Source organism: Puma concolor, chromosome F2 (genome assembly GCF_028749965.1).
Source record: "Puma concolor isolate L17-30 chromosome F2, mPumCon1.1.hap2, whole genome shotgun sequence".
Taxonomy (NCBI): Eukaryota; Metazoa; Chordata; class Mammalia; order Carnivora; family Felidae; genus Puma; species Puma concolor.
The window spans coordinates 23,502,809-24,079,524 of record NC_141684.1 but is presented as its reverse complement, the minus strand read 5'-3'; the positions used below and the strand labels follow the sequence as shown (position 1 = coordinate 24,079,524).

Below are 576,716 nucleotides of genomic sequence, written 5' to 3'. Positions count from 1 at the left end.
ATGTATGACCTCCCAAGAAGTCTTAAAATATGTGTCAGTGGGATCATTCCTTCCCTTCATTCGCTTATTCTAAAATACAAAGAAATTCTGTCTGAAATTAAAGTAGTAATGGATTCAGTTTGGGCAAGGGTTTATCTTCAAACAGCTGGGATCTTAAAACAAGCACTACCATTGATTTTGTTTTTAATAGCCATCATTTTCCCCAGGCTTCCTCTGGGAAAGGATTTGAAAGGAGTTGAGGTTTTCCACTTACATTAGATTGAGCAGTTCAATTCAGCTCTGTTTTTATGTCTTGGAGCTATCTTGGGGATTACTTTTATGCAATTCTAAAATGCTCACTATTAAGACAATGGATTCATTTTTTACATTATCATAGGCATACTGTATTCAATAAATATTTATTAATATTCCTATCTCAGAAAAATCTCAGCATGTAAAAGAAAAAAAAAAACTAGCTAGGTATACAAAGACTTTTCTGAAGTACCAGTTTGGTAGAAGTTGATTGCTATGGGATCTGAATGTCCCATGCAGGACTAACAAGTACAATACTCACAACTCCATAATTAATATTGGGAAAGCTAGGAAATGGATGTAGAAAATATATTAGACTGTAATATTTGTGAATCTAGTAATTTAAAATAATCAAAACATATAAAAATAATAACATTTGCCTTAGAGTCTTAAAAGCCAATCCATTGAGACTGTTTTAGAAGACTTAATGATTAAATGAGTTTTTTGTGTTGGTTTTTGTTGTTGTTGTTGTTGTTGTTGTTTTCAGAGACAGAGCAAGCACATGCACGAGTGGGGGAAGGGCAAAGGCAGGGGAAGAGAGAAAGAATCTTAAGCAGGCCCCATGCTCAGTGCAGAGCCCAATGCAGGCCTCCATCCCACAACCCCGGGATCATGACCTTTTCGGAAACTAAGAGTCAGTTGCTCAACTGCCTGAACCACCCAGGCACCCCCAGAGTTAATGATTTAGATATTCTAATATAAGGTGTTCTCACATTACTTGCACCTTTGTTTTCTGTTTTAAATACATTTTTCTACCTAATGAACCACTGTAACTTCCAAATTGTATATCAAGTGCCCAGAATAGAACTTTGTCAGAAGATGTCTGGGTGCACTCATATGCATGAGCACACATCCATTTTTAGGCAATCTGCATGGTAGTGCTCATTTGCTTTCTCCCCTTAAGAAATTTTTTTATTTTGTATGTTCTATTGCCAACTTTGCCAGCACTTTTCTATGAAACCCTAAACAATTAAGTTAATGAACTTATATTTTAGTTAACTTATTTACAAAAGGGAAAAATAATATTGACATAAATCACAATGTAAGTGAGAGAAGTTATCAAGGAAATTATTTTCCAGCAACCTGAAAAAAGCAAATGAAATCAGTGCCCATTCAGAGTTTTTCTGAGACTTTTAGATCATTTATCTTTCCAGAGTGACTAAGTCTTGACTTAGTCAAGTGACAGAATAAAGTAACTTTAAAAGTGATTCAGTCCCATAATTTATGTAGTTATATACTATATAAAAATATTAGATCAATCATCAAATAGATAAATTATCATTGCTAAGAGTATGTGTTGGATAGTATGTGTGTTTGTTAGGTAACACGTGACAAATATTAACGATCGAAAAAGATTCTATGCCCACCCATGACATTTCATTTCAATTTAAACCATGTATATTCCCATTGTTGCCCTTGCTGTATTTTTTCTATTGTTGTTTTCTTTTCCCCATAAAAGAAGAATCACATTTGTATGCAGTTCCAATTACTATTGGGGTTTTTCTGAAATTTAATTCTAAACACGTGCAGAAAATATTACAACCTTCATTTACCAATTTAAAGCAGCTTTTCTGATACAGTTCATCTCATCTCATAAATCTCCACACCTCAAAGAAATTCCTACAGGTGCAACAAGGTCAAAATTCAAGCCAAATGTTATCTTTCTTTCAGGTTAATAGCTTTACTAGCATTCTCATTCTACATCATTCTTTCAGGTAGAAATTTTAAATATAAGCATATTTAGCTATTTAATCATATATTTACATTTTTCTCAGGCTTTCTTATTTTATTTTTATGTATGTGTTTGTGTTCTCTTTTAATGAACTACTCACAATACCAAACAGTAATTAAATTTCAGATACTTATGTGAACACATAAGGTTGGAAATTATTTTCCTGGGACTAGTGGAATAGTTTCCCAGCAGGGTTTTATCTGTTATTTGCTATTAATGAATAAGTAGTGCAACAAAATCAAGAAAAAGTTAAAATGTGTGTGTTGACATAAGTTGCCATTTAAAAATTCCAAATCTTTATGAAAAGCGAACATAATTTATATAGAAATCTGTAGAATCTCAGAGGTTATGTGCAAATCCCCACAGCACTTTCAGAGAAAGACTTAAGCGTAACAATTGGCATTGTTTGTGGTTACAGGGCAGTTAATCTCTTTGATGGATCCTTAGGCACAGAAAGAAAATTGACATTGCTAAGATTTTATGGTTTTCTTCCTTTCTTACCTAACATCTTTGCATTGATAACTTTATAGTATCGGTGCTATAGGTTTTTTTTTCCTTTTAATAGTAGAGGAAAAGGGTAATATTAAGCATATCTAAATCCATTCAATATGTATGATGTTTAATCAGACTGATGGACAAAATACAGCGGTAACCAATAAGAATGGAAACTGTCTGTAAATGACTCATGGAAACCAGGTGAATATCAGCCTTGGCAAAGGTTCATAATGTCAGAGAAATATTTCCAGAAACCCAAAGACTTGTAGTTCTCTATTCCTGCCTACAAATACACTCCTGACCTCTGAGGTTAAAGAGCTAGATAAAATATACATACACACACAGTCTTAAAAGTATCTAAGTGGCAACAAAGAGACAATACAATACAAATTATCAGGCCCAAAGGCAAAGGAAATTGAGGACTAACAGAGAAAGCTGGTTTGGAATCTGCTTTTGTCCTAAGAGAATTTGTTGATCCAGGGAAATTATAACATTTGTTTTGTCAACTTCACCAGGAAGAGGGGACAGAAATCAAACCAGGCATGTATATGGTGGGAAGCTGAACAGGAAACTTAGCCCAATGGACGATAATCTTAAAGTGAGGATGAAGTATATCCTACTTGGATTTATATTTAGATTTTCATCTCCTACGTTATCCAGGAAGATTTTAAATCTTGAAAATGGATTAAGTCAGTATTGGAAGTTGTGACTACAGTCTTCTAGCAAAAACCAATGCCAATCTTCTCTGGACAAAAGTATTTCCATTACAGACTTCAATTTATTTCTGAAAAGATTTTTATCAAATACATTGTGCAGCACACAGCTAAAGATGATGAGTCACACAAGGATAGTAGTCCTCATGAGCAAGAACCAACAAAACTAACAAACAACAGTGACATACTTACATAGAATTCAGATTTTAGATATAAATGCATATTATACAATAAACAACCCTATGTCTATATTTAAATAACTAAGACACTAACTATAAAACTATAAGCTATAAAATGTGACATCAAAGATTTAAAAACAAAATATATATTCTAGAATAAAAAACAGAATAAATAAGTAACTCAGTGGTCATGTTTCAAAGGTAAACTAAATACAGATAAGGAGAGAATTATTGAATTGAAATACAGGTTTGAAGAAAGCATTCTGAGTGCTGCATAAAGACAAAAATATAGAAAATAGGGAAAAAGGGTGAAAGACTACTGTGAGAAAGTAATCAAAATTCAGAAGAAGAGAATAAGGATCAAATAGAGACATTATTTAAAGAGAAAATAACTAAAAACTTTGAAAATGTTTTAAAATTAATTTAGACATCAAAACAAATATGTAAGAGTCTCCAAGAGATCCCAAGTACATTAACTAAATTAAATGGGAGGTTTAAATTCTAATATATAATAAATTATATTAAAGATAAATATACTATGTATTTTAGTTGAGTCACAGATCACCAAACTAGATTATGAAAAAGATACACATAAAACCTAAGGATACAGAGAGACTAAAAGTAAAATACTATAACCTGCCCTATCATATCACTTCATAGAACAGGTGTTGAAAATATTTTCCTAATGATCTGTATTTGTCCACTTGACTGTGATCTCAAAAAGGTTAGAATAATATCTAGTTTATAATCTAGCACTTAGTAGTATATAAAAGATTAGGTCAAAAGTAAAACCTGGTAGGAGCGCCTGGGTGGCTCAGTCAGTTAAGCATCTGACTTCAGCTCAGGTCATGGTCTCATGGTTTGTGAGTTCAAGCCCCACGTCGGGCTCTGTACTAACAGCTCAGAGCCTGGAGCCTGCTTCGGATTCTGTGTCTCCTTCTCTCTCTGCCCCTCTCTTGCTCTCTCTCTCTCTCAAAAATAAATAAACACTAAAAACATAAAATTAAAAAAAAGTAAAACCTAGCTATATTATATCAGCAAATAAACATACATGCTAAAATTTTTCAATAAAAAGCAAAAATTTTTAGGGGCGCCGGGGTGGCTCAGTCAGTTAAGTGTCTGACTTCGGATCAAGTCGTGATCTCATGATTCGATTCGTGGGTTTGAGTCCTCTGTCAGGCTCTGCGCTGACAGCTCAGAGCCTGGAGCTTGCTTCAGATTCTCTGTCTCCCTCTTTCTCTGCCCCTCCCTGACTTGTGCATGCTTTCTACCTCCCTCAAAAATAAAAAATAAACATGAAAAAAGCAAAAATTTTCATATCAGTTTTTGAGATTGTAGAATTTCTATTGACCTATGTCCAATTGACTGACTCTTTCTTCTATTATCTCAAATTCACTATTGATTCCCTCTAGTGAATTGTTAAATCTGATTTAGCAAATTTTCAATAAAAAGTAATGTAGTATGACCAGGTAAGCTGTTTTAGGAATGCCAGAGTATTTCAGTATTATAAAATCAAGTGACATATTTAGTACATCAAAAATTACAGAAAAACTAAATATCAATAAAAGCTAAAAAGACATTTCATTAAAGAAAAAAAAAAGATTAATATTGTTAAAACCCCTTAAAAGAAAGAGGAAACTAGGGGCTCTTGGGTGGCTCATTCCATTAAGCATCCCACTCTTTTTTTTATTTGACATTTATTTATTTTTGAGAGAGAGAGAGAAAGAGAGAGAGAGGCAGAGCACAAGCAGGGGAGGGGCAGAAGTGAGACACTTAACCAACTGAGCCACCCAGGCACCCCGCTTCCCAATCTTAATTTCGGCTCAGGTTATGATCTTACTGTTCCTGAGTTTGAGCCCTGTACCCAGCTTGTCTGTTTGGGATTCTCTCTCTTTCTCCCTCTCTCTCTCTGCCCCTCTCCTGGTCCCTCTCTCAAAATAAATAAATAAACTTAAAAAAAAAAAAAAGGAGGAAACTAAATATGATTGATGACTACTGAAAACCAGGAACAAATAGTACTCTAAATAGTAAAACACTAAAAACATTTTTATTTTTTCTATTCCATCAGTTGTTAGTACCATTATGAATGTCCTAGCAAATGCAGTAAGAAAAGAATTATTACAAAAAACATAAGAAAGATAAAATACTGTTGTTTGTTTTCTGGTGGTATGATTATTCATAGAGAACACTTGTAAGAATCCAGTTAAAACACAAAACAAACCAACGAGAAAGTCCTCAAAGAATTAACAAGAGAATTAGGTAAGGTAACTGCACAGTAAGCAATAATAAGCTATAAAAAAACTTTGTCAATAGCTTTTCCTCTATATAAACAATAACACAGAAATGGAAATGAAAAAAATGTTTTATTCATCATGCCAACAACCATAGAACATTTGGTAATGTATTTATGGAGAAATAAAAACCTTTATGAAGAAAACTAATATATCTTTTTGCAAAATTTTAAAGCTAAATTATTAAACTGAAAATCCTTTTTAAAGGATATAACAAAGCTAGATCCATGGAAAGACATACCATGTTCTTTGATGGGGACACTTAATATGAATTAAATTCAATTTCCTCAAAATTAACTTATATTCAATATAATTCTAGATACAATGTTAATATTACTTAGAACTTTGGAATTGGAGACAACTATGTTCAAATGCATTTGGAAAAATAAATATCTGGAAAGTGCCAAAAAAAGGTGATGAGAAAAAAAAATCAGGAGGACTAGCTACACCGGAAACCATAACATGCTATAAAACCACTGAAAATATCAACACGGTATTCATGAGGAATAGGCAAATATAAAATACAGAAAATTCCAAAATAATTCTCCTTTATATGATAATGTAATGTATGTCAAAGGCAAATTTCTATTCAATGACTTATCTAAGCTACTACATGCTGCTTTTATAACTGGCTAAATATATGGATAAAAAAACTTGAACCCTTATCTCAACATACAAAAAAAAAATAAATTTCAAATGGATTAAAGACAAAAATGTTTAAGTTTTAAAATAAAAGTTTCTAGAACACAGTAACAACAATGTAAAGCTTATAGAAACCATCTTAATTAAGACAATACCTAGAAGTTATAAAAAAAATGTGTATTTAGGCATATTTGATTCTAAGTGACATGAAACATTTGACTGTAAGACATATTTGAAACTGAACTCTTAACATCTTACTTCTCCAAACCTACTCTTCCACATTTTCATTTGCTCAGAGCAAAAGGCTTAGAGTATCCCTCATACCCAATTTCAGGCAGCCAAGAAATCCATTTTCTCTGCATTTCAAACAGATCCAAAATCTGGCTTCTGACCATATTCACTCCTTATCTTGTATACACCATCATCATCTAAGGTCGGCACTGCTTCAACTGCAATTTCTAGTATCTCCTAAAAACCCCCTTCATTCTGTTCTGATTCTTTCTCATCCAGTACCTACAATGATTATTGTAAAACAGAACTCAGGGGTGCCTGGGTGGCTCAGTTGGTTGAGCATCTGACTTCAGCTCAGGTCATGATCTCACAGTTCATGAGTTCAAGCCCCACATCAGGCTCCGTGCTGATAACTCAGAGCCTGAAACCTGCTTCAGATTCTGTGTCTGCCTCTCTCTCTGCCCCTCCTCTGCTCACACTGTGTCGCTCATCCTCAAAAATAAATATTGAAAAAAATTTTAAAGCAGAACTCAGATCTTATCATTCCCCTGATAAAAAACCTTGCAATACCTTCCCAATTCCCTCAGTATAAAAGTCATAGTCCTCACAGTGCCCCCACCTGGCCCCGTGCCCATTATTTCTCTAACTCATCCTATACTACTCTCGTTTGAGTCACTCTGTACCAATTACACCTGTCTCCTTGCTACTGTTCCCGCTGCACAGCAGCCTTAACACTGCTGTTTCTCCTTTCGGAATGGTCTTCCCCTGCTATGCACATGGCTCATTCCCTCTAATCCTATGACTGTTTACTGTCAATCTTCTCAAGGAGAAGTACCACCCTATTTAAATGGTAACCACTGGCCAGCTCTCCACTCCCTGTGCTGTTCTTTTTCTTTTTTCACTTTTCTCTTTTTCCCAGAATCTACCATCTTTCACATGCACTATAATTTATTTATTTACATTAATTGTTTTTGCCTGCCTTTCCCCTCCCTCTCTACGAAAATGTAAGCTCCTTTATGTCAAGGATCTTTGTTTTCTATAGACTGATGGCCCTAGAACTGTAGAATAGGGTCTGCTACAACACAGGAGCTCAATAAACATTTTTGAGTGGATGGAAGAATAAATGAATCCTGTGCACTATCATAATAAAAGCCAATGGACAACAAATTAAGAAAACATACCAGCGGTGCACATGACAATTAAGTAAATTGATGGTTCTGTAGTTTGATCTTATAGTACCATAAATATGTATGTTTATATATTTATGAGTCTAGCTGTTGAGGAAAAGAGGGAGAGAAGGAGAAAAAAACTAACATGATGGTATGTGATTATTATTTGTTTTATTTCTCTCTTATGTTTTTAAATTTTTCAACTATAGGTAACCTTTAGTTATAACTTTAGTTATAACCTTTCCCTTATAATCAGGGAAATACAAACATTAACTCTCAAAAATAATTCAGTTGAATATCATTTCCACGAGCACTGTTTATCTGGTCACTCAGTCTGACTGAAATTCTCATTTTCTCAAATCCACAGCATATTTCCAGATATTTAAACCACAACTGTAGTCTAGTCCTATGGATTGTTAGTTCATCAAGGCACGGGGCCTTGCTTTACTTTTATGGGTCCTCGCTCTTCTCTGTAGGAATTCATTATATAAGCAAACCTCTGTCTCTGGATATGCTTTTGTTTCTCCAGCAGATAAGCTAGAGATTGTTTGGGTTTTTTTTAGAGCTTTTTCTTTTTCTTCTTTTCTTTATTTTGCTATACCACTTGATAAGTTTATTTAATTCTATATACTTAAATTCTGATCTTTGTGTTACTCATGAAATTTATATTTTCATGTCTTCCCGTTATGGCACACAGGAATTCATATGGATATTTTTTGTGTCATTCAAATAAGTCTCTAATTGTAATAATTTCAATTTTATAACAAAAGTAACACATATTCCCTGTAAGGGGAAAAGCAAATACTTGCCAAAGAAACAGCACTATTAATATTTTTGTATATATTCCTCTACTTTTCCCCTTTCGTATGATTATATACTAAGATGCTTAATTAGCTACTATAAAGTTAGAATCATAAACCAAATTTTCCTATCAATAATAATTAATGAATTTTCCTATGTGAATTAATACATTTTTACAGTATCATTTTAATGATTCTGTAGTATGCCATATTATGTCAAACATTAATGTTTTGCCTGTGTTTTTAGTCTTCTGAGTAATGTGATTTTGTATATCCTACAGCTAATGCCTTATATACATATATATTCTTAATTGTTTTTCTGGATAAATTCTTAGAAATTAAATTACTGATTCCAATGGATAGGGATGTTTTCAGTCTTTTTCCTTGATCGTTAAAGGAATGATCAGCACTGGTAGAAAATCCTGGTGACTTTTCAATACCTTTGTGAGCTATGTGGTAATACATAAAAAATGTTAATATTTAGATATTCTTTAGAATAAGCAATATTAAGTTGCCTTTTAAATTACTCAAAACCTAGGCATGGTCAGTCAGAAAATATCACAAATAGTTTCAACAATTAAATATGGTCTGTTGATATGTAAGGGATGAAGAGCTTTGAAATAAATCACAATTACATGGTGCTGTAAATGTATCTACTCAGTGCAGGAGTACAATTAGGCATCAAATTATATGGGAAAATGCAGTTGCATCTCAAGACGGAGCCTAAGCCATAAAACCTGTTCCTGCTTGAGCCATTGTGTTCTATAAACCCTGGGGCTCTACAGTGGTTTCAGTGCTTTTCAGACTTTCTGCAAATTTGCCTCATTTTTACCTCACATCTCTCTCCATAATGCCCAACCTGTCTGATACTCATTGCCATATTACCTTCATTAAATCCCCATTATGATCCCAAATATGGAATTCCTACTTGGGAAAAACTCCATAGTGAGTTGGGAGATTATAAAAGAAAATGCAAATAGAAATCACCTAGGTAGTTTGAGGATAGCAAGGACAGAAGGAAATTTTGCTCTATTTTTCAACAGAAAATTCTTTCTTTTGGAAAGCAGTAGAGACTAATAGCAGGGAGCTGACCTTGAATAACAGAATGCTAGAGAAAGGATATATGGAAGACAACCCAAATCTGAGGTCCACTAAGAGATGTAGTTTCCACAGTGTCAGTAAAGACCAAAGGGGAGGAGGGGTATGGCAGCCACCAGGCCTTGACCAGGGCAAGAGAATAGAACAAGAAAGATACTAGTCATAGACACCAGCCATATATACAGACATATACAGACTTCAGCAGCAGCCACACCGAAACAGGCTGACATTCAAAGGCCAAGCTGGATACACTCAACCTTGAACACCTCAAACAGAGGTTACTGATAGACAGAGAAGAACCAGAGTTCTGGTCTTCAAAATCATTTGCTTGTGTATCACCTCCTAAAAGAATTTTTTTTTTTCAACGTTTTTTTTTTTTTTTTAATTTATTTTTGGGACAGAGAGAGACAGAGCATGAACGGGGGAGGGGCAGAGAGAGAGGGAGACACAGAATCGGAAACAGGCTCCAGGCTCTGAGCCATCAGCCCCCAGAGCCTGATGCGGGGCTCGAACCCACGGACCGCAAGATCGTGACCTGGCTGAAGTCGGACGCTTAACTGACTGCGCCACCCAGGCGCCCCCTAAAAGAATTTTTAAAGGCTACTTATATTCTCACTCATGGTAAAAACTATCATCTATAATTTTCCTAGTTTAAAAAAATTTTTTTTTTAATGTTTATTTATTTTTTTGGGACAGAGAGAGACAGAGCATGAACGGGGGAGGGGCAGAGAGAGAGGGAGACACAGAATTGGAAACAGGCTCCAGGCTCTGAGCCATCAGCCCAGAGCCCGACGCAGGGCTCGAACTCACGGACCGCGAGATCGTGACCTGGCTGAAGTCGGACGCTTAACCGACTGCGCCACCCAGGCGCCCCTAATTTTCCTAGTTTTAAACAGTTATAAAATATATCATTTCTAGTATATTACATATTGAATTTTAAAATAAACTTGTCACATCAGTCTTTTAAATGTATCCAATGAAATCTAAATACAATAGATTTATGCCATCTTCAGTTTAAAAAATTACATAAACTAACTAGCTCTTCTTTAACAATCAGAAATTTTAAGAAATTATTCTTTTTTTCTTTGAACAGCTTTCATTTCAATTTCACTATAAAATGTAATCTGGGGTAATATTATTGATCAGTCTATCATACATCATTATAACAAAAATATGCATATATACCAAAATTCCACTTTTTTACCTTCCCGTGATCAAAAAGCTCTGAGTTAAAAAAAAAGTAGAGGACGCTGAGCCCACAGCGTCCTGCAGATCACTTGGATTCCACCCACACCTGCCTAAATAACCAAGAAAACCACCAGAAGACTAGCAGAACAGATTCTCTGGAGCCAAGTGCAGAGGAGAGGCCCACGGAAGAGGGCAGGAAGGGCAGAGAGGCGGTGTGAGCTATAAGGACTGGCAGGAGGGAGCTGGGGTGGAGGGGCGTCCTGCCCACCAAGCAGAGCCCCCAAGTCTGGCTGGCAAAAGCAGAGGAGCCGGAGGGGGTGTGTTCTGACAGCAAGCGGGACTTAACATCTGGAAGGTTATAAGTTAACAGCTCTGCTCGGATTGTGGGAGGGCTGGAGGACAACGGGAGGGAGAGTTGTTGAGCCCCAGAGGACAGAGCTCAGCTTGGCGGGGAACAAAGGCGCTCGCCAGCGCCATCTCCCTCGCCCATCCTCCAGCCAAAATCCCAAAGGGAACCAGTTCCTGCCAGGGAACTTGCCTGCACCGCGCAAACACCCAACGCTGTGCTTCTGCGGATCCATCCCTCCGGCAGGTCTGACTCCCTCCCGGTGCCGCAGGGCCCCTCCCGAAGCGGATATCCGAAGGAAAAGCGAGCTGAGCCTGCCCCCCACCCCGCCCTTGTGCACCTTGCCAACCCACCCCAGCTAATTTGCCAGATCCCCAGCACCACAAGCCTGGCAGTGTGCAAGTAGCCCAGACGGACCACACCACCCCACAGTGATTCCCGCCCCTAGGAGAAAGGAAGAGAAGGCACACACCAGTCTGACTGTGGCCCCAGCACTGGGCTGGGGGCAGACATCAGGTCTCACTGCGGCCCCGCCCACCAACGCAAGTTATTCAAGACAGCACAGGGGAAGTGCCCTGCAGTTCTGCACCACTCCAGGGACTATCCAAAATGACGAAACAGAAGAATTCCCCTCAAAAAAACCTCCAGGAAATAACGACAGCTAACGAACTGATCAAAAATGATTTAAACAATATAACAGAAAGTGAATTTAGAATAATAGTCATAAAATTAATCGCTGGGCTTGAAAACAGTATGAAGGGGGCGCCTGGGTGGCTCAGTCGGTTAAGCGTCCAACTTCAGCCAGGTCACGATCTCGCGTTCCGTGAGTTCGAGCCCCGCGTCAGGCTCTGGGCTGATGGCTCAGAACCTGGAGCCTGTTTCCGATTCTGTGTCTCCCTCTCTCTCTGCCCCTCCCCCGTTCATGCTCTGTCTCTCTCTGTCCCAAAAATAAATAAACGTTGAAAAAAAAAATTTTTTTTAAAAGAAAACAGTATGAAGGACAGCAGAGAATCTATTGCCACAGAGATCAAGGGACTAAGGAACAGCCAGGAGGAGCTAAAAAATGCTATTAATGAGCTGCAAAATGAAATGGAGACGACCACAGCTCGGATTGAAGAGGCAGAGGAGAGAATAGGTGAACTAGAAGATAAAATTATGGAAAAAGAAGAAGCTGAGAAAAAGAGAGATAAAAAAATCCAGGAGTATGAGGGGAAAATTAGAGAACTAAGTGATGCACTAAAGAGAAATAATCTATGCATAATTGGTATTCCAGAGGAAGAAGAGAGAGGGAAAGGTGTTGAAGGTGTACCTGAAGAAATAATAGCTGAGAACTTCCCTGATCTGGGGAAGGAAAACGGTACTGAAATCCAAGAGGCACAGAGAACCCCCTTCAGACGTGACTTGAATCGATCTTCTGCATGACATATCATAGTGAAACTGGCAAAGTACAAGGATAAAGAGAAAATTCTGAAAGCAGCTAGGGATAAACGTGCTCTAACATATAAAGGGAGACCTATAAGACTCATGACCGATCTCTCTACTGAAACTTGGCAGGCCAGAAAGGAATGGCAGGAGATCTTCAATGTGATGAACAGAAAAAATATGCAGCCGAGAATCCTTTATCCAGCAAGTCTGTCATTTAGAATAGAAGGAGAGATAAAGGTCTTCCCAAATAAACAAAAACTGAAGGAATTTGTCAGCACTAAACCAGCCCTACAAAAGATCCTAAGGGGGATCCTGTGAGACAAAGTACCAGAGACATCGCTACAAGCATGAAACCTACAAACATCACAATGACTCTAAACTCATATCTTTCTATAATAACACTGAATGTAAATGGACTAAATGCGCCAACCAAAAGACATAGGGTATCAGAATGGAAAAAAAAAAAAGACCCATCTATTTGCTGTCTACAAGAGACTCATTTTAAACCTGAGGACACCTTCAGATTGAAAGAGAGACAACTATTTATCATGCTACTGAGAGTCAAAAGAAAGCTGGAGTAGCCATACTTATATCAGACAAACTAGACTTTAAATTAAAGGCTGTAACAAGAGATGAAGAAGGGCATTATATAATAATTACAGGATCTATCCATCAAGAAGAACTAACAATTATAAACGTCTATGCGCCAAATACAGGAGCCCCCAAATACATAAAACAACTAATTACAACATAAACAACCTTACTGATAAGAATGTGGTAATTGCAGGGGCCTTTAACACCCCACTCACAGCAATGGGTAGATCATCTAGACATATGGTCAATAAAGAAACAAGGGCCCTGAATGATACATTGGATCAGATGGACTTGACAGATATATTTAGAACTCTGCATCCCAAAGGATCAGAATAAACTTTCTTCTTGAGTGCACATGGAACATTCTCCAAGATAGATCACATACTGGGTCACAAAACAGCCCTTCATAAGTATACAAGAATTGAGATCATACCATGCATACTTTCAGACCACAATGCTATGAAGCTTGAAATCAACCACAGGAAAAAGTCTGGAAAACCTCCAAAAGCATGGAGGTTAAAGAACACCCTACTAAAGAATGAATGGGTCAACCAGGCAATTAGAGAAGAAATTAAAAAATCTATGGAAACAAACGAAAATGAAAATACAACAATCCAAACGCTTTGGGACGCAGCGAAGGCATTCCTGAGAGGAAAATACATTGCAATCCAGGCCTATCTCAAGAAACAAGAAAAATCCCAAATACAAAATCTAACAGCACACCTAAAGGAAACAGAAGAAGAACAGCAAAGATACTCCAAACCCAGCAGAAGAAGAGAAATAATAAAGATCAGAGCAGAAATAAACAATATAGAATCTAAAAAAACTGTAGAGCAGATCAATGAAACCAAGAGTTGGTTTTTTAAAAACATAAACAAAATTGATAAACCTCTAGCCAGGCTCCTCAAAAAGAAAAGGGAGATGACCCAAATAGATAAAATCATGAATGAAAATGGAATTGTTACAACCAATCCCTCAGAGATACAAGAAACTATCAGGGAATACTATGAAAAATTATATGCCAACAAACTGGACAACCTGGAAGAAATGGACAAATTCCTAAACACCCACATGCTTCCAAAACTCAATCAGGAGGAAATAGAAAGCTTGAACAGACCCATAACCGGCAAAGAAATTGAATCAGTTATTAAAAATCACCCAGCTGGGGCGCCTGGGTGGCGCAGTCGGTTAAGCGTCCGACTTCAGCCAGGTCACGATCTCGTGGTCCGTGAGTTCGAGCCCCGCGTCAGGCTCTGGGCTGATGGCTCAGAGCCTGGAGCCTGTTTCCGATTCTGTGTCTCCCTCTCTCTCTGCCCCTCGCCCGTTCATGCTCTGTCTCTCTCTGTCCCAAAAATAAATAAACGTTGAAAAAAAAATTTTAATAAAATAAAAAAAAAAAAATCTCCCAACAAATAAGAGTCCAGGACCAGATGGCTTCCCTGGGGAATTCTACCAGACATTTAAAGCAGAGATAATACCTATCCTTCTCAAGCTATTCCCAAAAATAGAAAGGGAAGGAAAACTTCCAGACTCATTCTATGAAGCCAGTATTAACTTTGATTCCTAAATCAGACAGAGACCCAGTAAAAAAAAAACACAACTACAGTCCACTATCCCAGATGAATATGGATGCAAAAATTCTCAAGAAGATACTAGCAAATCGAATTCAATAGCTTATAAAAAGAATTATTCACCATGATCAAGTGGGATTCATTCCTGGGATGCAGGGCTGGTTCAACATTTGCAAATCAATCAACGCGATACATCACATTAATAAAAGAAAAGAACCATATGATCCTGTCAATCGATGCAGAAAAAGCATTTGAAAAAATTCAGCATCCTTTCTTAATAAAAACCCTCAAGAAAGTCGGGGTAGAAGCAACATACTTAAACATCATAAAAGCCATTTATGAAAAGCCCACAGCTATCATCCTCAATGGGGAAAAACTGAGAGCTTTCCCCCTGAGATCAGGAACACGACAGGGATGTCCACTCTCACCGCTGTTGTTTAACATAGTGTTGGAAGTTCTAGCATCAGCAATCAGACAACAAAAGGAAATCAAAGGCATCAAAATTGGCAAAGAGGAAGTCCAGTTTTCACTTTTTGCAGATGACATGATATTATACATGGAAAATCTGATAGACTCCACCAAAAGTCTGCTAGAACTATACATGAATTCAGCAAAGTTGCAGGATACAAAATCAATGTACAGAAATCAGTTGCATTCTTATACACTAATAATGAAGCAACAGAAAGACAAATAAAGAAACTGATTCCATTCACAATTGAACCAAGAAGCATAAAATACCTAGGAATAAATCTAACCAAAGATGTAAAAGATCTGTATGCTGAAAACTATAGAAAGCTTATGAAGGAAATTGAAGAAGATAGAAAGAAATGGAAAAACATTCCATTATCATGGGTTGGGAGAATAAACATTGTCAAAATGTCAATACTACCCAAAGCTATCTACACATTCAATGCAATCCCAATCAAAATTGCACCAGCATTCTTCTTGAAGCTAGAACAAACAATCCTAAAATTCATATGGAACCACAAAAGGCCACAAATAGCCAAAGTAATTTTGAAGAAGAAGACCAAAGCAGGAGGCATCACAATCCCAGACTTTAGCCTCTACTACAAAGCTGTCATCATCAAGACAGCATGGTATTGGCACAAAAACAGACACATAGACCAATGGAATAGAATAGAAACCCCAGAACTAGACCCACAAAAGCATGGCCAACTCAGCTTTGACAAAGCAGGAAAGAATATCCAATGGAAAAAAGACAGTCTCTTTAACAAATGGTGCTGGGAGAACTGGACAGCGACATGCAGAAGGATGAAACCAGACCACTTTCTTACACCATTCACAAAAATAAACTCAAAATGGATGAAGGACCTGAAAGTGAGACAGGAAACCATCAAAACCCTAGGGGAGAAAGCAGGAGAAAACCTCTCTGATCTCAGCCTCAGCAATTTCTTACTTGATACATCTCCAAAGACAAGGGAATTAAAAGCAAAAATGAACTATTGGGACCCCATGAAGATAAAAAGCTTCTACACAGCAAAGGAAACAATCAACAAAACTAAATGAAAACCAACAAAATGGGAGAAGATATTTGCAAATGACATATCGGACAAAGGGCTAGGATCCAAAATCTGTAAAGAGCTCACCAAACTCCACACCCGAAAAACAAATAATCCAGTGAAGAAATGGGCAGAAAACATGAATAGACACTTCTCTAAAGAAGACATCCAGATGGCCAACAGACACCTGAAAAGATGCTCAACGTTGTTCCTCATCAGGGAAATACAAATGAAAACCACACTCAGATATCACCTCACGCCAGTCAGAGTGGCCAAAATGAACAAATCAGGAGACTATAGATGCTGGCAAGGATGTGGAGAAATGGGAACCCTCTTGCACTGTTGGTGGGAATGCAAATTGGTGCAGCCACTCTGGAAAATAGTGTGGAGGTTCCATAAAAAATTAAAAATAGACCTACCCTATGACCCAGCAGTAGCACTGCTAGGAATTTACCCAAGGGATACAGGAGTACTGATGCATAGGGGCACTTGTACCCCAATGTTTATAGCAGCACTGTCAACAATAGCCAAATTTTGGAAAAAGCCTAAATGTCCATCAACTGATGAATGGATAAAGAAATGGTGGTTTACATACACAATGGAGTACTACGTGGCAATGAGAAAGAATGAAATACGGCCTTTTGTAGCAACGTGGATGGAACTGGAGAGTGTGATGCTAAGTGAAATAAGCCATACAGAGAAAGACAGATACCATATGTTTTCACTCTTATGTGGATCCTGAGAAACTTAACAGAAACCCATGGGGGAGGGGAAGAAAAAAAAAGAAAAAAAAGAGGTTAGAGTGGGAGAGAGCGCCAAAGCATAAGAGACTTAAAAACTGAGAACTGAGGGTTGATGGGGGGTGGGATGGAGGGGAGGGTAGGTGATGGGCATTGAAGAGGGCACCTTTTGGGATGAGCACTGGGTGTTGTATAGAAACTAATTTGACAATAAATTTCATATAATAAAAAAAATTAAAAAAATAAAAAATAAAACAAACATGGAGAAAAAAATAAATAAAAATAAATAAAAAAATAAAAACTAAAAAGCAAAGTAGAAAAAGTGCTATCAGTTGGGACCAGCTAAAACAGAATATAAATTACATAATGGGATACTATGCAGCTTAAAAATCAACAATGAACCTATTTATTCACATACTCACATAGAGCATATCCCAAGGTATGTCACATGAAAAACAAGGAACAAAGTAATGTTAAAAGAGAAAGTAAAATAAGAATTTCTTTGTCGTATTTGATCTCTTAGACAGAAATGAAACAAAAGAAACAAAAACCACTGAAAGTATTAAGAAAATATAAACAGACATCACATCACCTATGGTACGTGTACAGCTGGATACTAGACACAGGATTCAAGAGAAAAATGTTCACTAACACTCCTGGATTTTGAACCAAGTGAATATTTGGCACAGACATACCTATGTGTGTAATTATTACTGTAAACTATGGGAAACACTCTGAAATATTACAAATTTCAATAAATAAAACCATACAAACATATTTCAATGAAAATGTATCACTTATTGAAATAAATGAGGCTGGATTTTTCTAATTAGATTACACATGTGAATAAATATTATTTATCACTACAATGTAACAGGACTAATTCTATTCCTACACTGGTTTTGCATAGTATAGCTTATTTACTCAGAAACCTTCTACACAACACAGAGAGTAGATGGGAGAAGAAACTTTGTATGGCCATTTCACTCATTTTTTGAAAATCTCTTTCCAAGTTTTATGTCAAAATTTCTGAAGTGAGCTATCATAAAAAGTAATTTTAATTACCTCTCATATGATAACTGAATTAACACTTCCTTTTGTTTAGACCAAATAACTGGACAATGTTTACTATACAAAATGATTTGTTACCTGATTATTAGAGTCATTAACTGTTTCAATTTTGTAAAAGCACATAAAAGGACTGTGAAAAATCTTCAAAAAAAAACTACCACTGGGGTGCCTGGGTGGCTCAGTCCGTTAAGTGTCTGAGTTCAGCTCAGGTCATCATCTCGTGGTGAGTTTGAGCCCCGCGTCAGGCTCTGTGCTGACAGCTCAGAGCCTGGAGCCTACTTCAGATTCTCTGTCTCCCTCTCTCTGCTTCTTCCCTGCTTGCACTCTGTCTCTGTCTCTCTCTCAAAAATAAATAAACATTTAAAAAAAATTAAAAATAAATTAAAAAAGACTACCACGGAAACCTGTTAATCTTTTACTTAGAGGAACCTTATCTAAATACTAAGAAATGGTTGAGAATATAAAATAATTATTAATGTCAATAATTTTTCCACTACACCATGTTTTTCTAATTTTTTTTTTTTGAGAGAGAGGGAGAGCACACATGAGAAGGGGAAGGGGAGAGGGAGAGAGAGAGAAAGAGAAAGAGAAAGAGAAAGAAGAGAAAGAGAAAGAGAAAGAGAATCTCAAGAAGGTTCCACGCACAGTGTGGAACCCCATGCCTCTGGGATCATGACATGAGCCAAAATCAAGAGTTGGATGCTCAACTGACAGCCACCCAGGCTTTTTAAAATTTTAATGTAATGTATTTTCCTTAAAAATTTGGTACAATCCTATCACAATTTGTTTTTTTAATTTAACACAGTATGAACAAAAGCACAATTCTTTAGGGCAATCAAATCAAGGTATACTTAGAATAAAATTAACATAAAGTTGTGTTTATATTCAGATAGTCTGATCCTCTCCTTTGAAATGAAATGGAAACCATTGTAACTGAGGGTGAATGCACACATTTGTTCTCCTATACAAAAACTCATTCTGTATATAAACTCAACTATAATTCAAATCAAATTAGAAATCCTGAGAAACACTTACCCAGAGGCACACACAAACTTATACAGTCATGACCAATCCTCTAGAAGTTAGGTTTCCCACAGTTCTAGGTCTAGATCTTTCCTCATGACGGCCAAAGATTCTGAATGTGTAGATGATATCCCATCTCCCATCAGTAAAATCGTAATGTTTTTCAAGTGTAATAGCTTGGAGTAGAAGCAACCCATGTAGTAGATTCAGCATTCGATAATTTCAGGCTTGTGTTCTGCATATACAGTAAGAGGCGAGCATAGGCAAGAAGCACCCACTCTCGGGGCATTCAGCTTCGGCTCAGGTCACGATCTCACAGCTTGTGGATTTGAACCCTGTGTCAGGCTCTATGCTGACAGCACGAAGCCTGCGGGCCTGCTTCAGATTCTCTGTACCCCTCACTCTCTCTGCCCCTGCCCCTCCCTCGAGCTCTCTTTCTCTCTCTGACTCTCTCTCAAAAATAAATAAATAAACATGAAAAAAAAAAAGCACCCACTTCTAAACTAACTCATAGATGACAAGAAGAAGATGTATTCAAGAAGAAGAGTCCTCATTCTGAGAGTCTCGACCGAAAACTCACTGGAATCTACATTACTACTCTGGTCGAGGCAGTTTGTGATAACCTGAAGAGGGTCATTAATGCAAGGGAAAAGCAGGGGATTTTAGACACCATTCTCAGAAACGTGAATATCGAAAGTGGCAGGGAGATGGGACAGAGGAAGGGAGGGCAGAAAAGGTACAGTTCACCCTTTGGCTTGAAACCATACTACCCTCCTGTTGAGCACACTGGGGTTTCCTTAGCACGGGGCAGGTGAATGCTAATTGTTCCACCTCCGCCTAGAACCACAGAAAGCCCAGCCCTAAGAACCCTATCCACGTATACACACAAAACATCCAAGCAACTCTAGATAGCCACATCATTTTGTTCCCCACAGATCACCAGTACCGCTGGCCTCCCCTCTCAACTGTCAAAGGATGGTTTGCGGGAACACGGTGACGTCTAGGGAGGAAGGCATTAGGACAGGCCCCAAAGTGAGATCCCCTTTTACAGATTTCTGAGGAAAAACTGGCCTAAATGATGCTGTAATCGACACAGTTCCTCTGATACCTCTTCTATAGAAATGTAAAGTCTCTGGGTTCAAACGTGCTCATTCCTTTTCCATAGCCTACAAAGTCCTCTTGCTGCTTCAAGAACGAAGGCCTGTCCTTAAGTAGGATATTCTTGGAAAAGAGGAATGAATGTTTTCACAGTTGTCTTAACTAGGATCCAGTATTTGGACTAAGCCTTCTTCGTAAACGCAAAGAATCACTTCACATACCAACTTGTACTAGCTTCATGTCTGCACCACCTATGACACACCCGTCTCACACTTTCCCGACAAGATCCAGGGGCAAATAGGCAGGTTTCTCTCAATTAGGCACGTGGCTGTTTCCATGGTAACCACCACACCAGTTGGACCTATTCCAGTGCCGCAATGTACTAAGATGGGTTCACCATTTACTCTCAGTGACCTCACATAATTTACAAATTCCGGAAAGTCCGAGGAGTCACTGGGAACGCTGTGCTTAGGCCATGTGACATACTAAAGGTGCCCGGATGGCTCAGTTGGTTAAGCATCCAACTTCAGCTCAGGTCATGATCTCGCAGTTCATAGGTTTCAGTCCTGCTTTGGGCTCTGTGCTGACAGCTCAGAGTCTGGAGTCTGCTTCAGGTTCTCTGTTTCCCTCTCTCTCTATCCTTCCCCCACCTGTGCTCTGTCTCTCTCTCAAGAATAAACACACATTAAAAAGGTTTTTTTTAATGCCACTACAACATTTTTAATGAAACAGTTTCATCTTTTCACATGTTTTCAATAAATGTTCTTTAAAATCTTACAGCTGCAGATTCAGTTTATTTAATTTACTTAAGTGTCTGTCATATAACCTAATTGGAAAGGCTAATCTTTATTGTCAGATTCATTAGCCCAGTATGCTTGACTTTCTTCTGGAAAATGTCTAACTTGTTATTTCTATTGAGATAAGCATACACATTCTCATGACAATGATCCACATCTGATACCTAATTCTAAGATAGGTAAGGCAGAGAGTCTTGCCAGAGTTTGTTATCTACTTTAAATGAGTCACATAACATTGAGTATTTCTTACTAAATTTTCTGAGTTACTTTTACTATTTTCACCTTCCAGACAAGGTATTACTTGACAGTAGCCAAAGAATATAACAGGCAGAGCTTTGAATCAATAAAAAATCATCACTCCTATCATCTCACCCTGTACTTTCTTTTTTTTTTTTTTATTTTATTTTTTCAACGTTTATTTATTTTTGGGACAGAGAGAGACAGAGCATGAACGGGCGAGGGGCAGAGAGAGAGGGAGACACAGAATCGGAAACAGGCTCCAGGCTCTGAGCCATCAGCCCAGAACTCACGGACTGTGAGATCGTGACCTGGCTGAAGTCGGACGCTTAACCGACTGCGCCACCCAGGCGCCCCTCACCCTGTACTTTCTTAAGAGTATCTTGATAGAGACCAAAGTACATTGTTTCTCCTATCACTATTCATCCTTGAAATATATACATATTAAGACAGAAATCTAGGACACCTGCCACAGCTTTTGTTGTTTTGTATAAAGGGCTCCATTTTTTGGAGACCCTAAATGTTTTTACACCCAGGAGCAAGACACCAAAGTTAAGATTCAGGATGCTTTACCTTTGTAAAGAGGAAAAGGACAACTGTGAAAGTGGAGGCAGGAAAAGTATAATACATCAACTGCAGGAGAGTTCTCAGACCAGTGCTAGCAAAGAAGACGTATGAAAGATGAGACTAACAGAAACTGTTCCCTTAAACACTTATTTTTCAGCCTGCCTCTTGCAAAGTCTTCATGTGTTCCAAGTGGTATATGTCTGGGGTGCTTATTCCTAGTTTACAGACCACCGCGCCAGAGAACAAGACTCCAAAGAACTCTATTTGAGGTCACGAGAGCATGTAAGCTTCCCTTTGTCTTGAGGAGAAAGGAAAGGAAGAAGATGAAAAACTGAGTATTTGCTAAAAATTAACCATGCTGTTTTGGGCAAGACCAAATTCTAAAATGGATGATACTCTGTTTCATTAAAGTAGCTGCATGAAGTTTTGTTGGCAACTGTAGAAACAGACTGTGATCACATCAGCAAGTTGGTTCAAGCTGTATGTCTGCATATTGTGTTTCTCAAATTCATGGATGAAATGATCTCTATTATGGTACAGGTCAGAAATAGACTTGGAGGCAAATTTTACTCAAGATAATTAGTCCTAGGAGTCCCAGATGCTCTTCTATTAAAGGTTACAATATGAAGGGGAGAGGGGAGGATCTGTAATAGCAGAGCTTTTATTTATTTTCCTAAGGAATATGACACCAAAAAAGAAAAAAAAAAGAACAACCTATAAAAAAATGAGTGTTCTGGTTAAAGCCAAAGTGGGGAGTCCAGATTCTCTTTACCCATCAGGCCTCCTCTTTGATGCTCAGATCTGTTCCCAAGCTCCTTCCCAGAGACTTAGGTGTCATGAGACATAACTGACATACCGGGCTATGCCAATTCTTCATGGACTTTGGGATCAAACGTGCAGCAAAGTCAACATTGAGAACAAAGCTGAGAACCTCGAAAAAGTAAAAAATGTTTTCTGAAATAGCTGAATCAGCACTAAAAGACTTAGGGAATTGGGCAGCCTAGGTTTGAATCCTAACTTGGATATTTTTGAGTTATATCAATAACTTAAATAATAAATAAATTTGGCGAGTTACTAAACCTACCTGCATCTCAGTGATGACGTCTATGATCACCCAGTTCACAGGAGTGTCAGAAAACAGGCACCTAATACATACTGTATACCTGATGCATAGTAGAGGCTCAGCAACTGAGAGATAAATTGATGAGATTTAATAAAACTCAAAGACTTTTAATTAAGTTATGTTTAACAAGGTTCCCTTCTATGTATCTCTTCAGTTTCTCCCCTCTTTAATACACCAAACTTCTTCAAGATTGTTTGACTGCCCTCATCTTTGGGGGAGAGGAAGAAAAAGAGCATGTAAGTCTAGATTTTTTAATAATCTCAGAGAAAATAATCCTAGAGAGATGACTCAGGTCTAGAGAGAAGGGAGTAATGAAACATTTGTATACATTTCTAACATATTTGATATCTCAGAGCACAGTAAAGCTCCAAATGATGAAAGAGAAGATGGATAGAGAGGGTCACACTACAGCAAAAGTAACAGTCTCGAAAAAAAATTAAAATTATTATAATAACAGAAAGTCATTATTATGTTTCAAATTATCAACAAATAATCAAACTACCTTCAACATTTTGTGTTTAAGAAATGAATTAAATCACCTTAGAAACATCACAATCAAAAGTATTTTATTTTTTAAAATCTTTGGTGCTTAAAGTATTTGGTTTCCTTTAGCCAGAAAATCAACTTACAGGCACTATACATTCATTCAAAAGTGACAGGAGGTACTGTAGCATAGTGCTAAGACATTGGTGTCCTGGAGGCATACCGCCCTATTTCAAATGCAGTCAAAGTAACGGAGTTCAAATCCCACCTATACTCATCCTTAACTATGCAACTTTGGGCAGGTAACTTTTAACCCTGCTCATGCTCACTTTACATATCTATACAATCAATGGATTAATAAGGATAAATAACTCACAGGTTTATTGTAAGAAATGAGCAAGATATTTACTACTACTCCTGGAACTTAGTAAGAACTCAGCCAATACAGGATATTAGTGTTACTACCCGTGCTGTCCTGCAGAGGAGGTGGAGGAAATACTAGTAGCAGTACGGCTGCTAGTTTTCATATTATATTTAGGTATTTCCTTTCAACCATTTCAGATGTTTTCCACTAGTTCGCCAACTATATTATAATTTTCTTCATGGTAGCACCCATTTATCACTTTTTTAAAAATCTGCCACAATTCCTAGCACAGTTCTGGACTTGTATTAGACACTTAGTAAATATTTCTTGATTGATCGATATAACATATTCATTATAGTTGGATGAATATGAATTAATTTGCATTTCAACTCAACTACTTAAAAAAAAAAAAACCAACTTCACACTTGATATCTTCGTTTGCTCAACTCCACGTTGCAAACAGCTAATTAGAGATGATGTGGCACTGTTTGAGTTTTGGCAGACTATAATCTGTGGATTTTAACACAACCAACTGCCTAATTTACATTGGTCCACATGCCAGGAAAATATATTCAAAGAATATTATTTGGTTAAAGAAAACCAGAGGAATGGACTCACCTAATTGTGACTTTTGGAGTCAAAAATTTAGATCAGAGAAATCGTTTTAATGATGCTTTCTTTTATACTCAGCTTTGTTTATGTCATAAATACCAAAGAAACAGTATTTTGCCCCCAAGGATATTCACAGGTATAGCATCAGCCAAGTAAACATGTCATTAGTTGCGGTAATGTGTTCAACATTTTTCAATGTAATATGGAACAAAAACATTTCAGTTAAAAATAAATTTGAATTCTGATGTCCATGCAAATACCATTCTTAACATAAATTTTCAACTGAGAGCACTCTCTGTGGAAAAATTCAGAAGAAGCAATCAATATATGTTTGCTGAATTAATTTTTTTTTTTGCTTTTCATTTTATTCATTACAATTAAAATTAGACGGCACTCCAATTTAACAAAATGGGATAATATAAAATAATACATCTCATCTTACTGAGTTATATATAGTTTACCTAAAACCATGGTATATACTTTGTCTTTTGTTTTGTTTTGTTTTGTTTTTGGACTGACCAGATGTAATTAGTATAGTTAAATCCATGTAAATTATCTTTCAAATTCAATTACACCAAGCAATATTATAGTGTAAATTATATAAATTAAACAGATGGCACAGATATTAGATAGATGATAGACAGATTGATAGATAGGTAGACAGACAGATAACAGGCTGATTGAGACACAGAGGCAGAGATAAACCATTAATATAATCATTATTTGTAATAATTGACTTCCTCATGTCCTCTCTTCTTCATTCCATGTCCCTTCTATTTTTTTCATCCTTCTGAATACACTGAGGCAATATACAATTAGGTATACATAGATTTAATTATGTTAATTCTCTGATGTAGAAAATAAAGCCAGAAAAATTAGATTAGACTTTTTTAAGAAAAGAAAAGGTGAAGAGTAGAAAGGAAGTTGATAGAGAAATCAGAAAGACAGGTATGAAAAGAACTTGTACCTGTTTCTGACAAGCTGGAATGGGTGATTCAATATAGTGGCAGATATGAAGTACCGCTATTCTAATATGTACTCTACTCTTCCTCACCTGCTTCTGTTTATGTCAATAATATACTTACCTCCCCCAAATACAATTAAATCTCAGTCTTCCTTTCAAGCAAGAAAATCTAAGTCCTGATCAATGAGGTATCAGTGGGAGGGGATGGTTTAAACAGGGAGGAGCTTCTAGGAAGGAGACTTGGCAAAGGAAGAGATTCAATTGATATGTCCCTTTGCCCTTTTCCCTTATTATTCTTCCAGCCTAGAATAATGCTGGAGGCACAGCAGCCACCTTGTCACCACAAAGTGATAAACATTAAGACGAAAGCCACATGATAATGCTAGATAATGTCTACTGAAAAAAAAATTAGGGCTTTTTGAGGAAAAGAGGAGCACCCTCCACCTGCACACACATTTACACTTCTGTAGTCTTTCTACTTTTACTTCCTAGTTCTAATATTTGTATCTACTCTAAATCTATCCCTCTTGTTCTATTAGTGTGGTGGATCTCAGGGCTGGGGTAGGTTGAAGCAAATGAGATAAGTAGGGTACAAATTTTAAGGAAGTGCTCATTCAAGGGCAGTTATACAACATGAAAAGTGAATGCTTCTCTAAATTTTGACCACCATTATAGACTCACATTTTTCCCTATATTTTATAACATTTATTGCAATTCCAAGTAAAAATCATTACTTTTTTTATGAATAGAGACATTAAAGGTTTTTTTATTGCTGTTTTATAACTTTTTTTTCCATTTGCAACAACATGGATGGACCTAGAGGGTATATAATGCTAAGTGAAATGTCAGAGAATGACAAATATCATATGATTTCACTCAGATGTGTAATTTAAGAAACAAATGAACAAACAGAAAAAAAGAGACAGACAAAAAACCAGACTCTTAAGTACAAAGAACAAATGATAGTTGCCAGAGAGGAGGTGGGTAGGGGAATGGGTGAAATAGGTGAAGGGGATTAAGAGAGAGTATACTTATCTTGATGAGCAGTGAGAAATGTATAGAATTGCTGAATCACTATATTGTACACCCAAAACTAATGTAACACTGTATGTTAATTATACTTGAATAAAAATTATTTTTAAGTGGTTTTATTATGTTTTTGTGATTGTCACCTTGTTCTCCATCACTTATATGAAGGGAGGGACCTTGTTTGGATCACCTCTATGCCTAATAGAACAACATATAATAGGTACACAAAAATGAACACTCTTTCTGTCTCAATTTTATTTGAGCTATGTAATGCCTAGAACAACAACAACAAAAAAAAAGAATAGGTTGCAAGTAAGTCCACCTTTCAAAGTGATTCACCAGATCACCAAACAGGACTTGTAGCAGCCACAGACCAATTTGTGGCAACCATATGAAAAGCTCAAAAGAGACAATGCAAGAAAACAGAACATAGGAAAGAGTTCTTCCCTCTCACCTTTCATCTACCAGAAGAGCTGCAAGAACACCACTAGAAAAATTAATATGTGTTTCCTGGAGTTGAGCGCACACAACACAGCTGTCTGAAACACACCAGAGAACCTAAATTGTAAGAGCCTATGGCTCTCAGACGGGGTTGTGTTGGCAGTGAGGATAAATGACTTTTCTTGCCAGGCTAAAATCATTGGACATTCTTTGCAAGAGGACTTCCTGAAATGATTACGTGACCCTAACAAAAAGGGTAGACCCATGATGCAAAGGGCAAGATGCCCAATGAGAGATGAATAATCCATATCACAGGACATTTTGGGTGAACATCCCAGTGGGAGATGTCTCAGAAGCAATAAAAGTGCTCCTAAGAGAATAATTCCCGCAGGACTTTTCCTATCTCTCACATCTCCTTCCTATCCTTGCTCAACCTCTAATGCTGGGGGCAGAAAGAGGCAGCCTAGTGGTGAGAGGGTGGAATACAAAAGAGATAGTGTTGAAATGGAAAATCCCCCTTTCCGGCTGCAGGTTGCAGACTCCAGTCTGAAGTGGATCCTAGCTGAGGAAACATAATTTCCTATTAAGTTCAGAATTCTAATTTTACACTGAAGTGTAAATAACAGTTACACAATGAGCCTTTTTTTGTAAGTGGAAATTCCATGAAGATTTTTATTATGTGAACTGACTAGAAAAGTCACAGATCTGCCTCAAAAATTAACTCAAGGTATAAGAAAGAATAAGCCTAACAGAATGGGTTTGGACACACAGTCATAATAAGGTAGAGGAATAAAAGTTACTTTCTAAGGAGTTTCTATGAAGTTACACTCTGTAGACATGTATTCTTTCAACATAATGGTTATTTTTTAATGGATGAAAAATTAAAATTATCAATGTTCATTTTAGTAACTTATTGATGAATACAGGTACAGCACAGGATTTTAAATGGCAATCAGCTTTTCCTTTATGCTTTAAAATTATGTATGAAAATTATAGGGGCACTTGTACCCCTATGTTTATAGCAGCACTCTCAACAATAGCCAAATTATGGAAAGAGCCTAAATGTCCATCAACTAATGAATGGATAAAGAAATTGTGGTTCATATACACAATGGAGTACTACGTGGCAATGAGAAAGAATGAAATGTGGCCCTTTGTAGCAATGTGGATGGAACTGGAGAGTGTTATGCTAAGTGAAATAAACCATACAGAGAAAGACAGATACCGTATGTTTTCACTCTTATGTGGATCCTGAGAAACTTAACAGAAACCCATGGGGGAGGGGAAGGAAAAAAAAAAAAAAAAGAGGTTAGAGTGGGAGAGAGCCAAAGCATAAGAGACTCTTAAAAACTGAGAACAAACTGAGGGTTGATGGGGGGTGGGAGGGAGGGGAGGGTGGGTGATGGGTATTGAGGAGGGCACCTTTTGGGATGAGCACTGGGTGTTGTATGGAAACCAATTTGGCAATAAATTTCATATGTTGAAAAAAAATTTTTTTTAATTAAAAAAATAAAATAAAAAATAAATAAAATTATGTATGAAAATTAAATAAATTGATTTTTCTTGTATTATAGAATATGATAGATGGCTACATTTACTGCATTAATGACACTGAAAATTTGCAAGGCATTAAAACGTACACTTGTAAGCAGAATTAATAATTTGACTCTCCGACTTTTGTCTAGTTTATTATCCATGGCATACTCCATAGATCTAGAAAACTACTCCAGCCTTCATTAAAGTTTTAAACAGTTATGAAATAGCAATACCCACCACATGGTTTAAATATTTTATGCAACATCTTTAATCACCTCTTCATAATTTACAGTATAGATTGTAAAATCATTACAGATATACATTAATAATTAACATGTAATATTATCTTCTTATAAATATATGTCATAGATGCATTTAAATCCTTTGCTTACAAGGTGAATAACAGAGTTTCTTTTATGACTGCTATACACATTATAATTGTATTATAAATTTGTGTTTCATGCTTAGTTATCTAGGTCAGATTACTGTCACCTCTCAGTAAGCACCATGATATCTATTTTTTGGATTATACAGATAATTTCTCTTTGGTAATGTTAGGACTATTCACCAACATTCAAGTTTTCTTTCAGGATATATGGCAGGATTTCATTTTCCCATTTCTTCTGGGGATATGCATGGTGCTCTGACTTGCTTTAGCTAAAGAAATAGAAGGCAAATCAATACGTTGTTCCAGACGGAAATTTTCAGAACCCCAGTGCAATGCCCTGGATCTTGGAAGCACATGTCAAGATGCAACTTCTGTCAAACTTGGACCATGCCTTAGCATGTGTGCTTACCCACATTAGTCATGTAGCATGAGTGAGAAAAAAATGTTCTTGCACTCAGACACAGCAATTTGGAAATTATTTATTCCTAAGCACACACAGCATAGACCAGGAGGTGGCAAAGTTTTTCTGTAAAGGGACAAACAGTAAGTCTTCTAGATTTTGTAGTCCATAAAGTCTCTGTTGCAAGATACTCAAGTCTGCCACTGAAATGAGAAAGTAGCCATAGGGGGTAAGTGTAAAGGAATAGGCACAACTGTGTTCCAATAAAACTTTATTTACAGAAAATGTTGGTGCCCAAGTCAGGTTTGGTCTGTGGGACCCTAGTTTGCCCCTCCCTGGTCCAACCTTTCTTCTGTGATACACTCTTATAATGAAGTCATGGGAAATCTATGGAGGTGAACTTCAAATCATGTATTTACTAGATTATTCTCATTTTTTTAAAAGTTTTTTATTTAATCATGTGGTGCTCGTCATGACAAGTAAACTCCTTAATCCCCATCACCTATTTCACCTCTCCCCCCGACCAACCTCTCCTCTGATAACCATTAGTTTGTTCTCTATAGTTAAGGCTCTGAGTCTTGGTTTGTGTCTCTCTCTTTTTTTTCCCCTTGCTTGTTTTGTTTTTTAAATTCCACATATGAGTGAAATCATATGGTATTTGTCTTTCACTGACTTATTTCACTTAACATTATACTCTCTAGCTCCATCAGTTTCATTGTAAAATGGAGAGATTTCATTCCTTTTTATGGCTGAATGTATTCTATTATATCCACCCATTTACCAACTGATTGATCGACAGATATAGCATCTCTTCTTTATCCATTCATCAATTGATGGACACTTGGGCTGCTTCCATATCTTGGCCATTGTAAATAATGCTGGTATAAACACTGGGGTGCATGTATCCCTTGAATCAGTGTTTTCATATTCTTTGTGTAAATACCCAGTAATGCAGTTGCTAGATAGTAGGGTAATTCTATTTTTAACTTTTTGAGGAACCTCTATACTGTTTTCCAGAGTGGCTACACCAGTTTGCATTCCCACCAATGGTGCATATGCATTCTGTTTTCTCCACATCCTCACCAACAACTCTTGTTTCTTGTGTTTTTGATTTTAGCCATTCTGACAGGTGTGAGGTTATATCTCATTGTAGTTTTGATTTGCATTTCCTTGGTGATAAGTGATAATGGGCATCTTTTCAGGTGTCTCTTGATCATCTGTATGTCTTCTTTGGAGAAATGTCTGTTCATGTTTACGGCTCCATCTTTTAATTGGATTGTTTTTTTGAGTTTTGTAAGTTCTTCATATATATATATAATATATATATTATATATATATGGGATACTAATCCTTTATTGGATATGTCATTTGCAATTATCTCTTCCCATTCATTAGGTTGCCTTTCAGTTTTGTTGACTGTTTCCTTCACTGTGCAGAAGTGTTTTATTTTGATGTAGTCCAAATAGTTTATTTTTGCTTTTGTTTCCCTTGCGCCTCAGGGACCTATCTAGAAAAAAAAGCTGCTTCAGCCAGTGTCAGAGATATTACTGCCTGTGCTCTTTTCTAGGATTTTACGGTTTTGGATCACACATTTAGGTCTTTAAACAATTTTGAATTTGTTTTTGTGTATGGTGTAAGAAAGTGGCCTGGTTTCATTCTTTTACATGTTGCTGTCCAGTTTTCCCAACACCATTTGTCGAACAGACTTCTTCCCATTGTATATTCTTTCCTGCTTTGTTGAAGATCACTTGACCATACAATTGTGGGTTTATTCCTGGACTTTCTATTCTGTTCTTTTGATCTATATGTCTATTTTTGTACTAGTACCATACTCCTTTGATTACTGCAGCTTTGTAATATAACTTGAAGTTTGGAATTGTGATGCCTCTAGTTTTACTTTTCTTTTTCAAGATTGCTTTGGCTGTTCAGGGTCTTTTGTGGTCACGTACACATTTTAGGATTGTTTATTCTAGTTCTGTGAAAAATGCTCTTGGTATTTTGATAGGGATTGCGTTAAGTCTGTTGATTGCTTTGAGTAGTATAAACATTTTAACAATATTTGTTTTTCTAATCCATGAGTATGGAATGTCTTTCCATTTCTTTGTATCATCTTCAATTTCTTTCATGAATATTTTATAGTTTTCAGAATATAAGTTTGTCACCTCTTTGGTTAGGTTTATTCCTAGGTACTTTATTTTTGGTGCAATTGTAAAGGGGATTGTTTTCTTGTTTTCTCTTTCTGCTGCTTCATTATTGGTGTATAGAAATGCAACAGACTTCTTACATTTTGTATCCTGTGCCTTTACTAAATTCGTTTATCAGTTCTAGCAGGTTTTTTTGGTGGAGGCATTTGGTCTTTCTACGGATAGTATCATGTCATCTGCAAATAGTGAAAGTTTTACTTCTTCCTTACCAATTTGGATGATGCCTTTTATTTCTTTTTGTTGTCTGATTGCTGTGGCTAGGACTTCCATACCATGTTGAATAAAAGTAGTGAGAGTGAACATCCTTGTCTTGTTCCTGACCTTAGGGGAAAGGCTCTCAGTTTTTCCCCACTGAAGGTATGATATTGGCTATGGGTTTTTCATATACGGTCTTTATTATATGGAAGCATGTTCCCTCTAAACCTACTGTGTTGGTTTTTATCATGAATGGATATTATACTTTGTCAAATGCTTTTTCTGCATCTATTGAAATGGCTGTATGGTTTTATCCTTTTTTTTTTTATTGATTATTACATTGATTGATTTGTGAATATTGAACCAACCTCATATCCCAGGAATAAATCCCACTTGATCATGGTGAATGATTTTTTAAATGTATTGCTGAATTTGGTTTGCTAGTATTTTGTTGAGGATTTTTGCATCTATGTTCATTGGAGATATTGGCCTGTAGTTCTCCTTTTCCATTGTGTCTTTACCTGGTTTTGATATCAAGGTAATGCTGGCCTCATCAAATGAATTGGAAAGTTTTTCTTCTTCTTCTATCTTTTGGGATAGTTTGAGAAGAATTGGTATTAACTCTTCTTTAAATGTTTGGTAGAATTTGCCTGTGAAGCCATCTGGTCCTGAACTTTTTTTTATTGGGATTTTTTTGATTACTGATTCAACTTCACTGCTAGTAATAAGTCTGTTCAAATATTCTATTTCTTCTTGTTTCAGTTTTAGTAGGTTATATGTTTCTAGGGATTTATCCATTTCTTCTAGGTTATCCAATTTGTTCTCATACAGTTTTTCATAATAGTCTCTTGTAATTGTATTTCTGTGGTATTTCTTATTTCCCCTCTCTCATTTTTTATTTTATTTATTTGGGTCTTTTCTCTTTTTTCTTGATAAATCTGGCTAGATATTTAACGATTTTATTGATTTTTTTTTGAGAATTAGCTCATGGTTTCATTTATCTCTTCTATTGTTCAATTTCTATATAATTTACTTCTACTCTAATCTTTATTAGTTCCTCTCTTCTGCTGAATTTGGCTTTTTGTTGTTGTTGTCCTTCTAGATCCTTTAGAAATAATGGTAGGTTATTTATTTGAGAATTTGCTTGCTTTTTGAGGTAGATCTGCATTACTATAAACTTCCTTCCTAGAACCACTCTTCCTGCATCCTTTTTTTTTTAATTTTTTTTTTTAACGTTTATTTATTTTTTAGACAGAGAGAGACAGAGCATGAACGGGGGAGGGGCAGAGAGAGAGGGAGACACAGAATCTGAAGCAGGCTCCAGGCTCTGAGCCATCAGCCCAGAGCCTGACGTGGGGCTCGAACTCACGGACTGCAAGATCGTGACCTGAGTTGAAGTTGGACGCTTAACCGACTGAGCCACCCAGGCGCCCCCTGCATCCTTTAAGTCTAAAATGAGTCTCTTGTAGGCACCCATTTAGATGGGTGTTGTTTTCATAACCATTCTGTCACCCAATGTCTTTTGACTGGAATGTTTAGTTCACTTATATTCAAGGTTAATTATTGATATTTATGTATTTACTGCCATTTTATTATTTGTTTTGTTGTTGTTCCTGAAGATTTTCTCTGAGCCTTTCTTGTCTTTCTTTCATGGTTTGCTGGTTTTCTTTAGTGATCTGTTTGAATTTCTTTCTCTTTCTCTTTTGCATATTTATTAGTTTTTGACTTGTGGTTACCATTAGGCTTGTATATAATATGTTCTACATATAACAATGCATATATTATGTTGATGGTTAGGTTTAAAGAACCCATTCTTTACTCCTCTCCTCCCCACATTTTAGGTATATGGTGCCATATTTTACATCCTTTTATTTTGTAAGTTCCTTGACTGATTTTTTACAGAAATATTCATTTTTACTCCTTTTGTTTTCCCTACCTTCATATTGTCACTTATGGTCTTTCCTTTCCTCTCAAAGAGTCCCCTTTAATATTTCTTGCAGGATTAGGTTAGTCATGAACTCCTTTAGTTTTTGTTTGTCTGTGTATCTCCTATTCTGAATGATAGCCTAGCTGGATAGAGTATTCTTGGGTGCAGGTTCTTCCCATTCAACACTTTGAATATATCATGCCACTCTTTTCTGGCTTGGAAAGTTTCTGCTGAAAAATCTGCTCATAGGCTTATGGGTTTTCCTTTGTATGTAACAGCCTTGTCTTGCTGCTTTTAATATTTTTTTTATGTATCACTATATTTTGCCATTTTAATTACAATATGTCTTGGTGTTGATCTGCTTTTATTGATTTTGCTGGAGGTTCTCTGTGCTTCCTGGATCTGGATGTCTATTTCCTTCTCCAGATTAGGGATGTTTTCAGCTATTATTTGTTCAAATAAATTCTCTGCCCCTTTTCACTCTCTTCTTTGCCTGGGCCTCCTATAATATAAATGCTATTACATTTATTGGAGTCACTGAGTTCCCTAAGTCTATTCTCATTTCACATAATTCTTTTTCTCTCTTTATTCAGCTTAATTACTTTCCATTATTCTGTTTTCTGTGTCATTAATTCATTTCTCTTCTTCTTCCAGCATGCTGTTCATTCCATTAAGCATGTTTCTCATTTAATTTATTGAGCCCTTTATCTCTGCAATGTTATTCTTTATCACTGTGTTAATGGTCTCACTAATGTCCTCTACTCTTTTCTCAAGTCCAGTGAGTAGTCTTATTATCGTTGCTTTAAATTCTCCAATAGGCATGTTACTTATATCTGTCTCATTTAGATCTCCAGCCATGGCCTTTTTCCTATTCTTTTTCCTATTCTTTCATTCAGGACATATTCCTCTGTCTTCTCATTTTGTCTAAGTCTCTGTGCCTGTTTCTGTGTGTTAAGAAAGTCAGCTAAATCTCCTGTTCTTGAGGGTAATGGCTTTATGAAGAAAAGGCCCTGTAGTGTAGTGTTCCCTGTTCCCAGGGCTTGCCGCTGTGTGTTGCATGAATTCTGCTGTTGTGTCCTGGGGATTTTATCCTTCAGGTCTGTCTTCTACAGAGGCTTTCTTTGCCTATTATGGGAAGTGTCTGGTCCTTCACCCGAATGTGGTGCATTTTAATTAGGTGTGCTCTGGTCTGCTTGTGAAATGAGACCTATCACTACTGCCACCAGAATGGAGGCCTTGCAAAACACCCAGGTCAGGAGACACGGTGTTGACAGGGGTTTGGGCTGGTCTTGTGGGCAAGGGTTCCCACTGCACTGGGACTGAAGCAAGTGTGACTGGAGAGGGCAGCTCTTCTCAAGTGTGTGGGGGTGCAGGGCTTGGTATAAATAAGTTAGGTAGCAAGTGTCAGTGATATGCTGGTTCCCTCAGGTGGCTCTGTGTTTATGCTGAGGGGTTGAAGAGCAATGAATGCTGCCTCTCTAGGACACACTCTGAGATAAGCAAATAACCTCCCTACTGTGTGCCCCAGGTACTCTTCAGATTGCTGTTTCCATACTGTACATCTGTGGGCTGTGTGCCCGCCTTTTTTCCAAGAGCAGTCCCAATGTCCTGTGAGCTTTCTCAGAGTTAAGCATGCTGGTATTTAAAACTCCAGGCTTTAAGCCCTGCTGGTTGCCACAAGTCAGGAAATTCAGCCCCTCTTACTTTCCAAGCCAACTGCAATAAGGATTACTTTTCCTCGTGTGCTCTCATGTGTTAGTCTGTCTCACCCTTCTCCTCAATGACAGCTCCCTCCCCACCACAGAGGCCACAATCCATGTTTCTCCTAAACTGTGTCTCCACACTTCCTACCTTCTTTGACGTGGTTTCTTCTCTACCTTTAGTTGAGGAGTTTGTTCTGCCAGTCTTCAGACTAATTTCTGGTGTAGTTAGGATGATTTGGTAGTTGTCTAGTTATATCCATGAGAGAGGTGAGCCTAGGGTACTCCTACTCCACCACCATCTTCCCAGTCTCAGGATTCTTTCTACTCTCTGATTTTTTAAAATACATATTTGAATTTAAACTAGTACTCCCAATGAAGTTTTAAGATTCTTTGTGGTTTTCACTTTCCATGTATTTTCTAAGTAACATTAGGACTGTGCCTAAGTTAAATAGAAAATAAACATGGTTCTACATCCTTGAATTGAAATGTCCAAATATTTCTCCTTTTTCTTGGCTAAATATAAATTTCTTGGCAAGATTTAGACAACACTGTTTTTTATTTTAATTATTCACTTATAGGAAAATGTGCCATTGCCGTATTAGTCTTTGCAGTTGGACAGAGATACAAATACAAATTTGCCTAAATTAAATTAGCCAGAACAGTTTCTTAATTGAACAGGAAGTCTTCAGTGGTGTTATATATGTGGGAATATGATTACATATACCAAAGGTATGTGTTAAAGAATACATATTCACATTCAGATACATTATTTACATACAAACATAGATACCTATAGATAAAATGACTAAAAGCAATATATTTGAGAGAACACCTTTTCTTTCCAAAGGAACTATATCCTCTGAGTAAGTTGAATCAATAAATAAAATATAAATCCCTCTTATTCCTTGTGAATTAACATTGATTTTTTATTTTAATGAAATGTATTCATATTCCTCATTTTTTTCCCTCAGAGTAACTTCTTCATCAATATTTAAAATAAATGAAGTGAAAATGTTAAAAGTATATGAAGTATTTGAGCATCAGTGTAATAAGTAACCACGTATTTCAATGAACATACTACTTTTTGGCTATAGCTATTAGACCTGTAAAGAAGTCATTATGTTTCATTTTACACAGTTCAATGAATGGATTTTTGACAAGGCAAACTGTAATAATGCCTTTGGATCCATTACTTTTTTTTCCCCCATGTAAAAACCTCTCAGCATTGGGATTATTAGCATCATAGATTCTTATGCTTCTATAAGTGTTGATAAATTGGCTGGCCTGGAAGAATATTCAATTAAAATTTTTTAATTTTTTTTTTTTCAACGTTTATTTATTTTTGCGACAGAGAGAGACAGAGCATGAACGGGGGAGGGGCAGAGAGAGAGGGAGACACAGAATCGGAAACAGGCTCCAGGCTCCGAGCCATCAGCCCAGAGCCTGACGCGGGGCTCGAACTCACGGACCGCGAGATCGTGACCTGGCTGAAGTCGGACGCTTAACCGACTGCGCCACCCAGGCGCCCCCCAATTAAAATTTTTTAAATGATAAAAAAAATTAGGTCATAATATGGAATAAATGCTTTCAAAAGTCCTTAATTTTCATTGTGGTGGTTGTGAGCAGAGGTTAACAAAAGCAACTTAACACACTGAACCTGTGTATGTGTTGTGTATGTGTGTATGTGTGTGTAAATATAAGTCCTCCAAGCATGTAAAATATGCATTTGCTCTGATTTTCTAGATGCATCCTGAAAAAAATATTTACAGTCTGGTATTAAACCTATCAACATTGTGGGTTTTAATGGAAATGCTGCCCAGCCTTTCATGTACTATTCTAAATAATTAAAGATTTTTGAATTCCTGGTTTGGTTTTTACCACGTAGATACATTTATTCCACTCATTAGCAGAACATCGTATAACATACCCCAAATTAACAAAATGCAAAGAATGTCATCCCAGCAGGAATCCTGGAACACGAAATGGATTTCTATCACTGTAATTTTTGTTAGGGCTCATTTGGGTATCCTCAATATGCTGTAGTAGTTACATTTATGTGCCAAATTCTCTGGCTTAATCTTATGATTTTTCTCCATAACAGGGTAAAAAGAACTTACAAATAACAATGTGTGTGGATACTGTTGTTTTGTTTTCTTTTGATACTTTTCCCCTATGGGCTTGATTTGTAATTAAAATAAGGTTACTCAGATGGAGGTCTTAAAATTTTCCCCATCCTCTTTTATAGTTTAGAAAAATCTCTTTGTTTCTGAGGACTTGAAAAATCTTTATTACCAGAACTCAGATAAATATATTTTCTTGATAAGAGTTATAAATTTCTTTAAAACCTAGTGTTCCAATTGGATAAGGTGATGTTATTAAAAAAACAAACTATGAGATATTAATTTTCAAACTACATGTTGTAAAGGGGAGGAGAATTTGCTACCCCAAGTCTCTTTGACACAGGGATTATTTTGAAGTGATTATTTTTTTTTTAAATGTTTTATTTATTTTTGAGACAGGGAGAGACAGAGCATGAACAGGGGAGGGTCAGAGAGAGGGGGACACAGAATCCAAAACAGGCTCCAGGCTCTGAGCTGTCAGCACAGAGCCCGACGCGGGGCTGGAACCCATGGACCGCGAGATCATGACCTGAGCTGAAGTCGGCCGCTTAACCGACTGAGCCACCCAGGCGCCCCTGAAGTGATTATTTTTTTTTTTTTATTTTTTTTTTTCAACGTTTATTATTTTTGGGACAGAGAGAGACAGAGCATGAACGGGGGAGGGGCAGAGAGAGAGGGAGACACAGAATCGGAAACAGGCTCCAGGCTCTGAGCCATCAGCCCAGAGCCTGACGCGGGGCTCGAACTCACGGACCGCGAGATCGTGACCTGGCTGAAGTTGGACGCTTAACCGACTGCGCCACCCAGGCGCCCCTGAAGTGATTATTTTTAAGAAACTGCAGATACAGGAGAAACTCCGAAAACCAAGTTAAAAATACCCTTTTATAAGAGACACATACATTTATAAAGGAAATCTGCATTTGTAAAGGTGTCCTCCCCCTCCACTAGTACTAGAAGGAGGAGGATGACTAACTAAATCTCCAGAAATTTATCAGTGACAAGGCAATGACTTACATTTGCATAACAACTTTAGCCTTATTACTTGTTACTGTGCTTTTCCTGGTCACTTCCCACTAACAGGCTTTTCCCCTACCTCCAACCTCCAACATCTTTTGTCATTAGTTGGAGATGGTATTCAAGGTACTGGCTTGGGCCATTTCTGGGAGTTACTCAGTTTTCCTGGGTATCTCCCAAGTAAAGGAGCTATGCAGGTTATTAAACTTCTGTTTGTTTTTCTCCTGTGAACCCCTTTTATTATGAAGCAGGGGGAGAGGAGTGTCTTGGCCTAGAACCAAGAGGCTAGAGAGAAAATTATGGTTTTCTGCCTTAAAGTTCAACCCATATAGTATCTGTTGAGTATATAAAAGTAAGAAAAGTAGTCTCCCTATTCTTCCTCTTATTTTTCCTCCTAAAAGTTCCTGCTTTTACTAATTATAATGATATAATTATGTGTGTGCATGTATTAAATGTATTATATAAAGAAGTCTTGTAACTTCACTTCAGTAACTACAATTTCCACATTTCTTGGTTTTAGTTAATACTTAACTGGATTTAATAACTTCTACTTGTTTTATTTTTTTGGATTTCCTTTCCTGGATTCTTTGATTCATCTTTAGTTGAAAAATTTTGTTGTCAAGTTTTTCTTTCCAAGAAAGATATGTGGGTGCTTTTTAATTCTTCCTCACTTGAAAACAATCACTTCTTACCATTTATACCTAAGGGGCAGCAAACAAAAACTGTGAGTGAAATCTATTTTTCCCCTGAAAAATTTGTATACATTGCTCTATCTTCGGGTTTTGAGCCCTAACTTTTTCCTATTGACCTGTTTTGTGTATTTTCCCTTACTTGAATGTCATAGAGTTCTTTCTTCATGATTAATATTAAATAACTTTACCACAATGTTTCCTGGCTTTCTTTTGCCAGGAAATATTCAAGTATTTCTTCATGTCAGGAATATTTCCTTAGGGGAAATTTTCATCGTTATCTGTTCTATTTGTTCTAAAGTCTTCTTTACCAATTATACTTTCCAAGTTATCTTCCATATCTATTACTCTATTATTATTTCTACAGTTTTCTTCTTTTAAATTTTGCTTTGTATGATCCCTCTCACTGATCTTCAGTTGATTTTTTTTATTTTACTGCATAAAATGTGATTTTTTTCCTGCATTGTTTACTCTTCAATTTCTTTCTGAATTTTGGTTAACATTTTTCTTTTTCTTTCTCTTTTCTCTCTCTCTTTTTTTTAAATATATATTCTTTGTGTTGCCTTCATCTGAATGTTTGTACTTCTTCTTTCAGTGGTAAATTAGAGATAAATCACACAGCCTACAAATGAAGAGCTTGGAATAATTTTGTCAGAATAGATCTTCTGTTTTCTTAGATAAACCCTTTAATGATATATGTTTATTCTTTATATGACTTGTCCTTATATTCTTTTCTTCCTTTACATTTTTGTTACTTCGCAGCAGAATGGGTAGCATCCAGGGAGGACCATCATAGGTATTTCAAACAGAGTAGAACATGAATACAAATGTATGGGAAGGACAGGAAAAGCAACTAGGTGATGATAATGCTACACAGTGGTCACTAAATAGAGGAAGCCACTCCCATCTCTAGGGCTAAAGAAGTAAACAGGAAAAAACGGTGTAACCCAGAGCCTATAAGTATACTGTCCCTGAGGCTGCTGGAATGACACTTCTGTCACTGCTGTGATTGGAGATTCCAATGCTGCTGCCAGTGCAGTCACTGCATTTGCCAATCACAATATTCTTCCAAACACTTTTATTCCAGGAGGCCCCAGTTACCTACAAAATACCACTTGCCAGAACAAAAATAACAACAACAAAAAAAAATTCTCCTTTATCCTTACCTGTTCATCTCCTGTCAATACTTTCTATTGGAAGATCCTAACTGGAACCAACTGTCAACGAAACCTCTGAAATATAGTTTATGGGTTTCCAATCCTTGTAAATACAGAAGAAAGCACAGAAAGGCAAAGTATGGCTGAGGTCCAAGAGACCAAAGCTGGCATATGCAGTATCCACACATAATTCTGGTACTTGCACCCTTCTGATTGCTAAATATACTTGAGTGTGCACAATATGGGGTGAAGTGAGAGACCGTGAACAGGTGCATATTGTAGCTCTGATCCACAGTTTCAGACTATTTCATTGGGAACATCTGTTTCAACAAAGCTATTGTTTCATTTTCTCTTATGTTTCCCTTCTGATTTTCTCTTTCCTCCAAAGAGGTTAGTATGTCTCAATTAGAACCACTTCAGTTACAAGCACTTTCTGTTGAGATTCGATGATAACTGCTCCTCCCTCCCTTCCTCACTTTCCTTTTGCTAAAAGGCTGTCATTGTGGCAGAGAAAACTAGTGCTCCCGAAATATCCAAATAGTCCCCACACAACCCCAATCTCCCTTGCAGATAGGATGAAGCCATGTGGCCCTTTACACAGAACAGATTGTGAGCAGAAATAATATGTGTCACTTCCTCAAAGGACCCATTCCAGATGGCAAAGATAAAAGTGGAAAAGAGTTGTCTGACCTGTATCAAACTTTACACAAGCCAAAAAACTGTTAAGTCACTGAGAGTTGTAGGTTTTCCAATGTTGCTTCCCTTGACTAAGAAGATCTGATAGAACGAGCGTCACGAGTCTACATCACAGTGGCTCTTCCAACTGGGTTTTACAGGAATGGTTTCCATTTATCCCATGGGCCACCCACACCCTTGGATTCCATTATTCTAATAAGTAGATCCTTATATAGATGTTTTTTAACAATTTTAGGAAAATATTTTTCTTCTCTAGTTTTGAGAAAGAATGTGTCAACTCTTAGTATCTTCCTTCATTAACATACAGATTTAATAGTATAGAATACACCCGAGTTTTTGTTCTGGATTTGGAGCCACCTCCCTATATCATTGAAGATTTAATGGCCTCCATTTTTACCCTTCTTTTCTGTCTGTTTTTTAAAAGATTTTTATAGAAGGTAAGAGACAACTTTCTTCTCTACTATTTGTAACTCTTTCCTGCAATTCTATACTGAAATTTGGCATGTAGTATGATGTGAAATAGACCTTGTCAATTCATATACATGCCTTTCTATGGCCTCTCCCCTTCCATCCATCTCCAATATAAATCCTACACCCAGAAAAGACTAAATAAACATATAAAATGACAGTCCCCCCAAAACTGTAGTGAAATTATGCTTAAGAGAAGGGTCAGAATAGTTATGAGAGCAAATGAATAAACAAGAAATTCATTTAGAAAGTTGGGTAAAATACATTTTTGATATTTTTAATTTCCTTTCCTATTTTAAAAGAGCAGTTAAAATATGTTCACAAACCTTTTTGATAAGACATATGCTCACTGCTCTTGGTAGTTTTTCACACAATACACAGAGAAAAAAGAAAAGGTACTAGGTCTCTATGGGCAATCTAACCACAAATAACCCTTGTAAACAGGTTAAGAGTTGTCTGAACAATAATTCTCCTATACATAAAATGAGTCTGTTTTAATCATATTATTACATGAAGTCACATTTTTTAATGGCTCATTGCTATATTTATATTAAGTGAGTATACTGATTCTTCTGTATTTCTGTAAATTTTGTCGGTCTTTGTATAGACAGGAAAAATAATAAAAGCAGGATGGAAATCTTATTAAATATGTAGCATAACAAGAAATATGAATATATTACTTAGAGAAATTTGCTTTGGACACTCTGTATATCATTTCATACTTCAATATTCCCACACTGAAGATATTAAATATTTAATTCCTGCCACCACCACCAACACACATCTGATTTCTTTTTTATCCTCAGCTAAAATTTTCCTAGCCACTGACCCAGCACTCACTACCGGGGCAACATCAACAATCCTCCAAATGTTCATCTCCTCACTGCCCAAGATCTCCTTGTCACCACTCTGTAATTCATCCCACTATTAATTCTTCTTCTACTATCATTATTGAATCCATAGATAAGTTTAGTGAAAGTTGTTCAGGTTAAATGACGGGAGTAGAATTCAAATCATAGTGGATGCGAGTGAAAATTGAGAAAATCGCGAACACAAGTAAAAGTAATTCTTATGAGAAGACTGGCTGAGAAGGGGAGGAGGACCACAATGGGGGGAGTAGGCATGAGATCCTGTGTGGTTGACTTGTTGTTCTGTTTTGAAAAAGGAATATTTGGGCATATTTGAAAACGAGAGAAAAAAAAATCCTGGAGAAAGAGAGGGTAAACATACAGATAACACAAGGGGAGAGTAAAATGCATGGTTCCTGCAAAGGCAGGAAGTAATTCAATCCAAAGCTTTGGATTCTACCTCATTAAAAAGAAGAAAAAAGAAAAAGCTCTTTTTTCTTCCTGGCAAGGAGAAAGAAATGATCAATACAACTCTGAGTGAGTCTCTAGGTGGTGGTGGTGAGTGCAAGGATTTTCTATGGGAGGCTGTGTTATCTGCCGAAAGTGACAGGGAGGAGATACATAGTGCTTAGGGCATCTAAGGAGGATGGAAAGGGTACAAAATTGCCATAGAAGACAATAGAACAGATATTTCACCAGAAAACATAGGGGAACGGACAACCAGTATTAAAAACTCGTTTGAATGTGGTTGTTCCAAATTAATAATGGAATCAATGTGCCCTCTGGTGTGACCATCTCCAGTAATGCTCAGATGTTCTCAATGTTATCTGTACTAATAACCGGGTGTTATGAGTAATGGGGTTTGCTAGAAAAGAACTAGTATTTTTTAATAATAGTAACAAGCTACTGCAATGACAAAGTATAAAATTTGAGCTGGATAATAAGAAAAATAAAGAAAAAACTGGAAAAAGTAGATAAACTACCACTTTGAAGAGGTGGATATAGCTTAAGCTGTATATTAATTCATCCCTGGCTACCTTAATGAAGCAGAAGGCTAGATTTTCTATAAAGAATGAGATCAGAGATATAACTTGAACCATTTTTCAAAGGTATAGGTTCCCTTTTACTACCTGAAATGTTTGTTTGAGAGTCAAATTCACAGTTTCACACTAAAGTTTGCATGTGTTTTTGTAAGTAGTGGGCATTAAAGAAATGTTTTAAAATTTTACTGAAACGCATACTCTCAAATACACATTTCCTAAACAAAAGCATACAGCTATTTGCTGAAGTAATTACTAGTTCAAGTTGGGTGGCCTAAAGCTTTTCATCTGAAAGTTCCAACCAGCTCTGATTCTGTACATCAAATAACATTTGGTGTGGGTATATACACACATATATGGATATCTAATTAACATTATATATAAAGCCACAATAGTAGGCATTCCTTTATAATGAAAGGCACAATTCACTGTTTTAAAAAAAGAACAAAAATAAACAAACACAATAAAGACATTTACCCCCAATTTTACCTTCCTTGTATAATTTCATGAAGGTCCAAGGTTATTTTTGTTTTGTTCCTAAACCCCCATGAGCTTCTAGAATACGGTTAATACTAGTTTTTTTTTTTTTTTAAGTGACTAATTTCCTTCAAATGTAGCACATGCAAAAAATATCAAATGGAGTCTTTACTATTATGTTTATGAACAGATAATAAAAATATTTCAAATAGGTTAGAAGTTTAAAAACTTACTTTTTAGGGATGCCTGGGTGGCTCAGTTGGTGAAGCATCCGACTTCAGCTCAGGCCATGATCTCATAGTTCATGGGTTTGAGGCCCGCGTCGGGCTCTGTGTTGACAGCTCAGAGCCTGGAGCCTGCATCAGATTCTGCCTCCCTCTCTCTCTGCTCCTCCCCCATTTGCATTCTGTCTCTTTCTCAAAAATAAATAAACATTAAAAAACTTAAAAAAAAAACTTAACTTTTTAAAAATAGCTAAGATTCATTCTAAATTAAAGATATTAACTTGGTTGAGAAAAAAGGCTGAGATGGGATGATAAGGGAAAAAGTCATTTCTAGATAGATCATGGGACAAATTTACTTCTTATTCTTGTCTATCAGATCTTCCTTACTCAGGTAGATGTCTGGAAGGCAGTCTAGAGAATTCAACCACAAAGTGTTTTGTCTTCTCTCAGTAGAATGTCTTTGTCCATTAATTTTTGAATTGATTTCTATAACCCTGGAGTTTGCCAAGGTAGCAATACATAAAGCAAATGAATGAAATCTTGGATACATGTAAAAATATTTGCTAGGCCAGTTAGTTTTCCTATAATCTGTTAACATCTGACAGTGTTCATTAAATGTGCAGATTATGCCTCTATTCAGTGAACTGGTTTCCATTTAATGATTTGTTTATTTAATGGAGGTCTATTGTTCTTCCCAGGAAATATAATATATCAAAATAATGTTTGTTGAGTCTAGCAAAGCACTGACCCTCACTGGACATTAGCCAGTTAGCAGTAATGCATACAACAGGAGAAAATAGATAGAATCACATATTCAAGCCATTAGAGTTGGAAGGAACCTTAGAGATTCTCAGGTTCAACCCATTCATTTTATGTAACAGGAAACTGAACCCAGAAGTGTCCAGCCAAAATTTGCACAAGTACTTATAAATTGGATCAGGACCAGAGCTGAAGTCTCAGACTCCACATCCAATAATCTTTCCTCCAACTGATGAGCAGAACAAGAAAAGGAATCCATTTTTTGTGACATACTAGCTCCATGAAATCTCATACAGTTTTATAACCTCTTCAACTTACTGGAGAACTAAACTTGGAATTAGCACTACAAAGAGACTTATTATTTTCCCATTCTGAAAACATCACAGATATCATAAAGAATATAAACTTAAGGGGCGCCTGGGTGGCGCAGTCGGTTAAGCGTCCGACTTCAGCCAGGTCACGATCTCGCGGTCCGTGGGTTCGAGCCCCACGTCGGGCTCTGGGCTGATGGCTCAGAGCCTGGAGCCTGCTTCCGATTCTGTGTCTCCCTCTCTCTCTGCCCCTCCCCCGTTCATGCTCTGTCTCTCTCTGTCTCAAAAATAAATAAACGTTGAAAAAAAAAATTATAAAAAAAAAAAAAAAAGAATATAAACTTAGAAACTTTAAAAAATTTTTTCTTTAATGTTTATTTATTTCTGAGAGAGAGCACACACAGGAGCACAGGGGGTGGGGGGAGAGTGGGCAGTGAGAGAGGGAGACACAGAAGGAGGCTCCAGGCTCTGTGCTGACAGCACTCAACTTGGGGCTCGAATCCACGAACAGTGAGATCATGACCTGAGCCAAAGTCAGACGCCTAACGAACTGAGCCACGAAGGTGCCCCTAAATTTACAAGCTTTTAATATAAAATTATATATAACCATCACTTGGTCTTCGGATTATTCAAGGCATCACATCTACTGAAATTTTAAATCAATATAGTGGGAAACAAAAGTGCAACTGTCTAAATGGCTTTCGACTATTTCCTATTTATTAACTTATGATAAATTTTTACTTTTTAAGTTTTAACATTGAAGAATATTGTATATATTTCACCAACTCCACTATATTCATAAAGTATTCAGATGAAATAAGAATATCCAATATATCCTATTAATAGGATAACTATGCGAGATTTTAACTTTACAGTCTGTTGTTATAGGTGTATAGGATTGAATGTCACAGACATAAGTTGTGAAATATTTATGACTGTAACCTATACCAGGTTCTGTCCCTCTTCATCAACTTTGGGTACAAAATGAGGTCTAATTTCATATAGTAATGCAGTTAAAAGAGCTAAGACACCATCTTAGATGAATTTTGTTTTTTCCTATTGATATCTTTCCTGTGATACGTTCAATAGTCACCTAAGAGTGCTTATTAAGTTTGGGTCACCGTCAGTATGTAGGGGGAAAAAAACAAACAGGAAATCTTACCTATCCACCAGAGGGACCCATATATTACCACTGTTGTTAATGTGACTAATAATAATAATAGGGTCGCTGTTGAAAACAGGAGTTGCAGTAACCCAGACTTTCCCGCCTACTGCTGACGACATCTAGGCACACTACACCAAAATACATCACTCAAGCAATCTAATGCAATGTCTACTTTCTGCTGAAAGATTTCATACCACCTGAGCATAATTCATTACCAAAAGCAAATACAGTAAAGTCCCTTTATACTGAAGGACACCACGACACTCTAGAACAGTAGTTTCGTAGTGTCTAGCTTTCAGGAAGCGGGGACCCAAACCTCTTGCCCTAGGGCTGAACATAACTTGGCATCTTCCACCAATTTATTGGCCTAAGCTGCTAATATTAGGGCTCTTTCAGTTTACCCAAGACCTGTATACAACATCAGTGTGGCTGGAACAGGCAGGGTCCTAATTTCAAATTCATGATGTATCTGGTAGTAGCATATCCTCACAGTAAGTCAGGCTTTGGGGTTAAACATGGGCCACAGTACAGATGCTTCACTCCCGTCATTCCTTAAGGCCAACCCCTACACTCTCATTACTTCTTCATTCCCACACTTCACCCATCTCCTTCCCATATTCTTTTCTTTACTACTATATCATTTATAAGAGTTTGCAAATACGATATTCCAATTAAATTTTTTCTTCTCTGACCCTACTTCCCCCTCAATTTACACATCAATTTGTTAAATCTCTTCTTCAGCAAAAAGAATTGTGGGTTTTCAATGTTCTCAAGCAGTCTTTTCTAAGGTGGCTTAATGTCTGTATCACTCTAGATGTTGCCATTTTTAATGGTAGTTTTGCTTTCCTTTTGAAAGGAAAAAAGTATGTTCCAACATATTAGGCCCTATACTATGAAAACAAAAAAAAATTGTTGTATCAGATAATTTATCTCATATGGATCTATGAAATGTTCTTTTAAAAACATAAATGGTTGAAGTTTATAAATACACTTATGGGGTTTATCTCTTATGCTTTCTTAGAAATAAAATGGGCAGAAGCTGTTTCTGCCTCTGCCAATGCCCCATGAACTTTAAGCTCTATTTTTTGTTTTCTTCTTTTAACATTTCCTAATACTTATTAAGAACCTACTACGTGTTTGACCTTATAATGTCCTCTGGGAGTACAAAGATAGAAAGACAGCCCTAGCCCTAAAGATTTCATAGCCTAGACAAAAATAGGCAAACAAACAGCATGTATCACTAGTTAGTATCTAGTGACAAAGTATCTAGTATCTGTGACAAAGTATCACAGAAGCAGGGACTGATACTTGCAGGATGACTAGGCAATGACCAGGAGAGGTAGTACAGAAGGAGATATTCCAAGAGGTGAGAACAGCATTTGCAAATGCCAAGAAAAGGGTAAGGCTGGAAACAAAGTGTGTAAGTTGTTTCCTATTTGTAGAGTATAAAGTTTGAAGCAGAAATAGCCATATAATGTTGAGCAGAAAAGAATGGACAACAGCTTGAAAGCCTTCAATACTATGCTGCTTTTGATTTTATTCTGTAGGTCAGTCATTCACAAATGGACAAAGGCTCTGGCAAGAAAATAGGAGAATCACATGGGAACCCTTCTCTGCAAACACATGGTTACCATATGTGTTTTGAAAAATGTCTCAGATGATTGATACAGCATCTCCTCCTTTCCACCTAATTTGAAAAATCACTGCTGTGGATTATGGACAGCCATTGATGAATTCTGAGCAAGGAAATGAACAGAAATTTGCCTGATATCCAGATGTATAAGACTTCCACGGACATTGGAGGTCCAATGCCTTGTAAAGTGAATGCCTATCTTATAACTATATTTAGCACTTTGACTAAATCCCCAAGATAGATCCAACTTCACAACACATTAAGCAGAAATGCAAGTATTTTGCAGAAAATTTCATAGAGAAGTTCAGAAAATAATTTGCTCCATACCATAGTAACATAATAAAAATTTCACATTACATATCTCGATTCCTCTCACTGCTGTTTTCTCATTCTTCCTTCTTTTTTCCTAGTTCCTGAAAAATCCCCTCTATCATCCTGGGCAGTTTAACTTTCTATCTTCATCTTGCATACCCCATTCAGAAAAACAAAAGCCTGGCAGCCATTATCTATTTTTCTTCAATCATTTCTCTTAGTTTCACCCCTCTGTTATATGTAGTTTATCAAATTATCCAATCCTTTTCAAAAAGGAAAGGTTCTAAATTGTGGACATTTTTTCTGTATTTTTATATGTATTAGAAACATCAGGATAATCATTTATTCGTTCATTCATTTTCTAAACATTTCTTAAATACTTACTATATGCCAGTCTGTCTTAATTCATAGCTACAATCTAGTAATATGTCTTGCCATTGCTATCTCTCCAACCCATAAGATGTCTTCATAACAGTGAAAACAATCATAAAAATATGCAATTAGCATTTTTTTCAATTATGGAAGCACTATTATGAACTCTGAAAAAGCTTTTCAAAAAACAGTCTTGGCTCTTGCATATATTTTTCTTAATGAAAAGGTTTAGACTTCTATTTTCCAACAGCTCTCCTGCCCTCCTGCTTAGAGACAGAGATATGGAATGGTTATCCTTTCTGCCCTTCTCTCATACAAATAAGAGACTTCCCATTAATTACATACAGGCTTGCCATCGTTTAAAAAAAGTTTAATTCCTTTCTACATATGGGGAATTTATTTTAAAAAATCAGCAAGTTCTATATTTATAATTCCTTTAATAATTTCACAGTCTCAAAATATAATAAATATATAAACAGCAAAGGCATCTATCTAGTAGTCAATATCTTCTTCTCAACCAAAGACAGAAGGTTGAAATTCTACCCATGCCCTGTTTTCAAAATGTTGCACTGCCATTTTTGAAACTAATTTGGTGAGCCTCAGTGTAGGACATAGAGAGAAATTGCATTTACTCGGAACTGTTTCCTGGCGAAATTGTTTAGCCCTCCAACAATAAGAAGTTAGAGGAGGACATTGAATTACTCCCTCCTCAAATCTAAAGTTCCAGTTTGGAATGTTTTCCTAAGAAACATATTAATCTGAAGAATTTCATGTTAATATCTTTTATTTATCTACATGAAATCTTTGAATAATACATCAAAATTATCTTTAAGACAAAGCATGCTATTTAAAAACTCCCTTCAGACAGAGAATGCTTTAACATGGTTGTCTAGTTTTTGCATGTGACCCAATTCTGCTTGAAGACAGCAGCTTTGGGTAGCAGGCAACTATTTCAGGAAAACAGATTATTGAAAACTAGATTTTTTATGCCAGATCTTTTTTTGTTGTTAAAATATTATACAAGTGAAGATATTTTAAAGAATAATCACATCCATCAAACAAAGGCACTAGAGAAGAAAAGCTAAGCATTTTCATTAGAACACTTTAGAACCCACTGCAGACTTTCCCCTGCCCTTGATCCCTAAGTATATATACGCTAGGGGTGAAAGAAATGATTTAAAATTCATTTTAAACTAAAAAAAAAAATCCGACTAAGTATGTGAACTGCTTTATTAAGTATTATAGACTCTTATCTTTGTGAAATATGGACACTGTATAAGGTTCCTTGATTTAGCAAATAAAAATATAGGATGCCCATTTAAATTTTGACTTTAGATAAGCAATGCACAAATTTTTACTGTAAGTGTACACCATGAAACTTTTGGGACATAATTATATTTTCAAAAATTACTTGCTACAGCCTGTATTTTTTCTGGCAACTCTAAGTACATGAATAAAGCATTGAGTCTTTAAAGAAAAATAATTGGATAAAATGCAAACCTTATGCTGCTTTGATGTTTGCTGAGTCACTTATAAATTGAAGGCCCATCCCGCTCACATCCTGGCATAAGGTGTTTGTGATTAATTTTAAAAGTTTGGACCTAGAGATCTGAGTGTTCTCAAGGTTCATGGAACTTAAGCAGCCAGGATACCACAGACTTCTGTATCTGTTTTAAACTCAAAACATAGCAAACCAGGAAAATCTGGTAGGTCTTCATTTTCCATTATAATTATTCATTACCACATTCCCTCCGAGTGGTACTGGAGACAATTCAGTGTAAAGAGAAGTGCTGAATTTATCTAATTTTCCAAAATACCTGGCCACTTGACACATGTCCTTTACATATCTGATCACTGTTTGCTCTTTACCTGAGCATAGCTCATTCTTGTTTCTCACTCCCTTATCTTCCACTTGCCCACATGCCTACGCAAATCCTACCCTGGCCTCAGTTACCCCATCAAGCCTTCCCCAACCATTCCTGTTCACAGTGATTTTCCCTATTCTGAGTTCTTCTAGCACCTTATCATATAATAAGGTAAAGATTAAACACTTGTGAAGGCATAAGTGCATCTGGGTGTAAATACCTACACACACAAAGCGACACAACCCTGCTAAAGACAATTTAATATCCCTTTCTAATTTTTCACTCCCTTGGGTGGTTTGCAGAGTGAGCATCTATGAAGTACCTGTAAGCTTTGAAAAGATCAGGAAGGAAAGGAAAAGGGATGTTACAAGGTGAAATACATCTGGGTCCCACTGAGGTTCTTTCAGAAAAAACAACATGTAAAAGATTTAAGTTATTTTGGCTACAGGACTAGGTTTTTTTGTTTTTGTTTTTGTTTTTGTTTTTGTTTTTGTTTTTATTGCAACAGTACTCTAAGATTGTACCAAGTAAGGACCCACATCTATAAGATTACTTTCAGTTAACATCCTAATGATAACTAATAGAAAAACAGCCTTGAATGTATCTTATGCACAAGGTACTACTATTCTAAGTAGTCCACATGTTCAATCTCTTTTAATATCCAAGATAATGGGATAAAGTACTATCTCCTTTCCACAAATGAAGAAAATAAGATTCAGAGAGGTGTTATAAATGCCCCCACAGTCACACAGCACTTAGATTAATGCAGTTGAAACACACAGAGTGAGTTTACTATAATTCAGGCACGGAGCTAGATCTGAAGTGTCAAAACACAGAAGGAGTTGAAGGGGAAGAAGAGGAGGATGAGGAAGAAGGAAAAAAGGAAGAATAATAGGAAGAGGAAGAAGAACAAGAAGAGACAGTCCTTGGCCTCTTAAATCTTAGTCTATTAGGAATAATGTATGTGCAAATAAGTAAATATAATCATATAAAATATTATACAAAGATCATAAGATAAGATTAGTCTTATGGGAGATGAGGAGGAAGAGCAGAAGAGCTGATATATTCACAGGGGTGTTATAAAACAAGATCTGAATAAGAATCCATCAATATACAAGGTTGTAAGCACCCATGTATATATGAAGGTTTGTAACTATGAAAGCAAATGATGTGTTGGTAACGCTCTGGTAAAATAAAGCTGGAAACATCTTTATGTTTTTATGTTTATATGTGTACCTTATACGCATATAAGGGGTCTTGAGTTGTGACATGGATGAGATGGGGAACATAATACCTCATTATGCAAAAATAAATCCGCATTCCTCCATATAAAGTCCAAACTTCTAAGTCTGATGGTCAAAGCTTTGAAAAAACTGGCCTAGGCTGACCTTTAAAACTTTGTCTTCAAGTGCTCCTACAAATAAATATTCTTCTCCAAACATGTCAGTCTACTCATTCCTTCACAAAATATGCCATGCGTACTTCCTCCTCTATGCTTTTGGCTGTCACTTTTGATATACTTAGAATACACACATGCACATACACAGTGTTCCTTCATTAAAGTTCAACTTAAAAGCTTAAAAGATTCTCTGTGAACGAATGAATAAAAGAACCCTACCAGGAAAGATAATAGTTTCATGATTATACATACTAGAATACTGAAGGATCAAGAATTCCTTGAGAACAACATAGTCAAATGAAAATAGTAATAGAACTTGGAAAACAGGCTAACGTACTTTCTTAGATAATTCACATGTCAGAAAAATATCATGTTACCAACCCAAGCCATGTCACAAAGGAGGGCTGATGACCTCAGTTGACACAAATAGGTCATGAAGGAAAATGAGCTGTAGTTGTTAGTGATTAGAGTGGGACTGTCTGTAAGATTGTACCTGGGCAATAGGAACCTAAAGATGCCATCAAGTTGGCCTTTAGGTATCAGAGGAATAATCAGATGAAGACCGTGTTCTGAACTTTAAGTGACACTGGAGATCCACAGAGATCAGAAATTGTGAGGCAACAAGTCAAAAGAATGGAGATAAATATTCCCTTATCTCCTTAAGATTTTCATCAAAACAGCCAGACTCCCAGTCCTGCTAGATGAATGAGACAATTATTTCTAACAGTCTGTAAATAAGAAAAGCAATCACTGTTAACTTTTTTGTTTTAGTTTTAGATTACTGGACTTCATATTTTAACACCTTTCACTTGTAAAATTATTCATTCAACCATTCATTTATCCAGTGTATTTTCAGTAACTAGTATGTACCAAGCACTAAGTGCTGGGAATATGACAAACAACATACACTTGATTCCTAGCCTCCACCAAGCTTATAATCTAGCAGGAAAGGCAGACACTGAACAAGTAAATGAAAATCGGATGAATAATTCTGAAGAAACAGTTCATATTGCTTGGGGAGTTTCAAGTAGTGTGCTTTAACTTGATACTCAACTTCAATTTTGCAGGAAGAGAATTAGATGGAATACCAATGGAAACTCAGTTGGCCTACCCAAGATAAATTGAGAGGAAGCTCAATGAAATACATGTTATTTCCCTATTCTAGACTTTAAAGTACAAAAGAAAATACTGCCCCTAATTGAGTCTCAAAATGCTTAGGAGAAAGGGGACAATTGGGTCAATTATTAAAGCCCAAGCCCTTATTTAATAGCTGAAAAGAATTAAGACCCAATGTGGTCACATGATGGGCCTCAGGCTACATAGCTCATAAACAGCAGAGCTAAAATTCAAATCCAGGTGTTAAGGCCCCTAAAGGAGTATTGCCTATACATTGTACAAGAGGAAGGCAAGTTAGTCTCACCATATTTCCTTGGTTTATATCTCACTCTAATATTTTTGAAATATTTTGGTAGGGGAGTGGTCATGGTTACAGGTTTTCTGAATTTGAGGAACAGAGATGAGAATATAGAAGTTCCAAGAAAGGGAATCTGAAAAGAAGGAAAGAAACCCAATGTAAGAAAATAGACCTATGGAGAGAAATAACCCTAGTTTAGTCAGGGACACAAAAGGTGTCCCTCTTTCCCTTTCCAGCTTCTCTGACTATGGGGGCACAAAGGGGTGGCAAAAGGCTGGAGCAGATCTTAAGCTCTGTCATAATTTCAACCAGCCCTCTTCAATATCCTTGAATACAGACAACTGAGTTTCTCAGGATTACAATCAAGTGTAATTTTTTTTTTATCAGCTACAACATGAAATCTAAATAGAAATCTAGCCTTTGTTACTTGAAAGCATTTTTCAAGACAAGTTCTCTGGCACTATTTCCTTCCTACACCTCATCCTTCCAACTCCACTGCTTCCTCAGGACACACCTACTTGGAAATTCTGGAGCAAGCTCGTGCTAGGAGGGAGAGTTGGTTCACTGGATGACCTATGTCATCGTGTACCTTGTTTGTACACTGGTGGAGGCCTTCCTTGGATTGACCCCCACCCAGTCACTGGCTGCTTAATTCCTCACCCTGGACAACCCCATTTATGACCCAGATTCTACTTTTCAGCAGCAAAAGGAAACAAAGGGTTACCAGTTTAAAGAAGAGGCTTTCTCTTTGAAGTCCTTAATACCAAAGGTGGTGTTCAATATACATTCAGTAGGCAAGTTTGGGATCTTTTGTTTGTTGGTTTAATGTTTAACATTTCCTTAATATCTCTTCTTTTAATGGGCTTTAACCTTTTCCCTTTGATCTCTTTGCTTCTTTTTCAGAGAAGAGGAGCCCAGTTTCTGCCCACCCACCCAATTCACCACCCCTTTCAGCAGTATTCCCTGTGGCCCTTACAGCAGCTCCACAGATATTGGCACCCCTTCAGCAATGCCCTCCCCCCAGACTGTCCCCATTATACTTGTCATCTTCCTGATTAACACCTCCAACACTCATCCCCATTTTTAAGTACTTGTGAGAGCTTTGTTCCAAGAAGAGAGTTATGCTTTTGTGAAATTTCTCCCCAAAGCATACTTTACTGACCATCTTTCACCACATTTCCTTTAACAGCAAGCACTATTCATCCAATAGAAAACTCAGATGAGAAAATCATATGAAACCTCCACTTTAGGCACTTTGAGGAACTAACTAAATTATTTCAGACCATAAAGCATTACCTGGTATACTGAAGCGAAACTGTGTAAAAGCCCTACCTTCATTGACTGTTACTTGTTTTTTTTTCTCCACAAAGTGTTTTCACAGACATTATTTTATATAACTCTGTGAGGTAGGCAGGCCAGAAAAGAGAAGGAAACTAAGACTCAGAACGTCGGAGTGATTTGCCAAGTCTCCATCAATTATTATAACTGAATATGGGAATGCCAACTGGTGAACAGTTCTGGCCTTGAGACTCCTGAGTCTCAGGTCTCCTCTACCTGCTATCCCGATGCCCCCACTGGGACCCTCAATTCCTTTCACAATGTCTGCTCTATGGGGTAGACATCTTGGGTTATGGTCAACGGTTAGTTCTGATTGTCCACACCTGATTTATACCTGCTGTTAAATGTCCACCATCAACATAGGAGCACTTTAAGCTAATTTTCAGCTTTTTTTTTTTTTTTTTTGAGGGAGGCAGGGTCACAAAGCGGTGTAAGCTCCAGCTGCAAATCTGTGTGCATGCAAACTTGTGGTTAAGAATCTTCAAAGATCTTTTTCCCCTGCTCCCACCAAGAGGCAAGACTGGCATAGATAAGTATGCTTCAGCCTTGTGCTGTGTAAGCGTTTTTGTTCCTTAAAAATAGGCCATTCTTTGGGGTCCAAATTTTATACAGGATTTGCCTTCCTATCTCCCACTCTATGCGGGCCCTCAGTTTCGTTTCCTGTCCTCCACTAATATATGCCTTTTACAACTCACTCTAGATTATCAGTAATTAGAGCTGCTCGCAGACAAGTGCCAAATCTAGCACTTGCTTACACATCTGGACTCAAACATTTCTGGCCACTGAGGATTTCCTTTACCCTACTGCTAGTTCAGCCATGCTTTTAATAAGATTTAATATTTAATCCAGCGTTTTTTAGGTGTACGTTACTGAGAGGTGTTTCTCTGAATAGCTACATCTCCATAATGCCAGAAACAGAAGTCTTTGACCCATAATTTGTCATTTTGTCCTTTATTGGCTGCCAGATATGCCATATACAAATCTCAAGGAAAAATGAACTTGCAAAATTGGCATAGAAAAGTGGAGTTACATTTCATGATAGTGCATGGAAATGGACCCTAGGGGTGCAGGGATGCATGGGAGGCTGTGAAGTCACTGAAATTGCTATCATCTGGAAAAGATGATGTGATCATCAGCCAGACACATGGGTTTAAGCAAAGGAAAGTTTACACATTTATTAACTAAGGTTTTCTTTAGGAGAGAGGACTTTTTTTTTTTTTTTTTTTTTAAGCTAGAGCAGCAGCTGTCATGGGAATTCTAGTAAAAGTACACTGCAGGAAGCAGGAACCATGGTGGGCCTCAAGCCAAAACAGATTGGGAACCACTAGTGTAGAGGAAAAACGCACTCATCTCATTTAGAAGACTGAGACAGTCTGATTTTCCCCTTTGTGCCAGGGAATACATGCTCCCTGAGGGACCAAAACAGAGACATTGCCTCCAGCTCTGCCAAGGTCACCTTTTAGGCAGATTTATTCTCAGGTGAGGGGAAAAATCCAGCTCCAGCTGCAATGTATTCTATTTGCCTGCCTGCTAACAGATTTGTTGAAGTGGAATTTCTCGCTCTATGTAAGTGGGAAAATCTCCTAAGGAATGAGGTAAAACAACAATATACAGAAACCATCTCAATCATAAGGTAGACGTGAAATATGCTGGAAAAGACAAACACCAACTAATGATTAGAAGACAACTGCACCAAAAAGTCTGGTGTAAAAAAAAATACTGCATTTCGCTACTTTGCAAGCCAAGACCCCTCTCAAGCACAAAGGAAGAAACTCCCATAAAGGTTAATTATAGGAAGAATTTTAGTGCATCAGAGAAATAAATTCATAGAAATTTCTTCATCTGTGAAATATTTATTGAGCTTCAGCTATGTGCCAGGCATTGTTCTAACAAACGTATTCATGAACAAAAACACAAATTGCTGTAGCTTGTAACATATTTTAGCACAGGTCTTGTGGATTTCTAATCATCTTTCTTTTGCTATATTTTACCACCTTCCATTCTTGGATTTCTCAGAGCTTTGCCCTTCCCTGTCCTGGATATATGTATGCCCTTGTGGATTTTGTGGCCAAGAATAGTTTCAGCAGGTTCTCAATCTACATGTAACTAGATGGAGGAGAAAGGCCTCCATCCAGCTCCCATGGATTGGCCTTTGTGCCTGTGAGCTCACGTTCTCCCAAAAAAGATGATTCAGGATAACGATTCTGGCACATTATCTCATTAGGCCTCCTGATACTAAATGAAGAAGGCAGTTGAAAAATAACACTCCATTTCACAAGAGAGAAATCTGGGGCATGGAAAGGTTAAATAACTTCTCTAAATCAAACAGCCAGGAATTGGGCCTGGGACAAGGACAGAGATCTTTAAAATTCACATCACATTTTCCATCCCTTACATTGCACTGTCTTTAGATTAAGTTTAAAGAATTCTGGCAAAAATCAAGAATATTCAGAGAGAAAAACATAACTATTAAATAGAGTTGCTTATTTCAGAATATTGCTAAAATTTGGATATTGTCAACAGTAACCCAAGGTACAAAAAATCACATACAAATGTGTTTTATAAAACTAATTAGTATTTTCTTTAATTAGATAAACTGTAAGATCGTGTTAAAAAATGCTTACGTTCCAGATGTCTCCCCTAATAGTGATAATATAGCAACAAAACTCCACAAAATATTTCACAATATTGTGTTGCTATCTGAGCTTTTAAAATACAAACTTGGAAAATAAAATGCATAAAGGAAAAAGCAGAGGGAAACACATTTGTAAATAACCTGGACACATGAAGAAAAGAGATCAAGCTGAAACTGAATATCCAGCTGTGTAAACACATTTAGATACTTTTTAAAAATCTCAAATTGATGGTATTCACAAGGCCTTCCCAGCGCCAAATCATATACTTCACATTAATTCTTCTGTGATTCCACATCCTTTCCACACTGCATCAGTCTAAACTGTCTATTTCAGATGGAACCACTTGAATTCCATGAATGTTTTTGTTTAATCAAGTGAGCACTGTAAACTGTTGTTCTTGGTCATACACTCTACTCTTAAATAAAAATAAGATTTTTGAAGATGAAAGACTTGAGGTGCAGGTGCTAAATATTTGCAAATACTTTCATTACTCTCAGAGATCTGAATTACAAGTGGGGAAGTGGAGCCTTCGTTAGTTTCAGTTCAGAAAAGAGTGCTAAATTCCACTAGTTGAAGGGAGAATAATTTTCTATCAAAAAAATAAAATGACGAGAAGAGAGACTTCCCAGAAGATTTCTGGGATTTCTGACTAAGAGCTTCAGGCAAGTCAGTAACCGTTCTAGCCACATGTTGAAATTCTTCCGATTACATGAAATTAATGATAAGGAGAACCTATACACTGTATGGTATTGCAGTAGGTGTTCATTTAAACCGTCATTTGTAACCTTGATAACTACATTGACAATACCTATACTGATGAAACTGATTATAAGGCAAATTCACATCTGAGTTCTAACAGATGCAATTGCTTTATTGAATTCAACTTCTCTCTCACCCCAACACCCTATTTTGTTCAAATGGATGCTAACCTATCAAATCCAGGGGGGAAAAGTCTCATTTATAAACTGTGATTACTTTGCACATTAATTTTCTGGCTTAGAACTACAACTACTGAAGCTAAATATGGTTGAAGTCACAATATTTATTCACTACAAATTCTGTGACTATCAAGCCTTTATTTTACCTGTTTCTTATGGAAGACTTCCCACCTCATGGTCCGTTACATCCATGGTGGCATATTTAAAAAATGTACTCAATTAAAAGAACTATTTTCTCGATCACACGAAGGAAGGATTGCAAGATCTAACAAATAAAAATACACAATGCTTAGTTAAGTTTGAATTTCCGATAAACAATTACATACTTATACTAAAAATATTATTCATTGTTTATCGGAAATTCAAATTTAAGAATCTGTACTGTAGTTTATCTGACAATCCTGGCTAGAAGGCATTACAAAACCAGTACTTATAACTATGGAAATTGTGAGATAATAGCCTGAATCTACTCACCCCAGACTGTGCCTTCTTAAAGTGACCAAAACTCATCTTGCTTCTTTGTCATTTTTATGTTGCGATCAAAGTAGAGTATGGGATGATTAGGTGAATGAACTTTTGGACAAGTATAGTGAATACCTTTTCAAAATTTAATTTTAAAATCAAAGATGAAACTATATTTCTCCTAAACCGTTAAGCCTTTTTAAATGTGGCTTTAAGAATAATTTTAAGACTATTATTTTACAAAAAGGATGGTGTTAATGAAATCTATTCATCTTCTGAAAGGCATAAAAACTATTTATTGGGGCGCCTGGGTGGCGCAGTCGGTTAAGCGTCCGACTTCAGCCAGGTCACGATCTCGCGGTCCGTGAGTTCGAGCCCCGCCTCGGGCTCTGGGCTGATGGCTCAGAGCCTGGAGCCTGTTTCCGATTCTGTGTCTCCCTCTCTCTCTGCCCCTCTCCCGTTCATGCTCTGTCTCTCTCTGTCCCAAAAATAAATAAACGTTGAAAAAAAAAATTAAAAAAAAAAAACTATTTATTAAAATTTTTTGAAGCAATATAAGAAAGAGCAGACAAGAATCTCTGTAATGTGGTAGTATTGATCAAATAAAATGTAAAAGTTTATGCCAACTCTAAGGGACAGATGATTATTAAAAATAAAATTAGTTGCACTTGCTTATCAAGGTTTTGTCATATACTATGCAATTATACATACATGTATCAAATTTCCCCCCAGATACTAGGTTTTGGAATACCCATGATTTTCTTTTTAATATATATCATGTTGAGATACTTGGATCCATGTTTTTAAACATCTTTTCTTAAGAAACGAGCCCTTATAAATTAGGAAAGAAAAGTCTTTACGTTAAATACCTAAGAGTAGTTATCAAAATAATTAAATTTAACAGGCAAAAAAATGTCAAAATACAAAACTTTTCAGAGGTAAACTATTCCAAAGAGAGTACATTATCTGTACAACAATTCAAGTATGTATTATCAAGTGGACCAGTGGTGCTTAATCCCATGGTACCCTCAGTGGAGCCTTGTGAAATGCATCTCAGCACTGTTCACTTAGGGAATGGAAGGGGGAAGCGTTCACCCAGAGCTCTCATGCCCCAATGGTCAAGGATAATCAACTCCACTACACATATGGGTTGCTCAACCAGGCATACACATTGGTTTTAAAATCAAGTCCTGAGATTTTAGACACATATATTTCAAAGTAAGGTGATTTTTGTCCAATAATAAGAGTTAGACTCTGTAGATGATTATTTAAAGCCTTTTCCAAGTATGATTCTATACTGAATGTATAGTGAACTTAATCAGTGGAATAAAGAAAATTTTAATTGGGCATTTTCTCCATTTACAAAACAAAGAACATGATGATTTAACAAACTTGAACTCAAGAAGACATCACCAAGACAGCAGTGTTGGGGACTCCAGCCTCTATCCCCCTATGAAGATCAACGATTAGCTAGCTATACGTGAACAAAAACAGCTCTGAGATTGCTCGACTTTGAACAAACTCCAACAACACAGCGTAAGAACAAACCTGAGTATAACCACCCAAAAAGGAATGGAAGAACAGCTTCATTTTACCGGCCTCATTCCCTACACCCAGCACTGCCTGGCGAAAAGAGAGAAATTCCCAGCTGGAGATTCCGTCTCCAGGAAGGGAGAGCAAGTGACAGACGTGCTTCCAAAGCCATTCAGGCCCTAAGTAAAGGACCTCTTTGGGTTTCACCCCAACCAGAGACCGGCAAAGCCGAGACCTACAGCGACAGCTAGGAACAGGAAAGAAGTTCAGAGGCGACCAATATCAGCCACACAGTGGGCGCGACCCAGATTCACAGTTACCTGCTCTGCTGAAAAGCCCAGCAGCTTTCCCTTCTGAAGAAGCCAACCAGCGACCGCGTGCAGACTTCACCTGGTTTCACCCCACAGGTTTTCAAGTTCGCAGACACCAGCCGCCCGAGTCTGTCACCACTGGCTCCGCTGCCCTCACGCCCAGCCTGGAGTCCGCACGGAGCCATCTCAGGCCTCTGCGGCTGCGCGAGTGCAAAATACCAGGCTTGACCCCCTGTCTGACCTCCACCACCGCGCGCATGCTCAGGACTAGCCTCTCCAGCTGTGGGCTGCGCGCGCTGCGCCAAGTCCTGACCTGGACCTCCATAGCGGGTGTGTGCGTGTGTGCGTGTGAGATGCCCTCTGCCAATTCCTGACCTGGATGGCCAGACTGTGTGTGTGTAGTCACAGAGTGTACCCCAACAGCCAAGACACCCACAGCTAACCTGTGGCTCACCTCCATGCAGCCCATCTAGCTCTGTAACTACCCCCCAGAGGCCGGGAGCCTTGTCTCCAGCCCCCAGAGCCATGCATGCGTGGGTGGTGAGACCCGGTGGCCACAGGAGTGCACCCAGATAGCCGGGGCTCCTATAGCTGCGAGTGTATCCAAAGTTGACCTTGGCCCTAGCTGCTGATCCTCCTCCTCACCACTGTGAGGCAAAGTGAATAAACCGTTTAGAATCTCTTTTAAAAAAAGGAAGACGGTTTTATTCAAGCTCAAGTTAGGACACCTGCCTGGGATACACAATCTTCACAGAGAAGAGAGTGCTCTGCTAAGTGAACATTTGGTGTAGGGTTACATACAATTTTTACATAAAAAGTTACAAACTAGTACACAACATTTCAGAAAGTTGGAAACCTTAAGTTTCTGGTATATGTATGACTTTAATCTTGTGGGAACCAGGGAAGTTTCTTTTTCTTATCTTTTGTGTTCAGAAGGCTCCTTTTTGGTTGTTTAACAAAACAGATGTACAATGTGTGCTTGGGGCAGAAATAGAACCCATGCTTTGAGGTTTTGCCGAGTCATTTTGACCTTGGTAATGTTAAAGTATAGCTTCCCTGGGAGCCCAGGAGCAAGGCCTACAGACATTAAAAGCTGAAAATTTCCTTTATCACTACACAGGCACCTGCAGGTGGTCTCCACAGCTGAGTGTGTATATACCACCAGCTCTAGTCCACAAGTGGGATTTATCTCTGAAATAAAAGGATGGTTCCGGTTCCACTTAATGCAAATCAATAAATGTGATACACCACCGCATCAATGGAATGAAAGACAACAATCACATGATCATATAATAGATTTAGAAAAAGCATTTGACAAAATTCCACAACCTTTGATGATAAAAACTCTCAACAAATTAGGCATACAAGGAACATACCTCAACCTAATAAAGGCTATATATGACAAAACCACAGGTAACATATACTCAACAGTGAAAGTATTCAAAATCTGGTTCCAAAACCCTGAGTGAATAAACTTAGTAAAAACCAAAGCATTGTGTTTCCTGCATAATTCCCTGTGAATTCTCATGAGGAATATATCTATTATTTTCTAATATAATAATAATACAAAATTGTAGATAGTGCTATACACTTACCCCATCCTCCCCAGCATTTCTTCGGCATTTCACACCACTTATCATTCCCTGGACTAAATAGGAAAACCTCCCCTATTGACCAACCTCCATCTCCTACTTCTAGCCCCAAGTTGTGGTTGAATATGAATGACAGCAACTTCGGAATCCTGCATTTTAACATTACAGATTTTAGCTCAAGTATATGCACAATTTTCTTCCTCCCATATCCGTCTCTTCCTCCCCCGTGACTTCCTTAGTAATGGGTTTGTTTGTTTAGCATGCTCAACTCCCAGAGGAGAAATACCCATTATACAACACTCCCAAACACTTTAGAAAGCAGAATAGGATCGTGAAATAATTAACCAGGAGTTAGACAGCTGAATTGTGGCTGTGTTTCTGCCCCTAATTACATACTTGACTTTAGATAAGTCAACTGAACTTTTTAATATACCAGGACTTGTTCAAACCTGATATAGCTTCTCTCTATGAAAAAATAGTTTTTATCTTTTAAAAATTGACATTAGAAAGTGATAGACATGGAGTGCCTGCTGACTCAGTTGGTTAAGTACCCGACTCGATTTTGGTTCAGGTCATGATCTCATGGTTGTAAGATCAAGACTTGTGTCAGGCTCCCACTGAGTGCGGAGCCTACTTCAGATTCTCTCCCTCTCCATCTCTGCCCCACCCCTCTCAAAATAAGTAAATAAATATGCATTTAAAAAAAGAAATTAACAGGTGATTGGTAGATTTCATTTATCACTGATTTGTTTTCCCCCCATGAAATTTACAATTTAGCAATGACTGGAAAATCATGTACGAAGTATTGAACATATATAATTCAGCTTGTTTTCTATAAAACTATTTAAATACAAAAATATAAGTATAGGAACAACGGTTATGTAATTGCAAATTTTCTCAATGTTGAAAGTATTTGTCAAAAAACACATATTTTTCTAATGGATGCTAGTTTGCCAATCTACAAAAGCAGTTTCATTTGCAAATTGGTAGATACAACCTGCTCAAATGAAGAGAAAATTCTCAAGGGTGATTAGAATACAATGAAATTAATTTTATGTCTAATTATTATTGAGTCTAAATGCAATTGGCTTTAAAACTACATAATAGGTTTATCTCACCATTTTTAAATTCAATTTTTGTGTTATTTAACTGTTTTTAAGTAATCTTTGCTAATTACATGAGATCACAGACTCATTCAAAGTAGTTTTAAATACATACATTTTTAAGCTCATATTTAACTTCTAATTTTTTTTTAATGTTTATTTATTTTTGAGACAGACAGAGTGCACGCAGGCAAGGGGCAGAGAGAAATAGAGACAGAATCTGAAGCAGGCTCCAGGATCTGAGCTGTCAGCACAGAGCCCCATGTGGGGCTCGAACTCACGAACCCCAAGATCATGACCTGAGCTTAGATAGGATGCTTAACCAACTGAGCCAGGCGCCCCTCATATTTAACTTTTAAAAAGATTCCCTGTGGTATAAGCTTCAAAAATAACTCAAACCACTTTTTCTACTTATGTAAATGGATGTTATTACATATGTCACCATATAGCTGAAGAAATATAAAGATAAATAAGATGTCATCCCTGATTTTAAGCAGTTTACAAGCAAATGGAAATAGACAATAAAAACCCAGAAGACTACATTAATTTACCTAATAAGTATTTATTAACCATTCAATATTTGCTAAGTCCTAAAGAGATATCAGTAAACAACAGCAAACAAACAAAACAACTACAAATAACTCTGCCTTTACAGACTTACATTATAATGGAGCAAGATAAAAAACAAAAAAGTAAACTATACCATATGTCAAGTGTTGATAAATAGTGTAGAGGAAAACAAAATAGAAAAGCAGGAGATGAGTTTTAGGGGTCAAAGAAAGCACCGAAAGGATCATATTTGAACAAAAACCTGGAATGGGCAAGAAGTTGGCAAGGGCTATCATCCTGAGGCACAAGCATACTGTTTTAAAGAAAATGTTGATGTGGCCAGAGCAGGTTGAGCAAATAGGCAGATTAGCAAGAGACGAAGCCAGTGAAGTAATAGGGAGGTCATAGCAAGGGGGTCCTTTTGGTGATGGTACATGTATTCATTGTCTATTGCTGCATAACCAAGTATCCCCAAAATTAGCAGCTGAACACATTAAATATGTATTATTTCACAAACATTCTATGGGTCAAAAATCCAGTAGTCATTTAGCTGGGTGCTCTGTCTCAGGTTCTCTTGGAAAGTTGCAGGGAAATATCTGCTAGGGCTACAGTCATCTGAAGATTGTCTCATTCACATGCCTGGTAGCATTGCTGGCTATTGTCAGGAGGCCTCAGTTCCTGTCCAGGTGTACCTCTACATAGGGATGCTTGAGTGTCCTCACAACATGGCAGCCAGCTTTCTCAGCGAGAGAAGGTAGGAGGCATAAACTACTGTGTCTTTTATTGCTTGCTCTCAGAAGTCACACAGTGTTATTTCTACAATGTCCTATTGATTGCATAGGTCAGCACTATTCAGTGGGGGAGGAAACCACATAGGGACATACATACCAGGAGACAAGAATCATGGAGGGCCATATTATAGGCTGCTGTCTTGGTAGGGAATTTGGATTTATTTTGAATGAGATGGGAGGTTATCAGAAGATTTTGAGCAAGTATTGACATCATTTACGTTTTTTTTTTTTAGTTTATTTATTTATTTTGAGACAGAATGCATGTGCAAGTAAGCAGACATGAGTGGGGAAAGGACACAGAGAGAGGGAGAGAGAGAATCCTCAGCAGGTCCTGCACTATCTGTGCAGAGCCCAACACAGGGCTCCATCCCACGAACAATGAGGTCATGACTTGAACCAAAATAAGAAGTTGGATGCTTAATCAACTGAGCCACAGACATAATTTAAGTTTTAAAAGGATTACTACAGTTCTTAGGTTGAGAATGGACAGTAGTGGGACAGCATGGAACCCAGGAGGTCAGTTAGGTGGTTTTTACAATACCAGTGAGATGGCAGATTCAATAGTGATGGGGATTAGAGGGTCAGAAGTAATGAGGCTGTGGGTATAAAGAGGAGGAAGGTCAGAAGAGATGGAAGCTGAGATGTGACTTTGGGAGAAAAACAGACTGGGAAGAATTTTCGAGTGAATTATTGTGTGCTAAGTGACATAAGGCTTCCTTGGTCTTTTTACAAATTCTTCAGTAAAATATTTAACTCTAGTTGCCTTTGGACTTTTTTTTTTTTCCGAGGAAATAAAATGTTGATTTCTGCTACAAGTCCAAGCAAGTCTCATGAGCAAGATATCCCAGAGCCTTCATTGGGTTCAGCCCACATCTGAGTTTATCCTTATCTGATACAGAAAACCTTTTCCTGTTTCCCAGTCTCTCTGTTTAGAAATTGGATTCCTTTTATCTTATTTCTTTTCCTGAATTCCTAATTGCAAGTACACATCTGTTTCAGTTTCTCCCTTGCTCCTCTCATACTCCCAGCTAGCCAGTCTCCTCTCCCTTCCTCACCTAACACCTTGGTATTCCCATTTCCTCCTCCTAAACTACCTACCTACTCAACACCCAGCTATATCTTGTCCTAAGGGGGCTGTTTACATACAATTCAGTGTGGCTTCTTGGCTCCTTGTGATCTGCAAGCTGGCTCCTATACATATCCTAGAGGCAGACCTAGCTAAAGGAACTTAGGAGATATATGCTACTGGCTAGAACCTTTTTACAGTAGTAGCATTATATTATTTTATATATCATTGCTATTATATTACTATTATCTATCATTATCATAGGTAAAAGGTGTCAGGTTCTTACTATATCAATGCACTATATTAAATTTAATAGTATTATTTATGCATAAGGAAACCAAAGCTCAGTGAAGTAATTTGCCCAAAGTTACCAAACAGATGCGGGATTCCAATCCAAGTGGGCTGATGCCAGACTACAAGTAACCACTACCATATTTTATATCACATTTAGCCATCTTTTAAGATTCAAAACTTTTAATAAATATTGACATTCTTATTCAGATGTAAAAATATAAAAAAGTGCTTATGTTTTGTTTTACTTTAATAAGGTGCAAGAGAGAACACACAAATAGGATTGGAGAGACTTGGAATATCATAAAAAGAATTTCTCAATCAATTGAAAAACAAGCTTCCATATATCACTTTTGTGAGAAAATCCAAAAAGCTAAAACTTAACCACATGGGTAAAATGTAAAAAGTTAAAAACAGACATTCATAATTCAGGTTGTCAGCTTCCAAAATTTCATCTTAGACTGGGTATTGCAAACTATACTGTGATGTCTTACAAGAGCATAAAAAAAGTTTTGATGGCCAGGGAAAAAGTGAAGTAAATTTGAATATAGTCAGCAATATGGGGAAAACTAAGATGGGGGGGGGAGAGAAGGAAGAAGAGGAGGAGGAGTTTATCTAGAAGCTTTTAAGTTCAGGAAGGCCTGGGGAAAGTGGTTGTGGAAACATTATTAATAGTGACAAATTGACATCATTGATTATGAAATTAATGGAAGTAGGAAGAACCTGTCTCCGAGCTTTTATCCAAAGATTTCAAATGTTTTAAAAGAGTCCAATGGTCAATTCTTTCCAAAGAGACTGATAAATTGAACATAATAAAAGCACAGATCAGGACCCTGTCAGCCAACATTCTGGGATCATTATGTTCTCCCCGAAGGATGACCCCTCTACCATGCTAGAAGCCTAAAGGCTGACAGCCACAAAATATTACTCTGTCTCTAATGATCCCAAGGATGATGTGACTCAGCTTCCAACCTACCTTCACAGTGATTTCCTGTGCAAAGAGAAAGCTAGCTGGCAATAAATAACCCATTTGCCCATAGTCAGGGAGGACTACTTGACAACCAAATGAATAGAGATTATTTTGAAAATAGAGGAAAAATTACCCTTCACCAAGAAAAGACTGATAAATGAGACGCTTACACCGGTCTCAGTTAACCATTTAAAAAATAGGAACAGTCTGGATAGATCAGTTGGTGGTTAGACATAATCTCCAAACCATCTGTAGTGTCAGGCTCTGAAAAATCCATGAGGCACGGGAAAGCAAAAGGTACAGAAGCATACATATGACACAACAGAGAAGCTGTTAACAATAACTGCTCAGTTTTGTACACTGGGATAATACGGTTTCTCTTGGTGTTTCAATTGAGCATGAAAGTACTTGGCTGAATAAATATAGTTCAAAGAGCAAGATGTCTTTTTTTTAGCCCAAGTTAAACCTCAGTTACGTGTGATAAAGGAAGAGTGGCAAAACCTGAAACTCAGATTAACCCATTGTCACCCATTATGAAATCCAGTCTTGAGAGGCAATCCTTAAACCACCCAGTCAGGAGGAGTAAGGTGGTTGGGGAAACATTGGCTTAGAGGAACTCTTTTGAGGAAGGAGATAACCCAGTTTAGAACCCTGGAAGTCTATTGCTAATAAGTTTGAACAACGAATAGTTTGCAGTTGAAAGTCAATTTAGTAAAATTCTAATTAAATTTTCGTCTTTAGAACCAGATAGAATCTTCATTACAGACTTTCTGCATATTAGTACAGTTTCACAATGACTGAGCTTAATCTGTTTCCTATCTCTCAGATATCAAAATGGATTCAGCCTGACTGGAACTCTATGAATATATCTCTCAAAGATTTCACCTTCTGATATAGAAGAGGAGTGCTGTATTCAATAGTACATGAATAGCTACATACTCCATATGAAAATCTCCATAATATTCTTGAAGAGATATAAAATATGAGTGGGTAGTAAATTAAGGACATAATGACCCCCATTATAGCAAAGGATTTTATAATGAGGTACTGGCAAATAATACTACAATTTTTAACAAAAAATGACGAGAAACATTATCTTTACAAATAATGCAAGGCAAGAAAATGAGGATTGTTTGAAATTTTCCAACTCTGTGCCATCCAACCATTTTTCACATACATACACACTCACACACACACCACCCAAACCCCTGATTCAAGATGACTGGAAAGAAAAAATCTGAGCCTTTGGGCAAAGAGAATAGAGAGAAATGTTAAATGAAAATGTTAAAGTAAAAAAAAAGTTCTGACTCATATACACTATTGATGAGAATATAGATTGGAATAGACTTTCTGAAGGGCAAATTGGCAATACTTATGAAAATTTAAAATGTGCTTCCTCCTTGACCCAATAATTCTATTTCTAGGATTCTAACCTAGAGAAATATTTGCAGGTGTACATAAAAGCACAAAAGAATGTTCATTATGTATTGCTTATTAAGCAGAATAACTGGAATCAAGCTAATGTCTATCAGTAGAGTAGTAGTTCAATTATGATAAATTTTCATCATGCAATACTATGCAAAGATTTAAGACAGTAAGGAAAAGCTGTATGTTTCAATATTTGACTATCTCTAAGACATATTATTAAATGGAAAAAGGAAATGCAGAGATACTTAGATGCATATTATACTATGATTCAAATCTATGTTTGTATTTACATGTGTATTACATATATGTAAATACATTTACAAGTATATGTGAAAGCATGCTTTCAGTGATCACCTCTAGAGAGCAAAGTGGGTGTCTAGGGAAGAGGTAAAGTAAACTTTCATTTTTTAAATTTTATTAATGCCTACATTATTTAAACATTTTAAAAACAAGTATACAAAGATTATAAAGGGATATATTTTTCTTTAAGTTTCTTATTTATTTTGAGAGAGAGAGAGAGCACGAGCAGGCAAGGGGCTTCAGAGAGAGAACACAAGCACGTGAGCACATCAGAGTTTCAAGCGAGGATGAAAAGGTTGCAAAGCAAAGACACCTTTGAACACTGGAGAAGAGGAAGATGTTGGGTATTACTGGAGTGTGAATTTTTTATTCAAGAACCACCCGACGGGGGGAATTGAGCAGGATGGTGAGATCATGAACAGTTTTAAATACCTTCTTTACGAATTGAGGATTTATCTTCAGGTGAAGTTCTGGCTCAAAGGATTTTAAGGAGGAAATTGATGAATAGATTAATGTTCTAGAAAGGTAACTCCAGAGGTGAGGCAGAACATAAGGTAGGTAGAAAAATAAGAAAGAGAAGAAGCAGAAGAAGCAGGAGAAGAAATAGAATGTGGGCGTTGCCATGTGACTTGCCTTGGTCAGCCTGGGCTCCAGAGTAAAGACAGGTGAAGCAGAGCTAACTGAGGACTGTGATAGACATGATATATACCACTTGCCCTATTGATTAATACCACTGCATACTCCAGTCTATCTTCAGTAGGTCTTGTTCTCTTTGTCAATAATATTTATTTACTTTTGTTTTAAAAGATTGCCCTTTATAGGGGTGCCTGTTTGGTCAGATGGTTGAGTGTCCAACTCGTAGTTTCAGCTCAGGTCATGATCTCACAGTTTGTGGGTTTGAGCCCCACGTTGGGCTCCAAGCTACTGGTGCAGAGCCTGCTTGGGATTCTCTCTCTCCCTCTCTCACTGTCCCTCCTCTGCTGGCACTCTCTCTCTCAAAGTAAATAAATAATAAAACTTAAACAAACAAACAAAAAGAAAAAAAACTTGGCCTTCTCACTGACCTGCCTTCAACACAAGAGATGGTAATTGCCAATTTATTTGCCTGTCTTTCCCCATGAAGCTTCATGACAGTGGGAACTAAATATTTCATCCTTATTGTTTTCTTATACCTAGCCCAGTACTTGGTGCCTACAGGTGTTTAAGGAATGTGAGTTAAAGAAATACTTTCAGTACCACTGAGTGGGAAGGATATAGGTAATCGTTCTGTGTGCCTCCTACCTGACATGCCTTCTCAATCCATGCACTTCCCCTTGACAGGGAAGTGGATTTTTGGACAGGATCAAAGGCTGCTGACATCATAAAGTCCTGACCAGATCTAACCCTTTTGTCTGGGGCTCTGATCTCCACTTTCTCCAGGGTTAAATTGCAACTTGAATGGGCATGTACCATGCTAGAAGCCTAAAGGCTGACAGCCACAAAATATTACTCTGTCTCTAATGATCCCAAGGATGATGTGACTCAGCTTCCAACCTACCTTCACAGTGATTTCCTGTGCAAAGAGAAAGCTAGCTGGCAATAAATAACCCATTTGCCCATAGTCAGGGAGGACTACTTGGTCCCTCCCCATTGGACCACAGGCCATTCCCTTCAGGGCCCAGCCTAACCAATAGTTTGGGGCCATTACCTCAACACATCTTTCCATTTCACTGCCCTCACCAACCACCCAGGACCTGACCAATGGCGAGAGTACATTCATGTTTCTACTTGAATAACTTGCAGTGATTTTTCTTCAATCCATATATGCTAGGAAATCAGAAAGTTTCCTTTTGAGAAGCTAAGCCTAAATAATAAGCCAAGATTGAGAGCAGTTGTGTCACAGTTTCGTACAGACGCTGCCATCTAAGGCGCTACATTTTAAGCAACATCTGCATTCCATAGACTTCAACTACTTTACCTGGTTGACATTTTAAAGGGCATCTACAAGACTTTGATAACAGGCTTATGTTGGTAAGTTCAGTTATTTAACTTGTTTACACACCAAATCCGCCTGCCTTTGTTGGGTTTCTTACTCAATATTTTTACATCTAAAATCTATAAAGTTATCGGGGAGCCTGGGTGGCTCAGTTGGTTAAGCATTCGACTTCGGTTCAGGTCATGATCTCACGGTTCGTGAGTTTGAGCCCCGCATCTAACTCTGTGCTGACAGCTCAGAGCCTGGAGCCTGCTTCAGATTCTATGTCTCCCTCTCTCTCTCTACCCCTCCTCAACTCGTGCTCTGTCTCTCTCTCTCTCTCTCTCAAAAGTAAATAAACATTAAAAAATTAAAAAAAAAATAAAATCTATAAAGTTATAAAAGTAAATAAATTATTTCCTTCACAGCTTTTCTTACCATCTAACATATTATATTTTGCTAATTTATTTATCTTTTTGTTTCTACTATAATAGAAGCCCCGGGAAGGCAGAAATTTTTAGTTGCTTTGTTCTCTTGCATATTTTTGGTGTCTAAAACAGTGCCCAGTTCCTTAAAGCCATTGGTATGTACACAAAGAAGGGAGGATGTATATAAAGAGCCAACCAGCAATCTCTGCCATAGATTTTTATTCTGTTGATGCAGGCACATGGCCACACCTAGTATGAGGAATAACAGGAGTGGTATTTTTTTTTAATCCCCACTGATTTTCATATGCAGCCAGACCTGAAAACCATTGTTAAAAAGAATGTTTGGTTATTTTCCATTAAACAATGTCAATGTTTAGAAGAGTTTCTGATTCTCTCCTTGTCTTTGTCTCCTTCTCTGTGTGAAGAATTCCCAATGGGGTTGAGAATGAAATTTGGGGATGGAGGTGGACTCTGTTAAAAGCTCCTTACAGGCATGAGTAAACTTGAATCAATTTAGAAAATGATTTAATCAAGGAAATTATAAGCTATGATGAACCGTGATGACAAGCTCACATTTTTGCTTCTATCTTCTCTTTCATGCCATATATCTTACATTTGAAGTAGGACAAAGGAAGTAGCTTGAGAGACTAAGAACTATGATTTTGGGGCCCAGCCACATTGCTTTTCCTCCTCATAAGCTTTCTGTGTTGACTTCCATGACTTCTTTCAAATGAGATTTTTTTCTACGCTTAACATCCCAGAAGTAGCAGAGAGGATAATCTACTGCATTTGAAACATGATACAATAGTTAAAAGTTTCTTTCCTTACTTTCTTAATATTTATTTTTTAAAACTTTTATAGACTATAGGGGGAATGGTAGCATTTTATTTTAGCCATTAAATCTTGCCTATTGAATAAAATTAAATTGCTCTGGTACCAAGAAGGCAATTCCTATCAAGCATAGCAGTTATGAATTTCAGTCTACAAATTCAGACAAAATCCTTTTTTTAAAAATTTTTATTAATTTTTGAGACAGAGAGAGACAGAGCATGACCTGGGGAGGGGCAGAGAGAGAGGGAGACACAGAATCCGAGGCAGGCTCCGAGCCATCAGCACAGAGCACAAAGCAGGGCTCGAACTCATCAGCCGCAAGATCATGACCTGAGCCGAAGTCAGATGCTCAACCGACTGAGCCACCCAGGCGCCCCAAAATCCTTTTTTTAAATGACAATCTAATATGAACTCCCATCTTGTTGATATAGTAGATAGTTATTTTGGGGTTTCTGCTTCTAGGTTTTGGAGCTTTTACATAGTGCCAAGGCATTTGACAGGGAGAAGTCTCAAGGTTCTAGGATCTGCAAATCACCAGTCTTTGAAGTTATGTCTTGGGGCGCCTGGGTGGCGCAGTCGGTTGAGCATCCGACTTCAGCCAGGTCATGATCTCGCAGTCCGTGAGTTCGAGCCCCGCGTCAGGCTCTGGGCTGATGGCTCAGAGCCTGGAGCCTGTTTCTGATTCTGTGTCTCCCTCTCTCTCTGCCCCTCCCCCGTTCATGCTCTGTCTCTCTCTGTCCCAAAAATAAATAAACGTTGAAGTTATGTCTTGATGGCCCTGAAATAATCCTGCTACTTTCCAGCCCTGCTAGAGCATGAAAATATCTGAGCTGTTTAAATGGCTCATTACTCAGACATTCCACAACACCAAGCCCTTCTGAGGCCTTACCACAGCCCTGGACTCTGCTGGGCTCCCAAGTACAGGATTCCTCCCTCCAGGTTCCTCTGGTGTTTTCCTCTCAATATCTCTGCTCCATCCAGGCAAAATAATTCATCTTTTGCTTGCTTCATAGGCATCAAGCAAAGTCTTCTTAATGAATTGACACATTTGTAAACCGAGAGCCCTGAAGGTACCCTTTTTTCTACTTTCTGATATACTGCTTTCCTTCCCTGAGGCAATGAGGTTACTATGTGTTCGTGATGAGGGAGCATAAGGCAAGCTGACAGGCCACAGACACTTCCCCTCACCCCCAGTGGGGTATATTCCTCAGGCACTCCTGGCTGCCCAAGAACAAAGGAAAGGGGAAAAACAAATGGTTAACTGATAGAGCTCATAGTCCTGCAGGACCTAAGTCTCCATCACCCCTCCATAGTGATGTGGGAAACAAAAGCAGAAGGAAATGGCAGATATAACTAAATTTCCTTATAACCTGCAGCCCACTGACAAATACTTGAGGCTGGCAGAGTAAACCTTTTCTCCAGGAACTCCTTACCGTCTTAATGTTAATGCTTTGCTAGCGGGGGGGGGGGGGGGGGGGGGGGGGGGTGCGAACAACCTTAGCTTGACAACAGCTAGGCCTCCAGTATCCTATGAGTCTTCTTTAGTAGATGAAAATCTCACTGGAAACTTCCCTTGGACTCTAGCTCATCCCCAACCCCATAGTATAAAACCAATCTCTCCTCATGGTCCAGAGCAGCTCTTCCTGCCCACGGGTCCTGTCCCCATGCTTCAATAAAATCACCTTTTTGCACCAAAGACACCTTGAAGAATTCTTTCTTGGCTGTGGGCTCCAGATCCCACAAATCCCACTATTGCCTCAAAGACCTCATCACTTAAAGGGGATGAAGTAAAAAGAAGTACAGAGAAAAAGGAAAATGCTTCATATTAAACAAATATTATACTACTTCAAGAATAGATGGTGAAATTTCAAATAAAATGTTTTTTTTCCCCACATGGTATTGACTTTTCAGCGCTGGTTCTGCATCTAGATATGGTTTACCCATGTTGTAACTCCTAAGAAATGTGTTTCATTATTGTATTTCATCTACCTATACTTATCTCCATTTGAAATTCAGGACCTATTGTATGTATTTAATAAATATGTGCTGAACTGGAATGTAAAATCAATTTCATACAATCTAAAACCAAAAAGCTATAAGTAAGGCTGAAACATTCAGATGTGATAACAGATAGATAGATTGTGAAAAATTTATACTTAATTCTATTAACCAGTTGGGAATTCAAATGATCAGGGAAATAATAAAGTTTCCACATTGATATAAACTATTCTGAAAAGACATAAACACCTACTAAGACAGCAAAGATGGGCACCATTTTCTAAGTTGGATCTGATTAAGATGGTATTTGTGTAGAGAAATAAGGATTTCAGAGTGAAACAAGTTTGAGAAATGCTGCATATCATACCTAGACACTTAAAAAGCACATTAGCTTATTTACCTAAAGCCCCTGAGGAGCTGTGCAGAAAAGGAAGCGGGAAACTCTTTAGGTTTGCTTAAATTAGTATTTTTTCAAACTTATTTGAGCATCTTCTCTCTCTCTCCCCCTCACCCCCTCTCTTCCTTCACACACACACACACCCTATAATCATCTAATGAATAAAAACCTTGTGTTAAAAAAAATTACCTTTGGGCGCCTGGCTGGCTCAGTCAGTAGAGTATGTAACTCTTGATCTCAGGGTTGTAAGTTTGAGTCCCACGCTGGGTGTAGAGATTGCCTAAAAATAAAAAAAAAAAAAAAAATCTTGGGACACTTGGGATTGAGCCCTGCGTGGGGCTCCATGGTGGGCACAGAGCCTGCTTGGGATTCTCTCTCTGGTTCCCTCCACCCCTCTCCTGTTCACACTCCCTCTCTTTCTCTCAAAAATTAAATTTAATTAATTAAATTTAATTAAATTTAAAAATCTTAAAAATGGAAGATCCTTATAAACATTATGTTTGGATGTTACTCAATTTTAAATTCACAGTTTACTTGCCTCCAATTTTTTCTTAAGTTCTTTAATAACTTATCTTTCACCACAGAATGAACCTTATTCATTCTATCAAGAAACTACTAGTTGAATATTTGATAGAAAAGTGATGTGCAAAAATTGGCTTAAAATGGTTGTCTTTAAAAATTTCTGTATATATTTCTTTATTAAGGCTATTGTCTTTTCTTATTCCTGCCTCCTGGTTTCTGTGTTTTTAGAATGGGTATTCTTTCTTTCTGTTTTCTTTTTTCTTTTTTTCTTCTTTCCTTCCTTTCTTCCTCTTCCTTCTTTCTTTCCTCTTCCTTCCTTTGTCCCTTTCTTTCTTTTCTTTCTTTCTTTCTTTTTCTTTCTTTCTTTCTTTCTTTCTTACTCCTTTCTTTCTTTTCCTTCCTTCCTTCCTTCCTTCCTTCCTTCCTTCCTTCCATTTCTCCCTTCCTTCTTTCCTTCCCTTCTTTCATTCATACTCACTGACAGAGGAAATAACCTTTATACTAAACTGTAAAGACTTTGTGACCTAATTTTTTGTTTTTGTATGTGAGCAAGATTTTGAAGGGACTATAGGCAGGGCACCTGGGTGACTCAGTTGGTTAAACAGCAGACTTAGGCTCAGGTCATGATCTTACAGCTCTTGAGTTCAAGCCCAGCCTCAGGCTCTATGCTGACAGCTCAGAGCCTGGAGCCTGATTTGGATTCTGTGTCTCCCTCTTTCTGCCCCTTCCCCAGCTGACACACTCTCTCTCTCTCAGAAATAAATAAACATTTAAAAAAATTTAAGAAGAGACTATAGGAGATAGCCCTGGTTAAAAAAAAAAAAAAAATAATAATAATAATAGAGTTTTATCAACCAAAAAAAAAAAAAAAGATTTAGGCATCTTTCAGAATCCTTGTCAAAGTGACCAGAAGAGAAAGACACATCCACACAACAGTGGACCCCCTTTAGTCATTCACATTTCATTGGTGAACAGGTGTTTGGCTTTAAGTTCAGATATAAGAGCCAGTTTCTTCCCCGTTATAGTAATTTCCCTTTTTTCAGCTTTCTACTTTAACCTCTGGAGAAGTGAGCTCCTTCCCACTCTTTTTCAGTTAAGTGAAGGAAGTTCATCTGATTGGTGAGAACCTGATAGCCATGTGCCAAGTCCCAGGTGTGGGTAACTTTTCCTCTGGCATAGGAAGCAGGATTGGCGTTCTGTCCCAGAGATCACGTGGGTCTTTTCTTTCTATTCTCCATATGTAGACCAGTGTCACTCAAATTTTGATGGGCTCCAGAATCATTTGGAGGGCTTAATAAAACAGATTTTTGTGCCCCATCCCCAGAATTTTTTGATTCAGTGGTTTGGGATAGGGTCCAAGAGTTTGCCTTTGTAACAGGTTTCCAAGTGATGTTGATGCTGTGGTCCTTGGATCCACTTTGAGAACCACTGTACTAGACAAAACAGGAATGGCCTTTTTTTCACTTATCCAGGTCTCTACCATCTCTGTTCTAGCATCTCCTCCTCTGGCTGGGCAGGTAATTCAGGTAAGTCTTTTATTTGTGCAGGTGATTTTTAATTCAAGGGGAAGCTAATAGCCTCATTTCCTTTTAGGAACTAAGCCAGTATCCTCCCACACAGGATTAACAGTGAATTTAGTACTTAGTACTTTGGATGATGAAACTGACACTTAACCAAGGTTTGGCTCATGTGCCTTTTCTTTTCTTTTTTTTTTTTTTTTTTTTTTTTTTTTTTGCAACTGATTAAAACTCTTAGGGGAGGTGGAGCAAGTGATTAGCTTGTTCTTTAGGTTTTCTCCTGGTCCCACCTTCCCCTTCTTCCATTGTAAAGCAAAAGATATTCCCCTGCCCAGCTACTCAGAGGTGGGTACATGTGATCTTTCTACATCTGCACATTGCTAGGAATTCAAGCTTTTTCTAATAGAAGGTCCTTGTATCAGTGTAAGATATCCCAACGTCTATCTGTCTGCAGTAAGAGCTTTATGGAGACATTTTGTACATAAGCGGCAGGTGTTTTCATATCCATATATCATTTATAGTTTGCTGCCACCAGACCATGACAGCAGAATGCACATTTACCACAGAATGTGATATGAAAAATTTTTTGATCCGTTTCCTGGTCTCCAAGCAGAATAATCAAAATTTTTCTCACTGTATTAAAAAAAAAATAGAACAAAGATGGTAATTTAACAAATAAGAAAAGAAAAAGCAAAGCTTATTTTGTTTTTTGTAATTGAGCTATAATTGGCATACAAATATTAGTTTTATTTACACAACATAAGGGTTTGATATATGTATACTTTGCTAAATGATTACCAAATTAAGTTTAATTAAGAACCATCACCACCAATAGTTACAACGTTTTTTTCTTGTGATGAAAAAATTTAGATCTACTCTCTTAGCAACTTTCAAATATACAATACCTTGGGGCGCCTGGGTGGCGCAGTCGGTTCAGCGTCCGACTTCAGCCAGGTCACGATCTCGCGGTCCGTGAGTTCGAGCCCCGCGTCGGGCTCTGGGCTGATGGCTCGGAGCCTGGAGCCGGTTTCCGATTCTGTTTCTCCCTCTCTCTCTGCCCCTCCCCCGTTCATGCTCTGTCTCTCTCTGTCCCAAAAATAAATAAACGTTGAAAAAAAAAAAATATACAATACCTTGTTGTTAACTGTAGTCACCATGATGTACATTATACTCCCAGGACTTGTTTATCTTATAACTGGAAGTCTGTTTCTTTCAATCAACTTCACCCATCATGTAAGCCTATTATATTTGCTGAAAAATGTGGGATATCACAAAACTGCCTACGTACCAATTGATTCTGTGAAAAAGAATGGTTATCATTTTTTCATGTGGTAACTTTAACTAGAAATTTGTTAAAGACTTTACTGCCATTGAAATGGATATAGTTTTGCACGTATACAGATTTTGTATACACAGATATTCATTACATTATTTATAGAAGTGAAAACCTGAGATGTCTTAATTTTCACACACAATAAATACCCATAAGAATTTGTTGAGAAATTTTGTTCAGTGTTGGTGTTGGAGGGGGCTGAAACAGGGAGAAAATTCAGTAATGCTGTGCTGGGAGAAGGGTTTTTTATTGTCTTTGTGTCACCCCAAATCACCTTTGAGAGTGTCTTCAGGCACTGTCTTGACTGTTTCACACATGATCTTAAAATATACTTAAAGAACATCAGTACAATGTAAATATATCTATATATGTATGTATCGGTCAATAATGGTACCATTTAGGGTGCCTGGATGGCTCAGTTAAACTTCCAATTCTTAATTTCAGCTCAGGTCATGATCTCATGGAGCCTGCTTGGGATTCTTTCTTTCTCTCTCTCTCTCTCTCTGCCCCTCCCTTGCTTGCATGCACACTCTCTCTCTATCTCGAAATGAATAACTAAACATTTAAAAATTAAAAACTGATAATTTTACAGTGCTGAGTTTGTTTAATTATTCCACAGTTTGGGCCTCTTTAGAAAACATCTGATGAATTCAGTCATACCCCTATGCCATTTATAGTCTACTCTTCATCCTGTGTGATGATCTAATCTGTGTCTTCCAAGAATCCATTCACCCGCAACTTGGGGTGGGGAGTCACAATATTGTCTCCCACGGAGTGAAAATTGATTCTTGGGGGATGAAAACAATTAAGGCTATGCCCCTCCAAAGACCACAGTAGAGAAATAGATATACGTTATAATTGTGGTGTTAAAGTTTCATGAGGTGGCAAGGATTAGGAAAAATTCTTCAAAAAGTCTCCTTAGAGCATCAATAATGAAAAGAAAAAGGGCTATGAAACACTACTCTAATGCATGACTTCTGTGTGAACACTAATTCACTCTCAAGACTGTGCTGTTCTTGTAACATTTATTGAGAACTTAATATAATTAATTTGTGATGTTGGTATTATCATTCTGCCATTTACAGTGAGGCAGGAAGAGTTGTTTTGTTTTGTTTTGTTTTGTTTTTAATTAAGTTGCATGGCTAGTAAGTAGCAAAGCCAATCAGTTCAGTCTGACTGAGTCAAGTTCAGGCTGACTGAATACACAACCGAGGCTTGCAAACATGATGCTCTCGTTGAATTCAAAGGTTATTTGAACTTAAATAACTGTAAATCTAGTTCTTCCCCTGAGTTGCAGGCTCTTCTCTTCAACAAGTGAACCTAGTCTTAATCTGATCTACTTGAATATTTCTCTGGCAACTCAAAATTTTTTTCTTTACTTAACTGATTTATTGTTCCATAATTGGCATACAATAAATAGCACAAAATGAAAGTGTATAAATTGTTAAGTGTTGGCAAATTATTCTCCCGTAAAACCAAGCTCCATAATAAAGATAAGGAATGTATCTATCACCCTCCAAATTTCCTCAAATTCCATTGTAATATCTCTGTCCAACTCCTTCCTAAGACTCTGAGTCACAACCACCACGAATTTGCCGAATTTGCTTTTTGTCACGAGTTCACCATTCCCAGAGTCCTTCATGGCTTATGTAGATCCAGATCCCCACCTGTTATCATCTCCTTCCACCTAGATTTCTTCTATTTCTTGTAGAGCAGTCTGCTAGAGATGAATTCTTTTATCTTTTATGTCTGAAAAAGTTTTCACTTCACTTTTGTTTTTTTGAAAGACAATTTCATTGAGTGTAGAATTCTAGGTGACAATGTTTTTTTTCTCATTATTTTAAAGCTGTTGCTCTACTCTCTCCTGCTCATGTTGTTTTCAAGAAGTCTATTGTCATTCTTATCTTTGGAATTGTACATATTTTGCCTTTTATCTATATCTATTTTTAATGTTTTTTTCTGTTATTAGTATTTCAAGTAATTTCGGTATGATGTGCCTTTGTGTAGTTTTCTTCATGAACTTTGTGTTTTGAATTCATTGAGCTTCTTGAATATATAGGTTTATAGTTTTCATCAAATTTGAAAATATTTCACATGTTATTTCCTTAATATTTTTTCTCTCTCATTTTCCTCTCCTTGAGGGACCTTAGTTGTACAGCTGCAAGGCTTCTTGAAGGTTTCAGAATTATCACTCTGTTCATTTAATCTATTTTTTCTTTGGTTGCTTGTGGTTTTGGCATCATATCTAGAAAACATTAGCTAATCCCAAAATCATAAAAATTTATACCTAAGTTTTCTTCTGATATTTTTAGTTTTAGCTTTTAAACTTAGGTTTTGAATATGTTTTGAGTTAATTTTTGTGTAGGGTCTGTATTTCAACATTTTTTTCTTTTTGCATGTAGACATATGATTATTCCAGAACCATTTGTTGCAAAGACTATTATTGCCTTCATTTATGTGTTGGTACTTCTGTTGAAAATCAGTTAATCATAAATGCAAGGGTTTATTTTTGGACTCTAAGTTTTATTGATTCAAGTTATTTATCTGTCCTTATGGCAGTACCTCGCTGTCTTGATTTCTGTAGCCTTATAGTGAGTATTGAAAATGGAAAGTTTAAATCCTCCAACTTTGTTTTTCTTTTTCATAATTGTTTTGGCTGTTCTGGATGCATTGAATTTTCATATGAATTTTAGGAGTAGCTTGTCAATTTTTGCAAATAAGTCACCCTGAATTTTGATAGAGGTTGCACTGAATCTGTAAAACAAATTGGGTAGTACTGCCTCTTAATAATTTATGTTCTTTCAGGGGCGCCTGGGTGGCGCAGTCGGTTAAGCGTCTGACTTCAGCCAGGTCACGATCTCGCGGTCCGTGAGTTCGAGCCCCGCGTCAGGCTCTGGGCTGATGGCTCAGAGCCTGGAGCCTGTTTCCGATTCTGTGTCTCCCTCTCTCTCTGCCCCTCTCCCATTCATGCTCTGTCTCTCTCTGTCCCAAAAATAAATAAACGTTGAAAAAAAAAAATTAAAAAAAAATAATTTATGTTCTTTCAGTCTATAGATATGGGGTAGTTTTCCATTTATTTGGGTCTTCTAATGTTTTATTTTTATTTTTTTGAGAGAGACAGAGACAGAGCATGAGTGGGGGAGGAGCAGAGAGGGAGACACAGCATCTAAAGCAGGCTCCAGACTCCGCGATGTCAGCATAGAGCCCGAGATGGGGCTTGAACTCACAAACCATGAGATCATGACCTGAGCCGAAGTCAGACACTTAAATGACTGAGCCACACAGGTGCCCCTATTTAGGTCTTCTTAAAAATAAAGTATTTTATTCTTTCTGATGCTATGCTATTTTAAGTAAAATAGTTTTTGTTTTTAATTTCTTTTTCAGGTAATTCATTGCTACTATATAGAAATACTCTTTTTTTAAAAAAAAATTTTTTTTCAACGTTTATTTATTTTTGGGACAGAGAGAGACAGAGCATGAACGGGGGAGGGGCAGAGAGAGAGGGAGACACGGAATCGGAAACAGGCTCCAGGCTCTGAGCCATCAGCCCAGAGCCCGACGCGGGGCTCGAACTCACGGACCGCGAGATCGTGACCTGGCTGAAGTCGGACGCTTAACCGACTGCGCCACCCAGGCGCCCCAGAAATATTCTTTATTTTTTATATGTTGTTTCATAACTTTGTTGGACTTATTTATTAGTGCTAATGTAATTATTATTTTTTAATTATTTTATTTATTATTTATTATTGTTTTATAAAAATAAAAGTTTTTAGTGGGGTCATTAGGATTTGTTTTATGCACCAGATCATGTCATCTGGTAATATAGATAGTTTCACGTTTTCCTTTCCAGTCTGGATGCTCCTAATTTTGTTTTCTTGCCTAACTGACCTAAATTGGACATACGGTACAATGTTGAATAGAAGTAGGAAGAGTAGACAGTCTGGTCTTGTCCTGATGTTGGGGGGAAAGCATTGTGTCTTCTTTCACTATTTAGTATGATGCTGTGGGTTTTTTTTTTTTAAATGTATTAGGCTAACAGAGTTCCCAATCTTCCTAGTTTATTCAGTGTTTTTATCATGAAGAGGTGCTAAATATCTTCAAATGCTTTTTCTATATCTACCCAGATGATGATATAATTTTTCCCCTTTATTCTATTGATGTACTGTATTATATTGACTTATTTTTGTATGTTGAATCGCCCTTACATTCTTGAAATAAATTCCACTTGGTCATGGTTGCAACAGATTCTTAACTGATCTGTCTTCTTCCCATCTCAACCTCCTTCAAGCCATACTACCTATTACAGGTACCCATGTAAAATGCAAATCTTATTCATACTCTTTTATTAAACTCCTTTATCTTGATGACCTTTGGCTTAAGACCCAAACTCAGCACAGCAGTAGATACTCCTTGACCTGACCTAGCAGGATCTCCAGACTGACTGCTTATCACTTCCTCCCTCCAAGCATTGTGAACTACTTGTCATTCCTCATCTATACAGTATTTATCTCCAAGTTCATTCCTCTGCACATGTTCCACTTAGAATGGTTTTCATCATTTTGTCTAGTTAATTCCTAATGATACATCAAAATGATTTCGGGTATATGCTCCTCCCAGAAGCTGTTTCTCGTGTTCATTATCCCAGTATGTAATACATACTTGTCCTAGGTACTCAGTATATCTCAATCATGGTATACATTGTGTCATATTAAGATTATTTCTTTATATGGAAGTTTCCAAGGGAGACTGTGAACTCCTTGAGGAAATAATCATGCCTTACTAATCTCTTCATTTCTGATGCCTAGTACTGGTCCTGACCTGTACTGACCATAGGATTTATGTTTAATACCTAAATGTACCTATGATAGAGGAGTAAATATAATGCATACTTTAAAGATTTATAAAATTCTTAAAAACTTATTAATTCCATTGCCAATACAGAAATTCTCGGTAGCACTTATCACAATCTTAAGTGAGTATTTGTATGTTATACATTTAACTTCCAATCTCCCATGAGGGCAGAAAACATTTCTTTATTGTTCACTACCATATCCTCGGCACTTAGCACAGTGCTGTCATATGCTTGTTGTACGTACAAATGAACAAATAAATGATGATTCTTTTGCATGAAGGAATTATAATCAAAGTATCTTTCTAAAATAGATCATACTTGGTGGAAGTGAAGTATTAACCCTCTGGGTTACCTCACTATTATCTTTTCCGCCCTCAGATTGGCTGGTTTTAGCAGACTTGGAGTTCTAAAATCATGTAGTTTGACATGAAATTGGAATCCTCTCATTTCACACTTCACACATTTGCTCTTCATTAGTGCATAATAACTTACTTCAGGTCCCGTTCTAGGTAATTTGTGTAAAGTAACTTTTTAGTGTATGAGATAGGTATAATTATTGTGGTAATCATTAGTGCCTTGTCGCTGCACATTTCAGCCTCCTTGTGCATGTGGTAAGATTGCACTATTGGCCTCAAAGCCGCATCTGGCCAATGATTTATGAGGGGAAGTGAAGTGGGTCATTTCTAGGTGAGTGCACTTGCCGGAGACAACCTTCCTGAGCTCTTTCCCCTCTGGTATGGTGACTGGCAATATTCCAGACAGTGACCGCTGTATCTACCTGGGTCCTTGCATAAGCGTGATGTGGAATAGACGCCCCAGCTGATCTGTGATGAGCATGTAGTATTAGCAAAAAATAATCTTTTGTCGCTCGATAAAATTCAGACATGAGGGGTTTTACTGTAGCGCAGTCCAGATCGGCATGACAGATCAAGTCATTGTCCCTGTTTATAGATGAAGAAACCGGGGTGGAGAGTGGCCAACTGAACCGGTTCCATCATACCACCAGTGTGACGTGGCCCCTGTGGGATTCCGATCAGGCGGTCTGCCCGAAGAATCTGCACTCTTAACCCTCTGCTTCACTGCTCCGCGTTAACAGCCATCTTCTGGCTGTGACACTCTTCCTCATGCACACGGAAACACACAGCTGCGTGTATTCAAAAGGAGAAGTGGATAATAGCATAAAGAACCGGTTTAATAGGGCCAAACCTCAGAGAACCATTTTTCTCTCCTGATTGAGTACTCTGTCATTTTAATGGGACAATCATAGTTTCACAAATCATTGAGTTAGGACAATTTCTGGGATAATTACCTTGTCAGTTAAATTTAAAAATATTGAAATTAAGGTTGAAGTTTGAAAATTATTCACAGCTTTTGCTTTCTCCTTGTTTTAGAAAACCACCAATAATGTCCAGAAATACATAAATACTCTGATACTGTAAACCTGAGATCAAATGAAGTGTAATCAATTTTTCACAGTGGTTAAAAAGGCCCATGGAGAAAAGCACGGTTCAGCTGCCTCAGAGGCAGGGGCTTATTATTATAATATAAAGTCACTTCAGCATAGTTGCCAAAGTAAATTATTAAAAAAATTAGTAAAAACGAAGTCCTTTTTTTTTTAAATGACCCTTTTGATGCTTATAGCATTAATACACATAACATTCCTACAATTAATTACTCAGCTTTTTATCATGGAAACAAAAGGCGAGAAAAGATATGAAGTTTCTGAGATTATTTTCCCTACAGAAGAGCACCATAGCATGAAGCCCCTTTTAGGAAGGGTCTTGGGCTGCACTGTCCTGCCCAACAGCACTAGCCACATATGGTTACTTAATTTAATAAAATACAAATAAAGTAACCAATTGCTCAGTCATACACTCAGCCACATTTCAAATGTGGCTCTCGTGGAGCGAGGCAGCCTACCAGCATGATGTGAGTGAAAAGAGGGGCATGTGCCAGGAAGTCCAGAGGAGGGAAATTTTCAGCACCCTGTTCAGGGAAGTTATGCTAGAGGTAATTTCTGATCTGAGTCTTGACAGTTCAGTAATGAGAAAGATAGGCAAATAAATGTGGGACGCGCCCTCCTACCGGAGGCAACATTACAAGCAATGATGCAGACTTGAAAAGCCCTTGATGTGTTCGTGAAATTAGAACCTGTGTTTTTGCCAGGGAGTAACATGTGATGAGCTGTCAAGACCAATGGGGGCCAGGCACTGAAGGCTTTACGATGCAAAAACCCTTGTGTTTTATTCCGTAAACTAAGCAGGAAGCACGAAGGTCTTAAAGTTGGGGAATAACAAGGTCAGCTTTGCATTTTGCGGAGTTCACCTGGCAACCGTGTGGAAACTATATCCATGTAGGAGGCTATGACCTTGAACAGAAGAAAGATGCCTCAACAGGGGCAGAGATGCAGAGAGTAGGTGACAGAGGAGAAGACTGCACAGCAGGTAAAATGTGCAGGTCTTGTTCAAAGATTGAATTCAAGTGTGAAGAAAAGGGAGCTAACTCAGATGGCTCTCAGGTGTTTATTACGAGGGTGTTAGCTACTGACACAGTAAATTAGAGGACAGGATGTATAGCTACCCTAATACAAGCAATGTTTTTCAACAAACCCGAATAAATGTTGGATGGAAGAACTATGAAATCACTATGTTAAAAAACTGACACCACCACATTTTCCCCAGTGGAAGTTTGTCTATAACGTACGCCTTGGCCCAGATGCCACCCACCTCCAGACTCCAGACAAATCTCAGGGACACTTTTTTTTTCATTCCTATGGCCTCAAAAAAAAAAAAAAAAAAAAAGAAAGAAAAGAAAAAAAAGAAAAGAAAAGTTGGTAGAAGCACATTAGAGAACTTCTTTGATTCTGATGTAGCTCATCTGTGAGGCCCACAAATGAGTAAGTCAAGATTAAACTTGGGTTTGGCAGTTTCTCACGTGTACATTTCGGTAACAGATTGCTCCCTGCATTCCCGGTCCTTGCTTATGTACATCCAAACCTTGACCCTTCATAATTTAATCGGTAAGTATTTATTTAGTGACTACTACGTTTAAAATAGTTTCAGTAGGTAAAGGAAAACAGTTCCAAAGACTTCGCATTTCAAAATATTCTCCAAATGTTACTTTTGTTGTTGATGTTAAAACTTTTTCCTCTAGTAGACATTTTCAGAGTCATTACCAAGTGATTCCTTTTAATCCAAAAGAATGCCTATTGAATGCCCAATATTACTAGATACAATGTGAGGAACTAAGAACAAGGAATAATGAGCTCTGTCTTTTCCAATCAAGCAATAGTCATTCTAATATAGTTTACCTCCTTTTCCCTTCCCTGCCCTCTTCTGGTAGATATACAAAGTTTTAAACAGACGATGGGCAAGTAGCTGGAGAAGAAATTGTCTGCAATTGGTATCTGTAACATCATCTCATTATTTAAAAAATAATGGCTAGATTAGCAAAGTATAACTAGTAGTGGGTGGGAGAATCATTTTGATTTCCCAAGAGAAAAATTGAGAGTATCTTCTGCCCAAAGAGGCATTTTTGGTACACCCTACAATGCTTTGGAAAAGAAGGAAGTGATAGTGATTTATAAAATATTGAGAGCAGAAAGCTTTTGTCTGAATTTTAGTCTTCTGTGATGCTTCCATGAGATACCACTCACTTCAAAATGTTAAAAAATACCTATTTATGTTTCCCCTTAAATATGCTTGGAATACCCGCGTTCTTATGTTCTCATGGGTTTTTTCTTTTTCCTTAAGGAATTTCTTATAATTGGTCAGAAGCTAGAAGTAGGGATCTTTCTTGAGTAATCTTGAATGTGGTGAATTTGATTCGAGTTATAAGTCGGGAAAATCAAATCAAATCATTTTTAAATTTTTTTTTTCAACATTTATTTATTTTTGGGACAGAGAGAGACAGAGCATGAACGGGGGAGGGGCAGAGAGAAAGGGAGACACAGAATCGGAAACAGGCTCCAGGCTCTGAGCCATCAGCCCAGAGCCTGACGCGGGGCTAGAACTCACGGACCGCGAGATCGTGACCTGGCTGAAGTCAGACGCTTAACCGACTGCGCCACCCAGGCGCCCCTCAAATCATTTTTTACAAAAAGTACACTTCTGTTGTTTTATATAACTAATTCATAACACAACTCACAGGGAGAAGTAACTTCCATTTTTGAAAGTTTATACTATGGAAAGATGCAAATGTTTTTAAATTTTTTCCAGATGCTTCTGTATTTGTTAAGAAAAAAAAAAAAATAACCAAATTGGGAAATGAGGCAAAAATAACTGCTTCACCTTTCAAGGTCATACCAAGCGTGATCTAAAAAGTTTGTTGTTGTTTACTCTCCCAGAGAATATAATTATTTATTATAACTATTTTACTTCTCTATAAAGTTACCTTATGGAAAACGGATCAGTCACAATGATTTTCCTATCCAATGATGAAGGCAGTCTGAGAGGTTATGATCATTATCGTCCAACAAGACATGAACCATATTGCATGTAATTTAGTCATCTTATTCCAGCGTTCTTTCTTTTTGTCTTTCATATCCTTTTTTGAACCAGCTTTGTCCTGTTGCTGGTTTCTTCGTTAAGGAGTTAATTAGAACTTTTGCATGTGCTCACTCTCCCTGTGAGAACGATGTTTTTGCTGTTCATAACATTTTGAGAGTTATGTTCTGACAATGTAAAAATATAAATAATGATCTAGTTTTATTTTCCACCAAACCCATTATGATGGAACACCCTCCCTAAGGATCCCATCTGTAAGGATGTTACCTATAACCAACAGAATTTCTAGAAATGTTTGTGGATAAGGCCAACTTGATTTATGTATCATGGGAAATAGAAAATTAACAGGTGCCTAGAAAGTGCAGAGCTCAATTCTTTGCATGGAGGAATCTGCATAGGGCACCTGAAGAGCCAGCCAGCCTTGGCTCTCTAGCTTACCGAAAGACGGTATATAGATTGCCCTGGTGGTCTGCTTTTATAAACTTTGCATGGTGGGGAAGTGGTAGATGGTTGATTATACGTTAACCAACTTGCTGAAGTATTAACATATATTTATTTCTATTGATAAACATAGTCCATAAACAAACATGAATAAATGGGAAAAACACAGTTTAAAAAGGAAAATGAAGAATCTCTTTGATGGCTGATTGGATCCTAAACATTAATTATTAGTACCTCAAGTTTTTATATAATGGGAACTGTTTATAAAATTTTTCCAAGAATTCCATGAAAATTGTCCCTGAAATCAAGTCAGCATGTTAAAACAACTTTTAAATTAGTTGTTGCTGTCATCTCTCATGTCTTCCTTCCAAAGAATTTTTTTAAAACACAATCTAATATATTAATGTTTATAAAATGTTGAGTTATATTTCCTTAGTCTACTTTATTTTTTTTTTTAATTTTTTTTTCAACGTTTACTTATTTTTGGGACAGAGAGAGACAGAGCATGAACGGGCGAGGGGCAGAGAGAGAGGGAGACACAGAATCGGAAACAGGCTCCAGGCTCTGAGCCATCAGCCCAGAGCCCGACGCGGGGCTCGAACTCCCGGACCGCGAGATCGTGACCTGGCTGAAGTCGGACGCCCAACCGACTGCGCCACCCAGGCGCCCCTCCTTAGTCTACTTTAAAATAATTAATTGTCAAAAATCATTGTGGGGGCGCCTGGGTGGCGCAGTCGGTTGGGCGTCCGACTTCAGCCAGGTCACGATCTCGCGGTCCGGGAGTTCGAGCCCCGCGTCGGGCTCTGGGCTGATGGCTCAGAGCCTGGAGCCTGTTTCCGATTCTGTGTCTCCCTCTCTCTCTGCCCCTCGCCCGTTCATGCTCTGTCTCTCTCTGTCCCAAAAATAAGTAAACGTTGAAAAAAAAAATTAAAAAAAAAAATCATTGTGAACAGTGGTGTGTGTCAACAGGCAGTACTCTTTTCTCTTGGTGTTGATACCTTTAAAAATATTAAAAATGGATTTCTATGTAAAAGAGCATTCTATAATTGAGTTTAACTATCAACAGAGCCGCATAGTGGTGTTTGTCTTAAAAAGAACAATTCTTGTTAATTATAAAACACTTGAGAGTTTGTTTTTGAGGTTAAAGTGGTTGGGGCAAGAAAGCTAAAAGGAGGAAGTTTTAGTAGCTTCAACACTTGCTCACATGCGAGCACGGTCTGGGAAAGAGACGTTCTGGAGAGGGCCTTGTTAAAATGATGTGTTCATCTTTATACTCAGGTTATTGAAATGCAAATATGTCTACTCAGTTTGTTAAGGTGTTAAGCCCATAGATTTGAGTCAAAGGAAATGCACCTGGAAGTTATACCAAATTTTAGTTTCACGAAATCATTTTTAAAACAGCAAGGAAAAATCTAACGTCCTCAAAAGCAAATGACAATCCATTTCCTTCTGGACAATAAGATGCTAGTGAGGGAACAGGGTCTGGAAGGAGAACAGATGGCGGAGGATGCATAGGCATGAAGTGAGAAAGGCTCCCCCCTGCTTTTTGCCGCGGACAACTTCAACCAAAGATACCAAGAAAAGCTTAACTGCAGTCTTCAAATATGAGAGTGTCCAGGAAATGAGGGCCAGCTAGCACCAATTCAGAAAGAAGAGTTTCCACTGCATTTGAGAATACTGAAGTCTCAGTTGCCATCATTGGCCAGTAATGTAAGTGTATCAGGCAATCTACTCCATGATTCTCAGTGATGGTAAACATTCACTACTGCCCATGAGGTAACTGGCCTTACCTTAACGTTTGCATGCATGTAGGAAATGTGAGGCCTGGATTACAGAGCAAAGACAGCTGGTGCTGGCAAAGAACACTCACTGAGGAAAGAGCATTGACTGGGGTGCCTGGATGGCTCAGTTGGTTAAGCGTTCGACTTTGGTTCAGGTCACGATCTCATAGGACGTGAGTTCCTGCCCCTCATGGGGCTCCACGCTGACAGTACCAGGGCCTGTTGGGGATTCTATCTCTTTCCTTTGTCTCCCCACCCCCACCCACCATGCACCTGCTCTCTCTCTCTCTCTCTCTCAATAAAATAAGTAAAAATACTATTGGCTGATTACCAGATTACAAATTAAAGAACAATATATTATAGGAAAAACCAAACAACTTTCATTCCTTTTTTTTTTTTTAATTTTTTTTAACATTTATTTATTTTTGAGACAGAGACAGAGCATGAACAGGGGAGGGGCAGAGAGAAAGGGCAGCACAGAATCCAAAACAGGCTCCAGGCTCTGAGCTGTCAGCACAGAGCCCGACGCAGGGCTTGAACTCACGGACCGTGAGATCATGACCTGGCTGAAGTCGGACGCTTAACCAACTGAGCCACCCAGGCGCCCCCAACTTTCATTCTTTAAAACATCTGTGGGTCACTGAAGTTCACTTTACTTCAGTTTTCAAGTTTTGATTTTTTACTTTATTAGGTATCTAAGGTAAGACACCATTCTTCAAGTGCTTTCTTAGAAGTTAACGCTGTAAGTTGAACCGTTACCAAATACTAAAGCCTTTCCTGTGAACATATTAGCTATATTTAAAAGTCATAGTGGGAATAACAGAGAAGTTCTCCTCAAATTTCAACAAAATTTTATTAAGATAATGGGAAGACTTTTTGTCAAGGGTACTAAAATGAATGAAATGAAATGTAATAAGGAAAGGTTCAGAAAAAGCCCCAAATGAAAAAAAAAAAAAAAAACTTGTAACTAAGCAACCTTATATCTTAATCGACTGTACCTGTGTGGTATAATCAAGAGTATGCAGCAAATTTGAACTCTTTTGTGTCTTTTATACTGCTCGTGCACAGTTCTGAGTCCGGAATCAGTATTTGGCACACATGAACTAATTCACTCAAAAAAAATCAATTGCAGTCATAAGGAAAACCTGGTAAAAACCTGCCTCTTATTGGGTGTATCTTCAGGAAATGGTATTAAGAGAACGAAGAACGCTATACTTGCTGTGGTGTTGCTTATTAGCATAACAAGATCCATGTGTCTTTGAAAAACTGGAATTAAGAAAATGAGAAATACCATTTTGAACTAAACAAGATGAGTATGTTGGGGCAGATTTTTACAGAAGCAATTTTTAAAGTGAGATTCAAATACCATTTTCAGTTATGTGACAGTTTTCTGACTTTATCCAAATATCCACATGCCATTGGGATATAATGAAACAATATTGCCTTGTTTAATGTATAAGCAGCCTTGTTTCTGAGTGAAATGCTTTGAAGTTCTGAATGGGGTAACGGGCAGAACAGTAGAGCCACAGGAAAAACATTTTGTCAAAAAAATAGAGCTTTTGGGCACTCCACTATCATAGCCGCACATGTACCAACATCTGTGTGTACAGTCTGCTTTGCCAACTGTGACTATGAATGCGAACTGTCCTCTTCTCCACTTGGGCATAAGATTCTATCTCCTTCCACTCATTCACCTATCAAAGAACATCACTCCAGCTGTTTTCTTCTCTGGTAAGACGAATAAAGCCTTCCTTACTGCATCATCCTCCTTAGCAAAGGGACATGTTTTTCTTTCTCCCATTCTAAAGCAAAACAACTTTCGATTGATTCAACATCTCTTGTCAGCTAGCACTCCTTTTTCCAATCCCCTTTATAGCGAAAAGCTTCCCAAATCCTTTGTATACTGTTTTCCAAACATCTCTTAAATGTACTCCATCAAGGGGCGCCTGGGTGGCTCAGTCGGTTAAGCGTCTGACGTTGGCTCAGGTCATGATCTCGCGGTTCATGAGTTCAAGCCCTGCATCGGGCCCTGTGCTGACAGCTCAGAGCCTGGAGCCTGCTTTGGATTCTGTGTTTCCCTCTCTCTCTGCCCCTCCCCTGCTTGTGCTCTGTCTCTCAAAAATAAACAAACGTCAAAGAAAAAAGTACTCCATCAGACTTTCCCATCCATGGCTCCAAACTGCTTTTGTCAGTGTGCTGCTGACCAGGGCCAGCTTCATGGGCATATGCAAGCTGTGCAGGTGCACAGGGTCCTGAGCTTCATTGAAAACTCTGATGGCACTGTCTGAACAAGGGGATCTGCATGTTCAATTTGCCCTGGGCCCCACAAAGTATATAGCCCATCCTGCCAGAGACCATTTTCCTACTTGACCGATCAGCAGTATCTTCTCAGGTCAATTGCCCCCTGCCTCGTGATACATTTTTGTTTCCTTGGCTTCTAAGATAACTTCCTTTTGTTTTCCTTCTACCACACAGGCAGCTTCCTCCTCAGTTTTTCTCACGAGTGTCTCCTCATTGCCCAGATTTCAAATACTGGGTGTATAATCCCTCCCTAGATTATCTCAGCCAGTCTCATAGTTTGGAATACTGTCTAGATGCTATGGCTAACTCCTAACTTCTAACTCCTAGGTCTAACCATCTATTTGACCTTTGGACCTTAACTGTAGCTAGTCCCCAGTTTCACTCCTTTCCCTCCCCACTCCAAATCCGATCCATCAAATCCATTCTTTCAGTTTGCTCAGATGAAAAATCTTAGAATAATTCTTGACTCTTCTCTTTGTCTCACACCCTGCATCCAGGCCATCTAGTTTGTTCTCCTTCTAAGATTATTTCTGGAATTTTAACTGCTTTTCTGTCCCTCTTATCTCTCGCAGGGATGACTAAGTTAGCACCCAACCTGGTTTCCTTCTATCCTTGTATCCTCACCTCCTAGGATTTATTCCAAGCATCGAAGAGAATGATCCCATGAAAACATACATCAAACAGCAATCCTCTGCTCAAAGCAGTAAAATACTTCCCTGCTTCAGACAAAATAAAAGCCACGCTCCACAGAGTGGCCTACAACGTCCTAAATGATCTGATCTCCTCTTACGTCCATACTTTCACCTCTGAGTGAGTTTCTACATACTCTCCCTCTGGTTTACCTGCCTCAGTCACACTGGCTGCCTTGCTCTTTCTCAAGCTTACCAGACATACTCTCTCACCTTGGGGCCTTTGCATGAGCTCTTCACTCTGCCATTTCCTCCATTAAGTCTTCGCTCAAATGATGGCTGTACTGTTGGTTAGCTTAATGAATATGGCATCCATCCCCTGCACTGCCCCTGAACTGTTTTTCTTCTCTAGTGCATACCTCACTTTCTAACATGAAACACTATATATATGTTTGTTTACTGTGTGTAAGTTTATTGTCTGTCTCCCTTCCATACAAATAGAGGAGTTTGGGTCTGCTTTCTTTCACTGAGGCAGTCCAAATGCCTGGAATAGTGCAAATACCAACATAATACTCAGTTGGTATTTGTTGAATGAATGCATGAAGCCTGGGTTTATACTACATGGGTCATCACCAACCAACCAACAAACAAGAATAATGGCAACGATAATTTCACTACAGAAAAAAAATTAAGGCAACTACAAACAATAAAGTTGTAGAAAATAATCCATCATAATGATATCAAATTGATCTTTGTAAACTAGCTGGTGTATTTATGTTTTTTCAGATACATGAATTCATTGGGTAATATGTGGGCTACATAGAGAGAAAATATCTAAGGAGATTTAAGCTCTGAAGAAAATACCACTGGTTGTAGAGTACACTAAGTCTAAAAACTGGCTAATGTGTAAACATGATGAAGGCAGACATTGCTTTCACATAACAGGTGGTACCTGTTCTGCGAAAAGGTCTGTGATGTCTTCATGGGGTTTGAATTCTAAGTATTCCTGGGAAATTGCGTACAATTTAGTGCTTCTGCAGTTTTAATTTGGAAATTCACCTATTTATGGAAATAATTTAAAGAATTTCTATTATATTTTTCTGCTAATAGCACTTGCTACCCCAGTCTCTACTACTTCCCTGAAGAAAAGAGTTAATATTTTGTTAAAATATATATTTGTTAAATTATATACATATAAAATATAATATATAACAATATTACATTATTGTTGTTATTAAACAAAGTTGGAAGAAGTCGTTGTTACCTCCTATACAAGTATTTTAACATTGACGGAAGGTGACTTTCAGATTACTGACATCCTAAACATACTGGAGAACAGTTTTATAAAACTAGCAATAAGGGGGCAACTGGGTGGCTCAGACAACTTAAGCGTCTGACTCTTGACTTCGGCTCAGGTCATGATCTCACAGTTGGTGACTCTGAGCCCCGCACTGGGCTCTGCACTGACAGCGGAGAGCCTGCTTGGGATTCTGTCTCCCTCTCTCTCTGCCCCTCCTCCACTTGCTATCTCTTGCTCAAAATAAATAAAAATACACTTCAAAAAAAATCATTAAAACTAGCAATAAGATTTCATTATAAACATTGCTTTTATTTAAAGAAAATCCTGACATTATTCATTAAAATTATCAACTATAACATGAAAAAGCCCGTCCCTCCTCATCACCTGTTAATGCTTTACTTTTCTACTGCTGTTAATTTCACTCAAACACCTGACATGAAAAGGGCCACAAGGACATCTTGGACGTTACTGGACATTAACTGTAGCAACTTTTAATAGTTTGGGAAATGTCTTAGTTCGCACCAGTGTGGTAAAAAAAGGAAAATCGTACTCGGGGTTACAATGACGGAGAACAAAAGTACAAACTAATTAGCAGTACGCTCAAAAAAAAAAAAAAAAAAAAAAAAAGGCTTGTTTGTCTTCTGTGCAAATGTTTCTCGTCTTAAGCAAATTTGGCTCTGAAAGAATCAGGCAGGTGCTGCTGCCACGGTGCTTTCGGGTTTCCTGGCAGAGCTGGAGGTGCACTGGGACCGGAGACAAAACCCAGAGGAACCACAGCTAACCTCAGCGCTTTGCCCAATTTCCTCCCTGCCAGTTACCAGAGTTCACTATTGTTCAAGCTCCAGGGGTCACACATTGCCTGTCTCGGGGGGAATTTATTCTGAACAAGTGTTTTGCTTGGCTTGCAATATTAAAAAAAAAAAAAAGAAAGAAAGAAAGAAAAAAAGTCAGTCACTGACATTAAAAATTAGGAGATTTTGCATAAAATTACCTTTGTCCAGTTTTTCTTAAAAACTGAAAATCTGCAACCCAAGTCAGCTTGGCACTGTTCTTAAGAGACGGGGAAAGGCTACCTTTCATCCAGCCCTCCAGTTCCCAAGGTCTCCACCCAGCTGGCTCACCCACACAAGCCACTTGCCTGTTTCTTTTGTGTGACTGAGTTTCTGACCCCTGCTCTACCCTCACAGAGATGGTAAGGTGAGGACTCACAGTGCTAACTTGATCTTCTTTCCCCTCCAACAAGGGTAAACAGCTGATGCTTACAGAGCTCTTTCTGAATGGGATTCTGACAGTTCCGGGTGAGAACAAAGTGGATTCAACTTTATGTGAAACGTGCTCCCTGACAGAAAAACCAAGTTGTATATAAAGAAATCATATTAAGTGATTTCTACTCCACTTTTATCTAGAGAATGTTGCCTCCAGCTGTGAAGCTTCTTACCATTATGAAAGCACCTCAAAGTCTTTACTCTGTTTTCCAAGCAAGAGAAAAGAGAAAGAGCTAGAAAAACAAATAATAAAAGGATTTGTTAAGTTGAGGCTCACAAAAATTAGAAGGTTGTGTAAGGGGGGTAGATACTAATTCATTTGAAATTTTCAAAACAAATCTTCGAAGCAATAAGTTATTTAAATACTGTAAGTCCTGTCTTCTTTGTGTTTTTCTTTCTGGTTAAAAATACTTGGGTGGGGGCATTTGGGTGGCTCAATCTGTTGAGCACCGGGACTCTTGATTTTGGCTCAGGTCATGATCTCATCGTTCCTGAGATTGAGCCCTGAATGATCAAGCACTACACTTAGTGTGGGGCCTGCTTGAAATTCTCTCTCTCTCTCTCTCTCTCTCTCTCTCTCTTTCTCTGCTCCTCTCCTGCTCACGGGCTCTCACCCTCTCTCTAAATAAATAAATAAACTTAAAACAAAACAAAACAAAACAAAACAAAAAAAACACTTAGGTGAATTTACCCATGTCATTTTCCTATCTGGGTTTCTGATTGCTTTTGCCGCTTCCCTCTTTCAAAATCATCCTTTAGGAACCCTCCTCTGATTAATTTCATTTTAAGCAAACAATGTGTGTAATATATTAATATATTAATATGAATTTATGGAGATTATCAGGATCTTCACATGACATGTGGGTACACTGAAATGAATCAAAGTTAAACTTCAGGGGCGCCTGGGTGGCGCAGTCGGTTAAGCGTCCGACTTCAGCCAGGTCACGATCTCGCGGTCCGTGAGTTCGAGCCCCGCGTCAGGCTCTGGGCTGATGGCTCAGAGCCTGGAGCCTGTTTCCGATTCTGTGTCTCCCTCTCTCTCTGCCCCTCGCCCGTTCATGCTCTGTCTCTCTCTGTCCCAAAAATAAATAAACGTTGAAAAAAAAAAATAAAAAAAAATTTAAAGTTAAACTTCAAACGCAGTTTTTATATATCGTAAAACAATCATTACCCAATACTCAACACTCAATACTTAATAAATGTTTTTGAAATAAACACAATTTTTATTGTTAACCCTCCTCAAGAAACTAGTATATATATTTTTTCTTTTATACAAGATCTACCAATAAAAGATTGGTTAAAGAAAAAAAAAAGCAAAGCAAAACAAGCTGAGAGACTCCAGGACCTTTCAATCTTAGTCTTATTTTTGAGAATGGTGATTTGATTTCACCATCTCAACTCATCAGAGCCTGTCTATATGTCACAATGGTCTGTGTTTCCTATTTCTACGTGCATGAAAGTGAACCCATATAAACCATACCAACGCCATTATATATAACTGGTGGTAAAACTTTATTATTCAAGTTTAGATGTAACAGACATCTTTGCTGCCTGAAGATTGTTTGCATAAGAAATACACCAAGAACATGTTTGTGAGTAGAAATGAACATGCACTATGAAAACAAAATTAAATAAAACAAAAAAAATTCCATGTGTTGTAAGAACAGACTATTATAGCCAACATTCTAATATTCAAATCAGGACTACAAATTGAATTTTTTCTTAGCAACATGAAATCATTCCGTATGAAAGACATTTTCTGCTGGTGAATATTGCTGTAAGTTAATTTTACATTGGCATTTTGAGATGTTTCCCAACCCCGTCCCACCCCCCCCCCAATTCCATGTTGTCAAACAGTCCGCCCTAAGGAATTTGGCATTTCTTACTGTGATATTTGCCTTGTTGGTAGCCATTAAGAAACTATGGTTTTATCAGCCTTGTAATAGTTTTGCCTCTTCATAGTCAACACTATAGGCTGCCTGGTATGATATTTACAGCTCATCTTTTTAAGAAACATGACCCCAACCTTTTCTGGCCCTTGGGAACTGAGAGTTTAAATAAGCCCCTTGGCCATATAATAATACTTGGCATTCTCATGGTGCCTTTCAACCAAGGATCTCAAAGTGCTTTACAAAACAAGTACTACATTACCATTATTATTATTATTATTAATATTATTATTATTAATATATTTTTTTTTCCATTTTACAGGTGAGGAACCTGAGGAATGAAAAGAAAAAGTGATTTGCTGCAGGTCATATAACGAAAAACAACCAGGGGTAGAATCAGGATCCAGTTTGGGGACTTATGGGTCCTGAAGGACCATCTTCTCTGATGAAGGCTATACGTTATTTCCATGTAAAATTACTCTCGCTTTTCTCTGGTGTAGGACGGAGTGAAGCTTACAGCTCTACCTTTCCTTTCAAGAGAACCACACATTATCCAGTTTCCATGTGTGGATCAATGTTGAATTTCACATTTTCTTCATCCCTGACTTCACACACTTCTGCCCTAGCATCTTTCAGAGGTCTTAATTACTGCAAATAATTGTGGATGATTTCTCAACAATTGCACCGCTATCAGGAACGTGTGAATCGGCTATGAAACAGTAATGGAAAACCAAAAGGAAGTGCTCTCCAAATAAGCCATCCCTCTGCCCTTGGCCAAGTCTTTCTTTTGGAAAATAACCCAGCCCTTCAAAGTCCCAATGCATGTCTTTCTACCTTTTCTCATTTACAGCTGCCTACTCATAGAATTCCACCTGACACTACCTACCTTTGGTTAGCATATTTTGTTTCATATTCTGGTTGAATTTCAATTCCACCATTTTCTCCTGTGATCTAGGGACAGTCAGCAAGCTCTCACCTACTTGCTTACCAAAGATGCCTTGCATTTTTTGCCATGACCCTCAACCCAAAGACCGTGAGCTCACGTAAACTGTAGGGAAAAGGCTGGCATACAGCACAGAAACTGACCACCAGCTTCTTTACTCCATGTTTCCACCACTGGATGACAGATATCCCCACTCTAGAATTGCGCTAATGTTCACTAACTAAATAGGCAGGCAGTTCAGAAGTCTCAAGACAGGTCACCTTGTGATGTTTTGCAGCCACACAGCAGAAGGCTAATAATTATTTTAATAGCAGTATTGATACTTTTCGATTTATTGAGAAAAATGTATATCCTCAGGCATTTTAAAATATATATACATTTAATATTTTTGGAGCTGTATTTGCATTGGATCATAATAGATTATGTGCACATGTGCAATCATAAACATAATGTGCTACCACAGGCTTCAACAAAGAGCTGTTAAAGATAATCACTTTTTTTTTCTTCTCATTAATATTACCTTAGAAAAGAATCCCCATGCTTGTTTTCTAAAATCTACCTTTACTAAAAGAGAACAGTTTAGAATAAAACATCACTATCTTAAAAGTTGATTTTTTAAAAGAACATCTCAATATGTCATGTAGAAAGAATGGGCACACTCTTTTCCTTTTGAACTACAGAGTTAACATGTTAAGGTTTAGAGCTCCATCCTTTTCTCATACACTTAGAGTCCTGTAGTGTCTCTCAATCCACATCCTTCCAAGGTGGGCTGGCTCATGATTTTTCTATCCCAAACAACAGTATGAATATATGGGTGAGAGAGGAAGAAAGAAAGAGTAAGAAAAGGAAGAATGAATGCATGAGCTGGTCCTGACCTAAAATTTGACCCAAAACTTGATTCAAAATAGAGACAAGTAATTTCAAAAGACTTACAGTTTTTCAATGGTATACAATTTTAGCTGGCATATAGTTTTCATCATAGGGGAAGCCTTTTCCAAGAGGGGAAAATCCTAAATCATCTTGAAAGTCCTTAAAAAAAAAGGATAAGTACCTAAATAGCTCATTTAATATCACATTTTAAGGCAAAATCATTTGGAAACCTTAAAACCAAATTAAAATAACAACCAACCACTTTTGTAATATATTTTGTGAGATGGAACAAAGGCTTTCAGAAGTCAAAAAACAGGGGTATTTTAGTGTCACAGTAAGTTTTCATCTTTTTTAAAAAAGCCCAACCTCTTCTCCATCAAAATATGTATAATAATGACAACAAAAATGAAAATAAAATAATCAATAATAAAAGAATATGGAAGAAGATCTATCGTGTCAATGCTATCCAAGAATATTCTACCAAAAGTAGACTGACCATAAATATTTCAAGAATAGTGATATGTATTTTCCAATGCTAATCGTTACTACTATGTCTGTCTTGAGAAAACAAAAATCAGTTGAAAAAAGAAAACAAAAACAAAAAACAGAAGGAATACATGCCAAAAATGAACAACCTGTTTGTGTCCGACACACTGGAGAAATTGTCTACCGAGTAGCTTTGCCCAAAAAGTCATACCCAAGTTAACCAAACTTCTGGCATTTTACTGATTTGAGCAGTCCACGTGTAATGTTGCTGAAGGATTGCCACAGTGCACTTCGTTACTAAGTCCTTTTACTAAGAAAATGAAAATGAAACATTGTTTCGTTGTTTGGGAAATCTCCTCTCTTTCTGAGATCTTTCATGGCCACCTCTCAAGTCTGCCTGTACATTTTGAGATGCATTCATTGAAATTCCTAAGAAAGATAAAATTCTCATCACATAATTTGACTGTTAGAACTTCTCATTCCACCTCCTCGTTTCAGTTTATGTGAATATCAGAGCTGGACAGGTGAGACCAGAATAGGGCCCTTTAAAAATGAAACTGAAGCTGAAGGCTTAGTCCTGATTTCTTTTTTCTGTCTCTTTCTCTCTTTTTTTTTTTTTTACATGAAAACAAACAAAAAAAAAAATGCAAGAATGGAAATGACAACACATCAAAAAGACATTTTAACTTCATTCACTAAGACAGTCACAAACTGGTTGAACTCTACCTGCCATCCAACTTTAAGAAACAAAGACCTGGCACTGGGAAAAAGAAACAAAACCCAAACAAAACAAAAACAATAACAAAGCGACTGGGAATTATGTAAAAATGAGTGCAAATGCGGCTACAGAACGCAATAAAAACATCAGTGCTGCGGGTTCCAGCAGCACTTATCAAAATAATTTCTGAAATGTTTCATCTGAAACATAGACAAAGCAATAAAAAGAGGATATATGTTTATCATTTTAAGCATAACAATGTGAGTTAAGAGCTTAAAAATTAAAAAAAAAGAAAGTACTTGGAATGAATAGTGCTACCCTTTTTTTTCCTAAGTAGGCATAAAAATATTTTCATTTCCTTCTTGTTTTCCATACCATTATATCAAGAACTTTCATTTGTTTCATGTTACCGTTTACAACTTTAATGCACACACACACACACACACAAAAGATATCTACCGCAATAGAAATAGTTGCTTCATTTCCTTGTTTGCTACATTTGCAAATGTAAACAGCTAGGCAGAGCCAGAACTGACTCTAATGCATGATGGAATATCTTTGTTGCATACGTACACTGTAGAAAATAATTATTCAATATGTCAGGCACCATTATTTGAAATGTAATACATTAATATTTACTAGAAAAATAAGTTTTTTTTTTTTCCTATTTGTTCTCCCAACTTCTTTAATGAAATAAGTTAATCTGACAGTGCATCCAGTAGCTTGTAATATCTTCTACATCTCCGTGGCAAAAAATAAACTACTGGTTGGGACAATATAATGCAAATTATTAAAGTCAGTCCTTGTACATACATCCTTGTAGCAAGCATTGAGGCTCGACTAACAGCACCTTTAACCAATTATTTAATGTTTAGTTATTTAGCCCTATTTCCCTGAGCAGTTATGCTGAGGAGTTTTCCCTTCATGGATAGTTTTACAAAGCCTGAAGTATTAAAAGTACTATGAAGATATACTTCTAAGAATCCTATTTAATGCTACTTAACTAAACCTGTATAAACCTAATGAAGGGAGTGACTGGTACATATACCAACTATCAGTCTGTGGTAACGTAACCTTAGACGCTGCCTGGCCACAAAGTTTGGAAATTATATTTAACCAAAAGGAAATAAATAAAATACAGCAGGTTACCTTATGGAGAAATACCATGTATTCTGAACAAGTTAAGCCCATGGTCTGAACTTTTATATCCATCGAATCTTTTGGACTGAGGGGGATCCCTTTAGTTACAATGTGCCAAGTGAGATCGGTGACCAAGAGGAGGCTTAAAAAAACAAATCCAAACTGCTTCATCACATACAAGATAGGAATATCTGGCTAAAGAAAAGAATTACTACGTAAGCACTGAGGGCACTGTTTTTAAAAAGGCATATATATTGGGACAAAATGAACCTAAACTGCAAATGAAAGGACTGTTTTTGAAAGGAGTATCTGAACATCTAAAGGACAAAAATATCAGAGAGGGTGTGCATGTGTATGTACAGGCAGGGCTGGCCCAAATCACTGTGCCACCGTCTGTCACTTTCCTCGCTGCTCTCTCACCAAGCCTAACCACAGCTCACATTTCTAGGTCTAAATCCGAAACACCGTCAATGAGAGGAGACTGATGTAAGAGGCGCCATTTTCCTTTCACTGCCCTGGAGATTAGATTTCTCCTCATCTGCCTAGGATTTCATGATACTTCTAAATTTAGGCAACAATTTATGGGTTGATGAACAAATGGACCAATGGCCAGCCCAATACTGCATTAGTATCATAATCTGTAAACCCTTTCAAATTCGAGATAGCTTTGATCTCTTCCTTTACAAACATAATAGAGTCTGGAGATACTTCTTATGGACCGTTTCCACAGTACACATTCGCCAAGATGGTTCTGACTTGCTAGGTTCTAAAACATGACTATTTACCATCTTCCATTTTTTTTTTTCGTTTGTTTCTCACTGACCATTTGTCTCACTTTTTAATCTTGGTAACCTACTCATCAAAAGAAAGAATAAAAGAAGGGAATTTCATGTTGGATAAGGCAGGCTCTATGAAGTATTTTTTTAATAGGTCTTCATAAGACATTACAAGCTATTGAATTCCCATCAAGAAAACCTATTTCTATTTAATTGTGCTAAGTGCTAAGGTTTTACTCTTTAGGTTTTCCATTTTTTTCCGCTTGTGCATTGTTCCTATGCAGGCCCCTCTGGATATGAGTTGTGAAGTCATATTTGTCCGTGCAAAGATGCTGGCATATGCTGCACTGGAAAGGTCCACTGTCACCATGGCAACTCATATGCAAAGCATACATCACTTCATCCAGAAAGACAATGCCACAGTGCACACATTTTGTGGAAAGTTCATCTTGAGTACTTCTATCAACTTTCTCTGTTTTTACTACATTCAAGGGACCTTCACTTTTTACACTTGATGGTGCCTTCGTTTTCTCCTTGGAGGCACCGTTTGCAGTTGGCCCAGGTCTGGAATGCTTGATCGCCAAATCGAGAGGAATGTCATTGTCTGATCCAACAGCTGAAAAATGAGGAGGCAGATTGAAGGTGGGATAAGGCACATAGTTTTGGCAAGGATTTGGTAGGCCAGGCACATGACTCAAGTAGTGCGGATTCCCAGGAACGGAGAGCTTATATTTACTCCAGAACCGCAGCCAGTCAGCTTCACTCTGGAAGTCATTATGTACAAAGGGAAGTCCGAAAAGGGGGTACTGGTACTTTTCAATAGGGCTGCCTGGTGGTGAATAATTCGGGTGTTTCGCAGGTCTCATGTACTTCTCTATGGGACTGCCTCTCTCAGAACTTCCTTTCCCTTCTGATACGGATGAACTATTTCCTGGGTCTCCAGTACTTTCCTGAGGACTTTTTATCTGAATGTGCAAAGGTTGCATCCTTTTGTGAATATCCAGAGTTTGGCTGACCAGGACTGGCTGCTGAGCAGAATGGCTTTTAGTCAATGAACCCTGGGCTTCGTATTTACTCAGGCTAGGGAGTGGAATTTCTCTCTGGTGACCTTCAGTTAAATGATCTTCTGACCTCCTCTCTAAGGGGCTTCCGTTGACCTGCTCCTCACTGCCACCCCTCTGGTGTTTGTTGAGCTGCTCAGCCTGAAGTGCCTCTGGGTTAAGGCGCTTTCTTGTCCTTCTCCTAATAATCTGCTCACCGTTGTTTTGTTTAATGATGTTTAAAGGCCTGGGAGTCTGCAGAGAAAACACACACACACACATACAACACATAAAAGGAAAACATTAAAAAAATGCATTAAAATGCATTAACAATTCCTCACAAATATGAACCACGCTTAAGTTCAAAGCAAGGGTAGACTTTATGTTATAGATTTACTAAATCTCCTCCTTTTGCCCTAAGCGGGATCAGAGGGAGTAACCAAAGCACACTATTTTAGCCTAATTAAATCATGTCCAACTTCGCAGGGAGGACTGAAAACTTTAATCTACTTAAAAACAGCTTTTCCAAACTCAATAGATTTTGGAATTGCAGCACTGAGTGATAAAACCGTATAGAAAGTTACTTGAAGAAACGTGATTTTTCTGAAATATTTCTCAACTTCTGAGTCATGCACTAAGATGTCAATACAGGAACATGGGCGATAGCCTTTATTGACAACTGTGGAAAAATTATACATTGCTACAGGCTGAACTGGGTCCCCTCATTTGTATGTTAAAGCTCTACCCGGCCATGTGCCTGTAGCTAGAGACATGGTCTTTAGGAGGCAGAGAAGGATAGATGAGGACATAGAAGGTGGCTTTCTGTAAGCCAGGAAGAGAGTGCCCCAAACAGGACCCAACCACACTGATCCTCTGACCTCAGACCTCTAGCCTCCAGAACTGTGTAAAAATACATTCTGTTGTCTAAGCCACTCAATCTATGGTATCTTGTCATGGTAGCCTGAGCCGACCAATACATGCATTCTTCTAAATAACTGCGAATGTGGATATAAAGCTATTAAATATCACAGCATAAATAATCAAAGACTAATGAACAGAATCATGAAGAAAGACATCAGGTAATCAAAGCCATATCAGTAGGAGACTTTTTCTTAACCTCTCACTTTTATTTCTCCTTGTTTAATAGTATTTTACATGCATAATCACTACAGAAGATTTTACTTGTTAACAGGTGAAGCATTTGTTTTCTGGTGAAAATACAAATTCCTTTGTAGCTTTGGTTCAAATACCTGATACGTCATTCTACTCTGTGCTCAGATCGAATGCTTTCACTCAGGTTGGTTTTTATTCAGGTTAAGCACTTTATGATTGGTATTTAGATTATAGGACTAAACTCTACAGACAAGACTATACTAATAACTTTACTTGTAGTAAAGAGCTCTTTGATTTATAAAATCAAAAGAATAAGTTTAATAAATTAATGCATATTTATAGATGAAAATTTAGGGACTTTTTTTTAAATTTTATAAAACATTTATTTATTTTTGAGAAACAGAGAGAGACAGAGTATGAGCAGGGGAGGGGCAGACAGAAAGGGAGACACAGAATTCAAAACAGGCTGTAGGCTCTGAGCTGTCAGCACAGAGCCCAATATGGGGCTCGAGCTCACAAACTGCAAGATCATGACCTGAGCCGGAGTCGGACGCTAAACTGACTGAGCCACCCAGGCGCCCCTAGGGAAACCTTTAAGTGGCTAAAACCTGATTTTTCTAAAAGATTACTTAAATCAGCAAATCATTTCTACATAGAATATGAATATATGTGTGTGTGTGTGTGTGTGTGTGTGTGTGTGTGTGTGTGTATAGTAATTTGTGAATAATTCCCAGAAAGAATGCACTTGAATGCAAGAGAGTATCTTTTACATGTTAAACAAGATCTGGGTCTAAATCCTTTTTGGAATGTTTCTATTGTCACAGAGGCATTTTGAAGGCAAGAAAGATAACACACTTGTTGCTGACAATTCAATTACTGGTTTCAGGATGAAAATTCCACATCCCTTGGATATACCATATTCATTTGTTGAGAATGTTCAGGTTTCTAAAGAGCTCATATTTGTATTACGGAAATATGCAGTATTTAATCTATATCTTGTAAGGAAACCGGAAATTTGCATTTGTACCCTTTTAAAATCTTTGTAACTTCTGTAACAGTCTTTGACATGGGATGTGAGCATAACCTTTATGTACTTAAATTTATGATTTAAAAAAAAAAAACTCAAAACCGAACACATCTTGTCTCTGGAGAGATGAATATTAAAATAATTATAAAAAAGAGTTTATTTTATATCATAGTTGTTAAATTATCATAACCTGGAAGAGCAGTGGTTTAATTAATTCTTGGCCTATGATTGGCCAGAGTTCAATTAAAATCATTAATGTCAGTGCTCATTAAATGAAAGCTTATTGCTGTGTTTAAATGGTGAAGGTGTAGAAAAAGTAAGTTGATGTGGTGGTGGTGGGGAGAATCTTTCTGCTGGCTATATGTAATAACTAAGGTTTTACAGTTTACCACCAATTAGTATTGTTGGCAGCATGCATTTTTTAAAGAGTGCTTCCAATGGTTCATTTATGAGGACGTTTTGTCTAAAACCGTATTCCCTGTAGCTGTAATTTATTCATTGGCTGTGCTACAAGCTATGGTAAAATGCCAAACAAAATGAAAAAGGCAGAGGGAAATAGATTTCTGTTTACTAAGTGGGGTATTCCTATTTTTAAAGGCAGTTCTTGTCAGCAGATAAACTTTCTAAACTAAAAAAAAAAATCCTTCGGGAAGTCACACACACAGATAGAGGGGGGGATTTGTGAGTTTAAACTTTATTCTAGAATTCTAACTAAAATCTGACAAGAAAGGACCGGAAGGACCTCAGTGAGGCACAGAAAGAAGTCAGCCAGAGATCTGAAAACACAAAGCATCTTCGCACCTTACTCTAGCTGGGATGTGCGCTGTTCAAGCCCTCAGACGCCTCGCTGGAATAAGTCTATCGGAAGAACCTAAGAGGTTTACCTGGTGTTGGTGGCTCCTAGTTCAGAACCACTCTTCTGAACGCGCCTGACTTCCAGCCCCCAAAGCAGCCAAGATGACAACTGCAAATTCTAAAGTTAAGCTGAATATAAGCACCCTTTCCCTGCCCTAGATTTTATACGAGTATACATTTTTTACGTAGTTTTGAACTTTTAAGGTTTCTCCTTTCTGCCTAAACTAATTTCACCAAAGTCTGATAACCACTAGTTTGACTACCTGTTACAAAAAGTTCCCAGAAATCAATCATTTTCCTCTTTTATATCAAAAGAAGCATAATGCATCGCTAATGATCTCAAATGTATCTCCCCATAACACTGAAGGCCATTTCACCATAAATCACATGTGTTCTCAAAGTGACTGTATTAAACTCTGCGGGAGCAGGCATTGCAAGCCAGGGAATGGTACACATCACACCACAGACCAGGCTGCTTTAAAAAGCTTTTCCTCAAACAGTCTAACAAGTTCTTACCGAGTGAAGCTTCTGGTAGAGGCCACACGCGTTGCATACATATCCGCCATTTGCATTCTTTCGCCAGAGAGAGGTCTTTGTGGTCAAGCAATTGGCACAAAAAACACCCGAGCCTCTACGCCTCTGAAACAGGGAAAAAAACACAAGGTCAGAGGTGAGTCACATGATCAGTGGAGTTAGACCAAATCAACCCAGGAGTTTTGTCTTTAGACTAGCAACAATGACAGTATAAAACCACACTGCCCATAATGAGGTCAGGTTCAATTGTGTTTAATAGGCACCACTGATTTTCATTATAATTAACCCTACAGTGATGGATGAGGTGTGTGCAACACCAAAGGCTTTTCACAGAAACAGCTTTAACTTTTTGAACTTTGGGTTTTGTGCCTTTAATGACGGCTCCTAAATGCTGAACCCTAAAATATACCTTTTAAAAGTGTCAAAACAAAAGTCAAAAGACAGAACCTGGCAATATGTTCAATACACTTTAGAAAGGGGGGACCGCATGCTACCTGAGCTTTAACATATAGTCCAGCTTATAATAAATGTGCCATGCGAACCGTTTAAAATTAAACCTGATTTGTGTCTTTTTGTATGTCATTCATGCAACGCAAGTATGAAGAGAGTATAGCACACTCAGTTCTAGTTTTTGGTGTGCAATTGTAAACTTTGAAAGAGAACACCCTCGACTTCCCAAAGCTGAGGGGACCAGTATAAACTTGTGCCAACTAGAAGTACAGTGTTACTGAGAACCCTTATGAGGTGCCTGCTTAAGCCAGACAACATAGTCCCATCAATGGCTGTTTATTTCATTTGCCTCAGACTTGGAAATCACAAGCGTTTCCGAATACAAATTGATTTTAGTGGGCTGAATTCCGTAATCACCAGATTCAAAAATAATCTAGGAATATTTAAACGTAGATAATTAGCATTGCTTGTTCCATTCTTGCTATCAAGTAATGATTCCATTAAACTCATTGAAACAAAAGTCAGGCTGTGTTTGTAGGCGCAAACGCGAACAGGCAGGAAATGAAATGCTCTTGCTACGAAAAAAGACAGCCTGAATTGCAACTTCGCTCTCCTTTCTCTAGGAAGTGAAGCCTTTAATGATAAAATATTCACGTTAGATAAGGAGTGGAAAAAGTCTTGCTGGAACCCTATTTTGTTATAAATTTAGAATTACAAATACCATAAGTCAAAATTTCAGGGATTCATAAAATTTAGGCAATTTATTTAACTTGAGTCCATACTGTAGACGAGTGGTATTCTTGCCAAGAAAATACAATGGTTATAATTGTACTCTGATACATTTCAAATGGAAAGCTTTCTGCAGACATAATTTTGGCTTCAAGACTGGAACACTTTCTTGGCATTGAAAGGGCATTTGATTCATCGGGTGTTTCACAATGTATCACTAAAAAGACCTGGTGAGCAGCCAGTTCCCTATAGGGTAATTTTTCCATCCAGATGCAAGTGCTATCAGAGGCCCTCGTCAGCTAAACTAATTATGATCTTGCAATTGCTGATGCCTGCTCACTCTAACATTCGACATCCTCCATTAATCATCAATACAAGGAAAATGAATGAAACGTAAAGAAATGAGGGCTGGTAAGCTGCACAGCTATAAAAATCTGAAATGAGAGCAATAATTTAACAAGATTGGGGGAATGTTTTTAGTGTGCACAAAGTCAGGCTAACAATTGCCCTTTTCAACCAAGAACACGATTTCATTAGTGTAGCAGGTTGCGCTACTTTAGGTGATGTAATAAAAGCTAGATTTTTCACAAAGATAATCGCTTGCTCCCCTTTTCCTCCCTCTCCACCCAAGTCAGGACCAGGAACGCATCACGGTTAGAGAGACGACAAACGTTGGGTGTCAGTCCGCAAGTCCCAGATGGGACCTACTGCAAAAGTAGAGACTGCTCCCTCCTGAAAATGAATGAACTATTAGATGCTATGTTTATCAAACATTCTGGGGCCCCTTTTATCTGAAGTAGGTTGGGGAGCCTAGTTAGGGTATAATTGTGAAACTTCCCCTGGGGCCATGCCATCTTTTTCCTAGATCTAAATAACACGTTTGGCAAATAAACACCAACTTGATCCACATAAAGGCAATGTAAATGTCCATTTGGAAACTAACCCACATACATGGCTGAGGCTCAAATTTGTGTAACCATTCACTCCAGCCTGCTTTTCTTTCCTTATGCCCTGGGTGCTTGACACAGCATGCCAAAGTGGGTGTAATCCTGGTTTCAGAGCGCGTTTCAATCCTTGCACAATTTTGTGCTTAATTCTCTTGCAAAGAAAATGCCCTTCATTAGTTAGAGGGAAAGTCCTAAAATTACAGCACTGGTTTCCGTGGGCATATCTTGCTTTAAGGAGCACTTATGCTCGACTAAAGAGGTATATTTTAGGAAAACTATACCTTATTTTAAAGACATCAGGGGTATTCTGGATTCATTTACCCAGAGTCAGTATAGCATGGAGGTTAAAAATCAGATTTAGGAGTCAGACTACTTGCATTCAAAACATGTTTCTGCCTTTTTCCAGGTGCAACTTTAGGCAAGTCACTTAACCTCGCAAAGCTTCAATTTCCCCATCTTTAAAGTGTGAGCCTCTATAGGATGTGGGCAAATGGATGCAATTAAAACAGTGCCAGGGACACAGCAAATACCCAGTAAGGTAGCTCTTTGTCAAAGGGATTCAATTATATTTTTGTAAGAGAAAAATACTTTTTTAGTTTTGTTTTCATCTCCTTAATCTACTTATTGACCATTTTAGAGATGCTTAAGATCTATAGTTGGATATTATCAAATGCATTTCATTTGTGTCAATCTTATCAAATATGAGAATGGAAAGTTGAGTCAGAGTGAAATATCTAGGTGTTCACACCTAGAATTCAATAGGAGCATACTTGTGTGGGGGTGGAAAGTAGGAGGGAGGTGAGAAATACTTCACATATTATCTCCCATCTACACAAATTTATCCCTTAGGTAAGCACTATACAACCTTATTTTTGGTGCACTTGGAATTTCTGGAGGCAGCAGAGAATGTGGGATAAGTGGACAGTATCCTTAGCTGTGTGATCACAGCTATCTCTGTTCCACACCTCTCTGAACCATAACATTGATGAGAGCCCTGACATGGTCCCTCTGCATGTAATGTAACCTGGGTGGACACAAAAAAGCATCTTTTTGAAGTTATCAACATCCTTAGCCCAACCAAATGTAGAGAAGCAGTCTGTTGCCAAAGGAAGGCAGAATAGAAATCTCTCTTGCCCCACTTTTTAGGAACAAGCGTGGCCTTGTTAAAGGGAAAGAAAGGCACTGAAGACTTTATTTCATTCATAGTATATCATGCATGACAGGGGTTTAAAATATTTTGCCATTCTCCCTCGTACTTGTTTGTTAAGGACAGAAGTCGTGGCTCCTAACAGCCATCAAATATTCTAAGTAATAAGCACCTAGGACAGTGCTCTGTCTTGAGAGGCTCAACATTAATAAGTTGAAAATAATCTACTGGAATTAAAAGAACAGGAGAGCGGAGAGGTAAGGAGGGGAGAGGTGAGGAGAGGGGAGGGGAGGGGAGGGAAGGAGAGGAGAGGGGAGGGGAGGGGAGGGGAGGGAAGGGAAGGGAAAGGGAAAGGGAAAGGGAAAGGGAAAGGGAAAGGGAAAGGGAAAGGGAAAGGGAAAGGGAAAGGGAAAGGGAAAGGGAAAGGAAAGGAAAGGAAAGGAAAGGAAAGGAAAGGAAAGGAAAGGAAGAGAAATGAATCTTACCTGCTATTATTTTTTTATCATTATTGGTCACTCCTATTTTGAAAAAAAATGTTTTTAAAAAATATTTCTTTTAAATGTCTCCCATCTGAATTGACAAATTTACCTCCAGTTAGGCAGAGATGACTAATGATGTTGCAGAAAAGAAAAATCAAGATAATTAATTTTCCAATCCTACACTTCACACTTATTTTTGAGGAATAGTCTAAGCCAGGTACTTGCGAGGTCCTGAGGATACAAAATCAGGTAGAACAAGGCTCCAACTCTCCTTTATATAAATCACTATGGTCATATGTTGCTGATGGCTCTATATGTGCATGTGTGTGTGTAAATAATAAGATTACTTCTCCTTTTCTACAAGCTGTTTTTAGGAATTAATAATAACTTATACCTCCATGACATTATTCAGGAGAGAGGAGAATCAAGTCCCATAAGGTCAATTGTGGAGAAGACATGAGAGGAATCCGTAGCTAGGGGATGACACCAGTGGTGTACCTGAGGGACGTATTTAGCAAGATTCTTCCCCTCCTCTCGGGCCGAGGGGAAGCTGCACTATTGTATACCTAAAGCCACGGGAGCCACACGTTCTCTGCCCTTGGCTTTCTCTAAGTGCCTCTTCTACTTCTTTGTGGGCTTAACTGAAGTAAAGAGTGAAGGAAGGTGGGCCCCAAACCCGTATCAATAAGAAAGTCACCTCAACTGAAAATTTCTAAAGAGAAAATTCTGGAATCAACAATCTGAGGAACTTTTTTTTTTAACTTCAAGTTTTATAGTTTGCCTATAACTCTTCAATGACATTTGTGTTGCCTTTATATAATTTCTGTTGGCTGATAGTTTCCTGTGTGAAAAAGGAAGGATGATGACAGAAACAGTTAATTATAAGGACTTTTGAGGCTAGCCCAATGACTGGCCTAGCAAATGCTTTTCAGTGATAATTACTGAGAATTCTTTGGGATCACTTGTTTCAATGTATTATGACCACAATATTGACTTTCACAACAGCAATTTAGATGATGAATTTGGACAACCATTCATGTTAGGATTTGAAATAGAAAATGACACACCCATCTTTTAATATAAGTACAGTTTAAATCCAACATAATTATTTTTCCTGCTTTGAAGTGCACCAAGAAGTATAAAGGAGAAAATAACTAATCAAACAAATAAACAAACGAACAAAAAATTTAATATAGGTTCACAGCTAACCACTGTGTGGTATCACTGTCATTAAATTTTTCTGAAAGCTTCTGATTCAAGTTTTGCTTTTAGGGGGGCTTAATTCATTAGTCAGTTATATATCAGTGGGTTGAGACTTGGTACAAGTGTTGGTTACTAAGCCCAGATGTGACTTAAGAAAAAAATGAAAAGTTTTAAATTGGTTTAGCTGTTTTTATTGCTCATATTATTATTCGAAAATCAGCCAAAAACAAACATTAAGGTTTTCAAGTTCCATTAACAAAGAATTGATTTCATTTGATTAATAAGAAATATTAATTGACTAAATTATTCATTCAAGTGGCTTAATATTTAAAGACATGCATATTTGTTTCAAGATATTAAAGTCTCCATCGGTGAAAGAATTTGTGCAGAAATGGTCCTTTATATTAGTGCTCTATGAATAAGAACTACTCTGAAACCATGTAATTACGTAATGAGCTTTGATAAGCCGAGTATTTACTCACATTTTTTATGGTTTATATCTTAGCTATTTTAAATCAAATCAATCTGAAATTTAATATACATGCTGTTAGTGCATATATACCTCAAATATTTTTTAACTCTTTAAATAATTTCTGTGTTTATTCTATTTTATCAAGAATCTTTTGTGAATTTCATTTTAGGGACATGTACAAATGGCTATAAGAGAAACTTTTGGTACAATTTTGTAGCAATAAAATTTCAATGCTAAATTAAATCAGCTTGGGATAATTACTGAATGTCCACCATGTGCCTGGCACTATGTTACAAATGGGGGTTACAGTGATGTATGTGACAAATATGGCCTGTCATCTCTCTGGGTTTCCAGTAGAATGTGCTAAAAAATTGTTAATTTATGGAAATTATATGTAAACTTTTCTGAAGAAACCAAAGTACATTCTATCAGTAAACCTTTATCTATCTATCTATCTATCTATCTATCTATCTATCTATCTACCTAAAGATTTTATTTTTACATAGTCTCTACATCCAACATGGAGCTTGCACTTACAACCCCACGATCAAGAGCCACATGCTCCATCACCTGAGCCAGCCAGGCACTCCAATAAATCTCATTTAAAGGCTGAAAGTTATCTACTAATCAGAGAGGTTACTCTCTGTGCTCCTTTACAAAAATGGGTAACAGTCTAGTCATTTCAGAAACAAGTTGATACTTGTTTATTATCCCATAAGGAATAATACCCTGTAATAATAGGATAATAATCAATAACATTACCTTATGAACTACCAAAAAGTTGATATGTTAAATAATGTATTTATTATTATCATGTATCTAGTTGACATTCAATAATTATGAATAAATGATGACTACTATTTTAGTCATCATCACTGTTATTACCACTTGGTGACACAGACGGCCACCTCTTCCTCCTTCTAATCTTCCCCAAGAGAGGATTCACCAGCTATTGACTACATATCAGTAGACCCTACAGAATGCACAGAACACAGTACCTAAAACCACTTAAACACAGATGGTGGCTTGCAACAAACACCTTTAAATTAATAGCCAGAATTTTACCCAAAGCACAGGCAACCCAATGTTTTAGCAAGAGCAGGGAAAGAATGCTGCCGACACAAAGCAATAGTTATCAGTATCTTGACTGACTTTTGTTCTAAAAAGAATTGTGAAGAATTGTGCAGCTGAAATGGGTTGCACAGCAAGTCTCTACCTGATTTAAAACAGCCCTCTTTGCCCTCAGATTTCTTGCCAGAAAACTGAAGAGACTCTACGAGGTTCAGCCAAGCACCCATCTTACAATCATCCTATCTCAGAATTTGGAAACAAAACCTGTTTACCCTGCTTATTAAATTCACTTCCTCAACACATCAGCAATGATAATGGAGACCAGTGTAAACTAAGCTCACATCCCTGGCCAGGAGCAGTAGAACATGCCTCTGTTCCAGGACATGAGGCAATCCATACTCGAGCAATCATGCACTGTATCCAGGTATGCATGTGCCTAAGACTGATCGCACTGACACATCACCATGTGGGAGCTGCCCCAGGTATCAAGAAATGCTGGTGTGCCAAACACATTAGCTCCATTTCTTCTGAGATGCAATTGGTGTAGAGAGATAGCAGAAAAATCAAGATTTTTCCATGTATATCCCACACTTCAAATTGTTCATCTGTGTAATTTAGAAATTTGTCACACACACACACAGAACCCATTACAAAGGTTTGAAGGACTCCATCTCCATTTTTTGACTTATCCCGTATTTGATAAATGAGCAACCAAATATCCAGTGTCATACCCAAATTACATAAAGAACCAGGACCAGAGGGGCGCCTGGGTGGCTCAGTTGGTTAAACGTCTGATTCCCGGTTTCCGCTCAGGTCATGATCTCAGATTGAGATTGAGCCCCGCATTAGGCTCTGTCCTGACAGTGTGGAGCCTGCTTGGGATTCTCTCTCTCTCTCTCTCTCTCTCTCTCTCTCTGACCCTCCCTGGCTTGCTTTTTCTCTTTCTCTCTTTCTTTCTCTCTCTTTGTCAAAAATAAACTTACTTTAAAAAATTAAGAACCAGGACTAGAAAAACTGAGATCTTTGGAGTTCTACCCACATTGTTTCTGTAATAGTGTTCTGCCTTTACAGCAATATGTATTTAGACAGCTCAAACTGTGGTTGAAAATTTATGTCTGCACTGTCTTTTTTCATTCCACGTGAAAGTCATTATTGTCAAAAGAACTACTCAAGTCTTTCACTACTTCTATTTCTGCCACCACGGATCCGTTTTCACCTTCAGCTACAACAGTCATTGGAGAGTTTCTCCACAGGGACTTTCTTCCATGCCAGTGCCAACATCTGACACTGAAAAGGAAGAAAAAAGGCTTTCTGGAGGGAGGCACAGTTAAACAATTTTAGCACCTCTTCAGCAAACTTCAGTGTGAGAATATAGTTGATCCTGTTTTAATAAATTTATTGTACATTTTATGTAAATATATTTTATAAACACATTTATTATGGAAATTATTCACACTATAAAAAATAAAAATCTTAAATGATCATGATACAGAAGAAATCTGTTGTAGAATAAACCTAAAGTGCAAGGGTTCACCTTCCATGCACTTAAATAAAAACACAAATAGAGTTATTTTATGTATTACTTATGTGGCGTTGCCTTTATAATAGGTAATGATGATGATGATGGTTATTTTGAAAGAAACAGAAAATACCACGTAATAATCAGGAATTCTTTTCTTAGAGTGCCTGGCTGGCTCAGTCAGTGGAGCACGTGACTCTTGATCTCACAGTTGTAAGTTCGAGTCCCATGTTGGGTGTAGAGATTACTTAAAAAAAATAAGATACAATCTTTAAAAAAAGGAATTCCTTTCATATTAGCTAACAGATAATAACTGGTCCATAAAGTGTTTCCATCCTCACGGCATTCACATGGTTCTTCAATGGTTCCTAACATTCTTTTGATAAAATTTATGACACTTTCCCCAGAAAAAAATATGTCAACTGTTCGTAAAATAACTTCAGGCTGTTCAAAAGAATGTCCTTCATAAAATGTATCCAAAGATTTCATATGGATCTGAATGCCTGCAGATCCAAAGGTTAAGAACTTCTAACATATATTATCCAAGTTTAGATCAAAATGAATTACCAGGTATTATTATTCTCCCACCATATTATTAATAATAAATTATTATTATAATCAATACTTAAATAATCATTATTAAATAATATTTATTTAATTTATTTAAATTTAATAATTAATATTTAAATATTTAAAATTATTATAATTTAATATTATAAATTAATAAAACCTATAATTTAATAATTATAGTTATATTATAATTTGATAATAATATAATATTATAATTATAATAATTATAATTTAATAATATAAAATAATTATAATTATTATAATTTGAATTAATAATTTAATTATTAATATTATTATTCTCCCACTTTAGTTGATGAGGTGAAAAGATTGGGAATGGTCGACTTATCTAGTGTCAAAAAATCCATCGTAGTCTCTAAGTCTAGTTAAAAACACAACATTGTATTCTAGAAACCATTTCTGAATCAATTATCTATAGAATTCTCTTGCTTGACTACTTTTTGTCCCTTCCGTTTTTTTTTTAAAGTGGGCTCCACGCCCAGTGTGGAGCCCAAAATGGGGCTTGAACTCATGACCCTGAGACCATGACCTGAGCTAAGATCAAGAGTCAGACACTTAAGTGACTGAGCCACTCAGGCTCCCTTGTTCCTTCTTTAATAATCACCATCACACATCTAAGATTTCTCAAGACTTACTACGTGTAGGATTATATACTTTAGGCTTAGTTCACAAAAGTCCTAAGAGGTATTATTATTATTGTTGTTGTTGTTATTACTGTTATTATTATTCCCTCCACTTTACAGGTGAGAAAACTGAGGCCCTAGCAAGGTTTTCTCAGTTGATAAGTGGTAGGGCTAAGATACAAACCCAGGTCTCCCTCACTTAAGAGCCACAGTTCTTAACTATGTTTCAGGCCCTAGTACTAAAAAGGTGATTGGGGAATTTTTACCAAAAATATTTCACCATAACTTGGCTTTGAAGAACACTTACCTCTTCAAACCACCCTATAACAGCTGATTGAAATTATGCAAGTTTTGAAGTACCAGAAAGAAATGACTCATCCTTGATCAGATATGGCAACGATCTGTTTTGAGGTTGGTAAATACAGTCATAGCCAGAGGAGCACAGCATTTGGCTGATGGAGAGGTAGTGGTAGGGAAGGGGGATGGGTATAGTACACATGTTTTAATCCTGCCATCTAAAAAAAAAAAAAAAAAGGCAAAAAAATGTATGTAAAATAAGCCTCCACTTAAAAGCAGAAATGAGTCGACACCATTGACTTAGCTCCTAATAATGCCAGTTACAAGGGAGGACAGCTGTGAACTAGAATCTCTGTTTTTGCATTAGTCTTGGCTAGAGATAGGGCAGGAAAAACGACGCTGGGTTTTGACAAGTTCTGTAAACACATATGTTCAGATAACAATTTACTAGATTTACTTTATATACTTGTATGTTCCCTGGCAGAGACCTTTTGCAATGTGTGGTAGCATCAGTATTCAATAAAAAACACTGCCAATTCTGAAAGATGAGGTTATTTTAATAAATTGCTCAGATTTGGATAATATGAAAATATTTGTAATTATTTCCCCTTAAATAGTTCCCTTATTTTATATATATATGTACATATATATGTATATGTATATGTATGTGTATATGTACATACATATGTATATATGTGTATATGTGTATGTGTACACACATATATATGTACATATATACATAAGTATATGTTATTCATCAACCTATGGAGTTGACTTTGATACTCTCCATGTGTGATAGAGTTTCCATTTCATTACAGAGCAGCTGAGACCAAAATATTCTGAACTCTAAACACTTTTTACAGGCTATCAAGTTGAGAGGATACAGTACAGGTCAGATGTTAAAACATAGCATGTAGTCTGCTCAGCAGAAGGACAGCGATTGCTGCTTATTTCCCCTTAACAGCATACAAATTATGGAAATACAGTTAAATATACTGAAGTTTGAAACAATTAAGAACCAAGTTAAAGATCTGCAAATGTGTGTCAATAAGAGACTCTGACACCAAATATGCAATTTGGACTAAATACTTGATAAGCCTATATTGGAAATACTTGTATTATTGCATCCTCTAGGATTTAAATACACGGGGGGGGGGGGGGGGGCGGGGAGGGACTAAGAAAAATGAACCTGAACTTCATTTAATTTTTGAATCTATAAATAATTCTTTTAAAATGTTACCTCATTTTTACGCAGGTTTGTAATTCCTTGGGACACATGAAATTATAGGTATTTTAATACACCTTTCCAATGGTTACAATAAATGCCTAGTATGTTATGTCAATGGTTCAATCGAAGATGTATCTTCAAAAGAGAACTCTGTAACTGCTATGGGTAAAACCAAGCTTGAGCAGATAATTTCATTACAGAGGCACTGTGCAGACGGGGAAATCTAAGCTGAGTTTTAAAGTTTTAATAACATTATTTTAAAACGACAAGTTGAAATTATGAATTTCCTTAACAATAATGATGTAATTTTACAATAACTGAAATCTTTCACGGGAAAACTGCTTCTTCAGTAATTCACACAGTCCATTACACAGGGAAGTACTCTGATAGGCTGGCCCTCTGTCACCCGCCCCCACCCCGCATTCAAATAGCTCAAGTACGTGACTTCCTTTTCCATTACCAACTTGTCTGCAGTACCATCTGTAAAAACGAACACATACCTTGTGCTGCCAGTTTCTGCTTTTGCACGTCCATTAGTGGGACTGGCTGCAGCTGCTCAAGAAGAAAGCAATGATTGTCTTTGCTTTTATATATATTTCCCCTCCAGTCCTACCATATCAGCGCAAGGCAATACATCGTCTTGAGGAGGAACTGCACTTAATCACCTTCCTCGGACCCAGTTCTCTGTGTGATCTGGAGTTTGTTAATCACACTGTATCACAGACCAAAGCAAGAACTACCTCATCGCATCAAGCACTCTCGAGACGACCCCTCAGTCACTCCTACCAGAAGCAACAGTTAAAATCATTTTGTACTGTAACAGTCTGTACACGGAGTAAGTATCAGGAAACCAATACTGAGGCCTGGAAGCAGCACATCCTAAGACACAAAACTCCTGGCGAGTGAGATTGTATTTCACGAGAGGGGCTTTGAAAATAAAACACAGCATCTAACTTTACTAAGACTTTATTGTCCCCTGCACTCATGCTTATTCTTTTGTTAGCACTATTTTTTCCCTAGACAAACATTATTAAACTGTTCACGATCTTTGCAGAAGTAGCAAATATAGTAAAGAAATTACCCCAAATTAATTTTTAAAGCGATCTGCCTCTAAGAAACAACATTTCTCCCTATTGTGGGAATGATATGAATGAAAAAAAAAAACAAACCACCAGCAATTACTAAGTTCTTAAAAATATTTCAGAAAAAGATTTACAGAGAAGGTGAAATTAAAAGCACACACAAAAGAAAGAAAGAGACCCAAAAAATGATTTAGTCTGTTTCCTGTGCTATTCCACATTTACAAATTTACCCAAAATATATCAAAACTACTCTTTTTCTTAAGAGGTATTTTGCTGTCAGTGTGTAATCAGCTTTGGAACATCAGAATGCCAATTCTACCTTAGCTTCTCATCTACTAAATTCTCTAAAATCATCAAATGGCTCTGCTTTCTCCGCATTTAGGTATAGGAGATAGAATGCTGGATTCCAATTATTTACATATGTAAGTCGCTCCCAGAGGACCAGGGCTATTAAAGAAAGGGCCTATTTTTCTTTTATCAGTGCACATTATCAGTGCACTGCACATAGTAGGGATTTAATTAATAACAGCCGAAGTGAACTGACCTCTATCCGAAGAGAGGATTCTGCTAATTTCAATAAACAGACACTGTGTTAAAATATACATATGTGTATACATATATACATGCTATGATCACCAGGTTATACTTGAAGTGAAGCTTTATTCATGAAATCTGTATGGCAGTCATCATTACAAAAAATAGGACTTGGACTGAAAACAGTTTCCCTTTCATGAAATGCAAAATAAAATGAAAAAGTTATGTACACTTTTTAGACTATATAGTATATGACAGGGGGGCAGGAAAGAAATGGACTTTGCTTAAGCTTCTGAGCAATCCGCAAAACTAGTAGATACGGCATATGTTGATGTGTATATTTGTGTATGGATACACACAAATGAATCCATTGCAACATTTCAGCACTGACGTAGTGAAATGTTGCTAGTTGCTTTAATTTTTATTAAAACAATATCACATTTTATAAAGGGCTAAAATACCAATGACGTTAAATTAAAGAGAAAAAACTGTGAGTTTCCTGGAGAGAGGAGAATAAACATAACTAACTACATGTACAAAAGACTAAAAATGAAATGAAGCAACAGACTAGCTAGGACAGTGTCTTATATGTCAGCCTAATAATTATTGGTTTTAATAGGTGGAGAATAAGATATTAATAACTTGTGATTTGCTTCTATTACTATGTTAGAGTCCTCTTAATTCACGTATGTATAGAGAATACTGAATGCTGTGCTTAACCTATATCAGGAACTCAATGAGCATTCAATTCATCCTTTTGCTCTTAATTTCAGAAGATACTGAGTATCAACAGATATTACATTTTAGAGGATACTGAGTAACAAAATAAGATTTTGGCACATATATACACACATATAATTCAATTATCTATAGCTACATTTTTACTCACATATATATAAAACTTAAGCAAAGAAGCTCATATTTATTTTATTTTTGCAACATGAAGTATGAATAGTGATCCTAAACTCTCACATGTAGGTGACTGTCTTAAAATCTAACCCATCAATTATGAATATCTCTCTATTTTCTGTCTCTCTTCTATTCTTTGTTTTTTTTAATGTGTCCCAAAAGACTTTTAAGGATTTCATTACATAAATAAGTTTGGTGTTGACTTATTTATTTCCATGAGATTCATGAGTCTATCAAAGATACATGTCTCATCTTAAAACGTAAGTGGAAACTGGAGAAGGAATCAGTATGCTTTGGAATTTTCTAGAACATAAAGGAATGTTGGTAGGTCAAGTTCCTTTATGAGTATTACTCATTCTAGCTAGTTTTTTTTTCTTTTCATATAGTGCGATCACATAGATTAATGTTATCATAAAAAATGACAATGGCTATTTAATTCATAGACTATATAGAATGTTGATTCCCATAGATTTATATAGATCAAGACTTAGAAGCCTTTGTACAAGAATTAATTTTTGGTGCTGGCTGTAAATTTACATCCATAAGCAAACATTTGGAATTTGACATTTTTTATTTTATTAAAAATATATATATACACACACATAATACATCCACATGCACACAAACATACATTTAAATTAAGTATATGCACATATGCATGCACATTTCTTTAAAAAAAAGTGGCTTCTAGGTCCTCCAGTTTAAGAATTTAAAAAATTCAGGGGGATAGTATTGTATTTTAAGATGTTTACTTTAAAAAAAACAAAAAGCTATACTTCTTCCTTAAAGGTTATATCTGACTAGAAAATACCTCTGATGAAAAAGTAGGTATAAAAAGTGTAATGACAGAATCAATAAATCAATGAAACTTAAGCCAGCAAGTAGCATTTCACGAAGAATGAATAATTTACATACAATTAAAAACCATTTGCAGATTTTACATGCTCCAAAAATTGTGTACTCCCTGAAGGACAGGTTAAGGAGTGAGATCTGACTTAAATCATCCCTCTTTTTCTATCTATTTTCCAACATTTTATTTCACTAATTGCACATATGTATGTATATACTTAGTGTGCCACATGTATATTTCTTTGGCAAAATAAAAATGGAAATAGTCATCCTCCTTTAAACTCATCCCAAATGAAGGCAATAATTCACAAATAAACAGAACAGACTGATTGGTACCACACTAAAACTCAAAGCAATTCACATTTACCAAAAAAAAAAAAAAAAAAAAAGAGTTAAGAGTAAAGAGAACCTTAAACATAAAAGTCCTAACTTTTAAAGAAGAAGAAAATCACCATTAGCAGAGGTTTGGCTAATTAGCCAATCTAATGCAGGGCTTTTATGTTTGTAGGTTTACAAATTTCAGAAAATGACCAAATTATTCCACTTATACCATTAACTTGACCCCTTCCAGGATTTGACCTTCCTAATAGATCTGTTTTATAAGATATGACATCTTGAACAGCTGTGCTATTCTTTCTTGAACTTGACTTTTTTTTTTAAAAAGCATGAAAATAGACTGATTTACTAAAACATGAGTATTCTTTGGTAACGGTGGGGGAAGGGATGGATCAGACATGGAAAAATAATGTGAGTTCCTGTCCGAGGGAGTCATTTTGAAACTCAGAGAACACTGAAGTATTACAAACATTTGTGGCCAGTTAGATAAATGACATACAGAGAATTTAAAAATAATCACTATGAATTGAGTTCATTAACATAAGGAGATACAATTATTAAAATGGAGAAGAAATTCATTTGAATGTTCTGATCTTCAAACTCCTTACCACTGAGTGGAGGCCCTTATGTGCTCATTGCAAATTGCAGGATGTTCCCAGTCTTGTTAGCAAGGCTCTCTCCAGAATTTTACTTTTTAAAACTAAGTATAAATCAAGATGAAGTTAGGCAATTTCAGGGAAAAAGTTTTCTCAATTTCTTACAGGGCAAATAACTTGAAGGCACATTGGGAATTTTAATCTATGCTAAAAATACCTCGAGATAGATTATATTTAATATGGCAACTAAATAAATAGTTTGATTTAACCGGAATACTGGTCTCACTCAGAATCCTCTTGATAAAAAGAAACACTGGATTTATAGATGAAGTAGGAAGGGGGAACAACACATGTTTAATAATCACAGCTTCTACCCTTACTCAATTCTGTATCAAGTTTAATCTTGCAGAGGTACTTAGGCTTTAGTGTTATTTTTCTACCTTGGCTCCACATGGCATCTTGACTTACTCTGTAAGTTACTTCAGACAAATAATAAATTGTAGCACAGTATTAAAAGCATATATGAAGCTATTCTTAATTTCAATTATATTTTTATTATGTTAACTATCTGTTTATCTGATTGCTGCTTCTGACAGGTCGACCATTGTCTAACACAACCCAAGCACACTGTTACTTTTACAAGAAGTTAAGGCATTTGGAAAAAAAAAAAAATCAGACAACTCTGTTTCCAGTGTCTCGGGGATAATTGTTACCTTTCTCCTTTTCAACTTTAAAAGAAAGCAGTGTCTATTTTGCTCAGGGCAGCTGTTTAAAGCTCCTGCTGTCAGAATCTTTTCAACTTGAGTAGATTTAGGATTATTTAAAAATGATTACTGGATCTTCTATTGCTCTTAGTATTTGATCATCGGAATGTCCATACATGGCACAATAATGAACCCAGGAGATACATATTCACACTCAGCTTTACACACACACACACACACACACACACACACACACATTTTATGTGGGTGATTCTAAATGGTTTATTTTTATTAAAAAAAATTTTAGACAAACCTGTGATGGGGCATGTAATATTGGTAGTCTGAGATATAATAAAATTTAAAAAATATTTGCTCTTCTTCTAGTTCTGAAATTCCGATTTCAAAAAATTCTGAAGACTGTTCAACAGAGGGGCTTCTATAGGCTGATCCATTCTTTGACCTAATTTTGCAATGCAGTATGCTGTTGTAGTGGAATCCCTGAACATTAGCAGAGAAGTTTTGCTCCAATAGTCATAAATTAACAAAAATCATTATTTTGAGAATATATTTTTCAGCTCATATAGCTTATAAATGATTGGACTTGCTTTTATTATTAGATAAATATATAATTTTTAATTTAGCAATACTGGTATAGTTTTCCATTAGAACTATAATTAAAATTCATTTTCGTCCAAGCCATAAACACGGGTTGCCTTTAGCTTCCTTCTAAGTTGATTTAGATTTTCCTTAGCAACCAACACACAGCCTTCTCCACCCCTTTATTTCTTTGAATGTTTATTACCTGTTGAAATCTTCTTGGCTTGCAGAAATAGACAGGAAAGGAAAAAAAAAAAACCCTTATAACCTAAATGCCTGATATTTAATCAATAAAGGAAGGATTTTCTCCCTTAGGAATTCACTGCCTTATAAACTCAGTCTCTTTTCCTCTTTAAGGAACAGAGATGAAAATTCTCTGCTTCCCACAAAATCAAAACCTCGAGTCACTACAACCCACCGAAGAGTGTAAGAAACACGCTCTTACTTAGCGATTATAGGTTCCACATCTATAATTTTTTAATACAATTGCTAATCACCTGCTATTATACATAGATGACAAGACCTCTGAGTCTAAACTCACAGGTCTTCCAAAGTTTCTCAGAGGTATATATTTGTAACATTCATTATATTGGTCCGCTCAGTGATGGAAAATCTACTTTTCTGGAGAGCAGATCTCATTTCTGAAAGAAAACAACATTTCTTCAGAGTAACACTGATGAATAAAATGGCAGAACCACCTTTGGTGGTACCCAAAGGTGACAACATATATGACCAACCAGTATGGCGTGGACAATGACTGACAGGACTCCAGACCAGCACCGGCTCTTGTTCAGGAGCAGACTTCAGGACCCCCCAGGAGGCCAGGTGCTACCCTTTGCTGCTGGGCGGCATAGCTCCCAGGGAGTGCTCAGGAGCGGCTGGGGCATCTGGTGGATTTGGGGCTTCCGGGGGACTTGGGGCTGATGGCTAGTCAATCGGGACTGAACAGGGCTCACCTGTGTCACTTTGAGTAAAAGATGTAACTAGCAAATCACCGGCATGATCTCACTGCTCAAAAACTGGTGCTGATCATTATTCTAAAGCCTGATAACAATGTTCTCTCCAAAGTCAGCAAAACCTGAATAAATTGGCAGCTTCCTCAGGTGGTGGTTTTGAAAGTCTACACTCACTTGGTAATAAGTTCTGGTATGTTTATTTATAAACGTCTTATTACTTTAAATTATCACCTCATGTAAGGAAAGTTCAGTGCCTTTGAAGTGTTTATAATTTTGAGGGGAGGTAAGGTAAATATACATGAAGCAATTAAGAGAATGATGCAAGAAAGCAGACATGTCTAAATCCTAAGATTTTTATGATTCCTCTGCTTTTAAATGCTATAACAAATGAGAAATGTGAAACACACACACACATGCATACTCGCTCACACACACACACACACACACACACACACACACACACACACTCAGCTAAGGAACCCATGCAAGTAGGTGGCAGGACTCAAATGCACTCTCAATCATTACTTGTCACTGTGACTTTTAGTTTCTTTCCATTGCTTGTGTCAGAAAATACAACCCAAACTAGATTAATATGAAGACACATCTGACTCCTACAACTGAAAAACCAGGAAACACTCTGACTTTAGGCACCGTTTAACCAAGATTCAAATGATATCATCAGAGCACAGTTTCTCTCCCTCTGGAATATGTTCCCTTTGTTCTGACTACAATCTCACCCACATATCTTCTCATTAGATGGCAAAATGGTGGTTGGATATCTAGCACCATATACTTGATTGAACAAGTGAGGGCGGGGGGTAATAACACTGAGTCCTCTTTCTTGATAGCTCAACACAATGTCTTCACATAGGACCTTGGTGGCCTAACTCAGGTCATGTCCCTGTCCTACTATGGCCAGATGGGACCATATAGAATGTCTGGATTGGTTTATCAGGTCTATAGTAGTTTCTCTAATGTGAGTTACAAATTACTTGGTGATACTATCAAAATGAAGATTTTTATTTAGTAGGTCTCAGATGGGATCTGAGATTCAGTATTTCTCATAAGCTCCCAGTTCGTGTAACAGAAAACAAAGGCACACACTTAAGTTCTGACTCTGGGGCAAAATCAGCTTCATCTGAACTAGATGAAATGAAAGTGAAGAAGGTATCGATTTTTAAGAGAAAACTAAGGACTGTTATCAGAGGTAAGATATTAAAAAAATCAATACATTTCTACACACACACACACACACACACACACACACACACACACACACAATCTCCTGTATGTATCTGTCCAGCAGAGGGATCCTTTAGTAAGTAAAGCATCTGTGCTGACAGTACCATTGATTACATTTGAGTGGTCCATCCATGCCATCGAGTATTTTTTATGGTTTGAATAATCCTTGAAAGAACCCATTGTTATCTACTCTTCTCATGTCACTCTCTTGGAATAATGGATCCATGTCATTTTCTTCTGTCTACAAAAGCCACACTATGAGGAGGTAGTATAATGGTCACTATACTGCCAAGAGTCTGTTTAGAAGAACTTGGCAAAACCTTATTTTCACAAAAAGCAAGGATGCCCCCGTGACAGGTGTGATGGTCAACTATTTGAGATCCGATCTATCCCATTTCCTTAGTTCACAATGAATATACAGGATATGTTTGGAAGGTTCACAATAAAAGCCCTTGTGGCCAGCTCACATGAGAACTCTCCTGAAGGTTTATCTGTACTCGAAAGACCAATAGAGCTTTTCAGTTGTCACAGTGATGACAAAGGTAGCATCTGATTTTTTTCTGAATGCATGTTCTTCCTATCCAGTGTCAAATATCAAAAAGTATTTAACGAGTCAATAACTTTCCATTGGCACATACGTCAGAAAAATAAATTGTAGACAAAGGTATCATCTTTACCTTCCAGAAAGACTGAATTACTTACATTAACAAGAAGAATGGTTTGCCTTCTTTTGAATGAGGTATCTAAATGGATTGGCAAGAAATGATATGTATTATATATGTATATATATATATATATATGTATTATATATGTATATATACATATAATATATGTATATATATTATATAAAGAAATATATGTATAATAATAATATATATATACATATATATACATACATACACACACCCTTTCGGATCCTATGTCTAGCCTTGGCTCGTATTTACCCCATAAAGATTAGTTACTATCAATTTCAACTTTTGCTTTCTTCACATTCTTAAAGAGTTGGTAAACTCTTTTGTTTGAATTCTACATCACTGGACATGTCTCTAGTTTGTCTGGGTTACAACTGGGGGTCAAAGAGAGCATGAGACTACTTTCCATATTCTTTCTAAGGGAAAGAAAAGCTATGACTTTGATTTTCCCCTATGAACTGAAAGCATCTATAACCTAGCAAGTGAATGTTGAGTGTAGCATAAGAGAATTAAGGCTAAAATACCAAAACATAGCATGCTTTTTCTATCTCAAAGTGAAAGCAAGCCAATGTCATCCAAAAGATGTACAAGTGTTTAAAAAAATGCGTAAGTACAAGACTTACCTACTGCCAAAAGCATGTAAATCTGATGCCAATAAGTCTACATGTGCAGGATTGCATAAAAACCAAGGCCATGGCATACCAGAAGTGATAATCAGTGATAAGTATCTGTTGTCATTTACTTATTTATTATTACTTAATACCATTCATTGAGCATCTGTTCGGTACCCAGCACCATGCTGGGTGATTATGGACCCATAGCTATGGAAGACATGACCTAGGGTCTCAAGTGGCTCACCAACTATCAGGGAAGCCATGTAAGCAAAGACCTGTTAAGTGCTCTAATAAAGCCGTCTATATTTACTAGGTTATTTACTTCAGGAGAAAAAAGCTAATGGCCAATCATTCTGAAGGGTCATGAAAGTGATGCACACAGAATGTCTTCTGCTAAGCCAGTTACATAATAGAAGATCAGTAAATTAGTTTTTTCCTGCCTTCTTTATATATTTATATAAAGGGGTGGGGTGTAAATAACAAATGACCTCCACGGTCTCTTCCATTCTTACTATTATTTCAGTAATAGTTCATTCTTTTTTCCAGATGACCTGGAGGAATCTCATTGGCTTTGAGACTCACATTTCCTCTCTCCCTTTTCTCTTCCTGCCTTCCTTTCTCTCTCTTCCACCTTCCATCCCTTTTTCCCTCTTTGTTTTTTTTCATTTATCATTTTCAGACTACTCGAGTCCCAGGCATTACACACTGGTGATTCTGGGAAAAACTGTATTTTGCAATAAAATAAACACTCCAAGATCATCTTATACAGTTACTAAAACAGGATCTAATATACAGTGACTGGTGATGGACTGATCCAACCTAACGAAACAACTATTCATAATAAAAGTAAGCTAATGTTAATTTCATTCAGGACATTTATTTAAGTACTTCGTAAAATGCACATCACCCTAAGTTTGTCTTTTGTTGCTGTTTGAGGGGAAGGAGCCAAATGGTCTCAATTGCATATGGAGATAGCATTAGATGTGTTTCTTTTGCTACACTTAGACAGTCAACAAAGTGCCTGAGTGTAGGAGTGTGGATGACGAGTACCTTACAGTTTCAGTCATGCATTTTCTACAAACGAGGAATTGGTCTATTTACCCCTGGGGCACGGAGAAGCAGTGAGTCTTTCAGGATGGTGGTGTTGTGATTCTCATTTCCTGGCATAGCACAGTGCTAACTGCAGGAAACTGGGATTTGGGAGCCCCACATTCTAGCACGGTTCTACCTAGCATTATTTTTTTTTTTTCCAATGGAACAAGTTACTTCATTATTCTCTTTTACTATTTTCATCTATTTTAGAAAAGAGGTGTATGATCACTGCACTGCCATTTTTAGTGATGCCAGCAAGATAAATTAGAACACGTGATGTGGATACGAAAGTAAAAGCCACGTTGCAAAGTCAAGGGATTTTAAAGAGCATCGAATGGACAGAAACTGAACTTGTTAAAATGGCAAAGACAAACAGAGCAAAGACACGATGGAGTCATTAGTTTTTCAATTGACCTGTAAGTAATTTTCCATACTATCCCCTCTAGGACAAATGTGGTTAACTATGTCATGTTCTTCAAGTCTTTACAAAGTTTGTTTTAAAAGTAAATCACGGGTAAAACTGATATTTATTTTAATAACGAAAAAAACTGTATTTAAAGAGCATAGCTTTTCCTCATTAGCCACAGGGGACATTTTGTACCCTGTATACGTTATTATTAGCACTTTGCAGCTAACAAGCAACTTTTAAACACCACTCTGCAACAGCTGTAAAACTAAACCTTCCCGTCATTGGTCCTTTCTGCTGAATGTCCAGACATGCAGTGTTATGACATGTAAGAACATCCACCCTGACTTCCTTTCAACTGAGAAAGCTCAAGACGGTAGAAAACGGGGACCGACAAGAATCCACTCCCTGACTGTATACAGTATCTCACTCTCTGATTAGAGCCCATGGCACACTCACGGAGACAGCGACAGCTGTTTTCTGTCTTTTCATTCCCTTCTCCCATTAATGTTATTTCACTTGTGTTATGGGCTGCACTTTAGATCTAAAAAGAAACATTTAGTTTTATTTGAATGTTTAAATGATTAATGACCCTCTAGTGTAGTTGTCTTCTCATAATTGCCACGGAGTAAGCTGCCATTTACTTTCAAAATCCAGACCTATGTGTACTACGGAGAGCAAATGGCATCTCGGCCACTGGCCACTATCGAGAAAGTTCATTTTTTAAATTGCATCAATTCCCCAGAATTCTTTGTGGACCATTTCTTAAATTTTGGGGTCAAAGTCTAGAAACTTCTATTATGGAAAAATCAAGATATTGCCACCCTGTTCACCGGAGGAGGGTAGGCGTGCACCTGAGAAGTAGAAGATAAAAGGAGGGAGAGGCTCAAATCAATAGGAAGGACTGTCTGGATGGGGCGAGACTCCGTGTTCTTCAAAAGGAGGACAATTTTGCATTTCATCTGAGAGCAGGGCACAGCTGTCCACCGAAGGGGAAGGAAGTAGTTATGTGCACCTATCATGTAATCAAGACAAGGTGCCTGTAAGTCACAGCAGGACCATGTGAGTCTTACGCTCTTCTATTTTATACAGCTAAAATCCTCCTATCCCAGGGCGAGTCAGAACAGCAGTCTACATAAAACACAGAACTCCTAAAAAGACTGATGTTTACATTTATAGAATGGAAAAAGATGTGATGTTTGCCTCCCAAGGTTTCAGCAGTCAGTCTAATAATAAGTTTGTATTGCTCTCTCTCTCTCTCTCTTTTTTTTTTTTTTGGAAAATACAAAATACATTAAAGAATAGATTCTAAGGCATTGCTGCAGAGTGTATTTGGCATGACAAACGATAATAGGCAGTAATAGGATAAAGATGCACATTGTCAAACCACAGGGCCTGAGAGTCACCTAGATAGCACTGTCAGTTTGTTGTGTTTCTCTTTTTAAGTCTTCTGGCTAAAATGTTTTCTGACTTTTGTCTTGGCCAATTTTGGGCCACACTGAATGTTAAATAAACTATTATTTAATCAAATACAGGCATATTAGTCTCACTCCTGCTGACAACTTCAATTAGAATATTTTTGCTTTGTTAAAAAAAAACCCTCATGATCTTTAAACTGTTAAGGCCTCTGCACAACATCTGGTAACAATTTTTGATATATCCAACCATCAAACTTGTATCTCCGTGAAGTGGTTTATCCAAGATTTGTTTTAATTAGGCCGCCTTTCTAACTTCACATGGCTTTCAAAAGACAGAATCACTCAGATGTTTTAAGCTGTAAACTTACTGAAAGGTTCAGAGGGTATAATTAGAGATCCACCAAGGTGGACTATTTCTGTTTATTAGCTAGATAGCCAGGTTAATTCAGCTGCCTCTTTGAAAGAATAACAAACTATTTCTAATTTTAGCACATTAAAAAAATGTGTACAAAGCCTAGAGCTCCTCTTTTCTCCACTTGCTGGTGCTCATATCAAAAGCATTTGGGTCTAACTTTTCCTTAAGAACCCACGTTCCAAATGTGTATTTCTTTACTTGGGAAGCCCAGTTCAGTTTTAAAGTCTTCCATTTAAATTAAGCACAGGTTAGAGAAACATATCATTGTGAAGACAAGATCAGAAAAAACAGCACATAGTTGGCCAATAAATATAAAAATAAATCTACTTCTAGATTCGTTTTAAGAAGGCACCTTCCCTCTCTCAACCAGAGCATCAGGTAAGCTGTGTTTCAGTAAGAAATTACACTTACCTTGGATGTTCTTTTTTTTTTTTTTTAATATATTGCCTCTGTATAAACCTTTGGGAGTATAAAAATCTCCACTCATTTATTTGCATCACAGGCACAGATTAAAGGCAAAAGTAATGTGGAAACTTAAACTATTTATTTTATGAGGTAACTATTTAAAAATCCACTGGGAAAATAATGAAAAATGGCCTCATTATCCCTCTTTTTTGGTGAACCAGGCTTCATGCTACCAAAATAGGTCTCCTAGCTCTGTGTGTGTGTTTGTGTGTGCGTGTGTGCGTGTGTGTGTGTGTGTGTGTGTGTGTGTGTGTTGAGGTTGATGGTAGCCCGTGGCTTTTCTCCACAAGTTTTTGATGTTACTCCCTTTGAAGCACCAGCCCAACGTTACAGCTTTGTATTATTATTAAACTTCTCATAAATGCACAGGGTTTTCATCGTGGTTCGCAAAGCCTAAGAATGGGCCCACAGGATTGTTAATATTTTAATCTTTCTGGATAAAACTGACTGGAAAGCAATTGTAGTGAAATTCACTATTTAGTCTACATGATGCAATGCATGTGAATATTTGGAAACACTTGGAGGACTGACTTCAAATGTCATATTTAGATTCACTGGTATTATATAAACAGTCAAATTCTCTGAGGAGATGACACAGTGTAGGCAGCAACAAACATTTTCACCCATTGATTTTCTGAAGGAAAAAAAATACATCTGCTTTTCTATTTTTGCTTGCAGGAATGTGGGAGAAGAGTATGAATACTCACCTAACCTTCCTAACTATAGAGAGTTTTATATTCAAAAATTCTCTAATTCTGCCCATGGCAAGAAAGAGGGGGCTTCACCAATACATATGCAACATATATATTATTTCAAAGTTTTTTTTTTAAATGTTTATTTATTTTTGAGAGAGACAGAGACAGAGTGCAAGCGGGGGAAGGGCAGACAGAGAGGGAGACACAGAATCCTAACCAGGTTCCAGGCTCTAAGCTGTCCGCACAGAGCCCGATGTGGGGCTCAAACTCATGAACCGCGAGATCATGACCTAAGCTGAAGTAGGACGCCCAACCGACGGAGCCACCCAGGCACCCCTCTTCAAAGGGTTTTATTGTAAATCAGAAATATTTTCCTGGTGAACATAGGGCTCCATCTGGGCAGCACGTGTGTGTCCTTTTTGTTTAATATTTAGGTTTCGTAGGGCACCTGGGTGGCTCAGTCAGTTAAGCGTCTGGCTCTTGCTTTCAGCTCAGGGCATGATCTCACGGTTCATGAGTTTGAGCCCTGCATCAGGCTATGTGTTGACAGTGAGGAGCCTGCTTGGGATTCTCCATCTCCCTCCCTCTCTCTGCACCTCCCCTGCTTGCATTCTCTTGTTCTCTCTCTCTCTCTCTCTCTCTCTCTCTCTCTCTCTCAAAACGGGTGAATAAACTTAAAAAAAAATTGGGTTTTGTTGTTTTATTTTTTTTGTATGGGGGTGGTGGTAAATCATACAATGTTGTTCAAATAGCAACAAATTAGTTGCCAACATTTAAAAATTGGGTGATCTCACATAAACATCCATGTTTCTTTCCTAGGTTTCATAGACATTTGCAAAATCTAGTATTACAAGGTTCATTTTTATGTGAGGCAAGACATAGCTAAGGTGGTTGCAGCTGACTCTTTAAGAAGCTGCACTCACCACTTTACCACCTGGCCTCTGAGCCTGGGCATTTCACACAAGCTGCTTGGCTCCCAGAAGCATTTAATTTTGCCATGGTAACTTCTAGTCCTTGGATATTAATTATGCTAGGCTTTTTCTGTCTGAGCTGTCTGTAATCTGGAGGTACTGGAGTCAGCCTGCCTAGGTTCAAATCCTATCTTGACTAGGTAGCTGTGTGATCTCGGACAAGTTGCTTCCACTCACTTCATCCGTGAAAAAGATAATAATGGTATGTACCTGACAGGTTGTTTTGAGGAGTAAAGGGGTTAGTTCAGTGTTTGGATAATGGTACATACTCAATAAATGTTATTATAGTTCCAGTTTCAGACCTTGGTCCTTTCTTCATAATGAAACTCAGCAATCCCATGCATCCTGTACCTGGCTGATAGCACCAATGGGAAAAATATCTAAAATGCATCTCCATGCAGGGTGCCTGGGTGGCTCAGTCGGGTAAGCGTCCACCTTCAGCTCAGGTCATGATCTCATGGTTTGTGAGTTCAAGCCTTGCATCGGGCCCTGTGCTGACAGCTCAGAGCCTGGAGCCTGCTTCGGATTCTGTGTCTCCCTCTCTCTCTGCCCCTCCCCCGCTGGTGCTGTCTCTGTCTCTCAAAAATAAATAAACATTAAAATTAAGAAAAAATTTAAAATGCATCTCTGTGCCTAATATATCTGTATAAATACTTTAACTTGGATAGTTTGGTACCTTTCTAAAATGTACACAATGTCTTCAACAGAGATCTAAAATACGGATGTCACATCTCCTCAGAGCAACTCAACCTACTGCTCTCCTTCTTCCCCCATCCTCACCCCTTTCTCCATTCCCATGGGATCACGTGCCATTCACTTAGACTTTGTACTTGTCAGTCTTTATTTTCTCTGCTGGAGACTGTGCTTTCTTGCCACCATGGCCAGTGTCCTACACACTAACTGCAACAGAGCAGGTGCTCCATATACTCGTTGACTGCATGACGAATGAAGAATGCATCCAACTAATCTAAGTCCTTCCTATCCATTGTTTTTAGGACCAGTTCAACTGGTTCTTCTATCTTCTCTTTCAAGATCCCTCTCTCTCTCTCTCTCTCTCTCTCTCTCTCTCTCATATTCTGCCATTTCATTTTGTTGGTAGTTCTCACATTTATAGTATATCTTTTTCTATAGTGTTTGTTAACATGGCTATTTCTTCCACCAAACCATAAGCTCATAAAGGGTAGAGAACACACTTTTGGGGGTCATTTTCTAAAATGTTTTGCAAATCATCAGCGCTCAATTATTCAACTGAATAATGCTTCATCATTTCAAAACTCAATGACTGTTTAAAGAAAATCCTCATTTATCCACAACTGGTTTCTTCCGTTCCTCATTACTTGGTAGGCTCCACTGTCCTGAACTTGGCACCAGCTTTGATGACTTCGTCCACCAGATCCCGTCTCCCTGGTATCAGTGTTCTTTATCCACTAGAGATCGCTCCCTGCACTCATATCTTTGCCTTTCAGTCCACCAAGAATACCATTTCTAGATTGAATTTCTGAAGACAAAGTTATTTTATAGCTTCCTTGTTCATAGTTTCCATCTTTTCTTAACCCAGCAGGTAAACTCCAAAGTCTATTGTTCCATATTCTTAAGGCTCTTTAGAATCTCAATTAACTTCTATCAATCCTACCTGAACCCTCTGGTCAAACTAGTTTCCTCCAACTTCCCTCAAACAGACCTTGTATAATAAAGCAGGTGGATTTGAAAGAAAACAAACAAACAAATAAACAAAAAAACCCAAACACAGGCCTTGTACATTGCCAGCTCAGTGCATTTTCATATATTGTTCTCTCCCCTCCCCCAACATTCTGAAACCCGTGTAACCTTCCGAGTTCAGCTCAAGACTCCAGACTTTATGAAGCTTTAAATGCTAACTTTGGTTTCTAGCACTTCTTTTAATAAGGAAGCTCCAGGTAACTTGCTTTATTTCTCTCATTCTGTCAAGCCTACCTCATCAGCTAGATGGACATTTTATACTTATTTACCCTTTTCTTTAAGATCCCCAAAACCTCCCTTCAGTGAGTCCTACTGAACTCCTTCTTCCCTACTCTAACCATGCACCTTCAATCATATTCCTCTTTAATTTAGTCCAGACACATGGGAGCCAAATTGCACCAAAATTCCTTCTTCGTTTAAGGAACCAAAAAGAACCAACGAGGAAATCAAGTGTCTGTTACTGTATTCAAATTGTGACGTTTGGAAGGCAAGAAATTATGACTTCCAACTGCTGGGCAAAACTGAGTTCAGTAAAGAATTGAGAAGAATTAAATGGCTCAATTTACAAACTGAAGAGAAGGAGGCTACCAATTTAACCTAAAGACAGTTCTCTTTCAAAACACTGCTTTAACAAAAGGATAAAGTCATGTAAAAAAGAGATGGGAGTTACTATGATACTACATTGTTGTTGTGCTGGCACTACAAATTTAAGAAACTTACCTATAAATATCAATGCATAAGGGTTTTAATATAAAACGCAACCTGCCATTAACCACAATCTTACTCTTGGATACATTGATAAAAGGGTGGATAAAATATATGATGTATATATTTACCATGGTTCTCCCGTTAGGGGAATAAAATTCTATCCTGTTGATTTTTTTTTTCTTTCAAACACTGATTACTTTTAAATTCTGAATTTGGGTAAAAGTAGTATAAAATGGCCAGCAGGCTTGCAACACATTGGATTTTGTGTCAGGTTGGGTATGGATGTGAGGGTTACAGTTTGACATTGCAGCCAAGTCCGTTTTTTTTTTTTTTTTAAATAGACTTCACACAAAATCAAGGATGTGTGTAGTGGGAATGTTCAAAACACTCAGGTAAATGTTTTTCAAGCTATTTTATAATCATCATTTACATAAAAAGCAATGTGCCATGTATAAATTACTGGTGTATGTCTATTACTCTCTGCTTTCCCCGTAAGAAAAGACTTTGTTTCCCATCAGACCAAAAACATGGTTGCTTCCCCCGATCTCACACTTTCACCTGCACCAGCTGCTTCCAATTACCTGCTTCCACCTGCAGGACCCCTCAAGTTGTACTGAGATTGGTTCCTGCTTCAAAAACAACCAGGAAAGTGACCTGGGCCTGAGGCAGAAGGCTGCTTCAGCTAGGAGCAAGAGCCTTGCATCAATTTAGTTTCCTGCTTGTTTTTTCTCCTCTGAAATAGTTGGTTTCCCACTCCTGGCCTGGTTTCTGACCACTTGTTTTTCAGTCCCTGAAATGGGATGGGTGCATCTGTCCTCCCAATTTCAGTGTTCGCCTGCTCCATCCATGACCCTTCTAGAATCCCCAAATGCTAGAACTAATTTATAGATGACGAACACAAGCCTAGAAATGTTACGGGGATTACAAAATTTCATTCTGAGAAAGACAGAATTATAGACTGGATCTCATGTGATTGCTGCTTCATACAGTTCAGCCTAACAGAACGCGAAGTTTCTGAGGTTACCAATTCAGGCTTCCTTTCTACTTTACCCTGACGGATGTCTTCTTATGCTTCACCTCCTCCAGTTTCCCTACGTACTTTCAATGCTTAGCCTTGCTCTGATCTTCAGGATAGCAAATCTCTTGATCTAGAACAGTGTTTCTCCAAGTGTGGTTCACATACCGTTAGCATCAGGCTCATGCGGGAATCCCTGTTGAAAAATGTTTTTGTTTTTGGTTTTTGTCCCACACAAGGCCCACTGAACCAGAATCACTAATTGTGAGGTCCATGAATCTGTATTTTTAACAAGGCCCCCTAGTGATTCTCAGATCAAATTTGACTCATTTCTATCTAGTCTTTTAGCTCCAGTTACACTATGACCTTCTGGATTCTGCTACAAGTTCTTCACCAAACCTATTTACTACACCTTTGTCCCATACTTGCTCCCAGGTATCTTAGTCTTATGAACACTGCAACATAAGACAAAATGAAATTTCCCTGACTTGCTACTGGATTATTTGAAGGTAACGGAATTCCTTGTGTGAGAAAACTATTGAGCAGTTCAGATTTTCTGCCTATATATTGTTCTTGGTTTATTTGATTCTTTTCCACTGACTCCACAAAGCAAGTATTTCTAAGGGATGAACGTTTCCTTTCCGCCTTTAAGAACCTCACAGGCTTGTGAACTTTTCTCTGAAAAACAGAAGTAATGAAAATTATAATAAAATATGCTAAAAGTAATAAAAAATTATGCCCAGGTGTAATATAAGCCAAAACAATTGCCAATCAAACCAAGTTTGGATTCCTACTGAATTAAACCAACCCTTTTAAACTTTATTGAAATCTTAAATAATGACAGATTTCTTTTGGGGAGGGGGGAGTCAAACTTACAATTCTGCTTTAGAAATGATGTGATATTCTTAGAATGTCGTATTGTATATATCTCAGAAGAAACATCAGTAGCATTATTCAAAAATAAGCCAGCAGGTTTAAAAAAAAACACAAGTATTTTAACTGTTGACTTTGGTGATTAAATACTTGGAACAAACAAAACTTATGTTCAATGTCACCTACTATGAAATCACTCTGCAGACATCTGAATTCATTCCTTTACTTCCATAATTGTTGTCAAAGTTAAAATGTATTAAACCTTTGAAAACAGAAACTAAAATGTTTCAACTTTCTAAATCACATAAAAGAGAATACATTTTATGCTTGCTTTGCAAGCCTCTGATGTCTCTTTCCTTTCAAGTACACTAAATTACTGACTTGCCATGAAGACTAACATAAAAGGACCAAGCAAAATACTGTTCACTTACCAAAGAAGATATATAGGCTCGTTATAATAAAGTGCAATTAATTTTCATTTATGTAAGCTAAACAACAACAATACCAGTAAGAACAGCCTTAGCCATGTTCCCAAGTCTTCATTTCAAAAGAGTCCGAACAGAAAGCAGGTTCACAGAATTGCATTAGCGTGTTTTCTTCTTTTCTACCAACCACACCGCTCGTATTGCTTTAGACATTTTCATTATTCTTGTGATGTTTGAGAAATGACAAAATTAGAGAAGAGGAATCTGATAAAGATAAAGCATGGCACAAAAGCCATAGAGATAATTGCCTTCACACATCTAGTGCAGTTTTCATCTCTCCTAATTAGCCTCATTACCATACTTTAAGACAGACTAGCAGTCACTCAAGACCCTGTTCTCTTCTGTCAGAACAAGTGCTGACAGCCAAATGGACAACATATGGAAAAGTACCCTCTTTCCAGCTATTCTTCCATGCACTAGGCCTTTGGCAGAAAACGTGGCCAGAGAAAGTTTCCTAAAATCCATACTCTTAACAGGAGTCTCTAAAGCAGGGGTAGAACAATGTACCTCGAATGGCTCTCTGTACCCCCACCTTGTCACAGTTTGGGGAGATTTGGTCCTACATTCTGAGCGTTCTCTAACAGGAATGCTGGCTGTTTTGGAAAAGCACATGAAGTATATTAGCATACTAATTCTGCTAGACAACTTCGTATTTTGGACCTCTTCATCATTGCACAACTACAACGGAACTCTCACTTTTGGATACGCCGTGGTAATTTATCCTCAACATAACTATGATATCTCCTTCAATTCTTTAGAGACTAAATATAAGACCTTCACTGATCACCTTTTGAAAGTGAGTTTTAAATACTGATTTAAAAAATGTCAAGTAAGTCTTGAGTACAATGTAACTGTCAGTATCGACTCATTTGCTGGAAGGAAAACATTATGGCATATATAAAAGAAAACATTTGGAGACCGGCTGATTTTTTTCTCAGATTTCCGGAAGCCTCACCGTAAACATTCTAACAGGTTATTTCTAACTAAATTACTTCTTATAAAGTACATTTGGATAAGATTTAAAAGGTATGTTCAGCTTATAATATTGGAAAAGGTAATTATGTGAGCACATTAGTCATAATATTTATACAATTAATTTCCTCCATTCTAAGAAATCAAAATGTTTCAGTTACTTTAATTTAAACAATTTAACTATTAAGGACTTCCGAAGATCCCCCTTCTCAGCCCATTTGTTTATATAATCACAGGTATCTTTCTTTTTCCTGATCACTTTTCCAGTTCTTTCAAGATTTTTGCTAGATTTAATTTTGCTTTAGCATTGCAAAACCTATGATGCAATCTCAGTGGCCACAAAATCAGGGAAATGGATTTTCTGCATTTTGCAGTTTGGGGAAACTAACCGTCCGTTCAGCGTGACTGAAAAATACCCCAAAGGCCAATATTTACTAAGCATGGCACACACACAGGAGCCTTGTTAAAAATGCACGACAAATCTCTCATTGCAAACAAATCCAAAGGCTTCAGTGCTTCTGCAACTGTCTGAGTAATGTTGATTCTGACAGCAGAAAGCTGCTTTCTTACCAATCCAGCAGCCAGCTAAAGGTCTGCTGGCCCCATACCAAGATTTCATGATTTCTCGTCTATATTCTTTGCTACATATCCCTCTTGTCACAATCTACCAGAGATGAAGAACGCGGTATTAAGGTGAGGTTTTCTTATATGCCTACTTAATATTCGAAGGAGACTGGTAAACACCAACTTGCTATTTAACTTATCATGCCAATAAAGATACACATAATTAATGCTGGGCTCCCATCACGCTGCTGGAAGAAAAATAATGGTCAAGGCAGCATTCCCAAATAACAGGAAATACTCTGCACTTCACACATAACACTTTAAAACGCATGCTGCTTTCATGTTCAGGTCACAGTAATATGCGATTTAAAACACACACACGCACAGACGCACACACACACACGTGCGTGTGCACACGTGCACAAACACTTGCGAGAGAAAAAAGCGAGGACGTTTCTTGTGTGAAAAAAAGAGCGTATAGGAATGTGATGAACTACACACAGGCACACCGTGTGCAGAGCTCTGAGAAGTCCAATTCCAAAGTTTTCTTACAACAATCTGATCACAAATGTAGTGAGTGATTCTGAAATCTATTTCTTGCACCCACCTATGCTGCCTGGGAAACATCTGTTCTGATCGTGATGTGGAGCCCGAAACCGAATTCCAAACCCACTGTGATGAGATGATCAGCATTCAGAATCCTATGTCTGCAGGAGCTCCTCTGAATGGCCCAGGCCTCACCAGCCATCTGAAATTGCTTTTTGAACATGCTTTTCATTCTTCACGCTATTTAACTTTCAAATGCCTTACATTCCTTTTCCAAAAATTAGATAATACAATTAACCGCCTATGATTTTGTGAGGACCACTTAAACAAAATCACTACTTAATGCTCTGACTCTTTTAAGACTAACTTTGAGCCCTGAACTTGAAGTAACAGGACACATGTTTCTCTTTTGTACCTTTCCGTTTTGTAAGTTTAGGATCTTGTGGCTTGGGAAGATCTGTGTCAGGAACTTCTTTTTTCTCCAGACTTAGGAACTGTAACTCATGTGTCACCCATGCATCCCCAAACACCAATTACACATGAAAAAACAGAACAGGGAAAAGTGGCTGCACACACATGTGCCTCCTTCTTGCTTCCCCCTCAATAAAAACAAATTAACAGCAGAGCCTTGGGACAGATTTTTAGTGTTCGCAACTTACAAAAACTTCATAGATCCATAACACATCCTTTTGGGAACACAGCAAGTTATATATGTTCAAGACCACGACGAAAATCCACAAAACAACAAAGATCACAATCAGAATTCTGGTGACACGTTACTGATGAAATTTTTCCTATTATCCCCGAAGCATACAAAAGCTTGGTGTGAGTGAAACAACTGATGACTATTAGCGTCCAGCGAATTCCTCTCTAGCTTATTCTTTTTCGCACGTTTACTTTAACTTTTATTTACAAGGACTGCATCACGTGATAACTTTGCAGAGAAGTTAAAAACTACATATTGATGTTAATTGGTGTATTTATATGCACCATGCTCTATTTAGGTCAAGGATACTCTACAGGTAAACCCCTGGCACGCTGTTAATTCACAAAGTGATCCTAACTACTTCTGAAAAGCGTAAAATCCAAATTTGATTACATGCACACTTAAGTGTACTCTCATTCACTACTTGTTTCTCACTCATTCCAAAATCATTCTTTTTCCGCCACCTAAACAGTGCATTTTATGTACCAGACATTGTGGTAGGTACATCGTTTTGCATTTTAAGTGACTAAACGGGATCAAAGGAGGAAAAGTGACCTATCTCATGCACTGATGCCACATGTCAAACAAGAATGGGACTGATAAACACATAAAAGAAACAGACAGCAAAAAACGCAGCCACTTTCGCCAATAAACACTAGATCATTTAAGGGAAGTCCCTCCAGAGTTACGGCTTCCTGATTGATGTAATCCTAACCACAGCCTGTGGTCCAAAAATTGCCAATCAATCATGTATACATTACAGGAAAAATTGGGTTAACATGTCTTCATGCTGGTGTTTCAATGATGTTCTGTTCAACCCTGGCACAAGACACCCTTTGCGAAAACGCAGCCTGGTGGTGTATCCTTAGTTTGTTTTCACCTCACCATTTTGTTATGATGTATAGGCAACGAGCCTCCTGTGGCCTTCCTAATCTGAAAATGAGCCAAGAGAAAGAACGTGCTCAGAAGTGTTGAAAGAAAGGCCCATTCTGTGCCCAGGGAACTGCATCTAATACAGGAAATGAACACAAGTTTGCTGTAAGCTGTCCAGCTTCTGAATCAGCTGTTCCCCGCTCAGAACCCTTCTCCCTCCCCCACCCCCACCTCTAAAACCAAGAGCTAAAAGCCAATATTAAAGTTTTGAAAAATGTGTTTTCTTCCTCTTCACCCGTGTTCTCTCAAAGCTGTGTAAATCTAACTTGAATGGTAAGCGGCTTTATTTTAACAAGTGTGAGTTATCAGAGTTCGCATATCAAATTAAACCCAATGAATTCTGGACTTGTTTTAAATTTCAAGCCAGAGGCCCTAACTCCCTGCATTTCACTTGGCGGCTAGCCAGACTTAGTAATAAAGTGCTAAGCAGAAGACAGGAAATACTAGAGAAGTCGAACAATGTTATGACAATGTTTATAACTTTTACAGTCAGGCCTGGTTGCACATCTGCACAACATCAGGCTCTGGTCAGACCCGCAGAGAGGAAACCATTCCTTAGCTGGCAGCGTTTTGCTCCAGCCAGATGTTATCACTTTACTGGTATCTTTTCACCGAACAAACAAAAAAAATATATATGTATATTATATATTATATAATTACATTTCTGAGAAGGAAACGGGGGAGGGGAGGTCTCTTGTTTGGAAGAAACAGTACCTCAAATTAATTCTGTCCCATAATTGATTTCTTCTGATAGATCTAAAACGGGCCTCAGACAATGGCATCTTTCCCTTTGATGTGATAACGTTCAAACTGCTTTTTTTTCATACAGGGGGGAAGAAGCCTTGTTTGATGCCATAGACTGAAATACAAAGGAACTTCCAAGTATCACAGCCTTGGCCTGCTTGGATAAGGCTCAGATGTCTGTAAAATTAGGCAGTCACCTGACAAGTATTTATATAAATGAGATGATATTAGTGGCGTTTCCTTGAGCACAGATGTAACATAAGAATTTATCATTTTAGTTTGAACTGAGGAAACTAATGTCTCTTTTACTTAAATCATTTCAAGAGCCTGACATATAAAATGTCGCATCACCATTAATAATGCTCTAGATAGATCAGTATGGGAATGCATTTGTAACAAACCTAGCCTAACATAAAACCAAACTGAACCAAAAAAGCTCAGCGGTCATTTGGAAATAGGATTAGCAATAATATAACTTCACGTGCCCTTCATCCTCAATTCCTACAACCAAAGTTGGACATAGTCACACATCAATTCAGTGTTCACTGGCCAAAGAGAAGAACAGCATCAACCAAACAAAAATCCCCTCCACAATTTCAGATCTGTTTCTCAATTTCACTAATAGAAATGTCCATATTTGCGTGTGTGTGTGTGTGTGTGTGTGTGTGTGTGTGTGAGAGAGAGAGAGAGAGAGAGAGAGAGAGAGAGAGAGAAAGAAAGAGAGAGAGAGAGAGAGAGAGAGAGAGAGAGGGCATATTTGTGTGGGCATGTTTGGTGTCTCAATGCACCTGTCCTACACCTGCCTTCAGGCAATTTATCACAGGTCTCAGATACACTTGAAAACCAGTTCAAAATGGGAAACACATTGTCAGCTTCGCATCCTGGGAAAGCCACATCAACTTTATCAACAATAACTATGAAAGAAACCCATTAAAATGAACAAGGCTTTCAAAACACCTACAAGGAGCCATGTACCTACTGCAGGGTCAATTATAAGAGTGCCAATTTCCAAAGTACCCAAGCTATAAACAGGCAATGGATTTGGATGAATTTGGCTAGATAATACCTATGAATTGCTGTTTGCACTGGGATAATTTTTCTCGTGGTATATACATTTGGCCCTGCCCACACAAACATACTTGAAGCCTGTGAAGGAGAAAATACTTGAGAGGGAATTTATTCACTTGGCCATTTGACTGGAGTTAAGTTGAAATGGGGGGTTCAATCCAATGGTTCCCAAACTCCTGTTTATTACTGGTATCACCTTGGTTACTTTCAAAAAGCAAATTCCTGGGCTTCATCTCTAGGTCAGGGATTCTATCATGGTATGCTGGAATCGACAGGATATTGGACACTACCTGCCTGCTTTTAAGCCTCCCCACCCCCCAAAATTTGCATTGTGTGTGTATTTACATTTGGCCTGAGATGCACCACACAGCACATCTGCTGGACTGAGCAGTGCTGCTGTGCCAATTATATATTCAATATTTTGAATATGGTGCTGGATAGAGCCATTCAAATTGGCTGGCCTAATTCAAATAGTTTTCTAGTAATGTTTTGAATTATTCCTCTTGTACTACTGTACTTCCATGCTAGGATTGTTTGTCTTTTCAGTTTTTCAAGTTTTTTGGCTTTTATGCAAAGTAAGCACCACTGTGTATAAGTTGTTTTGACATATTTAATTCCACAAGAGAGTTCTAACCACCAATTCTTTCATCAGCATCCACACCACTGCAATGATAGAACGCTCTATTGCTTACTATTTTTCTCAGAGCACAAGATACTGATGGTCGATTAATCTCAATCTGCTGCACTCAACAGTGATATTACTATCACTGTACTTTGATGGATTGAATTATTTGTAAATCCTGTAACACTCCTCATTAATTAACTCTATGGATTAGAAGTTTGCCGAGTTAAATTTCATTTTGTCCTTTTCATGAAATTCACAGAATTAGCTTGAAATACACAATCTTTTCAAATAAGAATTCAACATAACAGGGTAAAGACATTAAAAGATACTGCTTTCTAAAAATTGTTACAACTTATGAAATCTTTCATAACACAAACATGTCACCTTAAAACTCTGTATACTTTAAAAACATATTCCTGGGGCACCTGGGTGGCTCAGTTAAGTGTCTGACTCTTCTTGGCTCAGGTCATGATCTCACGTTTCGTGGGATCGAGTCCCATGTCAGGCTCTGTGTCTGGGATTCTCTCTCTCTGTCCCTCTCTTGCTCTCTCAAAAATAAATAAACTTAAAAAAATATTACCTTTCCCCCAACTTTCATTATAATCCATTACTAGATTATTGGTTGAGATGTAAGTGACGTCTCTGTAGGCTTTAGGCTTCCAGATAGTATGTGGATTTTGTTTTTCTTTTTAAGAAAACTTATATCTCGATCAAATTAAACACCATCATTTGCTCCAAGTTCTTTTGTGTTTTTCAAGGGCTCAAGAATTCATTCTAAGCTTGAATGATGCAAAAGGTCTGTTGGTATTTTCACATTACTTTCTTGTGCATATATAATAAAACATACAATATTCTTTATAGTTGTTCTTACTGCCCAACTCTACAATAGTCTAATTTAATGGGCACAAACTGCAACAAAGGCAAAACAAATTTAAGTGACTATAAAAATGCAATGCCTGCATCCAGCCTTCATTGCACATGAGATGTCTTACAGTGTTCTTCTGTAAGACACTTTGTCCAGGTAACCTGAGAGGTTATGAGTCAGTAACAGGAGGTTCATGTTTTAATATTTAATAGACCTAGCATGTATTACCTAATAATGGAAGCTATTATTTATGAGTGCATGTTAATTTTTTAGCTTATACACATTGTTCCTGTGGTTTCCAAACTTTTTATATCAGTGAAGCCCTTTTTTCAAACTCGCATGGGTGCCTAAGACCTATAATTAGTACAAGTGAAGCTGTTAAGGGAGAAGGTCTGATGGATTCTCGGGGCTCCACTGGGCTTGCACAATTCAGGCAGTTTGGGGAATCCTTGCTGAACACCAATGCATTATTAACACACTTAAATGGGGAAACTGAACTCATTTTCAAGACCCTGAAACAGAGCTGAGAGACAGAATAACATATCTAGTAAGTTTCAAATCTGGCTTTTTTCTTTTGTTCTCCAAGGCCAGAATTCTTTTTTGTAAGCCATATGGCTTCTTTTTGAGAGAGAAAAATACTTTCTTTCACAGTTTGTAATACATGGGCAATGTATTTTTACAAGCAACTGCAAATTTTTCTAGATTAAAAATGAGGCAACCTATGATGAACTTCTGTATATATCCTATTTGATTCCAGCTGACCTGGAATTATATGCTTTAACTTCTCAGGGTATTACTCCATTACTCTGGAAGTTTTACCCCTTCCTTTTTCTTAAAATTTTTATTTCTTTAATTTTTTTTATTTTGTTTTATTTCACAGAGAGAGCATGAGTGAGGGAGAAGGGCAGAAGGAAAGGAGGAGAGGGGAGAGAGGGAGAGAGAGAGAGAGAGAGAGAGAGAGAGAGAGAGAAAGAGAAGAGAATCCTAAGCAGGCTCCATACTCAGTGCAGAGCCTGTTGCAGGGCTTGATCCTATGATCCTGAGATCATGACCCACACCGAAATCAAGAGTTGGATGCTCAACTGACAAAGTCACCCAGGCCACAGTTCCTGTCTTTCTTGATAATTCAGGTTTGATAATGTTTTTGTTCCTAAATTCTTACTCTGATCTGGCACTTGAATTGTACTCTAAATAATTAATTAACCTATAGTATATTGTTAACTTTTAAAGATTTTATTTATTTTTTAAGTAAACTCTACACCCAACATGGGGCTCAAACTTACAACCCCGAGATCAAGAGTCGTATGTTCTACCAACTGAGCTAGCCAGGTACCCCACATATTGTTAACTTTAAAAAATTTGTTAATGTTTATTCATTTTATTTTTTGAAACAGTGAGAGGGAAAGAGAGAGAGAGAGAGAGAGAGAGAGAGAGAGAGAGAAACAGAGCATGAGCAGGGGAGGGGCAGAGAGAGAGGGAGACACAGAATCTGAAGCAGGCTCCAGGCTCTGAGCTGTCAGCACAGAGCCCAACACAGGGCTTGAACTCATGAACTGCGAGATCATGACCTGAGCCAAAGTTGGATGCTTAAACTGACCGAGACACCCAGGCACCCCACATATTGTTAACTTTTAAAAATGAATTCTTTAAATAAAAATTTATAGGATTCAAATCAATGATAGCTAGGGATTAAGAAACAGAACCAAAATATTTTAGAAATGAAGTGAATTTAAAATCTTCTCCCAAACTACTCACTTTGGCTAAGGCCATCTTAAAATTTATACATTGAAGGGGCACCTGCGTGGCTCAGTCAGTTAAGTATTGGATTCTTGATTTCAGCTCAGGTTATGATCTCACGGTCTATGAGTCTGAGCCCTGCCTTGGGCTCTGCTCTGGCAACACAGAGCCTGCTTGGGATTCTCTCTCTCCCTCTCTCTCTCTGCCCCTCCCCTGCTCACACAGTCTCAAAATAAATAAATAAACTTAAGAAAAAAAGATTTACACATTGAAAAATTGTCTGGAGTATTTCTCAGTATATTTAGATGTAAGCAAATCATAAAGAAATAATAAAATACATGGCTCCTCTATTTTCTTTCTCAAGCAAATTCACAGGCACAACATGGGCACACTTTTTCTTTCTTTGATATAATAAAATTCTCATCATTTTAGATCATTTGAGTGTAAATTTATTAAGAAGTTTGCTATGAAAATGACTTTGCAAAATCTTCATTATACAATACATGGACATACATGTTTTTAAGAAGTGTTCTGTTCAAATCAGTGCAATCCAGCATCTAGTAATGAGCAAACTTATTTGCTCATTTAACAAGTGTTTACTGAGGGTTTATGAACTGTCGTATGAGCTGGGGACAGAACAGGGAACAGTTAAGACAAAAATTCTTGCTTTAATTCTAGTGGGGGCAAAAAATGAACCAAATACAGTAGAGAAAGCAGAAATGAATAAAACACTGTTGTCCTAAAAGAGAGAGAGCACAGTGTGTACCTAAATAGTATTTTTTTTTAAATTTTTTTTTTTTAATTTTTTTTTTTTCAACGTTTATTTATTTTTGGGACAGAGAGAGACAGCCTAAATAGTATTAATGCAAAGAAAAGGAAGTGGTTAATTTAGACTGATTAGATAAAATACAGTAGTTGTAAAGGTATAGAACTTAGGTTGATTCAAACTAAAATATAGTTAGCTTTACCTTAAAGATTAAAGAAGAAAACAAAAACAAAACTCGAAGAGTACTGAAGCTGGCCCAAACTCAGTATTTACAAAGATGGGAATGGTGAGCAGTGCTCTGATTGCCCAACAGAAAAGACTTTAGTGATTGCTGAAGCTGGAAGGACTGTGAACTGGAACCCAAAGGAGAAGGTGGGTGAAGAGTGCTGAATGGCTAAGAGCGCTGGTGTGGATTACTCCAAGCAAGGAGAGCAATTCAGGGGCTCTGTGCAGGGTCTAAAGTAATCCTGTTTGTGCATTAGGCATGGACGTTTGTGGGAAGTCTGGATTATGAATTGGAGAAGTAAAAACTGCAGCCTCTTTAGGAAGTCTATGGGGTTCTGATGACTAAGCAATGACAGAGACAACTGAAAGGAGGGGTAAATTCAAGAGAAATCTTGGCACCACATGAGATCACGTGACTTTTAGTTCCTGTTCAGCCCTGATGCTCAGTGAGTGGATGTGAGGAAATGGAAGGGAGACCGTCAAAGACAAGGTTCCCTAGGGGATATGATTTGGTAAGTTAACAGAATGGCTCGCAGAAGGCAGGAGGTTGTGCTCTTGGACTGTTTATAGTGTTCCAAAAATAGACACGCTAGCAAAGCTCAGATTCTGTTCTGTAAATGGTATAAGGCATATTTGAATCTAGATCTCTCTTAAATGAGTATTTAGTTTAATTGAAAGGAAATACAATTAGTGTAGTCTTCTTAATATACACAGTGCACTTCTGTGGGTGTCAGATGTGAGCAGACAGGATTGGATGCTTCATGCTGATGGCCCTTCATTCCCAACAGGCTATGTTTCTAGTCAATAATGTTGCTATCCCTTCAATTCAAATTTTAACAATACACGTGTAGAAAATTACTCAGATGTGACTGAAACCACGAGTAATTACTCATTTACTGCACATTTAGGAACACAGAACTTAGAGCTTAGAGAAGCTGTTTTGAAAGAGCAGAGTATTGATTAATTATGGAAGACATCTATAAAAATTCTATTTTAAATTAAAATTATTCATGGAGAATTGAAAACTTTCACCGTGAAAAAAGACATCCTTTCAAAACTATGTTTAAATTCCATCTTTAAAAGCTAACACCATTAAATTAATTGTGAAGGCTAGCATTTTTAATATATGGAATTGTTCATGCAGGCTTATGCTTTTCCAATCCATATATTAATTGAAGCTAACTGTTCAAAATAAAACCCAGTTTTGGTGTTATCCAATGAGTAGATAAAATTAACTTGTAATTTACGATAAACAAATAGTTAATAAGCTAAGATCCTAAAAAATTCTTAAATACCCATCCATTGCTTTATTTACATTTTACCTTACTGAAATTTTTCTTCATGGTAAAAAAATAAAACTTTAGGGCAATGTAAGGTAAAATACCAACAGATGTGAATTGTGAAAAGGGAAAAGAACCTAACACACTCTGAGTTAGATATATTCTATGAAAACCTAAAAAAGCCTTAAAACCTCACTGTGAATAAAAGCAATTAATTAATTTGTTGATAACTGGTCCTCCAAATGGATTTCAACTCATTTTAACTCTTGGTCAAAAGCAGTACTTTCTCATTAAAGGTGTTGATTCACAGATTAAAAATAAATTTTGCTCACGTCTTCTTAGTTTTAAATTTTAGTTTTTTTTTTTTTTTTTGTAACCAATTCATATTTGATGAGAGCTTGCACTGCACTGTATTTCCCAAAGTTCCAACTGGTGATACATCTAAGTCGGCTCCCTATTCACCTAGGTTTTGAGCCATTCTTCTAAGAGGATCAAGATCAACAACCCCAGAACCACAACAGGGTAAGTGAATTATATAATTTTCTTACCCATAATAATGTTTTTGTAGAATGACAAAGTTAAATGAAAACCAAGTGAGATGATAAAACTATGGTCCCCAAAGACTAGTATATTAGATTGTTGATTTAGTGATCTTTTAAGTGGAACTGCCTGCCTGAATTTCTGAATTGTGAACAGGTGTTTAGGTGTGCAGAATTCTTACTGATTTTAATGGAGTTACACTATGAAATCCCTTTACACTACTTTGATTGTTTCCCATATGTAGAGCATAATCAAATTCAGACCACTGAAGTTATCCACATGTCTCTGAAGCTAGGATTTTGTCAGCATATTGAATTATACAAATGGATAACCATGTCTTTTCTGTAGATCAGCTGAGTAAGTAAAAGTTGTGCAAGAAGGGGGTCAATCATATACAGACTTTTAAAAAAATGATACATGTGTAATACAAAATTTTGTATATAATATACATGTAATATGTATTTCAATAACATAACAGCGAGTTCTTTTCAAGGACATTAGCTACCCATTAATAATTAGATTTTTAATGTTTGTTTGTTTAGAGGACAGTGGGGGCAGAAAGAATGGGAAAAAGAATTCTAAGCAGGGTCTACGCCCAGTGCAGAGTCCAATGGGGGGCCCCATCTCACGACTTTGAGATCAGGACCTGAACTGAAATCAGGAATTGGACACTTAACCGACTGAGCCACCCAGGTGTCCCAATAATTAGATTTTTCTTAATTATTGGAAAGATATTGAGCAAGGAGGGACTCTTGTCTCATTTGCTTACTGAAATATCTCCAGTGCCTAAAACAGTGTCCCATGCATAGGAGGTGTCCAACAAATGTCTTATAAATGAATGAACTGCAAATAACCCATCCTTAAATATAATCACCTGCTCAGTTAAATTTATGATCAGACTGCATATTAACAATATAATTCTATTTTTTTGAAATATTACTATCTTAGTTTATCTAGTACATAAAATCAACAACACACACACACACACACACACACACACACAATCCATACCAGATTCAATATGATTATCTTATTGAAAGTTCAGTGTGAAAAGTCTATCATATGGTTAAGGTTGGTATTTGAACCTTAACTTCAAGTTCTTCTGGACTTAAAACCAAAAATCAGATTTTCTTTTTGTATATAACCCTAGAGTTTGTAAAACTTCAACATTATATATTTCTTTATTTTCATATAATAAAATGCATTGAAATTACATTTACTAGAGCAAGAACATTATTTTACAACAGAATTTTGCTACTAGATTGCAAGAACAACACATTGGTGGCAGGATCGTTAAAGGAGCCACTCATGTGATCTAGAAACTTGAGCTTTTTTCTTAGAGTCAAGCCTTAGAACCAAGTAAAGCCTTACAACCAACACCATGATTATTCACTTTCTACAAGCTTCAAAACTCATTTTACTCAGATAAAGGTCTAAGAAGCAGTTTGGATAATTAATTTTTCTACCACCTGCCCCTCTACCCTCTGAAATCTTTGTAGGATGCATTTATTCAAGCAACACCACCCATTTATCGATCACCTATTATATTCTTCGCCCTGGGCACACACAATGAGTAAGAGACAGTACCCAATATGAATATGTTTATCTTCTGGTTGAAACAAAATTATGTAACAAGTATTTTAAAATGGCCAAATAAGTCTAGCTACAGATGTATCTACAATACAACAGTATTAGCATAGTGGTTAACAGCAGAGTAGTTAATAGCTTTGTCCGAGAGGTTCACTGAATGCTTTATAGTCCCACAAACAGAAGAGTGATAAAGACTGAATAAGTAGTCCTGGCTGAATTCTCTCTGCATGTTATAATATACAAAGAAAAATCTAGGAATTCTAGGTAGTATCAGATCATTCAAAGACTATTGATTATTAACTCCCGATGTTTCAGGAAATGTACCAAAAGCTTTATATGTATGAAGGATAGATGGATGACAAATACATATATACATACATACATAGGTAGATAGGTGATGGGTAGTTCTAGATAGAGCATCAATTATATATTTTGTTAAGGCAATTAATAGTTTGTATTATAATTATTTGTTTACACAGATGCTTTCCCTCTAAAGACCATGAATCCCTTGTGAACACGGTCTTATTCATCTGTGTGTCCCCAGAAACACCTAAGGTTCCTTTCCCATGGTAGGCATTCCATAAAGGTTTCTTGAACTAATGAACACCTAAACCAACAATCTTTGTGGCATCTCTCAAGTCAATTAATATTTTATACCTCAGATTTTCTCAGTCTAGTTGGCCTCTAAGGGCCTTTTGCGTTAAAAAATATGATAAAGTTTTTCCTCAAAGTTCTTTATTAACTGATTTCTACAAACCTCAGCTATAGGAGTAAGAAAGAAATATAGTTGTTTCAAGATATGAATAAAAGCTGCCTGTACATCCTTTATGCTTGAACCTATCCATTCCAGAGTCACAAAATGTTCACTGACTGCCTATAGGTCCAGATCTATTTTATGTTCCTGAATTTTTTTAAATTAGTAATTATTTCAAACACACCAACATAAAAATAACATAATGAAAGCACAATCTAACAGATTCTAACCTTAAAGCAAACAAACAATGTGCACCACAAATAAACCAAAGTCACTATCAATGGAGAAGAAGCTTCCTGTTTACCTGTTTCCAATACTTTTCTGCTTTCTCCTCTCCAAGAAGTAACTACTATCCTACTACTTTCCTATACCAAAAGAGCAAAGCCTACAGCCAGGTGTGAATGAAATTCATAATGAGGGTATTCTGAAGAAACATGATCTCACTCTCAAAACGTCAACAACACCCTGGGTCGTCGCTACCAATCTCCAAGGAACAAGATGGTTCCCAAGCAACTTCGGTGCATGGAGAAGATGGCAGAAAGATCTCTGCAGACAATCTAGCAGCTGCCTGGGTAGAAAAATCATTGTGACCACCATCACCCCTTCATATGAGGGCTTCAACCAGTAGATTGACATAGTGGTCACGAGCTGGGGCTTGCAGCCATTGCTGTTGTGTTGTGACCTTGAGCACGTTCTTTAACCTCTACTGAGCATCAGTCATGTCATCTATAAAATGAAGATGACAAATGTGTTTACCTCACAGAGTTATTCGGATTCAGTGAATTAGTGCATGGAGGATGTTTCCAAGAGTACCTGGCACATAGTTGAGTATACAATTAATGTTTAAAGTCATTAAATTCTAAGACCACAAACAAAATTTTATAAAAGGAAGTGTTATTTCCTCCCATCACCTTCAGAATCCTACCAGAGGCATGTGCCGCCTCAGAAAAGAAAGCACACTTCTGGAAAACACACTAATCATTAGAAATCATGTTCTGTAGTCATCTGACCATATGGATAGTAAAATGTGAAAGGCCAGGAAATCTTGCTTCTAATCTCTGTTCATTTATTCAGTGCCCTTCTTGAGCAGCACCTAGTACACATGAGTCAGTGTAGTGTGCACTAGGGATATGGGGGGATGAAACCATGGAGGACACAACCACCACCAATCCTATTTCAAACACATAATTGCATCAAAATTTGGCTAATGGTAGGATCCTTCGTTTGCTCTCACAAAATGTTTACTCTTTCTTAGCCTCAACCTTCTCATTCATAAAATAAGTGCAGTAGCACTTGCCTTCTCTCCTTCATGTTGCTGTGAGCTTAAATAAAACCGTTTGTATAGCACCCTCTGTGAAAGCCGAGACATCATCTGAAGAAAAGTGTTCATGATATTGACACTTTGGCTTGGTTGCTGAGATACGTTCACTTCGAAATATTCTCAAGTCTTTCCAGGCAGGGAATGAATCGTGGGAGCTCTGTGTTTCAAAGCTTGGGTAGAAACCTATGTGACACCCACAATCTCCCTCATGTGGACTGACCGCATGTGCCTGAAAACAATGCTGGATATAGAAATTACATTTATTATAACCAATTTGAAAACCGAGGAAAAGAAATGCTCATTCTTTTCTGATAAATTTAACTATTTTATCTTTATAGGAAGAGTGAAATGAAAAGTAATGTCTTTTGCCACCCTCCTCATAAATTCTGTCTAAATTCCTAGACACAACAATGACAGAATTCATGTAAATACTCCTAACCTTAAAGGTCAGATTTGGGGACCTCATGGAGTGGTGCAAGGGAGTCTGGCCAGCTGCTGACCACACTCAGTGGATGAAACCAAATATCCATCTCCAGGCTGGCTAGCCTGGAAGCCCTGATTATAGGAACTACCCACTTTGCTAAAAAGGAGTAGGTTATTAAAAGTGTTCCACTGGTTGCAAGCTATCAATTATTCAAAATCATTTAATTGTGAAACAATTTAAAATTTTAAAACCACTTAATAAATTAATACTGTAAAAAAGGGAATATTCCTCAGCCTGAATATTCAGTTTTCCTTATTTCAGAAGTGGCTTCCCTTAGTAGCAACGTAGTACTACTGACAGCTCACAAAGTACATGTTTTAGATTTTGTTCCAAAGCTAATATTTTAATAAAATATATAATATAACAAATATAACATTGAAATAAATTATATCCATCTTTCTATAAATTAGTTTATAGACTGATCTTAAGTACCTTGCTCTCCAATTTGGCGTTTTAAATATTTAAATTGCTTGCACGTGCTCCATACTTTGCCTCGTCTATGTCGTTAGCCTTGACAGCTGTTTATTATAAAAGGCAAAATTACCAAATAGATGTCCTGATATGTTTTTTGTACTTCTGAGTCGGCTAGGTCATTAATTCTCAATTAATAAAACAGTAAAATCCTAGTAATAGACCATAGAATTTCCTACTTTTAATTAAACTTATTCTTGTTTATTTCCCCCATTATATCACCCTATCATATAATCCAAATGCTTTGTCCACCCTGGCGGTCAATTTAACTACAGTGGTATGATTTTCTGGTTTTGACTCCATACAAACTGCTAGGATGTTGGGTCAAATGTTCCATAACCTACTTATCTCTGGTTATTTTTAGATAAAATTTAGCAGAAAAATTCAAAAATTATAATGATGGATTTACATCAGAGCTGCAATATAATTGCACACAACCTATTAGGAACCCATTTGAACTCTGATAGAGTGGTTCATTATTTGTGGATGTCTGACAAGAGCACAATATTCTCAGCAATATTTTATATGATATAAAAGGTTAGATTTGAAAAATTAGCATCACAAATGTCACATTTACTTCCAGCAGGAAATGTGCAACAATATGTGACAATACTGAATAAAATGTTGAAACATGTTTTCCTTTTGTTTTACTTTACTCATTTTTGTAATACAACACTGGTTACTGGAAAATGCCTTACAGCTTTATTCAAAACACATGTTCAAAGATTTGAATGAAAAAACTTTGACTCTCTCTGGAACATCTAACCGATATATCATTTGTGAGCTTTAAGTTTTTTCTTACTGTCAGGAACACTTTTATGTCTTTAAGATTTATTTAAACCAGTTTATTATATAATGAAGCTTGTCAGATCATAGGAACAAAGTCAAACAAGATGTGCTATATCAAAGTATAACATTTAACATATAGATTTAAGTATACATATCAAGTACAATGCAATCAAGCAAAGTTTAATCTGAAAATGCAAATGTTTCAGATTATTAAAGCCACATCTGTCCTTTGAAGCACAATTTGGACTGTTTATCAAAAAGCTATGTGTAATTATTCTCTCCCACCCTAGACTTGGTAACAACAGATTTCTTTTCTTAAGAACTTTTCAATTTCACTTTAGAGCTGGGGTTTTAAAGACTTAACCACCAAAGAATATAAGATCACAAATGGAAAATTAAAAATCTTTACAATGTGTCCTATTATAATTGCAATGGTTTGTTGTTGGTAAATTGGGATAATATTTCAAAAGGCATTTCTCTAGGGTTTAAGAAAAATTCTAAATGCTTTTGGAAATCAATTCAATGTAGTCCTAGCTTCAAAAATGTGGGCTTAAACACATTATTAAAATTTTTCAATATAAAGTTTTATAATACATTTGGCTTTCTCGGCCTTGGCCAACAGAAACCATCAAAAGCAGCAGTTTAGCTGGTAAAGTGTGGCTCTGAACCCTTCAGAGAAACTAGGACAGAACTGTGAGTTCTACGTCCCTGAAATTCTCAATCTCTCCCTCCCTCTCTCTCTCTCTCCATGTGTGTGTGTGTGTGTGTGTGTGTGTGTGTGTGTATATATGATATACATATACATATATACATATATATGGCTCTGTTGTATTCTCTAATATACATCCATTGACCTAATATATACACACATATATATAAAACAGAAAAGATTTGTAACCAATCATCAGTAATATTACTACATCTGAACTTCTGGGAATAAAATGAGTTGTTCCAATGTTATTCTAGAACAGACCTAGTTTCTGTGTGAAGGTATGATCTAGTATTGCACACATAAGAACTGAGTATGACACAGAAGCTTTGGTTACTCATTTACAAAATCTACTTAAAGATGAGAGCTCCATTTATCTTCGATTATAAAGGCTCACATGTATGACAGTCTTGTTACAATAAAGCAATACTTTATAAAATTAATTGGCATCTCTGACACCTATTACGGCAAAGTTTGAAAATTAAATATGTATCCTTAAGCTGAAGAAATAATTGGGAAGTTCACGGCACGCAGGGATGTAGCTCCATTGCTTGTGACTCATTAAAGCCACCTCTACAAACATAGCAGATGTAATCACAGCACACACTGCCCGCGAAAGGTTGAGAACTCAAAACTGCTAAAACTCTAAACTCTATACACTGCCTCCTCGATATTTCGGGCTTAATGTATGAATTATAATCTGGCTTCAGTAATCAACAAGGGAGAGAGGCAAAAGGGTGGCCTGAAGGAGCTTCTGCCTCACCTCTTAGACTTTTTAAAAATGGAGTCAGTAGTACCTCTGTGATCCCACAGGCAAAGGAAACAAGAATGCTTGCTAGAGGACTGTGCTAATTTTCTTCTTAAGAAAATGGGGTCAGTGATGTGACTGAAAGGATAATTCTGTAATACCATAAACACTGCCATCATATAGTAGGAAAAGTAGATTGTTGACAAAGGCCACAGAGGTGAGTGCTTTATTTCCTTTCTCTTAACGTTTGTGAGTTTCAGAATTTTTCTGAAACCTGAATGTAGAGTCTTCAAAATCATGAAAGGGCCGCTAAGGAAACACAGGCTAGTTTCCAAAGAGGAGAAGCAGTATGTTGGAGAGCTTGAGTCCTAGGAAACATCCGAAATCATAAAACCCTCTTAGATACTGGAGCTGCCACAGGCTCAATGGGGTAAGGGGGGAATGGGCCTCAGGAGAGATGGCTGAGGGCTGAATTAACCTGCAGGTTTAGCAGTTACTGCTCTCTTCACTTCCCTTCTATTTTGCAAATGCCCAGAGGCATTTCTGCAGTGGAACATCTTGCAAATTCTAAAAATAAAGTAATAAAGTTTGATTCCTCAACTTTCACAATATTTTGACAGATTCTTCCAACTTTAATTTCCTTTTGGTAATGGTAGTATGATTTGCATTATGTTACATTGCTTCATTTTACCATAAAAAAATTCATCTCTAGAGAACTGCTCTGAAATTATGCACTACTTTCATAGACCTCCCCTCAGAATTGAATAAAAATAATTTTCTCATTGTAATCTTATATCGTAATGGTAAGATCTTACTGTAGACCCGTATTTGAAGCCAGGTTTGAATTTTCTTAAAGAAATTTTGAATGACAGCCCTCTAGCAGGTTCTTATTTCCCCTCCCCAAATCATTTACATAAAAGAAATGACCAGAACTGATTTATTTAAAATCTGGAGAAGTTAAACAAAAACAAAAACAAAAACAAAATCACTGTCAGTGTTACTTGCTTCCCTCATATAGAGAGGTGGGGTCTTTTTTGCGTGCCTGTTGGGGAGGGGTGGGGAGGAGAGCAGCTCAGGCACATGGAGGGAGGATACAGTGGTGAGCACAACGTTTATTAAACCTGTTCTGTGACAGAAAACTGCTCTAGAAAAACACTGCCTTGCTAGGAGATCAGCAGTACAGAGGCTCTACCAGAGAAACCTCTTGAAAGAAAGGAGTTTGGTGGCTTTTTATAAAAATAAACAAAGGAATCCCGCCAATAAATAAATAAATAAATAAATAAATAAATAAATAAATCCCATCAATATTCCTAATGTGCCTTTTGTTACACAAATAAAGCCCATTTACTCGGAACTTTTTTATGATCTGAATTGATCTATGCGTATCAGAGAGTCAAGATAGAGTTAGTGACACTAAAGGGTGTAACAGGAAAGGGGAGAGACGGGAATGTGGTAGCTGGCAGGCTCTAAAGTCACTCAGGGAGGGAAATAAGACCGATGTCCAACAGGATAGGAAAGCGGCCTGAAACACAAAATTTCTTATCACTACTCTCACCTCACTAGGTGAATAAGCCCAAGCTTCCAGCACACCTAAATCTTGTCTGCTACCTAAGCAAGAAGTGTAATCACTTTTCCCCAGGCTGATCAGAGCTGAACTTATTCCTCCAACTGAAGGAAAATCTCTGTAACACTGGGTGCAACGGAGATGGGAGCCAAGCACAGCCCCGCCTTACAAGATGAGAATTACTGACCATCTGCCTCCATGGCGGACACTTTCTAGAACTTTCTTGCCCACAGAAATTCCCACAAAAGATGCTACCACTACCTGCGATCGCACCCTTTGTTGATGAGAAGTGACAAATCAGAGCACTATTTTTATTTCTGAGTTTTAATTTCCAAAATATGAATGCCACAATTATTCATGTAACTGTAACTCATCAAGATCCGCATATATCTTTTTTCAATTCATGTTTTAAAATAGTCAACTTTCAATTATCTTCAAAGGATCAGATGTCCTGCAGTTTATTTCTGACAAATCATCCATTTTATTGTTTCTGACGTTGTTACCAACTCTGCTTAATTAAACGTTTATTTACACAAATGGGATATTTGCTTAATCTAACCCAGGATTTTAGGAGGGAGAAATGCTTTAGGAATAAAAACAATTTCCTTTACGCCTATGAACGACTAGTACATTCTACATGAATTCTGACTCCCAGAACGAAGTGGTGGAGGTCGTGTTAAAGTTGATTAGAAGGACAGGGTGGAAAAAGTAGGCAGTGTTTTCAGACTTTCACGAGACACTTATTAACTATGTGGTTACTGTGTCTGAGTTAGGGAGAATTTTCAGATTAGAGACACTCTCCAATGAACAATAAAACACCCTTGCCAAGGCTAAATAGAAGGGACTTTGAAAAGTTTCTTACATCTAAACAGCACAAAAGTGAACAGTGGAACAGAGTTGCTACCTTGCTAGCCCATGGAGAGGGCATGTATACAGATGTAACAAAGGGATATACATAGTCCATTACTTGTTTGCTTCAAAGTCATCAGATTTTACTTAACATACACACACGCGTGTGCGCATGCTGAACCAAACAAAACTCCCATTTGACAAGATGAAACAGTGTGAAGTGGCCCAAGGTTCTTATTCACAGTTGCATAACAGGCTCCTTGATCTGCAATATGCTTGGCAGCAACAGCAAGAACAGATATTGTGCAAGTTACAAATTAACTAGAACATCATTAACCAGTGCTAAGAAGACAGTGCCTGGTGTTGTCTTCAGTAAATTGGCTATTTGAGGAAAAACTTTCCTAGCTATGCCTTTGCCCATCATGCCCCAGTGAATATGGCCACAATCATATTATCACTTCTCTTCCAAAGAATATCAATCGGTTTAAAAAAAAAAAAAAATCAACCGCTACACCACATCAATGCTACCCACTGGCTATAGACCTAGTTCAGTTCCTTTGAAAGCTTCTGGACAAAATACATTTCTCAATTAATTTCATAAAATACTATTACTGAAACCAGACTGAATATTTCCACGTCCAGCCTTGTAAATGCTTTGGTCACTGATAGCTTGACTATCTCTATGATTGGGAGACAAGGCCAGGATTTTAAAGGACGGTACCTCTTTACTCTTTGTTTCCCTAGCCACAAGAAATATAAACTTCAAGAACTTTTTAAGGACTTCTCATTTATGTATTCTCCTTTTTCTTTTTCTAGTAGCATTATTAGGGTTTCTACTGGCAGAGTGAAACGTTTTATGGGTCACCAATCTTAAATTACATGTGCTACAATGTCCTTTCCAATATTTGACTGAGATGTTTAATGAGAAATAATACCATGCAACAATTAAAATAATTCTATGCAAGATTTGATCGCTACCCAAATCTGAAAACAAGGAATTGTTTACTTATTCTTGTATGGCATTTATTTAAACATTATGATGCATGCTTTTACATATTAAGAATATAATTACACATGTTGATATACAATTCCATAAAAGATGGTTGTTTAATTATAGCCTTGTCTGTGAATGTTATATATCTAATATGGACAAAATAACATGTATTAGTGTGTTATTATAATCAGACATTTGTTTAGTTTCTAAAAAAATAAGTGCTTTATTTTGTCTGGTTAATGTAGTTTTATCTAAAATATTTTAACATTAGCCATTGAAATGGAAGCTCTTTTTATTAATTATGATAGCAATATATACATTATACAAAATGTAAACAAATGCAACCAAATGGGTAATAGGTAGCTACCAAATTAAAGTTAATAACTAACATATCTATGGCTCATATTCTCTGTGCCGAAGATGAGAAAATGCATTAGGTTTTATTACACTGCATTCTGGGGAAGTTCCTTTAATTTTGCATCTTAGATGATTTCACAGATATTAAGGATTCCATTAGATGAAGTTGATCTTCAGCCAGTTTCTAACTTTTCAGAGTTTATTTCTGGGCAGAGAATCTTTGCTTTAAATGTGGGCAGCAGTTGTCTCCATAACCTAATGCTCTGCTTTTAGGATGAACATGAATATCCCACAAAGACTTGGCTGATCTGTGCTATGCCCAGAATGCATTAGTATATTTGTTTGCAGAGCACGAGGCAAGATCACTGGAAGTCAGGTCAGCGCAATGTTTCAATACATATCTTTCTAATCCTCAGAGCTCTAGGGCATGCACTATACACAATCTCCCTTTTAGTTACTGTGGATCTTTCCTTCGTGCTTCTTCAGATATTTAGAGGAGAGGTGAAGAAAAAGCAAAGCATCTTTAATTAAAGCATTCAAAATGATACCTGACCTTTCACTTTTGTTGACCAAATGGTTTATGCTTTTTTCAATCATTGCCATCTATCATCCTTAATTAGCATCTACCCAATAAAACAGCTCACTTCTGAAGTATATTAATTACTGTTTTACGACTTTGGTTCCTATTATCTTAGCTGTACAGCAACAACTATAAAAAGCGTGGCATTTCCCTGCACAAAGGGGCAGTATATGTTACGTGTGATTCATGTAAGTTACATTAATATTTAGAAGAGCGGTCTGGAATAAGCTGCGTGTTCTAACTTCATGCCCTAAGGAGTTGTTTCAATTTTCAGCACTAGAAATAAGTCTTTCTGGGAGAGACTAGGGAGCAAAACTTTCTGCTATGGGAATTTCAAGATCATTCAAGTTATGAGTGGCAAATCCAAACAATAAAGGAAGACACTAGGTTTAGAAGAAATATTCTGTTCTATAAATTTTGTAACCACAGTATGCAGGGGAAACTCCCTTTCATATATTTGTGTATAATACAGAGAACTGAGAGTCATTTCACTGTTAGTTTCTAAGTAAATGACTTTTAATTATTTTCATGATTTGGTCATGTGGCATCCTGTAAATAATAAAATTTTCTGTAGAATTTACTGAAAATTATTCATGATGGATTGTTATGAGTTTAATATTACAAGATGTTACTAAAAAAAAAAAATTCCGGTAGCCTTAGGAAAATAAATATAGCCAGAAAGAAAATAGAAGAGAAGAGAAGACAAGAGAAGGGAAGAAAAGGAAAGGAGGAGGAAATAAGGGAGGGAGGGAGAGAGGAAAGAAGGAAGGAAGGAAAGAAAGAAAAGAAAGAAAGAGGAAGGAGAATAAATTGAAAAATTTTAAATTACTAAAACTTCTCAGAATTCACAAAATGTATGAAAGGAAAAAATTCTTAGAGTCTGATTTATTTCCATCACTACACAATTATAATGATAGAAAGGACCTCAGGTCTGTTTCTTGACTTTGTTTAGGACCATAAATAAATCCACTGAGCCATGAGAACATACTCTGGGACGGATGGATGGAAGGAAAGGATGAAGAGAAGAATTTCTAGAGGAAGGAAATTCACAGCACTTTGCAAAAGCTTTTTCTAATGATAGAGACTATAATAAAACTGGCTTGTGCACTTCTCTCTCTCACACTGCAATTTAAATCTTTCTCTTGTTCCATCATCAGTGAGAAGAGAGAACAGTTCTTTACTGCCTCTTCGAGTAGTGAAAAGTAGCTTTATTTTCGGAGGTCCACTAGTGAGAAGAAGTAACACAGTGTGCAATGGCGTGCTAAACTAATCAGCACCCAGATTTCACTTATCAACATATTATGAGCTATAAAATTATTCCTGCAATTTATATATGGAGACTCAAGGCAAATTTTCAATTTTAAGAAAGGAAAATTTAAAGAAGTAAAAAAAAAAAAATATGGGGGAACAGAGTGTTTTTAAAGCCATGCATGTGGATCTAGTCATTTATTTAAAAGGCTAGAGATAGGAATTCTGTCTGCCCGTACCTTGTAAATGTTGTAGACCATAATGGTGTAGGCTCTGGGCACTAAGAAAACAATAATAATAATGGCTTTCCAGATTCAAAAGGAAATTAAAATTAAGTGTAGAATGAACTTGCTTTCTTCCTGAATTAAATATGGAAAGCTAAAGACAATAACGTTTTACTGCACAACTTTTTAAACTCTAAGTGCATAAAGCAGAGGATTAAGTGAAAAAATCAGGTTCATAAAAAATGCATAAATGGTATTTAAAAGAGTGCCATAACAAAAGCATTATTTTATGAACTTTTCTTGCCATAAAACACAAATTTAGTCATGTACCGGTTATAAAATCAGCATAATTTGAGTAACTTCTAGGGATAACAGCAAGTCTTTTAGAATGTTTTTGGTTTCTGTTCATTATAAAGAAAACACACACACACGTGCATGTACACACACACACACCTTCACATTTTCCTTCCTTGTGAAACTTAGATCACTTTGCTTTTACAATTAGTTGGTACCAACTTGAAATTCTTGGAAACTACCATACGTGCATAAGCACTTTTAATGTACTGCAACAAAAGCATAATAGGGTCCAGGAAATTGGAAAAGAAAGCACTTTGGTCTTAAATAATGCCATGGTAAAGGTAATATACTGAATATGTAATTTTTTTTGAAAAACCCAACCATTTTTCCAAGATTCTGCTATTTCCAGTTTACATTCAGTCACAGTTGTACACTTCAGCAGTGCTAGCTCGATAGTTCTCATCTATTACCAGGAATGTACCTAATAAATAAAGCACTCTGAAATTATTCCATGTAATACTTCATACTGTTAATTACTATTAAAAAATAGCCCCCTATCTCCTATCTGGAAGGAATTCTACATATCCCACTTTCCCCACATTTACTATCAATGATATGCTCTATTTTATAGTATAATGAACTTGAAACATAGTTTGAAAAAAAGAAAAAAAAAGAAAATGACACAAACTTGCACATCTTTAATTATAAAATATGCTTTACCACAAGGGATGGATGTTCAGAAAATATGCAGAAAAATATTTTTATTTGCTTAAGCACAGGAAATATGCATAAACTGTGAACCTGATTCATAAGCAACTACAAAACAAGTGTTGACAATATTGAACTCAAATTGGCACTAGTAATTACCACAATGAAATTTCAGAGAAGGAATTCTTTCCCTCAGAAGCGTGGCCGCTCCCACCACTGAAGTTTGTCCAACTAATCAACCTTCTATTCAATGTATAGCCTGTGGTTCCACTTTTGCCTCAGAGCATCTATTTTTGAAGAGAATCATATTGTAACAAACAAGTAATTCTAATTAAAAATGCTAGGAAGAGCTAGGCAGAAATTTAGTTTCTGCCTAACCAGCAAACAGTAGTTCTTGGTTTATATATACTTTGCAATTCTAGGTCCTCAATATTTGCACAAAACTATGAATTTTCATAAATGTTTGAGCTTCAAAAGGACCAACATGATCAAGCAAAAGAGAGATTCATAAAAATATTGGGAGCTGCAGCTAAAACAAAGATGCCCCTCATTCCCATCCAAAGTCTTAACAAGGAATGAAGAACATTATCCTCTGCTTCTGAAAAGGTCCTCAAAATAAAGTTCAAAAACCATTTATCAAACTTACATGCTTACTTTTGACTGTAGCTAATACTGTAAATAAAATAATTCTTTCACATGCTCACATTTTTCAAAAATACAATTATAGCCATATAAAGAAAAATCATAGCATTAAGTAACTTTAAATTCCATAGTCCCTGTTACAGAAGCAGTAATAAGTTGTGCTGAGTACAGTTTCTTCAATATCCATAGCCTATCATAGGTTAAAAAAGTAAAAAAACACTTGAGTGGATTATGAGAGAGTCGTGACACAGAAATATCAAGATGTTATTTACCATTTCCAGAAATGGTACTGGGGGAAAGATTTTCAAAAATTTGGGGGAAAACATAAAACTTGGAAGATTAATCCAGTTATAAGATATTAAAAAATAAGAACTAAGGAATGTAATCTCTGAGCGTAAAATAATTAGAGATGTTCCAGCAGCTACCAATAGTCTATGGTAATATTCAAATAACCATGCATCATTAGTGCTCTGGGGGGAGTAGGGTTCCTTTATATCTTGCAGAGGCTCCCAGTGTGTGTGTGTGTATGTGTGTGTGTGTGTGTGTGTATAAATATTTATTTTTGAGAGAGAGAGAGAGAGACAGAGTGTGAGCAGGGGAGAGGCAGAGAGAGAGAGAGAGAGAGAGAGAGAGAGAGAGAGAGAGACGCAGAATCCAAAGCAGGCTCCAGGCTCTGAGCTGTCAGCACAGAGCCCAATGCAGGGCTTGAACTCCTAAACTGTGAGATCATGACCTGAGCTGAAGTCAGATGCCTAACTGATTGAGCCACCCAGGTGCCCCAATGTTTTTTTTTTTTTTTTGAGAGAAAGTGAGCGGGGGAGGTGCAGAGAGAGAGAAAGAGAGAAAGAGAGAGAGAGAGAGCGAGAGAGAGAGAGAGAGAGGCAGAGGATCTGAAGCATGTTCCACACTGACAGGACAGAGAGAGATGAGGGGCTCAAATTCATGAACCACGAAATCATGACCTAAGCCGATAACTGGACGTGCAACTGACTGAGCCACCCAGGTGTCCCATAAGCTTCTCTCAACTACTTCTTCACAGTTGATTAGAAACTCTAACAGAAGACTGAGTTCCACCACAGACGTGAATTTCTAACCTCCAATAGGTTCAGTGTTGTAGACACACTGATGCTTCACTAGCTTGGACCCCAAGTTTTAGAACCAGGTCAAATCTTTTGAGTTTAAAATAACCACCCTCCACTCCCAAGGCTCAGAGTTCCATAGTAGGAGAGCTCCACTAGAACATGGCCTCTGTTTTCTATCTCTGTATCCTTTGTCTTTATGTCATAGAGCAAATACTCAGCAGGCAGTAAAATCATACTACTGAGATTGTTTCTTCAATCTACTTTTTTTTACTCACTTAATGTCGTATCATGTCAATAAATATAAAGCGATCTACATTGTCCTCTTCATGTGTTATTTGCATAGTTATCCACAGTGGATTTAGCCAAGTCGATGCTATCCCATGTTTTCCATTGCTTCTAATCTTCCTCCACCCCTCCTTTTTGTCTTTCCTCTTGTCTCCTCTCCTTTCTCTAAGGTGAACAATATGTGATGAGCATCCACACGTTATCTCTTTTGACTAATTACTAGAATTCTTGCTATATTTCTAGCAATGTATGCTGATTTAAAATTCTACTATGTATTATCCAATTGACATCCAGGAAGATATACCAATTTATATCATCAAAGTGCTCTCTAGCCCATACTCATACAATGTGGTAGAAAAAACAGAATTCCATTTTTATTCAAGTATATATTCCTTTTATTAATAACAAGGTTAAAACTCTACGCTTATTTATTGGTCATCCGTATTTCTTATTTTCTTGAATTTGACTCAGTTTTAGTGCCATGTATCCATTTTTGAGGAAAAATGTTTAAAACACATTGTAAATTGAATCATAAAGACTGAAGATATCACATTAGACTAGGAATATTACGTTCCCTTTTGTACTGTTTACATATCTTTGGAGGTGGAACAGTTAGATATTCCACATAAACACAGTCGATGTGTTACAAAATTCTACTTTAAAAATGTCATTCAGGGATGCTCACAGTCCATGAGCCTGAGCCCTGCATCAGGCTCTGTGTTGATAGCATGAAGCCTGGTTGGGATTTTTCTCTCTCTGTCCCTCCCCCACTCATTCTCTCTCTCTCTCTCTTTCTCTCTCTCTCAAAATAAATAAACTTAAAAAAATGTCATTCATCTAACTGCTAAGAAACAACTTTTGAACATGTACTACATAGTGTATAAGGCACTACAAGGCACTGGTGTTTAGGGGGATAAAATAAGTAAGGTACAGTTTCCTGATTTGGGTTTATCTTCTCAAGTTGCCTAGAAAGGCAATTCTAAAAACTTAAGTATGACTCTTGATATAGTTAATAGATTTATTATTTCAAATAATAAATCCTCATCAGTTCAACAACTTCTAAATGAACACTTACCCAAGACAACAGGAAAATTAAACATTGATCTTGCCCTTGTGTAACTTGCAGCCTAGTGCAAGGGGCTCAACAGGACAGACAGAACTCTAATTCAGGTGTGAAATTATTTTTTATATTAAATATAATTTGTTATCAAATTGGTTTCCATACAACACCCAGTGCTCATCCCAACAGGTGCCCTCCTCAATGCCCATCGCCCACTTTCCCCTCTCCTCCACCCCCCATTCAACCCTCAGTTTGTTCTTAGTATTTAAGAGTCTCTTATGGTTTGCCTCCCTCCCTCTCTGTAACTTTTTTTTCCCCCTTCCCCTCTCCCATGGTCTTCTGTTAAGTTTCTCAGGATCCACATAAGAGTGAAAACATATGGTATCTGTTTTTCTCTGTATGACTTATTTCACTTAGCATAATACCCTCCAATTCCATCCACATTGCCACAAATGGCCAGATTTCACTCCTTCTCATTGCCAAGTAGTATTCCATTGTGTATATAAACCATCTCTTTATCCATCTGTCAGTTGATGGACATTTAAGCTCTTTCCATAATTTGGCTATTGTTGAAAGTGCTGTTATAAACCAGGGTGCAAGTGCCCCTATGCATCAGCACTCCTGTAAGGTGGGAAAATACTGAGTTAAAGATTCCTTTGCATTGGAAAGGCTCTGTAAAGGGGATGGTATCCAGCCTGAGCTGACTTAGGAAATGTTTATAATTGAATCCTAAATAAGGAGATGAGTAATGTAAAAGAACCCCACCAAACCTTTTGTCAACTTCCTTAAAGAATTTGATCTTTTGTAAAATCTTCTACCTAAATATATCCCCTTTATATGCATTTATCTATACTTAATGACATCACAAATCAACGATAGCTAATACTGACAATATGACATATATATATATATATATATATATATATATATATATATATATATATATGTATGTATAAGATTTTCTTTGGCACCCATTTATGTCAGTGGAATAAATGGGTGCCAAAGAAAAGCTTCTATATTAACACTCAGTGAACTTGGCACAGATTTTGGTTTTAATAAACTGGACCCGGAAAATAAGCAATGAAAGCATGACATGTATTTCTTAGAAAATCCCCCCCCCCCCCCCCCCGCCAAACATTTTACCACAGCATCAGAAAGCCTTTAGAGTAGCGCTGTGTGCAGAAAAGACTAGGTAACTTTACAGTCCAGAGAGAGTGATGGTTTTTCACTCCCCAACGAAGCAAATGCTCTTAGAATCATCTAAGAGAGGTGGAAGAAGGCAGGGTTCACAAGGGAACAGTTTTATTCATATTTCCCTAATTCGGATTACAAAACATTTGCTTCAATATGCTTTATGTATATGATGCAGTTTAAAGATGTTCAGGAATTTTCTTTTATTCAGACTAAAGATGACCTTGGAAGTAGACAGACCATCATGAGCACAAATCCTAATTCTACATTTAGTAGCATGTGATCTCAGGAAATCTACTTTTCCTTTCTGAGCTGCTTTGGCTAATCTATAGCTTTTAAGAGAAAGATGAAATGAAATACTATACGAAACGCTTAGCAGAGTGCCTAGAATAAAGGAAGCACTCAGTAAGCAGTTGCTATTATTATCAAGAAGTTTACACACAAGAACTCAACATTAAAATGGCTATCAGAGCATCTATATCTTTTATAGAATTTATAGGGGAAAAGGTCAGTTTGTAGATTATGCTCTGATACTGGCTTATATCAATAGGAAGGATGAATATTAAAGGAATGGGAAACCCTGATGCCTTCTTTAGGTGTGTGGAGTTTTTATCTGGGGAGAGATTGATTTTATTTTCTTCCTTTTGTTTATTTCTTTCCCCTTTACCTAATGCTCTGATGTAGGAATACTACATCAAATTGAGAAACAATCTATCTTAATGTGTAACTTTTCACCGTAAGTTGAATGCATGTAAAGGACAAATATATTATGGGAAACAATTTTTACACACATATTCATTTATTAAATCCCTTTCGTTAACAAGTTTTAAAATAGAAAGCCTCCTGAAAAGATTCCTTCCTATTAATGATTATACTTGCATGTGATGAACCTCTTCTGAAGTGCCAATCTAGCATAATTAGTTAACAGGACCTGCCTTTGTGTTATTTTTCCATGCTAATGATTTGATTCAATATGAACACAACATTTATGTGCATGGCAGCCATTAAAATAAGTTGTTGAAATCATTAATATTGGTTAGGAAAAAGGCTTACTACCAAATATTTAAAAATATTTTAGATTACAATTAAATATTAAATGCTATGCTCTTTTTCACTTTTACAAAGAAAAGTATTAGGTTAGATTTATCATCTGCACAATGTTGATATTTGCTTTTTCTTTCCTGTAAATACACTGTTGATAGTTTTTCAATTACCAATCCCCTTTTTCCGAGTACCAAGGGATGTAACAGATTCAGAAAAAGGTGACTGGTAAATAAGGTGTATACATATTTGACGTGTTTGCTCATTTTTAGGTCAGAAAGTTCAAGTTTATAAATAGCTCTTTAGAAGGCTGGCTGCCACTTAGAATTAATGAAACTCAGAAGCAAAGTGCATGACCTAGCCAAGGCGATTCATCCAACATATGGAGTTTAAGTTTCATTTTGTCTCAAAACTTTGTGATGCCAGCAAATGGAGCTCATAACGCTACTTACCAATCCCTCATTTTACCCCAAACAATCCTTTGATCTTAACCAACCTCACCATGGGCCCACCACAGCTCCAATACTGAGTAATCACATTACTTATTTGTCCCTCAAAAATCACAAAGTTTTAGAATATGCTGGAAGTGAAGTGATACTGTTTCATAATTCAAACACTAGAGAGCCTCATCTAAATGGACCAGATCATCCAAAAACTAGGGCATACAAACTATTATGAGAACCCTATTCATTCCAAAATCTGAGCAACTATGTTTATTGTTTAAGGAAGCTCCTGCCTGCTTGTCACAAATACAGAGGGTAACTATTTGCAGAACAGAGACTGACTATGTTTAGAACCACTTTCAGGAACACGCTGGAGATCTGGATAAGTACAACTCCTGAGAAAGTGATCTTTATTTCCCCTACTCTGAGTTTTTCTGAAATGTTTCAGGATAGCTCAAATATCAAACTTTTGACTTAAGCTTTGATTAAGAAAATTCTACTCCAGATAAGGTGCTGTAAGAGGCACTGGGATGGTTCTTGACAGAAAGACACTCCCTGGGAAATCTCAGTACAATTAGGATGAAAGAATAATGACACAAATGAAGAGAATATAGGGCAGGATAGAATAGTTCTTTCATATGTCTCATGTAATACTAAGGAAGTACAGAGGAAGAAAAGAATACTTAAGGTCAAGACTGAGTATAAATCAGGGGTCAGTCAGAATCCCAAACTGATATATTTCACTGGGCCATTTCCCAAATCAGGACATTTGCTTTGCTGTTTGAATAACAGCTTTCCATCAAAACTAACCACTCAACTGAGACAAAAAACAAATGGTTTCGACTGAGGGTAAATATACGTATGTTCAGACATATATAGTACTAGCTCACCACATTTTGATTATGTAGAAGATACAGCCTAGCCTACATATAAAAACTGATTCTACTGAATCATAATTGAACATGCATACAGGTCAATTAGGACTTTGCAAGATCTTCCAGTAATAAATAATGAATTAATTTTTGCATTTTACAAAGCAGTTTACCTTCAATTGCTAAGAATATTTAAAACATTTCAAGCAAGAGCTATGCATTACAATCACGAGCAAGGGCTCCATCTTCTCTGGCAAACTCACATTACTAGGAGAACACACCCCCTCCCAACTTTCAAGTCAAAACTGAATAAACATGGGCCTTTTAGTATTCCTTAAACCCCAACAAAGTTGGGATACATCAATTTAATAGTAGAAGGAAGTCCCTAAGGCAAGGTAACGCCTTTGAATTCATCTGGGCTCCTTTCATCAAAGATCAAATCTAGAAAGAGTATGAAAACAGTTTCAGTTGACCATCAACATGATTCCAGCAGCAAAGGAAATAAGAATATAACTTCAATAGCCAGAATGCATATCCTGCAGGCATTTTAGATAAAAGAATGCCACCTTAGCTGCAACCAAAATGAGTGGAAAGCCATGGGAAAATCCAGAAAGGTTAATGTAATTATTTCCATGAGATCAATATAATTTGTTATATAACTTCCTATCTTTTGTAATATGCAGTTGCAATTTGGCATTTTCATATGAACATTATTTAACTGCCTTGCATTTTGAATGCATATACATTGGTCTTTTACGTAAGCTGGTCTCACCCTCTTCGTGGGCAGGGACTATGTCTTACTCATCCTTATGTACCTGACACATATCCTACCACAGAATAAATACAGTGACTTTCTGTTAGTAAATGAGAAGAACACTATCAAAATAGACATGTGATCATGACTATAAAAGGCAGGAAGTAGGAAACAGTATTGGTACAGTTAGACTAGCACAATGTCCTAGACATCATGTGAGGTCCTTATGCTTTTTATTTAATTCTGTGCAGTCCACGATAAAGAAATAATAATCTGTATTTTACAGATAACATTTAAGCTCAGAGAGGTTAAGTAACTTGCATAAGCTCACACAGTTAGTAAGCGGCAGACTGAATATTTAAATTCAGGTCTGATTCCCAAACCTTTGCAGATACACACTGTAGGCACTGGTGAAAAGGCACTCCTTAACCTCTTTCTAAAATTTTAAGCCATCTAAAGGCACAGGTTGCAAATTTCATACCTATAACTTAACACAGCAAAGAAACTATACTATAATCAGCTTACAGCAGTCTCTAAAATGAGAGACAGGTTTGAAAGCCATCTAACAGACATGAACTGGATTTGCTCGTAATAGGAAACAACTGAGAATTTTCCCGGTTTCAAACACTCGTTCATGGGAAAGTGTGTTTGAGTCATAGTTGCTTTGTAAAATACATGCTTTCCTCCCTTTAATCACTGTAATACTATAACTCTGGAAAAAAAAGAGAATGGGATGGGGTCATCATAAATCGGGTATTTTAGAATTAGTGAAAGCATCTTTTTTCATGAAAATAAACCAACATCAGTGTATCTCAAAACAAGGCCGACTATCTCCCAACTAGAAAACCTAAGCATTTCCCCATCTTTAACACTACTTATAATGCCATATATTTTCATTAGGTTAGGCCTAAAATAAGGCTCAGGTAGAGAAAATATATGTGAACACAGAATCATAATAGGACTACCCCGTATTCATTTGAAATACCTAAAACTGAATATTTAAAGATTCAATGACAGCTAGATTGGCCCACATTTCATACAAATTTTAGTCTTGTGACACTAGCCTGAGAGAAGCCAGTCAAATACACTGTCCCCATAATAGAAGATATATCTGTAGCACAGAGACATTAAAGACATGTCAAATATTGCCCTGAAGGAAGCAAATAGGAACTAGAAGCCAATTTTACTAAATCCCTGTCCCATTTCCCTTCAGGGAAGTATGGCTTCCATGTTTGGAGTTTGTTACTTACTGTGTAACATAAAAGTACTCATCTTGAGAATATTTCAACTACTCAGCTTCAACTAAAATAGCTTTAAAAATTGATTACTTCTCCTAAAACTAACACCTTCTACAATGCCTTCTTCAAACCGTGGCATTTGAGGGAAAATACTATATTAGTTCCCCAATTTTATCTCACTGATAGAGCATGTAAACCTAGAGTAGTGCATGATACATTCCAGGAACACTTTCAGAAATGTTAGCTGAATAAAAAACACCAGCAATAAAAAACAAGTTGTCTGGAGACATCACCTCTAGAACCACGTTTCCTTTTGAGACTATGGAATCTGTAACTTCTTGGAGTAGGCAGGATCCTAAGACGACCCATTGAAACTCCTGGCCCTTGGTGTACATGTAATTTTTCCAGTCATTCAGTATACTGATCTTTGTGGGGCTGTGCAAGGGTTCTGCAGATGTAAGCAAAATGCCAAATCAATCGACCTCATGATAGGAAGATTATCTACAGAGGTCTGACCTAATCATATGAGTCCTATCAACACAGTTTCCTCTGGCTGGTCTCAGAAGAGGAAAACAGGCCTGGAAAGAGCAAACATCCATGGGGCCACAAGGCCAGAAACTGCCCAATAGGAGCTGAGAGCAGTCCCTGGCCAACCGCTAGAAAATGGGGACCTCAGTCCTACATCTGAAAGGAAATGAATTCTGTCAACGACCAGGGAGCTCAGAAGAGGACTCTGAGCCCAGGTGAAAATCACAGCCTTGGCTGACACCCCAATTTCAGCCCAGTGAAGCCCTAAGCAGAGTATCCAGCCATACTGTGCCCAGTCTCCTGAACTACAGAAAATCTAAGGGACTAAACTTGTGGTATCTTAAGCTGCTAAATTTATAATTAGTTACACAGCAGTAGGAAACTAACACGTTCCTTTATTTTTAATGTACCTCATGCTTCCTTAACCATACTATATATAGAAACGTATTTACTATATACTGTCAACCTATCTCTATAGAGCCACTCTGTGGGGGAATGATGGCAACTTCTGCCACAATCCCTGCCAGAATTTACCATGGAGTTGAGGGTAGGAGGCACAGTCACAGGAACTAGCTTAGTGACAACCCAAGTTAAAGCAGGAGTCAGACTTTTTGAGCCGGGACACAATGATTTGGAAACATTATCATGCAAAACCTGGATGAAAAAGAGAGAACAAAGAACCGGAAGACCACGCAGTAGACTACAGGCAATAAATCAAGGGAAAGACGCACAAGATGAGCAGTGGAGATGAAAAAGAAGGAATTAGCCAGGAGATAGTTGAAAGAACACTGGATAAAACTGTCCTCCTCATCACTCAGCTATTTGTTTACATCTACCTTAGAGGGTAATGAAATCGTCACCCTTCATTCATGTGACACGCGTTCCCTGGGTACTGCTTATGGGCTGGGCCCGACTGCAGGAGCCAGAGACAGAGACTGAGGCAAACGCCATGCTTGAAGGAGCTTCCCCCTTGGGGGGAAGCAGAAAGTGAACAAGCTCACAAATAATGTAATTCCAGAAAGCACAACGTTTGTATTACTTATGTCAAAGCCTAGCATTGTTGAGTAAGCAAGACAGATACAGCTGATGAGAGATGTCTGAGAAGGAAAAAGAGAAGAGCCAAGTACAACAGTACAATTCTGAATGTTTGCAAGAGAGACTGGAGAAGAGGCAGTATCAATGAAAGAAGTAGGGAATCTTAAAATAAACCAGATACAAACGTCCCTGTGCCTGTTTCCTCACTGGCAAAATGGGCATAATATGAGTAACTGCCTCATAGGGCTGTAGAATAAATGAGCTAATAATATATGCATGGCGCTTAGAAGGGAGATGCCAATCACTATGCAAGCACAAGCTACTGGTTTTATTATTTGCTCTTTTTTTAGAATTCACTAATGACTGACTACTATCCTTACCACTTTCTCAATCATTGGGAAGGACACACTGTAAAGGAAACAACATTATGTCATTAGTGCACTAAATAAAATTGGAATTAATTTCAGTGATTCACTCAGGCATATCTGCTTAAGAAAATATGCATATATAAGTAAGATACACTTACTAACTTTTTAGTTCTCATTATTTATTATCCTCAATTCACATCTGGGAAGGTTTTCTATGAGAGAAATATAAAATATGAGCCAGATTATACTTTGGAAATTACAAATTACTACACAAATCATTTTAGTTTTTTATATACCTTCTGTACAACTCAGAGATAATAGTGATTTCATTCATCATTCTCTCAACAAATATTTTAAAGAAACTATTAGACATATAATAACAATGTGGGAAACATAATGGCCGCAACATGCCTTTTCCCTATCATAACCCCTACTGCACTTTATTGTAATTATGTGTCTAATTTTTTTAATTTCCAAGATAGACCATAAATTACCTGGTCCACAGGCTCAGACCCCTTTTTACTGCTGCATCCCCAGGGCCAGATGCAATACTCGGGGCACAGGCAGCAGTCAGGGTGCCAGTAAATATTTCTGAATGGATGAATGTCTCTCATTCATAATTAAACAAAGGTAGCAGATTGGGAGATGTTAATGTTAAATCCGAAGTCAAGAAATATGGATCTTTTTCAAAATTTATACTAAGTTGCGTGTGTTTTCTGATAGTTATTAAACATCAGGAAGAGCGGTTCTCAACATGGATGGAGCAGGTGAGAGTGTTCATATTTATGAAAACAGAGGATGGACTAAAAAGGCAGAGAAATATTGCCCTACCACAGAAAGAAATCTTTATAACCCAAGCACACCATGGATTTGATATGAATGACTGATGCTATAAAAGAGCCTGGAGATTTCTTAGGATAAATCTAATAAAGAACAAACCAGCTTATGTAAACTGAAATTTCCAAGTGCAGGTCTCAGTTTCAGTATTCATGAAAACCTATACTACTGTTCTCAGTGTCTACAACATCCTAATTACTCATACACTGAGAAAATCTGGTTCACCATCATAAATTTGCTCAAAATATAAGTGGTGAAAATGACATACACAGTAAAGGAGACTATTCCTAATGGCTATTTTCAGTTCCTGGTAATATCAGCAACAAAGGACACTGTTTAGCACTTTGAACACACTAAGCAGTGGCTCACTACAATCTGACATAATCAGATCATAGTCTATGATAGGATTCCCTAAGGAATAGGGATTGGATTGGATAGGATAGGATTCCCTAAGGTTGGCTGCGACTGGCTAAGTGATTATCAATCGTCACCATTTTTTTTTCTCATAAAAATAATACAAGTTGTAATAGCTGCCATGATTCAATATTTAAATGGAAACAAATGAAAGAACTGCATCTGAATAGAAACACAGAAGGGAAGTGTGAGCAAAGGGAAGTGTGAACAGAGAACCGGAAGCCCTGTCTAAAGCTCAAAAGTATGGCCAATAGCTAGTCTCTTTCCTACTTGCAGGACTAAGGACAAAACACAGAGCTAAAGAAATTTACTGACGGCCATTCTTACAGAAGATTACAGAGCATGATTTTCTCAACTTAAAAAAATATACATTTTATTGTCTTTATGGATGCGTGGAGGAGGGTTGTGGTGATCAATCAGTTATGCCCAGTTTTAGTAGAAGTAAGACACCAAACCAGTAAACTGGCCCTTTTTAAAGAGTTCCCCTTGAATCTTTCAGAAACTAAATTTTTCCTTCTCATCTGAGATGACTTTGGAGAACTCATACCCAAAGGCAGAAAACAAGATATGTAATGACAAAGTAGACACTGGATAATTCAAAATTAAAATAATCTCAGCTCATAAATCGTTGAGGCTTATTAGAGATTAAGGTATGTATGTTTCAATACTTACAAATGTACTCATTAAAAATACTACATACACTTTTTGGTAGGTCACAAGGACTTCAACCTTTTTTATAGTAACAATGTCCTGTCCTCTAAAAGTGTAACTCTGATGATTTTACACTCTCACCCTATCATAATGACACCATTATCTACTGAAAAAATATATGATTTGGTTTGGCCTTCTGATCGTCCATATCCTGCCTTCTCTAAACTCAGATATATACCTAGTCTCAAGAGAATTACATGGTTCACACATCTTCATTTAGAAATAGATGAGATATATGGGGTACTAACAAAATGTTAGCATTTTTCATCACAGCATGTGGGAACATATTTTCCTATTTCATTTTTGTATGGTTGCATTGCCCAGTTATTCCCATCATACAAAACCAAACCTAAAATGCTCGTTGAATCCTATCTCAAGGAGCAACAATCTTTTAAGGGAAAACAAATTAAAGCTTTCCTCCCCTCTGCTTTTTAGAAAAGATCCAGAATTCTTCCCACAGCATTTAATCTTTTCTCATTAAAAAGTTTTATAGCATACCATTGTCTGACAGAATTTGGTTCAACAATCATGTATTTCTTGGTTTACTAATAAAGGGTTGGGTTTTTAAACATTAATTAAAAGGCATACATTTTGTTTTCATTTATTTGTATCAAAAGATCGTGAATTATGATGCTCAAAGGACACATTATATTCTGATTTAAGAGCAAAGCATGGCTTTAGGCAGGAAGAAAAAATGTGCCTCTGACATTTTGAAGAGGACAGAAAATGTTACCAGAAATATACTTTATTAGAATCCCTATTAGTATGAATTCTGCTCCTTTTCAAAAGAGCTCCTTTAAAGTTACAACTTTCTGGGGCACCTGGGTGACTTAGTCAGTTAAGCATCTGACTCTTGGTTTCAGCTCAGGTCATGATCTCACAGTTTATGAGTTCAAGCCCTGTGTCAGGCTCCTCAATGGGGCTCTGTGCTGGCAGTATGGAGCCTGCTTGGGATTCATTCTCTCTCTGCCCCTCCTCCGCTTGTTCTATCTCTAAATAAATAAATAAATAAATAAATAAATAAATGAATGAATGAATGAATAAGTAAATAAATAAATAAAAAACAATTTAAAGTTACAACTTTGTGAAACATACTCAACTTGTATTTTAAAAACATTTTCAAACAACAGGTGCATAACATTTTACCATTCTTTTGTATCTCTAGCAATATTCAAATATGTTTCTTGATACATCTTAAACTTATTTTTTTAAATAAACCATTTCCTATACCATACATCAAAATAAATTGTGCTATTTTATGTCCTTCCATCCTCTGCTACAGAAGAAAAGTTACTGGTCTTCCAATTTCCTCTTTTTACCTAAATATAAGTGTAGATGAAAACAAGAATGAAATAACATCTGGGGAATTTGGCTGATGGCTATCTCTGTATTTCATTCCATTTTGTTTTATCTTATTATTTTTATATAGGTATCAGGGCAAGGTACCCACAGAGGTTCTGTCAAACAACCTTTTTATCTTACCCAGATAAGGAGATTTTACTGAGGCAAGACCGAGTTTGCAGGGAATTCTTAAATGTCTCAATCCTCATAAAATCCAGATATTATAATAAGTAGTAAATCTGTAAAATAACTTTTTGCATCCGTTTTTCCTTAAGGTGAGGATAATTTAAAATATTTTTATTTTAAGAGGACAGAGTATAGCTCATTATGCCATTATATTTATTCAAAATATTTTCAATTACAATCTGCACATTAAAATTCATAAAAAAACCTCAGCTATATACCTGGACATGCATCTAATGGACAAGTTTATGCATGCAAAAATAATTCTTTTTCCTAACAGAGCTAATGAGGAACATCTGACAATGTGGAATTGTAGGGTATAAATACATATTTCCACTAGAAGCTGTAAATTTAGTATAATAATCAGTTTATTTTAGCCTTTTATTTTATGTCCTTTTGGAGTCAAATGACTACCTTTCTGCTGTTAGTTCTCGTATTTGTCTCTTATTACTGTTGCCAACAGTCACAGGTTGATCTGCCCAAGTAATTCCATTGCCCCAGACCACGGAATTAATAGCTTGAAATTGAAACTGTGGTTATATTATTATTATTATTGTTGTTATTATTTGAGAGAGAGAGAGACAGAGAGAGAGAGAGAACGCACGCAAAAGCAGGGAACCAGCAGAGGGAGAGAGAATCTTAAGCAGGCTCTATGCCCAGGGTGGAGGCCAGCATGGGACTCGATCCCACGATCCTGGGATTATGATGCAAGCCCAAAACAAGGGTTGGATGCTCAACTGACTGAGCCACCCAGGTGCCCCAGAAACTGTGATTATCTTCTTAAGAATCTGTCCTTTAATTTAGTATCAAGGACCATCAACATGTTTTTCCAGAGTTTAGGGGTTTGGTTTATTATTTTGTAGACTGGAAAGCAATGGATCTTCTATTCAGATTAAATCCAGGATGGACTACAACTCTTTGGATATAAAATTGATGACATCTTTTGTACTTACAATAATTAAATTCTACCATTCTCGAAGCGTTAAGTATAAAAAGCAACAATAATATACTGGAACAGATATTCTGAATTCTGGCTTTTCAGAAAAAAAATTCAATATTTTATTCAGGATGTCAGTTTATGGTCGCAATCCCCTTCTCCCCTCCAGATAACACTACCTGGGAGGTAACTGAAGCAGACATCTCAGTGTGTTCTGTGTCAGAATTAGACTTCGCCCAAGACGGCTCTGATTCCCTTCGTGTGCAACTATTCCTCACTTACCTCTTGGATGGAGCCTTTTGTCTTTTTCTTTTTTTAGAAAGCTGAATTGCCAAATTTTACCTCCAAATAAGTGAGTTATTTGCATTTATTTATGTGTGATTCAGATTCTAAGATTTTCCATTGGAAAGAGAGTATGTACAGCCTAGAGCCACATTACACTATTAATTTCATTTTGAAGTACTATTGGCTAGCTTTTGTGCTTTAACTTAGCCTGAATAAGACAGTCACAAATGGAAAGGAGTCATGGAAGGCCTGATGATGTCACCCTCCCCAACTGATGAGAACTCAGTGGCACTGAGGTCATTAGAAGCATCATATAATGATAAATATGGAGAAGACAAGTTAACCACCACTGCAGATCTGGCAAGTAAAAATAAAGCCAAACACAAACTAGTTACTTCAAATTTTTAGGATAAACAAAATATGCGGAAAGTAGATACCCTTGGGATATATTTTTTGTGATGTTTCTTTCATAAATAAAATATACCCAAGAGGGTGTAAGGATTATTAGGCATTAAGGGTCTTTTAATTACTTTTTTCTTTTATTTTAGAGGGAGGGAGGGAGGGAGGAAGTGAAGGAGGAAGGGAGGGAGAGGGAGAGAGAGAGAGAGAGAGAGAGAACACAAGCAAAGAGGGGCAGAGGGAGAGAGAGAGAATCCCGTGGGGTTCAAATCCCATGAACCTGGGATCATGACCTGAGCCGAAATCAAGAGTCAGATAGATGCTCAACAGACTGAGCCACCCAGGCACCCCAGGGTCTTTTAATTTCAAACCAGTTCTCACTTGGCTTCTAATATATATATTTAAAGTTCTGAAAAAAAAAAAAACTATTGAGAAGAGAAACAAAAATTTGTGGGAGGAAGGTTAGTCAGGAAATACTTTAGGGATTATGGATTTTAAAGAAAATATTGACCTTAGGTAGAACAGGAGGGGCAAGGGTGGTCTCAGTCGGAGACCTTGCTAAGCAAAGTCTCAGAGGTAAGAGTGTTCATGAAATATGTTTGGAGGGTGTCCAGGACAATAAGTGGATACATTTTTCATGCATTAGTTGGAAAGGCAGATAAATCTGCAGTAAGAACATGACTTTCACTGCTAGAATACCTAAACATTTGGTGAGAAACAGGAGCCACTGAAGTTTTTCGAATATAACAACTGTATTTATTGAGTACCAAGCACCATGCATCATAATGTCCATCATTTTTACTTAATTCCATCAATACTCTATGGATTGGGTGCTATTATCATTCCGTGTCACAGATGAGGAAACTGAGACTTACCAGACAAGATAATTAATTGGTGCTAGGCCACATGATGAGTAAATGGCAGAAACATGATTTGAATCTACGTCTCAATGAAAAGTAAATGAGCAAAACAGTATTGTAAAACGGCGGGGGGGGGGGGGGGGGGGGGAGGGGGGAATGGGCCCAAAGTGTTTTTGATAGATTGGAGGGGTGAGATTTTTTAAAAAAGAGGCTAGTTAAGACTACGAGCTCTTTTGAAGTGCAAAACATTATGCTTGACTTCTAGCCTGCACTCAAATATCTGCTGACCAGAATATTAGAGGTCTAGGACTGATAACATTTTGTCACTTTCCCTTTGAACTTCACGGGTTTTTACCCACATCACCATAATAAACCACCAATCTTTAACTTTCACGGTTAAGATTCTTTTCCAGTTCATTCTTTTCTAGTCTCAAATATTAAAATCTACTATAAGTCACATCATGGTATAAAGCTTTGATTTCTATCAAGAAATCTTTTTAAGAGATTCACCTATTATATAATATTATCATCAATTTATACTGTTAGAAAACATACTGGTACAGATCTTCTAACAATTTGAACATCTGCAATTTCATTTTTCTATATTTAAAGCATACAATTTTCAAAGACATGCTGTAAATGGGTACATATTAAAAGTAATTAAAGATTTAAATAGATGTATGCATTAACTTCGTACAGTGTTACATAGCATAGGATTATTTTATTTTAGTGGAAAATACTGATTTATAAAGGAAACGCTAAATATTTCTGTAGCCAAAATATATTTCACATATCTTTCACAAGATTCTGTCACAGCTCTGAAAAAATATATTCCATCATTTCATTAACAAAGCTTGAACTCATGCTGGGGCATCTCATTCTCAAGCACTAGATTTAACAATGGGACTGTGAACTCCAGTGTCCATGGCAACAGTAGCTAATTCTTCTTTCCAATCATGGTGGCAATTCTCTCCCATGGCTTGAATCAGTTACAAAACAAAATACTCTCAAAGACCTTTCTGAGCCAATAGCCTTGCAGCTAATCTGCTAATAGGAAATAATCTGCAGCTAATACACACATTCCAGGGCGGCAGTGTGTTTTCTTAATACTTTGTTTCGTGGGCCTCTTTCCAAAGAAAGCACAGTAAAGAATAAAAAAACAGACATTCATTAAAAATAGTATTATACTACCTGGCCACTATTAATGCCTAAAACTTGCTGGAACTTGCATTGCAAGAGTTTGTTAAATAGCAAGTCGAGAGGAGGCAATGTAGCAACAAAGAGAATGAAAGCAAATTGTTTATGCCAAGAGGGTAAGAGCTGAGTTAAGAGAAGGCATATTTAAAACAATTGATTTTTAGCAAACATTTACAGTGAACAAATTATTTTTTTTTCAATCTCTACTTGCCACTATTTGTAGAATCTGTCATTGGATGCACTCCAGCAACAAATATCTCAACTGCCTTGTAAAGCCTCTTTTTTTTTTTTTTTTTGGTCCTCACTGTGGAATAATGGAAATGGTTTAGCATTGAAATTAGTTTTTCACCTCAAGGGTCAAAGTTTAACATCTCAAGCAACTATAATGACCTAAAATCATTCTAATTACAGAGAAGAAACAGTCTTCCCCAAACCCTGCTAAAATTGATGAATCAGCTTCTAAAACTCAGTATTGCCTTTTGTTCAGAGGAAGATTGGGATGTTTTTGCTTGAAAGAAAAGCCATGAATAATCATAAAGAAAGATGAAATACCTTTTCAACCCACTCGGAATGGAACTTCCTCCTGCTCAGGGTTGGGATGGCCTGATACAGCAGTGTACCTGCGTCCGTGTTCCAGACCCTGAATTCTACCTGGCTCAAAGAGAACGTGATGACTTCTGCCTTTACGCTGCAACTCTTCATTTGGGAAGAAGACTCCCATTATTTCCCCTTCTACATTTTATAAAAAGGAAGCAAAATGAAATAAACACAAGTAGAGGAGGAACGAAATCTCTAAAGTGAAAGGAATCACAACACCAAAGGGTATCTCCTTCATCCTCTTTAAATCCGTTTTATAATTCTGGTTGCTATGACAACATGATGCAACTCTATATTACCATGACAATCTGACACAACTTTCAAAAAACAGTAAGCACTGTTTTATTCTGTTGTTCAATTGCTCCCAAGGAAACATGCTGTTATTTACTTCTGTGATAAAACTTGTACTATAGTTGTATAGATCTTATGTCAGAAGAAGAAAAGCCAAAATATGGCAGACAATGGAGGAGAAACAATATAGATCTCAGTTAACCACTGATTAAATGGGACCTTTTTTCCTATTAAAGAATGTGAAATTGGAATGTTCTTCATTTGAAAAACGGAAAGGGCTTCTTCACACAAGAGGGTGACCGTTCACGCAAAATAGGGTTGGGTTTACCTTCCCAGCTACTACACATATTTTGCCATCACCTGTGCAATATGAAATGAAAGTCTACGAAAGGGCTACGGGGAAGCCAGAGGATTGGGTGAAACCCAAGTAATGGATTATACACAGCTAACCACACTGTTCAAACAAAACTTGTCGAGTTCAAATTTTTAGTTCAATTGAGCATGGTCTTTCTTGAATTATTAGATATTTTCAAAATGGGAGTACTTGGAGTCCCTCATTTCCTTTCCTGGATGATTATTTCCCATTGTCACTTCACACTTAAGTCTATGATCTGATGTCTTAGAGCCTTCTTCTCACCACCCCACTACCTCATCAATTCCTCCCACTGCTTCTCAGCTCGTGTAATAAATTAACAGCTGTATCTGTTAGGCAACTACAACATGTCAAATCCTGTGTCTGAAAACCCTTATGATAATTATGCAAAAATAGGTGCTATTTCTACTGGATGGAAAATACCACAACTTAGAAAGTCTAAGGAACTCTCAATAACACTCAGGTATTAATTTGCAGAACCACAATTTGAACCCGAGTCTTTGGTCTCCAAAGCCCAACCTCCTCCCAACCAATGGACTGCCTGCTTTTCGAAACAAAGAACATCTTTCCTTTCTTGTATTATGACAATAAATACTAACATCTGTAAATACAACAAGAAGTTATCTATATCTGGATAAGCTTTCTTTCATTTGAAAATGGGTAATATTTTGCTATATCAATGTAGATATTAAAAAGGCAGAAAAATAAATCATTCTAGACAGGAAGAAGGTAAATGTGATTCATATCCCATAACAAGTTTGCATATTTTAAAAAAGATGCAAGCACCTTGCTTTTTCATTCTGAAATATAATGGCTATCATTTACTACTCAATAGTTGGGAGAGAAAAAAAATCTAGTAAGTTAAACTTGGCTATCAGCAATTTTGCTGGTCATTTCAATTTGTATGAAAAATAAGGTAGGGCGAATTTCTCAACATGATAAAGAAAGGATGATTCCAACTACATAACTAAAAGAAACCCTAACAGGGGCACCTGGGTGGCTCAGTCCATTAAGTATCTGACTTCAGTTCAGGTCATGATCTCATAGTTTGTGAGTTCGAGCCCTGTGTTGGGCTCTGTGTTGACAGCTCAGAGCCTGGAGCCTACTTCAGATTCTGTGTCTCCCTTTACCTCTGCCCCTCCTCTTGCTCACGCTCTCGCTCTCTCTCTCTCTCTCTCTCTCTCTCTCAAAAATAAACATTAAAAAAATAAATAAATACATTGAGGAGGGCACCTGTTGGGATGAGCACTGGGTGTTGTATGGAAACCAATTTGACAATAAATTTCATATTAAAAAATAAATAAATAAAAGAAACCCCAACACAACAAGCCCATTGCATTCAAATTTTTCAAAGTGACTCATAGTATACACAGTGAAGTCTCAATAAACATTTGTTGTAACAAGTTTCCTACATTTGTGTCTTGATTACAGATCAAATTTTTTAATATACATTTTATTTTAATATATATTAATATATAATTATATGTTATATAATATATATTAATAACATATATTTTACGTGTATATGAAAATATACATTTAGCCTTATATACACCTGTTACCCCAAATTTAGATACTCCAAGTTCTGACGCTAAACTACTGAATTTCAGCCTCAAAAATACCTTTTAATTTAAGTAGCATTTCATTTAAGTAGTATTTTCATGTGTCCAAAGCGGGGGGGGGGGGGGGGGCGGGGAAATGATGATATAACATTCAAAATGAAGGTAAAAATATCATCTTCACTTTGCTCATGGAATATTTTGTTGAGTGAACACAGAAGTGTAATTCAGTTCTTGTTTGTGTGCCATAGAAAACATCCATTCCCTCCCTCCCTCACTAATCATATTTGCTACTTATAGCAAGTCTAGAGATGATGGCTCCAGTGACCTCAAGTTCTAATTTTTCTGAAAAACAGAGGAAATGACACAGAGGCAAGATAGAGAAAGCGATTAAGGGGAGGGGATAATTCTACCAGTTCTGTTCCAGGAATAACCATGAGACCTGAGGAACAATTCTCCTATTTCATGATGCTCAGTTTCAAAGAAGGGAAGAAGATCTGTTTGCTCAATTGTTGACATTGTATATGACACAAAATATCAGAGGTTAAAATTATTACATGAATAAGCTTCTGTAAAGGCCATCTATTGTAAGCTAAGGTTTTGATTGTGGGCATGTACCAAGGTACATTCTTGTGATAGTAAAATATTATTTGAACGTAAGTTAAATCAATATTTATTGAGTGTTTTTGATGCCAGAGGTACCAAAAAAAAAAAAAAAAAAAAAAGAAAAGAAAAGAAAAGAGCTGTCAAGGAACGAGGAGCCTGGATGAGCTCTATCAATATCTGTGCATATTTCCCATATGAAACCCTACAGGAAATACGGCGATGGTTAAAATCCTGCCCACAAGAAGTTTATAATCTAGCAAGTGGAAGAATTATAAAATTTTATTATAATAAATATGAGTCTGCCAAATGCATTCAGAGGTACAAATGGTCTTAGTGTATAGATGAGAGAGGAGAAAAGATTTTTATCAAGAGCATGTATTACTCTTTTGTCTTTTTCAGTTAATTTTATGATCATAACATGAGCAGGAACAATAATATTCAATGAAAAGATCTTATATTATTGGTGCTATCTCAGCATATGAACATGCTCCATAAAACTGACAATTTGTTAATTCACTGTATCTGCAGTGTCTTCCGGGAAAAATGTCAGATAGTAATGAATGAGTTTGTTGGATATCTAACAGTGGAATTAAGAATTCAACGTCCCTAGGCATGCTTCCATCCTGAGTCTACCTTATACTAGGGTATTTTTAAACCAGCTACAGACAAAGGTTGGCAGATGAAAATTGCTAAGTAAAGCTGATGTTTCTTTGCTCTTTTGAAAGTTAAGACTACTGTTTGAGAAGGCAACTGATCCTAAGACTGAAAGTTACATTGGCTCTCTAGCCCTATTCATTTGTAGAAATAATCTTGAAGTTCAAAATTGAGGATAAGTTCCTCTCTCCACAATGAAGACAAACGTCCAAAGGATAATACAAATCTTCTCAGTCAAAATGGATGGAAGGAAACCCATACACAAAGATCCTACCTTTTTAAATAATAAAACTGACCATGTCCTTGTTCAAATGGTCTTTTTTTTTTTTCTTCCTTTGCAGTTTAGAAGTCCTCAGCGGATTAGAGGCATCAAAAAACAAAGGCACAGGAAAGGGGTAGGGAAGGTCATCTAACAACACTAGTGAGGCAGAAATATTAGATGTTGAGTAAGAAGATCAGAAAACTGTAAGAGACAGACAAAAGAACTCAAGAAACAAATTAGATAGATGTGACTTAGGAAAAGCAATGGATACTGCTACCTTATGTACCAAGGGTCAGTAAGCCAGAGAAGAAATTGCACTTGATTCATGGACTTCAACGAGGCAGTTTACCAAATACTTTAGCAATATCCCCCCCCTCCTCCCCACAAAGTTTTCTGGTCTTTCTTTTCTTCTTTTCAGTTTTAAACTTGGAGAATAAGTTCAGAATTTGGAAAAATTCATTTATATAGAACTTAATAAGCTAGGAAAGCACGATATAATGTAGTAGAAGCCATGACTATGTATCTGGATCCTGTAGGTGTGGGATTTGATGTATCTGTAACAGAAGGTTCATGTTACACAAAGTAAGGAAAATCAAACCTTGCTGAAAACACCAAAGGAACTTCATGCCATGTATTTCTTTGAGGAAATGCCAGAGTTGACAGAACCATGATTCATCATAACACACTTCTTGTCACTAAAAGAAAACACGTATAACCCCAGACAGAAATGACCTAATCCTGGTTGTTTACTGAAGTTGTTATAAGGCAACCCATTTCTATCACAAGTAGTTTCCACCTGGGAGGTGTGGCAGACTTAAGAATAGATTCCCTACATTGGAAATGTTTATTTACCCATTTAACCTACTTACTATGGTATTAAATTAAGCCTTTTGAAAAATGAACAACCTTTAAACCCAAAGAGATGAGAGAAGTTTTCAGAAATCACGTCATATTTTTGGCATTTATTAATATTCTTATGCCTTAAGCAGAACCTGTGATAGAACTATTCCCATTTTTATTTAATAGAACAATAAATTACGGGATGGATAACGAGCTACTTTAGCACAATGGTTATGTAGCTTCAGAGACGACAGACTTCTTCTGGGTTATGTCCTAAACCCTGAAATTATGTTGATAAATGACAAAGGGCAATTGATTCAAATTTATTACAATTTATCAACCAATAAAATTCTTCTTGCTTCTTTATAAAGTGTTTTAAGATGACTGAGCAAAAACCTTCAGGAACTGTAAGGTGCTATGTCAATGATATGTATGTACTACTGACAAATCAATAGGCCCCGCATCTTTAGAAAACAAAACACTTTCTGGCTGTGTTCATAGTGAGACTCAAACATTAAGACTGACCAGGGCCAATATATATCTTGTGTGTTAACACCAGGTTGATCTTTCGTTCCCTTTCCTTTCCTTTGTGCATTCTACCCTCAAGAGGACACATGTTTTCAAAGCTTTTGAAGACAAAATGTTCTAGTTTTTTAAAGTCTAACTAAGATTTTTCAAATTGAGATCTTTTACAGATCGGGCTTTACTTCTAAACAACAACAAAAACTTAAAAGTAATGAGAATGTAAGCAGAAGCCATAATCAAAACCATAAGTTAGGGGTGTCTCCTGAAACACACAGTTTTCTTTAGTAATGGAGTCAGTCTGTCTGAAATGTTTCCATACCATTTCTGGGGGCAGCAGAAATGCTGCTTTAGTGCTCTTGGAGGCTAAAAAAATTTTAATGAACACAGATTAGGAGAAATTATTGAATTCATCTGCTGTGTCTGAGCAATATAATTGATTAGATGGTATAAAGATATTTTTATACAACTAGATGAGTTAGGATATAGTGTGAAGTTATTTGTGATACTGTTATGACATGAAGTGCTCTGGGAAAATGCTGATTTCTTAAGTTACCTAAACAAGTTCAATGCCATCCTTTTGTCATTCCTAAACAGTCGGCGTACAATTCTGCGTAATTAGATTTGCCTCAGTTATCTACATCTACCACTACAAAAGCAAGTAACTAAATGCATGACATGGTATAATACATCCTCACTGAATTCAGTGAGAATCTTCATGCTGAGTAATTGTGCCTTCAAATAGTTTCTAGAGACACAGAAACTTTTTTTTTAAACACCGTTGCCAGTTTATCATTCCATGTGTGGAAAAACACAGATTAGGTGGTCATTCAGCTGACTTGAAGTATAATGACATGATGAACTAGGTTTTAACGCCAACATGGTCCAGTCATGGCATGTGTTCTTCACAGTGACAGAGAATCCCAAATTTCAAGCATATGAACCAAACATACTAGGGATATGTGGATAGGTCTTGTTATAGGGTAATTTCCTTCATTGCTCTTTCTCATGAAGCAGGGAATTGTGGGGGAAGTGAGAGGGTTGGGGGGGGTAGGGGGGCAGGGGTGGGTTGGGTTGGGGAGGAGTTAATGAGCCTGATCACCAGTAACTCCTAATTCTCTCTTTCCCACCTTGGCTTCAGCAATACCCACCAGTTTCTTCAGGCTGTCATCAGAGTTGGGACACTACTCTACAGAAATAGCACTATAATCCCAAACCATATTTTCCTCAGTCTCCTTCTTCTCAGTTTAGGCTTCTTCAGTTTATTCAAGCATTGGTTTATATATCCATTCACTAAACACACAGTTGACTGTCCACGTCCCAGGTGCTATACTGGGTGGCAGAGATGCTGGAAGGAAGAAAGGATTCTGGCCTCAAGGTGTATGCCAGCTGGTGGGGAGATCAACATGCAAATAAACAGATGATGCGGCATAACCTAGGTATCCACAAACGACAGGAGAAGCTTTGAACCCTGACAAATCTCATTTATGCCCATAGTCTCAACTAATATTTAAATACCCCTAATTTCCAAAACAAAAATATCTCCTGGAGCCACATTCTCACCTGCCTGAAGTTTTAAAGTGTGGACCTAACATGTGAAATTCAGAGAGTTCATTAAAAACAAACTGTATCATTAACAGCAGTATGATTTCCACCCTGTCCACAAAGGATGATCCTGTTACTTCTTAGTTCTCTATCTTTGTAAATGGTGTGACTTTTCATACGGTCAGCCAGGGTTGAAATAGGAAGTCTTTTTTTTTAACCCCTTCACACAAGGTAGCTAACTAAACCTTTAGCAACACGAGTCTTTACCAACTTGGCATCTTAAATTCCTCTGAACCATGACTCTTCTCTAAATCTACGCCGCTGTCCTAGTCCAGCTCTTCGCTCGATTTCTAACTGATGTCCTCGTGTCTGGGTGCCGGAATGCGGCCCGTTTCAGTCCTCTATCCTCCCTGCCAGCAACATACGCTTCCCCAAACACAGATCTCATCTTGTGCTGCCCCTGGTTACAATCTGTGGTGATTCACTGTCAAGCAAAGGTTTTCACGTCCACCTTCTTGGCATTATAACGAATACGCATTTAACCATGTGGAAAACAGATTCTCCTACACAGATTAAAAGTGAGCTTAAGCATCTGGAAGAATACAGGGACACCCTTAGGACGTGCTGCAGATCTGAGCCCGTTCTTTCCTTGATAAAACAAAATACAGTCACAAGATCGGGGTGAGATCAAGGAAGTCATGACACTCTTCTCTGAGGCAGCGTTTCAGTTTTCTACAAGCACAGTGATGACAATTGGAGAAAGTCGGTAGAGAACAGAATCCAGCAGCTTAGAGCGGATGAGAATACCCTGGAGACCTAGGCACTAATAAAAGCTTTAACTTCAAAAACTAGAATAATGAAAGGCTTATTACCTCCAATTATCAACTCCCTTCCCCTTATCTCTTTGATGCGGGATCCAGGCAAAACACAAGGGATACGAAGAGAAGAGACGAGTATAGAAGTGTGCACATTTACAAGGCTTTGGCTGTCAAAGCACCTGAAGGCTCTCTGAGACCTCAGCTTCTACAGTATCTATGCAAACAGCGAAATCCAGAGCTGAAATAACATATCTAGAAACAATACACTGCATTTGGCCCACAGTAGATGCTCACCAAACATGTACTATGAGAACTGCCTGAGTGCCATCTGGGCAACTACAACTAGGAACACCAAGAAGCAGTCAGTGAAATGGTTAAAAACAGCAGGTCAGTTAATCATGCTTATAATATTTATAAACACACACACACACGCACATGTACACACCTTTAAAATAGCATCCCATTTATTTAAATTTTATTAGTAAATGTATATTCAGCCTTATTCATGGTGAGGATTTTTTAGATAATTTACTTTCACAAGAAGTCTTCAATATAAATGCCCAGGAGTAATCTGGCTTCCTTACTACATAACTTAGTACTAAAACCCTGACCAATAGTGTTTTTCTCTGTGTGTAAAATATTCTGAGAATGGCACCTAAGATACCACACAAATGCAGGTGAATTACTAGATAATTCAACCTAGCTGTCAAAAAACTGCCATCAAGTTAAAAATGAAAATAAGACACAACAGTCAACTGAAAAAGTTTAAATCGAATCCTGGATTTGGATAAGGCTCTCTTGATTGATTATCTACATCTACATTTTAAGAAAAAGCCCCTTTCAGAATTATTAAAAACTAATCAATAAACACTAGAATACATCAAATATCCTAAAATAGAGCAAAAACCTCCAAACTAAAATTAAAACAAAATTCGGTTTAACTAAAAAATCAGATAGCTGGGCCAGGTTTATTGAAGCTCCCTCAGCTCTAGAAAAAATTTTAATTCATGTTGACAAAATGAATAGGTTAAAATTAACTTTGAAAGAGGCAAAAAAAGAGGTATTCATTTACTAGTAAAGATGCAAGCTTACACACAGTATACATTTTGTCATCATCTTGATTGATTCTGGAGTTATTTCTGGTTTGGTAGAAAAGAATGAACATTTCTTTCTTAACATAGTAATGCTGTAATTTGTACCACCAACTTATTACTGCAACGAAAACCATGTTTTTTCCCTTATTTGGTATTATCAGGAGGGTGGATAAAAATTATCCACCCTTATTATTGTAGACAACAATTTGCATATTTTTCTAAGGGCCTGTGTAAAATCTGCAAGCATTTCATTAAATTCTCCCAGTGAAATCTACATACTTCGTACCCAGCCTCCTCATAATGCTGTTTCCTATCTCAGGCAGGATAACTTCCTTGCATCCTTTTTATACTCTCTCAAATCCCTCTCACTGCTGACTGGTCACCAAATCCTGTGGGTCATCTCCAGTACTCGGCACTTTCTTCAGGTTATTAGGTCTCACCTACACTATTTAAAAAAATGTATTAGTCTGTTTTTGGCCTGTCTTTTGGGAAGAAGGGGACCAGGCTTAATATATTTGAGGACAAAGAGAATGTGAACTAGGCACATGGTCAAGAAACTCTGGAGTGTTTTGGGGACTACCCAAAACAAACATTGTCTACAATTCCTTTTTTTTTTAATCAGTTACTGAATGATATATGGGTGCAACAAGACCAGCAGCTATGATTCTTACTGCCCCAAAAATAAATTTCAGATTATTTCAGAGTATTCAAAACCCCTCTGCTATTAGATTTTAACTTCCTATTAATGTCATTTACTACTTTCATGTTCAAAACCCAATGCACCCAGCTGAGAACTGGCCCTCTTCCCACCATTACACACATTTTTTTTTTTTAAGTGGTGGAATAGGAAGCTTCAATAATCTTGTTAAGGGAAATAATTTTCTTAGCATAGGTCAGGCCACGCGGTTATGAGTGATACTGATAGCACTGAGTCACTTTCCATGAAATTATTATCTGTTAGGCATATTTATTTCTGAAATCCCCCAAAGATTGTTATTTTGAAATGGACAAACCCCTACCCCAAGAATTCATTCTGTAACTAGCTAGTAAATATATATTAAAATTATACTTTAAATAGAATAAAATTGAAATAAAGTAAAAATGAAAACTTATTTAGGTGCAAGAATATTTCTGACTGTGGAGCCACCACAGGGTAATGTTTTCTTCAAAGATACAGCAGCTGTATGGGGAACTTTGGATGCATTTTTGTAAGGCACAAGATATATGCCATCATGTCCAGGGAGACAGCCACATCATTTGTGATTCTGGTAAAAAACATGTCTTACCATATCAAACAAGCCTCTGTAAATAAAAGACAACTCTTTTCAGGATATGTGTAGAATGCTCCTAGGTTACTGTCAATTAGCATTTAGGGATGATTTCAATGAAAGAATTATGCCAAATTAAGCAATGTACAAAAAAGACAATAAAGAAGTGTCTAAGAAATATAAAGCTGTCCACACCATATTTGAAATATAACAAAAACCATGTTTAGGCATGGTTGCTGTTAACATGGTTTCACTTATGGTGTAGACAGGACAGTAAATTATCACACATTCCTATAACAGGACTTGGCCTCACTTTGAAATCATGGTGGTAATATTTTTAATATGCAAGAATTCTTACCTGAGGCCAGGCATATGAAACAGGAAAACACGTGTGCTGAAATTGTTTTAACGTGTGAGACAACCACACACTTCGCCCTTTTCTGAAATTTCAATTGCATGTGCCGTCTACTGGTGTATCTTCTATAATAAATGTTATATATGATTGTGTTATTTGATGGTCTGAATTAAAAAGTCTTTGTCCTGCCCATTTCTTCCTATATGCGCAAACATTCTTCCTTAAAACTTTCTCCTAATCCTTTTAGTTTTTACAAGTAACAAATAATCCAGCTCCTTAGCAGAGGTATGCATTTGGTTCCAATATCTTGCTTTTGGCAAAAACGTAAGTAAGCACTTTTGTTTACCAAAGTTAGGTCTTAAGCTTATGGAGGCAATTTGAAAGATTTTGAAAAACTAGGGCTTACTGACTGAATGCTTGTTTAGACTTAAAAGCTTCCTGACATGGCGGGGGGGGGGGGGGGGGGGGGGGGGGGGGGGCGACATGTGTAAGTGTTTGAAAATGCTTTCCTCCCAAAGTTATATTTCTTAATTAGGAAACTTATATCAAGTGGAAATGAGTAAATTTCAAACTGTAATACCTCTAAAAATCTGTCAGCATTAATCTATTAATCTACAACTTAAAAATGTAGAAAATAAAACATCTGATTCACTATTATTTTTAGGAGTCAAAACAGTTTTGGTCTTTCAGTGAAAACAGTTTATCTTAATTCCAAAAATTTATATGATGCCACTCACAGCTCTCTAAAAAGTTACTGGTAAATTATCCAAAAGGAAATACAAAAGAAACAATGTCAAAAATGCTGCTAATGACCTAAGTGACCGGAAGGTAAAATCTGAAGATCATGAAAGATCTTTCCTTAAGGGAATCCATTTTTAATTATAATTTACAAATTTGTATGGGAAAAAAAAAATTTTAAAGGAAGAAGATGACTTTTCATATACTGGTTATCAAGAGGCCCAGCAAATTAAGTTCTGAGATGATAAAAGAGAATATAGTTTAGTAATTTATTATCAGACGTAATTAAGAATTGAGAATTATCCCTTGAACTGATTTCATGAATCAAATTTCTCTATCACAAGTGGAAATCAAATAGTCTTAATGGAATTCATATCTTACAAAATTATAAAAAGATATATTTATGGAATGGTCTCATTCTTGTTACTATTAAATTGTCTGGCCCATTATATTTAAAGCATTTAGAGACGCTTTGTTCAAATAACTCATTTAATTGGAGGAAAAATTAAATACTGGTTTAGAGACTTACCTAAATAAGATTATCTAAATTCAAAGTAAATGAGTCTGTATCTTTTATACTGTTTGAAAGCAATAATCAATGTTTAAAACTACATTTGGACAATTATAGCTTTCTCTTTTCATCCAATATCTACAATTAATACAGCACAGGTAAGTTTCATTTGTACCCAGAAATTAAGGAGATGTATTTGTAAAATGTGTACAATTAACAACTGTCCTGCTTTAAATCTTACAATTTTTTTTCTTCACGATTACACAAAGCACAAAATTGCAATGATATTTGGTTGATCTCTGTTCTTATCATTGTAAAGTGGGAGGAGAAAAAAGAGAGGTTGATAGTCTAATCCAGTTTTCAAAAATGCTAAAAAAAGGATTCAGGTTAAAAATAAAGATGGCTTAGTTTTGTCTCCCTTACAGTAAGTAGCAGAAACATGAGCTGAAAACCCGTGGAAGCTGTACTCATTTCTATTCACAAAGAACTGTTCTACTGTCTGTCTGCAAATAAATCTCCTCAGTAAATAGCTCCAAGGTTGAGCTACAGAATATTGTATGGATCAAAGAATTCATGTCTTCCTGTGTAAAGTGAACAGGCCGCAAGCCCACTTGTTTGTCTAAAACAATTAGAGCTAGTATGAAAAGGAGGGGGTTGGGACAAATAAGTTACAGCTGATTTTACTCTGCAAAATATTTAAGGGGGGTTTCAAATTAATAACCACCCAGGCCCCCAAACAGCCTAATCTTCGTCAATTGGTGCCAAATTATGCAAGGTGCTGCCAATTCTGGTTGTCTAACAAATCAAGACCAGTGTATGTTACTCCTCGGCTGAAGTCTGATTGATTCTGGTCATTATATGGGCTGATCTCATTTTCACACATGGAATCAATATGTGAGCCAGATGTTCATTTACAGAGAAGCATTGAAAGGACTCATCTACACGCAACTTTATCCCGGACCACAGAGCCCCACAGACCCATCGCCTCTTCTCACCCATACAAGGCTTCACACAGTACAAGACCTATAAAACATTCTGCTAATATTACTGTCAGCTGAATGACTTTTACAGTACTATATAAAGTTGACAGATAATACATGCCAGTCCTAATTTGAGATAGACCTTTTCTGTTGGGACCTCAACCACTGAACAAGCAAACAGATTGAGAAGTAACATTTATTACAACACATAAATCATTTTCTTACAACTACTATAGGTCTGGCCCGAGGGTGAAGCCTCGGCATAGCCTGTGAATCCTAATGCATTGCTTAAGTTACTAAATTGTACTGTCATTCCCCTATTGGTGTGCCGAAAAGAGCTTATCTGGCTTTTCAGAAGAAAGTTCTTATTACAACAATTTTTGTACTTTGTTCCATGAAGAAAAAAAATGCTAATAATTTGTCTTCTTGAAATAAAAAAAAAAGCAAAACAATAGTTTCTCTTGAACAGTAACGACCACCTTAACATATCTATTTAAATGAGACAGGTATGCTTAGTATTTCATGTCACGCACAGATTACTGCATGGTTCAACATAAGAACCAAACCCGGGTTTGCTATAAAGTTATCCAAAGAATTTTCCATTTTAAAGACAAAGCAAGAAGTATCATAGATCACAAATATAATGGAATAGATGACATGAATTCTTTTTAAGAAAAAATAATGTAATATTAAACATTAAACATGGTGGGATATTAATAGAGAATGATCGTACACAGCTTAAAAAAATCCTCCATTTTTTGGTAGAGCTGACTGAAATCAAAGTTCTTCATACCTACTGAAAAATACAGATTTAATATTATCCTGTGCTGATGAATCCAATGTGCACTTCGTGACAATAGTAAATTTCTCTACCACTTTTCCTATAGCACTATTTTGAAAATGCATGGATGACCTAGCATGGAGAGACCCTATTTTGTATCCAGTTGTTTTTTTGTGACTCTTCAACCCTCTTGGCCTCAGTGGGGTCTTCTAATTTCATTTCGTCTGCTCAGTACTGCTTAAGGATGATCTGAAGTATGTCTGTTTTTCATCAGGTAACGACCATTAAATTTTGCTGCATTTCCTGCTAAATCTTGTTGAATGGCACAAGAAACAGAAGCTAGATAACTTTTTCTTGTAACCCTGCCACGGTTTCTGAACCTAGAGCTTTCTAGAATTTGTAGAATTGTAGCTCACTTTCTAGAATTGTAGCTCACTACTGCAGAACTCCGAGGCCAGAGTCATTTGGAAGTGAGACCAAATGCTCTCCAACTCAGGATCTATTTGCCTGGAAGTATTTATGACTGCTCCATGTTTCAGCATACCCTGGAAGGACTGATCACTTGGGTCATTTCTAAAAAAAAGTTTTGAATTGTGAGTTTATGTCTGTGCAGCATTTGGGGCTTTGCCTTTCCTTCTCCTGAACTAAATGAAAATATTGGCCAATCAAATCCTCTCCTTCATGTCTTACAATTCCTCTCAGTGACTCCTTATGCTGAGTTAAAATCCTAGTGTGTTAAGAGCTAGTAATAATTGTTTCAGGGTCAAGTTTTCCTGTATGACAATATCCAAGAAGTGTAATGATGAATGAATCTACAAGATGTTTTCCTGAAAGCCAAACGTTCATCATCTCTTTAAATAGATACAGGGAGTTCCTAACAGAAGAGGGTCCTTTCCAATGAGAAGGCTTATGACAAACCAATCAATCCCAGAAATCATAACAGGCTTCCACTTACTAATGTAATTATCATTTATGAAGAACCTGTTAGGTGCCAGGCATGAAGTTAAGGCTGAGGACAGAGAGATGGGAAAGACATAAATCCCTCTTGTCAAGGGATTTGCTGTCTAGTGTGGGGAAGGGCTCAATAAATAGCACAGGGACCTCATAGTGTTTGTGGCAAATAGCATTAAAACATTTTAGTTTAGGCCAAATATTAGACCAAATAAACTCAATTCCATTTTCATTAGTATTGTCAATTTTACCTCATCTATAATACAGTAAAAATTGTTCCTTCAAGGCTAATTAAAATTCTTGTCATTTTAACAGAGAAGAAAAAAAATGATCAAAATAGAGTTTTCACTAGGGAAATTTAAAAGAAGTTGGTTCCTTTCCAAAAGAAGTGAGCAACCAAAAACATACAAGGAACCTGTTTATGTCCTGGTGAGTTGCACTCAATCTGAGGGATTTTTTGGTTCCTTGTATTCTCTTTTATTCAATACACAGTGCCTCATGGAGTCTTGGGGATCTCTTTTCATCCGTGTTCCAGTCTTCCTTTTCTCTTCAATGCCATGGCCACCACTCTACTGATTGGCCTGTGCTCTCATCAGTAATACTTGCTATTCAAACAGATTTCCAGGGTCCTGCTCCCCTCTCCTGACATCATGGAGGAGTTAATCTTCATGAAACATTACTCTCCTTTGCAAACATCAGTGGCTTTATCCTGACTAATAAAGTTCAATTAATTCAGCCTTGTTAGGCTTTTGCCTCTGTGTCTTTAACCCTGCTTCTTTAAGGTGAAGATTTCCTAGATTCAAAGGAATTCTCCTTTAGGGTCCACACTGTACCCAGTCTATCCAATCTATTCCACTTAGTCTTGGCCATCCTTCAAAGCTCAGGTCAGTCACATTCCCTCATACATATCTGGAAACAAACCTCAATGTGCCACTCCTCTTGCTTTTCCCCTTTAAAGAAACATCGGACCTATATAGCTATATAAAAATAATCACCCAACTTGGCTTGTAACAGGTTTCTCCTTTATGAAGCATTTTTAAGTGGCCAAAGAGGAACCTTTTAGGAGTTCTTAAAACTGTGCAGTTACAGACATTGAACTGATTGATCACTCACACCAGAGCTCAGGTCATCCCTCTATAATTCAGGCTTCACTCCAAAAACTATTAATCTGTTCTTCCTAAGCCATAAATTTTGCACTAGCTATTAATACAACTCAGTTCTTTGGGACTCTGTCTCTTAGGCCCTAAAAAGAATGTTAAACTTCTAACGATGAAACTGTTCCTCAACTGTCAAGTTATTAACAGAGATTTTCATTAAGATTGAAAATCTTTTGCATTGAGTCCTGAATTGTCTTTGACCTTGGCTTTCCCAATGCATTTCACATCTTGAAAGTCAGTCCCTTCCTTTACCTCTTACACAGCTCACTCAACACGTCGATTCAGAATTCAACACAGATGTCATGATGCTTTATTTATCAATATTACATAATTCCTTCTGCCATATTGAAGCACTTAGAGGAAAGCTATCTATCCTGTGTCTCCATTTTGAATGTCAAGGTTATCAGAATTCGTTCCAAAAACAGATGTTATAAAGTCTCATTCAATTGAAGAAATAAATGTAAAGGATTTTAAGAATGTAGTCAAGCAATATTCCATCACTAATGTATACACCTGTCTCAAGGACTAAATACTAGTTTTAGAGTCGTTTGTTTTACCTTCTTTAAAAATTTTCCTTTAAAGTTGTCCTTCATCAGACTACTTGGGTCGTTCTTTTAGGGCACCTGTGTCAGAGAGTATGCATGTCAAGAGTTTAAAAAGCATTATCTCCTGCCAAATCTGACATTGTTGTCTTTCTGGAGGAAGAAAGAAGCCACAGATATGTACCAGCAAAAGCAAGGACTTTGTCTCTTTAAATGTGAATTATTTATGGGGCACCTGGGTGGCGCAGTCGGTTAAGCGTCCGACTTCAGCCAGGTCACGACTCGCGGTCCGTGAGTTCGAGCCCCGCGTCAGGCTCTGGGCTGATGGCTCGGAGCCTGGAGCCTGTTTCCGATTCTGTGTCTCCCTCTCTCTCTGCCCCTCCCCCGTTCATGCTCTGTCTCTCTCTGTCCCCAAAAAAATAAAATAAAACGTTGAAAAAAAAAAAATTAAATGTGAATTATTTGCTAGAATGAAATTTACTAGACATCTATAAGTTTTCTACATTACCCCAATTCTGTTCTACTAGATACTATTCAAATTAAATATATATTGCTGTTCGGAAATCTTTTTCTCTGGAGATAAAACATTATGGACGTATTTGGTTGACCCTTATCTCATCAATCGGGCAGCATGTGTTCTTTCAATTATGTTTAGGACCCTGCAAAAATGCCCAACTCTCCTTGCTGAATATCTGCTTCATTTGTTGTCTTCCCTGCACTGCCTTCTCTGCGTCCAAAGCCTCATTTGTTCTTTCCCTTTCTGTTCTCCAATCTAATAATGATCCCTGGTTGCAGTAAAATACCACGTGTTTTCATGCTGGAAGTGAGACTTTTGGTTCCAATGGCCCTAAATCCTCACAACAGAGAGATGGGACCCAATAAAACCCCTACATATTCCGGCTTTCCCTAAAGGATAACTGACCCTTTAGTTTACATGAAGAAAAGGGGAGTTCAAAGGCTTTTAAAGGGGATTTTTTTTGACTTCCAAAGATATTCAGCCATGGTCAATTTGACTACAACAAATCTAACTTCCATACTGAATCTAAACCACATTTAGAAGTTAAATCACAAAGGCCTCACCATAGAGGCCACTCATTTTTAAAATTTTTTTTAAAGATTATTTTTGACAGAGAGACAGAAAAAGCGAGTGGGGTGGGACAGAGAGAGAGGAAGAGATAGAATTCTAAGCAGGCTCTGCACTGTCAGCATGGAGCCCGATGTGGGGCTTGAACTCACAAACTGTGAGATCATGACCTGAGCTGACACCAAGAGTCCTATGTTTAACCGACTGAGCCACCCAGTATGCCCCAGAAACCACTCTTGGTGTGAGGACAAGTGCATTTTAAAATTTAAAAATGTTCTGTCACATACAAAATTTAACATATCAAACACTCAGTTAAACAAAAGTTCTGTCCTTAGGAAAACTACGACATCAAGTCACTGGTGCCCTTTCTAAACAATGAAAAGAAGTTACCTTCGTTCTCAAAGGTAGCAAGATTTGTGGCCCTCACTGAAAGTGTGTAAGGATTTCCACTTAAAACTTTCTATTTCAGGGGTTTATAAAAGCTATAAAAATTCTCTCCAAGCTGAAACTTGGCAAACAAGAACTCAGCATGAGGACATTTTTTTTTTAAAGCCTAAATTTAAAAACAGTATGTTCATGTACTTTTTTAAGCATAAGAAGAAAAAAGGAGAGAATTTTTGAGGTTTCAGTTGCCTTTTTTAAAAATCTGCATTCCTCAGGAACTAGTTTGTCTTTAAAAATGGAAATTTGCAGACTATAAATTCAAATTTGGCCATGTTTCTTTGAGAATTTGATATAAATTAAAATAATCTAAAATGGACCCTATCATGAAGGGAAGAAATTCATTGTTCTCAGAAGACTTTTTCCAGAAATAACTGTGTATCACCCTTCCCTCCAAACTGGATATGAAAAATAGAGGCATCCCTTTGTTTTCCTGAGCTAAAGAAGCTATTTTTCTCTGAGTGAAAAAGTTCAATGAATCACCATGAAATTTTTGGTCGGAGAATACTATATTTTTTATCTTTGCCTCCACCAAAAATTTATATATATACTTCTATTTTAATTATATTTTAATATATATATTTATTCCCATATCCACCATGGTCTCAGATTTTAGTAAAAATTTCACTCCCCTCAATTTTGTGTGCATATGATAAATTTCATAAATACATGCATGGTAAAGCTTATTGTATACATGCTTATAAAAAATATGACCTTAAATACTGTGCTAATAAAATTGGTCTACTATTCTATTAAGAAATCTCAATATATATGAGAATTTTAATTACTGTTTCATCTCAAAAAATATCTAACTTCTCTATCCCACATATTGCACTGGGGAGTAGGAATGGCACACAAAAAAAGTGAATAGGGCACAGGTCTTGCTTTTAATATGCTCATAATCTACTTGTGGATCTAGACACATAAAATGTAAACACCTCAGATATATATATATAATCTTCTATACAAAGCCCCACTGACTTTTGTTTACAGAAAAGAGTTATTCTCTTTCTTCCATACTTAAGTTTTAGAACACCTCTATTCTGCAACTTTATCACCACAAGCTGATTTAGAGTACTTATAGCACTGAAAACTTTCTCTCATGCCCACAGGGATCCTCTTTCTGAAACACGCCAATCCTGCTAACGCAGGGGTCCTCTGTTGCTCTTCCCAGAATGCACTCTCCTTCCTTTTGAGGTGTCATTCTGCCTTTGGTACTCCGTCACTTGAGTCTGAACTCTAAAACCCAAAGTCCATTTTTCCATGTATGATTTCTCTAATCACCTCTCTTCTCATGGATCTGTCATGTGCCACTCCACAGTTTGATGTCGTCTCTGTGGTCTGAACCAAAGAAGGGCTGCCTTCAGCTCTCAACTGTTGCCCAAGCAACTTGGCTTGGTCTTGCTCCAGTTGTCCAAACCCCAGAGTCTGCAAGGCTCAAACCCTGATACTTTCTCTTTAGAACTGCAATCTGAATGAGTTCTCAACTGCTGCTTACCTCCTACCTGTACTAGTAACTGGCAGGAAATAAATGCTATGAAGAATTTAACTGGATGGTCAGATCAATGTCTGAAGAACTTCAAAACAAGGAAAGGGGGTGAGCAGGTCAAATATAAACCCAAAGAAAAATATTTTGGTGTAAAAATCAGACATAAAATCAGAGTGAAATGTGCTTCAAGGATCTTTACCATAACTATAGGAAGTGTTGTAAGTGTTTAAAATTTGTTTTTATTAGATAAGTGTATACACACACACACACATATAAATATACATATATATTTATATATGATAAGGCCATATATTTAAACTGAAACTCTCCTGCCCTTCTATCTCATGATTTATTCCCAAGCTGTTACTACATTTAATAATTTTTTCTACATAATTATTTTTAAAAATTTTTGCTTAAATTATCATTATATTATACAATGATCCAAGTTTACTATACGGATGCTATTTCTCATTCATACAAATTAGAGGTTAATTTGTAGTAAATTATTACAAACTGCAATTCCAAACACATTCTTCTTGAGCCTTTCAAATAAACACAAGGCATATAAAAAATTGTTTGATAGGCAAAATTACTTCTCAGCATAGGACAGGAAATGGCTGTGGTTACATTAACATTTTCATGTTCAAATGCATGACTTCTACTATCACAAGATTTTTACAGTGTCATGTGTCAATTCCAAAATAAGAAAATGAAATATATTTTGATGTTGTTTTTTAAATGTGTTTCTTGTATGATAAAGACTATTAGCACCTTAGGCGAGAAGAAACCTCCAGAGATGATCAAGTACATAGCTGAGATAATTAAGGTGATATATAAGGGAAATCTGTTGGGGACTCAAGAGAAATGAAGTAATTCTTCAGGCCCATAAAGTAAGTAGAAAAGAGTCAGAGCCGGAATACATAGATATATCTATCTTTATTGTCTAAACTTTTTTTGGTCATTTTTTTTATTATTCTGTGCTGCCTAAATGTCACTAAGATCTTGTAGTCATATCTGTGACACACATCTTATAGAAGCCAAGGAGATCTGATGTTCTCAAACACTAAACTCTTCGAGAGTCATCATCCAAGTAGATTCAGAAATTGAAAGCAGTGACATTAACAAGAAGTTAGAATGAGGTTGCTATTTTATATGAAAAGACTTTAATAAAATTTCCAGATTACTCAATGCATTTTCCCATGACGTATATATGGAATTAACAAGAACTTTTTCCTATGACTTTAAATGTAACTAGTTTGACATGTGGCATTAGTAAAAACAAACAGATTAATATATTTTTACATAAGTGATCTGAATCAGGATACACTGAATTTTTTAATAAACTTTAAGTATTTCATACAGTGTATAAAATCCTATGTTTTATAATTTTAAGATATTCTAAGTACTGCTATATATTCCACCTTGAATGAAGAATTAGTTTTAATAAATAAATGCAAAAGGTCATGTGTCCTAACAGAGGATTATTCTTTCACGTGAACATTAATATGAGGAAATGTCTATTCTGTAGTAATTGTGGACACAAGAAGTTAAAAAACGGAGCAACGGCTTCATCTTTCATAATGCCTTAAACATCTTTATAAAGTAGTAAAACAGAATATATACACCTGTCCATGCTGCCTGTAGTTATCATGTCAATTACTGAAGGCTAACTTTAGCTGAATGGACACCATTAGAGCTTCCCCGTCAGTTAGCATGCATTACTTGTTAGTAAAATCCACGATGGAGTAAAAATCAATTTGGATTCTGAGACCATCATCTTTAACTCAATTTTCTCCAGTTCCCTGAAAATTTTCCAAAATTTTCTCAATGATATTGTATGGGACATATAAACTTGGCAATCATCCTTAAAAAAATTAATCATTAACCTGAATATGCTAGAACACTGCCAAGCCAACACATATACCACTGTTCTCTGAATCTATGCTGACATTCACTAAGTATTACCAAAATGGTATATAAAACGGGGAGAAAAGGAAACACACATGATAAATACCATTTATTATAAATGTGTTAGCAATGTTAAGACAAATTTTGAGGAAAATGATGGTATTTGGCATTTAAAAAATACATGATTACAGAATGAATTTTGCTATAGGTATTGAAATTATTTGAACGTTTTTTGTTCAGATGAATAAATGAATGTAAAATATTAATGGATTTAAAAAATATTTTTATTTTATTATTTTTAAAGGCTTATTTATTTTGACAAAGAGAGAGAGAGAGAGAGAGAGAGAGAGAGAGAAAGAGAGTGCACGTGCAGGAGGGGAAGAAGGAGAGAGAGAGAGAGAGGATGAATGGGAATCCCAAGTAGGCTCAGCCCTGTCAGAGCACAGCCCCAAGCGGGGCTCGAACTCACAAACTTTGAGATCATGACCTGAACTGAAATCAAGAGTCAGATGCTTAACCCACTGAGCCACCCAGGTGCCCCTTAAATATATTTTTATATTTGGCTTTAAATTTCCTATTTTATATAGACTTGTAACCACTACTCCTAAGAAATTTAGGAATATTTTAATCTGATGTCAAATACTGACTGCCAAAAAGATTTTTTTTTTGATAATTTTGTGGAAACTATATTGAAATCTTTGGAAAACTCAAAAACTACACGTTTCCATAAAATTAATTTTGGTTTGGATACAGATGATATGTTAAAAATAAACCAGAAAAACATAAAAACATAAAATATTTAAAGGCGAGCAAAACATACCACCTCAAAATGTGCTTCTTTAACACATTGATTATTTTGAACTGTCATTTTTTTTAATGTTTATTTATTTATTTTGAGATTGAGAGCATGAACAGGGGAGGAGCACAGAGAGAGAGTGAGTGAGAGGTAGAGAGAGAGGGAGAGAGGGAGAAAGGGAGAAAGGGAGAGAGGGAGGGAGGGAGGGAGGGAGGGAGGGAGGGAGGGAGGGAGAGAGAGAGAGAGAGAGAGATTCCCAATCAGGTTCTGTGAAGCCAGTGCGGAGCCTGACATGGGCTTGAACTGATGAACCATGAGATCTTGACCTGAGCCGAAACCAAGAGCTGGACGCTTAACTGGCTGAGCCACCCAGGGGCCCCTGTGCTCGTTATTTTTAAGAAACAGCCAACACAAGAGAAGCTCTGAAAACTGAATAGAAGGTAGCCTTTGTTAAGAGATATTCATAATTATAAGAGAAATCTCTATTTGTAAAGGTGTCTCCAACTCTGTAGTAGGAAGAGAAGGAAGATTAAATCTCTAGAAAATCTCATCAATGGAAAAGACAGGACTTAAACCAGCATAACAACTTTACCCTTGTTTACTGTGCTTTTCCTGGTAACCTCCCATAACTGGCCTCCTGGCCCCCACCCATCATCTTCTTTTAGATGGAGATGGTATTGAAGGTAGTGGCTTGGGCCATTTAGAGTTCTCCTGTATATACTGGAGGCAGACAAGTTCTTAAGCTTCTCTTTGTTTTTCTCCTGTTACTTTGTTATTAAGTCTGAGTCAAGAACCCAGAAAAGTAAAGGAAAAATATGATTTTTTCTCCCTTACAACTTCTGCCCTGAAATTATTTCATAACTCCCTTCCTACTTTTACTCAACTGTTAAAAACTGGGTATCAAAAACTGCAGAAGACACATTAAAGTGCTGGTTTAAGGGAAAAAAGAGGTAAGATTCAAAGTAAAGGCTCTACTTCAGGAAATTAATGATCCTATGTTCTGTATGTTTCAGTTGGAATAAAATGCATGAGGTACCACTTTTTACATAATTGCCTGCTTGAATCCATTTTTCTGATTACCTGTATAATAACTAACTGATCTAAGACCTTCTACTTTACAACAACACAGTGGGTCTCCATCTGGGGTGATTTTACCCCAAATAAACCTTTGGCAATGTCAGGAGCCATTTTGGCTCTCCTAACTGGGGAGGCAGGGCACTACTGGCCTCTAGTGGGTGGAGGCCACACATGCTGCTAACCACCCTACAATGCATCGGACAGCACCCCACCAAAAAGAATCATCTGGCCCAAAATGTCAATAATATCTTTAAATAACAGTGATTGTAGGGATGACACATTTGCTTGTCATTTTCACACACATTTTATCATTTGATTCACACAACAAACTTAGAAGTAGGCAAGGTATGAATAATTATATCCATTCTAGAGTGCAAAGCACTGAGGCTCATCAAGGTTAAACAGTATGAACAAAGTCCTTTGAAACTCAAACTAAAACACAGTTATCTTAATCCCAGTCAACTGTTCTTTTTAATATATGCCACTACAATCACTGATTTGAAACAATTTTATAAATATTTTATAGGGTGTCTGAAAAATTAATAGAATCCTACACTTAAAAATCACAAGTTGAGGAGGAATATTCTATTCATTCTTATTTTCGCAAGGAAAAGGAAATGGTAGAAAAAATCCTTTTCTATAGCCTTTGATATGTGCATTGCTAATCCAGGAAGATAATCTGAGACTTTTGTGCTTTTAAACCAAAATATAGGATCATTTATCTGAATTTAGAAAAGTCACCCTGTTTGTCAAAAACAAGGAAGGAACACTTACTGCTTTGATATTTCCAACAAATTATTTTAAAACGCAAAATCTGCATCTTCCAGTAAGCTTCAAAGTTGAAGTGCCAGGCTGTACTCTTTGGGTTCTTATTATCATTTAGATAGGAATCCTAATTACTTTCTTACTCAAATTGTGTAAAAGCTTCATTTTTAAAAAGGACCCTGAAAGTCTTTGCATAAATACACACCTTCCCTAGAAGAGATTTTAGCAAGAGATTCTTCTCATGCCCACATGAGGAAAGCACATCCAGGTTATCAGCTTGGGGACCCTTCTCTCAAGCAATTTCCATGCAACAGTTGCTATTAAAAGGAAACAGAGTAAAGATGCCAAAGCACGTCAGGGAGGTTCTGAAGAGATAATTAGCAAAACAACATCAAAACAATACAAACTGATGTGAGAAGAAGCTTCCATGATCCAATATACAGAAAACAACGAAGTCAGATAAATGCCATGAATTGGGTGTTATGATATCCTAAAACATTGTATCTTTCTGCATGAAAGGAAACAACTTGAAAACATGTCTGGAATCCTAACTATATTAAAGTTGAAAGCTCAGAATTCTGATTTCCAGACCGCTTTGGAGAGAACAAGAAATGAAAGACCTGACAATCTTTTATCAATTTCAAATCTGTGTCAGTTTGACTTTAGATTCTGCTCTTGACCATGACATAGTGGCCTCCTGGTTGCCCAACTAATTGGCACTCTCACTCACGGCTGATTGGATTTGTTTGAGAACCTTATTTGTGTTAAGCGTGATTATTATTTGATTATGTAGTATGATAGCACACTAAAGATAGCACAACAAAAGATATTATACTAAAGATAGCATAATAAAAACAGATTCTACAGAATTATCAGGTAACCGCTCTGGTCCAGGAAAGGCTTCCAGGCTTGTTCCCACTACCTACAGTGCTGACCCGCTGGGTATGAGGACATTAAAAGTGCAGGGCCAGAGGTCCTAATCCCAAAGTGAAATGTTCCTACAGTACCCAGCACTAGAAATGTTTTGGTAGAAGAGGAGAAACAAGATTTGAAATGTACAGAACCAGAAAATGTGGGAAATACATCAAAATTTTCTGAAAGTTCATATAGGAAAGAAATTCGATGAAGGTGTTACCAAATTGAAAGGGAATCCTAAAAATTTACCTCACATACCAATAAGTTGGAGTTATAGGAAATATCCTACAGTATCATTCATGCAAAACAAAGTTTGATTAGGTAGGCTCAAGCAAAAACTTTCTCTCTCTCGAAAATGTTACAAAATTCTGGTCATGTGATGAGGTGTTCAAAGAACATATAGACAAAAATGTGAGAGAAAGAGATAACTGAGGTGGTCAAGAAGATGACACAAGTACTATGCGTTTTTCCCTAGACTTTCGTGATGTTTATGGTATTTTGTCAGCCTTTTCAATTCTGTAATGTGCTGTGATTTTTCTCATTCTGACCAAGTATTCATTTTTCGCCTAATTGTGTATCCTAATTGAGTATCCATTATTCTGAGTCATTTTTCTAAATAAGGCCCTCCAAATTTATAAGCTTGTTGGTCCCACAAAACCTAGATTCACCCTTGTCAATGCTTATCCCTAAATGGAGAAAATTATTAGGGCCAGTGCATGTACTTGTCATTCAAGTTAAAGAAACTCAATATGGCATAGCTGTTGACCTCTGAAAAAAAATAAAAATCAAGAGGTTGAAAGTGATGGTGATATTTTCCCTGCAGAATGTTCTGCTGACTTCAAAGTAAACAGTCAGGTAGAAATGTAAAATTATTTCCACAACAGCAACAGACACAAATCAAGTAACTGTTCATATTTAGGTATAACGTGTAATGATATGTCAGTCATAAACACTACTGCTCTTTTGTAACCATCACGGTCATGTATATTATTTGCCATTATGCAGCATTTTTCTAAAGGGCAGGAAACATTTCAGTGTACATACTTATATGTGTCCATCAAAACTGTATGATGAAAACTCCATTAAAACTTCTTTGGTGTATTTTTATAGTCATTATTTTAGAGTGATTATTTTTATAGTAATATTTTTCCATTTTCTCTTGCTTATTTTTGTTGTTGTTGTTGTTAAAAGTAGTGTTTTCATGGGCAGTGAACTTGATAGGAAAAAAAAAAAACCCAAAAAACAGATGTGTCATGAAAAATACACCAAATTTCAGTCACAAAAGCACGTATTGCACAAAACTATATGGAAACACATCCTTCAGATGAATAAAGCTTCTTCACAATATTCCTTTGAATGGAAAATTTTAATTAGCTTTGAAATCTATAATGTAAATCTGAAATATGTTGCCTTTAGAAATCACGTTCCAGTTAAGGAGTTGGAAAAAACTAAAATCTAATAAAAAGATACATTTTCAGGGGCGCCTGGGTGGCGCAGTCGTTAAGCGTCCGACTTCAGCCAGGTCACGATCTCGCGGTCCGGGAGTTCGAGCCCCACGTCAGGCTCTGGGCTGATGGCTCAGAGCCTGGAGCCTGTTTCCGATTCTGTGTCTCCCTCTCTCTCTGCCCCTCCCCCGTTCGTGCTCTGTCTCTCTCTGTCCCAAAAATAAATAAACGTTAAAAAAAAAAAGATACATTTTCAAAATAATGTATTTAGTGACTCCAAGTACATTTCAAAACGATCATTGGTTTAAAAAAAAAAACTTAAAAGTTGCACTTCTAAAATATGTATATTTTGTTCTTTGCAACATACTTAAGGACACAACAGATGTGAAGCCAACAAAAAATATTAAAGTATTTGGCCATGAAATCGAATACCCATAAAAATGTTTTCTATCTTATGATGTTAAGTGAAAAAGGCTTTGCTCCATATTGTGCAGACATTTATGCTAAAGTGAAGAGATTTAAAAACTAAACAAATAAAATGAAAGGTGCTATTTGAATTTTGTATTTATTAAAAACACGGATTAAGAAGTGAGGTTCGAGGCACCTGGGTGGCTCAGTCGGTTACGTGTCCGACTTCAGCTCAGGTTCATGGTCTCATGGTTTGTGAGTTCGAGCCTGGTGTTGGGCTCCAGGCTCTGAGCTGTCACCTTGCTTCAGATTCTGTGTCTCCCCCTGTCTCTCTGCCCCTCCCCTGCTCAAACTCTGTCTCTCTCTCTTTCAAAAATAAACATAAAAAGAAAGTGAGGTTTTATGACAACTAAAAGGAAAAAACAAGGGTCAATTATAATGTATATGTTTTTTTCTGAAACTCTAAAATAGTAATTATTAAACACAATAATCTAGAATGTGCTTTCCAAGAAAAATTGCTTATGAAATTCCTAACTACATTTTAGCAGCAATTCATGGCATTTCTAGTTTCCATTTGATTCTATCCACAGTATTGACCCCAGCAAAGAAGGAAACACATATCTAGATTCTAGACATCGATTCATATACATACCTCTTCACTGTCAATGTAATCATGACTGTTTTGCTAATTCATCAACAGGAAATATGGAAACACTTTTAAAAAGCAGCATTAATATATGTCCTGATTGTGATTGGCAGTGTTAATTATAGAGGGTTTTTATCCTGTCAGCAGTTCCAAGACTATTATCCTTAAGTTTCAATTCCAGGAATGCTCTGTATATATGCACACACATACATCTTGTGCCTAGGAGACCAGAAGTAACAGACAAAGGAGGAAAAGTATAGGAAGAAAAACAGAGGACTGGGCATTATCCCAGCTCATCTCAGACCATCGGTCTTCCAGCCCTTCTTCTCACAAGTAACTATAGATTGATTCTTGGTTGAGCCATTTAACATGTTGGATTAATGAGCTACATGATAAGTATAGTCTATTCAGTAGTCAAACTTACTATGTATGCTTTAAAAAACCGAGAATCTAATTTTACCATGAAAATTTTTAAGCTGACATCTAAAATTTTTCTCCATTAGTACTGCTATGAAAAATAACCCCAAGTTTGGAAATAAGACAAAATAAAAAGGAGGTAGCATGTTCTTTCAGTTATACACTAAGGGATTCTTCGCAGGCTCACATAAGGATTACTTAATTATCTAGGAAAATAAACCTGTATTTGACTTTGCTATTTACGATTAATTACAGTCTCAGATTCTGTGAAGTTACATGATAATTTTCTGTCCAAAAGAAATGATAACCCCAAAGGTTAAGTTTCCATTGTCCTGCTGGACAATATTAATTGTTTTTGTTTCTAAGTCAGGATGTCATTCCTAAAGGACTATATAACTCATGTTCCCCGGATTTTCCTTCAAAGTAGCTTTGCCTTCCTACTGGTTCTTTTATTGAGCTAAAAACAATCTTTAACATGAGTTTATTATGTATTTGTACAAGCATGTTTTCAAATTTATTTTTTTGACCTTCAGATTTTTCGACTAGGCAGATTCACCTTCCAGAAATATTTAGGCAAAGGCACTCTTTTTCATTTTTATTTTTTTGGTTCTGGGAGTGAATCTCAAGCAGCTTAAAACTTAGCAATGAAACTTTACCTTCAGTTGCTCTCTGTTTCTTTTTCTTAACCTAACTGTGTGATTTTGTTTTCCTTTCTGGTTCTTGGCCACATTATTGGTTTTGGTTCTGGCATCCACATAGCAAATAAGTTATTTCCTATTGGTAACACCAATGATAGGGAATCCTATGATTGACCATTTGATGATCTTGGGGTTCTATTCTCTGTTGGGTGAGAGACAACAGAAATTGTTTTGTTAGTCTCTTATATTGTTTGTGCAAGAACACATTACATGTCCATGGAGAAGAGAACACAAATTTCAGCTTTCAACCAATGAATTTCATGTTTATTTACTCTTGACTCATGGCTGAGATTGAAGACTTAAAGCTAAAAAGTGCTCTGTGCTTCTGTATTTCTGACAGGGGACTTTTAAATTTAAAATGGTTTTCTATATACAGTATGTCTGGATAAATTATATGATAATGCCTAAGTTAAATTCGTTGTGTTAGGATTGTTTATTCCAAAAGTCCCACATTCCAAGAAAATAAACTGAACTTCTGAAATTTAAATGAACTAGTATTTAAGGGAAAAAATTATAATCCTATGGAATTTGCTAGCTTAGGGCATCTTAAATAAGAATATAAATATAAATAAATATAAATGGATCATTTTGTTTGATAAAACCACTTATCTTTCTCTGATTTTATTGATGGTCATGTATAATCCAAGCTCATGCTTTTTTTTATAAAATTTAGTTTTGTGTCCTCATGAAAAGACTAGTTAATATGAGCTTCCTAAACTTCTTACAAAGGTTCACTGCTAACATTTCTCCAACATTATGTCCAAGACTGTGACAAATATAAAATTATGTGTCTAATCAAAGTGTTTTTATATTAACAATAATTACATTCTGCGGTTTGCCGGTTAACCTAAACATAATTGCATTCATGAGTAATCTTTAGACAGGTAAATTTTTAAGTAAGATAGGGAATTAATAACCCAATCACCAGTTTATCAAAATTATAGCGTTGCTAATGATCTCTGGATCATTATATTCTAAGTATACATTTTTCCCACTTTAAAAAAAGTGTAAATCTATGAGTGTGACTGTAGGTACCTGTGATGGCATGGATGAGATCTGCAAATCCGCTAAAATGATTGTGAATGACATACACATCTTAAATATCTACCTCCTAACTCTGTGAAACAGAAATTACCTCATCTGGTTAAACATTATAGTTAATATGGGTGATTGGGACTTTAAATAAGCAATAGTGGCAGGAAATCCAACTAGGCAAGAAAGTAATAGAATATGGTCTTTGTTTATATCAAGGGGAAACTAGAAAAAATAAAGTAGTTTTCAAAGTGAAGTGTCTGGTTGGTCTATAGTATGAAAAAGCATAGTGGAAGATGAAACTTGCATGCGCAATGTTGTGTAAGAGTTAAGGGAAGAAATGCTATTTGAGCTGGTTTAATAATACCACTAAACAACAAACCTGAAAAAGTTAGTAAAATACATTAAACTCTGATGTCAATAGACTTACACATAAAATATAACAAAAGGGAATCTGGGAATCCTTTTCCACCATATATCGTATTAATGCAAAATTAGATATATTTTTAATCTTTGCTAGAATGATATAGAGCATTTAGTCTGTTCTGAGCAAAGGTTAGAAAAAGGTTACTTTATACCTTCTGTGTAATAAATCCAGAGAGCAGGGATTCTGCTCACCAGAATAAATTTCTACGCTTTGAGCTTTCTTCCGCATGCCCTTAATTCTGAAAGATCTATGGTTTCATAAAATTGTTATTTCTAAGTTTATTTAGAAATTTTATTGTCATTTTGATCAACAGGTAGCCAAGCTATTGTTTTTCATGCACCTTGATCCTATTTTATTCACCGAAATCCTCTCTGATACCTTTTGAATGTACTTTTCTAAGATCAGATCCTAAAGTTTGGGGAGAAGAAAAGATCATACTCAGAGAATTCCAACATGCCAGCAAATATGCAACTTTTACCCTTAACAGAAATAAATAATAAAATGTAAAAGACAGGTAAAGACAGGAAGCTTAATAGTTTAAGATGTTTTGATAAGGTGAATGAGGCATCCAAGAAAACCAATGTTTGACCTACCCTTTTGTTTGGTGTTCCAAGAGGTTGCTTAGAAAGCTGCATCATGCTAAGATTTGGGGCATATGATGGCTGTGCCTCTTTCTAAAGTGATATATAAGCATACATAGTATCTAGAAATCAGTTCCATCTGAAAACCAAACTCTATGCAAACTTTACTTTGAAAGGCCACTGACATACCTCTAAAATTCCGTCTGAATATCCGACATGTTTTTCTAGAGATCAGGGCTTTAATACATGACAAATCCAATTGTGGGGGGTGGGGGCGGCTGCCTAAAAGAGCATCATAATAATGTTACCTGCTGGTCTAAGGAGAAGTCTAGTTAAGTTTCACTAGCACATAAGGAAGCTTTATTTCCAGTTCACTAATGAAGTATCAGAAATGTTACTCAAATCAGTTGTGAACTGTAATGAATTGCTGGCATCAGAAGGTGAAGATTATTGCCAAATTCAAGATACATAAAAGGACCTTCCATTCTCTTTCTAAAATTGTTTTAAGAATGGTCTAGCCTCCATGAAAAGAAAAGAAAAAAAACCAAATATGCACTTACCAGGACCCTTTATATAATATTTTCATAAAAATCCTACGTTCAAAAAATTCCCTGTATTCAAACTTCTTAAAAACTATCCAGAATTGGATTTATTGAATCATACTATGATTAGGTTTTTCTAAATAATCAGATAAGTGTATAAGAATTTATTTTATCTGCCCATATCACATAGTTGTTAAATATGTATGTTAAGAGAAGATTTGCCTTTAAGTAGGTCATTTTACTGTCTATTCTTTAGCAATAACTGGCATCTGCTGACAGACTACTGAATTGTTTCATAAAACAAAGTTCACATAATCCTAACATCTGTTTTGGTTGCATTTTCTTCATATTTCTAAGAACGAAATTAGAAAAGGCACATGCCATTTGTGTTAGTATCAACTCTTCCTCTCAAATACAAATCTGCAGTAAACAATGAATAGAAGGTTCTAAAATAATATAAAGGTGGCATTAAAATTTTGCTTACATTTTTAAAAAATGGTGTACAAATGCAATTAAATTAACTCAGCACCTAATAACCATCCTAATATTGGTCAACAAAATTTGACTACCTCAGACCAGTGATCAAAGTTGAGTCACAGCTTTAACTCACCTTATAATAGTGGTTACAATTCCACTAGAAAATGTAGAATTTTTCTAACTTTTATAAAGATATTACTGTGGTTGCTAATGAATGAATTTATAAGTTCAAACAACCCTGCCCTTTACAAGTTGTTATTTGCCAATAAGTAGAAGATTGTTTGTTAAAGACAAAAATGTATTCAAACCTTTTGGAAAGTATCTGAATCATTTTATCTGAGCATTAAATCTTTCCATTTCATCAGAAATTATATATTAAAGACAATCTTCTGGTTATATTTGTTATATTCTGGATTCAGTGAAATCAGATCAGTTTTTTTCCCTGTGAATACACAGGGTTGTGTACAAACTTTCCCATAAAACATAGAAAGCCTATGATAGAAAACATTATTAACTCAATGCCCTACAAATTGAATTCTTGTACGATTATAATTGACCTCTAAACTCAGATATAGAAGGATTTGTTTACATTATGAAGAGGCCAAGAAAGCAGAATCTATACTATTCCAACAGGCTCACACAGCGTTCCGCATACCAGTGTGAAGTTTATGCTCTTAAAAGCAAGCCACAGAAGATATTTCGTTCTTAAAAACTGGCGATGGTAGGACAGGTAACAGAAAAAAGCAACAGAAACACATTTTTTGGGTTTATAGGTATAATAGTAATAACCATTCAGTCTTATTATCTGATTGATTCCTGAAAACTATAGCTTTCACTTTTGTTAATACCTTAGAAGTATGAGAGAGTGGGTTGAATCAAAGCTTTTAAATGTGAAAAATGATACAACAGCAACAAGTATTCCTTTTATGTTGTCTTCATCATTATTTTCAAAACTCTGATGCAAAACACATGTGCCATGGATTCTGACCCATTATAGTATATATCAATCTCACCTTGCTCAAGATTAAAATGATTTAATAAATATGGCAATGATTTTTAAAATCCAATGATAATTTATTATTTCTATAAATACATAGGAGAGATTGTGATAGTTGACCATTATAAATTGCAATTTACTCCACTTGAGTTTCATAGATGAATACCAACAGTAACATCTGTTTAAGTCATTCATTTATTCAACCAATGTGAGACAACTACTACTTGCCACATTTTACAATTTGTTTTGAGCCTATTACAGTTAATTACAATATATTAGCCCATTTTCTCCTTTACTCTATTTGTTATAGTTCAACTTTATGAATGGAAATTATCTTGTTTTTATGAATGGAAAATGAAATTCAGAAAAGTTAAGCTGCATCCGAAGTTGACTTCAAGCTATCTCTGAGGCTGTCTTTATACCACACTGAATTAGAGTACTGGGAGGGGACAACATTTGTTTGTTCATTCACAACGTGAACTGAACTCTTGCAATGCTCCACCCATTATGCTAAACTCTGGGGTCATAACATAGCCTCAGTCCCTCCCCTCATGGAGCTTACAGTCCCCTTGGAATAACATGGTTGTTGTTAAGGCCTTAGTAGAAGAGGAGAGGTTTCATGATGGTAGGTGAGTGATCAGCTAAGTAAGAAAGGAGAAAATGAAGATGCAACAGATGGAGATGAATAACTGATGGAGTGAGATCTCATAGGAGGCAGGAAAAGCAAGTGCAAATGGTATTATGGTTAAGAAGAATTTTGGATTTTTGAACTGTATCTGGATATAAATATCATACATGTAACACACCAACAGGCAACGTAAGTCCTTTGTTTCTCAAAGGTAATTAAGAGATTGTGAAATGTGGATTAGTGTGAGACTAAGTGAGCTTAGATTTTATGAACTGATATTGTTTTATAAACACATTGGTCAAAGTACTTGAGGGGCGCCTGGGTGGCTCAGTCAGTTGAGTGTCTGACTTTGGCTCAGGTCATGATCTCGCAGTCTGTGAGTTCGAGCCCCACGTCAGGCTCTGTGCTGACAGCTCAGAGCCTAGAGCCTGCTTCGGATTCTGTCTCCCTCTCTCTCTGCCCCTCCCATGCTCATGCTCTGTCTCTCTCTCTCTGTGTCAAAAATAAACATTAAAAAAAAAAAAAACAACAAAAAAACCTCTGTTGCTTCCATTGGTTAAAAAAAAAAGTACTTGATTAATTCAAGATCACTGACACATGATATAGAGATTAATAAAAATTGATTTTCTGGAGTTGTACTCTCGAGTATGGTAGCCATATATGGCTATTTAAATTTTAAATAATTAAAATTAAATATAATTAAAAATTCCATTATTCGATAGCACAAGGGCACATTTCAAGTGTGCAACAGCCATGTGTGACTAGAGGCAATCAAATCTGGGTAGTACAGATTTTTAGAAAATTTGCAACATCACAGTAAGTTCTACTGGAGAATATACATAGAGAGCCCAAAGATACTGATGTGCAGAAGGGTTAATAGCAGTGGAAATCTACATAAAACTTCATTTGTTGACATATCAGATCAAGGGTCAGTATCCAAAATCTACAAAGAACTTATCAAATGCAACATCCCCAAAACAAATAATCCAGTGAAGAAATGGGCAAAAGACATGAATAGACACTTCTCCAAAGAAGACATCCAGATGGCCAACCGACACATGAAAAAGTGCTCAACATCACTCATCATCAGGGAAATACAAATCAAAACCACAATGAGATACCACCTCACACCTGTCAGAATGGTTAACATTAACAACTCAGGCAACAACAGATGTTGGCAAGGATGCAGAGAAAGAGGATCTCTTTGGCATTGTTGGTGGGAATGCAAGCTGGTGCAGCCACTCTGGAAAACAGTATGGAGGTTCCTCCAAAAATTAAAAATAGAACTACCCTACAGTCCAGCAATTGCACTACTAGGTATTTATCCAAGGGATACAGGTGTGCTGTTTAGAAGGGGGACATGCACCCCAATGTTTATAGCAGCACTATCAACAATAGCCAAAGTTTGGAAAGAGCCCAAATGTCTGTTGATGGATGAATGGATAAAGAAGATGTGGTATATATATACAATGGAGTATTATTTGGCAATCAAAAAGAATGAAATCTTGCCATTTGCAACTACATGGATGGAACTATGCTAAGCGAAATTAGTCAGAGAAAGACAAATATCATATGACTTCACTCATATGAGGAATTTAAGATACAAATCAAAATAACATAAGGGAAGGGAAGCAAAAAATAATATGAAAACAGGGAGGGGGACAAAACATAAAAGACTCTTAAATATAGACAACAAACAGGGTGGCTGGAGGAATTGTGGGAGGGGGGATGGGCTAAATGGGTAAAGGGCATTAAGGAATCTATTGAAATCATTGTTGTACCATATGCTAACTTGGATATAAATTAAACAATAAGAAAATTAAAAGATTTTTTATCTTTAAAAAAAATGTCATCTGTTTGGTGTGACTAACAGATACAACTTTAAAAACAGTGACAACTGTCTCTTCACCTAAAATTGTTATGGTGCCACTGACAAAGCACATACAGAGAAATAATGTAGGGCAGAAAACCACTTGAAAAGATTTCAGAACTGGCACTCAGGTCAGAAAACACTAACAGATTAAATCAGGTGAAAGTGGAAACATGTAAAATACTCAAGAGACATCTGGATCACTTAGTTCATACTGGTAATGCTACAATGGGACCTATTTGGGTCTATTTTTCTATAGCCTGAAGATGTTAGAACCAGCAGGTAACACAGAAAAAAAGCACCACTGTTATTATCTTCAAATATTCTGAATCTGTTTCCTTTCTATTTTCTAACAATATACCACTTCTATAATTTAGACAAAGCCAAAAAGTTATAAAGGGGGTTAAAAGACTTAATTCTGAGAGCGGGAAAAAGAAGGGAGAGAGAGAAGATGCCTAAACACTAGAAATCAAAAAAATAATGCAATCGCAATTAAAATTCACAAATTCATGCCTCACATAGGAGAAGGCAATAAACTATGTGCTAAAGACAAAACATTAGTTCTAGTACATTAGAAAAGGATTCCCCAGATTGGCCTGCCTTAAATTATGTGGCAAAGAACCAGACTATTTGTTTCTACTAGCAATAAATTAGCTAGTCACATAAGGATTAATTGCAAAACTGACCCTTGAAACAGTGCCCAGTAGCCCAATTTTGAACAATAACTCAAATTTGGTCTTCTCCCAAGGAATTTTTAGCAAAAAGAATCTGAATGGTTTAATTCATAGGAGAGAGATAACTGGTGTGAAGCTGCCTTTTATAAATTTTTCCAGCTACCTACCAATGCTCCAAAGTATATATATTATGTGTTTCTCCCAAGGGTCCAGTCCCTTTGGGGAATATAAGAAGACTGTGCATTTTGTATCCAAGTATTTCAGGGGATATCAGGTTTCATAATACATTGGGTTCAAGAGTTTGATGAGAAGGTGTTGATTATATAAACAACATAAACAGAGATTTCAACCCTTAGCCATTTTTTTTCATTCTGACTTCAGCCTTCTTATTGATTTTTAGCAGTCACCTAAATCTTTATTCCCTAATGTCCAATATCCCAAGGAAATGTGTTGCTCCCCGTAAGAATGACATCATTTCAGAACACACATCACCATCTATTTTTTAAATATGCAAAATTATATCTAACATACACAGTGAAATAATTTAGCTCTAAATGTGTGTGAGGCTTTGTTCACTATTGAAACCAGAAAAATGGATGTTTTAAGGAGTACACTTTTTCTGGCAATCTAACAAATAATACATTCAAGTTTTCTACATCTTTTCATGCTGAGTTCCTATATAAGAAAATAAGAAAGAAAATTCAGTGACAGGAAAAGAGAATAAAAGAACAGTTATAATTCCCCTCCTTCACCTTGTTTTTAATACACCAATGAGCAATTTATAATAAAATTTAAACTATATGAGGTAAAGGTCCCTTTCACTAACCAATTACACCTTCACTTTGAAAATGGTCCTGAGGAGAAAAGTCAACTTTTAAAAAAATGCAGTTAATAGATGAGGAGATATTTACCTGCCAAACACTCAGGATAATTGAGCATTAATAAAAAGAAGCCTTTCTGGTATTTTATTTCAGCTGACATTACCTTCTCTGAGCTAAGAGAACTGAGATAAACCATTCCCTCCACGTTGAAATCAAGTGGTCACTGTTATCCATTATCCAAGTGTCAGAATCTGACTAAAGCACCCAAAGTTAGAGCTTCCTACTCTTTTACCAGGAAATAAGGACGATTTTGTTTCGAGCCATCTTAGATTTCAATGGATAGGTGAAACTGGAAAATATCAAAGCATAATTAATTACTTGTTGGTATGCCTCAAATAGTTTTAAACTTGCCAGTTCTTACTCATCTCTCTCCATTTAGCACTCAGAAGCAAATATTGTGCGAAAAAAGGTAAATAAATAACCAAATAGGTAACATGAAAGACAGATATGCCCTTTTCTGGGAAAAGTAAAGCTCAAAGCTAACTATTTACTAAACTTTGCAACAAGTTGCAAAGCTGGACAATTCAAGTGACAGTATTTGTTATACTAATCACTTGTATATAACTATAAGCCTAATGCATATCTCTTTATAATAGGAAATAGATTATAACAAATCACTTATGTGTACTGAGCACTTAACCTCACCAGACACTCAATAAAGTGAGTTTATACATACTCTCTATATCTTACAACACTCTGGGAGAGGGTAGAGCATTCACACAGCCAGAAAGTTAGAGTGTCAGGATTATAACCAAGAAAGTCCAACAATTTATGAAAGCAAAGCTGATTTTCATTTTTAAATGATAATAAAGATTAAAATACTCTTGACCTCACTTCAGTGTTCCTATGATACACGGATACGATAATTTCAAGTTCACTGACTATGAATCCAGCTAACATCCTTAGAATGGGTGCTAAAATCCTACAGGGACAAATGATAAAAAATAAACTGCAAACTAACCCAGTGGATAAACAGTGGTATAGGTAATCAATGGGTCTTTAACCACTAGGCACTTTAACTCTTATAGAAGTCATCTAGAGCTTTCATATAACACTACTCAACTGTAGATATGGTATATATAACGTGCGGTATATAAAGGTGATACTGAGTTCTTTATTTAAGGTTCTTGGAGAAGCTATTTCAAAACAAGATTTGAATGAAATTAGAATAGAATCGTATAACAGAGAGCAGTTAAATATAATGAGCACATAGAATGATGCCAGTTAAGAACAGTACCACTGGAGATACTGTGTTAAACCACTGAGAAATCTGTGCTACGTATGGGGTAGGAAGGAGATGATTAAGAACAAGTTGGGGCAGTGACACAAGGAACTAAAAACAAAAAAAGAAATGGATATGAACGTGTGGCATAAGGAAGACCTGTTAGCTGACTGACTCTAAGGCAGGAATGAGAATGAAATACACAACAACTGAAGTTTCTAGCAGGGCAAGTGCAGAAATGGTATACATAAGAGTGAGTATAGCTACAGAGGTCAGGTGGGCAACATGTGAAATCTACGAGTAGACTTTCAAACACCTGTGCCAAGTTTTACCGTGATGTTAAATGAACTTATCTGCGTAAAATTTTAACATAACCATTACATGTATAATACGTAGACCGAAAGTCATACACACACACATTTGCACTGTTAAAACTGCCCCCCTATTTTTTATACTAATTAAAAGTCATGATCTAAAAAATTGGTGAAGAAGAAAGAGTTGTCCTTATTAGTTAGCTTATATGGAAGATAGTAAATGCCCTTACCAGACAGGTGATTTCCACAACTGCTCCATGCAGTAAACATCTACAACTACCTCTCCTGAATAATAGCCAGCTTATTTTGCAGAAAGATTTCATGCCCATTTTGCACCCTTTTCATGTGAGCAAGAGTAGAATCATCAACAAGGTGTTTTTGCAGCATAAAATTTGTATTACTTTACAGAAAGTCTGTGGTGTATTTATTTTTATGCAAACAATATCCATAATGTTGACCAAGGCAACAGCAACTAAGAGGTCAATGCCAAGGAGTCACCTGATAACACTCATTACCAGCATCCAGTAGACCAGCATGAAGAAAGTACAGTTCCTAATATGCACAGCACACATAACAAACAAAAACAAGACATCTAAAATAGCAACTGCCAGGGCAATATAAAGATGTTTCGTGTCCAGGAGATCTGTGAAAAATTAAATCAGCATCGACACTTAAGCGAACATTCAAATCTCTATGAGGGCAAAGGGTAAAGAAAGAGAATAAGGAGAAGCTGGGGTGACTCATCTGGTTCCTATATTTTCCCTCTAACCTGGAAAACTTAATGAAAAAAAAATCCTCCTGCTATCAGTTCTTCAGGCTTTCTCTTTTCAATAGATTTCATAATCTGACTGACCATGTTCTGTCATTAATTATTCCTTGACATCCTGACATCCTATCATCATAATATTCCATCACAGAGAATGGAGTGACGACGTTTATTTTACCTGACTTTGGTTTTTTTAGATATTTTCTAAAGATCATGACACGTATCACCAAGTGTTAACTCTGAGTTTAGCACTGTGCTGGATATTTCAGGGAACATAAAAGGAAGTAAAGACAAAATGTAGCCATGGGAGAACACAGAGTCTGGGAAAAAATGAGGCATGAGAAACCCAGGGAGTTTGTATAGAAAGAGCATTTAACTAGTATGAGGAAGCAAGCTAGTTGTGTGGTCCTCGTAAGTGAGGCAGAGCTCATCAAACTTGGATATATGTGCACATCAATGTGAAAACATGAGTGATATCAAGATAAAGATAGTAACTCCATTAAAAACATAACTCATATATTAGGCACGCCAACTACCCTAAAGAATATGCAAGTTATTTTCATATTAAAACAAACAGGTGCCTAAAGAACTTATTAATTTTATAAATTAACAGAAGATAGTGACTGGAATGAATGATATAGGTGCCCAAGAAATTCAGAGAAGGAGAAGATGCCATAGATTGAAATAATTAAAGAAGATTTCTTTTTTTTTTAAGTATGCTCTGCACCCACCAAAGTGCAGCCTGAACTCATGACCCTGAGATCAAGAGTCGCATGCTTTACCAACTGAACCAGCCATGTGCCCCTAAAGATTAAAAAAAAAAAATTTTTAATGTTTATTTACTTTTGAGAGAGAGAGACAGCATAAGCAGGGGAGGGGCAGAGAGAGAGGGAGACACAGAATCCGAAGCAGGCTCCAGGCTCTGAGCTGTCAGCAGAGAGCCTGACGTGGGGCTGGAAACCAAGAGCCATAAGATCATGACCTGAGCCAAAGTAAGATGCTTAATTGACTGAGCCATCAGGTGCCCCACCCCTACAGATTTTTTAAAAACACTAGACTGACCACTTTCTAATCCATTGCCATTATTAAGCATCCAAAGTAGTCTTGTAACCACAGGTGTCCTAAGTAGGGCCACCCAACTGACAAGCCAATTCAAGAAGCTTTTTGATTATATAGGCCTTGTTGAATCTATTAGCTATGATAGTAGATTTTCAGGAAAGTTCCAGCTCCAGCCATTTCTCAAACAGAGAGACTGAGAACTGAAGGAAAAAAAATCAACAACAACAAAATAAAAACCTGAAAAAAATGTTCAGAGAAAAATCTTAATACATTAGGGGACAATTTTATACATTTCTATGAAGAGGTCAATGGATTAGCAGAAAGGAAGACTTGCAAAGGAAAAACTGAGGAGAGGCTAGATCAAGCAAGGGATTAGAGCAGGTAGGCTGAGAAGGAAGGTGGAGAGCTCCTTTTCTTATCAGGGATGAGATTAAGCTGAAGAAGCACTGTTGGTAAAACAGAAGACATTATTTACAAAGAGTGAGAGAGTTTAGGATAATTGAGAAGGGTAGAAAAAGAGAAGACCCTCTTTGGGAGGAGCATCATAAGCAGTCAAATAAAGACCAACCAAAAGACTGCCAAAAACATAAATGGAGGCCCAGCAGGAGATCATGAAGATTTCCACTGATGCAAAGACTGGAGTTCTGGAAAGATTGAGGAAATCGAACAGCTCAAGGAAAAAGGGGAAGATTGTGGTGGAAGATGGGGGTTTCTGAGTTCCTGGTCTTAAGGGAATGTTGTTGTTAAGTTATAATGAAATCTGAGGTATGGCACATCTGTGAAAAGCTAAAGAGAAAGCATAAAGGTCACTGAACTGAAGAGGTTGAGAAATTCTGAGGAAAAAGTACTGAAGAGTCACCAAGTATACAACATAATCCGGATAATCAGACCCTGGATAATATATATTTGTACCATGATTTTCTTTTGAAAAGAGCTACAATTGGTCCAACATTTCTAAAACAAGTCTATATAATCTAGGTAAGACATGGAATTGAAACTGCACTTCAGTTTCTGGAAGATCCAAAATTTTATATTGGAGCAACACTGGTGAATGCTGGGATAGGAGAGAAAATTCTAGCTTCATAAAACTTTCAGCAGCTTGTTGATAGCTCAAAATGGAAGATTCATAGTCTTAAGCTGTGAGGTGACCTGCTAGGCTGTCCACCACACTTTATAAGTGTAACTTCCACATACCCTCCCCTCCCCCTCATGAACTGAGGTCAGTGGAAAATGAGCCCCAATAATGGAATGTTGCCAATTATTAAAACCTATCTGTAATGCCACATAGTAAGTACCTACGTGAATTTTCTGATTCTGAACATGACCAAATTTTAAGGACCCTCCTTCCTGTCTAACTTGCCTTTTTTTTCCTTGAAAGCCTATTTGTAAACAGACAGTGAATGAGTTAAAATTAGATATTTTAAGTGTTCAAACTGTCAAGACGGTATGATGCTTACACAATTAAGTTAAAACACATAAGGGTTTCCTACAAATTATGCCCCTACTTTTTTTCTTAAATATCAAAAGGACTTACATTCTTTTGTCAATTTAAAAGCAATTTTCAGGGCACCTGGGTGGCTCAGTCAATTGAGTGCCAACTCTTGATTTCGGCTCAGGTCATGATCCCAGGATTGTAGGATCAAGCCCTGCATCAGACTCTGCACTGACAGCACAAAGCCTGCTTGGGAGTCTCTCTGCCCCTCCCCCCCACTCATGCCCTCTCTCTCAAAATAAATAAATAAACTTAAAAAAAAAGATTCTGGGACACCTGGATGGCTCAGTCTTTTAAGCATCTGACTTTGGCTCAGGTCATGATCTCACAGTTCGTGGCTTTGAGCACTGACTGCATGGGGCGCTCTCCTGTCAGCAAAGAGCCCACTTTGGATCCTATATCTTCCTCTCTCTCTGCCCATCCCCTGCTTGCCCTCACTCTCTCTCTCTCTCTCAAAAGTAAATAGACGTTAAAAAAAAGATTATCTCTCTCTCTCTCCTCCTCTGCCTTTCTCCCCCACTTGTGTGCACTAAAAAAATAAAATGAAATAAAAATAAAAGTAATTTTCACTCTAAATTTCCTCTGAACCTGCTGTCTTATCTTTGTCTGCTCAAGCTGCCTTATAAAGCACACTGTATGGCTTAAACAACAGAACTTACATTCTCACAGTTCTGGAGACTACAAGTCCAAAATCAAAGTCCCAGCTGAGCTCAGTTTCTGATGAGGTCTCTTTTCTGGGCTTGTATACAGCTGCCTTTTACTATGTGCAAACTACCTGTCCTTTATATGCACCTGCACAGAAAGCTCTCTGGTGTCTTTTCTTCTAAAGGCACTACTCTCGTTAGACCAGGGCCTCACCCTCATGACCGTAGCTAACCCTAATTACCTCTCCAAAGCCTCATCTCCAAATACCACCAGATTGGAAGTTAGAGCTCCAGCATATGAATTTCAGAGTGACTAAAGCATAACATTCAGTCCGTAAGATATGGTAAAAGATTTCTGACGATGGAAACATTTTCTACATATGCTTACTATCATGTAAAGGGAAAAAGATAATGCCCCAAAACTCAATCCCTTTCTTGCCTTTTTTTTCCCGTTCTTTTTGAAGACCAAGGAACAAGGAAATCAGCAAAAGTGGTTACAGAAAGTGTTAAAGACACAGTGCTAACCGTCTTGGATTGGGTCTGAAGGAGAGAAGTGTGGAGAAATAAGCTGTATTATCTATTCCTTTCGTTTTCAATGATTAGTTCTAATAATTATTTACATAAAACATAAATACTCCTTTTAAAGTTGGAAAGACATTAGGAACTTCTCCTACTGCCTCCCATATAATGAATGTTTTCAGGTGTTAGAAGGTTAAAAAAAAAAGTTAAGAAAATCTAGAGTAAAAAGTTATTCACACATCAGAGCCAAGACTTTTGATGCACATGCTTTGGATATTAGATAAGGTTAGTGCTGCAGCTCACTTTAAATCTTTTTAAAAATTTTTTAAATGTTTTATTTTATATTTGAGAGAGAGAGAGAGAGAGAGCGCACGCGCGCGCGCACACACACACACACACACACACACACACACAAGGGAGCGGGGGAGGGGCAGAGAGATGGAGACAGAGTCTGAAGCAGGCTCCAGGCTCCCAGCTGTCAGCACAGAGCCTGATACGGGGCTTGAACCCATGAGCTGTGAGCTCATGACCTGAGCTGAAGTCGGATGCTCAACCGACTGAGCCACCCAGGCGCCCCTGGCTCACTTTAAATCTTAATTGTTATTAAACATTTGCAGAGTATTACAATCTGGGTAATATTTCAACCCCAAAAGTTTCACATCTCATTTTACAAGTGATGATTACATTGCCCACTATTACACAAATAGATATAGTCAAGGGTTCTACCATTTCACATAACAGAATTTCTTAAAATTGAATTCTAGAAGAATAAAATTAGATGACTCTTACTCAAAATACGGTATTACTGAGCCAACCAAAGTAAAGCACTAAGGTATCTATGCTGAAATCACTTGACTGCGTCCAGGGCCAGGACACAGAAAAAGGCACGTTCATCTAATCCTAAACTTTGGAGACACATTTTAAAAATTACCCTAGGTTACAAAAACAGCATTTCACAGTATTATAAAGTGTCACTGACATAACTTCAAATAACTTCTCACTTTTACCAATATGTGTTTGTGTATGTTCCTATTTTATGATCTCGCTTTCATTATGACATAAAGGTCGGCTTGCATCTGCCTGGCTAATCTGCCAATCTGGTCACAAGCATAATCCAAATAGATAATTTACAAGATTAGAGCCTGCATCCTACTGTAATGTTTAGGAGTTAAGTGAGCGCTTCCTAAATACAGTTGGAGTTTCTTTTCCCTCACATTAGTGAGAAATAGATGTCTTTTTAATGACTTCATCATTTAAAAAATATTAACACAAATCTGAAGGTCAGAATTTTACATTGAGAGGGACTTTCCTTTATAGTCTATTAAAATTAAAGTTATAAATTGCCTTTGGAGAAAAGTCAATTTGTTTTGACACATTAGCAAAAATTTCTACATCACATCGTATCTCATGAATAAAACGCTGTTAACAGAGCAACAGAGGGAGCCCACACCATATCTGAGTCTCTTCCTATCTCCTCCCTCTCATTCGATAAGTGAAGGTGGTTTTAAATTTTCTATTAGATGACTCCTTAAAAGAAAAAAAATCTTATTTTAAAGTGAAGAGAAAAAGCCTGATTTAATTTTAAACAGCGTAACTTCAGATATCTATGATCTTTCACTCATAAGTCGTCACATGTAGTTTTTCTTTTTATAAAGACTTACCCATGAAATGTCTTTGGAAAATGTTCATAGTTATGATTCATTTTGCTTACTATATTTTGTTAAATAAAATGTGTTCGTAGAATTAGACATGTAAATGTTTGAGAATGGGAATTGAATCTTGTTAAACACAGCAGTCAAAATTTGAAAATCAACTCTCGCCTACAGAGGGCTATACAAAAATCGCATTAACAATCTCAAAACCTCAAAAAAGCTAATGAGAAACTCATTTATATAGAAAAAGCCATCTGAGAATAAAAGACTTCTGCCACACAACCCTTAACTGAATCTAAGTAGGTCAACCATGCAAAACGTACTTAAAAACGCATATTTATTTATTATAAAAATGTATCCTCTGATCTCCATGTTTTGGGACTCCAAACTAGCTTTCCTACTAAATAGACACATCTTACGACTTCGCAAAGATTTTTTTTAACATAGGAGAAAAACATATGTAAGGTTAAGATATAATCCCGAAAACCACACTGTTTTAAATTTTTCTTCATTTATTATTTGTTTAAACAAAGGGTCCAGGCTTTGTTGAAACCCGAAGCAATAGGTAACTGAGCCGGATAGATTTCAAGTAACTTAAAAACTGGACAGAAAATCATCCTTGCTTCTAATTTGCTCCTGGTTTAATCTTAGTCACATTTTACAAAGCTAACACTTATCCTCCAGTGTTCTACTAATTGCTTGGTGCTATGTTGACTACTGGGAATGAACCACAAGATACATCACTGTAAACTGCAGGGAGTGCTTCAGTGATCAGGAGGTTAAAAACTCCCCATCAGCAGAAAGGGAGAATTCTTTACTTAACTCAGTGGTACAAATTATTTCCAGGTGGTGATAATTATCACTTGCGGTGTTTGATATTCCGGACTTTGCATCTAAATTTATACTTGACAAGTTAAACTTTTCATCGTGTGCATTTTCCCGTAATCTCTCAAAGGCCAAAGACAAGGATAGACGGATTAGTGATGGGTGAAACCAATTCCACCCAAAATGGCAACACTTAATTACAAGCCTGTTGTTTATAATTAACTGTGTAAATCACTAACTTGAAAGTTTCTTTTCAAAGTGTTTAAAACCAACTCTTTTCCCAGGGGGATTTAATACTGTATATCATTACATAGGTAAGTATTATTTTGTTTGTTCTACGAGCAAGATGTGCAAATGACACACTCTATAAACTGTCTTGCAAAAAACAACTTGGAAAATGTTCATGAGTTGCATTAGCATGGTTGTTTTGTACGTCACAGAATTTAAGGCCATTCTTTGCCACATATAAATATGAAGGCATAAGGAAGACAATGCAATTACCTAAGAGGCCATGAGGAAGTAGTGATTAAGAGCGAAGAGTGAGTTCCAGATTCTGCAAACTTTCAGGAAACAAAATGTAAGTTTCCAAATATTTCTTCTGAGATGCATTCATTTATCTGTGAGAAATACTTAGAACGAGAAAACATTTACTGAGAACATACCATGTGCCAGATACCATATTGTAATTGATTCATTTCTATTTCTAAATACTCAAAAAATGCTGAAAGGCAGGAATCACAACTCCTATTTTGCAGATAACTAATCTGAGATTTAGAAAACGTCAGTAACTTATTCATGGCCACTGGGCTAGTAAGAGGTGATAGATCTACAGTTCAGACCCAGTTCCTCTAAATTCAAGCTTTTTGTTTTTTCAACCAACCCTGACAACACAACATCAAAAAAGGGAAATTATTCACTTGCCGTGAAGATTCGCATCAAAGGAAACCACAAGGAAAAGAAACACAAATGTCCATTCATTAAATTCTAGATGCCTGAAAATATCACATCATGTTAAAAAAGACCCAACCTAAAAGTAGAAACAATCCTCTAGTTCCTGATCTGTTACTGAATTAAGCTAATATTGATGGACACTATTTACTATGCTGTCTCAGATACTAGAAATAGAAGCAAAAGGAAAGAAAGAGCCCTTCCACTGAAAGAGATCCATCAGCAGAGAGATGTCTAGAACATAGTATCATAGGTTCATTGGCAAAGTATCAAGAACTCCAAGGAAAGGTGAGAGGTTCGGGATCAATCTCACCCTAATTTCCAATCTAAAGCTCCAACAAATCTCTGGGCTCAAATTCAGCCTCTTTAGCTTCAATTATCCAATAGCTGCCATCACTTCCAAATCCTTATGTCCAATCCCATCCTCTCCCAGTTTCTCATTTTACTGGATAATTCACTCCATCTCCACGATCCATCATCTAGCATCTAAAAGCCTGCTCCCAGGGATCATGTTTCTCTCACTCCTCAAAGTGTGTGCAGATTACATTTCTGTGGAACGATGGTAGGGTATGGTTTGGCATGAGAAACCTTCAAATGCCACACACCGCCTCCTGATTGTGGTGTGTCTGTTCTATTCTTCAGACCACTAACATGTCTTCGTCCCTTAGAGTTTAGAATTTATAGTCCCACTGTACTTCTCTTGGGTTATGAGCTCCATTATGGAGGAAATACTAACGTCTTTAAGTTTTTGTGCAAACTGGCAAAACTGCATAATGGAAACCCTCATAATCAATATCAATATTCCAAAATACACAAACATCAGAGGCGAAGTAGAATACTAGTGGGAGTATGTATTATTAGTAAAGTAGTAAGTATAATAAATATTAGTAAATACTAAGGGATATAAAACACCAATAATGTTATAAACCTAAGTAAACTCAACCAACCAATTGACGTCTGGTGGTTTTAGGTGTATGGAATGAAAAGGCAGACCTAGGAGCTAGGAGCAGCAACTCTTGATCTGCTGCCGCTGCAGAAGTCACCTCACTAGCTGACTCATCAGTCATCAGTTAACTGCTGAAACAGGGAATCATTAACAATGCCACATACAGTGCCACTTTTTATTTTAATCCGTTCCTATATTCTTCAATTCAATCATTCATTGTAGGTTGAAACACATGATACATTTTTTGCCACTGTTTGAATTCGATACCACGCTGTCCTTCTTACATAAACCCATGCATATAATAAACCCTCTAAAATTTCTGAATGCTTACAATCTTTCCCTTAATCTTTTATCATCGTCTCACCCACACTTAATTTGATACTTCAAGAGATAAAATTTCATTAAATCTTTCTGAAACAGCTACTTTCAAAGTCATAGGAGAACTTTCTTTTCGTTCTTAGATATCACAACTTTATATGCTATTTAATTTGTTTATGGAAATATAATGGTAAGTTCAAATGCCACAAGAGGTTTGGAACAATCCCCACCGACTCCTAGTAAACAGTCATGTCAACAGTAGTATGAAGAGTGTATCCACGTTACATTAGAGAATACGGTCTACTGTCTGAAGGCACTCAGCATGCTTGGACATCAGGTGGTGCATTTTACAGAGTCCAGAGAGCGCTGGATACATGGAGGTGGGTTAAGAGGGTTTCCACTATACTTTCTTACTATCCACCTTTCTTTATCATCATAGGGCAACATTTTCAACTTCACCTCCCACTCAATACACATGAATCCTTTCACTATGAACTATTAAAAACAAAAAGCTGCAACTAACCTTTATTCTGGCATCAACAATTTTCATGGGTTATTGCCAACCCAATAGACCACTTTTACAGTGCCTGACTGGAAAAGTAACTTCTATATGTATACACATGTCCAAAGTTATATATGTAACTTATTTGTGTTCTAGGATGAAAGCTCAACAATTAGAAACATTAAATATGTACACAGGCTAAGCATTCCACCTGAAGATACTACAGTCTCTAGTTCTGACAGTTACATAGGCTGCCTTAAATCTAAAACCCAATCTTTACGAACAGCATTCAATTTCAGGTTCCTTATGTGTAAAACGAGAATGGAATAAGAATCCACTCATCCTTGATACATTTTGTGATTTTGATATGAATTTTTTAAAGGATCACATTCCATTGTTAGATATACTTAACACATTTTAGCCAAAATTTTGGACTGTAACACAATATTTATTAAGTGAGCTGGCAGGTATAAACTGTGCCAGAACCTCTTATATCCACACACAGCAGGACCCAAAACGAGTAGCACTGTACTGAATTACACCAATATGAAAAGTTAGAGGTCAGAGAAGCCACACAGAGCCCAGCAAAAGCCAACAATGCAACTTAATGTCCTTTCCATGTCCAGAACAATTCTCCATGCAGCTTCTGCAAAAGAGATTAATGGTGATAGTAGCAGCAAGCAGAAGAGAAATGCATGCTATGGAAGCCCAGCCAATATTCCATTTGTAATTTGTCACATCTCAGCACAATAAGACTAGCGCAATTTACAATTTACAATGTTGGTAATTTACAATTCAAATGAGTGCCTTGATTTTTCAAAGAATGGACTGTGTACACATCAGTCAGTATGACACAAAAATGCCCGGTCAGGTTCATTTTAAATGTACGTTTTATTTGGTACTGTTAACTAATCACTATCATTACTTTTACTGTTTACGGATACAATATTTATTAGGCAAAATGTAATTTGGAACCCTTTCTTGCACCCAAACCTAATTCATTTCCTGACTTTCCGAAATATTTATATCCTGATTAGACATATTAGGTCTTTAAAGCTGTTATACTGAGATGATTTATTTATTTCTGGGGCAGTGTTAAAAAAACTATTTTCTATGAGGAAGACTGAAAAAGGAAAACACCACACAGAGTCCCTTCTAGGACTTAAAAAAAAAAAAAAAGATGAGAAGATGGGGAAAAGAAGGAAGAAGCCTAATTTAGGGCCAAGGAAAAAGATTTAGGTGCCAGCCACTCCTGAGTTTCCATCTTGGTTTTAGACTCTGACTTCCCACTATGGCCTATTGGATGACTCTTAACTTGGCTTGCATCAATTTACACGTCTGTAAAATGGGGATGATGATACTTACCCACCTCACAGGCATGCTGTGAGAATTAATTAGTGCTTGTGAAATGCTTTGAAGATGAAACAGGCTGTATAAATGCTAACTATTATTATTACGAGAAACCTGTCAAATGCTATAATTAACCAATTTTAAGTCCCACAATACGGCCTACTCTAAAATGATCACAGCTCCAGGAGGAAAAGCACCAGCTTTAGCTTTCTCCTTTCAATTTACTGAACAAGATCCAAGAACAGAATCCACGCCTTTCATTGCGTACTCGCAAAAAGCAAAGAATCCATACTCTCCTTAAGCTTGACTCAGACAATTTCATGAAGCCATCATGGCAGTTTTAAAGCAGATCTGTGTCCTAAGGGACGTGGAAGCCCAGAAGACAGAGAGGAAAAAAAGAAGAGACTTCGGATATTTTCAACACCACCTGAAGCACAACAGGGAAAACAAGCAAGTGGCACTGTTGTCATTCTCTCCATGATCACCCTCACTTGGAAGCAGGAATGTTCACATGGAAAAGATACAGCCTCAAAGCCTCTTGGTACGTCACGCTGAGGTGATAAGGATTAAATTAAGTTTTGCTTCCTGTGGGTTCTGTTGCTTCTGCTGTTGGGTTGTGCGCACCTGCCTCTAATACCCCAGTTTGCTTGTATTTTATTTTTTTCAAGATTAGGAATGACTTAAAAATTGCCAAATCGTTAGCTTTCCAAAGACACCTCAAAATTCCTTTTTAAAAATTTTTTAGCCATCTGTGATTTTTTCTTCTGAACGAACCACGGGTTGTTGTTTTTTTTTTTTTAATGTAAACTATGAGATCTCTGATTTTAGTTTAAGCAAGTTGAGTACAAAGGGAAAAAAAAAAGATTTTACCAAAATAAAGATTTTAAGCATTGAGGCTAACCTTTATGAAACTGAAAAATGATGTCCCCATTTTTTCCTTCATTCAAGATTCACGTTAGCAACTTGTTGAAAGCCCAAAGTCTTTTCTCTTCATGCACCATGAGAAGGTCAAATTGAAATGAACCAAAAATGAAACAATACTTCACTTTAAGACAAGTAAGAATGTAATTTCATTTAGGCTGGATTTTCAAATGACCTTCTCATCAGTTGGTAGATCGTTTACCCATCTTATAAAATCCTCAGGCTTTGCTCTGACAAAAATAATTTCAGGAATGATTTCCCTGAAACCGCTCTAATGATCTATTCTAGATACTCATATCTCTTTCAGCCAGTACTAAAGGTGCCTTTAAGAATGAAACATAAAAATGCACATATCCTAAACAGTTAGACATGGGTTTTTCCCCCAAGTCATTATTTACAATTCATCAAGGCAAGATGAACAAAAATATATCTTAAACATGAAATAAAATCCTCATATCAGGGTATTTAAAGGAAATTTTAGGCCTAAATGAGAAGCAATTCAAATCCCTTAAATATCATTTTGGTGGCTAAAATGATAGAAAAGAAGGAAAGCCTGATGCCGAAGAGGAAAGATCTAGTACCAAACTTCAAATTCAAATTCAGCCCATCACCCGATAGCCAGTTTCCTTCTTTGTGTCTCATTTTCTTCATCAGTAAAATGGGACTAACAGTATCTATCTCATGGGACTGCTGTGAGGATTTAATGAATTTGTACCTAGAGTATTTTCCTGCCACACCCTTAAGAACCCTGTAGTCCTGATGGGTATGATGTGGGATTCCTTTGCAGGTAGAAGTGTCAGAAATGATCTGAGCTCTAATTCATTGGCCTCGCCAGCAGGTGCTATGGACAGCATGCCCCGCATGGGGAAAACATTCTTTTAATGATATCTGAAAATATGAACTACAATTTGTACTATACCATTTTACTCAATAAAAGTAATAAGTATCCAGCAACCTAAGAAAATCCCTTTCATGAGCAGTACTGATTGATACTAACATTGTTATTTATACCAAGATGAACGGAAACACAGCCATTTCCACCTGACCAAGAGGCACCACCAGTACTCAACATCTGTATTAGTTAAAATGCAACACTTTATAAATGTAGTAACTTCATTCTTCAGGCAACTGTAACTTGTGTGGGACTCTTGGTTTTTGCCATCTTTCCAAGATGGTTTTCCATCCTTTCATACATTGTTTAAAGTTCCTACTGTTAAACACAGTCATTTTAAAATGCAGATCACAATACATGATACCTAAATGGCTTATGGATTATCCCTTGAGAGAAGTCTGAGAATTTTTTTTTTTAACAATTGTATTTTGAGAATCCCCCAAGCAAAATCCTCTTTATCAATCTCATTATCATTTGCAGCTCTTACTTGTAGTTTCTGAAGTGGATCCATACGCGTGGCTTGAGAGGATACTTCCTTACAGCGCTTCTCCTGTCTGTCACACTGTCAGAAACTAGCACATGTGGTCAAGCACAAGAAGAAATAACACCTAGATGATCAAATAGTCCAAAATAAAGAAACCCTGAGATTGCTGCTGTCTATGAATCCACATTAGAGTTTCTTCTACTGGTATAAATGTGGTAACCACACGAGTTTTACTTGTCATTTAAGTAGTACTTTGACTGAATGGTCAGAGTTCAATTTCAATAGTTCACTGTGTTGTCTTAAATGTGTCTCTAATTCCTATCTAGATAATCCATATCCCTTCTTGTACTATACCTAAGAGCCTTGAGTATTGCCACTAAAATAGTAGACAGTCACTAAACTATCACAAAATAATGCAATGGTGTCAGTGACTTCATTCTTGAAAATTACTCTATTCTTGAAACTATTTGAAACTAAAGCCAAAATAAAAACAACAAAACAGATCTACACAATAGTTTACACTTGCTAAAAATTATTATATTAAAACTGGGTCATTTTACTATGTATATTTTAGATGAAGATTCAGCCTAGATTTATGAAAAAAATCCAACAATCGAAAGATTTCGCAACAGTCAACTCCACAGCGTATTTTAATTATATTTTATAAATCCACTATTTAAAGTTAGTTTTAGAACAAATGGCTTCACTGTTTTATTTCAAGACAAGATTCAAAGAAGTAAAAATGAATATAAAGTTATATGACTGAAATGCACATATTACAATTCATTTTACCAGTTTGGATTCTTTTATCTCCAGATAGCACAGACTAGAATAAAACCCGTAGACAACATAAAACAGTTTACAATCTGAAAAAGTACGTCCACATACAACAATGGCATGATAGTGCCTTTAATTTATCATCATCTCTGCCTTAAGGAAACAACAAAAAAGCCTTTTCAAATTATTCAAATTGTAAACTTAACCTGGCATTATTCATATTCCAGAGCCTATTTAGAAAATGTCAAGACTGGCAGAAAGCAACTTTCAAAAGAAATAAAATGCCACAAATTTACATACATATATATTATATATGTATTCTTCATTTAATTAAGTACATATCTACACATGCATATATACATATTATTTACAACTCATTTGCAATAATATGTTTTTAACAAGAATCCCACTGCTAGCTATAAAAAATGCAAAACAAACAAAAAACATAAAAACCTTGTACGAATAGATGACTTTCTCTGCTAATCAAATCTGTATTCCAATACACTTAAGTGACACTTGAAGGAGATGCTATTTGTTTTGACTTCAGAAATATAATATGTATATTTGCAAAGTAGTATTTGCTTTATAAGCTACTCAGAAATTGACATATTTTATCCTTTGCATTTCAAGACCAGAAAGCACAAAATGCTCAGTGGATAAAGTAGGGAAAAAATGCTCTTGGCATGTAAGAATATAACATACACACATAGGAGGTTGTTAACGTTTAAGTAAGTTAACATGCGTATAAATTACTTTTAAAAGCATTTTCAGATTGTCTACACTTCTAATTACTTAATACACACAGACACCACAAACTTGGGCAAAGCAGTTTGTCTGCACAACTGTGGCTACTCCGAGCTGAATTAATAACTTCTACTTTGACTGAAATTCGCAAACTTGTACACAGAGGTTCATTCTAGATCCAGGTTGGTGAAAAGAAGGGCAGATGTCCATAAGTAGAGATAAAAGGCAGACAGTAAATAATTCTAAGAAAAAATCTGAATCCCATGTCAACTTTCCCCACAAAGGCCCAGTTCAAATGTTTAAATAGTAAAACTGCCAGGACACTTGTCAACTACATCTGAAGTTTATCACTGACTTTGTAATTTACTAGGAATTAGGCTTTTAACCTAGCATCCAAATTACAGGAAGTTTACTTAATTTTACTTTTTAATTATATTAAGAAATCTATCAAATAGTATAATTCTAGTCTGATAAAATCATTAAAATGCCATTATCAAACAGCAAACACTTACACGATGTTTTTATTGCCCATACTTGGTTAAAATGACATGTAAGCATCACTTTTTTTTAATTAGGGAAGGAAGAGGACAATGGATGATTCCATTCTCTGTCTCTGTCCTTCATCTTCCTTCTCCCTCTCTTTTTATTCTCTGTGCTAAGCTGAAACCATCCAATGATCCTCTTTAGCTTTAGCTAGGCCAGTGAAGCATGGGGTTCAAGCTCATGGCCTGTCCTTTAAACTTGGCTGTGGATTCTTGTCCCTACACTCTGGGATCTTCAGCAAGTGACTTGGTACATTGGTCACCTCACAGCATCACGCAGTGTTAAGTGGTTCTGACAGGAAGCAATCATCACAATAAGCTCCGGGAAAACCAGAACTTCCTTGGGCTGCTCTTCTCTCCCGGGGTTCCCTCCAAAGACATTCTCTACCTCTGGATCTATTCTTGCCCCAGTAAATGCTTCACCCCTGAAGGTACGGCCATTATGCTAGCCATCTCTCCCCCACTCCTTGTAGACTGCACTTACCTGGGTTTTCCTTTTGGGTCCTATGCTCTGCTTGAAACAGCAAATTCATCATCTGAAAACCAGAGACTGCACTGGGGTGTAAACACTAGGAACAAATTTACATGTGGCCACTCTAAGGATCACTTCTATTATAACAGAAAAAAAGTGCTCCTCATAGGCCTAAATATAAAGAAATGGGAGTCCTCAAGTGAGCATTTTAGAAACCAAATCAGTAAGATTCATTTAGAGGACTGAATTTTAGAAACATGCAAACGAAGACACAGAAGGGTGAAGGGAGCCAGTTGGAACATTTGAAAACCTTTACCTCTAACACAAATTCTTTTATCTTCTAACAGGCATATTACTCTCCAGTGGGTCTATAATTAAGGTTTCAGGTATTGGTAAATAACACTATATTCAAATTCATAAAAGAATTCCTAAGGGATGAAAAATATTCCCAGCATAATCTCTGATGTGTCTTGTTCAGAATGCCAGTCTTAATCACATAGACTTCTGATTGCTAACAATTAAAATCCTGATCTCCTTTTTCCCCCTAATAGATGAAAGCCTTTGTGAAGAAGACGTAAAATTCTCCCTGTCATATTACTGACAAGTGGCACTGAGCTGGTAAAGTAGTGTATTAGTACTGATTACACTGATTAATAGTACTGTAAAAATTGGTTCAATGGCATTTTAACATTTTTTAAAGGAACAGAGGAGAAGCATACTGGGCAGAATATATAATTGGTTTATCTCATTCCATCACAAAGAGAAATCTTTGAAATTTATGAGTTAAGGTGGAAGTTGTACTGTTTCTAGCTTTAATCAATAAATTCATTTAAAAATGGAAATGTATAATTGAACATCTCTCTCCACTACCCCTCACTATTGGGAAACTTTAAGCAAAAAATGTTCAAGGCTTAGGACAGACCCTTTTAAATTCAAACACTGTCAATCTTCCTCATGCAAATGAGCTCGTATTCAGCATTATATCATTGTCACAAGTCGATACTGTATTTCCAATAGGACAGATCTTAGAAAATATTATATTGCATATGATGGGAGCATCCATGAACTCTTATAAAAGTTTCAAAACATAAATTAGAAAATGTTCTCATTTACAGGCCATTTTATTCTAGTATCAAACCTAGAAGATCAGTAGAAAAAGGATTCCTTCATGTTCCTTTTCAGAGCAAAAGGACTATACTCCCGGAGCTGTGTGGTTTGCCCAAATTTTTCCAGATAGTTAAGACAGATCCAAGAATCTCAATCAAGTAGACTTTCTACTATAATATCATGTTAAAGATGGCCCTACAGAGTATGATTTAAGAAACACAAAGTATTAAATATAAATTAGAGCTTTACTAGATAAACTCAAGGAAGCCACTTGTTTTGAGCAATGTTTTTCATGTCACTACTATGTATCAACAGTCTAATGGGCAATGTTGATCTCATGAGCCTGAATGAATAAGAAATGTTGCAAAAATCTCTCCTTGCTTTATAAAATATATATACAATCATATGTTTATACGGTAACAAATGATCTGTAGAGCGTTTTAAAAATCTCTAACAGTTGGCTTTTGGAAAGAAAAATAATCAAAAATAGATTTCTAATAATAGCAATAAAAAAAGAGGGGCAGCTATGGGCTTGGCAGCCAAGCATACCAGCACTTAAACCAGACACATGCAGACTCCCATCCTAGCTCAATCACTAACTAGCTGTGGGGCTCTGGATAAGTCACTCAACCTCCCTGAAGTTCAACATATTTATGCCTAAAATGGAGGTAATAATAATCAGTGCCTCAATCACTAAATGAAAATTCACATAAAGTACAGCTCTTTTAACTGCTGTCACCATCATAACTTGGAACTGCTCAATCTAGAAACAGCTGCCTTGCAAAGAAGTGATCTCATTGATACAAAGTCTGGGAAGGATTTGTTAAAGAACATCATGTAAGGAATTCTTGGCATGCGGTGGGAGATGTTCTATTTGACTTCTAGAGCCCTTGATAGTCTTGGAAATCTATAACTATCCCTAAAGGTCTCTTCTGCACCCTAAGTTAAGTTTAACCAACCTTTACTGAACTGCAACCACTATGCCTGAAAACATTAACAAAACCAGTCCTTGTCCTTGAGGGACTTCATTCAATTGGAGGAAAGGGAAACATACACAATTTCCGGCTAACAAGGTATATCAGTGATACAAGCTCTACAAACTCTGAGTTCAGGAAGAGCCTCCTCAAGGCTGAATCCTACACATGTGTACATAGAGGACCTCTATGCCAACCTAAAGACTCCAGACTTAACTCTGCAATCCTGTAAAAGATAAAGACATCTCTCCAGCTTAAGTGTGAAGGATGGATTTCATAAGCACAACACTGGATGCAAAAGGGCCAGTTCACCACGGCAAAACACTTTGTTTCAATATCAGATTATAGAAAAAAAAAATATGTTCAATAAATCATTTTTGTCTTAATTTTCCAAAAAATTTAGGATATTTGGATATTCCATGATTCTATGATAGCTTTATAATAATTGAACCTATCCAAGGCCAATTTCAAAAGAAGAGGACTTGAAGTTTTTCATGGTTTTAAAACTCAAGTTCCCATACCATTCCAGTTCTAAAATGTATGGGTTGTTCTAGAAAAGCCCACAGTTTTGTTCAAGTTGTGATAAACTTAAAATTCTACACTTAGTGTGCAGTCTTTTTTTTCCAGGCTTCTCTAGACCAATGCTTGTGTACTAGATGTGCTTTAGTTCATGTTAAATATACATTAAAATTTTCCATTTTTGCAAAGTAAATGTGACAAATGTATGCTAAAGCCTTTATCAGCAGAGCTGGGCAACTCACATGGATTACACACAGGGTAGTGAGAGTTCAAAGCAGCAAAGCAGATTTTGATTATTATGATGTTTCCAGTAAAATGAATGAAATGATTAGTAGTATAAAATTTTTTCAAAGTGCTTTTGAATAGACTTGTATCTATTTTCTAAAACATCTTAGATAGCATTAAAAACATAATTGAGCAGAATATGATTACATGGAACAAAATTATGTTCAAAGGCAGAAGTAAAATGCATTTAAAAATCTGAGTTGAGGAGAATACATTTGCAACACTTGATTTAGTGCAGCCCTTTTATAGCTGGATTGCTAACACAGCAGAAAAGCAAGCCAGTCCGTCTGCTCTCACCTCCATGCAGGGCCTGCCTTTTTGCAGGTGTGCCTCAAGGACTTCTCCCTCTTACTCTTTGAATCATCTTGCAGACACTAATGAGCATCGCTCTTCAGCTTTAATTATTGGCCCCTGACAAGTCAACATAATAGGAATCAGCTTAACCAAGCAGTGTCCCTAGTGACATGTTCAATTACTCAGGTTGTACTTCTCCAGGAGAGGTCTGAGGGGTTGCTAATTTAACACTGTCAAAAAAATAAACATAGGTATCACTTACGGTTTATCTTTTGACCTTTATGTCACCAAATCTAACAGGATACGCTTCCCCCTGCCCCCCAGAAAGGATCTGCAGATTAAGTGTGCTACGAGGCCTTTCCAAAAAATTAAAGAATCTGTCTGAGGTCCACACTGGTGTATGAAGTTATATAATGTGCTCTATAATCTGAAAATGCTAGAATTTGCTGGGAGAGTTACTTCATCTCTTAAAAAAGAAAAAAAAACATATCCTCTGATGTGCTGTTTGCTACTACCCCTTTATTTTTTTACATCAGGAAAAAAAAACCCCAATATTCCTGCTACCTTTCATGCAGATTAGTTATGAGTATAAAATGAAATGCATATTACACGAAGAATTTTAAGCATTAATTTTCCACAGAAATGTCTAAATATATAATAAAGCAGATAACAGTGGTTTACGGTAATATATCCCTTTCTTAGGGTATGAAAATAAAATAGTATTTTTGATTCAAATGTGCAGCACAGTAAGTCAACTAAATATAACCCACAAACTGCATGTAATTGAGCTGTACCATCACCACTCTTCTTTTAATTTTTGTAATAATTTGGTTGTTATAATCAGCATCCCTATCAGCTCTTATAAAGCTTAAATTCTCCCTTTTACACAACCAGTTGAAGATAACACTATTTGTCAGCATTTTTTTTTTTTTTTCCTTCAAAGCCCTCTTACCTTCGAACTTTAATCCTGGCAATATCCAGAGGGGAAGGTCCATCCAAGAAATGACTAATTAAGTTGACCTAGTACAGTGGTCACAGACCACACCACACCACACTCCCCCCCCCCACCCCAGAATGCTGAATCATAAAAATACACCCCTACCTTTTAGGGAAATGAGGCGTCCTAGAGAATAAGAAGGGCCTTTACAAATGTATTGCCTCTAAGGCAAAAGGAACTGAATGCATGAGTCCTAACAGTAGTGGGACAATTATGACTACATTAAAGAAGTTAAAAATCATACCCAAATTACTTTTTTCCTATTTATCATTATAGTGGAGCAAACAGTCTTTCAAAAAAAGTAACAGTCTTTTATAAAGATTATTGCAACGTCACCTTTATAAGGAACAGGGATTTTGTCTATTTCAACTTGATACTGCAATGCCCAGATCAGCATCTGGCTCACTGGGAGCAAATACTCTAACAAATCTTTGTGAAAATAAATAAGGGATGAATGAAAAAAGAAACGACTCATCTATATTCCTCCTGCTTAACCCACCCAAAATACAGGTATATGTCAATTCTTCAAAAAGTAGTTCATATTTCTTCCTTTCTTAACGCAATAACTTTTGTCAATGTCTATTTGTTTGAGTGTGAGTGTGGGTGGGAAGGTGCAGAGAGAGGGAGAGAGAAGTATCAAGAAGGCTCCACACTGTCAGCGGAGAGCCTGATGTGGGGCTTGATCTCCCGAACTGTGAGATCACGACTGAGCCAAAATCAAGAGTTGGACACTTAACTGACTGAGCCACGCAGGCTAATACACTAACACACTAATACACTAACATGAAGTTTGGGCTGACGTGCTGTTGAAAACCTTTCTAGAACAGAAAGCCATGACTGCTGTTATGTTATTTTGCAATATACTGCTTTCCTCTTTAGGGTGAAGGTAACTTTTGTTAAGTAAATAGCAACAAATTAATAATAAGTACGTAGACAAACATTTAGGAGAGTGTAAATATCACCACATATGAAGTAGCTTTATTTTCAGCTCCAATTGCTTTTCTAGATTAAAATACTATGATGATAGGTTATTACTGATATTCAGAAGCTTTTGTTGGTTTTCTTCATGTTCACAGATGCACACAAGTAAATTCATAATGGAATAAATAAGAACTGAAATTAGAAGACAGAATCTAAATTTCTGATCTCATTATAAATGGGGGGATATTTGGGGTTCACCATCTTCCCCACAAAATTATTCCTTCGATAAACTTATAGGACTCTGATAGCTAAGTATTTGCCAAACTAGATCTCTAAACTTATACACCTTATCAAATGCCTAAAATCTTCAAAATTTACTGTGCAGTACATTTAGAAAACATTTTTAAGTTCAAAGAAGCTATTGTAATATGGTTGAATATTTAACAATATGGGGTATTAATAAATATTTCCATGAGAGTGTCTGTATGTTATTTTGCACTCACTAAACTAGTTCCTCAAAAGCATTCTTAAAGTGAGGCAAAGCAAACAAACACAGGAGAAACAGTAAAACTGGCTCAGCATTCCTAGGCAGGAATGAATAATAGGAGAGGATTTTTCCTTCTCACAAGCCCTCAGAGTAGACTTAAAGCTGGCACCCCACCTGTCTTAAAAGGGAGTTTTTAAAATCACAAGGACAGTCAGACCTCCCAACCCTACCTCGAGCCCACTGACAAACCCAAGGTCCCTGTAGGAGGGCATTTCTGTAGCCCTGAAAACTGAACGGCCCTTCATTTTCAAGTTTTAAACTGAGATTTCTCTACAATTACGTGCAAAAGGAGCTACACGTTATGGCAAATGAAGTTGCAACACCATCGTCAATTAAAGATTCACATCAGTTCAACAGCACATTCCTCAACGTCTGGTTAAATGTGAGATTTATCAATGTAATAATAGAAGCAGAAATAAATTAACAGAGCAGAGGCCGGAAAGAAGAGATAAGTCTTCCAAGGAGATTAGAAATGGAGCAAGTCAACGGAGCTCTGAGATAAGGGTCGGCTGCTCCAGACGGCATGGTTCAGAGAAGGTCCTTAGAGAGGTTTGACTATGAAGAGGGAGGCAGGAGGCCCAGGGGTAGGTGAGGAGAGGGACAAAGGAAGGACCACAGAGACTGAGACCAGGTGGATAATGAGCATGCACGAACCAGGGCAAAGAGGTGAAAATAAATGGTTCTACCTCAAACACTGAGGTATTCTTCTACTTTGCGGCTGATGATGCCTTCCTATCTCTTCCCAAAATATCTTTGGGTGTCTCATTCTCCAAACACCCAAACCCTAGATGCTATTAATGGAGAAAGCGAAAGCAGTGTAACAGACACTTAACAATCACCGACTTTTCACAAGTAAAGCTCTTCCGAATGGAGGATTCCAAATTAACCATTTAGTTAAAATTACACTTGTTTTTTTTTTTTTTTTATTTCCCTCTGCTAATCTTGCTCTTATAACTTCCAGTGAAATACCAAGTAGCATTTCAATCAGAATCTTCATTACCAGGTGACATGTTCCAAATGTAAGGGTATACAGTGTAACTGAAACGTTATTTCAACATTAGCATTTGTCACTATAACATCGAGGGTTCTTCTGCAATTATTAAAAACCCGAAAACAAAACTCAGAGGTGTTCATAACGTTTCCAAAATGTTACCAAGCACTAGTGACCTTTTCCACAGATTTCAAAAATCAGATTTGTCTGGCAAGACACCTCCCCCCATGAAGAGTTGATCCATTCTCTTTAGACAAGAGTATGGGAAGCAGAAGGGTTGATGGGGGACAGGGTATGGACACATAGCATCAGCATATGGTCACGTGGGCAGAGTGTAGACCAGTCTATTTCCACATATGCAAACCAGTAGCCGGCCTACAAATAACACCTTCTGCTAACATGATGCTAAACCCGCCACAGAACTTTAAAGAGTAAGTGTGATTTCAGTATATTGCTAATCTCAAATAGAGACGGTAAAAGATTAACCGTTCAAAGGCAAAACACCCAGCACACTGGCAACCACCAGGTATCAAGGTTCACATTGGCAACTATCCTCACCCCCCAAAGTTTTTAATTTGTCTCTCAAATAATAAGGGCTTTTAAGACGCTACAGGCTGACAAAATATTTTTATAACAAATAAACTGCAGGCTATACTTTTTTTCTGAATGGCTACTTTGATAAACCACGGTATTTTAAATTACCAACCGTTTTTACTGACACATAAATAGCCTATTCGAACTGGCTATGAACTCCTACAAGGCTTCCATACCCAGTTAATAGAATTAACCCCAGATCCCAATGCCTGAGTCAACTGTACAGGTCTTGAAAATCATTGTCCTTTTGGTGAAGGATCGATGTCCTTTATTCAGAGTCCTTCTGATACTAAAGTGCTGCAGTGCTATTGTATCTGTTCGCCTGCCAGTCCATGGGCCTGTGTTCCTCCCAGAACAGACTGCATGTTTGCTAAGCCAAGAAGCACATCCTAGTGTTATATATGCCTTGTATTTTTTCGTCCTTTACACACAAACACCCGTTTGGCAAACCTGGTAACCTAGATTAATTTGGGAAATCTAAGATCTTCAGAAAATTCATTCGTTCTAGTGGCATTTCCTAATTTTTATGATGCTAAGTACACCTACATGCCATATCTCCAAAATTTCCATAATCATAGTCCTGGCATCTTTGACCCTAGTAACTCATATGTCAGCTTTTGCAAAGGACAGGTTTAGTGCTGGAGTTTACTGGTTACTTAAGACCCTATTTCTCGGGGCGCCTGGGTGGCGCAGTCGGTTGAGCGTCCGACTTCAGCCAGGTCACGATCTCACGGTCTGTGAGTTCGAGCCCCGCGTCAGGCTCTGGGCTGATGGCTCAGAGCCTGGAGCCTGTTTCCGATTCTGTGTCTCCCTCTCTCTCTGCCCCTCCCCCGTTCATGCTCTGTCTCTCTCTGTCTCAAAAATAAAAATAAACGTTGAAAAAAAAAAATTAAAAAAAAAAAAAAAAAAAAAGACCCTATTTCTCATCCTCATGTGTCCCAAAGTCACAGAATGCCAAATGACGACCACACTGAAACTTTCTCCTTTTCTTCCCCCAAAATCTAAAAACCTGCATCAAATCCATGATCTTCAAATGGCAAGTGCTATTACAATTCTGTATCCCAACGTCACAGCACATTTCAAGCATCAGAGCTACTGTCTGCCTTTCATCTCAAAGTTGGGAAAATAATATATCTCTAAGGATGTTTTTGTTTTTCAGTGACACTAAAATTCACAAAAGCATTACTTCCAAATCCAAATCCAACATTAATAATTATGGTACAATTAAGAGGTAAGGTTTTCTTAAGACCCAGAAAATCTAATGCTGGAACTCAGGTAATCATATTTTTAATTACTAGGGCAATCCTAAACTCAAGTCACAAAACAAAGGAATAGTTTTGCCCTTATTACTGAAACAAATGAAAAGTTAGTGTTTTACGCTTAAAATCTCTGATACTCTGTAAACTTTAGCCTATGACCAGGGATAACCAGGCACATAATGGTAAACAATATTAGATTAACTTAACAACACAGCATAAATACAGTTGTCACTTACTGTTAACATTGGGAAAGAATGATGAAAAAAGATAAAATCTCCTACTGGCCTTCAATGAAAGCTCTTGAACTTTTAGATTATTATAAATGGAACTCAAACAAAAAAGGAGGGAAAACAATGAACAACAGATCCATGTTTAAACTTAGTTATTCCACCCCTCCCAAACAGAGGGAAAGCCAGACCCCAAATCAGAGCCCAGGCTACTCAAGCACCCTGGCAACAATCTTCCATAGACTCCAAGGTTAAAGACAGGCATAGGGAAACTTATTTCTCGGTATTTCTCAGTGCTGCAAAGCATGTTAGCAATTAGTATGAGAAAACACTCCTGGTATCATAAGATTCATTTTGTGGATTTATGTTCTCCCATTATTGGCCTGTACTTAATCACTGATTTTTTTCATCATCTACTCAGTGGGGTTCTGTACAATTAAGATTTTTCAAATCCGTAATTACAATTATATTTTTGTAACAGTTTTATGACGGATTGCATGTGCTTATAGGGTTATCAAATTATCCTGAATCAAACCTGCCAGATATATGAAAACACTGTGTAAATGACAAAAAACCTCTCTAACTAGAAATACTAAAGAATCTTTGGAATGCTAATGTGGAATACGAAATATCTTTTTTTTCTTTTTTCTTTTTTTTTAGAAAAAGGACAGGGAGGTGAAATTTAAAACCAACTGTTTTTACAAAGACACCCTATCTAGAGATTTCATTTGTAAGGATGATGTTCCTGTCAGAATACCTGTGGTCTTTGGTTGCCCTTAAAGGAGTCTGAGCTTTATGTAACATATGCCCATGTTTTAAAATCTACTAAACACCATAAAATCTCAAGATAAAGCCAGCTGTCTTTTACTCCGTAATGTTAATGCTTCAGCACTGCAAAATATATTAATATTTATGAATGACAAAACCCATTTTGAAATCCTATGAAGATGTTTTTGCCATTTATTCTATCCAGTTTATTAATATGAATACAAATGCCATATTTATTATCATCCATGGTTGGTGTCGGCATATCAATATGTTACCCAGCAGCACTTGAAATATTGATACAAAAATGAGAGTATGTTATTCACTGGTCTTCTAAAATAAGCTTTTAATGTTTTAAATCTAGGCATCCATCTTTGTATTACACTATTATTTGGGTAACACTAAATTCATAAAGTGTCACTTTTGGGGCTATTATAAGGACTAAGTAGGTGTGAGCTCATTCTGATTTATTCCTAGGTCTCAGACACCACAAATATTTTGTATTTATTAGCCTTGAATGTTCAGATGTACAAAACCAAAGTAACTACCATAAGAGCAAAGACATTTCCATCTGGTTTGCTACTAAATACACAGGATCCAGACTAAGGCCTGGCTCTTCACAGGCACTGATATGTGTTTATTGATAGTGTGAATGAACACAGTTTCAATATACCTGAGGCCATATGAGGACATTATTCTTAGGGCAATGCGCGTTTACAAATAAAATTTGACACCAAATCTCCAAACATTAAAAAAGAAAACCCTGCAACTCCTAGAAAATCTTCCAGGTGCATTTTAAATGCACCTTTTCCATGTGTGTACCCTTACGATGAAACTGAGTCATCAAATTGTTGGTTTTAATAATAGCAGTGACGGATAAACTGGCATTTTGTTTTTATATAATTCCTTTAGTAACATCTTATACAAATATACAGTGCCTTGAGTTCTACATGTATGAATGCTGAGACTTCATCTTGACTGTCTGGCGGCGGGGGGGGGGGGGGGGGGGGGCACTAGGAAACTGAGATACTCAAAGAACAAGAATGAGTTATTTATGCTTTAAGAAAATTTAAAGATGACTCTCAGTTCCATTCATCCCCTTTCATGTTACTTCCCATTCATCTTTAAAAAAAAAACAAACAAAATTAGAAAAAGGCTAAAGTCAACACTTAGGCTCAAATCATCTCCCAAAGATGGAGAGAGGATTACTGCAGGCATTCAAAACTCTTTTTTAAAAGGCTACTTTCCCAAATGGGAAGATGAATCAGGAATACACAAGCACTAAAATCAGTGATCAATATCAGGTCTGCCCAAAAAGCAACCCATGAAAAGAATTTTATTTAGAGTCCTCACAACATTAATGAGGCAGAGGAATCTTTGCTGACTAAAGCCAGAAGTTAGCAGAGAAGAGAAACAAAGACTGTTTTCATAAAATCATAACAACCACGTTGCTAAGGTGTAAAGGGGCCGTTTAAATATCTAGGTTACTTTGTGCCTTGAACTATTTTGAACATTCCAGGGAAGTGCTGCTGAATCCATTTTAGGCAAATCCCAAATGCAAAATTATACGCACTGTGAGAAAAGTTAAAAGAAACGTTGACAACCGTGAGTGGGTAAAATAATTTGTACACTGATGCAAACTGCCCGTAGGGCTATAAAATTTACTTTTATCAACTCTAGGCAAAACTTACGGGCCTTTCAGAACCCAGACTGGACAAATGCCCCGAAGTCATATACGTATTTCTCTTTTAAAAATGCTACCTAGCAGACAGCACGGTGGGGGAAAAAAATAACTATTTTCACTCCCCATTTGATGGCTGAAGTATTAAGAACCATCACTTTAGCATAAAAAAGTCTCTGCTGAGTTGGTAACACAGAAAAAAAACCTCAGCTTGCTTTTTGGGAGGTAGAGAAGAAGGGATCTAAACCTATTTGCCATTCTATCATTAATATTCCCTTCCCTCATCATCTCTAGCACATTTACTAAAACGGTAGGTACAAGAGTCACAGCTTTATTTTCATAAAGACTAAAGCAACATTAACATTCATCATGGATTAGTGTTATCATTACTTTGAACCAATACAACCCTTTTGATCTGAAAGCTTCAAAACATTTTATAAAAACTCCGCGGTGCAAGGTGAGACAAGTATATGAACGTTACCTGACACTTTCAAATAACGAGCTATATTCTGGTCATTTGTGCGTGTGCCTTATCTTCCCCTATGAGACTACAAATACCATGAAGGCAAGGGCTGCCTCTGGGCCATTTATATATACAGTCTGTGTATCTGGCGCACACAGCAGGCACTACCTTAGTCTAGGAGGCCATGCGGCTCAATGTTAGGAAACCTATCTAAATGCAGGGCAAGCCACGCTCTCCTCTATCAGCTGTGTCAGAAGAAAGCTGATATTTTGCGAGGTCAACTTCCTTAATCTTTGCTCTCTCAACTTCTTTAATCTTAACCTTCCTTAATCTTGTTGTTGTTTTTTTTTTTCTCAATTGCCGCAGAACTCCGGTAGCCAGAGAGGACGCAATTGCAGGGGAGGGCATAGAAAAAGCAAAAATAAATACAAACTAAGTAACGGAAATAGAATTGTGCCCCTGGTGACTTTAAGGATAGAATGGATTAAAATGCAACTTGCTACAGGGGAGAGGGATAAACATGAGTAATGTCTAAAGATCCATCTACACAGAATGTGTGTCTTTAAGTTACTGGCTCAAATCATGCACAGCTTTCAAACCGAGCAAGAAAAACAATAAGTACCTAGTCTGTTCTGACCACCGTCGGCAACACTACTGAGTATGTACTGTGGTATTAAAAAATATATACACACTTGTCTAAAGGAAAGTTTTCAATCGTTGGTAAAAACACCTGGTTACCAACCTAACCTGAGCTTGCCAAGGAAAGGGAAGCAAGGTCCTTTAATCACGTGCAGATCTCAATCAACAAATCCTGAAGTATTTTTCAAAATTAATTACAAAAAAAAGATGTAGATTTTCATAGTGCTCGCACAAAATGATTCGTAACAAGCTATGACTGCAGCAATGTAGACAAAAAAAAAAAAAGAAAAAGAACACATACACACACGCACATACACACCCACCCACACACACACATAAACACACACACACACACACACACACACACACACACACACACACACAGTAATACAATAACAAAGTCTCCAAGAAGGAAAGTATGAGAAGACATGTATATATATTTGCAGGTAGGTGTAACTCCTGCTCTTAACAAACCATTATGGTTTTTTTAAGTAACTCAATGATATTAAAAATAAAAACCCTAACTCAGCAGAGCCATTTGAAAATACTTTTGTGAAGTAGCGAAATGATCCTCTGTATCTTCAAGCTTTCAACATTCTCTTTATTCTGATTGTTCTGACGGATCAAGAAAATGCTATTTACTTTTGTCACTTTGGGGGGGGGATATTTTTTCATCACTATTTAAAGAAGGTTTCTTATTAAGAAAACTTTTTTAGTTTTGGTATTCAATACAAATCTGCAGCTAGACTTATCAAGAATTACACCCTCTTCTCTTTCTCCAAAAAGAACTGAAACTCAAATTAGTTGGACAGTGTGACTGCCAAAAAAAATGCTTAACCAATGCTGAACTGCCGTTTATATAAGGGGAAGATTTTTTTTTTTGGTTGGATTTTAGGAACGTGATTTATTTTAAACAACTTTCAGGCTAACTGGAAATAGACTGTATTCAGAACTAAACAAAATACTCATTTTTTTTAAGTTTCTAAGTACAAGGCAGTGCACTGATAAGAAAACATACTTCTACTTACAAATAATAGAATATACTCAGTTTAAAAAATTAAAGGAAAAAAGGAGTAGATATTTCAAAGGCGGGAAGGAGCTACATAATGAAACCTACCCTTTAGGACAATACAGATACAAACAATGAAAGGAATGCTTACAGTGTGTATGTGCGTGCGTGTGCGTGTATTTTCTCTCTTTCCATTAGTTTTACAAGATTGCCTAGGATTTACATTAAAGGTTGCTGATCACCTAAGGCAAACAGCATGATCCAATAGATTAAATGAAGAGCAACCAGCCTCAACAGGCAAAACACAAAATGTGGATTCTGTGAATGAAACTCTTGTCTACTGTCCTGACATACTGTACCCACTAGCAATGACTGGATAATTTCAAAAAAGAAAAAAAAAAAGCAAAAATAACCCACCCAATGAATACTTATCACTGAACAGAACTGGGAGTCCTTTAAAGGTAGACAATAAGGCTTTCGGAAGTGAAGGGTGAGGGTGTACTTTGGAAGATTTCACCCCCCCTGCTTTCCCGTTGTCTGCACTGTCTGCACTTTCTTATTCACCGTTCAGGAAAGGCAACTTGACACTGGTTTCTGTAACCAACCTGGTCCTGCAGGATTTCTCACACACCCTGCACAAAAGGCTAACCCTTTACAAAGTACTTATTTCAGATTTACGTCAAGGTTGAGTGAATTGCAACCAGGGAACAGAGCCGAAAACATAATATAAAAGTCTCCTCTGCTAATCACTAAACCAGTGGTTTAGCTGGGCGGGGGGAAAGAATTAAAACTTTGTACTGTTTCATTGCCTCTTATGCAAATGCAAAAGAAAAAAAAAGGAAAAAAAACTCATAGAAATTTAAGGAGAATGATGTACCCTTTGTTCATTAATTTACATGGAAAATCTAAGACTTCAAAGTGACCATACACATTTACTTTAACAATTAAATCTTCTATGAGAGCCAACTGCATGATTTTTAACTTGTATTCACAGGCCCTCCTAAGTCTACCCGCGTTAAGTCCCCTAACTGTCATAACGTTTAAACTCCAGCTGAGGTATTAGGTGTTATGATAACTCATGCAATGATAATGGGTATTTCTGGAGTATATATCTCCTAGGGGAAACCGATGCAATCTTGGGTCTATTTAACACTGCCAGAGGTAAAACATACTCAGGAACCAGTGAATCAGTTACCAACAAATCTCCTGTGTGTTTGCCCCCACTGGAAAAAAAAAAAGTGCACTTTCCTATTCAGTTACATACCCCCTAATGCCCCACAGAATTCTCTAGAGTACTGGAAGCATCCTAAACGTTGTTTGGTTCCTACAGAGAACAGTGTTCAAACTCATTCCTATCACCCCCGTTTATGAACTCAGTTTCCCACATTGCAGAAAGCCCCAGGAGTTTATGTAAATTACACTTAACACTGTGAAGTATAAGAGAAAAATGTCTGTGATTAAATAAGATACTACGAGAGATATTATTTGGATTTACAATGAAGACACACTATGCTTTTCTTGAACTCAACTGTACACACTGAAAAAGATATGCTGTTGTTTTCACAAGTATTTTTTTTAAATCTATAAGAAGTGTGTTTAACACTTTATTTTTTTAGGATGTGGCCACATGGCTGGCTATACCTGTTTGTATTTTTCATATATGCAAAATTATACAATAAATTACCAGTAGGGGAAACAAAAGCAAAAACAAATAAAAAATAGAGCCTGATGACACAAGTCTATTTACACAAAAGTTTGAAGCAAAAATCAATTAGGACTACATCAGTTTATATAGAGAGAAATGACAATTTATTTCGTGTGGCTGAACAATATGGTGACAGATGGGTTTGGAAAGCTTGAAAATAACTCGTGTATGTTTAAACAGCTGATAGTGCCCATTACACATACCGTATGGGCCATCAATTCTTTCTTTCCGGTTTCTGGTATCAAAAAATGCTAAATTCAACCAACCCCCTGACTATGTTGGTACCCCAAGATTTCTATGCATTCTTGTAGCAGATTTGGATGACAGAACATGCTTACCTAGAGCAAGGGGTCAAAATACACAAATTGCTGAGGTAGTTCTGTTTGTCTTGAGGAAGGATATTTCTCTAACTACTGTTCACACTCATGGCATACTTGTTAACATGAATTCCACTGGATGTTAGTTTTATAGGTTTCTAGATAATGGCACATCCCCTTGAATGTTGAGAAGAGGGTAAGATAAACGATAATCAAGCATTTCTTCATACTCTATACAATATAAATACGGGTTTTGAATAAACACCAGGGTTTCTAGAAGACAGCTGGGTGAAAGGATACTTAAGGAAGAATAAAGTTTAGCATGTTATTGCTGCATGGGTAGAAGGGGCCATTCGGTGCACATCAAACTCCTAAATTGGCCTGACATTTTTAAAAAGATCCTCATCTCAACTCACTGCTGAAATTCAGGAGACTTGGGGCCTTTTTTCTGACTTCTGACAGGACAACACTCAGGTTGAAACAAAGACTCCTGCTGACAGAAAGTAGTTACACATCCATAACAACGCTTTGCTGGAAGCGGTGCTGACAGCAACAGGTGTTCTTTTTGAAGCTCAGAAGTCTCTCACAAGTGCTTCTCCCAACACCATCTTTTAACAAGGAGGCTGGCCCGCACGAAGAGTTGAAGGCTATTTCCAAAACCCCAGCTACGTTTTCTGTTGGTAAAGCCCGACAACATACATACCTATCCAAAGAAGGGGATGAAAATGAAGAGCAGTTTGTACCGCAGAGACGCTAATTAGATAAATGCAATATTAGCAGTCTCTTTATTTAATTGCATTGGAAAAAATAACAATTTTTTTTTGTTTTCTTTATTGCAAAACGTACTGGAGTTTCGTGTTCTGATTTTATTTTCCATTTGATGAGCCTGTGCTTTCATATGTTTATTAGTGAGCTCACCAACATTCTACAAAGCAACCACGTTTTAGAGCAAAACAAAAAGAAAAAAAAATCCACCTAATTTTCTCAGCTTCTACAATTTGGTGGAAAATGTAGCTGTCTTTCCCAGGTGCACTGGCTGAGAAAATGATCCTATGAGCAAAAGCAATATAATGTAATCACAGGTTTACTGACTGCACTGACAACTGAAGTAATTCACAATGCCATCTAAAATACATATTTGGTGCAGTAAAAATAACAGCACCAGGAAATGAGAAGCATCATGCTCCATAATTCTGATTTCACCAAAGGGCAACATTTTTTATCACACCAAATTAAAAGAACCAAAAACTTTTACTTGAATCTTCAAGGAAAGGGATTTCTAAATTCATAGATGAGCAATACTTTCTATCTAATCTTGTAGCGCTTCTTTCATGTAAGTTACACCTACACTATGAAACAAAAGTTTGCAATTGCATGGCCAAATGCTATTTTAAAAGGAAACTATACATACCCGTTATAGCATATGTACCTGGCCATCCCATGGCTATACCATCATCAGCACAAATGTGTGCGTGCATGTGTGTGTGTGTGTGTGTGTGTGTGTGTGCGCGCATATCTGCCTATCTTAAAGCCACATAGCCCCTTTGTTTAAGGTCTTAGTGGACGATCAGAAAAGCTGCACGCAACCAATCTACAGACAGGTTGTTTTTGTTAAATCAGTAACATAAAGTCACCAACAAGATTGCCCAAAAGCAGGGTGGTCAAAACTGTGGAAAGAAACTGCACTCCAGCTCCTCCAAGCCTGGAGCAAAGAGAAGAGTTGATCCGTTGCTCAAGGCCAGTTGGCAGAATAGAAAATGGCGGTGATCCAGGTCTGCCGAGTATCAAAACAGCAGAAAGAACCTGGCCAATGAGCTCCAGGCTACATGGCACTAAGGGAGGGGCTGAGCCGAGGTTCCCTAAGCCATGATTTCTGGGTTTTTTTGTTGTTGTTTTTGCATTTTATTCTTTCTTCTTCTTTTAAATAGCCAGCTGGCATTCTTAAGGCCAGAGGAAATGTGGAGAATGGCAGTGCTCCAGAAATCAGAAAACAGTGAGAAGAAACAGAATGTCATCACTTTTGCCACTCATTTTTCAAAATACGGTTGATGACTCTTCACTAAGTAATGGCAATGTGATCCTCTGACGATCTGTAAAAATTTAAGACAACTATGGAAGTTATAATAAAATCTGGGCTAATCACACACTTCCAGTTTGCCCAGGTTTAGTTAGAAATAATTATTTTCAGTAGATAAGCACTGTATAATTAAAACTGGATTAATACCTTTAACTTTATCAAACTGTTCTATGAAAGGAAAGAAAAAAAAAGATGGAAATTGGAGGGAAAATCTGAGAAATTAAGACAATTCCATTGCTTCACCATCTGATGAGGTAAATGTAATAATCACTCCAATACCATATGTATGGTTGCCACATTTGTGGGTCCACTTTTTATCCTAAATTACCCTGCATATCTTACTCCTTTGAGAAAATTTACATTTTTTTCCTAAATATTTCTTAACAACTGTAGCAGTGCCTACCACTGAAAGGAAAGGCTGCATAACACTGTCAAGTCATATGTTATCAGGCATATCCAAGATATACTTGTTCAAAAGACAGAGAGAGAGGGGGGAAAAGAAGATTCACCACATGATGAAAATAAGTGGCTCCAATACATGCCATCAAGGGAGTAACATGTGGACACAGAGGAAAATATAGGCAGAAAACTACAGACATATTTTTTCCACATGTTGGTTCTTCATTTCTACCTTCACTGTCATTCTGACCTAACAAAATGCAGAACACAGTTATTTTTCAAATAATTTGCTGATATTAGAAATAGGAGAGTAATCCTGCATTACATATCCACATTTTCAGGTGCATACCCATTGTCACTTCTAGGAATTTAGCCTAGAAGGCACTGTGAACAAGATATCTTTAAAATCTCTTTTAATGTTTTTATTTATTTTTGAGACAGAGAGAGACAGAGCATGGGTAGGGGAGGGGCAGAGAGAGAAGGAGACACAGAATCCAAAGCAGGCTCCAGGCTCTGATCTGTCAGCACAGAGCCTGACGTGGGGCTCGAACTCATGGACTGTGAGGTCATGAGCTGAGCTGAAGTCGGAAGCTTAACCAACTGAGCCACCCAGGCGCCCCTGCGAACAAGATATCTTTAACAACACTACGTGTAACACCGGTGGAATGGAAACAAGTTGTTCAGTTAAGAATATTTAAAAGACAAAACAAAACAAAAAAACAAAACAAAACAAAAAAACCAAAAACAAAAACACCCAAAACATTTTATACCTCTCAACACCATGACCAAGTCTCCATATATATTTAGAAACCTATTCGAGGTAAATATGAGATACAGGATTTGGAAATAAACACTAGCACAGCAACCTAAAAGTTCTGTGTGGCTTGACAACATAAAGTCTTCCAAATACCTGAAGCAAATAGCCTTGCTGAGAAAGATACCAACCCCCTGGTCACACCTACATATCCTGAGCAGAAAAGGAGAGCCCATGCCAGGCACTTCTTACTACCAATGTGGATCTCTCATGGAATCCTTGGTTCCATTTCTGTCCTCATTGTACAGTCCACAATGTTGATGATTCCCTGTGTGTCCTGCAACTCTCCCAGGATGGTTGTGGAGTAGAGTCAGATAGATCCTTTTTCAGCATTCGTGATGAAGCAGAGACGAGAAGGTAAGGTACAGTGACCTTCTACTTCTAAGAGACTAATGGTTTAATTCCTCTCATGCGAAGAGTTTTAGGCCATCCCCTTTGCAAAGGGAGCTTCTGAGTCCTTACAGAATAACTCAATGTGATAGTTAAAGGAAATAGGAGTGAAAGAACGGATATGAATGGGAAAGAAAGGGGAAGAACGGGAAGGGCATTTATTTACTGAGATGGTGCCATAAGCCATCACTAGCATTAGAATATTTACAGGGCCACCTGGTTTTTGCTCACTTGGGGAGAAAGGAGAGTGCACTTCTCTGACATGCAAATCCAACATGACTAATTCATTAGTCATTTTGCAGTGGTTTGTAACGTATCAATGAGAATACTGTGCTGTTGTTCCTAACTGTGGTCTAAGAGTGAAGGTTACAAAAATAAGTACAATACGTGCTTTTGAGAAAGACATTATTCTGTGTCTGAAGCACAGACCTCGTTGTAGAATCTGGCGAAATCAACTAAATGGGCTTCATCAAGTACCACATCTAAGAACGACAGCCCCTCAACAGGATCTGAAATGCTAATTAATGTGTGTTTGCCAATCACACTGTAAGACCCTCGGGTTCCAGGTTGTTCTAGATTTCTCAATTGGATCTCATGAGTTCCTCTGTAAAGAAATACGACACACTACATTTCAATAACGATAGGGGGGATAAGTTGATATACTAAAGTTTAACAGAAACGTCTTAAGTTCCAGATCTTTAAAAAAAAAACTGCACAAAAAAGCTTAGAAAATATAGTTCAAAACAGTACTTATTTTAGACTACAAAAGGATTGTCTTAAATATCCAAAAAACTGTAAACCTACCTGCAAAAAGCTGAATGCAAAGTTTCCAAATTAAAAAAAAAAAAATAGTTCTAAGAAATGATATACTATGTGTATGATTTCAGGATCTGTCTCATATTTTCCAATGGAAATAAACTAACGAGGTGCCCAAACATCCTTTAATTAGGCCAATGCACTCAAAATCTGTCATTTCAATAACTCAAATGCACCAACAAAACGATATGAACATAAGCAACACTATGGAGAAATTCTAAAGTTTCCACACCAAACTATCTTTAATTTGTTAAACCAGTGAGCTAAATTCACTGAATCTAAGTAAAATTGTTAAGTATATCTAATTTAAGCCAAAAAATCCAAGAGACTGTCATTTCAAAACGTGATTGTTATAAAGTTATTAATGTGATAGTTTAATATTAATTTTTTCATACTGAGTCTTAGAAGTCTGGTAGGTATTTTATATACACAGCACATTTCATTTCAGACTAGGGGCATTTCAAGTGCTCAATGGCCACATATGACTAGTTACTGATGGACTGCGCAGTGCCACTCTAGATGAACTGCTTGTGCACTGCTTCACGACTCTGGTACTTTAGGAATGCTGTGGCTCCTTGGACCAGACCTCCTATTCTATCTCTCCTCATCTAACCAAACTGCGGCTCAGGCATCATCTTCCCCGGTAAGTCTTTGTGGACCTCCCAGGCCAAGACAGCTGCCTATACTGAGCGCTTCTTTGGTCTTACACTTTCTACTTTGCATTAAAAATCATCCTATTAGGCTTCTGTCTCCTCCTAGACTGTGTTCAAGGGCAAAGACTTTATCTTATTCATCGTGTACTTCTTAGCACTTAGCACAGAGCCCAATGCACAATGGGAACTTGCTATATAACCTTTGAACTTAAACTAACTGTGTTATTTGGGGGCAACTTAGTCAACTTCTCTACACCTTACGTTCATTAAAATGGAGTTGCAGATGCTCAGCTTCACAGTGTTCTTCAGAGAATTAACTGAAATAATGTCTATGAAGGTGGCTGGCATAAATCTGGACATGTAGCAGTACTATCTTTTACTGTATTTCCTCCCAGAAGGCAGAAGCCATTTCTTACTGACCCTTGTACTACCGCAACCAAAAGTGACATGCCAGCCATGTTTTATGGAAGAATGACCAATTAATTTGAAAAAAAAAAAAAAATAACAACCCGGTTTGTCCAAATTAATACACATATATTATATATACATGCATATACTTTTATATGCACATGCATATGTGTGATTGATTATATTTCACATTATCCTTAATGCCTAGATGATTCTACATTTTCAAGATTTTAACGAGACACAAATACGGCACAATTATAGACTTTCAGTAATTATATATCAGCATTTTATCACCATAAAAATAGATATCCTCTTTTTCTTCTTCCTAATCTTCCCAAGATTAGATTTTTAGAATGTAACTCACCACAAAAATATTCAAAAATGAACACTGTATTAGAACTATAAATTGTGGGGTTTTTTTAATTTCTAATGAATTTATCTGAAAAGTTGATGTTTAGCATTCTAATTTCCGGCATAAGATAGAAGAAAAAAAAAATTCCGCTAAAATAAAGGCATCAGAAAGGTTTTCCCATAAATGACTACTTTAGGAAAAAAATCTGTAATTAATGGGATCAAAATTTCACATTGCTTCACATCTCTAAACTGATATATAAATTTAATGATTATATAAGTTGAACCATAACAGCAAATGTGCTCCTTTACTCACACACATCAATATAATCCCAATTAAAATACTTTGTAAGATTGCCTACAGTATTTCAGATAGAAATAGCTTCTACTGAAATAGACTTTCCTGCCACTCTGATTTAGCATCTCACTTTCCCTTATCAGCAGATGGTAAGCCAAGTACTATTTAAATCCATATGTCTTCCATAGGCATAGTTCAAATACTGAATAAAAAGATGAACAAATGTTTTAGAGCTAATCAGATTAGCCTCTGAGTAAAAAAAAGAAACAGTGGAGTTTCATTTCCTGCAAAAGACTTACTACATCACCTTTGGACGACTGAAGGAGATATGTTTCTGTAAACCACCCAAACAAAGTAACTGTATAGGACAAGATACAGCAAAAGACTTTCTTGACTGTGATTATGTCTTCACGAATCCTTCCTCTCTGCATGGATTCCAATCCTGAAGGGCCATGAATCTGGTACCAGGGGGAAACCATAGTGCAGGCCCAATTCAATATCCTTAACACTAAGAACAGAGTAATTCAGGAAAACAGGAATTCTAGCTTCCTTTTGCACACAGCTAGACCCTTTCTCTCTCCTCTCCCTCCACCAGTTTCCGAAAGGGTCAAGAAAACAAACAAAAACTCCACTGAAGAACAAAGCTCCTTGCCTCCATAGAGTTCAATTTCACAGATACAACCTGTACCTTTATTCATTTCTTCTAGGCCAGGAGATGAAGATGATGAGGTTGGGTTTGTAGTACAAATAACACATGCATTCCTGGGTCTGCAAAAGCTTTCTCTGAGTTTGTCTCCAGCATGTTAGATGCTGCAGGCTCCAGGAACACTATCGACCAATACCTTTCTGCTCTTTGTATCACCCTTTCCAGGCTGGAAGACTTTGATTCCCAGACTTGGTCATATGATCATTGGGATAAACAATCCCCTTTCACATTTCCTCTTATCTTGCGCCTAGAACTCTATGTTCTAAAAGATTCTCTTCCTTAGAAGGCAGCAGTACAGAAATATGGTGAAACTTTCTTCCCACATTTTAGATCGAACGGTGTTGATCATCATGCTCTATAAATTGGAAGCTGTGCATAAAACTAATTACTTCAACTGAAATCGAATATAGGATTAGTTTTTTAAAAGAATTTACAAAAAAAAATGGATATTGGATTCGTGATTTAACAAAGTAAAGATAAACCTTTCAGGTTTTACTGGAACTCTTTTAAAACCTAGAAACACAGTGGCAGATTACTTCTCTAGATTCCTATATTAAAAAATTCTGTGAGCCTTGAGAAATCTCTGCTTTACCAGAGCCCCCCACTAAAAATTTCAAATTTAAAAATGGTCTAGTAAAGCTCAAATATTTTTAAAATTTGTAGGTGAACCCAAAATTGCTATAATTGATTTTTTCCAGAGTAAGCGACTCACTAAATAATATTATACTAAACAATATTATACTCTTATAGTTATTAGAAAAAACTTGCATGTAAGAAAAAACTCATCTAATCCTGTGCTCCTAAACAGCATTCAAATATTAATCAGTTTGTAATAAACTATGTAGTTTGTATGAACTATGGTAGAAAAATTACAAGCAGCAGCACTGCAGTCTCATGACAAAAGTAAGATACGGTTTTCCAAATTTTTTTATAAGCACACATATCCTCATATTATTCTAGTCAACTAAAAACGTATCGATTCTAGACCTCCTAAAGATGAGGAGTGTAGCAGAGCCGATGAGAAATAGAAATATAAAAATGGCACAGTGCTTCTGTCTCAGGAGGTCACACTCTACGATGAGAGAAAAATTCACAAATGGCTAAATTATTAGACCGGGTATTTGCTGTTTTCCTCCTATCTTTGCTCTGTTGTGCCTCAAACTTGTCCAAATGCCCCCTTGCTTCAGAGGAAAAACCTCAAACACACACACACACACACACACACACACACACACACACACACACACACACACCGCCCCACACATGTACTTCAAAAAGTCTCAATTTCAGCCCCAGGGACTATCATAAAAATCCCACTCATATCATTGCAGGTAAATTCATACATGAAATTTGTAAGTATTAGAAACTACATGGGTACCAACTCCATCTCAGTTGTTTCAAGCTGCCATGTTTCAATACTCATCTGCTTTATTAAAAATAGAACAACTAAGGGGCGCCTGGGTGGCTCAGTCGGTTAAGTGGCCAACTTCAGCTCAGGTTATGATCTTGCAGTCCTTGAGTTCGAGTCCCGGGTCAAGTTCTGTGCTATCATGACAGCTCAGAGCCCGGAGCCTGCTTCAGATCTGTCTCCCTCTCTCTCTGTCTGCTCCACCCCTATTCATGATCTGTCTCTGTCTCTCTCTCAAAAAATAAATAAGCTTAAAAAAAATAAAAAATAGAACAACTGAGACTTTTGACTGATCCTAAATATGGTGCAGTTGATTGTCCTAGAAAGGCAGGACCAATTTGGGCTGGTAATAAAGATGGACGATTAACTAATCTAAACCTGTGAGTTCAAATGTAAACCTCAACTGTATTAGAACTTTACCTATCTCAGAGACTTCTATCCACCTATAGTTGGTTACCTACCACGAAGCAAGTTAGATTCATAAACTCATGATTAGCGTTCATGGTCCTGCAAGTTTGGGAAAAAAAATTTTAAAAAAGAAGTCTAGATATAAAAACCTGAAAGTCTTATATTAAATAATGGAAATTGGTCACTTAAGACAGCTCCTTGACTTTTCAATGATTATGCTGTGTCTATAGAGAGTTTTTGAACTTAACTGCCAAAAGTTCTGTGATCATGACACCACGCACTATGGCTGATTTTTAAAAACACATTTTAATTTGTACTTACTAAAATAAAATGAAATAAAAAACTTACGATTTTTCTTAATATTAAATCAGTCAATAGAGTATCGAAAAGATATAAGTCTCTCTCTCAGATCTAAATTGTTTGCAGGAACTGAAAGCCTTGAAGTTTAGAAGATTTTAATCAGGACTTCCATTAGCCCCCTACCAACATCTCAAAGACTGTAGGAATACTAAGCAAAAGGGAAAGCAATGCTTTTAAAACGACTTAATGTAATACAGTATGAAAATATGTAACAGTTTTAGCCATTAAACAACAGGTGACATACTGCAAGCAAGGATTTCTCTTTTTTCTCAGTGACAAAATAAGACATTAAATAGGACATGAAAATGAGCCCACAGATTAAATCTAAGAGAAATGATTAGTGATTAAAACAGAACATTACATAAAACTAAAATACAATAGTTCTTATATATAATGAATCAATCAAATTGGTATAGTATGTTTGAATGGCATGTTTTTAAATGGTATTCAAGAATATATTTTCATTTCTATTTGAAAGTAATGGCCCTAAGTAGAGTTACTTTAACTTATATTTGAATAAAAGAGTAATTGACATGCATATACTATATACATATTTATATAAACCATACATATTTATTTTTTAAACTTTCTGAAACTTATTCACATTAATTAATGAAATTATTAAATTCTTACTTCAGACTATGATTAAAATACCCAACTCTTCTCTCAAACTTACTCTTTCCTTTAGGTTTTAATAAGACTCTTGAGGCATGCATGTTTCTGCAAATTTCTAAATCCTATCAATTAAAAAAGATTTCCCATGCACAGAGGATCTTAAAATTTAGTCTCATAAACTTTCACTCTGGGGGAGGGGGTGCTCACCCCCTATTCTATCATTTTTAGCTGGAGTAACACAGCTTATCTTATACTTGTATGCTCTTTAGACTTCGGGATTGAATCTTCTTCAAGTTTTCCAAACACCGAAGTTCTTTTTCATTTGTTTATTGCTTGTACCCTAGTAATTCCCTATTTCATCCATCCCCATCTATTCAAACCCCAACCCTTTTCAAGAATCACCTGATAAGTAACTTATTCCATGAAGCCTTCCTTGATGGCTGAATTAAGCAGGGGTCATTTCTTCCTCTAAAATTTCTTAAATACATAAAATAACCACATTTAATTTATTTCACTCAATAGCACTTGACGCTCATTTTCTTATACTATAATCATTTTTTCTGAACACTATCTCACCCAGTGGTTTCCAAATGACTTGAAGAATCAGTGTCCATAGCATGCTCACGTTGTTATGACTCCTAGAATATTTCATACAAACGAGGCTACCAATATAACCTCTATTAAATTAATGTCAAGTAACTTAGAAGTCAACTCCCACATTTCCTATAATTGATGTCATTTCCTGTGATCCATTAGATATTTTCATCTGAATGCCTTGCAAACTTGGTAGGTTTTAAGACTAGTTTTGTTAATTTACACTTACAAAACAGTTCACTCTAGGGTTTTACTAATGACACTACCATTTGGTCAAAAAAATATATATATATATATGTAAAGAATGTGGACTTTAAAGCCAGTATAACGGGCATGATCTAGTCTGACCAACTCACTAACTACCTGGGTGACCTTGGGCAAGTGACTTTAACATCTATGAAACTCTACTTCTCCTATAAAATAAGATCACAGGTGGCATCTATGTCATGGGGTTATCGTGAAGATTCAGTGAGTTACTACAGATAAAGAGCAGGGCTTGACCCACAGTGATTATGAAATGCTAACTATTATTAGACTCCTCTTCCAAACTCTAAGCCTCATGTATCATAACTTCCTTCCTCTTGGTCACCAACACACGTAAACTCTTAGAGATTTTACATCTAGTATATATATGGAAATCATTTCTCATTTTCACAATCCTAGCCTGAACTCTTTGTTACTCATATAGTAATATTAGCCTACTAATTAACCTCTCTCACCATAATTCTGGACATCTACCCATACCCTTCCAGTACCCTATGTAAAATGCCATATTAACATTATCAAAGATTTGATCAAATTATCCTTGGCTGCACATCTCATGATGGTTCTCTATTTCCTTGTGAAATAAAAATTTTTAAATAAGAATTTGAGGAAATTTCCCTAACCTATATGCCAAGTCTTAGCTCCCCAAACTACACTGCACATACCTTCTGGTCAAACTTTTCTATTACCTATATCCTAAAAGTTCCTTAAGCTAACCTCACACTGTTCTAATTACATAGCTTGCTCCATGCTGTCATATTTGCCTGCTGAGAGTCTAGTCTTTTTCTTAAAAACCAGCTCAGAAAACTCTTTATGACAACTTCTTTATTTAGTCACTTAACTGAATGTGATCTGTTCCTCTTTAAACACCCAAAGAGTGCTCTTCTCTCTACTTGCCCCTTTTATGGAAGTCTTATTTATATTATGGTTGTCCATATACCTGTCTTGTTATCTATACATGACTGTATAATACATGAGAGCAGGAATCCTGATGTACTCATAGTCATACCCTTTATAGGGTCTTTTATGGTTTCTGAAACCTAGTAGGTGCTAAATTATTATTTATTGGATGACAAGAAAAGTTAGAGACCAATATGTCAAGGAATGATTCTACAGAATTGTCTTCTATTTTGGATTTCTATTTCTTTCAAGCCTTTTTATATATATTTTTATTTGTTATTTTTTAATGTTTATTTATTTTTGAGAGAGAGACTGTGAGCAGGGAAGGTACAGAGAGAGAGAGGGGAACAGAGGATCAGAAGCGGGCTCTGTACTCACAGCAGAGAGTCCAATTTGGGGCTTGAATTCACAAACCATGAGATCATGACCTGAACTGAAGTCGAACCCTTAAGCGACTGAGTCACCCAAGTGCCCCCTTTTTTTAAATACTTGTTTTTCAGAGTAAGAGAGAGAGAGAGAGAGAGAGATACAGAGAGAGAGGGGGACAGAGTATTTCTTTCAAGTCTTTGGGAGTCTAGGTTAGTTTGGTCTAGTACATGTTGGTTCTTTGAAAATAAATCTTGAACCCAGATGAGTATTAGCACAGTTAAATTTACATACAACCAAATAACGCACTTGAATCTCCCAAACCAAACAAACAAAAGTATGTTTTGTTGAAGTTTCATGAACTAGAATACAGCTAGTCTCTAGTATTATGAAAGGACTTCGCATAGCGCAGTAAGATGCTTGGAAAAGCAAATGAAAAGAGACTGGATTTAGAATGGTTTTCTACACTTCCCTTTAACACCTGATTTTCATTCTTACTTTATAATAAACTATGTAAATTACCTTGAGTAAATTAAAATAAATTCAAATATTTAAAAATACAGTTTGTGTGCCAAATACTTCACTGAGTAGGTATTAGCATCAACTTAATGTGATCACCAAAACATATTAACTTTAAGAATGTTTGGAGACAACTAAATCCCTTGAGATAGTATATACATACCTTATCTGTCTATCTGTCTGTGTGTCTGTCTATCTTTACCTTGTAAGACTCAATTCAGTATACTATACTATCTAAATAATCTTTGAGTACCAAGGCAACTGAGGAATCTATCTTTCAGCTTATGAAAGTGAAACCGATTACCTTATTCTTTGTGAAGTAATTCTAACTGATTACAGTCAAGAAATGATACTATTTTTCTGTTTCCCAAGAGTACATACACATAGCCTGGTAATGTGACTTATACTTGCCAATAAACTCTGGTATTGTGTCATCCCATAGAGGCACCTGATTATACGAAAATCTATTCTAACAATTTTAAGTTGCAAGCAAGATATGATTATTTAGCTACATGGATATTCAATACAACACTATTTATAACAGCAAAAACTGGAAATAACTTAAATGTCCAACCACAAGAAATCAATAATCATCTTTTCTAGTACAACTAGTACAACATATAGTGAAAAACTATGAAGTCAATAAATGTGATGTAGCAGAATATATACTAATATGGAAGAATGTTTACAACTTATTATAAAGCAAAACTGAAGGTTATTTGATAAAAACCTGTAAATCTTTGTTTGCATATATATGTCTATGTGCATAGGTGTGTGTGTGTGTGTGTGTGTGTGTGTGTGTGTGTGTGTCAGAAAAGGATGCACTGAAGTGTTGAATGGCCATTTTCTCATCTCTGCTTATTTATATTTTCCAAAATGCCTACAAAGAACAGATATATTTTAATGGGAAAGAAAAGGCAAGAAATATAATTTAACATTCTTTTCTCTTTTTGTAGGCTTTTCCTAATTTTTTTCTCCATTTCATCCCTAGCCTTACTCTAGAGGCCACCTCCTCTCCTGAAACCCACAGGAATCAAGTGGAAATATGGTCATTTTCATCATGACCACCGATACTTCAAGCAAGTCATATATGAATAATGGGATACCAACTCTGAAGGAGCATAAAAAATCTAAGATAGGTTTATAGTTTTAAGATTTCAGTGGGACACAACTGAATTATTCACATCCATTAAACACAGTTTGAATGATTCACAGCCAATTTTATTTTTATAATTGTAATGAAACAGCTGGGATTAGTCTATTCATGGACCCATAAGAAATTTGCACCCCACCTACTAAAATTAGTTTCTGCATCCAAAATTCTGATTTGAACATCTGACTGTGAACAAAACAGGCATCATTGCTCAATGCCAAGAAAGTGAGGAAATAGACTTTAAGCATATCATATTCTTACCAGAATTATTTTATTTCCATTGTGCATACTTCCCTTTATCATCATTCACAAGCAGCCCCTTTAATAACATGATTCTCTGAAGCAAATTTATTTTGAAAGAATGAGCTTTCTTGTATAAGATAAGCTCAAAGAATATAATTGTTGAAGATTTCAGACTATCTTGTGATAGTGTTTTTTTGTTTTTGTTTTTTTTAGTAACATGGATTCTCAGCCATTAGAGGGAAATCTGATTTGAGAACATGTATATCAAATATTATGTGACATCTCTTTGGACACCAGCAGTACAAAAGCTAAAATACACGATTTTAGTCTGAAAGTTGCCTCAGGTGTCAATTCACTATTTGGAAGTTTAAGGTTTTAGAGAAAATTGACTTGGCCCTAGAATTTGCAATTTCAAAAGATGAGTAACTGTATACTTCAATCTCTATAATTTTCCAAAGGAAACAGTGCACAAGGATTGAATGACTCAGTCAGGGTCACACTGCTAGTTAGTCACAAAGTGAGTCTAGAAGACAAAGCCTCCTTGCCTCCAAAATCCAGTACTCTTTCCACTACATCACAAGGGAAGAGTAAAAAAACTACATAAAATCTAATTTTACCAGAAAATAAAATCCAGTCATGCTTGAATCACAGCTAAAGACAGCCTATTAAAGGTGGGACACACCCACCTCCAAATCCAACTGTAACCTCAATGGCCTAGACATTCTACTAAAGGATATCTAAAATAATTAGGATATATTTTGGAGTATTCAGAACTATTTAAATCACATATGTACTTGAGGCAAGCTCTAAATTTCAGTTTGATCTTACAAACCATCCTATATTATATATATATATTATATTATATATATATTAAGAATATATATAATATAATATATATAAACGTATATAAAAATATAAATACATATATAAATATAATATTATATATATATACACACACACACATACACACACACACACACACACACACACATAAATTATAGCCTAAAATTTTGATAGCCATAGTAACTGGATAATCCGTACACCAAGGATCGCCTATCTAGACAATCCACATTTTAAAAACCTCTAACTTTCTTTTGAATAAGTTATATAACTCAGGATAAATAGATGGATTTTCTTGAATTACCATGGTTGAGGTTATAAATTTGACATTAAGAATAAGGTAAAACAAACATGAGGATCTCCTAAAATATGGGCAGTATTGCTTCCGTTGTACCAGACCTTGCAAAACAGATAGGCTTCTACAAAGTTGTAAGTCTATAAAAGTATTTTCATTTTTTAACGTAGTAGGAAAGAAATTTTTTTAGAAAACAGCAAGTAATTATTTTTAAGTGAATAGCTCTCTCAAATGTAGTATTTGTACATTTTCAAATTCCCATAGATAAGCTTGACTTAAACTGTATATATAAATGACATCATATATGTTTTCCTAAATGTCATTAATTGGTAAGAACAGCCTGAAACTTATTTGTGGCATATAATCAGCACAACCTCAATGCTAATTGAGAAAGTATGCTTGTGCTCCTGTCCTTTTAATATTTTATTAAGATACAATAAAGAAATAATGTTATATCTGACATTCAAAAAAGCCTATGAAGAAAATACTTTCTAATGGGATCAATATAAATATTTCAGCAATAAATAGAAACGAAGATCATTAAATTCCATATTTGGAAGAAAAAATATTAACTTCTTCTCTGCTATATTCCTTTGAAGCCCACATCATTACCCACTGTATCTACTAAACAACCAAGGAAGGTAAAAACTTTAAAACTGGGTTGAGAAATCGTGAAGCCCAGCAGAACATTGTCCAGAACAGAATGAAACAAAGAAAACGAGAGAAATTTCTGCCCTGAAAAAGGCAGGCCTACCTGAGTCTACTGCTTTCACTTAAAACCCATGACTCAAGTCTGCTTAATAAAATGGGTCCTTCCTGAAAACAAATTTCTCTACAAAATAAACTATGCTGCATATGTAAGCATATCATCCCACAGCCCTGGCTATTGGTCATTTGTTATATACCATATTTATGATAAGAAATAGCTCTTACGGATTATCTGCCTTCTCCCTAACTACCTGCATTCATTATTAAATAAGGCATTTACAATTTAAAATTTACTCCTACATTTAATATTTCTAGGATGTTACTCTCTACACCTTATCTATGGATGAATTCATTTTATATTTTTTAAATGACACATTTAGAGGATGGTGATTTGGACACTGAAGACTATTTGTCATCAGGCATGTATTTTCTCATTTAAGTAACTGGAATTGTAAGAAACTATCCTAAGGAAATGATGAAACAAGAAAATAATACACACAAGCACGTGCATCAAAGTTTCTTTATAAGTAAAAATTGGAAGTTGCCTAAATGTGTATCAAGAGAGGATCTATTGAGCACATTATGATATGACTATTTCATAGCAAACATGGAGGCAGTAAGCCAAATACTGTGGTTTGTATTTGTTGTTGGGAAAGATATCCACAGTGTATTGTTAAATAAAAAAAGAGGATTATAACGGAGTGAGACAATGACCAAATACTTGAATAATATATGTTTGTATGCGTATAAAAATAAATTAGAAGCCAATATATGAATAGAAAAGTATTTGGGTTGGAACTTTTGAGCGGTTTCCATTTTCTTTAGTGCTCTGTGTGGTAATACAGATATACTTCTTTTTTGAAAAGCATGTATCACTTGTGTAATTCCAAAAAGCGATTTTTCTGTTTTGCACACAAAACATATAGTGTCTGCTTAGATGGAACAAATCATTCTGAAACTGCAGAAAGTCATGCAAGCATTAACAGACCATGGAGAATCAAAGGAGGCCATGCAATGCTTAAGAGCATGGACTGCAGTCAAACTGCCAGCATCAAAATTGCATCTCTGCCATTGAAAGTGGTGCAACTTCGGGCAAATTAATGAATCCCTCTGCCTCAGTTTCCTCATCAAAATAAAAGGGATAATGATAGCTTCAACCTCAAAAGGGTTTGGTAAGGATGAAAGTTGTTAATCTAATAATAAAACTAATGGAAAGGCAGTAAGCTTTTAATCCTAGAAAATGAAATGCTAAATTACATGGAAATCACGTAACTATAAATACCCATCTACATTAATAAAATTCTTTATTTTTGAATGCTTTCATGTACAAGTGTTGTTGTAAAGTAGTTCCCCCAGGTTTTGTCTTCCTCCTCAAGAATTCACACTGGGCATTAGGACGTATTCTCATGCTAGCCACTACATTACCAATGAAACATCTAAAGTCAAGTCCCCGAGAACAGATTATTTTATGGAACATTTATCTACCAAGACTTTTTTCATGATTTAATGTAAGTCTTGAATACCAAAATATAAACACCATGTCATGCTACAGGCAAATGCAATTCAATACACCATACTGTCATGGATCTTACCATTTTCTTCAAACAAAATACTGTGCTTGTTAAAAATCTATTTTAAAAACCTTTGCTGGTATCCAAATTCTCATAAAGGTTTGACTTTTTTTAAATGTTAGTAAAATTATAAAGTATATCTTGCCTATTAAAAATACATCTATATATCCTTAGCTATTTCTGGTTAATCATGATGTTACAAATAGGTAAATTTCCAGGGTATAAAATGGTTCACCGCTTTCATAATTAATATGCCCACATTAAATCTAAATTGAGAAACTATCTGTTTAAAGAGGAATGTTAACATGCAAAATTATACATGAGAGCTATCTGATCATTCTGACATTAGTAATGATACCAACCACTCAATTTATCACATCACAAAAGTCCTGTATTTATAAAAACAAAAGATTCCTTTGCTTTACTCCTAATCACTAATAACAAAAAAATATATGCCTAAGACCAAGTATTGTGGATTTTTTTCCAAAATAAAGTCATCTTATGGTTCTATTTTATTTATGTCATAGTTAATCACAAACATCTGTAAATGAGAATGTTGCTTCACCGAAATGAAAGAAACAAGTTCTTCAAACTTTCCCAGCGGCAGTATTCTGTGTATCAGGCTTCCTTGAGTTAACTGGTAGAACATTCTAGTAATCAATGTCCTTTGTGTAAATACTTAATGGAAGTTCTCTAAGAGAGTCAAAGAGAAAAGAGAGTAAAGAATATGACAATGGGAACAATATTTACTTTTTTGTTGGGAGCAAATAATACACAAAAATCCAAAACAAAAAAAACTTTCCTGTCATTTTAGGTAATCAGCACTTAGTTCAATCTGTCCATCAAATTGGACTTTGCCAGAAAAATACTAGGTTTGCATCAAGGCTATGTAGCTCATGGCTGACACACTTTTGAATCATTCTCCATCTGTTGCTCCTGAAACTTGGGCCACCTTCTGTATGCTCTTCATTTCCAACATCTAAGAAAGAACATTCAACAATGGGTTCCTTTTGAGGCCCTGTTATCTCCTGACTCATGCAGTCTGTGAGAAAAGGAAACCAAGCAAAAGATAGTTATACAGGAAATAATTAACAGATACTGTGCTGAAGGATACCATTTCACAGTGACTACAAACTCACAGCCCAATTCACTAAAAGATACATCTGCTTCCCCTGCTTTACAAACTTGGGCCAGCAGAACTCTGCCAGACTTCACAAAAAGCCTATGTTACAAAAAAGAAAAAAAATGTGCTCCCAAAAATACTTGAACCAATGGAACTGACTTCTAAAAAAGAAACTGGAATAGAAAATCCCATTGGTCAAGTCAATAAAACCAGACACGTATGCATCAGATTGGTCTTAGTTGTGATCTAATCTGTCAAAAATGAGAGAGAGTAAGTGGAGGAGAGGGGCAGAGAGAGAGAGAGAGAGAGAGAGAGAGAGAGAGAATACCAAGCAGGCTCCAGGCAGAGCCCAATGGGATCGTGACCTGAGCCAAAATCAAGAGCTGAACACTCAACCAACTGAGCCACCCAGGTACCCCAATCATATGCTTTTCTAACCGGTGAACAACAGAAATTCATCTATGCAGAGCAGAAGCACAGAGATATACAAGGATTATTAATCTCTAGATATAGTAAATGGCTTTTAATATTTTATTCAAATATCAACAAATAAAATATCAAAAATTACCAAAAGAGAAAATTTATCAATGTGACCCAAAAGCAACAATTTTACAACCAGTGATTATGGAGATGAACACTTCCCATTTTTCCTGGTACAGTCTGTTCTCTTTGGTATTACAGAGATCTATACGGAAATGTTCAAATGGAGTTAGAACAAATCATATGTACATATGTCACATCACTGCTACCTATATGGATCTGAAAATCTGCTTTTATTTTCAGTAAACATGAATTAAAAAAACAGTATCAGGCTTTTCCCTTGAAATCATCTTTAGTTAAAAAAGTTCCTGCGATCTTCTGTCACTGGTTGTAAAGGCATTCAACGCTGTCACTTGTTTGAACGTCTGTTTGGCTGCCAATGGACCGTCCCCAAAAGAACATTTTTGCATCTCAATAGACTGTCCAGTATCAACAATCTTTAAACTATAAATTTAACACCACTGAAGCAAAGGGGAAATAACATCTACTTTGTGCTGTCTTGGTATCATATTTACAAAACGAACAAACAATCATACTACTTTGCACTTATCTAGAACCCTGCATCTGAGGATCTCAAATGGCTTGACAAACATTAATTAACTAAGCTGCACAGAACTTCTGTGAGGACAGCAGCCATTCTAATCCCAAGAGTGAGATGAACGGAGATCCTGGGAGGCCCTGCCTTTGACAGTCAGTGCCCATCTTGGAACTCAACTCCCAGAACTTGGAACAGATCTCCCAGAGCCCATGGCTCAAGGTCTCTGCGAAAACCAAGTGGTGCGAAACGTACACGTTGAAACGGACAGACTTCCCTAAATAAATTTACACTGGAATCTAGAATCATTTTCCCCCAGACACATGAAGAAAGCAGACTGATAAGTAGGGTGTCTGAACCTACAGAAGACTTAGGAGCCGATAAGGTATCTATCTGACTGCAGACGTTTACCTGGATGTTGATCTGCCACAAACTCTCCCTACAGATTTACCGTCTAAACTCAGTTAGACTTCTGCATTCCATTAAACAAAAAAATGCATTTGATATCGGCAAAATCTTTGTGAAGTTTAATGGCAGGTGTTTTGTTCCTATTACTATGGTTATCAGTTACAAGCCGTAACTTGCTATGTTATAAAATCCAATCTGAAAAGTCAATTATAAGAATAAGATCTGGTATTTCTTATTCAGGAAATCATAGGCCTAATACAGTTACATTTCTATGAGTCTCTCTACAAAATGAATAAATAAATAACTTTGTGTAAATATACATCATAGAAGAAATAGGCCAGAAAAAGGCACACGCCTGTACTGAGTTCTGAGTACACTACACTGTTTAGTTTAAAATGAGAAAGGAACAAGTTGAATATTTAAAAACAATTAACTTTTGCTTTTAGCACAGAAAATTTTAAATATGTTAACCTCTTCACAGAGCCAAATTTTAAGTTTAAATGAAAACATTGCATTTTCAAAACATTTTCAGGAACTTATTCATGTTTATAAGATCCTTCTAGAAGTTTTAAAAGAGTAACAAAGTCTTCATATAAACTTGGACTATTTCTAGCAAAGATTATAAGGCTTTCAGGTTTCTTCCTACTCATAAAAGAAAAAAAAAACGATTTTACAGGAATATTATGTATTTAATACACAACAAAAAACTAATTTTCATAAAGCAATTTAGAAGATAAGGCTTATGTTAACATGCCCCCTGCCATCCTCAAAGCACAATGGTCCACACAGACCACATATACAATTTAAAATGTTTTGTAACAATATCAATTCCATACTGGTAACAGGGAAAAATAAAAGATATTCACCAAATCAAAATATATATAAATGATCTGCTATCGAACACAAAACTAAAAGCCAAATGCTTACCTAACCTACATAAAACAAAACAAAAAGGAAAAAAATGAAGAAAACTAATGAGAAAATATTTTGAAATTTTAGTTCTCCGTGATTCTTATGTCTCCTTCCTCACTTTGAGTACAGCAACATTTCATAACGAAACCAGTTAAAAACATGTATCAGAAAGACCAATATCCTGAAAGCAACATTATAACTACAACCTTTGTGAATTGCCCTAAATTCATTCAGCCTGCTCTTTAAAAATGTTTCCACTATTCACCAGCATAGGGTTGGAACTATTTTTTTAAGTTTATTTATTTTGAGAGAGTGCATGGAAGGGGCAGAGAGAAAGAGAGAGAGAAAGAGAGAGAGAGAGAGAGACAGAATCACAAGTGGGCTCTGCACTGAAAGGGCACTTAAAGTAGAGTCCGAAGCAGGGCTTGAACCCATGAACCATGAGATCATGACCTGAGCTGAAATCAAGAGTCAGCCACTTAACTGACTGAGCCACCCAGGGGCCCCGGAACTATTTTAAATTAACATTCTCTGCTGCACAAATTTATCATATTTAACTCTTGTTATCAATCTATATAGTCATCAAAGTTGCTAGTCAAGTTTTTACTTTTAACATTAGAAACTATATGTATAATGTATTTATAAATATACTTACTTTATTAAGGCTATATTGTATATACTGTTCAACAACAAAAAAAAAACTTTTAAAACCTATTTTCTGTTTTTCAAGTTGCTTACTACTTCTAAATAAACATGCCAGATAGCAAGATAATTTCAAGTTCCATTCTATTTATACGCAAATATGAATACTACATTCTGCAGGTATGCGTTTCCATAGACAACTGTATTTTCATTCAAAACATGTAAACTATTTGCATATTTGTATGGTGTATTTATAAATTTTTACAGGACACCTTCACTAATAACTAGACCTCCACAATTACAAAATTAAAGCGCATTGTTTTAATGATGGCAATACTCTGCTGAGTTTCTCCTTTCTGATAGCAGACAAATGAATTGAGAAGCATGTATTTGCTATAATAACTCAGCAATAGCAATTTCTACCCCCAAGGTAGAATTCTTGTCAAATTCACAACCAGAATGGGCTCTGCTTCTTAACTCTTTTAGATGTCTTAAAAAGCCAATCAGCCCAGATATGTGTATATTAAAAAGTTGTAATTCACTTAATACACTAAATACTTCACAAATTAAATTAGCTACCCTTCCTATTCCAAATATCCAATAAAACTGGTGATTTCCAAAAGCAATATCCAAAGACAATGAAAATATAAATTTTAAAGAGTCAAATTTTACTAAAGTCAAGGAAGAATGATCCAAGTCTTTGTGTGTGTGTGTGTGTGCGTGTGTGTATATATATATATATATATATACATATACATACATATAGATACATATACATACATATAGATACATATATATATATATATATATATATATATATATATATATATATATAAAAATGTAGTAGATGATTGCCTTCAAAAATCATAAATCTTGCGGTTAGGAATTTGATTATCTGTAGAACATGGTGAAGCAATATCTCACCAAAGATTTTGTACCTCAGCAGCTAACGTGGAGGAACTAAAGAGGCAGTTGCGATGATGCAACAGAAACTTGAAGTCAGGGAATTAAGGAAGTGGAGGAATTGAGAAAAACAACTTTACAAAAAGTATTATCATACCCAGTCTGCTCAAAAAATAGACTGCTTTTATGCTCAGGTTTTAGACTTAACCCCATAAAAAATTACTGATCATTCTAAATTCTTCGTGCATACAAATGGTGGCAGAAAAGGAATATTCCAGAAATAATCTAAAAGAGTCAAACAATCTGGTATCCAATGAAGATGTCCCAGATGAAAACCATTTTAAAAAGGGGGAAAAAAAGGGTTGGGGAGGTCTAGTGATATGGATATCAGGCACCCATTACAACACACTCTCCGGATGCAATATGAAATTTAAAAACTTAAGACCTATCATTCCTGCCTTATAACCAGAAACCAAACACCACTCGAGACCAGAAGAGTCCCGGCAAGCTAAGAAAATGATGCACATTTACAACTGCAGCTCCACCATATACATTTATCGGAAAGGAGCTCCCTGAATTGAATGGCCTCTTGAAGGGCACAGGCACTGTTTCTCTTCTTTTTAAAGTTACTTATAATAAACTTGCTCCTTCCTTACAGGAAGAATCCTTTGTTTCTCAGTGTACAAGGGGCACAGGCTCTTCTCCATTCAAGCCCTTCTCTTGGCTCCAGGGCATGAGTGCAGCCAGGAAAGGGAATGGTTTTTACAATTAACTGTACACCTCTAAGGCACATTTCTCCACTCCACTAGAGAAACTTGAGAAGCACAGATAGGCTGGAGAATCTGCAGGAAGTGAGAGCACAGTAGTCAAGTAGACCCCAGAAAGAGAACGTTTTCTCTGCAGAATCCATCCAGAGAGACCTCAGTGGTCTCTGACCTGCAGGTCAAAGCATTGGGCTGGCCGAACTCTTATTTCCTAACTGACTCTTTGGGGAAGGTTAGCTGGTTTCTGATCCTACCTTCTAGGCACGGACAAGCTCCAAAATCATGTAGAAGGCTTTAACCTTTCTCAGCGTCAAGGTGAAATGTCAAAGTGGTGGTGCCTTAGGCCAAAAGCATCACTTACTAAGTGTCCATGAATTTTCAAACTCTAAAATATTTCTTGACACAGCTACATAGCATGAAGAGAGAGATCAAGGAAGGATCTTATCCTTCTCAGAGGTTTTGTGTTTCTGCATGGGACTGTGCCTTTCTTCCTAAAAAAGCCTGATCATATAACAATGCATGTTTCTTTTCTTTGGATGCTCTTCACACACCATTCACACTTAGGTCTCATCCCCCCTCCCCCTTTTTGGTAACCAAACAACAACAAGCATTGTCATTTGTACATAATTATACTGTCAGTTTTAAAAAACATTTCTGTCTTAGCATCTCACCCTGGGCTTTGCATTCCCAGTGATTTAAATCTCCGCTAATTTCCTTGTTAACCACATACAGTGTCATGCCACCTTAAAATTTAAAAGTCATTTACTTATTTTAACGTAACAGATGTGCAATCTTCTGGGATTCCGAACCTCCCTTCTCCAAATGCGGCCTCACTGTTTTGCATAATCACCAGGAATGATTAGCCAACATTCAATCTGAGCTAAGAGCAACGACAAACAAATGCCTGCCCACCACTGTATCAAGTGTGTGAATTGTACACACAAACACACATGAGCTCCTTTCCTCCACTTCGGCCTTGTAGGTATAAATCCCCAGACTGAGACACATCATTTAGTTTTAGCCGGAAAGACTAAATGATACTAAATGTAGAGAATGTGTGTTCTCCCGGTTTTCCTTCAAGATACGTGCATTATTTAAAAATGAAACCTTCCTACCCGTAACAGGGACTGGGATTCATCCTTGGACTTGTTTTCTCCCGATGCAGGATACTGCTGGGTGAGGGGCCCGGACTTCTCTCCGCCAGCTGGCACCCCCTGCAGGAATCCCTTGGTCTCCACAGCCAGGCCATATATAGGTCGTGCCAGATGGGCAGCTTCGACATTGGGGCTATCCCTTAGAGTCTTGGTCTGCTCTTGGGTGCCGGACACAGGCGTCAGAAGCCCCAGGCTTGCCTGAGTATATGACGGGCTGCCTCGCAGGATGTCTGCCCCTCTCCAAGTCATGTTTCGAAGGTCATCGCTTGAACTCTCGGTCCAAACTTTCTCCTTCAGCCCGTCCTTGTCTTCCACCTTCTCCCTCTTCACCACACTCTCAGAAACTGGCTCTCCCATTTTAGAGTCTGGATTGAGCAGACTGTAGACCTTGAGGTCAATTTTGGGCTCCTCCTTAATGGCGGATACGGCATGACCGTCCTCTTCGCCGTTGGCTGTAGTGATGTCCTGTTCTTGGCAATGAACAGTGTTGAAGTGCTCCAGTAGTGACTGAGTATCAGCAGCTGTAAAACTGCACTGACGGCATTTGTAGCAGCTGTGTGCTCTCCTGGAGAAGAAAATAGTCGTTAGAAATCTAGCGTTCGGAAGGGCTTTGAAGAAAAACAGTCTTTAAGCACCTGAATTCTATCTCATGTAATGTAATAAGCAGAGCAAAATTCACCAGTCCCAACACCCAGAAATTGGAATGTAATTCACTGGTATTTTTGTCTTTGTTTTTTTTATTTTTATTTACTTTAATTTTTTAAATGTTTTATTTATTTTTGAGAGAGAGAGAGAGAGAGAGAGCGCGAGCAGGTGGGGGAAGGGTAGAGAGAGAGGGAGCCAGAGGATCCAAAGCCGGCTCCATGCTGACAGCAGTGAGCCTGATGGGGCTCAAACTCAGGAACCTCGAGATCATGACCTGAGCTAAAGTCAGACGCTCAACCAACTGAGCCACCAAGCCACCCCTGTCTTTTGTTGTTGTTGTTGTTGTTGTTTAGTTTAGTATTTATTTATTTTGAGAAAGAGAGAAAAAGGGAGAGCGCCTAGCCCAACAGGGTTCCATCTCACAAACCATGAGATGACTGGAACAGAAATCAAGAGTCAGCCACTTGGGGAGCCTAGGTGGCCCAGTTAGTCAAGCATACAACTTCAGCTCAGGTGATGGGCATAGGTCATGATCTCACGGTTCATGGGTTCGAGCCCCACATCAGGCTCTGTGCTGACAACTTGGAGCCTGGAGCCTGTTTCAGATTCTATGTCTCTCTCTCTCTCTCTCTCTCTCTCTCTCTCTCAGCCCCTCCTGTGTGCTCTCTCTCTCTCTCTAAAAATAAATAAACATTAAAAAAAAAAAAGTAGGACGCTTAACCAACTGAGCCACTTAGGTGCCCCTCACTGGCTTTTTTGATTCTATATAAAGAATGTGACATTCCCTTTTGTTATGTTAACAATTATAGGTATACACACAGGTACACACTGATGTGTACACGCTCTAGCCAATTCACATTGAAAACTTGTTGGTTTGTTTTCTTATTGAAGGACTTGCTTTGTCATTTTACTGTAGTTGGATAATTATCAATTCTACATTTTTAACGATACTTATATATTTTTACACTGATTTCATCAATGGACTTTTCACTTTCTATTTATTTAAACTAAACTGATGTGTTTTCATATAAGTACATCTATATATGCATCTCTAGTGTTAAGTGCTTTATACAGCTTTTATGTGTATTACATTCTACCTGATTACAATGTTTTCTTTCATAAAATTTAAATCAATTTAGACAATGAAATATGGATGACTGAGCTACATAATCTACTAAATAAGATGTATTAGAAGCTCTAGATTTTTAAAAACAAATTCTACGTATCTGTAAGGACTTAGGAACGTTCAACACATTGAGTGTCTTCTAGATGCCATGCAGCATGATAGATGCTGTATGGGTATATTCATTAAAGGAGAATGTGTAAATGTGTGTTTGTGTGTGTGTTTTCTTTCTAAAGGGCATAAAACAAAAGAACTTATTGTTGTATTTCATAGCATCCTCTGCAACTAAAGATGGAACACTGTCATATTAAGACAACTGTTTGATTAACAAAGAACAGAGGCCCTGTACCCAAAAAGGCATACTGGAAAGGTACACAAATGACTTGGATAAGGCACACTTTTTTAACTATAAAAACTTTGTGTGGCTCTTTAAACCCCATGAGAGACACTTGCTACTTCACTGATATCATGTATTGACAACTTAAACTAACAAAGTAAGTTTTGAGAGCTATTACTTAAAGCTACTGAAAAATATGTACTTGTCTATAGACTTATAGATAATCATCACAAAGTACTTTGCCAGGCACTGGGTACACACTGGTGTATACAAGACACATAGTCTTTGTTTACTTGGTGTTTAGAGTCTAGCCAGGAAGGATGGTCTTCCCCTTAGACTATAAAAACATATAAAAAATAATACGTTCTAAGAATGAAAACGATAGGATGGTAATGGGATTGATGGGCTGCATAGGGTAGTCTGGAAGAGAAAACCAAAGGATGAAAAGGAGCTATTCTTGTTGCAGGAAGAGGAAGGACAGAAGCACATCCTAGCAAGTACAAAATACTGAACTGAGGCCACTGCTGCTTTAGAGGAATAAGTAACAGAAAGTATGTCACTCAACAAGCTGGAGGGGTCATCTAGAGATCTGAAGACCATGGTAAGGAGGCAGATATCTTCAGAGGCTAAAGGAAGCAACTGCAAGGTTATAAACACAGAAGTAGCATGGTTAAATGTATGTTTAAGTCACTTTGGGACCTTAACAGTTTCTCATTCCCTTATGAGACCTGTCTGATGGATGAAAATCCAAAAGAATGTTCATACTTTATGGAAGCAAAATTCAGAGGTATTATAACATGTAACAAAATGTCACCCAGTATTTGTTGAGAGTACTTAATGCAATACAAAATGATCTTCTTATTGAAAACTTACATTTGTTGAATAAATATGGATATTTAATTTCCAATTTTTACAGAAGATTGTTTTCTATCTTTTCTACTATTTTTATTGTTTAAGTAGTAAAAATAAAATAAAAGGAAGTATAACAAAGGTAAATAATTCAATGATGAATTGACCATTAAAAATACAATATTAAAATTAACTTTCTCAAGTGAAAGAAGCCTAACCCTTAAGGAGAAGATGTCTGTGACCAGGAGGAAGAATCTTGCCCCTGAGGTCAAGGCCAGAAAAACCCCATAGCAGGATTAAGATCACAAAGGACAAAAGACAAGACTCAAAATCTAGGACTGGGAAACTATGGAAAGTTTAAGTAAAGAACTTTCCTACCAAAACTATATTCAAGTATGTCCAATACTTGATAAAATTCAGATAAAGTTGATAAAATTTTACCAAAGAATTGTTACGTTTACCAGGCTCAATCATACAAAGAAAAATGGATGTATCAGAATGGTTAAAGGTCAAAACATACCCAGGAAATACTCTACTGAAGATATACCACATAATCTACTAAGTCACGAAAAACAAACTTCAGGACGCACGTTCGCAAGCTCTGATCAACCTTCATTTGTAGACAGTTCTAATGAGTTCACCACCCATTACATCAGTAAGTTTATGGTTTCCTTCATGTGGTGGGGTCTCTGCTTGAAACCTGTGAAGGGATCCCTTCCTAAAAATTAAGACTATAAATTGCCACAGCTACGTCTACCAAACCTGGTGTTTTATACAAAACAAAGTACAAAAAGTATTAAAAAAATTCCAAAGTAAAAAAATTCTAAAGAACTATGGTAATGTTATTTAAAGAAATAAAGACAATTAATTCTAGAGCAACAGGAAGGAGAAAGTACCAACACACAATAGAAGAAATACAACTTCCTAGAGCACCATGCAACAAAATACTTTAAAATATTTTAAAACAAAATATTTATTGGAGAAGCAATCAGTCCATGTAAGAGTATACAGACTCTAGAATCTGAATGCATGAGTTTCAATCTTGGCTCTGTATTTTACTCTATGTGTAACTTTAGATAATTTACTAAATTTGCCCCGATGTCTTCATTTGCGAAATGAAAATAATAGTGGCTTTTCATATGGTTCTCAGGAATATTAAGTAAATAACACCCATAGTAGGTAAGTAAATAAGAGTTAACCAGTATAAGTCCTAAAATTAAATAAAGCCCCTCTCTTCTGTGTGAATCTGCATTCTTTACTTTTTTGCAAAGGAGTTTAAACTTACAAACTAGCATTTTGGTATCATCCTTTTCCACTCCTCTATATACCTTAACCGTGACAAACATCATTCTTAAAACCAAGCTAATTTCCTAGAGGAGCCTTTGCTTTAAGACACTAACAGGTGGAATATATTCTATGCCTTTTCTGCTTCACCTGGTGGCGTTCACAGGCCTGAAAGAATGAGGAGTTTAGTAGTCTGCTTAATTGTCAAGCTGTACCCTCTTTTCATTAATAGACCCAGAATCTTAAGACTCTGAATAACAAAGATAGAAAGAATATTACCTGTGTTTTATTAAAGTCTTAGGAGGTGGAGATGCCTTGAATGCATTCATTAAGGTGGTTGAGAATCATAATATAATCTCAGTAATTAAGATTATGTGTTTTCAATATCTACTTATTCTGCAATCTAGAAATGTCCTTCAGTCATACTGTTCCTCCACCAAATAAAGACAGTACATCTAACCCTTACCCAATATCTGACTGGTATGTCCTCAGGCCCTGGGGTCCCTGCCCAGGCAATGAATTCATCACAAAGTATCATCCTCAGAGAGGGTGTCTGGGGCTTCTAGGTTCTCTGATTCCAAGTTCCTGTCCCCAAAGGACAACTCCCTCAGTCCTTGCAGGTCTCAGCAAGAGCTATTCTGATCTGCCCCACAGAGGAGCTCTTGATCTGACTGTTCTGGGCAAAACCTTCCTTGAGGCAGGTGCTGGAGGCTGTCAGGTAAAAAGTAAAAACCAAAAACAGAAACAATAACACACACACACACACACACACACACACCCCAAAACAAAAACAAAGAAAACCAGAAACTGCAGAGATAAGGTCTCAGTGAGAACCAGGTTTTATGGTGAAAATGCACTGGAAAAGGAAGGATATTAAAATAAAGTTGTGATAACAAGATAAGCTCACACACCTTATCTCCTGAAAAGTTCAAAACACTCACACATAGCTGATCTCACATTCCATTGAAGTATAAAGCCCATTTTACAGGTAACTGAACAGGGGAAACAGTGACCTGAACATTTTTGTTTACATCAAGTCAGGAACACAGGGCCTCTCCTTTCCAGGCCAATGTTATATTTTTCTACCCTTAGCTGCCTAAATTTTTAACTTTACACAGAAATAAATGAAATTATTGGTAATATGGAAAATGGAAATATGAGAGGAAGGGACCCTGGTAATCTGACAGCAGAAGACTACACCAATGGTTTACAAAACAGGCTGTGCAGAGCACTGCATTAAGGAGTTTCTTACCAGCATAGTATGCAAGGCACCTCCCCTTGCCCCACTCAATCAGGATTTCCTGGACATAACCTGAGAATCTGAATTTTGAACAAGGTCCCCAGGGGACACCAATACAGGGGCCGGTATCTAAGAGCTACAATAACAGATACATCGCGGTTCTCAACAAATTAATGACAAGGCATCCCCAACCCCCTAACTTTAATGAAACACAGGTAATGTCCTTAAGATTCTGGGTGTAACAACTATTAATGAAAAGAGAGCAAAGTTTGACAATTAAGCAGTAAACTGCTAAACAGGCTCAATCTCTCAGGCCATTGAACACAACTAGGTGAAGCAGAAAAGGCGATTTGCTTCACAGTACTCTAGAGACCTGAAGGAGACTTCTTTCTCCCTGTACTATCAGTCTTAAATACAAGATAGAAAATAGTTTTAAAAGACAACATGGCGCTACTTTCAAAAGCTTAGAGAAATATAAACTTTTTAATAACCTACACTAACCTCTAGATGAGTGTTTCTTAAGCTCTAGCATGCCTAGGAATCACCTGGGAACTTGTGGAAATCCAGATTCTGATTCCGAAGTCTGGGGTGGTACCCAATATTCTGTCTGTATTTCTTATAAAATCCCAAATGATTCTGATGCTGTTAGTCCCCAGACCACATCTTCAACAGCAACAGGGGCACCTGGGTGGCTCAGTCGGTTGAGCATCCTACTTTGGCTCAGGTCATGATCTCATGGTTTGTGGGTTCGAGCCTCACATTGGGCTCTGTGCTGACAGCTCAGAGCCTGGAGCCTTCTTCAGATTCTGTGTCTCCCTCTCTCTCTGCCTTCTCCCGCTCACTCTCTCTCTCAAAAGTAAACAAAACATTAAAAAAACACAAAAGTCACAAAGTCATGATCAGAAATAACTTCAAGATGGGTATTAGTTTGGAATAAAGTCTCAACACTTGGCAGAACATTTTCAAATGAATTCTACATGATTAGCAACATCATCTTCCATCGTAAAGCACATACAATATACTACCCACCTCTGAGAGTCAACAGTAACAGCTTTGGAAGTTAAAACTACAAATATAACATTGTCAAGCATAATTCCCAAACAGTAATTTTTCTTTTTCTTTTTATTTCATTGTTTAGGGATCATCTTTCACTATTTTTAGTGTGAGGTCATTTATATACATTATCTCTCAACATATTCTCATCCCTTCTTCATAAGATGAGAATCTGAAGCACAGGGGAACCTGCATGGCTAGTCAGTTAAATGTCTGAATCTTGATTTCGGTTCAGGCCATGATCTCACGACTCATGAGATTGAGCCCCTCATTGGGCTCTGTGTTGTCAGCTTGGGATCCCTGCTTGCCATTCTCTTTCTCCCTCTCTTTCTGCCCCTCCCCTGCTTGCACACCTTCTCTTTCTCTCAAAATAAATAAATGAACTTTGAAAAATTAAAAAAAAAAGGATCTGAAGCACAGACAAGACAATTCACATAGAATAACATGGAGACGTGACACAGTATTTAGCTCTTGTCCGTGGGTACTCTTTCATGCATGCTGTTTGGTAGTTGATGCAATGTTACTAGCTTATTAAGGAATTAGTTCCTGAAAGATGTGCACATATTCTCTGACATGTGTCATTCTCTCAATAATAGCTGAAAAGACCTTCAACATAATGCCCATAATGCCATGTCCACTAAAAATAAAAACAGATGGGGCGCCTGGGTGGCGCAGTCGGTTAAGCGTCCGACTTCAGCCAGGTCACGGTCTCGCGGTCCATGAGTTCGAGCCCCGCGTCGGGCTCTGGGCTGATGGCTCAGAGCCTGGAGCCTGTTTCCGATTCTGTGTCTCCCTCTCTCTCTGCCCCTCCCCCGTTCATGCTCTGTCTCTCTCTGTCCCAAAAATAAATAAACGTTGAAAAAAAATAAATAAATAAAAACAGATGATTTAACTCCTACTAGAAGAAACATTACTGAAGAATAAAAGTTTAGTCACTATGAAAATACATGAGTTTGGACTCGCCTCTAACCTACAAAATGGATTTAATCTTATCAACATTAATATGAAAACCTCAAACAAGTTCAAGGAATCTTCCTTGCATTTCCCAAGATCCACGTTCTCATCCATGAAGACTTCCTTAATGACTAAACCCGAGTAAATCCAGCATCGCCTGATCTACTCTTAATCTCTGTTTTCTTCTGAAGACTTTTTCCACATTGCCTTTTATTAAAATCTTGTGGATGTCTTACTTTACAGTTATATTGTAAGTGCCTTCAGGTCAAGATCAAAGTTCACACATCTCTGTATCCACCCCCACCCAGAACATCCAAGAGTAAATCCATACTTTAACAAAAGGAATGAACCACTACCACTCTGTGGATGTTGAGGATGCTGGATTCACTAGGTAGAATCATAAAGCAGCAGAGAAATATTGAAAGTGCATAGGTATTTCATAGATGGTATATTCTGAATGGCGTTTTGGAATAAATTCTTCATTATTTAAGAACTCCTAGAACTTCTGGCTACATTAAGCCACACGAACTGAAAAGACAATACAAATATATGCCCTGCATTAATTTGAATTCTATATTCTCCTGCCAAATGGATAGCAAACACTCTCCTCATGCTACCTAAGGAAAAAAAGATGTCATTTTGTAGATCTCCCTAGCACAGGGCTGCTAGATAAAACACACCATGGCAACTTGAATGTCAGTGCAAACAATGAAATACCTTGGTGTAAGTATGCCCCATGCAATATTTGGGATATACTTACACAAAATCTCAGTATGTCTCATGAAATATTTTAGACAGTGAGGACATGAATCAAAGAAATGTATTAAAAAAGCGAAAACATCCCTGCCTCCAGAGAAAACTACTAGCTGCCTAACCAAAGACCAAATTGGACTTAATTCAAACAACAACATTTCTGTGAGAAAAGATGTTTTATTCCTTATCCTACTTAACAGAATTTTCTTATGCTATAAAAATGCATTCATTTCAGATCCATTCATATTTCAGTGGCCTTAGTAGTAGTGTTTCATTCATCAGAAGTTAATATTTTCAAAATTCATAAAGGGCTGAAATTTTCTAGATTTTAGAAAAAGATCAGCTAAAAGATGTAACTCTTTTTTTTTTTTTTTCTTTAGATAGAGCAAGAGTGAGTGTGCAAGTGGGAGGAGGGGCAGAAGGGGAGAGAGAGAATCTTACGCAGGATCCACACTGGGAGTGGAGCCTGATCGGGGCTCAATCCCACGACCCTGGGATCACAACCTGAGTGAGCTGAAATCAAGATTCGGACACTCAATTGACAGTCACCCAGGTGTCTCAAGATGCTACTCTTTTATTATGCTATTCTGATAATACTTCTGTATTTCTATTTTCATAATAAACCAGCCTACGGTATCTGTGAAGTCAGCTAGGAGCAATGCCTTTTCTCCTCTAAATGTAAACTTCCAGAGATTTCTGCCAGTATTTGAAAAGCTCTCCTCTACCAAATAACTGTATTTCTTAGCCACAGTTTTTCTTCAGTGACTAAACAGAGCATTGAAGCAAATGAATAAATCATAAATACTCATCAATTAGACTTCAAAAGGTATTTTTTGGTAATTACAGAATCTGACACCTAAAGACAAGTTACCACAGAAGAAGTAAGTGAAGGTGATTTAATTTAAATATAGATCAATAGATCTGATATCTAATAAAGTTAGCCATTTTTGTAATACAACTTTTGCTGGTACAAAGGCCTCTAACATAGGATACTGGAGATTAATGACACTGGAGAATGAGGGAGCGGAAAGCAGGTGAAGAGAGCATCTGAGAGACAAAGACCAGGAAAAAAAAAAGGAATTACAGGTGAATAACCAGATCAATCAAATTTTAGAAGCTGGAAGTATAATAATATTCAGCTTTAGTGAAGTGCAAAGGAACAGTCTACAAAACATAAGATAAACTGAACTTTGTGTAAGATTCCACTCAACCCACTCATATTTTTAAAGCTGAAATAATCTGATTAGTATTTACTCATTTGTAGTAACTGTTTTGTTTTTTTTTTTAAGGGGGTCTCGGTGATTTCATTTAACTCATGTCATATCTGAAAAACTTCAAGTTATGATTCACTTAACTCACTTCCAAAAAGAAGATATCCCCTACCCAAATATTCAAAATAGGAAGACAAACCTCTCCATAAAATAGAACATGAATAAGAAATGGGAAATGATTTCCATAAACTAACATGAACTAGAAATTATAGCTAAAATTTATTTTATTCCAAGAATTGATCATCATTCTTGTGCAAAAAGTCTTCAGAATCACGAAATATGAAATTCTAATAATGTATACAAACAAAGGTTGTGCCATTTGTGGGTTATTTTCTTGAAGGATATAATATCCTGGGTAATGTTTTGTCTCACAATGGGAATTTTCAGCTTGAACTATTAGGTCCATTTCAAGGTATTACAGGGAACTGATTTATTAGGTACTATTTAAAAGAACATGTCACATAAATATACACAAATCTAAATGTAACCATCATGGCCCTCACCCTTTGAGAAACTCTGTCCTAATGCACTGTATACTTGGCTTTTTCAGATGTGTTGATAATTAAGTGCTTATCATAAAATTTAGCCTTCACTATGCTCTTCTCTGAGCTCTTTTAAGGTAGAAATTGAGCAGTAGCTACATTAATTTAAGCAATTATGGTATCCAGCGTTATTTCCTTCAGCCCAGGTTATATATTTTATGTCTAAAAGATTCAAACACTGTTTGAAATTTTTTAAATGCATTCATAAATCTCCAATTGGACAGATGCTTATCATCACATGCACTACCAAAAAGGATATCAATTTTCACACATTGTAGATAACAAGCAGGTAGACAATGATATTATTAATGCTTTTTAAGTAGTTATTTAATCATAAGGGGAACTGGGCATTCACTCAAATATTTATTGGACTTGTGTATTGATGAAAATTGGTATTTCACTTTATTTAAAAATTTTATGTAATGTTAGTCATACACACATTCTACCTATATATGTGCTTACATAAATACATATACACATTCATATTTAATAATGAATGCTATAAAAACATTTATTTTTGTTATAAAAATGTTATAAAAATACAAGTTAGAACATAATCATAGAATCATAGGATATGATTTTATATAGGTAAATATATTCAATATGCCCTCTGTGTGTGTGGGCATATATACATATACAGAGAAATACAGAGAGATCTGTGTGTGTGTGTGTGTGTGTGTGTGTGTGCATGTATACACATAGAGATGATATAGAAGAAATTATATTTGTGGTATAGTTCCATATATGTACATGAACGTATATGAATATACATGGTATATATGTAAATATACACACAAACATATATATAATGAATATATGTATATGGTTTTGTTTTGCTAGTTTTCAAACTTACATAAAATAGTATCCAGCTACAAATAGTCTTCAATTTGTTTGATTCAGGCAAAATTATGCTTATAAGATTCATATGTCCTGTTCAACTGCCATTTATTCAAATTCACTACTGTGTAACATTCCACTGTATAAAAATCTACAAATTCTTTAATAATATTTAAAAGGTATTATTATCAGTTGGTATTTTTTTCCTGTTCTTGTTTCTGATTTTTGTTTTGGTTGTTCTGCTCTTTCAAAAAATACTACTGTGAACATTTCTGCACAGGTTTCCTACTGTACTGATGAAAGAAATTATCTGAGGAGTAAAATAATGCTTCCATTGGGAACATGAGCATCTGATATTGCCAGAATTTGTCAAATTCACTTTATGCAGTCATATGTACCGACCATTTTACCCTTTGCAATTTTTTCAAGTTTATTTCTCTTGAGAGAGAGCCAGAGTGCACACAAGCAGGGGAAGGGCAGAGAGAAGAAGGAAGGAGAGACAGAATCCCAAGCAGGTTCCGTGCCATCAGCATCCAGTTCAATCTCATGTGGGGCTCAAACTCAGGTACTGTGACCTAAGCTGAGATCAAGAGTCTGATGCTTAACCAACCAACTGCGTCACCCAGCCACCCCACCCTTTATAATTTTTTTTAACACCCATGTTTTCTGAGATAAAGTGACCTAATTGTCTCTCTTGTTACTATTTGCCTTGTGTAACTTCATTTATTCTTACCTTTTTGTTACTGAGACCCAACTTAATTATACTGAGTCAAAGGATATGTTCTGTGTGATATGTTTTTCTGAAATCTGATTTCTTTTTGGCTTAATGTTTGTCCATTTTTCTAAGTATGTTAAATCTGCTGGAAAGGCATGTGAATCCTCTAAATAGTTGGATGCACAATTGATATATTTTAATTAAAACAAGTTTGTTAATTTGCTGCTCTAATCTTTTATATTTTGAAGATTTTTTTCATTCAACCTCTAATAAAAAAAGGTTTCTTAAAATCTATCACTGTGATTGTGGTTTGTCATATTTTCCTTGTAGTTGTTGATCAATTTTTGTTTTACATATAGATTTATTTATAGTTTATATATTTAGAATTGTTCTATCTCCCTCAAGACATGAACATCTTATCACTATGTATTGACTTATCCTTCCTATGCTTTTTATCTTAAAATTGTCTTAAAATTGTCAGACAATTTATCTAAATTGTCTGAGATTAATAAAGCTATCTCCATATTCCTTTGGTTTATATTGCTTATAACTCCATTTATTTTTTTTTGTTACAAACTCTCCATAGCCTTATATTTTGAGTGTATATCTTATAAACAGCTTATATATAGTTGAATTTTCTTTTTTTTAAGTTTATTTATTTTGAGAGAGAGAGAGAGAGAGAGAGAGAGAGAGCGCAAATGGGGGAAGGGCAGAGGGAGAAGGGAAAGAGAGAATCCCAAGCAGGCTGCACACTCAGTGCAGAGCCCAATGCGGGGCTCAATCCCACAAGTGTGAGATCCTGACCTGAACCAAAATCAGGAGTCGGATGCTTAACCAACTGAGGCAGCCACCCATGTGCCCCTTGAATTTTCTTTTTTAATAAGTCTGACAATACCTTTTAAGTGGAAAGTTTAATCTACACAGGTTCATTAAGGTTTTGATAGCTGGTCTTTTCTTTTTTACCATCTTACTTTTGGAATTCTGTTTATCCACTTAAATATTCATCTATTTATGCATTTTTACCTTGTATCCTGTCTTGCCATTTTTTAGAAAATAGATGGAATCTTATTTTGTTGTACCATTCTCTATAGCTTCAGAAGTTATGTACCCGTTTCCTATTCCTTCATTAGTTAACTTTAAAAGTTTCCAAGTATGCACAGCCAAGTCCTAACTCAACTAACTCCAGACAATTCAAGGGCCATAAAGCACCTTACTTCTGATCATACCCCCTACAAATGTTCATACTGTGTTGCCCAACACCTTAGTCTATTTCTTTTTAATTGCATAAATAAGGCAGGCTATGACTGATTTATCCACAGTCCCCTAGTCTTTGCCTATGTGGAAATATTTTGCTTTTTCTTCGAAGGTTGTTTTCACAGGTAGACAATACTAAGTCGACCATTTTTTTTGTGTTTTTTTCCTTCAAAACTTTGAATAGACTTTCTCCCTCTTCTGGTTTCCATTGTTGTTGATGAAGTCTGCTAGAGTAACCTAATTGTCTTTTCTAAGGAGTTGATATGTAGTTTCCCTCTGGAGGCTCTAAGAAGACCTCTGTAGCATTTTAATTATTACCACAATGTGTCTATGACTGAATTTATTTGCTTATGTCCCTGTTTTAGTAGACGCTATGTTTTTTTTTTTGTATCTGTGTGCTTATGTCTTTCATCTTTCAATTAGAAAAAATCTGCCATTATCTCCTCAAATACTACTTGCCTACCTTCCATTCTATATATTCTTTCCTCCTGGAACTCTAATTAGATGCAGGTTAAAACAGCTTATTGTGTTTTTAAAACCCACTATCTACTTTTGATACTTTCCATCCCTATCCACTCTTTTAAATATTCTGGCTAATGTCTTCAGATTTAACTTGCAATGAACTCATTTGCCTTCTATCACTTGCAAATCTGTTACTGAACCTGTCTACATTTTAAGTTTCAATAACTATATTTTCAATTCAAAAAATGCTGTTTGATTCTTTTTTGAGTATTTCTAGTCATTTATAGTCTCATGTAGTTTGATTTGTAAATCTGATTTTCATTATTTAAACACTACTTTTCTATAACTGAAAAACATTATATTTTTATAACTTTTTTATAACTGAAAAATTTACTGTATTTTCATAACTTACAATTTCCCCAGGTATCTAAAAAGCCATTATGACATTTCCTACTTATTTCCCATAGAATGGTTTATATCCCTCTGCATATGGTGAGTTTTTGCAATAATGAGCTCATATAAGATAAGGTTTATCTTATGCCACAGATATCATGGAGGTGAAAATGGAGTATTTCATCTAGACAAATGTGTGCCTACTTCTGACATAAGTCAGCGAAGGCTCTAAATGTGGAATCACTTTAGCTACCTTCAAGGTGCCAGCTTAAAGTAAAACTCAGATTCAGCAGCCTCTCTCTCTCAGTGACTCCAGGCATAGTCTCCTGACCGACTGCTATTTGCCTCAGTGCAACCTCACACTCCATGCTTGCTGTTCACTTATCCCCAGTCTGGGTTTTGTCCAATCTTGGTGAAGGAAAGACGAGAAAAGTTTCAGAAGTTTCCCTTAATTCACAGGAGTCTAGCAAGGCATTGAAAAGTATGTTTCATCTAGTATCATTGTTTTCTAAGGGGACAGTGCTCCTACCGACTCCGGAACGGTAAGTTATAACACTGACAATTTTGATGAGAACGGTGGTCAATTAGAGAAGGGGAATACTGTTTAATCAAGTGATAAATAATAAAAGAAATGGGAGTGTGAGAAACAAATTCATGGGTGGAATACAGAAAGTCAGTCAAATGTGAGCTAGGGGCACCATAAATAAATATGAAATGTTAGGAAAAAAGAACTGATCAAGTTCCAGTTGCTGACTGAATAATGTTTTCAATTCAACTGAGGTTAAACCTGGTTCTTCATGAAAATGCCCACCAAATAGAATCCACACTAAGGATTTCACTCATAGCTCTAAATCAACTCTCCTGCTTCTCAGCTGTAGTTTTTCTTATAGCTACCTGATTTCACATATTTTATAGATCATAGATTGTACTACCTTCTTACTACACTGTAAGTCTTATTTATAAAGCACTCAAAAGCCAAGAATATTCCCTAGTTATACCAGAATTATGGAGAAAGTTTCCCAACATGAATAATATGAATCAACATAAATTTAACCAGAAAAAATATTACTGTGATATGGTAAACTTGTTCTTTTATACTATCTTCAAAATACAGCATGTGGGGAAAATGCGTTGATAGAACAGATTTTCAGCACCCACAGAACTATTCCCTTTCGTATCCCTCAAGCCTCCACTGTTGTTCAACTTTCAGTAGAGTTTCTGAAAGTGTAAGTCTCCACATTTCAATATTTCTATAAGATCTCATAAACAGATCAGAGATAAACTACTCAGCAACCTAAAGGATCCAGGACCACACAAATTACATCAGGTTTTAAGAACAAGTGCAGGAGTATTTTAATGCCCTAGGAACAAGTACTGCTCAGTTTTCTCATCTAATAAAGTGCTGAAAGGCTGACTGACATCCAAAATGCACAAACAGGGGCGCCTGGGTGGCGCAGTCGGTTAAGCGTCCGACTTCAGCCAGGTCACGATCTCGCGGTCCGTGAGTTCGAGCCCCGCGTCGGGCTCTGGGCTGATGGCTCAGAGCCTGGAGCCTGTTTCCGATTCTGTGTCTCCCTCTCTCTCTGCCCCTCCCCTGTTCATGCTCTGTCTCTCTCTGTCCCAAAAATAAATAAACGTTGAAAAAAAAAATTAAAAAGAAAACAAAAAAAACAAAAAAACAAAATGCACAAACAACTGTTATTTGGTGTGGAGCCCTAAATCTTCAGAAGGGTTTGAGACTTTATAATAGTCTCAGATTAAACTGTAACTCACCATGGAGATCTTGGCTTATCCTTAACGACTGTGAAGTCAAAAACTCACAGGCACTTCATTTACTTAAAGATCTACTCACTGAGCACTTATTAGCCATTCTGGCACTGTGCTAAATTGTGTAGACAGAGCAGTGAACAATAAGAGACTAGTCTCTTCCTTCTAGAGCTTATTGTCCTTACTGACTACTAACTAAACTCTGAAATTATTCAGTCATATTTTTATTCATACTTTCATTTCTTGGGAGAATTTTTTTTGTTTAACCAAAGCATACAGAAAGTCTGTTTTTCCAGACAGGTTTTCAAGCAATGGCCTCAGCTTCCTCAAAAAGAGCCACTAATGCAAATGATCTGGTATCCAGATGTGTATGTATGTACATGTGTGTGTATAGTGTGTGTGTGTGTGTGTGTGTGTGTGTGTGGTGTGTGTGTGTGTGTGGTGTGTGTGTGGCTAATTTCCTCATGATTAAAGAAAGTCTCCTCTTTTAAACCCAGACAAGATTACCTAATTTTTACAGCACCTAACAAATGTATATGCACACTAGTAAAGCTCAGAAGGAAGCTAATGTCTGCTAGCCCAGAAATAAATTAGCATGCAGCTAACATCAGAGGAGCCAGAAACACTCACTACAAGTGTGAACACATATTTGATTGCAGGACTGTGTCTTTCCTAGGGCTGACCTTATAAATTAAACAGTGTAAATCTCAAGGAAGTGTTTTCTGAACATTTAGATTCACTGTGAACATTAGGATGCCCTTCAAATTAACATCTAACATTATTAGCCTATTGTTGGACATGAACTGCTTCATTACTGGTGACTGACAAAACACACACGCACTTAAACTAACACACGCTTTCAAAAAGAATGAGAGGAACTGTTTAGAATCTTGGGATGGGAAAAATAAAATGACTAGATTTTTGAACTAGTATACTGAGTCTACATACGGAAAAACACTTAAAAGGAGTAAATAAAGCTCTTTACTTTGATGCGTCTCTAAGCGCTATTGCAAGAAAACACCCACTGAGTGCCAAGTAACATCAGAACATGCTGTATTACCGGGATTGTGCTAAACTAATTCCTAGTCATATAACCAACTCTCAGTGTAAATGTTCCTTCTTCAAAGAGGCATTTCCTCATCTACCATATTGGGCTATGAGGTCATTCTCATCAAACACAGTGGCCTCTACTTCATCTGTCATGACACTCGTACTCACAATGATCTGTGAACGTCTTCCCTACTAAACTGTAAGTTCCCTGTGGGCATTGACTATGTTCATCTTGTTCTCTCCTTTATCATCAATGCCTGGCACAATGCACATTTTTGGAATTAATCAGTTAAGGAATGAATACAGAAATGAAATAAAGATACGTATCCTAAACCCGCCTTTAGAAAACACGAAAGGTGAACTGGGAAGACTAACATTTATACAGAGAATAGGGTCGAAGTGAAAAAAAAAATGAACATATATCCTGTATCTCTGTTTACGAATCTGGAATAGCCGAAGTGGTTTTACCTGCTCTGAGGAGTGAGTGTACAGAAATCCAAAGTCACACCTATGACAATACGCTCGCCTTCAGATTACGGTTTCTTTGCGAAACAAAGGTGTTGCTCAATGTTTTAAAGCCAGAAGGATGTCCAATCTCATTTGAAAAGAAAAATGAGCAACGTGTTCTCAAGCGGATCGTTTTCCAGTTGGAGTAGAGAAGAGAACATGTTACTATGGCACCTTTCATTTGGGAGCTCCTCCATCAAAAATTATGGGATGTGGAGTCACTTAGCAAGGACAAATAAATGGGATTGTGGTAAATGAGTAAACTCATCAGCATTACCGTCATCACTGCAATTTTTAAAACACACTCAGTAAACGGTACAAAACAGGTATGAAGCAGAAGAGTAAATGGTCTGAAACAAGTAACCAAATTAGAATCTGTGGTTACCACATCTATAAATACATAATCTGCAGTTTTATGAACGATCTTTTATGTTCACTCGTCCTGTAACTTCCCCAAGTCACTGCAATCATTCCCAATGATTCTTGGATCAGCCCTGTGGATTCTTCCTATCATTCTGTTAATATCCTCCCCCGCCCCCACCCCGCTATGGCTTACCTGTAGTGTCGGGAAATCTCTTCTTCCACCTGGGTAATGAAATCACATTTGGTACATGAGTGTTCTTTGCTTTCCTTGACAGCTGGCTGCCCATCCGATCCTTGCAGATGATTGGCTTCCTGTTTGACATCTGATGCTTGGGACTCATGCACACTCTCGTAATGGAAGAGGAGCACATCTACATCAGGGGTGGAGAACGAGCACTGGTGGCACTGGTGTTTGACTCTTGAGCTTCCAGCCGCCCCAGGAGACAAGTGCAAAAGCAAGAGTGCACAGTGGGAACAACTACTTTTTCTACATGCAAATGGATAAGTAATTTCTCCAAGGTGCTTTTCTGGGCTGCAAAGGCCTCTGGGACAGAATGGACAGTGTTTAATGGTACACTTATGAATGTTATGGAGCTGCTGATAGTGACGGAGAAGCGGCCCCACTATAATTACATCGGGGCCATGGCTTTTGGAGTATCTAAAGTCGCAGAACTGACAATTGTAGCTGGTCACCATGTTATCCTCTGCTCCCTTGCTGGAGAAATCCTTCTTTTTAGCCCCACTAGAGCCCTTGTCTGCCTTGGTCATTGGCTCCCCTTCTGCACTTTTGGCTAGATCATTCTGATTAATGACAGAGCCCCTGGAAAGCTTATCATTCAATTCTGGATTAAGGCAGCCTGACTGCGCTCCTCCGTGCTGTTTGCCGTAATGTTCTAACAGTTTAAGTGAGCTAGAGGACTCACAGCTGAAGCTACAGAATTTACACCAGTAGTAACTGGTGGCCTCTGTACCATTTTGTCTCGAGGAATCGAGGGGCTTGATGGGCACCGAGTAGCCAACAGGAGTGTCATCTCCTGCCTTGACCGTGATCTTGTCCTGCCACTTTCCCAAGTCTCCAGAATCGCCAGATCGAAGTGCAGGGATGGATTTGTTAGAGTTTTTCTCTGAAGGTTTTGCACCCTCAGAGGAGGGGAGAGAAGCTTTTATTTTGTTCGGGTGAGTCTGAAGAAAATGTTGTTCTAGTTCAGTTGAGGAGTTGCCCATGTAAGTGAAATTGCAGAATTTACAGCGGAAGTACTTGGTGTTTCCTTGGCAATCCGGTGTTTTCCGTCCAATGCCAATGAACGTTCCACCTGAAGTGACCTGGTATGGAAGAGATGGATGTTACTTTAAAGGTGTCATTACTTCAGTGCTCTCTGTAGGAGGGAGGAGGGGCACTGCCAAGTATTCCACATCAAAAAATACAATAGTACTTCTGCTTATTATGAAATCACTTGAATAATCAGCGCCAAAGAAATGCACTCTTCATTTCTCAATAGCTACTCTTTTGAGAGGCTCATTACGCTAAACATTTTTGGCCAAAGCAACAGTCAAAGATAAGTAATACGAGTACTATAACTAATTCAATGGATTTAATATTTAAAAAAAAAAAAAAGCCAAGAGAACAATTTTCATGTAAGTACGTTTTACTACTGCCTCCCTGTAACCACATGCTTGCAGAAGCATCCAAATCACAGGGGATTTCTTTTCCTGAAGTTAAGGGCTGCTGTCAAAACCGGAGGCAGTTGCTTAGAGATTGCTCAATGCAGATGTTCTCCAAGGAAATCCTTGTTCAGTTCCTATAGCGATGAGGCTTTGGGCAAAGACGAAGCCTCCCTTTCGGGTAAAATGAAGGTGCTAACATGACCACACAAAATGGCTGGTAATTAAAAGCCCAAGCAGGCACTATTAGATTAAAAATGAAGTTAAGGCAGTGGACTTGAAGTCTTAGTGAAGAAGGTCTAATGTAAAGAGTTTAAAATGTTTCCCGATCTAGGATAAAGGAAAAGTAGAAAATCTTCCAGGGCCTCATTTGATCAAAGCTCAGTCCCACTGGATCAAGGCTCTGTCTCAGTGGGTCATGGGGATGTTCAAAGGCCAAAACAAAATAATCCCACCATAGAAATGATCACAGCTCTTCTTCCTATCTCAAGTTATAAAACTTACAGCATTAGGGCAATGAAGGCATTCAAAGGCCACTATATATAAAGTCCTTCCTCAGTGGGCACTGCAACAGGCAGCTTAACCAAGCGCCACCACTGAGCAGACAAAACTCCTGGTTTAAAACAGAGTTTTTGTAGAAATCCTCCAAAAAGGAAGAGATCTCCTCTTCTGACTATCGGAGAATTTCTGAATTTTTCTAGCTACCAGATGTAACAGATTAAGCACGTGACATAATCATGTTCTGCCTTCTTCACCAGCTGCTCAAAAATGACATGTGCGATCACTGCTCATATCCAAATCACTCTAGGAGAAAGGTCTCAAGCATCTCAAAATCGTTTAAGAGGTTCTACTTAATATGCAAATAACATTCCCTTAGCACATTGAGAGACACGCTTATACCTCTACTGTACAGGACTCAGACCGTAGTCCATGCTTCGACTTAAAGACAGGTTGTGAGCCTGATCAAATTACCTTGTCCGGCCAAGAGCTGGCTTATCTGGGGCAACCTCCACTTTATTTCCAGTATTAGAGTTCTAGGAAGTGTGCATGAACACAGAAACAGCTCAACCCTTACTATACATTAAGATAATAATTTACAAACATCTCTCACTGCCTGTAACCCAAGGATGACAATGTATCACTTTTGGTGATGTCCACATCCCCCATGGCAAGCACACAGACTTCAGTCTGTCAACAATAGCAGAGCATCATCTGACCAGAGGGAAGAATGGGGCACCCTCCCAGCCAGCAGCCTGGCAATCAGCAGTGCGAGAGATGTCAAAGCCAGACCACAGGAGGATACAGTCTGTTCGCCTTTCTAACTTAGACTTCAGGGACCAGAACAACTAAAATATGCCCTGAGATGTAACGATATTACAAAATCCCTCCATCTATAACCCAGTTCACTGGAGGTGAGGAGAAACCTTAATTTCAGAAACAAAGCATTTAAATGTGATTCCATCAACTCTGGTACTTTGTGCAGGAAATTCAACTTGAATCAAAGGGGGTAAATTGAGAAGTATGCCATTCTCCTCTAATGCGAGTGAAAAAGCCAGTATGCAAAAATTTTCTTGGTTTAGTTACCAGCTTTTAGTTTCAAAGTTGTCGATCTTCCTGATATAAAGTATCTGCAATTTCTGCTTGTAGAAAGGGGTTCCTGAGAAATCATGACACATTATCACTATTTCTTTGATTTTGCAATCTTCAAGTCTCATATGCCATGTCTACACTGGAAGGGCTGAACTTCTATAAAGTCCTAAGAAATCCCAAAACATGGGAATCTGAAGTGCATCAAAATTATTATTAAGCATCACAACGTCCCTTCCAGTATTTGACAACTTTAAAAGTCAGAAAATCCAGGCTAAAAATGACTACTATCAGGTGCATAGACCATGAAAGAAAGGCCATTCAGTAAACAAACAAAACCAAATCTGCCAGTAAAGCATTCTGGCTTAGGACTAATTAACTTGCTATGCAAACCACATTAAATCTTTTAAGTTGGTGGTATTTGTGTGTCTACAAGTTGTGTTTTTTTTTTTTTTTTTTTTACCCAGGGAAAACCAGCTAGCTCCATTACTTAAGATTATTATGTAAGATACTCTTTTGGGGCACCCAGGTGGCTCAGTCGGTTGAGGTCACCATCTCACACTTCGAGGGTTCAAGCCCTGAGTCAGGCTCTATACTGACAGCACGGAGCCTGGAGCCTGTTTTGGATTCTGTGTCTCCCTCTCTCTCTGCCCCTCCTCTGCTCTCTCTCTCTCTCTCTCTCAAAAATAAATAAACATTAAAAAAATTTTTAAGGATCATTATGTAAGATACTCTTCTACAAACCACCTAAGCAGGCAAACAAAAACACAAGGATCTCATTTAATGACAAGAACAATAATAATGACACTGACGTAGGTTATCTATTTGCCTTCTTGGTAAATAGCCACTAAATCATATTAGTTTTTATATTACTTAAAGCTAATATAACATTAGAATTATATATTTTATATAATATAAAAGCTAACTTTGGGAAACATTGTTACTTAGTGTTCTATTCCTCTTCTCTCTCAAAAAGACCTGAAGGCTACACTTGTGGACATTTTTATACTTTCTTTGTAAGAGACGTACATTTAAGTCATGGTCAAATAAACTGATTCATATCATTTAAATGTCATTTTAAAATAAAACATAATTTATTATTTTAGGAGACCATACCTAAGACTACTACTACTGACCATATTCACTGTATTTTCATGACCTCCAAATGTTAACTTAAAATAACTGTTTCCTAGATTAAACAAAAATACACAGCAATAACAGTTATACAAGGCAAGTATTTGCAGCAACAGTGTATTGAATCTTATTGCCAGGAAAGAGCACCACACATTCAGAGAATTATTTCAAACTTTTCAAATGGCTGAACCCAGCAAGGACTAGAAAAAAGGTTACCATTCCCTAGCTAGGACTCTACTAAAAGAGAGATCACAAGCAGAATAAAGAGTGTAAGTTATAATTATAACCCGTTAACCCAGCAGCTCCTTTGACACGGATATCCATATTTTAAAATTTCTATTAAACTGTAAATTCCGTTTGGACCAAAAATTACACCTATTCATTCATGTAATTAGTAGCTATTGAGTACTTAGTTTGTGCCGATCTCTGTAACTGATGATAGAGTACAACAGTGAGCAAGCTAGGCCACCTCTCTGCCTTTAAACTACTGCATTTGAAGATCAAGATTTGTAGATGAAAGTCTTTATTCATTTGTATTCATATTACTTGGATTTGCTTGCTCCCAAGGGAAGTTCTATAACATAAGTCTCTGCAAAGATACATTATTGAACCTCCTGGCACCTCAGTTTCCTCACCTTTCTGGATGTCAATGTACACACCTTGCTATCTTGCAGGATTATTGTGAGGATCAACTGAGAGAATGTACCTGAAACTGATTTGCAAACTGAAGATCAGTACCGTCCAAAAGAACTTTCTGAGATGCTGGAAATGTTCTGCAATCTACCCTGTCTCTACCATGGCCACGGACCACGTGTGGCTACTACACACTTGAAACAGGGCTAGTGCAACCAAAGAACAGATTTAAGTAATTTTTATTAACTTTTCATTAATTTAAATTAACCGAAATTTAAATAGGCACATGTAGCTAGTGAATACCATGTTAGCGCAGTCTACAGTACTAGTCACATGAATGGGATTATTATTTAATAAAATGAACTACCTAATGTAATTGCTCGTGCTAAGCGGATGAAAAGACTACATAGTGGGAAAATGGTGAAGTCATTCCATGACAAATTCATAAACTTGTCAATCGCAGTATCCTTAGCTGTAAATGAAAAGGTAGGATTCTGTTGTTACTAAGCACATGTTTCTGTTTATATTCCTTCTTGGACTGAAGGAATAATATTTTATTCATCTTTGGACGCAAGCAAGGGCTCAATATATCTGGGTTGAATGGAGTCATTATGGGAGATGTGAGCATAGATGGAAATCCCCCCCCCTCCAAAATCCCCTGAGTTACCTGGGATAAAAAAAAAAAGTGATTGTAATTCACACACTTCCCCCCCACCGTTGACTCAACCTGACATATTTGGGCTTCTTCAAAAAACTGAACAAAATGTATCTTTCACCCAAAAACGAATGACTAGGGAGCCATTTGTTTATGAGTTACAGTTTAGAAACAACCAACTTATCTGTGAAGGCATGAAAAAGAACAGATTTGAAGTTACTTTTCACTGAATAAGGACTAGGATGGCTTTTTATTCCATTTTTAAGTTAGTTTTAAAAACTATTCCTTCCATGTAGTATGTTTCATTGGCCTTTGTTTATAATTTATTTACATATGTCTTTTCACAAAACTGTTTCACTGTTGAAGTTAAAAACATAAAAGGCTGGCTTTTTTTCAAAGACTTTAACCTTAATTAATTTATTTCCTTCTAATAATATGGAATAAAAACTGGTAAGAATGATATCTAAGAAAATATGTCAAAGGAAAAGATTTTTTGAAGCCTCAAGAACTCCCAAAATGACACTTCAGCACATGTACTTATTGTCAGCGGAACAAAAAGAGGTGTTTGAACTAAACACAAACTCTTCCTCAGATGTGGTTCACTTTCAAGTACTATAATTGATAGCAACAGAGACAATTAGGAGGGTACTAATTTAAGGGGACTTGAGGTTATGGGCTGTTAGTCAAAAAAGTAAAACCTTCACTTAATAAAAAGCTAAGTTGTTAAAAATCACTGTTCAAATACTGAAGTTACAAAGAGCTTGAAGACATCTGTCAGGGCCGATCTTGGCTGAAAATAGCTATAGTCGGAATGAATGTGTTAATCTACATAGGCAGCATTTCTGCCTTGGAGAGTGCTTCAGAAAGCACCGTGCAGCATGGGGGGGTGCTGCAGTCTCTGGGAGAGACTACATGCTTAAACATTCCAACAACAAATTGAATTAGATGGCGACTCTCTTAGCCCCCCGCTATCACATCCTATTCCTGCTGCTCCTGGTTGTCCCTGCCATAACGCCAATAAACACCCTTCTTAAAAATAAGGAACAAATCCAAACAGTTTTTTGAATTGTAAGAGCCAACCATATTTTTTGTGGGGGGGATAACCAAAACTCAACTTGATTTTTAAGTGTAAAACACGGCATATTTTAAATTATGCACATTTTTGGGACGCCTGGGTGGCTCAGTCCGTTAAGCATCTGACTTCAGCTCAGGTCATGATCTCACGGTTTGAGTTCGAGCCCTGCGTCGGGCTCTGTGCTGACAGCTCAGAGCCTGGGGCTTGCTTCGGATTCTGTGTCTCCCTCTCTCTCTGCCTGTCCCCTGCACTCGCTCTGCCTCAAAAATAAAAAAATAATAATAAAAATTTTAATTAAATTATGCACATTTTTATTATCAGCTTTTGGATTACAGCCATCAAGAGTCCACCCCTACTGGTTTTCCTACATCACTCAGCATAATAAACTGAACTAAGTCTCTATGATTATTTGGTATTTGGGCTGACAGAATACCAATCAATCTTAAAGTCAGTCTCAACAATTTAGAAAAACATTGTCTTACAAGGAAAAATGCCAAACAAAACAGAAAATGTAATGCAGGTGAATTATAAGGCTGGGGGCATTATCCACAGAACTAACCCCTCTCCTGCATCTGACCTACCTGTGCCACCGGCTCTTAATGGAGATAAATAAGAATCGGGTATTTGTGCTAAAGAGCGTCTTAAATGGGAAAACAGAGTGGCGGCACCGTGGAACATCCTTCCTCTAGGGAAGGGTGTTTTGTTGCATGCCTCCTGTGTGCCGAACACAGACGACACACACAGAAGTGACAGGGTCCAAAACCCCACATGTCTGTGGGCTGCTGCAGAGAGTTCACAAGGAAATAAAAAACAAGGACGGTAGAGTGCATGTGCTTCTGCTGGGAGAGGAACCCAGTTCCGTGACAACACAGAGGAAGAGGACCCAAGCAGCAGGGCCAGGTCAGCTTCTGGAAGGAGAAACTGAGCGGGGGACACAGAGTTGCCACTTGAGATGAGCCTCAAAGGCAGTGATTGTGGAAAGGCTCTTCAGGTGCAGGAAACAAAGTGAGTCCAGTGTGAATGGCAGTGAAAAGGTGCAAGCTGTTCTAGGGAAATGTGAAGGGAGACTGGGGGATGAGAGAAGATTTGGAGAATGGTGGAGAGACTGGAGAGTTATATTTAATTATGTGAGTATAATTAAAATGATACACCTTTTCTAGAAAGTAGACCTATACTTCCTACAAAATGTAGGATGATGGATCTCTAAACAGAATTTTTTTTTTTTAATTTTTTTTTTCAACGTTTATTTATTTTTGGGACAGAGAGAGACAGAGCATGAACGGGGGAGGGGCAGGGAGAGAGGGAGACACAGAATCGGAAACAGGCTCCAGGCTCCGAGCCGTCAGCCCAGAGCCCGACGCGGGGCTCGAACTCCCGGACCGCGAGATCGTGACCTGGCTGAAGTCGGACGCTTAACCGACTGCGCCACCCAGGCGCCCCTAAACAGAATTTTTAAAAATTAATTAAAGGAGGGAGGAAGGGAAGGAGGAGAGAAGGCAGAAGGAGGGAGAAAAGAGAGAAAGGAAAAGTAGAGGAGGGATGGAGGAAGGTATGGGGTTGAGGCAAGAGCTGAAGAGAAAGGGAAAGAAGAGAACAGAAGCTATCAGAAAGAGACAAGAAGTAACTAGGAAACCACTAAGAATCTACTAAGTAAACATGAAGGGTGGGGGCCTTAGAAGCATCAGGCGGGGAAGACCAGAGCAAACTACTCCATTGTTTGGGGGGAGATACACATCAGAAAGAAATCCAGGGTAACTGTGGTATTTCCAGCCCCATCAATTTGGAAATGGGAGTACATTAGAAAGGGCGGGGGGCGGGGGGACCATTAGGGAAGGAGCTAACAACTTTAACTTTAGGCAGGTTGACTTTGAGATGCCAGTGCAGCCTCCCATCAGCTGGAAAAGCAGGTCTTAGAACAAACCACTGTTTATTATAAGATCCCCAAATATGTTAGTGGACTCATGAAAGAATTCAGGTGTTCTTCAGGCTGACAGGCTGACATCAGTGAGTCATCTAAGTATTAAAGGGGGGCTGCAAGAGGAGAAGTATTTCTCAAGTCCCTCCCTGTGGCCCCACCCCTCACTTTCAGAATGTAGGGAGACCACAGGGCTCTGAGCTCATTTGGGGTGTGCAGTACATGCACATGAGACACTCTGAAGACACTCTGGTGTCTTCTGTGCCTCACACCCGTTCCTGTACTTACTCGCAAGCAAAGAATAAAACTTTAATTACACAGCAATAGAGAACATAAATGGGAGCTGGATGCATCTCCGTAATATTTAACCTTCATAGATAAACCAACTCCTGGATTGTGCCTAGTAACCAGAAGAGAAGAATACAACTCTCTGGCCGTATATTAAATCACAAATCTCTAAACCAAAGTCTTCCAAATGAGGGGAATATAAAACAAATCTAATACATGGATAAAATGTTGCTTCATTTGGGGATAAAGCATTGCACCCTTGATTGATTAAATCAAAATCTGGCCCTTCCTCGCTCTATCGGAACTAGCTTCTGTAGCAAAAATACCAGTAGAAATGAATCACAGTAATTTAAAAAAAAAAGGCAAATCAGCAACGCTATTTTCTTTTCAATGATTTCAATTATGAGTCTACTAAGTTCCAATAAGGCAGCATTATATTGCATGGACTGGATAAAAGACAATCTCAAAAAAAATCACTGAAGTCCCCAAATTCAATGTGATTCCCAGAGGATGCATCAAAGAGCCCTGGTGTACCAGTCTTGTATCTCCTCCCTTACATGCAGTTGGATTCTCTTCCTTGCTTTTGTTGTTGAAGTCAACTCAGTCTTGTATTTGAGAAGTTCATGTTATAGTGGTTGTGAAGAAGGTTTCGGCAGCCTGTGTACCCTGGCTTACATCCCATTTACCCTACTTACACATCTGTGTGATCTTGGACAGGTTACTTGAATTCCTCTATGCCTACTTTCTCACTTAAAAAAAAAAATGGACATAATAGTGATGTCTACATCAAGGGTTTTTATGGAGATAAGTTAATTAATCCACATAAAGAGCTTAGATCTACATATGCATGAAAGAAACCCTTAATCAACTGTTAGCTATTGTCAGAAGTGAATCCAAAATTGGAAGACAACCCGAAAGATACGTACAATTTTGATTATATGTTATTGATGAGAAAAGTATGAATCAAATTAAAATACAGAAAAATAAATTTTACATCTGACTTCCAATTTAACTAAAGCCACGATCTTCTCTGATATTCTGAAAATTCCTAACACTTACTTCAAACTAAAAGCATATGATGAAGAATTCAAGAGGTCTATGGTCTAATTTAGATTCTCAGAAACAGACTTCATGCAACCCGTCCCTCCAAACTTTCTTGGGGTTGGGCACTACTTATGAATCCGTGTTTCCAAACAGCTCCATGTATGCCATAATTCCAATGACCCAAGAAACAAAATGCACTGACTGACCTGCTGACTTGATATGGTTAGCAGATTTGAGGATAATTTTTTTTTCTTAATTTTTTAAAACATTTTTATTAAGAGTTGAATAATGCTAAATTTGATTCGATGCACTAATAACCACGGATTTCTTCTTCTCAACATTCTGCCTAGAGAGAAATACTGATATTCAAGAAAGCGATACACGTTCTTTAAATGATAGCAAGAAAACTGAAAATCAAGGAGAGATTGACATTCCTCATACTGACTCTCTTGCAACAAAGCCACATGGAGATTTAACCAACATGCAGGTGAAAGGATTAGTGAAGACAGTCAAACTACTCTACCCCCCTCCCTGGGAAGCTACACTATCCAGCTCGGCCATCTTGATGAGGAAAATAACCTGGCAAATGCCAGAACTTTACTTTGCTTCATGGCCCTAGGGTGAGCATATGTTTTATTTTGCACACTTTATTACTTGTTAAAGAGGCACAGACCTGAAAACAAGTATGGGTTCATATGACAAACATTCTGTACTCTATAGACAGTCTGAAGTGATTAAAGTCTCATTCACCAGTTGTTCTAAAGTGCAATTGTCCTCAACTCAGAAAAACAAAGAAACAGAACCTGCTAAGATCTACCACTTCCCTCCTACTCCAGATCAAAGGAAACTCCACGGCAAAAAATAAATATTTGGAAGCAAAATTCAAGAAAAGTCAAAATAAACCAAAATGAGATTAATGTTCTCAGATTTTTTTTTCCCCCAGACCAAGCTGTTAACCCCCTGTTCAAATCAATGTACTGCCATATGTTAAGGGTCTATAAAGCTCATAGAGTTAAATATGTTGAAAACACAAATACAAAGGATGACTTCCTATCTCTAAAATCTGTTCTTCCTGCTTCTAACATGACATATTGTGCAACTCTGATAAAAATATTTACAGAACAGAAATGTAGTGCTCCTAGCTCAGACACAAGACAGTAACTGGTAAGTTAATAGTGAGATTTTTCTATTAACCTTAAAATTTCATTAAAGGCCAAAATAAATTTAATAGCTAGAATCCTGTAGCTCCCTTCTGGGAGTCTTGAATAATGCAGAATAACAGAAAAGGTACACTAATAAGGAAAGGCAACATGTACCTTGTGAGCATTTATAAACTTGGGATAGCTTCAACACTTTCCCGTGGGAAGCACATCTTGACAGGACTCCGACGTTTATAACCTGATCTAAGGACTAAGAGCTCCCCCATAAAGATGACGCAAATGCCCTAATGCACAGCACATTAAGCCCTAATGAAACAGCAAAGTCGATGTTTAACAACTTCGGCCTCCATTCAGCGATGGTTTAAATATAAGCATAATAAAGCAGATTACAAAGAAAGAAGCTGTAATTACTTTTTGAAGAACTCAATCTCTTGTCCTATTATGGTCTATATGTGAGCCTCAAAGGCTGAATACAGGTAGTAAAAATTACAGGAAGGGCTTACCAATCATGTTACATCCATTATTTTAAAAAAATTTAGGCATAACAATTGATAAAACCCAGGTTACATTTAAAAATTAAGAAACTAACATCCCAATCGAGTCAAATAGCTCTAAGCTAGCCATTATATCTTTCCTTGTTTTTCTTGGTAAAGAACTGGCATGCCTTCTGATCTCAGGGCTGGGCATGCTACCTCAACGTACGACATATGATGGGGAGGATCTGAATTCAACACTCAGGGAAGACTGTCCTAGTTTCATGATATGGCCATTTAAAGTGGCCTCCATTACCCAACTGGGGCTCTGTTATCCAACTGGGGCTCCATTATCCAACTGGGGCTCTATCTAACTCTGCAGTATAAAGAAACATTGTTATTTGGTGCTATTTTTAAAGGAATATAGAATTCTTTGACTTCCCTATTTGTAATAAAATTTACACAGAAGTGAATACTTGTCAGTACGAGTATGTCTAAACTTCAATTATTCCCACAAATACATGTCAAATAATCTGAACTTGGAACTGGAAATCTTAACATTTGTTTAAATTATTTCTTTTTCCCAATGGTATATCTTATGTTTGCAATTGAGTCAGTTCAAATTATTTAAAATCATCCGTGTCAAACTATAATACAGATCAAAGCCACAGAGTTCTTATGTCCTGTACTTCTGGCTTTTTTTTTTTTTTTTTTTTGCCTAAAATGTCATAAATCTATCATTAACCACCAACTGTCCTGAATGTTTAAAAAAAAAAAAAGGCCAGTTTAATTGAAAAAGATTAATGAATTGGTCATTCGTTACATTTATTATTAGCTTACATTACAGATTTATATAAATAATTCCTGAAATAGAATGATTACTCGTCTGTAACACTCATATTTACCAACATCTTTTTATCAGAATACACACACAGCCATTAACTTACTACAAATGTCTGACAGAACCGTGTTAAAGAAATTCTACAGTCAGCATTTTATCCTGCACAGCTTTTAGTCCCCACACAGTTCCAGAGCCAAGGAAAGAAGGCCCTCAAACGGCATTTCAGCACACAAACCCTTGCAGGTAAAAAGGGGAATTTCAGATGTGCTTTTATTCGGTTTATGCATACAGGGAAGCCGCTCAATATTTATTTCAGCATAAAAGTACTAATAAGTTACTCATCTTCGGACACATTTCTGCATCAACATCTGGCATGTGCAGAGTCCTCAAGATCAGCATTTGGCCTAAAAGTGTATTTAGTGTTCTATTCCTACGCTGAAAAAAGTTAACTCTCTTTAGACTTGCTTCTAAATCCAATCGTTTCTTTGAAATAATCATCTGCTTTTCCCACAGATTGCTTTTTTCTATTTTTAGCCATATTATTTCTCTGGAAAAAAAAAAATTGATCTTAACAAGATTATCTCCCTGGATGCTATTCCCTACCCTTTCTGTCTTCTTTACTGGGTGCTTCTGCAGCACTTAGTAGACAGCATAGTTTAGGATCAGCTGTTTTATTTCTCCTTCTATTAGTTCAAACTCGGAGAGCTCACACATCTGTTTTATTTCTAACATCACTGCCCAGGAAAAGTGTCCAGCTCATTCTACCCAAACATAAACTTTACTATAAATAACTAAGAACCTAACAAATAACTGTTTGGGGGAAATGGAAGTGTGTTTAAAAATCTGAATTCTTCTAAACCATCGGCCTTTAGTAATCTTCATTTTAGAGCCTTCCTGACAGCCCAGATCAGCTGCCTTCAGAACTTGTCCCCAGAGTGAACAAACTGAAACTCCTGCCGGAAATCCAGGTATTAACATCATATTACTTGCTAATTATAAAACACCAGTTCACATACTGACATTATTCACTTCTAACCCTTTTATCTAAAACACGTATTTGCTTTCCAATCATGGTTTGACAGCAGAGTGTATCTGACATAAGACAGTGAAATGATCTTTAATAAGACAGCAGTTCAAAGCATGCGGCTTTCATGCATAATAACTATGTTGGCTTAATTTGCTGCTCCACAGAAATAATTCTATTTGTGGAAATTCACAAAGTAGGATGGAATTTTTAAGAGAGCTCTACAAAGATGAAACTGGCTTTTTAAGAGTTCTTCCTATCTCCCTTTGAAAGTGATAAGATTGCTGTTCTGACATTTTTAAAGGCTTGGGAAATTTCTCCTCTGATTCTTTTTTACAAGTACTGAAATAAGTTCACTACCTGTTATTTAGAATTCCTTTGCCTGCCTTTCTTAATTGGCACTAGGTCAATAAAGAGGCCTACAGCCAATGTGCTAGAGCTATTGGGTTGATCAAAATGACTGATATTTTAAGGGAATTAGGAGGTCAGATAAGTATGATGTAATTTCATTAGTTCTCTGGTACTTCTTCTGATCATTCCTAAAGAAGGTTAATATTAAACCTAATATGTTTTGAAATCCTCTGGCCGCATAATACAATAAAAAACTACAGATGGTAACAGAAACGAATACACTTTCTCAAGCTGACCATGAGTACTGACTAGGCTAAAATTGCTTAAAATGAAATGAATACATTTCTTTAGCGTCAGTTCTGCCTTTCATTCTATTTGAAATGGTAGATTTTTTTTTTTCCATTTCACATATGCCATAAACTAAAGACAGAAGAGTAGATCAAAAAGGTATGCCAGTTTTAATAAAGGCAGAAATCTAAATTACTGCTAAATGCTTTCATAAATTACTATTTTCCTTAAATGCGGAAAGGAATGCTTTATTGGCCTGCACCAAGGTCATTCTGGTGTCCCTACTACTTACAATCACGTTGACTTCTTTATAATCAATGTAAACTTTTATTTCCAAATTTTCATTTGCAATTAGGTTGCTTTTTCTGGAGTATATCTCTGTAACTGTCCATATGACCCAAACCGAGTCCAATTTGACGCCAGGCCGAGTATAAAATTAAATCCTAATGCAAGACACAGGAAAGATCCTCACTGAAGCAAAGACTACAGCAAAAGATTTCTAATCTAAGATTAGAACAAAGCATATACTACTATCACGTGGAACTATAAAGGTGAGTGCCATTTTTGGGAAGACTGTGAAAACACCAAATTACCACGAAATATTTCTAGAAATATGAGGCCTACCTAATCCCGTGAAAAGGCTTTTCCCAACCTAATAGAGATATTGGGACTATTTTCCATGATAAGAGATTAAAGACCCCTCTGAATACACATTTGGATAAAATGGCTATGGAGTGTGTCCATCCTCCCGCTGAATCTAGCAGGCTACCCCTTTGGTTCTGGGAACTTGATTTTACCATGCGTGCAAGAATTCACACTTCATTACCAGTAACCTTTTCTGTACAAAGAGAGAACAACACAAAGCACAAACCTGTACATCATAGGTCCCATTTAGTAAAACAGGCCTTGAAGAGTTGATGTCCTGCAGCACACCAGAAAGCACGGAACGGTTGACCTTCTGGAAGTCTTTGGAATGGCTGAACTGCACCATGTTATGAAGGGCCAAGATTTTGCTGTCCAGCTCAGCATCCTGCCTGGTGCGGTTATGCAGTCCTAAGTGATACTTTCGGAAGTGCTTAATCAGATCTGTGGGGTCATTGCCATAGTAACCATATCCACAGATATTGCATTTAAAGTCCTGAAGCTCTGGAGACAGAGGTGCCGGGTCTGGGTTGTCATTTACCAGTAAGTCGGTTTTGGATTTATTCAGTCTTACACCCCCATCTGAAGGCACTTGTGGGTTTTTGGAGGCCACTGAAACTGGGCTTGAGCCTTGACAATTGGCTTGACTACTCTGCGCCTGCCCTGTTTCCTCCGTGGCCTTTGGTGACATCTTATGATCTTCCTTCGTCTCCAATGAGTCCCCTGCTGGGGTGCAGGCCGTATCTTGAGGGTCATCTGCCTCTGCTCGTTGAGGAGACTTCAAGGGCTCACAGACTCCCCCCACAGCTGGAGATGAGAAAGCCAACATATTTCTATCTGTCACCTCATCATGTGGATGCGAGGGAAGGTTTCCTCCTTTACTGGGGCTTTCATAATTGAAGCCAGCCTTCTCACTCAGGCTGGAGCTTTTGGGGCCCTTCTTGCTGCTAGAGGATGAATCTTGGCCATGCAAGCGATGTTCCTCCTTATTATTCAGTTCTGCAGCATCACTCTGATCTGTATTTTCTGACATCTGATCTGCAGAAAATTCTTTGTTCTTTCCAGACACCTTGCTTTCTGTACCTATAGGCTCCAGGGTCTGGCCCTCGCCTTCGCTAACAACGTTTCTCAGAGGGGGGTTCTTTTTCCGGACCATATCTGTAAAAATGCAAGGGAAAAGGAAATGCGAGGTTATTTGAAAGTTGCAGAGATGCAACCTAATATAGAACATTTTACTTATTCTTACTTGAGGCTTTTTTAAGGTGCATACAAAAATCTTCCTCTAGGGGAAAAAAAAATGTTTGAAAACTAGCAAAAAAAAAACCCACCTGAGACTAAAGCAAATATTTACATTTAGAATTATTTTTGTCATAGAGTGGCTCATTTGCTATTTTTAAATGGTTTTATGAATACCAAAATATTTATTGTCATTGATAGCTCTATCTTTCCTATTATTCTTGTTTGCCAATGATATTTTTTGCTCACTTTCTTCAGGTACAGTTGATGCTGTATACATGCTTATTTATAAACCTTATATATTATGTATAATAAACACACATGCTATGTTTATGAAATATATATGCATTTATGTTTACAGAATATATATTACACATTTATTTATATGCTATGTATATAAACAACATAAATTGGAACTCAATATGGTTACATACTGTGCCACCAAGCTATAAATGTAATTTCAACCAAAATACCCTCATAGTCAAAAGACAGAAACAGCATGTTATAAACAAAGTGAAAACTGCCCTATTACTTTCAGGAATGGAGGGTAACAAATGTCTCATCTCTGTCCTACCAATAAATTTCTTTAAGCCCCAATTGGAGAGCTTGCCTGAAAGTTAGGAGGAAAACCTGGTCCATATCAGAGTGACCAGGTTGGCTTTTACTAGGACTCTATGTAGCATGATGGGGAAGCTAACTAAGTCCTGGATTCTTAGCACAACCAGGTGGAAACAGTACCAATTTCACCATCAGGAGCACGCTGGAGATGGACTAAAGTAAAATATTAAACTGAATAATATGACGCTGTCACTTTGTAGCTTGGAATGGCCAACTATCAGCACCCTCCCCAAGGTTCACCTTCACATGCTGCCTCAACTGTGCCTTTCAAGTTAGTGCCATCAAGGAGAATGGTCAAAATAAGAATACTGTGACAAATTCCCCTACTGGAGTCTAATGAATCAGAACTTCAGTATGAGGAGATAAGAAATAATTTGTGTGGTGTGTCCATAAAAAAATGCAGCAACTAAGGCTAGTCCAGAACCGAGGTTCATGGCTTATGTCCCCTTAATCTCCCAGCCGAAACACTGCAAATGCCGTCAGTTGTCACCCCAAATGTCCCGTAGGAAAATCCACCTGTGACTGACTAATAAGACAAGTCCTCTTTACTAGCTGACTCTGCCACAGGGGCAGATTTAACAGAGTTAGTTACACCATGATTATCCAACATGTCCTGAGAAAATCCAAATTAATAACACGTTTTAGGCATTCTCATCTGTAATTTCTCACAAGTGCTGAGGAGCTACACTGGCTTTGGACATATATGGATGTACCTTCATTTCTGAAGACCTGGTCAAGCAAATGTGTATAATATGAATCACTGAGCCAAGTTAATGCCCTGGTTGACTATAAAGAATCATTTGCAAGGGGAAAATTCACTTTACAAAAATAATGTCAAAAAATATTAACTGCACTAAAGAAAGTATACTCTTCTTTTTAGTACAACAATAACATGAGCCAACGAATATGCACAGAATCTGTATATGTTCCTCCTGGAACAACAACAACAACAAAAACATTGATAGGATGAAGGGTTGAAGTTTCAAGTACCACTGATGGTCATGAAGCCATGTAAACCTGCCTGGTCAAGGCAGGGAGCAGGGAGTGAGTCTTCACCTTGGTGTCATTATCATTGGGTCTTAAAATAAACTAAGCTAGGTAACCACTGCTTACTAAAAAAAAAAATGGAACACTGGTCAGCTTATTTTTATTTATCTATTTATTTATCTATTTTAAGATTTTTTTCCCAGTAATCTCCCCATCCAACATGGGGCTCAAACACACGATCTCGAGATCAAGAGTTGCACACTCCACTGACTGAGCCAGCCAGGCGCCTCTAACATATTTATTTTTTAATGTTCATGTCTTATTGGTTGATGCCAACACTTTAAGAGACCCCTGGTCCTCTGTCAAAAATGACAGAATTTGGGAACTTGAACCAACACATGGAAGAGTGGAGGGCAATTTTACTGGTAGTCAACAAAAGGAAAACTAAACATGAAAAATAATAATAATAAAAAGGAAGTTTAAGAAACCAGTTATTATTTAAACAAGAATTTGAATTTAAAAAAAATGCTGTTCTTACCATGGCCTAAAGAAAAAGACATCCTAGTTTATAGAGTATCAGCCATTACTACACATACAAATGTAATGATTCGCTATAGCATCTCTTGCCTTTCCCTCCAGAATTTCGTGTTTGTTTTTTCAATTACACATAAAAGTCTTTAGGAACTATTGCAATTTAATCTTTTCTTGGACAAATACTGAACAACCATATCATTTGTATTTTAAGATCATCTTCTTAATGGAAATAAAACCTAACAGTAATGCACCCCAATGAAATAAATAAGGCTACACAGAAAAACAGAAATCTATATGAAAGGCAGGATTCATAAAGAAATGAATATGAAATAACCCAATTCGTTAAGATTTTCTTTCCATTAAAATGAAGAGAAAATGGTTTCTGTCCATATATTAATGTCAAGGTGATTAGAAAAACAGCAACATTTTACAGAGCAAGGACCTAAGATAAAATACTTAACAGTGAATAGATATAAATATGTTAATATGGAAAAATTTCACTTGTTTTGCAAAACAAAAAAAAAATTAGACCTTGTTGATTTATTGTTATCATGAAGAAAAGTAATAGGTCATAGTTTAAAAACTACTGAACCAGCAATTACAGTAACTAAGAGAAAAAATGATTTAATTAAATTTTCATCCTTTCAAATTTCAGTTCCCTCTTCCACCAAGAACAGAACTTTGGAACCCATATGACTCACTGACTCCTCATGCTGAACACAGCCCTTAAAAATATACATCACAAATAATGTTAAACTGCTAAAACTTCAAAGAAGTATCAGAAAGGTCATTTGTGTTTTCTTTTTTGTTGTGGGTGGAAGGGGCATGTTCTTTTTAGTTTCTTCAAAAAGAATAATCCTGGTTAATTTAGTTGACTATACTTTGAAGTAGTTATAGAAAAATAATTTTTTACTGGAATTATATCACCATAACTTTTGAGAATGACATATTATGTAAATATAAGCACATTTGCAATACTTCTAAGTGAAAGAAACTCCCCTAACAAGTCATAAGTTAGATATCGTAAGACTATAGCCACCCTCAAGTTATTATCTTTAAGAGACATAACAGATTGCATGATGTTTTACTGCGTGCCAAGAACTTTTCCAGTTAACATTTTCACTTGAAAAAATAGATCACATACTTGTAAAATCATACCCAGCATTGACTTCATAAGGCATGTGGCTTTAGAGTGCTTTCTACAATTATTAATTCTATTAGTCAACTAGCAGGAGGCTAATGCAATTGTCTTAGAAGACGCTCGGAAGACACAGAAGACATTTTGAGAGCTGATCTGTACATCTGCAAAACAAAACAAAAAAATATTTTCCTTCCTAAATGATGTAAATAGGCTTTAATGTATCACACCTAAAATACATTTATATGCCAGCACCGCACGCTGCTTGAAAGATACCTAATAAATGCATGAGCAAACCTTGAGCAAGATCTTCCCTCCCCTGGGTTTTAATAAAGCAGCAGGAGAAGAAGGAACGTGATATAAAAGATTACAGAAGTCATTTTCACAAAAGACTGTGATGTACGATTTGACCTCTAAAACTCCCGAAGGCTAAGGACCAGAATACTTACCTACGCTGGGGTGGGGATAAATGCTGTTGGTTAGTAAACATGGAGGGGAAATGCTTCTGCAAAAGATATAAAGTGTATCTACTGATATTGTACAGTCACAGCTGAAGACAAGAAGTTGTACCCATTGCCAATGTCTTCCAAACTCATAGTAGCAGTGCACACCAAGTGGCCGAGAAAGGAGTCCCTGCGATGCCATCGAGAACTGAGATCTACGTAAGCCTTCCAAACCAACAGTTACAGAAACATGACACGCTAGAACACATGCCATCTTTTTAGCTATTTTTAGTAATCTTTTATTTTTGCTCTTGATATAGAAGTTCATAAAACCATGATGAACCATCATTATAACATCATCTTTATTATGTAAGTGAAATTATTGAGGCAGATATTATAGTAATGGTCATAAAAAAATTAGAGAAAGAAAGAAAGAAAGAAAGAAAGAAAGAAAGAAAGAAAGAAAAGAAGAGAAAAGAGAAGGAAGGAAGGAAGGAAGGAAGGAAGGAAGGAAGGAAGGAAGGAAGGAAGGAAGGGAGGGAGGGAGGGAGGGAGGGAGGGAGATAACCACATCAAGGAGTGTTCTAGCAACTTTATTTTAAACCTCTTCATTCAACTATGTAGTAATATCCTTCATACTGACTACCAAAAGTAGTTCAAAATGCCAGTTTACAGTAGGCCTGCTATAAACGACCATTTAGATAATGGGGCTAAAGTGAACTGGATAAGGAGGCACTGAAGAATTTAAGAGCTACAAGACTCAAAATTGCTAACTCCTCTCTATTTAATTGTGAGATTAAAAGCTCACCTATGGGCTAGGGAGTAGGTGAGGTGGAAACGGTGAGCATGCCCACTTTCACATCATTCTCCACCTACGCAAATACACGTACACTCCTCCAACAGCGGATATAACATGAATATATATTTTGTGTCAAGATATTTAAGTGGGTTAAAACATGTTTAGCTTCCTAAAAATGTACTATTTGTAGTTTCATCTCTGAGATATAAGACATTCCATTTGCAAAAATCCCTATTTCTATTATTAATTATTTCCTCCTAAATTAAAACAAATCTAAAGGCTTTCTTTGTATTTTTTAAAAAAAATTGTTTTAAATGTTTATTCATTTTTGAGAGATAGAGACAGAGTGCAAGCAGGGGTAGGGCAGAGAGAGTGGGAGACACAGAATCTGAAGCAGTCTCCAGGCTCTAAGCTGTCAGCACAGAGCCCAACGTGGGGCTCGAACTCACAAACCGCGAGATCATGACCTGAGTCGAAGTCAGACACTTAACCGACTGAGCCACCCAGGCGCCCCTTTGTATTTTTTATGAAAAAGAAAATTATTATAAGAAACAATAGGATACTGTACTGTTCCTATGTTATAGTATCAGTGGAAATAATCAGCATTAGAGCTTAAAATATAATTCTGATAACTATCTTATCTCACAATTAAAATTCTTAAATATATAAGAAAAAATTCCTTTTTCTATAGAAGACTGTGACTCATGTTCTCAGAATGGCATCTTCACAGCAAAAGGAATCTGAGTTTTCTATTATTCCTAGAAAATATGAATTAACCATTAATGATTTAGCTTTATTTCATATATATGTGTGTGTGTATATATTTTTGTTTATATATGTGCATATAGAGAATTCTTTGAATTATATTTTTTTCACACATACATTTATGAAATACTTGTTCCAAATAGCCTTGCAATAGGTAATCAAATGAATTATTCAGTCAAAGAAATCCACTACTGCAGTAATTTAAAAAGAGAGCTAACACATCCATCCAATACAGATTAAAACAAGAATTTATTTCCATTAGATGAGAAACTCCTTGAAGGTAAGAGATATAAATTCCTATGCTATTTGTAGCATCTTGACCCTAAACAAAGGAAGGAAGAATGTCCAATTATATGTCCAGTTTCTGAAGTAGATTCGAATCACCGGCTGATGTAATCAAGGGCAGGCCCCTTCACTTCTCTGAGCCTCTGTTCTTACTCATATGAGGGAATTACAATATATGATTGCTAAACTTTGTGCCTCTAAGATTCTATAATGGTTCTGGTTAGTGGCTTAGGCACTGTATTATTACCTTAGAAAAACTCTATCCAATTTCCCTGAAAGACTACAAAATATGAAACCATCAATAATTAAGGATGGCATAAATACCACTGAGGTCTACCATTCACTCAGTTATTCATTTCCTCCAATATTCATGCATTCAATAAATGTATACCCAGCCTAAGTATGTACTAAACATCCAGCAAGATGACTATAATTTTACTATTATTCATGTTAGAGAGAAGGATATCTTTAAAAAGAAAAGGAAAATATTATAAGAAATCCTTATTTCTCAAGAAAAATTAAAGCCTTTGAGTATCTCTTCAAATACCATTTCAACTGAGTGCACTTCCAATTGATTAATTCCTTGGATGGATGGATGGATGGACGGATGGATGGATGGATGGGTGGATGGATAACACCTCAACAAGGCTAAAAAGTTAGAGTACCGAGTCTATATAATTTAACTTCAGTCTCAAATCCTGCTGAGTATGATTCTTATTATAAGTAGCAGTTCTTGTCATCATAACATATAATACCAGATGACATTTTCTTATTGTTTTTCCAGATAATAAAACTTTCAAGTGTTCAAAATCAAAGCTAACACAAAAGGAAAGACGTGATAGTCTTCTTAATATATGCTTCTTCCATGCTTGTTTGGATCAACAACCTAGGAGTACTGGGTTATTAATTACACATTTCATGTAGCTTTTATAAAAAAAAAATTAAAAAGGAAAGAAAAAAAGCAAATTGTTTCTTTTGATCAAAAGTTTCCCACAAAGAATTTAAAGAATTAAGCAAGTGATAGCAAAATAAAAGGAAGGTCAAGTTTGGGGCCTATAGCAAACTAGATAGCTTCCATATGAACGACATATAAAGTTCAGTTTTTAAAGAACATATGTGTTTGCTCATTGGTTTAAAAAAAAACACAAAACCTTGAATCCTGTCTACTCCATATATACAGATCAAAATCAGATTGCTTAAGTGAACTATAAAATGCAAGAGAACACTGTTTATCCAAATCATAAACCCAAGAATTGCTGAAGGAGTTTAAATGTTTTCTATTTCTTCAGATTCTAGGGCAATACTTCAATGGTAGATTGCTCTTTTTTGTAAACTGCTTCAATCTTCATAAACCCAATGTCAGATCCTGTTCTTTGCTATCCATGTCAATTTAATCTGCTCTCTCTGAATTGATTGTTCCTGAATCTTTAAAGGTATTTTCAGATATCTTGAATCCTGCTGAGATTTAAATGTCATCACCTTCAAACAACTCCCATCAAATAAATCTCTTATTAATTCACATGAAATTAATCCAAAAGGATCACTTCTATTAACATATGCTTGGGAGCACAAAGCCCATTAATAGTCATCTGGACACTCGAACCAACCCAAGACTCTCTGAGATAAAATGCACATTATTTAGATATCCTCTTTCAAAGAGTTTTGATGTTAGCCCAAACACATTTTATTAGGCTTTTATTTCATTGAGCTATGCTCTCTATATTTTAAATATCTCATTTCAAATGTACTAGTCTAGGTAAAAGGAGATAGTCTGGTAAGTAAGTAATAAGGTCAGATTTGCCAAAATGAGTTTCCAAATATTCATATACATCTTGGGGAAAGGATTTCATTAACCATTTTACTTTTATAAGAAAATTACAAAACATTTTTTTTTGCTTTTAAAAATTATATGCCAGAAGTCTAATTGAAACTGTAATGTATGTGAAAAAATGAAGCGTGCACCTATTTCACTAAAAAGAGTAACTAAAATAAAGCATGAGTTATCAAAAGGAAAGGGGAATTGATTATTTTTGCTTTCATAACAGGTGAGAGGCAAATGTATTAAAAATTCTGCTTTGAATAAGATCACAATTTCACTAAGCAAATTAAGAAACATTATCATTTGTCTCCTCACACATATGTCATTTTTCCTTTTGTTTTCTTTTCTCTCAAAGGAAAAAAAAAAACAATTAAAATTATATACAATGGTAACTGTTGGTTCCAACAGTCCAATCTGACTTTGCATGTGTGCATGGGGCAGGTGTAACTTCATCCTTCTTTGTTAAACTTAGAACATTTCACCTGGTTGATGGGCAAAAAGCCAAACACAGCACATAAGTTCAAAAAGAATAGCTCGTGGAAAAGTATAAATGCATCTATCTCGGTGGTTATGATATGAATTAACATTTTATTTGCATGTAAATGAGATTTCCATTGATAACAAAAATAATGAACGTCAAGATTTGTAGGAATGCCTTTGACTTTCTTCCCTACATTTGCTGAAGAACATGTTTGTATATTAAGGGTAGTTTAATTTTAATATATCGGTGTTGCTTTGTCTATTTTCCAATCTGTTATTCAATAGAAAAGAAAATCTCAATTATTAACTCAATCCAGCAGTATAACTGGCTAACATCTGTCTCAGTTCTCCCATAAGAAATCTGTGTCAATCATTACAAATCCATTTGGTAAATTAATATGCATATACAGTATAGTGAGTTTAATGAATGCATGCCATTAAGATTCAGTAAGAAAGCTCACTGTCTTCACGGCATAGATAAGCCGAGTGTATTAGGCAAAGTTTTTGTTGTTTTTTTAAGAGTGCCATACTAGATCCAAGATTAAAACAAATATCATGAAGGCATATTGAGAACTTGTACTAGTAACATATACGTAAAGAGAGAAAACATATACGTGTGTTAAACATAAACTTAACACAATGTAATATTCAACATATATGTTATATATAACATGTGTGTTAAATATGTATGTTAAAAAGCCAAAGTGAAGGGAAGTAAGCTTGCACCAGGAAGCCAGTAACTTGGAAACCACGCTGCTCATCTCTAAGGTACCTCAGGAAGCAGCGCAAAAGGCCTCACCTATCTGAGGACCAGGAGTCCAATGAGTAAATAGGAATGGCCAATGGGTAAGGCACAAATACTATGAGGAATCAGCAGCAAATACACACGGGCAATGAAAGGGAATTAGAAGTAAGTTCAGAGTACAACTGTGCATATAAGTTCCAAAAGGCCAGGGATCTTTGTTCTATATGTATTTTTAAAGGTCCGTTTAAATTAATACACATTACTGACGGATGTCTTTTACAATGTATAACGCATACACACTAATGATATTAAATCTGGTTAAATACCATCCCAGTCCATGCTGACTGCTTAACATAACCAACTTGGCATCATTTTCCCTTCTGATAAAAACATATTATATTCACACACACACGCTGGAATTGTTTTTCTCTTTTGTTAAGTATATTGAATGTTTCCAAAGAAAACTGATTTTTAAAAATTTTTGATTGAGAGCAACTTCTGATAGAATAGACTAAACCACTTTTTCCTGACTCCTAGAATGAGAAAAGTTTATGTATGAAAGAAGGAGGAAGTACACACAGATTCCCTCCATAATTGGGATAGGTAACAGGCTTAGAAATTTTCACCTTTTTGAATAAACCATTATTTTAGGACATTCTGCCTATGCTCATCCCAAGTTTAGCTGGGCTCGGTCTAGGATTTTATTATGGTCAGTGTTTAAGCACAAATGATAAGAAATTCAAAAACTTCCCCTACATTCTTCCCATGATATTCGTTGCAAGCAAAGAAATGAATTTTGCAATTCATTTCTTGATCAAGTGAATTTTAGTGGAAACTGTATACATTATATACCCTCTTCGGAGATCCACATTGTACATTAGCAATTACAGGTCCAAAAAGTCCTAGAGGTTGTGGAGTGGTGGAATCTGTTCAATTTGGATTGGAATTTCCCATTTGGCTTTATGTCACATAATGCCATTTACCAACAAAACAAATGGATACAACACAGTGGGAGATGCTAATCTAGATGGTAATTTTCTTCCTTGAAAATTACTGATTTAAAAACATATATAATCTTTTTAAACAAAACAGTATTTCTTCATTAACTTGGCAAGAAAACTAAGATGCTTTGATCTGAAGTGGATCATTTCGAAGGGTTTGTTTTTGTTTCTTTTTTTTTTTCTTTTTTCCCCAGCATGGTTAACAACATTAAAAGAAGATCAGGATCCACTATCATGAAAGATTTAGAATCAGTATTTTATAAGATTGTGTACTGGCAGAGGATTACAGCCGTGATAGAAAACTGAGTGAAGAAAGGCAGAAGATAAGCATCTATGTATAATATTATCTCAGATGTCCAAATTATACATGTATCAAAACAGATGAGTATAAACCCAAGGTTATCTCTAAGCTGAATAGCTTATACAGATATCACTGCATAAAGAAGTCCTATTTTTTTTTTGTTATTACTTGTAATGTTCACTAAAGGAATCCATTCAAAACACTACCACCTTGTATACTAGATTTGAGTCATTCATTTATAATCACTTACATTTTATCTGAACCAAATTTGTTCAGGAACCAAAATATGGCAAAGGGTTTAGTGGAATATGGCATGAAGAAAGGGGTTAGAGAGAGACCCAGGACTGCACTGAGGGACCTATAGTTCATACAGTTACAATTAGTAGTTCTCAATGGCTTACTGATACCTGAGAGACTGTGTCTAGACAAAGTCTTCCTCTCTGGTTATTAATAAATCCCAATCCTCCCAACTTAGCTCAGTCTCCACCTGCAGATTCAGGTGTACCCATAATAAAGGGTGGAAAGTCAAAGCCCAGACCGCCGTCGGTAAGCACGTACCCAGTGTGGACCTGCTCTATGACTGCATCATTTTATGGTATAGCTTAATATCAGTCTGGTTCATGGTTTTAGGTGGTGTAGAAGAAGAGGAATGAAGTATATAGAGCCTTCCTATCTCACTCTTACAAATCCCCGGCTCTAGCTTTATGGGCTTTAGGATTTTGTTTTATTGTTATTGCATCCCCCCACCTGCAAACATTAAAACAAAAGATTAAAAACTAATTAAAATATAAAAATAGGCTAGGTAGATGTTGAAGTAAATCTGAAACAGGGAATTAATTATAAGTTAATTTTAAATACAAAGCTAACATGGTGGTGAGGTCATACTGAGGTCTAAATCTGAGAGGGTGACCACATATCCAGGTTACTCCTGGGCCTCACAACTCCTATTATTACACAGTCACCAAGAAAGAACAGATACATGTGTAGGGCTGTGAAATTAGGGCAAAAATTAGCTCACTCATTAAATATTTTGTATAGGTAATCTAGTCTATCTTCAAATCCAAGTTCAATATAATTTCAAGAGTCCATCTAAACACACACACACACACACACACACACACACACACCCCTTTAGAAAAGATTTTCACTACTTGTACCCCAATTAGTAATTTCTTTTCTCTATCAATCTTGTTGTGGACACCTGTCATAACAGAGTAAAGGAAAAAAAAAATGCACACACACACACACACACACACACACACACATATGTATACATATGTGTGTCCATGTGTGTTTTACAATAGTTTCTTCAAAATTTAATTGAATGTTGAAAGGAATCAAAAGTCAGAGTAGATCTTTTTTTAAGGCTCACAATCATGAGTGTTTATGTATGTTATAAACTGAATTTTTAATGACTAACAAAAATGTATTATGTTATTGTTACTAAGAACCAGGTACTGTTCCAAGACTATATTACCTTATTTGACTTTCATTTTTATTAACAATTCCTTAAGTAAGATAGTATTGTTTTCACATTTTACAGATGAAGGAACTAAGATTTAGAAAAGTCAAATCACTTGCTCAGGTCAAAGACCTAGACATGAAGAGCTAGGTCTGAAAAAGCCAGAAGCCTTGCTAGACCACTTGGTTTCTCATTACATTTCTCAACAACTCTTTAGTGTTTTTACGAACAATAGTTAACCAATGCGTTTGTAAATACAAATGTGATAGCACTTTAAGAGACTTACTAGAGAATACAATTTAAATACCATTTTATAAAGATGGCAATCAAATGTACTTGACTGGTTCTGTAGTTGTGTCAAGTGAATATACAATCTTCAGCATATAAATATAAAATACAAAATATAAATATAAGATATATTTTCAGCATATAAATATAAAATACAAAATATAAATATAAAAATACAGCAACCTTCCTGGACTAGTAGGTTGTCCCGACTTTTGGATTTGCCTCATCACAACTAGTACATGACTAAAGGTAACAAATTATGCTGAGTCCAAATGGATTCACTTCTGCAAAGCCCTCTACAGTTCCCCCAAGCAAAAGTGAGTCTTTTCCACTACCATCGATGGCAATTTATATGTATCTCCTCTTGAGATACATTCCACATCACACTGTAACTATGTATTTATGTTTTCAGCTACCCCACTAGGCTATGAAGTCCTCCAGATGAGAGAATATCTTTATTAACATTATTGTTAGTTAAAAAGATTAATATTTATCCATTCATATATGTGATTATTTTAATCAAAACATTGATACATAATTCATGTATTTAAATATCTATTATCACCAATTCTCAAGCTCGTCCTAAAGGCAACACATCTATGGCCATAACACATTTCCATCATTAAAAATGGCACAGTAACGGGGCGCCTGGGTGGCGCAGTCGGTTAAGCGTCCTACTTCAGCCAGGTCACGATCTCGCAGAGCCCCACGTCAGGCTCTGGGCTGATGGCTCAGAGCCTGGAGCCTGTTTCTGATTCTGTGTCTCCCTCTCTCTCTGCCCCTCCCTCGTTCATGCTCTGTCTCTCTCTGTCCCAAAAAATAAATAAACGTTGAAAAAAAAATTAAAAAAAAATGGCACAGTATGATAATGATTATTGGAGAGAAAAAAAGTAGCATATTGGAGCAAGGGACATACGAGTTTTTCAAAAGCCAAGTGATACTAATATGGCTCTCCCCACTGAGACTTGCCTACTACAGAGTAAGCACTCACAAAAGTTCCAATGGATAGATGCCATGTTAGCATACTTAGAAATTTCTGCATACTCCTTATCTCATCAGGAAGGCCAGAATCTAACTAAAACAGGCTTATGAGAATAAAAGCTAGAATAATGCTCAAGTTATATTATCAACCTAATTAATAACAAACCAAATCAAGACATACAAGGACTCAAGGCATTCATCTGGTCTTTCTTTAAGCTAAAAAAAGACCCACATGTCATAGGTCTGGATCCATGACAATGGATCTATGGTCATACAGCAATAAATGCATAGGTAGTGAGAAATAAGAATTAACCTAATTTTTTAAAACTGTGACTCAGAATTATTTTGACTTGATTTAGGTTCTATATAAGTCTATATAACCTTACACACAATTTGTGGACTGAATTACATACAGGAAGGTTCACTAAAAAAATAAGTGCACTCCATGTAGTATTAATTCCATAATAATGTTTCTGTAATCAGTAAAATGAATCCTTATAAGTTCATATACCTGCATGATTATTTATAATCTGTACATGAATGTCACATGATATTTAAATATTTATTAAGTATATAATAATACAGGTATCCTCTGTTCCCCAAAAATTTGCATTATACCACTTTGTTTTTAGGAAAGACCTACATTACTATGTGTTTTTTTGCTAACCGAAAGAAATCAGGGCCACCTGGGTGGCTCAGTCGGCTAAGCATCAGGCTTTTGACTCGGGCTCAGGTCATGAGTTCGAGCCCTGCATCAGGCTCTCTGCTGTCAGCACAGAGCCTGCTTTGGATCCTCTGTCCCCCTCTCTCTGCCCCTCCCCCGCTTGCGCGCGCGCGCGCGCGCTCTCTCTCTCTCTCTCTCAAAAATAAACAAACATTAAAAAAAGAATAATAAAAGAATAGGCTAAGGTATAAAAGAATACAGAAAAGTCCAAACATTTGGATCAGACTCCTAGCAACTTAAAGCAAAATCAAACCAGAAGTTCAATTTAAAAGTTCAGGTCACACACAAAAAAATAAAAAATAAAAGTTCAATTCACAAGAATGCTCACAGTATCATCATTTGAAATATCAAAACTGGAAACAACCCAAATGTACCTCAATAAATATAAATATAAATATAAATATAAATAAACATAAACATAAACATAAACATAACATAAATGTGTGTATGTATATATATATATACTTGTGGTATATGACTGACTATACAATGGAATGCATGGTCATACAACAGAATAAAAATAAACTATGTACAACAACATGAATGAATCTCGCATACATGATGTTGAGTATGAGATGCCAGACACAAGAGAATGCATGCTTTTAATGCATAGGAGTGCTATACTCTAATGCATGTAAAGTTCAAAAACAAGCAAAGCCAGTCTGAAGCGTCAGGATCAGACAGGAGAATGATTAACTCCTGGGGGAAGGAGGAGAACAGAGAACAGGAAGAGGCACAAAGGTACTGGCAAAGGGGGCTTGTAGAGTACTGGCAACTTCCACTTCCCGACATGAGTTACACAGAGCATTTATTTTGTAATACATACAAAATAAAAAGAACTATAGACATGAGTTGTGCATATTCCAGCTAAAAAAGTTAGTGTATGTGTGCACATATGTGTGATTTTTCAAGGAAACAGCAGGGGCTCTGCAGGAACCATGGGGTAAGAGATTGAGAAGAAATCTTTCAGCTGCTGGAGTCTGATGGGCAACACAAGCAGAGGTGGAAGACTGTCCTTGATTACTCAGGCCAGGCTGCGGGACACAAAGAAGCAAGCGTGCTGAAGGAAGTAACAACGTGGCAGAAGAAAGAATAAAAGAGTAATGGCGAGAGAAGAAAAGAAGTTCTGGAAAAGAGAAATCTGAGAGGGCAAAAGCTTTCTAAAAAGAGCTCAGAGGCAATAATGAGCAAAAAGCAAGAGCCACCCTAGGAAAGGAGAAGGTAAGAGACAAGAAGGTAGAAGAGAGGAGAATTCTGTCACTGATTCTGTGGTGGTGGGACAAAGGCGCAAAGCAGACGCCCATCCGCAGTTACTAAATGGATCATGAGGATACACTGTACCACGTACACCACAACCTGAGTAAAGGCAGAAGGGAACTAACAGTTTTTGAGCACCTGCCACATACAAGCCATTTGCCTTTAGGCCCACATACTTGTCTCTTTAGCCCTCGCTGAAACCCTGCAAGGAATTCATAAGCTTTATTTTACAAATGAGAAAACTAAAACTGGAAAGGGATTAATGTAACCTGCTTACCTTAGAAGACTGAATGAAACAGATGATAAACGGCCCATAAAACAACACTATGGCTTTTTCCTAAATGCTGAGTATCTTTATAAGGCTGAATAAATGCCATGTTTAAATGGAGTGTGGCTGACTGTACCCTCATCTACAGTATTGTTCTCAGCCTACAAAATAAAGGACTCCGTCTCACAGACCAAGTAACGATGGTGCTGCTCATCTTGCATAAAGAAGGTAAGTTAGTAGGTAAAATTCTATCTGTTTTAAACCTTCCACCTGGTTAATATTTCCTTGAGACTTTGGCTTCTATTATCACGTGGCTTCTAAAAATGAATGAACAAGCAGCAGACAAACGTCACCGGGGATGCTTGAAAACATTACTTCTTAAAACCACCTCACATGGCATTTGGAATTTGTTTTGTAGGCACAAGCAGACAGAAACCACAATCACACTTGACCCTACAGAAATCATTCCAGGTTTGTAAGATAGGATGATTTAACACTGTTCCCTGGAGTTCCTTCCTCAAAGAGAACCACGAAGTCCCAGAACACCTGAACAAGCTTCAGGACCTTTGGTTTAAGGAGAATTAGAACTGGTTAACTTGTCCGCCTCTCCCGATGATGTATGCGTTCTGGACGTCAAAGCACGAATGCTGTATACATTCAATGGCCGACTGCAGGAAACAAGCACACGCATGGATGGGAAAAGGTGTTTGTAAAAGAAGCAAGCAGCACAATACCCAGAAGACAGGGACACTGTGCAGTATTGTTTAAAATTAACCCCTTCCTTTATTCTTTGGAACTTTTGGTTTTGCAGCATTTCATAACAGTTTTACTGAGTTTTTCCAAACCAGGTCACTGAAGAGTTCACCTGAACAAACAAAATTGGTACCTGGCAATATTATTATCATCATCATACCTGCAAATAATGCCTTCTTTATTTAGCCCACAGATCAGGGTGCTATTCAAGAAATAAAATGTTATTACTAAAATGACTTCATGAAAAAGTGAACGTATCACAGGAGGAACACACAGTACTTTAAATCTGCTTGTAACATTAAGAATGCCCCCGTTTTAGGGGCACCTGGGTGGCTCAGTCAGTAGAGCGTCTGACTTCGGTTCAGGTCATGATCTCACGGTTTGTGAGTTCAAGCCCCGCATCGGGCTCTGTGCTGACAGCTCAGAGTCTGGAGCCTGCTTCGGATTCTCTGTCTCCCTCTCTCTCTGCCCCTTCCCCACTTGTGCTCTGTCTCTCAAAAATAAATAAAAACATTTAAAAAAATAAAAAAAGAATGCCCCATTTAATGTTGAAATACAACAAATTACGTGAAAAGTGAGACATAATAGAAGTCGCTAAGAAAACTGTAGCCTATTGTTTACCATATTCTGTTGGAGCAAAAAAACATTGTTGATGGTCCCAAAATATGCTTTCTTGACTTATGGAAATAAACATGGAATTCTCCTTCACAAAATGTCATCAATATGGTCCAAATGAGCTAAGAGTTGGCATCTCTGGAATGTAATGCCACATTACAGTATACGCAAGGTGAGAAAAACTACATGAAGTACTTCGAATAGTGTTAGTTAAAAGACAGCAGAATTCAAGAATAGTTTCTCATGACCAAGAATACTGCTTGAAAAAGAACTGCTTTAGGGGTGCCTGGGTGGCTCAGCTGATTAAGCATATGACTCTCGATTTCAGCTCAGGTCGTGATTTCACGGTTTGTGAGTTTGAGCCCCATGTCCGGCTCTGCACTGACCTCGTGAAGCTTGCTTGAGATATTCTCTCTCTCTCTCTCTCTCTCTCTCTCTCCCCCTCCCTCCTCCCTCTGTCTCTGCCCCTATCCCACTCACTCTCTCTCAAAAATAAGTAAACATTAAGAAAAAAGAAAAAGAACTGCTTTAGTGTTCGATTCAATAACTTAAATAAAGTTGGTGATGTTGACGTGTCCCATATCCCCTTGTGGACCCTTCACTTCATCCTCATCAGAAAAATGGCAAGTGATTACCCAAGCAAGCTGCTACCAGAATGTTTTTCCAGAAATCAAAGTCAAGTGTGTATCTGTTGGCATCAGTACCCATTTAGCACTGAATTCTATTTTTCTGTACAACTATCACAAAACTGACCACATGCTATGACAACTAATACTTACAATTAAGAATAAATTACAGTGGACCCCCTTTACTCTCAGGAGATATGTTTTAAGACCCCCCAACTGGTGCCTGAAACCTACGTATACTATGGTTTTTTTTCCTATATAGATCTATCTATCTATGCTTATGATAAAGTTAATTTATAAATTAGGCACCATAACAGAGTAACAATAACTAAGGATAAAACAGAACAATTATAACAATGTACCCTAATAAAAGTTACGTGAATGTGGTTACTCTCTCAAAATATCTTACTGTCTTGTACTCACCCTTCTTGTGACGACGTGAGATGATAAAATGCCTAGATGAGCGGATCCAGTGAGGGGAATGATGCAGGCGCTGTGATGTAGCATTAAGTTACTACTGACCTCCCGACACTATGTCAGAGGGGGATCAATCATCTGTATCCAGACCTCAGTGGATGTGGGTAATGAACCACGGAAAGTGAAACCACAGATAAGGGGGGTGGGGGCACTGTAACATCACATTTATACATTCAACTGTATATTATTTTGCGGGCATCAAGCAAGGTGCTGAGGACACACCTGTGAAGAAGGTAAACAGCAAACCCTCCCTCAGTGAGTTTCCAGTCTAACCAGAGAAAAGAAACACAGGACACAGAGGTGCCTGATCTAGATTTGATATACGAAAGGATTCTGGGGGAAATGACTATAAACTGAAAGAGAGCAAAAGGGCCAGGTGAAGAGGGAGGATTGAGTAATTCAGTGATTCACTGATTCTGCAAGTGAAAGAGTTCATTCTCTTGCAAGAGAGAATGTGGCTTCTTTTGTTTTTTTTTAAGTTTATTTAGAAGGAGAGAGAGAGAGAGAGAGTTCGAGCACACACAAGTGGAGGAGGGGCAGAGAGAGAGGGAGACAGAATCCCAAGCAGGCTCCTCACTGTCAGCAGGAGAAAGGATGTGAGGCTTGAACCCATGAACCATGAGACCTGAGCCGAAACCAAGAGTCTGGTGCTCAACCAGCTGAGCCCCTGGGCTCACCCAGGCACCCCATGAGAGAATGTGGCTTCTTAACTGAAACTGAAACAGGTTCAGTGGTGTTACCAATTTCAGGGGTGTTTGGTTAAAATCACCAACTCTCTGAAACAAAGGATTAAAGCATAAATTTTGTGAAAGATTCCTTATTTTTCTGAAAATATTATATAATTCATTTATCATACATGTTCAAAAAACTTTATGTAAACTCTACATACAAACTTCATACAAACTTTTCATACTACTGTACTATGGATAAAATTTCTACATAATTATGTTATGGGAAAGCCTTATTAAGATAAAAAATAATTTAATATCTAAACTATCTCTGATTTTGATGCAATTTTTTAGTATCTCATAAGATAGTGCCACTAGTATGATAGTTTCTTATCATAAGCAATTAACTATAATCTTAGAAATATAATGATTATATTCTGAATTAACTGATGTTCATTCAGAGATTAATATATTAATGTATATGTGCATATATGTAATTTACTTAAAATGGATCTCTTCCCAAAGCTTAATAGTCTGGCTATGAAACACAAATTGACATATTTGATCCTCAGTAAAGTTCCTATTTACTATACCATGAATATAAAATACACTAATGGTTTCAAAAAACACTCCTGTTAATTAAGTTGGACAATAAAGTACCAAAGCCACATCAAATATATATATAATATGCCTATAGGCAAGGACATTTCATACTAAAATTTTCTAGTCAATTATTTTTATTTCATTTTTTAAAAAAAATTTACTTATTTTGAAAGAGAAAGAGAGAGTCAGAGGGAAAGGGAGAGAAAGAATACCAAGCAGGCTCCACGCTCAGCACAGAGACTGACATGGGGCTCATCTCACAACTGTGAGATCATGACCTGAGCCAAAATCAAAAGTTGGACACTCAACCGACTGAGCCACCCAGGTGCCCCTCTAGTCAATTAATTCATTCATATAGTACGTATTTATTGAGTATGTTTAAAACAATGTGGCCAAATACCAAAAGGAGAAAAAAATTTAAGACAAAATTATTGCTTAAGAAACTAGCTCCCTCCATCAAAGAAATAAGGCTTACAGTACAGTAAATATCTCAGTAACAATACAGGACATAATAGGATTTTGCCCCCAAATCATCAGGGCACACAATAAATTCCCTTGAAGACAAATAGTAAGTCTTAACTATCTGCTATTATTTTTATGAGTATTATTATCATGTCCACTATTTGTTTCACTCATAGTAAAATAATGTAAGGTGGTCAATAACAGTGGAAATATTTAAAGTAGAGGGGAGTGGAGAGGAGCCTGGGGGAGAAAGCGCACAGAAATAAGAATTTCTTTTTTCTTTTCTTCTTAATGTTTATTTATTTTCGGCACAGAGAGAGAGAGAGACAGACCACAAGCGGGGGAGGGGCAGAGACAGAGAGAGACAAGACACAGAATCTGAAACAGGCTCCAGGCTCTGAGCTGTCAGCACAGAGCCCGACGTGGGGCTCCAACTTGTGAACAGCAAGATCACAACCTAAGCTGAAGTCAGACACCCAACCAACTGAGCCACCAGGCATCCGAGAAATTAGAATTTCTGAGGAAAAGAAAGCAGTACTGCAGTAAAGAGGAGAAAGAGAAACAAAGGGTTGCTTTCCAATAGAAACCTATGTCGTGGGACAGGGAAGAATCTGGGTTACTAAAACATGTGGTTGCAAAGGTTAGTAAGATAGACTCTGGGATCCCAACGGATGAGGCTGGAGCACTTGTAGAAAACAGGAACCCACTTGAAGTTTCTAAATAAATTAGGAAAGCTGGACTAGATGTGGTAGGAAATGTACACACACTGAAGAAAGGTAAAAAATGAACAGATATTACATATTTCAAAAAGAATCAAACTGTTTCAACTCTGATCACAAGAGAAAGAAGAATTCTTTTAAAAATCAAAGCTGTCTTGGGGCGCCTGGCTGGCGCAGTCGGTTAAGCGTCTGACTTCAGCCAGGTCGCGATCTCGCGATCCGTGAGTTCGAGCCTCGCGTCGGGCTCTGGGCTGATGGCTCAGAGCCTGGAGCCTGTTTCCGATTCTGTGTCTCCCTCTCTCTCTGCCCCTCCCCCGTTCATGCTCTGTCTCTCTCTGTCCCAAAAATAAATAAACGTTGAAAAAAAAAATTAAAAAAAAAAATCAAAGCTATCTTACCAATTCAGATGAAAAGTGGGGGTTACTGATAGACATTGGTGACACACGAATGAGACTGGATTATTTAGGCATTTATATGTCACTGTCTTTTTCTCTTGTTCGAATTGGGGTTAGGACCAGTAAATTTTTTCTTTATGCTTTAATATTCATATTCCTATGTGGACAGTGTTCTCCTGTGGTCACTCATATTGATAGTTTCATAACCAAATACAGTATCTATAAATGAACAGGTGTTGCTTAGTAAGTAGTTGTTGACTGAACTTACTGAAGTTACTGAAATTTAGCGAATAAGCTGAGTGAAGCTTATTGAAAAGACAAACATTAGTTAACCAACTGAATAACAAAGCTACTTGACACCCATTTATTTCTTGAATGGCCTGCCTGGACTTAGCATTTTATCTTAGCTCTGTTTATCTTGAATCCATTCTAACCCAGAAGTTCTTAGACCCGAAGCATTTTATGAAGTTTTACAAGTAACTTAAAAGCAAGCCTTCCAAAATGATCCTAGATCTTCTTCAACCCTTTGGGAGCTCACTCAGTACTTGGTCAATAGCTCAGTGATATTCCAAGCAGCCCATCCCGATCCATGCAAGCCAGTCAGGAAGACTTCAATAAAAACACCTCTTTGTTTCAAGCCAGATCCATAAGGAAGACTTGGCAGGGGTCAGCTTTAAGTACTAAAGGCTCATCTAAGATTCCACTTCCAGCATGACTTCCTGGTAACTACTCAAGTCTCCCAGTTCCTCCCCATCCAGACGGAATTTGTTTTTAAAGCAGCATCAATCCAAAATCAGACCACTTTAAGGCAGAGATCAGTCCTCTTTGTGCCCATTGAAAACAATCACTCTAAGACTCCGCAGCAGACAGACTGAAGATGTGAGCATAAGAAGGAGAATTTATGTTAAGGCCACGGAGGTACCTTTAGGCACAAGCCAGCACTGCATTTTTAGCCAAAATATCTGCCACTGTTCTCAAGTTTGAAGTAATAGGCCGTGCAGAAAGCTGTGGCAGAGATCTGCTTGTACTTCCAAATTCAACTCCTGGCAAAACTGCCTATTTTTTTCAAGGTTGGATGAGATAATAAAAAGAGAAATGCTCATGCTTATACACACACAGTTACACACACACTCAAAGGATTATGGAAGCGTATAAACCAAAATCAAGAGTGGTTCTCGCCAGGTTTTTATCCTCCTCTTTGAACTTATCTGTATCGTCTTAATTCCTATAGTAAATGCATGCAACTTGTCTACTTTAGTCATTTTACAAAGGGAATGAAAAGGGAAGAGAACACAAAATTAAACGCGGAAGTCTGTAAAAGGCAGTGTGCTGTAATTATTGGTACGTTGCCCACTCCTCCCCCACGAGACAAAAAGCTCCTAGTGGGTAACACACAGAGTGGGTGTATTTAGGTAGAAAGAAGAGGAAAAAGTGAATTTGACTATATTTCTCTTCTTTTCTTTTTTTTTAAATCACTGAACTTTTTGCTTTAAATCAGTCTTTTATAAACAGTTTGTCTACTAAAAGTACAGGGTAAATCAAACAGTGGTGGTGGAATCTGTTGCCTGTTACTTCATGAGGTAAGCACTGGATATAAAAGCGTTGATTTTTTAAAAATTGTTTATTATGTATTTTGAGAGAGAAAGAGAGAGAGAGAGAGAGAGAGAGAGAGAGAGAAACAGAATGTGAGCAGGGGAGGGACAGAGACAGAGGGAAAGACAGAATCCCAAGCAGGCTCCACGTTGTCAGCGCACAGCCTGACATGGGGCTAAATCCCATGAACCATGAGATCATGACCTGAGCAGAAATCGAGTCAGATGCTTAACCCACTGAGCCACCTAAGCATCCCAAAAGCATTGTCTTTTTAACAGAAGAGGAGCCCTTGACTTTTAAAGCAGTCAAGACCCACAAATAGTATCTTACACATTTACAGTACCAGAACTCCTTAATTCCATAGTCTGTCACCAGGGAATGTCTTATACAATGGAAAGATTGAAAAATCTGATTTCAATGTAATTTTATTTGCATCTCATTTAATTATCAACTTTACAATTGCTTTCAAAGAAAAATAATCACCTTTATAAAAGGCATTTTGTAGAAATTTTTCATGACGGATTTTTAATTTGATGTACCTCCCTCTCCTAATACCCAAGTATATTTCTTTATTGGAAAAAGACAGTCTCATTAGTGTAATGATAAAACAATATTATCAGAATTGGAAAAGGTTATCGTCTTTCATGATGGAGAATATGCACTTTTTTTCTAAATCACCGAAGGAAATAAGAGCCTCTCCCCACTCCTCTGATGCTTCCCATCCCTGCCTTTAGGAGTCTTTGCAACAGCAAAATTATGAGCATGAGCGCTAAGCTTTAAAGGAACACAGTCAAGTCCACGATTCAAAGTTAAATCCACCAGTTGGGTAGGTTCCTAGCGGCTAGGAAATCATAGTGCCAACATGAACGTGCACAAGAGACCAAGTCCCTGGTAAAGGCCGTGATATGAATCGTGGATAACAAATCTATCATACAGAAGAACTGCCCACCATACCTGCTCCAGAGTTGAAAGCAATACAACTTTACTTCATTTTCTTGACTTCTAAGGTGCCCACAAATGTTGAAGAATGGAGTCTAATTCTTGACTTCTAAGGTGCCCACAAATGTTGAAGAATGGAGTCTAAGTGGCTCTCAGTGTAAGGTAAACTGATGTCCTGAAACCCAAATCTTAAATATTCAAGGATAACATTCTCATTTATACCCACTCTCCCATATGCACAGGAGGTACACCTCTGAGGTTCAGTCTGACAGTGAGGCTTATTTATTTATCCAGGTCTTCAGGATCAGGCAGTCTCAAGAATTTAATTGTTTAACTAAACTCAATATTACTGCCCGACTTGGAGGGGTGGGGTGCAGTGGGAACAGTCTGGCTTCGTGTGTAGTGAGCTTTCGGTAGAACTTAAAATATTTTTGAAGAAATATGGTAAAGTGATTATCCTTCTGGAACTAGATCCGCGGACACTGTCACATTAACTCACAGCTTGTTAAATAGTGTGCAATCTTTCTATAACATTCTTTGTTATGAGACTAGGATCAGCATATGGGAATTGCTCTTTTCCTGCTACACTGAAGTCATTACTAACTATTCATCTGTGACATGTACTCTTTCTTGTAACCAGGGATTTTAGCTTCACAAAATTTAGAAACTGCCACATTGTTTCTTGGCATCGCTTTCAAATATGACATCATTTACATTTTGGAAAACTCCGTTTTAGCAAGAACACGAGTGGGTGCCAGGTTCAAGATCGCCCAAAAGGGGCAGCAGGGGTCTTTGCAAGGACTAACCACAGTTAATTCTTTCAATCCATACCTTCACATGCCTTTCATCAGAGACACATGGAATTACAATGAGCTCAACCAATACGTTTCAAAACGGGTTATCAAATTACCAGAATACAGAAATGGCTTCCAGTGACTAAAGATCTGTATTGAAACACAACTGTGATGTGGAAATGAAAAGCTCCATATTCAATTTCCTTAATTTTCCAAGTCTGAAGAATGAGCATTTTTAAGTATACATACGCTATTACCAAATACTACATACATACATAATAATTACAAATAAACACAAATATGAGCCTACTGACTCACTGAAGGATACAAAATGCATAGGAAATTATGTCTAAATGATAAAGGAGTTTCAGAGAATTGGTATCATTCAAACCCTCTGCCTCATTTTGGAAATCATTAAATAATTTCTCATTTTGGAAATTATTAAATAATTTCTAGAACTTCCTCCATTTTATGAAAACTTATATAACACACAGAGAAATTCTAGTCATTTCGTCAATACACCCCACAAGCCCCTAATACGGATCTTCTGAATTACTGATCCCAAGAATAATTTCATAGCATACTTGAACACAAAAATTTAGGATTAGTGCTCTTAGTAGGGACCTCTTTTCTATCGAATAAAAAACAATTCTAATGGTTCAATGTAATGTCCCCTAGAAAAAAATGAATGGCATCTCATGTGTCACGGTTAAGAAAATACTTTCACCTTCTAATATGAAAACAAAACTATATTAATTTTAATCATAGTCATTTCTTTAATAGACACATTTTGTAAATAACTATGATCTTCGTTTTTGATTGCTAAAAGCATGCTTACTTCTCGAAAAGGAACAAAAAAGAACACATACAGATACACAAACATACACGCACACACACAGAGCTTGAAAACTTAGGACACATGGTTGCAAATGATGCCTTAGGATCACTGCACCATGGTGTGTAACCTACCGGGGTTATGAAATCATGTGACTATGTATTATTCTCCTGTAGAAAACTGGGTGACCTCAGTAGTAACAAGTCATTCTTATTCACCAAGTGTTTATGATCATGTGGCACATGTCCCATATATGAAAGAAAGATAAATTCTGAAATATCCAGAGAGAATCACAAAATATTATCTGTGAGAGACCACTCCTCTGAGAAAGGATGTCTGATGCATTCTGATGAAGTTACCACAAGCTACCGACAAAGCTACCTTCATTCTGAAGGAGAATTTTGTAAGACTCACTCATTTTAAAGAAGACGAAGAAACTTCATGAAATTACTACAAAAAGTGAGCTATCAGAGGAAATCTCTGGCTGTCAAAAAGTCATGTATTTAAAAAGTCATGTATTAAAATTAACAATGAATATACATGCATTTTAAAATAAAAATGATGGCACAGGTCACTAATGACCCACAAAACTAGGCGCAAACGTACCATGTGAAAAAAATACCTCAACAACATTTCTTTTAAGAACTTTGACAATTAAGAATGGACTTAAGCACCAAAGCTCTTACAACAGAAATCTAAACCTAAGAACGGATGGATTAAGGTATATACATTCTTCCAGGGGAACGACCCTGACCACTCTTCTGGAACAACTAACTGGTGGCAGTCTTCCCCACCACAGGAGACAGCTAGAATTCTACTCTGCGCATCTCCTAAACAGAATTTTTACATTAGAAGATAAAATAAAACCTTAGAAACACCATTTTGAACGGTCTAAGGGGCACTCCCATAGCTAATGATATACAAACATTTGGAAGATTAGAAACGGAACGATTATAATTATTATTATAATAATAAATATTCACACGGCCCTCTGGCAATCACCAAACCTGTTTTACATACAGTATTTGATTTAAACCCCCACAATCTGTTCCCAGGTAGTGTTGCTCACAGCCTATAGATGGAAAAACTGTAAACCAGAGAAGTTACAGACGTACTCTGATTCTGATTTTATTCCAACTAAACCACACCACAGATAAGAAAACATAGCCACAACCTAGTGAGTTTCTAAACACAGCTGGACATAAGCCTATTCCAGACAATCACATGTCCCAGAAGGCACGGGGATGGCTGAAACTTCTGTATTTTAATTTGTACTTTACATATCCAGACAACAAATAAGCTTGGAAAAAGGCCAACATGCTCAAATCATAGAAAAATGCAAAGAACAAACAAAAACCCTACAAAACCAAAAAGGGTAAAAAATATTGTGATGCACGTTTATGACTACTGAAGTACGTACCTTCTAAACTCTAGGAATGGGTGCTCTAGCAATAAGAAAACTGTATAGTGAACTCAGTCTTTATCATTTGTGTGTTAGAGCTAGTGCCCCTCATGCTGTGGCTTCAGTACCTTTGAATTCACAGTGTAACTATTTAGTTAAGAATTTGAGGACAGAACAGGTCTTACTAATAATGGGCTTAGTATTACTGATGTTTTTAATCATAAGATTATAATTTTCTTTTCAACGTATTATCTAAAAAGACTTTATGTGTTAAATCACCTCCTATATTTAAGGATCACCTTTTTTTCAATAAAACGTCTCCAGTTTTACGCTATCTTATGAAATCAACTTACGATATCAACTTAAAAATACTCTCCCTATAGAAAGCAACACTAGAGGTTAATCGGTCACAAGTTAAAAAGAAGGATCTAAATTTCTTTTTTTTTGGGGGGGGGGGTGGAAATTAACCAAGGTGTCAATATAAAAACCCCGTCCCCTACGAGTTCAAATGGCTCCCTCAGATCCAGTTCTACATATCAACTATTTTCTTTACCTTAGTCATACTGGAATCTTGGAGGCAAAAATGAAACAACTGGATCTCTATTACATGAGCCAATAACGTTAAAACCTTTTGCTAAAAGGTTCTTATGGTAAGGAATCTAAGAGCAGCTCTAATACTGATATCTCATGACACGGCCTTAATAATACGGGTTTCCAGAAAAGGAAATTAATACAGAGAATGTAAAAAGCATGGCCTTAAAAAGAACTGATTTAAAAATAAGCTTGATAATGTCGAGAGGGATAGAACTATTTTATACAGATCCACGTAGAGCAACTGTTTCAAGATGTGTTACTTAAAAATATAAAGTCCTCACTCCCAGAACACCAAAACATAGAATTGAAGCCTCCACAAAGGCTTCATGTGCTTATAAAAACTACTAAATTATAACATACATGGGGACTTCGTGCCTATGACTTTCTTAGGTTCATTTTATTCATAGCGTTCTGATTGAGAATGCATAAGACACAATCCTTCCATCTACTCAGGAAGGCGTAAGTATAGTCCAAAGGATCGGATACTGGTGAAGCAGGTCCTTGAAAACAGTGTCTGAGAAAGTATGTGACAGACTGAAAAGCTAATAATACAGTAGTTGCTTAATAAACGCAAAACTAGAACTTCTGCTCTGTCAACTGGCGACTGTCTGCAAGTTGCACACGGATCGCAGGTGAACGGCAAGATTTCAGGAGGGGGAAGTGTGGACAGACCCATCCTGGGAGACGCAGAAGGAAAGGCGATGAGAAGGACAAATCCAAGAGGGGCCAAGACAGTAGGGAGAGTGCGTTCCTGGAGAGAGGGAGAGGGAGGCAGGTCGGGCCGGGCTGGGAGAGGGGCGGGGAGGCGGGCGCCGCAGGCGGACGGTGGGGGGGGCGGCGGGGGGGGGGGGGGACAGGGAGGCGCGCGGCGGCGGCCGGCGGGGGCGCTGGGGGGAGCGGGGCTGCGAGCGCGGGGCGCCCGGCGCGCACCGGCCACACGCAGGGGCGCGCGGGACGAGCGCACTCACCGCTGCCGCGCGGGGCGGCCTGCGACAACACGTACACAGCCGGGTGCGGAGCACGCGTGGCGGCTGCAGCAGGAGGCGGCGTGGAGGTGGGGGGCCGGGGGGGGGGGGCGTTCAGGAGAACGCGAACGCCACGGACACACACACAAGGCTCCTGTCGCCGCAGCTTCAAAGGCCACAGGCGGCAAGCGGCCTCCTTCCAAGACACAGCTCACTCAGACTGCAGCTTCTTGAGCAGTTAAAAGAAAATGGAATCCTACTGCTGTTACTGATCTGCGGTCCTGATTTTTTAGTTCTCCTTAAAATAAAAAGAAAAAAAAAATTTTACTCTTGGTTTTTGCTCCTGTGACTATACTAACCACCAAAATACGCTGGGTCTTTAAAGGTCATTCATAAAAAGAGAAATTCCTTTTATTATTATTATTATTATTAAGCCAACACAAATAAGCTAATATTAAGATGATAAAGGTTTTGTTTTGTTTGTTTGTATGTCTAACCCAAACCGACCCTTCCTTTTAATGTTTTCGCCACACAGGGAAGCCAAGTAAGAATGCCACGCTGTCAAGACCCCATTTGGAGCAGGGGCGGTTGCCCAGGAGTGCAAATAATTTAAGAAACACAAAGCCCCGAGGATTAACACACAGTACCACATCCCCATGTCATTCAACAACTTCCCCCTACAAGAGTTTGCTGATCACAGCCTTTTTACTGTAATGGAGCCAAGAAGAGACAGTTACTTAGACTAATATAGATTTTTTTTTTTAAAAAAACACAAGATTGCAGCTACCTCTGTGGAAAGAACACAAGTTGAACGTGAATTATTACTAAAGCCAGATTTTAAAATGTCCTATATAAAGATGATGGCTTTATTTCTCTGAAAGTGAGCAAAGGAAGATTAGGGCTGAAGAAGAAGACTGAAAGTGCGGTCTCAAGGTCACCTAGTCTTTGAAACCCCTGGAAGATACAACAGCTCCAAACCCAGCTCACAGCAGATGAGAAGGAAAGGAGAAGTGCTTACCAAGCCTTAGCTCTCCAGCCAGACTGCCTGGGTTCAAATCCTGATTCTGTTATTGCTACCTGCTGTATGCTAGGCGACTTCCCTGAGAATTGTGGATGACGGCAATTCCTATCTCAGGTGGAGACAGTACATTTAATTAACGCAGTGTTCAACAGATGTGAACACTTACCATCGTTTGAAGGTGGCCCCTAATGAAGACTAACCTCTGGGGAAGCAGCCTTTCCCCTGTGAACCTCGCTCACCTAGCTCTCACTTCTGTTCAGTGATCGGTGCTGGCTATGCACCCACCAATTCACTTGTTACCACACGTAGCTCATTTCTATGCAAACTGTATCCAGCCTTTGGGCAAAGTTTGCATGCCCTCTGCTCCCTGATTTTCACAAGTGAAAACACTACGAAGGAGAACAACTGACAGATTTAATAATGTGCTCCTTCCCATCATTAAAGGGCACCACACAGGTTCAGCAGACAGGAGACGAGCACAGTGCACATGCCATCCAGCTGGCCAATAGAGGTATCTTCAACAGGGTCCGCTCCTCCTACATACAGTCCGATAAGGAACATTTTAATGGGGCCAAAACATACATTTCCTTCCTCTATTTCTGCATTTAGCAGACATGAGAGCTAGACAGTCATGTCAGGGATTATGAAACTGCAATAAAGAGATTTCTAAGCTACCAAGACTACACCAGAAGAACATGACTACATTTCGCCTACTCACTTTCAACCAAAAGTATGCACCCCTTCAGTTGTGGAAAAGTACAGAGGATTTTAAAATCCCTACTTATTAACCAAAATGTAGTCTTCAATGAAACTCTTTCTACTATCACTTAAACAGTTTGTAAATTTCAGGCAGATGGTACTTTTAAAAATCCAACTATCTCCTTCAAAGGATTTTTTTAAGATGCTGATAGACATAAGGTGACACCAGAAAAGTATGTCTGAAAAATGCAATTAGCTAAGGTTTCTAGCAAGCTTTGGAATGTTTTGTTATTAGGGAAGAAGCAGAGAATTGAGAGTCCTCCAAGTAATGAGTTGTCCTAGAAGTAAAGAAACAGATCCTCTCCTTGATTTCTTCTTCATGTTTCTGTGTCCACACAGATTTGGGAATGCACAATAATAGAAAGCCTTAACAATTTTCCAGAGCTGTTTAAAATAATATTTAAGTGCTTAAGAGATTCATATATTAAATCAAAGGGACTTCCCAGTTCTTAGATAAAAGAAAGTTTTGTTGTTAAAAAAGAAAAAAAAAAACTACAGCGAGAAGGCCAAGGATATGGTCTTTAAAAAAAAAAGAAAAAAGAAAAACGGACACCTGGGTGGCTCAGTCGGTTAAGCATCTGATTTCGGCTCAGGTCATGATCTGAAAGTTCGTGAGTTCAAGCCCCGCGTTGAGCTCTGTGCTGACAGCTCAGAGCCTGAAGCCTGCTTCGGATTTTGTGTCTCCCTCTCTCTTAGCCCCTCCCCCCGCTTATGCTCTGTCTCTCTCTGTCTCCCTCCAAAATAAATACACATTTAAAAAAAAAAAAAAGGAGGTAACAACAACAAAAAAAAAACTTCAAAATTGCTCCTTGGCTTTTAAAATGAAATTAAAAGTAATTACTAAAAATCAAACAATCAAAGAAGTCTCAGGCAAGGTTTCAACATGAGAAATGTCTCAGCACTATTATCACTCTAGTGGACATTTCCCAAGGAGGCATGAAAACGTAAAAGAGCAAAAAGAGGTTCAATAACCTTCACTGCCACAAACCTGGGCACCCCAAAGCACTATTACTTGTGGTTCTGCTCAGCTCCTGACAAACCCCATTCATCAATATCTTTGTTAGATCTTCCGAAGGCAAATCATCCCCCCTTAGCATCCAAGCACTGGACCACTTACATGTAACTTTCACCATGAAGCTAGTTTGTAAGCCACTGTCCTCAAACATCAGGATGCAATATTTAGGCTGACAAATATTCAGCATGTGAAAGTTAAAATTACACACTTCTGGCTCATGACGTTAGAACCTGATGTTATTAACCTTCACGTATTAAGGGCACATCATTTATCTCTTTGCATCTTTGATTACTTTGTAGTACCCCAGATGCAGTATCAGCAAAGCACAAGGCAATGTGGGTTTTCAATTTTCTATAGTTCACAAATGTATTTGGTCCTCCCTTCATCTCAGTTTTAGCAGCACCGTCACACTTGGTTCAATGATGTTAATCAATGAAAGACAGAATTTGAAAGCATATTGCAAAACACAGCACGTGAAAGTTGTAACCAGCAGTTATATACTTTGGGAACAATTTATTAGGGCAAACTTCAAGAAACATCTATTAATTATACAATGATCAGATAATCCTTTACCTCTCTGAAACTCAGCAACCCAATTTCACAATTTGGTCAATTAAAAGTGTCATTCATTCTCTTCTGGCCAAAGTGTCCTTCCCCCATGTGCCAATTTAACGCAACACTTTTGAGAAACCACTGCGTCTAAGGCTTTGTAAAGAGGACAGAAATAAGTTGGGTATCCTCTTAATCTCCTCAGACTTGCAATGCCAAGTAGATTCTGGTATGGGCTACATAGCAAAGCCACAAATAAATGGGAACACACGGCAGGGATGTTTAAGTATAAATGACTATAAATCGGAAGGCTTCAGGAAGAAAAACAAAAGTCAACATCTCAGGAACAGGTAGAATTCATACAGTTAAGGCTGGATGAAAAGTATCTCATAGAGGGAAGAACAGGAATGAAGGTTGGTTTGGGAATGTTCTATGATTAAGTACTAATTTGAGGATAGAACACATGGGATAGTACAAACTGAGAGCAGAGCTTAGAGTCCTGAATGCCAAACTAATGACGTAAACAGGTACATAAACAAGTACCTAATGGTGTCTGAAGACTACTGATCTTGGAACTTAGAAGCCAAGTTAGGTCTGGAGGTGAAGACTCTGGAGTTACTTCATTCAGATCAAAAGGTGAAAACATATAATAACTAAGGAAAAGTGCAGAAACTAAAAGGAAAGTCAAGGACAGACAAAAACAAGTGTAGCAGGGATACAGTGCCCCCAGAAGCCAAGCCAGGAGAGAAACTCAAGAGAAGGGTTGGAAGCATCCAGTTCATTTAAGAGATGCAGTCAGATGGAAAGATCATTGGGCTCAGCTGCCATGAGGCCACTGGTGTCCTCAATACAGCAGTGTCCACAAACGGAGGAAACTGGTAGACTTCCCTGTTGAGAAATGGAGGTCTACATGAAAAGAAAATCCAGATTTGAGATTTTGACATTTTCCCCACTCTAAAGTTCTTTTTATAGCTGGGCAGGTTTATCTTTTATCTGAAAAAGGAGAACAGATTCCATATCTGGCTTAGAAACATTCTAATTAATAAATCTCAAAGTGCAACATTTTGACTTTGTGCCATGCCAAGTACAAGATGGAATCCATCTGGAAATAAATGAAAAGTAGCCTTTTGTTTTGTTTTACCTTATCTTTTTCTACACTTTCAAGAGAGCTATATTCATTATTTGTGGGCTGTTACCTAAAAGCGGTCCAGTGCTTAAACCATACCCTGTGTCTGAGGAGCCACGTATATTAGCTACAGAATTACAACTGGACTTTTGCTAGATTCTAAGAAAAACAACTGCAATTGAGCAGAAAATAAATGTGATGTGGCTACCTTCTATAAAACATCCAGGGCAGTCTTTGTTCACAAGTATGTGCCGTGAGAACAAGTATAGAACAGTTTAAGGAATGTCTGAGTAGAGGTTTACTAAACGTTAGATGATTATATTAGTAAAGCTGTGATTCAGGGTGCGGGTAAAAATTAAATGGAAACTGATTTATCAGGGAAGAAAATCCCTTAATAAGTGAAAAGGAAAAAAAAATACAAAAAATTCATCTTATTTAAACCTTATCTGGATGTGACCTATTTTAAAAGCCAACAAAAAAGTACTTTCTGATAAACAAAGCCCAGAATAAGAGCCATTTAAAATTTATTTTGATCTGCAATGCCAAGAGGACATGGTAAGGTTCCAATCTCTTTAAAGTCAAAGGAGAAGAAGAGAAAAACGAGGGCAAGGTAAGCACTGATGAGTTTCCTATGGTTCCATCAAGTAAACTTCAGGTGTTAAACACTAATTCACAGATTTAAAAAAAAAAATCAACTTCAAACAGAGATAATTTCTGGAGGAAGAGGAGGGCAAAAGTCCTAGATAGCTATGTAATAATGGAAGTTTTCAGCCTTTCTCTGTATCATATGCTCACTATACCAAGAAAGAGATTTTGTGTGAGATGGTCACCATAATCATTAAGATGGTTCCTCAACCTATTTTAGAAGAAACAACTGCCTTTTAATATTAAATATTTCATTACTCTCTGATTTAATTATTTCTAGCTGACTGTGATCATTGTTCATAAGCAAATTTTTTATTTTAAAAGAATACTATTCACAGCAGCCATTTACAAAGGGTTTTCACCTGAAAGAAACAGTGAACCACAACAGCCAAATTTAAATAAAAGACAAGCCTGCCCTCTGGCTAAGACACAAACCCAGACAAATAAAAGGCAGTCCAACAGGTATCTTCACCTGGCAATTCAAGATGAAATGGGTTCAAGTGCAGAACCTGGACCAAACCTGTCATTTCCAGGATCTGATACACCTCCTTCTGCTTTCCAAAGAGCCTCCCAGAACTGTCTTCTGAAAGAGGTTGGGGAATGTCTTGGGTCCAACATTTTTCTGCATGGCATCCACTACGATTTTTTGCAACAGAAATGGATATTAGAGTGTCATCAGAGGTTATAAACCGTAAATTTCAGTGATGAGGGGATCTGCACTAACCTTTAGATTATCTAACTATTAGAAGTGAAAGGTAAGAAGAAACAAGAGATCTGTTGTCTGAGACGACAGAATTTTTCCTGTTTTTCCAACGCAACGGAGTAAATGATTAAAATTAGCTTAACGATAACCAACAAAGAACTGTTAATTGCATTCGTATTGTACAGAAGGGTCATGGATAAAAATGGAACTTGAAAGAAATTCTACAAGAAAAATAAAGGCATTATATATATTCTTTAATATATTTCATTTTTACTACAGTAAACCTGAAATGTATCATTCAAAAGACAAAATTAATAACAAAAGCATTTAACATAAATGAAGTTCTTTATTATTCTTTTGTTAATTTGTTTTGATAAATGCTAAGGAGTTTATTAAAATGCCACGAACGGTTTCTCAACCACGTTTTAACAACTAATTGCACATTTCAGGCCTAATCTCACAGATGCTGTCTATAGTTTTCAACCTGCCAAGGGGCTTATGGCTGTTATGAATAAAGAAAAGTCCAGTTTCTTGGAAGATAAAAAGTCCTTAATTCAAATGGACGATTTTTATTTTTAAAGGTGGTCTCAAACTAGATAAAAGTTGGGAGGTATTTTAAGCTACAGAGAGAAGAATAATACAAACTAACTCCTTAGTAACGACCATTTTAGAACTAATTCTTTACCAACTGAATTTTATATACATGAATCTAAAGAGGCTTCTGTTGTTCAGGTGTCTGAAAGAAATATTAAGCCTCGATTTTCTGCAGTAACTTTTAACTTTCAGGATAACTTCTAGATTAAACATTTGATTCCTGTGTCTTCATAAGGTATTGATAAAGAAATAATATGAAAGTACCAACTGATTTATTCCATGATCAATTCCCCACTGCATATGAATAAATGATATTCTAATTCTATTCTCAAATTCAGTTACAAAAGGAAAAATGAAAAGTAGTGAATTTCAAGTATTAGGCAGACTTCCTCAACAAATCTCAAACCTGTCTAGCATTTTATATATGTATGAAGACAGGGACCAGACACTGATTCTAAGCTCAGTCCTTTATGTAAGTAGCTGTATGATTATGGAAATTCACTTAACTTAATCCTTCGTTTTCTCCTTTGTAAAAATAAGATCCTTCTGTAAAATGGATAGGAGCTCACATCCCTCCTATTACTCAAAATAAAATATGATCCTGTGATCACTCTGAATACTACCTGAATTAAAGAAAAACAAAGAAACAAAATTTGTACTTGAGTCGTAGATTTTAGAGGGACCATTCAAGGGAAGTTCAGTCATTGAGAAGTGTTTCACTAGCCAGCTTTACTTTTCCTCAACAAAAAAAGTGTTAAAAGACTCTCAAGCCTAAATCCACATTTCCATGTATACATGGGAAGCAGAACACTGAACATTCTCGCACATATGAAGAAATATGCCCATGAGCATAGGAGATGAGGAACAGGTCTCAGAGTATAAGCACAGAACTAAAAGAATTCTCACACAGGCTACGCAGTTCACTCTACATCTGACCTCAGATAGGTGATTAAATGTATTCTTCTGTTCATTTTCCTTTGTATATGGCTTTATTGATGTAACCTAAAGAAACAAAACGCATATATTATTGGGCTCAGAAAATGTGCTTATATTTTTACATGATCATGTTTTGTCAAAATAAAAGTTGACCAATTATTTCTACCAAGGTATTTACCCAAATAAACCCCATTTACTCCTACATTAGGAAAAGAAGAAATGATCTATGGAATTTTTCTCTTCCTTGCCAGTATCAAGGCTTTGAATTAAATCCAAAAACACCATCCCAGTTCTTCCAATATATTACAAATGGTAATTTTTAAAATTATTTTTTTCTAAATAACACATTAAACATGACTTAAAATCATCACATTAGCCTAATTCCACAACATGGTCTTGATTACACTGCACCAAAAGTTTTGGCAAAAGTTCACCTGCTATCACAGAAACCAAAGAAAGAGGTGGTTGGTTGAAATGTCTACATTTCTACCAGCAGAGACACCAAAATACTAGGAAATACACTCCACTGCAAGTGGAAATAATGCGCTCTCTGCGAGTAGATTCCACTTTGAAAGAAGAGAGTGGGCGATGTGTTAGGGATACTATCTATTTCTTTGGGGCCCGATGCATTCGTTCCAAACGAAAATATTTTAAAATCGTTTTTAAGATGCATGTGCAGAGCTCTTGTTTCTTTATAGTAGCAGCCTTATTTGTTTTCCACACAACCATAATTTAAGGATGCCAATCATTTTAAGCAAACAGCTTGCAAAAAATAAAATAAAATAAAATAAAATACGGGCAAACCAGAGAAAATCTTCTTTATACTAAAACATCTTTTGCACTAAAATAAGTCAGGTTAAAGTCTCCACTATTTATACAAAGTTAATTTTAACCCTGTGCATTGACAGTATTTGATATTTTCATATTCATTTTGGAGAATTCCACAAGACTATCTTAAATTAATTTCAAAGCTGGTTAAAATACTTTTTTCTTTTCCCTTCCAACAAATTTTTAGACACAAACTGCCTAAGACTCAAATGAGAAAAAAAAACTAAATGTCATGTTATTTTACAGCATTCATAATATTTGCAATTAACCCCAAAGAATAAATATATGATTTTTAAATATCACTCTTTTTTCAAGTAAAAATGAAAACTGTGCAAATGACAGAAGACAGAATTTCTCCGTAGTGATTCTTTAGCAATGACCACAATATCTTATCACAGAAAGGTGTGGCGGGGGAGCTGAAATCACTGTTCTCTCAATTTCTGATGCACCAAAATGAGTTTCTGAAAAGAACACAGAAGGAAAAAAAAAGTATGCAAAATAAAGGCAAGATTAATTTGCACTTAATGAGAAATAATGAGGGTTCTCTAATAAAGAAAAAAACCTAAGAAGATGAAGTTTTTCCTCTCCTTTCTGAAAAGCTTAAAAAAAAAAACTAAACTAAATATTTCAAAATCAATGGACTTCAAGCGATCCAAGAGAATTTGGAAAACAGTTCTCTAAAAACCAATCCAGAACACAGGATGTCAATTTGGAAATAATGGAAGCGTATTTCGCTTTAAAATTCGAAAACTTTTCAAAGACAAAAATTCAAGTTAACATCCCAGTGATTAACTCAGGGACCGCTTAGCCAAGAACAACTTTCGGCACTTAAAACATAAAACTGTCAGTTTCCTCTGCTTGGAGACAAAACATACAAAAAGCAAACATTCACTGCTATATTTTCCTAGACATGAAAGACAGAACTAACTTTTATAAAAGGTAATCACTCTAAATATTTCTACCTATTATTATATTTATGCCATAGCTCCTAAAAATCAGTTACACCATCCAAACCTCAGAACCATCATTAGTAGATGGCTACTATTCTAGTGCACTGCTCCCTAAATCTTGATGGAAACACAATCATCTATTGAACTTCACTAGAGCTCAATGCACAAATACGTTAGGCAGTCTGTGCTCAATGTCGCTGAATGTAAGCTTCTATAAACAAGCAAAACTCTCTACTAAAAATCTCGAAGGTCTGACAACACGATACTTGGCATTGTATTTCTTGCAAATCTAAAGCATACTGATGGTGAGGATGATTTAAGTACCCCCTTCCCTGAACCAGGACACATGCATTTCAAATATTATCTGTGATCAAATGGTCAAATTCATATTTGTCAACTTGGAGTACACAGTTTGGTGGAGGCACTATCACTGTCTTCATCTATTTGCCAGAAATGTGTCACAGTTGGTGCTTCCAGTCATTTCAAAACTATACCACAACTTTATTCTTTTCAATGCATTTCCTCATAGAAATGGAATGGCAAGGGCCTGTTCAATTGCAGACAGCAAAATAATATTATTATTTTATAGTACCCAAGTTTCTCTTCTTAACGTCCCCCCAATATACATATTATAAAGAAATGTAGGTAAAAAACCCTAGAGCTGGCATATTTTTCCACTAAAAGTAAAAATCTCTATTCCCTCTTAAGTTGAAATATTAGATCCCAAAGAAGGAAAAAAAAATGGTAATAACGCACAGCAGAATAATCCAGAGGAAGCATGCTTGGTCTCAGCATAACTTTCTTTAGCATCCTGAAATGAACGACATCATGCTGCCCGTGCTCTCTACTTACTCCTCTGAAAGCCATCCAGAGGATTTTCAAAAAGGAAAAATTCTAGTAGTGCTTTCAAATGCCAAATTAACTTACAGGACTTCTAGTCCTGAAGGAAAACAGCACAGTAGTGCACCAGAAACTAGGGAATGCTTTATGTCATGCAAAGCCGGAACTGATGAGTGTGACCCCAATGGGGTTTATCTAAAATTCCCAAGTACCACAGGCAGAGGTCAAAGTCTCCTATGACAAAAATATATAAATAAAGTCACATATTGCAATAGTTCCTTACTTATGTTAAATGGATTGTATAGTATCTAAATCTCTCTTCTGTTCAGATATAGATATATATGGATATATATAGGTATATATGTATCCATACATATCTTTTTAGACAGAAACGGAACATGACACAAACAAAAAGAAGGAAAACCTACTTACACTCATATCTACCCCCCTATTCTTCCATTTCTATTCATTATTGGTCTCATCTTTAAATGTTTATTATTGCCAATGATATATTGAATTATTCAGGGAGTGGGAAGAGCATGGAAGCACATGCTTAAACATTAACAATGATGTACTGAACTCTTCTGAAGTAAAAATACATAAGTACACCCAAATATGTGTAACACTAAAGAGTTAAATGTCTGACCAAGTGAACACGCAAGCACATATACTTGTACATAAAATGTGTGCATGATGATTTTTACTGTCAGCCTAAAACCTTACAAGTAATGGTTTTCTTACTTGAAGTTTATCAGAAGACAAAGAAAAAGTAAAATGTAAATAATTAGGACACTCTTTCAAGAACATAAATTGCCTTAAGAACAGGACATTTAAAAGCAGGATAAACAGTTATGGGATAGAGAGTTAAATAAACAGTTCACAGAAATTGAGGTCTAGATGACGGTGAGTTTCTTATAGTAATTCACCACATCTTACGTTCAATGGATGTAATACAAATTTGTTGTAAATGCAAAGGAGAAACAACTCTTAGGATCTGTTTATAAGTTACAGAATATAAGGCTTCATATTACTCCTTATTTGGATGCAATTGCTTACACTGGCCACTTGTACTCAGTTATTCTCTAAAACTTACCTAAGTTTGCAGAACAGAGGTGAAAAATTTGCAATCTTTAAATAGAGTATACTTCCAATAATAAGTTAAAGATGATACTAAATATAATCACTTGTGTTTTTCCAATTCATAATTAAGTCGATTTATTAACATAAAAATTCGGCTTCCAGATATAGTAAATACCGATTTTAAAGGACCTCAGAGGTACATCCACTAAGTGTTGATAAAGAATTATTAATAATTCAACAATGAGGCTAACATGGACTGAGAAAAATTAGTAACATGAGCCTTGATTATATATATATATACATAAATGGATTGTACAGTATCTAAGTCTCTCTTCTGTTCATATATATATATACATATACACATATATATGTGTATATATATATATATGTAAAACCAGTCTTAATTCATCAGTTGAATGGTACTTTTAAAAGTTAAAGTGAGATTCCCTTTCAAAAAAATTTAATGGCATCATAAAGTAAAGTTGAAACAAAACCCAAAATCTCTTTCAGGAACTTTTATATGTTCTCAACTACTTAATAGTATTGAGAGAATAACTGGCTGATGTAACTACGTCTACATTTTTCAGAGCTAAAGATGATGCCTGGTTAATGACATCACAGAGAAGTCACAAGTAGAAGTTGGTTTTTAATTTGTTTTACCAATCGTGCTCTCATTTCAGAACCAAAATTATAATTAAATTAACCTTCAAAAAGGTGTTGGGATGCATCAAGTAATTAAAATGGATATTACAAAGGCTAAAATCATGTAAATAAATATGTGATACGTTAAAATTCCATTCAGTGCCTGTAAGGCAAAACATTCTATACGAATGAGAAAACAGATATGTGTATGTACATGTATGCACTAAGTTCACATGAAGGCACAGATTCACAGTCTGCACTTGGGCACAGCTCAGAGAAAAATAAAGCTAAAGCTAGATTACTAATGCCTGACCCCTTTGCACATGAGGTGTATCAGAAAATAGAGAAAATAGATTCCACAAACTAACTTCTGCCCTATATATTTACACTATTTATAGATGTCTCTGATCGCAGACATAATATATACTTCTATAAGGAAAAATTGCAATAGTGTTTCACCTGAATTCACTGAAAGCCATGTCGTAGAATCTAATCAAGAAGCACATGTCATATTAGAAGTATCTGTTGACGAAAGTTTCACAAATTCTATCCAAATTCTACAAGTAAAAAAGCTCTGAGGCTTTGAAATATTTTTCATATATTTTTTCTACAGCTAAAATATATTTAGTGTCAAAATAGCAGTTGTAGTGTATCTATCATCCCATACTGGGTTTATTCTTGGTTATTATAATACTCAATTTAATAATATAATATTAATGTTTTCTAAAGCTTGGAACATATATATTAGATACTGTGAATACATTTATTATTCTTCATAATACTATACTACTTACTATCACAAATGCTAAGTAATTAACACAGAAAGCAATTATAAATGCAAATAGAAGAACTATGCTCCCTTTAAATAAAGGAAAAAAGAAACAGAATATGAACTATGGACACTTGTATATTTCCTTCTAACACTATCTACTATAGGAGACTTAAATAGCTGACAATGAGTCACTGTTTATTCAAATGTTAAATAAACTGAATATATGTTAGCTTCTGACTTAGAAGTTTTTGGAACATTTTCCAGAGCCTATTTTGACTGTGTCAATTACCTAGATACCAAAGTTGTTGTATTGTGTTGCTTGACGAAATAGGACATACAGCAACCCTCAAAACCAGTATTGCAAGCCTGGCAAATAGCATCACATTTAGGTGACGCACAGAATCCATCACCCTAGGGAAAAAAAGCATTGGGTCACAGTACAGAGTCTTTACATTTTCCATATTTCTACATAACGTTTTGGGACAGAAGTATAAACTATAAAGTGCCATCCCATAAAAAGATATATTCAGAAACAGCACTGTCACTTAACTGCTCCTCTCAGCAGAAATGGGAGTGCTAAAAAATTTTTCTTCAAAAGCATTTCTTAACAATGCACCGAAAGGTGGCATTTTGATTTATAGCTTTCCGCATTTTAAAAATTTCCTAGTAAATTCAGAGTAGACAGAAGTACGCTAATGATGGCTTCATTACGGTTAGACTCCATACCCATCTCAAACTTCTAGACTTTATGAAGTAGGTCATGTATCTCCTTAAAAGATTCATGTTAAAAGGGCAGAGTTAATGGTTTCACATTATTAGAATCCACCATCAAGGTGTATCCATGTATTATCAGTCCATGTACATCCATACATAAAACACACCCATAACAGCATGCACATACCAGCAATAATTTAAACACAGTGTAGTCATCATGGATACTTCAAGCACTTGCAGACCTTTACAATGCTAGGCTTCCTCTCACATTAGAGGTATCCTAGTAATAACTACCAAAAAAAATTACATAAAGCAAAATATGTTACCTTAGTTCAAACAATAGTGTAGTTCATTGTACAACAGAAAGTGTCATCCTTAACCGCTCAGGAACCAGATAGTGGTGGATGCTTGGGAGCAGAAGTGGTGCGGAATGGTTTGAGGCAAAACTGAAACATATTGTTTAAGTAAACCTTAAGGGGAGGGGATCATATGCGCAATTGATGGATTTTTTTTTCTATCATCTCCCACAAAGCCTCTCCAACCCCTCCCCACCACTGAACAGTAAACAAACTGCTGATATCAAAGCACTGCTGCTCCAAACACCACCCTCCGCCTTTTTTCCTTCTTGCTACACTTTATTACTGTTCACTCAGTTTTGAAGTAATAAACCAACATTCATTAAATAAAAATGCAATCACAGAGAAACCAGTAACTTTAAATTTATGTTTGAAAACTCTATGAAACATAAAGTAAGACTTACATCGAGACACTCTCACCATGCTGACGTGAACAACTTCTAGCTTCAGTTCCTAAGGTCTTCCCTGACAAATCCGTAAGTAAAGAAGTAGTTACCAGAGAAACAGTGCCCCTGATGTGGACTAAAGTCTTAGCTCTCACAAGAAAAACTGAGAAAGACGTAAGTCAGGTTAAGTCAAAACTGTCAAATGTCTACGCGGAGAGCACTTCAACTTCCCTGAATATGAGGAATGCTTTTTATAAGTGTAAAAAACATAAGAGACATTTTAAGGTATCTCCGTGATACCTAAGTTCAATATGTATTATTTTTAAAATGTGCTCTGTGTAACAACAACAACAACTCTCAACAAAAAAAACTCTTAAAACAAATTTGGGGTTAAAAGCCAAGTCTAAGACAAGTACCCATAAGATTTAAACCTTACGAACGATTCACACCAGAAATGTCGATACTCCGTTCTGCCCCACCAAATGGGGTGGAGGGCCCCACTTCTGGATGGAGTGTCTTTCCCCAAGGAAGGAAAAACTGGCACAAATCTTTTTGCCCTCTGAAAAGATTTTCCTACTTGCCAGCTTCTGAAGTTGCCCTGATGCCAATCAACACCACCAAGATGTCCCTTAACTGGAGAAAGTTCTATTTGCCTGTGTAAGATCAGGAAGAGAGTAAAGGACGAATTTAAAAAAAAAAAAAAAAAAAAAGGAAACTAAAAACACTGTGTGATAAATAGGGTTAAAATATTATCATCTGAAATTGTGAGAATAAAAGAACCACCGGTAGAAACAAACTGAACCTTAAAATTAACGCTTTCAATCTAAAAATATATTTTTGTAAAGTTTCATCTATTTTCCTTCCTCCGCACATAAAAATGATTAATGTCACAATTAAACTTCCACATTTCAGGCTCTTGCTAACAGGTGTAGCATTCTTTATATAAACACATCCATTGACCTGTCGCCATTGATAATCTTAATTAATTCATGTCAATTGAAACAAAAACACATTTTTTTCCAAATAAGAAAGAAATAACGCAACACAAATACCCACTCTCCCCAAAACCCAAAAACTGTTTAAGTTACGGTAACCTGAAATGCACCAGCCATCACAGAGAGCAATTGGAGAAATCCAGCAGTGCTCAGCAGGAAAGATTTTTAATAACAGATTGAAAAACAAGAATAAAAATAACTACATCAACAGAGCCTTTCTTCCTCAGGCCACAAGCCCGTTCTTACTTGAACTTTTTTTTTTTAAAAAAATGGCATTTTGGCCACTAAAACCAATCCAGAACATTATTAAAAGTTAAAAGCTACCAATTACTTCTGTCTGTTCTTTTAAAGCAAAGTTTGGCATTACGTCAGTTGGTTTAAAGAAAACAAGAAAGAGAGAAAGAGTAGGAGAGAAAGTTTCCTGCTTGTATAAACTAAACCACCAGGGAAGGTGTCTAGCCACTTGTAAAGTATTTACTGCAGGTTTTTAAAGAGCTAGAAACGTTTTAAAAATTAAAAGTTTTCTTTCTTATTCTTAATGAAACATGCTTAGGAACAAAAGGCGTACCCTTAGTGTCTTCTTGGGGGTATTTTGATATTATTTGTATTTTAATTACAGCTTTGAATCAGAAAATGATTCCCAATGATGCTTCACATTTGAAGTGCATAGCTAATTTCATCTTTGCTTTTGCTACTTGGATTTGTGCTCTTGGAAAAAACAAAAAACAAAAAACAAAAAAAGGGGGGTGGGGGGGAGTGACAAAAAGTAGACATTTTGCTACTGTAACAGCTACTCCAGCTACCGCGACAAGTCATGCTTCTTCCTGAACTCTTAACAATTCAAATAATTTTCATCCATAGGTCCTTCCCCAAATTCAGCAAAGAGGTCTCTTTAAGCCCAAAGATCTCTTTCTAAACTAAATCTGGTTCTACGTTATGATACCCACCAGAGAACCAAACGAAAGACCAGTGAGTTTGGTTCCCAGGCATCTGAAACGCACAGTAACACAATACTAGAGCTGACCATAGGAGCAGCATTAAAGACATTATTAGTAAAGGTCATATTTATAATTAACCAAATATCCTATACAAATAAACAAATAGCCTACGACCCACTGACACTTGAGGAGAAAATTTTAAAAGTGGTTATTCCCTCTGCAGCACTGTTTGCTACTGAACGGTAGTATAAAACAACAGTTGGCATTTTAGCATATTTACTTTAATCCACTGGTTAAAGCTTGTAGGAGATAAATAATTTTGATGATTATTAAAAAAACTCTGCTTAATTTTTTTCAAGGGGAATCACTGCAAAGAGCATTAGCCTTCTCTATACATGACAATTACAAGGAACTTCAGAGAATTAGATGAGATTTCTACTTGGCAAGGGCTAGAAGTTTCTTCACATTTCACCTAAGGGGACTGTGCAATTCCATAAATTGTAAACCTATTATAGTAAGAAAGAATTCATTACTTTCTGTATGATATCAAAAGACATAGTTATCACGTAAAGTAAAACCAAGTCTAGATATGCTGTCATTAATTTCCCCAAATTTCATTAAATAATAAATAAAGTAGATAAATGAGTAAACAAGACTCAGAATTAGTTATCAATGACATTAGTAGTTATAACCAGCAAAACGGGGAGAGAAAGAAACCTGTTACCTGAAAGCTTGACCAAGGATGAACAACAGACAGCAAGTCCATAAGACCTGCCTGTTTTTATCAAATTGATTGTAACTTGTGAGCTATTTGGGACAGAACTGTCTCAGTTTATAGTTTTCTGTGCCTGCCAAAAACAGATGCAGACTACCACACTAGCTGTCCTGCGGAAACTAAATTAAGCAAAGGCAAATACCAAGTGGAAAGTTGTCAGTCTGTTGAATGAATGGCTTCATTTTACACACCAGAGAATATCTTAATAAGAATATGTTTTAATGTGCACCAGTCACTTTATTTTAAGTGCATCGCTTATTTCAAAAATACTAATTTTCCCTTTAAATCAATTGTAAACACCTGCCCATAACGTTCTTAAAGTCTATTTTTGTTTTCTACACAATAGCATAATGTTATTACATTATTATTTGCTACCAAAAGGGGTAGTGAAAGAAAAATATTTTTCTAGATTATATGCATTATTAAAAAACATTTAAAGTCCAGTTATCAATATTTGTACAGATTTCAAAATCAAAAAAAATTCTAGCTCAAAAACAATTTGCCACAAGTCTTTCTAAAAATTTCAGTAATGTTTATTTACTTCCACAAAGAAGGTAAGAAAACAGTTTATTAAAACTTAACACCCTTTGGCATGTCTTTATAGGAATGTGCAGATTATTAACTGCAAACTGTGTTCTTCCTTTCTTTCTGTCTGTCTCTATACACACACACACACACACACACACACACACGCGCGCGCGCACACACACACACGCACACACTCACCAAATAATAATACCAGTAATAGAAACATCATTGAAATACTAAGATCTTAAAAGCAGCTTTTCCACAGATGCATTCATTTCCCTGTTTTGAAGTTTCTCCTTATGAATGAAGATTCCCTTATGTGTATTACAGGAGGACCTATACTCTGGAAATCAGAGTAAACTCAGGAGGAGTATGTGACTTAAAAGAAAAGTAAAAATAATACTGAAAACGTCGAAGAGGCATGTGTAACTCACTTACGATTAGCACACGATTATGGATTCTAACCTCTTTTCAAGTAAAAATTTTATTAACTCGTTTAGAATATTAATCATCAGAATGCTGAGCTCTAAAATCAACTCAGACCTCACAACTACTATGACATTCTTCTCTTTACTTTTAATGTTACCTTTCACAGACAAAGGACAACATCTAAATAGCAGCAGACCCTTACAGCGTGTAGAATTCAAAGGAGTGACAAACTTTTTTGTAAGGAACTTGCGATGTTCCACCATTTATTTGGAGAGTGTCAGACTCCATTGTTATGTGTGGGAAAAGTATTCTACACACAATATATCCTAACATATAATAGATATATTGGGAAGCTGTAAACATCAACTCGCTCATGGTAAACAATACTCGGCCAACAGTGTATCAATGAAGCTGCGGAATGCCTCGCATTTAGAGAAATCAAGTCATAATGGGGCATTAAAACTTTATCCCCCCGTCAGGAGTTTTATTTTCAGGTTGTTCATATTAAAAAATAATCATCAAACTTTAGCACGTTTGTGGCCCGGTATATTTAACTCAATCTAGAGATGTTTTCATCCAGGGGTATAGCTTTAAAAGGAAGTTATGAAATCTGAGGAGAGATAAGCTCTAAGAACAATATGTTTGACTTAAGATTAAGCATGTCATTAATAAACTTTCACTTAAAGGTAAAAAAAAAAAAAAAATCTTCCAAACGTTGGTATCATTTCCAGACTGTCCTGTCAGCATCACAACTTACAGGAAACGCTTCATCTTCCCATACAAACCCTGTATTTATTCACAGCCCTGGCATACTTGGGGAAAGCAAAAAAAAAAAAAAAAAAAAAAAAGCCCACACCATTTTAGAGCTACTTTGCTTTTTTACATTAAGCGGTGGAATATCTGAGAAAGCGTTCTAAGCAAATGAGCAGCATGTAAGAAACTTCACAGCAGTGAGCTCAGAAACTTTCATTCTCATTTTGTCCACGTCAAGAACTGGCCGCCTGCATTACTTTCCTTTGCTGCCCCTTGCATTTTTAACTCTGGCAGCCTTTTCTAAATGATCAACTTTTCCTAAAACCAGCAGGAAAGTAACATGATGCCAGCAAGATCCATAGGTTTTAACTCAAGAGCTGGTGGGCTTTGAAGTAGTGGTTAGAAGGTTCCTATTTTATTTTTGCTTTGAACAATCATATTTTAGCCAACAACCAGGCCTAGAATTATCATTTCTTTGTAATTTTGTCTCCGGCCCTATCTGTATGTTCTCTCTGTACTTATTTTCCCTCTTGGACCCTTCCCTCTTCACCTGGTGCATTTACAAAGGTTCAATGAATCTACAAAAGTTCAATGAATCGGCCCAACTTCTCTGCGATTTAACTTCTCCGCTAAGCTTCTCACTTCACTTACCTCACTTAAAACTCTAGCCGTGATTTTCCAAAATAGAATAAGGATGAACATTCTATCATAATTTTGATTCATCAATTAAGATCCATCGCTCTTACTCAAAAACTTTCACAGTATCAACTCTGAGGCCTAAAAAGATATGAGGAAGTAAAGCAAGACCTAAAATTTAATCAGCCCAAGATTCCCTCTGAAACCCACCAGTCCTACTCGCCTTCTAACTTAAATTGCTTTAGAGTCTTCGGGCCATAAAACAGTTACTGACCTCCCTGGGGAAAGGGGGAAACACCACCATCTCACACAGGTACTAACAAAAAAGCCTTCCCAGCCACAAAAACAGCTTTGCACTTCAAACAGCTCCCACCTCCGCCTCACCCTCAAATTATTCATGGGGTCCTATAATCCTGGAGTTATTTGAAGGGACAGCGGTGTTTGCCTTGGCCTTTCAAAGATGCGTTTCTCTGGAACCCAAACAGGAACTAGACAGAAGGCGAAGCGCCCGTCCCCTGGATGTCCCACCGCTGTCAGGCACTTAATCACCGTCCAGTGTCCGCTGACCCGCGACACATGGCGCATCATCCGCACCGCAGAGGAAGTCTGCCCCTTCCTCAGCCCCTACGGAAACGCCTGGGCTGAAAGGCCCTGCCACATGGCACCGACAGGGCACAGACCCCTCAGCCGAGCTTCCCTGAGCCGCGCAGAGGCGGGTGCACCAGGGGATGCGACACCCTCCTTCTCCAGCCCAGCTGGGCCTTTAAGGCAAAAAGTTTGAAGCCTGGCTTTACAAACTCTTCAAAGCCAACGCCAGTCCTGTGCTGTTTTCCCACTTTGGGGACCCCACGAAGGCCCCTCTCTGAGACCCTCCCGACCCTCCCAAGTTCGCCCAACTTACTACTCTGCATGCTGGTGCCTAGTCTGCTCCCAGCTTGTCAGGAGCCCCAGAAAACTTGCAGCGGCGGCGGCGGCGGCGGCGGCGGCCCCTCGGGTCCAACCACCTCCAGCTCCTCCGCTGCGCCCGGTAGGAGAGAATTAAAATCAGCCAGAAAGAGACAGCGAGGGGGAGTGGGACTGCGAGGGGGGAGGGGGCACCGGCCTGAAACTTCTTTTTTTGGCAAATGGGGATTTGTTTTTCCTCCTCCCTGGCGGCTGAACTTGACCCTCCTGACTCCAAGGGCTACTGCAGTTTGAAGTCGCTCGTTTCTAAGACTCAGTTGTCTCAGACCCACCAAAAGGAGAAGAGCAAGGGGGGGAAAGAGAGCAGAAGAGAAGAAAGAAAGAAAGAAATCACACGCGCAAAAAGGAAGAAAGAAAATGCATGTGAAACCCGAGAAGCCTGCGCTTGGCTTTCTGCACACTCTCCCTCTGCTTTTTTTTTTTTTTTTTTTTCAAAGAAAGTCACTTTTAATTCCCAGGGCTCCCCGCTCGCGATCGCCCACATTTTGCGCACACACGCGCGGACGCAGCACTCGCGTCGCGGCGCCCCGGGCCCGGCCGAGGGGCGCCCGCGCCCCCCGCCGCCCCCCGCCGCCCCGCGGCCCGCCCGGGCCCCTCCTTACCTGTTGATTAATCGTCAAGAACACCCTCGGCAGCCCGAAAGATGGTGGCGCGGCGGCCAGAGCCATGAACCGTCTTCTGTTGTTTGCAGAGTTGATCTTGGATTATTGGGGGGGAGGGGGGGGGGAGAAAAAGGTCTTTCCTGCCTCCCCCCCTTTCCCTTCCCTCCCCCCCTTTATAAAAAAAAAGAGAGAGAGAGAAAGAGGGAGAGAGAGAAAGAGAAAGGAAATAGAGCAAGGATGTGCCCGGTGCCGGGTGGGAGAGGGGAGGGGGTGTTGTTTTTTGTTTAAAAAAAAAAAAAATAGGAAGGCGAGAGAGCGATCGAGAGGGCGCGGGGTCTGGAGAAACGAGCAGCACCAAAAAGAGGACGCTTGAGATTGCAGTGAGATCGGGTCTTTATCAGAAATGTTATCGCTTGTCAGGACCTCAGTCTCCGCGCATTACGTCAGTTTCAAGACACCAACACTATTAATATCAAAGGAGCCTTCGCGGAGGAAAGCGCCACCCCAGACCGAGCTCCCTTAAAGAGACAGCGCGCGTCCCCGCGCCGCCGCCGCCGCCGCCGCCGCCGCCGCCCCGCCCGGCTCCGAGCACCCGCCGCCGCCGCCGCCCGCCGGGACCGGCCCCGGCCGCGGCGAGCCGGCTGCGCGAGAACTTCGCCCGAGTCGGAGCGCCGCAAATGAGAGCTGCGCGGTGCCGGGACCCGGCTACCTTCCCGCCCCGCCTCTCCCCCCTCCTCCTCCCCCACCCCCATGTGTGAACGTGCGGGCTGGAAACCGAGGAAAAAACCGAAAGCTTTAGGAATAATGTGATAAAGACGAGGACCTACCTGGGGGGGGGGGGGGGGGGGGGGGCAGGTGGGGGCCAGTGCGTGGCGGCCAAACCGATGGTACCAGAACACCCGGAGATGCTATCATGAACAATCAAAAGAACTCTAAAAGTGCTTTTACCTTTTCGGATGTTACTTTCCCTTCTCCCTCCCAATTAAACGACGCAGAAGTGTGTGTGTGTGTGTGTGTGTGTGTGTGTGTGTGTGTGTGTGTGTGTGTGTGTGTGTGTTCGCGGCCCTTCCCCCGCCCCTTTTCTAGGACTGGAAGAAGTCTTAGGACACCTAGTCGGTGGTCAGTGTTTCCCATGCATTTGATGGCGAGAGGGCTGAGGAGAACAACTTGAACTCTATCCTGAGTTGGAGAAGTGCGGACTGAGGTTGCTATGGTTTTCTGAGCTGGGGAGAGGCTAGCAAGCTCAATGGGTGCTTAAAGGGGGTACTACAAAATAGATAAAATGGGAACATTATTCAAATGCTGCAAGATTAATACCTGCTGATCTTTGGGGGTTTAGTAGCAGATAAGGAACTCTGAATTAAAGCATGACATTCTTTTTACTACTTCACATCTCCAAATACTCTCATTGTTAAGTGAAATTCCCTCCACACGAAGTTACTGAATTGAGCGGGGTTTTTTTTTTCCTTCTTTTTCCTTTTTTAACTTCTAAAGATCAACAATGCATAAAAGAGTACCATGACAGGATTCAAAGTATAGTAGGTGTTAAAAACTAAGTAAACATTTCTTGGGCGTTTGGACTTCATTTTCTTCAGTTGGGTGACTTTAAGTGGCATGTTTTTCCTCTAGTGAAAGTCAGTTTAAGCTAATTTTGTGCTAAAAGAAGAAGCATCCTTCCTTCTCCAAACTACAAAATGATTAAAATTAGAACTTTAGAGGTACAATCATGAATCTGTGAAATGAAGATGAAGTAATTTCCTCCAAAATATTTTCCCCTAAATGATTCTTGCATCTCTTAAAAGATGAAAATATATTTTAGAAACATCAGAAGTGAAAAAGCCAATCATAAAAAAAAATTAAACACTTAAGCATGTGCTTTTAGAAACTTCTTTTTCTGTAGTCTTCATTTCTACTTAATATACCTACTCAGGCAAATACGTGATTCCTTTTTGTAGCACTTTTCTTCCAGAATAAAATTCGGTAGTGTGTCCCATACACTCTCTCTGAGTACAAAAGCAATAATTCTTTTGCAATAGAGAAACTAGTCAGGTAAAAGAGTAGTCAAAATACAATTTCACAATGAGGCAAACTATATATTCCCTCAAGGAGTAAGAAGACAATGAGCCTCAGATGCGGAGTTATTCATATGTTATCATCAATTTAAATTAATTTGGGAACAGAGTTAGATTTATGTATAGTCCTGCTTCCAGGGAAAATTAATATCAAAATCTTGAGTAAATCTCATAGTCAGCTACTAATGACCACCTGCATATTTCCACACTAGAGTCATTTAATACTGTCCACCACCAATTTCCACTGTAAAAAATATTCATATATTAAATATAGACCCTTATTTTCTTTTTTAAGTCATAAATTAGCTTACCAAGTTTTATGGAAATATGCACAGCACAGCGAGAGGCATTTTTATTCAGGGAGAAAAAAAGGATCTGAGTGAAACATTCTTTAGCCATGACTAACTAAAAATATGAGATCAAATAAATTTTGAAATAGGCATCTCAATAGTAAAACCGTTTGTACTTAAAGGGTTAATACCACCTAAGACTGCTGGAGCTGGTATCTAACTGATAAAATCTGAGGCGGTGGCATCATAGCAGCAAAGTTAAACAGTACAATATATCACAAGGATTATCCCCTAATCTCCTTTTGCTCCCCAAGATTTAAAGGGCATTTTAAAGGGGGAAGTAATCTTCCTCTCCGTCACCCTCAAATCTAAGGCAATCGTTAAGAGTGTAAATTTACTCACATGAAACAATCATTGATTAAATTGGTTCAAAAAAATTAAATTACATGCCTTTGCAAGCACAAAACCCTTGAGATGGCTGGTGTTTTTCCACCTGTAATAATACAACATTTGACCATTAAGTGTACCCAAAATTATATATTACATAAAAAGTTAAAGCCAATGGTCTGAGGGTGAATTATGTCCTTTAATTGAAAGGATAAAGTTACCCTTCAGGTACTGAAGCCAACAAATTCATGGTCACTTAAAAATCTAATGAATGAAGTTTCACGGACTCAATTCTGCTGAAGCTTGCCTGAGACATGAAGAATCTCTTCATGTTACTTTTTGTATTTCAAGTTAGAGTATAGCAGATCAAAATGCTGTCTGTATCAATCCATTTACATTAGCCACAAAAGTTCTGTAGAGAACTTAATAAAAGCACATCTATTTTTGTGAACTTTTTCAAGCAAATTACTTATTTATTTATGAAATAATTTATGAAGAAAATTTTTACCTCATGCTTTAGATACATTACATATGCTCTTGATTGACACAATATGTTTAAGCTCAAAGGCCCTCGTAGCATTTTTTTAATTCTAGTAGGAATATTTCAAAACAACCAACTAATACATGAGATCATAATTGTTTGACAGTTGTTTTTAATATATAAAATAAGTTATGTATATTGTTTTTCTTCAAATGTTTGTTGATTTGTTTTTATAGTCCTGACATTTGCATGGCACAAACTGAATTAGGGGAAATATTAAAGATTTATTTACATTTATTATCTTCTGCTGTCAAACATATGCAAAGCTCTTAAACCTATTCTCTTCTTTTGCTTTTATTTACAATGTGTTTCTCAACAATGGAGCCTGGATGTGAATATAACAACCTGTGCCTTTATACAATACATCAGAAAATAAAGAAGAAATTAAGAGAAATTTTAAAAAGCAAACAAAAGAAATAACTTCCAACTAAAATAACTTCTTTATAATCTTTCATAAGTCTGTGATTCTGGAATATTCTCTTATGGCTGGACCACTGATGAAACAGTGCCTTGAGCTGTAGTAGGGCTTACTGTTTATTAAAATTACAGAATGCACTTTTTCTGTTTTACTATTTAAACGTCCTTTTCTCCCCTTTTCTTGTAGTTTATTCAGCAGAGATACAAAGAGGGATTAATAGTTAAGCACAAGTGTACTTGTTCTACATTTTCAACCTTTTAGCACATAACTTTAACTTACAGTTCCAGTGCCTGTAATCACAATGATTTTACCTGATGGAACACGTATTTCAGAAATGTAATCCAACTGTTTACCCTAGCACGTCATAAATTGCTATCCCTTTCAGAAACCTCAAAGATTGACAACTGTTGGTCCTAAATACCTACTGCTATAACACATACTATCGAGAAAATATTTATGTATTATTTGCTCTCAAATTAGGACTAAGTCATGTAAAATGGAAGACCATTTTGCCTTCCAGAATATCAAAAACAATTGTTGAAGTAGTCTGCCTTCCTTGTCCTGGCACCTAAAGGAACAGAGCATAGCAAAGATGAAGTTCCCTCAGTCTATTCCTTCTCCCAATCACACACCACTCGAGCGTAAAAGAAAAAAAAAAGACTGTTCTGCACAAATTATGATCATTTTCCAAACTACCTACTGCTGAACACCTCTGGGTGAATTTATGAAAGATAAATTCAGCTTTAAATAGCCTGTATCTGGTATTCAGATTCACACTTAACACTTGCCAAACCTCCCCCCTGCAATATCAAGCAACTGCCTAGTTAAACAGATGGGCCTGCAGCCCACCCTAAAAGCCAACAAACATAGGCTTTATTTAATTAAAAGAGGAAACAAATTTCCGAGGTGTAGACACACACAGGCATGCACACACACATGCACGCACACACACACACACAACATCTCTGCCAAAGGTGCCCCAGAATAATAGTAAGAATTCCTGCTTTTTCAATAGGTTTTATGAATATCCAAACATACACTATCCATTGGATTGAAAGTGTAATGAAATCGATCACTCAGAGCTGTGTGTTCTAACCAAACCACCATGGGAAATAGCAGGACTCACTCCATTCTCTTAAGTAACAGACAGAATTTTCATCTGAATTAACCCAGATCCACCATGTGACTCTGAAGAGTGGGTATTTTCCTAATGTTCTTCACATTTTTACCCTCTGCTCTATTATCTTCCCTTGCTGTACTCTCTCATCCCATCCACTCTCCAAACTACGCAATTAACTCTCAAGTTGCATATAACAAAGCCCAACACTCAATTTTGCCTACTTGTCACACTGAAATATTCCACCAGAAATTCAAATGTGTGAATTTGAATGATATGATATATGTCTAATACCATAATTTAGGAAGAAGAGGCTATAAAGACAAACAACATGGAAGGAGGAAGGAAATAGACAAACCCTATCTCTGTTAAAGGTATGAGTCATCCAGACCAGAAACCTCAGACATTTGACATCTTTGGTAATACCCTCTCCCACAGGCCCCACATCCAATCAGTTACCAAGTCTTCCTATTGTTTATTTTCTAAAGGCTTTTGTAACTCCTACGGCCTTTCTTTCCATCCACGTGGACCCTTCCCAAATTACAAAGTTCTCTCTTCCAATACATCCCATTGAGCTTCCCCTCTTCACTCTCTCTCTCTCTTCATTATTCTAAGGAGCTACCAGATCAGATCATCAAACTTCTGCATTTTCCATTCCTCAGGACAAACATCCCATGACTCCCAACTAACAAAAGAACAGCACCAAAGTGCTATAGGCCATTCAAGTCTTCCTATCATCTAGTTCCAAACACTTTCTGGTCTCATTCTTCACTCTATTCTTCCACACAGGCCCATCTCCTGACCCACCAAGAGAGACATTCCCACATCTGTCTGACACTTCAGAACGTTTTTTTGTTTGTTTGTTTGTTTGTTCTAATACTTACTGGCACCTTGCACTTGGAAGGCCTTGAAGGGCCTTTCATTCCAACTCTCCAGGCAAAATACCGTCCCTTCTAAGATCACACTCAGATTCTGCCTTTCATATGAAGCCTTCCTCAAACTCCATATCAGAATCAGCAACGTAAGAAGTAAGCTTCTATCGGTCTTACTTTCGTCTCTAGCTTGGGATTCATCATAGTGACTTGCATAATGCTGCTTGTTGACTTCGTGTCCCACCCCTACTAAACTGTAAGATTCTTGAGGGCAGAAGACCATCGAATCATAGGTATTCAGTAACATCTGTTCAGTCGAATTTGGAGATTGTAACATCTTTACATTTTACTTAGAAACACACTATTGAGCCCAAGTTTCAAACGTTCCATGTGGCCTTTTCTTCCTCTCTCTCTTCTTTTTTTTCTTTAATACATATGGGCTGATGCACCATGTGCCAGTTGAAGCTTCTGGGTGGTCTTCATCTCCGCAGCATATTTTTGGCAACGTATCAGAGAAGACGTTTGTCCTCCTCTGAAATATTGTCCTCATTATCATTAAGTTTGGGTTCATGATTCCATGTTGCTCTAAAAATAGTGAATTAAATGATCTTTAACTAAATCCTAGGCATTAAACTGTGGGGGTATAGAAAATGAGGTTAAAGCTGAGAAATTTTAGATGGGGAGGGATTATTTGTAGTTTCAGAAGCCATAAGAACATTAATGGTGTTTTTCTCTATATTATTTAACATTAAAATATTAAATCATTTTAGCTTAAATCTATCTATCGATATCTATTAATTTTGCAGATGTTAAATTATCAAAGATGAATGTGCAGGTTCCCACAGGGATCATGTTTCATAATGTATTATGAATCCCACGGAAGTGTGTGTGTGTAAGCATGTGAGCATGTGTGCATACATGTATATGTGTCTAGGAGCATGTGATCATCTGGAACATGAAAACTTTGGTTTAGTTAACATTCCATGTTGGTGTTCAGACAATTGATTTATCCTTGGTTCATCTAGATAACTTGAATGGGCTGGTACTTAGACAAGCATGTAGAAAGACCCTAGACTGTCAGCTTCTGGAAGGAAGCTTCTGTCCACGTTCTCTTTCCGCCATGCAGATATGTAGATGTAGATACACTACATCACCTGGGCCCTCTTGCCATTTGGTTTCTGGAGGGGTTTGACCACTGACATCATCAGGTCAGAGAATGGGAAAAACAGACAGGTTACTTTTTCCCTTGATTCCTCCTGTCCAGGCAGCCTCTCTACCAAGGCTACATGCTTATAGGATTCCAGAAATAAGCTTCCTATCCCTTTGTGATTTTAAGCCTAATGGCAGATGCTTCTGGCTGCTGGTAGACCCTGGATATTTCACTATCTCTTTCTCCCTAACTGTTGACCATGATTTTGTAAATGATCCTTCTTCATTTAAACTCTCTTCCAATTCTTCTTTGAGGGTGCCATGTGTTATCTGCCTAGACTCTGACTGATACAGAAGAACTTGTGATAAAAGCATCTTTGTACCCTAGCGTCTAACATAGTCCTTGTAATATAATTTAATAAAGTTAAACAAATATATATTGAATAACTATCATCTGACAGACACTGTGTTAGGGGTTGGGTACCCCAGAGTAAATGAGCTGGCATGCTCCCCACCTGTGGAATTTATGATCTAATTAAGTGCTTCTTAAACTATCTTGGGTTCTTTCTAAAACTGCAAATGTATAGGCCTCACCTACTGAAGTGCATTTCTGTAGGTGAGGCCTGAGAATGTAATTTTAATAAACATACCACGTAATTCTTGTATTCACCAAGATGTGAGAGAGATCCATCCTTTGGCTCTGGCAAATACTAAATAATCCAATACAAATGTGAAGATACAAAGACCTTCCTGTATGTTACTTCGGTGACGGAGTGAAGGCATGAATTAATGTTAATAATAAGGTAGTTCAGATATGGAAGGTAAGGCCATTTATAGTGGTTTGTAATGCATAGGGCACTGGAGTTACTGCCCGTTCATGGGGTGAGCAAAAGTTGGGGTAGAGGATGCTCTATAAATTGTGCTAATTGTTTTCGATAATCATGCTCTATTGTATTAACTCCCATCCCCTCTCCTTCCTCTCTAGCCCACAGGTACAAATCCACTACAGCAGCCCCAGCTGTGGGGTTTCCCCAGCAGAGCAGAGCCCTGGGCATTTGTTCCAATTTGCACTAGTCTAGACTCTGGAGATAGCTCTGTCTGAAAGAGGAGCACGGACACTCATAGTTCAAAGCTAATTAAGTTCAGTAAGATAAACAAGGTAAGACTCCTGAGAATAAGGGGAATTTCTTGAGCCCCAAGAAATTCACAAGTTCAAGATTGAGAAGATTCATGATACCTGAGACTTACAGCTATTTTATGCAGACTTCCCAAAGATGTAGATAAAGGGCATGACAATAACTACAGATAACCACTACATGATCATTGTGGTTGCTGTTTTACGAAATATTAATGACCTTTTTTCTATTTTTCACTTAAACTAAGTTTCTACGCAGTACTACCTAATTGTTCTCAATCTTCTTTTTTAAAACAGTTTTTAATGTTTATTTACTTTTGAAGCAGAGAGAGTGAGAGAGACAGAATGTGAGCGGGGGAGGGGCAAATAGCGAGGGAGACGCAGAAACTGAAGCAGGCTCCAGACTCTCAGCTATCATCACAGAGCCCCATGTGGGGCTCAAACTCATGAGCCGTGAGATCATGACCTGAGCTGAAGTCAGAGGCCCAACCAACTGAGCCACCCGAGCGCCCCTGTTCTCAATATTCTTTAATGTGTTTTTTATTTTTTTTTATTTTTTATTTTTTTTTTAACGTTTATTTATTTTTGAGACAGAGAGAGAGAGACAGAGCATGAACGGGGGAGGGGCAGAGAGAGAGGGAGACACAGAATCGGAAACAGGCTCCAGGCTCTGAGCCATCAGCCCAGAGCCCGACGCGGGGCTCGAACTCACAGACCGCGAGATCGTGACCTGGCTGAAGTCGGACGCTTAACCGACTGCGCCACCCAGGCGCCCCTAATGTGTTTTTTAAAAAGCAGTCCCGGGCAAGATCCCCAAACTACTCATGTTCAATTATGTAACTCGTCATGCAGAATATCATAGCACAATCCATACACATATATTTACATGTATATTAAACTCTTTAAACAAGGAAATAGAATCAAAACATACCTCCTATTATCTCTCCTAAACACAAAAACACATGAAGAATGCGAATACTGATTCAATTATGCCATGAGTTTCTAGTTACTATATGTTAGATTTGGACAGGTAAAATCTCAAGACCACTTGGGGGTACTTCAAAACAAATTTTATTTTATTTAAAGAGACATACCACTTCATCTTGATATACTAGGTGAATAAAGGCAATTCTACCTTTAGACCATAAAAGTGAAACTGAATGTAAAGTAGCCATCTAGAAACAACCCATTCTGTAGGGTACATCTGAATAACTTGCATAGATTAAAATATGGAATATGTTCTCATGGTACAAGCATTGGTTACAGTTGATAACTCCATGATCTGTCCTACTAGGCAGTATGCACTGCTTAGTAGGATATTACACTGTGACTTAGAATGTCATTAGACAAATTTTAAAATCTTGCTCAATGTTTCATCACATATCCAGCATGATATTCTATTGACAGAGCAGAGGTAAGAGCTTAGGGCCATTCTGCTTTATTAAGATTTTTTATGACTCAACCACAAGCTACTCTAACAAGTACACATTCCTTAACCATATTTTGGGCAATGGGTTTCTTTTCTCATTCAGAATATCATTAGAGAAAAGTTATATAACTTCTACCGAGGTCATTGTAAAATTTAGCCTCTCTGTATGCACTTCAGGTCTCCTGCTTCAAGGATGCCTTAGTAAAGAGTATATGGGAGGAGGAGAAACATCCGCATGGTTATTAACAAGCATCGGCTTTTTATTATAATGTATTTCCCTCCTCTAATTCTACAAGTAAAGAAACAGAAACCTAGACAGTCAAGGACTGCAATGCCCAAGTAAACACCAGAGTAATCACAATGGCTAACACTTACACAGAACTTGCCATGTACCAGACTCTGTTCTAAGTATTTCACATATATGAGTTCATTTAATCCGGACAAATACTCTATGAAGTAGGTATCATTATAATCTCCATCTTATAGATAAGAAACAAAAGTATATGCAATAACATAGCCAAAGTCAAACATGTAGTCAAGTGTAAAATTAAATGGGTCAAGGGGCTAAAGTCTCACTATACCATACTTTTATTTTGGTGGCAGAACTAGGACTCCAATCTATGTTTCTTTTTTAAGTCTATTCTTTTTTTAAAAATTTTTTTGAACGTTTATTTATTTTTGAGACACAGAGAGACAGAGTGCAAGCAGGGGAGGGGCAGAGAGAGAGGGAGACACAGCATCTGAAGCAGGCTCCAGGCTCTGAGCTGTCAGCACAGGGCCCGATGGCCCGATGTGGTGTTCGAACTCATGAGCCGTGAGCTCATGACCTGAGCCTAAATCAGACACTTAACTGACTGAGCCACCCAGGCACCCCTCCAATCTATGGTTTTGACTTGACATTAAACCTTGCAATTCTGAAGTACGTGTGCGTGTTTGCGTGTGTGTCCACTTGTGGTTAACACTTGCTATTTTTTAGCTACCAGCATCCATTCTCTCTTCCCTAGCAATAGCCCACTGGTTTCCCTCTGGAGGAAGACAAGCCCCTGTTCTTAATCCATAACGATGACTCACAGCAAGAAAAGCAAGCATCTGACTCCGGCCTTGCTTATCAGAGCATCACATTCAGGAACCTGACAGAGCTGGAGCCAAGGAGACCTCAGGGGACAAATGGAGAGAAAATCCGGATCTTTTATTCCACCGCACTCAGTCCTGAGAAGCCATGAGGTTGGAGCTCTCGCAGCTGTCTCTCCACCACAGAAAATTTGAGCGGATGCAGAGCAAACAGAGCTTAGGCCTGGAGAGACAGATCCTGGGTTCTGCAATGTTGCTGGGGCCACTGAATAACACCACACCCCAAGTCCGTTGTAATCCCTGCATGCACTAGTTTTCTTTGTTTACGGCTTAATCCGATATGAACTGGTATCAAAGAACTATACTATTATGGAATTTAAAAAATTTATAATTGTAGCCAAATATAAGCAATTCTAACAAATAGACTTTCATGCCTTTCATCCAAATTGGTATTGCACAGATTGATGACCCATCTTACTTGCCAGACTTGGCTCTGTGTAATTTTTAACAATACTCAACATCATATTCACCCTCAGATGGCAAAGACATAGATGTATCAGGAAAGATTTGAAAATGCAGGGATCATATCCAAAAGACAAATTCCAGTAACTGCTGTGAACAACAGCAAGGTGTTTTGAATACCTTGTGCTCCCTTAAGCTCTGGGGTATTGTTTGTTTAAATTAGCGGCTTTAGTTAATAATCTTAAATTACATATGTCCTTTACTTGGCAAATTACTCTTATTGTATTTATAGAAGGCAATACCATTCAAAATGGTACAATACCATTCAAAACTTACTGAAAGAAGAAAGGGAGTAGGTAAAATATTTATCAAAGCACATGGATAACCCTTTGGAATTAGAAAGGTTCCATATGAAGATGACCAAGGAATTCAAACCCACACATGTTTACGTATATTTTGAAATCTAAAGATTATTGGCCGAAGGAGATCTAGGGAGACAGATGCAAATGATCTTTCTGACCTTTCTATTATCAGTTTGAATAGTGATTAAATACTGACCTATTACACTGAGCTTCATTATTACTCACTGCACTCTATGCAACCTGGCTCTGGAGGTTTCTATTTTATGTTTACCTGCAAACACAGCACATGTTAAAACAAGGTTGTTCTGTAACAATGAATAAGACACCAAAGTGTAAGAGATCTTGACTCGGGATGTTATACCAAATTTAAAAATTCTGTTAAATTAGGAAAATATTTGGATTATTGTTACCATCTAATACATATTTTCCAATTTATCCATGAAATACTATTTTTAAAAAATAAAACTGTGGGACAAAGCAAAATAACAACATTATTTTACTCTAGTCTAAATAAAGTTATATAATGTTAGACCTGAAAGTTTCCTCAAAAATCTATTCATGTAACTGTTCTCACTTAAATGCAACAACTGAAAAAATAATAACAGTGATAATAATAATGAAAAAATTGTCTCTGACAGGCAATGTGTTAATTAAGTTCTTTATGTTTATTGTCTCATTTACTCTTAAAACAACTCTTTAAAGGAGACATTGTCATTATTCCCATTTCAGAGACGAGAAAACTGAGGCACAGAGAGAGAATTTACTTGCTCAAGATTACATGGCTGGTGGGTGACAGAACTAAGATGTAAATCCAAGCAGTCTGCCCCCAGTGTTTTCCTGAAATAATAACTAAGTTATTTCATATTATATTTTATACTTAGTGATGATATGTAGTCACTAGGCTAAAAATATCTTTTCACTCACTGAAAATTAGTCAATTATATAAAGACTGTTTACTGAGTGATCTCTTTCTTTTTAGATATAATTTTTCTAAAATAAAGAAATATAATTATTGCAAGTGCTTTTGAATATTATTTAATTGTCTTTAATGGGTTTTCCTTTATTTTTTTTTCTGTTTGGGCCAAAATATCAGAAAATCATATAACCAACAGATTCTTGAATATATGACTATAATGCATATTTGTACAAGTTCTGTAATTAAGATAATTTTGAACCTGGCTTATATTGGCATCCCTCAACTAATTTTGTTGGCTAATGATTATGAAATATATTTTGTGATCCTGTTAAAACTTGAGCCAGACCACGTGCCACACCTGTATACAAAGTCCTCTAATGGCTTTTCACGTCATTCTGCATTACATCCAAAGCCCTCACTGTAACTCAGAAAGAATCCCACCACCAGCCCCAACTTTACCTCTCAATCGATTTCCTATTACCCTCACCTTTGTTCACGCTACTCCAGACACTGGCCTCCTTGATATTCGTCTAATGTGAAAACATATTGCCTCCTCAAGGCCCTTGCACCTTCTGTTCCCTCTGGTATATTTTTCCAATGAGTATCCCCATGGCTCTCTCCCTCACTGCATTCAAATATTTACTTAAAAGTCAGCTCTTCGGTGAGACCTTTCCTGGACACTCACTTTAAAATGTTAAATCCTCCTGCACATTCACATCCTCCCTTCTTGCTCTATTCTTTATCTACCATGCTTATCGATGTATGATATGAGTTTACTTACTTATCTGATTTATCTCTCTCCTTAAGTTGTATATTTCATAGGTGCAGGTTTTCTTGTTTTGTTTCCTGTTGTATACCCTACATTCATAACAGTACCTGCCATATCATAGGTGCTCAATAATTATTTGTTAAATTAACCAGTTTATTAATAGCAGTTGGTTGTATTGAATTATTTTAAGTAAGAGCAATTTCCATTGCAAATTAGAAAATTGAAATGTCATTAACATAAATGTACCTCTCAGTCCACCTACTTTGAATATTTGATTTTATCATTCAGGTTCTTTACTTGGCAGCTTGCTAATGGGGATTTAAATTTTATTTATAAAGCATCCCAATCTAATTCATATCACCATCTGCTGATTTTTTTCAGCTTTCCAGATAAGTTAGTATTCAACTGACACCAACTTAATCTAATCAATTGATTGATGGATTGGATGATGGACTGATTAAGTTTTTCATTAAACAAGTATTTCCTGAACACCTACTAAGAATAAGGCACTGCGATAAGAGCAAAAAACTCAAGACCAACAAGAACCCTTCTGCCATAGAACGTATGATCTTATAGGGAAAAGCCATTGGAGCCAAAAACTGAAGCAGGGGCGGTTATAGGGCTATTAGAGTACTTTGGTAAGAGATTAGGGTAGCACCCAAGGAAGTAGAGAGAAGTGAGCAGACACGAGGGATAATCTGCATGCAGAACTGGTGGTATTTCTGATAGATCGGATGTGAGAAACAAGAGGAAAGGAAGATGCAAAGATGCCTTCCAGTTACTTGAAGAAACGGGGTGATGGTGGTGCCATTTACTGGGATGAAAAAGATGAGGGAAGGAATGTGTTTTAGTGGGGCAAGTGTGACATTCAAGAGGAGATGTGAAGTCTAGAACTTATGGTAAAGAGATCTGGGAAGGAAAGATACAATGCCACTTGTATACTGTCACTTGTCATCAGTATAAAAGTGACATTTCAAGCCATAAAAATAGATCACATTGTTTCTGAAAAAATTATAGAAAAGCTGAGAACCTAGGACTGAGACTAGAGAGGTCAATGAGAGGCAAAGATTTCTTGTCAACCAACAAAGGAGATTGGGAAGGAGCAACTCATGTGAAAGAAGGAAAAGCAGGGCAGGGTTCCAATAACCCAAGAAGAAGGAAAATATTTCAAGAAAGAAGGTAAGCTATGAGGTTGAGTCACCTGAGTTGGATTTTATGGAATTAGGTTGTTGGAGATCTTACCACACTATGTTCCAGTGGAATGATGAGAACTGAAACCATAATGGAGAGAGTTGGGGAAGGAGTCAAATGTGAGGAAAAGGAAGTAATGTGCACACACACACAAAACCCTTTTTAGGGTCTATGGCAGTTAAGGATCTGGAGACTTAGTTACTTGAAAGTATGGGTGAGGCAAGACACCTTGGCAGATGCATGAACATGCCATTGGGAAGGGAAAGATCCTGTGAAAAGGGAGTGTTGATAAAGCAGATATGAGAAGGCACAATATAAGAAGCCAAATATGTAAGATGGTGATGAATGGCATCAGTAACATGCCCTCCTACTTGGATAGACGAGGGCACACTCCCTTCATTGTGTCACAAAAACGACAAAGATGCAGGTGTGAGTGTATGTTTGGTGACAGGAAGCAGAGACGTGTGAGTGCATCAGGCAGAGTCCTCAGTCACAAGCTGACTGGATATTAAGAGGAAAATAAATGTATTACACGTGTGCCTGGTAGCTCAGACAAACTCTGGGAGATTGAGCTGGAAAACCAACTCAAATCTTAGCTTCCAGAAACAACAACCCAACCTATCTTTAGAATTAAACTGATAAAGAAATCACTACTACCACCACTGAGCTCAAAATGTGACATTTGAACAGCTGGCACTTGTGCCCCAGAAACTTGCCCATACAGCCATCACCACTGTATCTGCCACCGAGAAAAAAAGAACATTCCTCCTCACTTCCATCTTGTAGTAATAACTCCTTACTTAGAGTCTGGTGCTGGAGCATCTGATGGTAAAGGCTGTGCCTTAGCTCAAGGGCAGCAAAAAACTCACAAGATTATCTTCTATAAAGGGAGGTTTCTCTTTATGCCTTAGAAAAATTCCTAAAGTGAAGAGTGGCTTCACATGTTGAACAGGTAGAATAAGTATCCCACAAGAACATTCGAGGAAAGACAAAATATACTAGTTTAAAAACATCTTAATAACAAAATCTATTAGGAGCACCTGGGTGGCCCATCAGTTAAGTGTCTGACTTCGGCTCAGGTTATGATCTCACAGTTTGTGGCTTCGAGCCCCACGTCGGGCTCTGTGCTGACAGCTCAGAGCCTGGAACCTGCTTCAGACTCTCTCCCTCTCTCTCTGCCCCTCACATGCTTGCACTCTCTCTCTCTCTCTCAAAAATAAATAAATGATCAACAAGTTTAAAAAAATCTATTAAAAAGATAAAATCTCTTCAAGTTAGAACGATATTATCTCAAAGAATAACACATGATAGTAACATAATTTCAGGGATTATAAATCAGAAAAAAAGAAAATCCTTTGATTATGATACAACAAATACTTAATCACAGTTGCAGATCTTGTAATTCCTGATAGTTAAAATATTTCAAAAAAAAAAGTCATTACAAATTTTAATATTTCACAACTTAGCCATGATCCAAAAAGAATGCTCACCACTGGCATAGCTGTTATTCAGGTGTTCTATGTTCACTTTCAGCTCATTAGGAGCCAAAATTATTACAAATTCCTTTTCCCATTTTTAAAATATTAATACATACTGATTCTAAAAAATTCAAGTGCAATAGAAAGTTTCCACAAAATAATTAAAAACATCTGACACTGCATCAGTGCACTTATACTCAGGTACACACACACACACATACATGCACACACACAATTTTTCATAAATGGTATGTAAGGCATGTTGGTCTGTAGCCCTAAACAAAAGAAGTCAAAGAAGAAACAAATAAATGAAAAAATATTCTGTGCTCATAGATTGGAAGAATTAATATTGTTAAAAATGTCTGCACTATCCAAAGCAATCTACAAATTTAGCATAATCCCTATCAAAATTCCAGTGGCACTTTTTACAGAAATAGAACTACCCTAAAATTTGTATGGAATCATAAAAACCCCAAATAGCCAAAGCAATCTTAAGTTGGAGGTATTGCACTCCCTGATTTCAAGATATATTACAAAGTTACAGTCATTAAAACAACATTGTATTGGCATAAATATAGACAAATAGATCCATGGAACATAATAGAGGGCCCCAAAATTGACATATATATGGTCAATTAATGTATGACAAAGGAGTCAAGAATATACAGAAGAAAAGGACCATCTCTTCAATAAATGGTGTTAGGAAAACTGGACAGCTATGAGCAAAAGAATGAAACTGAACCACTCACACCATACACAAAAATAAGCTCAAAATAACGAACAAACAAACAAACAAACAAACTCAAAATGGATTAAAGACTTGAACCAATGACCTCAAACCATAAAACTCTAGAGGAAAACATAGGCAGTAAGCTCCTTGACATAGGTTTTGGTGATGATTTTTTAAATCTGACACCAAAAGTAAAAGCAACAAAAGCAAAAATAAACGAGTGGGACTCCACCAAACTAAAAAGCTTCTGAACAGCAAAGGAAACCATCAACAAAATGAAAAGGCAACCAACTGAATGGGAGAAAATATTTGCACATCATGTATCTGATAAGGTGTTAATATTCAAACTATGTGAAGAACTCCTACAGACAACTGCAAACACAAACCAACAAATAATCCAATTTAAAAATTGACAGATCTAAATAGACATTTTTCCAAAGAAGACATAGAGACGGCCAAGAGACACATGAAAAGTTGTTCTGCATCATTAATCATCAGTGAAATGCAAATCAAAACCACAATGAGACATCACCTCACACCTCTTAGAATGGCTATTATCAAAAAGACAAGAAGTAACAAGTGTTGGTGAGGATGTGGAGAAGAGAGAACCTTTGTGCGCTGTTGTTGAGAATGTAAGTTGGTGCAGCCGCTATGGAAAGCAGTATGAAGGTTCCTAAAAAATTAAAAATAGAACTATTATATGACCCATCTATTACACTGTTGGTATTTAGCAGAAGAAAGTAGAAGTACTAATTTGAAAAGAGATATGCATCCCTATGTTCACTGCAGCATTATTTACAATTGCCAAGACATGGAAACAACCTAAGTGTCCACTGATGGCTGAATGGATATATAATGGAATACGATTCGGCTATAAGGAATGAAATCTTGCCATTTGTGAAACACGCATGGACCGTGAGGGCATTATACTGAAATAAGTCAGACAGAAAAAAAAGAAAAATATCATATGATCTGTCTTATATGTAAGATCTAAAACAACAACAAGGTACAGAGAACAGATTGATGGTTCCCAAAGGTGGAGGTATGAGGTGGGAGAAATGATGAACTGGTTTTTTTTCTCTTTCTTAGTTTAAATAAGTTGAATTTAAAAATAAATAAACCTGTGAATAGTAAAAGAATAATTTCTTTGTTTTTTTTTTTTTTAATTTTTTTTTTCAACGTTTATTTATTTTTGGAACAGAGAGAGACAGAGCATGAACAGGGGAGGGGCAGAGAGAGAGGGAGACACAGAATCAGAAACAGGCTCCAGTCTCCGAGCCATCAGCCCAGAGCCTGACGCGGGGCTCGAACTCACGGACCGCAAGATCGCGACCTGGCTGAAGTCGGACGCTTAACCGACTGCGCCACCCAGGCGCCCCTTCTTTGTTTTTTTTAAGTAGGCTCCACACCCAGCACAGAGCCCAACATGGGGCTTGAATTCATGACCCTGAGATCAAGAGTTCGAGGGTTAACCAACTGAGCCACGCAGGCACCCTTCCCTTTCATAATTGATAAGATGTTGTCCTCATGTTTCCATTCTATTTACATCATTATTTTCAATGGCTGTGTAAAGTGTCCATCTGTTTTGTTTTAGGATGTTCCCAGTTTTCACAATTGCAAAGAGTGCCATGAACATTCTTGAAAGTAGACCTTTTCACAGCTGGTTATCTCTTTAAGTCAAGTTCTAAGAAATGAGGTTACTGAGATACAGATTATATACATTTTATTTTATTTATTTACTTTTTTGAGAGAGAGAAAGATTGAGAGAGAGAGAGTGAGAAAGTACGTGCATGCAGGAGAGAGGGGTAGAGGGAGAGAGAGAATTTTAAGCAGGCTCCATGCTGCCTGATATAGGGCTCAATCCCATGATCCTGGGATCATGACCTGAGCCAAAATCAAGAGTTCAACGCTACACCAACTGAGCCACCCAGACGCCCATACATTTCACATTCTGATGTGTATTACCCAATCATCTTCAGGAATAAGGCACTGATTATATCTTTACCAGCATGGGCTGAAGTGCCCATGGGAACTAAGACTTTTTTGAAGACACTTGTAGGAAATGGGCAGGGATACATAATTTCACACTTTCTGGGGCATCTCTCCTGGATCCTTCAGGGTTACCAGGGCTCTATAATCAAGTTGGCATTTACTATTCCTCCCAGATTTTCTCTCCTATGAATTTCAGTCAGTGGGGAAATGTAGGAGAACAAAGTATGAAGCCAGCGAGTAGCTTCAGACTTTTCTTGTGTTTATAAGTTTCAAATCAAAGTTCATTGGTTTCTCTTCAGCCTATTTGGTTACCTACACAGATTCCACCTGATAGAAACTCATAAAATGTAGTTCTGTGAAACAGCATCTAATCTCATCTCCTCACTTCACAGCTAAGGAAATGAAAACTCAGAGAAATTTAGTAACTTCTCAAGTTCACACAGTTTCTTAGTTAAAAAAAAAAAAAAGTAACAGAACCAAATTTAGTTCTGGTGCTAGGATATTTTCCCTACCCATTTCTAGGTTAGATTATGTCATATGAGTTCAAGCCATTCTTAGATATGTTAAGCATTTGGAGAAGTAGGTTATCTCCTTCAGGATTTGACTTTTAAGCTATGTATCATGTAGTATAGCTCTACTCCCACAATTTAGCAGATATCTTTTTAAAAGTTAGCAAATTTAAACAAAAATATGAATTAACAAAAGTAGATTTCCTTACAACTCCTCCTAAAACAAATTCTCACAAATGAAATAAATTTAAGTATACCATGAAAACACATGAATAAGTCTTTTAATAAATATTTCTGTAGGGAAAACAATATTATACGACTAGTAATTTTGACCTTTTATATCCTAGGTGTTCTTACTTGAGATAGTGCTACATATAAGATATAGTCAATGATAAATTCTGAAAAAGGAGAATTCGTTTCACTGCTCTTTTTGGTGAATTCTCTTGACCAATTTTTCATTGTTAGTCTTTCCAAATGTTACATTTTGGTGTCTAACTTAGTCAAAGAGTCATACCCCAGTAAGAAAACTTCCTGACTTGAAAGGCTATATATTTAAGGCTGTGTGATCTGATAATGAAAGACCTCATTTTCACATTGTGCCTCCAACTAGTTATAGACAAAAATAAAATAAATGCTTTCCTTTACAGTGGAAACCCTAATTTGGACAAGATCTCCATAAAGCTTTTACATTGTTATCAACATATATGGGGTTTTTGCCTTTTAGGGAATTATACACTTGATCTCCCGTAATACATTTGGTCAAGAAAGTATAATGTATTCGTCCTTTACTTACATAATATAAGTCACTGAAAATCAGGTACCCACTTTAGAAAATATTCGGTCAAATATTATCAACAATTACAATGAATCACTTAATGCTCTCTTGGATATGGTCTTCTTTTCTTCAAAGGGGCAATCCTAATTACAGTGTGCAAAGCCCTAAGAGGGTCTACAAGTTAGCAATGTACACATAAAGTGAAACTTCAAAACTGAAAATGTTCTAACCAAATGCTCCCCATATTTCCTCCACTCCATTTTGGAGTATTACTTAGGGTGGGCTATCCCTTTACTCAATGACCCATATTCCACAGATCCAGATTTCACAAGGCTGACAAGCATATTCAACAACAAAGTGCATTTTTAAGTTATGAGACAAAGCCTCTCAATCACCCGAGGTCAAAACTGTGTATTCATCTTTGATTTATTCTCAACCATATCCCATAAGCACAACGGTCATCAGGGTTTATTGATTTTTTTCCCTTGGTTGTGTTACTTTCATTAGTTTTTCCTTCCCTATGGCCATTTTCGCAGATTACAACCTCCATCTCATACCTAATTGGTTTGCTCCATTGTCTTCCTTCTCTAATCTACATGTATGTATTTATCAAAGAAATATTTTAAAAATCCTTTAGTATAGTTATTCTCCTGTATCAACATCTTCAGTGACTCCATATTGCTTAACTCATAGATGGCGAACAGCATGCATTCTGCGTCTATATCCCCATTACATTCATGCCTACAAGCAGAGAGCTCTTTCAACTGAACCTTGAAAATCCTTCCAGAGTTCATTCATAATCTTTGTCAATACAGATTTTAGGATAACCTCTATAAATCCATTTATCCATCCATCAATCAATAAATCAGATATAACATATGATATTTGTTATCCTAGGGTTTCAGAATGAAGCTTCATCTTCTTGATCTAGATTCAACATGTGCCCTTAAGCTTTCCCCAGCAGACTTTCCATCCCTTTTCCAAGAACTCCTCAGGGGCTCTTTATTCCAAGCATATTATCCCACCAAAAAACCCTTTTCCTTTCCATCTCTGTGAATTTCTCACAACATTCCTTCATTTCAAATGTCATTCCTGATCCTTTCTGACTATCAATATAACTTTAGAAAAAAAAGTCCTATTTCTTTGTGACAACCTTTGTAATCCAGGTTAACACAATGTGAGTGGTTTCTTGCCTAAATCTGTAGTCCTTTTGGTCTATTTGACTCATTTAGTAATTAAACACATGATATTCTTGGTATTTCTTCTTATTTAATCTTACATAATTATTTAATTTTTATTTCTTTCCATCTTGTATCAAGTGGGTTGTAGGTTTGAATTCATATTTTTCCTCCATACCTTATAGTAGCACAGGAGCTCATAAATGCAAGCCAATGTTCTAAGTAATCTTTTCTTCATTCCCAAAGGACGAGAAAATGGTAAAGGAAAATATCAATCACCTAAGAATTATAATATAGTGGAGGGGAAATACAAAGAAAACAAGAAAGCAATAAATAAGGTTTAAAAAATAATAATAAAATGCAAGCTTACATGTTGTGACTAAAGAGTGAGGTCACCATTCTAAAGATAATCTGACCTTTTGGAAACAGAAATCCTATCTGGAGTTTTTAAGCAAGAGTATGATATATACCACAGTGAGAGATGAATTGCACTCTCTTCTTTTCCTTGGAGATATATTATCCAACTAACTGCCTGTGTTCTGTTTAGTTTTTTTTTTTTTTATAAAGCCAAATGAGATCATCCATATTCAGGCTTGTTCAACTCTACTCTCTCAAGTAGCAATCAAACAGCTGTCTTCAGTTGCAACTTTGTGACTCATAATACATTCATCCCAAAATGCCCTTGTACATCTTGTAGACCATATCATCATCATCATAATAATAGTAACACTTAAGCATTGTGTACAGTCTTTTTCATCTTCAAAGCTTCTTTAAATTCTATAATGCAATGAAAACGTGACAAGTTGAAAAAGTATGGAGGGTTTTTATTGTTCTAGGAAAAGGGTGTTAAACAGAGCAGCCCTGATTACAGTGTGCGAACCCCTGAAAGGGTCTACAAGTTGGCAATGCGCACATAAAATGAAACTTCAGAGCTGGAAATTATCAGGTTGAAATTATCTCTCTTTTTAGTGTAAATGGAACAGACATCTTAGCTATTAGAGAAATATCAAGTGATGATGTGGTTCTTTTCTGAGAACTGGTTACTGTCTAAGTATCACATTAAACTGCAACTTATAAAGAAATAAAATGTTTTGTTCATCATTTTAAAAGCCTCTATGCAAGCTTAGGTGTTTAGATACTCATTTGTGAAAATAGTTCTCTATATCCAAGGTAAATTTTTGGTTTTAGTTACCATGTTGTTTTTACCAGTCACCTGAACTGCCTACCACGTTCATTTGTTTGCAGGCTCCTCTTTTTGCAGCTTAAATGACACATTTTTTTCTCCTCCACCGTATCCTTGGAGCTTCTTCATTATTTTAGTTGTTCTTGGCTCTCATTCAAAAAAATCAAAATTGCCCCAAATTTCCTTATTTGGATCCCAGAAGAAAAAAAAAAAAAAAGAAGAAGAAGAAGAAGAAGAAGAGAAAACACTGCTTCCTTTTTGGACCTCAGTATTTTTCTTTGGGAACCAACCGACTATTTACCATCAATTTCTAACATCAACTACCCTGCTTCTCAATTTTCTCTTACAAAAGCTATAAATCGGTCATCATTATGTCTTCACCGGCCAGACCAAAAGAGTTACTAAAAGAGTACCACCTATTTGCTTTATTGAAATTAGTATATAACAAGCATTCTTGCAATCTACCATTTCATGAACCACTGGCTCCCCCGAGTCCCAGGGAGGCAGTGAGGGTGGCAGAGAGAACCAGCTCTGAGAGAGGGTATTTAAGTCACATTGATCTGTAAATACTGGTTGCCAGCCCTGATGCTCCGGCCCAGAGGAAGACTCCCGGGACCCCACTTTTCCTCCCTACTATTTCCTTTTACTTGGGTGGAGGGGGCAGGGGAGAAAACCAAAATACAACTCTTTCCCCTGTGCCATTCTGCATTCATCCAGTTCTGAGACACCCCCTCCCCAGGATCCTTCCTGACCCTCTGTAGATCCTCAGCAGACCCTCAGCAACCTTAATCTAGGTCATGACCCAAGGAAGGGAACCACTGATCTATGACCATTCTTAATTATCTTTCAGAGTCACCATAGAATAGCATATTTTTAATTACTTTCCACAGATATGTTGCTTTATACTTGTTTAATTTATATTGTTATTTATTTCACCATTTCCAGTTCTTTAGGAGTACTTCCATTTTAACATATTTCTTAGTGTTGACAATTTAATTTAATGTTGGCATCCATCTGCAAACTCCATTAATACAGCTGTCCTTATCCAATCTTCAGGAAGCTAAAGGAAAATATACTTGTAATCCCTTTAAATACCTTTATATAACAAAATATACTGTCACTGAGCATGTTCTTTGGATTTTGGTCTCTTTTTATTCCATATAATTTTTTTTTGATGCTTAACTAATTCAGCAAGTGTTATTTGGGAAGGAAAATTAATGCTTTGTTGAAATATGAATGTATTACCTTATGTTTTATTTCATTTAGCATTCTTCCGAGAAATGCTATGTTTTTTTTTTTCTAAAACTAATTTGCTCTTATGTTATTCTGCCGTTTTCCAAGTCTTCAGGCCTTAAGATTTTTTTTTTTCCTGTTCATATTTGTTTGGTTACTTTAATTGTAGAATTATATCTGCAGTAACTCTTCTCATTCTTTAATACCATGAATAAATACTTCACAATGTTGGATATAGGATTCGGGAGTAATACCTAAATACCTAAAGGCTACAGCGGTACATCCAAGTTTTTATTTTTTATTTATTATTTTTTCCTATATGTAGTTCTTATAGGCCTGGATGTGGGAATGGATGGGTCCTGACATGCTTTTGGCATATCTGAATCCTTGTCATTATGAGATGTATTATACATGAGGTTTTCTGTACAGCATTATTTTTTAAAATCCAACTGCATACAATCCAACTTTCCCTAGTGTAATCCTATAAGCACGCCATTATGATGATTAAATCATCTCTCCACAACTTTCCCAAGCAGTGAAATTTATATAATGAATATGTAAAGTCATGTTAGCTAAATCACTTATATTTTGCATATGTTCAAAAATATTCCTTGATGTTATCAGTCCATAGTCAAGTTTATTAAATTCTTATGGTATAGTGAGCAAGATTTGTAACACACAATAGAACAGATTTCTCTTTAATTTCGAAGGAAAACCTTTGCATCTTTCTAACTAATAACTTACTCTTCCTCCATATCTTAAAATTCCCCATTCCCTCTGAAATATGCACCGTGGTACTAGCATTTTTTAAGAGGGTACTCTCTTTTAGAGACCGTTTCTTTTTTTGCACATGGTTTGTTGATTTGAAGATACATTTCAAAGATTTCACCTTTAACTGACATGTGAATTTCCTCAGTTAGGAATCCCAAATTTTATAGGTATGCCACTTGTGAAGAAATATCTTACCCCGTAGGCTGAATTTGAGTAGCTCATGGAAAATGAGAATAAACATGGTTATATTTTTCACATCATCAAATTATTTCCATCCTATTCGGAACTGTAGATGTAGTCAGTCTTCTCTGGTTGGGAATTTTTACTTACTGGGTTATAAAGTTTTAGCACAAAAGGCTGAGAATCGTCAACCAGTTGTTCACTTCTGGATCTTGGAATCTATATTTAACTAAATCACTAAAGAGAAAATGATGCTGAGCTTGTGTAAGTATACAATTTAAACATGTTTCTTTTATAACAACAAATCAGATAAAATGGCAAAATATATATGCATCGTTAAGATGACATAAACGTTGTGCCTATGCCAAAGAAGAAAGTTAAAATAAAGCTTTTTCTGGGATTTATTGTATGATGACATCTGAACACATTTCTTCATGGCAATGAAAACTACTCTATTCAATAAACGTTTTCTAAATATTTAGAGACCGTTTAAGATATTTTGTTTTCCTTTCTTTTGCTTTTTTTGTGGAGGAGCGGGGCTCTCCAAAGAATATTAAATAGTAGTTAGAAATGTTTAGAGTCAAATAATCACTGAATTGAAAGGAATCTAAAAACTTGACCAGTTGCCCAAGCAATGTAGAAATCCCTTTGTTCTATTTGGTCTCTATGTGAACACTCCCAGAGACAGGAAAATGATTGCTTCATAAGATAGGCAGATTCATTTTTGGTATTTCTAATTGAAAGAAACCTCTTCCCTGGTTTCCTGCAACATCCACCAATTGTTCCTGCATACAGACTCTGAATCTTCTCGAGACAATCTATTTATTACCATGTACTTCTAATATCATTGAAAACAACTCTTTGAATCTTTTGGTTTTAAGTCCCTCAATGGTTTGCTACTGGGATTGAAGTGTCCTTCCTCAGCTTTGCCACTCTTGTTCGCACAGGCTTCCATTTGACAATATCCTCCAAATGTCGGTGCCCCCAAATTGGAAACAAGAAGTGTCAAGATGAGCTCTAACGAGTTGCAATGGGAATACTATTTTCCTTCACCTTAAGTTAATAGACTGGATGATGTTGTCACCCTTTTAGCATAGTTGTCATATAACTGTCATACAACATGGAGCGTGCTGGCAATGAAAAACCCCAAGTCCTTTTCACATGGTTCTTGATACATAAATTTTCATGTATCCTAAACTAGTCAATAAAGTTAGCACCTAAAATGCCATCCTACCTTGTGTTAATGTTATGGTTTTTGACAACCATTTCAGGTAACAGTGATTCATCATGAAATTCAGAAATCAGGTTAGTTTGGCAATAGATTTGTGCCTCCACCACCTTATCTGTGGTGTCCCTTTCCACAGGTTCAGTTATCCCCACGCTCTGGAAGCAGATGGTCCTCCCCCTGACTTACTGTCAGAAGCTCAGTAGTCGCCTAATGCTATGTCACAATGCCTACATCCTTCACCTCACTGCATCTTATCACACAGAGAGTTTACTATCTCACATCGTTACAAGAAGGGTAAGTACGGATCAGTAAGATATTATGAGAGAGAGAGAGAGAGAGAGAGAGAAAGAGGGAGAGAGAGAGATAGAGAGAGAGTGACACCACATTCACATAACTTTTATTACAGCATGTTGTTACAGTTGTTCTATTTTATTATTGGTTATTGTTGTTAACCTCTTAGTGTGCCTAATTTATAAATTAAACTTTATAAGAGGTAAGTATGTACAGGAAAAAAAAACATGATATATATATATAGGGTTTGGTATATCTATGGTTTCAGGCATCCACTGGGGGTTCTGAATGTTTCCCCCAGATAAAGGGGGAACTGCTGTATTCATTTTTAAGCAACCCATGATGACGTCTAGTAATTACTGCATTTTTCCCCCTACTTACTTATAAACCATCTATCTGATTACATAATCTTGAATTTGACTGGGGGCTGACAACAAGTTGGCTATCATGTAGTTGATGCAATTTGCTTTCCCCTTTTAGAGAATTGGGATATTTTCACATCTCTAGCCTGGCACCTTTCCTGTTGTCCATTATTTCTTAAAGATTACTGACACTGGTTTCATCATGGCATCTGCAAATTCTTTCAGCACCATGGGATGTTATTCCTAAGAAGACTTGAACTCATTTGAAGTGCTAGGTATTTTTCTACTATCTCCTCATCTATTCTGGAATTCAATTCCCTCTTAACGATGTTTGTTCTAACCTTTCCAGTTTGAAGATCATGCTCCTTGATAGAAAAGTTGGGGGAAAAAAATGAAGTCCAGTAGTTCTGCTTATTCTTTGCTGCCTGTTAACATTACAACATCTTTCCTACGCAGTGAATATAACCCTTCCTTGCTCACATTCTGAAGCCAAATAGTAACATTAACAACACAACAAAAACCTACTTTTATTTTTAGCATTTTGATCATTAATAATGAAAAGTCTTAATAATATTAATTGGTGTCGAGGGATTTCTCCTAAGTTAAGGCAATCGGCAGCTCCCTGAAATAGAAAATCATTGAAAGAGCTAGCATGTGGGACAAACCCATGATGAAATCTAAATTGTATATTGTTTCTTCCAAATGATGTGAGGATCTCTAAAAATGGTTTCCTTCGATATTACTTCTAAAGCTAAAGAAATCAGAAGACTTTATTTTCAAACAGAAGAATAAAACTTGATTCAAAATCAAGTTACGTTTTCCAACTTTACTAGCAAATATGCTCCTTTTTGTGGTTTATACTCTACATGTTTGAAAGTTCCCTCTTCAGAAAATCTTGTGAGGCAGGAAAAATCATATTCCTAAACTTTTTGAAGGCTTTATAATGGCTTAGTGAAAGTTCTATGAAGACAATTATGGACACACAGCCCCGTAAAATACGTGGCCTTCAAATTTAATGATCCAGGGGTAAAGAAGAACGAGTGCTTTGAGGTCCTTAAAAGGCTTTGTAAACTAATAACAGGGCATTTGGGGTTTTCCTTTTTAGTATTTAGGAGCCGATATGTATTGATTGCTTAACATATGGTTAAATAGATTTATTTGCACAGGTTTGCCTATCCTAAATACATGTCAATATGTACACATTTATGTAGTACATTCAGTCTCAGGAAACATTAATTAGCAGCTATGCATGCAAATAGGCACTTGCACTATATCACTTTTTCAACCATACATATAAAAACATTTTGAGTTACACCATAAAAGTGCTAATGTTTCAGAGAAATGTGACTTTATTTTTGTATATAAACATCTGCCAAAACAGTGTATTTTCAGACAAAGTAGTTGAAAAACTTAATTAAAGATAAATTGAAAACACACAACATGTCAGTATATCAAAAACAAGAGTAATATCATTAATACTAATTTCTCAGGTTAAAGAATTTCCGTGAACATCTTCCAAGGGGAAAATCTATACAGATTAAATGCCATTTACTCCACAATTATTACTCTAAAAATGGACAATATGTAGAAATAGGAAGGTGGAATCATGATTCAAAATTAGAAAAAAAATGTTTTTAAGAACACTTTTAAAAATTATCGTAGTGTGACAAAATTAAACAAATAGTAGCATAGTCAGTAGGGATAGGTAGAAGATGGTATTTCTAAACATATAATGAAACACCATCTATAAAATAAAGGGGGGGCTGATAAATTATGGAAAGGCTTATATACATAGTGATGAATATCTTCCTGGGATGTATGTAAGTGGTTATCACCAGACACCAGGAAATACAACTAAACATTCACCAGCAGCCCATGGGATTTAAACCCGTTGCTTGCAAAGACATTCTTCTAGATCAGCCTCCGTCCAAGGAGGCTGTCAACGTGACTTATGTTACCCTTGCTCTTTCACCGCCCTTATGATCCTACCTCTGTGTGGTTTTATTTACTTCTCTTTTTCCTTCTCTGCTTGCCTGCATACTTTCTCCCTACTTGGTCAGGTTGCTGATGCTACACTGGAAGACTTTCATCTATTTTGTTTATCCCAGACAACTGCAGTTGTTAATAAGAAATGATTCTAGTATTAATTCACCTTTTGCAAACCGCTGCCTTTTGGTAACATTCAGTGGAATGGGACTAACTTTAGCATAGACTAGTTTAATTCATTCTGTACCATGGTTACAAACTGGAGGCTAAATCCCAGCTAGCCATCTCACATTTAATGTCACTGGGTACGGGAAAATAAAGAGCATATGAACCAAATATCCTGTGAGGGCAAAGCCTGTATCAACTTTGTTCACCACTTTGCAGTGCTCAGCACATGGAAGGTGTACATAAATAAATGTTGAATGTTCAGTGAGTCTACTGATCAGTAAAAATCTATTACTACCTGGACTATTAATGGCAGCCTAGTCCCACTAACCTAACAAAAATTTATATGAGCTATACGGGAAATTTGATTATTCCTACTGACTTATACACACAGTTTTCTATCTCTTTTATTTCATCAATGACAGTAAAATTACAAGAGTCTTCAAGCAAGAAAAGACCCTGGATGCCATTTTACAGATGAGAAGATTGAGATCTACAATAATTAAGATCTACAATGTAAATTTAAAATTCTAGGGGCTACTGGGTGGCTCAGTCAGTTAAGTGTCCGACTTTGGCTCAGGTCATGATCTCACAGTTCATAGGCTCGAGCCCCGCGTCCGGCTCTGTGCTGACAGCTCAGAGCCTGGAACCTGCTTCGGATTCTGTGTCTCCCTCTCTCTCTGTCTCTCTCTCTCTCAAAAAGGAAGAAACATTTAAAAACATCATAAAATTCTTAAAAACTCAGGTAAATGTAGATATTTGAGTGTTCTTACTATGTGCTAAGCTATAGCAATTAATGAAACCAAAAAACTCCCTTCCCTCGTGGAATTTATATTCTGTCCTTCCTACCAAAGAACTTGATCTATAATGGATGTGCTACATATATGTGAGATAAATGACAATTGCTTAGCTAATTAGTTATGAAGCTGATTTCCATCCAGATCTCTAAAGTGTTAATATTTGTAATTTTTCCAAAGTAGTATGTGGCTTCCCTAATAATCATCCAAACTATAATTTTCTAAATAATTTCAAGGTGAGGTAAGTTACTTTTTAATTATACTTACTTTTTTGGTAATAGTCACAAGGTAAGTATGATCATATAGGGGTGGGAAAGGCTGGATTATTGAGTCTACCGTATCGCAGTTCATTTCTCTCCTCTCTATCACACACACACAAACACACACCCTACATACATACACATACACACGCATATGTGTATATATATATATATATATATATACATACATATATATATACATATATATATGTATGTATGTGTGTGTGTATATAATTCAGTGACTCCACAGACATTGTCAGTCCCATTTTATAGATGAGCAAAATGAGATTGAGAGAAAATGGCATAGCTACTAATAGACATAAATGGATTTTGACCACAGAGCTGCCTGACTCTAAATCCCATCCCAGGCTCACACAACCTACAACTAATCCTGCACGGCCAGCTGATCTGCCAGGAAATTAACCTTCAGAGTATGACTTACGCCCCAGGGGATTTTAGGGCTACTGTGCTACATTGCACCTGGATTCTTCAGGTGCTCATCTTAGGGAATACCACTGAAACCTCATACAGTTTTCAATGCCAGACAGAAAATGAAATACTGGATAAAACCACCAGTATAGACTGCATTTTCAACTCAGGCTCAATAATGATTTCTATTTCACTTATAAAAGTAATATGAGCTAGCTAGCAGAACTCTGTGAATTTGAGTCTTAAGAAATTAATATTCCAGCTTTCGAACTGGAACGATTGCCAAATCTAGCAGACATAAATCTTTCTGGAACCCTGCTGCATTGGAATTTGTTGAACACACTCTCCTAAAACTCCCTTCTCTTAGCTCCTGGATGTCTTCTGGTATCTTCAACTGCTCTTTCTTAGTCTCTTTCTCTCAACCAGTGTTGTTCTCAGGGATTCTGCATCCCTTTACTCTTCTAAGTCAACCTATTTTCCCCATGTGATCATGTTCTCCTATCATGATTTAAATAACCAAAAATAGACTGATGGCTCCCATATCTTTATCTCTACCCCGACCTTTCCTCAGATACCCAACTATATAAATCCAAACTCCCGATGGACATTTCCCTCTGAACTTCCCAGTTCTCTCACAGTTTGCTTTGCTAAAAATCAAAAGTATCATTTCCCATATCTTCCTCTTGTCACCTGTTCCTCACTCTGCATTTGCTTTGTAATGTGTTTCAGCTTACGTGTCTCCGGTCCTTGAATCCAAATGAGATCATTCACATTAATGCCTGTGGCTCACTGCTGTGTTAGCAACTGCAAGACCCCTGCAATGCCTTTTACCCCTTCAGGCCTAGGCTCGATACCTCTCAAAATCTAACCCATTGCCTAGTCTCACTCAGCTTAGATCAGTGCTTCCCAAACTTCAATAGACACATGAATGACCACAGGAACTTGATAAAACCAATTCTGATTCAGCAGGGTTGGGTGGGGTCTGAGATTCAGCTCCCAGGTTCTGCCCATGCTGCTGTCTGCAGACTACACTTTGGAATCATCTTCTCACTGATCTTGTCGCCTCCGTATTTGTCCTCTCAAACAGCCTCCCTTTACATTGGCTCTAGAATGAGCTGGAAAACTAATCAGGTCTGCTGCTTAACATCCTTCTCTCTCAGGCACTGGAGAAAATTCTTGCTTCTTCATATGGTTCACAAGGTCCTCTAAAGAAAGATCTAGCACCCCTCAACCTCTCCGGACACATCCCACAGCATCTCACAGATTTTAATGCACCAATAAAACAAGCCTCATCTTCGGTGACCCTTTCATCAGGAAGCCTCCTGATTACAGTATTCCCCATATGTTCCTGCATATTTCTTTCCATGTGTTTATTTCCCATTTCTGTATCATAAGCTCCTTAAGGTGAAGGGCAATCTCTTGGTCACTTTCAAGATCCACAGTGTCTAGGACAGTGCTTGCATATAATAAATCTTCAGTAATTGTTTGCTGAGTTAAACTGAAAATATTTAAAATTTCCACCTTCCACCTTTAAAAGGGCATAAGCCTCTTGAAGGCAAAATATAAATATGCCATCACGGTTTTAGTGGAAAACTACAGCATAAGCTTGAAGCATTGGACCACTTTCAGAAACAGTGGCAGAGGATGATTTAAGAAATTAATCAGAAAGCAGCTGCTTTTAAGTCTTGTCTTTCTTTGTAGCACATTTTCCTCATGGACATTAGATAAATATGTGAATTTTTCATCTTCTGAAAATATGAAAAAGTATATCACACTCCCTGCCAAAGTGATACTACTTTGATGAACTAACTCATATTCACACATGCCAAATATTGTGAAAAGAGAAGAAGACATAGGAACACGTGGAAAACACACTAGTTAAAGCAAGAGTTCATTCAACGGGATTGAGATACGTATTCGAAAAAGGGCTGAAAAATACAACTTACAGCAACTGCCAGAACACAAATTAATTTTATGAATGTATGAATTTATTAATGGCATTAATTTTCAACTATGTCATCTCATTTTTAATATGCGGGAGTCTTATTTGAAATACATAATACATTCAGCCCAAACGTCTGATGTCAGCTACAATCACAGATGAGGTAAAAAAAAAACAAAGTTTGGGTTTCCTTCTGGCTGTGTTTAGATGACTTACTAAAATGTGCAGGTACCGAGACCCTCCTATTGGTAGGTCTCCGGCTGCACAGTTCACTCCCTGCTTCGGCAACATACCAGGGAAAATTCATGATTGATGACCTGTGGAAAGATTAGAAGAAGGAAAAAAATATGCTACACTTGCTTCTCTACAGGCAGACTGAATTTCCCTTTTCAAAAAATAACTATTTTCTTCTCAGAGCTGTTTGCATGTAGGCAAATTCAGCTGGTTTGAAAAGCTTCTCTCTATGAGAAAACACAAAGGTAAATAGCTTAGTTTATGGAAAAATGACCTTTATTAAGTAGCTGTGATGGCCAATTTTCCCTGTGAGTTAACACATTTCTGGGCTTTTTCAGTTGTTGTAACAAATAGGTGATATTCTTAGCAGAATGATTAAATGTGTCACAAACATAAACCAAACCAGTTTCTACTGAATAGTAGTTTACATTAATTTCTGACTTAAATACGCTTTTTTTTGAGATAGAAAAAAAATACATTATATAATTTGCTCCTACAATTTAAGGATTTAGTGCCTCTAATTTTCTAGGTGAAACAGTCTTTAATTCTCCACACCTGCATTCTTTTGAATGGGTGAGGACCGCCCCCTCCAAAGGATCTTCTCTGGCTTCAAGAAAAAGCTTTTCTTGCCCTTTCCTTCTGTAGATGGCATGTTTTCTTTGAAAGATTCTTACTGCATTGTAAGAGTCAAATAAGCATGTTTGACCCACTCTAAACTTTCACAAAGGAAAAACATGTTCCTAATGACAACCCCTTTAAAATTAGTTGTTCACATGGAGTTTCGATTCTCATACGTGTCAGGATTATGATGTTGTTGAAGGACACTCAGAGTATTTATATTTATTCTGAGCTCTTTGAAAACTGAAAACAATGCTCCTTTCTATCCAAAGGATATTCAAATAAAGTTATACATTGAAAGGGTCCTGGCAAAGCTGGACTTATTGGAAAACATTCTTCGCGGGGTGTTGAAATGGCAACTGCCTGAGGGAGGTTAGGATGTTTGTATGCACTCGTGCTACAGGCAACTTACTTCTAGAATGATCCTCTTCCCTGACATGTGAACTAAGTAACGTTCACCCACCTCACTCCGGTGGAGGAGTTTCATGAAAGCGTCTTTGCCCCTACCTGGTACCTTTTATCCAAGAATATTTATGAAGTGACATTAGGAGACAAAAAAGTGGAGAAAAATGAAACAAGGAAGAAGGAAGAAAAGGATTCTTAGAAAATTATTTGTACTGAGATTTCTATCAGGAGAGTTTAGTAACAACAACAAAAAGAAACTATCCTCAGTCATAAAATTTTGTCTGTAAGTTGCCACTTTTAAGTTACCTAAGATATAGTAAATCAACATTTTAAAAAGTTGAATTGGGAAGGATTAAAAAGCTCTATTTTTTTTTTGCAGAAGGGTTAAATTAAGCCCAACTCAACTCAACATTATTTCCTCTGTGAAAGGACATAAAAAACAAAAGTGAATTCCTAGAAGTATGGAATAGTATCAAATGGCATGAAAGATACAATGAGGTTTGAATGTTTTTCAGGTGCTTTCTCCTAAAGTTACACAACAGAATCAACGTAGAAGTGCACACAGTTTAAAGAAAATATTGCTGACATTGGAGTATTTCCTTTTTAAAGAAACAACTTATAGTCAGGAATGAAAATGTATGGCGATTCTAAAACAGGCCCCAGAATATGCAGTTTTGTGTATGTTTAAATTATTGGGAGTATTACAGTTGTTGAGTGTTCATTTAAAATAGCATTTGCCAAAAAAAAAAAAACAAAAAAAAAAAAAACCACAAATACATAGCATTCGCAATAAATTGCATTTTTCTACATGTAAGGAGAAGGTTATAATGCAAATAAATAAATGTCATATTTAAAAATAATCTGATCCCCTCTGTTCTAAATACAGATCACTCTTCTACCTTCTCCAAAGGCAGTTATTTTCACACACACCCCCACGCCGCCCCCCACCCCCCCCACCCCGCATTTATTTTTTTACTGGGCACTAGAAAGAACAGAGAAAATGAGTTAGTAAGATATTTTCTCCATTGGTTCATATAGGAACATTCAATGTGTTGACACATGTTAGGTGAAATCCTCCCACAAAGGGACACCTTCCCATTAAGACATCGTTGCTCAGTTGCTGGTTTAGGACATTTTCCCGGAAGAGCCAGAAAGACAAATGGAATGATGTGCATAGAGCACTCAGCATCAGGCGCTGCTCGCAACAGGTACTTAGAAAATTTCAGCAATGATGATGAGGGTGGTCATGAGGATGTATGATTGACAATGACAAAATACATGGAGCAGGGAGGAACTCTGGTAGTATATCCTAATTGCAAGCAATATTTACTTCTGTTTTAACGCATAGAAAACATGAGAAATTTATTCTTCAAGAGCTAGTGTCACAGACACATAGGAAGATGTAACAGGTATATTTAGCAATGAATATTTTCAATGTCATGAGGCAAAATTGTCCTTTTAAATCAAATTTATAGAATGCTGTTTTTCGTTTTTCAAGTTAATGGTCCAGTATTTAATCTTGAATTTTAAGGAAAAGAAAAACAACATAAATCCACTGGTAGTGCATCAGAAATGCGTTGACAATGTATTGAAGCAAAAGCTTTCAAGTTGTATGAAGCGGTCAGGGAGAGGTAGGATGTATACTTCAGCAGGAGAGTGTCAGTGTTTTGTTACTAGAACACTAGTCTCTGAAATGTGGGTGTGATCTATTAAGTCGTTACACAAATTAGATTTTAAAATCCTCACACATAGTCTGGCAGGTTAAAAATACTTTTGCCATCCTCAGGAAATCACAACAGTAAAGGCATTCGTGTGCTGGAGGAACTACTGTTTTTAGGGACATTTTCTTTAGATGTTGGAATCAAGTTTTCTAACTCTTTCCTAAGAGCCTTCGTCATGAGGAAAAAAATTAATTGTCAAGCTGTAAAAATGAATGTTTGGGAATTGCTCAGATATAAAACCTAGCAGAGCACACTTGTCCTAGTAACTTTTTAAAATTTGTGATCCATGAGTCCCAGAGGTGAACGCCATTTCTGCTTCTTGGGATGATTCTTAAACACAGAAATGAGACTGCCTGTGATTTGCCAAATGTTTGTTTCCATTTTATTGACCTAAAATGTCATAAGAAAACAATACCCTCACGAGCTGTGTGAAGGAAGAGTAGCGTAGCAGTAATCTGGCTCATAGAAAATTCTGTGTAAATCTGCCTATATTTCAATTATGGCAAAATCAGGTTAAAATAATTCTTCAGTCAAGAATTTTCAATTTTATTTTGCTCTTGCAATTACTTATTTAAAATTCTGGAGAACGATATGGATAAATAAGGTGAAATGGACCCTATTTCTATCCTTTAGGGGAGTGAGAAATAATTTGGCAGTCTTGAGTATTAATCAACATTTATATGTCAGATTAAAAATACAACACTTACTAAAAAATATATACATAAATACACAAATAAGTTTATAAATAAATAATTTGCTTTTCATCTTTAATAAAATCCACACACCTGGTCTTAAGTTACTAAATCAGACTAGTCAGTATGTTTTGGATAAAGTTACTAAGCCAATCCAGAGAACTGCCTCTTCAGAAACCAGGGCGACATCTTTGGTGGAAAATAACTCAAGATACTCTAACAAAACAATAGTCTAGAAAAATGCAGCTATGGCACTAAACTTTGATAAGTTTTTAGATCCAGTTAGGATACTTGCTGAAAAGACTACTCACAAAATAATTTCCTTTATTCCTCCAAAAGTGACCATCTCTTTAAAACGTTTGCACTGCAATGTGACTGCTTTTTAAATGTTGTCAGCTACTTAGAATGATGGGGCGCTCTTTGTTTGTCAGTTCATTAATTTATTTAAGATGTGTGTATGGTCAGATTCATGAAGGTAATAAATCTCTTTTGCAGAGACAGATAATTACTTTAACATGGCACGACACAATAACACAGAACTTAATACAAAGCAAGTTTAAGCATATGCATGATAGGAAACAATAGAATGTAAGTATTAATAGAAAATAAAAAACAGTTCTCAATTACATAATCATTGAAAAGAACACATTTAGAAGTTGAACATTTGATATTTTCCCCCTCTAACAAGCTTGCCTTATTGCTAGATACTTTCCCACATTAAAATTCCACTAATGCCACCGTATTCAGATCTCTAGGGAGCCCTTTCTCTCTTGAAAATATTTTGGGGTTTCACAAAAATCGTTTGCCTGTCTCACTGGATTGAACCTCAAAGACTCCTTTGACGCAAGTGTTATTTTGACCACGTGAACATGGTTTCCATTTTTTAACTAGATTAAAACATGCATGAACAAACTGCTCATTGAACTTTAATGTCGCTTTGTTGCTTTGATGGTTTACAGATTTCTGTTTCATAGATGGATTTCCCCCATACATTCTAAAAGTGAAATGATACATTGTAATTTGAATGATAATTTTGTTTTGATGATTTAATTGATAGCAGACAGAGGGATACGATCCCTGCTTTTCCATTTATGCTTTTTCCCTGGCTGAACAGATGAGACAATTAGGAGTTTCATAAACATCTGTAAATAATTAAGGGATGTTACACTAAACTGTATTTCCTTTACCTTCACCCGGACTTTTCTTGAGGAACTACATGGTAATCCTGGTTCAGAAAAAGAGCACCTTCTTGTCACTCAGATTCCTTGACTTTTTTTTTTTTTTGTCAGTTTAGGTGACGATTAAAGGCAATCTGCCCACGTTAATTTTCATGACGCCAGGGAAAGTCCTCCCACACCCTTTATTATTATCATTCCAACAGTATTTGCATCTACTAACTTCACCTTTAGCATGGCATTCTAGCTGTCTTTTTTTTTTTTAAATTGGGGTTTTCAAAATCATTCCTGTGTTTTTACAAACCTGTTTTCAAAAACATCAGGCAAAATGCTGGAGGAAAAAAAAAAAAATCAGAGCATCGTTTCTAATCTGCTTGCTTGATTCTCCAGCAATACCATATTTTAGAAGAGCTGTTTATCTTTGCATGGACATGTAAAAAAAGGAGAGTGCCAGCTGTTCAAACCTGCTCCACCTCTGTTGCATCCAAGAAGCTATTCATTTCCGTTTATCAGCTATTAAAAAGATTAGATTACATCCCAAATGGACTCTGACTTTCAGGGAAGAGCGTCCTCAACAGATGAAAAAAAAATTAATTCAGCTACCAAAATGTCTCTGTTGGCTTCACTCCTAACAGGACCTTACAGCCTAGTAGAAAGAAAAATTCTATCAGCAAACTGAAAAACAAATCAAAACGCTTTCATTGAGTGCTGTTTGGTTATCCTAACACATACAAGGTCAAAGTTTGAGGAGCTACTATATATTTATTTTGACCTTGACCTGCTGCCTTAAGTTTTCAATGTTGTTTTCTATTTATAGAAAGTTGAAGCCTCGGGAAGTCTTATGGCATTCCCTAGATAAACTGTTTTTCTCCAAGTCCACCTTCTAAAATTCCTCCCTCCACTCTGATCCCCTCAAAGTTTGTATTGTTGGTAGTTGGTTAGACTTTTCCACTGAAAGGTTCAGGAATACTGGAGGGACTTTTTTTTTAATCATTAGGAGTTTTACTGGAGGTAGAAACGGGGTGAAATCTCAAATGTTTTAGTCTCTCGAGAAGTATGGTTTTGAATTTTTACACTTTGTTTGAAGTAGAGTTTCCAAATAGACGGGTGTACAGAAGCAATCAGTTGGAAGAAGCTTCACAAACTGGAGGAACTCATGTATCCAGTCTTCTGGTCGAGAAACATTCCCACACCAACCACAGAGAAGCACCTCTCTGGGCCTCCCTTTTCCCCACCAATGGCGGCAACTTTCCTAAACTTTACTGAACCTTTTCAAAGCACTTAGTGAATTATTATAAATTAACGCCTACATTATACTCACCACCTAGGTCAAGATACTAAACTTTGCTAGCCACCCAGGAGCCCTTCCGTGGGCCCCCACGCTAACTGCGGCCATTCCCTCTTCAACTTCAGTCCTCATTTTTATATAATCATTTCCTTGCTTTTATTTTTATAGTTTTGTCAGCCAAGCATGAATCCCGACACATTATACTTTATGTTTAATCTTGGTAGGTCGGATAGCTCTCAGGCAGGGCATTTTCAAACAATTGTACAGAGTATAACTGATAATATAGTCAATATATTGATTTATATTTATTTGCTATTGCCACACTTCAACCTTTACACGGCCTGCACAAAATCTTGGTATTATGAAGCTTGTAGGAGAAACAAGTTAAAGTGGATTAATCAATGGTCTGGGAAAGAAACAAATCAGTAACCAGTGCTTTAACTCCCCTTCTGCAGAGGCCCAGAAATGGACCAGCTGGGAGCAAAAATTAACTACCTTCACTTAACTGTGTTCTCCCAGCTCTGGGGCAAATGTGTGATTCCTGACAGACAGATTTGCATTCTGCCTGTTTGTACCTTACCTAGAGTATGAATGAACAGAGGACTCCAGTCTCCAGCCCTGACAGTCCCTTTTTCCTTGTAAAGTGCATTTATTCATCACCTCGTTAAAATGAAGAAAATGAACAAAATATAAACAAGTTAGATGAGAGGACAGTAGGGGTGGTCTACTATTAAATTCTAACCTAGAAGAAAAGATTGCCCCAGGAGCAGATAGATGATAAGACTTCATGGCCACTGCAAGTATTTCTTTCCCTTATTATTAGTATTCCATTCAAGTATGGGTCCAAGACCCAGGGATGAGGTGTGTAAGTGGAAATTGAAGAACAAAAAAATTCACACACACACACACACACACACACACACACACACACACACAGGGAGGGAGAGAGAGAGAAAGAAAGAGAGAGAAAAAACAACCCTCCTCATCAAGAGTGCTTGTTGCATACAGTATTTCTTTTGGCAAAGTTTAGACATGTCTTTCTAGTTAACAAATGTATTCTGCTGTCAGCTCCTTTTAAGAATTATACTCCATGCCTCATGCCAAATAACCTCTTTAAATATTAATAAATAACTCAAGGTATCTTAGAGAGTCTGTGCTTGAGGAATTATGCTAATACTTTGAATAGAAATGACAGAGGGAATCCCCCCTTAGATATCTGCTCCCAGAAGGAAGCTTCCTTAAATTCTGCCTCCAAACTGGTGCACTCCCATAAAAGAGGGGATAAAAAGGAAGTCAATTTATTTTATTTCTGTGAGCTATATGGTGCACAGACCTACTGTGAACTCCTCCTAAACTGTGTGGTTTCATTGTCAAGATTCTTCATTGTTAATCCAAACCAGGCCATCCTGATCCTGCCGTGTAACCGACATTACAATATTTGCTGCTTAGATAAACAAGAATAAAGAGTCCTAAGCAAATGGCTAGAAGAACTCACTGAATCTTCTTCTGCTATCTGTGCTCATGTGGTGGGAACTTGAAGGAATCCTTTGATTACTCTTGTTGCCACAGAGTATGCCTTGTGTTTGACGTGCCGCCATCATAAATTGTGTCTATGTGTGTTTTCTTGGCTTTATCCCAGTTGGCTGATTTTATTTTTTGTCAATCTTTTAGAGGCCTTCGATATTCATTCACCAAAGCAAAAATGATTTTTCTCTTGGCTATCTTCAAAATACTACAAATTATCCCTTTGGGAAATCACCCTTCTCACATGGACTTTGTCCAAGAGATACAAACAACTTTAGAGTTGAGATATTCATCAACTCAACTTTGTGACATCAGCAAAGGCTGAGCTAATTTCCAGAGTAATGTCAGGTTAAAGGAGGCTGATCTTAGGAGGTGACCTGTGTCTCAGCCTTTCTCGCAGGGGGAACTTATGACTCCAGCTCTTGGCTTCTTCTAACATAATCTCAAACAAGAGTCTTCTAGCTATACCCACCCTGATCATCTCCAGGAGAATTAAATCTCTAAATTCATTACTATTTAGTTGCATTATTCTTTCTTTATGAAATTAGTATGTTGTTAAAACAAAGCAGATCCCATATGTAAGGGTTTCCAATTTTCTTTTGTTCAGAACTGGGAAGGAGGCCATGGAAAATATCACAAAACACGATTAGAAAATTACTATTTTATAATGCAAAAGGTATATATAATTAGTTAATATTTGAATAATGTGTGTCTGTGTCTATATACCCACATATGCTGTGTATACATATATACATATGCATAAATAATGACACACACAGTCATCATTTGAGCTAATTATGTTCTATGAAGTTGCTGTTAACACTGAATTAGAGCATATTGGAGCATTGTTCCTAGGGGAGATACAGGGTTAGATTCCTGTGAACCTCTGGTCACAAGAGTTTCACCAACTGATCAATACATAACCTTGTGTTATGTGTGTTTCTATTTAAAGACACGTTATTTAATACGTGAAAAGGCAGAACGCTGCCTTGCTTATAACTCAGCTGAGAACATGGATTTCCAGTAACTCAAATTTTTTGTTACTTTCTGCATGTTAGTGAATGACTATAAATTGCTGTGAGTGTTGATTTTGGGGTTGCAGATAATTGTTACTGAATAGGCCAATTTAAAAATATGGGATCCACAAACAATGAGGAACAACTTTATAGTATAGTGGTTATATATCACAATCATATCACGCTCATATTGAAGCACTATAATTGGCTGAATTATCCTTTTTTTTTCTAAGCATTTAGGTGTTTCTAAAATTTAGTATCGTAAATAAAGCTTCAATGAATACATTTGTGCACAAGTGTATGTCTACATTTCAAATTATTTCCTTCAATGAAATTTCTCAGAGTGTCATAGGTATGAAATCAAATGGTAGGATGATTTCACACCATTTGTAATCAACTGTTTAAAGACGTGGCTAAATTTACACTCCCACTAGTAATGGATAAGTTTCATTTTTCCAAAAGGGTGAGGAGCTCTTCATGATCCAGCCCTTGATTATCTCTCTGGAACTTACCTCTGTCATCACCAATAGGATGACCCTATCAGGCAGCTGTACCAAACTACCCCCAGGCTCAACAACATCCCATAAACGCTTGGCCTCCATGTTTGTCTCCTTTATCTTGTATCTAACCCCCTAGTACTACATTTCACATAACAAAGATTTGTTGAAGGAATGAATCAACGAATAATGTCTGAATGAAACGCATGGTTTCTCACCAAATCCCTATTGTGAAAATGAGTGAACATGATGGAGTGACAGTACACGATCAGTGCTGAGGGTCAAGGGTGATGATTGGGTTCTATCTGCTCACTTCCTTTCTCCCTGCTATTCAGTTTAGGGCAGAGTTCAAGATCACAGACCTGGGACTCAACACAGGTTGAAATTCTAGTACAGCCACTTATCAACTCCATGGCTTCGAGTAAGTCATTTTGTTTTTCTGAGCTTCAGTTGCTTCATCTTTAAAATTGGAATTATAACACCTACCTCTAAGTACCATTGTGATGATTAAAGAAAAGAATATGCATAAAATGTTTTACACCCACATAAATTCTCAATATGTACCTGGGCATTAAAAATCACCTCATTCCATTCTGAACTCTGCTGTCAGATTAAACTTTCAAAACCTGTCCCTGTATATTTCATCCCTATGTTCAAAAATGCCTTTCTGGGGGCAACCTGAGTGGCTCAATCGGTTAAGCATTCAACTCTTGATTTCAGCTCAGGTCATGGTCTCACAGTTGGTTTGTGAGTTCGAGCCCCATACTGGGCTCCACGCATTGACAGTGCAGAGAATGGTTGGATTTTCTCTCTCTCTCTCTCCCTCTCTCTCTCTGCTCCTCCCCCACTTGCTCTCTCTCTCTCTCTCTCTAAGTAAATAAATGAACTTGAAAAAATGCCTTTTCATATTCAACTAGTCATGCTGTGTCCCCTTGAACATGTCCTTATTCCTAGGACACTTGAGCCCATCCTCTCTCTTTGTATCTCCCACCAAACTGAATGGGGTGCTTTATGTTCACCTCCCCCTGGTCTTACTCCCTACTGAGAGCTCATGTGTGGTCTCTTCATCATCATATTCTCATCTCCTTGTACAAGGTATGACCAACAATATGCTCACAGTGAATTTCTAATGAGTAAATAAATGGACTCTCCCTTCATTCTCTTTATTACAATCCTTTGAGGCTCATGTCAAGCGCCACTATGATAACTCTATAGGACATTCATCCCAAACTACTCACATCAATATCACACACCTTCCTATAAAACTTTTGGACGTTGACACAGTGGATTCCTCCTTCCTTTGAAGGCCATGGCATTTTATTTATACCCCCATAGGCACCTGGATTTTTTACCTGGAATTATATTTATTGACCTATATCATCTACCTTTCAGAATGTGTATTTTTCCAAGGATGACATCTTATGTTTTAGGAGGTTCTGTCGCTGCCAAGTGCAACATCTTACACATAGTCACTAATTGATATTTGTTCAATTGGATCTATTCAACTGGTTGTAAGTCCTTCTTTAAAACCACAGAGCAATACCCACATAATATCCTGTAGTTAGATATTATTAACTCTCTTTTACAAATTAAGACACAGAGAAAGTCATAAATTGTGTAACGTGGGACTTTTGAGATAAACTAAAAAAGACTTGTCTCTGCAATTTCCACAGTTAAAGGGGAATATATACATGGAAACAGTTCGGGTGCAACTCAATTTCTCATACCCACACTTGTGTTAATATTTACATATTTCATGTTTCCCTCCAACCTTGCTGTTACTTTATTATCCAGACATTTGTGACCTTCTATCTATGTTTCTAAAACCTTAATTTTCAAGATTCTCAATGGTCTGTTTTCTGTGGTCTGAGATAAAGACAGCCAAAACATAATATATGATCTTTATTAACAGCCTTCCTAAACCTACTAAAAATAATACTAGGAATAATCATAGGAATATCTTTTTCTTGTACACTACTTTATAGTGTACATATATCCTATAATTTGATCCTTACAACCACGCGATGAGGCATTTAAGGCAGTGCTATTATCCCTGCTTTGCAGATGAGGAAGCTGAGACAATTACATGAAAGGTTAATTGATACTCAAGGTAATTCACTTGGTAAGTGGCAGAGACATGAGTCAAGTCCAAGTTGTCTAACTTGAATTTCTTTCCATTCTATCCAAGTGTTTCCTAGGAATGCTCAAGAGCAACAGTGAGAAAAAAAGATAAGAAAGAGTGGAGGAAAAGACACAGAAGTATGAAAAGAGTGAGCGGGATCCATTAGATTACTTTAGGGATATTCTGACAAGAATATTCTAAAATTTCTGTGTGTGGAAGGGAAAGCTTAGTTTTGAAAATGATATTCTACACACACCAATGAATACTCTAGAAATTTCATTCATATTTGTGGAAGAAAGCATGCACTCTCAAATCTGCAATCTGAAAAGTAAAATCTGTAAAACCAATATGCAGAATCGATTTGAGTGTCTTATTTAAAGACTCAAAAATACAATAGAACTCAGGGTTACGTTAGTTATTTTTTAAAGGTTACAAACATAAGAAGAAAATAATACAGGCTGCATCTTGCTCAAAATTGTTCTTTATAATTAAATCTTCAAGTTTGGGATAGAATAGAATCCCCATGCCACCGCCCCAGTAAGTGAGTATATCATCTTGCCCTAAAATGAAAATAATATATATATTTTTTAACAGATTATGTTTTGTAAAAATAACTCAAGGGCAAAGAAAATATAGAGATGGTTGAAAAAGATCACCTCCAACGTCACTGCCCTATCACATGAATGTATAAACACATAGAAAGAAGAAAGAAATCCACCCCCCACCTTTTTTTTAAGCAAAAATCAGATCATCCCATACATGCTGTTTTGCCCTGCTTCCCCAGTCCTCTGGCTCTCTCTAGCATCTCTCCGTGAATGAAGCTGAATGTCTGGCACCTGCATTCCTTCAGCTTTTTATATATTGAGTCAAAAACAGTGCAGCCCAAAGGAAACCACATGTGTTGAATCTCTGACATGTGAATTAAACCCAAAGTGGGTTGTTATGAATATGGCTATTTGTTGATGACAAAATTGCTGGGGATTAAATTTAAAAGCACTAAGAAAGCTGATATATATAAACTCTCATGACAGATACTCTGAAATGTCAGTAACAAATTTCCCAGAGAAACAAAAAGGATACTCTCTTAGAATATATTAGGAAAAAAAATACATTTTAATTCCTGTTTTTTTTTCATGTCAAAGGAAACTTAAATGCCACCTAACATGTGTTCTCTCATCACAATGTATGGAACTACCACTTGATTCACTACATACATTAATAAACATAAAGGCTTATCCAATTTGTTTGAAATTTGTGTAGTTTATATGAATTCATTATGCTCAAGAAAACTTTTTTTTTTAGGTTTCTTTTAAAGCTTTAAATATTTTCAGATTACTGTAATAACTCTAGTGACATGCTGAAGAAAGTGAAGAGGAAGACTATGGACCAGAAGAACATTTTTTTTAACGTTTATTTATTTTTGAGAGAGAGAGCATGAGCAGCGGAGGGGCACAGAGAGGGAGACAGGATCTGAAGCGAGCTCTACGCTGACAGCAGTGAGCTCCATGCAGGGCTCAAAGTCACCAACCCTGAGTCATGACCTGAGCCAAAGTCTGGCACTCAATGGACTGAGCCACCCAGGCAACCCCAGGAGAGCATCTTAAAATACCAGCAGGGTTATCAAAAGGCCTTTTGCCTACTACACACGAGGATAAGATAAAATCAAAGTAAGGTCAAGACAGAGTCTCGCAAAGCATTTGAATTAAATTGGGAATTTTAATTATAGTCTGGAAAGCTTCATCAATTCATCATAAAAATAAAGAGAAATTCTAGTTAATTAGTGAATATTCTAAATTAAACTGTTTTAGTGAAATGTAACCATTGCTCTTAAGCATGAGGCATTTTCTAGTATGATATTAAAAAGTATTAAAGGAAGATTACAAAAATATCTTATTCACATAGAAAAGGTATTCATAAAACAAACAACAATAAGAGCAAATAAACAAACAAAATATGCTTAGCTACCAGAAATTTTGCTAAAACAAATGTGAACACAAATGAAAACGAATGTTAAATTAATAAGAGAGATACTTGTTTAACGAAAATTGCTAAAATAATACTTTACCAAAAAGAACTTTGATTTCTTTCTTTTGAAAGGTTAAATTTGAACTTTAAATATTATATTAAATTAAGAGATATGCATATGAAATTGTGTAAATATTTGAGAACAACTTTAAAATAATCACGATTGAAGTAATTGAATTATGATGTGTCCAAATTATCTCCAATTTTCAATTACTAAATGTCTCTGACATTTGTCCCAGCTATTGCTGAACATTTTAACAGATGGGCAATTTTGTCACCCTGAAGAGGAAAGAACAATATCTTCCTTTTTCTTAAGGTCCAATCTTTTAAGGCCAAATTCCTGGATCTCTATGAAGTGACCGGGACGGGGCAAAGCCAACTACAGAAGAAACAGATTCTGAAACTCTTCCCTGAATAAGCTAATATGTGCCTAAGTTATTGGGCCAGGGTCAAAAACTCTGATTCCTGAACAGGAAAATATTCCTTCTTTGTCATATGCAACTGCTCTGTGCCAGAAAAATGACACATATAAAGCAAAATAGGGGGTGCCTGGGTGGCTAAGTCAGTTAAGCATCTGACTTCGACTCAGGTCACGATCTCACGGTTTGGGCGTGAGTTCAAGCCCCGCGTCGGGTCCTGTGCTGACAGCTCTGAGCCTGGAACCTGCTTCGGATTCTGGGTCTCCCTCTTTCTCTTCCTCTCCACCAGTTGCATTCTGTCTCTCTCTGTCTCTCAAAAATAAGTAAAATGTTTAAAAATTAAAAATAAATAAACATTTTAAGACAAATTTGTACTTGGACAATAATGTCACTTTTTCCTTATTCTCTAAGTACCTGCATCTAACCCAATAAGCACATCTGTATTCTACTCTGTTTGGAGGTTAATTATATGCCCATCCCTCCCCCCCCCACCCCACTGGTTAGTTAGCTCTTTAAGGGGAAGGTTTATGCCTTATCATCTTTGTAGTCCTCAGAGCACCCAGTATAATTTCTCCTATACAGCATATACCTGAATTGACCTCTCAGAATTCAACACTGTGGATCAATTTTCTCCTCCAAACTCTCTTTTCTGTAGGCTTCTCTCTTGGTTTTCTTTTTTGACCCAGACTACCCTTTCTCAGTTGCTCCTCTCTTTTTGACCCTTAGGTAGTGGAGTTTCTCAGATCTCTGTCGTGTGATTTCTAGCCTTCTCACTCTATGCACATTCTCGTTAGACAATCTCAGATACTCACATGTCTTCAATTACCATCCATAAAAGCAAATCTGAAATTTATATCTCCAACTCAGACCTCTTTTCTGAGCCCCAGATCATGTTTTCAAATGCTTAGTTGTCATCAACAATTGAGTGTCTCACAGGCACCTTAAAAGCAACATGCTCAAAGTGAGTTCATCTGACTTTCCCTGAATTTGTCTTCCTTGTCCAGCTTCCTCAAAAATCCACCATCCTCCCAGTTTCCCAAGCCAGAAATCTAGGACACTATCTCTATCCTCATATCTAAGGTAATAGCCAGGTCCTACTGAGTCTGTATTCTAATTATCTAGAATCTATCCCATCCCTCAATCTTCACAGCCCCGTCCCTGGTCCAAGCCATTGCTCAGACTCCTGTAATGACTCAGAACAGTCTCTGTATTTCTATGCTTGCCTCCCTTCACATTGTCCTCCACACTCCAAGATTGTTTTTCTCAGAAACTCCCACCAAACACCTTTCTCTGGCTTCCTGTTGGACTTGGAATCAAATATAAAGCCCACATGATTCCTGCCCCATCAACCTCTTGACTAGCTCTTGGAGCCCTCATCTTATGCTCTTCCTCACTTTGCTCTACCTGTTGTATGCTCCACCATCACTCAGGATTCAGGAGGTGGAAGCCTAACTAGTTTCTCATCTGGAATGTTCTGTCTTCTCTCTTTCACTCTTGTGACCTAACATTGACTCTTAATATTTCTTCACTTCTTAGCTTACCTGTGACTTCCTTATGAGAATCTTTCGTCTTTGCCTTTCAGGTCAGGCACACCTATTATAAATGCTCATTTCAATTTTCCCTGGTCTTTTATGACATTCATCACATGCACACTTGTCTCACAGTGGTGACTCTCCCTATATTAGACTGCCAGCTCCATGCAGGCAGAAGCCAACCGGGTCTTCTTCCCGGACACATTCTGGGTGTCCAACACAATGACTGATACATAGTAGGTACTCAGAAAAGTATTTGCAGGACAAATAAAGGAACAAATTCATGAACGGAAGCTGCTCAATAAATGTTTACTGGATGAACAGTTGTGTGTCTAAGTATTCGGCAACTCAGTTTTTAAGTGTATTGCCAATATAGTTTTGGAAGAACCAAGGAAATGATCAGTTACATTTATTCTTATTCTTGTTTCCACAATGGATTAAATGTGACTACTTCAGTAATATTAATTCCAGATTCAATAACATAACTCATATGCTTAAGAGAAAGTGGAATTTTTTAACAAATGCGAGTCTAACTTGCTCATTACTGGTGGACAAATACTAGCAAAGAAGAGATTTACTACTGCAAAAATGGCTTCATTATCTTCAACAGTTCAGATGAAAGAAATCATCTGTTCAGACTTTAGAAGGCACATTAGAAATATATATTTAGTTCTAATATAAATACATTAAGAGGAATTGCTTCAAGTAACTCAGAAAAAAAAAGATCTGGCTTACTTCCTTGCTTTTGCTGAAACATTAAATATTAGAGTTCCAGGGGCGCCTGGGTGGCTCAGTTGGTTGAGCATCCAACTCTTGATTTTGGCTCAGGTCATGATCCCAGGGAAGTGGGATCAAGCCCCATGTCAAGCTCTGTGCTGAGCGTGGAGCCTGCTTAAAATTCTCTTTCTCCCCTGTATCTCTCCCTGACTTGTGCTCTCTCTCTCTCAAATAAAAAATAAACAAATAAATAATTAAATATTAGAGTTCCAGAAAATAGTAGATTTCTATATTTTTATAGTAAATATCCATGTATGTATAAATATAATCTATTACATTTATCAACCCAAAATTCAGTGTGGCACAGAAAAATTATATGAACTGATTTGTCTGTGAATTTTTGCATCTTTATTTTAAAAGGTTAGAATTTAGCTGCTTATTTTAATCAGATAATAAGCATACATGTAACTCTCAAATAATAGAATTCTTATTCAGTAAGAAGACCAGGCTAGCTCATTTAATTCTCGAATGAGAAAAGAGATAATGTGATCAGCCCGTTTTTTAGCAAATAACATTTCTCAACTATTACACAGAATTTTCACACTTTCTGAAATCGTAGAAACTTTTTATTTAAAAATTGTTGAACCTGACTCATCTAAAGTCTAAATATTTATAAGGTAAATAGAAATCAAGCTAAATTTATCTCTTTGGTAGCTAAAGGTCTATATTGGGAAGTGTGCTCTATAATAGGTAAACATCAGAATAGGAAGGTGAGAGTTTAGAGGGTTTTATTGGAAAAAACCACACTTTTAATATTTGTATTTTCCATTTATATTTTCTTCATAGAAGCTTGAAGCACTTAGAATTTGTTTTTGGGTGTGGCCCCTGATTATATTTGGGGACCATTTTTTTTTCTGAGATGAAGAGTAGGGCACACCTTCAAAAAACCTAGAGTCGCAAATAATATCCACACATAAACTTCAAACAAAACAAACAAACAAAAACAGTAAGCCCACCGCCCTCCAACATTATAAAGCCAATTCCTCTTGTGAAAATTGAGCTCTAGCATATTTTTAGAACAATTAAGAACAAAAGATCACGGGGTGCTTGGGTGGCTCAGTTGGTTAAGCGTCTGACTTTGGCTCAGGTGGTTGGGGGGGTTTGAGCCCCAATTCGGGCTCTGTGATGACAGTTCAGAGCCTGGAGTCTGCTTTGGATTCTGTATCTCTCTCTCTCTTTCTCTCTCTCTCTCTCTCTCTCTCTGCCCCTCCTCCACTCGCACTCTGTCTCTCTCTCTTCAAAATAAACATTAAAATAATTGAAAAAAAAAGAACAAAAGATCAGTTCAAAAGGTTTTTTTGGCAGGAAGACTAATACTGGTAGTACTACAAAATGCCAGTTAGTGCAAGGTGGCAGAATTCAGACTTAAAGCCATGCAAATTTCTACAGGGGCAAATTTCTGCTTGAGTGAAATACCAATACTACGACACACGGGCTGATTTTCAGTTATATTTTTATACAACCTATTCAAATAAATACTATTATATATTGAACTAAATTCCTCTTCCTTCCAACCTTAGGTAATAAATCAAGAGAAGCATTTCAGTTCACTTATTGGAAACCATTTCAACTCCTACACACCAACAGATTAGAACAGGTTAAACAGGTATTTTATAGAAGTATTAAAATGATAAAGCCAAATATCAATCAGTTTAACTGCCAAAACCATAATGTAGCTTCACATAAGGATTGGGGAAAGGTGCATTAGTCATGTCAGGAGATGGGGCAGCTTTGTGGGCATGACTCAGAAGGTATTACATGCCTACATCACCATGTACATACAGGTTGTATTTTAGAAGCAAATCTTTCCTTTGATGATCATTTATTTATGTAGCACATTTCCTTTCATAGGCTTTCAAGGGGGAGTTTCTTTCTGAAACAGGGATCACATAATTTGCCTCTGGTGGAAATACGCACTAGCTCTGTGTCAGGAGCCACTGTCTGCCTTCGCTATCTTGTCACTGCCCTCCTAAAAGATCTTAGCTGAGTCATAAAAACAGAGAATTTCATAGGTATAATCCACCTAAGTGGTAATCTGATCCAAATCCCTCATTTTACAGATGAATATGTGAGTACCAGAGAGGCTCAGTGAGTGGATTCAGGCCATTTAAAATGTTTGTTAGCAGTAGGATGCCTGGGTGGCTCAGTCAGTGAGTGTCCAACTCTTGATTTTGCTCAGGTCATGATCCCGGGGTTGTGGGATTGAGCCCCACATCAAGACTCAACCTTGAGCTGAGCATGGAGTCTGTTTAAGATTCTCTCTCTTTCTCTCTCTCTCTCTCTCTCCCCACCTCTGCCCCTCTCCCCTGCTTGTGCTCTCTCTCTCTAAAAAAAAGAAATAATAAAAATAAATAAAAAATAAAGGTTTCATTAGCAGAAACGGAACTTGAGCACTGGTCCTGATTCCCAAAATAGGTCTCTGTCCCTTTAACAGTTGTCTCTAGACTAATTTTCCTGACTTTCATATTTCAAATAGTCATTTTTAAAGTAGACTTGCCAAAATTTATTTTGCCAGAGTAGACATTAAAAACATATCCATTAATCATTTACTACTACTAATTTAATAAAGGTAATGGCATTTTGACACCCCAAAAAAGGGAGTGTTCTAAATTAAATAAATTTGACTTTATGGAAATCTCACTGTAGTCTTTGCTTGTTTTGTTGTAGGCCCGTAAACACTTCATCAGAGATCAGTATTCACACTGACAATTGCGTCCTCATTTGCAAGCTCTCTGTCTCTAATGCACACAAGGAGCAAATTTGCTCATGAGAATAAACTTAAACTCTAAGTTAAAATGATTGTAAAAGTTTCTTCACTTCCTTCTCTTTCTGCTTCTTCAATTTTGATGAGCCCATCTCAGTGATAGTACATTCTTATTTCCAAATGAGAACACCTTTTCTGGTTTAAGCAGTTTTGTGAAAAGTTAGGGTACACCAGGGTAGCCACTAGCCACGTGTAGTTATTAAGCAATTCCAATGTGGCTAGTCCAAATCGAGATGTGCTGAGGATGTAAAATGGATGCCAGATTTCATATAAAACAGGGCATAAGATATGCATAAATAATGTTTATATTGATCACTTGTTGACATAATAATTTGGAGAGATCAGATCAAATGAAATATACTATTAAAATAAATCTTGCCTGTTTGTTTTGACTTTTTAAATGTGGGTACAAGAAAATTTAAAATTACATAGGCAGCTCACATTCCGCTTCTGTTGGACAGCACTTGTCTGTATGGAACAAGTTATGTGGCTACAGTCCTCAGGTTCCCCACCTCCTCCCCCAGCTCCCCATTGCTATCCTCAGAGGTCACACATGGCTTCATCTCATTTCTCACAGAATAGTCAGCCTACCAGCAGAGTGCACATCCCATATTTGGGGAGACGATGGTTCAGGAGGCATTACTCCCAAACTATTTTTCCTCCTTGGTCAATTATTTCTGGTAAGTGTAAATTCTGCCTCTTCTATAAGATCTAAAGCGATAAAGCAGAGAGAAGCACTAGGTTCTCTGAAATTCCATGAGCATCTAAATAAATTCAGGTGCTTATCCATATAGGCTTCTAAAGTAGATTCTGTCTACCCTGTGGAATACAAATAGGGAGCAGTACCACTATCCTGGAAGCCTTTATTACACTGTCCACATTAGTAAACAGAGCACACACGCAGAAACATTCTGAAAAAGCAAATAGAAAAAGAATGTGAATCCAAAAACATTTGGAATGCTTCACAACATTAAATTTCTTTTCTTCCATTTTCCTAAATTAAAGACATTGTCCGTGACAGCAAATTGTGGGGTTTTCCCTGTAATTTGAGAGTGACCACAGAAACTGTTGTTTTCTCTAGATCTTGATAAGCTCAACATTTTTCCAATTAGTGGAACCTACTGACGTTAGTGTATAACAGTAAATTACTTTTTTCTCAACATATAATTCCATTTGGTGGTTGGGTCATAGGCTGTAGTTTTATAGGTAGAATGGCTGGGCTATGGCATCACAGAATTATTCAGCACCGTTTTTGATAATAGCCTTACCCTACCTTCCAGGTGTACTGCAGCTGAATACAAAGTGAGACTGAATGCATTGTTTAAAATGTCTCTGGTGACTCACTTGTCCATGGCTTCTGTCCAGTTAAACTGGTAATCTTCAAGTTGGCAAGGCCATGTTTTTGTATTATTCTCTGAAAGGCTTCATAGACATGGCTGTTGCCATGAGTTTTACATAAGGGGGAAAAAAGTCCGGCCGTCATCATCCCACACCTGGACTACTGTAACAGCCTGTTAGTTGGATTCTCTTCTGTCACATCACAAACTTAGTCCATTTTGTATGTGGCTGCCAGATGAGTTTTCTGCTATGTATCTTTTTCCTCATACCACAACCTACAGCATACCGTAACTTACAAGGACTAGCACATCTGGTACAATCTCTATCTGATATTGGAATCTTTCGTATATAAACTCCTGGCCCATATCCGATCTTAATTCCTATAACTGGAAACTCTTCTTGTCTTAGTCACTCTATGGCCCTGAACGTCTACCTATGAACTTCTACCTTAGTCACTCTATGACCCTGAACTTCTATGTAGAATTTCTACCTCCATGTACCTCTTTCACTTCCCACTACCAGCTTGCCACCATTTCTGTTCATTGGCTATCTACATTCTAGTAATTTTTCAAGGTCTTTCTTTCATGACTCTTCAGTCTCTCAAAGATCTCTTTATTCTCGAAATGAGCTTACTGTTGAAGGACATACACCCTTGACTTCTTCCCTGTTTGTTTCCCATCTGTTAGTCTTTCCTCCCCAGATGGATTGTAAATTCCTTGATATTGCACATCAAACTCAGCAAGGATCTAGACCCATATATAATGTCATGTTTCAAAGCAAGGATGTGTGTTCCTATAAACTTGCTTCTAAAATTCCAACTCTAAAACTTATCTAACTTCTATAAGGTGCAGTTCTGTTGTCTCTAAAATAGTGATAATAGGACCTAACTCATGATTGCTGTTGGGTTACATAGATGTCCATAACAGGTTTCCTAGCTTTCTCCAAGAGAAGTCTTTGATACAGGAGGATGAAGGAAGTGTATGAGAGTGCTGGGTAAGTAGTACGGAATAAAATGAATACACCATAGAGAGGGAAATGGGCATAGAGATAAAAGTAATGGGTGTGGATAACAAATGCAGATAACAAGTTCATTTTGCATAAGGCTAGCTTTCATTATACTTATTTCATTATATTTATTTTAGTGTAGGTCACTGGCATTTAGCACTTTTATGTAGCTCTTAGAAATGTAATACAGGGAGTGGTTATAATATGGAAATCACAAATATACTTGAAAAGGATAAATTTTTAAATGTTTATTCATTTTTTTGAGAGAGAGTGAGAGAGTGAGCAGGGCAGGGACAGACAGAGAGAAAGAGAGAGGGAATCCCAAGGGCTCCACACTGTCAGCTTCAAGCCCGATGTGGGGTTTCATCCCACAAACCCTGAGATCATGACCTGAACCAAAATCAAGAGTCGGATGCTTAACCGACTGAGCCACCCAGGTGCCCCCAAAAGGATAAACTTTTTAAAAAATGATTCCAATGTTTACATAGGCACTTGAGACTGGATAAAACTTTCAGTGGTGATACATAGATTAAACAAGTGCTATACGTCTAACAATTTAGACAGAATGAAGACAACGTGTGCAAAAAAACAGTGTGATACATCAACAGGCAGCTCTAGTGACAAAGACACTGATGTCAAAGTACTAGGAAGATCTTGAAAAAAAAATGCCTCATGGAATATTTGAATGGTGTAAAAGCAGTACTGCTGAGTTAATATCTGCTTTTAAATAGCTTTTTTAATCTGGTCAACAAATAAATATCGGGAAAACCTGGTAATTAGTCCATCATCATCCTAAAATTTTATTAGTTCAAGTAGGTCAAAACACATTGTTCTGTTTTTTTCCTTCATTTCCTTCTTATCATCGTATTATGAAAATGGGGGAATCACCTTGCTGCTTTGCTCATGTGTATATTGGGGCAGGCACGGAAGCTGCTCCCTTCTCTGCACTTTCCTGACAGTGAGTCAAGTCCACTGTATCATCATTATTTGTTTCCTTGCCTGTCTTCCTCCTAGGTTGTGAATGCCTTCAGTGCAGGATCAATTCTGTACCATCTTTCTGTCCTAGACATCTAAGCAAAAGCCTGAGTCGGATACTTCTTCACAGAAAGAGAAAATAAGTGAAATCTTAAAGAAATGGTTCAATAAAAGTAGTACCGTTTTATGAATTTTTGCCTTTATTTCCAAAGTTTGTAGATAGTTGTATAATCTAAAATAAAGCAGAGCTAACTTTTATCATGATCCTTTTCGGTACGTGCTCAGGAACAGTTTGCTGAATCAATAATGAATGCATGAATGTGTGAACAATATCCTTTCTAAGCAACATCACAGATTTTTGATTATAAAACTCACTTTTTTCATATTTTAACATTTGAGAAATCAGGGTGTGTCTCACAGTCTATCTAGAAAGATAGCATTGGCTCATGATTTTTTTTTTTTTTTTTTGAATGAGCTTTGGTAGTTTGTGGCTTTTGTTGTTGTTGCTGCTCCGAGTTTTTATTTATTTATTTATTTATTTATTTATTTATTTATTTATTTATTTTTTTTAAACGTTTATTTATTTTTGGGACAGAGAGAGACAGAGCATGAACGGGGGAGGGGCAGAGAGAGAGGGAGACACAGAATCGGAAACAAGCTCCAGGCTCTGAGCCATCAGCCCAGAGCCCGACGCGGGGCCCGAACCCACGGACCGCGAGATCGTGACCTGGCTGAAGTTGGACGCTTAACCGACTGCGCCACCCAGGCGCCCCCGGAGTTTTTATTTAAATTCTAGTTACTTAATACTGGCTTCAGGAGCAGAATTTAGTGATTTATTATTTACATCCAGCACCCAGTGCTTGTCAACTATTAGCCATTCAAAAGAATGAATCCCCCCATTTGCAACGACACGGATGGAGCTAGAGTTTATTATGCTGAAGTGAAATAAGTCAGTCAGAGAAAGACAAAAACCATATGATTTCACTCATATGTGGAATTTAAGATACAAAACAGATGAACATAGGGGAAGGGGGAAAAAAGAGAGGGAGGCAAACCATAAAAGTCTCTTAACTATCAAGAACAAACTGAGGGTTGCTGGAGGGGAGGTGGGTGGGAGGATGGGCTAAATAGGTGATGGGCATTAAGGAGGGCACTTGTTGGGATGAGCACTGTCTCATAATTTAAGTGGCAACTCCTCTTTTTTTGTCTTTATCACAATAAAAAAGAATTACAAAGAGGTGCCTGCCTACAGAGAGCAAAAGCTATGACTCGTTAATCACTTTCTGTGTATGAGGCACAACAGTCTTGTTCGCTAGATCTTACGATCATTTATGTGACAGATGAACTCCCTGTGGTGTGGACAGGATGAGTAACTTGTCTCACGGTCACAACTGGCACCACATGTTCTACCTTTTGGATGAAAGATTGACTTTTGAGAGACAAGTGAAAAAATGATGAGAAGTTTTGCTTCCATTTCTACAGGTTTACACTATGGTCTAAAATGCATCATGTATAGTCCTTGTTAATCACAGTAACCGAGTTTGTTACAATTCACCTAGAGCACCAATTATACTTCAGTAACTGCTGCAAGTAAGATATTCAAGCAATTAGGGTCACTTGTTAAAAATACAGTAGCATGTACTGTGAGCGTTCCGTAAGATGAGCAAATATTTCTAATAAATTTTAACTTGATAAACAAGTGATGTCTTGCAATATGAGTAGTATGTGACGCTGAACATCGCATGATCACAACTGAGCCAATGGTTCTTCTCTCTTTCTCTCTCCCTCTCTTACTGTGGGATTGTGGGTGATTGTCTCCTATGCCTGGGTGTTCGGTCTTAGGCTGTGGTGTTCGGCAGAAATCAGTGACTTTTCAGAACGTTGGAAGGTGCCCACAACTGGCACTAGTGTATTTGGTCACTTCAAAACACCCATGGACAGTCTTTTGCTTTTCCATACAACAGTAAGCTTAGGAATGCTTTCCTTCCTTCTAGATCAGGCTGCCTGCAGATATAGACACTTTCCTCTGCTGCCTTATTGCCAGTTACATTAAATACAGTATACCACAAGAGTTTAATTATTGTTAATTAAATGTACTCTATTAATACTGTATTCTACTCAACATCCAGGCAAGTGTATGCTATGACCCCCACGCAGAAAAAGATTCCATCGAGCCAAGAGCAGTGATTGTGTTAGTGATAGTGAAAGTCATCCTACACATGGCATCCTCCTCTCCCTTGTCTCCCTCACACCAGCCACGAAGATTTTCAAAGGTAAGTGCAGGTTAATTTGTGTATTTTTCATTATATTTTGTATTTTCTTTATTATTTTGCATTATATTACAGATTGTAATCATTTTTATACAAATACTTTTGGGTTGTGGAATGAATCATCTAAGTTTTCATTATTTCTTATGGAAAAATTTGCTTTGATATACAAGTGCTTTGGATTACAAGCCTGTTTCCAGAATAAGTTATGCTCGAAAACCAAGGTTTTACTATATGTATTTCTAAATTTTATTTTATTTTCATCAGAAAAGTTAAAAAGGACAAATCCCTGCTAGGTACTGGAAAGAAAGACTAGGATAGACATTGCTTGCTGCCCTCATTTAACCCAGTGTTCAAAACAAATCCATTGCTATAAATTCAAACATTAAAGTAATTACAGCATTTCTCACCCATGATATTAACTATAAAGGCTTCCATCAGATGTCCTTTCCCCTCAAACAACAGTAATACATATTAAGTGTACACTTTCAGTTCTCTTACTTGGTTTGAAGCGGATGCCAGACTATTCTGTACTAAAAGAAATGTTCAGGTCTCTTTAGAATGCTTTCTGAATATCTGCATATATACATGTATGTGAGTATTTACACACACACACACACACACACAAACACACATACATGCATATTTTTTTCGTTCAGTAAATATTCATTGACTATTACTACTACAACTAGGCACTGTGGAGGTCTACATACATTCGGTATGAAATAAGATAGCCTGTTGTCTAGTGCAAGGAAAAGACAAATACATTTAAAAACATATAAATTACAGGAAAAGGAAGTAAAAAAGATAGAAAAAAGAAATGGATGCTACATATGAGATATCAGAAACCTGCCCTGTCTGATATTATAAGAACTTGAAAACGTTTGCCCTTTGAATTAAACTGAATTCATGTACAATGACTGATTGTGTTAAGTAAAAGCAAAGCAAAGTAAACCAAGTGGGAGGGTCTTTACGGTGCAATTGAAGAGGTAGGAAACATTTAAAACTTCAGTCAAGATGATCATGAAACAATCCCAGAGAAGGAGGACGTGGCTTCATTTAATAAGCAGAAATAGGATAGGATGGATTGGGAGATAGACAGTGATCAGAAAGGACAAGAAGCATCATGGGCTGGTGTCTGGGGGAAGAAACCGCTGTCGGTTAAGAGGACGTGAGGATTATCGTTTCCCTGCCAAGACTATCCCTGTAGTATAGAGTGAGAAAAATTAAGGCTTCCTTGGGTAAGAGAAACTTCTTTAGTTCATGTAACTCTCTTTGTTTAGCAGTCATCTGAACATCGGCTTTCCCTGAAGCAGTGGTTCTCAGTGGGGGCTGTCTGTTTTCAAAGAGACCTTTGACAATGGCAGGAGACAGTTTTGGTCATCACAAATGAAGCAAAGGGGCTGTTATCGACATCTAGTGAGAAGTCAGAAATGCTGCTAAGTATCCCACAATGCAGTGGACAGCCCCCCCCCCCATAACAAAGAATTATCTGGTCCAAAATGTCAATAGTGTAGAAGTTGAGAAATCTTGCTATACTTCAAGAAGCATTCTCAGCAACAACAACAACAGGGGGAGAAAGAGAGAGATAGAATGAGAGAAACAGCGACAATATGCCATACTTTTAAGATACAACTGTTCCTGGTGAGAGCTCTCTAGGAGGTGAGAGTCCTCCCTGTCTGAGAGTAACAAGAAGGCAGGAACCTCATTCCTATAACTTGAAGAAACTAAATTCTGCCAGCAAGAATGAGTTTGGAAGCAAAATTTCCCCCAGGGCCTACAGAAAATAACTCAGCTTGACTGACATCTGATTTGAGCCTCCTGATACTCTGAGCAGAGAATCCAGCTATACCAGGCCATATTTCTGACCCCCCAAAATAACAGCTAGTAAATACTCATTGTTCATGAGCCACTAAGTTTGTGGTAACTTGTTGCATATTGATAGAAAACTAGTATGATGCATACGGGATCAATACAGTAGTCAGGTCAGTTAGACCACAAGCTCCTTTTGGCAGGAGTCAAGCTTGTGGTGTTCATTGTTATATTTCTCAACTTCCATATAGTGTCAGGAACATAGCAGCCTTCAATAAATATTTGTAGACTCACTCATTTTCCTTGGCTTCATATTTTTTTTCATTGTCAAGGAACATGTTGGAATTTTGTGTACACAAACATAAGTGTATTTATACAATCTGTGAACTTGTTTAATGTGAACCTAATTCAAAGAACTAAATTCATGTTGACTGTGCCTATAAATGTAAGTTTCTCGTCAGGTAAGGTAGGTTCACAACCCTAGAAAGAGTGAATTAAGCATGGCAAAAGTCACTCTGAGAGGAACTGACCAGGTGATCAGGTGGCCTTCAACACATAAGATTATATTTTTGGGTGAATATGACAATTAATGTTATGTATCAACTTGGAGGGGCCATGGGGCCCAACTGTTTGAGCAAACATTATTCTGAAAGTTTTGTAAGAGTGCTTTTGAGATTTACATTAAATGAGATTTATATTAAAATATGTGACCTTTGAGTAAAGCAGATTGCCCTCCATAATGTGGGTGGGTCTCATTTCATCAGTTGAAGTCTTACATAGAACAAAGTTCACCTGTTTTTTTTTAAAGCCTTAATTGAGCACATTAGATTGAAGGACTATTATGAACTTCAGAAGTTTCCATTATTTAAAACTTAAAAAAATTTTTTTTAATGTTTATTTATTTTTGACAGAGAGAGAGAGAGACAGAGTATGAGTGGGGAGGGGCAGAGAGAAAGGGAGACACAGAATCCAAAGCAGGCTCCAGGCTCTGAGCTGTCAGCACAGAGCCCAGCGCGGGACTCGAACTCACAGACCGCAAGATCATGACCTGAGCTGAAGTCGAACGCCCAACCGACTGAGCCACCCAGGCGCCCCCATTATTTAAAACTTTAAAAAAAGAAACCAGATAAAAAAATACATAACCCTTTCCCAAGTACAAACTGTAGTTTCCCTCACATGAAGTTCTAGCACATGCTAATTTACTTCCGTAAAACTTTATTGCAAGTGTGCCATTGTATGTGAGTTGCAAGCGACTTCTTGGTCAGGCTCATTAAGAAAAGTAGGACTTGGAAAGGTGAAAAGAAAGGGGAAGGAGCCCAGAAAGCAGAAGGAAATATAATTCTCTTTTTCCAGTGTATCATAAGGGGAAAGAAATGACAAAACAATGAAGTTCACCTGGCTATTATGAGCATTGTCTAGTGTTGAAAGTGGTTGGGAACTGTGGCAGTTTATGAAGGACAGATGGTATGAGCTTTGGCATTCTGTCATCGTGGGTGGAATAAGGTTATTTAATGCTTTCCTTTGAAGAAAGCGATGGGAAAATCCCAATTCAGTAACATTTAATAGAGTAAATACAAGTGACTGATTTTTTAAAATGTTTATTTAGTTTGAGAGAGAGAGAGAGAGGGTGAACGGGGGAGGGGCAGAGAGAGTGTGGGAGAGAGGGAATCGAAAGCAGGCTCCACACTGTGAATGCAGAGCCGGATGCAGGGCTTGATCTCACGAACTGAACCGTGAGATTGTGATCTTAGCCAAAATCAAGAGTTGGGCACTTAACCAACTGAGCCACCCAGGTGACCCTGATGTTGTTTTTATCTTATTATCCTGGGAAGAACATTGGAGAACAAGATTCAGTCAATAGGACCTAATAACGGATTCCTTAGGTTTAGAGTGTTGAATATATGAATAGAATATAAGAGAATAATAATAGTAATAAACAACATCTCATAGTCGCTGAGGACTTAGTATATGCCAGGCATTGCTCTATACACTTTGGATGTGATTACATACTATTCCTCACAAATAATCAGATACTAGTTTTATAGCCATTTTACAAAATAAACAATTAAGACACAGAGAAGTCAAGTGACCTGTTGAAAACCAACATGTGTGGGTATTGGAGCCAGGGTTTAACACAGGCAATCTAGGTTCTGAGTTCATGCTCTTAATCACTAGCACTCAGTCTCTTACAGTGAAAATTATCTACTAAAAACCAGAAAAAATTCACCAACATATTTTAAAATTGGAGTAGCTTTGTTAAAAAAAAATTGGCTAATCACTAGAAAATCAGGTTAAACTATAGGAAATGTGCAATTTGGAGGTCACAGATAACCAAGCAGCAATAACCTATATGATTCAGTGTGCACCAAACTCACTGTTATTAACCTCAAAAGTGTGAAATTTCGTTGATCTCTTTAATAATATACTTTTATTATTTATTGTGATTAATGATTCAGAAAAGTATCACATATTTTTCCATGATCTTAGCCTTATTAATCCTATTTTTTTGAAAGATAAGCTTTTAACTTCCTGCTTCATAATTTTTCAGAAAATTAATAGCAAATAGTAAGGGAAAATTAATAATATTTATTGTCATCTTGAACTTGGAAATCATTAAAATTTTACTTTAAATAAGTATTTATCTCATTTACTAAGGAAATAATGATGATCTATGAAAAATTATAACTTACTAAAAATTAGTTTATTCTTAACTCTGCTTTAGCAGACCATGAAATTCAGAATAAAGCAGAGAAGTAGCATCTATATAAGAGAATCTTTCTTGGAAATGTATTGAAAAAAATATATATATTTTTTTAGCAGCAAATATAAGGTACCCTCAGTGATATAGTCATCTGTCACATTAAACTTAAACTTTAGGCCTCTGTCACACAGTGGACACTCTACTGGACTTCTAAACTCAAACTTCAGGGTACTTCTTTAATTATTTTTTCTCTTATAAATTGATTACCTGTCTTCTTCCCTCTCCCCAACCTGAAATGTGTCCTTCACAATTTTCTTATCCTTGGAGATATTTCTTCACCTTGCTGCCTATGAAACTCTATGTGAAGTTCTACCCCGTATGTCTCTATGTCACAAATCATTTCCTCATACTTATTTTTTAATTTTTTTTTATCCTTTATTTATTTTTGAGAGAGGGACAGAGAGACAGAGTGTGATCAGGGGAGGAACAGAGGGAGGGGGAGACACAGAATCTGAAGCAGGCTCTAGGCTCTCAGCTGTCAGCACAGAGCCTGAGGCAGGACTCAAACTCATGAAACGCGAGTTCATGACCTAAACCAAAGTCAGACGCTCAATCGACTGAGCCACCCAGGAACCCTGTTAATACCTATTTTTGAGAAATGAACTCTCTCCTTTGAGTTCCTATAGTATTTTATTTGTACCATTGGTGTGATTATCACATTTTCCCTCTCACTTATTTGTGTTCATGTTTCCCCCAATGCTAGTTCCTTCCTCTATACCTCAATCCCATTAATTTCAACTCTTAAACATATAATGCATCTTTCCTCTTTCCTGTGGCCTTGCATTTAGATTCATTGCATTAGGTTAAAACTGAGTTCTTGGCCTATCTATCAGTTAGGATGCTTTCAGCAATGGTAGCAAAACCCCTCACAAGACCTGGTTTAAACAATGAGGATGTTTATCATCTCACAGAAACAGAATTCTAGGGCTAGAACGAGCGTAGGGTAGAAGCTTCATCAGGGCTCAGTGCTATTGCTTTGAATCTAGTTTCTTTCCATCTCTGGACTCTGCAGATTTAGTGATTCAGCTTTGCTCTCATGCCTGTTTCCTTCACATTTGCTCAATAGCTACCACAGGTCCCCATGTCATATCCAGACTCAAAAATGCCCAGAGAACAAACAACAACAACAAAACCCAACAAAACCCAATTTATCCCCTTTGTCTCTTTCTTAGGAGTGAATAAATTTCACTGAGAAGACCACATGTTACCTTATAGGCTTTTCATTTTGTTTTAAATTCAATGGAAAGGGTTGTATTAGAGAACTGATTATAGAGAGTCAGTCACTGAACTGGGTAGACCAGTTAGGAGCTGGTTATCAGTGAAAAATATGTTGTGTTAGGATTAGGAGACAGGCAGTGGAAATTGATTTAAGCAGATGAATTATAAATACATTTCTTGTGTAGAAACAACAGGTACTGATCATTGTTGGTAGGATTATAGGAAAGGGAGGCTTCAGAGCAAGTATCCAGCACAGGCATCTTGGGGAATAGAGGTATCGTTTACTGAGAAGGTTAATATCAGAGAAAGAGCTTTTGGGGGAAAGCAATGTTGAAGATCAAGGCGTTGGTTTTTTAACATGTTACATTAGAAAAATGCAAGTAGATACTTAAAGAAAGTTGGCATTTATATGGGCCTGAAGTTCCAAAGAGAAATACAGCCTAGAAATAGAAAAATTGGAGTTTCTCCCTTAGAGATGATATTCAAAGACACAGAAGTTGAGGACAGTACTTCGGAAGCACATGGAGATTGAGAATAAAGAAGACACATGGCCGAGGCCCATGGAACACCAGATAGAGAAGAAGGAGTTGACAAAGGAAAACAGAAAGGAGCAGCCAGAGAAGTAGGGGGGAAAATCAAGAGTGTATCATGTCAGGAATGGCAAGAGAAGACAGTGCTTCACAGAGGAATTGCTAAGTAGTGGAAGGGAAGGAAGGAAGGAGGGAAGGGGGGAAGGAAGGAAGGAAGGATGGAAGGAAGGAAGGAAGGAAGGAAGGAACGAAGGAACGAAGGAACGAAGGAACGAAGGAACGAAAGGAGGGAGGAAGGGAGGGAGGAAAAAGATAAAAGAGCTCACTCATGGGAATATGCACAGCTAAAAGAACAGATCTCCACTACAATATCTTCGGACTGTCTTCTTTTCTGCCCAACTTGGCACTACCTGAAGCTGTAAAATATTTAGAAACTGATCATTAAATGGGTTTTGAAAGCTCTTTTGTGCCGGTCTGTCTGCTTGCCTTTTATCTGATCTCTGCACCCAGTTCTGTGTTGGAACATGTACTGGTTAGAATGTCCATTATTATCACAAATAATGAATTAGATGACTCATGAAGCCTGTGTCTTCAAAGTCAGACTTCCAGAAGAAAAATAAAAATTTCCATCATCTGAATGTCTGACATTATATGGACAATGCTCAAACCCAAGGAACGAGCCACTAATGACGGGATTTCAGGCACTAGGCACTGAGTAGGGAGGATATTTTAAAGGAAGGTATGAAATCATCTCACATAGACAATTGCTTGTACTGTTTATGGCTTCAATAAATGTAGAGATAAAATAATGCTGATATAACCTATCTTTCCCTAAAAATAGGTTATGCTTTTTGGAATTTCAAAGAATATATCAACTCTACCAATGATGATGAAACTGGGATAGTTTCACATGGATAAATTTGATTAATTTTCAGACTTTGAACGCATTGGCCAAGTTTCCTTCTCATTATCCAACTTCTCTACACCCCTTGCCCCCAACAGGGAGAGGTCAAGTTCCAGGTATTTTACCCCAAGCCCAAGGAAGAGGAGTAACTACACAGACTGATCGACAATGCCAAAGAGGAAGAGTTTTTGCAGTACCTAAGTTGAAGTGTACTTACTGAGTGTGGTCCTCCTGTGGAAATCAGGAACAAAGTACATTTTAGATAGCAAGCCCATGGCTTCAGTGTATGAATGAACTGGAGTTCAAATCTCAGTGCCACTACCTACTCGACGAACTGGCTACTTAACCACTTTAAGCCTCATTCTCCTCACCTGTAAAATGGCAAAAGAAATATTATCAGTGATGACTTGAATATCTGTGAATTATTGTGAATATTGAATGTATTAGCGCATGTAAAGCAGTTAGCATTAAATAAATGCTATTATAACTGCAACTATCATTATTGTTAATGGGTTTGTTATTCCCAAACCTAGGAAGAGCAGTGGGGGATCCTTAGCTGCTCACCTGTGAGACAGTCCCCAGCATTGCTCTTTCTCTCTGATTGTGTTTGCTCCTGACACTAGAAAGGTGGTTTGGGCTCAGTGCTGTTTCCTGCAGGAAGAATTCAACTATAGGTTGGATCTTTTCCTGGGTATTGGCTTTGGGGAAAGAGTGCTGTTTAGCTGGCTTTGATTCAAATCTGTATCAGCCTATCTAGTCAAGACCAAAGGAATTCTAATAATCCAATTTTGATTGCTGAAATTCTTCATGGGGGTTTGAGTGGGTAATGAAGTGTCTGTTGGCTTCCATACCCCTTGGGCTACCGAGAGGTATGGTGACTTACAAAGGAAAACATTCAAAATGCTTACTAGTTCTTGTTTTCCCTCTCTCTATATAAATAATCATCACCTCTTTTCCTAGCAAAATATCCAAGTGTTATTTTTCATTTATCTACCAGATATTTACCACATTTATCTGACCATCAAACTGAAGTCAAGTATGGGATATATATGTTTCAAGTAGACTAATAATCCCATGTAACCAGTCACAGAAAGTCCATTTTGAAAAGAAAATTTGATTCATTTAATTTTCCTGCCGAAAAATTTAATGTTGTATACCATGCTTTTCCAAACTTTTTAAAGCCTGGAATGCCTTTTTTGCTTTCTTCAGTTATTTTACACATACGAGATCATTTGAGACTTACAACAACCCTGTGAAGTACTAGGTTTATTTTCATTCCTACTTTGCTGATGAAGCTGAAGTCTCCAAAATTTAACAGATTTTCCAAGAAAACACATATAATAAATGAGGAAAGTGTCACTTGAACTCATATGACCTTGCTCCAGAGTCAAACTGCTTTCTCCACCAGACTTTTAGGTTTTTGTCTCATAGGAATGGGCGAATCTTAGAAAAAAGATTTAAACTCCTTATTATGGCTTAAAGGGCCCTATGTGACCTGTCCTACCAGGTTTCCGGTCCTCATTACTCCGTCCAAGGCTCCGCAGTTTAGTCACAGTAGCCATCATGCATTTGTTGAATATCCAATGCTCATTCCTACCTAAGGGCTTTAGCACTCAGTTTCAGTTACCAGCTGCTACATTACAAACCATCTTCAAAGTTGGTGGCACAAAATAACTATCCTATTATGTTCATGGACTCTGCCCATCACCGTTCTGTACAGGACACAGCAGTGACAGCTTGTTTATGCCCAATGATGTCTGGGTCTTCGGCTGAAAAGACCCAAAGTCTAGGGTGACCCTGCTACACCTGGCGGCATGTCTATGCACATCTGGTGGTTGATACTGGCTATTGACTGGGGATTCATTTGCGGCTGTTGGCTAGAACACCTGCTTTCCCTCCTTGTGGCTTGGGCTTCCTCAGTGTAGAAACTGGGTAATAAAAGCAAGCATCCCAAGAGAACGTGAGAGAATTACATAGCAATTTTATGACCTAGTCTTGAAAGACACTTAGCGTCACTTCCACCAGACTCCATTGGTTGAGATGGTCACAAAGTTCTGCTCACATTCAAGGAAAGAATGTCACTGGAACGCTGTAAGTAGAGCATATTGGATGGGATATATTGTCTTGGCCATCTTTGGAAAATATAATCTGCCACATACTTGTTCTTTATTCTGTCTGAATAGTTTGTTCTTATGTTCATTGTACTACTGGCTCCTTCCTGTTATTCCAGTCATTTCCTAAGTACAAATATGCCCACCTTTAAATACTGCATCTAATATGGTATCCTTCTTATCTCCCAGTTTTTAAAAAAAATGTTTATTTATTTATTTTGAGAGTGAGAGAGAGAGAGAGAGAGAGAGAGAGAGAGAGTGCACAAACAGGGAAGAGGCAGAGAGAGAAAGGGAGAAAGAGAGAATCCCAAGCAGGCTCCACACCCAGTGTGGAGTCTGATGCGGGGCTCGATCCCACAACCCTGGGATCATAACCTGACCTGAAATCAAGAGTTGGATGCTTAAACAACTGAGCCAACCAGGTACCTCTCATCTCAGCTTTTTAAAATTTTTGTTTAATAGGGGCACCTGGGTGACTCAGTCAGTTAAGTGTCCTGATTTTGGCTCAGGTCACAATCTCACGGGTTGTGAGATCGAGCCCTATATTGAGCTGTGTGCTGACAGCACAGAGCCTGCTTGGGATTCCCTCTTTCCTTCTTTCTGTGCCCCTCCCCAGTTCTCTCTCTCTCTCTCAAAAATAAGTAAACATAAAATTTTAAAAATAAATAAGCAAAATAAAATTCTTGTTTAACATATCACCTATCTTGTCTAATTTTCTTCCTTCTTCCTTCCTTGCTTGCTTTCTTTCTTCCTCAATCTATCATTGATCAATCTATCTATACCTACTTATTTATTCATCTATCTGTTGACCACTATATTGTGAGACACAGGACAAGCAGATAGTTAATAACGTTTGTTCAATAAATTAATGTGTGAGTGAATCTACTGACATGCATCAGATTATCAGATATGGGAAGCGGGTTGGGGAACTAGAGGCATGCAGACCAGCAATAAGACCACTTGAGTGAGGGAGGTGCTGAAAGAAAAGGCTGTAAGGGCTGGTGAAATGGGATGTAAAAACCAAACTCTCCTTGCTTTATGTTTTTTTTTTCTCCTGGCTCCACTCTGACTTTCCAAATTCCCAAATCAGAGTAGTCTGAGAAGGTTTATCAGTCTTTCCAAAGTATGCAGAATGTAAGAAACATGCCATGATACATCATTCCATTGCTTAAACTTGTTAATTCAATCTTCATGTCGCTGAGTGTTCCTTCAACTTATAAATTTTATTGCACTAATTACTCATTCTCAGAAATGCTTTTCCCTCGTTTGATTTGTTCTACTTCATGACTATAGATGATGAAACCAGAGTTTAAGAATGTCATCTCAAATTTTGCCTGACATTTTATCAAGAGCTGAGGTTACTTATGTAATGATCTTCAAACTGCTCTTAATAAATTACTCATGTTTGTGGTATCACTTTAGAGCTAACCAGTAGTTGAAAAAGAAGGCCTGTTACACTCTCACATAGGAAAATTACCTTCCATATTTAATAACTAGGTTCAGATTTCCCTCTAAGTCATTGCCATAGATTAAATCTAAATGCTAAACTCTTAAATTATCTATTTCCAACTCAGACTTCTCTTTTAAAGATAAGATTTATATATCCAATTAGTTACTGGACATTTTCATTTTGATGACTCACCAGAACTTGACATATCTAAAATTTATTTTATCACTGGACTGAAAAATCTCATTCTATATTCATTCTTTTAGTGAATGGACCCTCCATGAGAAGCAGATTTTCCATGAAGCTAACAAAACCTAAGCTTCTAGATCCTGTATTTTCATAAGTTCCTTCTCATGCTCTAATCTTGTATTCTTTTTTGTAATCAGGATATGTCCATTTTCTGTATCAATAAAAGGTAAGCATTCTCTTTTAAGCATATGACACAGTTTTATTATCATGGCCTGGGTTGGCCTTAAAAGAAAACTGGCTTTGCTGAATAACATTTGCCCTAAAGAGAGGTTACATATCATCATTTTAAAATAAAAGTCATCATTTTAATAATACTTTACACCTTTTAACTTTTTTGTTACTAATAAATCCATTGAACAAGTCACTTCTATAGTTACCTCAGTGTCAAAGGTATACATGGAAGTCACATTATTCAAATCTAAGTGTTCCCTAGGTGCTTTACTAACATATTTTAAGGACCTAGGAGAGTGATTGGACACACCATCTTTTAAATTTCTCAGACTATAGTTCTTGTCCTGTCATATGATGTAGAATTTTGTGTTAAAACACAACATTTGTGAGAGGTGCCTGGGTGCCTCAGTCAGTTAAGTGTCTGACTCTTGATCACAGCTCAGGTCATGATCTCATGGTTCATGGGATCGAGCCCCACATCAGGCTCTGTACTGAGTATGGAGCCTGCTTGGGATCCTCTCTCCTTCTCTTTCTGCCCTTCCTCTGCTCCCTCTCTCTCAAAATAAATTTAAAAAATCAACATTAAAAAAAAACCCCACATATGTGAGTGTTTTCTCAGTGATATATTGATTTTACCTGATGTTATTCCTTTTGCTTATTTCTGGATAGAAAAGGGCTTTCCCCTAGTTGAGCTTTACAGTATTCTTGGAGGTTTTCAATCTCACCACAGTTTGGTGTAGGGCTTTAACCTGAATGAACACACCAAATGGCTGCCCTGAAGATACTTGTCAGGGAGTATAATTCTGAAGTCACTACTGGTCAACACTTGGCAAATGGCTTGGCTGGGAGAAATAATATTTCTACAGCAATCCATGAAGGTTTTAAAAAGAAATTCATAAATATCTTCTAAAAGCTATTCTTGGATTATGCCAGAGTATTAGAGAACTGAGTATGTAACACATAACTCACTTTTATTAAGTTGCTTTCTGGTATGTTATTTTTGTCCTAAATTTAGATCATTATTAGAAATACCTCTACAAAAATTCTTACTTGGTTCACTCTAAAGTTGTGCATGAAAACACTGCTCATTAAGTTACACCGAGAATTGTCTAGATTCTCTCCTTCCCTTCTCAAGGTGGTGGAAATTGATAGGTTTCAGAATAATCAGAAAGTTTGGTTTTACTCTTCTCTTCCCAGGGAATGACTATGGTTGAAACATTCTCTCTTATGAACAAAATGGCTGGGGGAGGGCGGGGAGGGGAATCCCATAGATCTATCTATTCTATACTGGTTGTCTTTTTGCACAGCTTTATCTCGGTTTTGGAGGGAGAATGCTCTAGTTCATAACTACTTACCTATTCTTATCCATTCATTCATCCATTTATTCAGGAAATATTTATTGAACCCTCCCTATATGCTTGTCACTCTTCAAGTCATTGAAGATAATAGCGGTAAAAAAAAAAAGTCCCTATACTCATGGATTTTATAGTCTGTCAAAGGATAAGACTGTTCCTGACTTCTTTTATATGAGATATTGATTTAAATCTTAGTGCCAGAACTATCCCAATCACCTTGTTTATCTTATGCATATAATAAACATTGGCTCATAGGAAGCCTGGAGCCAAATTTGTATCCCCATAGATGTTGATTCTGAGTGTGTGGTATCCTTTTTGTGTTCTATTTCATTGCTGGTTCCATTTCTTGCCCCTATCTTTATTTTCCCTTTGCCCAATTTCTAACACTACCTAATAATTTCTTATGTCACTGTGTTACATGCCTTTTTTTTTAAGAGTCTAAAATCTTTCGCAAGAGCAACACTGAGTATAAAACATAACCCACAAATAAATAAAAACGCTTGCCTCTTTACACCCTGCCTCCCTCCCCTACTATTTTACACTCTCTAATCCACCATACCAGAAGCAACATTCTCAAAGGCCACTTCCATCGTATCATAAACTTTCTCATACCTTTGGTGGCCCCCCAAATAGGTCCTTCATAATCTGCCCTTACTGTTACTTTATTTCAGCTGGTTTCCCTCCTGCAGAGTAAGTTCCTACTTTAGGGAATGATTTGTAGATTCCCTGAAGTGATTTACTCTCTCTGGCCTCTGAGACTTTGCTTTTGTGTTTTCTTTGTTTAAAAAGCCCATCTCCTCCACACCCTCTCAGCTGGCCTGTTCCCATTCATCCAGTGTCATCTTCCCTGGGAAGCCTTACCTGTTGCCTCAGGCTTCCTTGTGTGCCCCTCCTTTGGGTTGCCATAGTACCCTCTGCTGACGTCTACCCTGCGCTTATCTCACCATATTATAAGTGTTAATTTGCCTGTTCTTGTCTGTTGCTAGACTGTGACCTTCTTCAGGGAGGGGACTCCCTTTCATCTGCATGTCCTGGGGCCTAGCACAGTGCCCCATAGATAGTACTCAGCCAGGTTTATTGGATGACTCAGCAAAGAAGAGACAGATTTCCAAAGGTTGCCTAGAAAACTGGCTCCCTTTCTTAAGTGGCTCTTACTTCCCTGAAGGTTTCAAATGGCCTTTGGTTTGCTCATACTTTTTAAGTCAGACTGTGGGTGAATCTTGATCTTTTCTAGTCTCACTTCTCAAACTTTGGTTCCAAAAGACAAAAGAGAACCCCCAAAAGAAGGCGGTCACTTCCTTATAAGTTTGCTATTTTCTTTTCTCAGGTTTACTATCTCATTGACTAGCCTTAAGCCTAGCATACGACAGGTGCTCAGTAAGTATTGGTTAAGTGAATATGGGTTAGACAAATGACTCACTGATTGAATGAATGAATGTAGAAGTTTTGTCTACATGGTACAGGCAGCTTTATAGGAAGCTGAACTTATTGTCTTCTGGTGCTGGAAAATCTCTGCTCTACCCCCTCTGTTCTGTACCATCATTAATGATCCATCCTTCTAAGCTAGAAGGGAATAAAGGGAATAAATAAATAAAGGGAATAAAGACTTAGAATAAAGACTGCAAAGATGGTATAATATTGAGTGGCTTTATTCAATAAAATTACAGGACTATTTGGTTTATAAGTACAGGGCAGCTCCCATTAACAGGAGTGCCACTGGGGATGGGAGGGCAGGACCGAGAAATGGGAAGTCTGAAGTAGGACAAACACAGGGTCAGTGGAAAGCAACCACTGAACCAAACTTTGCCTAAAACAAGCTCTGCTAACTCAACACATCACTACTTTCTCTGGTCCTTCCTGCGTCCTTTCTTCCATAAATATTTTCTAAGGACTTGTCATGTGCCAACGACCTGGGAGATGCAAGGGGAAGAAGAGAGAGCAAAATAAACAGCTATTTCTTCATGGAGTTCACAGCCCAGCATGAAAGACTGATAATACAATAAGTTATAACACAAATTGCAAGGAACATTATTTTATTTGTTTATTTATTTTGAGAGAGAGACAGAGACAGCACAAGAGGGGGAGGGACAGGGGGAGAGAGAGAGAGAGAGAGAGAATGAATCCCAAGCAGGCTCTGCCCTGTTAGTGCAGAGCCTGATGCGGGGCTTGAACCCATGAACCATGAGATCATGACCTGAGCTGAAACCAAGAGTTGGACGCTCAACCAACTGAGCCACCTAGTTGCCCCTGAAATGAATGTTATTAAAGAGGGATTTTCAGAAATGTAGGGACCCACTGAAACTATCTAACTTAATTTCCAAACCTTCTTTGATTCCGTGGGTGGCTGTTTCAGGTTTTGTATTCAGGTAGTAGTGGTTTGAAAAAGGGGTCCTTGAAAAAGTTCTTGTGTCTTTGTAGAAGGTTGGAGCTATGTAAACAACTCTTCTAATGTCTGAAATGTGCTGGCTCCCCTACAGTTGCCTCAAGTTCTGTCTAGACCCAACCGTTGTTCATTGATTGAGAGTGTGTCAAAAATTTCTCATGTAATTAAAGTGCCTGGCTTGAACACATCAAAATATTTGATCTCAGGAAATCCCCCAAATACTACATTTCCCTTTTTAGAGGTGAGAATAAGGGCAGGTTTATGTACATATATGAAATAATGGATGAATTATCCATTAATGTTTGAATTATCCTATTAAGTTACCTGAAAACACCATGATCAAAATATAAATAGTGCTCTCAGCATTTATCAAAACAACCAAAAATGTTAAAATTGAACGATCACTTTTGAAAACCTCAACATAATTGAAATAGCTCTTGGAAGCTCAAAGCTTGATAGAAAGGATATTAGTTTAAGGCTTTTCATAAATCAGCTGTGGGTGTGTAAAAACAGGTTTATCAAGATTCTAGCACTGGTCCTTTTTTTGTCTTTGTTGAAAACATAGTCTTGGACAAAGTGATATGCTAGCTGAAGAGTAAGTGTAGATTTCTGGTTATGTTACCAAATTATTATCTTATCAACATCTCTTATAGCTCTTCCTATAAACTATGATATTAAATACAGTATCAACGAAATGGGGCACATCAGAATTTGATCATCTTGTTAACATTATGTTTATAACATAACAGCCAAATTAATTTACCTTAATTAGGTAAATTAAGTCAATTGCTGATATTCCAAAAGGAATAACTAACTAACTAACTAAATGAAGATAAATTTATTTACGTAACATTGCTTGACAAGAAACCTTGCTGTTTGACTACACTTTACGTTTTCAAAGGATGGAATGCTGGAGGGGAGATACAATCCAAGGGCCTGGATTTTGGCACAAAAGAGAACTAATTCCTTACCTACTGCTTGTCATCTATTTTATATGAAGACTTAATAATTAATAAATATTTATGAAACTGAAATTCCACAATGTGAATCGTAAAAAAAGTTGTAGGACAGTTTGCTTACTGTCTAGATGATCAGAGAAGACACATAAAAGCACATGGAAATCTAATGAATAAAACCAAGTGGAAAATGATGAATTCCAACTGAGTAGTATGGTCAATTAGTCTCAGTTGAGTTTAGAGAAAGGAAAAAGAGGAGATTTGGATCTGGCTGCTCAGGATTTGAAGAATAAATAGGTGAAGGAGAGAGCCTTTTGAGCATGAGAGCAGTGCTAGAAATGCTAATATGTTTGAGAAATTGAGAGTAATTAGTTAATCTGGAGCAGATACTTAGGTTTTTATTTTCAAGAGTAATGGGAAAAATGCCAAAAGGGAATTGTAGGTTGATTTTAGGCTAAAAAGAGTAAGCTTCCTTCCCAAATACTAAGAGGTAGCCTCTACTTAGCAGCTAGCCACTGAATAAAATATTGACCTAGCAATCTCAAATCCTGTTTGGAAACATAGGTTATAAACAAGTTATATACATTCATTTATCTGTGAAGATGTATCTAATAGCTTTGATTCTTCAAAAAAAATTTCAATTTCATAAAAAAGTAATGTTGTTGATGTTTACCAAGAACATTATCCTAAGCTCTGTATTACATGCTTTATATACCTTATTTCAACGAAACTTCATATCCAAGATGCATTATCTTACTTTTTTTAATGTTTATCTATATTTGAAAGAGAGAGAGAGACACACACAGAGAGAGAGTGTGAGTGGGGGAGGGGCAGAGAGAGAGAGAGAGGGAGACACAGAATCTGAGGCAGGCTCCAGGCTCTGAGCTGTCAGCACAGAGTCTGACGCAGAGCTCAAACTCACAAGCAGTGAGATCTTGACCTGAGCTGAAGCTGGATGCTCAACCAACTGAGCCACTCGGGTTCCCCTGTCTTACTTAACTCCCCAAACAAAACTGTGACATAGAATCTGTCATCCTCATTTAACAGAGAAAGAAACTGAACATCACTTCTCAAAATCATAGATCAAGGGCTTGGGGCTGGTCAAGCTTGATTCCAAAGCCCAGGTTGGAACCACATCTCTAGCTTCAAATATAGATAACTCTAATGAATCGTGTAGGAAATATATGGCCTCAAACCCAGGCTGATGCTAGACACTATGTCCATACTTCACAATGATCTCTCTTTTGAAATCCATTATACTGAGGTAATATATTGTTATTGTACAAACCATATTTTTATTGTACAAAATGGGTAATCAAATTTCAGAGGATGAAATAAGTAATGATATTCAAAAGACAACAAGTGGGAAATGGAAGTGTTGGGTTTTCAATGTCAGCGGATGGAGTTGGTAGCCTACAATCTGGGAGGTCACCAAGATCGCTGTAGGAAATGTTAAATGATCTGCTTACTCTTTCCCAAACTCCTCTCAGGCCTTGGCATCTATTGGTTCTACATCAGTGGTTAAGAGTAGAAGCCCGGGAATGGAAGATGCGGTTCAGCTTTGCTCCTCTCACAAGGTAACCACAGGAGAATGTTGTTCATTTCTCTGAGTCTCTTAGTCTCAGTTTCTTCTTCTGTAGATTGGGATAATAAAACCTCCTTGGGATCATTGGTGTGAGGATGAAATGTAAAGATGTATAGAAACTATTATGTGCAGTGCCTGGCACAGATTTAATGTTCAATAAATGGTAGTGATTATTAGTCATTTTAGGCACAGCATTGTTCCTAAGAAGAAAGAACTGTTCAAAGCAAACAATGAAATCAGAGTGGATTTCCTGTTCTCTGCCTTTTAAGCTTTTCATCAAAGGCAACACAATGCAGCAGAGTTTCTGAGAACAAGCTCAAGACTGAAGCCTCCTTCTCTGATTAATGCAGTGCTTTGAGCACGAGCAAATAATCTGAAGAAGGTTAAATTCATGCATGGCTTAACTCAAACCAAAGTGGTCAAGGATCTATCTTCACAGGCTCTGTGCAGCTGAAGAATTCTAGGAAATTGGTTAACCTCATAATCTAGCCTAAAACAAATTTGGAGACAAAGTGTCATCAAGAAATAGAAAAAGTTTTGGCCTTGTGGTAACATCATAGCATATAAACTGAAGCATAGAAAATGAAAATTCAGTTTACTTATTTAGGGATTATGCCTTCACTCATTTAACAAGTTCCCTTTCTACCTCTGGGAAAGCATCAGCCTAGCAACAGAATAAGGTGCTTACCTTTTCCCTTCTGTGCACATGTGAACACAGGAGCCCAGGGATAAGGGTGGAGAAGGAAATAGTTCTGCTCTATTCAGACAAGCGATACTAGGTTATACTCCTGTATCACTTTACAGATCATCAAATGCATGCATACATATTATCTCACTCTATTCTCACCCAGCAGAGAAAGAAAATGAGACACAGAGGGTTACATACTTGCTCAAAGGCACACACCATTCCAAATGGCAAAGTCCCTATTAGGAGACTGACCATAAACTCAGGCTCAGCTAATTTTGCATCACACCACAGTGCCTGAGCAGTGACATTCACTAACTTTATGTAGTGCCTGACAGTTTAGAAGTTCTTCGACATACGTAATTCTACTTGATTGTTCACAGTATTTTGAAAGCAGAGAAAGTTTTGTCCTCACTTTGAGAACCAGAAAATAATCTCTGATAGTAAGCCAATCTAAGAATTCAAATTTATGCCTTCAAAATGTCATTTGTTCATTGATCTATTCATCAATTCAACACATACTTACTGAGCATCTCTTATATACCAGGACGTATTAATGGATAAAGAGGGCAGAGTAGAGAATATGACTTTCTGTCTCCATGGAGATCAGATTTTAGTAGAGGAGAAGAACAATAAACAAATGAACCAATAAAAATAAAAGATAATATCAGATGAAAATAAGTAGTATTAAGGTAATAAAAGAAGAGAGTAATAAGGATAGGGAGAGGGATATTTCATATGGAGTAAAGACAAAGAAACTTTCAAGGTGAGACATTAGAATAGAGACCAGAATGAAGTGAGCAGCAAGCCAATATAACAAGGTAAGGGTTTCCAGGAAAGGGAATGCCAAGTTAAAGGCATTCCAGCTTAGTGTGCTAGAAAGCCACAAGAAGGCTAGACAGGAGGTGGCTTAGGCTGAATGCAAGATGTGTGTGGAGTGATAGGCAAAGCACTGGAATGTGTAGGGCTTTGTCATATTGCATCATGACTTCTTCAATGATCTCACTGGGTTGGAAAACACCACACAAGCATTATGGTCATAAGCCCTTGCAAATTTCCTTTCATTACCAACTCATTTTTTTTTTCCTGTCCTTAGTATAATTCTTCCAAGCCATTCTCATTCTTACCAGTTCCTCTCATATCATTGGGGGCCAGCTGAGCAATAGTTTCAATATCACGACTACTTTAATGAGATGTATAGCCATCTCATAAGCAAGAGGTCGTGTGTATTGTATTTTATTTCTGTGGCTATTAGTCATGAGCAAAGAGTTTTCAACAGCAGAGTATGAGGACTTGAGTTGTGACAATCCTGAAGTTTTTCTAAGCTCAGTGAACAACTTGAAGAAAGTAGTATCCATGAAAGTAAAGCCATTTATCAATTCCTGAGGGAAAGTACTGCAGTTATACCATAAATTTATATGGATGCATTGGAAACCCAGGTTTTCATGAGAAATTTCTAGTGACATAAATGTGATTATTGTGCCAATGTGTAGAATCAGGAATCAGAGTATCCAATTTATGAAATAGTACCATAAATTTATCCAGTAAATTTTTAATTAACCTATTACATATTTCTCCTAAGTCTCGTGTGCTCCCCAGTTTGTGTATAGCAAAATGTTGCAGTAATAAAACTTCTCTCCATCAACGAGCCCTGATAGGAACATGTTTACTAATAAAGAGTGAATTGGGTAATGCCAAATAAGTCTCTCAGTATGTTTGCAATATCATCAGTGAGCTTCCAATCTTACTTTCTTAAGAAGCCAGCTATCATTCCAGCTGCATAACTAAGGAACAGTCCAATAGACAATGTTTTGTGACATGAGGTTGAATTGTTTTTAAAAATGGGGAGCTGCTGTAATGAAAGAGGAAAATATTTTTCCAAGACAATTAACATGGATAAATGAGATAAAGATTTGTATTTTAATTGGTTTATGACTTCTTATTCTATCTTATTTAAAACTTTTTTTAATGCTTATTTTTGAGAGAGAGAGAGAGAGAGACAGAGAGAGAGAGACAGAGAGAGAGAATGAGCAGGGGAGGGACAGAGAGAGATGGAGACGCAGAATCCAAACCAGGATCCAGGTCTGAGCTGTCAGCACAGAGCCTGATGCAGGGCTTGAACCCGTGAACTGCGAGATTATAACCTAAGCTGAAATCAGACACTTAACTGACTGAACTCCTAAATATGGCTCTAAATATAGGAAGTGTGGGGACACCTGGTTTTCAGAGTCCCTTCACACACAAAACCACATTTGATTTCAAAGGATCCCTGCCAGACAGGTGCAAGGGGCATTCTCCTCCATTTTAAAAGTGAGATAATTCAGAGATGTTTCCCCCACAATCAGAGGGGCAGATACTTTCCTCTTGATTTAAAGCCTGCTTCCCTCCTGCTACATTAATTTCAGTTAAGCTATTTGGCAACCACTTAAAAGGAGACAAGTAATAGGATAGGAAAAGAATAGTTTGATTATAATAGTAATAACAGCCAAGGTTTATCGAGCACTTAATACATACTGTGACATTTCCATATGCTTGACTTTGGACCTCATTTATGGTGTATCATCACCAAGGTCCTTAAGTAACATGAGAGGCTGTGATAATCAATTAACAAATATATCAAGGGTAAAAAATTTTGTGTCATTGTATTGCTTTTAAAAAATATATTGAGGGGCGCCTGGGTGGCGCAGTCGGTTAAGCGTCCGACTTCAGCCAGGTCACGATCTCACGGTCCGTGAGTTCGAGCCCCGCGTCAGGCTCTGGGCTGATGGCCCGGAGCCTGGAGCCTGTTTCCGATTCTGTGTCTCCCTCTCTCTCTCTGCCCCTCCCCCGTTCATGCTCTGTCTCTCTCTGTCCCAAAAATAAATAAAAACGTTGAAAAAAAAAATTAAAAAAAAAATATATTGAAAGGATTAAAAATACAATTTAAAAGGAATTTTTCTCTAAATGCAAATAGAAACTCTGTTAATAGCTCCACTTGTGGTCTTGTTGAGTGGTCAATTCACCAGCTATCAAGATTTAGCATTAATCATTATTAGAACCATGTTAAACTTTTTCTTACATAAATTTTATGGATACAAACTATACAATTTGATCCAGATGTTTGTTATTTTAGTCCCGTTTATTGATGGCAAGCAAAAGATTCAGTTAATCCAGAGAGCCACCTCAAGGTTGGCTTCCTATTATTCCCTGTGTTGAATTTCTTCTTCATTTTTAGCCATCCAAATTAAATGAGATCTGAGCAGCTGTGATAGGACACATAGGAGAAAAATAGAAATGATGTAAAAGTGAAGGAAGATTGAGAGGAATAGCTATTCCTGATATGAAAGTGAAGCGGGGAGTGGGGGAAATAACATGTTGGCTTAACACTGGTATCTGGAGAACCAATATAAGCTTTCCCTTTCTTCCTAGGCACAGAGCTGGATTATGTTTCTTAGCCTTCCTTGAAGTTAGATGTGGTCATGTAAATGAGGTCACTTCAATGGAATGTGAGTAGAAGTGATACGTGCTACCATGTTCCTTCTGCTTCCTGAAGACTAATGGAGAAGACAATGGCAAGCGTGGAAGCCATGTGTTGAAAATGGAGCATCAGTATTAAATTATCTTCTTGAATGTGCATAAAGCAGAGACACTGTTGACTTAAAACTGCTGCCCAGGACTATTTCATAAGAAAAAGGCAAACTTCTATTTTGTTACCTTACTGATTCTTGGGAGCTTAATATTCTCAGGAGCTTAGTCTATTCTAATGCACATGGTTTATGTTGTTAGTCCAGAGAAAATCAACATAAAAAGCATAGGATGAAGATATGATATTGGAAAGTAGAATATGAAAACATAATTCATAAGAAAGCACAGAAAAATATTAGATGCTTTTAAATCCTTGAAGCGTGCTTGAAGGAAAAGAAAACTAATGATGACAAATCTGAATTCAAATATATAATGGTATGATGTCACTTATATTCTAGATCTACTCTTTGACTAAGTAGACATAAGTCAAATGGCTATACCAATATCTTGGAAACTTTCAATGATTGCAAAAAATGTGATAATAACACTTGGAAGGGAAAATCTAGGAACAGCCCATTTTGCAAATGCTAGAAACTGACTAATCTTCAGTTGCCAAACGTCTCCAATTCTAGTCTATTGGGAAGGATTCTACTTTGCACTGTTACTTCCCTTGGAGGCAATAGACTGCCTTCTCTTCTAAGATAGGGAATTCTCCTAAATTCTACCTGATGACCTTTATATTCCTTCAGTGTCTTATTTAGGGCTTGATACTAGAGACTGGTATTCTTTACATATGCATATTCAAGAATCATTTTTGACACTCTTACAGAGAGTCCTTTCAAATTTATATTTAATTATATATATTTATGTTTGATTTTTACTAATTCTTTGTTTTATAGACATAGCTTCACTACTTAATCCATACAAATGCCTTATGCTGAATTGGCAACCAGAAAATTCAATCCTAGTCATTCATACAAACATAAAGCCCATTCTTAAGAAAAGGGTCACTATAATATTAGCCAGATTTCTGTGGCATATTTCATATCATTGCACTCAATCTAGTATCTTATATGTGTTAAAAGCTGATGAAAGTAAGGAAGAATATGTTTTTTTCAATGGTGGATAAAAACAAGTAATGTGTTAAAATAAAAAGCCAAAAATGTTGCCTCTCTTATGAGAATTATTATAAAACAGTCAGAGAAAATATGTTTGGACATTTCCAATATAGAGTAAAAATACCCCCTAACTCACTGGAGGGAAGAGAAATCCCAGCTTGGTGATACAGGTACCAAAACATAAGAATCAACTACTTGACAACAGAAGCCATGGAAGCAGTTGATAGGAAATATACACAATTGAAGTTAAGTTCTGCCACTCAGATGTGGTAAATCATCCACCTTTAAAACAGAATGCATTCCCACTGGATGTGTCCTCCCTTGTTAAAAAAAATGATGAAAGCTAATCATTTATGCCTTCTGTGAACACACACAAGACAAAACATTAGTGGGGTGCCAGGGTGGCTCAGTCGGTTGGGCATCTGACTTCAGCTTGGGTCATGATCTCGCAGTTCGTGATTTCGAGCCCCATGTCTGGCTCTGTGCTGACAGCTCAGAGCCTGGAGCCTGCTTCAGATTCTGTGTCTCCCCCTCTCTCTGCCCTACTCCTGCTTGTGCTCTGTCTCTCTCTGTCTTTCAAAAATGAATAAACATTAAAAAAAAATTTTAATAAAAAATAAAAAAAGACAAAACATTAGAAAAACACACATACATTGAGAAAAAGAATCAAATTCCATAAAACTCTCACACACACACATCTGCATAAACTTCAGAGTAAGTTATTGCTTCATTCCCCAATCTTTTCAAGGGACCACATAAGATCTAGAGGAGAGTGGTGGTATTGACTTTTTCACATAGGATATCAGTGAAGCTACTGAATTAAAATCAGATAGAGAAAGTCAGTGTGAAGACAAAAGGTTGTAGTAGATAATTTTAAAATAATGCCACTGGTACAAACAAAAGTAATTGAACGAAAACATCAATGTGATACATTACTGAAGTTAGTAGTAATGGTAACTATATCAAAGACTCAACGCCACTGACCTATTTCAGTAACTATTATTGATTAAGCACAATCAAATTCAAAAAATGGGATATAGGAGGAATTGTATCACATATCCATATTAGCTCTAGCTCTATTGAGACCTTTTGATGTATTCATCATGCAGCTTAAAGGGATCTTAAACGGCATATCTAACATGCCTGTGATTAAGGATAAACAATATGAAGTCCAAATATGGAAACTGACGTGTCAGGTCACCACAAGAAGTTCCAAAAAACCGACTGACTGAAAAGTCATCCCTAGTTCAGTGCTCCTCCCTCCATATCTCATCTGCATCTCTTTAGCTCACATCTCAAAGCGGATCAAAGGACTTAAGGATATTTGCATTTTCTTTTCACTGAGGCTATTGCCATTTTCTTTTGGATATTGTCATTTTTAATAAGAATAAAATACTAATGGCTACTGTAAGTATTTGAGACTCTAGCATATAATCTGATAGTCATATAACAACTCTAACTTGCTATGTTATCTTACAATAACCCTATTCTGCAGATAGAAAAATTATAGCTCAGAAGATTAAGTAGCTTGTGCAATGTCACGTGGTGGAGCTAGGATTCAGATACAAGTTTATCTTAATCCAAATTCCATATTTTCTCTACTATCCATCATTACTACTTTTAATCTCTTGGTATTTTTTGAGGCATGTCAAGAAATCCAAAGCAGCACTGATACTTGGAAAGCCTGGCTGATCACTCCAGAATCTACTGTTTAGCCATTCAAACATTGTCCAAAACCGATTCATCTGATCAAGATTATTAGAGATCCTGCTTCTATAATAACCTCCCAGTAAGAACCATTAGCAGCTTCATACACAAGGAAGTGACTAATTAATTTTATTTTAGAAATGATGGTTACACAGTAGTAACCGAGAGAAAGGCTGGTGAAAATTTTATGATCTGGTAAAAGTCTCCGCAGGCTAGTGATTGTACTATCCTAACTGACATAGAGCAGTCAGCCCTGCAGATGGTGTTAAAAGAAAATAACCCTCTGTCTATATGAGATCAAAACACCAAGACTGAATTTAACCCAGATGCTTGGCACTATGTAGACACAACCTATGTCATATCTTCCATTTTCTGTTGGATGCAGCAGAGGAAGGGTGTGACTACACACAGTTGTGAAAGGAATAATATTTTCAGGCAAGCTTGCATTAATGCCTTAAGTGCATTTTTTTTCCTTCCTACTCTGTTTAAATTCCTAAAATGCATCAGACCTCATGAGTTTCAGGCAGACATACTCTGTTAGGAGTTGAAGGAAGATTTGCACATTTCTTTTCTGACATGTGGACAAGCAGACGCTCAATCGCAGGGCTTTGACTGCTCACTGGCTTTCTTTGTCTTCATTCACACATAAGCCTTGCCAATTTCCCACTGAAAATGCCACTGCAGATCCTGAAAACTTTTTGGAAAGAGTCTCATGGCTTTCAATCTCCTCGACAGAAAGAGAAAACTCAGTCTTACTTTAAAAAATAAAAAACATGAAGGCAGTTTTCGTCATCGGTACAAACATCATAAAAGCACTTAGAGATAATGGGTTAAGTGTAACTGAATCAGAAGCACACCAATTTGGCAGTAATCTCATTCACAAAATGTTGGAGTGGTTATAGGTGATGCCAAGTTAAACAGGATGATGGACTCAACACAATACATGTTTGCAACACTAATGGGTCGTCAGTTCAAGGCCACCCACTTCCAGGTGGCGGGAAGTGGGGGCAGCTGCCCCATCTCTGGAGAGTCAGAGGGTCTTCCTGCTCACATGGTCAGATGTCTGAGGCCGTGTAAAAGAGAACGAGAGTCTGCTTGTCTTTGGTGTCTAAGGAGGAAAGGAACATTTACCCCTACACAGAGAGCTGAGATACCTCTCTCATGGCCTCTAGCTCATCTTGGGGTAAGCCAAGGGAGAGATGTGTAGTAGAAGTATCCTGCACTTCTACTTAGTGGGGGTAACTAATAGCTGTGGTCTTAAATGGCAGAATATTGGGAGGAATATTAAAGGGGCAGCCAGACGTTTCAAAGCCATTCGACATCCAGAACCCAGATATTTTCTTTTGCCGCTTTCCAAGTTCCTTTCTGGCTACTACTTTGTATAGCGTGCCGCTTTATGCCAAGACCAGATATTACCTTGTGTGATGTGAAGACTTTCTGATTCGCAGTGTCATCACAGTGATGGCCCCCATGCTTCGAATGCTAGGACACACCTAGTGGCACAGGCAGTAAGTAATTGCACCATAAAGACAGCATTATTTGAATGTCCTCCAGTATTTAAGTTGAAAAGATCACATCTGTAAAGTGACCTTTAAAAATGTAATTTCGATTCTGAGTTAAAATTATAATTTTAAAATAACAACAAATGGGGGGCACCAGGGTGGCTCAGTTGGTTGAGCGATTGACATGATTCAGGTTCAGGTCATGATTTCAGGGTTTGTGAGTTCAAGCTCCACATCAGGCTCACTGCTGTCTGCCTGTCAGCGCAGAGCCAGCTTCGGATCCTCTGTTCGCCTCCCCAACTTGCACTCTCTCAAAACTAAATAGATATTTTAAAAATTAAAATAACAATAAATGTACTAGTTAATGCTAATTAATTAATTCCAACTGGGTAGCTAACACTAGTAATGACTGCTATGTGCCAGACATGCTTCTAGGCACTTTAGATATGTTAGCTTGTTTAATCTTCACAGAAACCCATACCATTTTAGAATTAGAATTTAGAATTTAGAGGAAATCAAGATGCAGAGAGGTAAAGCAAATTGTCTAAGGTCACTCAGTTGGAAAGCAGCAAAGGCATACTTCAAGCCCAGGCAATCTGGCTCCAGAGTGTGTAATATTTTCTGTCTCCAATATAGTATTTAGCACTGAGCTAGATACAGATACTGGAGGACTAGGAAGTATGTATATGAAGCAATAAGACTTTTTTTCTTTTTTAATCAGATGACTGGGAATCATACTTAAAGTTAGAACCATCTCCTACAGATTAGTCACCTTTGGAAGAAATGCATTTAGAATAATGAAGTGTCACTCTTTAAAACATGTGTCACTCCAGTGTTGCCATCATAGCTGGTTTATAAATAAATCATCTGCCCATATTTTAGAGCCTTACTTTATTCCTCACTAGAAAGTGTAACGCCCTTCTTAATCACTGAACGATTCATAAGCCCAGGCTCCAAATGACTCTTGGCCACGTTCAAAACCCAAATCCATCTTCAAAAGTCAAAGATTTGTCATCTTAGGGAATATTCCAAAGAATCTGCTGGGCCATAGGTTCTTAGGGCAGGCCCCCAAGTATTTTTGATTTTTGTTTTTGGCAATTTTTGACTTTGGCAAATTCTTTGCAGTGCAAGTGAACCACTGCATTGTGGCTGCTTGGAAGTGATGGCTCTCACTTGGATGTCTAAGTTCAGGTTTCTTTATGAGTCAAATCATTTGTATAGCTTTATAGTCAAATATCATCTACAAGTATCCCCCAGGGACTTTATACTCTCATGGGGGAGGAAATCTTAAACATAAGAAAGTAATCAGGGAACAATATGTGGCAGATAAGAGTTAAGGGCCAACGTATATGGCATAAGCAAAATGTCCTATGGGATTTCATGATGGTGAAAAAAAAAAATGTAAAAGGCAACCAGTAAGTCAGGAAGGCATCACGAAAGAGGTGGCTCTTGACCTGAGCCTTGAGTGAAGAGGAGAATTGGATCTAATTTTAATCATTGTGCTGAGAACTATGAACATGGTGGATAGACGATAAATATTTGATGACTAACTCTTAATTCCTGACCCTCCCGTGTTTGCTGAAACATTAAGAGAAAGGATGGTTAATGTCCATACCTAACCAGTCTGAAACTACGTTAAATTTCTATTCATTGAAATAAGCAAAGCAGAATAAAAAGCCAAATAATCCTAAGAAAGAGGGAAAACAACGTTCTTAGAAAGTGATTAGGGAAATGTTTGTGTACTTGCTATTTAAAATGTGAGGCATATAGGGGCACCTGGGTGGCTCAGTCAGTTGAGTGTCTGACTCTTGAATTTGGCTCAGGTCATGATCCCAGAGTTGTGGTATTGAGCCCCGCGTTGGGCTCCATACTGAGCATGGAGCCCGCTTAAGATTCTTTATTTTTCTCTTCCTCTCTCTCTCTCTCTCTCTGCCCACCACCCCTTGCTTGCACTCTCTCTCTCTCTCTCAAATTAAAAAAAAAAAAGAATGTAAGCCTTATAGAGGAGGTACAGGACTTAGATGTGTTCCTTACAGTCTGTGTTGTGCTTGAAAATATTTGGTAGATTTGTAATTCTAAAAGGTGCTGTGCGATGCCAGAGACAACTCTTTAAATATCCCATACAAAAAACAGTTATAAATATGCAAGGATGAGAATGATTGCTTCCTTCCAGACAGAACTTAATTATTCAAGTCTTACAAGATACAAGTTAGTTCATAGCAATAGTGGCATAATTCTGTTAACTAGTGATTTCTAAGTTGACACTAATCTAGAAATTCAGAATCTTTCACAATGGTTCCAGTCATGTACCAGTAGACTGAAAATACCACCAACCAAATTGCTCATTCTAATGAGTAAACATCCTTGAGGTTAAGTTGGTTGAATAGTCTGAAAAATTAATTGACTAAGTTTTGAAGATGTTTAAGTTTCTCTTCATTTCTTCAGGTAGGCCTTTCTGTATATAATCAGATTCGGCTATGAAATATAACAGGATGATTAGATCACAAACGTATTTACTTCTTGCTCTTTGCCTCTTCCCATTCTTTCCTACTCTTTTCTTCCTCTCTTTCTTTTTTTCCTCTCCCTCTCTTCTTCTCTCTCACCCTTCACTTTTATCAGGACACCTCTAAGACATAAATGATAAAAAATCATTAATTAGGATATGGGCTATAACTAATCCACTGGCACTAAAACAAGTTTCATCCTAATATAATTCTACTGGTTGGACCAAGTTGAAAGCAGTCTCAAGATTGGTAAATAACCATTCAATATGATGAGTTGCCATGAGGTGACCACAAAAAGGGTGGATGAAAGAACTGTTTAAAGAGACACTCTGTCGGTATGGCATCTTTTGTAATTGCTGGCACACAAGAGCACATGCACCAGCTCAAAATAAAACAGTCAAGAATAAAACACTCCGAAAGAAGGAGAATTTTGAGGAAATAGACCATAGCCATAATTTTAACCTAAAAACTATTCATTAAGTTCCACTCTGTGTGGAATTAGTGATGAGGGGATATAAAGCCTGCAGAGAAGACTTTCAAGTTTCTTGTAATTCAGCCGGATGTATAATGCATGAAGTCATCCTTAATAGGAGACTAGTTAATAAACAACAACTGAATGTTAACTAGGCAGAACATAGGGCTAGGGTGTGCATGGGGACACTTGCATGGGAGACACAATGTGAACATAGATTTAAAAAAAAGATTTTTGTTGGCTTTTTGCAAGCAATATATTATTCTCCCCTTCTAATCTCATTGGAGTCACCAACAGCTTCCCTCCACTGTCCAACAGAAGATAGTCCTGTGTGTGTGTGTGTGTGTGTGTGTGTGTGTGTGTACGCACATGCACGTGTGTGTACGGCAGGGGGTTGTGCATGTGTGTTCTGAGGGAGTCACACAGGGGATCCACATCACCTACAGATGCTGATCCACACTCACTGTTGTCTGTAAAGGTATAGGTGATGTCAGTTAAAGATAGTCCTCCCAGAATTGAGAAAATTAGGCAGGGTGTCACTCATTAAATGTCACCCTTGAGTAGGTGCAATAAAGATGTACGGAGGAAGAAGCAGTCTGTGCCAACAAGTGTTTACTGAGCCCCTGCTTTGCTTTAGGGTGGCTGATCAAAAACATTGTCAACAAAAGTGCACCCTGTGAGTCTTACGGGGAAATACAAGCTTCCTGCAAGTTTGGGGATAAATGCTTGGATGTACTGGGTGTGTTCTTTCATCTCCTCCTTTTTTGCTTTCCTACAGTTCATGCACCTTCAAAGCTACCAAAGTTTGGTCATTACCCCCCTCTAGTTATTCTGCGCAGCTTTACTATCCTCTGGCATAGAAATCAAGAGTGTGGGACTGACTGAGCAGCCCAACCTGCTTCACACCAATGCCCTTTTGTGTGGTTACATCATGCTTTCCTCTACTGAGGCTTGCCTGCAATTATTTCAAGCCACTGTCACTTCCCTGTCTACCCTGCTTGTACTCTGAAGCCTGAGCTAAGGACCAGTGCAGTACCCAAGGGCATCATTTGGAAAACATGGATCCTGGATTTCAGTTGGGATGTGCATATTCTTTGGATAGCTAACGCATCCTCCCTTCATAGAAATAGAACTCCAGGCCAACATTGGAAACCTGTGTACCTTGTAGCTGCATTACTTCAACTTATCAGTCTGGCATGGGGACAGTCACTGAGACCAGGACCAAGTGTTTCAAAGGGGCCAAATTGCTGAGACATTCAGATGTAACATCTACCATTTCTCTGCCTCTTCTTTCCGTAGCAACTGCTTAAGGAAGTTGGAGTAGTTAGCGCAAAGGAAACATTCCAAGTTTAAAAAGTGAGAAAGAGATTGAAAATATTAGAGTGAGCTTTTTAGAAATTCTAATACTGTCCCTGAAACAAAGAAATGTCTGGGAGAGTGCAGATCCCTATGAGGTGCCACCAGAAGGTACTTGAAGTTGGCACTAAAAAATCATGGTGATGGATGAAGTGAAGAGATAATTCTAGCCCTGGGACTTCTGACTAAAGACTTCACCAGGATCCAACTTAAATTATAATTACACAGAGCCTGCATGTTAGTCATAATTCACTAAACATTTTCTATGGGTCTACAGGATTGTTAACAGTTAGTGAATGGAGAGCATACATTATGTGTAAATTGGATCGATGGTAACCTTGGAGAGGCTCATTATGTGGTTTACCTTCTTCTCAATTGTTCTTTTGACCATGAGAAACTGTAAGTTAAAAACATCCTTTTAGAGTACACCCAACCAACTTTTGCTGTTTCTTTCCTGATTGAGTTGACTCTACAAGCACACTCTTGACATTTCAACTGCATTCAGTTATTGTGGTTATTCAATAAATGCTGGTTTGGTAAGATAAATAAGCCAGAAACACACATTATTGGGGTTCAGAGGAGATGCAAATGCTATAGATGCTGAGAGGAGAGCAGCTAATTTTAAACTGGATGGCCAAGAAATCTTCCAGAAGGTAGTGATGGCATTTGACCTGAGCCAGGCAGGATAGGTATCATTTGGACGTGAAAAGAGGAAAAAAATTATTCCAGGTGGTGATACTGCAGGAGCACAGGTGCAGAGTTGGAGTTGTGAGTAAACAAGGGAATTGATCACTAAATGACAGAAATAATGGAGAATGAAGTAGAAAAGGTGTAAGCCAAAAGAATGCTGATGTGTCCAGATTTTAATATGTAGGCAATGAGGAGTCAATGATTTCTAAGCAGATAAGGAACAAGATCAATGTCATGATACAGGAAAATTTTTCTGGAAGCAAATTTCTGTGTTTAGAGAGGGAATATAAATCATAACTTCTCTTGGTAATTGTAAGTCAAAGTTCAATTTTCATACACACATAGTATTGAAACATCACATTGCCTTTGCCATCTTTCTGTATATGCTACTAAAAACTAATCAAATGATCAACAGATGTATGTGTACGTGTATGTAGTCAAATAAACTAGCATTCATCTGAATGTTGCTTTCATACATGAGCATGTGTGGGTGCATACGCTAACCTCTACTGGGAATCATTAAATGCACACTAATATTTATTTAACATAAGTGCCTTCTATGTACCAAATACTATTCTAGAAGCTGGAGACCGGGATAAACAAGATCCCTGCCTTTTAAATGTATAAGCTATCTGGAGGACGACGAACAAATGTAATGACCTGTGAAGAAAGAAACTGTAGTCATGTAAACAAAGTACAACAAAAACATAAAGAAGGTCAACAAGAAACAAAACCTGGGGGGCAATAAAGCAGGGACTTTCTAATAATTAGATGTCCTCAATCTTAATTCCTCATCTGGAACCGACAGAAGAATATTGGTCTGAAGAATCTTGTCAGTGAAAAGACCCCATAGGTAGGAAATCAGCAAGGCCTAGAAAATATGCATTTTCTCTTATTTTTATTCATTTTTGGCTAACATTATAGGTACGCATGTTTACATTCTGCTAATTACTTGTTGCAGGTTGAATCAGGTTGATGCTTTGGTGTTTTCCCAACATTAACAACAGGGAGGAAGTGAAATGAACCAGACTGAAGAGTGTGAAAGGTGAGTGGAGATTCTATGACCTACACAAAGCTTTTCTTGGAGGAATCACTGAAATGATGATGTGTGATCTGAAAGATATTGACAGAAATAGAGACATACGTAGTTGAAATAGTATAAGCCTCTTTTCAGTGAAGTCTACAAATTTTAACTTTAGAAAGCAAAGGACAAAATAACATCGAATTCTCATTTCCTGCTTTCTTTCCATTTCGTTCCTTTCATGGAACATAAAGCTCATATGAAGGTATTTGAAGTTGAAGAGAGCTAGCTTTCATGGAAAGCAGGGTCAGGAGTGCGAGAATAGCTCCATAGAATCTAGGCATACCGAGATTCCAGAAAACCCGTTATCACAAGAATGCCCTTCCAGGGGTTTGTGCCATGAAAAACTATGCCTAGAGTCACCCAAACCGCAAAGGCAGGTGCAAATTGCAGAAGCAAAAAGACTGGTGTAATTCAGGGCTATTTTGAAATTAGTTAATTAAGGAATCCAGCAAACTCATTCTGCAGCTAGTTTCTAAGTGAATAAAAGATTCTTGGACTCGCTGTCATGCAATGAGAGCCTCAAAAGTAGAAAATATATCCATCGCGATGACATTTACTCACATAATTTTGGATTAGAACCAATGCCATATTTACTTTTTCAGCTTTCTTTTATATTTGCTGGCTCATGGGGTTTTTCTCAGCAAAACAGTTTTGTTATGCTTGCTTTTATTCCAGAGCGATCCAGGTCATGTCTTCAACAGATGAGTAAGATTTGCGAATCGGTTATATTGTAGCGCTACTTATATTGCCAAAGTACAAAAATCTGCAAATCACGGAATAGAGTCTTTATTGAATTAGTGCCACAGAATAAAGCACTCATAATGTGTTGATGCAGGAACTATACTGTCAGTGTATACTTAGACTTGTCTAATATTTTTTAAAACAAATGGGAAATGACCTTATTGAATTATTGCTTAAAACGATAGTTTTGCTTGGCTTTTATTTATAAACTGTGATTTCTTTCCAGTGACAGAGATTGGATATTTTCAAACATCCTCTCTTGGGTTCTGGCTGAATTTTAGTAATAGGTAACGTACAAACAATCTGTTTTGTTGCAAAAATCCCTAATCAAAAGTTATTACCCTTTTGATCTCACAATTTGTATTGCAAATACAAATGTTAGACAGATTTAGCCAAAGAGCATAAATCTTCTAACTTAACTTTCTTTTACTATATGTAACTAATTTTGAAGATATAATCTATGCTATATTTTACAGTTAAAGTGCTCAAATAGATTACTAATCTGAATCTTGCTGTCATCTTGAATAAGCCTTTAGTCTAAGGCTTGAAGAGCACTATTCTAAACAGGAATCTTCATGTTAGTGACATTAGTGTGAGCAGCAAAGCCTTTTTTCCTTCTTTCCTTCCTTCCTTCCTTCCTTCCTTCCTTCCTTCCTTCCTTCCTTCCTTCCTCCCTTCTTTCTTTTCTTCTTCTTCTTCTTCTTTTTTTTCCTGCATTAACCCTCATTATAGTTTATGATCCTGGAGCAGGCACAAATCCCTCAGGTGAGAAGACATCACAGAAAAAAGCAAAACCCAGAAATCTGTATAGGGTTAATTTCACTTTCTAATTTTCTGTTCTGATTGCATAGCATACATTCCAGAGTGTAAAATTCTAAGGGGGAAAGTTCTGATGTTTTTTAGAGAAGAGATACTAGGCTACTATTTCTTTTCATCAGCATACTTTTCTAGGAGGCTGCCGTGGAAAAAAAGAGCCCTTCTGCAATGACTCCATCAGAGCCAACTCAAGTGAGAAGAAAAGAAAGGAGAAGAAAGAAAAGACGGGAGGAGGGATAAAGAGAAAAGAACAGAAGTTTGGGGCAGTGAGAACAGATCCTGGTTCTGCTCCACGGACTAAAGTAAAGCATTTCTGCTGTGGCAGCTTCAATTCACCCTCCAGAAACACGCTGCCCCCCACCCCCGTCCCCTCACCTGGTGCTGGGTCAGTGATGTTATGGCTTGCTTAGAAACGATGTTTCTATTTTTCTTAAGAAATTGAAGTCTCTGTCAGCGGAGTAGGTTAAGAATGTTAGCCCTCATATATACGGAGAAATCCAACTAGGAATCCCACCTGACAAGTTTGGCTCAGCACATCTTATGGAATAAGAGAACCCTGTGTCACAGGATTATAGGAAATAAAGCCAGAGTAGATTATCTGATAGTCTTGATTTCAGGTAGATAATCAACCATCTCTTTTAGAAAGAGTGGTGTGTATCTGATCAGTTGTCTTGAGAAATAACATTTGAGAAGCATCTTACGTTCATCTTGAGTTTCTCAGTTGATACCTGCCGACTTGATTACTCTAAAATCATGAGGCATAAATCCTGACCGGCTAGACCCTGGTCTATTTCCTCCAGTTTGGAACTATCCTAATCATCTGCTATGATCCCGAGCAGGCAAGTGACTACAGAGGCTTGGCTTGAACTTCCATGGCAAAATTCTTCAAGAAGTGCCTCGTGAAACCAGAGTTCTGTGGAAATTAATGGATGTCTTGTAAATAGAGGTTATGGGTTCAAGTTATTTTGGAAGTGCTTGGGTTAATCAACAACAAGCAAAGTTCTTCGCTAAATCGAGTTTCTTTCTCACAACTTCCATGTGCATTACTATTTTCTCAGAGGGGGAAAGAGGATGAAGTATCTTTTTTAAGTGAACTTTTTCTCACGAACCATCAAGTTCTCCACACAAAGTTAACTGTAGAGTGCCATTTGAGGTAGTTTCATACTGGTGTTGCTCCTTTTAAACCTATCCATTGAAATCTGTGAGAAACTCATAAATCTTGTGAATTTTCTATGACAGTGTTGTCTGATAGAATTTTCTGCCATGCTTGAAAGGCGTTGTCCAGTATGATAGCCATAGCCACATGGAGCTATTGAACACTTGAATGTGGTTAGTGTTGGCTAAGAAACAGAATTTTTAATTTATTTACTTTTAATTAATTTACATTTAAAGAGCTACATGTGGCTGGTGGCTACTGTCTTAGGCAGCACAGGTCTAGAGTCTGATACATATGAGTCAGAGGAGCGTAAACAGCACATGTGCGTTTCCACGTGTCCCTGAGCCTTGCAGTGATCTGTGGCATTGGGGAGTGTAATTCTCAGTTAATATAAGCATAGAAGCATGAAAATTCAAACTTTTTCAAGCATAGGGTTATTTTCCCATCCAACGTTACTCTGAGTTGTCTTTTTTTTTTTTTTTTTTTAAATAGCAGACCCTGGCATGGGCATTTGTTCCTGCCTGCTTTCCCTCCCCCCACTCTCTCTTTTACAGATATTTTGACCCAGGGAATTGCATAGACATTTAAACCTTTCCATGCAAATCCCGAGCCAGGGACAGCCAGCATCTACCTTGTCTTTTACTACAAAGGACTCCACCCGAGACAAATGTGCCTCTGTGGCTGGGCTCAGCTGCATTCTCTACATAGCTCACCCATTCACCAACTACAGGGCTGTTGCAACATCTACTGTAGCACTCCTCTGTCCCCGAGGCTCTGCACCACTTGGCCCACTACCTCTTCCTGTTAGAGCCTGGGATCACACCGCTTCTGCCGGTTGGCGCCAGATTTAGCTGTTACTTGCAATCAAATGAAAGGAAAACTTGAACACTTAAGAGAACTTTTCCCAGTAAAGAGGACGACACTTCTGTTCCATTTATAAGGGGAAAAAAGGGAGTAGGGGCGGTGTTACGCTTTGGTTCCAAGACCTATAAATGCGGAAGGTGTGAGGAAGAAGACTTTCAAGGAGAATATGTTCCCTCCTCAGCTCAGGCTGTGGTCAAACGACTTAGAAGCTTCACAACTGTTCTTTCTCTTGTTGGCTGATCAGGTTCCAGGACATTGCAAAAGATTTATTTACAATCACCCAAAGAGCCAGAATAGCCTCACCTTCATCTGGGAAATAATAGCTGTTTTGTGCGATTTCATTCAACAACAGTGATTCATTATGTAGCACTAGGCCTTCCCTGATACTTGTAACTGTCAGGCAGATTTCCTATGGCTTGTTCTCACACAATAGACCTATTTTGTCAGATTAAACCCGGAGATGTATAATTATCTACGTGTGTAGATATGAGTGTACTAGCTTATACGTATATAAGGATGCAGATGTATTTATTAACACGTGGTTCTACAGTGATATCATTCTAAAATGTTCCTTGTAGCCATTGTAGGCTTGTAGCCAGTACTCACTTGAGGATCCATCCTCTTGGTCATCTACACGTGACTGACAACGTTCAAGGGCAGTGATGGCTTCAGGTTGAAACATGCAACACTATTCCTCTCCAGGCATAGAGGTGAGTTGCCAGGGGAGAGGAAGACATCTGGTTTTTTTCATAGCTCTGAGAGCCGGGTTAACCAAAGGAACTATTTTGCATATAACTCTTATTATGGAGGTGTTAGCAAAATTACATAAAGGGTTGTTATATCTGATGGTGAGAATTCATCCCATGTTCTCATCTCTCTGTGTCCGTCCCTTTTTGTTATCCTCTGGATCTAAATACGCATCCTGTGAACTGCAGGAAGGGGAAATATCAATGCTTCTCCTCGTGTTCAGGGCTCTGTAGACTCCTCTTAACTAATTACAGGGGTAAGTCTTGGATTTGGTATTTTTAGACAACTTGTATTTTAGAATACATTTCATTTAACCAAAGACAATAAAGTAGGCCACACTTTGATTCCTCAACCTTCTTTTAAGCTAAAATAGAAAAAGTAATATGATATAAAATAAAAATGTAAGATACTGATTCTCCAATCGTCATTTATCAAGAAATTTGTCTCAGTTCAAAGATGTGAAAATGCTTCAATGATGAGATAATGATTTTTTGAAGCAAAATAAGCAATCTATTTTTAAGCAAAAGCCTGTCAGAAAATTCTAAATCACTTTCGAATCACTTGCCTTATACTAATTTGATTCAAACTTTATATGGTACTCAAGGCTTACAACCAAATTTCTAATGACTTACAGATTCCCAGTGGTGCTTAAAAACTCTTAAAAACATTCAACAAATGGTGAATTTAGCTTGTAAAGACATTCTGTGACCTGAATAACATTACTAGTTGAGGACAGTGATTTGTCTAAAATAATTATCTAAATGAGGTCAGATATAAATTAAAAGTCAGAGCCACTATAGATGCAACAAATAAATGTGAACTGGATAATTTTTTTAATGAGTTTGAAACTCGGTATTAGCCTAGACGTATGTTTCCTCCCAAAATCAATTCTAACGATAAAAATAGTCTTCTATTTTCTTCCTGCTTGAATGTCAGCTAATAGCTAAGCTGCTATCAATGAGAAAGATCTTTTTAAGATCTTTTACATTTTTGCTTGTATTCATTCATTTGTTCATTTGTTCAAGCCAATGTACTAAAAAGCAAATCTAGTTACCAAGGAGTCAGTATTAAAGAAACAACAACAACGACAACAACAACAAAGAAACTCAAGAGTGAGCCTAACTGAGAACTCGGTGAGTCAAGAATATAACAGAATGTAACTGACAGCCAGAAGAATTAATGCAATCACAAGTTGTATCCATGATGTTGTCTAGAAAGGAAAGTGCGTAAAATTCCATACATTGATTAGGTCAGGCCTGGAAAATTGAGCTCATTTCTGGGTAGCACATTTTCAGAAGGAGGCTGACAAATCAAATATATTCTCAGAGAGTAACCAGAATATTGAGAGAGAGGAAAATCATGACAAATGCAAATCTGGGTTTTATAACACAGAGAAGAAATGATTGAGGGTCGAGGATTTGTTTGGTTGGGTAAATGTCTTCAAGTATTTTAAAGATTTGCATATATAATGATGATGTTCTCAAAGAAAGTAAAATTAGTATCTAAGATGATAAACTCCATGTATCAATTTCTTTGGATCATAGGAACTTCCTAACAGCACACAGAACAGGGTACAATGGATTGTCATTTACCTAGTGGAATTCTAGGGGAAACTGTATATGAATCCCCTCTGAATTGCAATTACAACATTTTATAAAAGGAAATGAACCTTTAGATGGGACAAGCAATTGGTCTGGCTGTATGGAGACTCTCTTCTTAAACTCTTCAAAGATTTGCTGAGCATCTATTATACACTCATTTCCTTTTCAAGAGAAATTATTTTAGCAAACTGGTTCTAGAAGGGAGAGAAAGTATGTTTGTAAATGGCTTCTGTGTCTGACATCGTAAACCCATGGTATGCTGGGACCTCTGAAAGTTCAGTGACAGAAATCAAAGATGTGTGATCACTGCTTAAGCAAACAGAGATAAATTATGCAGAAGAAAATGCACTTCATTTATTCCAAAGTTCATTGTGCAGATGAAAGAAAGAAGTGGGAGAAAGGAAGAGAGGCACTGGGAAGCCCGGCCTCAGTCACTTTCATTTCTGTTGAGTGACAGGTTATTATCTACATTCGGGGAATTTGCAGGTAGTTTGAAAAACACGTGTCAACTTGGAAGGAGCGTTGTAGGCTCTGCTGACTGTGCTTCCACAATAGCTTTGGCTATCCTGGGTCAGAGACAGCCCAGGGAAGGGAGTTGCCATATTGCAGACAACTTTGAGCCCTGGGCCCTGCATGGCTTCCTCCTTTTTTCATCATTCATACCTGCTACGGCAGGAACATCATAAATGGTTTCCTGTCTGAGTCAAACCTTCATAGGTTCAAGGTTGCTCTGTTTCAGGAACCATGAGTCCCCACCTGTTTTCTTGACTGGGCACCTTGCCACTTTTTAAAAATTCTCATAATTTGATACAGGTGAAAGGCTCAGAGACGGGGCCACTGCATGGCCCTCTCCACTTTTAAAAACTATCTTTATTGAGGTATAATTGGTATAAAAACTGGCACATATTTAATAAATGCAATTTGACAAGTGATTGTGGTGCCATATCTATCTGTCTCTTAACCAGGAGCTCACTTTTCCATTCTCATCTCTCCTTCAGTCTTGGAACACTGTGTTTCCCCTAGTTTTTGGCAGCTTAACATTTAACTTTGACTTTCTCAACTTCTTTCTCTCCAGTAGTAGTATTAAACTGTTTTTTTTTAATGTTTATTTTTATTTTTGAGAGAGAGAGAGAGAGACAGAAAGCAAGGTGGGGAGGAGCAGAAAGAGAGAGGGAGACACAGAATCTGAAGCAGACTCCTGGCTCTGAGCTGTCAGCACAGAGCCCAATGTGGGGCTTGAACTCATGAACTGTGAGATCATGACCTGAGCTGAAGTCAGTCACTTTACTGACTGAGCCACCTAGGTGGCCCATCTCTAGTATTAGTCTTAACCTTAATTCTTTCCCTCTTCCACTGCACCTAGATTCTCTGATCTTCTAGGACTGTCTGTACCTCTTCCTAGAAACAATCAAATATTATCGGTTTTAATTTTCAGGTTTTCAATGTACAACATTTGACCAAAATGCACTGTCATTTCCTAGTATCTGGATTAGTTAAGGCTCAGCTCTAGTGACAACTTACAGTGAAGGTTTGCATTAGGATTTTAGAAAAATATACAATTATTTATTCAATAAGTATTTCATGAATCGACAATGTGCTAAGCTCTATGTTAATTACGAAGAATAGGGTATTGGATAGGGAGAGATCCCTATTCTTAAGGAAAATGTCACATTAGGCTCATTATAGTATGTATGTGAGTGTTTCATTTTTCTCTATCCAATTTAATAAAATTCTTGTGATACTGTATTGCTTTACCTCTGCCTGCACTATACTACCCTCATTTTTCTTTCTTGCTTTCATACACAACTGAACTCCGCCACTTCTTTTCATGTATTGAAGAATGCCTCCCCTTTGACCTTCCCAGTCACTCCAGAAAATGCATTTGAGGTTAAGAAAAGCATCTTAAACTAGAATTTAAATATGGGGGTGTGCGGGTGGTAAATCACACACAAAAAGCGTTTGACAAAGCAATTTATCACGTAATTTTTAAAGACATATATATTTCAAGTGAATTAAATTTACATATTTTCTGACTCATTTCCATTCCATTATCATAAGCTCTTTTTAAAGAGTTGCTGCATTTTTACATTTTCAAAGGATGCATTTGTGTCATCTATGACTTCCTAACCTTTGCTTTCTGGAATTTGACTATCAGAAAAATTCTTTCTTTGTCTAACCTCAATGTGTCTTAGCTGAGATGAAGTACTCAGCCATCTTTTGGAACTATAAGGAAGGGGAAAGGTCAAATCCAGTTGGGTTTCTCCTTGTATGAAAAGCCACACTACCAAGAGGTAGTCTTTTGGTTCTGGGGTTCTCAGTAAAAGTCATCATTTTAGCACCACTTCTGAGCACTTCACATGTATCAAATTGTAAGAATAAAAACTAGCCTAGATGCTTGGTTGGTTAGGATATCACAAATGGACTATCTAGTGACAACACTGGGTACTCCTATGTCATTTTATAACGTATCTATTGATTCATCTCAACATCACGCTCTTACTAATGAACACGACTGCTGACTTGGGTTTTGCAAGTGGTCTGTTAAAACTTGAATCTTCTTGTACTTCATGTAAACGATGTCCATGTTGAAATACGTAAGCGTCATAAGCTATACTTAATTTCAAGGTGGCATTTTATTTTTTTTTAACGTTTATTTATTTTTGAGACAGAGAGAGACAGAGCATGAATGGTGGAAGGGCAGGGAAAGAGGGAGACACAGAATCGGAAGCAGGCTCCAGGCTCTGAGCCATCAGCCCAGAGCCTGACGCGGGGCTCGAACTCACGGACCGCGAGATCGTGACCCAGGTGAAGTCGGACGCTTAACCGACTGAGCCACCCAGGCGCCCCTCAAGGTGGCATTTTAAAACAACTGGACTGAGTTTTTTGAGGAAGGATACCATGTTTTACTGATGTTTGTATCTCCCGAGCAATTGGTTATCCACAGTCACCACAGTACCTGACACAAAGAAGGTATTCAATTTTTTTAAACCCAAGTCAACAGACAAATGATGGCAAATACTAATTTCATTGAATGTTTAGGGTGGGTTAGGTATTGTGCTAAGCTGTGTACATGGACTATTTCACTGATTACTTTCCAAACCCCCATGGTGCAATTATTATTATTACTTTGCCAATGGGGAAGCCAAAGTGTGGAAATGTTGCTCAAGGACACACAGCTATGAAGTAGTTGAGCCAGGACTCAATTCTAGGTTGTCTGACACCAGAGACTAAGCTCAAATAAAGTTGCTATTGTAGTCTCAGAACCAGTTTCATATAAATATAAATATAAATAAAATATAAATATAAATAAAATATAAATATAAATAGAATAATGTACATTTAAAAATAAATCAACCTTGGGTTCTGGAAAGAACCATGACCAGGAGTCAGGGGCTCTTGTGAGTTTTATTTCTTCTGTCTCTTTAACAATGAAATGCCCCTAAGTGAATCACCTTACTGCTTCACCTCGTTCTTCATCAGCAAACCACGTATTGTACAAGCAAGAAAACTCCTCTGGCCTGTAACCTTCCATAATTTATTGGTTCCATGAAAACATGCACAGCTGAAGGTGTTTGCAGGCAAGCAGGCCTTTGGGTTGGGTGCTGAGCCATGACTGGGGACAGAACACAGAGCTGGTGTCTGTTCTTCCTGTTGGTCTTAGTGCTGGGTATGGCTTGTCAGCTGCTGCTTATTTTCCCTGCTCAATCTTTTCTTATCAGAGGCAGAAGGCATAAAGGATGCCATCTGGGATTGCTTGTTTAGATACAGCATGGTGTTAACAAGTTTTTCTCTCTTCTTACTCTTTCTTGTTTATTGCTGGTTGCAAGGAGCAGAGAGACACATGTACAAATGCAGCCATTGCCCAGGCTCTGTGCTTCATCATGAACTTGGGGGCCAAAGGGAATTGGGAGGCACAAGCTGTGAGTAAGCTAGAGGGAAGGCAAGTAGAGTTGGGGCCAGGAGTGGGCACTATTCTGCAGCACTTAGAGGAGCTCGGAACCATGAAAAAAAAATGTATGAGATTTTATTGACACCTTCTCTGGGAGAAACAACAGGAGACTGCATACTCCCTGGAATCTGGAGATTGATAAAAAACATGGCACTTCTTAACCCTGTTAAGAAATTTTATGTTTACAATATAGCGCAGTATTAAGAGCCCGGTCCTAGAGTCACACAGGATTTGAAGCCAAGTTCCTCTACTTGTTAACTAGCAGTGGCTGCTCTGGCCACCCCACTAAGATTCCCTTTACCTAGCCTTGCACTCAGCCCACGTACTGTGAATGTTGGCTGCTAAACTGTGGTCACAACTGCCCCCGTGTACCAGGGAATTGCCCTTGGCCAGAAGGCAAAGAACTCTCCTGGAAAGCAAAGACTGTCAGCCTGGTACAAAAGACCTCCCCTTGCTTCAACGTGGGACCAAATCTATGGTGCACTTTGTGCCTCGGCACTCCCTATGTGGTCAGAGTGAGGACGGACTTCAGCTGAGGCCCCAGTCTGCTCCCAAATAATGACTCCTTCTGGATCTGTTTCAAGGGAGACCAATCTGGGACAATAGGTGAATTTGGGAAGTAACAGCCTCTCTCTGCCTCTGGTCTCCCACCTGTTAAAACGAGATTGATACTATCACCATCTTTAAAATTCTAACTGTTCACAAAGTGCTTGACACAATACCTGGCACATACTGTAGTTATATTAACAGCTACATTATTTGCTGCACAGATTGGGGATTCTGATAATGGGATGCTTTCTCAAACATATGGAAACACCAGAAAGAAGAAGTTTACCTCTCTTACTCCAGAATGAGGGTAATTATTATTATTTGAATATCCTGGTTCCTAATCAAATGAAAACAAACAAACAAACAAACAAATGAACATTCTAAACCAATCACGGGAAAGAGCTTGAGCTCCTGGTGCCCAGTCTCACATCACAAAGTGATGCATCTGTGGGTTGTGGGCTGTTCTGTGTGCATACTAGCTACTGGCAGTCATCTGTATTTGTGCAATGGAAAACATTGCTCTCTTCAGATAGAAAAAAAAAATATGTTCTATATATGTATATATAATAAGTCTCCATACTGCCAGTGTCTAAATTAAGAAATGTAAAAACCAATTCATGTAAGCCAGCAGGCAGAACCAACAGCAGTGCTGGCTGGGAAAAGAGCAGACTTCCCAGACGCGGAGCCTCTAGCGGTGCCTCCCCCATCGTGCTTGTGGGTTCTTTCCAAATTGAACATTGGAAGCTGCATGGCACCTTGAAGCAGATGTTCGTTCAAAATGCAGTTAATTGAGTGAGGGTCCAAGAAATGAGGGTAGCTTTAAAGTGTTGATAGAGCAGTTGAGGAGCCACAGACTGGAAAGCAGGGCTGAGTGCCAGTCAAGAGACCCATAAAGGGAGATTCTGGTGCTGACTGCAAAGCTTCCTTTGCACTTGGTGGCATTGAGGAATCTCACCTACTATTTACCATCTGCTGTTGATAGCTTACCTTGGGCCCTTACTTTCTGGGCAAGGGAAGTTGTCTCCATTTACTCATTTATCCAGTTAGCACACTCCCCGAGAACACCCCAGCTAGTACGTGGAGTGCTCACGACAGAACTACCAGAAAATACACACCATCCCTTGGCTCGTCAATATTGAAAAACAATACTGGTAATTCCCAAGGTGCCCCAAAGATGAGTTGCCATCCCCTAGGGAATTTTGCTAACCTGTAAAAACCTTTTTCTGTGTAGCTGGACTATCAACATCCCAAGGGCAAGAGAGCTGTTTTATTTATTGATGGATCACCTAGCGTGGTGCTTGGCTCAGGTGACACGTGAGTTGATTTCCTAACCCGTTTTCTATTTACGGTTTCTGGAGGAATTCACATAGGCATGTATTATAGTTCAGCCAACATAAGTGCATTTTGCCTTTGTGACTCTGTCTCATCTGTGGCATAGCCAGTACTGCAATGCTGACTTTCAAGAGAGTCTGTCTTAGTTTCCTGGGGCTGCTGTAACAAATCGCCACAGACTGGGGGGCTTGGAACAACAGAAGTGTATTCTCTCACAGTTATGGCGGCCAGAAGTCTCAAATCAAGCTGTTGGCAGGGTTGGCTCCTTCCAGAGGCTCTGAGGAGAATCTGTTCCTGCCTCTCTGCTAGCTTCCAGTCCCTGCCGGCAATCCTTGGCCTATAGTCATATAACTCCCATCTCTGCCTCAGTCTTCACGTGGCCTTCCTCCTCTGTGTGTCTTCTCCCCCTTTCTTCCCTCACAGAGACACCTGTCATTGGATTTAGGGCCCATCCTAACCCAGGACGACTTCATCTCAATATCCTTCACCATTATATCTGCAAAGAACTTTGGTCACATTCACAGGTTGCGGGGGGACAACTCAGTACAGGGTCCAAAAATTCCCAAGTGAATGACTGGGAGTATTAACTCAGTACAGGGTCCTAAAATTCCCAAGTGAGTTACTGGGAGTATTAACTCAGTACAGGGTCCTAAAATTCCCAAGTGAGTTACTGGGAGTGGCAGGCTGTTGCCTAGTAAACCACACACCAAATATCCAGAATTAGGCAAAGACGACTGTGGGGTCAAATGGGACTTGGAATGAATGAGTCACGTACTCTCTGTGAATAAGTATTGAAATCCAGCCCATTGATCCTCCTCTTCTTACCTGGGGCTACAACCAATCCAGTTTTTTAGCCAGATCATCAAGCCTTTCATTCCCACTTTTGTTTCTTCTCCTGGCTTTTGTATTCAAGGGCAAGATGGTAGGCATTTGGGAAGATAGCACCTGATGCTTTCTTTTACTTTTGGAAGTTGAGGAATTCTTAATTCTACTGCTTATGCTCCTCCCTCACACCATTCTCTGATATTACGATCACATTTTTCTTTTCATTTTTCTTTCTTTTTCCATTGAAGCTATTCATAATCTTGTAAGATTAATCAGAACACGAGGCCTCCCTCCTTTACCTCTAACTTGTCCTCTCTTAATCTCAGTTTATTTTAAGCACTTTGCCAGAATGCCTTTTAAGGAGCTACTAGTTCCTTCTTATATGGAAATAGCATTTCAAAAGAGAGCCCCTGTGAGAAAGAAAATAATGGACCTCTCTTTTCCTTTTCTTTGCCTATGCCCCTTATCAAGGATATATACTCCACACTAAAAACTAATGTGTCTGAGATCTCCCATTAAGTTTTTATTGAGAATCCAGTTTGAGTAAACTTATATGTGCATGGGATCTGAGAGGAAAGTGACTCTTCCTTAATGAAACCTGTCTGCTTATTTCCCCAGCAGTCATTGACGGGCAAAACAAAAACTAAAGTAGCAAATCCGAGCCTCAGACCTGGTAGGCGCCCCTGAGGTTGAGCCTCTTCTCCGTTGCTGATCAATTTAACATGTTTCGTGACAGCTGAAGCAACCAGAAAAAATCGCTGGGGAAATTCTGGAGACTGAGTTTCTTCCCAGAGGATTGCTGTCACCACTTGCTCAAGGTTTTATCACCTTAGAAACTCTGCCAGGATCGGACACACCCAGGCCCAAGCTGATGGGTTGTACTTGCCTTCTTGCTTGTCATGAGCAAACTTGATCATTCGAGTAATCTTAACCTCAAGCCTCTTTCTCACTCACTACTTCAAGTCTGGTGGATAAAAGACATGAACCTGATTTTCTTCTCTGTCTAACCAGACTGATCATTGCATCACCTCAGAGCCACTGTCTCCACCTGAGATGTAAAGGACAGGGTATCTTGGTCTTTGCTTTGAAATGCTGATTTAATCAGATCTTCCTGTGATACCTGGTCTCTCACACTCTTCTCAAGACCACCTTGGTTGGTTTTTTGTTTTTTGGTTTTTGGGGTTTTTTTCAGCCATGGGGCACATTGCATCTTCGTTTCTATCTACCTATAAATTCCTGTATTTGAACTGAGCAATAGACCCTAGGAAATGCTTCAGAACGTGAGGTTCAGAACACTTGTTTAAGATCTACTTTTAGCTGAGCATAAATTTTCTCCTTAAAAATGTCCAGAGCTAAGGAGAATGGCATAACAGAGTATTTCATAAATAAATCTCCCCCATATTGTGTTGCTTTCTTGACAATTTGAATTCAGAGTTGCTTCTGAGATTATCAGTTCCACGTGTACACAGACAATAGCCTCTCCTGTTATAAAGACACCACAGGAAAAAGCAAAAAGCAAAAAAGCAAAAAAAAAAAAAAAAAAAAAAAAAAATCATATACTAAGTGATCCTGTGTCTTTACATCAGTGTGTTTGATCACAAATGAAATCTGGAAGGCCAATTAGTACACATTTCTTCAGGGCGCTTGGGAGTACGTAAGAGGAAAGATCATTTATTTTCTAGTTTTCTCTAATCCTTCTGCTGCTTGTTTTCATTAGATATGAAGGCCATTAAGCATTATGTAGCCCAAGCAGATTTTAGACTCACGGTGATGGGCTTCCTTTGGCCCATCAAGAAAACTCTTTCAGAAGTGTGTTTGGAGCCCTTTGACAAACTCTGGGCATCAGAAACTCCTGCTGCTTTTCCTCTCTTCCCTCCCCCTCAGTAATCTCTCCCCTTTACGCCCTCTCTCTTACAGCGAGTTCCCTGTTTTTAGCTGAGTCACAGCAGCTGGCTGGCACCTCCAGGGTCATACTGTACGTAACACAGAATCCTCTCTGTTGGCTACCATGGTGCTTCAAAAGAGGGGCTGTGGCAGCCGCTGCAAAGCATCCTGGGTACTCCAGCCGAGCCCTTCTTTGAAGCCCTGAAGCAAGCGGCTGGCAGGAGCCTGGGATAGCTCAGGGATCCAAAGTTCCTGGCTAACATGGCTTCGCTGAATCCCAGGGCTCCTGCTGCCGCTGGGATGCTGCTCAGAAGCGAGCCCTTAAGAAATTTAGAACAAAATCCAGACGGACAGAAACAGAGTCATATGGCCTCTCAAAGCCAATGGCTGCCAGGAAATAGTCTTAAAACTGCCAGAGCCTTGGCAAAAGGCCTTGAGCTCTGCCAGAGGGGGAATAGTGGGGTAGGAGTGTTGGTCACATTCTCCTTTTCCAGTCAACTGGATTGTGCCTGGGCACAGAAGCGCACATATGGAAGCGTGAAGCAACAATATATCACTTTCTCTCCTGAAAATAAATGCTGGCCTGTTTAAGTAAAAATATACCCTCACCAGGTGGAACAATACAGATTTTCATGGTTAAAAACACAATTCTCCGGCTTTCAAATACTGAAAACTGGATGGCTCTTCCTTTCCAAAAAACCGTTTGGAGGCTGAATATTTTACAGACTATGGATCCTACAGCCCTCAGGTTGATTTATTCTTTCTTCCTAATCCTCCACTTTATGAATCACTATCTGATTCTTGTTCTTTGAAACAGGTTTCTTTCACGAATAATTCATAAAGCAACGATAGTATGCTAATGATGTGACGACAATGACAACGATGATGACGATATCTATGCTACACAGTGTTCTTTCTGTAGCCTGGTGGCAGAAAATTATGGATGATTATTAGCATTTCTTAAATGTACTTTTTTTTTTACACACAACCTTGCATCTCAAAGGAAACATAAATGCAGAAGTAATTGATCCTAAGTGGCAAATTTACATCACTCAAGAAGCCCTGTGTCACATCCAAGGTGTGGCTTGTAGGGATAGTCAAAAGGATTTGCTTTTGGCAGCTCTACCTACCCTTCACACAAACCCTACGTGGTAAAGGAATTTAAAAAGATAAAATGAGATGAGGGTAGTGGCTGCTTTCTGTGGCTTGATATAGACATTAATATAAATCAATAAAGCTAGGTTATTTACTATCATAACCATGGTATATACAGACACAAATTAAAGTAAAGACTAAAAACAAAGAAACAAGACACATCATCTCAAAGTTTTTGCACTTTTCAATTAAAGAGGTTCAGTAAAATACAAGAGACAGGATATTTCACCTCGAAAGCCAAACTTTTTCATTAGGATGGCTTTCTTTGGCTGTCAATGCCTAAGAAAGCCAAAGTTAAGCAAAAGTATCACCTCGAAGACAGAAGAAGAGCAGAGAAAAGAGTGACATTTGAAATGAACCCCTGAGGAGCTATTAGTAATTGCTTTTCTGAGAAGTTAACACCTATAATATGTGACAGAACAGGTTATCTTGGATTCAGCATGTTAAAATGTTTTTATTCTTGGTTAAGCCATTTTTAATAAACAAAATAAATTATAATTGATTTGCTAGAAGCCAGATGATCCATCAGTGCAACAGGTGTAAATAGTTTAGAGAATGTGATCTGTCTGAACTTATTTTAAAATTTGGAACTGTTTTTCATTCCTTATAACAAAATCTATGTTCTTTCAATCATAGAGAACCTGATGGTTGAGGCAGGATTGAAATGAGAAAACAGCACAATTCTCCTATGAAGAATGATATCTGTTGAGAAACAAAATGGAACACTATCTACAGAGAAATAAGTAAATGTGTGCTGTATCAACACCTGTCACATAATCCACAATTAAAGAAGATGACTTAGAAGAACAGTAGTTGTTGATGGAAGGAAACAAAGAGAAATGAACTGTTTAACTAGGATGCAATGAATTACTTAATCTGAGATTATGGTATAGGTGAGAAATCTCAATCATTAGTCTAGAAATGTCGGAAGAGGACAGATCACCAAGAGCTCTTAGTAGAGTATTTGATACAGTTACTCAATTAAAGCTTCATTGTTTAAAGACAGGCTTGCTCCTGATATCTGCAGAACCTAGAACAAATGGTGGTCTCCTGACATGGATCTAAATATTTAAAAGTTTCAGGTTAAGAAATGGTTAAAATAAGTTTGGTCCACATCCCTTAATAAGTATACTTCTCAACAGGGATGTTTGTGTGGCTCAGTTGGTTGAGAGTCTGGCTCTTGATTTCAGCTCAGGTTATGATCCAATGTTCTTGAGATCAAGCCCCATGTCAGGATCTGTGCTGACAGTGCAGAGCCTGCCTGGAACTCTCTCTCTCTTCCGCTCTGTCTGCCCCTGCCCCTCTTGCATGCTGCTCTCTCCTTCTCTCTCTCTCTCTCTCTCTCTCTCTCAAAATAGGTAAATAAGCTTTAAAAAATTTTTTTTAAATATACACCTCTCAATATACAGAAGTCCAGGTTCGAACATAGAATTTTCAAAAGACCTGGAGGCTTGTTAACACCTATAATATGTGATATAAAGAGCTGGCTTGGCTCCTGTCTCACTCTCTCTCTTCCTACCATGAGGATCTTTGTGCCTATGTGTGTAGACACTCCAGCCTGTAGGTCCAATACCTGAACAGCCAATAGCAAACAACAGCATGGCCAACCCATTGGCCTTGGAATATTCATACCAGGGGATGGTCCACACGTAGAAAGATAGACTCAGGGGAGAGGCCCACTGAGTGACCATTTGGGACAGGGAGTTCTGACATGAGTACCCAGAGTGTGCTCTAGAAAGTGGGAACAAGAGCCCTAGGAGGGTATGCCTTCTTTGTTCCACACTGTGGAGGAAAGATACAACTTTAGAGGGTCTAAGGTAGAAGTCTTTCTTACCCAGGTCTAAATAAAATCATTCAACCTACAAACTTCCAGTTATAAAACAAGTAAGTCATGGGGATGTAAAATTAAAATAAAATAAAATAAAATAAAACCACCTAATCTAACTCAGACATACAATAAATATATAACACATAATACATGTAAAACATGACTTCAAGTGGGATGAATTCCAGTATTAGAATCTGTGATTTAATTGCTATTTTAGCAACTGTTTTACTATAAGAATAATAGGAATACAGTTGATTTTGGTTATGGACCTTGTATCCTACAAATTTACTAAACTAAGTTACTAGTTCTAGTAGCTTTTTGTTGTTGTTGTTGTTGTTTTGCTATATTCCTTAGGATTTTTCTACATAGACCTTAATGTCTTCTGAAAATAAAGCCAATTTTAATTCTTTTCTACTTGTCTTATATCACTGGTTAGAACTTCTGATACAATTTAGGTCATTGGTTAGAAACATTTTTTTAATTTTCTATTATAGATGTTACTGCTGCAAATTTCTATTTAAGTATCACATCCTGGAAATTTAATATGTTGTGTTTTCATTTTCATTTCACTTAGTCTAAAATAGTTTCTAATTTCCCTTTTGATTTCTTCTTTGACCAATGGGTCATGCTTCCTTTTCTAGATTTGGTATCATACCTAAAACATCATACAGTGTTATGTTTTACATTTAGGTTTATGATTATTTTGAGTTAGTTTTTTTATAATGTCTGAAGCAGGTGTTGAACTTATCTTTTCTACAAACGGATGCCCAACAATTCCAGTACTGTTTGTTAAAAACACTATCCTTTCTACGCTAAAATTGCCTTTGAACCTCTGTAAAATTGCAGTTAAACTATACTTTTATGGTCTTTTCTGGGCCCACTATTCTGTTCCATTGACCTTTGTGCCTATTCTTTCACCAAAATCACACTGTCTTATTGAAGATTTATAAGTCTTGAAAACAAGGAGCATGAGTTCTCCAACTCTTCCTTCCTTTTCAGGATTTTTTTCTGGGTTATTCTAGTTCCTTCTCTTTTTGTATAAATTTAAAAATGATCTTACTGACATCTAGATAAAATTTTTCTGGAACTTTGATTAGGATAGTGTTGAATAAATCACTGAATTGCCATCTTAACAATACTGTATCTTCCAAACTATGAAACATATACATCTCTCCACTTATGTAGCTCTTTGAACATTTTTTATCAGTGTTTTTTGTAGTTTATAGTATAAAGATTCTGAATATATTCCTTTAGATTTGTATATAGACATTTCAATTTTTTGTGCTATTTTAAATGGTATTCCTAGCTTTGTATAATCTTTCAGTATGGCTCAGCCTGGTTCTCTTTGATGGTTCTTCCTGGCCTGTGGTGGTTTCTTCAGATTTCTGTAGATTTTCAAATTACCTTTCTGTGCAGATCCTTTTTCTTTCCTTTCCTTTCCTTTCTTTTTTCTTTTCTTTCCTTTTCTTTTTCTTTTGTTTTCTTTTCTTTTCATCTTTCTCTATTTCCTTCTTCCTTCCTTCCTTCCTTCCTTCCTTCCTTCCGCTTTTCTTTCTTTCTTTCTTTCTTTCTTTCTTTCTTTCTTTCTTTCTTTCTTTCTTTCTTTCTTTCTTTCTTTTTTTTTCTTGCAGGACGAGAGTGAGCCAGGGAGGAACAGACAGAGAGGGATTCTTAAAGCAGGCTCCTTGCCCAGCACAGAGCCCAGTGCAGGGTCCATCTCATGACCTGACATGAGCCTAAATTAAAGAGTCAGCCACTTAACCACTGAGCCACCCAGGTGCCCTGCGCAGCTCTTTTTTCTTCAGTACCCTGCCTTCCCCAATTTCTCAAATCTGTCTTTTCAACTCAGAGATCCTGCAAGTTCTTTTTGGTTGTCTCTCCTAGTGTTGTAGCCTAGAAACTCCCTCTAGGCAGTAAACTGGGGCCCAGAGCACTCACGTAGGTTGCTTCCCTTCCTGTAGCGATAACCTATTGACCAATGTCTGAAAAATCACTGTTTTATATATTTTCATCCTTTTTGTTATTGTTTAAGGCAGGAGGGTAAATCTAGTCCCTGATACTCCATTGTACCTGGAAACAGAATTCTCCACCACAGCTTTCCACATGAATTAATGTAATGTAATTGTACAGTATAACCTTTCCTCTCTGCCTTGATGGCAGACACACTGAATTTCATTCAATCTTGCATGTATATTAAGGTAACACTCAAAAGGCCCATGGACATAGGCTTTCCTTTGCTCAAAATGCTTTTTCCTCCTATTGTCTGCTGAATTCCTACTCATCCTTCAGATTACAATGTAGTCATTGCTGTTTTCAGCAAAAGCATTCTCTGACTTCCCTAAATTGTCAAATCTTGTTATATACTCTCATAACACACCTTCATAACATTTACCACACTTCTAATTTTACATTTATTATATAACTATTTGACGCGTGTCTGTTTTCTTCTCTAAACTGTAATGAGCATCAGGTCTATGTCTTTCTTTGCCTATCATTTTATCCAAAGTGCCTGGCACATAGTAGGTGGTCATCAAATATTTATGGGATAGAGAAGCCAGTTGACATTATTTCCATATTTGACTTTTGTGAAAATTTCATTCTTTCTTATATTTCCTTTTAGATGGAAGGCACTAGTAATGATAGCTTTTCTCCCATAAAATTAAAATTTTCTGTATCCCACCCAAGCAAAAATAACAAAAGGACAATCGGTCTATCAAAACTGTAACAACATCTACTATTTAGAGACAACTAATTTAAATCTTATTGTTAAATAAACTACTGATAGGAGAATTCTGCAACCAATTAGTGCTCTTAAGCTGCCATTTGCTCATCACAGATGCAATAAAGCACAACTTGGCCCAACCAGGCAAACAGAAACTGACTCATGAGGGATATCAGGTTTCCTCGCTTCCATTTTGTTTTCATCTTTCTAGTTTGGAAACTCATAAAAACCATATGATGAGCTTTCTCATAATGCCCGTGGTAGTTCTATGCTGACTTTTTTTGCCCCCTATAGTTTGAGGTTTTATTTTAGGTCTGTGGTTCTGGTATTGCAAACAAACATCCCAAAGAGATATTCTTGCCTTGGATTTTACAGGCGAGGTCGATGAGAAATCTGATGGCTAATTGCTTTTTATGCAGTGGTTCTATCACCTGCATTTCAAGTCCATTGAAAATGTACCGGTTAATGCCAAAAACTGACATATTTGGTTGGAGGAGTTGTTACTTTTATTGAAATAGTTGTCACAGTATCACTAGATATTTTCTGTAGTTGTAGAAAGAACACAAAATCAACTTTGTTATAACTCAGAATATCCCTCTAAAGTTAGTCATTACTATTTTCCACTTAAATAGAGACATATTTTATTACAATCATCCTCAAATAGAGCAAATGCTTCCAAAGTTAAAAATAAAATTTGAGATCTATTGAGAGATAGATATAAAAGATTTTCCTTTCCTTTGCTTTTGTTTCACTATCTGAAAAAAATCTGAGAAATGATTGCTACTTACCTTTCCAGCAGAAAAAAATTATGAGGATTATTAAAATAATGTATGTAAATTACTTTGCTGTCAGAAGCCCTGCATACCTGTGTAATATATTACACTGCTAAAAACTCACATTAGTAGACTTTAAATTTTATCTTAATGTTCAAATAAGTAATTCCCATATATAGCTCAATGTATTGGCCCTGATTTTTCTTTTTAAGTAGACAGGTGCTGCTTTAATTAATTTGAATGGACACAGACTTAAAATTACCCCTGTGAGAAAGCATTGTTGTTTTAATGTTACTAATATTAAATATCATTAGAAGCTTGTTCTTGGGGTGCCTGGCTGGCTCAGTCAGAAGAGCATGTGACTCTCCATCTCCGGGTCATGACTTGGAGCCCCACGTTGGGTACAGAGATTACTTTTAAAAAATGAAATTAAAAAAAAAAAAAAAGAAGCTTGTTCTGATTTCAATGAGACTTCTACCTGTTTTGAATGCAGTACTCTTATTTATTTAATAATTCTGATCTCCTGATAGATACACAGCATGATTTAACATGATGTTACATGATGTAACAATGTAAAGTGTCTCCGTTTTGGAGTCAAACATATCTGTATTCAAATTCAACCTTTGCCGTACGTTAACTGTGTGACCTAGAGCAACTTCTTGTTTTCTCTGTGGCCTATGTTCTCTCCGTATCAAATGGGTGAAAATCCTGCAGGGTTTCTGAGGATTAGTGGCCTTCATGTAAAACAGTACAAATAGGATGCTCATGGAGTGGGAGCTATCATTTTTACTGAAAATTGTACTATGCATGCAGTAGTGTGATATGGCATTAATAATAAACATTAATTAAGAAAACAAAACCAATGCTTATAGATAAATTGCTGTGCATGGTCACCATCGATTTATAAGCATCGTTTTCTGTAGTTCTCACAAAACTGTAATGGTACTTGATTCCCCATTTTGCAGATATGGAAACTGAGGCTAAGTGAATTAAAATAATTTGCTCTAGGTGGGCCTGGGATTTGAATTTAGATTTGTGGGACTTCCAAGTGTGAGCAACATGCCTTACTTCTGAAACTGAACTGCTTCATCTTTTATTTAAGTTACTTTTTTCAGTAAATGACACAGGGGACTGTCTGTACTTCGGTATCTCTTTTTCTCTTTACCCAGGTTTCCTTTCGTTTATTTGTTTCCTTTTGCATCATTTTAATAGCTTTTGAGGAATGAAGTAATTTTGTGGGTTTGGTTGAATAGGAAATGAAGGACAGCTCTCAAATCTGCTTATGTCCACAAGCATTTTTTTTCTATAATGTTGAACATTTATTCATTACCAAAAGTTATCACCAAAGTTTTAGTGAGGGGCAGTGGAAGTGTTGCCTATATTCCAATAATATCCCCACTGAAAATACATGGTGATTTACAATTTCTGTTGGAAAAGTTGGAGAAATAGCAACGGCTCCATTTTCCTTCTTGAAGTCTCCTTTCTAGTGTTGGAATGTACACATAGTTAGATCACATCTAATATTTATGAACTTCTGCATGTCACTTCTCCTTCTAAAACAGTAATTTATAATTGTCAACCACTTGACAGCTAAGAAGGCTATTGAAGTCTTATAGCCTTGCTCTGGTTTTATTATAAACGACTGAATTGATAAAGAGCACAGGACATAGAAGAGGGCAAATACCACCTGGAATATTCTGTAGAGGGTTCATGATTTATATTCTACGTCTCTTCTCAACACCAGCAAGTTTATAGACTCAATCGTGCTTAAGCAAAAAAAAAAAAAAAAAAAAAGTATCTGAAAGAAGTCATAGGAAGATTGCCTAATTTTAATTGTAACCAATGCAATACAGAAGCATGTCTAAAAAATCAATTTGTTCCCAAAGATTTATTAATAAAAGGAATATCCCTGCCTCTCTGTTTAGTCCTGTCCTTAAGACACAATGAAACATTTAACTCTTTAGATGTTCTTTTCTGGAATTTATTCCTATATTTTTAAGTACTATATTTGTCATATCTTGCTATACAAATTTTGATATTTTTAAATTCCTTTTTGGTAAATGAGAACTTGGATCACTTATACCAACTGTCATCTTACTTCCCATTCTTGTTATTATACTAACAGCAATGTTTTAATTCAGTTAATCTGTGTTTACATCATCATGGCCACGTAAATGTCATTTGTTTCACAGTGATTCAGTTTTTGCACACCTCTTTGTTTTACTAATAGCCTTTAATTGCTTTATATTATTTTCTAGGTCTATTTGTCACAACTACCTATTCAATAATTTTTCAAATACACCATTATAATACAGGATTTTTTTCATGTTCTCCCCCCTGCCACAACATATACCTAATTTTCCCTAAAACCCTCCCTTCCAGCCTCAAAAGGAGAGTACTTGGTCACCTTTTTAAATTTCTAAATAACTTTTTAAGTTAATTTATTTATTTTGACAGAGGCAGAGAGAATGCGAGGGGGAAAGGGCAGAGACAGACCGAGAGAGAGAATTTCAAGCTGGCTCCATAGGACCAGAACAGAGCCCAACTTGGGGCTCAAACCCACAAAACTGTGAGATCATAACCTGAGCCGAAATCCAGAGTTGGATGCTTAACCAACTGAGCCACCAAATGGCTCAGTGGTCACTTTAAATAATTAACCATATGTGGGGCACCTGGGTGGCTCAGTCAGTTAAGTTTCGGACTTCGGCTCAGATCATGATCACCCATCTCATGAGTTCCAGCCCCACATTGGGCTCCATGCTGACAGCTCAGAGCCTGGAGCCTGCTTCAGATTCTGTGTCCCCCTCTCTTTCTTTCCCTCCCCCACTCACACTCTGTCTGTCTCTCTCTCTCAAAAATAAACAAACATTAAAAAAAAATTAACCACGTGTTTGTAAGCTACAGAAGGATGGGGGCAATGTCTATATGGGTTCCCTTTACATTCCCAACACTTAGCATAGCGCTTGGCACATAGCATATTATATAATAAGTACATATTTGCGAAACAAAGGGATAAATAGTGTGGTTTTTATACATATATTTTAAAGAGAGAGGGCAAGCTAAATACCTGATGAGTCATCACAAATCTTTAAATGATCTCAGTATACAACAATTAAGCAGAAAATGTAAAAAAAAAAAAAAAAAAAAAAAAGAGTGGTTTCACAATTTTCTTCTCCTCCCTATTATTGTCAAATAGGTTAACAGCTCTTTGCAGGAGGCTTTGGTCCCCCACTCTGCCTAAATCCAACTCTCTCCTAGTTTTTCAATCTAATTAAAATTCCTTAAAGGCTAATCTAAAATAGTCTCTGAGTAGCAAAATGGCTCATGCAGTATGTTCTATCTTCAACCACAAGTTTCCTTCCCTGACAGTCAGGCGTCTCCTTTCCAGGCTGAAGGAGCCTGGGAAGTACAAAGAGCAGTGAGACGTGGGAAGCAGGGCAAGCGGTCTTTGGCGGATCCACCACTCGTGCTTTTCTGCCCCACGTCATTGACAACTTGGGTTCTTCCAACTCTGCCATTCCCAAAGCAAATATTTTTAACTATCAGTGGCTATAACTCTCGTATGACATTGTAAACTCAGCCAACTCATAAAACATAAATATGGATTTGTCTACATCCTATTGATACAGCGCTTGCAGCATTACACAGAATTCAGGTGCCGAGACTAGATTTAGAGCTTGCCCTTGGAGTGAGACTAGAAGAGGAAAAAGTTTGGCTGAACGCAAAATAAATGTACATGAAACATGGACACGCAGGAGTTGACTTGCCTTCGCTGCGGCCTCCCTGCCCACTCATTATGAATTGACTTCTAACACACCAGATTCTGTTCCTTTTTCTTCCTTTACCTATGGTAGTACAAGGAAGCTGTGTATGAGGAAGCCATGGGGTCCTGGAGTGTCGCTTTACTGTAGAAAAATAAGGCATTTTCCCTGAATCTTAAGTTTCAGATTCTTCCCCTAAGACGCACTGTAATTAAACAGCTTGTGTGCTGCTTCATAAAACATATGGGAAACCATCACTTGTTTTATTTAGGACAGGGTGCTGCTGCAGGGAGGATCTGTCAAGTCTTTGTCTAAGGCTTTAGTTATGAACAGAAATTCATTGGCAAATGTCAGGTGACAGAAGAGAAGGTTAGTCATAAAATCGAATGCAGTGCAAATCTGAGGACATTTAACACGGTAAATATTGTCCCCTGCACGTGAATTATAAAACAACAAAGAATCTCTCAGGACGGAGAAAGGAAGTGTTCTCATTATCTAAGAAAGTTCTGAGAAGGTGGCAAGTGAAATTCTCTAGCACTGAAATTTTCTGTGAGCCAGGAAAATTAAAGATGCTTCCTTTGGTAACTCTTTTTGGCCCCAGATGTCCCTTTAGTCAGTCCCTTTGTCTTTGTCATGTCTCCAGAGGTGCATGAACATGAGTGTAAGTTGAAGCTAAATCCAATTTGGAGCAGAGAAGCAAACTTCAAGGTGCTGTCAGAAATAACCCGTAAACCCTTCCCGATCTCTCAGTAAAACTGGATTTTAGCATTTAGACTTAGTAACAAATACTTTGAAGAGCAGCCAGAGGAGCAGCATTTTTCATATGAAAAACAAAAGAATGTGAAACCCAGGAACCAACTGAACTCTGAGTTGCCATTATTTAAGCTAAGTTCCCCCTGCAATTGTTCCCATTAACAATTTCAGTGAAAGCCTACTTTTCCCCTAGTCTAAATGGACAACATTCACCCATACCGTCAATTAACAAATACACTTGGGTCCCAACACAAACTTTAAGAACTAAAAATGTAGACGGATGTTCAGAATTTAAATTTGTCTTTCTAAAGAAAATACCAGTATCCCAAAGTCTTATTCTAGATGGGAGGCAATGATACTATAAATAGAAATTGAGAGTTAACCATTTGAAAAAGATCTTAATTCTGTTATGAAAGCTCTATTTTTCCCTAATAAAGAAAATATACTTTTATTCATCCTCTTGTTAATAACAAGGCTTTCTGAACATGTAGGATAATGACATATCCTTTATCCCTCCTCCTATTTTAATGTCAATGATGTCTCTTATCACTTAAGAAATTAATTCCTCACAGGCACTGAGCTTGCTCCTCCCTCTGCCCTGGAAATGCTTCACTCAGATCCTTTCACAAGACTCTCCGCGTCCCTTCAAACTGATACACCGATCCCTGTTTCAAATGTTACCTTTCTTAGAGAAATTCCCCTGTACGCTATTCCCATTGCACATCACTTTTTTTCTCCTTATGTTATTTTAATTTACTTTATAACACATACAATGCCTAAAATAACACTAGATATTACAAACTTCACTATTTTCATTTTTAAATTATATTGATTGGCTACTTGATTTATTACTGTCTTCACCCATAAAATATAAAAACTTGACAACTGATTTTTGTTTTGCTCACTGCTGTGTCTACAGTGCTTAGCATACTCCTAGGCACATAGTAGGTACTCAACAAATGTTTGTGGAAAGATGTTTTTGAATGAATACATACCTTACGGAAACAACAAGATAAAGCCCAAATGTTTTACAAGGCATATAACCTCAACTCTAGGCTTCTTTATAACCTTTTGGTCCCAACTCCCAAACATCTACATATGCATCCTATGTTTCAGCCTAATTGAATTACTTGTCATTAACTATACTGTGTAATAACTCTTTGCACATGAGGCTCACTTCTTGTGGAGCACTACCACTCAATTTGAAATGGCATTTACTGTGTGAAAATATTTTCAACTCTTCTGAAGTCTCTCCTTATGTTCTCATAGCACATGATATAACCTTCTATTACAGTATTTATTTGCTATAGTAATTATTTGCCATAGAAGTTTCATGACTTGGAGTGCCTGGTTGGCTCAGTTGGTTAAGCATCTGACTCTTGATTTCAGCTCAGGTCATGATTTCACAGTTCTGTGAGTTCGAGCCCCACATCAGGCTCTGTGCTGATAGCACAGAGCCAGATTAGGATTCTGTCTCCCTCTTTCTCTGCCCCTCCCCTGCTCTGTCTCTCTCTCTCTCTCTCTGTCTCTCAAAAATAAGTAAATAAACTTAAAAAAAATATCTTATTTAAAAAAAGAAAAACTGTCATGACTTTTATACCCCGAGCCTTGCAAAGTGCCTGGTACGTAATTAATAGTCCATACGTGTTTGCTGAATAAGTAAATCCTATAAACTCAACAACAGTCTGATTTCTACTAACAAATAGTAATTTTATAATGTATGATTTCTTTTCAAATTCTATTTTATATTATAAAAATGCTTCAGTCTTTTCTGAGCTAAATAAATATAAATGGTCGAATGAGCAACACAGAATGCTGGTCGCATAACCTAGAGAAGGCTGATAGTTGACATTTAATAATATTCAAATACTTGTAAGGAAAAAAGCCAGGCAACCTTAATATTTCCACTCCAAACCTCCAATGGAGGATAGACTAGGATTTTTGTAAGTGCTTTCTTTAGGTAAGCTTCTTAATAAAACTTGTGGATTAGAGACTTATAAATTGTATTTCTAAGAAAGGGTGTGGAGTCGCATTCCCTGTGAATTGTTAAGGATATATTAGACAGGTGTCTCTTTGAGAGGCACACAGGAACTAAAGGATGTTTTGGCAGCCTATGATTCTATGAGATCAAGTTTCCTAAAACCAACAAATCAGTTTCACAAGAGAAATTACTACAGTTAGGAATATATACACCCATAAGAGTCGGAAAAACTTCATCTTTTTTTTTTTATGTGTACTATTTTATGATGGGTAAAGTTCACATTTACATTTGGGAATCTTTGGGGAAAAAAACAAAAAGTGTTAAAATTATTTTCCTCTAAATGAGGAAAACCAAAATGAAAGTAACATTTCCATGAAGGGTTTAGAGGTCAAGTACTACATGTAGAATTACAATGAACAAGAAATCTCAAATATTTTCTACCAATATTCTTTTAAAACCATTTTTTAATCTATAATCAGGTAGAGTTACAATGAATGCTTATATGACTTGATCCCTTAGATAGCAGAAAAACTCTTCTCTTCAAACTGATTTACATACTCTGGGTTCTTGCAAACCTGAGTAAAGGGACATCTTAAAAATACCATTGAAGCTTACTGTATTTGACAGTGCTATTATATTATTATCTATTTCCTTTAAATATTAAAGATTACTCAATCTGCCTCTGTGAGTATGGGAGAGCAGATGAGAAGCAAATCCCACAAATGAGAACTTTATAAATATGAGTTCTCCCAACTTCTGCCTGCTCTTAATACACTACATAGAACCTATGTGAGGCCAAGCGCCTGGCCCTTCTAAGCACCCAGAGAATGTTAGCTATTCTTATTATTCGTTACCATTATAGAGAATGGCTGATAAGAAAAACCAAAAATCTGTTTCTTTACAGTCCCTCTACTCAGCTTCCCTAAGATGTTGGAATTCTTCCCAGCTTCCCTAAGATGTTGGAATTCTTCCCTTTTATTGATCTTCAGTGCATAGAAAAGAGTTCTCTCAACCTGAGTGGAAATGCCCATGACAGAGTTCCTATGGGGCATGGCCTGTGGGACTTCACAAGAGGAAAAAGGAAACACTCCTGTTCCATGGATCAGAAGGATCTACACTCGCTTTCAGTCATGAGGTGAGAAAGAAAACTTTAAGGAGAGAAACTCACTCTGCAGTGGAGATAAGGCTGAAAAATCAAAGCTATTGAAGATTTTCTCACCCACAAGGTTCAAATCTTTTCCTGGTTCAGAAACATAATTGAAATTTATTTCCTTTCCAAAGCAATGCTTTGGTTTTTAGAGAAACAAAACACCAAAAAGTCTATTTTTAGGGAGAAGAACATGAACATACAGTAAGGAAACATGATTGTCGGATCTGTGTTTGCTTTTGAGAACAACTTAACTTTTCCAATGCTTGTCAAAGTCATAGATTACACTTTAGTCCATGCAGTGTTTTAAAAAGTTACATTCTGGTACCTGAGTTTTCCCATTTCCCATTTCCTTCCCACTTAGTTTGAAAACCAACCTCTACATGGCTCTTTGTAGCTTCACTATATGGACTTCTCAATGTTCACTTATACTTGCAAAATGGATTGAAATTGACCATGAACAGTGCTCTGATATTTTTAAAGGAGAAACAAACAGATAGTGGGATAAGAGACCATTTTGACAGGATACCCCTCTCCACTTTGAACCCACACTTGAAACTTTTATGTGTGTCCATTTCATGTTCTGGTATATTGTACATCAAATATCTTGCAAACTTCATAATGGTTCAGGAAATGATACTTTTCTTCCTTAAATGAAGAGAAGGAAAGAAAGAGAGAAGGAAGGGAGGGAGGAATGAGGGAAGGGAGGAAGTAGGGAAAGAAGGAAGGAAGGAAGGAAGGAAGGAAGGAAGGAAGGAAGGAAGGAAAAAAGGAAAAAAGGAAAAAGAAAGAAAAGAAAAAGAAGGGAAAGAATTGAATCAAGAATATCCTTCCCTGAAAAACATGGGCTTTTTTAAAAAAAATAATCTGCTCATCAAACAACAAATAAACAAACAAAAACCCCAAAACAGAAAGCCAGAGGAAATGTTTGTAACTTCATAATTAAATTTCTGTGCAGTCATATGAAACTTTTAAGTTGCCTTCTGAGATGACAGCCCCGAGAAATCACCCCAAGATTCTAAATAACTTTTGTTCATATGCTCACCTGCTCACCTCCCTGAAGGAAAGAGATTTCACTCCACAAAATATTTTTAGAGGCTTTTTTAAATTAGTTATTAAAAAATATAAGATGTTGACTATTTCTCCATAAGCAAAATATTTTGATGAAACCAAAAACTTCAGATAGTACTTTGAATGCCTTACGTTCCTGCAGCCCAAGTCTGCATATAGGAGTTAGACAGAAACTGTCAGTAGGCACGCCCTCCCTGATGCACCATCATACAAGGAAACCCATCTGCCTTTTTAAAGTTTCCAATTACATTGTTTCAAACTGTTTACTCTTCTCTTACTATTCAGTACTACTCTGCCTGTTTGTCTTGCCTTTGGTTTTAACTTTGATTAGCAGTTTATCTTATTCTGATAGTACTGAACTATCTCTGAAGAATAGTGAGTTGGAAAGATGAGGACTGTAAGGCGTTTGTGCCCTATTGCAGAGATCTGTGGCAACTGTCTCCATCGACAGAGGTTTTGTCTAGTGATTTAAGGTCTTTAGTTCAGCCTTCTTTCTGGGGAAATATGGAGTAGTAACGAAGACGGTAATAATTACGCATCTTCAGGCAGGGTGCTTAGAGAGCCACTGTCTTTTATATCCACGAAATTAGTTCTTGCAGGAATAGGAAAGTCCCAGCCTCCCACTCACTAACACTGTATTCACATGAGAGATTCTACTCCGTCTCCTTGTTATCCTCACGCATCTCTCTTTGCACCAAATTACTGAGGATGATTAACAAACACAGCCATGGAAACTGGACCAACAGCTCTGTAGTCCGCATTTGGAATTGAAGTGGTACGAGAGATGGTGTGTTACACTGGCACTATTAGAAAAACTCGGAATTCTTTGGGGAAGGAAGGAGGCAGAAAGTAGAGAAACTTACATGTTTCATTTCATAAAGTGTAAAGCACAGTAAAATAAAAATTCCCTTCTCTGTCAAGTAAGATAAATAATTTCAAATTCTTTTCATGGAACAAGGTACAGTGTGTTGATTTCACTGCAAAACCATGACATTGTCAAGTTTGCATTAAATGTGAGGAGGCAAAGATAAGTGGATGTGAAAGCATACATTTAGAAACTAGACTTTCATCTGTAAAACTTGATGAAAAACAAACTTACCCAAGGGACATTTGGAAGGTATTCATTAAATGCCATAGAACTCATCCTCAATACATTTAAAGAAAAAAAAATTAAATCAATGTGACTTTAAAACTATCTTTCCCTATAACCCACAAAGGTAGAAAAGTAAGTGAAATCAAGATTCCCTACATCCCCCCATTGTCACTTTGGCAATAATCTGTAATAATTATGCTATTATTTACATGTCCTCTCTGAAATAAAGTCTATCTAAAGAACCCAATATGTCACTCTGGCTCCATGAAAAGCTTTCTAAAATAGAAAACAATGGACATATTGTCAACACTAGAATGCTATTTTAAAATATATAAAAGTATTGGAAAGAGTTCAGAGAACATCAGAAAGAAGGGTTTAACTTTCTGCATGCAAAAAGATTAAAAGAGTATGTATAGCATGGCTGTGCAATAACTAAGTAGGAACATGATAACTGCCTGAAAATCTTTTAGGGGTGTGAACACAAAGAAGCAGGGTCTGGTGGCCTTAAAGAGAAGACTCAGATTCATGAGTCCAGTTTGTCTCTTTCATTTTAATCCTATTGGGAGTGAGAATTTTACAGTGTTACAACATTGAGGTAGGATTTTCCAATCAAAGAAGTTCACAGATTTTTTTTTTTTTTTTTTTTTTTTTTTTTTTTTGTGGAGGGGGGAGTGTATTATTTGGGGACATGTTAAAACTAGATCTGAAAGGAGGAGAAACTACGTACATAATTGCCAGTCACATCTGCAACTAATTAGAGCGATAATTGTGTCGTGTTAATGGTGTAATAAATGTAACTTACACAAATTGTAAGGACCAAGAGAGGGAACCATCCCTGGCTTAGCACACTTTGTAAACTACATTGCAGTTGTTGTGATTTAAAGAATATCACAAATCCATTTAGAGCAACATACTTGGATAAAAAATGAAAGTTCAAAGAGCTTTCGGTCAATTGTAGTCGGACTAAACCTAAACCCTTGAGAAGATCATGATGTCGTTAGCAAGAAATGCAGTGCTATCAAAGTAATAACTCACTTTTAAATAAATCGGTTTCTGTATTCTATTACACACGGTAATATAATTCTATATTCTCCAACATCATATACATGAACTGAAAACATATTATCTTTGTGCTTCTGAGGAGGATGTTCTAACCTGCCAACCAGAGTTTGAGAAATGTTTTCTTCAACATCATCACTTAGCTAAATTAAGTACTTGATACAAAAAGTATAGTTGAATATACAGCTGCAACACAATAACATTTTTTTCCCTTCCTGTGTAATGTGCACAATAGAGGAAAGGGTAACACAATATAGGAAAAATGCAATGTTCAATAACTACAACCTTGCCCATCTATTTTCAGTGTTAACAATGTAAATTTCCTTTCATAGCCATGCCATTATAATGCCAGTGTATTTTTCCTCTTACTCTCACTCAGCATTTTCTTTCACTCTGTGTTAGAAAGTAGAGTAAATCATTTAACTTGTACTTCTTGTACTTCTGTTCTTGAAATAGTTAATATGTATGTAGATTCAAATCTTTCTTTGAAAAGACAATCTTAACTGGCAAAGAATTTACATTGGATAGAATTACTTTTGTCTTAAGACCTTGGCATGACATCTACTAGAAAATCCATGCCAGGGAATGCCAGCCACACCTACCTTTGAGATGGTCTTAAGAAACATACTCATTTATTTCCCACCCCCCACCATGTTTGATAAATCAAAATAAATGATGACTATGTAAAGACATTTTTGTGTCAGGATAGAAAGGTAGAGAGTATCCATTGTCAATGAAATTTTGAAAAATACGGCCAAGATTTCAATACTCTAAAAGTACCATACAGAAAGTTTCTTTTCATCAAAATAGTTCAGATTTAGATTCATAGTGAATTGATTACAGAAGAATTATACAGTATATGTATATTTAATAATTGTTAGTGACAAGAATCTGCATACTTATAGACATGGACTATAAAGTATTACGTAAAATAAAATTTGGCTGGCGGATGGTAGTTCATGGCTGATATTTCTGCAAAATCAAAATTTTTCTCATATTTTATTTTTAATTAAATTGAAATCTGATACATATTATTTGTTCAACAATAAAAATTCTTGTAATAAATACTTCCAAATTAAGAGAAGTGAACTTACTTTTCCTTAAAAAGGATAACTCTTTGGCTTCCAAATCCCACTTTATGGATGCAACATTACCATTTGTCCCTGTTTACATTTAAAAATTTTCTAAGCCTTGCCCACATGCTGCATTCATTTGTGCCCTTTATTTTGCCTTTAATTTCAGAAGATGAAAACTTTAAAAAATGAAACCATGCATAACCCAGCCACACACCGGTGATTCCTCTTTAATCTAGATTTTCTTTTCATTAGCATTTCTGCATATGCAGATCCCTAGGTGGTTTAGTTCACTGCTGACTATTTTACATAGGTAAACACTTATCAACAAATGCCAACAATAGGAATCTAAATGATTTCTGAGTGAGCGGCAAGCCTCCATTGTTAATAAGTAAGTATTGATAGGCTTGCTATCTTTTCCCAGTAGAAAGACAGCTGCTCCTGGGAACGAAAGTGATTCAGACAGAATTGGGCTCAAGTGGAGAACACTTGTGGGTTCTTCAGGTCTGGCTGAGTCCACCCACCCACAACTGTTAGGACATTCCTCTCTTTTATTATTGTTACTCTAACAAGTAGAGAGTTGGAGCTAGACTGCCACGCACGCCACTCGAAAAGAGATCTGCGCACGGAGATGTACAATCGGGTTCTGAAATGGTATCTCCATCTCCTGCTTTCTCTTACCTCTCCTGGCGTCCTCCATTACACCGATTCAAGTTGCCTCTACCTGTAAGCAAGCAGAGGCAGGCAACATCATGCCTTTGGCATCAAGTACAGAAAGAACAAAACAAATTAAAATGCTTTAAAATGTTTTTGAACTTCCATAAAGATTTTAAAGAGTTTGCTTGAAAGATGTAATTTTTAAAGTCTTCTTTTCAGTATTTCTTTTCTTTTTTTTTTTTTTTTTTTTTTTTTTTGGTAAGAGATTGAAAGGAAAGAATAATTCAAGGGAGAAAAATATTCATTTGTTAAACAATTGAGTGCCAAACACAAGCCCCAGGCACTACAGGCGTTATAGATAATGAAGATACAATGACTACAATATCCCTTTTCACTGGCAGAGTCTTCAAGGGCCCTTGGTGCAGGCTGTAAAGGGATTATCTTGTATTTCAGTTGGATTTTTCTGTGTGGTTCTAATGGTTAAAAGTATACCTAGAGATACATTCCATAATTTCACAGGAAATGATCTTATGCCTTTTAAAAAAACATGTTGAGAAGAGACATATTTAGATTTGATATTGACTTTGGGGCAGCACCAATCTATATTCACTTAAAGGAAGGTAAAGCAGTATTAGACATCTATTTGCAATATATACATATACGTATACTCACATAAAAGCACATACATACATACATGTATATTTATATTTCAGCTAAAATCCACTTAACTTTGCTTAGGTTTCAGATCTTAATTACGATATGTTCTTATATAAGATGTGGGTGATAAAGGATATGTTTTTCCATTCCTTTCATTCTCCAGATTCTAAAGAAGCAAAAAACAAAACAACAACGACAACACACACACACACACACACACACACACACAAACCCACCCAAACACCAAAACCCAAGAACAAAAAGACCCTCAAAACCCAAATCTGACAAAATATATAAAAAAGAAAAAAAAAAGAACCAAACCAACCGTGACTGTTTCAAGCCAATGTCTATGAGGATACAATTATTCTTATCCACTGGATGGGAGGTTGAATAGGGCTGAGGAAATCTTCTTCAGCCCCATGCCAGGCAAGGGGGAGAAAGCAGTGGAAGAAGGAGGTCTAGGGACTCCAGTGTAAATTATGTTGCAAGATGTGGATCGATTCACGCATACACTACAAATGTATAGAGTGATCTTGCCCCATCCCTCTAATCTCTCTGCCTTGGTTTCCTCATCTATAAAATGAGTGGGGTCTAGGTAACTAGACTGTGCAACAAATTATATTGAGTACCTACTGATGGTAGGCATTGGCATTTTGAAAAATTTTCACATACATCATTCATTTAATCTTGGTCTTATATTAATCCTGTAAAAAATATTACAAGACTGTTTCACATGAATGAAATAAGAATTTAGCAGGATTTAGGGAGTTTGCTAAAAGTCTAAATGCTCTCTAGATTCTCTTCCAGATTCTAAAAATTGTCTTTACATTTATAATTTTAAGTGAGGCACAGGACCAAAGAGTAATATGTATAGTGACCATGTGGACACTGTTCTCTTCCTACTCTGTTTTCCATCTCTTTCAATGAGGACCAAAAAAGACAATCTGGATTGCTCATTCCCCACTATTTCCTTTCCATTCCCTAACCTCTTCCTTCTACTGCAACATACATGTTAAGTCAAGTCTGGACAATTTTTTTCTGTTAAGGGGCAGTGAGTAAATATTTTAGACTGTGTAGGCCATACAGCTTCTGCTACAAGCACTCAACTCTGCTGTTATAGCATGAAAGCATCCAAAGAAATATAAATAAATGGGAGTGACTATGTTCCAATAAGGCTTCAATTATAAAGACAGGGAGTGGATTGTATCTGGCTTATGAGCCATGGTTTGCCAACCTCTGATATAAATTGATCTTAAAAAATTCCGAAATTCATGTGATATATATATTAAAGATGAAATATTTTAATAACACCCTAAGATCACGTACTTAATATTTGATGTGAGTATATGGTTATCCAATAAATGTATAATATGATCTTTTTTTAAGTTAATTTATTTTTGAGAGAGACAGAGACAGCGTGAGTGGGTGAGGGGCAGAGAGAAAGGGAGACACAGAATCCCAAGCAGGCTCCGCACTGTCAGCACAGAATCCGATGTGGGGCTCGAACTCACACACCGTGAGATCATGACCTGAGCTAAAACCAAGAGTCGGACACATAACTAAGCCAAGCAGGTGTCCCAATTTGTAATATGATCTTATAACAAATTAAAGCACTCCAACATGTTAGGTAGTGTTACCTTTATATTTGTATGTGTGGCTGAAACTGTTCACATTTGTTCACCTCTATCTTAAAAGACTTGTTAAAGCTCTTGAAAGAGACCCGAAAGAAGTTTTTTTATGTGTGGGCATGAGACAGATGGGTCTTCTGTTTGAATATCAGATAGAAATTTGCTTTCTCTTGATTCAATTAGGTCTAGTATCTGCAGTTACAACAAGCAACAAAGGCAAAACATAAAATTAATTACTTAACTCAGTCATTATCAGACAATCAAGGATATGTATTGAATATTGACTATCTTATTTATTAGGTATGATGATTCATATTTTGAAGTTTCTCTTTCCAGTATTATATGGATGTAAAAGTAAACTCCTATTCAAACATGAAGATCCTTAGAATTTGTGTTCTTTGTTAATGATCTGGTAAGTAGAAGATACAGTAAATCAGTCAATAAATGTATTTGAGCAATGATCTTTTCTGCTTTGCAATTTGAATGAGATGTGATATTAATGACTAAATATGAGGTTTTGCACATAGGAGACTCTCAACACATATCATTTCCCCTCTTTACATCATCAAGTTTGCTCACATTACCTCTTGTCAACTAGAGTAAATAACAGTTAAAACTCTAAAGAGATAATGGAGTGACAGGGACCATTTTTAACCTTCCATTTTGAAAAATACTAGAAATTTGGACAAAATAGAAGAAACAACAATTTTCAGATTTTGAAGCACAGGCAGTGCAGGACTTGATCTCTGAAAGAAAGGAAATAAATGAAGTAAAACTTAAAATCATCCTCGACTTCTGATTGGGGTCACATTATGAATTATGGAGCAGGGAGAGGGAATTCTACATACAAAATAGAGGTCTTGCTGAGTTGAGAAGAAGTCTACAAATTGAGAAGTCAGCAAATCTGAACCAGTGGCAAGTTATATGGCACAGTTCTGGGGAGAAGGAAATGATTTTATGAGTTCCATAAATCTCTTGAATACAAATGTGCATATATGTAGAATAGAAATCCATAAAGTTGTACAACATAATGTCTACCATTTTGTGTATGGAATTGTCCTGAGACCTTACAGTGAACTAAGAATCATTCAAGTTCTCATTAGCCAGAATGGAAATCTCTGAAAAATTTCTGAAAAATTTGGTATAAACTGTAGAAGGGCTGGTTCTTGTAGTGAGACTAAAACATCCCAAGAGTAAAGGCTACTTGAGACCCACACAAACAAAGCTTAGAAATTAACCTCAAAAGATCAAATCAAGCTGTGAGTACTTAAGTGTCCACCAGAACAAAGCCAGCAACCATTAAAGCAAAACAACAGGGGCGCCTGGGTGGCTCAGTTGGTTAAGCTTCCAAAGACTTCAGCTCAGGTCTGATCTTGTGGTTCTTGGGTTCCAGCCCTGAGTCAGGCTCTGTGCTGACAGCTCAGAGCCTGGAGCTTGCTTTAGATTCTCTGTCTCCCTCTCTCTGTGTCCCTCCCCCACTTGTGCCCTGTCTCTCTCAAAAATAAGTAAACATTAAAAAAATATTTTTTAAAAAAGGAAAAAAAACAAAATCCAGAAGGATAACAATGTAAGTTCACAGTGCTCAGGATCCAATGAAAGATTACCAGAAAGATTATGTGAGTCTTAACTAGGTAACAAAAGTCAGTCATTGAAAACAGATAGAAAGTAACAGCGAAGAAAGAATTAGCAGACAAAAGCATTAAAAAGCTACTATAAGCCACTATATGTTAACTAACATATTTTTATTTAAATAAAAATTTATTAAAATAAAAATAAATTTTTATTTAAATAAAAAAATTTTTTATTTAAATAAAAACTTTACAAAAATAAATAAATGATGCTATAATAGAAAAAGCTATTGTAATCATATTGTTAAAGGAAAGTAAACATAGTAAAGGAAAATAAACATAGTAAATAGAGATAAGGAGGATAGAAAAATAAAGAGACCTCCTAAGAATGAAAATTACAATAGTTCAAATGAGATATTTACTGAGTAGGTTTAAAATCAGATCAGATGCTGCAAAAATTTTTTCAAGAGCTTAAGATCTAAGAATGAAAACTATCTAAAATAAAACACAGCTAGAAAAAAAAAAAAAAGAACGACTGAAAAAAAGAACTTAGTATCATTAAGCTGTGAGACAACATAAAGAAGTCTAGGGAACAAGTGTGTAATTAGAGTTCCACAAAAAGGGAAGAGCAAAAACAAATTGACAAATTAATGGCTGGATATTTTCAAGACTTGATTAAAATTTAAATTCACAGATTCAAAAATCTCAGTGACCTTAACCATAATAAGTATAAGGAAAACCATGCTAATAATATCATAATCAAATTGCTGCAAGCCAGTGATAAAGAGAGAATTTTATTCTAAGTTGGGAAAAAAGCACATCACATATTTTAGAGAAGAGCAAAATCTTCGAAGAAGGGACTAACACAGGGAGAATTCAACATATTTGCTCATTGTCTGAAGATGTAATGTAGTCTCAGTGTAATGTGCCTGAAGTCTCAGAACTGTAATGTAGTGTAGTCTCAGAGTTGTGCCTGATGATCTGATAGAAAATCCTCTGTACTGCTAGTCTGAGAAGCCAGAAGACAAAATTCTCAATCTGGTCATGGCATCAGAAATGTAAAGATGTAATTCTGGGAAGGACAGATTCCTGGAAGGGTGGCCCAGATAATGTTTGTCATCTCTGTTCAAGTCTCTGCTGATGCCCTGAACCACACCTGTGCAAAGCAGACTTCAAACACCTCAAGTTAGGACAACAGAAATAACTGAGGTATAACTTGCCTCATTAGAGGTGAGGGTGAAGGCTTGCAATTTAAGTGTAATCAACTAAATTGACTGCTAAACAAAAATGTCAATGCTCTTCAGAGGAATATAATAATATACAAATTCTGTGTCTTTATAACATTCACAATGTCTGAGAAACAATACAAAATTATTCTATACACAAAGAACCAGGAAAATGTGAAGTGTACTGAAAGGAAGAGACAATGAACAGAGGCCACATGCAAGGTGAATCAGACATTGGGAGCCATATGATGAGGTCCTGGAGTGATGGTCGGGGGTCCGGAGCCAACGACCAAGAAAGAATTCTTGAAAATATGTCTTTGGTGCAAAAAGGTGATCTTATTAAAGCACTGGGACTGGACCCTAAGGCAGAAAGAGCTCCGCTTGGGTTGTTAAGAATGGCTGGTTTTATACAATGGAGACTGCAAGGTAAAGTCAAAAGGCCTCTAGAGGGACTTTGATATGCTAAAGAGGGCTGCTAAGTTACCTGAGGCCTTGCTATTGTCAAGCTAAGGTTGTTTTCCCTCTAGTAAGGCATTAACTTTAGGACGTTCCTGGAGAAATGTTATATTCTGTTTTTGCCTCAAGTGTTTGTCAATGGGCTGCAGGTTATGAAGACATTTCATTTTACCTGTCATTTCCTTCCTGCCTTTGTTATCCATATCACTATAGAGGGGTGATGTTGGGGGTCCAGGAAACTGAGTCTATAGGTTTCTGGAGATTATGTTATTGATAAAATTGCCTTTCTCTTATAATTTACTAAGATATTTGTAAACTGACAGAGACCCATGTCCTGTATGACTAAGATCTCTATCAGTTAACCATTTGTTTTCTCTCCTTTCCTCTGTCCTTGAGCAACCAGGAGGGCCTGAGGAATATCACATATATCCCACCTTGTAGGGAGGGGGGCACTTTGTCCTCAGCCCGCCCCACACTCCCTCATCACATCCACCCACACTGATCAATTTTGACCCTTAAATCTTCCAGGTTGCTGAAGGTGGAAGGTCTCATCTTCTGTAGGCTTCTTCCTGCTGAGTAGGGGCATAGAGATGTCCCTACCTATGGGTCAACATTGATGAGTTGGAGGAACATATAAAGGGGTTACAAAAGCGGAGGCAGCTCAATCCAAGGTGGACAGTAAGGTGGTATTTCTGGGTCAGGATCATCTATTATCGAGAAGTCATTGCAGTGATGCGGTCTTGGCACCAGGCAGAGATACATGGTAGAAAACAGCAAAATGAGGAATTTAAAACGGCTAATATAACTCTCATTGTTTAAAAAAAAACAGGTCATGATCTCTCAGTTTGTAAGATCAAGCCCCACACTGGGCTCGCTGCTGTCAGCACAGAGTCTGCTTGGGGTCCTCTATTCCCCTCTCTCTTCCCCTCCCCCACTTGCACCTTTTCAAAAATAAATAACATTTAAAAAAAGAAACAGTACCTAGTATCAAAGGTAAATCGTAATCAATTATTTTGTATCAACTTGTTATTTTATACTTTACTATTTAAATTCTTTTAATGATGTTTTACTATTTTTTCAAGTTATTCTCATAGTGATTACTTAATGTATCAGAACCAACTTGACATTAATACTAACTTAATTCCAGTGATGAGAAATGTTATTCCAATGTTCTCTTCCTTCCTTTTTATGTTATTATTGTTATACATATTACATATCTAATGATACATTGCTATAATCATTACTTTCCATAATTTATGTTTTATAAAAATATAAAAGCTAAGAGAAGAAAGGAGGAAGTAGATGTATTTATAGAACTGGTATAGTAACCTTTTACTTACAATTTCTGGTTCTTTTAATTTGTTCCTGCAGATTTGAATTACCATCTGATGTTTATCACCTTCTCTAAAATAGACCTTTCCCCCAACCTTAGGGGTACACAAAGATAAAATGTACCTACTTCTCCAATTTTTTCCCCAGACATAGTGTACCCCACCTTGCTACAAATGGAGGTAGAAGAGATGAGAAGTGCTATCTGAACTACAGTGGGTAAAGGAAGTCATACGTGTCAGGAATTATGGCTACTTCCAACCCAACCCTAGGAACTTGGGGACTAACACCCTTAAGTGACAGCACTGGTCTGGGATACGGGCTTGTATGTGAGACAACTTAGCTATACACAAATCTAAGCAGGGCTTAGGTTCCATCTCCTCTTTCATTCTTGGGTAATCAGAGTTTATGTTTCACTTAGTGCCAGTTTTCCAATTCTAGAGTCACTATCACCAATACCATGTATTTCAAAATTGTTTACTATGCCAGCTATTTTGGCAATCCCTATTAAATAGGAGGCCAGAAATCTGAAGCATGCATTGTTTAAGATACCACAGACAGTAAGTGAGGAACTGTAATTTGAACCAAGTCTAAGACTTCAAAATCTACATATTTTCTAAGGCACCTCTTTCAGCCAATCAAGAAATGGTGATATTATTTGTTTTAATGATGGTCTTTGTGGGCTTGGAGCAGTGTGTTGGGCCTACGGAAAAGCTTTTTTCAATGAAGACATTAAATAAGAAATAACCCTCGAGGCAAAATAAGTTTGAAGCATCTAGTTCATTGTCTATACTGCGGAGGATTCCCGTACGGCTGTGGAGGAAGGAATCCTTGATCTCACAAAGACAAAGAGAGGCCAGTGCTTATCAAATGGCTTACTTTCAAAATACTTTGCAGAATGCTGATGATGGCTGAGTTTTCCATTGATATCAGTTAATGGAGTCTCCAGATTAAAAGACTTTTTTTTTGGTTGTTTTTTTTTTAAGCTAGTGCATGTGCAAAACCCAAAACTTACACATTCATCCTTGAGGCAAGAAGCAGTGATGGTAGCACGGACCAAACAGCATGGGACAGGAACTCAGTAGGACACATGCAAGTGGACCCTCGTGGGACCAAAGCATCTTGGCCATACTTGCTGAAGGTTGCTAGAGTCCCCTTTGTCAAAGAGCTAGAGACCAACATCAGAATCTTGTGCAGCTTCATGTGCCTCTTTCAATTCAGACACATTGACTCCAGCAATTTACTTTCGTCATAGGTAAAAACCTATAGAATGCCCATGTGGAAAAATAAACTCAAATGGTAAAACTCACAGTATTTTTCCATAATGACATAGTGGAAAATGCTATTGGCACACTAATAAAGTTTTTTTCTTTTTTTTGGCGGGGGGGGATTTTTAGGTTTATTTATTTTGAGAGAGAGAGAGATAAGTTGGGGATATAAGTTGGGGAGGGGCAGACTTTATTAGTCATGACCTTGGGATGATGACCCGAGCAGAAATAAAAAGCTGGACATTTAACTGGCTGAGCCACCCAGGAGCCCACTAATAATTTTTTTTTTAATAACTGAAGAAACCAGCTTCTAGACCTTTACCCAGTTTCTTGGGAGTTGTATAAATTGGCACAAACTGATAGTAACACTCAAAATTAATTTGTTACAAGAATGATTTTAAAATACAAAACTGTATTTCAATGTAAGAAAATGAGATATATTGGCCTACTAAAGACAGATCTTGATCAAACCCGGCCCTGGCTTGGGGCACCTGGCTGGCTCAGTCGATATAGCTTATGACTCTTGATCAAACTATCCAAACGATAAATGGCTTGATGGAACGTCACCACGTGTTCCCAAATCGATCACAACCAGACTCCGCTCTTACAGATGCAAAAATTAGGTTATGAAAAACACCAAAAACACCCACTAAACAAACAAAACAAAAAAGCAAACAAAAAACCCCAAATCAGAAACAAAACCTCACACTTGACTTTCACGTTACGTGAACCAGGCTCCTTACTGCTTGGGTGTGTTGTGTGTTTCACAACCATGCTGGCCATAATGTTTTCTCGTCTGGTAGATTTTTTTTTTTCTTGTTCAGAAGTTTGTCTTTTTGGTAGAATATAAAGCAGAGCTGTTCAGATGGCCAGTGCGGTTTCTTTGAAATGTAGCCAAGTGAAGGTTGAGACATGTCCATGCCCTTGTCGGGTGGCTCTTTTAAATCGTTATGCTATATACTTTAAAGATTGAGACTGACAAAATAGCCTCCAGGACTGAGGGTACTTTGTACATAATGTGTCAGATGTCTGGGAGAGGTAGCTGATTGTTTACCTTTGAATTGCTTTCCCTCTGAGGGAAGTGTGTGTTAACATTAGAGCATTCCTTGGGGAGGGGTGCCAAGAGGCAGACATCCTTTAGGATAGCCTTTCCTGCTGAGGGAACAGCATCTCTTTTATATGGCTAGTAAATCTGAGGGTTGATTCTGGAAGGATCATAGTATCACAGATTTAACAAATCAAGTACATGGATTGTTCTCGAACAAGTCAAACCATATGCAAAACTCGTATCACCAGCTTATTCTGCTGTCTTTAAAAGTGGTTCACACTAGTGGCAAATAAATACCCTATGTAAGTACTATAGATGAAGATAGAAGAAAACATCAATTAATAAAACAAGTTATATCACATCAGGACATTTGATGGAGTAAAAGGAAGAGTGAAGAGGAATAGAAATTTGGTTTATAAGCATTCTATTCTCCTAGGGTGATTAAGGAAAGTTTCCCTAGGGGCACCTGGGTGGCTCAGTCAGTTAAGTCTGTGACTTTGGCTCAGGTCATGATCTCATGGTTTGTGAGTTCCAACACCGCATTGGACTCTGTGCTGACAGCTCAGAGCCTAGAGCCTGCTTCAAATTCTGTGCCTCCTTCTCTCTGCCCCTCTCCTGCTCATACTCCGTCTCTCTCTCTCTTTCTCTCTCTTTCAAAAATAAAAAAAAAAAAACATTAAAAAAAAGTTTCCTTAGAGCTTTCCCAGTTTGAAAGTTCCAATCTCAGTAAATTTCGTGTTAGTACTCTTAGCAACTAAGAGACTTTTTTTCCTTCTTCTCCCAGAGTGAATATTTTATACATACTCTGTGTTTAATTAAATTAAATTTTCTGGATTTTTAGGTCACTGAGACCAGTTACATGAAAATCATCTCCTTTGTTTGTTGTATGTGTATAAATCAATTAAACCAATATTTTCATATTAATCTATTCGCATAATTAAGGGGGTTGGCTCCCTGTCAACTATTATCTCCTAGTTGATAATTTTCCTATCATGCTCTAACGTTGAATCTCTCTAAACATATCTAATCTGAAACTACATTAGCTTCATGTGTTAGCAGTATTCTTCACTCTGCTTATGAAATTCCCAAAGTCATTTCGAGCATTTGTATAATGAGGCATAGTATAAATATGTAAAAGCATGAACATGAATGTACTAAGTATAATACCTAGTTACTATTTGCTCCACATTATAAGTTAATTAGATGAAAGTCAGACTCTTATTCCTATCCACATTCATTATTTATTATTTTCTTATCTCCATATAATTCTTTAGAAACAATCCTAGATATTGCTTATTATATCTTAGAAGTCCCTGAGTATCGCAATCTCTGCAAATAATCCCACTTGAGTATTGAAGGAATAAGAATAAGAATAAGAATAAGAATAAGAATAAGAATAAGAATAAGAATAAGAATAAGAATAAGAAAGACAATTTGCTAATAGGGCCACCTATTAGATGTACCCATACTCTTTCTTTTCAGGTTTACTTTTTTTTTTGCCTCAAATGTAAACAAAAAGTCCAATCACTGGCTGAATATCATTGCTACCCAATATTATAATGATAAACCTTATAACCTTCTTAAGTCTAAAAGCAATTTCCACAGGAAAAGACTAGCTGCAACTCCTTTTACAGACTATCTGCACCCGTGCTTATAGCCATCATAACACTTATAATATTATGTTGTCTATGTTGTTGATCTTTGCTTGTTTTCTTATTTTTCCTACCAGACCATAGCTCCTTGAAGCAAGAACTATGTTCTATCGATCCGAGTACTTCAGTGCCTTTTGACTATGTTAGCAGTGCTTGCTCTTAAACATACATTGATGACTGTTTAAGTTCTTAAAGAATATGGCCAAAAATATGAGAAAACTTAAAGTATTGACTTGTGCAGTGTAAAAATCTTTGTTCAAGGGAATAAACGGAAGTATTTAAAAATATCTGGCATTGTTGGAGAGTACCCATTAAGTTACATGGGATAAAGCATTATAAATACTATTTGTGTAAAATGACTTTTTTAACAGATACTCATTCTTATTTTAAATTCCAATTTATGAAATGTTAAATTTCCATGCGTCCTGCATGGACAACTGAGAGACAGAGGGCTTGGGAAATGCTCAGTGAGAGGAAAGGAAATGGTTCTTGGGACAAGTATAACACAACCAAAAAAGCTGATCAGAAAAAAAGGGGGGATTCAGGATGAGGATACTTAAATTTCCTCCATGTCTTCTCATTAGAAAGAAAATCCATAATATTTGTGTTAGGGAATCATGATGATTTTATAAGGGGTGAGTGCTAGACTTATTATTTGTAGACTCATTAGATACGCACAAGTGGGATGATTTTATTATCCCTTAAGTTTTTCTTTATTGTGCTAACTCTAGTCCAGAATCCTGAAATTTCACCCTCGAATGACAGTATTATTCAGAAGGTTTACCTTCAATAATCAACTCTTTAGTGTTTTAAAGTTTTGTTTTATCCCTTTTTGACCCCCACCTCCATACCACTAAGGAAGGCTTGAGAATTATTTTCCCCTCCAGTCCATAGAGACCACTATTCATGTTTTGCTTTTGAAGGGGTTTCTTGGGCTTGGTAAAACAGAAGTTCTTTCCTGGGCTCCCATGAATCATAGGCGGCCCTTCCTTGGTCCCTGCTCACTATAACATGCCCAAAACCTTTGAAATGACAAACATATTTCTGTAACATGTAACTACACAAGACATTTTTTTCCATATGCCTGTTTTCTTTCCATTCTAGACATGTGTTGTCTAAATAATGACACAATACCTTCATGAGGGCTGTATATATTTGGATATGTTGTCAGAGTCTGGATTCCTGCTCTCAGATAGACAGTAAATGAGATTACAAAACAACAATACATAAAAGAATTGTTTTAAATTATTTTATTTGTGTAATGGTAGTAGTGCTTACTGCAAAGAACCACAAGAGTGAAAAATAAGTGGTTGTGTTTGACAATAGTCATGGAAATACCCCGATTAGCTGTTTATTCTTATTAGTGATATTAATATTATTGACATTTTCACTGCCATGGATAATTTAGTGCAGAGATTTTTTTTTAGAAAGAACAGAAATATATATGAAATGTTCCTTTCTTGGGCATTAAATATTATATTTCAGTACTGAGTTTGTGTGCTTGGCTGAGAAACAGATTCTTGTCATTATTATTACTGGACATTAAAACATATATATAAAACATATATTTATAAAACATATATATGTTATCTATATGCCATTCATAAACATATATATGCCATTCATAAACAACAAATACAAATATTTTAGACAGTCAAGCGGATAAATTCGGTCACAAATATTTGCACCACAAAAGGATACAGCTTCATACAAAAAAAAAAAAAAAAAAAAGTAGATGGTGAGTTTCCTGAAATAGTTCACTTCTTGGAGTTTTAAAAGTAGAATTGGATTTATTTTAAAACCGATTAACTTCTCAGGAATGTGTCTTCCTGTAAAGTGAGGCAAATCTGTATATTACCAAGCCACTCGCTTTTACTCAGTTGGCCTATTTAGGTTTAGGGGGAGCAAAGCGATAAATGCTATTGCAGATTTTTTTCAGGGGCTTAAAAGAATGCATTTCTGTAAGGCAGAGTTCAGCAAATGCAAAAGCCATTGGATCTTTAAAGAGAACTTCAAAATCATGTCAAGGCTTCATGAAATTCCATCAAATCAAACATGAAAGTACATTACCTAGAAAAATATTATTTCTTGGTTAGTTGTGTATGGCAGTGCAAGAGATCAGCGAACAGCAAAGATATTTTTCCCCTTTCCGACAGATAGGGAGACAGTAAAGAAAAATGAAAGAGGGTTGCCCGAAGCAGCACCCAAAGCAAGAACTTTTATGTCTCCCTTCATGTCATCCTGGCAGCTGGATTAACTCATCTCTTTCAACACACTGCTGAATAAAACATCCATTGCAGCAATTAAGAAATAACATTGTCAGACTATTATGAGAATGAATACAAATTTCATTGATTATTATTTTCTGTCTCTCATTTGGAGAAAGGAGGGTGAGGAAGGAGCAGGGGCTGATATTGGGAGGTAAAAACAGAATGATCCATGACATTGAAGTGCTATGTCCAGGGCCTCATAAAATTTGAATTGGGGAAAATAAACTTCAGAACATCAGGGAAGCATATTGAATTAATACTAGCAATTGTGCCATTTGGTCAAATAAATGGTAGATGTTAGAGCTGGAGAAGCCTATGATTTATGACCTATAAATCTTTCTACAAAATAGTTCAAGTCCATGTACTTCTCTCCATCTCCATTGCTACCACTTGGTTCAAGCCTTTGTCATCTGTCACATGGATTATTTAGAGCTCAGTCTCCCTGTAGCCACACTTGTCTCTCCCAACATTCTCCTCCCAATTCCCAACTCTTTGACAAATTCTGACGGTACTAACAATACAATCCTTTGTAAACAGTTCATGTGGCCTGTGAGGGTTCAAGCTTGGCTTTCTGTATTGCTTCTTTATCAATGGGCTCTGTGAGTATGTGCTAAGGCAGGTAAAAAACTTCCACATATTCCTCTCATTAGTTATGAATACTTAAATTACAAGTGGCAGAAAGCCCTCCTCAAAGTGGCTTAAAAATAATAATAATAATAATAATAATAATAATAATAATAATGGTGATGATGATAAAAATAGGATTTATTTTTCTAACATTAACAGAAAAGTACCCATACAATCTTCAGGAAGGCTGTCGCATGTCTGAATGATTGTGTCCCCCAAGGTTCATATGTTAAAATCCTAATGCCTCATGTGATAGTATTAGTGTTATGCTAAGTGAAATAAGTCATACAGAGAAAGACAGATACCATATGTTTTCACTCTTATGTGGATCCTGAGAAACTTAACAGAAGACCATGGGGGAGGAGAAGACAAAAAAAAGGTTAGAGAGGGAGGGAGCCAAAACATAAGAGACTCTTAAAAACTGAGAACAAACTGAGGGTTGATGGGGGGTAGAAGGGACAGGAGGGTGGGTAATGGGTATTGAGGAGGGCACCTGTTGGGATGAGCACTGGGTGTTGTATGGAAACCAATTTGACAATAAATTTCATATTAAAAAAAAAAGAGGAATGGTATAAAATAAAAGAAAGGAGGTGGGACCTTTGCAAGGTGTTTAAGTCATGCTGGGGGAGTTCTTTTATAGGATCAGTGCTCATATAAAAGAGACCCCATGGGGTGCCTGGATGGCTCAACTGGTTAAGCATCTGTCTCTTCATTTCATTCAGATCATGATCTCATGGTTTCTGAGTTCGAGTCTCACATCGAGCCCCATGCTGACAGTGCAGAGCCTGGTTGGGATTCTCTCTCTCTCCCTCTCCCTCTGTCCCTCCCCTGCTTGTGCTCTCTCTCTCTCTCTCTCTCTCTCTCTCTGAAAATAAGTAAATAAACTTAAAAAAAAAATTTAAAAAGACCCTATGATGCCCCTTCCACCCAGAAAAGGGACCTCACCTGACCAAGCTGACACCCTGATCTTGGACTTTCAGCCTCCAGAACTGGGAGAAATAAATTTCTGTTGTTTATAAGCCACCCTGTCCATGGTATTTTGTTATAGCAGCCCAAATGTTTGAAAGGAGGTGCAGTTCAAAGAATCAAATCATATCATACCCTCTGTGTCTCCTGGATCTCTCTTGCTTCACATTGGCCCCATTATCAGGTTTCATAGGGTGGCAAAATGGCACATCCTCATACTACAAGCCAAAGAAATAGAAAGGCCTCATTCCAGGAGATTTCACATAGGTTCTGAGATGAGCTCCTCATTGAGCCAACCATATAACTACCTCCTCCCCAATCACTATTGTTAGGGGGCCTTAGAGCACTGATTGACCAGGACAGGGTCACATGTTCCACTACAGAGAAGGTAGGTAAGGATCAAAGGAAACATTGAAGAATCTTTTCAAAATAGTGATTAAACACTGGGAAGGCAAAAACAAGAAAAATATTCTGTTGTAAGAAGGAAAGAAGTCAAGCCATAGACACTAAATATAGATTTCAAGGATTTCTAGCTAAAGAATTCCTATGAAATGATAAAAAGATCATAAGAACCCAACAGGGAAAAGGGAGATACCCTAGAGTAGGGAAATAGCTGATCTGCTACAAGCTTTAGCAAAATTTTTACACTAGCACCAAAAACTAATGGCTTGCTTTAAAGATTCTTACAAAAATTCATCAAATGTTGACAGGGAAGTTATCTATGACTAAACTTAACCAAAGAGGTGAAAGGCCTGTACTCTGAAAACTATAAAACACTGATGAAATTGAAGAGGACACAAAGAAATGGAAAGACATTTCATGCTCATCAGTTGAAAGAAGATGTATTGTTAAAATGTCTATACTACCCAAAGCAATCTACACATTTAATGCAATCCCTATCAAAATACCAACAGCATTTTTCACAGTTCTAGAAAGACAATCCAAAAATTTGTATGGAACCACAAAAGAGCCCTAACAGACAAATAAACCTTGAAAAAGAAAAGCAAAGGTATCACAATTCTGGACTTCAAGTCATATTACAAAACCGTAGTGATGAAAACAGTATAGTACTGGCAGAAAAATAGACACTTAGACCAATGGAACAGAATAGAAAACTCAGAAATGAACCCATAACTATATGGCCAATTAATTTTTGACAAAGCAGGAAAGAATATCTGATGGGGAAAAAATGTATTTTCAACAAATGGTGTTGGGGAAACTGGACAGCAACATGAGAACAAAACTGGACCACTTTCTTCCACTGTACACAAAAGTAAATTCAAAGACCTAAATATGAGACTTGAAACCATAAAAATCCTAGAAGAGAACATAGGCAGTAACCTCTTTGACATTGGCCATAGCAACTTCTTTCTAGATATGTCTCCTGAGGCAAGGGAAACAAAAGCAAAAATAAACCAATGGGACTTCATCAAGACAAAAAGCTTCTGCACAGTGAAGGAAACAATCAACAACACTAAAAGGCAACCTATGAAATTGGAGAAGATATTTGCAAATGACATCTGATAAAGGGTTAGTATCGAAAATCTATAAAGATCTATAAAACCCAATACCCCCCAAATGAATAACCCAATTAAAAATGGGCAGAAGACATGAATAGACATTTTTCTAAAGAAGACATCCAGATGGAAAACAGACACATGAAAAGATGCTCAATATCACTAATCATCAGGAAAATAAAAATCAAAACTACAATGAGATTTCATCTCACACCTGTCAGAATGGCTAAAATCAACAACACAAGAAACAACAGGTGCTGGTGAGGATATGGAGAAAGGAGAACCTTCATGCAGTGTTGGTGGAAATGAAAACTGGTGCAGCCACTCTTGAAAACAGTATGGGATGTTTTTTTAAAGTTAAAAGTAGAATTACCCTATGATCCAAAAATTGCACTACTAGCTATTCACCCAAAGAACACAAAAATACTAATGTAAAGGGATATGTGCACTCTGATGTTTATAGCAACATTATCTACAATAGCCAAATTATGGAAACGCCCAAGTGTCCATCAAACGAAAAATCAATAAAAAAAGATGTGATGTATATATATAATGGAATGTTATTCAGCTACAAAAAGAATGAAATCTTTCCATTTTCAACAATGTGGATGGAGCTAGAAAGTAATATGCTAAGAAAAATGAGTCAGTCAGAGAAAGACAAATACCATATGATTTCACTAATATGTAGAATTTAAGAAACAAAACAAATGAGCAAAGGGGAAAAAAAAGAGAGACAGAGACAAACCAAGAAACAGACTCTTAACATAGAGAACAAACTGACGGTTAACAGAGAGGAAGTGGGTGGGGTGACGGGTGAAATAGTGATGGGGATTAAGGAGTGCACTTGTGATGAGCACCAGGTGTGGTATGGAAGTGTTGAATCAGTATATCGTACAACTGAAGCTAATATCACATTCTATGTTAATTAACTGGAATTTAAACAAAAACTTTAAAAAAAAAGATGTTGCTTGAGAAAAAATGTTGATGAGTATGTGAAGCAATAGGAATTCATTGATGGTGGGATGCAAAATGGTAGAGCCATTTTGGAAGACCATTGGTGGTTTCTTACAAAACTAAACATGTTCTTCCCATATGATCCAGCAATCAATCATGCTCCTTGGTATTTACACAGCGGAGTTAAAAACTTACAGCCACACAAAAAACAAAACAAAACAAAACAAAACAAAAAAACTTGCATGTGGATGTTTATAGTAGCTCTATTTATAACTGCTCAAACTTAGAAACAACCAAGTTGTCCTTTAGTAGATGAATAAATACATAAACTGTAATACATCCAGACAATGGAATATTATTCAGCCCTAAAGATAAATGAGCTATCAAGAGAAGAGACATGGAGAAAACTTAAATGCCTACTATTAAGTGAAAGAAACTAACTCAAAAATGCTACCTAAGGTATGATTTTAACTATATGACACTCTGGAAAAAGCAAAACCATGGAGACAGTGAAAAGATCAGTGGCTGGATCATGGAAGGGAGGACACAGATGAGTAGAGGGAGCACAGGGGATTTTACGGCAAAGAAAATAAGTACTCTCTGTGACACTATATGTAATGACAGATACATGTCATTACACATTTTTCCAAACCCATAGAATGTACTTCACCAAGAGTGAACCCTAATGTAAACTATGGACTTTAGGTGATATAATGTGTCAATGTAGATACATCAGTTATAACAAATGTACCAGTCTGGTGGGGGATGTTGATAAGGGGGAGGCTATACCTGTGTGGGTGTGGGAGGCTTATTGAAAGTCTCTGTATCTTGCTCACAAATTTGCTGTGAACCCACAAAAAATAAAGTCTGAGAAAAATTCGATGAATTTATAATACAAAATATATTTCATTTTGTATAAACTTCAATGGGAAAACAAGTTTCACTTTAAAATCAATTTTGCTTTCAGAAATGCATCTATTCTATAAATTGAGAAGTATCTCTGTAAGAACTAGTTTATAGAAACATTGGTTCTAGAACCTACTAAATCCTGCACTTTCCACTGTGAAATGTCTGTTTTTATTTTTGCTATTGCTTTTCACTGCAAATAATGTGTAAACAAAGTAAATAAATTCAGCTAAATAAGAAAAATAGAAATTACTCACAGGGAAGGCTAATAGTATATTACCTAGGGCACTAGGAGATCAATGAATGGCCATGGTTTAAGATAAATCATCATTCCCATTCTCAGTTAATTCAGCAAAAATTGTTTCATTAATATCAGTGCAAGTGCTTCCTTCATAGTGGTAGTACCACTGCCCTTGGTCAAGACTTTGACCTTTTGCTTAATATGTGACAGTGGAGAGCAATTTGGCCAATCACTGATCCAGGTTGGGTGCTTGCTGAAGGGCAATGCTTCCAGTCTTCTCATGCATTCCTTTGCCCTGAGTCGCTTCTTCATTGGTCTTTGCTAAGATACTTGACTGATATTCCTACTCAGGATTAGTCCTGATAGTTCTAAGTCTTCAGGAATAATGGTGGTCAGTATGGCAATATTAAATATAGCCTTCTATGGAGTATATGTCATACGGAATACTCTGCACTCTTTACATAAATGAGGCAGGTAGATACATGCATACTGTTAGAGAAAGTTACCTATGATCTTATTAAATTATTATTTTTTAATTTTTTCAAAACTTTATTTATTTTTGAGAGAGAGAGATGGAGTGCGAGCAGGGGAGGAACAGAGAAAGAGGGAGACACAGAATCCGAAACAGGCTCCAGGCTCTTAGCTGTCAGCACAGAGCCTGACACGGGACTTGAACTCACGAACCATGAGATCATGACCTGAGCCGAAGTCAGACACTTAACCGACTGAGCCACCCAGGCACCCCTGATCTCATTAAATTAAAGGAGCAAAAAAGCAAGTAAAAAATAGTGTGCATAATATTATTGTATTTGTGTTTCTGGATTCAATATTTCTGGAATACTATATAAAAAATTGTTAACAACAGTTACTTTGAGGGAATACATCTGAGGATGAATTAGAATGAAAGGGGGCATTTACATTTCCATTTATAACCCTCTATGCTCTTTGATTTTTTTAAACTATAACTATGGATATTTTATAATAAAAATGATAATTTTTAATAGATTATGTGCTGTTTACAGTGAATTTATAACATGAATCTGAGGATCCCGAACTGAATTTCTAGTGAAAAAAATGAAAGAAAAATGTCTCTACATGCTCTATTCCGCTTCATTTCTTATCTCCGGAGGGGCAGTCCACCCTGAGATATTCATTGCCTTGTGCTTTAGGCCAATGCCATTAATCTCACCCTCCATGCCTTGTCATAGAATGACACTCATTCCCACACTTCTCTCTAGGCTGCTAACTGGAATCCTTCTCTCCCCACCAGCACACTTCCACCTGACCCCCTCTGGAACTCCTGGCCGCTGCCAAGAAACTGCCCAATCTTCTATTTATTTTATGAACACTTCCTTCATTTGGTTGCATTTGCTGAAACATAGCGATGCATTCAAGATGCTATTTTCACTATTTCCCTCTTAAGTGGAGCTTGATTATTGTCCCATATCTCATATCCCTCAAGGCCTAACGCGCCTGGTGTCCGCCTGCCTCCATACTGCTACTCCCCAATGCTCCTTCCTTCTTGCTTCAAAAGATTTCTTTAAAGTGCGTCCCCATTTACCCCTCCTGTGCCACTCTCGTTCATTGGGCAGTTTCATTAACGTCTAGTTCACAGATTCCTGCAGCACTACTGCTACTATTACTATAACTGGTGATTTGGACATTCACAGTCTCTGACCCACCCATGTCTCTGACCTCCTTAATTAGTGACCTTTTCGTTCTAGTGATCTCAGCCACCCACTCAAGTTGCCCTGCCCTTTTCCTAAGGACATCAAGAACTGAAGCAAATCCAAAAGCTCTGGGTCAAACACCCGACCCTTTGGCCTCCGTTGTTACTCTTTCCATCTCGCTTTCTCCCTCCTGCCTCCTCCAGCGAGTCTTGGACCTCATTGATACCTCCGACCTATGGACTGTGCCATTTTCTCACTCAGCATCATTCTCATGTCTTCATTCTCCAGTTCACACAGTCTAAGTCTGTGATTGTGCATATAACATCTCTTTGCAAATAATCTTGGTTTCCTTTAAACACTCTCCTCTCATCTTGTCTGGAAAACATCCAAGTCTAACTATTTATTTGCTACATCTAACTATCCATGCTCTCATTTCCATAGCAGAGAAGCTAAAAACTGAGGAACAGACCAAAACAAACCACATATCTGTGCTGACTGGGCTCACTTCTGCTCACTTTGTACATGACTGCACTATCTTGAGATCTTATTGATTTAAAGTCCCTTAGTTTCATGTTTCCAATCTGGGGTGACTATTTCGTCCTCCTCTTTTTTGTTAAAGTCTCCAATCTTAGTGCTGATTCATGCTCAGGTGATAACTTTATTGCATATTTCACAGAAGAAAACAGCACTTCCTTATCTTGCCACTATTATTCCACTATTGCTTTTATTCCAGTACTGCTTTTGCATCAGAATCCATACACTCTACATTCTTCTTATGAAAACAAAAGAAATGTCCTTTCTCTTATTAAAAACCTGGACTTCTATCTTTCCTCCCCAAGGAATTTGTTCCAACAATAGTACACTTTCTGTCAGGCACTATCAATGTCTCTAAATGGGCTCATTATATAACTGGCATACAAACATACTTTAATATTATACATCTTAAAAACAAAACAAAAACAATAACTTCCCTTGACCCAATGTGTCCTTTGGCTACTGCCCAATTTTTCTGTAGTGCCTCACAACAGGTGTACTCCAAATAGTTGTCTAAATTTATCATTGCTCTTCTCCCCTTCCAATTCCACTTTAACCAATACAAACTTGGTGGGTTTTCTTTTTCTCACCATTGCACTGACCTCATTATGGTCCCCAGTGGCCTATACTGGCACCACCTAGAGATAACCCACAAGGTGTTTTCGCTGCTGTGGTTCTGTCTGCTATGTTCTGGATTAGTACTAAAACCCCCAGAGCTTCACTTATTCCTGGATTTCTTGGGGCCTATTTGTTTAAAATCGCCCTCATGCTATGAGCTACTCAGAAAATCTCTAGATTAAAAACTGTTCATTGCTGTTGCTTGCAACCAATGAAAGCTAACTTACATAATTATATGCCAATTCCTACAAATGTGCATCTTATTTTGTATTCTCTAGTCTATTCCTTAGATCCATCCATCTACTTTAAAACCAGTTTTAAGCAATTTGTATTATTTTGATACTTAGGGAGCTTTTGTTCACGGGAAAGCAAATGCCCCTTTTAAAAGATTTTCTTCAAAAATTATATTTGCTCTTTTTGCATAGTCTTCCAGACGAACTTAAATTCTCAAGTTCCAAAAAATAATTCCATTGACAATTTGGTTAGGATTTGAAGTAATTTTAAAGTATCTACAAATAAATTTTGGAAACATTGACATATTTACCTAATTAAGTCCTATAATTTATAAACATGGCCCGTGTTTCCATACATTCAGATATTTTTTCATGCTCTTTATTATAATTTCATTTTTTTCCCTTTAGGTTTGGCTTCCATCCATATTTCTGAAGTCTAGTCCCCTGATATTGTGGAGGTCTTGTTGCTATTGTGAATGGGATATTTCCCTACAATTTGGCATACAACAGGGGCTGCTTTACACAGTAGAGAGAAGTTGGATGAGTCTCCAGAGACTCAGGTTGAAGAGAAAGTGAGCATGAAAAGGGTAATTGCCCTGGACCTAAATAAGGGACAGAAAGCTGACTGGTGAGAGGCACCTGGGTGGCTCAGTGGGTTAAGCCTCTGACTCTTGATTTCAGCTCAGGTCATGATCTCCCGATTAGTGAGATCAAGCTCCACATTGAGCTCTATGCTGAAAGTGTGGAGCCTGCTTGGGATACTCTCTCTCTCCTCTCTCTGCCTCTCCAGCTCATTCTCTCTCAAAAATAAATAAATAAATGAAAAAAAAATAAATATTAAAAAATAAAGCTGACTGGAGAAGGACATGCAGAGCTCTTTGCCAGCATCTGGCATACTGGATACTTGGTAGTCTCTTCTCATTGCCCCTAAAATGACTTATTAGGACCGAGAGTCCAAACTTCTATATGTGAATATTGTCATATATCAAATGTTGAAGTCCATAATGAAAATTTAGTCAGGACAGATTGTACTGTAGTTCCTGAATATATTGCGAGCCTGTTGCTATAATTTTGGTGATTTACTACTTGAAGTATGACTGAAGATGTTAACTTTGAGTAATGAAGTGTTATGCGATTTGGGTGTTTTTAGAAATAGTTTTTCTCTCTCCCAGTTAGATCATTTGGAGCAATATAGTGAGTGGCTGCCAAAATAGGGTCATGTAAGACTAAAGGAGTTGAATTTAGCATCAGAGTCTTCCATCTTTGGGTGTTTCCAGATGATGCTTTCACTCAGACATTACCTCTTATCTTGGTACAAAAGACTTCTTTTGCTTTCTATTCTGACTTCAGGGACCACCTTGTCCATATTTTCTTGAAAAGTTTCTCATTTATATTTTCCCCACCCAATTCTGAAGTTTTCCCATAATGTCTGGGACATTGCTCTCTTTGTGGTAACCATTGACTAGACCATAAATTTTCCAAGTACACAGATGGTGTCCTATGCCATTTTATAGCCCCAGTGTCTAACACAGGACCTGATAATCAGAAGGCATACAAGGAGTACATATTGAAAGATATCTTGAGGATTTAAATATATTTGAAATATAGTTTTTTAATGAGGTATATTCCTTTTCGGGTTCAGCAAACATTTATTGATCACTAACGTGTCAGACACTATATTAGGTGCTGCAGATTGAGTGGTAAAGATAGACAAATCTTGCCTTTGAGAAGTTATGTTCTAGTGAAAGCAAAGAATAAAGTCCTGAACAATTACATAAGTTGATTTCAGAAAGAGGAGATGGATGGATCAAGAATAAGGGGCAAGTTCAGGGCCCCAGGTAAAATATAAAAAAATGAAAGAGGATAAAAGTGGGCACAAGGAACCCACTGAGACAGGTGGAAATTAAGATGGATATGGTGGTGTGGAAAAGCAGAGAAAATGATTTAAGGAGGAAGTGGGCAAGTAGGTCACATGCTTCTGCAAAATCAAGTAAGAAGAAAAGAATGATCATTGACTTTGGCAAAATATTGGTCATTGGTTCTACTCACTGTCCTTTGTCATGGTGTGTCAGCTCTGAGGATTCAAATTCCAGACAGACACAATCAGAATGACCTGGACTGGGTGATTTGACCATTCCTCTTGCCTCAGTAGATTGAATTATATTGTTGGAGCCTCATGAGAACTGCACGGATGAAAAAAAAAATGACAGTACCTCCCAAAGAAGGTGGAGCTATGTCAGTAGAAGATGGTTGGCTGTAATGCTACCAGATAAAACAGCAGAAGCCCAACACAATGATAAAGATGAAATTTTTATGGTGAAAAGATGGACTATAACTCTGTTGGAACAATGGAATGATTTCATAAAATATAAGAGTTAAGTCCATACTCCATTACACACACACAAAAATACATTAAGTATCTAAACACTAAAACAATAACAACAGCAATGACAAAACAAAGCCAAAAGCTTGGAAGACTACATTGGAGAATATTTTTATGACTTTCAGATGTTAAAGGCCTTCTTAAGTGATTTTTAAAAGGCTTACATGGGAACAGAGTGATACATTTGAATGGGTAAAATTTTCTAACTCTATAAATTAATAAGTGTGAAAAGTTCGGCAGGGTAATGAGGAGAGCAAGATATTGAAGAACAAGAAATGGTGAATAATGACTTTTCACTTTTTAATCTGTAAACATCCACATTTTTTACAATAAGCATATATTAATGTATCACATATATGTGTATGGTTACGTATAATCATATGTACATATGCACATATAATCATATGTACATATGCACATATATATGTGAATGACACCAAGGGCAACACTTGACCATGTCAGATCTATATGTACCTATATCATCTATGCCATCGATTGTTACTCATGGTATTCTCTTCCCTCCAGGGTTACTTGTGGACTGGGATGCCAGCTACTCACCTTCCCACTTCATTTGTTACTCAGTACCAGGAATGTAATGAATGTTCAATAAATTATAGTGCTTTGTTTTTTAAGTTAAAAGTGTCGGTTCTTTGGTTTGGTTTTAAGAATTTTCTTCTGTAGGTAAACACTACAGACAAATAGATACAAGATGAATATGAAATCTGTCAAATATGCCAGTAGTAATGATACCAGACTTCTTTGGTAAGATTGTAGGTGGAATATGTAGGTTTTTTTCTCTAATTTTATTTCATGAGTTGATGCTCTCAAAATTCCTAGCAACTGCTGTGGCTTTATCAAACATTTACTAACAATTCTTTTGTCCCAAGGGAAACATTTTGCCATCTCTAGTTAGTCCCAAACTGGGCAATATCTTCTATGATATCTGTTTCTCACATCACCCTAACATCTATTCCTACACTTCTTTCAGGCACCTCCACATCCTTGGCCGAGGAGAGGTCCTGATACACTGTTGTTGATGTAAAGTACATCAACTCCTTAACCAAACTGGTCAATCAGAGGCCCTACCTAGAATTTCTATATTTAACAGAGATAACCAGAAACGGAAGGTGGTAGGACCTGAGATGATGGATGGTGACATCTTAGAAAGAAGGTCTGCAGATTCCTATTGCTCGCATCCTCCTCTTCTCAAGTCTTGGCTATATAGCTTTTCTTAATGGCTGAGCTACATCAATGTTCCTCCATTAAATCTCTTTTTTTTTTCTGTCTACTTCATTACTTGAGTATTTTACCACCTGTTTTAATCTCTCTACACTTTTATTTGTGTCACTGTGATTTCTGTATTCATCTGGCTATCCTTTTACCACCAGACCTTTTAGATCCTTTGATATTCTTGTTTTCCATTCTGGGTCAGTTATCCATTTGCACAGTCTTTGTGGTAGCTGAACCCCATCATCTTGAACTCAAGCATACAGCTCTCTGACCACCACCCATTTTAATTTTAGTGTAAGTCTCTGGCACCTTGAATCCAATAACCCCACAAAGACTTTCTGATCTAGCAACTCTATAACTTTTTCATTGTCTTTTATTCCTCCCCCATGATCTCCCCTTCCTTCTTAGATGGCTCAAATCTCCTGATCCAATATTATAAATACTCCCTTGTCATACTCTCAACTTCTTGAACTTCTCCCTCTTAGTCAAAATTTCTGGGGAAAACTCTCAACTTTGATTAAATCTAACCATCCTCCTACCCAATTCTTGAATCCAAACTGTAGAATATGGCTGGAAAAACACAATCCCATTGACTATTCTCACTTTAAATTCATGATTGTCAGTTGCAGAATTCTTGAGACTTATCATGTTATTTAAGCAGTTCATAATGTTACCTGCAACCCTACTATACATTCCTGTAATACAATAACCCTTCTAGTTATATCCAAGACTACTTCACCCTACTCTCTTTTCAAACTCCCTATAGCCTCTCTCTACTTTCCATCATTAGTTGATGGACTTTTCATTATTAGCTGATGAATGAGCTGATGAATTCTTATTTCATGAAGAATTATTTCAAGCTTCTACATGATTCTCCAAGAAAAAAAAATCAAATATACCCACATCTCTCTCCATTTATTTTGCCTCCTTTTTCAACTCTCTGTGCTTATTTTTTTTTTTTTTAATTTAAGGCCAATTCTTGTGCCTTGAATCTCCTCCATTTTTGACTTTTCAAGGATTATGTTCCTGCAGTTACCCTATAGCTAATGCCTCATTGTTTTTTTCCTTTTTTTCGACAACACGCATATAAAAATGTTACACTATCTCCCATCTTGTAAAAATCCTAATTCTTCATCTCTCTCCATTTTTGTGGTCCTTGCAGAGGTAAAACTATTTGAACGGGTTGTCTAAACTCAATATCATTTCACTTGCTTTTCTATCACAATTTATTAAATTTGATCTAGTTAGGCTTTTGTCCTAACTTAAATAGTTCTTCTCAGGGACACTGTTGATAAAGCCAATGTTTCTCCATCCCTGTACTATTGATCTCTCAGCAATAGTTGACACAGTTAACTGAGCCTTCATTCCTGAAACATTTTCTTTGCTTAGATTTTAGCATTTTCAACTTTCATTGCTCTTCATCTCATAGTCCCTCCTTCTCAGCCATATGAGAAGGATCTGGATCTTTCTTATTACTTCAACCTTTAAATGCTGGAGTATTTAAATGCTCAGTCCTTATCTTATCCAGTTCTATGGATTTAAATACCAGAATTTTCAAATTAACTACCCCAGTCCCGACTTGTATATTGAACTACCTAGCCTACATTTTTACGTGGATGTCTACATATCTCTACTTAATATGTACAAAACTGAAGATCTGATTCTCATCCCCAACCTGCTCCCACCATGTTGTAACTCCATCTCAGTAAATGAAAAATCCATTTTTCCAAATATCTCAGACCAAAAATTATCTATTTAACACACATTTATTGAGCACTGACTATGTGTCAGGCACTGTTCTATGTGTTGGAACATATCAGTGAACAAAACAGGTGAAGTCTTTTCCTTTGAAGTACTTATATTTTAGCAGCAATAATAGACTTCATATTTGCCTTCCCCCCCCCCCCCCCGCCCCCCACCCCATGTCATCCTACATCTGAATCCATCAGCAAATCCTTTTGGCTTTCTCTTTCAGGCATGTGTATTCCAACCACTTCTCTAAATTCCATTCTCACCACTGCAACCCAGGCTACCACCATTGCCCAGGTGGACTAATTATTAATCTAACTTGTTTCCTTGCTTTGGCCCTTGTCCTCTACAATGTCATCTCTCTAATCAAAAAAATTCTTTTGAAATAAAAGTTACAAACATTTTTTCTGTTCAAAGCCCTCCTAATTTTTTCATTTCACTCCAAGCAAAATGTAAACTTCTTATCTTGACTTACATGTTCAACATGATCTGCCCTCTGTTTTCTTTCTGAACTTCTCCCCTATTTTTATCGCCCTGGTACATTCTGCATTCTCCACACTGACCTCCTTGCTCATCCCTGGATATGTCAAAAATGTTCTTTTCCCAAGGTCTTTGAACTTCCTTTCATTACTTTTCTTGGAATGCTCCTTCATTTCATTCAGGTCTCTGCCCAAATGTTACCTTATCAAAAATAATTTCCCTGAACCCCTATATAAAACAATACTGACCCACGTCACTCTCTTCCTTATCCTTCTTTACTTTTCTTCATCAACTTATCATCACCTGATATATGGTACAACTATCTGTTAATTACCTATGTTTTAGAATGTGAACCTCACAAGAGCAGGACTCAGTGCATTCCCAGAGCCTGGAGTATTATATGCACATATTTTGTGGTTAATTAATAATTGTCAAAATATTTATTGAACAGCCAGTCAAAGTTGGCTCTTCTTGCTTCCAAAAAAAAAAAAAACTTTAAAATTTTATTTCCTTAGCATTCAAGATTTCCTTTGATGCCCCCAAAAGTCTACTCTTTCTCAGTCTGTTTCTCTGAGCATACATATGAACCCATAGTTATTTTTAAAAATTCTTTATATTTGATTTTCTATAAGGAATTTCAGTTCCTTTGCTCAGCCTTGCCTAACACTAACTCTTACTCAAATGCACCGGATTGAATCTTATGTAACAAAAACACTGCTAAATCTTCCCATACTGTTGAGTAGACACTGCTACCTTCCTTGGACTGCACTTAGGCTATCTATAGTTCATTTAATCATTAGTTTTTCTGAAATCCCTGGAGCTTGTTAATTGTTCTTATTTTTCCTGAATTCTCCCCAAAATGGTGATCCCTCCCTCACTGCTGATCACATCTCTCAGTTCTTCACTTTCTTCCCAGCGAAAATAAATTTTCACTTACATGTCTGAAGGAAATTAAGGTAGAAATTTCTTTTTAAAAAAGAGATAAATACGAGAATAAATTTTTTTTAACATTTATTTATTTTTGAGACAGAGAGAGACAGAGCATGAACAGGGGAGGGGCAGAGAGAGAGGGAGACACAGAATCTGAAACAGGCTCCAGGCTCTGAGCTGTCAGCACAGAGCCCGACGCGGGGCTCGAACTCATGGACCGCGAGATCGTGACCTGAGCCGAAGTCGGACGTTTAACCGACCAAGCCACCCAGACGCCCCTAAATACTAGAGTAATTTTAAACAATTGGAATATTTTTTCCTCCTCTCTTCTGTTTGGACTTTGATACTTCCTCTTTTTGCTGCCTTTTTTTTAAAAGTTAAAACCTTTTGTATACACAAACTGTAGGTTAAATATATAGTAAAGAAAATAGAACTGTATGCTAGTTCAATATAGATATTCTATACACAACTCTGGCAATAGATAGTACTGTAGTGGCATACTAACCCAATCCCCTTCTTGCTGTATATATATATATATATATATATATATATATATACACATATATATATATTTATAGCAGAACACTACACACATATATTCATTCATTTCATTCACTAAATATTTAGTTATACGTTCTTCAGGGTTAGGTGGAAGCCTGAGACCGAGATGAGATTTAACTATTTTATTCCATCCTTGAGGCTCCAATATACATTGTTCCCTTGCAATATACTGCTATCACTTTGATATCTTTTCAAAAGGGATAGGTGATACTAGCTAGAATACCAAAGTATTAGAGCTAGATGGAATCTTGAAGATTATATAGCTCAGTATTTTTATTTAAAGATGATAAAATTAAGTCCCGGAAAGCTTAAGTTACCTGTTTATGATCATATAGACATTTATTGATGCAGCTGAAATCCTAACCCAGGCTTCCTGATTTTATATCAGTTTTATACTAGCCATTATCATTAATCACAGATCTGGAACTGATTCAGGATATTGCCAAAAGAAAATCTGGATGCTTTGAAATGAGATTTGAAAATACCGCATTTGACTTTTTGGGAGAGGTAGAATTGTTTTAGTGCTTAGTAAGATAGTCTATGGTTCGTGTAACAACTCAGCTAGAACTAAACTCACATCTCCAGTTTCTTATTAGGGTAAACGTGTCATGTTAATGTCACTATGAATTTAATAGCGAAATATATTTGAGTTAAAGTAATTTTCTGTTAGCCTGGCTATCTTGTAAGGAGTATTTTAGATTCTTGATTCAATCGCCTCTTTAACGTGGATTGCCTAGAGCTACTGAAAAACTGGTTTAATTCCTTTTTCTAAAGGTCATGTAAACATGTATGCTTAGTGAATTACATGCAAATTCAATTCCCTGAGCTCAGTGCTTCCTAGTTAAGTTCCTTTCCTATTCTTCACATGTAAGCCCACATCTGACAGCAGAATATTGACTTTTGAGCTATGGTAAAAATCACCATAAAACAAAAACATTTGACATCTGCTGCATGAAACAGACTTATAAGGAATCGGGTAGTCAGAAGTGTCCTTTATTAAAATGTTTTTAGTATTATTTTTCTCTCTTTATGAAGTATTTGCATGACTTTTTTTTGTCCCCCTTTTAGAAGAATAGATCTAATTTACCACTTGATATTGAAATAAATAAGGCAGGTTTAGATACAAATGGGGATTAAAAACATGATGTGGTAGAATATTCAATAAAATGCATAAGTACATCATGTTATAGAAAGTTAAAAAAGGTCTACAAAACATTTTTACACATTATGATTCCATTTTTGTTTATGGATATAAAATGAATAGAGGTCAAAACATTAATAATGGTTATCTTTGGAAGGTGAGAGGCTGGTATTTTGTAGTGTTATTCATGCTTTTCTCTATCTTTCTAAATTTACTACAGGGAATATGTATTATTCTTTGACCATAAAAAAGAAATTATTTAAACATAAGACTTAGCTAACCTTTATATTATTGGAAATCTGAAATAATGTCCCAGTATGTACTGTAGAACCAATCTTGTTTCATTTAAAAGCAGAAGAATACTATATATGAATAAAGCCCAAGAAATAACAATTAATGTCTTTTTCAACATCATGACAATTCTGAAAACAAATGGCTATTATAAGCTAAGTTCTAATTGTTATGGTATTTGTTCACTATTTTTGAGCAAAATTTGCGCAATAAAATAAAATGATCTTTATTTTTGATAGAAGGAAAATAAAACATCTTGATTAAAAACTTAAAAGAAACACTTTAAGAAAAGCTGATCCTTAAAAAAAATTCAAATACATCACTAGAATGACGTAAAAAAACTTTTTAAAGCATTTGAAATATCATTGCTCTTAAAAATCAAGAGTTTTAATTTGCTCTGTTATGAACTGACTTATCCATATGACATTTTCTCTCTTTTGGATTATTTCCTTGTGATAAATTCCAGAAAAAAAACAGTTTAAAGAGTATAAACATATTTATGGCTTTTGAAACATAAAGTAATATATATTTTTTTCCTGCGTGCATTGTTCAGTTTAAGCTTGCCAATAGCAAAGATTAAATGAATGCATACTACTTTACAAACATGCACATTCACATGAGGTTATAATGTTACTTTAAAATTTTATTAATTTAATGATATGAAAGGGGAACGTATTTTTTTCAGTTTACATTCTTTTAATAACCAGTGAGTTTCAGCATTTTCCCATATGTTTGTTTACTAATTATCAACTGTCTCTTCATCTTTTTTTCTTTTTTACCATATTAGTGACTTGATGTTTTCTTATGAATTTTTATGAGCTCTTACAAATGAATTAACCCTGTCCTACAAGTATTTTCTTGATGTATTTTTATTTTATACCTTTTTTCTATGATGTAAAATTTTATACTTCTTACAATTGAACTTGCTAATATTATTCTTTGTTACTTTTCCTACTCCTTTAGAATTTAAAGCATTACCATGCTTCCACATAACCATCAAATATGCTTCTTACATTGACTAGTGGAAATACAGATATGGTATGGTTCTGTTTAAATAAATTTTGAAACTATATTCATGATTCCATTTCATTCCTCAAAAGACAGATTCGGGTCCACAATATGCTCATGGGGAGAAAAAGAAGAGATATTACAACAATATTACATATTACATGGTAAAACTTAAGTATTATAGTAGATATTCCTGTTCTTACCCCCAGATTCCCTTCGTATATGTCAAAAACCCCTCGTTTCTCCTCCTCTCCTGTTTTTCTTTTCTTTTTCACCGTCTCTGAAATACTTTCTATTTTCTGAAACAATTCAGTCCTTGCCCCAGTTTTGCTTGCCTAGTCTGAGTTAAGACAACAAAAGCTTTACATTTAAATTAACTTGATTCCTTAAAACTCAGTAAGTAGCTATTACTGCTTTCTCTTGCTCTTAGGATTTTGCCTCTTACCCAATGTAGCTAACCAACAAAAAAAATGGCCATTTCTTAGGGGAAAATTCAACTACTAAGAAAAAGACAATTTTTTCCTTTGACTCTTATACTGATATTTTCATTATAGTATTTTTAAAAATTCAACCTTTTTTTCTCAGCTGTAATTTATTTTTATAAAACTGATGTAGCTAAATGAATTGTCTTTCAAAATGCTAACTGGTTTAGAAATATTTACTAAATACACATTAACTGGTTAACTAATTCATATTTATTGACTAGCTAGACAAGGTCCTAGAAGTCTATTTTTTACAAATTTAGAGAAGGAAAGAAGCATAGAAGTAACTCACTGTAATAAAATACAACCAATCCTGTAATAGAAATAAATTCAAAATGTTATAGGAAACCCTGAAGTTTTATAACAGAAATTGGAGGACATAGGAAAATTCATAAGGTGACACACTGAAGGCAAAGAGAAGTGGGACAAGAAAAGAAAGTGGGCATACATGTCAAGCTACAGGGATAAGCATGGGGAACAACACATGGATTCTCAGTATACCACCTCATTCTTTCAAGAAAGCAAAACTCACTGCACAAATCAAGAAGAATTCCAACTTGAAGTCCTTTCATTATTAGGGATTGTCCCTCCTGAAACTTGGGCAAGGATAATACGCTTCTGTATTAATGTTTAGTTAATAAACTAATACTAAAATTTGATACGACTATCATGATAGTGATGATGCTGGTAGCATGGAGGTAGTTTGGCTTTTCCCCCAAAACAAAACCCACAAAGCAAAATCATTGCTGAGGCATTTCTACAGAGAACAACTAGTGTTTGACCATCAATGTAACTTACACATTTTTGATAGCAACTCTGAGGATTGTATTCTTTTGAATGGTTTTGTTGTAGGCTCCTCGTATCTTATTTTCAATTTAAAAACATTAATAACTGAAACACAACTAGGATTTATATTTCAAAGCATATATTATGATGTGTTTCTCTACTCTAAGTCATGTGGATCAATTAGAGACTTAGAATTTATGAAATATTCTATACTCAGAATAACAAAAAAGGCTGACAAAATATACTGTGTTCTGAAATATTCAGAGGCCCACAGAGTATTTTTTTAGAACACATATTTTTCTCTAGCAAGCACACATAAAAAGACTAAATTTTATTTGGAAATTGGCATAACAAGTTATAAATTATTTTTTGTTTGCAGACATATACATACAGATCTGCATTTGTGATTATTTGGTGAATTTAAGAAAGTACCTACATGGAATCAAAAGTCATACACTTCGTGGAATTGTTCAGGCCTATTCATAAAGACTTATTTCCCTGGACTATCTTTAAAAACATATGTGTATGAGTGTGTCTTTTCTCATACTTCACTTTTCTTATATATTGTGACACAGTAAGGCAATAAAAGAACCAAAGCAAAATGATCTATCTACAAGGAGAAAAAAAACGTAAAAAAGAAAAAAAATAATTTTTAATCATTTTTTTATACAAGCAATTGTTTCCTCATGCTATTATGAGAGAATATTTATTTTCCTTCTCTTTACCTTTTTTTCATTTAAACTCAAAGTGGCCGGCAAAAGACACAGAGCACCAATGGAATAACAAATATAGCTAGTTTACAAAAAGTAAAAATCATTTGTCTAGTGAGTTTGAGAATATGGAAAACAGCCATCCTATTGTCCTCTAATTCATTATGTGGAGTCATGTGCTCTCAGTGGAAGAAAAATGGCTCAAGCAGAGACTTATCGGAAAGATCTAAAATACGATTTTGAAACTCATCTGGAAATGCAGTACGTTTTATGCAACCAAATACAAAGCAATTCATGCATTTATAAATCCATGGAAAGCACAGCAGGTCCAGAAGGCACCAGTTACTAGTGGTGTCTAGACAGGAGAAACTATGACCTCAGTTAGAGCAACCCAATATTTACTTTTCCCTCCCAACACGCAGTGTACCTCATGATCTCAGTATGCAGGGTAACTGAGAGAGGGGCGAAAAACAAATTCTGAAGTCGGCGGCAATCTTCAAACACGGTGAGGGTGCAGACACCCCAGAATTGAGGAAAATTTTCATGAGGAGACCTACTGAGTCTGTACATAAAAATATTTCTGTTGGAAAAGCCATCTTTCCTCTATTCATCATGCGGAAAAGGTGCATATCAAAGTCAATTTACTTCTCCGCCAATGAGTGAATTAACGAATGTTTCATACCGTCAAGGGTCTGATACATCTCTAAATATGTCTCTTGTTAGTGCTGTAGATCTAACGTGTGATTTTTCTCTTGGAATTTCTCATATCATAGGTGAGTGTTCTCAGAAGATCAGGGTATTTTACATTTGACCTAAATTTGACAGTCTGTGGCGGCATCCAACCAAGCAGTTAATCATTTTGATTAAGAAATAATAGTAAATTACCTCTCCCCTCCCTTTTTATTTATCACCTTAAAATCAGGATGCTTGGAGCTATACAGTTTCTGCATAGACTTAAGTGATCTCAAAAACAAATAGGCGTTTTCTAAAACTCCATTTTAATGTGTTTTAGCATCTTAGCACAATTCCAAAGTGTGGCATTTGTTTGCACAAAACACAGTATTGTGGACATCCTCTCTAGCCATGCCGTCCTCTATCACAGGTTCTGCCAAGCCCGCCTTCCTCTGGCTTAAGCCTGGGGCATTTCACGCCAGGACCTGAACTATTTAATAACACAGGGGCTACCTGCAAATTTTGTATATCTCACCAGATTTGTGTAACTCTTTAGGTCACAAACATATACCCCATCATGGTGCTTAAGAGACATTTGAAAAAAAATACAATAATAATAAAAAAAGAGTTAGAGAAACCCCATTCCCTTCCAACTAATCAATGAACCAACCAAATAAACAAAGTGAAATCGATGTTTAGGAATTACTAGCAAGACAATAACTTTATTTCTTTTCACACAAACATCATGTGTATAAGGGAGGGGGGGGGATGCAAAGATATGAATATTTTCCTCATATAAGAGGACAGGAAACTGAGGTGGGATTGTGAGGTCCAAAAGTCAAGCAAGAAAGGGAGAGGAAGCAGTTCTTCCCTGTGGCCAGGCTGGAGAAGGAAATGGTGAGGACGAAACTGGAGAGCCTTGAGGGGTAGCTGTTTTCTCCGAGTATCAATTGATTATATTTGAATATGTACAGCCAAATAATGGCTGAAACACAGCCAAATAATGTTTAGGATGCTCATTGTCTTGTTTGTCTTGGTCCACGATCTCTAAGGCCATTCTTGAATGAAAAGAGGAATAGCTCAACAATTTCCTTTGGATGGTCAGAGCTGTTATCTGGGGTTCGGTTTTGGAAAGCTAGCATGAACAGAAGCTGAAAATATTAGTATGGGGTTGTGGGGGCAAGGAGGGGTACTCTGTGGATTTATAGATCGGGACCACAGGAAGTATTGTTGTCCCCCTGTCTTTCTTCACAACTGATGAGGCCCAGAGGGAAACTGTGATCTCCTGACAGCCAAGCTTCTGTCAAACAGGAATAAAAAATGAGGACATGTGTCCAAGTCACATAACTCACAAAGAGTAAACAGGGCTGTAACATTGACATTTTCTCTGTTTCTCGGGCGAGCACCAGTCAGATCATGAACGGCAGGCAAATCACCCGGCTGTAGTCTCTTTACGTGGTGGGGATAAGAACTACCGATTCTGCCTGACCTCTGCCATTGCACTGCCTCCAATGGGGACTGGTCAGAGGATTTACAATTGAGGCCTAGAAGAATCTGCAGGTGTTTCCACTGATGCCCATTCCCCCAGAGAACAAGTTTGGTGTCTTTATCCCCCCCACACCCCAAACTCAAATGTTCTTTTTTTTATTTTTTATTTTTTTAATGTTTATTTATTTTTGAGAGAGAGAGAGAGGTGGGGCAGGGGCAAAGAGAGAGGGAGACACAGAATCCGAAGCAGGCTCCAGGCTCTGAGCTGTCAGCACAGAGCCCGATGCAGGGCTCAAACCGACGAACTGCTAGATCACGACCTAAGCTGAGGTTCAGCGCTTACCCAACTGAGTCACCCAGGCACCCCTCAAATGTTATTTCTGATCTTATTAAGGGTTACTTGAATAATCTGAACTATATATATATATATATATATATATATATATATATATTTTTTTTTTTTTTTTTTTTCTCAGAATGCATATCTTTGATTTTCTTAGATTTAGGATAAATTAAAGGCTTGGTTTTATAAAGATATTTCAATCCAGCTTTGCCACAGATAAAAATATTCATGTTATGTCTTAATAAATCCTAAGGCTCACAGGAGTGAAGAGCACAGCTTTGAGGTCAGATAAATCATGGCCTAAATCTCAAGTCTCCTTTTTCAGGTAACTGACTTTACTTACCTACCTGAACCTCAAATTTATCTTTTGTAAAATAGATACTAATGCACATAAAAGCATTTAATACAGGGCCTTGTGTATTATATCTTAAAACTTATTTTGTATACTTGTTTACTCTTGTGGGATTTCTGTGTGGTTAGAATGAGGCTGATGTTTTTAAACTGTGTGCTAAGAAAGAGAATGCTGTGGTGTGAGGACTGGGGGTTTGAGGGAGATTGGAGAGTGTTGGAACTATCCAGTGAAGGCAGATTTTATTTAAATTATGCCAGTTATCATGTGGATAAATACAGGCCCAGAGTTGCCAGATTTATTCAATATTCATGTTTTATGCACTGAACAAGTCTTAAAGGAGGTGAGGGTGAGGCATCTGTGGGTGGAGGTTTCCAATTTTAAAATGGAAAGAGAAATCTGGACTCTCATGTGAAATCTTCTAATTAAAATTTTTTTTTACAAAACATGCCAACAGACCACATTTATACATCAGATAGCCAGTTTGTGACTTCTGTAAAAGCCAACCTATCATTCGTTTATTATTCATTTTCAATGCAAAAATGTCAATTCTGCATTTTGTAGCTACTTCAACCCCAACAGCCCACTCTCCGCCCCCTTTCACATCTTCCTTTCTGCTGGTGAACATTAGATACAGCAGATTCTCATGCCTTTGCCTTTTTGCTGGAGCCCTGATGGCACATGTTTATCACTTCAAATCTGAATGATGATCCTGCCTCTGTTGTAGCCAGCACTTAGATTTTCATACCAAGGTTTGGGCACTACTTTGCGGAAGGCAGAAATTCGGGTGTATGTTGTGTACTGCCTCCTGGGTTTTATTTTTTCTGGAATTATTATAGGTATAATTGCCTTGGTTATTTACACAGTGAACTTTACTGATTATTTTCATTATCGCTGAATATTATCTATTTGGATACTTAGTAAAAAGGGACAAGCAAAATGCCTCCAGCTTGCTGGGTTGTGGTTTTCTTTCATTTGGTTGTTACTAAATGTACTGATGGATCTAATTATCCTGATGCCGTCAGTTCTCTATATTATGAGTTTTGTTTATTGTTCTAAGACCTTTATGTTATATCAGCAGATTGTATCCAAACTCTACTGGCATATTATTGTCTCTGAATCAGTTGGGTAGTTATGCCTTGAAAATTTATACCACTTAAAAAAAGAAAAGGAGTCCATATGGTTTTTTCTAGCTCCACTAGCTTTAATTGGATCAAAAATGGAAATGTTTATCATACTCATCTCAGAGGATGATTGATGGCACTCATGTTAATACAGGTTATATTCCATTACAGTAATTCTCTTGCCAAAATAAATCTCTATATAAGAAAAATTATTTTCAGGCCCCAGCATATAACTATACTTCAAGGAATCTCTATTCACTCATCAGGGAAGGAATCAAGGAAGATTTCACATTTGAAGGGGGTCTTGACGGATTAAAGGACTGATAAAATTTGGGCTTTGGAATGGAAGGGAGAAAGGATAGTGTAGGTGGAAGTAACATGTCAAGAAACACATCAAATACAAAAAAAAAAAATCACAACATTAAAAGATTTATAAAAATCTTTTTTGTTTGCTAAGTTCCAGCGTAAGTAAAATGTCCTTTGAGAGACACTCACAGACACTTCCAAGATCCCTACTTCCAGGCAGAATTAATTAGCCCTCCCCCCTGATTAGAGTTTCTATCTCCATATCTTCCTTATAGTACTCCTACCATCCTATAATTGATTACATGCTTGTCTCTAAGCATGTACCAGAGGATAAGCAACTTATATCCTACCTCTCAATTCAAGAATACCAGCAGTAGTATAATTTCAAACTGTATTAAATTTCTGCTCTGTGCCATGCATTGTGCTAAGTAGTTTACATACATCTGTGCTAGATAACCCTTGCTGTTATTCTATGTTATGAAGAGCACTATAGCTTTCTCCATTTCACAAGTGAGGTAAATGAGTACTAATGGGGTCAAGATACTTGCCCTGGGTTCCATTAGTGAGCCACAGAGCTGGGTTGCAATGTAAGCATGTATGACTCCAAAGAACATAATCTTATCCACCGTGGTGCTTTGCTTCCTATTCCTTAGCACAGTGCCTACTACATTCTAAGCACTCTAAGAACCATGAGATGAATAAGGATCAAGAAGTGCACGATAGACAGTATTTCAAGTATATAACAAAGAAGTATGAAAAAACTTGTATGACTTCCATGTGGTTAAAAAAAAAAAATCTGTGCATCAGTGAAGAACCTTCATAGTGTTGGCAAAATAAACAACCTCTTGGAGTTTTCAAAATGGGATTTGCCCTGCATGTGTTTAAAGTAGAAAGTCCTCAGGGCATCTCTGCAAATGTGCATCCGCCCAGACTTGAAAGGCAAGTCCCTTCAACCCTTCTCATGTAGGACCTAGACCTACTACCGAGGCACCACATCCACCTTTCTAAACAATTTCATCAGCAGCATCCCTGGGCCTCATTTAATCTTAAAAACTAAGAAGGAGCCCTTACAACCACTTTCTGGAACACAGCCCAGCTCCCAACAGTGCCTGCTGCAACAGGTCCCTGTGACTTACACACGTGCTCAGGATGGATGACAGCAGGGATCCCAAGCACTGCTGTAGGGGGTGTTGAAGTGAGGAAAGCAGAGGCAGGGTGGGCAGAAGAAACAAGTTAATGGACAAGTTGGGGCCAGACAAAGGTGAGTAGGACACAGCGAGGAAACCACAGCACCGCCAGTAGCAACAGTGGTGGCGGCAGACTAATCTGTTGTAGGTTTTACTGTCAAGAGGGTTTGGCAGAACTTCCATAGCTAGAGGAGGGATTTCAAAGGTGGAGCCAGAACACTAGAGGTCACAATGACCTGTTCCATGAATACAGTCTGAGGCTGTTTCTGCACAGCCTAGCAACTGAGAAGTCGGCTTTGCTTAACAACTTTGAAGCGGGCTCACCAAGCCAATCTATTATATGTTTAGGTGCTCACCGCTGGTAAGTAGGTGAGCGCATGCACTATCTTTTGTAACACAACCATCAGGAATGGGAAAATGAGTCATTCACTTCCTAAATTTGTAACTTATCCATCAAAACGATTACAATGATTGGCAAATTTGCCTAAATGAGCAATCCAGTGGTTTCTGCCTGTTTCTTCTTCTAGTTAAAGATTTTATTTTCCGGGGCACGTGGGTGGTTCAGTCAGTTGAGTGTCTGACTTTGGCTTAGGTCATGATCTCAAGGTTTGTGGGTTTGAACCCCGCATGGGGCTCTGTGCTGACAGTTTGGAACCTGGAACCTGCTTCCCATTCTGTGTCTCCCTCTCTCTCTGCCCCTCCCCTGCTTGTTCTCTCTCTCTCTCTCTCTCTCAAAAATAAATAAACATTAAAAAATTTATATCTTCTTTCCCCATTGTATGTTCTGTACTATTGATAACACCAGGTATACTGTCAAAGCATTGACTGTCTTTTTAACATGTCAATAGATCTTAAGTTCTCCTGAATCAAAATTTCCTAAGAATACATTATAATGGGGTCATATCATGCATTCAACTTAATCTTAATCTTACAACTTATGATGGAATTAAAAATGTATGTATTTACCTACAATTCAACAACACAAAAACAAACAACCTGACTAAAAAGTGGTGGAGAACTCGAAAAGGCATCTCTCCAAAAAAGATATACAAATGACTAGTAAGTACCTAAAAAGATGTTCAATATCACTAATCATTAGGGAAACTCAAATCAAAACCACAATGAAATACCACTTTATACCCCTTAGGATGGCTATTACCAAAGCGGGGGTTGGGAGGGAGGGGAACAGAGAGAAAAAAAAAAAGAGTTGACAAGGATTGGAGAAATTGGAACCCTTGTGTACTGCTGATGGGAAAGTAAAATGCCGCAGCCTCTAGGGAAAACAGAATGGTGGTTCCTTGTGGTACCTGGGTGGCTCAGTCGGTTGAGCATCCAACTCTTGATTTCGACTCAGGTCACTACCCCAAGGTTGTGGGATGGAGCCCCACATCTTCTCTCTCTCTCTCTCTCTCTCTCTCTCTCTCTCTTTCCTTTGCCCCTCTCCCTTGCTCTCTCCTAACAGAAAAAAAGAATACTGCTTCCCTAGCAAATTAAAAATAGAATTACCATATGAGCCAGCAATTGAAAGTGAAAGAAGCCAGTCACAATAAAACAAATACTATAGGATTCCAGAATATGAGGCACCTATAATACTCAAATTCACAGCAAGTAGAATGCTGGTTGCCTGGGAGTGGGGGAGAGGGGTATAGGAGGAGTTATTGCTTAAAGGGCACATAGTTTCAGTTTGGGGAGACAGAAAAACCCTGAAGATGGATGGTGGTGATGGATGTGCAATGATGTGAATGTACTTAATGCCACTGGACTATATGTTTAAAAATGGTCAAAATGGTAAATTTAAGAATGGTTATGTGTATTTTACCACTATTATAAAAAATACATTCATTTTTAAATACTGCACTTAATTTTTTTTTAAGTTTTATTTCTTTATTTTGAGAGAGAGAGAGAAAGAGAGTGAGAGGGTGAGGGGCACAGAGGGAATACTAAGCAGACTCCACACTGGGAGCGCAGAGCCTGACTTGGGGGTCGATCTCATGAACCATGAGATCATGACCTGAGCCAAAATCAAGAGTCGGACGCTCAACCAACTGAGTCACCCAGGTGCCCCAATACCGCACTTTATAGTATACATTACACGTGCACATGTATTGTATAAAGTTGCTTGTATAAACGATACACACTTTATTATACTTCTGTGTAGCGTAAGAGGTTTTAACTGATAATTTTTCTACATGTAATTATTGCTTTTACAAGTTGAATTTCTAACTTACCCATTGTGTAGCATGTAACTCCATTGAATATGCTGTCAAATTTTGAAAAGTTTAGTTATGGCAGAAAGGGGAAACAAAGTAGCCTAGATATATGTCATGGACTAAAACACAGAGCAAACTCTGATAGATAATTGTCCAAATTCCCAAAGGTTTTCTCTGATTCATTAGGTCACTAAGTATGCAAATTTCAAATGACATCTCTATTTCAATTTTGATTGAGTTGCCATAGGTAACTGGGTACCTTTTTTAAAAAAAATAAGAATCATTGGTTAAGGGGCGCCTGGGTGGCTCAGTTGGTTAAGCGTCTGACTCTTGATTTCATCTCAGGTCATGATCTCACGGTTTATCAAATCAAGCCCTGCTTCAGGCTCTGTGGTGAAAACATGAGCCTGTTTGAGATTCTCTCTCTCCCTCTCTCCTGCCCCTCCCCTGCTCGTGCTCGCTCTCTCTCTCTCTTTCTCTCTCTCTCAAAATAAATAAATAAGGATTAAAAAAATCATTGGTTAAGATATGAGCCAAGGACTTTTATTCCTGGAAGAAAACTACGAGGTAAGTCGACTTTATATGAATTCATATTTCTTTAAGTAATTTTGCTGACAAAACACATCAAGATAGATTGCATGTAAATTTTTCATAAGCAATATAACCAGCAGTTTAAAAGGAAAATGCACAAAAGCCATAATAAATTGGAAAATTCAGCTTTTTTATTTTCAAAAATTATGTCAATCGCCTGATCATCTGTTAGTGTAGTCATCCCTTTGTAATACACTGTTGAAAAGTCCACCATTGTCTGCAACCTCATGCCTAAAGCACCCACACACTTTTCTCTTTTCAACATAAGGAATTCATTTTCTACTCATAGTACCTTTTGCTGCAATCACATTCAATTCTGTGGGTCTTGGTGACAAAGTAGCCCTGAGAGCTATTACTGGAAATAGAAATAGGAAACAGTGGGATCTCTGAGCCTGTTAACTTCCTTATTTCAGAATCTTAACAGAGGAGTGCAGAAGGGTCGCTGGGAAAGAAAAGACATGTTTTGAAATGGCTGAAACTTCTTCTCAAGCATAACATCTACTTTGCAGCCACATGAAAAGGCATAATCCCTCTTACCAGGTAAAAACGGTAGAACTCCATCACAAAAAGCCTTATTTCTGGCCCCTTTTAGAGTCAATTAAATTCATTTCTCTGACCATCTAGAACCAGAAGAAAACCTCCCATGTTGAACTCACTGTGTCAGGAAACAAGGGACGGACATCTTGCGTGTCTTTAGTGGCAATGGCAGGTTTTGGCCGTTTAACACGGGGAAAGCTCACGGGCACATCAGGAGCTCTACTCCCCAGAGAAGAACGGCTTATCTTGCCAGTCTTCTCGTATCCTACAGAGAAATTCCTGGAGGTGAATAGGATCTAGCTCTAACCTGAGGCTTAATTATGTGATTGCTGTCGCTCTTTATTCTGTGAAAGATAATCTGGCAGGATATTGGAATGATGTTTGATTCTGTACTGAGAACTGAGATTTCAGTTGATAGCATTATCAGAAAATCTGAAAACCATGCTCCCTGACCTACCTGGAAACCTGATTTTTTTGCCAGTGGGGTGTACGTCAAGGAGCAACTTTTTTTACTTTAAAAGCACCAGAGTTTCAATATGTTCAGAGAGAGGGGAAAGGAAAATAGCTGTATCTCCATCAAGGTTAGCAGTCTCACAATTTTACCGTTAGTTGTTTTATAAAATTTTAACATGCTTAAACTTTTCTCAAACCCACTATGTGAGATCTGTGTTGTGGGCACACGTGGAGACTCCTGTCCCCAACACGGGTTGTCAAGCACCACAATGCCCCCTGCCCCTACACAACTCATCACAAAATATCTAATGTCAATAGGAGGCAGTGAAACCATCACTCCTAGAAGACAGGGAGACTGTTTTGTTCAAACATAATCCCCTTAAACTTTGCATGTGGCTTTGCCATGGTGGGCACTCATTCATTGCTTGTTGAACTTGAATCTTACTGCAACATGCTTTTTTTTATCTCAGAAGCCATCTTCTTAGCAGATTTCACAGAGAAAACTGCTTGATTCAAAACAGTATTGTAGTGAGGGTTCCAAGACATTTTTTTGTTTTTGGTTATTTGTTTTAAAGTAACTTAAGTCATAAGAATTTTAATTCTTGGCCTTCCATGTATCAAATTTAATAGCTAGACATAATTATTTTCATTCTATAGGTGAACACAATGTGTGTTGGCTCATACAAGGTCTGGAAATGTTACAGCCAGGAACATGGCCCATGTTTCATGAGGCCTACTTTTATGATTTATAATACTTTTTTTAAAAAATATTTTAAGAGTTGTATTTTCTCATAGATGGAGAATTCATTTGAAGATATTCTGTGATTCATGATACTGGACAAGGCTCTCTACTCAGCAATGTAAGGAGAAAGTTCCAGTAATTCTAGGCTATGAGTCAGATTCCAACAGGTCACTATTGCTTTCTCTCCCAACTAATGGATAGACAGGATGATTAACTCAGTAATTACTGCAGGCTTGGTGCGATGTAAGAAGCAGGGGGAAAAAAGGGGTGTTCAGTTTCCTCTGTTCAACTCAGCTTACAATCTTGCTGATGACATAGATCAAAAGAACAGATAGGAGACAAGAAGATATTAAGACTTAAACCAGTAGGCACGAATGATTTCACCAAAGATCAGGCAAGTCTCATTGAAGAAGTGAGATTTGACTTAGGCCTTAAAAGAATATAACTTGAAAACATGAAAGGAAACTCATGATAGGATATGAGAATAAGTGTGAGACAATGAGAGAGAACATGGCATGAGTGAAGATAAAGCAGAATATTGATTTGACCAGGTAGATGGGAAGTGGCCAGGGAGTGATAGCAAATGAACTTGCCTGTGTGTAGGCTAAACACCTTAGCCTTCTGGTCATAGTTAGGGCCCAGAACAGTGCCTGATACAGTCTACCATCAATGACAGTTTATTGAGTTCAACTGAAACAAATTAGAAAAGGTTTTTCAAAGTCAAACAGAGGAACTCAGATATGATATGATATGATGAATTAATGAAGGATTCCTGATCACAAAAATGTTATGTTGTAAATGATCATGCTTTGGGAGGTTGAATGATGAAAGAGTGTATCAGTTTTGGATTCAGATGAGCCTGTATGTTTTATAACCATGAGGAAATTGCTAAACTTTTCTTCATTCTCTTTGAAAAAAAAAAAAAGATGTAATTCCCATCTTGCAGGGTTAATGTGAGATTAAATGAAATAACATGTGCCAAATTCCTAACATAGAGTCTTATACATTCTAATTATTTTTACTAACTGGACAATGACATTAATAACTCAATGAAAAGGGGAAGAGACAATCAATAAGGAAGTGAAGGAAGCAAAGAAACAGGACAAGGGCGGTACAGACACACAAGACAGAATCAAAGAAAAAAACAGGATTCAGAAAAAAAAATCATATTTGGCGCATGAAGCAAATATGCCACCCATTTTTTTGTATTCTGATGCAAATGAGAATGGTTTGAAAAACTAATTAGAAAGTATAATTACTGAGGATATCTGACTTTTGGGAAATACCTTTCTATCTTTAAACATAATCACTTATTTGCAATTATTTCCTTTTTTTTTTAACTTTTAATATTTATTTTTGAGGGAGAGAGAGAGACAGAGCATGTGTGGGGGAGGGGCAGAGAGAGAGGGAGACACAGAATCTGAAGCAGGCTCTAGGCCCTGAGCTGTCAGCACAGAGCCCAACACGGGGCTCGAACTCAGGAGCCGTGAGATCATCACCTGAGCTGAAGTCGGAAGCTCAACTGACTGAGCCACCCAGGCACCCCCCAATTACTTTCTTAAATGTCCCTTCAGAGTGTTCTGACTTAGTCAGCAAAGTCTTTATGGGGTTCTCTTAAAAATGAGGAGAATACATTTTCTGGGACAGAAAATAAACATAACTAAAAAAGTAATATTCTGAGTAAAGGGGCACATAGAAAGGTCACTTCTCTGTTTCAACCTCGTGGAATAATTTACAAATTTCAATAGATACCGAGTTTTCTAGTGAATTCTAAGAACATGGATTCATTCTGGCAAATGAGATGTTGAGGATTCCATTCTGAAACCAGCACAAGCCCACTACACAGCTTTAGAAAAACAAGTGTGCATGAAACAAATTTTATATATTAATTTATATTAGAAATGAAGACTTGCTTAGGCTGCTAGTGACAAGGAAAGAAATGCTAGTGTGTCTGATTACAGGAATAGCAGGCAGACTGCAAAAGGTGGGAACATCGTTGCCGAAGCCATTTTAAGTAAGATGTGTCCCACCTTCACTTTCCCAAACAGGAAAAAAAAAAGTAGATAAAGGTGAGTCACTATGTTCATTATGTTCGTTCTGCTAACAAAACAAACAATATGTTTAATTAAAGTGGAGGCTTATATTAACATTTTATTTTTCCTGAAAAATCATTTTGACTTTTGGATTTACTCAGATATCATGAAAGATAAGATATTTGTCCTGAGTCACTTAAGACTCAAAGGAAGCAGAACTGGTCTTTGTTACCAAAAAAAAAAAAAAAAAAAAAAACCAAAAAACAAAAAAACCCAAAAAAAACCAAGGTCAAAGATAAATGATCAATGAGGTCAAACAGCAATCTAAGCCAACAATGTAGACTACATGTGATTCTGCCACAGCCATCCATGAATAATTCCTGAGCAGAATTGTTTTTTTTTTTTTCTGTCTGATAATAAATGCTCCTGACATGAAAACCAAGTGTGGGCCTTCACCCCTTTGGTGACTCTGCTCTGAACGACGGCTATGAAGATGAATATGTTCCCCTCTTGGAGAATTAGTGCCACCTTACACACTTATCCACCGTGACTTTAATCATTAGAGGAAGAAAAGAGATCTGACCATCCTACTGCCTTATTTATAATCCTTCAATAGACCTTCAAAGCTTTGAGGATAAAATCCAAAGACTGGGGTGTGCCAGGGGCAGATCTGACTCCTGTTTACTACTTGGGACCAACTCTCACCTTTTTCCTGGCAAGAAGCCACACCCCCGTGCTCATTAACTACTGAAGATTTTCTGATCTGTGCTCCTGGTTAGGATTTGGGACACCCCTCACTTCTGCATTTGTCCTACAAGTTATGCAGGGGAGTTATGCTTCCAGAAAGTGTTTTCTGACCACCCCCTTTAACTCCACTGGACTTAGTGCTTTCAGCACACGCTCTTCTATCACTTACCTCTTCCAATCAGAGCACTTTGTTTTCCTGCTTTGGCTTACCCTAGCATGTGAACTTTGTGAGAGCAGACGCTTGTTCCCATATCCCTAGCACCCAGCACAGTTTGTGGTAGCTAGCAGATACTGGTAAATAAATGAGGTGAGTGGAACTCAGTTTGATTGCAGTTCCAAATAACACAATCCAGGTTTGGGGAACGTCTGAGGTCAGGAACAGTCCCCAGGTATAACACTAAGTGATCTGCTATAGATCATTTGTAACTATTCAGTTTCTCGGTGTAGCTCCCTTGAAATATATACTATTCAATTTTTTTAATCTTTCGCTCTCTATTTTAAATTCTTCCTCTACACAAGAATCACCAAGAAGGTGCTTGAATTCTAGATACACCAGGAATTTTACATTCTTGGCAAGTACTTCAAGGTTCTTTCTTCCCTTAAAGGAACCAGTTTCTATGAATCTGATAGAAAACCATGCTTCTTTTCTCCTTCTCTTGCTGGAGGCTAGTTAATGAAAGCAGTGTAGCTTTTCTAGGGAATTCTACAAAATTGGTGAAAATAAAATATAATGGAAAATGTCACTGGAATGATATCTACCAGAATTATACCAGGAACATAAATTTCTATTCAGACAGTCCTCTCATTTCAACATGCAAATTGAAAAAAATAAAGGGTTAAAATGAAAATGTCGGTGTGCCCGTGCTCCTCTGGTTTGTGCGACAACTCCTGAGTTACAAGTAGAATCCTACTGCTTTTTGGCTACGTGGCACACAGACGAGCAAGGCATCTTCTCTGATGATGGTTTGATGAAGCAACGTTATTGTTCCTACCAGCGACTTTAGGAAAACATTGCTTCAACTTGACATCTGACAGAGAGCCATGTGTCTTCAGAGTACATATATTCCCTAAATAAGCTCACTATTTGATTCCTAGATAGGTTTGCCTTAACAATAGGACATTGTGTATATAGAATATGTGTGTACATATATGACATTTATGTGTGTGTGCTAGCTATAACTGTATGTGTGCCTGTGTGTGTATACATCGAGCTTCCACGTCTATAACCCATGGCTGCTTCCAAGATTATCCAAAACACATCACGCCATGTTGTCAGGGAGAACTCAACATTCTGTAGTCACATTTTTTCCTGTTTGTACACTCTCACTATATGTTAGTGAGTGGGGTCTATAGCTATCATTTGCCTTCTGGAATTTTTTTTGTCAGAAGTGTTAGCGCTTTTTGTTTCTTCATGCATTTTTTTTCTTTTAATAAAAAAATGTTTAGGTGTGATGTTAGAAGTTACTAAAGAGCGTCCAAAGAGACCACCTTTAATCAACGTGAGAGGGTGAAGTAATGGTGTAAGCTGCTTTTGTCTTGTCTTTTGTGTTATGGCCAGACTGGACTAAATGTCTCTGTTATCAGAGCTTCCTTAAGAAATATTTTTTGGCACAGAGTGCATGGTATACAAGGGTCAGATCTTCCCATGATCATCTGCCTCTGCCATTCCTAAGCTAAACTATGGTCTCTTGAACATGCAGATGCAGAATGCCTCCAATAAAAGAACAGGCATGTCATTGAGAAAGACGGATGGATGAAAGAGCCAAAAATCAGACTTGTATATCCGGGCTCTGCCTCTGCCACGTGAGTCTAAGGGAAAAGGCTTGTTACTACCAAGTTAAAGAATAACTCATAAGGAAACAGGAGAACCAGAGAGTCTCAGACAACCCTGTTTCTTCCAAAAAGATAACTGAATTATTGGCAGTTCTTCTAGAAAAGAACCTCACATTGGAAGGGTAGGAAAAGACTGAATTCTTTATCAAAACTCTGCCAAACTTGAAAAATATGAAATCCTGTTGGAATTTCATTGATTTAAAAACATATTTGAGGGACGCCTGGGTGGCTCCATTGGTTAAGCATTCGACTTCAGCCTCAGGTCATGATCTCATGGTTTGTGAGTTTGAGCCCCATGTCAGGCTCTGTGCTGACAGCTCAGAGCCTGGAGCCTGCTTCGGATTCTGTATCGACTTCTCTCTCTGCCCTTCCCCTGCTCACACTCTCACTCTCTCTCTCTCTCAAAAATAAATAAACATTTAAAAATAGTAAAAAACAAAACATATTTGAATGACTTATTAACAACCAGGTTCATAATTCTCATGAAATGAACTCAGGAGATTCTGAGTATTTTCATGGCAACAGGTTTTTTTTTTTTTTTAATACAGAAAAAATCATTTTCTTTTGTAATCTTCTGAAACCTAATACATAATTTTGGCTGATATTTTCATATAGCCTCTTTCTTTTTCAGTGCTTAAAAATAAGAACTATAGTGATGATAATGCCCTTAAATGCAAAATAGCTTAAAGTTTTAAAATATTTCACAGTATTTTTCTTCAAATTATAAAGGAATTGAAAATATTTATCAGGCTACCAAAAATTTTTTGCCAACATAACTTTGTCTTTGGGATATAGAAAAATGAAATTAGTGAAGATTTTTCTAACCCAGAATAATTTTTCCTTTTGTCTTCCATGCATTCTAGCCAGATGAGTGGGCAATTATTCTGATGGTTGACAATCTGCTGCAAATCTTAGAGAGCAGACAACCCTCTAAAGAAAAAGTAGAAAGAGGAGGAGGAGGAGGAGGAGGAGGAGGAGGAGGAAGAGGAGGAGGAGGAGGAACAGTGAGAAGGAAAAGCCTGGTCAACAGAAATTTGAGATCCCAGTTCAGAGTTCTAGAAAGTGCATGGATTTTAGTAATAAGAAGGGAAAAAAAAATCCTGGCTCTCCTATTTATTAGTGTTGTAATCTTAGGCAAATTGTTGTTTTTGGCTAAGCCTCAGTTTCTCCACTTTTAAAATGGAAGGAAAAACATCTCCCAGAGATGGCCTGATAATTAAATGAGTTATTGCCTCTTAAAAACCCTACCTTTGTGCCTGATAAATGTTGTGGGCTCTCAACCAACATTATTTCCCTTGACCTCCTCTCCGCTTCACAACATGCTTGCTTTCAGACCATACTTATCCTCACCCCCTCTCATTTTTCTGAAACAACCAAAGGAATAAAAGACTACCCTGACTTCTAAGAGTTATGAAATCTGTGGTGCAACAGACACATCCTGTTTCTGTGTGGTGTGTTATTCAGCATTATTGGTAGATCCTCCGCCGCTTCCAAGTTCAGGAGCATTCTTGAATGTTACTCAATAGAAGTACTTTTAGGTAAACCATTTCATTAATCTCAGATACTCCTCCAAAGAGTAATATGTTATCACTGAATTCTGTTGACCCAGTGAAGTCATCTCTAATTTTACTCCTGCTGCCTTTAATTAGGCCGGTCTGAAAAAGCCTGAAAACAGTCAACGCCACCCCTTTTGGCAAAAGGCAAGAAGCAAAACCTTCCACAAGGCATGTTCTGAGATTTGTCCTTTTGTGTCACTAGATTTGACAATCACTTGAGCCTGGAAAGAGAGGGGGGGGGGGAAAAAGGGAGGGGAGAGAAAGAGAGAATCAAGGAGGGGAGAGGAAGGAAGAAGAGAGAAATCATAGAAAGCCTCTCAGTTCTGTGAGTGTTATCAAGTTGTTGACCAAGTCATTTGCCCACATTTGTTGGCAGATGTCTCAGATCTTTGCTCGGTGAGTAGAGGTTGGGAGAAGTACTGTCCTACACAAGCAAACAAACAAACAAGTCTTCACGTCAGCATAGCCTCTGCTTTTGTGACTGGGGCTTTTAAGCACAAAATGTCACTTTTTGGAAAAAGCTAAACATGAATGTAACAGTATTTCCAATCCCATGTGTCTCCCCTCCCTGCCCTGCCTCCAGCAGATAGAGCTTCAGAAATGCAACACCTATCAAATATTTCCTCAGAAATGCCAGATTGCTGGGATTTTAAAGAGTTCTACTTTTTTTTTTTTCTTTTTGACATTTAGACAGATTGAGTTTGAGAGAGGAAGTGACTCTGAGTCCAGACTGCCCCACACCACTGTCAGAGGAAATAACTGAAGTAAAATGAAGTGATAATATACTGTAGAATATTTAACAGAGTGAAAGGCAGAGGAAAGTGGCAATCTGGGAATACACAACTGATCCCCAAAATAGACGCAGTCTCCAGTGCCAGAACAGATGCCAAGTACAGTAGGTCATAAAATGGGAAAATTACCTCTGCCCCATGGGCTGTGTGTTGACATGGGGGAAATGGCTTCCCAATAGTCAGGAGAGCGGGGTCTTTATTCCCAGTTGCAGCTATCGGTTGTCACGGACCCCGCCAACTTTCCTTTCTACTCCGTTCTGTATATTCACCAGTGAGAGCTGGTAAGTAACCACCCTAATGACTGCTACACGTTGGGGGAGGATTAATGACCGAAAAAGTACAACGCTGGGCTCTTATGTCACGTTGTGAATGAAATCAGAGGGTTCTGTGGAGAATATTAGCAATGCTTTTTCCATTCCACAGAGGACTCAAGGTGACTAGGGACATTTCGATTTCTGTCCTAGGGAAAGATATGATAAATAGGGTGGTGAAGGGAAAATACACCCCCTTCTGTGTGTTTCATGAGCTATTTGCCACTTTCTGGGGAAGGGCTAAGAGCGCTTGCATGGTTTCTTAGTATGAGGCAAAGGTTGAAAAATTGGCAAAACCAGACTTGGTCATTTGCTGAAAGCCACAGAGAGAGGAATGAGGCTCCAAGGGGGGCATCTTTTGAAAGTAGAGCACTACCTCATATCCATGGTGGAGCTGAGGAGATTTACATCTGAAGAAGGCCTTGCTTGTCTTTTTGCTGTGTGGATAAAACAGGGCTGTCAGTTTTCCTCACCTCCTGGAAAATTTTCACTGAATCTTTGTACTAAGGCTTTCTAGTCCACATGTGATTTGGTGCTGGCCAGCCATTGAAGGCTGAGGTAATCATGAACAGAAAGAATGAGGAAAAGTTTTTCTCACAGATTTTTTCTTTTTCTTTGTTCCCTCTTTCCCTCTCTCCTTTCTCTATTCCATCATTTCCTTCTATTTTCCAAATTTTCTTTCAAACTCAAAGACACTCTAACATCTTCCATAAGGAAAAAAACTGACTAACTAACAACTAACTAACTAACTAACTAACTAACTAAACAAACCAGGTGAAAGAAAAAGGAGTTTGGGTGGAGAAATGAATAGGGAAAAATGACAAAAAAGAGCCAAAGGAAATCTCGGCAGGAAGTTTCCCCGGGACCACTATGTTATAAGACAATATATATTTAAGAAATCATATATACACTATGGAAAGTTTCCCACTAAAAAAGTTATTATTCCTGAATCCTAAACATAGAAAAATGAAGTGATCTTAAACCCTGGCTGGAGTTTTTCCAGGTGTGTGAATCTATACGGTTTCACTGAAAAGGGAGTAGCTCTTTGTGAAAAATTTAACTCGCTATGATTTGAGGCAGGAAGTAGAATAGGAAGAATGGTTTGCCCAGAATTTCTATTCAAATCTTGTGGTTTTCAGGATAGAAGTTTGTTCAGTCTTGGTAAAAAAGAACTTCTCATTTCAAAGAAGAAAAATTTATAAACTCTTCAGAACATTTCTTCATCAAATAATTCCTTTAAAATGCTAATTTATAAGTTGGAGCTAGTTTTCATTCAGATTCACAGAGATTTAAAAATTTTTAAGGGGGAAATCATACTGGCAAATTAAATTAGACATTTCTCTCACATAAAATGCTTAAAAGGTACTCCACATTTCATATGAACCAGTATATAATTTGAATTATCTTTTCCTACTGGAGCATATTGGTAGGCAAAGGAGGAATTTTCAGTATGCAAACTGAAACAATTGTTTTCATTAACGGTGAAATCAAATTCATTAAAGAAAAGGCAGGAAAACATGGAAAGTAGAAAAAATCTTCCCTCTCACGTAAACACAACTGCTGTTCACACTTTGATGGGGATCCCCTTCTTCTCCCCAGGAATTGGTTCTTCTAAACATCTTTTAGTTGTAACTATACTGCTTGCACAAGTTAATAATGATAATAATGATACCCATAAGTTATTAGCATCCAAGATGTACCAGATACATTATTGACTTTACATTTAATCCTTAAATTAGCCATCCAAAGTAGGAAGAGGAAGAAACCTAACTTCGAACTTGCCCTAGATGACAAAGTAAGTGGCAGAGCTGACCTTGAACTCAGTTTCCTTGTTCTATGCTTATTCCACCTCACTACAGCTGGCTGTTGCATCTGAAAATATTTAACTTTCAATATGGGAAACAAATGACATTGTATCCTCAAGTATTCACCACTCTTAGTAAGTACAGATTTCCCAAAGCTGAGTTGCAGCACAAAATGGCACATGATAGGGCTGTGACGGGCAGTACACATTTGTGACAGTTTAAATTAAAAATCCAAGTTAGCTTTTTTGTTGTTGTTTTTTTGTTTTTTGTTTGTTTGTTTGTTTGTTTGTTTTTTGTTTGTTTTTGCTAACAAAAAGGAGTCTGCCTCTGGTGGAGATATGCCCAGCAGTGAAAACAGACATTATTTACTCTGGAAACTGCATTTACTGCGAACACTTTATCTTACCTATTGTTACGATTTTAATTTTGGTGGAGTTGTAAGGTCCCATCATAGTATTCCCTTGTGCTGTGTTCTTGAATGTTAATTACATGAAAGTAGAACAATTTTCCTACACAAAGGGAAGGGATGGACAAAGAGAGGCTGTCTGACAGCCTCAATTATTCAGTTTCTCTATGATACATAGGACACTATTTGAACCTGTAGCAATTTGCTGGCATGCGGAGTATCAAAAACATATTCAGTGGATGAGAGGAAGAACAGCAATTCCTTCTATTAGATTGGCAATTGACCATCTGCTTCAGAGGGTAGTGCTTAACCTGTAGGCAATCATGGTAAAATAGTCTGATGACGTGTGTCTGACTTTTTATTTTTTCCTGGGTGGGGGTGGGGTGGGATGAAGGTGGTTACGAGTGCAGGCCTGCAGTTGCCTACATCCTATTAGACTCATGGGCACATTCAGTACAGTTTTGACATTTCACCCAAGACCAACCAGGAAAAAGATACTGTGTTCAATATTCAGTTAAGTAAAATCAAATTTAAGCTCTGTCCCTAATAAATCCTTACTTAGCAAGATAAGTTCCAGCGTCAGATGAAATCAGTAGTTTGTCACTAGTGTTCTTCCATTCCTCCAAGACTGTTAATGCCAAAGGATTTATTTTGAAATTTTAATTTATGTATTGTTTCAGGATTTTTGGAAGTTATTCAGTGCTTTTATTAGATATAGTAAAATCCTATGCACTTTTGTAAGAGAAGTATGCTTTTGTCAATTTGACTTCTATCTTTTATATAGCCCAACATGAGGAAACGTAACATTACTGGATAATAAATTTCTAGATGGCTACAGATGAGGGAGTAAGTTCGCTATTTTTTTTTAAATTTTTTTTCAACGTTTATTTATTTTTGAGACAGAGAGAGACAGAGCATGAACAGGGGAGGGGCAGAGAGAGAGGGAGACACAGAATCTGAAACAGGCTCCAGGCTCCGAGCTGTCAGCACAGAGCCCGACGCGGGGCTCGAACTCACGGACCGTGAGATCATGACCTGAGCCGAAGTCGGACGCTTAACTGACCAAGCCACCCAGGCGCCCCTAAGTTCGCTATTTTAAAACAGTAAGTGATCAAGGAGTAATTTATTTGTGTTTGCAAGGTTTTTTTGTTTTGTTTTGTTTTCAGTGGTGGGAATTTGTTTTTTTGACCAACCTGAAAGTTTGTTTTTGTTTTGTTATGTTTTTGTTTTTGTTTTACCGGCAAATAAATATTTGGAGAAAAAAGAAAGCTAGGGCAAAACTTCCACGCTGGTATTACACAGACCTGGGCAGTAACTTACAATGTCGGTAATACTTAGTGCTCGGAATTATAGTAGCTCCTCCTTGGGCTTGGGTATTTCAAAACTCAGAAGAGGAGGGAATTTTAGAGGTGTTGACTTATTCTATCATTTCTCCCACTACCACCACCAAGTGTTACCACCAGCACAAATGCCATAATGACTGTTTTACAAAGTATTCATTAATTATCATTTACTCACTCATTTAGCAAATATTTTTGGGCAACTTACTCTGTGCCAGATACTGTTCTAGGTTCTTGGGGAAGCAACAGTGAATGAAAAGAAAACAAAAGAAAAGAAAACAAAAAACAATTCAAACTATGAAAAAAAAATTCCCTGGTGTTGTGGACCTTTACATGATAGTGAGGCAAACAGGCTACTAAACAGATAATTAATACTCATACAGCATAGTAAATACTGATAAATGCGAAGCAGAAAAAAGTCAATCAGAAAAGGGGACAGAAAATACTGAGAAGGGTGGGTGCTGGAATTTTAGGTACAGTGACATTAAAGACCCCAAGGGAAGAGAGGAAGGAGTAATGTGGCTATCAAAGGGGGAAACAATCTTAACCTGTACTGTCCGAATACAGTGGCTGCTAACCTTGTGTGAATACCATCTTGAACAGGACAGACATGGGGCATTTTCATCACTGAAGAAAGTTCTAGTGGACAGTGCTACTCCCAACAGAAGGAACAGCCAATTCAAAGGCTCAGAAGAAGAGAGAAACAAAAGAAGCAAGGAGGCCAATGAAGGTGTAGCTGATTTATCAGTGGAGGAGGGAAATAAGAGACTTGGTCAGTGAGATAATGAGGGGTTAGGGTGTGCAGAGCCTCTCACTGGTCCTGCATGGACTGTAAGATATTACTCTGAGCAACATGGGCAGCCTTTGGAACATGTTGAATGGAAGAGTGGCATGATCTGAGCTGTGTTATGTCAGGGTCACTATGGCTGCTGTTTTGAGAATTAAGTAAAAGAGGCCAGGAACTCAAGTTAGGAGACCATTACGATTATCCAGGAAGAGATGAGGATGGTTTGGAGTAGAGGGTAGTTGTGATAAGTGGTAGATCCTAGATCTATCTTGGAGTAAGATAGAGGCATGAAAACCACCTGGGGAGCACTTATTGGATGATAATGTAGATTCTAGACCTCCCGCTCCCAGAAATCATGATTTGGTTGAACTGTTACGGGACATATGGATCTCTGTGTATTGGTTCTTCCATGCGGTTTCGGATGCTGGTGTCCCATCTTGTTCCCAACATATACCTGCCCTGCATCCCATGAAACTTTTGAAACAAACTTCGAAAAATTTGAAATACATGAGTTTGGATTCATTTAAAATTAACATTATAACTGATGCACACTAGGTTCTGATAAGACAAGCATTTAGGGAACTAAAACCCTTTAATGTTATTGTGAAGCACGGGATACTTGGTAAGATCTTTGTTTTTGTTTTTGTTTTTGTTTTTTGATACATGTGTGTACATTGTGCAGAATTTAGCTTAAAAAGCACATAGCTGATGCTTAAGCCAAAGCAAGATGCCACTTCCATTTTTTTTTTTCAACATGGCAGCTATAATTTGGCAAACACAGATTATGGATTTCTCTTCTGAAAGTTCTTATTTCTCCATATGAGGTAAACCACCCCCCCCCCAAGATCTATTTTCTCTTTTTCATGAAGAGTACTATCTACAAGTCTCCATGATATGAATTTCATATTCAGCATCACAAGTATTTCTAAAACTTTATGAATGGTGAACAAATATTCACTTTTTAAATACTGAGATTAAAACAAATGTATTCTTAAAAAGAAACTTTTTAATGTTTATTTTTGAGAGAGACAGAGCGTGAGCAGGGGAGGGGCAGCAGAGAGAGGGAGACACAAAATCTGAAGCAGGCTCCAGGATCTGAGCTGGCAGCACAGAGCCCGGAGTGGGGCTTGAATCCACGAACAGGGAGATCATGACCTGAGCTCAAGTCAGACGCCTAACCAACTGAGCCACCCAGGCGCCCCAAAGCAAACATATTTTAATGTGTCATTTTTTCAGATACAAATAAGTTCAGATGAGGATTTTCTTTTCCATTTTTCGTTTTCCCTTCATTGCCTTAGAAGGTAAAATGGGATTCAAATAAAGGAGGCAATTGAAGAAAATGCATTTAAGAGAAGGAATAAGGAAAGATCAATCAAGCTGAAGTAAGTAGTTATAATTTGCCTACAATCTGGCATAACTGTACTTATGATACAACTATGAGAAAAAATGTTTTAAGTATAATTTTCACATATAGCAAGCAGCAAACGAAAAGGAAAAATTAACCTGATATTGCCTTTAGGATTATCCACATATAGGTGGAAGACTATGTGGGCACAAAATATAGGAAAGTGAAAAAGATACTATGGATAGTTAGAGGGGTGAAAATTAAAGATGGCTGAAATTTCCTTCTCAGTGAAATTTCTCTAAAGGTTTATTCTTAGTGATTCGTTCTTTTTTCAAACAACACTTTATACTGCAGGGAGAATAAACTAATTAAGTCACAATGATTTCAATATGAATTAATTTATCAGATCACTTTTCCTCCTGGCAGAAAATCCTGGGAAGGCTTTAAAGTATTTGATATCAGAAGTCTGAAGAGAAAGGCATGGGAACAAAGACAATAAATACATTTTACTATTTTTTTAGGTGCCAATTTGGAGAGTCGTAAGACTCTGCATAGAAATAATTTCTGGAAACCCAGGTTGCTTAGTGGCATTTTTTGAAACACAGACAAGTGGAATTTACTGTTCCACCAATCCCTGTGTCTTTCCTTTGACTTGACCCACAAGGCAGTAAGTAGCTAAGAGCATGGTGATCATTCACAGAGCCAATGGCACTGAGAGATGGCAATGAGAAAATGCTTTCTATTCTATCCATCCCGGCATATTTGGCCAGATAATTTTATAGCAAGAATATGGATGGCAGAGAGACTTGAAAGAGGCAAAGAAATGTAGAGTGTGAGGGCAGGGAAGACTGGAGAATCCATCCTTCTAATTTTTGGTCCCATAGCTCCCCTAATACTACCCTTTGAATCAGTCATCATTAATTTCCATCCTGTCTGCCTATCTGTAATATTCATTCCCTTTCCAATATTTGTTCCCACTAAGAAGTCTTTAAGAGCTGGCTCATGGAAAAATATTTGAGGGCTTTACTGTATTTCTGAGTGATGGAAAGCATTCCTTTCACATATATATAAGTAATATGAGAACAGGTCTTGGGTGGGACTTTGTATAGGAAGCCATGCAAATAGTTAAAAAAAAAAAAAAAAATGAGTGTTTCCCCAGAGGTGAAATGGTAGTCATATTGCTGTGGTAGCAAAAATAAATTTAACATACCAAATAGGAGTTTTCCCCATCTCAGCAAAAAGGTTTGGGTGTGTATATGAGCTATAAAATACCCTATCTTGTGTCTTAGTCTAAATTATTTGTCATGAAATGGCTTGTCTCATAGATTTTGAACTTTCAAAAGTAAAGATAATTTTAGTGCTTGGAATAAAAAAAATATTGGAATGTTTAAAGCATCCTGTGTATGATCCAAGAAAACTATATATCCTAAGTATTTCTCTATAAAGACATTCCACAAAAACTTTGTTACACAATAGTGAAAACAGAATGAAACATTCCATTCCAGGTGATTCAAGGTCAAAGTAACACTAGGTAAAATTTGGGGGCACGTACTCTTTGGAGCACTTCATATGCATTATTTCATTTAATAATCGTCTCAACTTTATGAAGTATGATTGAACCCATTTTTCTACTGAGGAAACTGTAAGAAACCAAGGAAATATTGTAGTCCTGATAATAGGATTAATTTGCCTTGTAGCTTGGCCTCCTGGAGAGGGTTGATGAAGGGCAATCAAAAACATTATTACAAATCTACTCTGGTAGCAGTCTGAGCATCCAGGGGCTCCACCAGTTCTGGCATCGTTACAACTGGGCACACATTTGACCATTTGAGTTGAGTTGCTCTCCTGGGCTCTGGATGATACCACCCACTCCCCACAGATTCCCATCCTCTCCAGTCCCCTGATGCCGCTCTTGTTATAAATGTTTTCTCCTGGAAGCCTCATGGCAGACCACCTTGCTTTGCTTCTTTGCCTCTGGAATTCTTCATTTGTTTTTAACAGATTCTACTGTATCTCCCCAATGTTGGCAGGGGACTCTTTCCTTTGCCCTAAACTGGTTTTCTCCTGAAAATACTGTCCCTGTGGCTTGTGTAGTTGAGGCTCCACTGTCTACAGAACCCTAGGGGTCAAATGTGTGGTTCACACTGTCCTGGGTCCACTGTCCTGGGTCCACCAGGAGGGCTTATCCACCTCCCTCTGAGGCTTATGTCACCGTCTCTACTCCACCTCCTGTCCTCCTCTCTGCTGTCAGCTAACACACTTCTGGTCATTCCCCTATAAATCCATCATTCTGAAACTGACATACATAAAGTTTCTTTTCAAAGTACATTTACTGATGGTAAAGAAAAGGATACATTTAAAGAATGTATTTATAGAGATACAGAGCTGTGACAAAAATCATGGAGTCTGAGACACCCAGACATATAATCAAAAATCTAAGCTCTTTAATAAGCGTTCAAGAGTCTACATCACCTGGTCCGTGCCTACTCGCCACTAAAACATCGCCCTTCACCACTCCATTCCTCATTCTTTATAGCTTAGCTGTGCAGAGCTCCGTGTGGTTAAGAGAGCATTCCGGGCTCTTTCTTACCCCACTTCAAACCGTATTCATGATGTCCCTTTGCCATTCGAATCCCAGACCAATTTATTTTAGGCTAACTCCTAGTCTTAAGACTCAGTTCAATGGTTATTTTTTACAAGACCCTTGACCCCATCAGGTTAGTGGTGGTGGTGGGAAGAGAAATTTAACTCTGTAGCCAGCTCTGTCATGTCGCGGTTTTTACAAGCATCTATTACATGTCTGTCTCCCCCACTGCTCTGTGGGTTTCTTAAGGGGATGAACTATGGTGCAATGGTCTCTCTCCCTGCAGCACATAGTGGGACGCAGAGCAGAGTGAGCACTCGGTGAATGCTCATGGAATGAATGGATACCACCAACGTCTCTAGGGGCTAAGACTCACTTAAAATATCTTCCCTGTCATTATTGCCTGAAAGTTCCTTCATTGTTAGCACAAGGTCCTAAATGTGATTTCAGAGTTGTAATTTTGCATTTCAGAGACAGAAGTGATGCTGTGATTTATTTTTCCAGAGTCAAGACTGCCTTTTACATTTAGGGCTGGGCTGGGTGAGCACATACTTGGAAGTTTTGTTTGCACATTCAATGACATTTCTAAGTGCCCCATTCAAAAAAAATCAAATGCTTTTCAAATCCCAAGCTCTTTCATTTTAAATAACATTCATGGTGGGTGTCCCCTGAGTAAAATAAATGTAAAATCAGTATGTATCAGAGGGAACATTTAAACATTTTAATTGAACTGCTAAGCTAATCAGCTCCATCATCTGATATATGCCCTCTCCATTCTCATTTCCTGAAGCAAAGAGCGAGAAGTGTGCCTTGTTCCAAGATGTGCATTATGTGAGTGCCGCTTAATCAGCACATATAGGTTTTTATCTTCCAATATACTTTCCTTCCTTCTCTTGACTCCACTTGGCCTTTATTCTCCCCATAATTTCTAGAATCTTTGTTAGGCTCCTACTGAGAACTCCAAACATAAAGGGGATATGTTTGGCCTTAAATAAGAAAAGTTCTGTGATCTCAGAGGCATTTGCCATATGGACTCTTACAGAGGCAGACACTGGAATGCTTTCTTAGAAGACTCCGGAATGTTTCCAGAGACGCAGGCATGCAAATTAAAACCCCGGCAAGGGCAGCGCTGATTTACTGTATGCATTTGCCAGAGGCTTTACCAGAATATTTTGCAGTATGAATTGTAAACTTTTTTTAATAGCAAGAACAAGGAAGACATTATGAGCCTTGTTATATAGACAAGAAAGGGTTGGGGGAGGTAAATGGATATGCTTTTAATGTATGCTAATATATGTTCGGTATGCCTCCTTTCATTAATTTTACGGTAAAATTTGGTTACCAAACTAAGTGAAGAGAAAAAGGTTTTCAAGAAAAGAAGAGCATAATTTCAATGAAGAGGAGAAAATGATATTTTTTTGGAGGCCACAGCTCTGTAGAAGGCTATAATTGGCACAATCAGTGTAAAGAGACTAGTCACGCGGTCTGCTCACTTTGCATCTTTGGAGATCTGAGCGTTTGCTGTGTTTTCAATAGGTGCTAAAATGGTGGCATGGCATCACTGGAGTGCCAGGAGGCAGCACTGGCATTTCTACTGGGAGACGGTCTGCAGAAAGAGGCCAAGAGACCAGCAAAGAACCTAGAGATGTTCAAGCAGGTGCTGCAGCTTCCATGTAACTTAGATTTCCAAAGCTACAAGTCTCAGGGAAGTTAATGAATTGTGGTTTTACAGGAGAGTATACATATAAATCATCACCTGGAGGTTCTGAGAATAAACACAAACAGCGAGATGGTTACCAAGGACTTCTTCCCTGCTATCCTTCATGCTACCTCCCAACTCCTCCTAAATGTTAATTCTTTATACCCAGAGCCATCATCTAAATAATTGTTTTCAAAGAGCTATTTGAAGTGATAGATAAGATTTTGCTTATTGCAAGAACCTGAATAGGCTATCCATAAAATAACTCCCCAGTAATATTTGCTGACTGGCAACAATTTAGAGAGAGTACACAAATGGGCATTTGAAAGTTGTTACAAACAACTATGTTTAAAAAAATTTTTTTTTAACATTTGTTTAGTTTTGAGAGACAGAGACAGACCATGAGCAGGGAAGGGGCAGAGAGGGAGACATAGAATCCGAAGCAGGCTTCAGGCTCCGAGCTGACAGCGCAGAGCCCGATGTGGGGCCCGAACCCGAGAACTGTGAGATGATGACCTGAGCTGAAGTTGGAGGTGTAACCAACTGAGCCACCCAGGCCCCCTACACAACTGTCTTTTAAAGTATCCGGTGAGTTGGGGAATCTGTGGGTAGAACCCAGTTTTAAAATCAGAAAGAGAACATTTGCAGAGTTCTTGGAAACAATGCTTTCATTACTTGATATTCTGAACTTGATTTCTTTAATTAAACAATTAGTGCGGCAGAAAAAAATGCCCAGCAAAATTTTAAATGTGTCATAAAAGTGTTTAGTAATATTCAAAATTTGCTGAAGTAGATCTCGTCAATATCCTGAAGGGTATCATAAAATTATTAATTTGGCTTTCGTTTGAGAAAAATCAGAGCTTTTAAAGCTAGTTTTTCACTTTAATTTTCTGAGCAGAAAAAATGTGTGATTAATTAGTAAACAAAACTTCAAGAATAGAATAGATCAGAAACTATTTTTCAAAAAAAATTTAATAATTCCAAAGTAAGAAGTGCACATTTCCCCCCAAAATGTACAGACAACAAAATTAAAAAAAAAATTATGTTCCATGCATTGACAGTTGCCAACCAGGTTGACATATCATTTGTAAAACGCTGCATCAGAGTTACAAGTGTGAATATAGCCTTAAGGAACAAGGACCAACTCTTAATGCCAGAAATACTGATTCTTAGTAGTCTCTTTTTAATACTTAGAATGGTCTTCCTGCAAAATTTGTTCAGAATATTCTATTCTATTACTGCAAGCAATAATGCATTTTTTTCTAACACCTGTCAATTCTTCTATTTCCTAAATCTCCATTATGCTTTAATTCTCTGCTTTTGGCTGATGCATACTTACAGCTGTTGATCATTAAGGTTACAGCTGGCCTGTAATGAAGTAGTCTTTGCAAAAAGAAACATTATTTATGTTTCTTCTCATGTTCCAGTGGACATTAGCTAAAGCAAGTCCAGAAGCAGATAGCCAGCCCTGTCCACGCAGCTGGTGAGCAGCATAGCACACTGGCCTGGAAATCACTCTTTCTGCAGCTAATTTGAGTTTACAAACATTGAATAGGGAATATCATATGTTGTCAACTAGATTCCCCGGGATTTACACATGTGGCAAAACTACTTGTCTGTATAAAACAAAACAAAACAAAACAAAACAAAACAAAACAAGTATTCACGTGTACTTGGAATAAGAACCTTACAAAATTTAGCTACGTAGGTGGTGGTAAATTCTGGTTGCCACGATCTCCCTAGAGTAATGTCAGTGATTTTATGCACAATTGTTTGACAATAGACAGTGGAACAAGTTACCACACCGGTGAAGCAACTCAAATTATACAGATTGAAACAAAGAGGTTCTTTACCTTAAATAAAATGATCACTAGGAGTCCTGAATCAGGATGGGGGAAAAAATTCCATCTCTATCAAAAATTGTTTCCAAAAATGATGCCATTGTTTTGTTACAGGTAAGTCTACAAAAGTCAGAGAACTGACACAATGGTTTTAATAATTAATGCCTTTAATTCGGACTTGTCTGTCACAGAGTAGTAGTCTGCCCATCATCAGCCCAAATACCCAATAAATGCTGAAAGCAGTAGGGGGAGCAAATTAAAATGAATCTACTTCTTAGTGTGTGCCAACAACTAAATAATCTCTTAAAAGAAAAAGAAAGAAAGAAAGAAAGAAAGAAAGAAAGAAAGAAAGAAAGAAAGAAAGAAAGAAAGAAAGAAAGAAAGAAAGAAAAGCATTTCAAGTCTAAGGGCAGGAAACAGTGCCGGTTGGTGAATATTTCCACTTTGAGTTATATTTATGTCATAAAATATTTTATTTGCCACAGTGCAAAGTGTCAGCAATCTTTCCCTTCTATCTGCTTCACCCTGAAAGCCACAATGGCACGGTTTACCTGCTACATGGCCTTGTGATGCTAACAGTTGCAAAGTAAGCTAAGCAAAATAGAAGACAGAAGCAATGACAAACTTTAAAACAGCTAACTCATCTCTGAAAGAATGGGGGGATGCGGGTGGAAAGTAGAACAATCTAAGGACAAAAGAATAAAACTTGCACCTAAAACTATTTTGGAAAAACAGATTCTTCAGGAGAAAAAAAAAAAAAATGGAAGTCTGCAGAATACACCCGAGAACCTGTGACAGCAAAATCTCTTAGACTGTGACATCAGGATTCTTAGCAGAGTTGTGGCTGCTGAGGTCGTTGAACAGAAAGCTCAGCCTGCCTGAATGCAGCCAGCATCCACCAGTGTGTAAGGAACTGGCTTAGGATATGCTGTTACTCAAAGTGGGTCTGTTCTGTTGTGAAAGGCAAAATACTTTCTTAATACTTATTTCAGATACTAAGACATGGTAGGCATGTTAACCCTTGATGTGCTGGACAAAGTCCCGTCTGGAGACTGTATGTTAAAAGCAATAGAAAAATCTGGAACTCCATTTCATGTAAGAAAGCATATGGCTTGAAACTAAATATAGTTTAAACATATGAAGCATATTAAATTAATTATTATAATTTAAGTGATTTGAAAAATGTCTTCAGTTTTTATGGCATATGCTTCTAATGATTCACATTACCTGTAGGTACTTCAAAAGCATGGGGATTCAGATTCTCTTTAGTAATTAGGGGGTCAAATGATATGCTGGCTATATTAGAGAAAAGAACCCTGGGAACGTGGGCCATGTACCAAAATAATAACCTTCAAGACAGATGGGAACCAAGCCTCAAAATGTTCTGTAACTGTACCATTTTGAACACTGCACTTTAATGCTATGAGGAAACAGAAGAGCTGTATCTAAAGAGTTTGATACAATATTTGTAAATGAAGTTAAATAAAATGTCCATTTTGCCCAAGAGTTGCCCCTATCTTTAGCTAAAAGCCCTCTTTTTTACCTCCTAGATTGTTCTTTGTCAGATGTGTTTTCATACACTACTACACATGAAAGTCCTAATCTCAACCAGGTTGGCTGGCTGACTTACTTTCTTCTTCATTCACTCATTCATTCATTCATTCATTTATTCATTTGTTGATTCATTCAATAATTCCACAAATATTTACTGAGCACCCAGAATATATGTTTTAAGCACTGCTTTAGGTACTAAGGAGATGTGGTAAAGAAAAGAAATGAGGTTATTGCCCTCTTGTTTTTTTAATTCCCATTGGCAATCAGACACTTAAAAAAAAAAAAAAGAGAAATTAAGTAACTCCAAATATGGAAAGAAAACCCAGAAAAGAAAACTGATAGAGAGATTGGTAGGAAAGATGTAAGGCTCTTTCATTGGGGCATTTGCAGAAGCCACGCTAAGCAGATGACATTTCATTGAGACATCACTGGTGAAAAGGCAGTGATGGGCCTTCAACTGGAAATGACCTTTGCAAGAAGAACAAGAAAATATGGTGGCTGGGGCACATGGGGAGAAAGGAGAAGAAATGAAGTTGAGTGTTGGGTAGAAGTGAGATCATGTAGAGCCATAGCAGTGGGGAGTCTGTGTTTTATTCAACCTAAAATAACAGCAATAACCATAATAATGCTAATGGCAAGAGGGAACTCATTGAACACTTATTATGTGCTAGGCATTCCTTTAAGCACCACACATAACCTCACCTATTCCTTATCACCACCTCCATCTCCTAATTGGGAAAATGGAGCACAGAGGAATAAAGAAACTTCCCAAAGTCACTCAGCTAGAAAGAAATGGAGCCATTTGCTGGTAAACACCATACCTCTTATATTTAAAATAAACTGTAAACACCCATATGATAATTCTTAATCTTTTAATTTATCTCATGCCCGCCCGCAAATATTTATCACGTGCTTACCTTCCACAAGCCATTATATTCAATACAGCTAGAATGCTATCTTACTCTTTTGTTTATTTGTCTGGACTCCTATCTTAGAGGGACATGCCATGTAGGAGATCACATGGTAAAGTGGGGAAAAGCATTAATCTCAGGAGTTAGTGTTCCAGTTTAACAGGCTGAATAGAGTAGTACTTAAGAGAACAGCTCTGGAGTTAGACTAGTTTTGTGACCTCAGACACATGATTCGATCACTTGAAACATCATCTTTAACTTACTGCTAAAATACAGGTAAGAACATTACCTACCTCATTCAGGTATTTATTAATTCATTTAACAAATATTTATTGAGTATCTGCCACATGCCAGGCACCATTCTTGTCCATAAATGAATTTAAAAACCCCTGCCTTTATGTAGTTTCCATTCTACTAAGACAGGAAGAGCTCAGACATGATTAATGTATGTTAAAATGTGTAGCAAAATATGGGGCGCCTGGGTCAATTAAGTGTCTGACTTCAGCTCAGGTCGAGATCTCGCGGTTTGTAAGTTCGAGTGCTGCATCAGGCTCTGTGCTGGCAGCTCAGAGCCTGGATCTGCTTCCGATTCTGTGACTCCCTCTCTCTGCCCCTCCCCTGCTCGCATTCTGCCTTTCTCTCTCTCTCAAAAATAAATAAACATTAAAAAAAATTTTTTTAATGTGTAGCAAAATATACAGTATGTTAGATACTGTTACATGATATGTAGGAAAAAAAACAGAGCGTTAAGAGTAACAGGAAGAATCGGGGTGGGGAAAATGATGGGGTTTTAGGTGGGGAGCCCAGTTTAGGCATTATCTTCTCAAGGTGACATATGAGGAAAGATCTGTTTAAAATCAGACAAGCCTGGAAGCAGAGACCATGAGTTGAGAGAAGACCTGGGGTATTGGAGAAGGCCAGCGGAAAGGATGATGATACGGGATCTACCAAGGCAGAAAAATAATTGTGGTTTTTCCTCTGAGTAAAATGGACAGCTAACAGAGGGCCAGGAGCAAATGAGTGATATAATCTGACCTGTGTTTTGACAAGATCACTCCGGCTACTGTGAATAGAGGGAATAGAAGCTCTGAGGTCCCTTAGAAAGCTATTGCAATACTCCAGGCGAGACACTCAGTGGCTCGAAGCAGGCTGGTAGAGTGGGGATAGTAAGAGATAGTCATGTTCTGGATAGATTTCAAAAGCGGAAAAGACAGTACTTGCTGAGGGAGCTGATGGATATGAGATGGGAAAGAGAGGGCTCAGGGAAAACTGTAGTCTCAGGTTCCTGTGAGGAATCCACAGGATTCTACGTAGAAAGCATCCAATACAACGCTTTACAGAGTGAGAGCTACAGAACTGATACTTCTCATATAAATTTCAACATGTACATCTTAACTTCTTCATCCAGTCAACGGCCATGGTTCTATCTATCTAATTGGTTTGTGGTCGGGAGCATGGGTATAAATATCAAAGCAGTTTACACAGTTAAGTTCTCATAATAGATGTTCAATAAGGATTTGAGGGAAAAAGTTTACACGTGGCCCCTCATGAACAACAGACGACCACTAACTGTATTTGATACTTACAAATCCTTTAGAGAAATGCCCCCAATGCTGAAATGAGAAGAATTAGAAGCAGTAGGCAGGGACGGCATAAAAATAGGTTCACACATGAGAAAGGGGAAGGCTCTGAGGGAAGGCACTAAGATAAGTCAAGGCAAAGTTCTCTAGAAAAAAACGGGGGAAGGTTAAGGCTGATGGGTAAAACTTTGGAAATCTATTTTGGGGTTAGGGTAAACTAACATGGAATTACAGATGTCTAGTAATAAAGTCATTACTTAGAGAAGAAAGGTTAAATATAAAAATAGCTTTTAGGTAGAGAAGAGTACATTTTAAACTCTCCTATTCAGAAAATATTCTAGATAAATGCAACTAAATAAATTAGGAGGTAGACCTTCTGTTTCGTCTTTTTAAAGGTTATACAACGATGATAAAGGGAATGTTATTTTCTGCCTTTTACACCTTCAGATGGAGATCTTAAACTGGTGTTTTATATACTAGGTAGAGGGAAAGGGCCACTTTTATAAAAACAGAACTATTTTGTTATATGCCTATTACTAAGAATGCTAGTGCAGTGTTGTATAACACATACATTCATGTGAAGTGTCTTTTTTATATTTAAAGTAATATATATGACTTCCATCTATTAGTTCCAGCATTTCACAGAAACATATTAGACAAGTCACTAATTTTTAAAAATGCTAAAGAACTAAGGGAGCAGAAACCACGAAAAGAAGATATAATTTGCAGCGACTAAAATGGTGGCTACCAGAGTGAGGGAGAGATTACTCTAATGTTTAATTATTTAATGATTATTTTGAATTTTTCATCAAATTACCAGCTTTATAATGAAGCTATTGATAGGCCAGAGCTGTTATAAAAATTTTACCTCCACCTGCTAACAAATGGCACTCACCGTTATGAAAACTGCCTGACATTTTCATAATCAGGTGCTTCTGTGGCTTTCTTCTGAAAGGTATTCCCCCTTGGAACTTGCATTTTAATTACTGATTTATTTTTTCTGCCTTCTTTCTGTGTAGTTATTGAGGTACTTGATTGAGCTTTATTTAAATAGGACATATGCATTGTTTCAAACTAGTTTTGCAGAAAATGTGAATATGAATACAGTCACTATGCTATTTATTTGAATCTTAACTACATTAGCAACTATTACCTTCTGTCTTTCATTTAGCTGTTGTACAATAACATAAAGAATATTACATGTGCCTGAATTACTAAAGACTTTTTTCAACTCCGATTTCCACATTATTTGCTCAAAGCTAGCAATGTAAAATTGCCTTTAATGTTTACTGTTCCAACTTTAAAGTTCTTCTTTTTAATCAGAGAAAAATCAAGTTGGTGAAACACAATTATGATTTTCTCCAATTACACTACCTTTAGGCAGTGCTGTCTTTTAGATTTGGAACGTCTTCTGCTGTGGAATATGGAATGTATAGTATTCAAGTGTATGTTTCTAAAATCAACAGATTAGAGATTCATAGAAATACTGTGTAACCCATGTATTAAAACATTTCTAGCACCTAAATGTACTAGGTATATGTTTAAAGTTTCAAAGAGCAATAATTCTGTGTTGAATTAAAGACTTTAGGCAAGTTTGACATTTTGAGGGTGTGTTTTTGAATTATTTGGATAATATTTTAAATGTAAGAAGATATGTCAATTCCCCTTTAAGAATCACCAAAATAGTGTTATTAATTTCTCCTTAAATATTTTTTAAAATAAAAAAAAAGTTACTATTGGCTTGATATTAACGATGGAAAGTTCTAGACGGAGAGGAAAATTATTCAGAAGGTTGAAAGTAATTAGTTAGAAATGAAAATCTTTAGGTCAGCTGTGTCACATCCCAGCTCTCACACAGAAGAGAAAGCTTGTATTCATTTTATTTTAATCCTAATCTTAATTTTCAGGTAGATTAAAATGAAGCTATCTTATTTTTTCCAGAACTAGTGTAATTTTACTTAAAAAAATTAATTTGTCTTCTGTTTAAGAAACCATTTTACGATTTGGAAACTATTGTGACTGACATCAGAAATCCCAGACTATTTTCCTATAAAATTTCAGAGCTTTTTTTTTTTTTAAATGAAAAGCTTAAACTAACTCTTCAAGTCTTTCAATAACATAGACGTTTCCCTCGTTATGAAAAAGAAAATCACATTTTATGTCACAGGCTTATAAATTCTTACTCTTACTACAACATGGCAAACAAAGCTAGATTTTCAATATGAACATGGGTAGTATAGTAGAGTCAGATTTCAGCATAGTGATCCTGAGGTCCTGATGATGCACTTACATTATCGGTGGAGAAATAAGTGTAGGGATCCTGAAGCCATCACTTAAAATTCTTATGTGCATTCTAAACTACACGTATTACCTTTTCCGGAGAACAGCCATGCGGGTATTATTATTCATACATTTAATTAAACAACAAGAAAGAAAAAAGCTATATACTCAGCACTTCTTCCACTGATAGAATTTTTGGCAATGGTATATTTGGCCCTTGCAAAAGTCTAACTTAAGCTGTTTTTTTTTGATTAATAAGAAAACCAAAGTGCACACTGGAAGAGAAGCTTTTAATTACATCAGTAGTTATAGGAGAATAAAACTGGGTCAGGAAATGTTCTAACATTCTGAGTTCAGTTCTGTCTTTTACAGATAGAAGTCACACCAAATCACCTAGCTCTTTCACGTTAGAAAACTGGAAAACAAGTTCAACTTGCTGATAGACAGAGAAGTTCATCTGAGATCAAAATCATAAACTGTGAATTCTACTCTGGCTTCATGTGTAACTTATTCCCAGGCATTGGCCAAGTTACTTAAACCTCAAATGGTTCATCCACAAAATGGGGATTACAATAATCCCTTGCCCCGCGATGATGCACAGAAAACGAAGCCTTGCTCTTAATGCTGTTTGAAGTTCTTCACTAAGCAGTAAGGCATCATTCAGACATGTGTAGAGATTATCATCTGGAAAAAAATAGTATTTGAGAAAAAAAAAATCAAATGCGTCTGTGACCAAATGTGACAACTGTGTTAGAGATTATAGGGGTGATTTTAGCATATACAACATGTACCTTCGTTCTGCCTACTTTGAGCATTATTACAAATAACAGCTTAAGAAAGACGTTATGCAAAATAAAAAATTAAAAGTAAAAGATGAAACAGAGCTGTCTAGAATAGATCAACAGAAAAATCAGGGGGGAGTGCTTTCGTGTTCTAGTAAGAACAATTGTAATAGATGAATTATTTGGGCAGAATTGAAGCAAAGAAAAGGATCTGGGCTCTGTGAGCACTTCTGGTCTAACTTTTAATTATGCAAACCTTTAGACACAGTTTCTAAAAACAGGAAGACATGCAAGCCGAGAACTCCTCCCAAACCCCGCTTGCAGCATAGCTCATCAAACCATTGCTCTGAAAGGTAACAAGGACATTCAGCAGATGCAAGTCTCCTAAGGGCCCAGGTACAGTAAGACTGTACTCGATCAAAACAGCAGCAGCAGCAACTACAACTAGAATAACAATAAAATGAACGCTTTCAGCTTGACTTCCATTTTTAAAAAGACGGTTGTAATAAATTCTAGTCTGGTTCTCCAATCTCTTTTAGAAAGCATTTCAAAGCTTTCTAAATGTAAAAGATTAAAAAAAAATTTTTATGGCTTCCTACAAGGGGATACCAGTTTTTGAAGCTTTCAATACCCTGTCTTAATGCAAATCATTCTAAAGTGCTTTAAAAACAAACAGGAATATTTCATATTACAGAAGCACTCTATCCTGACAATTTAACAGGAGAGAGTATTCAGCAGTAATAAATATATATTTCTTCTTAATATCTTAAATGTACCTATTTTTTCTCCTCTGTTTGGCATGAGGAGAGCCAAGTGCGGAGTGCATGGGGATAATTTTCATTTACAAATACAAAATTGTCCTTCAAGGAGGAATGTGTGTTTTCTTCACCGCTGATAATAAAAGGCATCTGTGCCCTTGCTCATCTGGCAGTTGAAGGGTGCGAAACTGTCACACAAGCGCGTGCGCACACACACACACACACACACACACACACACACACACACCCCTCTGCTCTCATATGTTAAAATCCCATTAGAATAATCATCCAGCACCCATGAAATTTAATGACAAACAGACATTTTATTAAAAAGAAAAATAAACCTTTCCGTGGACATTTTATACTATTAAACTTAAAAGATCCCCACCGATGGAGGGCAGGAGGAGGAGGGATTGCCCAGAGCGCATACATTAGTCAATAAGAAACAGACTGCTTTGAAGTGTTCTGGCTATCACAAGCCAAGTTACTATTAATTATAGGTTGCTTAACCTTTAGACACATAATTTATGTTTATTAAATGTAAAATATATTTTATATCATGATTATACCAAACCCAGGCTAGCTGGTAATTCTTTTTTCTGTATTATGTATATGATGACAATAACTGCTATTACAAAACTTAAAATATTTGTGAGTGAGGATGAGACCCAAAGTATCAACATCTCAGAAACACCTTTGAAAGTAATCCCTAGGAGGTAAAAATGAAGCATTTTAAGATCATTCAGTTCAATCCTACATGATTCCTTTTGTTCACCCGAATTTGACAAAGGTCAGTAGAATTTTTGTTTCCTAGTTTACATAAAACCATACACCCCGATCTCGCCATAATTACAGGTATTAACACAAATAGGAACTTTGCATAGTTTGATATTGCTGACCACAAAGTACTCAAAACTTGGCAAATTAATCCTGTCTACATCCTGAAGCTCTATAATATATAAAATTTGAGGAGACATATCAATTTGCAAAAAAAAATAATTTTTCCTACAAGATTCATGGTGAGTACATGTAAGATTTGTATCTGAAAATGATCTTAAATGTCTTCCTGAACGTTTGCAAAAGAACCCGTATGGAGCATAGACATAGGAATGAAAATTCCTCCAAGAAAATATGATTTTAATATTAAAAATCAGATCTGCATACCAAATAAAACTTTGGCTTGAGTTTACTTTAATCAGAGGTCAGAGGATGAAAAATTATTTAATTTCTGACTGGACAGTTGACTTCTAAATTAGATCATATAAAAAAGATTTTGAATCTGGTACATTTAAAGACACATAATTAAATTAATATTTTAAAAAAGCACAGCATTTTGTTTATTTTTATCATTATTAATTTTTTGACCACTCAATTCATTGAGTGTGATGTGTAAAAGGAAAAACTAAGCCGTCCATCTGTGAGAATTATTCCTGCCATAAGCATGGTAAAATTACCACTGGAAAAGCACAACGCTACCCCACTTCTCACCCCCTTATTTTTATAACATAAATATTCTTGCAGATAACACAATCATTTTAAAGGACACAAATTTTTCTATTTAAAAAAAAGTTAATTTGATACATGCCAGTGCTCACTTATGAATATAATTCAAGTACAGCAATTGCAATTAACTAACATAATTACGGGTTGTACTTCGATTTCAAGAAAGCCAACCACGTTGAAATGTGTGTGTGACTCAAACATTGGTGATAACTCAGCTTCCAGAAGCCACCAGGTTATGCATTTCCCCCAAAGCAATCACATCTGTAGAATCAATATCATTTGTGGCAGTAACAGATAAAATACAGATCACAGGACAAATGTTGTCCACAGGGCTTTGCAGAGGAGAATGTAACTGCCCTGATCTCTGTATAGTTGCCCAGACTAAAGGATCCAGGACAGTAGGCTATGACCTGCCCTTGCAACAAATTTTGCACAGCCTTCTATTTTGTTCAAACTACATTAAGGCATGGTCCCTGCTGGGGACCTAATCTACAACAACTTTTTTGACCTCCTGCTTCTACAGCTTAATTATTTAGGATCAAATAGACAACTAGATACATTAACATTGACCCTAGAAGCCAAACCTGTTACTCTCTTCAAATATTCAATTGACCTTCCAAAGTAAATATTTCCCCCTGACCCCTCTACCACTCATTTTCTCTTAAATTGGTTGCTAATGCTTTGAAAAGTCTCCTGATATTTTGCAAGCAGCTTTAAAGTAAACAATCCCTGACTGTATAATTTTAGCCTTATTGCCCGGCGTGCTGATAGAAACTGAAGCACGAAAGGGGTCCAACAGAATTAGCATATGTTAATCATCCCAACTTTTTTTTTTCTAAAAAGTAAGAGATCTTTGAGGCAGGCTTACAAATCCACAGCTTCTATGTTATAAGAGAGCTTGCTTTGTTTTACACCAAGAGGATTTGCTTTAAAGGAGTGAGGTCAGAGTGTGTGGAGGGTATCAGCACCATAAGCAGAGTAAAGATTCATCTGAACCATAATAATATAGGTCACAGCTATTTCCATGGCACAACCCCACCGGCTACATCACTTAGATCCAGATAATTTTGGAAAAAGAACCAGCAACAAGAAGTGCTTAAGTGGACAGCAAACACATCTTGTCATAACAAGGTACTTTGGGTTCCATTTGCAATCTTTTGGGGTTCACATCACTCAACTATATTGCATACCTTAAAAAAATAATGTAAATGAGCTAAAAGTTGAACAGTTGCTTTGTCTGTTTTTTGTTTTTTTTAAGTTTAGGTGCTGGAGCAAAGAAAAACAAGAATGAACACTGAAAGCCAGCTGAATGACTTTAGTATATAGAAAAAAGAAAACCCAACCATAATTAGGTTTACAACATTAGCGGCCCATTCTAAAAGAATGCCTTTTTTGAAGCAAACACAAACACACCCCATACGAATCCATTCCATTTTCAGTGAATTGAAATGGTGGTAACGGGGAGAGTAATGCATCCACTCCAGTTGTAAACAGACATTTTCCTACATGTGAGTTCATAATCCCTGCTGACATGGATGAGAGCAACACACACACAGGCAGTGATGAGAGAATAGCCCCTTTTGTGTGCTCTCGCTTACATTACTCTAGAGTCCATTTTACAGCTCCAACTAAAAACTGGTGGAAGACGCACCCTGTGGATTGATAATGGAAAAATGAGATTAACCAAGTGAGCAAACAGCCTCACTACTATCTGTGATGTGAGAAGCTAAACAATGCAATGAGAAAAGGATCTTGATTTTACCTTTTCATTCTTTCTTTTTCCTCCATTACCCGCTCTATTTAAGAACCTTTTCATGCTTGTAAAATTCCCTTTCCTGGTTCATGTAAAAAGAGTAATAAAATCATTATAGTTTTCCTTCGCCAAAAGGTACTTTAGAGACTAATCTTAATTTAGATCCAGACACTGCTAAGTCAAATACATCAGTGTTGGGAAAACGAATTAGAAGCGAGGTCATTTTTCTTACTAATTTTTTTAAAAGGTGTTGCAGATTGAAAATGCCTTAGGAATCATTCCTTAATGCTATGGCTACATTACAAAGTCATAATTCTCCCACTTTGACACTTGGGATTTTCAGTGGCTTTATTTTAGGAATCTACATTAGGAATTAATTTTTTACTTACTGGTCCATATCAAGGCTGAGATTCACTTTACTGGAGTGAACAAAAATCAAATTTTCAAAATAATTATGTTCCAAAGATTCTCACTACACAACAGGTAGCCATGGCCCCAAAATAACAACTTATGCTTTTAAAAATATCCTTTACAAAATATTTGTACATAGTTAACATTGTCTTCCTCACAGAAATAAGCAGTCTAAAATGAGTCCATCAACTTGTCCAATTTTTTTGTGCTTTTTGCATCTTTTCCCTTTAAATGAAGCAATATGCTGGTTTATGTTTTGATACTAAGGGAAAAACTGATAATATCTGAAACTGCAGAGTGTGCCCTTCATTCATGGATAAAAAAGAAAATGAAAGCTTCTTTCCATCACTAAAAACCTGGTATTGTATGAACACAAAAATAATAGCATTTAATGAAATGATTTTTTTTTTTTTACTTTTGTATCCATAAGAATCCACAATAGCTAGAAGGCTGAAACGCCAGTCCAAGTTGGGAAACTGAAAGAAAGTATTTCCTAAGGACCAAGCCTGTTATGAAGAAAGAGGACATATTGAAACCAAGATATTGATTTGATCTATTGATTGAATCTCTGGAGATAGTTAGACCCAAGAATGGTTGTTGATATTTTCCTTCCCAAATAACCTACATGTTGAGCAATTCTTCTTTATCTTCTTTTTAAAGAAATGTAAGTTTCCTCAGAGGAATCTCTGAGATTGCTTTCATGCATTTGTAGTCCAGCAGCTACGAGGACCCCACAGAGCCTTCTGATGCAGCATTTTGCAGATTCTTTGTTCATGAACAATTTATTTTACAGTGTAGTAGGACACCCGTTTTGGAGGCACTTGTCATTGCTCTGACTACATGATATGAAAAGTTGCCAAGAGCTCTTTGCTGCTTTTCAGATTGACTTGTCATGAACAAAATATGTGATTAAGTTCCATTTTCTCCATAAGGAACTCTATTTGATTCTCTGCTTGGGAACAGAAAGGGGAAAGTGAAAAGGTGTCAGGTCTTAGTTATTCCTTGCCATTTTAATCCCCAATATCTGGAATTAAATGAACATAATGAATATGTAGATTACATTGGGTAGTGTCACATTTTTAAAGGCACTATTTCAATTTTTAAAGGAGTGTTAGGGTTTCTCTATGGAATGAAGCAATGCAAACCCACTTTCACGGACACATTACTCTCCTTATGATTTAGCAGATAATTTCTAGTTTTCACATTTTCAGCATATAGTAGTTACTTTTTCCGAAGATGGCTGTAGCAGTATTTCCCACACCCACATTCCCTTCTCAGTGCGACTTTAACACTCCTCCCATCAAGAGGTAGACTCAATCTTCTGTTCTTGCAACTGGGTAGGCTTTTGTGACTATTTTGACCAATAGATTATGACAGAAGACACCCTGTGTGACTTTTATGTTGTCACAGAAGTTTTCTGTTGCAATGTAAAATATCCAACTATCCTAAGGCCTCCATGCTGGAAGGACGCCCAAACTAGCACATGCAAAGGGATCCCATGGAAAGGCCCATGAAGAGAGAGATGCCAAGACAATTCTCAGCTACTTCAGCCCCCTCCCCTCCGCTGTTCTAGTTCTAGCCACTGTGTTACTGTAACTGCATAAGAAACTTTGTGTAAAAACTGCCCTGTTCAGGGGTGCCTGGGTGGCTCAGTTGGTTGAGTCTCTGACTTCCGCTCAGGTCATGATCTCACAGTTCGTGGAGCCCGGCAACAGGCTCTATGCTGGCAGCTCAGAGCCTGGAGACTGTTTTAGATTCTGTGTCTTCCTCTCTCTCTCTGCCCCTCCCCAACTCCTGCTCTGTCTCTCTCTCTCAAAATTAAATAAACATCAAAAAAAAAAAAAAAAAACTGCCCTGTTCAAATCCCTGAGCCACAGAAACCATGAGAGATAAGAACATAGTTGTTCTTTTAAGCCACCAATTTCTTTCTTTTTTTTAATGTTTAGTTATTTTTGAGAGTGTGAGAGAGACAGAGTGTAAGTGGGGGAGGGGCAGAGAGAGGGAGACACAGAATCTGAAGCAGACTCCAGGCTTTGAGCTGTCAGCATAGACACTGACATGGGGCTTAAACTCATGAACTGTGAGATCATGATCTGAGCCAAAGTCAGACACTTAAGCAACTGAGCTACCCAGGTGCCCCCAAACCACTAATTTCTTATATGATGAGTTCTATAGAATTAGATAAATGAAATAGTGATAGATACTTTTAGAATTAGATCTTACAATTTTAGGGCACTTTTAAAATCATCTACAGGCACAAAATTTCCTTTTTTACTTTGCAAGTTAGTCTTTATTTTAAAAGAATATTACCATTGGGTAGACCATGCCAATCAGTTAACAAATATTTATTGTACACCTGAGGCAACTTTCTGTCTGCTACTCCACATATGACAACAGAGACTCATTCAAAGTAAGTGCTCTATAAATAATTGCTAAGTTGAATGAGTCTTTCCACAAAATATTTCATTGTAACTAATAAGGTAAAAAGACTTTTCTACAATATATTTCAATATTCATTATCACATGGAAGCAGAGGAAATCAAACATAAATTTACTTTCATCATTGGTGCTTTCGGCTCATAGTGTGAAGTTTTTGGGAGTTGGTTACTTCCATGCTGAGTGTTCCAAGATGCTGATACTAAGACTGAGGTTGCCTAGCATAACTCATCACTTGTCAACCTATGGCCCCAGTCACATTTTTGCTCATAATTTGTTTTTTATTATATGTCCCCAAAAGAAAAAAAAAATCAGATATCCAATCTCATTCAACAAGAATGAATTTAACTGACTGTGGATATATTCCAAAGATATTCGGTGCATTGTTTAGGTTTTCTAGGTTGTTTGAAACTGTTGAAAAATTGCCTAATAAATAGAGCTTTACTGTCCTAAGAATCAAGTCTCATAAGTTTCAAGGTACTATTGAAATCCTTCTATAAAATGCCTCAGCAAATAATTGTCAACTTTCTGACTGATTATCTTAAATATGTGAAGGTGGTTAAGTATTCTGGCCTTGAGTTTAATGACTTTAGTATTACCAAAAATTCCTCTTACAGCACACACTAATTCTCCTTATTATCTTCATCAGCTTCAAGACCCAGGTCCAGTCATACTGGTCCCACGGAGACTTTGGCTTCCCCAGAAGCCTACAGTGACTTGGTAAAAAACCCAGAAGTGGAAGGAATGAACATCCTGTGGGACACTCTGACCAATAATAGGCAGGAGATGAGAAGAAGCTGCACTTTGCCTCTCTTGTCATGTACAACTGCCCATTGAACATGTTTTTTGTGGTGCTATGTCTCAAATAAGCCAAGTAAGCATATGGGTTAGGAACCAAGTGGTGAAATAAGAGATAATTAGCCCTTGTCACTAGCACTGTCGGAGATCCATGTGTGCAATTGATACATTCCATTCCTATAGTTAGGAAGCCAGTTCTTAGGGACGAACTTCAACAAAGGCACACAGTAAAGGTTCTATTGACGTAAAAGTTGAGACTACCAGTTACCATCTGGCCATTTTTACACCTCATCCCAATGAACCAGTGGACAAAGACAGGAGATTCTGTTGGTTGGGAAAATCTATTCTGATTATCATTAAATAATAGGTTTGTTACTACACAATGGGGGCAGAAAAAAATTGTGTCTAGAACTCAGAATATTCACTGGGGACCCTTATTTCCATGCCCAATGACAACAGTGAATGGGTAAGTGAAAGCCCCTGAAAAATGAAGGTTTGCACCACTCCACCTGATAAGCAATCTAGACCAGGTAAAATATTGACTGGGGATGAGGAAATCCAGAAAAGGTAATAAATAAAGGAGGGTGCCAATAAGTATTAGAGTCCCAGGTGCAGCTATAGCAATGAGGGGCAGTGGCTTGGTTGGCTAGTCTTCTTTAAGTCTTTTTAGGAGATTGCTACCAGTCACTACCTTCTTGCTATGTTCTTGCATAACCTATCTTGGGAAGAAGTGAGAGCATCTAGTTCTTATGTGGGATACACATCTAACAAAGGGTGAAAATGCACCTGAATGGCTCAAGTAGTGGATTATATAAAGTAGTGGATTATATCGGATCCACTTCATGGGCCTTTCAATTTTACTTGACATAGCCTGTTTTCTGCGCCTTGGACATTTGATCAATGCAGAACCCTATCATTGCCACCACTGTCTTATCTCCTAAGATTTTCAGCCAAGATTTCCCCTTCCCCCAAGATCTGGGCTTCAACAATATCTCACGGTATCATCCACTGCAACAGGGATTCCTTCTAGCAGTTCCAGAGCTGAAGACCAAAGCAACCAAATCTATGGAGTCTCTGGCTTCCTCAGTGGCTGCCCAGAGAGCTTGGTAAATTCAAGTTGGAAATACAGGACATTTAAAGGCTTTGTAGGACAATTTTTTAAACCAATAGAGACAAGAGGTGGGAGAGAGCCCACAGATAAATTTATCTTTCTCTCCCCTACCAACTGTTGTATGTGTGTCACTGAAAACATCCCACTCTTTTCAGTGACTGAGCAACTGGCTGTTTTTCTTATGAGGCTCTGGTTGGCTCTGTAAGCCTTCCCTCTTTCCCTGCCTCTCTTCTCATTTTCTATCACTCTTTTTGCATAGAGATTTCATCCCCCAATAAAACTAGGTTACCATGCTAAGATGATCACTTGTCTCTGAATAAATTCTAGTCTGTCAATGTCCTTGATATGAGGTACATAGAGGAGATTTGTTGTATCACCTCCCTCATTCTAGACAATATATATCTAGTAATAAAATCTCAAATCATAATAACTATAGTATCTATATCATAATGACCTCTTATGTAGTTTTGGTAAAATAAAATCCCTTATTTTCACAAATGCTAATATATTCCTATTCTTCCTCAATATGCAAATTTGTAACAGTTACATGTCATGTTAAGTTTTATCCACCATTCTAATCTGTTGAGTCTCCTTAGAATTTTATCTTTCAAAAGTTTAGGTTTCTCTCTCAAAACAATGTCAACTAAACATGCAAACAATATGCAAACACACAAGATCATGCTCTTAACCAAGACATTAATAAAACTATTGGACTAGACATTGTTGAATACAGCCTCTTGTGGCATGCCACTATAGGCTAATTACAGATCAATTCTGACTATTGTTAAGCCACACATATTGAATGCAGTGGCTCAATCATTTATGAATCACCTAGGTGAGCTAGTACCTATTTTGTCTTTAAGGATTTTTACTTTATAATGTGCTTCTATGTCACAATCTATATCTTTAAAAAAAGTTTTAGTTAACTTTTTTTTAGATTCAATATGGAGAAGCACTTGAGAATTCATTTATGACTGATGGTATTCTTTTAAAGCCAAATTAATCCCTTTGGAAAACTCGAAGAATGATAAAAATGATCCCAATCAACTTAATGGTACATACCCAATGCCTTAAGATATACATCTCTTGATTCAGTAATGATACTTCTGAAAATTTACCCTAAGGAAATAGTTAGGAATGTCTGCAAAAAACACCTATGTGGATATTTATATGGATGCAAAAGTGAAAGTGATTTCAATATCCAACTGTAGAGCTGTAGCTAAACAAAGTAAGGCAAATCTGGGAGTCGGAATAAAATCTACTCATTAAAAATAGTTCTAATGTAGTGACATTTGAACTATCTAAAAATAGTTCTGTGTAGTGACACATAAAATGTATTTGTATTGAGTGAACAAGCAGCTACATCTTTCTGCTCCCCTTCAGCTAGAATTGGTTGGGTAGAGGCAACAGAAATGTTTAATTGATAGGGGATCAAAGGGCTGTATTCATCATCTTACAGGCTGAGCATGGTATGTTGCTTCTACCAAATGTCCCTTGCCTGCATGAGGGTTGAATCAACTAAACTAGGACACGTTGTATACATTAACACACAACACAAAACAGGCAACTAATACAATAAGAATTAAAAGCAAACCAGAATTATCACTACGGTAATGCTACTAAACATTTTGTGCTTGTTTTCTGAAAGAAATAGCCCAAAATTGGGGAGAATTTTTGCCAATGGATCCAATTGTCTCTAAGGCTTGGAGATGTCTTCTTTCTACTAAGGCATGGAGATTGGAAAGCCTGTGTCTTTTTTTTTATTTTGTTTTTTTAGGTTAGTCATGTGAGAATTTTATAAGGGTACTTTGGGGTTTATATAAAGTTATTGGAAACTAAGACATTAATTATGGTCCTGGGAAGAGTTGTGTTTGGAAAGACCGACCTGTACCAAAAAGCAGTAAAATGACATTTTTAATGCAGTGCCTACAGAATATGTAATGAACTGGAGGGAAGGAAATTTTCACCTAGTCAGAGCATTGTGCTCCTTTCTCTCTCTCTCTCTCTCTCTCTCTCTCTCTCTCTCTCTCTCTCTCACACACACACACACACACAGAAAAGAAACAAAGCACTTTCATAAGTTAATGAGTGTCTTCGTTGAAATAAGTTGCCTTCCTCTAAGAGATCAAGCCTAAGTCACAGTGAACTGAACCCTTTAGGAGAATCACTAGCCCCATTTTCTCTTTTCAACTATATCCCTGTATATACATCTAGCATCCCACAACCTTCCCTCTCTGGATCACCTTTTTCTTGTACTGCTTTCTGACTTTATATCCAGGCATTCTGATTCTGGTACACACCTAAGTAAAATTTGAAAATTGTTCGATTCATTGGTATTAAATTATAGTGACTGATAAAGCTTTGTGATTTTCTAAAATTATTTTTGTATTTTTATTGAGATATTATATATGCATACACACACACAAAGTGCACGAATCAAAAAAGTATGGCTCAATGTTTTTTCTCAAATTGGCCGTGTATACATAATAAGAATTCAAATCAAGAAATAGGACATTACCAGCCTCTAGAAGCAACTCCCTTGTCCACTTCGAGGCATTACCCCACCCCTACAAAGAGTAACCATTTTTCTGACTTCTAACATCAATGACAACTTTGAACTCTTTTTGAACTTTAGACATAGGAAACCATATGCATATCTTTTCATATCTAGCTTCTTTCTTCAACATTACATTTGTGAGATTCACCCATATTGTTGTAATACTCTCAGCTCATCAGTCTCATTGCTGTATTTTCCATTGCAGAGTAAACCACAACTTATTTATCCACTATTCTATTGATACCCATTTAAGTAGTTTTCATTTGGTGCTATTACAAATAGTGCTGTCAGAACTTTTTAGTTATGCGAGCATATGAAAATATTTCTACTGCTTGTACATCTACTAAAGCAATTGTAATATCGAAGGGTAGGCATATACTTAGCTTTAGTAAATATTGAACGGGGAAAAATTCGAGATATTATTTCCTCTGGTATACTAATATTTTAATAAGAGTTAAGAGGGGGCGCCTGGGTGGCGCAGTCGGTTAAGCCTCCGACTTCAGCCAGGTCACGATCTCGCGGTCCGTGAGTTCGAGCCCCGCGTCGGGCTCTGGGCTGATGGCTCAGAGCCTGGAGCCTGTTTCCGATTCTGTGTCTCCCTCTCTCTCTGCCCCTCCCCCGTTCATGCTCTGTCTTTCTCTGTCCCAAAAAAAATAAATAAATGTTGAAAAAAAATTAAAAAAAAAAAAAGAGTTAAGAAATCCTCAGCCATAGGGGTAAATCTCTAATTGTGGAATTAAACTGCCAAGGAGGGATTTTGAGTGTCCAGGAAATCTACATGGGGACCATCTATAGCCTGCTCAGCTTTGCCTATAGTTGTCATGTTGGAACAGGGAAGGATCATAAAAAACAGTTTTGCTAGTTTGTATTAATGAAGATTTTTTTTCCATTCTGAAACCAATTATACAATTCTTAAAAAGCCCTAACCAGACTTGTCACAAGTCTCACAGAGCTGACATTTCTGGTTAAGCTGTTTGTTTGAAATGCATTGTATTTTGTTTGTTTGTTTTCATTTAAGACTTAGCTTTTGTTTAAAATTATAGAAAACTATGTAAGTTAATATAATACTGAAAAAACATTAGTGTTATGGAACCAGAGGTCTCTCTAAGTGACAAAACATTTAGGAAAAAGATTTAACTCCTAGAAAAGTTGCAAAATTGTTTTATAAGGGCTTTATATGGAAATCTTTTTACTCTTGAAATGACTAATTTAAAGATATTTGCTAAACTTGGGTTCTCATTCAGAGAGCAGCTTTATTCAGTAGGAGGTTAAAAATCAAAACACAAGTGGAAAGTAGATATATACACGTGTATTTTTTTTTTAATTTTTTTTTCAACGTTTATTTATTTTTGGGACAGAGAGAGACAGAGCATGAACGGGGGAGGGGCAGAGAGAGAGGGAGACACAGAATCAGAAACAGGCTCCAGGCTCTGAGCCATCCGCCCAGAGCCTGACGCGGGGCTCCAACTCACGGACCGCGAGATCGTGACCTGGCTGAAGTCGGACGCTTAACCGACTGCGCCACCCAGGCGCCCCTACACGTGTATTTTTTACAAGAAGAAAGGGGCTTCTCATGATTGACATTTTGGTGTTAATTTGTTTGTCTCTCTTATATTAAAACTTTGTTACCCTCTGATACATTCAAATTACTCTCAATCTGCCTCCTACAAAAGATTATGAGTTCCCAAAGAGTAAGGAATATCTTAGTTCTTTTTTTATCCAAAGACCTAGCCCAGTAACTGACATAAATCGGGACCTTTATATTTGTTAAATTGAGTCTTTTAGAATAGATTATACATTCAACACTCTGATAATACAATCCTTCATCTGTGGAATACATGCAATTAATCTCTGTTTATTAAAAGGGACAATAATAATCTGTTTATTAAAAGGAACAAGTCCGGGGTGCCTGAGTGGCTCAGTTGGTTGAGTGTCCAACTTCAGCTCAGGTCATGATTTCATGGTTGGTGGGTTTGAGCCCCACACTTTGCCCTGGCAGTGCAGAACCTGCTTTGGATTCTCTGTCTCCCTCTGCCTCTGCCCCTCCCCTACTCGCATTTTCTCTCTCAAAAATAAACAATAAAAAAATCTTTAAAAAGATATATAAAAAGGAACGAGTCTGCATTTTGGTGTTTGATCAGAATTTGCATCCATTAATTTAGGAGCACATACATTCTCTAGGTCTTGTGTTTCTTACATGAAATTGGGACAATAACAGTTATCTCAATGATTGTACAGAAGCAATGTGGTCATATAGATAAAACGTTCAATGATACTAATGTAGATAGCAAAAATCCACTAAAAATGATTTCTCTTTACCTTAAAACATTGGAATATTAGTTGTCAATTTTATCCTAGTCAAAAAAAAAAAAAAAAAAAAAAGAACCTTTTGCAATCAGTGGTCTCAGAGTTCCATGAGAAAGAGAATCTAGGAGTCCCACTTCACATAACTTTGATGATTGCTTACTGAAGCCCTGGCTATCTAGAGGAGGCAATGGGAGAGGCAAGGGACAGATGGCCAGATTAGCAAAGGGCAGTAAAATCTCTAGTTGGCCTCCCACCCTCACTTGCAGAATTAAAGAAGGATCCTAAATAACGCTCTTTTAAAAACATTTTGTAATGTTTATTTATTTTTGAGAGAGAGGGTGGGGTGAGTACAGAGAGAGAGAATCCCAAGCAGGTTCTGAGCCATCAGCGTAGAGCCCAATGAGGCTCGAACTCACCATGACCTGAGCCAAAATCGAGAGTTGAACCCTTAACTAAATGAACCACCCGGGTACCTCCTACATGCTGCTCTTTTGTTTCCTTACTGTAAATGGCAGTGTGGTATAAGATAAAGAATACAGGCTTTGAAGTTTGAGAAATTTAGCATTTACTATGTTGATTCAGTATGAGTAATTGGATTAATTCTTTACACCTCAGTTTCTGTTTGTAAAATGGAGATACTAAGACTCAGGGTAGTTAACATTAAATAAGATGGCAATCCATAAACTCTTAAAATGTCTGTCTCATAATAGATCAAAAAACATTAGTTTTCCTCTTTTATTTTTTCCTTTCTCCCTTTGTGTTTACCAGCTAATGACTCAGAGCCCTCCCAAGGAAAAGACAGTGGAAAGAAAGTGAAAGGTATTGCACTAATTAAATGATTATTACCACCCCCCACCCCCCAAAAAATACCTTACAGTGTTCACTGTATTTTATTGCTATTTATCAGGTCAAGAAAGATGGAAACGCTATGTATCCATGTGTTCTGCCACTTGGCATTCCTTAATTTCCCAGCAAAGTTTGCCTGTTGCTTAAACAGTAACATTTATTCAAGGGTATTGGGAACTTGAAGAAGTGACAACTAACTATTCTTTAAATCTGAATCTTGAGAAGAATATATTTTCATAGTTAATGTTATGTTTCTCCTGTCCCACTACCTTTCTCCTAAAAACATGCCTTGCCCTAAGAAAATGGATGGCAGCTTTTCATTGAAAAACCTTCCTAATATTTTAGAGCTTCTCCCCACAGTTTCTTAATCCTTTAATATTAAAAAAAGGTATAAGTTACAACTTTTGCTAAACTTCCTCGAAGCAAAATCTCTTCAATGCTGCTAGCTGATTTGATATTTACTGGCAGATTATTCCCATGAAAATCATAGATTCAAATATAGGGCACATATATATGTTTCCTGGTCATAATAGCACTTCTTTTTTTTTTTCTTTTTCTTTTTTTTTTTTTTTTTTTGTGGGAAGCGGGGGAAATGTTTTTCTACCATATGGATGGAATTGGAATGGCCATCTTCTCAAAGACCTCACCTCAACTTCCTAGTCACAGTGATGGGCTAGCAGTGGCTCTTAACCAAAACTGGACCAGCAAGAGAACTTGGGATTTTGGCCAAAGGATGCAGGGCTTCTTACTCCCTTTGGAGGGCAAATTTGAGGAATGTAAGTTTGGAAACTTCTGTTTTTCTTTTCTTTTTTCCTTTTGGAAACTTCTCTATTTTCCTTTTTTTTTAGACAAATGTATTGAGATATAATCAAAGTACTTTACACTAACTGCACATATTTCAAGTGTCTACTTTTTTTTTTAATTAACTGCATTATTCTTTATTGGTATAAGTGAATGAGATCATTTGTTGGAAAAGTAGATTAAATTTCTCAGTCCTCTGAAAGGCTGAATTTACTTTGTGGAACTATCCTGACCCTCTACCACCCAATGGGGGCTCAAGTATCTACTTTGATCTGTTTTGAAATATGTATTCACCCGGAAAATCATCAGTATAATCATGATGTTAAACATTTCCTGCCCTACTTTTCAAAAAGAATAATCTGAAATTGGGAGAAATTTTTTGCCTGTGGACCTAACTGTACCTAAGTCCTAGATAGGCCCTGTCTGCATTTTGATCAGATGAACCAATAAATTCTTATGCCTAAATTGGATCAACTCAAGTTACCATCATTTGCTACTAAGAATCATCAATAAATGTTCTGATTACTAGCACATTCAGAAAGCATTTTTGTAGTCATTTCATAAGCAGAACCTAAGTTAATTTTCAAATTCCTATTCATACTAGGTAAATCCTACAAAATTTACCACAAATGTTTACTAATGTTTGAAGAATTAGAAACAATTCAGAAGGTATTTGCTAACCTTTATTTCAGTATAAAAAAAGCCTTAAGAAAGTAACTTAGAAGACTAATCCATATTTGATTTTTCTATTCCTCATCAGTTCTAGTAAACTATTACATCATTTAAAAACTTACTATTCTGGGGGTGCCTGGTGGGTCAGTTGGTTAAGCTTCCTACTTCAGCTCAGCTTATGATCTCCTAGCCCATGAGTTCAAGCCCAGCGTCAGGCTCTGTGCTGACAGCTCAGAGCCTGGATCCTGCTTCGGATTCTGTCTCCCTAGCTCTCTGCCCCTCCCCCACTCATACTCTGTCTGTCTCTCAAAAATACAATAATTAAACAAACAAAACTTACTATTCTAAAAGATGTTGAAAAATATGAATTCTCTAAATTTCTTGTTTCAAGGTGTGATATAACAAATCTTTTTGTAGTCATTGGACACCTGACAAGTACACATCTTTGGCCAGACCACACATATGAAGGGAATGGATATAAGAAATTATAGGAAGCATATTGCTTCATTTCCCAATATTCATATTTCTAAAAGATGGTTATCTTGCTCTGGCTAAGAACTAAATTGGAGGAAATGAAATGAGAGGGAAAACTTTGGTAGAAAGACCTCTTTCTAAAAATATGTCCTCAAATATCTCACCTTAGTCTTTGATAGTCTAAACTTGCTGAAACATCTTTGGAATTAGGATTTTAGATTGAAGAATTATAGTAAATGTGATTTTTAAATAAAGTATATGCTAGGGCAAAAAAGAGCAGTGAATAAAAATTTGAAGGTTCGTAGCAACAATGTTTTCTCTTTAAAAATAATCTTAGTTATTGTAAGAGATTTATTTATACCTAATAGTTACAACATTTGAACTCTTAAATTTTTTGGATGGCTGTTGATGTCTCTTGGGAAAATATACTCTTATTGGTTGAAGTAATATACTTTAAATAAAGAGAATAAGGAATTAGAATCAGAAACAATAATTTAAATTTTCATATAAAATTTAACATGGAAAAACAACTCTCAATTTCACAAAATACCTAGAGCTTAGGTAGTTTTACTTATTGCTTAGTAAATCCTTGAGCCTTACTCAGTCTCCAGGAATAGTTTGTAAAGTCCTACCTTAGATCATCTTCCCTGGAACATACAAACTCCTATTTGCCAAGAAACTAAACAAAAAATAAATGAGAAAATAAGACAGTACATTTCTCATTACTATTTTTCTCTAGGTCTCACCAAATGAAGGCTCTGTGTCCATGGTTGTTTTAATAGTTCTTTAAATATTTCTCCTCATTTATACTAATTGGACCTCACTTCATACAAAGATTAGTAAGTATCATTTGCAAAATGTCTGGCGAACTTACAAACATTTCTAGTGATATGATTTTCCCAGGGTAAATGTAGAAATCTTTAGCAATCCGGTTTGTGTTAGCATTTTGGTCAGAGATCACAACAGGAATCACTCTCTGCATTTCACCCAGCAGACACTCAGAAGTGACTAGAAATGACACTTAGCAAAGAAGTAGGTAATACATGTAAATCAACTACATTGACGATGTATGTCACAAATGTCTGGGGTCTTCCAGATTCCTCTAGCTACGTGTCTCCTATGCCAGATGGATCATGTTTTGTTCATCTCTGAATTTTCGGTGCTGTATACAGAGCAAATGTACTCTTGGTTTGTTGGATGCATGAATAACATCTTTAGTCAGGCTCTCAGGGGCCAAGGTAGAGAATACACTAATTTATACTGAGTAGGGATGGAGGTGTAGAGACAGAGATGAATGTTTGTGGCTGTGCTTGTCTTCTTCTTGAGTTCACATTAGTTAGAACTGAAGTATTGGGTTGGGAGAGGTAATAATTCATTATCTGGAGACTTTTCCAGGCCACACCATTGAAGGGAAGATGGAGAGACACGAAGAAACAGTTATGGAGATGCAACATTGAACATGAAATGGGTGTTGGTCAAGACCCCTGGGGAGAAAAGGGACTCTTCAAAAGATCTCTGTTAGTGTGGGACTGGATTATAATTAGACATTATGAATAAAACAAAATAATAAAGAAAGAAATTAAAAAATAGGGCACATACAGAACTGATCAAGAAGGGATTATCAAGAGACTATTACCCAAATACCCATTTGCAAATGAGCATATTCTCACCCAACACTGTTTTTAGTTATGACTGAATGGAAGCTCTAATTGAATAGTCCTTTGTGGTATCCAAAGTCCAATACAGCAAGTAGTTCTTTTGTATGGGTTCATAAGTTTTCCCAGAATGAATTGTAAAACACTCATGCTTTCCGTGAACAGAGGCAAGCTGGCCTACCCAGTTTCTGGCAAATTTATTAAGCAATACAGACTCCCCACTTAATCTTTTAGTTTAAACAATACACAGTTAACACAAACGAGTGAAGAAACAAACAGAGACACAGGTCAGTCGCCTAAAGAAAGATGTAAAAATAAAGTAAAATAAAATATATTTGAAACACGCTGAATGGGTCAGGGCTAAAGCCCAGTACAAGCTAGGACAAATAAAACCCCATCAATCTGGAAACTTTCTTGGGTTTACAAGAAGTCCCTTCTGATCTCAGACTGTATTTATCTTCTAGATAGAAGAAAGAGGAGCTATAAATCTCTCCATATCAAAGGCCTGTTTAGTAGGAATAAATTGAAAGTGTTTGGCCAATTAGAATGAACTAAATCTCCCCTAGGCAAGCCTACTATTGATATATATTTAGCTTCTGACGTATTTAAAGGTAACTTGGGAAAGGCTGGCTAGCCAAAACTAAAAACATGATAATTCTAAATTTGAGTTACCTTTTAACTCCATCCACCACAGTAATAAAAAGAGTTGTATTTGCTCTATTTCATTTTGCCAACACCAAAAATTAAATTGGAGAAATAAATAAGCTGGACACATTACACAGGGTTAACGTGGTAATGTTGAAAGAGAAGGGAGAACAAGGAGCCAAGAACCAGGTTCCTGTATCAGCTCTGCCAGGCTCTATGTGACTTTGGGCAAATCCTTACCTCCTAAACTTCATAGGCTATTTGCTTTCAAGTAAAAAAATAACAATAGATGTTTTAAAGTTTCTCTGAGATCCCCAAATATCTAAAGGGAGAAAGGAAGATTTATGTATAGATTATTTCAAAAGTGTCTACAGTAATTGTTTCACTTACACATAAAAGGGAAGACCCAGAAGTAAGTTGTCAAGCTATTACTAAAAAAGACCTTTCAACATCAAAAGGCACCGAAAAGCCAGGTAGTCAAGTTGACTTCTGTCGAAACACTTAGTAAATAGTATTGGCTAGTAGTTAGTGGCTCTTTACTGTTCAAAATCTTAATTTAGTCCTCAATAGAATCCTTTGACATAAGTATAATTTTATACTCATTTTTTAGATAAGCAAACTGAAATATAGTTACAGAGTTAGAAAGTTCTAAGAGGCAAACCAGGATTTAACCTCAGGCTGTTCAGACGCCAAAGTCCATATGTTTAAATGCAATTATAACCACTCTCCCCAGATTACTAGTTGTAGAGGTAACATGGTAGGTTTTCTATAAATCTCCAACTTGTGCTTCCAGATACAGAATATACACTATTTGCATATAGGCACTTCCTCAGTATTTCTGCTCTGGAGTTGAATATTATTCCTCTTCCTTTGGTTTGGATGAAAACATTTTTCTTAATTTACTGAGACTATTTGAGAAAAATGAATCATTGATAAACCATGTTAGGCTGTTGAAAGTGCTTGAGTAACTCATTGAATTTCAATATTTTTAGCATCCAAATACTACAGTATAAACTGGGCTAAACATTAGGTGACTTCCATTCAAGACTGGCTTCACCAATTGTCCATTAAGACCTGAGCAGATCATCTCCTTACACTGAATGTTAGTTTCCCAACTGCAAAACAGAGCTTTCCTCAGTAATAGCATGACATGAGGAAGTCAAATGAAAGGAAGAAGGGCTTTGGAGCTAGAGGCACCTGGATGGGAATTTTGTGAGGTTACCTTTCACCCGAGTCTCTGAGTTTCAGGTGTTTTATCTGAAAAATGAGGATGATAATATTAACTCCATAAGGCTTAACTAAATTAGGAAACTTTCGTTACATATAGTGCTTTAATACACAATATGGAACAACAACAACAAAAACAAGAACAAAAAACCAGAAGTGCTTCTGAACATTGTGGTAACATTCTGTCTTGCATATGACGTATTTCCTGTATAAGGTCCCTGGTGCATGTTTTCTTGTTCATTTGTTTCTACTAATGGAAATGGATTTGTGCTGAGATGTTCATTTTCTTTCTCTTGGCCTTTCTTTCTCTTCCCCTTTGTCTCATGGCCCCCTAAAATTCATTATTTTAAAAATACTACTGGCAAAATGTGCTTCCCATTCCACATGAGTACTAACATGTCCTTGACCTTATTTAAAGAAGCATGGAGCTCCAACAACCGATTAGTCATTACACAGAAAAATTAAGAAAATTATACATCTACATAATTGGTAAATTTAAAAAAATGTTTTACAAGTTCACATTTTGTTAAAAATCTCGAACCATATGTAAGTTGTAGAACCAAAACAAACAACCCCTCTCAGTCATGTTAACTGTAATGAACAAATATATACATTACAATTATATGTACCTCATTCTCTTTTCCCCAGATGCTATCTATGAAAAGCCCAGAAATTAATGGTAATTTAAACTATAAAGCTATGTTAACATACTACAAGTGATGGAATATATATTTCCCCTCTATCTTCCTCTAAATTATTCCTTAGTCTATATAAATATTTATAGGTATATTCTCTTTATTTCATCAGATGAGAGATGACTGAAAATTTAAGACCCTTACATGGACAAGATAATATGAAAAATACAAGTAGATGTCTCGGGACTGTTACTCAACTGTCATTAGGCTAGCATGTCATTTACTGTCCAAATGAACAAAACCTGAAACCGGAAATGGACGCTATTAATAATTATACCAGGAAATAGGGATAAGCCAGATCTCTCTCAGACAGATCAAGATGTATGGTTGATGCATCACTCCACCCAAGTTGTGTCAGTTTGACCTCCTTCGAAATACTTTCTATGTATCCAAAATATATCCTGCATTTCATTCCCTTCACAGTCTCTACTACTCCACCATCAAGCTACTTTTTTCTTGCCTGGATTGCTATCATATCCTCATAGCCGTCTTTGTTTACACCTTGCCCTCCTCTCCACCCCACTTCTCAAGCCAGTTTTCCACACAGTGACCAAAGATATCATTTTAAGATGGTGGTTCTCAACTGGGAGAAATTTTGCCTCCCTCAGGACATTCACCAACATATGGAGACAATTGTGACTTACACGTCATGGGAGTTGCTATTAGCATCAAGTGGGTAGAGGCCAGGGATGCTGTAAAGATCCTACAGGTCCATATGTTAGCCCCCTACAACAAAGAATTATCTAGCCTGAAATGCAAATCGTGCCATAATTGAGAAACTCTAATGTAAAGTATAAATCAGATCATATCATGCCTCCAGTCAAAGCTCTCCAACGTACACAAAATGAAACCCAATAACCTTACCACAAAGGACCTTTTCTTATCCTCTAAATGCTCTATCTCTGTGCCCTCTAACTCCCTACAGTCTCCCCCTCATTTCAGGCAAGGTCTTCTCTCCTCAAGTCTAGCTGGATCCCAACTTGGGCCTCTGCCTGAAATGCTCTCCTCCTGGCTCCATCCCATCTTTCAGGTCTCAGCTCAAATGCTATCTTCTTGGACAGTTCTTTCTGGTTACCTTTAGCTGAAGTAGCATGGCCACCTTGAATCCCACCCCCCCCCCCACTCTGTCATATCCCATTCTCATTATCACTCTAGTTCTATTCTCTTCACTGAACTTTTCTAATAGAAATTATTCCATTTATTTATTTCCCTGTTTCTTGCATCCATTTTTCTCCATTATAAGGTAAGCTCTGGAAAAGTTAAGACCTTCTTTTTTCTTTGCTGAATTCCCCATGCCTAGAGCAGGACAGGTCCCGGTAAAGAGCAAGCAAGCAAGCAATGGATATTTGTCACTGGTAAACAACTATAGTAAATCACATTGATAGAGAAAAAAAGGGGGGACTTTGGAAATCAGAGGTAATTTCAACTAGGGATTTGGATTTCCAATTGTAGTGCTAATGTTTAACAATAACGGTATTAAAATTAGTGACAGCAACTATCATTTACCAAGTGTTTATCGTAGGCTAGGCACTATGCTAAACCCTTTAAGTTAATTTTCTCAGTCCTTACAACTCTCCAGCTCATCATCTGTATTCCAGCCTCAATCATGTTGTCATTCCTTGCCATGCCTTGCTTACTATAATCTCTAGACCTTCACACATGCTAAGCTGTCTATCTAGACCACTGTCTTCCTCTGCAACCACCCCCCCCTCCCCCATTGCCATGGAAAGCTCATATGTGACTACTTAGGACAAATTGGATTTAGGATCTGTGTTCCCACAGCACTAGCCTTTACTTCCTTCATAGACAAAAACTCTTTGATTGCAGTCTATCCCCATTGCCTGCTTCATATTTGTGGAATTTATGAGTGTGGTAGAGAATATTGGCTTACTGATGAACAAATTGAACTGCACAAAGTTTAAATCTCCCAGGGTCAAATAGTGTGCACATAACTAGGATTCAATTTCAAGCCAACTGGAACACAGACTCTGAATTTTAATCACTCTTCTATATTAGATATGTGGCTTTGGACAAGTTACCTAACCTCTTGGAATCTTGTTTAGCTCATCTGTAAATTTCTTGGTATGAGTGGGATGGGGAATTGGTGGTAGACCAGATGAAATCTGTAGCTCATTTCAGCTCTAACACTTTTGAGTTCAAGTGCTTGCATAAAAGATGTTTTACAGGTATAAAGTATTTGACAAGTAGACAAATATATTTATTGTTGAATTCTATAGAAGACATTCAACATAGAGACCATGGGCATATGAAACACTTTTCTATATTCACCAACACCCCCACTCCTTAGCCAATTTAAAAAATGACCCATTCCTTCACTTTTTAGGAATTCTCACTCTTATTCTAATAGCAAAAACAGGTAGGCCTGCTCTTTTTCTACAAGAAAATTGCAGTTCTTTGATAGGTTAAGCTCCCCAGCTTCCAACCTCTTTATTTATCCACTCAGGAAACTGGTTTACTGCCTCACAAAACAGCACACCCATACGATTAGCACTTAATTATGGTGGAGTCAGTAGCTGGGCTATAGGCTCAGGTTGATTTAACTCATTCAAAATAAGTCTGGATTTCGTTTGTTTCATTTGGATTGCAAAGTGACAAAATTTTGCACACCATCTACTGCAGATTTCACTTATTCTGAAGGAATATAAATCCTTCATCCATTTTTCTTTTAATGTCAACGTAAAAGAAAGTTACTTGGAATCTAATATCAAATCCTTCCATGTTAAACTTTTTTTTTAGTTGGCAACATACATTTAGACATACATTTAAATGTAAGTATTGCCCTATTTTGCCAATTGGAAAATCACTGTTAAAGATTTATGAAAATAGCTAACTAGTTATGATTTAAATTATAACAGACTTTTCAGGTTCATCTATTTTAGTTTTCACCAACTACTTCCAAGATAAAATGAGCCTTTAAGATGAAATATGAAAGGAATTCCCTTTGTCAGGTGCAGTAGCCAGCCTGGTATTCATCTTCTTGTGTAGTTCCCTCTAAATCATACCAGGTTGGTCTGTGTGACCATGGAATACAGCAGCGATGATGCATGTCACTTCTAAGACTTGGTCGTAAAGGGCCCTGTGGCTTTCTGCTTGCTTTCTCTTTTGCCCTCTTTCTTATATCAGAGGCTCTGGAAGACCCCAGCAGCCAAGTGTTAAAGAGAGACCTTCAACCACCAGTGCTAAGGAACTGAGGCCGCCTGCTGACAGTCATGTGGCTGGAAGTGAACCTGGAATCAGGTCCTTTAGCCGTCGTCAAATCTTTGGATGACTGCGGTCCAGGCCAACACCCTGCCTGGTGCTCTCCCAAGAACCACCCAGCTAAGCTGCTTCTGAATTCCTGATCCACAGAAACTATGAGCTAATAAATGTTTGTTGTTTTTAGCCACTACATATTTGGATAATTTGTTACATGGCAGCAGATATCTAGTACTGCAGGGAAAGAAGTCATTTCATTTCTCATTCATACATTCTTCATGCTTTATTAAAGCTGAGAGGGGTGCCTGGGTGGCTCAGCCGGTTAAGCGTCCGATTTCGGCTCAGGTCATGATCTCACAGTTTGTGAGTTTGAGCCCCTGTGCTGACTGCTCAGAGCCTGGAGCCTGCTTTGGATTCTGTGTCTCCCTCTCTCTCTGCCCCTTCCCCACTCACGCTCTGTCTCTCTCTCAAAAATAAATAAACATTAAAAAAAAAAAAAGCTGAGAGAGACGGAGGTAGAGGGAGAGAGAAACAGAGCTTGCAATGGATGGACTCCATGTAATAATAATAAGTAAAATAAGTCCCCATGAAATTGTATGGGACTTAACAGAACGTTTTATTATTAAAATTTAAGAGGGTATAGAAAAGAGGAAAGGATTCAGGTTAAAAAAACAAAAACAAAAACAAAACAAAACAACTGGAGAATTTAGTTCCAATCAAAAAGGCATACATTATAACAATGGTAGTTGAGACAGGTTTTTTTCAAATGAAAGCTTTTTGGAACCCTGAGGTAGAAAGTCATAGTCAATATGTCCTTTTAGTAGCCTCAGGAAAAACAAAAACAAAAACAAAAACCAGAAGAGAAACTGGAAAAAAAAATTGTGGAAAAGGAATGTAATGGGCCTCCCAACTGAAATTCAATCATATGATTTTTATTAGGGAAGGTGATGGAAAATATTGTTACCTTCTTGCTAATATCAGGAAGAAACTTTCAATATTTTACCACTCAGCATGAGATTTGGTGTTAACTTTTTGGTAGATACTCTTTTTTTTTTTTTTTTTTAAGATTTTATTTTTGAATAATCTCTATACCCAACATGGGACTTGAACTTACAACTCCGAGATCAAGAATCACATGATCCACTGACTGAGCCAGCCAGGCACCCCAGTAGTATTCTTTATCACATTAAAAGCATTCCTTTTTGCTAATAATATTTTTTCATAAATTGGTGTGAAAATCTCATACTGTTCTTAGAGACTGGCAGGTAGGACCCAGCTCTTGCTGTGTGTTTTACAGGGTTTCACTCTGGTCTTCTCCAACTGTGTCCTAACCTATGCATGAATATATTGGCCATATTTCAATTTATACAGTAATATTTCACCCCTCCATAGACCCTCTACATTTCCATTTTGGCAACAAAATATGAGCATTATAAATACATAAAATGACAATGTGAGCATTATAAAGTTATATATTGGTACAAAGTGATATAATATTTCTTCTTAAAAATTCTTTGTATGAAAGAACAGAGCTATAAATGCCAAGAATAAAATAAAAATTAAAATACATAAATGATAAATAGAAAATAAAAATTAAATAAAAATGTAATGTCTTTACTTTCCTTTGTGTAGACCAACAAACAAATTTTGTTTACCCACATAGTATTTCTTAAAAACCTGAATTCAATGTTAACATTTAAAAGTGAGGAAATTTCACATAAGATGTGCATATCAGGGTCATGTTAAGATTTTCAATAACACAGGGCAAACTGTCCCAAATGAAAATAATTGGCTGGTGCCAGAGCTGGTCTATGGAAAAGTACTCCAAATCTTACAGCTTATATATGAAAAACAAACAAACAAATAAACAAGCGAACAAAAACCTTGACAGAGGTTTTTCCAAAATTTAACATATCCCCTAAAAGGTATTTGAATTAACCAATATCAAGTAGTGGAGCTGAAACAAAATCTTATAAACTATCAGTAATAGAAAATAGTCAGTCATGTTAGAGGAAAGCCTAAAATATATTTCTATTCACTGTGGAAAACATAAAATTATTGTCAAATAAAGAGGCAATCAAAATAAAGCAGTAGCTAGAAAAGTAGGACAAATTATTATAGATGTACATCAAACAGTGAATTAACAAAAATATTTTGTTATTTTTCTGGATTTTATAATGTATGGGATATTTGCCAGATTTTTCTCACTTGTAAGTTATTGTGAGTCCTTTGCTCATTCTAACTGAATACTCACTTTTTAACCGTTTTATTTTCATAAGGTTGTATTCTTATTTTTAGAGGCCCCCCAAACTTGGATTCATCCCTACCCAGTATTTTTAAAAATGTTTTTTTAGTGTTTATTTTTGAGACAGAGAGAGGAGGAGGGGCAGAGAGAGAGGAAGACACAGAAGCTGAGGCAGGCTCTAGGCCCTGGGCTGTCAGCACAGAGAGAGCCTGACACAAGCCTCTAATTCATGGACCTCAAGATCATGACCTGAGTCAGATGCTTAACCAACTGAGCCACCCAGACACCCCATCCCTACCAGTTTTTAAATGAAAGAGAGAACACCAAAAAGAATTGTCATAGCTAGATAATTAAAAAAAATACTAGTACTTAAGGGATGTGTTAGAAAAATTAATGAGGCCATAGAACATTTTAGCAAAATAAATCCTCATGATCATTCTAAAAAAGTCACATATTTAGTGAAAGTTGCTTTCATGCACTGTTGTTGGGTACAAAAGTGACAATTTTTTTTTTGTCAAAACATCAACAAAATGGAATATTTACCCTGAAATGTGGAATCCATTTTCAATGGATTCTCCTTAATGGCCATTTTTTAGATGTCCATTATTTTTAAAAATTGGAGATGACATCTGAAAGCAGGCTATGCGATGTGATCATCGTAAGTAGCAGAATAGAATTACTTCCAGGGAATTTAGAAACCATTTTCCCTGCTTTGCCCCATATCAAATCAATGATAAGAAGGAAAAACACAATGAGAATGAGAATGGAGGAAGTAAGACAGAAAGAGAAAATAAAGAGGAAAGATTGATATGGAGGAAGAAAAAAGGAGAGAAATAGGATTGATGGAAGAAATTAAATACCCCATGGTGATTATATACACACACTCTCTCGAATTTAATTTTCACCCAAAATTTTCCAGACTGACCATCTGAATCTGAGTTAAGCACATTGTTCAGTACAGAGGAACCAGAATTCAAAGCCGGGCATATATGCCCACAAGACTTCTATTGTTCTAGACCAACATAGTGCACTTTGCTCCTCTCAGTGCCCAGTGGACTCAACTGTATGTGAAAGAAGACCTCTGGCAAGGCTTCATTTTAAAAGCGTTTCTTGGGGCGCCTGGGTGGTGCAGTCGGTTGGGCGTCCGACTTCAGCCAGGTCACGATCTCGCGGTCCGGGAGTTCGAGCCCCGCGTCGGGCTCTGGGCTGATGGCTCAGAGCCTGGAGCCTGTTTCCGATTCTGTGTCTCCCTCTCTCTCTGCCCCTCCCCCGTTCATGCTCTGTCTCTCTCTGTCCCAAAAATAAATAAAAAAAAAAAAAACGTTGAAAAAAAGCGTTTCTTCTGAAGAATTTTGAGTGAATAAGACATCACTTATGAACCAGGATATGGATAAATAAATCCATAATCATTGCAAAGGAACTCCATGAACCAAATTTTTTTAATATAAAAAAAAATTAATGTTTATTTTTGAGAGACAGAGACACGCAGACAGAGACAGAGGGTGAGTGAGGGAGGGGCAGAGAGAGAGGGAAACACAGAATCTAAAGCAGGATCCAGGCTCTGTGCTGTCAGCACAGAGCCCGACACAGGGTTCGAACTCACGAACTGTGAGATCGTGACCTAAGCCAAAGTCAGATGCTCAACTGATTGAGCCACCCAGACACCCCTCCATGAACCGAATTTTTGAGGAAGGTAGACATGATTGTTGATTACAGTGCAGATTCTGGGCAAAACGCAAGGAGAACAAACTTAACCTCTTGGTACAGTCTTCTGCATTTTGGCCTTCATATAACTAACCCTCACTGTGTTCAGAATCCTTCTCATCTAGAGCAACCAATTGTTTATTTATTTCAGAAGCAAAGATTGTGAAAATGTTTTCTCTTCTGTAGCACAGTGATTAAGAGCATGTTGCACACGAGTGAGGCAAATACGGATCCAGTTCTGCCTTCCCACTTCCTTGCTGTTTAACTTGGATAAGTTCTTAACCTCAACAAGTCAGTCTTCTTATCTCTAAAATATGGATAATTATATGTACTTTAGAGGGGTATTTTGATGAATAAGTGAGAGTCAGAGTCGAGTACTAACTCAATACCTGACACACAATAGCCACTAGTGACGACTACAGAACTTCAATATAATTATAATGAGAAGCAAAATGGACACACAAGATACGCAATTAGTTTCAAAAGAAAACACGGGTCTGATTTTACTTCAAAAATAACTCTGAAATGAAGACCGTTGCCAATGAAGACATGAAACATAGCCGGAGATTTTCAGACAATTTCTCCAATTGCATTTATTATGGATTCCAAGAACCCTTCAAATCAGGAAAGAATGACAGAAGCAAAGACTTCCTTGAAAAGCTGTAGCTACTAGAAAGGAGGTGGGGAAGAATGCATTTGTTTGTAATCCAGCATCTCACTGCGAATTTAGACAAAGGCCTCTGTTTTTCAAAAAAAAAAAAAAAAGATACAAACTCCATCCCAGCTGCCCCAAAGCCAGCCATTCAAATTAGCTAGAGAGCAAATATCAGTTTGTTTTTTGATCACTGCCCAGCTTGGTGTCTTACTCATCACTACATCCATAATATAGGACTATTCTTCTAAGAAAATGGTTCTGTTGTGGGTTTGGCAGTGAGAGCTCCAGTTCGGTTCAACTAAGCTTATTTCTTTTGTTCAAAGGAGAAAAGCTGTTTACAAATAATCTGTGTATAATTAGTTACCTGGTTCTAAAACTGTTTTATTTTTATTTCCTCTTTTCCTTGTGAAGCCATCAGGGAAAGCTGATTACTCCTAAGTCATTATAAGTTAATATGCAGTCTAGGTAGGCTGGGTTTTGAATCTGTCTGTTAGTGCTAGTTAAATACTTAAAACTAATTAGACCATTTTAATGGTAATCATTTATTATATAATGCTTCTTAAGAAAGAGCCTTATAGTTCATGCTGATATATGCTACCGACTACATATCTATAAATCCTAGTTTAATGTTCAAGTTCTGTTAGGCAGGTGTGTAAGGAAAAGGTGATTCCCAAATGAAAGAAAACAACATGGATTCATTTAAAATTATCACTAATAAAATTAAAGTCAGAACTCCTTCAAGGCTCAAGACAAGCTTCAAAACACTAAATACTGAAATGCTTTTCACAGATCTCTGTTATTTCTATGTGTAAATACATGAATTCTTGAGTTAGCGATTAGTCAAATACGTCATTCAGACAGCAAACCTAGCTGTGCAAAGTTTTCACACCGATCTTAAATTTTAAGCCAAAGAATCCACCACCCCTCCAAATCTCAGATGGGCTAACCATGGCTTACAATTCAAGAGCTTCTAAGTACTCATCTAGTTCTAAAGAGACAGCTGATTTTAAAATGAACTTCAGGTTCTCTTTTATGTTCCTTTGAGATAAATAAGACATGAATATCTACTTAAAAAGGAATTTATGATATGGGTATGTATGCAGTCTTCTTTCTTTCCTGTAGGAGCAAATCCATGCTTGCTTAATTTTTTTGTCTTTATTCTTAGCACCATAGTGTTTAGGTTCATTATATGAAATGCAGATACAGATCTTGAGTTTCTCCTGGGAGCTTCAGTACATTATAGAGATCCAAATGAGAACTAAAATGGATTAAGATTTCTTATTGATTATAGTAAACACTCACATACATACATTAAAAAGAATATAAAAAAAAGAACTAAAAAAAAATGTAACCGTCCTTCAATTGACACATTAGAAATAGGACTTTTACCTTACCAGATTCAGGTTCATCCTCCTGAATTTGCATATAGTTCTGTGCAGAGGTGTCTTCAAACCTTATTAATGCATCTAATTAAAGTAATGACAGAGAACTTCCACAGCATCTAATGAAAGAAAACAAAGATTAAATTTAGGTTAATCAGCTTTGAAATGTAAACAAGTACATTCAATCATTAAATGATTCCATTTATTTTTAACAGGTTCTTAGAAGTGAGTCTAATAAATGTCCCACCATTTTTTCTTTGTTTGCCTGAATGTTTATTAGCATCATTAATCCATTAGTAAAAATCCAAAGAGACATTTCATGGCTGGTATAAATCCATTCTAAGTTTTTGATGAATGAAGGCAAGTAGGTAGCCAAGATTTTTCACACAATAAATTCTAAAACAGTTCACGGATGTTTCAAAGTAGGAACTTCTAAGGTATTCTAAAACTGGCACTAATAATAAAGGTTGTCATAAGTTCACCATCCCAGGATGTTAGTTCTCTGCTTTGAGAAGACAGTGTAACTAGCATTCCTGGTAAAAAAAAAATGTCAGCAACGGGTTTCTGAATCTGTTTTTAGCAACCAGAGTCCAAAGCAGAGGGAAATGTTCTTACATTTGGCAGAGTTTGGAGATGAAAGAGCCAATTTCAAGGTTGATGAAGGAAGACGTTGCTCAGCAGGTGTCAAGCAGCCATGATGTAATGGCTCCATACAGTTTTACTAGTAACAAAATTCAGAAACCAGAATCCCTTTGACACCTGGAAAAATCTATTTAACTCTCTGTAATCTTTTAATAATCAGTGGTCTATTTGTTGGTTTGTTCTGTTTGATTTTTGTTAGAATAGATTTGCCCTTCTAATTGAACAGAAGTTAGCATTATCCTATGTGATGTCGATCTACCATGAGTTAACTCAGAAATCCTCACCATTTCTCTTGCCATGACATGTGATGGAAGAAGTATGCATTCCCTGACCAAACTCAAGGTTACTCATTATTTCTGGCATGCTAGCTCTCACTTCACTCATTTCTCTCCTACTCAATAAAACACATTAGTGGGCAAATGATGAAAATAAGTTCATTATTGAAGTAATCAAGAATCCCTTCTAATTTATAAGAAAAGGAAGTTATTTCTAAATTTGGGGATGTTGCTTATTATCATTTATTCATTTGTTCAACAATTATTTTTTATTGTGGAAGAACAGTTAACATGAGATCTACCCTCTTAACAAATTTTAAGTGCACAATACAGTATCATTAGCTATAGGCACACGTTGTACAACAATAGATCGTTAGCATAACTGAACCTTTGTACCCACTGAATAGCAATTCCCTATTTCCCCTCTTCCAGTCCTTGGCAACCACCACTCTACTTTCATCTATTTCTATCTCTATCTATCCGTCTCTCCATCTATCTATCTATCCATCTATCTATCTATCTTTTTCTATATCCATCTACATATCTATCTCTGTTTCTATCTATATCTCTATCTCTATTTCATATATGAAGAATTGTGCAGTGTTTGTCCTTCTGTGATTAGTTTATTTCACTTAGAATAATATCCTCCAGATTCATCCATGTTGTTACACATGGCCAGATTTCCTTTTTTTTAAGGCTGAATAATATTCCAGTGCATGTATATGCCACATATCCTTATGCATTGATTCACTGATAGGCATAGATTATTTCCAAATTTTCACTACTGTAAATAATACTGCAATGAATATTGGAATACAGATATCTTTTCAAGATCCTGATTTCAATTCTTTTGGATAAATATCCACAAGAGCCCCTATTATGTAGCAGGCACCATTCTAGGAAATGGGAACGCTTAGTTATCAGGGAACAAATAACATGTGAAACTTAATAGTGAGGTCATTATCCCAAATTTGTTACAATATCATGGCTGTTCAAATATGTGTTCTTCATACGACAGAGTTTTGTGTTTTTTTTAACACAAATTTAATCTAATCAGTCTCTTGCTTCCAACACTTCAATGGCATCCTTTGCCCTCAAGATAAAACTCCAAAACCTTACAGTGACCATGAAGTCCTACAGCCTGGCCTCTGCTACTTCCCCAGCCCTCTCTTGAATAATACCATCCCCCTTTATGTCAGCGCCACAGT

At 37.1% G+C, this 576,716-nt stretch overlaps 1 protein-coding gene and 1 long non-coding RNA gene across 7 annotated transcripts; both read right to left on the bottom strand.

The window, feature by feature from the left end:
* Nucleotides 1-96,000: 96,000 nt before the first annotated feature.
* Nucleotides 96,001-354,255, bottom strand: TRPS1 (transcriptional repressor GATA binding 1). Of its 6 annotated transcripts, none has more exons than XM_086695104.1 (7): nucleotides 353,730-354,255; nucleotides 309,143-309,300; nucleotides 304,853-305,781; nucleotides 290,045-291,174; nucleotides 272,414-273,017; nucleotides 105,886-106,008; nucleotides 96,001-102,629 (listed from the first exon to the last, which is right to left on the bottom strand). In XM_086695104.1, the coding sequence occupies exons 2-7, from the start codon at nucleotides 309,177-309,179 to the stop codon at nucleotides 101,568-101,570; spliced, it is 3,885 nt and encodes a 1,294-aa protein (XP_086551230.1). In that variant the 5' UTR covers nucleotides 309,180-309,300; nucleotides 353,730-354,255; the 3' UTR covers nucleotides 96,001-101,567. The 6 variants fall into 6 exon arrangements, with proteins under 6 accessions (XP_086551230.1, XP_086551231.1, XP_086551232.1 ...); XM_086695105.1 differs by lacking the exon at nucleotides 353,730-354,255 and adding an exon at nucleotides 353,066-353,615; XM_086695106.1 differs by lacking the exon at nucleotides 353,730-354,255 and adding an exon at nucleotides 353,066-353,615 and having other exon boundaries at nucleotides 309,157-309,300.
* Nucleotides 144,480-147,063, bottom strand: LOC147571885 (uncharacterized). The gene is made up of 2 exons (XR_015247027.1): nucleotides 145,640-147,063; nucleotides 144,480-145,555 (listed from the first exon to the last, which is right to left on the bottom strand). It is a non-coding gene; the product is annotated as an uncharacterized LOC147571885 (long non-coding RNA).
* Nucleotides 354,256-576,716: the final 222,461 nt, after the last annotated feature.

Bases quoted from the DNA above. Each gene is read 5' to 3' on its own strand.
- TRPS1 (XM_086695104.1), bottom strand. From the start codon at position 309,179: ATGCCTTATGAAGTCAATGCTGGGTATGATTTTACAA. The intron at 273,018-290,044 runs GTAAGCCATAGC...TTTCTTCTCCAG, and splicing joins GAGATTTCCCGACACTACAG to GAGAGCACACAGCTGCTACA. The intron at 102,630-105,885 runs GTAAGAACTTGT...TTTTCTCTGCAG, and splicing joins TCTACCAGAAGCTTCACTCG to ACTCCCAGGCCTTTAAACAT.